General features: G+C 36.3%; 2 protein-coding genes across 3 annotated transcripts; one reads left to right on the top strand and one right to left on the bottom strand.

Annotated features, from left to right (window-relative positions):
• Positions 1 to 54,782: 54,782 nt before the first annotated feature.
• LOC150104576 (F-box only protein 7-like) lies at positions 54,783 to 483,892 on the bottom strand. Of its 2 annotated transcripts, none has more exons than XM_090395788.1 (11): positions 483,795 to 483,892; positions 465,171 to 465,228; positions 450,545 to 450,740; positions 423,892 to 424,042; positions 397,106 to 397,192; positions 360,117 to 360,206; positions 278,726 to 278,778; positions 214,222 to 214,345; positions 165,127 to 165,170; positions 103,518 to 103,683; positions 54,783 to 55,159 (listed from the first exon to the last, which is right to left on the bottom strand). In XM_090395788.1, the coding sequence occupies exons 2-11, from the start codon at positions 465,212 to 465,214 to the stop codon at positions 55,050 to 55,052; spliced, it is 1,065 nt and encodes a 354-aa protein (XP_090251914.1). In that variant the 5' UTR covers positions 465,215 to 465,228; positions 483,795 to 483,892; the 3' UTR covers positions 54,783 to 55,049. The 2 variants fall into 2 exon arrangements, with proteins under 2 accessions (XP_090251914.1, XP_090251913.1); XM_090395787.1 differs by lacking the exon at positions 483,795 to 483,892 and adding an exon at positions 483,324 to 483,477.
• Positions 474,399 to 490,347, top strand: LOC150104575 (uncharacterized). Its single transcript, XM_090395583.1, has 2 exons — positions 474,399 to 474,467; positions 489,958 to 490,347. The coding sequence occupies exons 1-2, from the start codon at positions 474,399 to 474,401 to the stop codon at positions 490,345 to 490,347; spliced, it is 459 nt and encodes a 152-aa protein (XP_090251709.1).
• The last annotated feature ends 19,715 nt before the right edge of the window (positions 490,348 to 510,062 follow it).

Below are 510,062 nucleotides of genomic sequence, written 5' to 3'. Positions count from 1 at the left end.
TTGTAGAGCGGATAAGGGTAGCAAGTTTGGGGTGGGACTTCAATGCTGTGTGTGTAGGTTGTACTTTTTTAAGATCTTGGCTATTTTTTCAGATGTGCCACGGATGTAAGGTATGGTGATGGCATTTCTAAACTCTTTCTGAATAGAAGGCCGAGGAAAGGGGGAGGACTTGATTATTTTTTTAATACTGTGATTTCTGTAGCCATTGGAGAGGAAAGTGTTGTGTATGTGGTCAAGCTCAGTTGTAAGGGCGGTTCCACTGGAACAAAGATTGTGGGCTCTCTTGGTAAGAGTTTTAATAATGCCATATTGTTGAGCAGGGGTGGTGGTGGGAGAGTTTGTGAATGTATCAGCCTGTGTGCGTGGGTTTTCTATATACAGGGAAGGAAAGTGTACCGTTGGGAATGCGTGTAACTAAGGTGTCTAGGAAGGGTAAACAATTGTTCTTTTCCTTTTCCATTGTAAACTGGATTCTTGGATGCAGGCTGTTGAGGTGACTGAGGAAAGCATCTAGTGTGTCTGGGCCATGAGTCCAAATAGAGAACACATCATCTACATATCTTAGCCAGATAGAAGGTTTGAGAGGGGCTGAGTCTGTGGCTCGTTTTTCAAAATCTTCCATATAAAAATTGGCAAGAGGAGCGGGAAACCCCATGGCGGTTCCCTCTATCTGCTTGTGGATTTTGTTCTTCCAAGAAAAATAACCAGAATTGATAGCAAAAGAAAAGAGATCTAAGATGTCAGAAGGAAAAATGTTTTTTAAGAGTGTTAAGGTATCAATTAAGGGAATATTGGTAAACAATGAGGAGATATCAAAGCTTACCAATATGTCTTTGTTATTTAAGGTTAAATTTTCTATGAGGGTTTTAAAGAGTTTTTTATATAGGATGTGGAAAATCCAGTGGGGGGAGGGTCAGAGAGCTGGCCAGCTGTTTTGACAGTTTGTAGCAAGTGTGTTAGTTGCATCTACTATAGGTCTTAGTGGGGAATTGGGTTTGTGGATTTTTGGTAAACCGTATATTCAGGGGGGGGGGCAGAAAGGTTTCAGTTTTTTTGTTATTTCCAGGGGCCAGGGGGCCAAGTTGTCTTGGATACACCCACAGGATCTCATGGGAAAAAACCACCATGCTCCACCTCAGCAAATTCAAAAAAGAGAGACTATTCTTAGAATCAGCAGCAGCTCTCAGAAATCAACCGAATCTCAACAAATATGGTTGCATTAAGCTTCCTAAGATTTGGGAAACGCTTACCAGAGGTCCCACCCTTAGAGGGCGCTCCACGTAGATAGGACTTCAGTGTCACCCACGTGGTTGAGTTTAGTATTGTGTGCTATTTGTTTTTATGTTACATTAGTTTTTTTTGTAATCCCTGAAGATGTCTCATTTACTGAGACGAAATATATAGGAAGTATTAAATTCTGTTTTAATCTTTTCTGAGTGCTGTATACAATCCATTAAGCTTCCAATATGATGTCCTTACAGCACTTAAGCCTCTACACACGTATCTTCACCCCACTAAGAATGGTGAGGAGATTAGGATTTGCAATCACATATCTTGATGAGGAAGGGGAATGGAGATTACTGTCATCAGCAGAATTCTGGATGAAATTTGTGGTTATATTAGAATAGCATTAAGTGCTGTCATTGCTGCAAGTGAGTGGGATGGGGGGGGTGTGAAAGAACACAGATCTAGAGTACTTCAGCATTCATACAGAGATCTGATTAGAGGAAAATTCTGAAAGACCTGAGAGGAAACTGGAAAGTCATTGGCAGAGAACGAGGGAGACCATAAGATGATAACTTAACATGAAAACTTCTATACTACACTTAATCCTATGTCTTGGAAATGTCAAGAGTTACCTCATGAGTTCCTCCAAACCTTTCCACATCTTGTGATCAAAGGTGGGGTTGGTTAACTAGATCTGCTGTGGAACAAGATTGGTGGTATTAGAATGTGATCACTGATTAATTGCTTGGTATCCAAATAGTGAAGAAGATTACTGTTAATGACCTTTTACATTATTTTCAGAAGAATTGAGGTGAGGGAAGTGGGATAATACTTTGATGACTGACTTTAGAGATAGGCTGGATGAAGATGTTGGATAGATACTAGATCAGTAGGTAATACATAGTGGATACTAAGAAATACTTCATTTATTCAACAACAGTGGGGAGGCAGTTTGCCAGTTCTATAGCTAATGTAGAGTGCTTACAACATCAAACAAATACTCTATGTACATACAAAGGAAACTATTGTTTGCTCATATTTGGTTAAGAAATGTATTTGTTCTTTCATAAACTTTTCTCAGCTACACAGTTTAAATTGTATTTAATTGGTGAAATTAAATTGAAATGAAATAAGCAAATTTCCAGTGACACATTCATTGTGCAGAAAACTGCCCATTTCATGGTGCAAACTTTAGTTTGCTGTTTCCTGCACCAAATGCAAGAAGATGGAAGTCACATGCTTTTGGTGCCTGCGTTTCCGTTTCCTTTGTATGTTTGCTTGATGTTGTAAGTATTCTGTGTTAATTTTAAGAAACTATTATTTCATATTACAAGCAAATGTACAATTGAAGCATCTTCATTTTCTGTCAGTAATTTTGTTTTTCATATGCATTATCATTTAAACGTTTTATGAAATTCATGATTCACGAGTACTAATATTATGATAACAAAATTCACACACCCAACACATGATGGTGCCTTTTTAGCATATGCTTGTGTATGGCCAGAAAGCATTATTCTAGTGGCCTGTAAAACTTCACTATCAGAGGTACCATTTCCCAGTCTACTCTGATAACTCTGAGTTCATATGCTTAGCAAAGGTTGGTCGATTGGTAGAGCGTTTGCTACTAATGGCTCACAAAAAGTTAAGCAAGTTTGAGCGCGATTAGCAGTTGGAAGGGGTTCAATCGTTCGATGCTGTTGGCACACTCTCCCTCGATGAGTCTTTGGACTCCCTGGAGGTATCGCATAATAATAATTTCTCACATTCCTTAAGTGGTCTCTGGATAGACCACTTATGCAGTAAGTTTAATATATTTGATTTTATTTGCTCATAGTAGTTTTGAGTGAAATACTACAGCTGGCTTTCCATTACTCTGCTATAGAGTCCATTAAAGGATAGGGAGAGACGGCAGATATTGACTACAAGAAATAAGAATTATAAAGGAAAAATGGAAAGATCATTCCTAGCCCATGGCACTGGAGATGAAAAAGGGTAGGGATTGGTGTATAAGCAATATATGAGAAATATGTTATTTGAAGTAACACCACATCCAGCATTGCACATCTTGGGCTTACTGCTCTCATAATGATTGGAGTGAACACTTCAGGTGTCACTATATGAAACAGCAGTAGTTTCATTGTTAGAGCTAAGGTTTACAAAAATTCACAATAAATAAAATTTTAAAAACTGCTAGTAATGCAAATTACTAGCACATCATCTGTTTGTTGCAGATGACACACACACACATATTAGATGTTTGTGCAGTTTCTACAATATCAGGAAATTGTGCATTTCAGAACTTTAATGTTACTAAAATCCTGCTTTTAGGTTCATAGTAAACAGTTGCACACCATAACAGTATACTAATCACTAGTGTTTCATAGATTTTGGATATTTGGTCAGGTTTTATTGGTAGTGGCTATTGGAGAGTATTTATTCTACAACCAGCACAGAGAAAACAAAAATGCATGGACTTTATAACATTTGGACAGCAAACTACTGTTGTGACTTTATACACACACACACACCACAATAACTATCATACCTTGCCCTCGATACATTCAGTGTTGGAGCATTTGCCATCCACTCTGGCAATGTGCATTTCAGTCATTCACTACCTGTCAAGCACAAAATCTTAACTTCTTTATTCATGTGACTTTTGTACAGTTTCCACAGATGACCAATCGTTATCCTATCAGTAATTCCTCTGTATCTCTTTTTGTTGGGTTCCTCTCATCAACTTATGTGTCTCAGTCATATCACCTTCCCCTATATTTGTTGATGTGACATACGCATAGATGACTGAGAAGGGCATATATTTCTAGAAGGGTGATACAAATCATTATTACCTCCCACAGGTGGTAATGACTATAACCTTTCTGGAAATAAACAGATATTGTAAGATGACTTTTGTGTAACGTAATTTGCCACAACTTGAGTCACAAAGAGATATTTGAAGATGTTTGGCTTCACCGAGAGATTTCATGCTGCACACTGGTGCATCTACTTCTTTTATCTTTCTTTTAATTTCTAGATTTCAATGTTTTGAATTGTCATTCATTTATGAATAATACTGATTCTACATAACTGGTTGTGATATAATGAGCAAGTTTCTTGTTAACTGTTGGATTTTTACTGTGCAGAAGTGTATAAATACTTCAAGTTTCAGTGATATTATAAGACACATACACTAGCTAGACCTTTGAAAGTATAAATTACATTTTATTTCCAATCAGTGACTCAGATTACCTTCCTTAGTTTTCTTTTTCATAAAACAACAATTAAACTGTTTTATTCATTCTTTCGAAAATGTTGCACCGACATCAGAACTTAGCAGACTGAAAATCATACTGATGTATCTCATGTACATTTAGTTTTATCAACATGTCAAGTTATAAAGAATTATGTAGATAATTCATACAAAATATCAATAAACCATGGCAAGTTGAAGTAGTTAAAGATATATAAACATCTTTACATACTGTCTTGATGGAAACTTTTATTACTATATAAAAATTATAACTTGTTAAATTATTGTTAAAGTATTATTAAATTATTAATTAATGGGGGTGCTTAAGGATCAAAACTGTATAGAGAGGAGACCTCCACATAGCCTTTATAGGAATGCAGACAACTGACCAGGGCTTCTTACCTAAAGTCCAGTCCTTACCTTCTCATGCCCTGTTAGGTATCTACCTGGATACTGAACAAACGTGGATGGGCTAGCAATTTGGGATTTAGCTGACCAAATTGTATTTTAATTGGCTTAAACCACAATAGAAAATAATGTACAACATAACAGAATTTCATGCTGGCTCAGTCGTTGCACGGTTAAACAAGGCCCCTGTTGTTTTCACAAGGGAACCAGGGCAAACAGCAAAAAGTCAGCTACTGGGACAAATCCAAAAACATACCCCAACTGAATATCACCAGAATTCAAGATCGGTATTATCAACATAAGAAGTCTGAATGGCAAAGAAATGGAACTAGCTGAAGAATTGGATAAGTACCAGATTGACATAATAGGGTTGACTGCAACAAAAACTTGTGAGATCTTTCTCAGCAATAAATATAAAATGTTATATTCAGGCAATGACAATCAAGGAAAAGAAAGAGTAGCCATTGTATTCAACACTAAATACAAGGCTAATCTTCTTGAATGGTAGGCATTTTCAAGTAGAGTGATGTGGACAAATATCAGAATGGGGAACTGGACAATGAGACTTATTTGTGCTCATAGAAGGTTCTACTAAGATAGAAGTGGAGGGATTTTTTTGAGGCTTTAGAGAAAGCAGCTGACATGATGAAATATGAAAAGTTGGTCCTTGTTGGGGATCTAAATAGCAGAGTAGCAAATGATTGTCAGACATACAAAAATGTTTACGGAAAATTTGGAGAAAAGAGCAAAGTTAATAATAATGGCAAATAGATGTTGGATTTCTGCTCAGGACATGGACTGGATATTACTAACACAATGTTCCAACATAAAAATGTGCACAATTTTACATGGAGAGAAGAGGAAAAAAATAAGAAAAGCCTCAATGACTATGTTATTGTTGATAGTGATGTTTTCTCCCTGGTGCAGGACATCAGAGTGTACAAAGGATTTGAAATTGGAAGTGGTCACCATTTATTATTATTATTATTACCACCCATTTAGTCATGAGCAGGATAATATTAAATTTCATATTGAAAAGAAGAACGTAATAAAATTTAAAGCGAATAAAAGTTGAGCAGCTCTCCGATGTGAACTGTAGACTAAAATGCACAAACATTATTCAAGAAAAAATGAAAGAATTTGAGAACAGGAACCAAACCTTAGAGATTCAGTGGCAAACCCTGAAGGAAAAAAACATTGATTCAGCCAGAGAAGCATGTGGTGAGGTTGTCTGCAATGATAGAAAAATCAGAACTCCATGGTGGACACAGGAAGTTAAAGAGGTAGTGAAGGAAAACAAGAAAGCATATCAAAAGTTCGTGGCAAATAAGCCAGCTTGTGCTCTCTTAGAGAATACAGAGATAAATGTAAGAAAGCTAAACACTGTGTAAAACAAGTTAAACAAAAGTCATGGGATGACTTTGAACACAGAAAATAAATATCAAGAAGGTGGCAAGATATGCTGTAGGTTGTTGAAGAAGCTCAGAAATGGAGGAAAGAGTGCTGTAAAAGGAATTAGAGATTAAAGGTGACATCAAAACTGAAGAAAAAGATATCCTTGATGTATGGAGTAATTACTTCAAAAAATTGCTAAATGAAACCATCAGTGACAGCATAGTGATAAAAAAAACACTGGCCAGGCATGTAATCAGGAATGCATATCCATACTTGAAGTAGAAAAAGCCATCAAATCCTGAAATGTTGAAAGCCAGCTGGAATAGATGATATTTGACCAGAAATGCTCAAGTATAGAGGTATAAAAGTCACAGTGGCTGCATTGCATAGTTCAGAAGGCCTGAACAGAGGGAAGAATTCCAGATGATTCGAGCAGGGCTCTTATAGTACCCATAAATAAAGAGGGAAATAAAACAATGTGAGAATTACATTGGTATTTCTTTACTGAGGGTTCCTGCTAAGATTTATGCCAGTATACTTGAGAAACAGTTGAGAAGGATTGTAGAAGAGAAGCTTGGTGAAGAACAAGCTGGATTCAGACCAAAAGAGGCTATCAGGATCAGATTTTCACTTTACGACAAATAGTTGAGAATTCATGGGATTATAACAAAATTAATAAATTTAGTTTAATCCTTTATCCAAGTGTAAGCACAAAGTTTGCGCCTGAAGTATCTTCAGGACAGGCAACTCGTAAAGGTGGACCAAGCTCTCATCACTCCTAATCTTATTATCACCCATAATGCAAAGCACATCTCCTTGTGGACATGTATAATGCTATGCATTAAGGAAAGGGACACTACCCAGACTGGGGTCGACCTTTATTGCGGTCTCGTCAGTGGGAGCCAGCCCCAGAGGTGGTGATACCAAAGTGGAAGCAATAGAGAAGTCATATTTACCTATACAAGTTGCCAAAAGGTGTCTCACCTTATTAAATTGCTCTGGATTTACAGAAAGATGTTCGAAGTTTTTTCCCACTTGGTTAGACTATAATAAATTGAGTTTGAAAAAACCCAGGTTTTTTTATATGAGATATATAATGACTTTAAGGATGGGTGGAAAGCTTTTTTTTGTAGTAGAGTGGGAAAGAGATGAAAACGGGACTGAAAATATAAATTTCTTTTGAGGAAGGGGAGGGGTTTATGGGAAAAGAGGGCAGGGGAAAGGGTTAATGGGGTGCAAGCCATTTCGACCGTGTGTTGTCTGAACTCGGGGGAAGTGGATGCTATGTCATGTTGGCTTGGTATTTCTGCCTTTGAAGTGCTTGTGTTATCGCCTATTGTTCAGAGTTGTGACCTAATTTTTATTAGGTCCAAACCAAAAATTGGCAACACCTCTAAAACCCACTAAATCTCCCACACAAAGAAATATTAGAACACCACAACATGGTCTACAAATTTACTTGCCAAAAAGACTGATGTCATCTACACAGGTTCTACTATTGGGTCTTTATGGGCAAGACTACAAGACCACTTCCGTGACTGTAACATCTCTATTCCAGAACATTTAAACACTAAAAAAAAACACAACATCACAAAGAAAAAATAGAGTACAAAGTACAGGGAAAACTGAAATAGCAGTTCACGCCCTTGAACAGAAACATACTCTGCAAATCGACAAGGTCATAATAATAGACAAGACAACGAAACAATGCTTAAATTATCAGAAACGATAGCCAAAATATGATGAAAACTCGATCAACGTCCACTGACCCTACATAATCTCCGAGTGTTGGAAGCTCCATCGCATAAAAATTAGGTCACAACTCCAAATAGGCAATAACACAAGCACTTCAAAAGCAGAAATACCAAGGTGACATGACATAGCATCCACTTCCCCATGAGTTCAGACGACGACATACGATCGAAATGGTTCGCACCCCCGTTAACTCTCTCCCTGGTCCCCTTTTTTCCATAAACCCTTCCCCTTCCTCAAAAAAATGATTTATATTTTCAGCCCCCTTTTTCATCTCTTTCCACCCAACAAAAAAAGTGCTCGGCCCACTCTTAAAAATAATATATGTATATGTCATATAAAAAAAAACCAGGTTATTTCAAATTAATTCTCCCACATTGCCTCAACCCCCTCCCCAACTTTTTCCAAAATCCCCTTCCCTTTTAACACCGTAACAGAAGTATGCACATCCCAGAAAGAAGACAACCAACAACATCCAAGAAAAGGTATGTGCAAATTTTCTTCTATTAATGCATATATTTTTCTTCTATTATTATGCATATATATATATATATATTTCTCTAAAATACATCTGTAATGCCCTAAGAATTCTCGAGTGAAAAGCCAATGACATTAAAAAAGGGGCACTCCTAAACGAAAGCAGGCAAAATAACCATAAAAATGATAATTAGAAAGACTGTCTGCTAAAGTATAGTGACCAGATTATCCAAGGACCGATGCTGGACACGTTCCACTGGTTGTATAACTTTTCTTTCCTGCTTTGCGGGTTTGCCTTCCCTTCAGGCATATATTCTAAAATTGCTGTATTTCTTCTTATCCCAACAGAAACATAATCATACCTTTTCAATAAAATATTCTGCTTTTATTCTTGTTATTATTACTAATTAATAATATTGTTACTGCTAAACTATCAAGAAATTTTTATTTAAATTCTCAATAATGGATGCAAAAATAAATAGCCCAAAAAAATTATTTATTTTATTTATACAATGAATAGATATTTATTAAAAGCAACTTTTATTTAAATTCGTAATAATATATGCAAAAGTAAATATCACAAAACTTACTTAAGTATAAAGAGTTAATAAGCTTCATTTCGGCAATGAAAACATTGCTTAAATTAAGAGGATATTAAATCCCACATAGTTTTGAAACCGAATAAGAAACTCAAAGATTGGAATCAGGGAGTTTCTTGCCGAATATAGTAAACTATAAAGTATCGGCGAACACTTAGCGTGAGCTAATGCAAGTGACCCTAGGAAATGTGTTTTTACATTATGGAAAATACCTAAGAATAGCGATCTGAACTTCCCCCACCTTTGCAACGAGTCGTTCGGTATTGTACTACGTGCTAGGGTCACTTGCATTAGCTCACGCTAAGTGTTCGCCGATACTTTATAGATCACAAAACTTATTTATCTTATATACTGAATATATTAAAACTCTCCAAATGAACAATTTAAACATATTTTTCGGAAGAATGAATTATTTTCAATAATTCATCCTCCTCCTCTATCCGCGCGGTTAGCCTAGTGGCTGTACCAAACACAAATAAAACCAGACAGATTCAGCACAGGGTACATCACACTTATCCCGAAAACTTCAGAAACAGATGCAAAATTAAAAGACAAAGCAATGGAGAGGGATAACTCTTTTAAACACCGATTACAAGATCATCTCAAAAATCCTATCCAATAGAATACAGAAGTACCTACAGAAATTAATATCTCCTGCACAGACTTGTGCAATTAAGGGCAGAAATATAGCAGACACAATTACTCATTTAAGATCAGTATATGAGTATTACCATCTGACTGACAAACCCTGTGTCCTACTAGGTTTGGATATAGAAAAGACGTTTGACACTAAGCCACGTATATATATTCAAAGTTGTAGAGGAAATGGGATTTGGCTCAAAATTTAGGAACTGGCTGCAAACTTTCTACGAGAATGCAGAAAGTCAAGTAATCGTGAACAGGAAGCTATCTGCATCTTTGAAATGCTCAGTGAGACAAGGAGACCCCCCTCTCTATGGCCCTCTTCGTCCTTGCACTAGAACCAGTCATCAGAGCGATCAACTCCAACAAAGAAATCAAGGGAACAAACATTCATGGGGAGAGCCGAGCAAAAAGATTGGCATATGTTGATGACATCACATTAACCCTAGAGACGGAAACATCCATTGAAGAGTCAATGAAATTACTAGATGCCTTTGCAAGAGCTTCTGCCCTGAAAGTAAACCTAAATAAATCTCATTGCATGCTAATAGGAAAATGGGAAAAGAACCCTGAGATTAATCATCAAGGCATAAGAGTTCAGGAATACTTACCTGTTCTGGGAGTTAAAATAGGCGGCCCATCTGGTATGAAGAACAGTGGAAAGAACTCCACGCAGCTGTTGCGTGGAAAATAAATACCATGTGCCCAAGACAACTATCTGTAAGAGGAAAAGCGCGAATATGCAAACATATATTTATCCTCTCGCATATGGTACAAAGTGAACAACATCCCGTGCAATGGGTAGACAAGATCCACAGGTTCTGCGCCACCTACATGTGGGGCTCCCGGTACAAACCGATGAGGAGAACAACGCTCTTTCATGAATTAGAAGCCAGAGGTCTAGGTCTACTTAATATCCACTTAAAAACAGTTATCAACAGAGCGAAGACTGCAGACACAGCAAACACTAAGTCATACCACGGATATGCAATAGCATTCCTACAGAAATGCCTTCCACACAGAATAATCAGCACAATGACAGAGATTCACGGAAGAGTTCCCAGAATGTTTACAGAGATGGCGGAGGGATACGTATTTGTAACAGAGCGCATCAACACTGAAACCTTAATAAGTCAAAAAAACAAAAGCAACATACTACAAAGCAGAACAACCATTCCCATACCACAACAGAGAGAAGAAGAGGACAAATCACACTCAGTCCGGTATTAAACAATATCTTCAAGCTCCCAATACATCCAAGGTATAAAACCTTCTTTAAAGTACACCATGCCTACCTACCAACCAAGATGTGGATAGTGGCTAAAGGTATACCCCTTGAAGGGCATACAACATGTCAGTTTAAGATGGCTTCCCGAAATCAAAGTAATCAATGAAGAAATGTTATTTTGGCTAAAAGGAAAACATATAAACAGGGTGCAAACCATTGTTCTAATCCTAACGATGTACGCAATTTGGGCTCACAGGTGCGACCAAGCGTATGGAAGGGAAGACAGTCCCGGAAAACAATATCGAAATTACATCACTACATCCAGGAGGAGATCACCAATTCAGCCCAGAAGAATGGACACAGTTAACCTCCAACCTTACATCAGATGAACCCTCCAACCAACAACAGAACGACACCTTCATCACTCCTAGTGGAAATGGGGCAAATCGGACGTAAATTCGGAAGGATACTAACTCTCCACCTCCATCAGAGGAAACAGCGCCTGAGTCACTTGGAACAGATCTCCTACCGCAGGAAAAAAGAGCGCTCTCCTACTTCATTGCATCTGAATGTTATTTCGGTGTACAGATGTATATATGATTTATCTTGTAGAATATATATTGTTAAATATATAATAAGTGTGATATATAATTATATATATGGTATGTAAATATAATTAACTGTATATTCTTTAAAAAAAAAATCTAACAAAGCTGAATTATATCTTAATTAATGTAATAGAAAGTGATGTGTATGTAACTACCAGTTATGAGATTCCCTGTTTATAAGTAAAGGAAGTCAAGGCATTTTAAGAGAACAGTAATGTAACAACTACATTATAACATGATGATATAATATAAAATGAAACTTCGATTGAAATAATGGTATAACAATTGTATATATTGTATATATAATTCATTATGATGTAAATAATTGCAAAAGTTTATAATAAAGTTGTTAAAAAAAAAAGTTAGCCTAGTGGCTGGTGCTTCGCAACCATATCACTGGGGAAGGAGTGTCCCAAGTTCGATTCCCGTCGAAGACGTGAGGAATTTGAGGATCTTCCTCAGCTATAGCAAAGTTAGTCGGTCTTAGCCACTGGCGGTAGGGTTTTTCCGCCAGTTTATCTGGCGTTTTTCATCCCGCAAGCAGGCAAACTGGCCCCGTGAACACACACGGATCTATAGCCATAAATACTAAACCCCTCATGAGGGGACTCAACTCGCCCCAATAGGGATGGGAGAGAAAACTCCATACGAATAAATAAATAAATCATCCTATTATATTTCACTCAAAATCTTCACAGGAATCAACCATATTATATTTCACAATAAGAATGGCCTTTATTGTCTCAGGTTTTAATTGTGTTTTCTCTGCAGTCCCTAATTTATTTACAACTGAAAATACTCTTTCTGTAACAGCATTTGTCCCAGGTAAGCAAAGGGAAAATTCCAGTGTTTTTTTATATTACCACAAGGCAGTTTTTGTTTCTCAAAAAACGCAAATATCTCAACCCATCTATTTTTTTTTTTTTAGGAGTTTTTTTTTCTCCTTCTATTCTTCAATTTTTGAATCAATTATATACTTCTTTAAACAAGATACCTCATCAAAAAGGCTATTTTCAAATATTCCATGATTTTTTTCCAAAATTAGAATCTATATACTTAAACGATGCCTCAAAATCATGCCATGATATCCTAATTTTAAGGTTCACCCATTTAAGTGTCTTAATTTCCAGGAATTGGGATGACCACATGTCCAAATATTCCAAACAGTTACTGTAAAAAGTTTTAACATGAGAAATAAACAATTTTTTTATGCTTCCCTCATTTTCTAAAATTCTTAAATCTCTTCTTATGCCAATAGGAACGTAGTTTGATTCGAGACATTCTCTGTATTTTGCTTTTAGCATATCAAGTTCCTCTGAGATTTCCGTTATTGTACAATAATTTCCTTCAATGTTTCTGACTACTGCCTCAAATACTGATGCCTGACTATGAAGAAATGTTAACCACAACTGAGAGGTATTATCATTGAAAAAGAGTTCAATTATTCTTGGACACTTATCAAGGGATAAGAAATATGACTTCAATGGACTATATAATTTCAGAATCCTCTCAATAACAGGCATTAAAGCTAGCCATCTAGTTTTACTGTAGCCTCGTATTTTGTGATATTCGACTTCTGCTTCTTCACAGTTCTTTCAAAGATTCTACTCTGACAGTGTAAATGTAAAAATGGCTATACATTTTTGTTACAATAGACTATGTCTAGTGGTAAAATATCAGCAGCAGTTTGAATGGCATTGTGAACTATATGAGATGCACAACCTACTCCAATAATATTTTGCTCTAAACTTCTGTTCAGTATAGCGAAGACATTGTTAATACCCTTTCTAGCTACACCACCAAAATTGGTATTTGCATTATCAGCACAATATGCAACAACCTTCTTAGATATTTTTTTTTTTTTCAATAACAGTTAAGATAGAATTGCTGATAAGCTCTGCAGTTTCCCCATAAAGATTAAAAAAAGTTTTACATCTTTATGATTTGATGCATCAGAAAACACGGATATAAAGTTTATATTTTGTAATTCCTTACCAAGTTCTTTCAATATATGTGGTGCTAATATATTCTTGATGATAGCTTCTGCTTTTGTCCTTGCACGTGTGAATTTGTTGTCGAATAATTTGCGGATCGGTTTGGTTGTACAGTCCATGGATCTAAAAGTTTGATTGCGATATATGGTATGGAAAGAAAACACAGCTTCTGCAATCGCTAATTCTCTTTCTTTCATCCCAAATTCAGTTTGATGGAGAAAATTGGTCATCTTTACAGATGAAGAAGCTGCCTGTAGAGTTTTCTTATGCTTATCAGAAGCTAAATGCCTTGTGATATCGCACTTTCCTCCTGAGGTCACAGAAAAATTTCCCAAACAGATTGTACATGAAACATATCCCTCCTGTTCATACTCCTTAATAAATGGATACTCTTTTTTCAAATTATCTGTCAGTTTGCAATCCCTTCGTTTTCTTTTTACTGACATTGTTTAAACCTGATTATAAAAAAATAATTAAATATTTTAAAATAATTATAAACTTTCCCATTTTTAAACATATAAAAAAAGATATAGCAAAATATCACTTATGCGAATACCTGGGATTTTTGATATCAAAAACAACAATTGTAATACTATGTCTACTGGTAAAACTTTGATTTTGAAACATACAACAAAATATCATTCTTTAAATTACCATTACTATAACCATGGTCAATGAGTGGATTGGTGTATGCTTGGAGTGGCTTTTGCTTAGTGTGCGCTTGTTGATTATGATCTCGAAACAATGATATTATAGATATGTTAATGTGAAAATATATATTATATGCGAGTTTTAATCTCTCCTGTAGCGTTAGCAGCGTGCTCGTTCAGCCGAGCAGGTAAGACTTTTTTCAGTAACGCAATTTTTCCGGTAGCGGTCAGAAGGGACAAGGCAGGTTTCCCCCCCCCACACACACACACACATTAAAGCTTTCGCCTTGACATGGGTTTGCCTTTTGACGATCTCAGTTTTAAAGAACTAGCTCTTTTCAGGCATTTAGGCAACATACTAAACACAAAATGGCCCGATACAATCGGAAAACACCAGGTTCTTGAAGTGGAGACAGAGGACCTCCAGCCCTCTGAACTTCCTCCCCCTTCACATGACAACGCCAGCGAGCCAGCAACAACAACTGAAGACATCCCCAATTCAAACTCTAGTGGCTTTCATGTGTAGCCACACCCACATTAGGCCACACATGGACTACTATGCACAGATTTGAACATCTGGTTTTCGAAAGGATGAAGACATGTTGGAGAAGGTTCAGGGGCGAACGAGCAAAATAGTATCTAAGAAAGGTTGAGACGATATAGTTTGAAGAGTTAGTACCTATTACTTTTTCCATGGTATTGTTTAGCCATACAAGCAGTGTACCTCCTTACCTTATTCACTTCTGTAGTTCCCATCCAAAATTATTGCTAGAGATTTTTAGTAAATCGACACTCAAATTAAAAAAAAAAAAAACTTAATATTAAAATTAATCTAGAGAAATCATGATAAATTGGAGAATTACAAACATTTCTTCTTTCAAGTGTGAGATTATTCTTAAAATAGGCTGACCATATTTCCTTGAGACAAAAACAGGACATTGGGATGGCAAAAACGAGACGGGGTTATGTAATATTATTATTATTATTATTTGACACCTCCAGGGAGTCCAAAGACTCATCGAACGAGAGTGTGCCAACAGCATCGAACGATTTCCCCCTTCCAACTACTAACTGCGCTCAAACTTACTTAATTGAGCCATTAGTAGCAGAGGCTCTACCAATGCATGACGGCAAAAAAGTAAGACGGCAAAAAAGTTTTATTACATAAACATATTGAGCTTACCATTATTCTTCGGTGACAGAACCCATACAAAAATTTAGGTATATACATAGAGAGGGGGGGGGACTATTTCGCCACGATCGTACCATGAATATTTCTCCGATGAAGTGATCTTACGCAGCAAATTTCGATCTTTCAACACCTTATCACAAAACTTTCCACACTCTATCACACAATTTTGTCTTACAACTAACATAGCCCTCGTTGTCTCAACACTTATTCCTTTGACCTTAGAAATCCTTATTTTTCTCCTTTGATCACATATTCATAACAGAAAATATTCTCTCAACAGGTTCTGTACTTCTAATATTACAAAAGTCTTGAAAGTCTAGGCGTTTTTCGCTCATTTCAGAAAAAAATCTGTACCCATCTATCTCATACAGGAATGTTTTCTTTATTCCATGTATCCAAATGCCTCACAATTATAGATTTTATGAGGGTCCACTGATCCGCAAACGATTATAGGTTATGAATGATTTATGATCGACCAATATTAAAGTATATTCATGGTTATTAAAAACGGGGAAGGCCTGTTTTGCTCAGTGGACCAAACGTCCTCTGCGTTTGGTGGCTCGAAGTTTGACTTAAGTTCAAGTCTAGTCGCCGACTGGAGGAACTTTTTCTAAGCTTTACTTCGACGGATTCCCGAGTTAGTCAACTCTAGCACGGGCAAACGGGTTTTTCCTCCCGGAAACTCGGGTTTTTCATCTCGTAAACTCTAGAAAATCGATCGTAGTACCCACATTATTTCACACAGTGACATATCTTGTTAGGATCAGGTACCAACAGATGGCAGCACTTGCCGGCCAGCTTCTTCATCAGTGGCTGCTATAATTAGTGATAGACATGGGAAAGCTATCTCTGATTGGCTACCGGTGGAGATTGAACTGCCCACTCAGTCTTTAAAAGCTTGATAAGGTATAAAGGCCTCGCCTACTCCCTATAAGGGAATAAAAGGCATTAGCTGATTTTTTTTATTAAAACGACGGGACGGCGGGATATATGAAAAAAAAAAAACGGTACTGTCTGGTTCAAAACGGTACGTATGATCAGCCTATTCTTGCAAGTATCTTATTTCAGTAATATAAATACAGTTTCTAAATAAAAAATTCTGATATTGCAATAAAAATTGTCAGATATTTTGCACACACTCCCACATTTTTGATGAATGGCGATTTTTCTGTTATTGTTTTGTTTTCATTCGATTCATGGATAGTGTAAAAAAAGCATCATAATTATGAATCGTTTTTTACAATTATTTATATTACATAAATATTATATAATTATTATATGATTTATACAATATCATTATATAAATATTGTATATATTATTATAAACTATATATTAGTTTCGGCTTCATAACGCATGTATTAACACTTGCGATGTGCCCCATATTGTTATTATTATTATAATAAAAAACCGCCACGGAGTCCAAAGGCTCATTGTCGGAGGTCCACTGTTATACACAGTTTATGATACCGTGCCTTAAATATATTCACTATATCGGCGCTCACCACACTCTCGTGCAATGCATTCTAATCACTCTCCATGCAAAAAATCTACTCCACACTCCCTTGCTCACACTCTCCTTATACAGCTTTCAAGGATGACCTCTTGTTCTCTTCCTATCTTCACCCGTTCTGTGCAAAACCTCCCCAACATTAATCTGGTAAGATATCTTAAGAACTTATATGTCTTGATCATATCCCCCCCTCTCCTCCTTCTATCCACTAATTTCTGAATATTGCATTTTATCAATCTGTGTTCCTACTCAACATTCCAGAGACTAGAAACCACATTAGTCATTTGTCTCTGAACCTTTTCCAGTACATCTTCATCTTCTTGAAAATCAGGTGACCAAATCTGTGCACAGTAATCCATATGTAGCCTGATCAGCCTTATGCAAAGGAACCATAACATCCTTACTTCTATAAGTCAGTGTGTACTGCATTATTCTGGTTATATGCTGTGCTGTCCTCACAATTTTAGTAACAACTCCACGAAATTTTAGGTTCTTGTTTACAATCACTTCCAGATCTCTCATCTGCTCTACCACTTCCAAGATATTTCAACCGATCGTGTATTCTGCTTCCCAAATTTCAAACCCTTACACTTTGCAACATTGCATACATCCCCACTCATGCACCCATAAAACCAGTGTATTCAAATCCTCTTGCAAAGCTACATGTATAGCATCTGCAAACAACTGCATATCACCATTCGGACCTCTAAAATATCATTTAGATACAAATTAATCAGCAATGGACCCAAAACCTTGGGGCACACCACTAGGAACTTTCCTCTTCTAGGATATTGCTACTCCATAGATAACTCGCTGATACCTATCAGACAGCTAATCTCCAATCCAGCGAACTAATCTATTGTTCATCCCTATCTGTTCCAATTTAATTACCAGCTTGTTCTGTGACAATTTATCAAACTCCTTCGCAAATTCTAAATATGCCACTGTATATACAACACCATTATCCAACGCATTTGTCACTTTATTATAAAAATAAACAGATTGCTAAAGCACGATCTTCCTTTAGTGAATCCATGCTGGTAGCCAAAGGATATTTTTCTATTGTCAACTCAATTCTGAATCTTGATCCTAACTTCTCTATACCACAATTCCAGACACAGACTAGTCTATAAATCAAAACCCAACTCTTATCACCTCCCTGAAGAATTGGAACAATTTTACCCTCTTTCCTCCTTTGGAACTTGACCCAGTGTAAGACTCATGTTGAAAAGATATGTAAAAGCTATTGTGAATTCTGAAACATTCTCTCAAAACACATGTTGGAATAGCATCAAGTCCTACAGCCATATTTGCATCAAGTCTATTCAACTCCTCATACACCTCGTGTTCACATACTAACAGTTCCTCCTCCTTTTCCCCTGCTTTCAAGTTCTGCATGATGCCACGTTCATAAGATTGCTCATTAAATTTCTCAACTATATCCTCCACAGTTATAATTACTTCGTGTTAACCAATCAATCCAATCCTACCATAATCATTTTTTCTTCTACTGGCCACATATCGAAAAAAAATCCTTAGGATTTTTTTGACCGCTTTAGCTAACTGCTGCTCATACTGCACTTTTGCTACCTTTATCAAACGAGCTACTTTGATAAAGTTAGCAAATACCTCTCCCTCACCTGCTCTTTGTACTTCTCATGCATCTGGTTGTTATAACTACTCATCTTGTGTTTCTTTCATAATACCTTCTTCCAGAATGCATACCTTATCTCTTGATTCATCCATTTCACGCCTGCTTTTTTTATGCTCTTAACCTTTAGAATGCATTCTGATATTGCCTCCACGAGATAGTTTTTGAGTAGGGCCCAAGCAGCATTGATATTCTTTCCATTCAGTTCCTCATTTCAATTTATTACTGCAAGCTGTTTCTTTAGTTTTTTATAAACCAGTCTTATAATTCCACATATATCCCTTTCTAACAGACGTCCTCGAATGAATGGTCACCCTGCTAGTAATCACCTCGTGGCCACTGGCACCAACTGGTAGAAGATTTGACCCTTCATTTATAATATCATCTGATGAGATGATCAAATCCAATACTCTTGATCCTCGCGTGCCATCCGTTACTTATTACCTAAGTAAATTAAATTGGACGATTACCTTACTACCTAAGGTAATTGTCTTTCAAAAACTCCAAAAATTCATTATTTCCACTCCCAGATGCACTCGATTCCAGTCTATATTACCATAATTAAAGTCGCCCATAATGATCACTTGTTTGCTAGCTAGGCCAATTTGCCTATACATTTCCTTCTCGTGCAGGTCTATAGCAACATCCAACTAAATATTTCATCCTGTTTACCTATACCTCACACCATACTGCCTCAAAATCGGGGGCCACTATTTGCGCCTTGCGAGTCCACTTTATAATGGGCACAACTCATCTGCTATCATCAGCAGTATTCTCCTCCCTTTCTTCCCTGTCTATCTTCACGAAAAATATATCACTTCATCTCTATTCCTGTTAGGATGTCATCGTCATCTAACCATGTCTCGATTATACCAACAATTTCGGGGTGAATAAACTCAAGCAAAGCAACAATTTAATTCCCCTTATTTCGAATACTTCTACCATTAGCAAATAAACATAAGAAATCATTACTGGTTCTACAAGCACTACGAACATCATTTCTCCGATCTGACTCTTCAATTTCCCAATAACTTCCTCTATATTACCACCAATTCTACAACTTTCCTCACTCCCAACTCTTCCCCCTTGCATCACGGTCCATCTCGATCTTTCTTTGCCAGCTCACACATTCACTTCTGAATCCAGCATCTGCATGTTTCATAAAGTGTCTCCCTGTCCACCCTGACTCCCCCATTTTGCTGTTTGTGCCATACTTCCACTCTTTGATTTACTTCATAATATTTACCTCTCCATTTGCAAGTGAGCAAATACCTCTCCCTACCCTGTTTTTTTTTCCCTTTCATATCACCTTGCACCACCTCAGATCTATTCATTAGTCATTACTTCTCCTGCCAGCAACAACCTCTCCAGCCAAACTCCCACCAAAACTTTTAAATGCAGCCCATCTCCTTAATACAATTCTATCCGTCCCTCAAATTCCTCCCACACCTTCACAAAATGCACTCCATTCTCTTCACATAACAGCGCTAACATATCATTCATCATCTTTGCTTGCCTCCTTAATTCACCACTATCATATGTTGGTAACACACTACCTTTCCTACCACACTGTTTTCTTTTACTCTCCTTATATTCAATCTGGCATTTTCCTCGTTCCCATCCAAATCATTTGTCCCTACTACAACAACCACCAACTCTTGTGTGCTCTTATTCCTCATGTCCAATACTTCCATCACACTCTCCATTCTACCACCAAGAAAACAAACCTTATGCACCTTCTCATTCACCACACCTCTAAAAATTGCATCTCCATAGAGCCACTCTCGAATCATTTGTTACATTTTCACATGGCCCATCTTTCCTTCTACTAATTTTCACTCTTCCATGTATGTCCGTAATTCTTTTCATTTCATTTCATTTTGCAGTTCATCTCTTGCCTCATCGTCCTCAACTCTGTTTTCATGTTGGGTTCCAGTATATGATAACACGAAGATTCAAGTTTGACATTTTCATGTAGTTTCACATTATGCCTTTGATTATTTTTGGTTGTGCAGTATCTGCAGGAGACCTCACACTGATGTTCTGACAAGGATATCCAAGGATAACTGACCCATGTATCCTGAGCGATATTCTGATCTTGTAGTGGAATCTGCTGATCATCTATTTTATGAATGTTTGGCGTAACAGCAATGGCCTGGACCCCAAGACATTATTCTCAGATGAAATGTAAACCATTTGAAATTGATGTACTTACTAGATTCTGATAATTGTGTTACTTTCAATCTTTTTTTTTTTTTTCACACTATCATACCTTGGCAACACACTACCTTTCCTGCCACAATGTTATCTTTTACTCTCCTTATATTCAATCTGGCATTTTCCTTGTTCCCATCCAAATCATTGCAATTTAAAATTGTTAAGATATTTGTTGTTTTGTTTTCTAGCTTCTATTTACATGAAGTGCGCATGCCCGCTGAGGAGATTGATGGGTGATTGACAGCTCACAAAGCGTTCGGTATCGAGGTACGGAGGAAAATGAGAGAGAGAGAGAGAGAATCAGGGTGACCACATCTAGTATTTTCTTACTAGATCTAGTATACTTTTTTATAAATTTTTAATGTTCTAGTACGTTCACCAACAGATCTAGTACTTTCTTCCTTCCGAATAATAACAACAATATGAGAGTTAGACATATGAGTTTAATATTTTTCTCTTCTCCCACCTCCCCGTATGTCGCATTCAGCGACACAAGCATTTTTCTTTTTTTCCTCCCCCTAACTGTTCACTAATATTCTCTTCCCCCCCCCCCCCCCGATCCCATACTCACGCAATCTGACTGGCAATTACCGATGAAAATATATTCTTCGCTATTCAAACACTACTCGCGCGTTATAAGATCATTACAACAATGAAAACATGTGGGAAAATTCAATATTTTAATATGAGTAACCACCTTTTTACTGATGCACAGCGTAATTTGGATCCTATTATGTAAAAATTTTGCTCCACGTTTAAAACCTAGCACACAATACTGTTAACTGTTATGACAAGATGGATAACAGTCTCGTGGATTTTTATCCCTTCATCGCTTATAAGCTATTACAGGGCAGGCTCCACCAACGGTGCAACACGTGCATTTGCACGGGGCGACAATTTTTTTGGGGGGACGGCCAAAATGAAAGTGAATAAAATGAAGATGTGGAATAAATCATAATAATAATAATGCAGTTTTTATAATAAGTTGACCAGTGACTTATTATGCCCATGATGCTGTTTCTATTTCCGACAATCCGTCGACCAATGATACTCGCGTAATGCTCTTCGGTAATCGAAGCTATGTGAGTCATTCTTCGCTTACTCTCTTTCCCTCTCGCCTCCCTCTCTATTCCTTGCATATGCAACAATGGAGTCTGCAATAAAACTGCATTTAAAAGTTTATTATGCGATATTATATTTCCATATTGTGCTTATTAACTTACTATGAATTGAATTTCCCACTTTTAGCTGTTGTTAAATTCTGAATGAGAAGAATTATGATATAATAGTATCTCATTCAGAGTTTAACATAATCTGCCATTCCCAAGGCCAATTTTGTTCATCAGAATAAATGTTAAAATATTACCTACTGTTGTGTGTCACTATTTTGTATAATATATTGTAATATATTTGTAAAAACTTGTAGTTGTTAGTATTAATCATGCTAATTCTTAGTACTGGGTATGCATACATTGTGAACTAAACATGGGAACTTGGAACTTAATCCGATTATATGAATTATTGCCTAAGGCAAGACACGTGTATTAGAAAACGAGTCATACGAAGTAATTGAAATTTTCACTGGAGTCCTCTCAGAGCAGTGGTTCTCAAACTTTTTGAAGTCGGCGCGCATTTAAAATCCTACAAATAATTGTAGGCGCACTATATACACATTTCTGAGAAATATGTTATAATAATTAAGTCAAATATTACAGAAAAAAAATAATGCGATAAAAAATAAAATGAAACATATCTTAAGTTTATTCATTCTCGTGTTTATGAGAAACATGAGCCTGATGTGCCCTAGCGATTGCTTCAATGTTTGGGCATATATTTGAAAGGCAAACTCTCATTTCCTCGTCAATACATTGAAGAGTTCCTCTCTTTTTACACTTAATTGTGGTGAGGGTAGAAGATCCTAATTCACATATATATGATGTTGAAAATTGTAGTAAAATGTTCAAAGCTTTTTAGAAATTGACACATGTTCTTCTTTTATAGAAATCCAAAAGGCTTCAAGAGACAATTCCTTATGTTTAATCATCAATCCGCGATCAGTGGATAATCCGCGATCAGTGGATATAGCTGCCAGTTCTTCTTCTGTTAATGTTAAACCAAAATCACTTGAAGTTTCCATAAATGGGTTTCTAATCCAATCGCATTGTTCAGTGTTAAGTGATGGAAAATAAGAACTCAATTTTTCTTCTAAACTTGTTAAATGTTCAACTATTATTGGAAGTGTTTCATTTATGCAAGTGTTACTTACCAATGGAAACATTTCCCAATTACCTTCAACAGCTTTTCTTTTCCAAATCTGTAGTTTTCTCTGAAACGCTTTCATTTTGTCAGTGGATGTGAGAAAACTTTCTTCTTTCTCTTGCATGCTAGTATTCAAAATATTGAGCTGCTGAAATATATCGGCCAAATACTGTAACCTGGCAATCCAAAATTCGCACCGAAGGAGGATACAAAAATGTAATTGTTTCATCTCTTCAAAAAAACGCAAGAAGTTCTTGTCGTAGCTCGTGTATATGGGTAAGTACTTTACCCCTTGACAGCCACCTCACCTCAGTGTGTAAAAGCAGTTGTCTGTGTTGTGAATCCATATCGATACAAAGCTTTTCGAATAAACGCGATTTGACGGGTCTTGTTTTAATAAAGTTTACTATCTGAACAACTTGATCTAAAACCTTCTCTTAATTTTTCTCCCAATGTTTTTGCCATCAAGGCCTCCCTATGAAGAAAGCAGTGAGTTACGATCACATTCTCATTTTGTATGTTGAATTTTTTCTTGACAATTATTCATAAGACTATTACGCTTTTTTTATCTAATCTTTGTCAAGTAGCTTTATTTTATCCTCCTACATGTTTCGCCATTCTTTTTCTATTGGCATCCTCAGGGAATACAAACTAGTAAGCTAAAATGAAGGTTACAGACTAGGTTATAACTGATGGTTCTAATTCATACAAAAAATTGGTATTGTGCGTGTCTCGTTAACGTGATTTATTCGTTATGGCTCATGACGTAATTGTTATGAAAGTTCATTTCTTTGATGTTTAATGATCTGATAAAAGTTTTCCAAATTTCTGGTAAAATTAGACCTTGATTCTTGTTTAGGTTTTCAGTTTTACGGGCGACTGTAGCTGCTTCTTTAAAGGTTCTTGGATGGTAGTTATTACTAGTTATCTTCTATGTATGGCATATAAGGCTCTTATCCCACTCAATGTGATGGTTAGTAGAGGCAAAGTGGCATGAAAGGCCTGAAATGTCTTGTCTGTTATTTCTGACATATCATATGTGTTCTTTCTTTCTCGTTTCAAAGCTTCTAGAGGTATGACCTACGTAACTAATACCACATGAGCAAGGTATATTATATACTCCAGAGTACTTGTAGAATGGGTGAGGATCTTTCGGTGATTTTAAAAATTTCCGAATAGTGTTGATTGGTTTGAATGCCACTCTGATCTTATGTGGTTTTAAAAGGTTAGCTAATTTTTTGGAAAGGTTGCTGACAAAAGGAATCGTAATTGTACTGATGTATTGGACGTCATCACGTTGTCGATGTGGTATATCAGTAAAGAGAATCTTGTTGTAGAGTCTTTTTGGGTAACCATTTAAAGAAAGTTCTTTGGATATTGTGGTTAATTCCGTTAGTAGGTCATCCTTGTCTGTCGTATACTGTATAGCTCTTTTCTTGAGACTATGGATAATGCTAAGTTTCTGAGCTGAGTTGAAATGGAGGTAACGTCCAGTATTTGTAGGTTTTCTGTATACAGATAGGTTGATACTATTATTGGATTGTTTCTTTATTAAAATGTCAAGGAAAGGCAGTTTTTTTATCTCTTTCCATTTCTAATGTGAATTTGATGGTATTGTGGAAACTATTGATTTGGTTGAGGTAATTCATTAGTTCTTCTTTCGTATGATTCCAAATGATAAACAGGTCATCTACATATCTGTACCAAATTTTCGGTTTTGGAATGATCTGGGTTAAGATGGATAGGTGTTTAACAAACAAAATCATGGACTGGCTATGGGTAATCCTTTATCTCCGGTTCTTGCAAATATTTACTTGGAAGATTTTGAAACCAAGGTTATCTCTTCCTTTATTTTAACACCTAAAGTTTGGAAACGTTATGTGGATGATGTCTTCATTGTTTGGAGCCGTGGACATGAATCCCTTATGGTTTTCCTCTAACATCTCAATAGCCGACATCAAAGTATTAAGTTTACTGCTAAGCTTGAAACGGATAATTCCTTGCCTTTTCTTGATGTCAAACTGACTCGCTCTTCTGGTAAACTAAAAATATCGATATAGAGAAAACCCACACATACCAACAGATATCTGCACAGTCAGTCCCATCATTTCCCTCCTCATAAACGTGGAATAATTTCCACCTTGGGACATAGAGCCCGTTCTCTTCTTGATGATCCAAATGAACTGCTTACAGAAATAAACCATCTGAAAACTTCTTTTGAAGTTAATGGATATTCCAAGAAAATCATTAACAAATTCCTTCTTAATCCTCCTAGACATCACTCAGAAGAAACAAATAGATTCAAAAGCAATATATCTATTCCTTACATAAGTACTGTTTCACATAAACTAGCAAAAGTTCTAAAAAAATACAATATCAGAACCTTGTTCATTCCACTTCCAAAGATCCGTTCCTTAATTAGCCACTCAAAACCTTGTCATCATCAACTCAAATACCCTGGCGTATATAAAATATTATGTGACTGCGGTATTCCTTATTTCGGGCAGACAGACAAATCTGTCGAAATATGTATGGAAGAACACATGAGAGACATTACTTACAAGAGACAGCGAGCGAGTGCATTATCAAGTCATATCCTTTTCTCGGCTAATCCTAATGATGATAACCAAAGTCACAAAGTCTGCTGGGAAAAATCTACAAACATCTTCCGTTGCAGTGACGAAATAGAGAGAAAAACTGTGGAATCGAGAGAAATCATCTTCAATCCTATTCATCTAAACAACAACTTAAGCTACAACCTCCCAGATAGTCATTCAGCTGTGATCATGTACTGGCGTTCACGTGATGCAGCAAGCACGCACTCTCCCAACAATGCAACAAATGAAAGAACAGCTTCAAATACAACTACAACGTTTTCATGCTAAGTATGTATAAAGACTGTCTATGTTGTTCATAGTCTTTTAACCCTCAATGTTTAGTGTTTTTTCTTTTATAATGTCACCTGAAGAAGGCTGTTACAGGCCGAAACTAGTAGTGTGTTTATATTAAAACCTTTTTAATTAAATCTCGGTTCTAGTCATTCAATTTTTTTCATAAAACTATGTATGTTAACCGAGTCAATGATCATTCTTCCATTATATATATATATATATATAATGAATGTTATGGCAGTTTCACATATGGAATTCGGTTGAAGAGAGTTAGCATTTCAACTCAATTGTCAGCTATGCTTTTATCTTTCTGTCGGGCGATTTTTTGTTAATACCGCACCAATCATATGCACGTTTTAATAACCTGCCTTTGCTGTCTGTTTCTCGTTAGGCTTAATTACCGTAAAGAGAGAAAAGTCACAAAAGAGAAAAATGTTCCTGGTCCGGGGATTCCCTTATTCAGGTAATATTCACTAATTTCATGTTATCAGTCTGTGGTGTGCCAGTATCGATAAGTGGTGATATTATTTGATCTATTCTACGTTAAAAAATTTAACCCTGAAATGGATAAGTGGCTGATAAAAAATATAAAAAAATATGAAAGCAAGAAAAATGTATTTTCCATCAGTAGCTACTAAAAACAATATAAATTCTAATTAAAATAATGTGAAAATAGTGCTAAAACTATAACGTGTACATTCTATAGTTAAGTGTAACTCAACCGTTCACTATTGTACAAGTAAAGATCATTCCATATATGTAAGTAACAAATTATTACTGCATTTCATTTAATTGTCAATTGATGAAGTCGATGGTTTATTTTATGAATATGCAGTATTTTAGTCACTTTATCAGTGCATTATTATTAATGGTACTATATTTAAAATTAATGGTCATGAAGCTAATGTTGAACATAATGGTTTTCGAAATTCCAAAAGTTAATTTGAGGTTGGTGCTGGGTCGACAAAAATTCTAGAGCCAGCATGGTTAATTATGTACAACGTTGCACACTTCACCGCTCTAGGTGCTGTGAAAATGTCATACTTCCCCTAAGGAAGTATATTCTGTCATCAGGAAACTTAATAATAAAAAGGCCCAGCACTTGAAAAGATTCCAAACAAAGTACTAAAAGCGCCCCCCCCCCATAAAGCTGTCATGCATGCAGTAGCCATTGTTAATGCAATGCTAAGGTTCAGTTACTTCCCCACTCGTTGGAAACTGGCAGACATAATGCTCGTTCACAAACCTGGGAAATCACCTCAGCTCCCTCAGAACTAGACCCATCTGCCTCTTATGATGTCTGGGGAAAAAAGGGGGGGAAAATAATCCTTAACCGTGTGCAAGAGGCGATAAACAAAACCAACCTTTTCCCTAAGAAGCAATTCGGATTTTGTACAGGTCAAAGCACAAGTCAATAGGTCCACAGATTAATAGAATGCATTATAACTGGGTTTAACTGGAAGTAACATACAGGAGCAATTGGAAACTGGAAACTCGTTGGAAACTGGCAGACATAATGCTCGTTCACAAACCTGGGAAATCACCTCAGCTCCCTCAGAACTAGACCCATCTGCCTCTTATGATGTCTGGGAAAAAAAGGGGGGAAAAATAATCCTTAACCGTGTGCAAGAGGCGATAAACAAAACCAACCTTTTCCCTAAGAAGCAATTCGGCTTTTGTACAGGTCAAAGCACAAGTCAATAGGTCCGCAGATTAATAGAATGCATTATAACTGGGTTTAACTGGAAGTAACATACAGGAGCAATCTTTCTTGATGTGGAAAAAGCCTTTGATAAGGTTTGGCATAAAAGCCTCATTTACAAATAACTGCTAATTTTCCATTATATCTCACTAAGCTCATTGATTCCTAACTGAAACCGGAAATTCCAAATTAAATTGCAATTCTGCTCCGATCCTATAAGAGAAGAATCACAGCAGGTATCCAACAAGGCTCCCTGCTACTTTTTCAACATATATATTGTGGATGTCCCGAGCACAGTATCAACCACAATGGCTTTCTATGCAGACGACATGATAATTATGACCAGATCACCCAGGCTGCACATAGCAATGCAGCGATTGCAAAACGCAGCAACAAACCTTGAAAAATGGTCCAGGAAATGGAGAATAGATGTCATTGCTGACAAAAGCTCTGCTATACTTTTTTACAAGAGAAACATCGCATCTCGGGGTAATTTAAATGTTCAATGTTGCTATCCCATGGCAAACCTAGGGATACAATCAGACAGTAGCCTCAGCTTTAATTCCCCATTTTATGCTTGCAATAAAACCAATTTAGCAATTGCCCAGCTCTATCCTCTCATCAACTGGAGAAGCAAAGTCAGCACCGAGAACAAGCTGCACATCTATAAAACAATCATCAGACCCACTTTAACCTACGGATCACCTGCTTGGTATCACACTTCCCCCAGTAACATAAAAAAAAAACTGCAAGTTCTACAAAACAAACGCCTCCAAATGATTTTTGATACTCAGTGGTTTGTCAGAGATGTTCTCCTCTATCGAGATACAGCCATATCAAATATCTCTACATGATATTGCCTCCAAATACTTTGTACAGGCAGCTTTTCATCCAAACCAACTCGTTCAAGAGTCATCCATTTACATCAAAAACGACAGATGGAAACACAAGCTCCCAAAGGCAATTCTGCTCGTCGGTACACGCGCTCTCACACAGCCCTCGATTAACTTTCCTCTACATAATCAGCGATGAAGAGATAAAAATCCACGGGACTGTTATCCATCTTGTCATAACAGTTAACAGTGTTGTCTAGGTTTTAAATGTAGAGCAAACTTTTTACAAATGGGATCCAAATTCTGCTGTGCATCAATAAAAGGTAGTTACTCATATTAAAATTTCATGCTTGGTTTTCATTGTTGTAATGATCTTATAACGCGCGAGAAGTGTTTGTTAGCGAAGAATATATTTTCATTGGCTACTGCCAGTCAGATTGCGTGAGTATGGGATCGTGGGGAGGGAAGAGAAGGTTAACGAACAGAGGGGGAGGAAAAAAAGAGAAATCATGCCTGTGTCGCTGAATGTGACATATGGGGAGGAGGGAGAAGAGATAAACTCATATGTCTGTCATATTGTAGTTATTATCATTCTGAAGGCAGAAAGTATTAGATCTGTTGCTGAATGTACTAGAACAGAGCTTCCCAAACTGTGAGCCGCGGCCCCCTTGGGGGCCGTAGGTTTTGTTGAGGGGGACCGTGAAATAATGAAAAGAAATTTAAAATGTTTTAAGACTAAGTAGATTTTTTTTATTTTAAAAGAAACGTATTTAACTTTTATTATTTATTTCTTTTTTATTTTTTTATATTTAAATGGAAAAATTCGCACATTGGTGTTGGTTCACAAACTTTGCTTCCTGCGTATTTCGGCGCTTAATGAATATTAGTAAATATTGCTTATTCGTATGTTTCATTTCAAAGCAGTGGTTAATTGTATTTACTTCGAATGCTCTCCAGGGAAGCTCCAAATCTTCCTGTCCCTTTCATCACGCGTTCGTAATCAGGGACTGTTGATATTGACTTTATATACATATCAAAACTCGTTTTGTATTATCACTGTCATCCGAGCTCGTTTTCTGTTACCAATAAAAGTTTCGCATATACTTCACACATGAAAAAAAAAAAAAAGCTTAAACAAGTTCATGTGGGAAGATAGTAACTTGCTTGCAGCGGTAAACAACAACCTCCCTAACAGCCTGCAGAGGCAATAAAAACAAGTACTTTTATTATGCCAGTGAATAAGGTATGAAAGTCTGTGTAATATATTTCTCAACAAATAGTGCAATTAGAGACAACTGGGATAAAAACACACTAATTAATGAATCACATGTCCCCTCATACAGAAACTATGCTGTATAAACTGAAACAAAACCATATGTTGCATGGCCAAACAGTATCTAACTAAAAACTATTGTTATTAATTAGATGTGTGTGAGTTCAATTTCCCAAGGCAGCAATAAAATTCACCCGCACGTGTTAAAACTAAGTAATATATATATATATATATATATAAAACGAATGTTATGGCAGTTTCACATATGGAATTCGGTTGAAGAGAGTTAGCATTTCAACTCAATTGTCAGCTATGCTTTTATCTTTCTGTTGGGCGATTTTTTGTTAATACCGCACCAATCATATGCACGTTTTAATAACCTCCCTTTGCTGTCTGTTTAGCGTTAGGCTTAATTACTTACCGTAAAGGGAGAAAAGTCACAAAAGAGAAAAATGTTCCTGGTCAGGGGATCCCTTATTCAGGTAATATTCACTAATTTCATGTTATCAGTCTGTGGTGTGCCAGTATCGGTAAGTGGGGATATTATTTGATCTATTCTACGTTAAAAAAAATTAATCCTGAGATGGATAAGCGGCTGATAAAAAATATAAAAAAAAAATCCCCACGAACAATCAGAAGAAGCAGAAACAGACTCAAAAAAAGGACAATATTTCATATTTTACCAGAACAGCCCGCATCGTCTTCAGAACCAAACGGTAAGAGGCAAAAAATGTAATATATGCATTTGATTTTTGCAATATTCGCTGTGTATGTTTTGTACTGAATATCAATACAATAAATATTATTATAATATATCTCTGTATTACGATTTTTTTTCGAGGGGGGGGCGTGAAATATTTTAATTTTTGCAAAGGGGGCCCTGACATCCAGAAGTTTTGGAAGCACTGTACTAGAACACTAAAAATTTATATAAAGTACTAGATCTAGTAAGAAAGTACTAGATGTGGTCACCCTGATCGTAACTCCAGGGTGTCATTGAAAGCTTCTACTTTTTCGTTATATAGCACACAACAATGGAATTCACGGGATACCGACGAGCAGAGTTGCCTTCGGGAGCTTGTGTTTCCATCTGTCGTTTTCGATGTATTTAAACTGTCAGATGTTTAAAAAAAATTCGAACTTCACTAATGAGATACAATCGATGTTGTACGAATTTCAATTCAATGCTCGCAGTCGCAGTTTGATTTGAAGTACTGGTAGGTGTCTGTTCAATACAGTGGGTTTTGAAGTCCAGCGTTTTTATTAATTTTATTAAAAAACCTTGGTCAGTCCTTCATCAAAAATATTATTATTTAGATTTTTCCTTTAACCATGGATAAGTGGTAAGAAAAACTTTCTAAATTTAAATGATTCTAAATCTCAGGGGAAAATAGTGCAGTTGGCTCTCAGTTAGGAAAGTACATAAACGAGCCATTGAAAGTGAAGATCTCAATGCGGGCCCTTCCCACTCACAAGGAACCACTTCTGACATAGTTAATTCAGATAAAAGAGAAAGTGATGCTGGTTATAATTCAGATTCAGGTTTACAAGGTTCTTCTAAAAAGATCAAAAAATCATATAAGCAAAAATTTAAAGAAGACTGGTGGGACATTCTTAAATCATGAATCAGTTCAGGTAAAAGTAAAGGACAAACTGCTTATTGTAAATTTTGTGATAAAAGCCTTAATGGTAGCAAAAGTCTAATGATTCATCATGCAAAACACTCCAAAACACAAGCAGAATGTAGAATCTAAAAGCAGCACAATAGGTATAATGCCATTGTTTAAATCCAGTTCCAAATACCAGTGGAAAAACAAAATAAAGAGGCAGAATTAAGATTATGTGTATATGTTTCAGAACACAATCCGACTTTTAGGCCTATGGATACTCTTCCAACTCTATTGAAAACAATTGCCCCTGATAGTGAAATTGCTAAGAAAATACAGTGCGGAAGCACTAAATGTAACTCATAAAAAAAATGTTTTGGCTGTAAATTAACTCAATGAAATCTCAAAAAAACTTCAAAATACTTATTTTTCTTTAATTATTGATGAGTCAACTGACATTGCTGCAAATAAATCTCTAGCAGTTGTGGTTCGTTACTATAATGATCCCACAAAATCAGCAGAGGATTCGTTTTTAAATATCATTGATGTTAGTGACAAAACAAGTTCAGCTTTGTTTGAAGCTCTAATAGAATTATTAAACAAGCTGAAGGTGTCACTTGCAAACTTATTAAGCTTTGCTGCTGATAATGCTTCAGTTATGATGGGACAACATTCTGGCATTCAGGCTTGCCTTATATCATTAAATGAACATTTATATGTCGCCACATGCATATGTCACAGCTTTAATTTATGTGCAACTGAAGCATGTAAGATACTACCAAATTCATTAGAAGAACTATGTGCAGATATTTACAATTTCATACAAAACTGTAATTTTGTAATTTAAACAAATTCAGGAACTATCAAACTTAAAACCACATAATTTGCTGAGGTTGGCTCTCAATCAGTGGCGGCCGGTGGGGTGGGTGCTGCATATACAAAAAAAAAAAAAAAAAAAAAAAAAAAAATTCTCTTTCCTAATCAGTAACGAATTTATTAATAAATAAATTTACATATTAAAAATTTCTTTATTAAAGATATTTCACCCTCACCACGAACTAATACCAATAACAAAAGTTTCGTATCTATAGCAATGACAAGTGCAAACGAATTGCGACAAGTGCGTTAGATCGCAGTGCATTTGTTTCGTGTAACGATAATTGAAAAAATATAATTCTTTGCAGGCGTAGATCTCTGTGGCTATTTGGTTCAAAAGATATATTTCGGTAATTACACCACATTTTTTATTATTCGGTTATGCAAAATACTGAAATAATAGTTCCCGACAGGTTTCGTAGATCGTAGGATTTACATCTTCAGGGGGTAAATATGTATAACTTAAAGTTTAAAGAAGAGAGTTAATAAATACAAATCATAACAGTCTAGCTATTCATAAACTCAAATAACAGAATGCAGATATAAAACGTTATTGACGTTGAACAATACTGGAGGATGTCACGTGCTCTTGTTCTCGTTCATAGAGTCTGAGCTCAGATTGAGGGAGATTTTTTATTAGAGCAGACCACACTTGATGGAGAATTAAACCTTGGTTTATATTGCATATTTACCCCCTGAAGATGTAAATCCTAGATTTACGAAACTTGTCGGGAACTATTATTTCAGTATTTTGTATAACTGAATAATAAAAAAATGTGGTGTAATCACCGAAATATATCTTTTGAATACAATTCTTTTCATATTTTCAACAGTGACACTCGTGATAATTCAGCCTTGTATCTATAATAAATAAATAATTATATGTTATTTTAACCTATTAGAGCCTGTGTAGCTCAGCAGAAGTGGCATAATGCCTGTGTTGGGCTCTGTTTTTTGTGTGCTCCTTAGTGTTCGCGATAGTTCGAGCATAAGAGGATTAGTGCGGCTTAAGCCTTTACCAGTGCGAGCACGTTGCCCTTAACGTACTGTCTGCTCTCATAACATGTCGTCGATCGCGGGAAAACCTTCAAATGCTACTACAAGCTCACCTATTAAGGCTACTAGCTTTCAACAACTACCGGAAGGAAATGTTTCATCTGGCAATATCTCTTCACGTACCAAGGCTACTGGATCTCTGAAGGATAAATCCCCAGTCTCTACAGTAACAAGTCTACTTAACACAATGGAACAGGCATCAGCGACTGTCTGTCAGTCACCTGCAGCCAGTACAATGAAGGATTTCAATTCAGATGTTCTCTCATCGTTGAATCTCCCAGATGAACTAGATTGGAGCAAGGCCTGCATCCTAAAGTGTGATCCTTCTGGCGCCCCATATACAGAACTGGATATCATTGAAAGTTTGAAAGGCAAGGTAAGAGGTTCCGATGTATGGCACCTTGGCTCCTTAAAGTTCAGTTATATTTTTCATAATTTCATTTAAACATGTTCATTGAAAAAAAAAATTGCTAAATTAAAATCACTTAATGTTAATAACCATACATTTGAAATTATCCCCACTGTGAGATCTAGAAAATTAGATATTTTAATTCATTGGTTGCCCTTCCAAATATCTAATAGATTAGTTGGCATGCACTTTGAATCATTTGGTAAAATAGAATGTATTGAAAATGTATCCAATATAAAAGATAAAGAATGGGCGCATGTATTATCTAAGAAAAAAAGATCGACTATTACATTGAATGACCATGCCAGACTAGAAAATATCCCATACATTATAAAAGTTTCTAAAATGCTAGGCTTAGTGATCAATTTCAGGAAGCCCCCCTGTGTGCTTCAGATGCAGGCAGGTAGGTCATTTCAGAAGAGAATGCACAACATCAAAATGTGAGCGATTCAAGAGAATCAGACACGATATTAAACAATGTCCAGGGCAGATATATGCCTCCATGTTGGCCATGTGCCTTTCGGGTAGTCAACCGAACACATGCGATGTGCTTGAAAAAGCAGAAGACTTCCAGGAAATATCTTCAACTATTGAATAAGAGGCAGAGAATCGGGTTAATGAGAGCAGCACCCCAGGGCTTAACACCTAGGGGCATGAGGAATGAAAATAACTCTCCGCTAAAGGCAAAGGAAGGAATTATCTGGGCAGGCGAGGAGACTAACAGCCAAAGGTCAGTTTCAGATTCAGAAAAAGTAACAAAATCTAAAACTACAGAGAAAAAAATTTCACTCCGAATAACACAAATGAAGAATTAAATAATAATTGCCCGGTTGAAGATGAAGAATCGCCAAACACTGAAATAATTCAAACCATCTCGGTAACATAAATTACAGAAAACAGTAAAACGGATTTAGAAAAACGAAGTAGAGAAATCAGAATGGGATACTAAACAGACCCCAGTAAAGAGAACAAAAATGAAGTTTACCCTAACATCACCAAAAGCCGGAAGTCAAAACCCAAAGAAAAAAAATTAACTAAGAGTCCAGAAAGAAAAGGCTCTAGAAAACTTTCTAACAATGACTCACAATCTAAAAATCATTACACCAAATGTAAATGGGCTAAATAATAAAACATTGATTCAACTAACAGTTAATTTAATCTTTCAACACAGACCCGATATACATATGATACAAGACACTAGACTACACAACAACACTGACCCATCAAACAGCTTCAAATACAAGTTACAAACAATGTACCATATACTTGCCGAAGAAGCTCAGACCAATGGAATAGGTGGAGTTACTACACTAATAAAAAAATCGGGTAACTTCCAAATATTATCCCATAATGTCGTAATCAGGCATAGAGTTCTGGAGGTTGAGCTCCTTTGGCAGAAAAAAAAAATTACACAATATAATTAACATATATGGACCAGCCACACATAATCATAAGACCACCTTCTGGGAGGAAGTGCGACACTATATTCAACAAAAAAATAACCCAATAATGGCAGGTAATATGAACTTTACAGAACAACCACAAAAGTATCAAGAACACCCAAACTTACTTCTGCAGAAAAATTTCACAAGTTTTCACCCGCTATGGCCTATCAGATGCCTTCAGAATCTTGCATCCCCAAAAGAAGGAATTCACATATTTTGCACCCGGAAACACCTCTAGAATAGACCGCATATACATCCAAACATTCAGAAATATAAAGGTCAAAACTGTACAACATACACCTGTCATGTTCAGCGTTTACCAAATAGTGATGGCTGAACTACAATACCAACAAACAGAAACAACTGATAAGTTAACAAACAGAAATTTCCCCCTATGGAAATTTAATAAACACTTTAAAGATGACGATGAATTCAACAATAACATAGAGAAAATAGTTGAGAAATAGAATCCATAGAAAATGCTGTAACAGCCTGGGAGAAATTTAAACACATGACAAAACAAACAGCAACCAACATTAGTAGAATAAAAAAGCAGCAACAAAGGAACAAACAGAACGTGGACACGAAGAAATTATCAAAATTGTATCCCCACCATGACAGAAATAATGAAAACATCAGAACAGAAATAGAAGAAATTAAAAACCGCATCACAGAAACAGTTTCAGGAAAGGAGCGTGGCTATGTGAATAATTGAAAATGATGAAGGGGAGACCTCGACAGCATGGCTGTTTGAGAAACAACGGAACGCAAACAGAGGACAAAAACCATAACATACGAAGGCCAAACTCTAAACAAAGACTCCGAAATAATTCGTGGTGTTCAAAAATACTTTTCTTCACTATTTTAAGAAAAACCCAGCAGTCAGGAAGAAAGATTCCTTTCACTCCTCCCCAAAATCACCCAGAAGGAGGCTGAGGAGATCGACGCACCAATCACCTTAGCAGAGTGCCGTCTTATAGTGAAACAGCTTCCGGATAACAAATCACCAGGTGAAGACGGACTAACAGGCGAATTCTTTAAAGTATACTTCCCAGAATTTGAACATATTTTTATCAAAATGATCAACAGGATGATTACCACACAGACAACGCCAGCAAAATTCAAAACAGGACACATTGTACTACTACCAAAGGTTGGGGATCAACAGAAGTTACAAGACAAAAAACTGGAGAGGCATAACCCTACTGAATACCGATTACAAAATAATATCTAAAATACTTACAAACAGAATACAAAAGCCCCTCCATAAACTTATCTCACCAGCACAATCACGTGCAGTGAAAGGAAGAAATATTCTTGACACAATAATAAATCTCCAATGCATTTGCGATTACAGCCTCACAGAAAATACATGTATTGTAATGGGGTTAGATATTCAAAAGGCATTTGACACAGTTATCCACCAATACCTCTTTGAAACACTAGACCGAATAGGAGTTGGAGTAAACTGGAAAGAAACGATTAAGCTTTTGTACAGAAACGGAAAGTAGGCTGATCGTTAATAAAAATCTGTCAGCCTCTTCCCCAATAAAATGTTCTATCTGGCAAGGAGACCCACTATCCATGGCTCTATTTGTTCTAGTCCTAGAACCACTTGTTATAGCCATTAACACAAACAACAATGTCAAAGGAACACATATACACGGAGAAAGTGACGCCAAAATTTTGGCATAACTTTCCTAATAAAATGTTCTATCTGGCAAGGAGACCCACTATCCATGGCTCTATTTGTTCTAGTCCTAAAACCACTTGTTATAGCCATTAACACAAACAACAATATCAAAGGAACACATATTATTATTATTATTCCTGATACCTCCAAGGAGTCTGAAGACTCATCACGGGAGGACATCTACAACTGTCTCTACACCTAACCGCTACTACGAATCATCTCCATCAACGCCATCTACCGCCCACCTCCAACACCACCACAACTAGTAATTTTTGTCTGTAAATTGCGTGTGTTCTGAAGGGCCGATTTGTATGTATGCGGGATGAAAAACCCGAGTTTCCGGGAGAAAAAACCCTGCTACCTCCGTATGGTGATGGCATTTTTAAATGCCATCACCATACCCTACATCCGTGGCACATCTGAAAAAATAGCCAAGATACTAAAACAATACAATCTACACACAGCATACAAGCCCCACCGCAAACTGGCTACCCTTATCCGTTCTACAAAAGATCAGCTCCCTCCTCTCTCTCTGCCTGGAGTTTACAAAGTACCCTGTTCCTGTAAGCTGGCGTACTTTGGACAGACAGGCAGATCAGCATCCATCCGTCTAGAGGAACACAAGTCTTACATCTTCAAACACAACTATGGCCATTCAGGCTTGGCTGACCATGTTTTGGACACCACCCACAGAGTATCATGGAAGAAAACCACCATGCTCCACCACAGCAAATTCAAGAAAGAGAGACTTTTCTTAGAAGCAGCAGCAGCTCTCAAAAACCAACCAAATCTCAATAAATATGGGTGCATTAAGCTTCCGAAGATTTGGGAAACACTCATCACCAGAGTTCCCACCTTACATTCCAGGCCACCTACTACTGCCCTTAGAGGGCGCTCTACCTAGATAGGACTTTAGTGTCACCCACGTGGTTGGGCTTAGTATTGTTTGTTATTTGTGCATATGTTACATTAATTTTTTTGTAATCCCCGTGGATGTCCTAGTGACTAGGACGAAATATAGGAAGCATTAAAGTCTATTTTAATTCTTTTTAAGTGTTGTAAAAATATCCATTAAGCCTCCAACATGATGTCCTCACAGCACTTAAGCCTCTACACATGTATCCATCTGAAAACTCTCATCAGTAGGCCAATAACAGCAGCCCGAGCACACAAAAACTTATCATTCCTATGCGGCAACATTCTTACAAAAGTGTTTGCCGTATAGGTTTATAAGCTCACTTCCAGATATAAAAAAACCAAGCCCGAGAATGTTCAAAGAAATAGCCGAAGGGCACACATACATAATGAAACACTCAGATACCGAAACCTTACTGACAATCAAACCAAGAAAACTATATATAACATTAAGTCAAGTGACATTCCTGCCTCCCCCAACACAGGGATATAAGAAAAGGAGAAATTAGGCTAAGTCTAGTGCTTAGCAAAGTTTTCCGACTTCCAATATCACCAAAATACAAAACATTATTTTATAAAGTACATCATGACTGTCTCCCCATAAAAATGTGTTGTGTAGCAAAAAAAAAAAAAAAATGGAAATGGAAATAGCAAATTACTCCTTAAGATAAGTCAATACTATTCTAGTAATAAATATGTAGATTAAGATATATTACCAGAAATATGTATATGTTCTTGTATATACAGACACAAGGATGGCAGAAATGTCAATTGTAAGAAATGCAGACAACATAAGTTCATAACATGATAATAACCCAAAATGTTAATAGGATAAGTTATCCATTTATAGACCTGTAACTAATTCTGCAATTCAGAAAACCTTTGTATATAAGAAATTACAGATTTACCTCTTAAGTTAAGCAAACAATATAATGTTAAAGCAATATGGAATTCATTTTTGTAAAAATAAAAGTGCCTACAAAAAAAAAAAAAAAAAAAAAAAAATCTGCAAGAGATATAGAGATACTACCAAAATATATGCATATATAAATGTAAATAAAAACATAAGAAATGTATGTATTTTTAGAATAAGATGTGCATTTAAATTAAGTTAATAAAATAATCATCCAAAATATATGAACAAAGATATAGAATGAAGATATATGTATAACGAATTGTATATATGGAAAATGTCAATGCTAATATATATGTATGTATATATGTATATATATATAAATGTGAATAGACTGATCTGATAATGGAACATATAAATAGACTGAAATCACTATGTAACATATACCAACAAAAATAACAGCTCAAACAATTCAATAGGACAATAAGGAAAGTAGAAATTAAGCATGTGACATGTTGTATCTTATTTAAACAGTGATTGTAAAACAGGTGTCATAAGTATATTGTAACGAGTAAATGAAAATGGCTAAGAGAATTAGTAGGCTATGTACAAATTGTAAATAGCTGTATATATATTTATTTTTAAATGTACACAGCTGCTGTTGTTGATACAAATAAACTCAGTAGAAGTGGCGTTTGCACTGTACAGCGCTTGACCGCACGAGGAAAGGCTTTCGAATCTAGTCGCTGACTAGAGGAACTTTTTCTAAGACTTTTCTTGACCAGTTCCAGAGTTAGTGGATCTCTGGCACAGACTAGTGGGTTTTTTCTCCTGGAAACTCGGGGTTTTCGTCCCATAAACTCAAAAAAATCGGTCAAACCCACACTATTTTCAGACATTAAAAATATTGTATTAGGATTAGGAACCACCAGATGGTGGCACTTACTAGCTGCCTTCTTCACTGTGTGCCAAATTAGGGATAGCCTTTGGCCAGCTATCTCTGATTGGCCACCAGTGGAGACTGAACTGCCCACTCAGTCTCCAAAAGTTAGATAGGGCTAAGGAACAAAAAGGCGTTAGCTGATTTTTTTATGTTATTTTAACAAAATAAAATTTACAAAAAATAGTTCACCACACATCAATAATAAACGTTTCATATCTCACAGAAATAAGGTGCATAAGTATACTAAAAATACACTGCTGTTTGAGCAGTTACAGTTGGGAATGACGTAACGTGCAATGACAAGCGCAAACAAATATCTGCATTAGATCGTAGTGCATTTATTTCGTAATCTAAAGCGTTAATTGAACAATTCCAATTATTAACTATTCAATCAATGTCAAAACATAAGCTGTAACCTTTAACATGTACTGCATTTATATAATGTTGCAAGCATTGTTATTATTTATAAACACAAACAAAATTAAATTTTTTCCTTTGGGGTGCTGCAGTGTCTATGTACGGGCCGCCACTGCTCTCAATGCATGATGATGTGCAAAGAATAGTAAAACAATGGAATGCTTTGGTTTCATACTTCATCTTGAGCAGAGTAGAATAGAATTGAATAAGCAAAATCAGTTTTAACTGCACAACAAAATTCCTTAATTAAGGCATATTTTCTCTTCTTATAGCATTCATCGTACCAACATTGCAAAATCTAAATTTAGATTACCAAGGCACTGAATATCGTCTTCATCTTCTAATTTCATCAGTAGGAGATAAAATGAAAATGATCATGAAATATTTCACGAAATCTCAATATGTTACAAATACATCAAATGAAAAAAAGATAAATTCAGCTGACAATGGTCAGATTTTAGACAGAAAATGTATACCTAGGGGTGAGAGTGGAAGCCCTTCTAATGAGTTTAGATAAGAATGAAGTTCCAGAAAGAGACATGTGACACTTCAAGGTGAAATGTTTGCCCTTCTATGTTGAGTTCTGTAGCCAAGTTTTTAAACGAATAAATTTCAAAGATCTTGTATTAAAACGTTTAGTGATGCTGAATCCTGAAATGTGCAAATCAGACTGTTTTTACAGTACATTGTCACTTGCTGTAAATTTTCCTAATGTTATTGAAGAAAATAGTTATGAAGACCTCGATAGAGAATGGCAACTATTGAAGACTGTAGAAGCATTGAAAAAAAGGTCAAGAATTCATGGTTTTTTGGAATCAAGTTTTTGAAATGAAAAATGTGGTAGGAGAAAAAATGTTTCCTAATTTAACATTAGTTAAACTGTACTGTGCCTCCTTCATTCATCAGCAGCAACTGAAAGAATATTTTCAGCAGTGACAATAAATAAAAATATAAAAACTCAACTACAACTCCCATGATGGACTCCTTTTGACAAAAGAAAAATTAAAACATCATCAGCCACAGACTTTATTTTTCTGAAGAGTAAATTAATTTAGAGAAATCTGTTAAAAATAATGAATAAATACTTCCAGTGTTTTTATTGTGAGTTATAACCCCTGTATATAGCATATGAAATAACTGAAAATATAATGTTACATTATTTACATAATGTTACATAAATATCTAGTACTTATTTTTTTCAGATTTAGTACCGTTTTCCTGCACAAGTTGTTATAAAATTTTTTGCTGGGTGGTCACCCTGGGGAGAATGTAAATCGAAGATTCCGAAAAGGATTCATAGCACTGTGAATCTTTCAACTGGAAAAGTTGAAACTTTCATCAAGTGTTTAGAAAATAAAAGATATTATTTTAATGGTTATTATTATTATGGGCGACTCCAGGGAATCCTTAGATAGACTCATTGAGGGAGGCCCTAAACATCATGTCCACACAAGTATACGACATTATTCTCACAGTATCTATCATACCTTGCCTTGAACTCACTCACCGTCATAGCATCCACAACAGACTCTGGCAGCTTACTCCACTCATTTACCACTCTAAAAGTAAAGAACCCAGCTCTAACACCCTTGCTAACCACACTCTTGCCTAGCTTCCATAGGTGTCGCCTAGTTCTCCCACCACGTCCTGATCTCAAAAATATCCTCTGAATTAATCCTATAGAAACCTTTTAGCAATATGAATGTCTCAATCATATCTCCCCTTTTCTGCCTATCAATTAATTTCTGCAACCCACAAATCTTCAACCTGTTCTCATAAAGTTCATTCCATAGACATGCTATCATCTTGGTCACTCGCTTCTGAATCCTCTCCACCTCCTCAACATCAAGAAGAAACCTAGGTCACCAAATCTGGGCACAGTAGTCGAGATGAGGTCTTATCAAGGCTTTGTACAGAGGTACAATAACTTGCTTGTCTCTGCTCGTCAAGGTATTTTTCAACAACCAAGTGAGTTGATGAGCTGATTTAGCCACTTTTGCAATGTGCCCCCTAAACTTCATCTCCCTATCCACCAACACTCCCAAGTCCCTGGCCTCATCAATCTCCTGGAGTACAGTTCCACCAATGTGGTATACTGCTGCTAATCTTTTCATCTCAAAATGCATAACCTTACATTTTGTCACATTAAATTGACATCAATTCTCCTTAGCCCAGAACTCCAATCTATCCAAGTCTTCCTGCAAGATTTTGACATCTTCTGCATTCACTATTGCCCTACCTAACTTTGCATCATCAGCAAACAAATGAACTGTTCCTCTCAGATCCTTCCCTATATCGTTAATGAACAGATTAAACAGCAGTGGTCCAAGAACAGAACCCTGCAGCACACCACTAGTCACAGGCCGTCTTTTTGACTGTACTAATGAATAAACTACTCTCTGATATCTCTCCATCGACCACCCATCTATCCATCTCACCAACATTATATCCATTCCCATATGTTGTAGTTTACAGATTAGAATTCCATGTGGTAACCTGTCAAATGCCTTAGCCAGGTCCAGCAGTATCACTGTAAACCCATTACCCTTATCCAGTTCAGCCGTCACTGTTATAAAACTTCAGCATGTTACTGAGACATGATCTACCCTTCATAAAGCCATGCTGTCCCCCCATACAGTATCTCATTTTCATCAATCCATTCCTGTATTTTTCCCTTGACTACTTTCTCCAAGACCATGACAACGACTCCTGATATGCCGATCGGTCAGTAATTTGCAACAATAGTCTTGGATCCTCCTTTATGCAGTGGAACTATTTTTCCCTCTTTCCACATCTTCGGGACTAAACTAGACCCAAGACTCAGATTAAACAACATGGTCAAGGGCACTAACGGGTCCTTAGCCGCTTCACGCAACACCCGTGCCGGTATACCCAATCTCACAGATGTATTCACATTAAGGTTCTGTAATAAACTATTCACCTCCACTTCATTCATCACTATTCCCATATGAACTAATGGATACTTCATTTTTTCAATGTCACCACCTGGATGATATACTTTTGCAAAGTGCGCGCTCATTAACTCCACTATATCGACTGGTTCAGTGACCTCCTTGCCATCGTCATTCCTTAAAATCATTTTGCCATGTTCAGTTTTTTTCTTGCTTGCAGCATATTGAAAAAACTGTTTGGGATTCTCTTTTGCTTGCATTGCTAGTTTCCTTTCATAATCGGCTTTTGCTGTTTTTACCACACTCGTTACCCTTCTGGCCTGCACTTTGTACCGTTCGTGTGCCTGCAGGTCACCCCTTTCTTTAAATTCCCTCCACAGTTGTTTCTTTTTTTGCAGCTCAGGCTTAATGGCGTTATTCATCCATTTAATCCCTGCTTGTTTTACTATTCGGACCCTAGGTATACAATCAGCCATAACCTCCTGTAAATGCTCCTTGACCACTTCCCATGCTCTATCGACGTCCAGCCCTTGCAGTTGTACATGCCATGGCACTGATCCAAGCAATCTCCTAAGCTTGTCATACTTGCCAGCACGGTAATTCCACATATACCCTGTCTTAATCGAAAATTCCACACCTTTAGCCACCTCCCAGGTCAAGACCTTATGATCACTCTCACCAATAGGTGACAAAATGGTCATATTCATTACAGTCAAATTGTGAGATGCTATTACCAGGTCAAGCACTCTCAAACCCCTAATATTTTCAATTACATGCTGTATCAGATAGTTATCCCTTAATAATTGAATAAAATCCATTTCCTTCATGTGTCCTCTCCTCCTTCCAATCAATGTTACCATAGTTGAAATCCCCCATAATAATTACCCTCCTTCCACTCATTTCATCAATCTGTTTATGCATACTATCTCTCTCTCGACCATCTACTCCATCAAATGGTCTATAGCAGCACTCTACTGTATATTTTATTCTGCCAGTCTCAATCTCACACCAAATAGCCTCAAATGAGCTCTTTTCATTAACCTGCTGCAATACAACTTCAATTCTCCTTGATTGCAGTTCATCAGCTATTATGAATAACACTCCTCCCACCATTTTATTCTCTCTGTCCCTCCTAAACACACTATAACCTACACATGCTATCCCACTAACTATATCATATTCCGTCAGCCATGTTTCACTAATGCCAATCAAGGCCAAAAATTCTTCCTTCTTGTTCCTAATGCTCCTAGCATTAGTATACATGAAATGCAGAGGTCCCTTTGTCCCATCCCTATTTTGATGCGTTATTCTAACTATCCCATTCCGATTTCTTGTCCTTAGTACTGGCTTGGGTACATTATATACATTCTTACACTCAACTGTCTCACTGATGTCCACATATCCACCCCCCCCCCACCTTCTTGGTAGTTCTAATTTCCCTGGTGCTGCACATCCATTTTCACTTCATTTAGCAACACTTTTTCCAGTCTCTGCAAACCAAATCCATTGAAATCATTTCCGAGGCACTCTGGAAAGAGTTTTGCAGGCCATCCATCTTGTATAAATCCTTTCGCCCATCAAACTCATTCCACACCACACCATCTGCATAACCTGCACATAAAGTTTGATTGGTTCAGTACCATGGCAAGTACAACTGCATGGACTAGAAGTTGATAGTGCACGAGAGGCAGTTAAGAAGTGTTTGCATGAAGCAATGGCTGACTGTATACTTAGAGTAGAGGTTAAATGGATGAATAACACCATTAAGCTTGAGCTGCAAAAAAAGAAACAACTATGGAGGGAATTTAAGGAGAAAGTTGACAGCAGGCACATGAACGGTATAAAGCATAGGCCAGAGGGGTAACGAGTGTGGTAAGAAAAGCAAAAAAGGATTACGAAAGAACATTGGCCATGTAGGCTAAAGAGAATCCTAAACAGTTGCAAGTAAAAGGAAAAATGTATATAGCAGAATGATTTTAAAGAATGCCGATGGTAGGGAGGTAACTGTATCAGTGGATATAGTTGAGTTACTGAGTGAGCACTTTGCAAGAATATATCATCCAGGTGGTGACATTGCAGAAACGAATGAACCAGTAGATTATACAGGAATTGTGGTGAATGACGTGGAGGTGAGTAGCCTACTGCATAACCTCAATGTCAATGTATCTGTGGGATAGGATGATATACCAGCTCGTGTCGTACGAGAAGCGGCTAAAGAATTGTCAGTACCCTTGACCATTTTGTTTAATTTGAGTCTCGGGTCTGGGTTAGTCCCGAGGGGGAGGTGGAAAGAGGGGAAAATAGTTCCACAGCATAAAGGTGGTTCCAAGACTGCTGTTGTAAATTACCGACCGATTAGCATATCAGGAATCATTGTCAAGGTCTTAGAGAAATTAGTCAAGAAAAGAATACAGGATTCGATAGATGGAAATGGGATATCGTATGGGGAAATATTTTGGTTAATTTTGGTCATGGTTTTGTGAATGGTGGATCATGCCTCAGTAACTTGCTCACGTTTTTATAACACTGTGACGGCTGAACTGGATAAGGGTAATGGGTTTACAGTGATTCTACTGGACCTTGCCAAGTCCTTTGACAGGATACCACATGGAACCCTAATCAGTAAACTGGAGCAGATGGAGATGGATATAGGGTTGGTGAGATGGATAGGAGGGTGGTTGATGGAGAGATATCAAAGAGTGGTTTATTCAGGAGTGGAGTCTAAAAGCCGGCTTGTGACTAGTGGTGTGCTGCAGGGCTCTGTTCTTGGACCACTGCTTTTCAATTTGTTCATCAATGATATAGGAAAGGATCTGAGAGGAAGTGTTCACTTGTTTGCTGACGATGCAAAGTTGGGTAGAGCAATTGTGAGTCCACAGGATGTCAAAATTTTGCAGGATGATTTGGATAGTTTGGAGGACTGGGCTAGGAAAAATGGATGTCAATTTAATGTGGCAAAGTGTAAGGTTATGCACTTTGGGGAGAAAAGAATAGCAGAAGTATATCACATTGGTGGAACCATACTCGAGATTGATGAGGCCAGAGATTTGGGAGTGTTGGTGGATAGGGAATTAAAGTTTAGGGGCACATTGCAAAAGTGGCTAAATCAGCTATTAAATCACTTGGCTTCTGAAAAATACTTTAACATGCAGTGACAAACAAGTTGTTGTTCCTCTGTATCGAGCCTTGATAAGACCACAACTGGACTACTACTGTGCCCAGTTATGGGTACCAGGGTTTCTTCTTGATGGGAAGGAAGTGGAGAGGATCCAGAAACGAGTGACCAAGATGATAGCACGACTGAGGAATGAACCTTATGAGAATAGGTTGAAGATTTGTGTGTTGCAGAAATTGGTCGATAGGAACAGAAGGGGTGATATGATTGAGACATTCAAATTACTGAAGGGTTTCTATAAGATTACTCCAGAAGATATTTTTGAAAATAGGACTGGTGGTGGGAGGACTAGGGGCCATGCATGGAAGCTGGGCAAGAGCGTGGTTGACAAGGGTGGTAGAGCTAGGTTTTTTACTTGGTGAGTGGTGAATGAGTGGAATAAGCTGCCAGAGTCTGTTGTGGGTGCTACGACCGTGAATGAGTTCAAGGCAAGGTATGATAGATACTGTGTGAATGTCGAATAGTTGTTCTTGACATGATGTTAGGGCCTCCCTCGATGAGTCTGTGGACTCCTTGGAGTTGCCCGGAATAATAATAATAATAATAAAGTCATTTGCGATTATGGTCCTCCTGTAAAACTCCTCTGTGTTGTACAGCAGTAACAGAATCACCATCCTAACTCTGTCACTTTTTCTTTCGTTACTTTTAACAATACTTTCAAGTCCTCTCTCATAAAAATTTATCCCTATCAATTCATTTGTACCCGCCACAACTATCAATTCTTTCACCCTCTGCTTTTGCACTCTAATACTCTCACTTACATCCTTAAATTTCGCACCCGGTAAGTACGATTTAGTTAAACTCCCATCTAACACTCCTCTTAATAACGAATCACCATACAACACTCTTTCCTTCATTTCAGAAACTCTCTCACTCTTACGCTTATTTTTTCTTTCAAACACTTGTTTATTTCCATTAGCCAAGGTACTCTGGAAAGTTTTGCAGGTGCTCTAACTGCCGCTGCTCACTGTGTATCACTGCGCGCAACCTAGCGATCTCACTCTCTACAAATAATTCCTCATTTTTTTCATCATTTAAACCATTTTCTCTCTCTGTATAGTTGCTTTCACTCTCTCTTTGATCACGCTCTCATTGCCATCTTGTACAACATCAATTCTGTATCAAGCCATTATTTTCACTCATATTCTGGCTTTCTTCAACTATAACTATCTCACGACCTGACACATACTTCAATTACTCACTTTGCTTACACTTTCTGCATATTCTCCCACCACTATCACTTTCCAGCCTCCTTCAGGAATGCATACATCCCACACACATCACATTGGACAAACACCCTCACATTACAGTTTTTGAATAAAGGTGTCGTATTTTTGGACGCCATTATATTAAGTTGCATTGGCACTATCTATTCTATGAAACGTATAGTGAAATTACTAAGTTAAATAAAACGGAATTCACATGAAAATCACACAGACACAACAAGCTACCAAAAATAAACAATACTACATTAAGATTTAAACCAATATTCCAATTTTCACTCAAAATTATACTTAGCTTTCGGGAGCGCTCTGAAAACAATGATTTACTATTCGGACCCTGGGTATACAATCAGCCATAACCTCCTGTAAATCTCCTTGACCACTTCCCATGCTTTATCGACATCCAGCCCTTGCAGTTGTACATGCCATTGCACTGATCCAAGCAATCTCCTAAGCTTGTCATACTTGCCAGCACGGTAATTCCACATATACCCCGTCTTAATCGAAAATTCCACACCTTTAGCCACCTCCCAGATCAAGACCTTACGTTCACTCTCACCAATGGGTGGCAACATGGTTATTCATTACAGTCAAATTCTGAGAAGCTATTACCAGGTCAAGCACTCTCAAACCCCTAGTATTTTCAATTACATGCTGTCTCAGATAATTATCCCTTAATAATTGAATAAAATCCATTTCCTTCCTCACACGTGTCCTCTCCTCCTTCCAATCAATGTTACCATAGTTGAAATCCCCCCATAATAATTACCCTCCTTCAACTCATTTCATCAATTTGTTTATGCATACTATCTCCACCATCTATTCCATCAGTGAATATACTTTCGTTTAGGAGTGCCCCTTTTTTTTGCAATGTCATTGGCTCTTTACTCAAATCTTAGGGCATTACTTTATAAAACTAATATATGAAGGAAAATATAGGAGGAAAATTCAGATATACCTTTTTTGGATGTTATATGTCTAAATTTTCCTCCTATATTACTCTTCACATATTAGTTTTACACTCATGAGCAGCTGAATTAAAGATACCTGCTGTGTTGGCGAAATGGTGCTGTGGTCACCCTGGCAAATGGAATAGTGCCATGTGATGGGGATATCGTCAGATCTTGTTGTTGGAGCCAAACATATGGGACACTCCACCTCCGAAGTCATGCAAGCACTGGACTTTTCAAGGACCAGTCACTGTGTCAAGAGTGTACCATGAGTACATGGAATCGGGTGAAACCACAACCACCATGGAAAACTGCTGTGGTGTACAATGTGTCAATTACAGCGTCAGCTAGCTCGGATGTCACAAGTCACAACGATTAGCATAGGTGCAGGAACACTGCCATTGGACCCTCGATGCATGGAAAAAGGTCTCCTGGACTGAGGAGTAGAGGTGCACATTGATGGCAGGGTACGAGTGTGTCGCCAAGCACATGAAGCAATGGAACCCTCATGCAAGCAGGGTACAATTCAGGCTGGTGGTGATGGTATCCTCATATGAAATAGGTCCCCTGGTACATTTACCATTGTCCCTCACCAGTGAACGATACAGGGACCTGCTATCAGATCATGTACACCCATTTGTGCACCTACAGCATCCTGCAAGAGACCTGTACGTACTCTGTAGGAGACCTGTAAAATTTCTATGTTACTCCTCTAAAATAAACTATTATTTTAATGACTAATATAGCCTACTTTCGTTTAGGAGTTCCCATTTTTTTGCAATGTCATCTTAGGGCATTACTGAAGTGTTATGCACTCATGAGAAGTTGAATTAGAGATACCTGCCTAGTAGCAGGGTAGCACCCCTTTCACCTTAATGATGGTGGCGTGGCATGGACTCCACAAGGCACCAGAAGCCTTGGGGAGCCAAACTGATCCATGACAGCTGCAGAGCCTTCCACAATGCACAGAGATTGGCTGGAGCAGGGTCCATGGCATGTATATTTCTCTCAACAGCATCCCAGATGTGTTCAATAGGATTGAGGTCAGGGGCCAGCCAAGCATCCTCATGTCTGTGGAGTGTTCATCCACCCACGCATCCACAATTCAGGAGTGGTAGGCATGCATGAACACTCCACAGACATGAGGATACTTGGCTGGCCCCTGACCTCAATCCTATTGAACACATCTGGGATGCTGTTGAGAGAGATATACACACCATGGACCCTGCTCCAACCAATCTCTGTGCATTGTGGGAGGCTTTGCAGCTGTTACGGATCAGTTTGGCTGCCCCAAGGCTTCCGGCGCCTTGTGGAGTCCATGCCATGCCACCGTCATCAAGGTGAAAGGGGGGGGGGTTTGCTACCTGCTACTAGGCAGGTATCTCTAATTCAACTGCTCATGAGTGCATAACACTTCAGTAATGCCCTAAGATGACACTGCAAAAAAAAGGGGGCACTCCTAAACGAAAGTAGGCTATATTACTCATTAAAATAATAGTTTATTTTAGAGGAGTAACATGGAAATTTTCCCAGAAATAGTACCTATAAAAGGTTCTTATAAACATTCTCTGACCTAAGAACGGATTCATGCTTGGTCTTTCCTACTGAAACCCAGCTAGTGGGGGTTGTCCTTGTGACCGCATTACAGAGAGTTTTATATCTGTTACTATTTTTTCCCTTTTTTTTAATATATATATTAAAAAGGTAGCAAAAGAAAAGAGTGAGAGAGTTAGAATGATTAGTCTTTTGCCACGGTATGACAGTGAAATGTTTAAAAGGAGGGCCATAATTGCGAATGACTTTATGCGTGGGTTATGTATGACGAGTGGTGTGGAATTTGTGGACGTGTGGAGTGAGTTTGATGGGCGAAAGGATCTATATAAGATGGAAGGCTTGCATTTGAATGGTTATGGTGTAAGAAGACTTGAGAAAGTGTTGCTGAATGTAGTGGATGTGCAAATTCAGGGAAACTAGATTCGTTAAGGGGGGGGGGAGTAGATATACAGTCCTTAGGGAGGCAGTTGAATATAAGAATGAATATAATATGCTAGAGCAAATAAGGACAACAAACCAGAGTGGGATAGTTAATATAAGGCATCAAGGTAGGGTTGGGGCTAATGGGGGTCTTAAATTCATGTACACTAATACTAGGAGTATTAGGAACAAGAAGGAAGAGTTTTTGGCCATGGTTGGCACTTCCAGACCACAGGTTATTGGTATTAGTGAAACATGGCTGATTGTAGATGATATAGCTAGTGGGATTGAATGTGATGGGTATAGTGTGTTCAGGAATGACAGAGAGAATAAAATGGGGGGAGGAGTATTGTTGATGATAGCTGATGAGCTACAGCCAAGGAGAATAGAAGTTGAATTGCAGGATAGAGAAAAGAGCACATTTGAGGCCATTTGGTGTGAGATTGTGGCTAGCAGAACTAAATATACAATTGGGTGCTGCTATAGACCAGGTGATGGAAAAGATGGTGGTGACAGTATGCACAAGCAAATAGAAGAAATGAGTGGAAGGAGGGTGATTATTATGGGAGATTTCAACTATGGTCGCATTGATTGGAGTGAGGAGAGGACACACGGGAGGAAAGAATTGGATTTTATGCGGTTATTAAGGGATAACTATCTGCGACAGCATGTAATGGAAAATACTAGGGGTCAGAGAGTGCTTGACCTAGTAATTGCATCTGAGGATTTGGCTGTAACAAATATGACAACATTGCCACCAATCGGTGAGAGTGATCATAGGGTCTTGACTTGGGAGGTGGCTAAAGGTGTAGAATTTTCAATTAAGACAGGGTACATATGGAATTATTGGGCTGGAAAGTATGACAAGCTTAGGAGTTTGATTGGCTCAGTGCCATGGCATGTACAACTGCAAGGACTAGAAGTTGATAGTGCATGGGAGGTGGTTAAGAAGTGCTTGCATGAAGCAATGGCTGACTGTATACCTGGAGTCCGAATAATAAATCAAGTAGGGGTTAAATGGATGAATAACACCATTAAGCTTGAGCTGCAAAAAAAGAAACAACTATGGAGGGAATTTAAGGAGAAAGGTGACCGGTAGGCACATGAACGGTATAAAGCGCAGGCCAGAAGGGTGACGAGTGTGGTAAGAAAAGCAAAAAAGGATTACGAAAGAACATTGGCCATGCGGGCTATTAAGAATCTTAAACAGTTTTTTAGATATGTAGCAAGTAAAAGGAAAAATGTACATGGCAGAATGATTTTAAAGAATGCCGATGGTAGGGAGGTAACTGAATCAGTTGAGATAGCTGAGTTACTGAGTGAGCACTTTGCAAGAATATATCATCCAGGTGGTGACATTGCAGAAACGAATAAACCAGTAGATTATACGGGAATTGTGGTGAATGAAGTGGAGGTGAGTAGTCTATTGCATAACCTCAATGTCAATACATCTGTGGGGTTGGATGGTATACCAGCTCGTGTAGTACGAGAAGCAGCTAATGAATTGTCAGTACCCTTGACCATTTTGTTTAATTTGAGTCTCGGGTCTAGGTTAGTCCCGAGCAGGTGGAAGGAGGGGAAAATAGTTCCACTGCATAAAGGTGGTTCCAAGACCGCTGTTTTAAATTACCGACCGATTAGCATATCAGGAATCATTGTCAAGGTCTTAGAGAAATTACTCAAGAAAAGAATACAGGATCGGATAGATGAAAATGGGATATTGTATGGGGGACAACATGGTTTTGTGAAGGGTAGATCATGCCTCAGTAACTTGCTCACATTTTATAACACAGTGACAGCTGAACTGGATAGGGGTAATGGGTTTACAGTGATACTACTGGACCTTGCCAAGGCCTCTGACAGGATACCACATGGAACCCTAATCAGTAAACTGGAGCAGATGGGGATAGATTAGATATAGGGTTGGTAAGATGGATAGGAGGGTGGTTGAAGGAGAGATACCAGAGAGTGGTTTATTCAGGAGTGGAGTCAAAAAGACGTCTTGTGACTAGTGGAGTGCCGCAGGGCTCTGTTCTTGGACCACTGCTTTTCAATTTGTTCATCAATGATATTGGAAAGGATTTGAGAGGAAGTGTTCACTTGTTTGCTGATGATGCAAAGTTGGGTAGAGCAATTGTGAGTGCACAGGATGTCAAAATTTCACAGGATGATTTGGATAGTTTGGAGGACTGGGCTAGGAAAAATGGATGTCAGTTTAATGTGGCACAGTGTAAGGTTATGCACTTTGGGGTGAAAAGAATAGCAGCAGTATATCGCATAGGTGGAACCGTACTCCAGGAGATTGATGAGGCCAGGGATTTGGGAGTGCTGGTGGATAGGGAGTTGAAGTTTAGGGGGCACATTGCAAAAGTAACTAAAACAGCTCACCAAATCACTTGGCTTATGAAAAATACTTTAACATGCAGAGAGAAGCAAGTTGTTGTTCCTCTGTATCGAGCCTTGATAAGTCCCCATCTGGACTTCTGTGCCCAGTTATGGGCACCAGGGTTTCTTCGTGATGGGGAGGAAGTGGAGAGGGTCCAGAGACGAGTGACCAAGATGATAGCAGGTCTGTGGAATGAACCTTATGGAAATAGATTGAGGATTTGTGGGTTGCAGAAATTGGACGATAGGTGAAGGAGGGGTGATATGATTGAGACATTCAAATTACTGAAGGGTTTCTATAAGATTACTCCAGAAGATATTTTTGAAAATAGGACTGGTGGTGGGAGGACTAGGGGCCATGCATGGAAGCTGGGCAAGAGCATGGTTGATAAGGGTGGTAGAGCTAGGTTTTTTACTTGGAGAGTGGTGAATGAGTGGAATAAGCTGCCAGAGTCTGTTGTGGGTGCTACGACCGTGAATGAGTTCAAGGCAAGATATGATAGATACTGTGTGAATGTTGAATAGTTGTTCCAGACATGATGTTAGGGCCTCCCTCAATGAGTCTGTCGACTCCTTGGAGTTTCCCGGAACAATAATAATAATAATAATAATAATACATATGCCAGACTGGTTGGCCCAGTGGTTAGCGTATCTGCTTTACAGCTAAAAGGCTGTGGGTTTGAATTCTGTCATGGGCATGGATGTTTGTGATTGGCTATGAAAATACTAGTAGTGGTGGTGGTGGGCGATAGATGGCATTGGTGTAGTTGTGGTTCGTTTTAATTGGTGGATTGAATGTTGGAGACAGAGAGCTCTAGAGCTCTGTCCTCCCTTGATGAGTCTTTGGACTCCCTGGAGGTGTCATAATAATAATAAATAATATATATATATATATATATATGTGTGTGTGCGTGTCCAGCTAGATTACATAACTTATGTGCTCTATCTGATGTCGGAGATATGAAAATCATTACTACCTTAGGTGGTATACAATTTTCCTTGCGTAACGTGAGGTCATCACTATTTATTAATTGTGAGTGTCTATGAAAATACTAGTGGTGGGCGATAGATGGCGTTGGTGGAGACAGAGAGCTATAGAATAATTGTCCTCCCATGATGAGTCTTTGGACCCCCTGGTGGTGTCATAATAATAATAAATAATATATATATATATATGTGTATATGTGTGTGTGTGTGTGTCCAGCTAGATTACATAATGAATGTGCTCTATATGATGTCAGAGATATGAAAATCATTACTACCTTAGGTGGTAGTCAATTTTCCTTGCATAACATGAGGTCATCACTATTTATTAAAGGCCTGTAATTGCTTGAAGAGGATCTCAGGTCTAGCAACACAGGGCTCCTGACTATCTAATCCTTAGTACTAAGAGTACTAAAATGTTAAGGCTTTCTAAACCTTACCTGGGAGTTACATTAATAAATAGTGTAACTTGAAAAAAAAAGTTCTTTCACTTGTAGAAAATCCTATGCAAGATGTATTCAAGAAGAAAAAGATCAGATGCATTATGACAAGACAGAACTAAGCAAAACTATGATAACTTAAATATTTTTTTCTTTCATGGTAATTTTTTAAAATGTCTTGAATCTGTAGTTGTAAATATGTTATTATACATTACATAGAAGTTCAGTGATTCAGTCAATTTAAAAGTGGGAAGACCTTTTTATCAAAGTAAACCTTACTACAACCATCAACATTGAGAAATGACAGAAATGTGGCAGCCTCACAGTTTAGTATAAAATCATACAGCATGTGGAACTTCTATAGGCTTATGCAAAATTTTAACTGAAGATCTGAAAGCAAGTCTGAGCATTGTTTTGTGTTGCATCGAACATTTTTAGGATAAAAATTAATTACCACAAGTATAGTAGCACCACATTTGGCTCTATATGATTATCCTGCTCAGTAAAATATTTTGGGCAGGAACAAGTTGGATAACAATGAGGCAATTTTTTGGTGGGATGATTTCTGTTAGCTGGTCTGAGGCTAGTACTGTTTACTGGAGGCCCGAAAATTTTTATTGGCTTAAAAAGTATTATTTGTGCTCTGTAGCAAGGTAACTGGATGATCTAATCTTAGCCCATCTGTACTGAAATGTACAGTAGGATTTGTAACTTGTCATGTGTAACAAAACAACTTGCCAGAGCTTCTTTGAACTAGACTGAATTACAAATCATCCAAGACTTTTATTCTCTGTGCAACATTCTGATATAATTTTAACACATGTCACTGCATTTGACAGTGATGTTTTAACAAAATCTACTATCAATGTTTCAGTTAATGATAAAACTTTCAATGAAAAAAAAAAAAAAAATATATATATATATATATATCAACTATATAAAATTTTATTATTTTGATTTGACAAAGTATTATATATAGTTTTTAAATATTTCCATAAGTAACCTCATCCGTGACATTTATAGTTTCTCCTTAAAAGAAACGTGGCATAGGTAAACGAGGTGCATAAGGTGGAAACATGGCCAAATTAGCTGATCTGCGAATGAGATCTGGAAAAGCTTCTCCTACTTCTGGGGAAATTCCTACTCAAAAGAAGTCAAAATTTCAATAATTATTAAATATTAGCATTATTGGCTGCATATTTTAAAAAAATATATGATGAAAGAAACAAAAGCAAACATTAATCCCTCGACTTACGTTGGGGTTCCATTCCATCTGGCAGGACGTAAGTCGATACATTAAATCAATGGAGTTATAGGGGTTAGAGACTTAACAGTAATAAGTATACTGTCATTTAATTTTTAAACCTTACAAAACTCTGCTGTGCGTTACTGCCACTATAAAACAGGAGAATAATCACCCAAATCTCCCTCCACAATCACATCTTCATTACCTTCCCTATATGAAGGATCAGGTTGCAGCTCTTCTGGCGTAACTTTTTTTTTTTTAAAGAAAAGGTCCATTGTGCTTTGCTTATTCCTCTTCTTTTCATCATAAATTTGTTAGCAAAGAAACGTATCATGTACTTTCTTTTCTACTAATAAGTAGCATTCAACATTGGGGTCCATGTCTTCAACCATTTTGAGAACATTGCTAACTGCAGAGAACATTTGTGAAAGATTTTTCACTGGGAAATGATAAACTACCTCTTCTTGTTTCTCTTTTTCCTCTTCTGCAACACATTACACATTGTTCCTTCAGTTCGACCAATTCCTTGTTGATCAACTCTTCACAGGCATTTTCTAAGAGTTGAACTATGTCATCATCATTCACTTCGAGATTCAGATTGTTTGCTAGGTCCACTATTTCTTCACTCAACTTACAAAGGTCTTCAATTTTTTCAAAACTTCCACAATCGTGCACAAATCTTTTTTATGTCTTTTCCTATGTGCCACTCATGCATTGAGAGGTCACTTCGTCCCAAGTCACAGCAATATTTTTAATAGCTTGATAAATATTAAATGCTTTCCAGAACTGCATGTGAGTCTGGTCGTTTCCTTCAGTAGCAGAAATGGCTTGTGAAAAAGTTCTCTGTAGATAATAAGCCTTCAACACTGCAAGAACTCCCTGATCCATCGGTTGGATCAATGAAGTAATGTTTGGAGGGAGAAAAATCCGTCTTATATCGTTATATACAACAGATGACCTGGATGACGTCTTATATTTTAAATTCAACATTTTCTTCCATACAATAGCCTTCAATTTCACTCGCATAACAGTTGATAAAGGCAACATCAAACAATTTTTGAGTCATCCACGACTCTTATTACTCTGATAATGAACTGGAAGAGTAAGTATGCTTCCTAATGTTTTTGAAGGCTCGTGGATTCTCACTGTGCCATATCACAAAGGGTTTCAATTTATATCCAGTCACATTATTCCTTAACAGAATCATAAACAGTCTTTAAGAGACTGAAATCAGACGTAGATTTTAGTTTTTTGTGGATGAATTTCCGCTTGAGCATTTTTTTCCGAAACAAGGACGTCTCATCCATATTAAATATTTTCCTCCGTAATAATTTTATCCAATTTCTCCACAAACTCCTTGGCAGCCTTCTCATCGGAACTTGCAGATTCCCATACATTTTCACATTATGCAGCGCAAAACGCTGCTTGAATCTCATGAACCAACCGGAAGAAGCATTGAATTCGTAGTCATAATCGGGTCCTGCTTCTCCTTCAACATGTTGAAGACTTAGTACCTCAGCAGTTATGCTAAAATGCTAAGTATGCTAAAAGGTATGCATTTTTGGTTCAGGTTCTCTATGCATGATGGAGGTAGCTTTTCCAATCACCGATAGGACCTTGTCGTTGCTTCGTCACTATTGTTGAGCCTGCAACTTCGTTTCAAGATCAATTGCTTGCCTCTTTTTCTGTGATTCTTCAAGGTTTTTTGATTGGGCATGTAGGGACCATGTTGCACAAAATATCGCAAAATCTTTAACGATAAATATGCAAATAACCTAATTTTCAAATACAAAATCAACAGAGAAACTGTTGAAGCCATGTGTCGACTGCTGAGGGAGATTACCGCTGAATGCACTGTTGCCACTGCTCATGATGCATTGTTGCTAAATAGAAACCTTTTTACTTTACACCGGCTTGAGTCATGTTCGAAAGTATAGCCAAAAATGTTATTTATTCCCTTATGGGATCACGGACATATCTACGAACAGACGTAAGTCAAGGGATGGCTGTATTGATAACTTTGATTAATTTTCTATTAAGTGTGAAACCTTTAATTTTAAATCATTGTCGACAGGATATAATATGTGGTCTATGCTTTCTTTGCAGTGAATTTCCTCTTGAAGAACTCTATAATTTCCCAAATTTTAAACTCACTTCTGAAAATAATACAGTATCTAAGTAAGAAACTCTTATATACTTAGACGCATATTCTGCGCATATGAATATCATTTATAGAGTTTGAATAAAAACTTTAGTTTAATATATACACATCACAAAAGGTTTAAACTTGAAGATATGAAGCATCCACCTTTTCTAATGAAAATCAGTTATAACCAAGTGGGGAAACAATGACCTAAGTAACTAGAACATTTTAGGAAATGTCAAAGTTCAACAAAAATCACTTCAGCTTTAGAAACCATTAGAGCATCTGGACAAATAAAGATCAGTTTGTTTGGATTAGAATTACAGCAAGGAACTAAAGCTAGGAGGCCAGGATTTAATGCCTGTTAAGTGTATACACCACTTGAAAAGAAATTAATGGACATCCCTATGGGTAAGGTGCATCGTTCCATGTAACAAGTCATGTTTTTATAGCAGGTATAAATTGGAGGAATATGATGCTCCCAAGTCAGCGCAACTGTCTCTGGGTGACATACTGACATACATTTTTGAAAATTATGGAGACAACTACCATGTTTGAATAAAAACTTTAGTTTAATATAACTAAAATCTACATTCGACGTTTTGACATTTATGTCAAGGTCATCTTCTGGAGCATACAACTATACACAGAAAACAAGCCATACTACAATCAAACTGGTTTGTTAAAGTTACTGACCAACCGATACAACAATTGTTGACCTGACCTCTGGCGGAAAAAAAAAAAAAAAAAAAAAAAAACATCAACGCTAGAGTCCTATTATTAGTGTTATCTGTTGGTTGTAGAAATACATTGGGCGCAACAGCAAGTCTATGTATCTATATGTATCTATCTATATACATATATTAACATCATGATAAAAATGTACATTCCAGCTAGTTGGTATGGAATGGTTTCTAATACTAGCTGAAGATTGGCTAGAGTCCTGACTTATGCTGGATCTTATATATTAGGTAGGCTGAACGTGTGCCATCCAGATCCTTGAAATTTTTATGCCATCTTTGTTGTTGATATTTGGGTGGTTTATCAGGATTTCGCAGGCTTCCTTAAATTTCTCTTCATACCAGATTTTTGTATGGTGTAAAGGTGTTTTTCCAGTTGATTTGGTGTAAGGTGTTGAGCGCGTGATCTGAGAGGCCTGCTTCACCATAATGGTTATATTTAATGTGTCTAATGTGTTCTTTCTTACGTATAGGGATTGTCCGTCATGTTTCACCAATGTGCGGTAAGTTACAGGTGCAGCAGGTGCAATAGACTCCAGGATGTGCCAATGGGAGAAGAGGATCCTTAGAGGAGCTGAATATGGTTTTAAGTTTAGTGGGTGGCATTGAGGTTATAATGTTGTAGGATTCTGTTCATTTTTTCTGATAACCCTTTAATGTATGGGATGGCTATGGTTTTACTGTAATCTAGATTTGTTTTTGTTGTTGTTTTATGGAGTATTTTATTAATAGTATTTTTGTTATAGCCATTATTTATGAATGTGTCACTGATGATTTTTAGTTCTTGCTTCAGGGCATGCTGGTTAGAGCAAATTGTTGTAGCTCTGCTTTTAAGGGTGTTAATGACTCCATATTTTGTGATAGGTGGTGGTATGAATTAACATGTATGTATTGGCCTGTGTGTGCATCGGTTTTTGGTAGACTGTGAAGGATAGACTGCCTGATGGAAGACGTGTGACTAGTGTGTCTAGGAACGGGAGCTAGTTTTGATTTTCGATTTCGATGGTAAATTGTATGCATTCGTGTTGTTTGTTCAGGTGGCTAAGGAATGTGTCTCGTATTTGTCGCCCGTGCGGCCAGAACACGAACACAGCATCAATATATCTAAGCCAGACTGTCGGTCTTAGCATGGCAGAATCAAGAGCCCTTTGCTCAAAGGTTTCCATGTAGAAGTTAGCAATTCGGGGGGAATAGTGGTGAGCCCATGGCTGTACCTTCTTTTTGTAGGTAAAATTTGTTTTGCCACACGAAGTAACCAGACTGTAATACGTGGGCAAAGAGGGCCGTAATGGCAGACGGAAATTTGTTCTCTAGTAGGAGAATTGTGTCATTGATGGGGACATATGTGAAAAGGGCAGAAATGTCGAAACGGACTAATAAGTTGTCTTTGTTGAGTGTGTTATGTTTTTAATTTTCTTTATAAAGTGTTGTGTGTTCTTTATGTAGGAGGGGGAATGACCTACCAACTCCTTGAGTTTGTAGGTTTTTTTTTTAATTCTTGGCTAAGTGGTAATTGGGGCTGTCTATTCCTTCCACAATTGGTCGAAGGGACACATTCTGTTTGTGTATTTTCGGATCCCATATATTCTGTGGGGGGGGCATGGTGGGGTTTGAGTTTTTAACCGTGTCCGGTGGCCAAGAAGTGACAGACTTGAGTAGTTTCTCTGTTTTATCCTTTATCCTGTTTGTTGGGTTATAATTTACCAGCTTATATGTGTATCCGGTTACGTCGTGTGGCAAAACAAATTTTATCTACAAAACGCAGGTACAGCCATGGGCTCACCAATATCCCCCCCCCTCCCCCCCCCCAATTGCTAACTTCTACACGGAAACCTTTGAGTAAAGGGCTTTTGATTCCTCCACGCTAAGACCGGTAGCCTGGCTTAGATACCTTGACAATGTGTTTGCGATCTTGCCGCACAGGCGACAAACGGCAAACACATTCCTTTGTCACCAGAACATCGAAATCGAAAATCAAAACTTGCTCTGTTCCTATACACACTAATCACGCGTCTTCCTTCAAGCAGTCTATCCTTCACGGTCTACTGAAAACTGACACACATACACTCAGGCCAATACATATATGCTAATTCATATCACCATCCATCACAAAATATGGTGTCATTACACCCTTAAAAACAGAGCTACAACAATTTGCTCTAACCAGCATGCCCTGAAACAAGAACTAAAAATCATCAGCGACACATTCATAAATAATGACTATAACAAAAATACTATTAATAAAATACTCCATAAAACAACAACAACAAAAACAAATCTAGATTACAGTAAAACCACAGCCATCCCATACATTAAAGGGTTATCAGAAAAAATCAACAGAATCCTACAACATCATAACCTCAATGCCACCCACTAAACTTAAAACCATATTCAGCTCCTCTAAGGATCATCTCCTCCCATTGGCACATCCTGGAGTCTATTGCATCTGCTGCACCTGTAACTTACCGTACATTGGTGAAACAGGACGGACAATCCCTATACGTAAGAAAGAGCACATTAGACACGTTAAATATAACCATTATGGTGAAACAGGCCTCTCAGATCACGCACTCAACACCTTACACCAAATCAACTGGAAAAGCACCCGCTCTTTACACCATACAAAAACCTGGTATGAAAGGAAATTTAAGGAAGCCTGCGAAATCCTGATAAACCACCCAAATATCAACAACAAAGATGGCATGAAAATTTCAAGGATCTGGATGGCACACATTCAGTCTACCTAATATATAAGATCCAGCATAAGTCAGGACTCTAGCCAATCTTCAGCTAGTATTAGAAACCATTCCATACCAACTGGCCGGAATGTACATTTATAAACATGATGTTAATATATATATATATATATATATATAAATAGATACATAGACTTGCTGTTGCACCCAATGTATTGCTACAACCAACAGATAACACTAATAATAGGACTCTAGCATTGATGTATAATTTTTTTTTTTTTTTCACGAAGGTCAGGCCAACAATTGTTGTATCGGTTGGTTAGTAACTTTAACAAACCAGTTTGATTGTAGCATAGCTTGTTTTCTGTGTATAGTTGTATGCTCCAGAAGATGACCTTGACATAAAGGTCTAAACGTCAAATGTAGATTTTAGTTATATTAAACTATAGTTTTTATTCAAACACGGTAGTTGTCTCCATAATTTTTAAAAATGTATTGGGATCATCGTGTAAGCTTAAAAGAAAGGTTACTGACATACTTTGAAAGAGGCATTGTGGTAGGATGCTATGTTGCAGGCATATCTCTTTGAAATTTAGGCCATCCCAGTCAACAATCAGTGATACCATACTGAGGTGAAGTGCAGGGAGTCAACTGCAAGTGCTGCCTGCAGTGGACACACTCACAGAACATGACCGTATGGTGTAACAAAGGATAACATGTAAAAACTGCCATTCATTAGCTGACATGTTGAATGAAGTTTGGGGCATCGACTGGAACACAAATCTGCACAATAACATTCAGAACTGAGGCTCACAACATGGGTTTCCATGGTGGTCATCTTCAGTTGTGCAAAGAGCATGTACAGTAGAACGTAGAAGATTTGTAAAGCTGTGTTATGGAGCAACGAATCATGCCACACCCCTCTATCAAGCAGATGGATGAGTGTAGTAGATGCCTGGTGAACATCTCTTACCAGAGCGTAACCTCAGCTATGAAATTCAGATGTGACAGTGCGATAATATTATGGTCTTGTTTTCACGAACACCAGACTCTGAGGGGTATTTGAACATTTTAGACAATGCAATGCCTCCTACTTGGTGGTGTTTCTAAGGAATTGACTATTGTCTCTCTCAGCAAGACAATGCACCATATCATAAGGCTAATGCTGTAACTGCATGGTTTGTGGACATGAACATCAGCAAACTTTATTGGCTTCAACAGAGCCCTGATCTCAACCCTATTGAACACCTGTGGGTTTAACTGGAGCATTAGGTGAGGTCAAAGTACATCTGCCCCACAATTGTCCAGGACCTCATTATATGCGTCAGAAAGAATGGTCCAAAATTTTCATTGATCACTATCGTACACTTGTGGAAAATATGCCCTGTAGGATTGCTCCAGTCATTGCGGCGAAAGGAGGTCCTACATCTTATTAAGGTGGGTGCCATGGCTGTTTGTTCCTCCCATTATAGTATCTGTTGACTTCTTTCCAAGCCTGTTTAACTGCATAAAAAAAACTTGGTTTTTGTGAGGTAAAACAGTGTATCAGGCTAAATCACTTTTAATCAGAGAGTTAGAAGAAACTCACAAGAATCTTAAAGCCTTGGAAATGTCTCCTTTCCAAATGAAACAAAGAAAAAATACATCAGACTCCTGTACATTAAAGAATTTTATCAATAATCTGCTATTTTTATACGTTAATAGTATTCGGGACCATCATGAAGACACAAGACTCATCATGGTACTACTATCTTAGACATTTGAGATAACTTCCAGCCAAAGGGCTGTGGGTTCGAATCCCGCCGTGGACATGGATGTTTGTGATTGTCTGTGGAAGTACCAGTGGTGATAGGCGGTAGATGGCGTTGGTGTAGTTGTGGTCAGTTGTGATTGAATGGTGGAAACAGAGTTGTAGACCTGGTGCCCTCCGTCGATGAGCCCTTGGACTCCCTGCAGGTGTCAAATTAATAATAATAATAATAATAATAATAATAATAATAATAATAGCAACTTTGCTACATTTACAGTATATCCCCTAAACTTAAAAGTTTTACTGACTGTTACCCCAAGAACCCTTGCTGCCTCTACTTCCTCTAGTTATAGTCCCAAAAACAAATGACATTAAAATGATGTCATTTTAATGCCACTGGTGTTGCATTAAAATGACATCACCATTTGCTAGCCTGTCCAGTTTATTCACATCCTCCTTGAAGGTCCATCACACCAGCACTTAATAATAGCCCTTCCCTGCAAATAACTGAATTATCTCTCTGCAGTGTAATGACAAAGGTTAAACAGCAAAAGTCCCAAAACTGATTCCTATGAAATGCAACTTGTGACCTTCCTGTTTTCTTGGGACTACTCCCATCTGATATTTATCAAACAGTCAACTTTCATCTGATTCGCTAACCTGATATTTAAACCCATGTGTTGCCACTTAAATATCAAATTATCATGTAATATTCTGTCAAGTGCCTCTGGGAGGAAATAGCATTATGTGCCTTTCCCTTGTCAATAACTAATTTACTAAGAAAGGCAAGTGGATTAGTGAAACCAGAGATCTCCCCCCCCACACACCACTTAACAAACCATGCTGACTTTCACAGGCAATATTATCCTCATCTACCAAATTTTTGTATATAATCTCTCACTAATTTCACCCAAATCTTAACAACTACAGAAGATATACAAACTAGTGTACTGTTTGATGCTCTCATTCTACTACCATCCTTATGCAATAGTACTACTTCATACTCCCTGGGCACTTTCCCAGTATGCAGGACAGAGTTTCTCAACCAGGATTCTGCAAGAAATCATGACTGAAAAAACTTTGTGTATATCATAAAGATATAACAGTTTTTATGCAGAGGTTTCCTGAAATCTGAAAATTATTTCAAGGATTCCTCCACGATAAAATAATTGAGAAAGGCTGATGTAGACATTCATTGAATAGGCAGGTCACTGGAGATATCAGTTCCTTAATACATTCACTTAAAATGTGGTGAAATCCTTCCAAGTCCAAATGCCTTTGTGACTTTCACAGTACAAATACATGCTTCTTGCACACTTCTAAACCATCAATCCCCCCCCCCTTTTTTTTTTCTTTGAATAAAACATCCCAATAAAGTGATAATGAAACTCAAGTATGTTGTCATCTGTACTGATCATTCACTCTCCATTTCCATCTAAAAGGATCATTCCTCCATCTACTGGCAACATACAAAAATTCCTGAGGATTTTCCTTGAACTGTAGTGCCAGTCTCTTCCTGTATTTCATTTTTGTCTTCCTTTCAATTCTAGGTTATTTTCCTGGCTTGAGTGATCTATTCCTCATGCAACTGCTCTTCTCTCTCTCTCTCTCTCTTTATACTTTTTCCTCTGCAGTTCCTGTTCGATTTCATTAGTCATCACTATACACCAAATTGAGGAATACAATTTGCCATTGCCACTGATAAATATTTCTTAACTATCTCCCATGTATTGCTGATATCTCTCTCTCTCTTAAAATTCATCTATCCATGGATCTTCCCCTTATTGATTTCTAAGATTATCATAATCACCTATCTTATAATTAAACATAAATTAATTTCTCCTTGACACTTCTGCATTCTGTATGTCTACTCCAAATCCAAAACTCTGAGTGAAGTCTATGTAATCACTCTCACCAACAGAAACAAGAATGACATTTCGTTTGCAATGTGATCCTGTGATACTAGAATCAAATCCAAAACCCTAGATCTCTATGTTCCCTACTACATGTTACGTAAGAATTCCATTCCTTTACTACTATACACTCATGAGCAAAAAGAGGACCACCTACCTAGTGGCATGCTGGGCATCCTTTGGCCAAGATAACCACTTGCATTCATCTAGACCAGTGCTTCCCAAACTTCTGGATGTCAGGGCACCCTTTGCAAAAATTAAAATATTTCACGCCCCCCCTCGAAAAAAAAATCACAATAGAGAGATATATTATTATAATATTTATTGTATTTATATTCAATATAAAACATACACAGCGAATATTGCAAAAATCAAATCTTATATTACATTTTTTGCCTCTTACCATTTGGTTCTGAAGACGATGCGGGCTGTTCTTGTAAAATATGAAATACTGTCCTTTTTTTTTGAGTCTGTTTCTGCTTCTTCTGATTGTTTGCAGGATTTTTTTTAATTTTTTATCAGCCACTTATCCAGCTCAGGGTTAAATTTTTTAACGTAGAATAGATCAAATAATATCACCACTTACCGATACTGGCACACCACAGACTGATAACATGATATTAGTGAATATTACCTGAATAAGGGAATCCCCGGACCAGGAACATTTTTCTCTTTTGTGACTTTTCTCTCTTTAAGGTAATTAAGCCTAATGCGAAACAGACAGCAAAGGCAGGTTATTAAAATGTGCATATGATTGGGGCAGTATTAACAAAAGATTGCGCAACCGAAAGATAAAAGCATAGCTGACAATTGAGTTGAAATGCTAACTCTCTTCAACCGAATTCCATATGTGAAACTGCCATAACATTCATTATATATATATATATTACTTAGTTTTAACACTTTTATGAATTTTAGCATGTTCAGTTGAATTTTATTGCTGCCTTGGGAAATCTAACTCACACACACATCTAATTAATAACAATAGTTTTTAGTTAGATACTGTGCTTGCCTATGCAACATATGGTTTTGTTTCAGTCTGTACAGCATAGTTTCTGTATGAGGGGACATGTGATTCATTAATTAGTGTGTTTTTATCCCAGTTGTCTCTAACTGCACTATTTGTTGAAAAATATATTACACAGACTCCTCATACCTTATTCACTGGCATAATAAAAGTAGTTGATTTTATTGCCTCTGCAGTATAGCGGCTGTTAGGGAGAGCTTGTTGTTTACCACTGCAAGACAGTTACTATCTCCCCACATGAACCTGTTTAAGCTTTTTTTCATGTGAAGTATATGTGAAACTTTTATTGGTAACAGAAAACTAGCTCGGATGACAGTGATAATATAAAACAAGTTTTGATATGTATATAAAGTCAATATCAACAGGTCTTGATATTAAAATATAAAAAATAACAAAAAAGAAATAATAAATAATAAAAGTTAAATACATTTCTTTTAAAATAAAAAAATTTACTTCGTCTTAAAACATTTTAAATGTGTTTTCATTATTTCACGGCCCCCGCTCAACAAAGCCTACGGCCCCAATGTGGCCGCAGCCCACAATTTGGGAAGCGCTATCTAGAATACTTGACTTTCTTTCATATCTTGTTTTGTTTGTCTTTAGTTAGCCTTTCAAGTCTTCCAATCTCTTACTCAAACAAATCAACTCATTTTTCATACCTTCCACTTCCTTTATCTGTAACTTTTTAACCATTCTGCTGTCACCACCTAGGTCATATTATCTAATTTCAAGTCCATCGCCACCTCATGCTACTGAAACCAAGTTCTATAACACCCTCTGTCCATAATAAATTTAGTTTAATCCTTTATCCAAGTGTAAGCAAACAAAGTTTGCGCCTGAAGTATCTTCAGGATTGAGGCAACTCGTGGTAATGTGGTGGACCACATAATTAAACATAAATTCATTTCTCCTTGACCCTTCTGCATTCTGTATGTCTACTCCAAATCCAAAACTCTGAGTGAAGTCTATGTAATCACTCTCACCAACAGAAACAAGACCGGTTTCGACCTTTATTGAGGTCTTGTTAGTGGGAGTGTGATATATTATATTATATAGTGTGATATATATGATAATTTAATAATAAGGTGAGATATCTTTTGGTATCTCACCTTATTATTAAATTACTATCTGCAGGGTTAGCCTAGTGGCTATGTGCTTCGCAATCATATCCTTGGGGAAGGAGTGTCCTAGGTTTGATTCCTGTCGAAGATATGAGGAGCTTAAGGATATTCCTTGGTCACAGCCAAGTTAGCCAGTCTTGGTCGTGGACACAGGTATAATGCTGTCCACGTCCAAATCTGGGGTTTTTCATTCCACAAGCACACAAACCAGCCCCATGAACAAACCCAGATAAGCAGTCAGGAATACTTAAGGCAATCCCTCCAGCCATTAGTATGAATTGTCAGCTATGCTGGTCTCGAGCCTGGATAAAAATAGGGGGGACTGAGGTGGTGCTGTAACTCCCCGTAAAAGGAGCGAACGGCCGTTGGATCACCATACAAAGTAAGAGGAAAATTAAATTACTCTAGATTCAGGGGAAAAAACTTCCAATATATTTCTCTAAATTCAGAGTAATTCAATAATAAGGTGAGACACCTTTTGGCAACTTGTATAGGTAAATATGACTTCTCCATTGCTTCCACCTTAGTATCAACACATCTGGGTCTGGCTCCACTAAAGAGACCTCAATAAAAGTCGAAACCAGTTTTAAGGTTTTACCTTAAAACCTTAATGCACAGCATTATACATGTCTGCAAAAAGATGTGCTTTGCATTACGGGAGATACTAAGACAAGTAGTGATGAGAGCTTGATCCACCTTTACCACGAGTTGCATCAGTCCTGAAGATACTTCCGGTGCAAACTTTGCTTGCTTACACTTGAATAAAGGATTAAACCACATTTATTATAGTCTAACTAAGTGGAAAAAACTTCAAACTCTCTGTCCAAAAAGAAACCAAGCTTTTTGAAAATAGAAGAGACTAGTGGCGCCACCTGTTGTATCTTTTTGTTGTCGAAAGCAGCACATTCATTAGTGTTGTGTCAAATCTTTATAACATTTGTTTCATTAGAAGCCGAGTTATAGTGCCAAGAGTGACAGTGTGTTTTGATGAACGGTCGGAAAATAAGTTTCAAACAGAGAGCTGTGATTGACTTTTGTGTTAAACTTGGTAAACGTTTTACTGAAACGCATCAAATGCTTCAAAAAGCATATGGTCATGAATGCTTATCCCATACTTTTACGAGTGGTTTAAGCGATTTCAAAGTGGTTGTGAGACACTTGAAGATGGTGAAAAGCCAAGCCGTCCAAAAACTGGACTGAGCGAAGTTAACATCCCAAAAGTGCGTGATTTCATCAAAGAAAACCCGAAATCGTCCATGAGATTGATTGAAGATGAATTGGGGATTCCAAAATCAACTGTGTACAACATTTTGATCAAAAGTTTGGGCTTTCGTAAATTGAATTCGCAATTTGTTCCCCCGCAAGTTGACCGACGACCAAAAAAATGTATCGAATTGAACACTGCAAGGACCTCATTAAAACTGGTCACAAAGACTAAACTTCCTTGAAACAATCGTTACTGGCGACAAAACTTCGTGTTTTGAGTATGAGCTCGAAACAGAGTGCTGAGTGGAGACCACCAGATGAGGGACAGAAAAAAAGTCGCTTAGAGAAGTCAAAAGTAATTATAATGCTGATTTGTTTCTATGATTCCAAGGGCATTATCCACAAAGAATTTGTTCCGCCTGGCCAAATGGTCAATGGTGAGTTTTATCTCGAAGTTATGAAGCGATTGATAGCAAAAATTCATCGCGTACTGCATGAATGAACATTGTGAGACAGTTTTTGAGCAAAAAACCAAGTTTGTGTGTTGGATCACTCACTGCATTCACCTGATTTAGCACCCTGTGACTTCTTTCTCTTCCACCGACTTGATTTGTCAATGAAAGGAAGGCGATATGATACCACTGAAAATGTTCAAGCGGCAGTAAATACGACCCTCAGCAGTATCCCAAGAACCGATAAAAAAAACTAATTTAAAGAATTAATTGACCGTGCAAAATGATGTCTCAAAGCTGAGGGAGAGTATATTGATTGAAATAAATGACAAGAATAATTATAACTGGCTGTTTTATTTTCTATCAAAAGTTCGGTTTCATTTTGGACAGACGATATATATATCATCATCAAATTCCTGACAAGTACAATCAAGGGGCGTACAGGATAGTAAGATACTATTACATGAAAAACTTACATTATTACTAACTTAATATCAACAATTTTCCTCCAAATAAATCTGTTATCTATCACGACTTAAACATTATCAGCCATTTCATTATTTCATTTCATTTCATTATTTCACTGCCCCCCCCCCCCTCAACAAAACCTACGGTTTTCTTGAGGGGGGGGGGCAGTGAAATGATGAAAACAAATTTAAAATGTTTTAACACTAAGTAGATTTTTTTTATTTTAAAAGAAACGTATTCAACTTTAATTATTTCTTTATTGTTATTTTTTATATTTTAATGGAAAAATTCACACATTGGTGTTGGTTCACAAACTTTGCTTCCTGCGTATTTCGGCGCTTAATGAATATTAGTAAATATTGCTTATTCATATGTTTCATTTTAAAGCAGTGGTTAATTGTATTTACTTCGAATGCTCTCCAGGGAAGCTCCAAATCTTCCTATCCCTTTCATCATGCGTTCGTAATCAGGGACTGCTGATATTGACTTTATATACATATCAAAACTTGCTTTATATTATCACTGTCATCCGAGATAGTTTTCTGTTACCAATAAAAGTTTCACATATACTTCACACATGAAAAAAAGCTTAAACAAGTTAATGTGGAGAGATAGTAACTCATTTCCATTGGTAAACAACACCCCTCCCTAATAGCCACTATACTGCATACTGCAGAGGCAATAAAAACAAGTACTTTTATTATGCCAGTGAATAAGGTATGAGGAGTCTGTGTAATATATTTCTCAACAAATAGTGCAGTTAGAGACAACTGGGATAAAAACACACTAATTAATAAATCACATGTCCCCTCATACAGAAACTATGCTGTACAGACTGAAACAAAACCATATGTTGCATAGGCAAGCACAGTATCTAACTAAAAACTATTGTTATTAATTAGATGTGTGTGTGAGTTAGATTTCCCAAGGCAGCAATAAAATTTAACCAAACATGTTAAAATTTGTTAAAGTGTTAAAACTAAGTAATGTATATATATATAATGAATGTTATGGCAGTTTCACATATGGAATTCGGTTGAAGAGAGTTAGCATTTCAGCTCAATTGTCAGCTATGCTTTTATCTTTCGGTTGCGCCATCTTTTGTTAATACTGCACCAATCATATGCACGTTTTAATAACCTGCCTTTGCTGTCTGTTTCGCGTTAGGCTTAATTACCTTAAAGGGAGAAAAGTCACAAAACAGAAAAATGTTCCTGGTCTGGGGATTCCCTTATTCAGGTAATATTCACTAATATCAAGTTATCAGTCTGTGGTGTGCCGGTATCGGTAAGTGGTGATATTATTTGATCTATTCTATGTTAAAAAATTTAACCCTGAGATGGATAAGTGGCTGATAAAAAATAAAAAAAAAAAAATCCCGCGAACAATCAGAAGAAGCAAAGCAAGTTTAAACTTGGTTTTATTCCATTTTCCCAAGTGAGCAAACACACAAATTGTCAAGTTTGCTTCTTGGTTTGCTCACTTGGGAAAAATGGAGTAAAACCAAGTTTAAACTTGCTTGGTATCTTTAACATAATTATACCCAAGTTAAAAATAATTCTACAATCAGAAGAAGCAGAAACAGACTCAAAAAAAAAGGACAGTATTTCATATTTTCCAGAACAGCTCGCATCGTCTTCAGAACCAAACGGTAAGAGGCAAAAAACGTAATATATGCATTTGATTTTTGCAATATTCGCTGTGTATATTTTGTATTGAATATAAATACAATAAATATTATAATAATATATCTCTTTATTACGATTTTTTTCCGAGGGGAGCCGTGAAATATTTTAATTTTTGCAAAGGGGGCCCTGACATCCAGAAGTTTGGGAAGCACTGTTCTAAGGCACTTTTTACTGTATCATACTTTATCAATCCACCTATATGTTGGTCTTCCTCTGGGTTTTTTCCCTGCCAATCTGGCAGAGCACTTATTTTGCTAATGTTTCCTCCCCCATTCTGTTTAAGTGACCATACCATCTGAGATTAGCTCAGATGGTATACCATCTGACAATACCATATGAAAAGTCAGCTACTGGTACAAATCTGAAAACACACCCCAACTCAACATCACCAGAGTTAAAAAGATCGTTACTATCAACATAAGAAGCCTGAATGGCAAAGAAATGGAGCCAGCTGAGGAATTAGATAAGTACGAGATCGACATAATAGGGGTGACTGAAACAAAAAAGACAAAAACTGGGGATATCTTTCTGAGCGATAAATACAAAATGTTATATTCAGGCAATGACAATCAAGGAAAAGAAGGGGTAACCATAGTATTCAACATTAAATACAAGGCTAATCTTCTTGAATGGCAGGCAGTCTCAAGTAGAGTGATGTGGGCAAATATCAGAATGGGGAACTGGACAATGAGACTTATTTGTGCCCATAGAAGGTTCTACTAAGGTAGAGGTGGAGGAAGTTTTTGAGGCTTCAGAGAAAGGCAACTGACACAATGAATAAGGAAAAGTTGCTCCTTGTTGAGGATCTAAATAGCAGAGTAGGAAACGATTGTCAGACATATAAAAATATTGTGGGAAAATTTGGAGAAAAGAGCAAAGCTAATAATGATGGCAAATACCTGTTGGATTTCTGCTCAGGACATGGAATGGATATTACTAACATCATGTTCCAACATAAAAATGTGCACAAATTCACATGGAGAGAGGAGGTGGCAAGGAATAAGAAAAGTCTCATTGACTATGTTATTGTTGATTGTGATGTTTTCTCCCTGGTGCAGGACACCAGAGTGTACAGAGGATTTGAAATTGGAAGTGATCACTATTTAGTCTTCAGCAGGATAAAATTGAATTTCATATGGAAAAAAAGTTGTAAGAAATATGTAAGAAAGTTTTAAAGCAAATAAAAGTTGAGCAGCTCTCAGATCTGAGCCATAGACTAAAATACACAAAGATTATTGAAGAAAAAATGAAAGAGTTTGAGAACAGGAACCAAACCTTGGAGATTCAGTGGCAGGTCTTGAAGAAAACTCTGACTGATTCAGCCAGAGAGGCATGTGGTGCAGTGGTGCACCCAGGGAAAGGGGCCCTGGACCCCTCCAAAAGAAAAAGGAAAAAAACACTAGAAAATTTTCCAAAAATCTTTTCCTAATTAAAATTCATTTTTTTTTATATATGTTGCATCGTGTCTTCTATTTCTACATTACTTATGAATTAGCAATCATTGCAGATGCTCAGTCATAGGTCGTATGCGATGCGTAGTGTGTATTCTCAAATCATCTACTCAAATTGCCCCCCCCACCCCCAAAGATTAAATCTTGAGTGCTTGGCCCCCCCTTCCTCCAAGATTAAATCCTGAGTGCATCACTGATGTGGTGAGGTTGTCTGCAAGGAGAGAAAAATCAGAACTTCATGGTGGACACAGGAAGTTAAAGAGACCTGGCAAATAAGTCAGCTTGAGCTCTTAGAGAATACAGAGACAAATGTAAGAAAGCTAAACACTGTGTGAAATTAGCCAAACAAAAGTCATAGGAGGTCTTTGGCAAGAACACAGAAGATAAATATCGAGAAGGTGGTAAAATATTCTGGAGGTTGTTGAAGAAGCTTAGGAATGGAGGAAAGAATGCTGTAAAAGGAGTTGGAGATGATAAAGGTGACAAGAAAACGGGAGAAAAAGATATCTTTGAAGTATGGAGTAATTACTTTGAAAAATTGCTAAATCAAAGAAGCAGTGATAGCACAATGCTAAAAAACACTCGCAGGCATATGGTCAGGAATATCCATACTTTAAGTAGAAAAACACTTCAAAGGCTTGAAATGTGTAAAGGCAGCAAGAATAGATGATATTTAACCAGAAATGCTGAAGTATGGTGGTATAAAAGTCTTACAGTGGCTGCACTTCATAGTTCAGAAGGCCTGGATAGAGGGTCGAATTTCCAATGACTGAAGTAGAGCTCTCATAGTACTCATGTATAAAAAGGGAAATAAAGCTGACTGTGAGAATTACAGGGATATTTCCCCACTGAGTGTTCCTGGTAAGATCTATACAAGTATACTTGAGAAACAGGTGACAAGAATTGTGGAAGAAAAGCTTGGTGAAGAACAAGCTGGATTCAGGCCAAATAGAGGCTGTCATCAGATTTTCATTTTACAACAAATAGTCGAGAAATCATGGGAATATAACAAAAATCTGTATTTAAGGTTTTATCGATCTGGAAAAGGCATATGACGAGTTGCCAAGAGAGAAGCTATTCAATACGCTACAGTTATATGGTGTCAATGTGGCATTATATCAAGTAATACTTCAGAATACATGCAATTTACAGACAAAAATACTAGTTGTGGTGGTGGTGGAGGTGGGCAGTAAATGGCGTTGATGGAGATGATTCATAGTAGCGGTTCGGTATAGTGATTGAGCCAGTTGTAGGTGTCCTCTCGTGATGAGTCTTCGAACTCCTTGGAGGTATGAGGAATAATAATAATACTTAGTCTTTATTTGAGCCGTAAGTCAGCATGTAGAATTGAAAGAAGTACAAGAAGATGGTGTAGTGTTAAATCTGGTGTGAGACAAGGATGTGTATTATCCCCTCAGTTATTCATTATCTCATGATATCAAAATTGGAGATGTTAATGTCAGCTCTTTGCTTTATGTGAATGATGTTATACTTTTAAATAAATCTAGTACAAGTCTGTAGGATTCCCTGACTAAATTGAATAATTGTAATAAATTTGGCATGAAAATGCAATAACAAGACGAATACAATAAAACCAGGCAGAAAAACACTGAAAATATCACCCTGCATTGTACAAGTAAAACATTTCAGGTACTTAGGCACAATTTTTAGTGAAGATAGTAAATTAAATATGGAAATGGACAACAGAATCAACAAAGTTGGTATGGTAGGAAGTCAACTGAATAATTTCATATGGAATAGAGAGAAATTAGTCGGAACACTAAATTAGCTGTATACAAGAGAGTGTTCAAACCAGTTTTAACTTATGGATCTGAGAGCTGGGTCAGAAGTAAAATACTTGACGAAAGACTAGAGACCGCAGATATGGGTCTTGAGAAAGATTAGAGGCATGAACAGATGGCATCAATGGCAGTATCATATTAAAAACGAGGATATTAGGAAAGAACTTGACATTGTCAGCATCCAGGAATGCATTAGCAGAGCTAATCTCAGGTGGTTTGGTCACTTAAAAAGAATGGGAGAGGAAAGATTAGTACTATCATATCCTGTACATCCCTTGAGGGTACATGGCAGGTATTTGATGAAGATGATGATGATCTTCAGGAGATGCCCCAGTCCTGAAGATACTTCAGGTGCAAACTTTGTTTGCTTACACTTGGATAAAGGATTAAACTAAATATATAATTTATAGTCTAAGCAAGTGAAAAAACTTCCAACATCTTTCTCTAATCTAATGTAATTTAATAATAAGGTGCGACACCTTTTGGCAACTCGTATAGGGAAATATGACTTCTGCATTGCTTTAATCTTGGTATCACCTGTGGGTCTGGCTCCCACTGAAGAGACCTCAACAAAGGTCGAAATTGGTCTGGGTAGTGACCCTTCCCATAATGCATAGCATTATACATGTCTGCAAGGAGATGTGTTTTGCATTATGAGATACTAAGGCAAGTGATGTGAAGTCAGTCCACCTTTGCCATGAGTTGCCCCAGTCCTGAAGATACTTCAGATGCAAACTTTGTTTGCTTACACTTGAATAAAGGATTAAACTAAATATATAATTTATATAAACTGTTTAAATCTCTTTGTGACTTATCAAATTATGGGCTACCCTGTATATGTGGAATTATATAAAAGTGATGATTATCACCATCTGTTTTGAAGCACTATGTGCCAGGGAGTTGACATTGGCTTTGGCATACTTTTCTAAGATGAGCCTTACATTGAGCCAAGTGCCAAATGAGTGGAGAAAAGTCAAGATTGTAACAAGAATTCAAGCATCAAATTATAGACCAATCTGTGTATCACGTGCTGTGGTTGGGGAGTTTGGTGAGAACCAGGATCCAGAGTTGGGTTGACAACATATTAGCTTTGATGGACAGCATGGATTTACTAAAGGGAGATCATGCTTTAGTAATCTACTTACTTATTACAATCAAGTGAGAGCCATATTGGACGAGGGAGGTGAATACACAGTAGTATACTTATATTTTGTCTGGTATAGATTACAGCTAAACTAGAGAGGATGGGGTTGGTTTGGATTAGTGCACTGGATTACAGACAGGCTATTTGATAGGTATCAGCAAAATGAAGTTGTGTATGGGAGAGCAATATCCCAAAAGAGGAAAGTCACTAGAGGTGTGCATTGGGGGGGGGGGGAGATCTGTTTTAGGGCCACTGCTGCTTAATCTACATGCTAATGATATCAGGGAAAGATTTAAATGGGGGATATATAGGTGTGTGCAGATGATGCAAAGTGGTGAAGAACTATGAGGAGTAGGGCATATGTTGTGGCTTTACAAGAGGACATGAATAGACTAAGTGAAAGAGCATAGGAGTGGGTATGCAGTTCAATGTTGCAAAATGTATGGTAAGGTTTACACTTGGAGGGAATATATTATTGGAGGCAAAGAAAATAAGAGATCTTGGAGTCATGATGGATAGGAATGTAAAATTTAGAGGACAAAGTGCCAAAATTGTGAGGATGACATGACAAATTCTGGCAATGATACAGAGGATGCTGACTTGTCAAAATGAGGAGATTCTATATATGGCCTGATAAAGGACATTGTATAAGGCTCAATTAGGCCACATATGGAGTAATGTGCACAGATTTGGTCACCTGGTTTCCAAAAGGATGAAGAAATACTGGAAAAGGTCCAAAGACAATTGACTAAGGTTTATAGTGTCTTGAATGATGAGTGTGCAGAAAGGATGAGAAGATGCAATTTACAGAATGATATGATAGAGACATAAAAGTTGTTAAGGGTATGTTATAGGATTAACATGGACGAGGTCTTCCATAAAATGAAGGCAGATGGGGGAAGAACAAGAGGTCGTCTCCAGAACTGTATAAGGAGGGTGTGAGCAAAGGGTTGAGAAGCAGGCTTTTTCCAGAGCATGGTGAATGATTGGAGTGCACTGAACGAAAGCATGGTGTCTGCAGAGAATTTGCATGTATTTAAAGTATGGTATGATGAGTTATGTGTATGGCATAGGGACTTCACACAGTGAGTCTTTGACTTGTAATCTTCTGTCTCAAGGACACCAGTGGTATCAATTATTTTCTCAGAACAAGTTTTGGAATTAGAGAAATCTAAAACTGTTAAGCAGCATTAATGAAGAGCTCTTATATTGATACATTTAGTTTAAAAATTTAGTAAAAAAATCTTCCTCTGATAAATAATTTGTGATTCTTATAACTAAATTATCTGAGGCAAAAATAGTTATACTCAGTGAAACATTAGGATGAACGGAGCAATATAAGAAGCACTGCATAGTTCTGTGGAAGTTAAGAAGTTTTATATTTTAAGAAAACACCTGATAAAGAACTGACTGTAATGAACATTTTATTGTTTTATAGGAATTATTTACGAAAAGCAATGCTCAGTCTGGTAGACTGATTAAGTATATGTAAAACAAACTCACAACAGAATGAGTCAGTGAGAGAATAAATTTATCCTTTAAAGATAAAGGAGATCTCAAGGTGTCATTTCTATTTAGAAGGCCTTTGAGCCAAATGATTTTATAATCATTAATTTAATTATATCTATTTATATAAAAAATATATATTTTTTATTTGGTATAAAGTCAGTCTTGGATTCTGAAAGGAATGAAGTTAAAAGTCGTGGATTTTCTAAAAAAAGAATGAAGTTAAAAGTCATAGCACCAACTGGATATTGAACTCTTGTAGATTTACTTAACAGTTGGTGTGAAAACAGTAAGGTGAATCTGTAAGGAAATATTAAGTGCATATTCATACTTCATTCTTTCATTAAAGAGTTCTTCATCAGGCTTTTTTCTTAATTTATAAAACTTCTTAATTTCAGTGGGACTATGCAGTATTTGCTTATGTAGCACATATTGTTCAGCTCATCCTCACTGATTTGCTAAGTATAAATATTCTTACCTCAGGTAATTTAATTACAAAAAGCACAAATCAAAAATGATTTACCAGAGAAAAACAATTTCTTTTACTACTTTATAAATAAAACTGTTTCAAAGCAGAGCTCTTCATTAATTATAAAAATTATAAAAAGAGAGTAAAAATCACATAAAAAACTATATTAACCTAAAATTTTAATTTTCACTTACGTATCATAGGCACTGGTACAAGATATATAATATAAGATAACTATAAAAAGTTAATAATTTCTAACTTATTAAAAAATAAATAAATTATATATATATATATATATATATATATATATATAGACAAAATGAGGTTAGGATGATTAGCAGATTTATAAAGGGGATAGACAAACCATCAGATCTGTTTAAGTTTAGAATACTGAAATAAGGTTTCAAATGTTTCTTTATAAAGATGTTCTATGAGGACGTCTTGTTCATTGGAACAAGACATTCTTGTCTTGTTCCAATGAACTCTATGTTTACTGTCAATCACATGTTCCTCAAATAAAGACTGTTCAGGCTCATGGTATTTAATATGACTTGTGTTCTTCTAGATGAATAAAAGCAGATCTTACTGTTTGTCCAAAATATGATACCCCACAAGAGAAAGGAATTTGAAAGATGACTGGATAACTGAGATATGCAGGCATGTCAGAAGAAGCGAGAAAGATGGAGATTTTTTCTGATGGGGAAACAGGCAACAAAAAGGCAGGTGATTTGAAATCATTAGCTTCTATATGAGTTGCCCCAGTTCTGAAAGTACTTCAAGCACAAACTTTGTTTGCTTACACTTGGATAAAGGATTAAACCAAGTATATATGAAGGGTGGTCTGAAACGTTCTTGGCCTACACCACAGATGGCAACACTATCGGCAAGATTTTTTTTTCTAAGTTTGTACATCTATCATAAGCATCCATGTGAAATTGCAAGTCATTCAATCAAGTATTTTGTTTTATACAGCTGTCTGAAGCAAAAGTGTTGTCTGCATTATAAATTTGTTTTTTCATTGTTAGGCATAGAACTTTCAGGCCATCCTCGTAATTTGTTGGTATTTTTAATTAAAAAAATATTCAGTAGTTTTAAAACTTTTGCTAAGCATTCGATAATGACATGCACATAAGGGATAGGAATGTGAGTTATTTCTTCTGTATTGGAAGAGGTAGAGATGCCATAACTGTTAAAAGCTTTTATGATGAAAAAAATCCTAAATGGCATTAAACAAAATGTGGAATTAATATGAGGGTTGTAAATAGAGTAGTTGCAACACTGTCAGGAGAAGTAGTTGGTAATTCAAATGTCACTCTTGAGTTACTCATGCTAGTTGTACAGCACAAAGCAACACCCCATTCTAACAATGTGGAGAAGTGGTTAAAGTCACTGTCACAGCATACAACATTCTAAGGTATGTTCACAGGATCAGAACAACGATCCTGGATCCAGGTCCAGGTTGCAAAAGGTAAAACTGTAAGTAACTTATTGTGGCCTTGGGAAGCCTGTGGCGACAGTGCACTGTCATACAGAACTGTCACAAGATGGGTTGGTGCATTTTGTGTAGGTCGAAATCACCTGGATGATAATCACTGTGCAGGATGACTTTCCATTTCAGATGAACATGTAAAGCTTGTTTGGGCCTCATAATGGTTAATTGGCAATGTACTGTACACCAGTTATCCCAGGAAACTTGGATAAATCACCAAAGTGTTTAGCACAACCTAAAGAAGAGGCCTGGTATGCACAAAAGTTAAGCTCATTGGGTTCCACATCACTTGACTGAGATACAAAAATGGCACAGGTACATGGTTGCTGGCCTCCATCTGGATCAATACAAAAATGAAGGGGGAGATGCATTTCTGAATTGTATCATAGCCATTGATGAAACTTGCGGTCCATGCGGTTAGCTGAGTGGATATCTTGCCTTGCAACCATATGCCTGGGAAAGGAGTGTCCTGGGTTCAATTCCTGTCGCCTAAGTGAGGAGATCAGGATCTTTCCCAGACATAGCCAAGTTAGCTCTTGGGCAAGGGACTGCAGGGTTTTTCTCCCCAGTTTATCTGAGATTTTTCATCAGGCAAACTTGAGAAACCAACACTTCTACAGACATAGAGCTAACTACCTTATCCTCGTATATGGCTGCAGTTAAATGAATAGAAAACCCTCGACACCGCAAGGTAAAAGAGGGAAAAAGGAAGAAGAAGAAGAAGCATTTCTGAATTGTATCATAGCCACTGATGAAACTTGGGCAAGAGTTTATGAGCCTGAATTGAAGAGTTCCAATCCAATGAATGGCACCATTCAGGATTACACCATCCAAAAAAACCTTGTCAGTAACCTTGCAAAGTTAAAGTCATGCTGATAGTCACTAACAACATTCAAGGTGTCATTCTTAATCATGCTGTGCCCAAAGGGCAAACTTAATGTACAGTACCATCAACGATTTCTGGAGTACCATTTGAGTCTGGCTTTAAGGAAAAAGTAACCACGGGTTCCTCACCATGTTTGTTGCACAACAGTGCATGGTCATGTGTCATAACTGGTGATAGAGATGTTGGACACGTGGCAATGGGAAGTATCGGAACAGCCTCTGTATTTACCATATATGAGCTCTAGCAACTTCTATCGGTGTCCCAAAATGAAAGAACTCCTCAGAGGTCTGCAGTTTTGTGATGTGCAAGAGGTTCTTCAAGCAGTAGGTCGCACTATCACTGATGTCAACAGGCAACATCTGGTGTTATATCCAGTGGCAACCACAAATTTGGAAAGAGGTGCAGAACATGGTAGAAGATTACATTGAAGGGATGTACTTATATAGACTTGATAAATAAACAATTTAATATTTTGTCCATGTTGCCACTACTTTATTTACAACCCACATATTTCTTTATTCTTTCTGTAAAAGTTTGTCCAAAGAATATAACAGATGAGCACGATGTACTAAAGTCTTACTAGTTCTAGACTTTTGACTAGGATGGTGATAAGATTCGACATAGGCATATGTATGAGTCTTCTTTCAAAAAAAAAGCTGAAAATTATAAGCTTCTATCTGGTGGATGAAGAATTAGAAGATCTAAAACCATTATTTGGTTATTTACTTCTTTTTCTAAAGTGAACTGTATCCTGGGATGAAGTGCATTTAATTTAAAAAAAAAAAAACTGCAGCAACTCAGAGGAAGAGCCATTCCAAATTGCAAAAATATAATTACACATCTGTACTGATGTGTAGGTCTAGGTGAAATATTATCAAAAATACGTTGTTCAAAGTGTTCCATGAAGAAGTTAGCAACAGTAGGAGAAATAATGAGAATATATTACAAAATCAAATGGTGTAACAACATCTGAAGGAAATTCTTCCTGTAGTAATTCAGTGGTGTCAGATAAAGGAACATTAGTAAACAACTGTGAAGATACAAGAATACAACATCTAAACTAATCATAATATTCATAAAATTCATGAAGATCAGAAATTTTATTTTTAAAATCCAAAGAGTTTTTTTTATTTTTTATAAGTAGCCGTTCTTCTAGTTGAAGTAGCAAGTAAATTAGATAAATATTTATTAATCTTATAAGTTGGGCAGCCTATACAGTCTACTACTGGTCTTAATAGAGTACCTGGTTTATGAACTTTGGGATGACCATACAACCTACGTGGAAGACCAAAGAAGATTTTAAGTTTTTTCTTTTGATCTTCATTCCAAATAGGAACATTTCAATAAGAGGATATATATAAGATACACTAAGATATACAAAAAAGATACACTCTTAAGATCATCTGAGTCTATGCACCAACAATAAGTCATACTGATGAAGAAATTGCCTTCTATCATGATGTATCCCAACTCTACAATAAAGGAAAACATCATTTCAGAATTATAATGGGAGACATTAATGCAAGAATTGGTATAACAATCAAATGAAAGCTCAATGGGAAATTCTGGATATGGCATGAGAGAGACGACAGAGGAGCAAGGTTAATAGAATTTGCAGAAAAAACCTGTACATCATGAATTCCTTTTTCAAGAAAAAACACATAGGAAGTGGACATGGAAAAGTCCAAATGGAAAAACTAGTGAAATTGACTTTATCATCAGCAATAAGAAAAACATCTTTCAAGACTGCTCTGTTATAAACATCTTCAACATTGGAAGTGACCATCATACGGTATGCAATAAAATCTAAATAAATCTAAAAAAAACAGCTGCCAAAAAGAAAGAAGAAAAATGTTTCAAAGATCAAAGCAAAACATAGATGTACACAAACTCAACATGAAACAAAGATATATTCCAACATGAACTAAACAACATTTAAACATCTTATTATAGATGACAATGCTGATCCATCAGAAAGTATTTGACATTATTACCCAAAACCTTTCATAATGCTCACCTGAAATAGCTGGTACCATAGAACAGAAACAAGACAAAATTTCTGAAGAAACAAAGAGAAATGAAACAATCAAATAACCTACAGAATAAAACTGAGTACACAGAAATGTGCAAAATGATCAGAACATGTATTATCACAGAAGAAATAAGAAAATTCAATTGTAAATTAATACAACAAACAATTGAAAACAACCGTAGTCACAAAAAAGACGAACAGTAATTGATGAACAGCAATAAACAGATGGTTGCAGTCAAACTACAAGATGGGACCATCACCAGAGATAGATATGCTATAGCAAAAAGAATTGAAGAATTTTACTCAGTATTATATCAGGATGATGAATTAAATGAAGAAGAAGAAGACAACTACGAAACAGTTGAAGTACCACAGATTCTACCAGAAGTTATGTGGAACATCCAAAGCTTGCAAAATGGAAAAGTTGCAGGTGAGGATGGAGCTATAGCTGGACTCCTAAAAGCAGGTGGAGAAATGATCTACAAACTCTTAGCAAAACTATTTACTTTATGCCTGAAGAAAAATGATGTACTAGGTACATGGAAGAAGGCTACCCTAATTCTGCTATAAAAAAGGTGAGCTAGAGGACTTGGCAAACTACCAACCCATCAGTCTACTATTAGTGGTTTACAAAGTGTTTACAAAAGTCTTAGCTCATAGGCTTTGGACGACTCTGGACCTAGCACAACCAAAAGAACAAGAAGGGCTTTCAAAGTGGCTTTAGTACAATGGACAATATTCAAGTTGTACAACAGATTATTGAACTGTGTGAGAATATCAGTTACCATTATGTCTTGGTTTCATTGATTATGAGAAAGCTTTTCGATTCAATTAAAACTTGTGCAATACTTAAAGCATTACGAAACAAAGAAGTGGAGGAACCATACATAAGGACCATCAAATCAGCATACACCAATGCCACAGCAGCAATTCATTTCAATGGAAACATCTCTACTGTGGAAATACAGAGAGGTATAAAACAGGGTGACACAATATCTCCAAAATTATTCACAGCTTGCCTAGAAGAAATATTCAGACTTCTTGATTGGGAAGGGAAAAGTCTGAAGATAAATGGAAGATATTTAAGCCATTTACCCTTTGCAGATGACATAGTCATCTTTACTTCAACTCTGCATGAATTACATGTATTGCTAGCAAAACAGCTAGCCTAAAGAAGATCCAAGTTATGTTCAATACCAAAAATAATAAAAATCAATAATGAGGAAATTAAACAAGTAGATCATTACATAAACATAGGACAACAGATATTAATGAGCAAAATATCATGGACGAAATCGAAAGACTTACGATGCTTGAGTGGAAAGCATTTGGAAAATCACATTCAATATTCAAAAGCCAAATATCATTATGCTCGAAGAGAAAAGTTTTTAACCAATGTATTCTTCTAATACTGACATATGACTGTGAAACATGGACACTAAATGCAAAGGAAATTTAGAAATTAAGAACAACACAATTTAGAATGGAAAGAAGCATGCTTAGCATCACAAGACTGGATCACAAAAGGAATATGTGGATAAGAAACCATACCAAAGTCTCTGACATCATAGGAGGAGTGAAACATATAAAGTGGCAATGGGCTGGGAATATTGCTTGAAGACAAAATCAACGATGGATAAAAGAAGTATTGGATTGGATTCCATGAGAGGAAAAATGACCACGATGCCGACCTAAATCACGATGGACTGATGATATCATCAGATGGAATAACATGGGGAAAGGAGAGCCATCGACAGACAGTTTTGGAGTAATCTTGGAAAGGTCTTCATCCAGCAGTGGATCAACAATGGCTGATAATGATGATATATATATATATATATATATATATATATATATATATATATATATGAGGGTGATCTGAAAAGTTCTTGGCCTTGACCATAGATGGCAACACTATCACACGATTTTTTTTCCTAAGTTGGTACATCTGTCATAAGCATCCATGTGAAATTGCAAGTCATTCTATAAGGTAGTTTGTTTTACATAGCTGTAACAAAAGTGTTGTCTGTATCCCTTGAAACGGATAAAATTGATTATCATGCCATTATAAAATTCTTTGTAAAAGAAGGTTTAATGCCAAAAGAAATTCATTCGAAGTTCATAAAAGTTTATTAGCACTCTTCTCCTTCGTTTTCAACGATTAAGAAATGGGCTGCCGAGTTTAAATGTGGTCGTACCAGCCATGAAGATGATCCATCTGAAGGATGTCCAAAAACTGTAACAACACCAGAAATTATTGATCAAGTGCATGATATTGGTATTGGATGACCGGTGAGTCAAAGTGCATGAAATTGCTGAGACTATATGCATTGTAAAAGAACGTGTAGGATATATTTTGCATGAAGAATTGAAAACGAAAAAGCTTTGCAGAAGATGGGTGCCGCACTTGCTCACAGCAGATCAAAAATGCACTCGCATGAAAATCTCTGAACAGTGCTTGGAGCGTTTTATCATCATCATCATCATCATCATCATCTTCCTTATACCCTCTTTTACCTTGCGGTGTCGAGGGTCCGTTGATCATCGGACCTCACTCCGTTTACAGGATAAGGTGGTCAGCCTTATGCCCCGGTGTATCCTATGGCCTGTAGTGTTGAGTTCTCAAGGCCAGTTTACCTACTTTGTGGGATGAAAAACCGCAGAATAAACTGGGGAAAAAACCCTGCTGTCCACGCCCAAGACTGGCTAAGGCTGAGGAAGATCCTTCAGCTCCTCACGTCACCGACGGGAATCGAACCTAGGACACTCCTTCCCCAGGCATATGGTTGCGAAGCGCATAACCACTAGGCTAACCGCACGGTGGAGCGTTTTAACAAGAATAAAACTGATTTTGTGCATCGATTTATAACTATGGATGAGACTTGGATTCACCATTACACACCAGAATCCAAATAACAGTCAAAACAGTGGACAGAAGCTGGTTGTCCAGCACCAAAAATGGCAAACGGTTCCATCAGCAGGAAAGGTCGTGGCATCAGTGTTTTGGGATGCTAAAGACATTTTGTTTATTAATTATCTTGAAAAGGATAAAACAATAACCGGGGAATATTATTCCGATCTTTTAACCAGGCAAGATGAAAACATTCTTGAGAAAAGATCCAGTTTGCAGAAGAAAAAAACACATCTTTCATCAGGACAATGCATCTGCCCACAAAGGTGTTTTGTAAATTGGGAAAATTAAGGGATCTGCACTATGAATTGTTAGAACATCCACCCTATTCCCCAGGTTTGGCTCCCTCTGACTTCCATCTTTTCCCAAAACTAAAACTCTTCCTTGCTGGTCAGCATTTTTCTTCGAATCAAGAGGTGACTGCAGCTGTAGAGGGGTATTTTGGAGATCTTACTAACCACTACAGGGACTGGATAATGGTGTTAGAGCATCGCTGGAATGAATGTATTAGTCTTAAGGAAGATTGAAAAATAAAAATAATTTGGAAATTATAAATTTGTTTTTTTCATTGTTAGACCAAGTACTTCTCAGACCACCCTCATATATATATATACATATGAGGGTGGTCTGAATACTTTTTAGAATTGTCTGTTATATTTTAATTATTTTTCTGCAATCTTGTACTGATTATACCAATTATACTTAGGTAAAAATTCGATGTTAATAAAATTTTTTATATGAATTTTCCACAATTTTTATAATTTTTTTTTAATTATAACAACGCACAGTACTTTATTTATGAAAAACAGCTCATCATTAAAGCCACTTTACAGTTTCAGATTTCTTTAATTCCATCAGTTGTTCTGAAAAACATAATTCATATCACTAGTGTCCTTAAGACAGAAGACAAAACTTTACAGCTAACATTTCTTGAAATGTTGAAATAGAATGACTATTTAATATCTCTTTTTATTACTATGCACTTGTTGACAGTATCAACTTTTCCAGTGAAAGGATTAATCTTTCAAGGATTCCTTTTTGGAATCCTCTACATTCTAACTCTCAAGTTTTACAAAAAAACTTCCTAACAAAATTATCTGGTCTGCATTCTCAAACTTCCATTCTCTCTCTTCTTGTTTGTCCTCATTATCCCAGTACCAAATGCTCTCCTTGTCGGCTGTCAATCATCGATCAACCTCAATGATGAGCATGTGCCCTTGTTTAAGTAGTAAGCAAGAAGTTTGTAATGGGTGACACATTGTCACTGTTAATGAAAGGAGAATGATTTTACGATGAATGACAGAAATTGTTACATATATCATAATGATTCATTATTTAGAACTTCTGAAGAATCATTTGATGTCAGAGACAAATGGGAATTTACATCATTTCCCAATCCATTATATCTACAAATTTCATTTCTCTACATTTCATAAATTTCACTTAAATTACTAGATTATGTTCTAAATTTACAGATTTTCAATTAAGATGAATGCAGTGCCATCATTTTTTTTTTTAATTTTATTTTGGTTTAACCAATAAGAATATTTTATTTTGGTTTAACCAATAAGAATACAACTTGGTGTACATGGCAGGAATCTGATGATGATGAACGGAGTGATGAATTGTTATTATTATTATCTGAGACCTCCAGGGAGTCAAAGACTCATCAAGAGATGCTATAAATCATCGAAACCAGCTGTCATGTCTTCCCTTAAATTCATTCACACTAGATGCACTCACTACTCCTAAGGCAAACTATTCCACTCACTCATTGCTCTCTGAGAGTAAAACCTAGCTCTTACCGCTTTCTTGACCGTGAACAAACTTAACTTCATGGATGCCCCCGTGTTCTTTCCCCACCTTCCACATAAGGAAAATTTTCATCGCAATCAATCCGCAATCATGATTCGGATGTAATCTTTGTAACTCTTCTTTGCACCCTTTCCACAGCTTCTTTATCCCCTTGGAACCCGGGAGACCAAATATGCGCACAGTAATCCAGGTATGGTCTTATCAAAGCCTTATAAAGAGGCAAAATGACTTTCTCATCTTTACATGTCACGGTTCGCTTCAACATTGCAATTATCCTCTGAATTGGATTTGCAACTTTTGCTATGTGACCTTTGAACTTCAAATTCCTATCCACCAATACACCAAGATCCCTTGCCTCCTCAGTTTCTTGAAGCATAACTCCACTAATATGTATAATATGCCGGTGGAACTTTAATTCTGCCAAAGTGCATAACTTTACACTTACTAACATTAAACTGACAGCCATTTTCGTTTGCCCAATTTTCCAGCCTATTCAAATCATTTTGTAAGTGCTGAATATCAGTAGCATCTGATTGCCCTGCCTATCTTTACATCATCGGCAAACAATTGCACATCTGATGTTAGACTCTGCCCGATGTCATTAACGTACAGATTAAACAATAATGGCCCAAGGTCTAGATAAACATATAGATTAAACAATAATGGCCCAAGGTCTGAACCCTGAGGTACACCACTGGTCACTTTTTTATTATTATTATTAATCTTTGTACTGATTATGAGCAGTACTACCCTTACATCATGTCCAGACATCTCGTCCAGATTTGATATAGGCCTAAGCCTTTACAAGTATTTTACCCTATGCCTGGTCTAGTTATTATTGTAGTTATTCTCTGGTGGCAACGCCACGCCACCAGTGTGCCCTGTAGGGCCCTAAAGAAAAGAACTTTTATATCCTTCTGCATAAGCCCAAGCTGTTTTAAGTCCTTACAGCTATCTGCGCTCCATGCACCATGTAAAGATATGGTGGTGCTGGTAAACCTCGGAGTTGCCCCATGCTCCTCCCGTATCTTACTAACTAGATCTTGGTTATTCTTATAATCGTTTGCCTTATTATTATGGCTATAAGCTAGTGAGTGCCCTGTTCCCACCACCTGAGCATCAACTACCCAAATGTCACCGTCTCTTTTAATCAGTAAGTCTGGCTTACGCAAACCTGCGAAGGTCCTATAATGTGGTTCCACTACTGTCTCCCAACCTCTGTTCTTAAAGCGGTTGTTCAGAATAGAGACCACGGCATCATGCCTCTGCACACAGACCCCCCCATGGGTGAGTAAGCAACACTGGACTATATGAGACAATGTTTCACTGTAGTGGCAGCCAGCCCTACAGTTTGAGTCATCACTACCCCATTGAGCTGGGCAGGGCATTGATCCTCATCCTGATAAGGTCAATATACTCGAACCCAGGGAGGAGTTTGGTGCCATTCCTTACCCAATCATGCTGGGGAGGCACCAGATATGACTTTTAAAGGATCACATTCTACATCACAGTGCAGCAGAGATGCCCATCCCTTGTGTTCTGCAAGTGCTGACTCAATTAAGGTACCTTAATTGAGTCAGCACCAGCTTTTAGCCTGCGTAAAGTTTTCTTGTATTAATTGGCTATAGAAAGCCTCTTGCAGATAGGGGAAGAGGATAGTTCTAACTTCGCGATTTTGGACAGCCACAGGTGTGGGATCAGCCATCTAAGTGATGGAATCCCGAGCCAGCTGTCCTTCACCCTCGAGTGGAAATATGCAGTAGCGGTGTCAGGCGGCAGTCGGAGCCATGATCTCATGGCTGAACAGATAGCCCTGTCCGTTTGGGACAGTACCAAGATATATGTCCTACCAAGCACCAACTTGTGGTAAAAGCAAGGTAGGAGATAGTCGGAAAGGAGAAACAGTCTTTGCTGGGGCTTAAGAGGAGCTTTCCTCAAAGAAGCAATCCCAGCTTAAATCTGGCAGATTCACACCCATTGTATACCACTTTTTTGATATCTGTCTGTCAACCATCCCCTGATCCATGTCAAGAGTTTATATTCTGATCCCATATTCTCCAGTTTATTCAACAGCCTTTCGTGTGGTATCCAACAAATGCCTTAGCAAAATCCAACATTATTATAGTGTATCCATTTCCTTTATCTGACCCGGTGGTAACATTGTTATAAAATATGAACAAACTGTTAAAACATGACCTTCCTTTAGTAAACCCATGCTGTTCCTTGCAAAGTTTAGCATGTTTGTCGACCCATTTCTGTATGCGAGTTCTTACCAACTTCTCAAAAATCTACACCAGATACTGATAGTTCGGTAATTAGACACATCAGTTTTTGCACCACCCTTGTACAATGGAACTATCATACATTCCTTCCATTACTGTGGTATCATTCCTAAGCTGAGACTCAAGTTATTCAAAGATGTGAAAGGCCTAGCCAATTCGACTGAACATTCTTACTTTAACAAGTAGGCTGATATTCCATCCGTCCCTATAGACAAATTCTTATCAAGGTTATGCAACAGCTCTTCAACCTAATTTTCATGAACCTCTAACTCTTCATCCAATAAACCTGGTTGATATATCTTAGCAAAGTCAGCATTCATTAACTGAACAATCTCATTAGATTCCAACACTCAAGTACCATCTGTATTCAATAAAGTTATTCTTTCACATTCATTCTTTCTTTTGCTTGCGGAATAACGATAAAATTCTTTTGGATTGTCTTTAGCTAGCATGGCCAGCCAATTTCTTTTCAAACTCCGATTTAGCTTTCCACACAATACTCGTTATTTTTCTGGCCTGAGTTTTATATATTTCATAACACCTCTCATTCTCACAATATTCTTTCTACATCGTCTTCTTCTTGTGGATCTCTTGCTTAATAAGGTTGCACATCCATTTCACTCCTAACCTATTTATTCTTCGAAAACTGCCTGATTTAAGCATTTTTTCAAAGATTCCCATGCACTGCTGACATTTTTCCCATTCAGTAATTGATATCATAGGATTAAAGATAATATTCTCCTAAGTTGATCATAATTTCCAGGTTTGTAGATCAGCATGCAACCTGTTTTAATCAGAGCATCAATACGATCAGATACTTCCCAAGAAAGCACAGCATGATGACTGTTACCAATTGATGGTAAAACAGCATTCTTAACAGAGACCTCTTCTGACGCTATGAACAAATCCAACACTCTTTGACATCAAGTTCCTTCTTTCATATGCTGCTTGAAAAAGTTGTCTCACAACAATTCATTACATTCCTCTTCTTTCTTATCATGAGATTTCTCTTCTATCCAGTCAATGTTTGGAAAATTAAAGTCACCCATAATGATCATTCATTTGGTACCCATAAGGTTAAACTGGTGATGCATTTATTCATCTCCTGCAACCGAGCCACCAGGTCTGTAGCAACACCCCACCATATATTTCATTCTATTAACTTCCACTTCACACCAGATAGACTCAAACTCACTGCTACATGGGAGATTGTTACCATAATTTTTTTCTTGTGTTTCTACCCTAACTGGACTTAAGTCCAAAAGATATATTTTGGTGATTACATCATATTTTTTTATTATTCAGTTACATAAAACACTGAAATAATAGTTCCCGACAAGTTTCGTAAATTGTAGGATTTACATCTTCAGGGGGTAAATAGTATAACTTAAGATGTAAATCCTACGATTTACGAAACTTGTCGGGAACTATTATTTCAGTGTTTTATATAACTGAATAATAAAAAAAAATGTGGTGTAATCACTGAAATATATCTTTTGAACCAATTAGCCACAGAAATCTACGCCTGGACTTAAGTCATTTGATATCATTAGTAGTACTCCTCCTCCTCTTCTATCTCTTCCTAAAAATAGTATACTCATTACACTCGATTCCATTTACCATATCCGATTCTGATAGCCAGGTTTCACTAATGCCAAAAATCTTAGACCATATCACATTCAATAAAGCAACAAATTCAGTCCCTTTGTTTCTAATGATCCAGGCATTTGTTTATAGATATAGACATAATAAATTACCACCTAGCCTATTCTTATAATTAGATATGCAATCTATTTGGTCTTGTTCTAGAATTTTCTCTTTTCTCTCCCCAGACATACATAAAAGGTCTGAATCCAAAGCATATTTTTCCACCTCTTTGCCACATACATAACCATGCTTGAAGACATTCATATCTTTATCACGTTTGCATTCCATAGCTGCATACTTTATCACACACATTTTCCCCATTCCTCCTTTGATGATCTAGTTTCCCTATAATAATAATAATAATAATAATAGTGAATTAGTTGATTTCATGAGAAGCAGGATCCTAAAAAAAACAATGGTTTTGTCCTACCATAAATCGATAGTTGTGTTCTCTACATGCAGTTTTATGTAGAGGATACAATTATGCTAAGAACATACAATTTATAGCTACAGAAGCCTATGTAGATACAATTAACTATCTAATTATAGTCCGTAGATTTTCATCTTATAAGCAAAGAAGCATATATTTGTAGATATATCTTTTCTCAATTTAACTAGACTCCGCACACACACACACACAGTATGTTAGCATATTTCACATATTTATAAGTCAGCATTTTTATTTATTTATTTTTAGTTTAGTTTTTCTAGTGTTGTGAAGTATGATTGGCTTATTTTATCTCAGAAGACCACATTGCCATGCAAGATAACCAGCATTACCAAAGGAATAACATCCTTAAGCCATTTTTTCATGACATAGTTAAATGGTTAAAAAATAACCTGAAACGTTACAAAACAAGAAGAAGACACTTACCACATCCAAAGCATATCTTTAATTCATGTCATTATAAAAGTCATTCATGTCCTAGATGAGTTTGTGACTCCATGGGGGGGGGGTCTTAGAATAATAACAAGAAGAAGATATTTATGAACTACTACAGCTTTCACTATTGGTAAATAAGTTAACTGGTTTCATAAGAAGTGCCAGCATTTTATTATTATGGTCGCCTCTATGGAATGAGAATACTCATCACAATATTTATACTTCTTGAACTTATTCAATGTTAGAGCATTCACAACCAACTCTATCAATCAATTCCAGTCACTCCTCACACTCTTACTAACCATACTCTTACAGAACCTCCATGGGTGACCCCAAGTTCTCCTTAATTATGCTGTAGCTCTTTCTCTTGTCTAACTCAGCTGTCAGTCTATTATAGAATGCGAGTAAATCACTAAGGCAGGTCATTAAGCACCTCCATAGCGCAATTGAAGAATGATGGTATATTGTGCCCCTCGATTGGAATAGGCCTAAGTTCGATTCTGGGAGGAATCTTTATCTGGACGATTTCAATCAAAGGTGAGTTAGCTGATCTCATACAGAGGTAGCAGGGTTTTTTCATCCCACATACAAACAAATCGGCCCTTCAGAACACATGCAATTTACAGATAAAAAAAAAAAACTAGTTGTGGTGGTGGGCGGTAGATGGCATTGATGGAGATGATTCGTAGTAGAGGTTCGGTGTAGTGGTTGAGACAGTTGTAAGAGTCCTCCCATGATGAGTCTTCGGACTCCTTGGAGGTATCAGGAATAAAAATAATAATATCTTTCACAAAGCTGTGCTATCCACCATAACATATATTCCATCCTCCCCATTTCCAAATTCTACCTTTAACCAACTTTCCCAATATCTTACCACTATGGCCAAGATACTAAATGGTAATTTGGCATTTCTATTTTGGGGCTGCCATTATGTAATGGAACTATTTTACCCTCTTTCCACTTCCTCAGAACCTTTGAAGAGCAGAGTTTCTGAGTAAACAGCTTGGTCAAAGGTGCTATCAGTTCTCCTGTGTCCTTGTAATGCACAAGTTGATATGCAATCCCAGCCAATGCTATTGTACACAGCTAGAAACAGCACATTGATATTTCTCAATATGCTGTGTACTAGTTGGTCAATCTCGGTTCAATATCAGCTTCTGTCACCTTGCCAAATGCAATATCTCTGAATGCTGAATTATTTCTTCTACTTCCGTCACTTTCCTACCATCAGCACTGATTAATGTTATCCTTCATAATCAATCAACCTCTTACTTGCTACATAGCAAAAGTCTTGAGAATTGCCTTCTGCATGCTTAGCTAATTTCTTCTCATGATCTGATTTAACCCTTCTAATCATGATAGTCACCCTTTTTTCGCCTGCATCTGCATTGTTCATTGGCATGCTCATTATTTTTTTTTTTATGCTACTCATCCTTTACATCCCACTGGGCTTATCCTCCTGACCCTGGATATGCATGCAGGCTGATACTGCATTCCTCAAACAATCACTGACCATTTCTCATACATTATTCACATTCTTCTCTTGAAGTTTCTTATGCCATGACATAGCTAAGGGTTCTTTCTAAGTTCATCATAATTGATAGCACATCATAATTCCACACAGACTTCTTCTTAACCGAGTATGCAATATTATTATTATTAAACACTCAGGGAGTAAAGGATTCATCAAGAGAAGTCATACATCACCAACATCCAGCTGTCATACCTTCTCTTTATGTCATCCATGCTATATGTACCACTATTTTAACAGGAAAACTGTTCCACTAACTCGCAGCTCTGCGAGAGAAAAATCGAGCTCTCACTTCTTTCTTAATTTTCTACAAACTTCCATGATGCCCCCTTGTCCTAGCTAGTCCTATCCCCGCCTTCCATATAATGAAAACTTTTATGAAATGATATCCTATAACACCCTCTCAAAAGTTTATAGACCTTTATATATCATCCCTCTTTCCTCCCTGCCTAGTAGTGACTACTGTCAACATGCTGTCAATCTATCCTTGTAATCTACATTCCATAATCCCGATATGATCTTCATACCTCCTTTTTTGCAGCCTTTCCCTGGCTTCTTTATCCCGTAAGAACTCAGGAGGCTGAATCTGTGCACAGCAATCTAAGTGAGGTCGTATATCAATGCTTTGTAGAGAGGCAAAATAACTTATATATCCTTATATGTCAATGTTTGTTTCAATGTCACAATTATCCTCTGAGTTGTATTTGCAATTCCTACTATGTGACTTTTGAAGTTCACCTTTCTACCCACTATAATGACTTAACTAGTGCTAAGTTCAGTATGAGAGAGGATATAAAAGGGTTGCTGGAAGAAGCAAGAGTGAAGAGTGAGAAAGTGAAAATCATAAGTATATTATCTTGATATGACAAAAACTAATTGAGAAGGGCTATGATGGCAAAAGATTCAATGAGTAGGCTGTATAGAAGGAATGGATGCGAGTTTTTGGATGTGTGGAGTGAGTTTGAGGGAAGATTGGATTTGTATAAGAATTCAGCACAATGGCATATACTTGAATGCATTTTGTCAGGGGTCTTGAAAAACTAATAACTGGCATGAAACCTAATACAGAGAATCAGAGAAACCAAATTATAATAGGAGGAATGGAGAGAATATGTATGTAAAAGTTAAAAGAGTTTGAAGCCATTTGGTGCAACATGGAATCTAACAAGATAAAATATATAGTGGGTTTACAGGCCTGGTGGATCAGCTGCTAGTGATGAAGAAATGCATCACTAAATAAAGACGATGGGTGCAACAAGACTAATTATAATGGGGAAACTTTAATTATCAAAACAATGATTGGGTAACATTGAAATCTCAGGAGAAGAATGAAACTGACTTTATTGAGCTGTTGCGAGACACTTTCTCAAGCAGTATATGACAGAAGGAACTCAATATCTAAGAGTGTTAGATTTCATTATAGTATCAGAGAATGCTTCATTTAAAGTGATCATGTGGTACTCACTTGGGAAGTGGCTAAGTTTATGAATGTTCCATTCAGGAAAGGTTACATGCTGAACTACGAAGCAGGATGTGACCAACTGAGGAGTATATTGAATTCAGCACAATGGTATTGGTTGACTGATGGGAAGAATATCGACAGTGCATGGCAAGCATTTAAAAAATACTTAAATGATGCAATATCAGAAAGTTCTGAGAGTCTGAAGAATAAATAAGGTAGGAGAAAAATATATGTGTAATCTTATCAAGAAAGAGATTTGTAAGAAAAGGATTATGTGGAAGTGCATAAGGATGTCTGTTATGAAAATTATTAGCCACAGGCCAGAAGAGTCCTAACTGTTGTATGGAGAACTAAATCTGAGTATGAAAAAACAGGCTCTGCAAGCTATAGGTAACCCCCAAAGAATTCTATCGATATGCTGAACTGGCATATCGATAGAATTGATGGAAAAACTGTTCAGCTGAACTGGCTATTCCTTTAACCAGGCTATATATTTTGAGTCTCAGAACAGGGAAGATTCTGCAGGAGTGGAAAGCAGCATGATAATCACATTACACAAGCAAAGACCAATGTACCCAACTATCGACCAATCAATATCTTGGGAGTGGTGGTAAAGATTTTGGAAAAGTTGGTCAGGGTACGCATTCAGAAATGGATTGACAGAGAATCTCTACTTGGCCATGAGCAGCATGGGTTTACTACGGGAAGGTCATGTTTTAGCAACTTGCTCACATTTTATAATAATGTTACCACTGAGCTAGACAAGGGAAATAGACACACCATGATACTTTTGGATTTTGCTAAGGCTTTTGACAAAATACAGCATGGAAGACTGTTGCATAAATTGGAGAATATGGGTCTGGATTATAAAATATTAGCATTGTGAGTGCAAAATTTAAGGTGACCAGTGGTGAACCACAAGGATCAGTTCTTGGTCCACTGTTATTCAATCTGTACATTAAATATTGGGAATTTCGACACGACTATAACTTCAGTCACGGAAAGATTTATACTCTTAAAACAACATAGCAAGGACTTTAAAGTTATAAGAGACATTTGCAAATTAAAAGATTGGTGCGACGAAGATTTAATGAAACATTGTAAACATTTGCACTTAAAACTGAGCGACAATCAAGGTTCCGACAATCGCGATATTGATGGTATGACTTTATTTGAGGAATTAAAAATTTTGCAGTGTTTCATTAAAAAAGAGTCGGCTCCTCAGGATGTTTTAAATTATATAGATGAAAATAAATTAACTGACACATTTCCGAATACTGCGATTGTGATGTGTATTTATTTAATATTATCAATATCCGTAGCATCCGGGAAAAGAAGTTTTTCAAACCTGAAACTAATAAAAAATTATTTGCGGTCAACAATGTCTGGAGAGCATCTAAAGGATTTTTCAATTATATCAATTGAAAATAATATTATGGATTTGTTAGACATTAAAGATATTATTAAAAATTTTGTGGCGGCTAAAGCAAGACGGATTAATATGTAAAATAAATCTACATTAATACTAATTGTTATATACTTAAAAGCATATATCCGAATTATCTTTGCTATGTAATATTTCTTTTTACATTAAAACTAGGGGGCTCCCCCCCCCCCCCCCCAGAGTTCCGGATGGGTAGACCGGTTCTCCTTGAATTCTGATGACTCAAACTTTGAAAACTTGAAGGGGGGGGGTGCAGTGCACCCGGGCCCCACAATCGAGTGGGCACAGTCAGTACACATTTGCGGAAATGTATTTTTTATTTTTTTTCTTCTTCTAATTTTGCTTATAACTAAAGGGATTTCATTGACAGGATTTTAGGGCCCCCTGTAATAATAATATCTCTGTGTTTCTCTATTATATTAGGGTTTTTGCTTAACCCTTTTGATGCGTTTATGCAGTGTATAAAAATTAACAAACACAATTTCATTTTTTACTCTAAAATGCCTGATTCATCATTAGTTTTTTCTAATCTGTTACACATTTATATCATTTGGCTCGTTATCGAAACTGTTGAAAAAATATTTATTATATTCTTTATATATGGTTAGTCTAGAGCAGGGGTGGACAGTCCTTAACATGTCTGCCAAATGTGGCATGCCAATGACTTTTTTTTTCTTGGCACTGCAAAATTTTTAATTCCTCAAATAAAGTCATACCATCAATATCGCGATTGTCGGAACCTTGATTGTCGCTCAGTTTTAAGTGCAAATGTTTACAATGTTTCATTAAATCTTCGTCGCACCAATCTTTTAATTTGCAAATGTCTCTTATAACTTTAAAGTCCTTGCTATGTTGTTTTAAGAGTATAAATCTTTCCGTGACTGAAGTTATAGTCGTGTCGAAAATCGCAAAGAAAAAATTTATTTAAAAATTTTGTTTAGGATCATGTGTTGCCTCATCTAATGCTTCGTAACCAAACATTTTTGTTTTTGTTCTTTTGTGAATGTCTCGAAATAGGATCAGCATTAAGATCATTTGCTACTTCTTTTGCAGATTTAATAATATTTTCAAAATATTGGTCTGTTCGGCGAGTATTTAATTCTTCTATAACATAATCAAGATTTTCTGTAATTTTTCCTATATCAAATGTCGGATTCTGCATTATTTTGCTTGCAACATTTACGAGACTTAAGATTTCGTACCAAACATGAACAGAGCAAATAAATTTAAACGAATAAATCTTTGAAATTAAGTTGTCTGCCTGAACTCTAGAATCGATATCTTTAGTTTCATCTTTCGTAATATCAAAAAGAGCCTAGTAAATTTCCTTGATATTATTTTTAAGTGGGTTTATTGCTTCTACTCTACTTTCCTACCTAGTAGCGGAAAGTGGTTTCAAATTTAAAACATGAATGTTTTTTTAATATAGCCCAACGCGTCACAGATATTCAAAAATAATTATATAATTCCTGTATTACCCCCAAAAAATTTACAGTTTCATGGATATCTAAGTTGCATCATTGACTACCAAATTTAATGAATGAGCAACACACGGAATAAAAAAAGCTCTTGAATTTATTTCAAGGATTTTTTTCTACAGTCCGTTATGTTTTCCTTGCTTATTTGAACCGTTATCATAAGCTTGGCTGCGTAAATCCGAAATGTTAATATTCAATAATTTTAAATACTTTTTTGTAAATTGAAATAGTCCTTGCCCAGTGGTATCTTCTACAGATTGAAAATTAAAAAAATGTTCATGAATTTCTGCTATATTCGTATCTTTATTTTGATTAATAAATCTAATAACAATTGATAATTGCTCTGTGTGGCTCATATCAAGAGTAGTATCAAGAATTAATGAATAATATTTCACCTCTTTAACCATTTCTAAAATTTTTTGTTTTATAGCTTCAGAAATTATACAGATGATTTCATTTTGTATTTTATCACCTAAATAATGAGCAATGTTCCTTTTTTGTGATGTTTGGATGCGATGCAAGTGTTCTGCCATTATCGAATCAAATTTAGTGACAGTTTCTACTAACTTTAAAAAATGCCGTTATAATTTTCAAAAAGTTTTTGTGAAAAAGCTCTAAAAGCTATACACTGTCTTGATGCATATTGTATTATGTAGATTAACCGTTCTATAACAGATTGCCAATATTTTTTCTCAGTTTCGTATAATCTTTGTTGTGTGCAATCAATAATGCATTTCTTAATCCATGACATTTTAAGTTCACTGTATTTTGAACAGTTTTTAATGTGCGCGGAACTTGTCTCATGTATTTTTAGTATATGACTCAAATGTTGCCAATCGTTACAACCGTATTCGTTAGTAAGTTGGAAATTTTGACTACCAAATATTTTGCAATAATAACAGAAAACCGAATTTCGAGATTCTGAATAAACTAAATAACTTCGTAAAAGTTTTTCTCCATTTGCTAAAGTTCGATAATAGTATGAATCGGAAACCCTGCGGCCAGATTTATCTTTGGGAAATTCTTTATTAACTACTTGACGTGGGCACTGGTCAACTAAACAATCTCTAGCTTTGGTAGTTATATGATTCAGCCAAGTACCTGGATCATTAACATTAAAATTTAAAGTAAAATTTGAAGTTTCGTGTTTCGCTGAATCGGAATCCAATATTTCTTCTGTTGCAACTTCTGTAGACAGTTCAGTTTCATTTTCGCATGTAACATTTGTTTCTTCATAGTTATCTTGTGTCCTCTCTTTTTCTGTAGTAGAGCTACACGGAGTACTTGCTTTGTCCGAACTTTCTGTTTGTCGTTTTTTATGTGGTCCTGATGTTAAAAATTTATTCAGCGATCCAGCCAATTTATGTTCCAATTGTACTCACTGCAATTGTCTTTTCCTATTTTGTGCACCAGATAACTTCTTTGGCTTTTTTCCGACATCTAAGGGTTAACACACTTGGTTAGACTTTAAAATAAGGAGAGCGTTAAAGTTGTCCACCAAAATAAATAATAATTTCTGAAATTTTTCCTTAAATTTATTTATTAACCCCTTAACCGACTATTATTTTTAAGGTGAATGGCCCCAAGGCTGACTATTTTTTTTATTATTACAGAATTTGATTTTTCAGATGTTTTGAATAATAAATATGCTTACATTTTTAGGTATTTTTTGAAAATTAACATGTAGAGATATTAGCCACTGATTGATTTCTCAGTGATATTTATTTAATATTTTTTACATTCTGGTAATTGTTTAATAATTAAGACATTTCTAGAATATTAAAATTATTTATTAAAGAAATTAGTAAAGGGACCCCAACTCTAATGTCTTCCAACCAGAACAAGAAGAAATATATAAATAAATCTCGTATTGAAAATTATTTATTTTCTTGACATCTACCCAACATAACATAAAAATCTTTTGTTTTCAAAATAAAATAATTAACTAAAATGAAACAATTTAACTGATTTTCAAACTTAGTAAAAATATAATAGATGTACTTACTTTACGTGAATAATAATCCAAATTCACAAAAAATTTACTAAACAACAATAAATACATTTTATAAAACAAAAGGCAACCGCACAATAACACCGTTACTGCAACGCACAAAATGAAATGATGCAAAAATACACTAAAAAAGTATCAAGAAAGGGCCAATTGCAGTATGTGTAAACAAAGATCATCTAAAGGGTTTTATAGCTCATAAATAACCTATGTTTATTAATTTAATTCGAGCTGCGTCAGCCTGACGTGCCGATAGTCTATCCTGCATACATACGGGATTTTTAGCTATGGTCCCTCAGGTGATTAATATGTTTATAATTTATAACCTATTATCTTTAAAATTTTATTTGTCTATCAAAAATCTAAAAATAAGTACACAATTAAAATCAAAGTCAAATTGTCCAAAGTCACTTAAACACAGAATACACAATACACTTATGTTTCACGTTCAAAAGTGAAATAGCTCAAAAAAAATGTAAGTAGCATGTATTTGGATAGATGCTATTTCTAAATTCGAAGCGGAATTTAAGAAAACGAACATCGTAATGTACACCTATGTTTCGCACTAAATATTTTTGGATCGGTTTCTGAAACTTCAGATATCCTTAAAGGAGCTTGGTAATAATTTTCATTATTACCAAGCTCCTTTTCAAAATAATAATAATAATAATAATAATAAATAAAAATATATTTCATTGTAAATGTCTGTTTTATATATAATAATAATATAATAATAAATAAAAATATATTTCATTGTAAATGTCTGTTTTATTTGAATTTAGATGTACATTTAAACAAAAAAATATGATTTATTTTTAATAGAATAAAATTTATAAAGATACTATACATTTTTACTTAATATAAATAATTTATCTGATAGGAGTGAAATTGGTTATTTCTATATCTACTATATTGCTCTCTTTTGTGTGTTTTATAAATCCGGTCTTTAACCAATGATCCATACTTAACAATTTGAAAGCTAAAAAAATTACCATATTTACTCGACTATAACTCGCGCTTTTTTCCCAAAATGAAAGCTAAAAAATCGTGCTGCGAGATATATGTGGGGATTTTCGGAAACTAAAGTTTTTCAGAAAAAAAAACTGAAAATGGGTATGACTTGCCAAGAAGCTTCTATTATCCATCACTTCTGCCCTCAAGAGCAGTTTCCTTGTGTGCAATCAAAGTTATCTACCCAAATAGAGTCATCTTCTTTCCCATTATATCAAGCAAAAATTACCAGTAATTTAAGACTTGAGATATGTAATGGGCAATCCTTGACAAATTACTAAAGAGAAGTGAAAGATGTGCGCGATTGTAGGCCAGTATAACAGAGAAAAAGCCATTATTAAGAAGTGCATATGATCGGTGCGGTATTAACAAAAGATCGCGCTACCCAAACAAAACAAGCTGACAATTGAATTGAAATGCTAATTCTCTTAAACCAATTTCCATAATATCTGAAATGCATTCACTATATATTTCTTAGTTTTAATGTGTTCATGATGGGGGAGGGGGGGTAGTGTCAAGCAAAACCATATGTTGCACCTGCTGTATATAGCAGTTTCTGTTGGAGGGAAGATATAATTCATTAGTTAGTGTTTATATTCCCAGTTGTCTGTAATTGCACTATTTGTTGAGAAATATATTACACAGTCTGCAACTGTGAACCTTCCAGTGACATGATACAACTAATTAGTTTCATGTTTCTGCAGTATAATGGCTGTTGGGGGGGGGATAGCATATTGTTTACTACAGGGAGCGAATTATTGCTCAAATGCGAAATTCGGGGCGATAGAGACTCGCAATTTGAGTAGGAGAATTCATGCATAATATAATTTAATATATATATTTATATATAGACTATAAAAGTTTATGAAATTCACATCGTATCTAATAAGTGGGTTCTAAAATGTTTAGTTTTAGTATGTATGGCTATAATTTTTTTATTAATAAAATATAATAAGCACATATTTAACTGTCAATAGGAAATGGCACTTCATTTATTTGGTAAACTAAACGCTGTATTTTTGTAAAATATCTTGTTGCTGTAATACAGCTGAACGAGCGCTCTTATTTGATTTACAATGTAAATGTTGTATATTACAACAATAAATTACAGAAAAATGAGCTAGATATCAGGCTGAAAGACAAAATAAGGATAGAAAATATAAGAAAAGAAACAAACTGATGGATATAGAGAAAATAATTTTTAAACAAAAATGGAGATGTGCAGGATATGCTGCACAGATGAACAGACAATCACTCAGTGGCATCCATATCAACAGAGAAAAATAGAGACAAATAGGATATGCTTAGAACCCAAGATGTTTATAAAAAAAGAGCTTAAAAAATAGAAAAGCGAAATAATGGACATAGAAAAAGAAACAAAAAGGTTACCTTAAGTGTACTTTTGTGTGAAATCTTAGCATCTTAAAATTAATATGGAATGCTTACATCACAGGAATAATAGCTGGTATGTGAAAATGCACATAGAAAGAAAACTCAGGTCCAAAAAATACAGCTTCCATTATCTTGCAATTAGGTGATTTCCCATTTCATAATTTGCATTATGAAATGGAAAATCATATTTGTTATAATTATTATTCAACCTCCACTGAATCAACAGCTCACTGCAGGAAATTCTCCATCACACACATCATATCATAACTCGAATGTATTTACTGTCACCACACTTCCAGGCAATGCATTCCAACCACCTATAACTCTCCACTTAAAAAACTTAATCTTCATCCCTTTGCTCACAAATCTCTTTATAAAATTGCCAGAGATGGCCTCTTGTTCTCACCAACCTCCCTCCCTCCATCTTTACCCATTCTATGAAAAATCTGATCCCATTAATCTGGTAATAACCTACCAATTTATATATCTTGATCATGTCCCCCTTCCGTCCACTAGACTCTGCAATTTGCATTCCCTCAATCTGCCTTCATACTCTATATTCCAGAGACCAGAAACCACATTAGTTAATCATCAATGAACCCTCTCCAACACCTTTGGAACACAGTGACCAAATGTGTATACATTAATCCATATGCAGTCTGATCAAAGTCTTACACAACAGAATCATAATATCCTTACTCCTACATGTCAGTGTTCTCTGTATGATTGCTATAATGTGCTGTGCTGTCTTCACAATTTTAGCAAAATGTCCCCAAAATATCAGGTTATTATCCACCAAGATCCCCAGATCCCTCATCACCTCCATCTTTTGTAAGATATCCCCACCTATAGTATATTCTGCATCTCTGCTCCCCAAACTTACAATTTGCTATGTTGAACTGGTAGCCACATTTATTCTCCCATTCAGAAAGTCTATTCCAGTTGCAAGGGTCTTCCCAAATTTGCAGCATCATCTGAAAACAATTTAGATCGCCAACAAAGCCTTCTAATTATCATTTACATACAAATTAAACAGTAATGGCCCCAAAACAGACCCTTGTGTCATACCACCGCTAGTGACTTTCCTCTTCTGGGATATTGCTCCCCCATACACAACTTGCTGATACCTATTAGACAGCAAATCTCCAATCAAGTGCACTAATCTACTATCCAACCACCATCTGTTCCAGTTTAATTATCAGCTTGTCATGTAGCAATCTATCAAAAGCTTTAGCAAAATCGTATGCATCCCCTTAGTCCAATGTGCCTGTCACCTTGTTATAGTAAGCAGACTGCTAAAACATGATCTTCCTTTAACAAACCTATGCTGTCTGCCAAAGAGAATGCTGTCATCAACCTAATTCTGAATGCTGCTCCTCACTAGCCTCTCTAACATCTTTATCACAACTCCAGACAAACAGATTGACCTGTAATTTGAAACATTAGTCATATACTCCGTTATAAAATGGAACGATGTTGCCCTCTTTCCACTCTTTTGGAACTTCTGCAAATCTAAGACATACGATAAGAGCTAAGTTAAAGCTGTTGTTAATTCCCTGGAACATTCTCTCAAGACATACAGCAATATATCAAGTCCTAGGGCTTTGCTGTCATCAAGTTTTACTCAAATTCCTACTTTACCTCCTGCTCACTTATCATCAGTGGCTCCTCCTCCTCCTCTTCCCTTCCCACTGCTCTCAAGTTCTGCATGATGTTATTTTTATGAGGATGTAATACCTTTATAAATTACTCATATCTCTACTATACCCTCCTCAGCAGTTATAATTTTACCATTCTGTTCAACCATTATCATCCTTCCATAACCATTCTTTCTTCTACTGACTACATATCAAAAAAACTTCCTAAAATTTCTTCTGGCTTCATTAGCTAACTGCTATTCATTAGTTAACTGCTATTCAAGAGTAAGCAAGAGAGATAAGTTGCTTGGGTAAGGGCAGCAAAAAATCTCTCTTGCTTACTCTTTATACCCCTTGTACAAATGACTATTACCACCCCCATCTTATGTTGCCTCCAAAATTACTTCTTCTTCGAAACTGCATGTTTTTTTATCATATTTTTATCATAGCATTATACTTGTTAGTAAGGATATATGCTTTGCATTATGGGGTACCAAGGCAAATAATGTGAAATCATTAGTCTCTATATACAAGTAGCCCAGTCGTGAAGTTACTTCACATGCAAAATCGTATGCATATATTATACTTGGATAAAGAATAAAACCAATAATATAATTTCTTGACATTTTTAATTTATAGTATAACCAAATGAAAAAACTTTCAATATAATTATAAATAATACATACAAGAAACGGAATAATTAAAGAGGGAGGAAGTAGTAATAGCAAATTAACAGATAAATAAGTTGAGAAACATCTCTGTACATACCTACACGTAAATCAGGATATCTATCAAAGTCACCCCCTAATAATCTTGGAGGCCACCAGGATGGAGGATGAGAGGGAAACTGTTGATGAAATCTGGGAATCAAAAACGTTGACTGTGCACACATTTTCTTGAGTTGCATTTTCTGTACATATTTTTCTTTGTACAACTAATCATATAAGAGTATAAGAAACATTAGTCTTTCATAAATATTTCATCATCATTATTATTATTACTTCCACAGAACAAAAATCATCATGGAAGATCATATTGTACCTTAAACTCATTCACACTTTTCATAATCTCAAAACATCCTTCAGCATTTTATTCGATCTCTCTCTCTCTCTCTCTCATTTCTTTCTTTATCAAATTTATCATTTAGTAGCAGTACTAGGTCAACAGAAGTTCAGCTTTTGTATTTTCTGAATTTGTTAACATCTCTAATTTTCATGAAAGCAGATATAATGCGCTCCTTAACTAAGTCAAGAGTTCGATAAATCTGTCAATAGCGGACTTTAAATATTGGGGGAAAAAAAACAAAAAAAACATGAAAGATACAACTAAGTCCCCCTTAAATAAAATCCATGCACTAAACAGAATATCCTAGTCATCAAGATGTTCACAAAGACACAATTTTCCTGAAGAGGGAATTGTGTCTTTGTGAATTACTACTAATGTGAACTAATACTAATGTCTGTCTTGTTCTGATCTCATTAGAGAGAAAAAAAAGTCTGTGAGTGTGGAAAACACAGTTATTATTATTTGAGACCTCCAGGGAGTCATACACTATGAAAAAAGGACAGACATCACACAAAAAAGCTGTCACACCTTCTCTTCAAATCATTCCCACTACAGGCAAACTGTTACACTGTTTCTTACTGTTCTAACAAGAGAAAATGTAGCTATTATTCCTTTCCTAAGTGCACACAAACCTAAAATCCATAGATACTCCTGTGTTATCTTCTGGCCTAACATACATTGGTGTCCAAAAGCTAAGGATGAATTACATTTTTCCCTGTATCAGAAAAAATTTTCACGACCACGGACAAATGTGGACATGAATTTATTGCCTGCATACTAATAAATTATATTACACAAAAAATGTGTTATAAATTTCATACAATTAAATTGTAATATGTTTTTGGCAAAAGTTACACATTTCATAAGGATGCAGCTAAGGAATTAATGTAAAGGGCTTAAAGAAAACTATGCAGACAGACATTTTAGTATGGAATATATCCACCACGAACTGCGATGAAGCACTAACAATGTCGTACCATGCTTAGCACCAAGTGATTCGGGAGTTCTTGAGGCAAACTGGTCCACTCATACTTCAGGGTAAGGATAAAGCTTTGTTTGTATTCTGGAGGAAAATTTTGAGCAATAGGGAGCAATTTGGGATGCAATAGGGAGGCACATTACTGTGCTTCCCTATTGCATCCCAAAAGTGTGTATGGGGTAGAGATCTTGGCAGCATGATGGCCACTCGAATCGATTAATATCTTCAGTCTCCATAAGTATTTCCACTGTTCATGTATAATGGGGTGTGACATTGTCACCCATAAAAGCGAATTCTTTGCCTACAGCACCATGGTACAATGAAGAACTTCGTTGCAATACTTTTCAGAAGTCATAGTTGTTTTTCCCAGCACTTGTAGCTCGGTGCATCTATTAAGCATAATGCTTCTCCACACCATGACCCTTCACACCAACACATCTATACCTTTAAGAACAGTCTCTCAATGGTAAGCAGTACCACTCTCACACAAGTTCAAGTTTTGTCAAGAATCGAAGGAAAGACTAAAATGACTGTCATCTGTAAAGAGTATATTAGCCTACCAGTGTCTTGTCCAATTTTTAAGGATACAATACCACTGAAAACATGCTCTACAATAACATGTTGATAAAGGGATGCAGACTCCAGCCCTTAAGGCATATATTCCTAGTTGTCACAGGTGTCTTGCCACAGTTTGTTGAGATATTCACATGCCTAAGCTTGAATGGAGTCAACTTGCAAGCTGACCTGCCATAGTGTATCGATTATATTTGGCTGTAATAACCAAGCATCTCTCTCTTCATGTCCATGGTAAAGCAATGGAGACCTCTTGGCAAATGTCTGGAATACATTCCATTGACTTGAAACACTGCCCAGAGCCTGGATACTCTATGTAAGATTCCATCTGTGGCAATATCAATAATTCTGCAGCCTTCTTCAAGCTTTCCAATAATTCTCCCCCATGTGAAATCATCTAGATGATGTCTTTGAGACATTATAAGACATCCAAGTTTGCAACTTTATTCCTTCATGAAAAGAGCTTCTTTCAAACATAATTTGCTTAGCACAGCCTTATATCCTGTTGAGTGCTACAAGTAAATCCCTTTTGCATATGATTCGAAATTTTGGACGTGTACCTGCTTTCTACTCGAAATCAAGAGAAATAGCATTCGTTATTAAGTTTTGGACACCAGTATATAGCAAAAAATTTCATCAGATGATATTCTATAACAACCATTTAGAAGTTAATAGACCTCCTTCATGTCATCCCTCCCTCTCTCTCTCTCTCTCTCTCCGTTTTTCACATACTCTCAATCTGCCCTCCCAATAAAATAATACTTATATCTTTTCTTTGCATCCTTTCAACAGTTCTCTGTCTATCTCTGAACTCAGGAGACCAAATCTGCACATACACCAGTCCAAATAACTGCTGCAGTTGTATCTAGGCCTTGTAAAGAGGCAAAGTGACTTCAAATATCCTTACAAGTCAAGGTTCATTTCAACATTGCAATTATCTTCTAGGTTATATTTGCAATTTCTGCTATGTGACCTTCAAACTTCAAATGCCTATTCACAATAATTCAAACATCCCTAGCTTCATCAGTTTCTTGTAGCATAATCCCACCAATATAATATGCTACTGGGGTTCACGGACAATTCATCACGCAAAAATTGATCTCAGGAAAACTCATCGAAAGGAAAAATCATTGTGGGAGAAAATTCATCAAGAGGAAAATTTATCACAGGAAAAAATTCATCGCATGGAAAATTCATTGCAGGAAAAATCATCACAGAAAAAATTCACTGAAAGCATTATTTGCTAGAAAATTGAAGTCAGTTTGGTTTAACACGTGTTATGTAAAGGTGAGTGATATTTGTTAATAAATTGCATCTGAGAGATACCACGAACTCCAATGTCAGTATAGTATTGATTTATTTGTTTCTTTTTTTCAATAATTTCTAGATTGTATCTGAAAATAAATAAACCATCATGTATTATATTTGTAGTGCTATTTTTTTTTTTTAAGTTTTATCGCATTTCAGCACATACTAGTAATGAATGTATCTCTTGGATACATGTGACCTAAGCTGCAATTTTTTTGATCACAACTTCCGCAGGGTTAAAGAAGGTACTTATTTCAATTATGGATAAGTACAATGTACTTATCCGTAATTGAAATACCATACTTGCATATAACTCCACTATGCCTGATTTTACTTTTTGAAAAAAGAAATGAAAAAGTTTTGCATATACCTCATGCATGAAAAAAAGATTAAACATGTCGGGGCAATAGTAACTGCTCCTGTGGTAATCAACATGCCTTCCCCAATAGCCACTATATTGCAGAGGCAAGAAAAACAATTACTTTTATTATGTCAGCGAATAAGGTATGAGCAGGCTATGTAATATATTTCTCAACAAATAGTGTAATTAGAGACAACTTGGATAAAAATGACACTAATGAATGAATCACATGTCCCCTCACAGAAACTATGCTGTATAGACTCAAGCAAAACCGCATGGCAAACACAATATCTAACTTAAAACTACTGTTATTAATTAGATGTGTGTGTGTGTGTGTGTGTGTGTGTGTGTGTGTGTGTGTGTGTGTGTGTGTGTGTGTGTGTGTGTGTGTGTGTGAGTGAGTGAGTGAGTGAGTTTGCAAAGCAGCAATGAAATTCAACTAAACGTGTTAAAACTAAGAAATATATATATATATATAGTGAATGTTGTACTGCCAGTTTAACATATGGAATTCAGCTGAAGAGAGTTAGCATTTCAACTCAACTGGCGGCTTGCTTTTATCTTTCGATCACGCGATCTTTAGTTAATAACGCACCGATCCTACGATTGGTGCGGTAATAACCTGTCATTGCTGTCTGTTTCATGTTAGGCTTAATTACTGTAATGGAAGAAAAGTCACAAAACAGAAAAATGTTCCGGGTCTGATGCATAAAAAAGTTTCGGGGCTGGGACCCAGAGAGCCCAGGCTGAATTTAACCACTGATTCCCAGAGTATAAAAGCTGCTGTTTTACTACTATGTTGAAGCTGCTACTGTAAATATATTCCTACTTAGATATTTGAAAGTGAAGTTGTGCACTGGAAATTTCAAATTAAACAGTTTTACGTCACGTCTTCTCAGAGGTCCGATCCTCGACATTTTTTTTCTTTTGGTAAGTGTTTAAAAGTTCGAAGTTTAAGAACCAATTTATAAATTAATTACGATTATCGCACGATGCTTCTGGAATTTATTTTAAGCGAGAAGATGAAGAGTAAATCGAGTGATAATGGTCATTTATTTATAAAAGACAAAGAAAATGAAGAAAGATATTTTGGAAATGTGATCAGCTTCAAAAAATGCACTGCCATGTGCGCCTTCATGCAGCTGGCAACAACATTATCAAACGAATTAAACAACATAATTATGCTGGTAGCATGGCATGTGTTGAAGCAGTGAAGCTACTTAATGAGATTAAAGATCGAGCCCGTACAACTAACGATGGGACTCATCGAATTATCACAGAAGCATACACAAAAATATCTCCTGCCGTCATCGGCCAAATGCCGAGCAATGCCTCTGTAAAGAAGTCTATTCGAAGAACCCAAAATCAAGCAGGGCAGGTACCACCAAATCCAAATTCATTAAGTAATTTAATTATTATTTAATCTATATAAAATAAGACCCAATGTATATAAGATTTTGAAACATTTAAGTGCAGATACTAAAGAAAGTGTAAAATTAAACACTGAATTGAAATTAGAAGAATTTCTAAATTTCTATACAGAATTGTGGGCAGATAAATATTAAAAAAAAAAAAAATAACTGGCAAACATTTAATGAAAATGAAATAACTAAAAAGGAATTAGAAATCAAGCCTGAAAGAAACAAGAAATGGAAAATCACCTGCAGAAGATAAGTTAGGTATAGAATTATATAAATATGCAGGAATAAGGTTCAAAGAAAGACTCGTATTATTTTTAAATAAAATCTATTCAACAAGCAACCCACCAATAGAATGGAAAAAAGCAATAGTGATCCCTATCTTTAAAAAAGGTAGTAGAGATGACCCTAAAAATTATAGAGGTATGAGTATTCTAAATTACTGTTACAAAACAGTGGTGGTGGGATACTGCTTATGATAAGTGATGATCTATGTCCTATAAGAGTGGAGGCTTTGGAAGGAAGCGAGACAAATGATTTTGAGAGCGTATGGTGTGAGGTAGAGGTAGGCAAGAAAGGATATTTAGTGGGATGTTGCTACACACCCAGGAGCACAGAGGATGGAGACCAGGAGATGTTTAAACAGCTAAGTTTGGCAAGTGCAAGAAGAATGATTGTTATGGGAGATTTTAACTACAGTAGTATAAATTGGAGAGAGGAAGATGCATGTAGCAATAGGGGAATGGAATTTCTAGAATTCTTGAGGGACAAATGTCTTAGGCAACATGTAACAGAGGGAACAAGAAGTTCAAGAGTTTTGGATTTGATTATAGCATCAGAAGAGTTGATAATAACTGAGTTGACATCTCTCCCACCATTTGGAGAGAGTGACCATATCGTTTTGACTTGGAAAATGAATAGACATGCAGGAGTATCAAAGAGATGGGAACTTATGTGGAATTATAATGCAGGTGATTATAATAGTCTTAGACGTCAACTTCGGGAAGTTTCATGGAGGGAGGAATTGGAAGGCCAGGATATCATTAGTGCGTGGGAAATTGTGAAAGAATATTTGTTAGCAGCAATGGTAAGTTGTATACCACGAGTGAAGAAGAGGACACAATTTGGAGTAAAGTGGATGACAAACAATATTAAAAAGGAATTTCATGCGAAAAAGAGGCTATGGAAGAGATATAAGGAGACAGGTGAAGAGAAGATGCATGAAGAATATAAGACACAGGCCAGAAGAGTGACTAGTGTGGTAAGGAAAGTGAAACTGGAATATGAGAGGAGATTGGCCCTAAGATCCAAAGAAAATCCAAGGGAATTTTTTAGCTATGTGGCCAGTAGGAGGAGAAATGACTGTGGAAGAATGATATTGTGGGAAATGGAAATAGAGTGACTGATGCAGAGGATATAGTGGAATTGTTCAATGAACACTTTATTGGAGTATTTCATCCTAGAGGAGTCAGTTTTAATGCTAGAGGGATAGGGCTGGTTCGAGGTTTAGAGGTAGTACAGGAGGAGAGTGTGTTTCAGATACTGAGTACTCTGGATGTCAGTAAAGCTGTGGGACTGGATGGTATTTCACCATGAGTTTTGAGAGAATGTGCTAGAGAACTGACAGTACCTTTAACCTGGCTTTTCAATGAAAGTCTGGCTTCAGCAAAGGTGCCCAAGGAATGGAAGGAAGGTAAGATAGTGTCATTGCATAAGGGTGGTAACAGACTGGAAGTGTAATTATAGGCCAGTCTGTGTGTCATCAGTAGTTGTTAAGATCTTGGAGAAAGTAGTGAGGGACCATATACAGCACTGGGCAGATGAGGGTAATATTATCTGTGAGAGTCAACATGGATTTGTGAAAGGGCGCTCTTGTTTTAGCAATATGCTAGCCTTTTATAATAAAGTTACAAGAACATTAGATGAGGGAAAGGCATATACTGCAATTTTCTTAGACTTAGCGAAGGCATTTGACATGGTGCCACATGATAAGCTGATATTTAAGTTGCAGCACATAGGTCTGGATGTCAGATTGGTCAACTGGATTCAGGATTGGCTGTCCGATAGGTATCAGAGAATTGTGTATGGTGGAGCAGTTTCAAGGAGGCAGAGGGTTACAAGTGGGGTCCCACAGGGCTCAGTACTAGGACATATATTGTTTAACCTTTATATCAATGATATTGCCAGTGGATTGCAAGGGGATATTTAGTTCTTTGTGGATGATGCGAAGCTGGGAAGGATTATTAGTAATAGTGCAGATGTGGTAGCCCTGCAAGAGGATTTAAATAAGCTAGATAGATGGGCAAATGAATGGGCTGTCAGTTTAATGCAGCAAAATGTAAGGTTTTGAGGTTTGGGAAACATTGATGGGATGCTGCATACTCTATGGGAGGAGTTATACTGGAGGAAGTAGGGGAGACAAGAGATCTGGGGTTGATGATTGATAGAAACCTGAAGTTTAGGGGATATATTGGAAAGGTGGTGAAAGTAACACAGGGGATTGCTGCAATTATGAGAAGGACACTGACCTGCAGAGATAAGAGGGTTATCATTCCATTGTATAAGTCTCTGATCAGACCACACTTGGCCTATTGTTCTCAGATTTGGTCCCTAGGATTTGAAGGGGATAAATTAACTGTGGAAAGGATACAAAGACAGATGATAAAGATGGTTTCAGGACTGTACAAGCATAGTTATGAGGATTGGCTGAGGGAATGTGGACTGCAGAGTTTGGTGGATAGAAGGAGAGGTGATATGATTGAGACTTTTAAACTGTTGAGAAGTGGTTACAGGGTTGACACTGGGGAGTTCTTTCGCTTGGTTGAACAGCGGGAAGGAGTGATCACAAGAGGCCATCCCTGGAAGTTATGAAAGGAAACTGTGAGCAAGAGGGTAAGGAGTTGTTTCTCTGTGTGGGAGGGTGGTTGAACTGTGGAATGCATTGCCTGATGGAGTGGTGGGAGCGAGAACGGTCAATGAGTTTAAGGAGTGGTATGATAGACTTTGTGTTTCTTAGGGGGGGAGGGCCTCCCCTCGATGAGTCTTGACAGACTTTATGTTCTTACGAAGGACCTCCCACGATGAGTCTTTTGACTCCATGGAGGCCTCAATAATAATAATAATAATAATAAAATATTTAGCAAAATTTTAAATAAAAAACAAATAAAATATTCTGAAGCAGTTATTTTAGAAGTACAAAATGGATTTAGAAAATGACAATCATGTATAGACCTGGCCTTTTGCCTAAAATTAATAATAGAGAAAAGAAGAGAATACAATTTAGAAACACATATTACATTTATTGACTTCAAAAAGCATTTGATAAAGTTAAAAGAAGTACTGTATTTTTCGTACGATAAGACTCCCCCCAAATTTATAAGACGATTTTTAGAAAAAAATATTTTATTATATAAAAATATTTACAAATTCTTACTTAATTTTTATTTATTGTTACAATCATTTGTATTAGCAATATTCAGTTCATCTTCACTCTCGGTATTATTACTCGTCTTGTTAATGTCACCGTTCGTATTACTTTTGTCTGAACTATTGTTGTCACTCCCTTCAAAAACTGCGTCATCGTCGGTACCATCCATCGCATTACTTATCCCGCATTTCTTAAATGACTTTATAATCGTCTCTTCTTTCACAGCGTCCCATGAATTTTTCAACCAGGCACATACTTCTGAAATTGTTGGCCGTTTCATATGTCCTGTTGCTGTAACATTGTGATTTGGCTTTGGCATCCATTTGTTCCACTCTTCCTGCATAAAATTTTTGAATGTTTTATTAATAGATCCATCCAAGAGTTGTAATTGACTTGTAAGGCTAATTCTGTATTCATTTCTTTTAGAAGCTTCTTTGTTGATTCTTTATATAATAAAAAATATTTTATTATATAAAGATATTTACAAATTCTTACTTAATTTTTATTTATTGTTGCAATCATTTGTAATATTCAGTTCATCTTCACTTTCAGTACTATCACTCGTCTTGTTAATGTCACCGGTTGTATTACTGTCGTCTGAACTATTGTTGTCACTGTTGATTCTGTTTTATGGGCTCAGCGCATAAAACAGAATCAACCTGGGATGTTAGTGTGGGATCAATTCAGAGCATTGCAGGCTTTTTAAACAACGCACCTGGACGTTTTGCCCATATCTTTTGTATCCATAATTTCATTCCTGTTACGCCCATCCAGCCTTTATCTTGAACGTGGATAATAATGCCACGAGGAATTTCATCTCTCGGAAACATTTTTCTCTTGAAGATTAACATGAGGATAGTTTTGTTCCATCTGCACAACAAGCTAAAACTACAGTGTAGTGAGTTTTTTCGTGACCTGTTGTTTTGATCACTATTGATTTGGTGCCTTTTGAATCTACTGTCTAATTTGAAGGAACATCAAAAGTTAGAGGCACTTCATCCATGTTTGCAATTTGATTAAGCTCAAAGTTAAATTTCCTTCTCACTGATATGACAAATCTATGGAATTCTATAATTTTAGCTTCATAGTCAGCCAGCATTTTTTGGGCTAGAGTGGTTTTTGTATGCATGCATAACCCATGTCTATTCATAAATCTAAAGCACTAAGACGGTTATCTGGTAAAATCTAAAATTCCATTAGTAGTTGCCCATCGTTTCGCTTCAAAAATGATCATTTTTGTAGAAACAGATATTCCCATGTTTCGATGATTTGTTATCCAATTTTTCATTTGTACTTCTGATTCTGGCCATTTTCTAGGTGCAAACGGAATGTTTTCTTGTGTTTACATAGCAGTTTTAATTGTTCATCTTGTTTTCTCCACTCACAAACCATTTTTTCTGTTGGTGGTGGTGGACTAAAACGTCTTTCTGCTGCTGTTTCCATATTGTTTTGCATAATTTATCACATTTAATTTATAACTCACGTTATATGAAAGTCTTTTTATGTTTTACACTCATTTTTTCTAATTTTAACTCATAATATGATCATACTACCAATTCTAACCTATGAATTACAATCATTCACTAACAACTAAACAAGCCACCAAGCAAAGCCTTGCCAAAGAGCAACGGAAAGAAGTATGTTAAACATCAAAAGCATAGAAAAAATAAGAGCCCTAGAAATAAGACAGAAAACAAATGTCAGTGACGTCATAAGAACAGCAAAATCCCTAAAATGGAAATGGGCAGGACACTTGATGAGAAAACAAGAAGATACATGGGATAAACTCACAACTTGCTGGATACCTAGAGAGGGAAAGAGAAGTAGAGATAGACAGAAGACCAGATGGAGAGATGAACTTATTCTAACAGCAGGACCAACCTGGTTGAGAACAGTCCAAAATAGACCCGAATGGAATAACATGGGATGGGGGGAGCAGAGCTTTGCCCAGCAGTGGGATTCTACAGGCTGACAACAACAACAACATTATAACCTGGATGAGCATATGTTTTTGGGTTATACACATTTGTCATAGTTAAATTGTATTTATATTAAGTATTGTATTGTATTAAATAAATTTTGTTTTTTTCCTTCCTTCTTTCAAAAAAAAAAAAAAGAAAGAAAGAAAATATACATAAGATATAATAAGTTAATAAGAGAAATATAATCTTTCTCAAAGATTTTAATATTAATACCAAAGGTAACAGTGCCATGAAGAGAAATTAGATGGGATTGTATACCTACATTTTGACTAGAAGAAAACATCTTAAGGTTGTGACAAATGTAAAGTAATTCCAACAGATCAAGTAGCACAGCAACATCGACTGCTGTGCACAGACTTTAAAATAAGATCGAAGATAAGAACCTCTGGAAGCCATGGAATGAAGACAATTAAGTGGTTTCACTTAAAAGAAGAGAGTGTGAGGAATCGTTTTAGGGAGAGGGTGTTAGAGAGGATTTCTGATGGACTGGAAAGTGTACAAGATTGGTGGAAACATAATTCAAAAGTAATCCTGAGCTGTGCAATCGAGGTGCTTGGTGAGACATCTGGAAAGATTAGAGAACAGAAGGAGGGTTGGTGGTGGAATAATTATGTACAAGTGGCAGCAACAGCTAAGAGGAAGCCAAAGCAGAAGTGGGATGAGTCAAGAGTGGAAGAGGACAGAGAGGTGTACAGAGAGAGAAAGCAAGAAGCCAAGAGAGTTGTGGCACAGGTGAAGGCCATGGCATATCAAGATCTGTATGATCAATTAGAAACAAAGGAAGGACAGAGAAAAATTTACCAACTAGCGAAATGTAGAAATAAAGCAGCAAAGGACATCTTACATGTGAGGCAGATCAAAGACTCTAAAGGAAGAGTATTATGGAGGGATGTGGACATAAGAAACAGATGGAAAATACAGTTTGAGGGAATTTTGAATGAGGAAAATGCAAGGACTCACAGAGGAGATGGGCAGCCTTCTGAGGGGATGGTGCAGAACATCAGTAGAGTGGAAGTGACGGAGGCCATGAAGAGGATGAGGAATGGAAAATCGGTGGGCCCGACATAATTCCAGTGGAGGCATGGAAGGCACTGGGAGAAGAGGGAATTGACCTGCTGTGGGACCTGTCCGTGAAAGTTTGCCAATAGGAAAATATACCCGAGGAATGGAGGGAGCGTACTCTTGTCCCCATCTACAAGGGTAAAGGGGATGCACAAGACTGTAAAAATTACAGATGTCCCACACAATGAAAATCCTAGAAAGGGTTCTTGATGGTAGATTAAGGAAGGAGGTGGAGATTGCAAAGGAACAATTTGGCATCATGCCTGGTAGATCAACAACAGATGCTATCTTTGGGTTACGGCAGATGATGGAAAAGTATCGAGAAAACAAAGGGAGCTACATCTGGCATTTATTGATTTGGAGAAAGCATACGATCGGGTGCCAAGGCAAGAAGTCTGGAGGTGTCTGAGGGAGAAGAAGGTGCGGGAGAAATATGTCAGGTTGGTGCGGGAAATGTACAGAAATGTGAAGACAAGTGTTCGGACCTGTTTGGGACAGACAGAAAGTTTTCAAGTAACAGTTGGCTTGCATTAAGGGTCAGCATTAAGTCCGTTTCCGTTTAATATTGTGATGGAGGTGGTAACAGAGGAGGTGAGAGAAGATGCACCTTGGACAATGTTGTATGCAGATGACATCTTGTTGTGTGTAGATTCAAGAGAAGAAGCGGGAACTAAACTGGAAAGATGGAGAAAAGTACTGGAAGAGAGAGAGGTATGAGACTAAGCAGAAGTAAGGAGTATATGTGTTGCACAGTGGGCGGCTGCCAGGAGACAGATCTGGAGCTGGAAGGAAATGTCATCAGGAAGGTGAGAGACTTTAGATACTTAGGTTCAACAGTGGAAGAAGATTGAGGGGCTGAGAAGGAAGTGGGTTGGAGGAAGTGGAGGGATATGCTGGAGTGTTATGAGATAAGAGAGTGCCGATCAATCTGAAAGGCAAAATCTAGAAGACAGTAGTGAGGCCAGCTATGACATATGCTATAGAAATTGTGGCCCTGAGTAAAAATAACATCAGCAGGATGGAAGTAGCAGAGATGAGAATGCTTAGGTGGATGTGCGGTGTGACCAGAAAGGATCGTCTGAGAAATGACTATGTCAGGGGAACAGTGAAAGTTACGAACTTAGGAGCGAAAATACAGGAAGCAAGGTTGAGATGGTTTGGTCATGTGATGAGGAGGGAGGACGAATATGTGGGAAGAAGGATCATGCAGATGGATGTGCAAGGAAGGCAGAAGCATGGGTGGCCAAAGAAGAGATGGAGGGAGCTGGTAGAAGAGGACTTGAGGATGAAGAACTTGGATGTGGTGACAGCCCAAGACAGGAAAGTGTGGAGGAGACTCATTATTAAACAGTGACCCCACTTAAGTGGGAGAAGCTGCAGAAGAAGAAGAAGTTTACTACTGTGTGACCACAGATGCAGGACCTTCAACACTTCTACTCATGGCAGAAGAAGGCGAATCCATTTCAATATTAGGCTAATCAATGCATTTCGTGAGATGAGTGTTTATTATTATATGTCAGAAAATTAGCTTTTCTTTTATGAAAATTCTAGTTTTTAAAGTGGTAACTATTTTGCTTGCACAACAGTTGGAAAATTTTACATATAAAGCACATGATTTTGCGTGTTGGTAACGAATTAGTACATATTCCCCCCCCCCCCGCCTTCAACACGAAGTGAGTTTTCTTGGCACACTGCCAGCCGAGGATCTCGCATCTGTGGTCAGACAGTAGTTGCATTAAAGTCAACCATTTTTACTTTATCAAGAGAATGGTGAGGAGAATGATGTGATCTTGAAACTTGGTAAAATTCCAGAAAATTAGAAAGCATGTCAATGATTACTTATATAAAGTGGTTTTCTTTAGTAACAACCAGAAGGAGACCTATTTTATCTAAGAATTCAAGGTCTCATTTTCTATGGAGCAATTATCTTATTTGTTATCTTACTACTAATTGTAAATTGTTCAAATTAATAAGCCATTTTTTCTATGAACAGATGGTCTGAATTGAATGTTTTTACTTAAAATAATAATGATTTAAATCTGAGAACCTTTTATAATGTTTAAGATGAGAGATTTTTAATGAAGAAGTAAATGATCAGTACCATTTAACCTTCAGATGATCCAGATCAATAGTCTGCATATAATAATATCAGCAATAATAAAAGTTAAAAGTAAGTAAATCAAAAGCATATGATCTGACTTCATTTAAATTACTGGTCCATACAAAAGGTATCTAAGTTTGTGTAAAGGAATATGGATTTCCAAGGCATTCTTTTACAGAATTAAACAGCTGATTTTTAAAGCAGTTTTCTGCTGGCATGTGCCACAAGCTTAAAAGCACTTTCCTCCATTGGCTATTGATCTACAAAACGAACTTGCAGATAGACAGAACAGTTTGTCAGAGAAGGTCTAAAAGAGGAGAAGTGCTTGACCAACAGTTTCCTTTAAAGAACCAAAAGATTACATTTAAATCTTTTAACAGTCCAATTCGGAATTCATTTCAAAATTTGAGAAGAATGTGCTAAAAATTAATCAGAGAAAATATACTCATCATCATCATCAAATTCCTGACATGTACCCTCAAGGGGATGGATGTACAGGATATTATGATAGTACTACACGAAATACTAACTTCATTATTAATTTCCTATCAACAATTTTCCTCCAAATCACTCTGTTATCTGTCAAGACACCAATATTATCAGATCTTATATTTCTGTCTCTAAGACACTTTTTACTGCATCAATATACCTATATCTTGGTTTTCCTCTGAGTCTTTTTCCTGTCAAAACAAGTGTGCAGAGAACACTTGTTTTGCTAATCTTTCCTCTCCTATTCTGATGACATACCACCTGAGCTCTGCTAACAATGTCAAGTTCTTTCTTAATATCCTCGTTTTTAATATGATATTGCCATTGATGCCATCTGTTCACGCTCCTAATCTTTCCCAGGACTCTCAGTAGTTTCTAGTCTTTAGTTAAATGTTTTATTTCTAACCCAGCTCTCAGATACATAAATTAAAATTGGTTTGAACACTGTCTTGTATACAGCTAATTTAGTGTTTTGACTAATTTCTCCCTTATTTCATATAAATTTATTCAGTTGACTTTTTACCATAGCAGCTTTATTGGTTCTGTTGTCTATTTCCATATTTAATTTATCATCTTCACTAAAAATTGTGCCTAAGTAGCTGAAGTGTTTTACTTGTTCTATAGGTTCTCCATTCATGATGCAGTTGATGTTTTGAATGTTTCTACCTAGTTTTATTGTCTTTGTCTTGTTATTGCTGATTTTCATACCAAATTCATTACAACAGTTATTCAATTTAGTCAGGGAATCTTATAGACTGTTGTCCAACACCAGATTTAACATCAGACCATCTTCCTGTACTTCATTCAATTCTAACTGCTGACTTACAACTCAAATAAAGACTAAGTGTTGCTTAATAAAATTCCCCATTAACACCATATAAGATTTATTTTCCTTTTTATATATGGGTACTATGACAGCTCTAGTCCAATCATCTGGAATTTGTCCCTCTGTCCAGGTCTTCTAAACCAGTGTTTCCCAAACTTCTGGATGTCAGGGCCCCCTTTGCAAAAATTAAAATATTTCACGGCCCCCTTCGAAAGAAAATCATAATAGAGAGATATATTATTGTAATATTTTTTGTATTTATATTCAATACAAAACATACACAGCGAATATTGCAAAAATCAAATGCATATATTACATTTTTTGCCTCTTACTGTTTGGTTCTGAAGACGATGCAGGCTGTTCTGGTAAAATATGAAATACTATCCTTTTTTTTTTTTTTTTGAGTCTGTTTCTGCTTCTTCTGATTGTTCGTGGGAATTTTTTTATATTTTTTATCAGCCACTTATCCATCTCAGGGTTAAATTTTTTAACGTAGAATAGATCAAATAATATCACCACTTATTGATACTGGCACACCACAGACTGATAACATGAAATTAGTGAATATTACCTGAATAAGGGAATCCCGGACCAGGAACATTTTTCTCTTTTTGACTTTTCTCCCTTTAAGGTAATTAAGCCTAACACGAAACAGACAGCAAAGGCAGGTTATTAAAACGTGTATATGATTGGTGCAGTATTAACAAAAGATCACGCAACCGAAAGATAAAAGCATAGCTGACAATTGAGTTGAAATGCTAACTCTCTTCAACCGAATTCCATATGTGAAACTGCCATAACATTCATTATATATATATATATATATATATATATATATATTACTTAGTTTTAACACTTTTATGAATTTTAACACGTTCGGTTGAATTTTATTGCTGCCTTGGGAAATCGAACTCTCACACACACACACACATCTAATTAATAACAACAGTTTTTAGTTAGATACTGTGTTTGTCCATGCAACATATGGTTTTGTTTCAGTCTATACAGCATAGTTTCTGTATGAGGGACATGGACATGTGATTCATTAATTAGTGTGTTTTTATTCCATTTGTCTCTAATTGCACTATTTGTTGAGAAATATATTACACAGACTCCTCATACCTTATTCAATGGAATAATAAAAGTACTTGTTTTTATTGTCTCTGCAGTATAGTGGCTGTTAGGGAGGGTGCATGTTGTTTACCACTGCAAGCGAGTTACTATCTCCCCTAAACGAACTTGTTTAAGCTTTTTTCATGTGTGAAGTATATGCGAAACTTTTATTGGTAACAGAAAACTAGCTCGGATGAGAGTGATAATGTAAAACGAGTTTTGATATGTATATAAAGTCAATATCAACAGTCCCTGATTACGAACGCGTGATGAAAGGGAGAGGAAGATTTGGAGCTTCCCTGGAGAGCATTCGAAGTAAATACAATTAACCACTGCTTTGAAATGAAACATATGAATAAGCAATATTTACTAATATTTATTAAGTACCGAAATACGCAGGAAGCAAAGTTTGTGAACCAACACCAATGTGTGAATTTTTCCATTAAAATATAAAAAATAACAAAAAAGAAATAATAAAAGTTAAATATGTTTCTTTTAAAAATAAAAAAATCTACTTAGTCTTAAAACATTTTAAATTTGTTTTCATTATTTCACGGCCCCCCCTCAACAAAACCTACGGCCTCCAAGGGGCAGTGGCCCACAGTTTGGGAAGCACTGTTCTAAACTATATAGTGCAGCCCCTGCAAGACGTTTATACCTCCACACACGAGCGCTGGTCAAATATCATCTACTTCTGCTGCCTCATTGTTTTCATCCTTATTTTCCCAAGCAAAAAAAAAAAAAAAAAAAAAAAAAAATCTGCAAGGGAAGATATTTTATTGCAGAACATGCAGAATGATGCTAACTCAGGTTTTGATGTACTTTTCTCGCATGCATAATGTGGTGCATTATGAGAATCATTATGAAGACTGGATTGGGGCTATTATTGAGAATTTTGTGAGCCCAAGTCTCTCATTACTGGCATTTTGAATAATAAGAGAGATGAGAATCAGCAGAGGATCTTTTAGGGAGAAACCCTGAGAAAATGATGGCAGAAAAGTTTAAAAAGCCTCACATGATGATTTCACATTGCATCCAAACACTACTGTTGAAACTGTTTTCCAACTATTAACTCCTGACAAAAGCAAAACTTAAGACATCAAATATCACAATAAAAGGACATAAAAAATAATAAAAAAAAAACCACAGAGAAAAAGAACAAAGGGAGAGGAGTTGGGCTTTTCTGATATATGGTCAAAGCAACTAAGTGTATGAGGTGGGTGCCTGTCTGACTGGAGCCACAATTTTAAAATCAGCAGAGCTGATCGGTTTTTCAAAAGGTGAGATATCATGGAGATAATCAGTGGTAAGATCATCCAACTGCTTTTCCAAAAGGCAAAACTGTGGTCCTAAGACAGTCCAGTCAGGAATAAGATTGCTTTTGCCTGATAAGGCTTGTATGGATAAACAGAACTTCCTGTGTGAAGCAGTTGATCAAAGCATTTAATGAAGGCTGTTCCTGACCCATATCTCACTGAATTATGTGCAGGGAATTGAAGAGGATCGGTATTAACAGTCCAACAGGATTGGTTCAGCATGGTATTAAATAAAAGTTTCTAAATCTGGGGCCAAGGCTCATCAAACTATGCTTTAAACTCATTTAACATATCTGCATTCACATGTCATGCAATGCATTCCACTTGCCAGTTACTCACCATGCAAAGAATCTACTCTTCACCCCCTTCCCTCACACCTTCCCCATACAGTTTCAGAGGATGGCTTTTTGTTTTACCCTTTTCTCATTCTATGAAAAATTTCTCTAACATTAACCAGGTAATAGCCCTTCACCAACTTAAACATCTCGATCATATCTTTCCTCCTTCTGTTCACAAGTCTTTGCAAATTGCATTTCCTTATTCTGTCTTCACACCCTCACATTCTAAAGACTAGTTATCACTATAAATTAAAGATACCATGAAATTATATACTTGGTTCAATCCTTTATCCAAGTGTAAGCAAAAAGGTTTTAGCAAAAAAAAAGTGTAAGCAAAAAATACTTCAGGTGCAAACTTAAGGTTTGCACCTGAAGTATTTTCAGGTGCAAATTCTGTATTTATTTTCTGAAGTATTTTCTGCAGCAACTCGTGGTAAAGGTGGTATGACTTCACATCACTTGCCTTAGTATCCCATAATGCGAAGCGGAGATTTTTTCCCTTGCAGAAATGTATAATGCTATGCATTATGGGAAGGGTCACTACCCAGACTAGTCTGACCTTAATTGAGGTCTCATCAGTGGGAATCAGAGCCAGTGGTGATACCAAGGTGGAAGTAATGCAGAAGTCATATTTTCATATATGAGTTGCCAAAAGGTGCCACACCTTATAATACTCTGGATTAGAGAATTAGAGTAGCTAGTTGTTGAAAGTTTTTCCTCTTGGTTATACTATAAATTAAAGATACCAAAAAATTATATATTTGGTTTAATCCTTTATCCAAGTGTAAACAAGCATAGTTTGTGCCTGAAGTTTGCTTACACTTGAAAAAAGGATAAACAAAGTATATAATTTCTTGGTATCTTTAAGTTATAGTATAACGAAGTGGAAAAACTTTCAACAACCAGTTATCACTATAGTCAATCTTCTCTCGACCCTTTCTAATGTAACCTCATCACCATGAAAACAAGGTGAGGCTTTATACAATGAAACCATAATCTATTTCTGCATGTTAAGGTACTCTGCATCATTGGCATAATCCAATTTTATGACTTCACAGTTTGTGTGATGTAATGTGATTTAACCTCAGTTAACTGTCCTCCTCAACCATTCTCATGTCTCTTTTCTCCTCAACCTTCCTCAAAATTTCTCCACTCCCTCAAACGCTGTGGGTTCGAATCATACCATGGGCATTAATGCTCGTTAAAGTCTTGACATGGGAGATCCTTACCTGCGTGAGAACACTGTCCCACTTACTGGAAACCTGAAGTGACATAAAAGTTGGTCTCTAGAATAAGGTCTCCAGATTATATGGAAATAAATTAAAAAAATTAGAAAGATATATCAAATATAACAAAATAAAGAAAATCCTTTGCCAACCAATGGTAGTAATGTGCATGTACTATAGGTTACAACATTACATTCTTTCCATACTTATATGTTTCTGATAAAAATAAAGGCGACTTAGTCAGTTTCGACGTTTCTGCCCTTTTCACTAATGAATGGAAGTAGTCTTGCCCAGCTTCAATTCATGGAAAGCCTCCCTTGATGAGTCTGTCAACTTCTTGGAGTTGCCCGGAACAACAACAATAATAATAATAATAATGTCCCCATCAATGACACAATTCTCCTACTACAGAACAAATTTCTGCCCAATATTACGGCTCTCTTTGTCCACGTACTACAGTCCAGTTACTTCGTGTGGCAAAACAAATTTTACCTACAAAAAGAAGGTACAGCCATGGACTCACCACTATCCCCCCCCCCCCCCAATCGCTAACTTCTACATGGAAACCTTTGAGCAAAGAGCTCTTGACTCCGCTGCGCTAAGACTGACAGTCTGGATTAGATACGTTGACGATGTGTTCGCAATCTGGCCGCACAGGCGACAAACGCTAAACACATTCCTTAGCCACCTGAACAAACAACACGAACGCATACAATTTACCATCGAAATCGAAAACCAAAATTCGCTCCCGTTCCTAGACACACTAGTCACACGTCTTCCTTCAGGCAGTCTATCCTTCACGGTCTACCGAAAACCAAGACACACACGCACTGGCCAATACATACATGTTAATTCATAACACCACCAATCACAAAAATATGGAGTCAACACCCTTAAAAACAGAGCTACAACAATTTGCTCAAACCCTGAAACAAGAACTAAAATTCATCAGCAACACATTCATAAATAATGGCTATAACAAAAATACTATTAATAAAATACCCCATAAAACGACAACAAAAACGAATCTAGATTACAGTAAAACCATAGCCATCCCATACATTAAAGGGTTATCAGAAAAAATCAACAGAATCCAACAACATTATAACCTCAATGCCACCTTTAAACCACCCACTAAACTTAAAACCATATTCAACTGCTCTAAGGATCCTCTCCTCCCATTTGCACATCCTGGAGTCTATTGCATCCGGTGCACCTGTAACTTACTGTACATTGGTGAAACAGGATGGACAATCCCTATACGCAAGAAAGAACACATTAGACACATTAAATATAACCTTTATGGTGAAGCAGGCCTCTCAGACCATGCACTCAACACCTTACACCAAATCAACTGGAAAAGCACCCGCTCTTTACATTGCACAAAAACCTGGTATGAAAGGAAATTGAAGGAAGCCTGCGAAATCCTGATAAACCACCCAAATATCAACAACAAAAATGGCATGAAAATTCCAAGGATCTGGATGGTACACATTCAGCCTACCTAATATATAAGATCCAGCATAAATCAGGACGCTAGTCAATCTTCAGCTAGTATTAGAAAACATTCCATACCAACTGGCTGGAATGTACATGATGTAGATACTTGTTGTGCCCAATGTATTTTGCAACCCACAGATAACACTAATAATAGGACTCTAGCGTTGATGGATTAATTTTTTTTGTTTTTTTTTCCGCCAGAGGTCAGGCCAACAATTTTAGCAGTTGGTCAGTGTCTGTAACAAACCAGTTTGATTGTAGTGTAGCTTGTTTTCTGCCAATATAATATGACATTGGAAATCTCATCACACCAAAGTGCATAACCTTACACTTACTAACACTGAATTGACAGCCATTATCAAGTGGCCACACGGCCTATTTAAATCATTCTTCAAGCACTGGATACCAGTAGCATCATCATCCTTTCAGGTCCTGCTCAATATCATTAATATATAGACTGATACAAAGGTTCAAGGACTGATCCTGGCACAAACTACTGGTCACCATAAATTGGAAAGATTTATGGTGACCAGTACGTATTTTCGATACCGCTTTGTGATAATTATTCATGAACCATCTACTTTTCAAAGTTATGACATTATATTTCGATTCCGTATTCTCTGGTTTATGAAAAAGCCATCCATGTGGTATCTTATCAAATACCTTAGAAATATCTAACAGTATCAGTGTATTCCTTTCTTTTAGGCTTGCACGGTGATCCGAATGCATTTTTGGAAATTATGGAGACAACTACCGTGTCTGAATAAAAACTTTAGTTTAATATTACTAAAATTTTACAATTCGACATTTCGACCTTTATGTCAAGGTCAACTTCTGGAGTGTACAAATATACACAAGAAACAAGCTAAACTACAATCATACTGGTTCGTTAAAGACACTGACTAACCGCTACCACAATTGTTGGCCTGACCTCTGGAGAAAAAAAAAAAAAAAAAAAAAATTATACATCAGCGCTAGAGTCCTATTATTTGTGTTGTCTACTATATACATATATTAACATCATTCCAGCCAGTTGGAGTGGAATGGTTTCTAATAGTAGCGGATTGGCTAGAGTCCTGACTTATGTTGAATCTTTCATATTAGGTTGGCTGAATGTGTGCCATCCAGATCCTTGGAATTTTCATACCATCTTTATTGTTGATATTTGGGTGGTTTATCAGGATTTTGCAGGATTCTTTAAATTTTCTTTCATACCATGTTTTTGTGCGGTGTAAGGAGCAGTGCTTTTCCAGTTGATTTGGTGTAAGGTGTTAAGTGCATGGTCTGAGAGGCCTGCTTCACCATAATGGTTATATTTAATGTGTTCTTTCTTGCGTATAGGGATTGTCCGTCCTGTTTCACCAATGTACGGTAAGTTACAGGTGCAGCGGATGCAATAGACTCCAGGATGTGCTAATGGGAGGAGAGGATCCTTAGAGGAGCTGAATATGGTTTTAAGTTTAGTGGGTGGTTTAAAGGTGGCATTGAGGTTATAATGTTGTAGGATTCTGTTGATTTTTTCTGATAGCATTTTAATGTATGGGATGGCTATGGTTTTACTGTAATCTAGATTCGTTTTTGTTGTGGTTTTATAGAGTATTTTATTGACAGTATTTTTGTTACAGCCATTGTTTATGAATGTGTCACTAATGATTTTTAGTTCTTGTTTCAGGGCTTGCTGGTTAGAGCAAATAGTTGTGGCTCTGTTTTTAAGGGTGTTTATGACCCCATATTTTTGTGCTGGGTGGTGGTATGAATTTGTATGTATGTATTGGCCCGCGTGTGTCGGTTTTCGGTAGACTGTGAGGGATAGACTGCCTGAAGGAAGACATGTAACTAGTGTGTCTAGGAACGGGAGCGAATTTTGGTTTTCGATTTCGATGGTAAATTGTATGCATTTGAGTTGTTTGTTTAGGTGGCTGAGGAATGTGTTTAGCGTTTGTCGCCCATGCAGCCAGATCGCGAACACGTCGTCAATGTATCTGAGCCAGATTGTCGGTTGAAGCGTGGCGGAATCAGAATATATGGGGTTCCAAAAATACACAAACAAAATGTGCCCCTTCGACCTACTGTGGAAGGAATTGACAGACCCAATTACCACCTAGCCAAGAAATTAGCGGCAACACTCAAGGAGTTGGTAGGTCATTCCCCCTCCTACATAAAAAACACACAACACTTTATAAACAAAATCAAAAACATAACACTCGACAAAGACGACTTATTAGTCAGTTTTGACGTTACTGCCCTTTTCACTAATGTCCCCATCAATGACACAATTCTCCTACTACAGAACAAATTTCCGCACGACATTATGGCCCTCTTTGCCCATGTACTAAAGTCCGGTTACTTCGTGTGGCAAAACAAATTCTACCTACAAAAGGAAGGTACAGCCATGGGCTCACCATTATCTCTCCCAATCGCGAACTTCTACATGGAAACCTTTGAGCAAAGGGCTCTTGACTCCGCCACGCTTCAACAAACAATCTGGCTCAGATACGTTGACGAAGTGTTCACGATCTGGCCGCACGGGCGACAAACGCTAAACACATTCCTCAGCCACCTAAACAAACAACACAAACGCATACAATTTACCATCGAAATCGAAAACCAAAATTCGCCCCGTTCCTAGACACACTAGTTACACGTCTTCCTTCAGGCAGTCTATCCTTCACAGTCTACCGAAAACCGACACACACGGGCCAATACATACATGCGAATTCATACCACCACCCAGCACAAAAATATGGAGTCATAAATATCCTTAAAAACAGAGCCACAACTATTTGCTCTAACCAGCAAGCCCTGAAACAAGAACTAAAAATCATTAGTGACACATTCATAAACAATGGCTATAACAAAAATACTGTCAATAAAATACTCTATAAAATCACAACAAAAACGAATCTAGATTACAGTAAAACCATAGCCATCCCATACATTAAAGGGCTATCAGAAAAAATCAACAGAATCCTACAACATTATAACCTCAATGCCACCTTTAAACCACCCACTAAACTTAAAACCATATTCAGCTCCTCTAAGGATCCTCTCCTCCCATTAGCACATCCTGGAGTCTATTGCATCCGCTGCACCTGTAACTTACTGTACATTGGTGAAACAGGACAGACAATCCCTATACGCAAGAAAGAACACATTAGACACATTAAATATAACCATTATGGTGAATCAGGCCTCTCAGACCATGCACTTAACACCTTACACCAAATCAACTGGAAAAGCACCTGCTCCTTACACAGCACAAAAACATGGTATGAAAGAAAATTTAAAGAATCCTGCGAAATCCTGATAAACCACCCAAATATCAACAATAAAGATGGTATGAAAATTCCAAGGATCTGGATGGCACACATTTAGCCAACCTAATATGAAAGATTCAACATAAGTCAGGACTCTAGCCAATCTGCTAGTATTAGAAACCATTCCACTCCAACTGGCTGGAATGATGTTAATATATGTATATAGTAGACAACACAAATAATAGGACTCTAGCGCTGATGTATAATTTTTTTTTTTTTTTTTTTTTTTCACCAGAGGTCAGGCCAACAATTGTGGTAGCGGTTAGTCAGTGTCTTTAACGAACCAGTATGATTGTAGTATAGCTTGTTTCTTGTGTATATTTGTACGCTCCAGAAGATGACCTTGAGATAAAGGTTGAAACGTCGAATTGTAAAATTTTAGTAATATTAAACTCAAGTTTTTATTCAAACACGGTAGTTGTCTCCACAATTTCCAAAAAAAAGTATCAGTGTATTCATCCCCTTTATCCATCTCAGCTGTAACAATGTCAAAAAATATAAGCAAATTGTTAAAACATGACCTCCCTTTAGTAAACACATGCTGTTTCTTGCAGAACATTACACAGTTGCCAACCCATTTCTATGTGAATTCTTACAAATTTCTCTAATATATTCACCACCAGCACCACACCAGATATACTGATACATCGGTAGTTAGACATATCAGTTTTTGCACCACCATTATAGGATGGAACTATCACACAATCTTTCCATTTCTGTGTTAAGTTTTGAGCTGAGAGAATCAAATTATACAAATGTGTCAACGATCTAGCCAATTCCACTGAATGTTAATTTGGCATGGACATTCGGCACATACGTGCAGATATTCCTGTCCATGCCAAATTCTTATCCTGGTTATACAACAGCTCTTCAACCCAATTATTATCTTCTTGTATCATTTCTAAAAATACTATACCCTTGATACTTGATTCCAGTTACAACTGGAATCAAGTATCAAGGTTTCACTAATGCCAACAAATCTGAAGCCAGAATATATTTAATAACACAACAAACTCAATCGCTTTATTCCTGATGAACCTAGCATTTGCATATAGATATAAATAACTACCACCTGGTTTTTTCTTGCTTAAATCTACAGTATGCTTGGTCCTGTTTGACAACTGTCTCTTTTCCCTCACCAGATACACTTAAAACGTCCAAACTCAAAGTGTACATTTACCCCCATTCAGGGGCGTACCAGTACTATCCGGCGCCTGTGTACAAAACTGTAGTTGGCGCCCCTATCCCCCCACCCCTCCAATAAAAAAATCACTTTAAAAAACGTTTTTTTTAAAATATTTCCTCCTCTTTAGCACCTTTACTATCCTGGTACCTGTGTGCATCGCACACATTGTACATATGGCTGGCGCGCCCCTGCACCCATTTGCCAGATACATAACCATACTCAATGACATTCGTATCATAATCTCATTTGCATACCATAACTAAGATTACACATATTCTCACTATTCCTCCCAAGAGAGATAAAAAAAACTCAAACTGTTTTTTTTCTTCTGCAGCCTGCACACTGAATCATTTGCTATGATAATCCTCCTCCTTGACTTGGTATTGTAGCATCTCAGTAGCAAACCAACAGTTTTTATTGTCTCACTTTTCTTTCTTGCAATAGACCTTTCATACTCTCTTTCATACTACATTTGTCACTGCTTAAATCAATAGTTTCAACAAGAACTATCACATCTTTTACTTATTGCTTCTGTTTTTCTAATGCATTTGTTACATCTTTAATTTTTTACCACTGAGAAGCTCGAAGGTGTGACTTCATTTGGCTAGTGAAAATTTCATGACTGAATCACCATAAACTTTATATCAATGACATTGTCAATGGATTGCAGGGGGATATTCAGTTGTTTGCAGAGGATGTGAAGCTGGAAAGGATTATCAGTATTAGTGCAGATGTGGTAGCAGTGCAAGAGGATTTGAATAAACTAGACAAATGAGCAAATGAATGGGGATACTGGTTTAATGCAGCAAAATGTAAAGTCTTGAAGTTTGGGATTCATTGATGGGAGGATGCATACTCGGAAGATTGCTACAATACTGAGAATGATGCTGACCTGCAGAGATAAAAGAGTTATCATTCCATTGTAAAAGACCCTGATCAGATCATACTTAAACTATTGTTCTCATTTTTGTTCCCAAAAATTGAAAGGGATAAATCAACTGTGGAAAGGGTACAGGGGAAAATAACAAAGATGGTTTCAGGACTACAATGTTAGTTATGAGGACTGGCTAAGGGAATGTGGATTGCAGAGTTTGGAAGATAGAAGAAGGAGAGGTGATATGATTGAGATTTTTTAAACTGTTGACAGGGAGTTACAAGGTTGATCCTGGGGAGTTCATTCGCCTGTGGAACAGTGGGAAGGAATGAGTTCTTTGCATGGAGGGTGGGTGAACGGTGGAATGCATTGCCTGATAGAGTGGTGAGAGCAAGAATGATCAATGAATTCAAGGAGTGGTATGATAGACTGTGTGTTTCCTAGGAGGGAACGCCCATGATGAGTCTTGATAGACTCTGTGTTTCCTAGGAAGGATCTCCCACAATGAGTATTTTGACTCCAAGGAGGCTGAATAATAATAATAATAATACTTCTCTTTTCCTTATATTTTAATTAACTTATCTTGTTTCCTGCCTCTTTTTGTTCTGATTATTTTTCTTATCCAAAGTTACTTTCAATGTTTCTCCACTTTTTTTAAATTCTCTAGTCAACTTTCTAATAATTTCTTTTAATTGGGATATTTCCAATGTCAAGTTATCCTGGATTACATTATCAGCATTGCTGCTGCAACATTCCTGCTCAGTTAGTCAAAGGCTCTCCTCACTGGCACCTACATTAACTTTTATACCAATTTCCAAACTGAATCTTATCTAAATGTTAGTTTATGGAAATAAGGCACTTTTTTTTTTTATTAGCAAACACATTTCCTTCATCTTGATCTATTCAGCTCTGACAGTAGAGTTGTCACAGGATGTGATGTCACTGTTAATCTTGACACCAGGCCATACCCATGATGGGACTTTGTGTGGTTGTGGTGTTGTGATCAAGGTAATACTTTTATTATTATTCAGGCCTCCATGGAGTCAAAAGACTTATCATGGGAGATCCTTCTTAGGAAACACAGTCTATCATACCACTCATTGAACTAATTCACCATTCAATGAGTGGTATTCAGTACCTTCACCACCCTCCACGCAAAGAAACCACTCCTCACCCTCTTGCTTACAGCTTCCTTTCGTAACTTCCGTTGATGGCCCCTTGTCATTGCTCCTTCTCACCGTTCCACCAAGCGAAAGAACTTCCCAATGTCTACCCTGTTTAAAACAGGGTAGACATTGGGAAGTTCCTCAACAGTTTAAAAGTGTTGATCATATCACCTCTCCTTCTTCTATTTGCCAAACTCTGCAGTGCACATTCCCTCAGTTGATCCTCCTAACTGTACAGTCCTGAAACCATCTTTGTTATCTGCCTCTATACCCTTTCCACGGTTAATTTATACCGTTCAAATCCTGGGGACCAAATTTGAGAACAATAGTTTAAGTGTGGTCTGATCAGGGTCTTATACAATGGAATGATAACTCTTTTATCTCTGCAGGTCAGCATCATTATCAGTATTGCAGCAATCCTCTGGGTTACCTTCATTACCTGTGCAATATGCTTCCTGAATTTCAGCATCCTTCCATTAATGGATCCCAAACTTCAAGACTTTACATTTTGCTGAATTAAACAGACCCCCCCCCCCATTCATTTGCTCATTTGTCTAGTTTATTGAAATCCTCTTGCAGAGCTGCCACATCTGCACTATCACTGATAACCCTTCCTAGCTTCACATCATCTGCAAACAACTGAATATCCCTTTGCAATCCATTGACAATGTCATTGATATAAAGGACGAACAATACAGATCCCAGCATGAGCTCAGTGGAACACCACTTGTAACCTTCTGCTTCATTGATAGTGCCCCACCATATACAACTCTCTGATACCTATCAGAGAGCCAATCCTGAATTCATTTGACTAACACGACATTTAAACCCATGTGCTGCAACTTAAATATCAGCATATCATGTGGAACCCTGTCAAATGTCTTTGCAAAATTCAAATCCATCTGGTTGGCAAAGGATTAAAAGATCTAAAAAGGCTAACAGGAATGGCTCTTCTGATGAACATCAACAGTTTCACTTTAAGTTAAATGCACTTCATCCAAGGATCCAGTTCACCCTAGAAGCAGAATCAAATAAGCAGTTAGCTGTTTTAGATCTTTTAATCCTTTGCCAAACAGATAGTAACCTACATTTCTCAGTCTATAGAAAGAAAACTCATACAGACCATTATATCCATGCTGAATCTCATCACCATCCCAGTCAAAAGGCAGGATATATTAAAACACTAGTTCATCGGGCCCACTCCTTTTGTTCTTCAGACGATCTGTTACAAAAAGAACTGCAATATATTATTTCCTCCTTTTTTATCTAATGGATATAAGAATTCTGTCATCAAAAGAGCTTTGAGTAGTTTTAATATGTCTTCCTTTTCAGAAGAATTAACGCACATTTCTATACCTTATGTGCATAGCATTAGTGAACATATAGCAAAAGTTTTAAAACCACTGAATATTTTTGTTGCCTTTTGACCTTTCAGAAATATCTCCACCTTTCTCACTTCTCCAAAGGACAAGCTTCCACATCTTAGTTATCCAGGTGCCTACCAGATTCCTTGCTCTAGTGGATTATCTTATTTCAGACAAACAGGAAGAAGTGCTTCTATTCGGCTAAAAGATCACCAGTCTTATATTCAATACCTTGAACATGAAAAGTCTGGACTTTCAAAACATGCCACCATCACTAGACATAGAGTTCAATAGAACAAGACAAGAGTCCTACACAAAAGTTGGTTCCTCATGAAATGGCTTTGGCTTTATAAGGAAACATGTGCAACTCTACTTCAATCTCCTAACTTAAACAGATCCGATGGTTTACGCAAATCCTCTTTATGGGAGATAGTACTTTATAAATCAGCTAACCTAACTTTTTATTGAATATATATATATATATTTATTTAAATTTCAAATAAAAACAAATAAAAATTTATTTTTATTTTTAGAGGGACCTGTGGCATAGTATTATTATTAAAAACAACACGTAAGTTCACAGTAATAACTTTAATTAATAATTTGCCAAACAGATAGTAACCTACATTTCTCAGTCTATAGAAAGAAAACTCATACAGACCATTATATCCATGCTGAATCTCATCACCATCCCAGTCAAAACGCAGGAAATATTAAAACACTAGTTCATCAGGCCCACTCCTTTTGTTCTTCAGACGATTATATTTCATACTAAAACTAATAGTACATCTTCAATGTTACAAACAGATAGGAATAGAATACAAGTAACGAACATTTGGTGGATCATCTATTAAAATACAATATTGTCACGAGCTAGGAAATGAAAGAAACTAATAAATAATTAATATTTAAGATAATTAGTTTTTTAATGATTACATAAAATAAAAGACTCCCAGATCTTCGAGAGAGAGAGAGAGAGAGGCAATCATTTCGATTTAAATTTGGTCGGTGTAAAAAAGCTTCACAACTTTCTTTAAAGAGGCGTTCATATTTGAACCTGCATCTATGAAGTAGAATAGCTTTATCCCACTGGATATTATGGGTAGTGGTAATACTGTGTTGTGCTAGACCAGACTTCTGAAGTTTGTTGTAATCAATATAATATTGATGTTCTTTAATTATTTTATCCACAGAACGCCCAGTTTGTCCAAAATAAGAAACATCACATTCACAAGGAATTTGAGAAATGCCAGCCAAAGACAGAGATGACAGTTTATCTTTTGTAGAAGGCAATAAGGAAGAAATTTTGTTGATAGGAATATAAGTGGGAATCAATTGGTACTTTTTTAAAATTCTACCTATAGTTTCTGAGATTCCTAAAATTTAGGGGATTGGAACTGCGCACTGTTGAAGAAAGCTTAGGTATTGGAACATAAAATTCCGTTATCTGTTGGATTTGATTAGGGTGGTAATTATTAGATTCTGTTAACTTTTTAATAAGGAAAGTTCTTGGTGTAAGATTTCTGGAGAAGAGCAAACATTATGTGCCCTATTAATTAGAGATTTAAGAATGCCAAATTTTTGAAGACGTTCGAGTAAGCAGGATGTCCAAAAATAATAAAGTACTAGAATTTTCATTTTCCATGGTGAATTGGATACGAGGATGAAGGCTATGTTGTTTATTATTTTGACGGTATAATAGAACACAGAAACTAAATAAATCATTAATTTATTAACTTAATGCTGATATTTCGCTGGTGTTATAACTAGCATCTTCAGAGCACAAAAACACTGTTTGTCACAATACGCGAGACTAAAACAACATGGTGTACTTAAACAAAATTGTAGCAGCAACACAAAGACTAGAGTCCTGATTTTGGGGCCCTCTTTCTGGGAAAAAAAAAAAAAAAAAGCTATCATATATTACTAGAGTCCTAGAGTCTGAGAATTATAACACCAGCGAAATATCAGCATTAAGTTAATAAATTAATTATTTACTTAGTTTCTGTGTTCTATTATACCATCAAAATAATAAACAACATGTTCGACGAACACATAAGTCTGTCCACACGTTTGAGGATGAAGGCTATTTATCTGTTGCAGAAAGGTGAAAAGCTCATCTTCAGTATGTGACCAAACGGCAAAAACATCATCGATATAACGATACCAAAGAGATGGGTGAGGGTAAATGGATGAAAACATAGTCTCTTCGAATTGTTTCAAAAAATAGTTAGCCAAAGGTAGAGACAAAGGACTACCCCAAGGCAGTACCTTTAACTTGTTTGTAGAACTTGTTTTTCCAACTAAAATAACCTGAATGGATAACCAATTCAAAAATTTTTGCGATATCTGGAGGTAATGTTCATATAATAAATTGACTGTGTCGGCTAATGGGATATTGGTAAATAGAGATACAATGTCAAAACTGACTAACAACTCAGACTCTTTGATTTTTAAATCCTTCATTTTTTCCAGGAAATCTGTTGAATTTTTTATGTAGGATCTGTCCAATGTCTAGGGCACTTCAAGAACGAGACAAGACTTGATTCTATTCCTATTGGTTTATAACACTGAAGATGTACTATTAGCTTAAGTACGAAAAATCTACCTAATTTATTAATTAAAGTTATTACTGTGGACTTTAATCCCCTACATTCCAGGAATCTCAGAAACTATAGGTAGAATTTTAAACAAGTACCAATTGATTCCCACTTATATTCCTATCAACAAAATTTCTTTCTTATTGCCTTCTACAAAAGGCTGGCATTTCCCAAATTCCTTGTAAATGTGACGTTTCTTATTTTGGACAAACTGGGCATTCTGTAGATAAAATAATTAAAGAACATCAATATTATATTGATTACAACAAACTTCAGAAGTCTGGTCTAGCACAACACAGTGTTACCACTACCCGTAATATTCAGTGGGATAAAGCTATTTTCCTTCATAGATGCAGGGTTCAAATATGAACGCCTCTTTAAAGAAAGTTGTGAAGCTTTTTTACACAGACCAAATTTAAATTGATATGAATGCCTCTCTCTCTAGAAGATTATTATTCCAGACAACTCCAAGGAGTCGGCAGACTCATCGAGGGAGGCCCTAACATCGTGTTAAGAACAACTATTCGACATTCACACAGTATCTATCATGCCTCGCCTTGAACTCATTCACGGTCGTAGTACCCACAACAGACTCTGGCAGCTTATTCCACTCATTCCCCACTATACAAGTAAAAAAACCTAGCTCGAACACCCCTGCTAACCACACTCTTGCCCAGCTTCCATGTATGGCCCCTAGTCCTCCCACCACCAGTCCTATTCTCAAATATATATCTTCTGGATTAATCTTATAGAAACCCTTCAGTAATTTGAATGTCTCAATCACATCACCCCTTTTCTGCCTATCGACCAATTTTTGCAACCCACAAATCTTCAACCGATTCTCATAAGGTTCATTCCACAGACCTGCTATCATCATGGTCACTTCTCTGGATCCTCTCCACCTCCTCCCCAACAAGAAGAAACCCTGCTGCCCATATCTGGGCACAGTAGTCTAGATGGGGTCTTATCAAGGCTCATTACAGCGGAACAATAACTTGTTTGTCTCTGCTTGTTAAAGTATTTTTCAGAAGCCAAGTGATTTGAAGCTGATTTAGCCACTTTTGCAATGTGCCCCCTAAACTTCAATTCCCTATCCACCAACACTCCCAAATCCCAGGCCTAATCAATCTCCTGGAGTACAGTTCCACCAATGTGATATACTGCTGCTAATCTTTTCACCCCAAAATGCATAACCTTACACTTTGCCACATTAAATTGACATCCATTTTCCCTAGCCCAGTTCTCCAAACTATCCAAATCATCCTGCAAAATTTTGACATCCTGTGCACTCACAATTGCTCTACCCAACTTTGCATCGTCAGCAAACAAGTGAACACTTCCTCTCAGATCCTTTCCTATATCACTGATAAAAAAAATTGAAAAGTAGTGGTCCAAGACCAGAACCCGGTGGCACACCACTAGTCACAAGCCATCTTTTGGACTCAACTCTTGAATAAACCACTCTCTGGTATCTCTCCATCAACCACCCTCCTATCCATCTCACCAACCCTATATCCATCCCCATCTGCTCCAGTTTACTGATTAGAGTTCCATATGGTATCCTGTCAAAGGCCTTGGCAAGGTCCAGTAGAATCACTGTAAACCCATTACCCTTATCCAGTTACACGTCACCGTGTTATAAAAGTTGAGCAAGTTACTGAGGCATGATCTACCTTTCACAAAACGATGTTGTCCCCATACAATATCCCCAATATCCCATTTTCATCTATCCATGTTGCCAAGAACTTGACAACAATTCCTGATATGCTGATCGGTCAGTAATTTACAACACCAGTCTTGAAACCTCCTTTAGGCAGTGGAACTATTTTCCCTCTTTCCACCCCCACAGGACTAACCCAGACCCCAGACTCAAATTAAACAAAATGGTCAAGAGTACTGACAATTCTTTAGCCTCTTCACATACGACACGAACTGATATACCATCCAATCCCACAGATGTATTGACATTGAGGTTTTGCAATAGACTACTCACCTCCACTTCATTCACCACAATTCCCATATAATCTATTGGTTCATTCATTTCAGCAATGTCACCACCTGGATGATATATTCCTGCAAAGTGCTCACTCAGTAACTCACCTATATCAACTGATTCAGTTACCTCCTTACCATCAGCATTCTTTAAAATCATTCTGCCATGTATATTTTTCCTTTTACTTGCTACTTATCTAAAAAACTGTTTAGGATTCTCTTTAGCTTGCATGGCCAATGTTCTTTTGTAATCCTTTTTTGCTTTTCTTACCACACTCGTTACCCTTCTGGCCTGCGCTTTATATCGTTCATGTGCCTGCTGGTCACCTTTCTCCTTAAATTCCCTCCATAGTTGTTTCTTTTTTTGCAGCTCAAGCTTAATGGTGTTATTCATCCATTTAACCCCTACTTGATTTATTATTTGGACTCTAGGTATACAGTCAGCCATTGCTTCATGCAAACACTTCTTAACTGCCTCCCATGCACTATCAACTTCTAGCCCTTGCGGTTGTACATGCCATAGCACTGAACCAATCAAACTCCTAAGCTTGTCATACCTACCAGCCCGATAATTCCACATGTACCCTGTCTTAATTGAAAATTCTACACCTTTAGCCACATCCCAAGTCAAGACCCTATGATCACCCTCACCAATTGGTGGCAAAGTGGTCATATTAGTTACAGCCAAATCCTCAGATGCAATTACTAGGTCAAGCACTCCCTGATCCCTCGTATTTTCCATTACATGCTGTCGCAGATAGTTATCCCTTAATAACGCATAAAATCCAATTCCTTCCTCCTGTGTGTCCTCTCCTCACTCCAATCAATGCTACCATAGTTGAAATCTCCCATAATAATTACCCTCCTTCCACTCATTTCTTCTATTTGCTTGTGCATACTATTTTAACCATCTTTTCCATAACCTGGTCTATAGCAGCACCCAATTGTATATTTTGTTCTGCTAGCCATAATCTCACACCAAATGGCCTCAAATGTGCTCATTTCTCTATCCTGCAATTCAACTTCTATTCTCCTTGGCTGCAGCTCATCAGCTATCATCAACAATACTCCTCCCCCCCATTTTATTCTCTCTGTCATTCCTGAACACACTATACCCATCACATTCAATCCCACTAGCTATATCTTCTACAGTCAGCCATGTTTCACTAATGCCAATAACCTGTGGTCTGGAAGTACCAACCAAGGCCAAAAATTCTCCCTTTTTGTTCCTAATACTCCTAGCATTAGCGTACATGAATTGCAGACCCCCGTTAGCCCCCATCTCTACCTTGATGCCTTATACTAACTATTCCATTCTGATTTATTGTCCTTATTTGCTCGGGCATATTATACTCATTCATACAGTCAACTGCCTCCCTAAGGTCTGCATATCTACTCCCCCCTTAATAAATCTAGTTTCCCTGATTCTGCACATCCACTTTATTCAGCAACACTTTTTCATGCCTCCCTAAGGTTTGCATATCTACTCCCCCCCCTTAATAAATCTAGTTTCCCTGATTCTGCACATCCACTTTATTCAGCAAAACTTTTTCAAGTCTCCTTACACCGAATCCATTCAAATGCAAACCATCCATCTTATATAGATCCTTTCGCCCATCGAGCTCATTCCACACGTCCACAAATTCCACACCACTCATCATGCATAACCCACGCATAAAGTCATTTGCAATTATCGCCCTCCTTCTGATCACTTCACTGTCATACCGGAGCAAAAGACTAATCATCCTAACTCTCTCTCTCTCTTTTCTTTTGCTACCTCAAACAATTCATTCAGGTCCTCTATCATTTCCATTTTATCTCCTTTCAAATCATTCGTACCTGCCACAACTATCATTTCTTTCACCCTTTCCTTTTGCTCTCTAATAGACTCACTTATGTCCTTGATGGTCGCACCAGATTAGTATGATTTTGTCAAGTCCTCTACTAACACACCTCGTACTAATGAATCTCCATACAGCACTCACTCCTTCATTTTGTTTACGTTCACAATCATACTCTTATTTTTCCTATCATACTTTTTTATTATTGGCTGGTACACTCAGCAGGCATTTGTGCATACGCTCTAGCTGACGCTTTGCTCTATGTATCGCTCCGCTCAACAACGCGATCTCACTCCTAGGATCTGGGAGACTTTTATTTTATGTAATCATTAAAAAACTAATTATCTTAAATATTAATTATTTATTAGTTTCTTTCATTTCCTAGCTCGCAACAACATTGTATTTTAATAGGTGATCCACCATATGTTTGTTACTTGTATTCTATTCCTATCTGTTTGTAACACTGAAGATGTACTATTAGTTTTAGTACAAAATATCTACCTTATTTATTAATTAAAGATATTACTGTGGACTTAAGTGTTGTTTTTAATAATAATATATATTTATTTATTTTATTTTATTTTTTAGTTAGGAATTTTTTGATCTTTTTAGTTATCTTACATTAGCCACTTAAGTGGCACCCTTTTGAATTGTCAGTTATTGTTCAATTAACTTTATAAATGTACTGAAGATGCCCGAGATACACAGGTGAAAATTATACTATTAAATAATATTTTATGTGAGTTATTCCGTTATTATATTTTTGAATTCATATGTCTGCACATGGTATTTCCTTATTAAAACATTATATCATCCTCTGTCAACCAAGTCTCTGAGATCCCAATAAGATTTGGCCAGACTGATGCTATCTCTTCTAAACATGCTTCTATACCATTTCGATATTGCAGACGGTCAGTCGTATTTTCAGGGAGCTCCCGAAAGTTAAGTATAATTTTGAATGAAAATTAGAATATAGGTTAAAATCATAACGTAATATTGTCTAATTTTGGTAGCTTGTTGTTTCTGAGTTATTTTGGTGTGAAGTCCGTTATTTAATTCAGTATTTAACGATACATTTCATGGATTTGAATATGGCGGCAATGCGATGTAAGATAATGGCGTCCAAAAAATACGACATCATTGTTCAAAAACTATAATGTGAGAGAATTTGTCCAATGTGATGTGTGTGGAATGTATGCATTCCCGAATGAGGCTGGAGTTTGGATTGAAAGAGGTAGTGGTGGGAGAACGTGCAGAAAGTGTAAGCAAAGTGAGGAGTTGAAGTATGCATCAGGTTGTGAGACAGTTATGGTTGAAGAAAGCCAGAATGAGAATGAAAATAGTGGCTTGATAGGGAATTGCGATGTACAAGATGGCAACGAGAGCGGTGATCTAAGAAAGAGTGAGAGCAACTATACAGAAAGAGAAAATGGTTTGAATGATAAAAAAGAAGGAATTATTTGTAGGAAGTGAGATCGCTAGGCTGCGCGCAGTGATACAAGATGCGCAGCGGCAATTAGAGCACCTGCAAAACTCTTTCCAGAGTGATTCGGCTAACGTAAATAAACAGCGTGGGCGAGTTTCCGAAATGAAGGAGAGAGTGTTGTATGGTGACTCATTATTAAGAGGAGTAATAGATGGGAGTGTAACTAAATCGTACTTACCGGGTGCGAAATTTAAGGATGTAAGTGAGAGCATTAGAGTGCAAAAACAGATGGTGAAAGAAATAACAATTGTGGCTGGTACGAATGAATTGAAAGGTGATAAATTTTTTATGAGAGAGGACTTGAAAGCATTGTTAAAGGTAGCGAAAGAAAAGAGTGGCAGAGTTAAAATAGTGAGTCTGTTGCCGCGGTATGACAGAGAGAAGTTTAGAAGGAGGGCCATAATCACAAATGACATTACGCACAGGTTATGTAGATGGTATGGTGTGGTGTGGAATTCGTGGACGTGTGGAATGAGTTTGATGGGCAAAAGGACTTATACAAGATGGATGGCCTACATTTGAATGGACTTGGTGTGTGGAGTTGCTGAATGAAGTGAAAATGGATGTGCAGAACCAGGGAAACTAGAATTACCAAGGAGGGGGGGGGAGAAGAGTGGATATGCAAACATCAGTGAGACAGTTGAGTGTATAAATGTACCCGAGCCATGGGGATGGGAATGGGACATTTAGAATAACGCATCAAGATAGGGGTTGGACAAAGGGATCACTGCATTTCATGTATACTAATGCCAGGAGTATTAGGAACAAGAAGGAAGAATTTTTGGCCTTGATTGGCTCTTTCTGGCCACAGGTTATTGGCATTAGTGAAACATGGCTGACGGAAGATGATATAGTTAGTGGGATAGAATGTGTAGGTTATAGTGTGTTTAGGAGGGACAGAGAGAATAAAATGGGGGGAGGGGTGTTATTGATGATAGCTGATGAACTGCAGCCAAGGTGAATTGAGGTTGTAATGCAAGATAGTGAAAGGAGCTCATTTGAGGCTATTTGGTGTGAGATTGAGACTGGCAGAATAAAATATACAGTTGGATGCTGCTATAGACCAGGTGATGGAATAAATGGTGGAGATAGTATGCATAAACAAATTGATTAAATGAGTGGAAGGAGGGTAATTATTATGGGAAATTTCAACTATGGTAACATTGATTGGAAGGAGGAGGAGAGGACACATGTGAGGAAGGAAATGGATTTTATTCAATTATTAAGGGAAAACTATCTGAGACAGCATGTAATTGAAAATACTAGGGGTATGAGAGTGCTTGACCTGGTAATAGCATCTCACAATTTGACTGTAATGAATATGACCATGTTGCCACCTATTGGTGAGATTGATCATAGGGTCTTGACTTGGCAGGTGGCTAAAGGTGTGGAATTTTTAATTAAGACAGGGTATATGTGGAATTACCGTGCTGGCAAGTTTGACAAGCTTAGGAGATTGCTTGGATCAGTGCCATGGCATGTACAACTGCAAGGGCTGGACGTCGATAGAGAATGGGAAGTGGTCAAGGAGCATTTATAGGAGGTTATAGCTGATTGTATACCTAGCGTCCGAATAGTAAAACAAGTAGGGGTTAAATGGATGAATAACACCATTAAGCTTGAGCTGCAAAAAAAGAAATAACTGTGGAGGGAATTTAAGGAAAGGGGTGACCTGCAGGCACACGAACGGTATAAAGTGCAGCCAGAAGGGTAACAAGTGTGGTAAAAACAGCAAAAGCCGATTATGAAAGGAAACTAGGTAAGCAAAAGAGAATCCCACACAATTTTTTCAATATGCTGCAAGTAAGAAAAAACTGTACATGGCAAAATGATTTTAAGGAATGACGATGGAAAGGAGGTCACTGAACCAGTCGATACAGTGGAGTTACTGAGCGTGCACTTTGCAAAAGTATATCATCCAGGTGGTGACATTGAAAAAATAAAGGAACCATTAGTTTATATGGGAATCGTGATGAATGAAGTGGAGGTGAATAGTTTATTACTGAACCTTAATGTGAATACATCTGTGGGATTGGATGGTATACCGGCACGGGTCTTGCGTGAAGCAGCTAAGGAATTATCAGTGCCCTTGACCATGTTGTTTAATCTGAGTCTCGTGTCTGGTTTAGTCTCGAAGGCGTGGAAAGAGGGGAAAATAGTTTCACTGCATAAAGGAGGATCCAAGACTATGGTGGTAAATTACCGACCGATCAGCATATCAGGAGTCATTGTCAAGGTCTTGGATAAAGGAGTCAAGGGAAAAATACAGGAATGGATTAATGAAAATGAGATACTGTAGAGGGGACAGCATGGCTTTGTGAAGGGTAGATCATGCCTCAGTAACTTGCTCAAGTTTTATAACAAGGTGATGGCTGAACTGGATAAGGGAAATGGGTTTACAGTGATACTGCTGGACCTGGCAAAGGCGTTTGACAGGATACCACATGGAATTCTAATCTGTAAACCACAATATATGGGAATGGATATAGGGTTGGTGAGATGGATAGGTGGGTGGTTGATAGAGAGATATCAGAGAGTAGTTTATTCAGGAATTGAGTCCAAAAGATGGTCTGTGACTAGTGGTGTGCCGCAGGGTTCTGTTCTTGGACCACTGCTGTTTAATCTGTTCATTAACGATATAGGGAAGGATCTAAGTGGAACAGTTCATTTGTTCGCTGATGATGCAAAGTTGGGTAGGGCAATAGTGAATGCAGAAGATGTCAAAATTTTGCAGGATGACTTAGATAGATTGGAGTTCTGGGCTAAGGAGAATGGATGTCATTTTAATGTGGCAAAATGTAAGGTTATGCATTTTGGGGTGAAAAGATTAGCAGCAGTATACCACATTGGTGGAACTGTACTCCAAGAGATTGATGAGGCCAGGGACTTGGGAGTGTTGGTGGATAGGGAGATGAAGATTAGGGGGCACATTGCAAAAGTAGCTAAATCAGCTCATCAACTCACTTGGGTGTTAAAAAATACCTTGATGAGCAGAGACAAGCAAGTTATTGTACCTCTGTACCAAGCCCTGATAAGACCTCATCTCGACTACTGTGCCCAGATTTGGTCACCTCGGTTCCTTCTTGATGGGGAGGAGGTGGAGAGGATCCAGAGGCGAATGACTAAGATGATAGCAGGTCTATGGAATGAACCATATGAGAACAGGTTGAAGATTTGTGGGTTGCAGAAACTAGTTGATAGGCGGAAAAGGGGAGATATGATTGAGACATTCAAATTGCTAAAAGGATTCTATAGGATTAATTCAGAGGATATTTTTGAGATCAGGACTGGTGGTGGGAGAACTAGCAGACACCTATGGAAGCTGGGCAAGAGCGTGGTTAGCATGGGTGTTAGTGCTGGGTTCTTTACTTTTAGTGTGGTAAATGAGTGGAATAAGCTGCAATTAGTATAAAGCATAAAAATGTCACTGCTTCTATAGCTATCATTCCCCTCTGGACCCCACTGGACTCAGTGTTACCTGATCTCATCCCCTTTTCTCCAAGCACCCATTCCCACAAGAGGCCACCCCTGTTACCATCCACCCTAGGAATTCTAGTTTTCTTGCATTGACACACTGACTTGTTCAGAAAATAGCAATCTCTCTAGATGCCTTCATCCTTCCTCATTCAAATGCAAGCGGTCTCTCGCATACAGTTCCCCTCTGTCCTCAAATTCTTTTGAAGCATCCACATATTCCGATGCTCTCTTCTGACACATTCTAGCTATTATGCCATTCATTATTACTGCTCTTCTGCTTAGCTGGTTACTATCATACCTGGGCAACACACACAATCTTTCCTCTCTGTGTTTTCTTTTGCACAACCTCAAGCAAGAATCTCAGATTTCTCGCCCCCTGATTTACACTGCCTCTCAAGTCATTTGTATCCACCATCACAATCATTTCATTCATCCTTTCACCCCTCTTAATTGCCATAGCCACATTTTCTGTTTTCTATCAATCATCACCCACAGATCTCTTGTCTCCTCCCACTTCCTCCAGTATAGCTCCTCCAATCGAGTATGCATCCTCCCATCAATGGATCCCAAACTTCAAGATTTTACATTTTGCTGCATTAAACCAAAACCCAATTCATTTGTTCATTTGTCTAGTTTATTCAAATCCTCTTGCAGGGCTGCCACATATGCACTATTACTGATAACCCTTCCCAGCTTCACATCATCAAAAAACTGAATATCCCCTTGCAATCCATTGACAATGTCATTGATATAATGGTTGAACAATCAAGGAACAGAGTGTGATGTATGGAGAGTCAATGATCCGTGGTGTGCTCACCTGTATTCCTCTCTCTCTCTCTCTCTCTCTCTCTGTGCTCCCATACTTACCTGCAGTCCTAGCATCACTCTATCCTTGGTTCCAGCACTCCCTTGCATTCTTTTCATTTCCTCTCTCTGACTGTTTCCATTCTCCCCTCTTTTATCATTCCCATAATTCTCTCTCACTCCCTCTCTTCTACTGTTTCTATTTTCTCCTCTTCTAGCATTCCCTCTCTCCTACTGTTTCTATTCTCTCCTCTTGTATCATTCCCAAACCTCTCTCTCACTTCTACTCTGATTCACCTTGCATTCATTTCTTCCATTCTCCTAATCTCGTCTTTCATACGTCTTATCTCATTCACAAGACATTTCACCTCCTCTTTCAGCTCATCTATCCTCTCTCTGCAAGTTAGGCACTCTTACTCACCATTCATTCTTCCAATCAAGACCATTTCCAAAAACTTCATAGTCATTCAAGCCTTCCACACTCATGTCTCATATTTTCTCATTCATATTTTGCTCATCATTCTCTCCTATCACACCACTCATCTCCCAAATTCATTTTCCATCCCTGACGCAACTAGGTCAGTTATCGAAATATCTAATTCATTGAATTCCTCCCATTGCCTACATTTTGCACATATACGCACTCCCCTTTTCTCACCCACCACATATCTAACTCCTGGGACGAAAACATGCTGCAAGCACTGCATGCCACAAAGTCCTTCATTATGTTATGTGTAATAGAGTTCTTAAATGGGAGAGGATTTGGTGACATGCCATTTGTGATTGCAGCTGCAGCCACCATCATTTCTTACTGACGAGGAACTACTAAACTAAATGCTAAATATATATAAACACTGTATTATATACATATATAAACGCTATATTCATCTACACTAAATAGCGAAAACTTATCTTCTCTTCCATTGCAGATGCTGCCGACTGTAACCTTGCCTTCTCGATAACCCAAAAATAACATAATATATAACAATGAAACTCTAAAAGCAGAATCACTAAAGAACACTTGTGTTACCGAGAAAAAAAAGTAGCACAATTCACAAAAGAATTCATACTATACGCCGTTTAAAAAACACTTTTTTCTACCAGAGTTCAAATCCACCGCCACATGCTTCAGCGACCATAGGGCCACCACTTAGGGCTTTAATTCATGTGTGCAAGCTTATGCATCATACTATATTATTTTATGGATTCTGTGGTTTAGTTACTGCCATATTTTGTTCCAGGGCACTGTCACCTTATCCAACTTGTCCTAAATAACTGCATAAGTAAATATGCATTTGTATGTATGTGTGATTAAAATGTGAATGAGACAATTTTGTGTGTGTTTGTGTAACATGGCATATCAGTGGACACATCATGAGCTCCCTGAGATAGGTGTGGTAGAAGATAACATGCAAAATCCACAGAATAGTATGGCATGGTTATAGCTATTTATATCTATCATCACACACGACAGTCCATGTGATTAGCATCATTATGATGTCACAAATTACTACTCCCATTCATGAGCATGACTTGGAGATAAGATTAGCAAATATATTGCATCTGGTGACATTACTTCACTGCCTAAGCTGGCAAAAGTGGATGCAGGATTTGTGTTAGTATGCTAGCATTGCTAAGCCTCATCTACAAAATCTATCATTTAATGACTATGACAACTAATGAAAGCTGATCTTAAAATCTCACAGGTAAATTCTGGATTAAATCTACAGTTGTGAACAAAAATCCAAGTATTGTGGAGGAAGAATTTTTGTCATGTCAATAAGCAGGAAATTTTGACCCCCCCCCATTTTTTTTAAAATTCCAGAATGACAGTGAAGTATCTATTTGAACTTACTAACTTACTAATCATTATGCAGGTTCCTCCAGGATTTCATTACCGGAATCATTCTCCAAAGATGCATGACAGTGAGGAGTACATTGAACTTACTAACTTACTAATCATTATGCAGGTTCCTCCAGGATTTCATTACCGGAATCATTCTCCAAAGATGCATGACAGTGAGGAGTACATTGAACTTACTAATCACTATTATTATTATTATGCAGGAGAATTAAGAAGTCATCAAGTGGACTCATAGATTATATAATGACTAACTACTTATTATATACACCATTGAAATCATAGCAATGATATAACTAAACAGAGGAGACATCATGCAGCGAGGGAACTGAATTTTTGGATTTCTTGGAAGAGAACTGTCTTAGAGAGCATGTAATGGAGGGAACAAGAGGATTTGGAGTTCTGAATTTGGTCACACCATCAGAGAACCTGACTGTGATTGAGATGGCATACTTGTCCCATGTTGGTGAGAATGACCATGTAGTTCTGACTTGGAGTATGAACAGGAATGAGGAGGTATCAAAACAGAAGGAAGTTATATGAAATGTCAAAGCACTATCCGGATAAGGCAGGTGACTATCACAGACTTAGAAATCAGCTTGCAGCAGAGAAGTGGATGAAAGAATTTAAAGGAAGAGGGGTCATTAATACATGAGAGATGGGAAATGGGTACAATAAGATAATGTAAATTGATATTCAATTAAGGTTACTCAAGTTATGCTTTACTGTCAGTTTGTGTATATATGACTAGCAGGATATTCTAGATTGTGATTTAGCTTTAAAAAAAGAAAATTAGAACTACATTTGAATTAGGAAGAATTGAAAATAACAAAAGAATTATAATGCAATTGTGTATATATTATTTTTTTTTTAATTAAATGATTTGTGAACAACAGTGGTGAATTCTCCATGTTTGCTGCGCAAGCTCATTAATTGAGAAAGAAGTAATATTTATTTGTTAATAAATGCATGCATTTATAAGAATTCCATTTAGGCTTTTATTTTTGTAGACAGAAGACGTCTTAAGCTTGCGCAGCAATAATTGAGCTTTGCTTTGTGTATTGAAGGCCAATGCTTGATCGTCTAGTCAAAGCTACCTTGGCTTGCTCCGTTGTAGGAGCTTACAGGTCCTCGCAGCAGCACTGTGATTTCATGCATGTGCATAGCCATTTCACATTGTCTCACTCTGTTGCTTAAACCACAGGTTATGCACAGTCAACATAGCTCTAGCTAGTGAGCTTCAGTCAGCCTTTACAAGTGTGCATGTTGCTTGGGAAAATTAAGTTAAAATCAACTTTTTATGACAATGTTATTGACCAATTCATAAAGAAGAACCGTAGGGTAGAACTTGTATTCAAGTAGTCAAATTGAAAAAGATAGAATATCATTTGTAAAATAAATGTTATATTTGTACGATTCAATGTACATAAATTTCTAAATACAGGGGATCCTTGAGTTACATCGGAGATCTGTTCCTACAGACCGACATAAGGCAATTTTCTATGCAAGTCGGAATTACCATAGCCTAAATTACTTACCTATCCTAAAACACCCTAAAGTCACACGTATATATCAAGAAACAGAACTAGGCCATAGGAAAATGAAAGGGAGAACATAATTACTATATAGTACAGAAAAATTACAAAAATGAAACTGTAATAAAAAAAAAAAACATTAAAATGAGAACAATTCCAAAATGACAAATGAAACTAACTGCATAAACCAACCTTTACTAGCATTAAACTCTTCACCTGCACTCGTTTTCCCCTTTTACTTTTCAATGCCTCAAACAATCTTTTTCGCCTTTTCTTGAATAAACATGTGGCTAATTGGAATATGGCATTGATGCTGGTCTTCAAGCCAAAGAACAAGAAGCCTTTCCATCTCAATCATGAGCCTACTATGTTTTTTTGTAATCACAGTCGATTTCATGGGCTCCAATCCTTTCACGTGCTCAAGGATGTGAACTTTATCCTTGATAATAGTCCCAACTGTGGTACGACTTAAGTTCAACGCACAGCAGATGTTCTTTAACGTTTCCCCTTTTTTTGCCCTTTTAATAATGTCTAATTTCACTTCTAATGTAATGGCTTTCCTTTTCTTCGACACACTGCCATTGGAAGAGTCTGCCTTATATTTGGGAGCCATATTGAAGGGTAAAAAAGTCACAAAAAAACACAAACACAAAAGTGAGAGAGCAGATGTAAACAAAGCACGGAGTACCCAAAGCGTGTATGCTGGGACCCAAGCGACACCACCTCTCCCAACCAAACACATCGTAACGATGTATTCTTCCGCCGCGCTCACAAACAAGTTCGTCCGCGATGTTTGAATTTTACGTCGAACTGCTTCAAGTCGAAATTTATTTTTTAAATTATTTATGGGATTACCGCCGTAACATCGAAATAACAGATGGATGTCGAGGATCCCCCCCCCCCATATATAGTTTTAAATGTCAGTACAGGTAACCTTCGAATAACGCGGTCCTTATACAATGCAGTCTACAAATTGTAGTAACCCTTGTTCAATGCAGTACTTATACAACTCGGTTTTGACAAAAACACAGTCTAGAAATTGTAGTAACCCTTTATCTTTTCATATATTTTTTATCACGCGACTTAAAAATCAAATTTTATCTTCGTTAAATTTGTGTCTGCTGGTATTGCGCAGATAGTTATAAGTAGCGAATTTATATTAGGGGGAAACACCCTTTAGCACACATGTACATCAATTGTATACCATATAAAGTGTTTATTGTTGAAAACTGTCTTCGTTTTCAGCTAGGAAAGTGCATTAAAAATCATAAATGTTTTATCTCAAGCTGAGTACTTTCTTTTCTGGTGAGTTACATACATAATTAATATGTAATGCTTTTTTATGTAAAAAAAAAAATTATTTTTAGGGTAATGGTCACAAATTGCATTGAAAGGAAAAAATGAATATTGAAAAGAAAATTAGTCTCGAAGAAAAAAAAATTAACATCATGGATCGGTTGAAAAATGGAGAAAAACCAGTTGTTGTAAAGACTTTGAATTTAAATAAATAAACAATTCAAACAATCAAACACAATGAACATAAAATCCGAGAAAGTGTTTATTGCTGGGTTAACAGTAAGTGCAAAGCTTGTTGCTCGTGTACGCAATTTTCTAAGAGAAAAATTAAGACAATGATTTGGAAAGAAGATGCACTCAAAAGAAAATTCCCTTGGATGGAAATCTTATTAAACAAAAAACTCTCAAAGTTTATAAAAATGTATAATGCAGTTCAATGCTGATGAATCCGGGTTATATTGGAAAAAAATGCCAAAATGCACATATATTTAGAAAAATTAAAGATCAGCTTCTGGATTCAAAGTTTCCAAAGACAGAATTACTCCACTGTTTTGTAGTAATGCATCAGGTGATTACATGATAAAACTAATGTTTATTAACTGATCCTCAAATCCCTGTGCTATGAAAGATTAAAATATGCATTTATTTTTATTTTGCCTAAAACATTTATGGATTATGTGCAATGAAGCTTACCATATATTATCGTGTATAATGCAAACAATTTATGGTAAAAAATACTACTTAAAGTTAGGGGTTCACATTATATGTGGATCCTAAAAAATATAACATCTTATTAGATTTGCACACACAATATATACTACCTAATGCCTATGTAACCAAATCTACTTGACCCACTCGCATTCGGTGACCGAGCACGCATCATATCTTCGTATTTGCGCATAAAGTTACTTACATTAGTAAGTAACTTTATTTTTTTACATTGCACAGATATGATGCGCACTCCATTACTGAATGATAGAGCACAGTTAGGTTAATCGGTTTATCCACAGTTCATTTTAAATATTATTCATTAAACAAACCTAGCCTGAAAATTCATTCATTCTGCAGTTTGCAGAAGAACATAATAACAGTGTTGCTATGAGAGAATTTGGTGTAGCAGAGAGTAATATTAGACTGTGGTGTAAGCAAAAAGACAGTCTTGAAAAAATCCCCAAAACGAAACGTGCCCGTCATGGAGATGTAGCATCCTTTCCAGAACTCGAAGAAGAGCTAAATGAATGGATTTTGAAGCAACGACAACATGGCATTATAGTAACAAGAAATGCAATTCGTTTTCGAGCTCTACAACTCAAGAATGGTAAATTCAAGAACACACCAGGTATTTCATCTTTTCTTGCATTGCCTGGGTGGTGCAACAGATTTATGGAACGGAAAGCATTAACATTACGACACCGAACAAAAATTGCGCAGAAGTTACCAAAGCAGCTTAAAGAAAAAGTGCAGTCCTTCCATAAATTTATCATAAAATTACGGAAGTGTCATCGATATGAACTGTCCCAAATTGGCAATATGGATGAGACATCCATGTACTTTGATATGCCTGGGAATCGAACAGTAAACTCAATTGGTGAAAAGGGTGTCTTCATAAAAACAACGGGACATGAAAAAAAGCATTTTAGTTGTTATTCCATCTGCCATGCATGCTAGTTGTTCTAGTATGCATGGCAGACAGAACCAAATTAAAGCCAACAGTGATATTTAAAAGGAAGAAAATTCCGAAGCATATGAAATTTCCACCAGGTGTAATTGTTCGCACCAATCAGAAAGGTTGGATGGATGAAGAAGGTGTACAATTGTGGCTGGATCAAGTATGGAACATACGTCCAGGTAGCTTGTTACGTCAACAAAGCATGCTAGTCTGGGATATGTTCCAGGTGCATTTAACAGAGGCAAGCAAAGAGAAAGCACATGAGCTACGTACAGACCTAGCAGTCATACCAGGTGGTCTAACTTCCGTTTTGCAGCTGCTTGATGTCAGCTTGAATAAACCATTTAAAGATCACTTACGTGAAAAATGGAGAGAATGGATGTCATCTGGTTTGGTGAAGATGACAAAGGATGGGAATTTTCAGAAGCCTGAGATCACTCTAGTCACCAGCTGGGTTAAAGAAGCATGGGATTCAATACCATCTGAAATGATTCAATGCTCATTTCTTAAATGTGGAATAAGTAATTCAATGGATGGATCCGAAGATCACGTCATATACGAAAGCAAGGATGATGCACAACAAAATGGAGAGCATGAAGATGATGACGACAACTGCTACACTGATGATGCAATCCCTAAAGATGAATTTATAAATGAAATGTTTGATGACTCAAAAGATGAAGAATCATTTTGTTTTAAAATAAATATTTCTTTCATTAATTCGTATTGTATTTTGACATTTTGTTTTAAAATAAATATTTCTTTCGTTAATTCATATTGTATTTTGACATTTTGTTTTAAAATAAATATTTCTTTCGTTAATTCGTATTATATTATTTAAAATGTTATGGAACAAGATTAACAGATCGCATTATACGTGGACATGGCATTTTAGGGCTAGTTTTCAAACAAAATTTCTAGTTTGCATTATACGTGGATCGCATTATACGCAATAATATACGGTAATTACAATTTGTAATTTTGATAATTTTATACTATGTATTTGTGTCATAGTTTATGTTTTCTTAACTTACATGAATACCCTACTTTTTGTATGTGATCTGAATCTAGCATAACGAGATTTATATAACGCTGCATTTCTATGGAACCTAACATCCGCATTATACGAGGGTTACCTGTAATTCATTATTCCAATAATCAGATTTCAATCACACCTCTCACTACCTGAATGATAACAAGAGCAAGCATGAATTTCAAGACCAGCATTCGACCCTGGTGAACAACACATTGGACTGATTCTGTCAAAGCACTATCCTGAAAATTTCAAACCTGCATAAGATAAAGTTTAAGCAAGAAATAATTAAGCCACAACAAAGTTAAGATAAGGATTAATATGAGCAGGGAATACAAACAATATCTGCTTTGTCTTCAGCTAAAGATTTTATAATCTCGCATAAATGATATATAATTTCAAAATTATTTTTATTTTTCAAGATAATCTCCCTTAAGACTAATACATTTATTCCAGCAATGCTCCAGCACCATTGTCCTGTCCCTGTAGTGGTTCTCAGTAAGATCTGCAAAATACCCCTCTACAGCTGTAATCACCTCTTGATTCGAAGAAAAATGCTGACCAGCAAGGAAGAGTTTTAGTTTTGAGAAGAGAGAGAAGTCAGAGGGAGCCAAATCTGGGGAATAGGGTGGATGTTCCAACAATTCATAGTGCAGATCCCTTAATTTTCTCAATACTAAAGCACCTTTGTGGGCAGGTGCATTGTCCTGATGAAAGATGATTTTTTTTCCCTTCTGCAAACCAGGTCTTTTCTCACAAATTTTTTCGTCTAGGCAGGTTAAAAGATTGGAATAATATTCCCCAATTATTGTTTTACCCTTTTCAAGATAATTAACAACCAAAATGTTCTTAGCATCCCAAAACACCAATGCCATGACCTCTTCTGCTGATGGAATCGACTTTGTCTTCTTTGGCGCTGAACAACTGGCTTCTGTCCACTGTTTTGACTGGTGTTTGGATTCTGGTGTGTAATTGTGAATCTAAGTCTCATCCATAGTAATAAATCGACACACAAAATGAGTTTTATTCTTGTTAAATCACTTCAAGCACTGTTTAGATATTTTCATGCATGATTTTAGCATGACTAGTTTAAACATGGCTCTCCACTTCTTAAGTGTTGAAAATGAAGAGAAGAGTGCCCATAATCTTTTATGAACTTCGAATGAAATTCTTTTGGCATTAAACCTTCTTTTACAAAGAATTTTATAACCACACGATACTCAATTTTATCCATTTTAATGGATACAGACAACACTTTTGCTTCTGACAGCTGTATAAAACAAACTACTTGATAGAATGACTTGCAATTTCACATGGTGGATGTTTATGACAACTTGGAAAAAAAAAATTCCAATAGTGTTGCCATCTATGGTTGAGAATTTTCAGACCACCCTTGTAGTCTAACTGGCACAGTCATAAAACAAATAAATTTGTTAGACTATAGAGAGTGAGAAAATAAGATTATAGTAGAAAGAAAGAAATGGCAGCATTCAATGGTTAAAGCAGTTGACTATTTACAATTCGTGACGTTTTAAGTAAAGAGAAAACAATGACAAAGCAAGGTTGAGAAATACATAACAGAAATTATCAACTATATGAAAAGAAAATAACTAGCTTCCAAATCAAAAATGATAGGCATGAAATTGAAATAATATAAAGCAACTGAAAAAACAGGAAAATAGTTTACAAGAAGCAGGCTACACAGTTGGTCCTTCACAGATTGAAGACCACATCAGGTTCATCCAAAATCTAGAAGTTAGACTTACCAGTGACACTTCATTAATCATCGCATCTCCTTTCTGCATTACCTTATTAAATGTACGAGGATTTCACTGGTAAATTAAACAAGAAGCTACATGTTACACCATAATATCAGGTTTTTGTTTCTCCAAGAAACATATTTCTGCAGATATGAAAACTTTAATAGATATATATCCTCTTATTTTTTATTGGGGCTTTGGAAGATTTAACAGGGCTGGAGTAACAGTTCTTATTCTTGCTCCTCTCTCTTTGGATCATTCTGTAATATCCAAAGGGATGCAGAAGGGAGATCCTTTACAATACACTAGAAAAATTGAGGATGTGTAATAAAGTTTATAAATGTTAATGGAACAGTTAGAAATTCTTCTAGAAACTGCAGCCATATTTATGCAGTGCCCACTACATCTTAGGAGCTGGAGACTGGAATGGTATTGTAAACCCCATATTATGCATAATAGGAGGCCACCTCAGGAGTGGAAAAGTGGGATATGCACAGTTAATACTCAGCTAATAGACATATGGAGGATTCACAATTCTAATCTCCAAGCACATTAGTCAAGGTATTGATACCCATCTTGATCAAATTTATCTCTCTTCCCTTATAAATAGGATAATTCAGATAAAACATCTTGACATCAGCATGTCAGATAATAATCCAGTTCTATTTAAACTGCACTGCATGGAACAAATAGAGATCAGTTCTAGACTGTAAAGAGTTCCACCAAATTTTTCGTTGATCTTTTCAATCAAATTCCACTCTCTCTGTTCAAACTGGATAATGTTACCTGGAACTGGTATGTTTGGTTACAATTTAAACAAGCAATAAAACATAATATGATGGAATGGGGAAACATTCCATCATATTAAGCTTTCCTCAAAAGAAAAAAAAATTTAAAGTCTTCTGGTTTGCAGCAAACCAATGAATGATATAGAATGCAGTAACATTATTAGAAACATTAATATACAGATCGGCAGACACAAGTAGAAGAAAGACATTTTAAAATAAGAATACAGCAGCAGTTAGCAGACAGCCCTTCGGTCACAATTTAGTAAATGCAGAGAAGAAAGAAAGGACTATCACTCAAATCTGCACTGATGGTGAAGACATATCCAGTACTCAAGAAATCTTTGACGCTTTTCAAAAACAATACAAAAATCTGTTTGAAGAGAATAATAATACTATGGGAAATTATAACTCTTGGAACATTAATGGCTTTTCTGTTCACATCCAAGATTGGTTTGACAGGCCAATCAGAGCATGTGAAATTACCACAGCTTATACAGAATGCCACACAAGAAAATCTCCAAGTCCAGATATTCTAGGGTTAAAACTGTACTGCAAGGCCTGGGATTTTATTCTTCCCATTCTAGTTATACTGTTTGATTCCTTACTATCTTCAGGACATACATACCAAGTGAATTTGTAGAAAGCCATACCATCTTCATTCCAAAACTAACAGAGATCACACCTTAATCAGCAGCTGGAGTATATATCTCTACCTAATATGGACTATAAGATATTTTTCAACATTATCAATAAAAGGCTCAAAGTGGGAATGAGATACATAATTAAAAGCACACAGGTATATGGAGTTCTGGGCTGAGTAGTAGAATTTAATCTGTTTCTGCTATTTCTGCTATGTGATCTACTCCGTTTAGTTAATACGAAAAAGCAACCAATGGCAGTGCTATCAGTAGACCTTACTCAAGCATTTAATAATTTCCAGCATCCCTTTCTGTTCTACATTCTAAAGCAAATTGGTTTAGGTAAAAATCTGTTATCCATTATCAAAGGAGCCTATGCCAGTTCGACTAACTGCATCCTAGTTTATAGGTTCCTGTCAGACCTAATAAAAATTCAAAAAGGAGTCAAGCAAGGTTGCCCTCTCAGTCCACTGCTTTTTGCATTGGTTCTTGAACCTTTCATACAGGAAGTCAACAATACACATACTATACAAGGAATAACAATTCCATCAACTTGAAAGAAAATAAGGTATTAGCATATGCTGATGATGTAGTGAGCACTTTGAGATACTGATTCCATTTACATATTTTTTGGTATTTTGGAATTCAGCAAGATCAGTGGATGCTGATCGAAAAGTGCGGCTAATGCAGACAATACAGTTTTTGGAAAGTGGGATCTTCAGGAAATCCTTTTGAACTAAATGAGAGGTTGTCTCTTTTGAACCTCTCATTATACTTAGAATTCCCTTCTCCACTTACCAAATATTACCAGTTCAAGAACTTATATAAGAATGGACTAATGCGCCACTTTCCTTTTCTTCTAAAACCATAATCTTTCCTGCTCAGTTGTACATAATAAATATTAGAGACATCACAGAAGCTGAAGAAAAGCAATTATAATAGTAAGTCTGTGGAATTTTTTTGGTCCAGCAAATAATGCCAAAAAATTAAAAAAAAAAAACAAATTTCTTCAACTATCCAAGAAGCATGGAGGATTTGGGCTACAAGTCTTAAAATTCTGTTACTGAAGCAATACAACTTCAAAAATCCATAAAATATTGCAGACCAATCACACATGAGCAGACCTTCTCTACAGGGGTATCTGGATTTTCATCATCCTCTGTTTTGGGTAAATGATTATAAAGAACGAAAAGCTGAGATCGTTCCTGAATATTCTATGCTAAACTCTAAGAATGCTTCAACATTCTGGCATTGAAATTCTTTCCATTAAGAAAAAAGTAAAATTTCGTATAAATGAAATCTTTAATCCCTTTTGCCACAAACTTCAATAGATGAGTATGCATGGAGTAATTACTTCAGAAAATTGCTAATGAAATAAGCAGTGATAGCACAGTGGTAAAAAAACACTCAACAGGCAAACAGTCAGGAATACATATCCATACTTGAAGTAGAAAAAGCCATCAAAGGCTTGAAATGTGGAAAGGCAGCAGGAGTAGATGATATTCGACCAGAAATGCTGAAGTATGGTGGTATAAGAGTCTTACAGTGGCTGCACTGCACAGTTCAGAAGGCCTGGACAGAGGGTCGAATTCCCAATGATTGACATAGAGCTCTTATAGTACTCATATATAAAAAGGGAAATAAAGCTGAATGCAAGAATTACAGAGATATTTCCCCACTGAGTGTTCCTGGTAGATCTATGCAAGTATACTTGAGAAACGGTTGAGAAGAATTGTGGAAGAAAAGCTTGGTGAAGAACAAGCTGGATTCAGGCCAAACAGAGGCTGTCAGGATCAGATCCTCACTTTACGACAAATAGTTGAGAAAGCATGGGAATATAACAAAGATCTATATTTAAGTTTTGTCGATCTGGAAAAGGCATATGACAAGGCACCAAGAGAGAAGCAATTCAATACGCAACAGTTATACGATGTCAATAGGGAATTATATCAAGCAATACGTAGTCTTTATTTGAGTTACAAGTCAGCAGTTAGAATTGAAGGAAGTACAGGAAGGTGGTTTAATGTTAAATCTGGTGTGAATCAAGGATGTACATTATCCCCTCTGTTATTCATTATTTATATGGATCACATTATGAAGAAAAGTGGTATTAAACATGATATCAAAATTGGCAGTGTTAATGTCAGCTCTTTGCTTTATGCGGACGATGTTATACTTCTAAATAAATCTGCTACAAGCCTGCAAGATTCCCTGACTAAATTGAATAACTGTTGTAATAGATATGGTATAAAAATCAGCAATAAAAAGGCAAAGACAATGAAAATAGGTGGAATCAATGAAAATGTCAACTGCATTGTGAACAGAGAACCTGTGGAACAAGTAAAACATTTCAGCTACTTAGGCACGATTTTTACTGAAGATGGCAAATTAAATATGGGAATAGACAACAGAGTCAGCAAAGCTGGTATGGTAGGAAGTCAATTGAATAACTTCATATGGAATAAGAGAGAAATTAGTCAGAACACTAAATTAGCCATATACAAGACAGTGTTCAAACCAGTGTTAACTTATGGATCTGAGAGCTGGGTCAGAAGTAAAACACTTAACCAAAGACTAGAGACTGCAGATATGAGAGTCCTGAGAAAGATTAGAGGCATGAACAGATGGCATCAATGGCAAAATCATATTAAAAACGATGATATTAGGAAAGAACTTAACATTGTCAGCATCCAGGAATGCATTAGCAGAGCTAATCTCAGATGGAATGGGCAAGGAAAGATTAGCAAAACAAGTGTTGTCTGCCAGGCTGGCAGGAAAACAACCCAGAGGAAGACCAAGATATAGGTGAATTGATACTGTACAAAGTGCCTTAGATGATAGAAATATAAGATTTGATAATGTTGGAGTCTTGAAAAGTAACACACTGATTTGGAGGAAAATTGTAGATAGGAAGTTAGTAATGATGTAAATTTTTCATGTAGTACTATCATATCCTGTACACCCCTTCAGGATACACGGCAGGAATTTGATGATGATGACATATTTATATTATACTTTTTCAGAACTTGCTGACTGTTATGCTAGGGAGTGGGGGCCTCAAAATATTTGAGGTGTTGAGGTGGGGCATGGTCGAAAATACGTTGGAAAATACTGGCTTAATGGATGCACTGAGCTATTAAGTGCCGGAAAAAGGGACCATAATAAAAAAAAAAAGTTCTTCAACTTCACTGCAATTGTTCCCTCATGTTGTAGGCAAAAAATTTATCTTTATGGATTACAATGCCACACCACAATACATTAGCAGTTGAGATACTTCTGGAGACCAAGGATATCAATTGAATCGAGTGGCCAGCATGCTCCCCAGATCTCAACCTCATATAACACATTTAGGATGCAATAGGGAGAAACATTGCCACTCGAAATTCTCGTTAGGAAAACAAACAAAGCCTTATCCTTACTCTAAAGGAGGAGTGGGCCAATTTGTCTCAAGAACTTCTGAATCACTAGGCATGACATTTGAGAGCTGCATCACAGTTCTGGGTCGGCATATTCCATACTGAAATGTCTCTCCACATAGTTTTCTGTAAGAACTGTACATTAATTGGTTGGGTTGGTTCTCAATGTTTTTTAGATCATGTCCCACCTCAATACCTCAAAGATTTTGATGCTCCCCCCACTCCCGGTCGGCTTGGTTGGCCGAGTGGTTAGCGTATCCGTTCTCCAGCCAAAATGCTACGGGTTCGAGTCCCGCTGTGGGTATGGATGTTTTTGAAAATACTGTCTGTGAAAATACTAGTGGTGGTGGTGGTGGACAGTAGATGGCGTTGGTGTAGATGATGAGATTGAGTGGTGGAGACAGAGTTGTAGAGTAGGCATTCTCCCTCGATGAATCTTGAACTCCCTGGAGGTGTCTAATAATAATAATAATTCCTTAACTATATCCTTAGCAAATTTGTAACTTTTGCAAAAAAACATACTGCAATTTAATTTGTACGAAATTCATAACACAGTTTTTTCCTTATAATTTATTAGTATGTTGGCAATAAATTTATGTCCACATTTGACTGTAGTAATGAAAGTTTTATCATATACAGGTAAAAATTTAGTTCATCCTAAGCTTTTGGACAGCAGTGTATTAACAAGGCGGAGAAGATAACATAACAGAAACAGATTAAACTCTACTACTCATCATGGAACTCCATACACCTGCGTGCTTTTAATTATGTATTTCATTCCTACTTTGAGTCTGTCACTGATAATGAAAAATATCTTCTAGACATCATTTAGATAGAGAAATAGACCTACAGCTACTGATTAAGGTATGACTCTATTAGGTTTTGGAATGAGGGTATGGCTACTACAAATTCACTTAGTATGTGTCCTGTGGAGAGAAAAGAATTAAACAGTATAACCAGAACACTTTGTCAGCGTATATCATAGTGATGTGAGTGATGCTCTGTAACATGTAGAAGGGAGGCAGGAATTAGAAGAAATAAAGGTGAAAGAATCAGAGGTGTGTCAAATGTTGCTCATGTTAGATGTTAATAAGACTGTAGGAATGAATGAAATATCGTCATATATTTTTAAACAATGTGCAAAAGAGTTAGCCATGCACTCATCCTGGTTATTTAATTTTTATTTATTCATATGGAGTTTCCTCCCTTTTCTCTCCCATCCCTATTAGGGCAAGTTGAGCCCCCCCCCCCCTCAAGGGGAGAGGGGGTTAAGTATTTATGGCTGTAGATCCGTGTGTGTTCATGGGGCCAGTTTGCCTGCTTGCAGGATGAAAAAACCCCAGATAAACTGGATGGGGTGGGGGAACCCTGCTGTCCACGTCCAAGACTGGCTAACTTGGCTATGGCCGAGGAAGATCCTTGAGCTCCTCACTCGATGGCGGGAATTGAACCCAGGACACTCCTTCCCCAGGCACATGGTTGCGAAGTGCAAAAGCCACTAGGCTAACCATGCAGACGTTATTTAATGAAAGTCTTGCAGTGGGGGAAGGTTCCCAAGCAGTGGAAAGAAGACAAAATAATGCCTCTCCATGAGCATGGTTTGAGAACAGAAGTTTTTCATTATAGACCGATCTGTATTTGATCACAACTGCAGTTGTGATCAAAGTGTTGGAAAAATTGATTACAAATAGAATACAGGATTGGGTTGACAAACATAAGATTCTCTATGATGGTCGGTTTGTTAATGAATTGCTAAACCAGTACCTGCCATTCACAAAGCATGGATTTGTGAATGGCAGGTACTGGTTTAGCAATCTGCTTATGTTTTATGATAAGGTAACAAATGTGTTGGATAAGGGAGAATCATATACAGTGATATTCTTGGGTTTTGCAAAAGCCTTTGATAGATTAACACACGTACCACAAGCTGGTGCACAAGCTGCAGAGGATAGGCCAGAGATAGTATATTGGTTTGATGGATTGGAGATTAGCTCTCTGAATGATAGCAGCAAATGGTGTATGATGGAGCGTTGTCTCAGAAAAGGAAGGTGACCAGTGGTGTGCCCCAGGGTTCTGTTCTTGGACCCTTGCTGTTTTATTTGTTTGTTAATGATATTTCAACCTGTGGCTAAAAGAAGCTATAGATGAAGGACTACAGATGTGTGAAGGCATAACTGTAAATGGAAGAAATATAACACATTTAAAGTATGCTGATGACATAATTATCACTACAGACTGCTAAGAAAAATTAGAAAATATCCTGACCAAGCTGCATCAAACAAGTAATGAATATGATATGAAAATCAATTTTAGTAAAACAAAATAATGGTAATAGGAAGAAAAAAGAGAACAATCCAAATGAAACCTACGATGATCACTGAAGATCTAGACTATTTTGAAACCATCAAACACAGAAGCAATAATGGATGGATGACAATGGGCAGACTACAAAAAATATGGAACAATAAAAGATTAAGCAAAGAACTCAAATTAAAGATATATAAAACAATGATAATTCCAACAGTACTCTATGGCTCAGAATGTTGGATCTTAAGAAAAAATAAGAAACAGATAAACTCAATGCTTTTGAAATGAAATGTCTAAGAAAAATCAATAGAACAAACTGAACAGAAAGAAAAACAAATGAAAAAGTCAGAGAAGAACTTAACTTTAAAGAACCAATAATTACAGCACTAAAAAAGAGCCAACTAAGCTGGTTTGGACATGTTTCAAGAATGAACTCAGAAAGACTACCAAACATGTTATTAAATGGTAGAATTGAAGGACAGCCCAGTAGAGGAAGACTAAGAAAGAAATGGACTGACAACATTAAAGAAAGCGCCCACTTAAACTCTATAACATAATTCTCCACAACAAACAGAAAGAAATGGCAAAAATTCGTCTTTGAGGAACTCAACCTGCCATGAGCGGAAGAGAAGAAGAAGAATGATATTTCATGTGGATTGACTGGGGATCTTCTTCAAATATTTGCTGATGATGCAAAGTTAGGTAAAATTGTCAGGAGTAGTGCTGATGTTAACTCTCTATTAACATCAGAAAATTTGATTATTTGAATAGGCTTTTAGCTTGGTCAAATGAGTGGGGGTTAGTCTTAATGTTAATAAATGCAAGGTATCACTTTGGGATGCAAAGATATAAGGCTACATACTGTACTAGAAGAGATGTACTTCAGGACGTAGATGAGATTCGGGATCTTGGAGTGATGGTGGACAATGGACTGAAGTTGCGAGGACACATCACAGGTGCTGCAAAGGCTGCTATGATAAAAAGTACGACATGTAGGGATAATGGAGGTGGTGCCTATATAAGGCACTGGTCAGAATACATACGGAATATTTTCTCAGATTTGTTGTTGAAAGTTTTTCACTTGGTTATACTATAAATTAAAGATACCAAGAAATTATATACTTGGTTTAATTCTTTATCCAAGTGTAAGCAAACAAAGTTTGTGCCTGAAGTATTTTCAGGACTGGGGCAACTCATGGTAAAGGTGGTATGACTTCATATCACTTGCCTTAGTCTGGCTCCCACTGAAGAGACCTCAATAAAGATCGAAACTTGCCTTGGTAGTGACCCTTCCCATAATGCATAGCATTATAAATGTCTGCAAGGAGATGTGCTTTGCATTATGGGATACTAAGGCAAGTGATGTGAAGTCATACCATCTTTACCGCGAGTTGTCCCAGTCCTGAAAATACTTCAGCGCAAACTTTTTTGCTTACACCTGGATAAAGGAATAAACCAAGTATATAATTTCTTGGTACCTTTAATTTATTGCTCAGATTTGATAACCTAGTTTTCAACGTGATGCAGAAACACTAAAAAGGCTCCAAAGATGAATAAGCAAAGTGATATCAGGACTTTGGAGTGTTGGTTATGAAGAACTATTGATAAAACATGGATTACAGAGGTTGGTGAATAACAGGAAAAGAGGAGATATGATAGAGACCTTCATGTTAGTTAAGGGATTCTATCAGATTAATACAGAAGAAACTAAAATAGTAGATGTTAAAATGGGAAGAACAAGAGGCCATCACTGCAAGTTGTATAATGATGTGGTGAAGAAGAGTATGAGGAGTAGATTTTTTAAGTGGAGAATTGTTACTGAGTGAAATGCATTGCCTGAGTGTGTGTGTGTTGTGAGTGCAGGTAGTGTAATAACTATAAAGCTCATTATGATAAAGTTATGGGTGAGTGGGCTTCCCACAATGAGTCTGTTGACTCCATTATTATTATTATCAAATAATAATAATAATCTTTATCTTTTAATTTGAACGTCCAGTTATGCATGAAATGCCTATGATACACCTATAGATGTATTACCTATAATATAAATCATCTATAATACACCTATAGATGTTGTTATGTCGTTACACCTACTATTTTCTTTCTTTATTATCTCAATATCCACTATTATCTATTCTATTGTCTAGCCTATCTTATTTCTATCTAGGGTTATTTCCTCTTCAGATACTGGCAAAATTTGTATTACGCTGTGCCAGCCAGTATCCTATAACAGAAAAGATTCTTGTTCATGGAAATAATCCTAGATCTTAAGGCATACACACATTATTTTACTCTTCATTACGATTATATAGATTTCTGGTACTTTGCAGTCATGACCTGTAATCTATTGTTATATAACTTCTAAATTCTCCCTGCTAAGGTTCTAATTTTATAAGTGGTAATTTGTCCTTACAATCAGGCATAATTCAGGCATATGTAATAAAACATGTTTATTGGGAAATCAAATATTTTACAGTTAAAAGGCAACATTTATTCAATGCTAAAGAAATCAGTACATGCTAAATAAAATCAGTTCACACTAAGTTAGTTCAAAATGCTATATCACATTGCATAACCTGTAATCTCTTTCCTCAAGTTATTTTTAAGCTACACATATACACATTCTTAAGGTTTTCAATTAAAAGCTCTCAGTAATACCTGTTTCAATCTCATTCAATAATATAACTGCCTCCAGACAATCTCTACTAAAGGTTACTAGTTATTTTCAAAAAAGGAATTCCTACTAAAATCCTCTATTAATTGTCTATACTTTATGCTTACACACATTTTTTCTTCCTCTAACAATGCTGAAGCATACAATGAAACAGTCTACATTGCCGATTCTGTTCCAGACAATATGTCGCGTCCATGTGGTCTGGTTACCTTCTGCTTATTCCGTCTGCATCTGGTGATGAGCTAACGCTGTCCTTGAATTCTGCTACTGGATATGAACGTATTTGCTGCCACGTCTTAGGGGACTTTCTCTGCTCTTTTCGATGGGACATCCAGCGATTGGCATGATTCTACAAGGTCGATAATTCACGAATAGCTCCACGTGGAATTTCTTAGGCATCTTCAGGAAAAGGCCCACTGTTCTATATCTCAACACCTACACATGTCTCTCACGAGCCACCAGTGAAAATCACCAAGTAGGAACCAGGAACAAGAGAGCAAGATATGGCGCATCTCCTTATTTTCTCTGTATCTTTTCTGCATGATACTCGTTATTTTATGCCTCCAAGTTGACCCTTTGCTCTCCCTTTGCTGTTAGGGTGCTGTCCTTGGAAAGTGTGCCTGCGTCACCTTCCATGTATGTTATTGCCCCTGGCATTATGCCGATCTGGGTGGCTAGCACGCGACCTTTGGACTGTTACTTAAAATTGTCTGGAGACTTACAATACACTGGATATCTTAATGAACTAAATATTTTCCTTACACAAATACTATATTATTATACAAATTCTCACTTTGATCTCTGGTTAAATAACAATAAGATCTTAGTAATTTACATACAAAGGAATATATACTTTCAAAAGTTTTCCCTATTTCAAGCTGAAGCAGGCATCTCCTTTAGTTGTCAGTTTTTGCATGTTAAATCCTGAATGAATAATTTCTTCTCAAAATTTTTCATTTTGAGAAGAAATTTCAGGTGATTATTGAACACAACTATAGGTGCAATCAAGAATACACCACTTACATTTATTTCAAGAATACAAATGCCTGGGATGGCATTTGTTTCAAGATGCTGTTTTATAATTAGTATCAGATGAATCACCTTTAAAATGATAGTAAGAGATAATCAGAACATAACACATTCTGATATCTCCATTATTTAACCTGTGTCATAGGCCTTTTGATACATCTGATAGTGGATCATCAGATGTCTCAAAGATATCAGATTATGAAAATTTTTCCACAGTTTTGGGGAGCTTTATTCACCCATGATGCAAAGACGTCATGGGAGCATAACGTATGAAAGTATGTAACATATGCAAATACGTTAATTTGGACATTCCTTTACAGTGATAGCCTCTGTTCAATTGTATGACAAACTCTCTCTCTCTCTCTCCTCCTATTAAGAGTACTTTAAGAATATTACTGCTTATTTATTGTGATATCTCCATTAGTGCTAAAGAACATCTATTTAGGATGGAAAGATATCACTTACCAAAAGAGGTGGATAAATATAAACTAAAGGGAAAAAGAGAGAGAGAGAGAGGGGGGGGGACCAGCTAGAAGATGGAAAGATCAGTGTAGCTAGAACAGGCAGATGCCTAATCCTTGAAGAGATGATCTCCATTAGCCATCCTCTTACATTACATTGTCTTAACCTGCTAGTCCTAATTTTTTTGTGTACTCTCCTTTCTGAAACTTTCCATATTTATTAAATTGCTCTATTTTACTATGTGTATTCTCTCTATCCTTGTTATCCTCGTCATCTTGTATAATTCTCTCTCTCTTTCTTTGTTATCTTCTATATTATAAATACTCATTAAATGGAAGCAATATATCTCTATACAGTTTTAGTTTAATCCCTCCCTCAGATATAGTTACCTCCTTTTCTTTTCTTGCTTTTTTTGCTTAGGATTATTTTCTTTACTGCTCTTTAATTTGCTGATTAACCTTTTAAATTTAATTTTAAATGAAATGCAGACAAAACATTATATTTGGTTGGTTGCTAAGGAGCATTTCTGTAGAGAACAATGAAGCGTACAACTTTTACTATATTTAAAAGGGTCACCAAAATAAATAATAATTAAACATAAAATAACTTTTCAAGGTTTTATACAGTAAATTTATCATACAGAAATCAATGAAGAAATATTACTGAATACAATTTATTTCTTATAATTTAATTTAAAGCAAAAAAATATTCTATTTACCAGTTTCCAATTGGGTTCTTCATCGGAATTTGGGATATCACCTACTGTATAATAAATATTTTCAACACACAAATATTTCTGAATTTCTGGCATATTAAATTAATATAATTGGATACTTTGTATTTTTAAAATTAAAATTTGCTTATACCTTATTAAAGTAGTAGATTAAAGATTTTGTTTCTTGATAAATCATTTTATTCTTGGTAAAGCAGAGGACCTGATAAGATTTTGTCACCTGCTTTAAGGGCATGTGCTAAGACCAACAATGTGATTGATCTGGTTATTTAAAAAAAATGCAACTGGATATGTCCCTAGAGATGGTGTCATTGCAATAAAGGTGATATCAACTGGAGGTATCAAACAATATGTCTGTTATATTTCTTCTTTTATAGTAGCATATATAGTAGAATAAAAAGAATAGAATAACAAGAAGGCTGTTCCATAGGACAGAGGTGAACAGAATAAAAGAAGATGAATAGAAGCGGGTTTGGTGTGTTTGCTGTTGCACAGTAAAGGGGTGCTGGGAAGCAGCTCTAGTATTATCTGGTGCAACAGAAAGTGGCAGAATGATGATTGCCAATTCACCGGAGCACTGACCATGGAAGTACCTGTAAAACAGACACGGTGCTGAAACACCGTGCCTGTGAGACAGAGGTTGAAGCGAGTCTGTAAGAGAGGGATCATCTATGAGCCTCTGTTCGTCTCTGAGTGGTGTCAAGGATTTTAAGGGAAGTTTTAGATGCACCATCCCAAACATGAGTAGTATTCTAAACATTGGTGGATTTTGCATTTGTATATAGTAAGAGTTGGTTGCGTGTAAAATAAGCTGTTAAATGAAAAAGAATGGCAAGTTTATTGGATGCTGAGGAAGCTCTGAAGTAATGTGTTTATGCCAGGCAAGACTGAGGTAAAAGTTAGTCCAAGCAAAGATCTTACCTTGTTTGGTGATTTTTGTATTACTAAGGGTAAGGATAGGTGAGCTCAGATATCTTTTGCATGAGAAAATGGAAGACTGTTTTGATGGCATTGAACATAACAAGACTGTCCTCATCCCATTGAAGAATAATATGTAGATCAATGTTAAGGTACTAGTTGTTGTTGATCTTGTAGACTGGGATGTCAGAGTACTGCATGGTTTGTCAAATGACTAGGATAAATAATTATTAGACAGAGTTAAGAAACAGGTTAAGAGAGCTAAGAGTAAGAGACAAATGTTTTCATCTAAATGATAGCACCAGTTCATTTGCTTCAACATAAAGACTTTCAAACAAGTGAGTTCCAAAAAGCACTAAGAGCTTTCTGTATACTCTGATGATGGATAGGATCCAATATTGCATGTTACACTACCTTGCAGCATAGACTTCATATCTATAATCCAACCCAGAATGTATAAGTTCATGGTAAAGATGAAGAAATAAAGATCGATCGCACCCTATTCAGTAGAGGATAGCATGTGAAGGAGATTCAGTGCTCTCTTGCACTTTTCCCTTAGTTGATGAATGAGCATGCAAGGAATATAAGCTTCCTGTCAAAGCTGAGTCCTAACAACTTGGCTCCTGTTGATACTGGAATAATTCTTTGTCCGATACTTAACTCAGGATATGGACAAAGAGTACATTTCGAGCAGAAATGTACAAAGACATTTTTTTTTGCTGATGCAAACCTGAACCCATTGCTAACAGCACACAAAGAGACAATCGATTGCTTGTTGAAGTTGTCTTTCAATTACCAAAGTCACAGTAAATTGCAAAGTCACCATCATACAACACTTCCTACAGTGATGGCAATCTATTGTATTCCTCTTTTTCATTTGATAAATCTTGAACTACACAAATCACCAAAACTTCCACCCCTTGATAATTCCAATCAATCATTTTTCAATAGCATTCTGATAACCTTGTTAATGTTAATACTAGTAAAAGCATGGTGTCCTATTTCCTGTATAAAAGAACCCTTTTCTTCCATTCTTACTTTTAACATCCAAATCTTTCAACATAAGATTTTGCTTCTTGGGATCACTCTACCCTTCAATTTTTTTGGCATAAACATATTACAATAATTGTCACGTCAGCATCAAAAAAAAAAAAAAAAAAAAAAAAAAAAAAAAAAAAAAAAAAAAATTTCCTCATTCAATTCAGTATTACTTCAGCTCTAAAGAGATATTAACTTATGAAATCACAAATCTGTCCAACCGTTGAATACTATTCTCAAAATTTCAAATTTCAGAGAATGTAAGAGTACAACTCCAAAATTTGTGCTGTCCCAAAAAGCTTTCTAGATATACTGATAGCATGAAGGAGAGCAATCAGATTCATTAATGTTGCATATCTCTCATCAAATGACTCCACTGTCTTTTGCATACACTGAATGTGTATGTGAAAGATATTGGAGAAATGCTTCTTTATTTTTTTAACAAATATTCCATTGTTACTATTCATCAGAGGTGACATCGATAATTCCCTCACTCTCTTCTAAACCTTTTAAACCACATAAAGTAGCTACATAATACTCTTATTTCATTCAACTTCAAATTCACATTAAATGTTTTTCTTCCTTTTCATCCATTCCTTTTGTTGCTGTCTTTTGGAACAGTGTTCAATCATGTATTTCCTAGACAGTACATTCTACAGGTCTTCAAATTCAATGTTAATATATATCTTTTTTTTTTTTTTTTTTTCATCTTTCTGCAAATTAGCAGTAAGGATGTACTACAGGATGAACAACATCTCATATATGAGATTACCATTCAAAACTTACTGAATATCATTGTTATTATTATTATTTTGGCAACCTCCATGGAGTCAACAGATTCATTGTGGAAGGCCCACTCAACCGGCAACATGTCTACCATAATGAACTATGAAGTTATTTACACTCCCTACATTCACATGCACTCTGGCAATGCATTCGGCTCACTAAAAATTTTCCATGTAAAAAAATCTACTTCTCACACCCTTCTTCACCACATGTTTATACAACTTCCAGGGATGGCCTCTCATTCTTCCCATCTTAACATCCACTCTTTTTATAATTCCTCCTAAATTAATTTGATAGAATCCGTTAAGTTATTTAACGGATTCTATCATATCTCATCTTTCCCTCCTATCCACCAACTTCTGTAATCCACATTCCCTCAAACATTCTTCCTAACCAACACTCCAGAGTCCCTGATATTACTTTGGTCATTATCACTTCTGTCCTGGATTGCTCGGGATCCAAACTGCAGTATAGGATGGGTACCAGTTATCATTCATCCTGAGTTACATGGCTAGTCAAGTTTCCCTTTAGTTAAAGGAGAACTAGATATAGCAACAATAATTTTTGTAACCTGCCTTATGTCTAGATTTTTACATTATGTTTTTTTTTTTTTATTTTTGAAAATATTTCTTTTCATACATATTATTTCTGGAAATTTTCCATGTTACTTAAATATAAAGAGCCAATAGGCTTCATTTCGGCAATATAAACATTATTTAAATTAAGGGGATATTAAATCCCACATTGTTTTAAAACTGAATAAGAAACTCAAAGATTGGAATCCGAGAGTTTCATGCCGAATATAGTAAACTATAAAAATATTTCGGCGATTACTAGCGTGAGCTAATGCAAGTAGTCCTAGTACGTAGTACAATACCGGGCAACTCGCAGCAAAGGTGGTAAAGTTCTGATTGCTATTCTTGGTATTTTCAATAATGTAAAAACACATTTCCTAGGAAATGCGTTTTTACACTACCCAGACCGGTTTCGTTTTACAAATGAAACCGGTCTGGGTAGTGACCTCCCGCCATAATGTAATAACAGCATACATTTCCTAGGAAATATGTTTTTACATTATGGAAAATACCAAGAATAGCGATCAGAACTTTACCACCTTTGCTGCGAGCTTCCCGGTATTGTACTACGTACTAGGACTACTTGCATTAGCTTATGCTAGTAATCGCTGATATTTTTATAGTTTACTATAGTTTACTATATTCGGCATGAAACTCTCGGATTCCAATCTTTAAGTTTCTTATTCAGTTTTAAAACAATGTGGGATTTAATATTCCCTTAATTTAAATAATGTTTATATCGCTGAAATGAAGCCTATTGGCTCTTTGCATTAACTCATGCTAGTAATCGCCTATATTTTTATAGTTTACTATATTTGGCATGAAACTCTCGGATTCCAATCTTTGAGTTTCTTATTCAGTTTCAAAACAATGTGGGATTTAATATCCCCTTAATTTAAATAATAATTTCCATGTTACTCATCTAAAATTGATATTAATATTTATGGCTATTTCACCTATTTTCTTAAGCAATATCCCTTGTTTACTGGCTTTTTTTACTTCAATTTATTTAAAACATTAATGATATTTTCCTGGACAGGAAAGAGCAGTGCACAACTGCTCAGATTAGCACAAGAGTGCAGTTTGTTCGCCAAGATGGTCGCTGACTTTCGATAGAAGATAGCACAATAATAAGAAGAAGAATGATATTTTAAAAACATAGACATGTTTGAGATCTTGGGCAAAGTCCACGATCTCCAAAGATGACACTCAGTCAAAACAGCTCACACCCCATAACTCCCACCTCTAATCTTCATTCATTATTAAATTAATAAATATTTTCATAGTCCATCCTTGATAATTCAGTTTTTAATTCACATATCTCTGTTTTTCTGCATTTTTAGTTCCCACATATTTCAATCTCCACATTTTCAGCCCCCCCACCATTCTTTCAGTTATATTTCAGTTCAGTTATATAATTTTTATCCTTATACTCCTGCTGCTTCTCCAAAAGAAGACATCCTTGAGCATTCTACAAAGGTATGTCAAAATTATTCCTTCTATATTCTTCATTTATCAATGTCTTTAAAATATCATTCATGTCTTAAATAAATGGGAGTAAAAAAAGCCCATGACGTAATATAAGGGGTACTCCTTAAGAAAGTAGGCGAAATAGCCATAAATATTAATATTAGATTCTTTTCATTGTCAACTGCATACTCTAAGCCCCCCCCCTTCCCACTTTATTTTTCATGTTTGGTTAGGAACCAATTTTGAGCACTGCAATGCAAACAATATAATAAAATTCAATAGCTTACTTTTATGAAAGATGAGCAAATTACCCACCATCCAGTAGTCCCCAATCTCAATTTTTATTTCGTGCCTTGGTTACTCTATTCCAGGGGCTTTTGACCTGGTTGTGGTCATAGGCGCATTCAAGATTGGGAAGAGAGTGGCAGGCACCAATATTTTTTTTCTATGAAAATTTATACTTGCTTATCATATCAAATGATAGCAATTAACAAATCAATTAACTATGAGAGTAGAATAAATACACATGTAACATTTATTATACAACCAAATTGCTAATGCTTCTGGCTGGTATCTCCACTTGGGCCTGGCTCCCACTGAAGAGACCTCAATAAAGGTCGAAACTAGTCTGGGTAGTGGCCCTTCCCTTAATGCATAACATTACACATATCCGCAAAGAGATGTGTTTTGCATTATGGGAGATACTGAGATAGGATTGATGTTAGCTTGCTCCACCTTTGCAAGGCGTTTCCCTGGTGTTGTACCACCTTACCCCAGTCCTGAAGATACTTTCAAGGCACAAACTCTGTTTGCTCACACTTGGATAAAGGATTAAACTAAATTTATTACAAATTAAACTATCATGCAATAAGCAAAAACATACATCTCCTTGAGGAGATGCTATGCATCTCCTCAAGGAGATGTATGTTCTTGCCTTTATTGCATAGCATCATACATCTCCTTGAGGAGATGTATGATGCTATGCAATAAAGGCAAGGGGCCACTACCCAGACCGGTTTCGCCCTTTATTGAGGTCTCATCAGTGGGAGCCAGGCTTAGAAATACCAAGGATAGCTTGGTATCTTTAATATATATTATACCCAAGGTAAAAAAAATTCTACAACACACACACACACACACACACACACACACACACACACACACACACACACACACACACACACACACACACATTATTATTATTATTAAGAGACACCTCCAGGAAGTCAAAGTCTAATTGAGGGAGGCCACATATACACGAACCAGCTATCATACTTATTCTTGAATTCATTCACACTGCTTGCACTCACAACATCCAATGACAGTTTATTCCAGTCATGCACCCACCCTATGAGAGAAAAGTCTAGAACTCACCCCCTTCTTAGCAGCACTCGTTCTCAGCTTCCAATGATGCCCTCTTGTCCTTCCCCCACCCTCCATAAATTGAAATCCTGTATGATATTTTCAGAAGTTTTGTAAGTCTCGATCATATCACCCTCTTTCTCCTGTTTGCTAGTGTCTGCAGTCCACAACTTCTCAATCTGTCTTCATAATCAGTATTCCACAATCCTGATATCATTTTTAACACTCTCCTTTGCACTCTCTACAATATATCAGAATCACAACAGAAACCAGGAGACCAGACCTGTGCACAATAGTCCAAGCGAGATCTTATCAAGGCCTTGTAAAGGGGCAAAATGACATACTTATATTCTATATATATATATATATATCATCATCATCATGCATATCAAGGATTTAGGCCTAGCGTGGCCTGTTCTGGACTTAGAAGTCATCGTGGAATCTTTTAAGAGGACATCCTGGTTTTCTTTTTCCTAATGGCTTGTACTTTAAGGCTTGTTTTGGTAATCTTTCTATTTTCATTCTTTGAATGTATTTATTCCATTTATGTTTATATTTTTTAATTTTTTTGTATTACTGAATCTTGGTTTAATTCTTTCATAAATTCTTCATTTCTTTTGGGATCTATATATATATAAAGATTGATTTACTCAGTTGTTGTACATTTTTATAAAAAGATTGAATGAATAAAACTGAGAGAAAAGAAAACAAAGTTTATTAGTACTACACAACTAATTTCAGCTTATATCAGCATTCGTCAGGTAAACATTTAAAAAAAATAACCATTAATAAACATGGAGGAAATAACTGTAAACAACACTGAAAATTAGCGTATATATATTTCAACGTTGAAACATTGAAGTCTGTGCATTCAAAATTGTTCCCTCGTTGCCTTCATTGTTGGGTGTATGCATGCGTATAGCATCTCGTGAACACCTGTATTTGACCACAGCACGTCTAAAAAGTTGTCTTTTGGAATCACCAAAATGACACCAGGATATTTAAGATTGATTCTATTATCTTCCTTTCTACTTCATCATGGCAATGGAAAATGTTATTAGACTTGTCCCATAGGACTGTATGGCTTGGGTTTTCTTCATTAGAATTGGCCAAGAAGAGAACATGACCAGACAAAGCTCTGGCTCATGTTATCTTGTAAGCAACGTCTCTCTTGTGCTCTTGAATGTGTAACTCGATTGACTTCTCTGTTTGATCAAAGTAAGGTATATCACAGTTGCACCAGATCCGGAAAACAGGATAATTAAAAGGATATTTAAGATTATGATGTCTAGGTTTCGGATGGCTCACTAAGGAGCGGATTTTAGGAAGAGGAGTAAATAAAGTTCTTATGTTGTATTTTCTAAGAACCTTGGCTAAATTGGGTGAAACATAGAGCTTATGTATGGAATAGAAATATTACCATCTATAAACAGAATAACACTTTTACACTATTGGTCTCTTCATTATGGCGACCGGAAGGAATCAATAGGAATTTATCAGTAGTTTTTGAGAATAACCATTTAGTTGAAAAGTAGACTTGAGAAAATTGATTTCTTTATTAAGCTCTATCTCATCATCAAGAAGAGAGCGAGCACAATGTCCTAGAGTAGAAATGATTCCAAACTTCTGAGGAGGATAATGATGGGAATGACCATGAAGATATCTGTTAGTGTGTGTAAATTTTTGTAAATCGAGATTGATTTTCTGAGGAACGAGTCAGTTTGACGACCAAAAAAAGGAAGAGAACCATTAGCTTCAAACTCAGCCGTGAATTTTATGTTTTGGTGTTGACTATTTAGATGTTCAAGGAAGTTTTGGAGAGATTCATGGCTCCATGGTTCCAGATCAGGAAAATGTTATCAATATATCTTTTCCAAATTCTTGGTTTTAAAGGATAGGAAGAGATGGCTTTAACTTCCAGATCGTCTATATAGATGTTGGCAAGTACAGGAGACAACGGATTACCCTGCAAGACTATGATTCTGTTTATAGATGGTATCCTGAAATTTGAAGTATCCTGAGTTGATGCAATGAGTAAGTAAGGCCATGACCTTTTTAGATAATTTATTGTTGAGTAGAACAAGGCCTTTGTCTGTAGGAACATTGGCAAATAAGGAAACTATATCAAATCTTGGCATGATTTCATCTTCATTAATAATGATATCTTTTATGCATGATACGAAATCCAGGGAGTTTTTAATAAAGGACGATGACTTATAGGAAAAACATTTGAGAGATTTTGTCAGATATTTGGAAAGGTTGTATGTTGGAAAGTCAATTCCTTCTACAATAGGTCAAAGAGGGGTATTTACCTTGTGAATTTTAGGAAGTCCATATAATCATGGTATAAGTGGATGGAGAGAACGAAGAGAAAGGTGAATGTTTCTAGGTAGTTCAGAGGTAGTTCTCGGTAAATTATTGGTCCAGTTGTTGAATTTGCGAAGTGAAACGGAATTGAGTAAGTGTCACTCCGTAAAATTCCATCATTTTATTTTGATATTCATCGATGTTAAGAAAAAATTTGGCATTGCCTATATCTGGGGGAAGAATAATTATATTTTTGTTGTTTTGTAACTTCTTAGGAGCACGTCGTTCAGATGAAGAGATATTGTCTGTGTGGGGGGGTGGCATTTTTGATGATGAAAATGGATTCAATGCAGAGTAGGTTTGCCTCTTGGGTAGGAAGAAAGGCAGTAGCTTTTTCTATCTTAGTAAGTAATAATTCTTTTGGAATAGATCTAGGAGATAAAACAAAATTTAGGCCTTTACTGAGGATACTTTTCTCTGCATCGGAATAATTATAAGTTGATTTGTTAATCACAACTTTGTCAGGATGGAGTTGTGGTTTCAAAGAAGTCACATTACTTTGTGCTTTTTTAAGGGCTTTGAATTTTTTAATAAGTTTCAATTAATTGTCATTTTGAATTTTTGCGGCTTGAGATTCACTTCTCACTTTAATAAGATTCCAACTGTCACTGCCTAGAGAATGTTCAATTTCCTGAGATAAGAGGGTATTTTTACTAAATAAAAAAGCAAGAGTGCATTTAGTATCAAATATCCTCTCAAAAAGAGAAGGTCTAACTTTGCTGTATGATAAATCCTTTTAGCTTGTTCTGTTTTAATGTTTTCTTTAAAGGAGTTAAACTTAGGAAACATGGCATGGAATTTACAGCGCTTGAGAAACACTAACTTGTTGATGTTCAGGCCTATCCTCTTCAATGTTTTCTGGAAATCCATTATATCATTATGAGAAGCTTCGTCATAAGGACGAGAGATGTATGAAGTTTGAAAGACTAGAACCGAGAGAAAGGAAAACAAAGTTTATTAGTACTACACAGCTAGTTTCAGCTTATATCAGCCTTCATCAGGCACACATTAAAAGAGAAATAGCCAGCAAAAACATGGAGGAAATAACTGTAAACAACACAGAAAATTATTATATATATACATTCATTTATATATTTCAATGTTGAAACTTTGAAGTCTGCGCATTCAAAATTGTTCCCTCACTGGCTTCATTGTTGGGCGTATGCATGCATATAGCATCTCATGAACACCAGTATTTGACCACAGCACAATGACAGTCTGAAAGGTTGTAACTCAGGTTGTTGTTGAGATGTAGGGGGTTGAGAATGATTTCCTTTGATTCTATTATCTTCCTTTCTACTTCATCATGGCAACGGAAAATGTTATTAGACTTGTCCCATAGGACTGTATGGCTAGGGTTTTCTTCATTAGAATTGGCTGAGAATAGAACATGACTAGAGAAAGCACTGGCTCACGTTCTCTTGTAAGTGATATCTCTTGTGCTCCTGAATGTGTAACTCGATTGACTTCTCTGTATGGCAAAAGTAAGGTATGTTACAGTTGCACCAGATCTGCTAAAAAAAAAAAAAAAACAGGATATTTAAGATTATGATGTCTAGGTTTTGGATGGCTCACTAGGGAGGAGATTTTACTTCTCTTCCTAAAATCTGCTCACTAGCGAGCAATCCGAAACCTAGACATCATAATCTTAAATATCCTGGTTTTTAGCAGATCTGTTGCAACTGTGACATACCTTACTTTTGCCAAACAGAGAACTCAATCAAGTTACACATTCAGGAGCACAAGAGAGAGACGTCACTTACAAGGGAATGCAAGCCAGTGCTTTGTCTAGTCATGTTCTATTCTTAGGCAATTCTAATGAAGAAAAGCCTAACTATACAGTCCTATGGGACAAGTCTAATAACATTTTCCATTGCCATGATGAAGTAGAAAGGAAGATAATAGAATCAAAGGAAATCATTCTCAACCCCTACATCTCAACAACCTGAGTTACAACCTTTCAGACAGTCATTGTGCTGTGATCAAATACTGGTGTTCAAGAGATGCTATATGCATGGATATGCCCAACAATGAAACAATTTTTGAATGCGCAGACTTGAATGTTTCAACGTGGAAATATATATATATATATATACACACTAATTTTCCGTGTTGTTTACAGTTATTCCCTCGATGTTTTTTACTGGTTATTTCTTTTTTAATGTGCACCTGATGAAGGCTGATACAAGCTGAAACTAGTTGTGTTGTGCTAATAAACTTTGTATTCTTTTCTATCGGTTCTAGTCATTCAATCTTTTTATAAAAATGTACAACAACCGAGTAAATCACCTTCATACATCTCTAGTCCTTATGAAGAGGCTTCTCATAATAATATAAGGAATTTCCAGAAAACAACGAAGAGGATAGGCCTGAACATCAACAAGTTAGTGTTTCTCAAGTACTGTAAATTTCATGCCGTGTTTCCTAAGTTTATCTGCTTTAAAGAAAACATTAAACGGAATGAACTAAAAGGACTAATGATAGAGCAAAGTTAGAACTTCTCGACAAGAGGATATTTGATACAAAACACACTCTTGCTTTTTTATTTAGTAAAAATACCATGTTATCTCAGGAAATTGAACAATCTCTAGGCAGTGACAATTGGAATCTTATTAAAGTGAGAAGTGAATCTCAAGCCGCCAAAATTCAAAATGACAATAAATTGAAACTTATTAAAAAATTCGAAGCCCTTAAAAAAACACAAAGTAATTTGACTTCTTTGAAACCACAACTCCATCCTGACAAAGTTATGATTAACAAATCAACTTATAATCTTTCCGATGCAGAGAAAAGTATCCTCAGTAAAGGCCTAAATTTTGTTTTATCTCCCAGATCTATTCCGAAAGAATTATTACTTACTAAGATAGAAAAAGCTACTGCCTTTCTTCCTATCCAAGAGGTAAACCTACTCCGCATTGGATCCATTTTCATCAACAATAACACCAAACTCGCTACAGACAATATCTCTTCATCAGAATGATGGCTCTTAAGAAGTTACAAAACAACAAAAATATAATTATTCTTCCCGCGGATAAAAGCAACGGCAAAATTGTTCTTAACATTGATGAATATCAAAATAAATTGATGGAAATGTTATGGAGCGACACTTACTCGATCCTCAAGAGAGATCACACTCGTGAACTCTACAACTGAACTAACAATTTACTCTGAACTACTAGAAAAATTTGCCTTTTCATTCTGTCCATCCGCTTATACCATGATTATATGGACTTCCTAAAATTTACAAGGTAAATATCCCACTTCGACCTATTGTAGAAGGAAATGATTCTCCAACATACAACTTTTCCAAATATCTGGCAAAATCTCTCAAATGTTTTTCCTGTAAGTCATTGTCCTTTATTAAAAACTCCCTGTATTTCGTACCATGTATAAAAGATATCATTATTAAGGAAGATGAAATCATGCCAAGATTTGATATAGTTTCCTTATTCACCAATGTTCCTACAGACAAAGGCCTTGTTCTACTCAACAATAAATTATCTAAAAAGGTCATGGCTTTACTTACTCATTGCATCAACTCAGGATACTTCAAATTTCAGGATACCATCTATAAACATAATCATGGTCTTGTAATGGGTAATCCATTGTCTCCTGTACTTGCTAACATCTATCAGAAGATCTGGAAGTTAAAGCCATATCTTCCTATCCTTTAAAACCAAGGATTTGGAAAAGATATATTGACAACATTTTCCTGATTTGGAGTCATGGCTGTGAATCTCTCCTAAACTTCCTTGAACATCTAAATAGTCAACACCAAAACATAAAATTCATGGCTGAGTTTGAAGCTAATGGTTCTCTTCCTTTTTTGGATGTCAAACTGATCCATTCCTCAGAAAAACTTAAAATCTCGATTTATAAAAATTTACACGCACTAACAGATATCTTCATGGTCATTCCCATCATTATCCTCCTCAGAAGTTTGAAATCATTTCTACTCTAGGACATTGTGCTCTCTCTCTCTCTCTCCTTGATGATGAGACAGAACTAAATAAAGAACTCAATTTTCTCAAGTATACTTTCCAACTAAATGGTTATTCTCAAAAGACTACTGATAAATTCCTATTGAATCCTCCCGGTCGCCATAATGAAGAGACCAATAGTGTAAAAGGTAATATTTCTATTTCATACATAAGCTCCATCTCACTCAAATTAGCCAAAGTTCTCAGAAAATACAACTTTATTTACTCCTCTTCCTAAAATCCTACCCGTAAGTGAGTCATCATAATCTTAAATATCCTGATGTTTACCAGATCTGGTGCAACTGTTACATACCTTACTTTGGCCAAACGGAGAAGTCAATCAAGTAATGTATTGAGGAGCAAAGAGAGACATCACTTACAAGAGAACATGAGCGAGTGCTCTGTCTAGTCATGTCATGTTCTATTCTCGGGCAATTCTAATGAAGAAAAGCCTAACTATATAGTCCTATGGGACAAGTCTAATAACATTTTCCATTGCCATGATGAAGTAGAAAGGAAGATAATAGAATCAAAGGAAATCATTCTCAACCCCCTATATCTCAACAACAACCTGATTTACAATCTTTCAGACTGTCATTGTGCTGTGGTTAAATACTGGCTTTCACGAGATGCTATACGCATGCATACGCTCAACAATGAAGCCAACGAGGGAACAATTCTGAATGCGCAGGCTTCAGCGTTTCAATGTTGAAATATATACACACTAGTTTTCCGTGTTGTTTACAGTTATTTCCTCCATGTTTTTTACTGGTTATTTCTTTTTTAATGTGCACCTGAGGAAGCCTGATACAAGCTGAAACTAGTTGTGTATTACTAATAAACTTTGTTTTCTTTTATCTCGGTTGTAGTCATTCAATCTTTTTATAAAAATATATACACATATATTTTTATATAAGTAATGATCAAAAGAATAGTAGTAGTATGACAGTTGTGAAGATTGAATAGTTGGCCATAATGAGGGAAACAGCATTATTACATGGAGTGATACACAAGATGAAGCATGAACTAGAGCTACTGCAGAAATATCTGTCATATGGGTACAGTGAGAACAGAAAGAAAGAAGGCAAGAAAAGAGAAATGAATGCTTGTTTGAGAGAGTAGAAAAAATTATGGAGAGAATTTTGTATGGTGAGTCTATCAGAATAGGTGTGCTTGGTGAGAGAGTGACAAAATAGTGTTTCCTGGGTGGAAAATTTAATGATTTGAAAAGAGACAAATTTAATGATTTGAAAGGAGACAAGTACGGTATGAGAGAGGAGCAGACAGATTTATTGAAAATAGCAAACGAAAAGAGTGAGATAGTTAAGATGGTGAGTCCACTGACATGGTGAGACAGAGTTGAGTAGAGAAGGAAGGCCATAATAGCAAATGAATTATTCAGGAGGAATGATGTGGAGTTTGTGGATATGTGGAGTGAGTTTAACAGAGGACTAATACAAGATAGATGGTTTACATCTGAATGGATCTAGTGTCTGTTGTTGATTGAAGTTAAATTGGACGGATGTGCAAAATCAGTGAAAGTAGAGTTTTTTTTTGGGGGGGGGGGAGGAGCTGAGCACGTACATAAATACTAGTGGGGCAGATGAATGTAAGAATGTGCAGAAACTGCTTAAATTAGTATCACTGGTAGCAAACCAGAAGGAGACAGTGTAAAGTATAAGGTGGTGGGCCTAAGAGGCTACTGCAGTTGATGCAAATTAATGCCACGAGTATTCGGAACAAGGAAGAGGAGTTTCTTCTGGCATTGGTTAGCTAATCTTGGCCAAAGGTTATTGGCTATTAGTGAGATATGGCTGAAAGAAGATAATCTAGTGAGTAGGATTGAATGTGAAAAGTATAGTATTTTCAAGGAGGATAGAGAGAAAAGAATAGAGGAGAATTTATTGATGTTAGCTGATGAACTGCAACTAAAGACAGGAGTTCAACTGCAGGTAACCAGTGAAAACAGCACATCTGAGGCCATTGTCACCAACTAGTGAGAGTGATCATATGGTCTTGACCTGGGACGTGGCTAGATGTGTGGAATTTTCAGTTAAGAGGGAAGGGTTGGGGAATTACAGGGCTGGTAAGTACAACAAACTTAGGAGACCAATTGGAGTGGTGCCATGGCATGAGAAACTGCAATGGCTGGATGTTGATAGTGCACAGGAAACAGTAAAGGAGTGTTTGAGGGAAGTAATAGCAGACTACATACCAGAGCCAGGAGTATAAATCAATGGGGGGGGGAGTAAATGGATGAATACCATTGTTAAGTAGGAGCTGCAAAAAAAAAAAGAAAAATTTGTGGAGGGAATTCAATGAGAAAGGTGACCAGCAAGCATAAGAGTAGTACAAAGAACAGGTCAGAAGTGTAACCAGTATGGTAAGAAAGGCAAAATCAGAGTATGACAGAAAATAATCCCAGTTCATTTGGTATGTTGCAAGTAAAAGGAAAAATGATTATAGAAGAATAATTTTAATGAATGTCAATAGTAGGGAGGTAACAGAATCAGATGAAATAGTTGAATTACTTAGTGAACACTTTGCAAGAGTATATCATCGAGGTGCAGAACTTTAGTAAGAAGAGAGCCAATGGCTTATATGGAAATAGATGTAAATGAACTAGAGGTGCAGGATATTACAGAACCTTGATGTGAATACAGCTATGGAATTAGATGGTATACCATCTAATTTGTAATGCAGTGACAGCTGCATTGGGTGGAGGTAATGAGTTTGCAGTGATACTGTTGGACTTTGTAAAGGCATTTCACTGGATACCACATGAAATTCTAATCAGTAAACTGCAGCGCACTAGGATGGATAAAGCTGGTGAAGTGGATAAGTGTTTGGTTGATGGAAAGATACCAGAGAGTAGTTTATTCAGGAATAGAGTCCAGCAGAAGGCCTATGACTAGTAGCATGCCAGCAGGCTCTGCTCTTGGGCCATTACTATTTAATTTGAAAATTAAAAATATAGGAAAGGATCTGAGAGGAACTGAATTGTTATCTGATGAAGCAAAATTAGATAGAGCAATAGTCAATAAAGGTTATGTTAAAATTTTACTGGATGATTTAGAGAGACTGGCAGTGTGGGCAAAGAAGAATGGATATCAGTTTAATGTGACAAAAGTGTAAGGAAGCTGTATTACTTATTTTATACTTATTTATTTTATCTTTATTTTATATTATTTAATGTAATCCAATATAACAGATTTAAGACAACTAAAAGTCACATAAAGGAAAGTTTTACAAAGCAATTTTTAATTTTTCAACCCAGTTCATAGCTTCTGTCGTAACATTAGTGTATCTCGTATAGTCCCCTCAAAAGCACGTATCGGGCAGTCCAGTAAAATATGGTCAATAGTTTGAGAGTGATAACCACAGTCACAAGTAGGAGAGTTGGTCAATTTCCATTTATGTAGATGACTAATTCTAATGTGGTTTAAGGTTGTCCAAAGATGACATGGTAGTCCAAATCCAGGTAGTTTAGATGTAGGGTTCGATATAGCTAATCTGGGATTGTTATCATGTTGGAGTCATTCATCGTTCCATATATCAGTCAAGTTGATAGATTCATCTATTAATTCCTTTGCTGTTCTCCAAACTATTCAAGTTCAATAATGGATCTCTGAAGAAGACAATAGGCTTCAAATTAGCCTGATGGTTATTAAGATGGAAGGTAGACACTTAAGTTTTTGATAGGTTTTGGGTTTAGATACAACTATTTGAAACATGAGTCCAGAATTTTCAAATCATTTGTAATTATTTTTTTCAGTACCATTAAACTTAGTGCTTTGTGTGATTATTGCAAGGTCATATACATAAGCAAATTTTATTTAACTGGTCTGAGGGAGATCCAGTAGCAGCTCTTCCATAAGGACTGCAGGGCAGCATTGAATGCAGTCCTTACGGACGAGCCGCCACTGGGAAGATTATATGAATTGAACAACAACGGTGATAGTACAGAGACTTGAGGGAGTCCATTATTAAGCTTGTGTGGTCGACTTTTTGAATTACTTGCAAATACTTGTATCTATCTGTTATTAAGCATATTGTTGGCAAATCTACATGGACAATAATCTTCAGAAATTTAAATAGCAGGCCATTTCTCCATACTTTGTCATATGATAATGTTAAGTCTATGAACACAGCAATATATTTCAGATGTTTCTCAAAACCATTCTCAATCATTGATGTAAGAACCAGTACTTGTTCACACCATCCTCTTCCTGTTCTGAAGCCTGCTTGCTCAGGGGATATTAGGTTGTTTATGATGGGAGATATTCTGTTGTATATAATCCTTTCCATAAGTTCAAAAGTAACACTCATAAAGGTCGGTAGCTAGCTCCTAATGATGGATCTTTACCTGGTTTTAGAATGGTTATTATTTTTGTTCTTCTAAAGAGAGAGAGAGATTCTTCTAAAGATTTCCTGAAACTAAGATGTTATTATATAGGTTAGTTGATCATTTTATGACATTCTTGATGCAATTTATAAGAAATTCTGGAAAAATTCAACATCTTCAATTTCAACAGTTGTGTGTTGAAAAGACATCAACACATAACTGCTGAAATTGAAGACATCCTTAACACCAAACCCTACCCTATCTAGACCATTTACCATTGAAGATGTAAATGAGGCTATCAAAATACTTACAAATGGCAAAAATAAGTTGCTGGACAAGATGGAATTTTTCAAGAATTTCTTAAAAATTGTGGTAAGAATATCTTAAAATAGTTAACTAACCTATTATTGATGTTGAAGAGAAAACAAAATATAGTTGCAATCTCTTCGACATCAATAAATTGCTGTCTCTTGGATGCTGTTGCTAGGATCCAACCTCCGTAACAAGGACTGTGCTTGTCTACTTGAATGTGTAAAATTGATATTTTCAACTGTCTCAATCCATTTCTTTCTCCTTGCATTATCCAAGGAGTGCAGGAGATGCTTAGCTACTGTCTGATCTTCTTTTTCTATATATTTGTGATAGAGGTTGTTGCTATCACTATTCCAACCTAGAATATATTCTTTCCTGTAACCCTCTAGTGATAGAGGTTAAAGGAAAGAATTTCTCTTTGCAGTTCTTTTAATCACTCCTATAAATGTGCCGTAATTGCTAGGTATAGGTTTTATCCACCTAATATTGGCATCTACTTATTCAGCAAAGTTTTTCCAGTCTGCCTTATTGAAGTTCCGTCAGGATTTGGGGCAGATAATGTAAGTGGCATATGAATTCCTAAGGAATATAAGATTGGCCTGTTCTGACTACTTGTGAAAGGCCCAAGAACTTTTCTATTTATGCTGATACTTGGATGATGATGATCCTTGATTACAAAGCAAAGATCTGCAGTGTATCCTCTATGCCATCCAGCTGAAAAAAAGGTAGAGGTATCTTTAATATCATATATTAAGTTAAGGACCTGGTCTTCCATCCATTCAATCTGCTTTTCACTGTTACTATCATTTTCATTCTAACCCCAAAAATTGTGATAGCTAATGAAATCTCTCAGTATCACACATGGATGTTGTAGTGGTATAACTACACTGATGGAAATGTACTCAATTAATGCAGTGCTAGTATTCCACATATCTTTTCTGATCTCTCTCTCTCTCTTTCTTTCTACAAGTTTGTTCAGTTCAGTTTTTTATTCACAGATTCTTGTTTTCTTAATAGTGTTTTTAGTGAGAACCTTGTCTTTTTCCTTAAGTATTTGCTAATGATCAGTTTTCTTGAGGCTTCATTTCCAGTTGGCTTTTCCAGTTGGTGCAGAGTTCACAAGCAGGTGCCTGTTTTTACAGAAATTGTCTAGACACTAGCAATTTACATTTGATACAAGCAGGCAAACCCTAATATTGGGTATGTCAACATTGGCTCTGATCATTTCCTGCAATGGAGAAAAATTCCACCTGTTGTCTGTTGCACATTGGTGGAAATCCTCCCTCAAAGTGCAGCAGACAACAGGTGGAATTTTTCTCCATTCCTCCATCAAAGCAGCACTGAGCTCAGCAACAGATCAAGAATGTGCTGCTCTGGACCTCAATCGTCCCTCCAATTCGTCCCACAAGTGTTCGATGGGGTTGAGATCAGGACTCTGCGCAGGCCAGGGCAGTTGTTTAACACCAATCTCTTCAACACCATTCCATAACAGCTGCAGCTTTGTGGCATAGGACACAGTCATTTTGATAGTAACATGGAGTCTGTTTCATAAAAACTCCACAGTGTAGGCAGCATCTGATTATCCAGAATATTAAGGTACTGAGCTGCCTTAATGGAACCATGGACAATGACCAGTGGTCCCACTCCAAAACAGCTGAATGCATCCCGCACCATTACTTCACCACCACCAAACTTTACTGTGGTTACAAGCATTCATCAGGCTGCTTCCACACCCTGCATTAGACTGAAAACAGGTGTTACTGGTGCTCTGGAACACATCACAGATGGTCTGTGCCGACTGAAGCTGGTTTTTTGCATGCCACCCGTTTCAACACCCTTGTTGGATTCTGATTATGTAGAGATTAGAGTAATTATTATTTGGTTCAGAATCCAACATGATCTTCCATCACAAAGGCTAGACTTGTAAATATTATTTAATGTAAACAACTTATTTTACAATTTAATATTCATATAACTACCTTTAATTTTATCTAATATTTAATTATTTAATCAAGAATATATGTATTAATAGTAGAAAAACTCTGTGTTAAAATATTATCAAGCTATTTAGCTTATTTCTATGTTAATATTATAAGAATTTGTATCTGATAATTTAACTGCGCATTAATTGATCTTTCCTATCTTGCTAAGTCGTTTCATCTTATGCAGCCGCCGAAGGAGGCAAGCTAGCCTCAATAGGTGCCAGTCCCAAGCCCGGATAAATGCGAGGGTTGATGCCAGGAAGGGCATCCGGTCGGAAAACTTCAATGCCAGCTCAAACTATGATTATGAGTCGAAGAGAAAATGATATAAGGGCTAGGGCGTACCCCTTAAGCGACGCACAGCCACATCACCCTACAGCTGCGAGAAATGGACAAGGGCTACCGCATCAAGGGCGGGTGCGGTTAAAGAAGCGAGCCCAGCAGGTGGACAGGATGTTGCGAGTGGGAACACTGAATGTTGGAAGCATGACTGGAAGGGGAAGAGAGGTGGCAGACATGATGAGGAAGAGGAAGTTGGACATTTTACGTGTGCAGGAGACAAGGTGGAAGGGGGAAAAGGCAAAGGAACTGGGAGATGGATATAAATTGTTCTACTCTGGAGCGAATAACGAGGGAAGAAATGGTGTAGGAATAGTGGTGTGTGTCAGAATGAAGGGTGAAGTACTGGACATAGGTAGAAGGAATGACAGGATCATGCGAATGAAATTGGATCTTGGAGAAGAGCGGGTGGTCGTATTATGTGTATATGCCCCGCAAGTTGGTTGTACAGCAGAGGAAAAAGATGAGTTCTGGAACGTGTTCGATGAAGAAATGAGGGAATTGGAAGAAAATGAGATGGTGATTGTCGGAGGAGACTTGAACGGACACATAGGAAGACAGAATAGAGACTGTGAAAGGGTGCATGGTGGCCACGGAGTGGGAATGATGAACCAGGAAGGAGAGAGGGTTGTGGACTTTGCAGTAGCGTTTGATCTGGCAATTGTGAACTTGTTTTTCTACAAGAGGGAAGAACATTTGACAACATTTAGGAGTGGTAACAACAGCTCACAAATTGACTACATCATCTTAAAGTTGTGAAAAATTGTAAAGTAATTCCAAGAGATCAAGTAGCACAACAACACCGACTGCTGTGCGCAGACTTTAAAATAAGATTAAAGATAAGAACTTCTGGATGCCGTGGGATGAAGACAATTAAGTGGTTTTGCTTAAAAGAGGAGAGTGTGAGGAATCGTTTTAGGGAAAGGGTGTTGGAGAGGATTTCGGATGGACGACTGGAAAGTGTACAGGATTGGTGGAAACATAATTCAAAAGTAATCCTGAGCTGTGCAATCGAGGTGCTTGGTGAGACATCTGGAAAGTTTAGAGAGCAGAAGGAGGGTTGGTGGTGGAATAATTATGTACAAGTGGCAGTGACAGCTAAGAGGAAGCCAAAGCAGAAGTGGGATGAGTCAAGAGTGGAAGAGGACAGAGAGGTGTACAAAAAGAGAAAGCAAGAAGCCAAGAGAGTTGTGGCACAGGCGAAGGCCATGGCATATCAAGACCTGTATGATCAATTAGAAACAAAGGAAGGACAGAGAAAAATTTACCAACTAGCAAAATGTAGAAATAAAGCAGCAAAGGACATCTTACATGTGAGGCAGATCAAAGATGCTGAAGGAAGAGTATTATGGAAGGATGTGGACATAAGAAACAGATGGAAAATATACTTTGAGGGACTTATGAATGAGGAAAATACAAGGACTCTCAGAGGAGAAGGGCAGCCTTCTGAGGAGATGGTGCAGAACATCAGTAGTGTGGAAGTGACGGAGGCCATGAAGAGGATGAGGAATGGAAAATCGGTGGGCCCCGAAAGAATTCCAGTGGAGGCATGGAAGGCACTGGGGGAAGAGGGAATTGACCTGCTGTGGGACCTGTTCATGAAAGTTTGCCAACAGGAAAATATACCCGAGGAATGGAGGGAGAGTACTCTTGTCCCCATCTACAAGGGTAAAAGGGATGCACAAGACTGTAAAAATTACAGAGGAATAAAGTTGATGTCCCACACAATGAAGATCCTAGAAAGGGTTCTTGATGGTAGATTGAGGAAGGAGGTGGAGATTGCAAAGGAACAATTTGGCTTCATGCCTGGTAGATCAACAACAGATGCTATCTTTGGGTTACGGCAGATGATGGAAAAATATCGAGAGAAACAAAGGGAGCTACATCTGGTATTTATTGATCTGGAGAAAGCATATGATAGAGTGCCAAGGCAAGAAGTCTGAAGGTGTCTGAGGGAGAAGAAGGTGCCAGAGAAATATGTCAGGTTGGTGCAGGAAATATACAGAAATGTGAAGACAAATGTTCGGACCTGTTTGGGACAGACAGAAAGTTTTCAAGTAACAGTTGGCTTGCATCAAGGGTCAGCATTAAGTCCGTTTCTGTTTAATATTGTGATGGAGGTGGTAACAGAGGAGGTGAGAGAAGATGCACCTTGGACAATGTTGTATGCAGATGACATCTTGTTGTGTGTAGATCCAAGAGAAGAAGCGGGAACTAAACTGGAAAGATGGAGAAAAGTACTGGAAGAGAGAGGTATGAGACTGAGCAGAAGTAAGACAGAGTATATGTGTTGCGCAGTGGGTGGCATCCAGGAGACAGATCTGGAGCTGGAAGGAAATGTCATCAGGAAGGTGAGAGACTTTAGATACTTAGGTTCAACAGTGGAAGAAGATGGAGGAGCTGAGAAGGAAGTGGGATGCAGGATACAAGCAGGTTGGAGGGAGATGGCTGGAGTGTTATGCGATAAGAGGGCGCCGATCAATCTGAAAGGCAAAATTTATAGGACAGTAGTGAGGCCAGCTATGACATATGCTATAGAAACTGTGACCCTGAGGAAAAATAATATCAGCAGGATGGAAGTAGCAGAAATGAGAATGCGTAGGTGGATGTGCGGGGTGACCAAAAAGGTTTGTCTGAGAAATGACTATGTCAGGGGAACAGTGAAAGTTATGAACTTAAGAGCAAAAATACAGGAGTCAAGGTTGAGATGGTTTGGTCATGTGATAAGGAGGGAGGAGACGAATATGTGGGAAGAATGGTCATGCAGATGGATGTGCAAGGAAGCGTGGTTGGCCAAAGAAGAGATAAAGGGAGCTGGTAGAAGAGGACTTGAGGATGAAGAACTTGGATGTGGTGACAGCCCAAGACAGGAAGGTGTGGAGGAGACTCATTACAAACAGTGACCCCATTTAAGTGGGAGAAGCTGCAGAAGAAGAAGAACTGCGCATTAATTGAAATGTTAATATTCTCTATTCATTATCTATTTACAAATAGGAATATGTTAATATCCGTATTTGTAGAAATTTAATGTTATGTAATAGCTCAATTTTATTATGTTTTGTTGTCATGGAGACGCACGTAAGTAAGCGAGCGCGACTTGGAACACCACGTGAAGAGAAGGTTTATTGAAAAGAGTTTTAGATCACGAGAACAATTTAGGCGGGAAGGATGGATATAAAAAGGGAAGAATGCTGAAAATATTAGGAGAGATAGATTAGAGAGAGAAAGGAGAGGATTGGCATTAGGTTGGAATCGGAGCATTCGGCATTCGGGAATCACAGTGCGATAATAGCGAGTCGGCAAGTCACTCGAGCAGCTAATAAAGTCTACTAGTCGAGAAGCAGTTAGCTAATAAGTTGTAGAATAACAATTATAACTACGGAAAACAGCTGAGAGACTATTAATTAGACTAGCGATACTTGAATTGACATATAATTTCAGGGCCGACCTGTCAAGGACACACAGAATCTTGAAATAAAGCATCGAGTAACTAGGGAATAATAGAGGCTGTAAAACTGCAGTTTACCATTAGCTGTGTTTAGAATTGTAGTGTCTAAAGAATTAATTGAATGCCGGAAGAGTGAACAACTGTGTATATAAAACCTCAAGTTGAGGAATTATTGTGTGTTGTCTTATTTCATGAATGATCAGTAATACTTTATGCAACAACGTTTGTTTATGTGTATAGTGACCGACGATTAATTCAGTTATTGCTTAGAGGAATTATTTTAATGAGTGCCGTATACTGTTTAAGTGTTTACAGTTATAAAAAGTGTTTACGTATAAGTAGGTGAAGATAGAAGATTATCAGTAAGATTATTCCAACCATTAATATTCCTATACAGAGAAGTGTGCGAGTTTCATCCTAGAATTTCCCTATACTAACAGTAACTATTGGTGAAAATTAACTGAAGTGTAAATTTAAAAGTGTTTGTTTGTGAGGAAGTGTTACTGCAATTTTTGTCATATTTGGAACTTAAAGAACTGAGAGAAGACCGTATCAGAGATAACAGATTTACCATTGTATGAGTTGAATGATTGAATTTACCCAAGGAGTTAAAATGTTTGTGATATCTTAATTACTGATTTGAATTTAAGTGTAAAATTTGTGATTCTAAATTAAATGTTTGTTTTTGTTTATCTAAAGTTGTATTTTGCCTGAATCTCTTTTACTGCACCATTCATAAAATATTCGAACCAAAGCGGGTAAATTAATTAGGTCAAATATACTCGGCCAGTATATATTTTAAGGAGAAATAGTTGAAGGTTGATTTTTCTTCAATTCTTGAACTAATTCAGATATAAAGTGGCGCAGTCTTTAAATATAAATTTTCTTTATATTTGAATTAGAAATCAACTTACAACTTATCAACTGTTTAAGAACATCATAGTGATTAACATGTTGGATCCAAGGTAAAGATTTAGAAGAAGTAGGATCCAACACCCTCCTCTCCCTGTCAGTCATTTTCAGTAGCTGCACTGGGTGTTTTCCAGTGCTATTGATACCAGAATGTCTCCATTTGTTGATCACATTGGCAACAATTGATTTTGGATGCTCCAGTTGAGTGGTAATGGCACGAATGGATGTGTGACCAATATGACAGCCCACGATGACACCTCTCTAGAAGTCATCGAGTTCACGTCATGTTATCATACCCCCTGTATTCAACTGCCATGATGAAATACTTTCAGGATTTTTCAGGACTTCAAATAACAGGGATGTCTGGAAAATTATTTGCAGATAGTGCATATATATAGGATTAGATTATGGGATATAGGATTGCATGCATTAACATTATTCTGAATTATTTTTGGATCACATTTTTTTCTAAATCATTTATTTCTGTTTTTATTCAAGTATATTTGAATGGTGCATATAACTAAACTGTGATCTGCATTAAAGTTAAATTTATTATCTCTGTGATCTGGACAATTATTTATTTATTTATTTATTTTGAACTAGTATGTAATCTATTTCATTGAGTTATTTGCAGAAGACCATATCCACGCACTTTCAGGTTTTCCTCTTGAAGAAGCAATTTTTTACTATCAGGATTTACTTAATGAAAACTGAACTAACTTTTCTGCTCTGAAGTCTTGAGATACCAAGCCATACTGTCAATGAAGCATTTAACTCTTCCATATCCAGTAGTTGAGTGTGACTGCCCCCTCCATGTATCGCATCACCTATTATGTTGCAGAAGTCAACAATTTCAGTAGCACTATGAGAGTTTGTTGGTGCAATGACCTGGATTATGGTCATTACTGTAATCTTGGATATGTTTAATATAATTCAGGGTGTCCCTAAAGATCTTTTATGATTATATAAATGACTACACATATAAATTACATAAGAAAACAATAAGGAATTTAATATAAACGACTACTACTTCCTGGAGAATATCTCTTCACATTATCAGAGTGAATACAACCATAACCAGAGCCTTAAACTTTGATCTACATACTGTCATTTAATGGGACAAGGAGAAACTGCCATTTATAAAACCACCAAAACACAGTCTTGCCTCTTCTCTCGCAAAAGAGATCTTGACTCACCTACCATTATCTCAAGTAACGCACAAATCACCAGACATCATCAGATCTTTCTGCTTGGATTTACACTTATATTTACCTTCATTCTCTCCACATCATATCAATAGCTTCCTCAACATCCGAGAAACTAGGCATTTCAATCAAGATGCTATTTTACACCCAACCAGTGCTTAACTTTAACAAATCCCAAGTCCATCCAATCTTAGAAGATTGCTAACATGTTTGGGGTGGTGCACCTAAAACTTCTTGATTGTCCCAGAGAAGTGTGATAAGGCTCATAGATGATCCCTCCCCCCCTCCAAAAACACTCCTAATTCATTTCAACCTCTATCTCACAGATGCTGTATTTTGGAATTGTATTTACAGGTACTTCAATGGTTATTGTTCAGTGAAGTGGCAATCAACATTCCTCCGAATACTGTATCTGTTAATGAGCATCATTCCTCCAAATACTGTACATGCATCTGATAATACATGAGTAGCTGTCCAGTACTCTTTCACTGTGCATTGCAAACATATTAAAGCTGCTTTTCATATTCTTCTTTTATTCCATCTACTTCTGTCCTATAGAACAACCTTCCTCAAGAAGTATTCACAAACAACTACATCCTGAAACTCTTGAAAAAAAAAAGTAAATAAACTTATATCTCAAGTCCAGAACTACTACACAAAGTCAGAAAGGAATAAAAAAAGATTACAGAGTGCCTCTATTCTACCACAATCCACTAGTCACGTGTTCTATTAGAATTGAGAACATTGTCAATAACATAGTTATAAACAAATACAGCTGAAGGGCAAAGGAGTGCAAAGCTTCTTATGAGGTGCAAAAGAGTACAGTACAGAGCTCAGAATAATAATAATAATAATTATTATTATTATTATTAACATCTGACCTCCATGGAGTCAGAGATTCATCATGGGAGGTACACTATTGCACACAATGCTCATCCAACTATGCCTTAAACTGATTCAATGTGTCTACAACTACAACACACTCACCAACCACTCTCCATGCAAAGAACCTACTCCTCTGTTCACACCCTCCTTATACAGTTTCCAGCAATTGCCTCCCCTTTCCCATTCTATGATATCCCTCCCCCCTTCCTCCTATTCATGAGGCTCTGCAACTTACATTCTCTCAATCTGTCCTCGAACTCCATATTTCAAAGACCACTATCTTTGTGAATCTTCTCTGGACCCTTTCCAACATATCCTAGTCACCACGAAAACCCGGGTGACCAAATCTGTGCACAATAATCCATATGAGGCCTGATTGAGGCCTTATACAATGGAATAATTACTAACTTAAAACTAAAATTAAATTAAGACATTTACAAATAGAATTGCATATAAAGACGTACAAAATGATTGTGTACAGTGAATAAAAAGTTTGTATAAGACACACCAAGTACATCAACATGGAAAATGTGTATGTATGGAAAAAAAGTGCCAATATACAGTATATGTAATTAAATACAAAGAAATATAAATATATATATAAAACTATACACATACAAATTAAAAAATGATTATAAATAAATATATAATGCCTATACAAAAATTAAAATATATACGTATATACCAAAAAAGAAAAAAAAATTGTATAAGCACTAAAGATACATATTTCAAAACAAATTACAACAGAAGATTATTAATGACAGTTCAAAATCACTACTTCTAATAATTCAGAAATTTCTAGACAATCATTTATCAATTAAGATTGAGTAGATTGCGAAGAGTTTCATAACACTCTTTGAATACGCTTTCAAATTTGCAAGGACTTGATCATCATCACCATCAAATTCCTGACATGTACCCTCAAGGGGTGTAGAGGATATTATGACAGTATGACATGAAGAATGTACATTATTACTAATTTCCTATCAATAATTTTCCTCCAAGTTTTTCCACTTGGTAATGCTATAAATTAAAGATACAAAGAAATTATATACTTGGTTTAATCCTTTATTCAAATGTAAGCAAACAAAGTTTGCACCTGAAGTATTTTCAGGATTGGGGCAATTTGTATATAGAAGCTAATGACTTCATATCACTTGCCTTAGTTTCCCATAATGCAAAGCACATATCCTTGCAGACATGGAGTGGCTCATTACCCAGATGGGTTTCAAACCAGGGTCTAATCAGTGGAAGCTAGACCTACAGGAGAAGCTAAGGTTGAAGTAATGCAGAAGTCACATTTTCATATAACAATAGCCAAAAGGTGTCACACACCTTATTATTAAAATACTCTGGATTAGAGACAGTTCTTGAAAGTTTTTCCACTTGCTTATACTATAAATTAAAGATACCAAGAAATTATATACATGGTTTAATTCCATAACGAAGTGTAAGCAAACAACGTTTGCACCTTAAGTATTTTCAGGACTGGGGCAACTCGTATACAGAAGCTAACGACTTCAGATCTCTTGCCTTAGTATCCCATAATGCAAAGCACATATCGTTGCTTTGCATTATGGGAAGGGCGACCAAGACCAGTTTTGACCATTATTAAGGTCTCATCAATGGGAGCCAGACCCAGAGGTAATATTAAGGTTGAAGTAATGCAGAAGTCATATTTTTGTATACGAGTAGCCAAAAAGTGCCACACCTTATTATTAAAATACTCTGGATTAGAGATAGTTGTGGGAAGTTTTTCCACTTGGTTATACTATAAATTGGAAACTCGTATATGAAAACATGACCTCTATAAACGAGTTTCCCCAGTCCTGAAAATACTTCAGGCACAAATTTTGTTTGATTACATTTGGATAAAAAATTAAACCACGTATATAATTTCTTGGTATTTTTAATTTATCATTTCCATCCAAATCTATCTGTCAAGACATCAACATTACCAGATTTTATATTTCTGTCTTCTAAGACACTTTTTACTGTATCGATCCACTTATATCTTGGTCTTCCTCTAGGTCTTTTTCCTGCCAACCAGGCAGAGAACACTTATTTTGCTAATCTTTCCTCTCCTATTCTGTTTAAGTGACTATACCATCTGAGATTAGTTCTGTTAACACATTCCTGCATCCAGGAATGTGTTAACAGAACAATGTCAAGTTCTTTCCTAATATTCTTGTTTTTAATATGATACTGCCATTGATGCCATCTATTCACACCCCTAATCTTTCTCAGGCCTCTCATATCTGTGGTCTCTAGTCTTTGGTCACGTGTTTTATTTCTAATACAGTTCTCAGATCCATAAGTTAAAATTGGCTAGAACACTGTTCTTGTATACAGCTAATTTAGTATTTTGACTAATTTCTTTCTCATTTCATGTAAATTTATTCAGCTGACTTCCTACCATACCAGCATCACTAATTCTGTTGCCTGTTTCCATATTTAATTTACCATCTTCACTAAGAAATGTGCCTTAAATAGATGAAATGTTTCCCATTTATGATGCAGGTGATATTTTCAATTTTAGTTTTATTCTTTGTCTTGTTACTGCTGATCTTTATACCAAATTTATTATAACAGTTATTCAATTTAGTAAAGGAATCTTGCATACTTGTACTGGATTTATTTAAAAGTATAATATCATCCTCATAAAATAAAGAGCTGAGATTAACACCTCCAATTTTGATATCAGGTTTAATACTGCTTTCCTTCATAATCCATATAAATAATGAATAACAGAAGGGATAATGTACATCCTTGATTCACACCAGATTTAACATTAAACCGCCTTCCTGTACTTCCTTCAATTCTAACAACTCAAATAAAGACAAAGTATTGTTTGATATAATGCTCCATTGACACCATATAACTGTAGCATTTTGAATAGCTTTTCTCTTGGCGCCTTGTCATATGCATTTTGCAAGTCTACAAAACTAAACTAAAGTACAGATCTTTGTGACATTCCCATAATTTCTCACATATTTGTCGTAAAATGAAAATTGATACTGATAGCCCCTATTTGGCCTGAATCTAGCTTGTTCTTCACGAAGCTTCCCTTGCACAATCATAACTGTTTCTCAAGTATACTTGCATACATCTAACTAGGAACGATCAGTAGGGAAATACCTCTGTAATCCTTGCTTTCAATTTTATTTCCTTTTTTGTATATGGGTACTATGAGAGCTCTACTCCAATCATCTGGAATTCATCCCCTCTGTCCAGGCCTTCTGTAGTATGCAGTGCAGCCACTGTAAGACTTTTATACTTCCAAACTTGAACATTTCTGATGGAATATCATCTATTCTGGCTGCCTTTCCACATTTCAGGCTTTTGATGGCTTTTTCTACTTCAAGTATGGATATGTATTTTCCTGATTGCATGCCGGTTGAGTTGTTTTTACCACTGTGCTGCAACTGCATGTTTTATTTAGCAATTTTTCAAAGTAATTACTCCACACATCAAGGATATCTTTTTCTCCAGTCTTCATTTCATCTTTATTATCTCTAATTACTTTTACCGCAACCTTTATTCCATTTCTGAGCTTTTTCAACAGCCTGCAGAATATTTTGCCACCGTCCTGATATTTATTTACCAAGCACTTGCCAAAGTCTACCCATGACTTTTATTTAGCTAGTTTTTCACAGTATTTAGCTTTCTTACATTTGTCTCTAAGAGCACAAGCTGACTTATTTACTAAGAATATTCGATATGCTTTCTTCTTTTCCTTCACTGCCTGTTTATCTTCCTGTGTCCACCATGGAGTTCTGATTTTTCTATCCTTGCAGACAACCTCACCACTTGCCTCTCTCTGGCTGAATCAATTAATGTTTTTTTCAGGATTTGCCACTGAATCTCCAAGGTTTGGTTCTGTTCTCAAACTGTTTCATTTTTATTTGAATAATGTTTGTGTATTTTAGTCTATAGTTCACATCTGTGAGCTGCTCACTTTTTTTTCTTTTTGCTTTAAAACTTTCTTGAATGTTCTACTTTTCAATATACAATTCAATTTTATCTTGATCAAGACTAAAGGCAATCACTTGCAATTTCAAAACCTCTGAACACTCTAGTGTCATGCACCAATGAGAAAACGTCACTATCAACAATAACATAGTCAATGAGACTTTTCTTGTTCCTTGTCTCTTCTCTCTCTTTGTGATATGCACATTTTTATGTTGGAACATTGTGTTAGTAATAACCAGTCCATGGTCTGAGCAGAAATCCAACATTTATTTGCCATTATTATTAGATTTCCTTTTTTTTGCCATATTTTCCCAAAATATTTTTGTATGTCTGACAATCACTTTCTATTCTGCTATTATTTTTTCTTTTTTCAGTTGCTTTCTCTAACAGCCTCAAAATTTCTTACATTTCTATCTCAGTAGAACCTTCTGCTGAACCACAAGCACAAATAAATCTTATTGTCTAGTTCCCTATTCTGATATTTGTCCACATCACTCTACTTGACATTGCTTGTCATTCGAGAAGATTAGCCTCATATTTAGTGTTGATTACTATACCTACTACTTCTTTTCCCTTATTGTCATTGCCTGAATATAACCTTTTGTATTTATTGCTTATAAAGATTTCACCAGTTTTTGTCTTTTTTGTTTCAGTAACCCCTATTATGTCAATCTGGTATTCATCAAATCCCTCAGCCAGCTCCATTTCTTTGCCATTCAGGCTTCTTATGTTGATAGTACCGATCTTTTTAACTCTGGTGATGTTGAGTTGAGGTGTGTTTTAGGATTTGTTCCAGTAGCCAACTTTTCATTGTTCACCCTGGTTCCCTGGCGAAAACAACAAGGCCTTGTTTAACCAGGCAACACCCAAGCTGGAATGAAATTATGTCATGTTGTACCATCATTTTATATGTGGTTTAAACTAATAAGAATACAATTTTGTCAGCTAAATCCCAAATTGCCAGCCCATCCTCCTTTATTCAGTATCCAGATAGATAGCTAATGGGGTGCAGACAAGAAGGTGAGAAATGGACATTAGGTCAGAAACTCTAGTCAGTTCCCCACATTCCTTTAAAGGCTATGTAGAGGTCTCCTCTCAGTTATACAAAGAACCTATATGAAGAATTTTTTTGATGTCCCACAGAATACCGCAGTTAGTAGAAACTGCATGTTCTGCAAGACCAAGATTTCTCAGCTTGGAAAAAAAATCAATCTATCTATCTATCTATCTATCTATCTAACACACTGAACTGGACGCAGCTGCACAATCGTTTTAAACAGGTGCTAGGTAAATGGAACAGCGTTCGTTCCATGTCTTCACTTAGAGGAAGAGTACTAATAGTTAACCAGATGGCTGCTAGTGTCTTATGGCATACCCTCAAAGTACTCACACCTCCTGAAGAATTTCTCCACCACATTCAAAAGGAAATCAAACGTTTCCTCTGGAACAAAACTAACTGGACAACACACCCTCAACTCTGCAAGCCACTCAGCAAGGGAGGTCAAGGCCTGATTTCCCTTGAAAACAAGATTCGATCCTTCAGGATAATCCTCCTCCTAAAGACACTTCAATGCAATCACACTTATGTAACCACCTTCGATTACATCACGAAAGCATCCACCAGAGGACTTACACTTTCCACAATCCTCCGAATGGCCAGTCCTGCACCATCTCCTCCTAAACTACCTACCTTTTACAAAGATGCTCTACAGCGATGGAAAAACACAGGACTCCATCACACACTCACAGGATCAACAGAGTCAGCTGTTACAGAACCACTATTTTCAAACAAAAACATCACAAGTCTCACAACTGGCCAGCCTTTTCTTTTCCCTACATGGAACTGGGCAGGAATAAGAGTCATAGGAGACCTCCTAACCCACACCCTAAAGTGGAAAGCATTCACAAGCCTACCAATGAATAACCCAAAAACTGAAAAACAATATCAACAGTTGCAAGCCTCCATTATAAAAGCCTATCCAGATATCGCTACACCTCAGGAAATCCGTATTCCTTCTAGAAACTGCTCGGGGCCAATATTTCATCTTGTACAATCTGAAGCCTCACTTCCAATTCATCCCTCCAACTACAAGAAAATATACCACTTCCTCATGTCAGTGTCCCCATCCTCACCATTCTTATATTCAGCCTTAACACTCTCATCTACAAGGCTGCATATACCACACAGTTTTCAGTGGGATCTGCCATATAAATCAAAATGTGCCAAACCAGATTCCGAAATACAGTGGAGATTATGGCATAACATCTTACCAACTCCTTCAAAGCTCTACAAATTTAAGCTAAGAGAAACGGATCTGTGTCCATTCTGTGACGTTTCAGGCACCCTGGAACACACATATCTGACCTGCCCTGCAAACAAAGTGATAATCACCTATGCCCTGAATACCGCCTCTAGCACCTGTAACTACACACACAGCCAAGAAGACTACTGGAATTTAGTCCACACAGAAGAAAACAGACACAGAACATGCAATTTCATCTTCATCTGCGCTAAGGCCGTCATCTACAGCTTTTACCTAAAACAGACAAGAAGTAACCAGCACCCATCGATCACTGAAGCTGCACAAACCCTCATGCACATCCTCCGTCGGAAACTAAAAAGCAGGCTTCTATTGGAACTTGAGCACTTCAAAGAAACAAGAACTGTCGCGAAATTCCTAGAGGAGTGGAATCCAACTGGTACCCTCTTCTGGATTGACGACGACAATGTGCTCCATCTGAATGATAACTCAGAATGAAACTGAACTGTTAATTTTGAATATTCATTTATATCTCTATTGTACACCCGAAAGGAAAATGTTTTTTTTCTTTCTCTGTAAATATATACTTATAATATGTAAATAGTCATTGTTGCCAAAAAAAAAAAAAAAAAAAAAAAAAAAATATCTATGTTTACTTTAAGCCGAAAGAGTTATAGCAAAGCAAAAATAAAGAATAATCATTGCTAAGTATTGTACATGATTAAAATTTGTAGATCGCTAAAAATTGCAGATGATCATTTGTACATAATTGATATCTGTACTAATTTTAATAATATGTGTGGTTGACTGAACAGAGCATTATTGAATTTTTTTCATTTAAATGTAAAAAAAATATTGCTAAAAAGAAATAAAAAATTACATTTAAAAAAAAAAAAAAAAAAAAAAAAAATCTATCTATATATATCTATATCTATATATATATATATATGTTAAAGATACCAAGCAATTTTAAACCTGGTTTTAATCCATTTCCCAAGTAAGCAAACAGACAAGTAAGTCACGTTTGCGCCTGCAAGTAGTGCAAGTCTGGGTGACCCCACACGTAGTGCAAGTCTAGGCAACTCGTGGTAGAGGTGGAATAGGCTCTGATCACTATTCTTAATATTTACTCTTAATGCAAAGCACATCTCCTGGAGGAGATGTATGATGCTATGTATTAAAGGCAAGGGGCCACTACCCAGACTGGTTTCGACCTTTATTGAGGTCTCATCAGTAGGAGCCAGGCTTAGAAATACTAAGATTTAAGTAGTATAGAGCTTATAAGTATTTTACCAAAACAAGTTACCATAAGGTGTTTTGACCTTATTAAATAAAAATCTCAGGATGAGAGATAAATATAGATACAGGTAGTCCTTAACTTACGACAATTGGCACATACGACGGCCAAAATTAATATTAAAAATTCTCTAATTTAACTTTGCTGCCGGCATATACATACAATTATCACATTGCTTTTGTATACGCATCGCCATTAGTCAAGAAGCAAAGCCTATCACCAATTTATTAATTTTGTATTGATATGTATATGTGCTAATAAATAATTTACAAATGTTTATGTAACTTTATACATTTTTAACCATTTTAAGTTAAATAGAAACCTAATTTATGAAAATATTATAACAGAAATCAAACAAATCAAGAACTAAATAAGTCCTCGACTCAGAATTGACTTGCGACAGAGAAGTTGGAACGGAACCCCATCGAAGTCGAGGACTACATGTATGTGTGTGTGTGTGTGTGTGTGTATATATATATATATATATATATATATACATACATACATACATGTTCCATGTAATAATCAATGTATTCTGATTGTGAAATGCCTATAGTACAGCTAGTAACCTTCTAAGCACAGTTATATTTCCTAATTAATCCTGGATAGGGTGGTTAATCCTATGCCTATAGTATATTTTATATGTAAATTGCATGTGTTTGGGCTGGTTTGTCTTTTTATCATGATTAAAAAAAAATCCTGCTACCACCATATAAGACTAGCTAACTGACCTTAAGTTGAAAAGTCCTGATAAAGTTACTTCACATGCTAGATGTGAAGGTGTCCTAGATTTGTCAGTCTGGTTGGCTGGGTAGTTAGCATACCTGTTCTCCAAACCAACAGGCTGCAGGCAAACATCCGTGCATCATGAGCACTGATGTTTGCGATTGTCTTTAGGTTGGAGATTAATGTCAATGCCTGATGGAAGACGACCTGGTGGTGATCTCACAGCTGGCAATGCACCAGATTATGCAAAAAAAAAAATGAAAAATACCAAAAAAAAAAAAAAAAATATATATATATATATATATAATTTATGAAAATAGAAAAAAAACATCCCTAGCCTGACTATGGTACAAACGTATTAGAGGTTTACAAATAACCTTTCAGGGTTGGGAACAACATAAAAAAAAAAAGAAAAAAAAGACCGAACTCTAGGCTGTGAAAAAGACTGGTCTCTCCATACGTGTGTTGAGGCTTAAGTGTTGTGAAGAATTCATGTCAGAGGTTTAATGGAATATTAACAGCACTGAGAAAGGATTAAAACTAATTTTAATACTTCCAATATCAATATTTCGTCTCCGTCACAGAGACATCTTCGCGGATTACAAAAACTTTTTGTAACAACACACACACAAATACAATACAGAGTGAAACTAAAGACCTATCTAGGTGGTGCGTCCTCTATGGACATTTGCAGGTGGCCTGGGATGTAAAGAAGGATTTTTGATAATTAAAGTTTCCCATATTTTGGGAATTGTAATGCAACTGTATTTGTTTAAATTAGGTTGATTCCTGAGAGCAGATGCAGATTCACAGAATAGTCTTTCTTTTTCAATTTACTATGGTGGAGCATGGTAGTTTTTTTCCAGGAGATTCTGTGGGAAGTATCCAAAACATGGTCTGCAAAGCCTGACTGACCATAATCGTGTTTGCAGATGAAAGAACTGTGTTCTTCTAACCGGATGGATGCTGACCTGCCTGTTTGTCCGAAGAAGGCAAGTTTACAGGAACAAGGTACTCTATATACATCAGGCACAGAAAGAGGAGGGAGCTGGTCTTTAGTGGAGCAGATAAGGGTAGCAAGTTTACGGTTGGGCTTAAAAGCTGTATGGAGGCTGTACTTTTTTAATGATCTGGCTATTTTTTCTGAAGTACTACGGATGTAAGGAATGGACTTCAGAAATCCCATCGCCATTCCTTACATCCGTAGTACTTGAGAAAAAATATCCAGATCATTAAAAAAGTACAACCTCCATACAGCTTTTAAGCCCCACCGTAAACTTGCTACCCTTATCTGCTCAACTAAAGACCAGCTCCCTCCTCTTTCAGTGCCTGATGTATATAGAGTACCTTGTTCCTGTAAACTTGCCTACTTCAGACAAACAGGCAGGTCAGCATCCATCCAGTTAGAAGAACACAGTTCTTTCATCTGCAAACACGATTATGGTCAATCTGGCCTTGCAGACCATGTTTTAGATACTTCCCACAGGATCTCCTGGAAAAAAACTACAATGCTCCACCTTAGTAAATTCAAAAAAGAAAGACTATTCTTTGAATCTGCATCTGCACTCAGGAATCAACCTAATTTAAACAAATACATAATAAATTTAGTTTAATGCTTTATCCCAGTGAGAGCAAACAAAGTTTGTGCCTGAAAATATCTTCAGGACTGAACATAGTGTTGTATTATCTTACTTGGGTAAGTAGTACAACACTATATTCAGTCCTGAAGATATTTTCTGGCGCAAACTTTGTTTGCTCTCACTGGAATAAAGGATTAAACTATATTTATTATAGTCTAACCTAGTGAAAAATAAACTTTCAACATCTTTCTCTAAATCCAGAGTAATTTAATAAAAAAAAAAAGGTGGCAAACCTTTTGGCAACTCCTATAGGTAAAGATGACCTTGCTACTGCTTCTGCCTGGTATCTCCAACTCTGGGCCTGGCTCCCACTGAAGAGACCTCAATAAAGGTCGAAACTAGTCTGGGTAGTGACCAATCCCTTAATGCATAACAGTATACATATCCACAAGGAGATGTGTTTTGCATAATGGGAGATGAGTGTTGGTAGCTTGCTCCACCTTTGCTACGAGTTACCTGGTGTTGTGCTACTTACCCAGGTAAGATAGTACAACACTATATTCAGTCCTGAAGATATTTTCAGGCACAAACTTTGTTTGCTCTCACTGGGATAAAGGATTAAACTAAATTTATTATAATCTAACCTAGTGAAAAATAAACTTGAATCAAATACAGTTGCATTAAAGTTGTCTGGTGTTGTACTACTTACCCAGGTAAGATAGTACAACACTATATTCAGTCCTGAAGATATTTTCAGGTGCAAATTTTGTTTGCTCTCACTGGGATAAAGGATTAAACTAAATTTATTATAGTCTAATCTAGTGAAAAATAAACTTGAAACAAATACAGTTGCATTAAACTTCCCAAAATTTGGAAAACTTTAATTATCAGAGATCCCTCTTTATATCTCAGGCCACCTGCAAATGCCCATAGAGGATGCAACACCTAGATTGGTCTTTAGTTTCACTCTGTATTGTATTTGTGTGTGTGTTGTTACAAAAAGTTTTTGTAATCCCCAAAGATGTCTCTGTGATGGAGATGAAATATTGGAAGTATTAAAATTAGTTTCAATCCTTTCTCAGTGCTGTTAATATTCCATTAAACCTCTAACATGAACTGATCTCTCCAACCAAAGTGCATGATCAAAACATACTGAAATAGTTGCATTTTGCCCTGGCTAATGACAAACAAAACTTATAATTCTATTTGATGAAGAAAGGTCATTCTAGCTGTGATATCATCTTGTTAAACAAGGTTACCACTGAGTTTTTGAGGAAACCAGTGCCAGGTTTTGACTCCATGGAGGTCTGCATTATTAATGATAATAATGTTTGCATAAAAGTCTTGCATGAACATTCAGCAGAGAACTTACTCTGTAATTCTCACATTTAACTTTATTGCCCTTTTTATAAATTGATACTGTAAGAACTCTATTCCAGTCATCTGGAATTTAACCTCTACACTGTGCTTTCTAAATTGTGTAGTGCAGCCATGACACATATATCTCCATATTTGCACATTTCTAGACAACTATGATCTGTTTATGCTTTCCCTTATGATTCTTGATTGTTTTTTCGACCTCGGGTACTGATGTGTCTTCTGGCTATATTTTGTCTGAATATTTTCAAGTACTGTTCTGTCACTTTTTATTTCATTTAACAATTTTTAAAAGTAACTACACCACATGTCTAGCACATATAAGGCGTGTTCAAATAAAAAAAAACAAATGTTTGCTATAAAGACTTTATTGCTCATTTTACAACATTTTGAACACTGTCCCCCTTCAAGGTAGTCCCTCTCTACTAGTAATACACCATTCCCAATGTTTCTTCCATTGTTGGAATACTTCCTGGAATGCACTTTCTGTGATGGCACACAGTTCTCATATCACATTTTCCTGAATCTCCTCTATGGTTAGGAAACGACGTCCTTTCAAAGTAGTTTTAAGTTTGGAAAAACAAGAAAAAGTCTGCTAGGGATAGGATGGATGGGGCACAATGGATGTCTGATGTTTTGCCATTTAACTGCAGATAAGGAGTGATGCATGAACCGGCACTTTGTCATTTTGCAACATCCAAGTCTGGTTTTTTTTTTCCTACAATTCAGGCCTCTTCTTGTGCACAGCATCCCTTAAATGCGCAAAAACTTTCTGGTACAACTCTTTGTACCAGAAAGTTTTTCTGGTACAAAGAGTTCATTGACACTTTGTACCACAAAGTGACAATGACAGAGATTTATCTTCAAGCTCTTTCATTGTCACTTTGTCACTAATCCGATGAAAAGCTTGTGCACGTGCTCACTTCAGTAGATGTAACTTGACGACTAATGCTCGCAGCAGAATGGGGAAAATGGCAGTTTGTTGTCAAAACATGCTGCTAGGTGCGCTCAGTATCCACAGCATGCTCCCTGTGCCAGTTGGCACATTATTTAAAAAGTTCGGTCTTTTTTTTGAACACCACTCATATTTATATTGTTTTTTTTTTCCCTTCCATTTTTAAACTTTTACAATCATCTTTCACCTCTAAAATTTTTCAATTGCCTTCCATTTCTAAACTTTTTCAAGTCTCCAGAACATTTTGCAAAATTATGATTTTTTCACCATATGATAAATCTTTTCGTGAAGGAATAAAGTTGCAAACTTGAATGTCAAGTAATGTCTCAATGACTCATAAAAGAATATTTGCTGGAGATTAAGCATCACGTAGGATCACTATACCTATATTAGAATCATAGACTATACTGTTCAAAGAATAGGAGACCCAATGTTAAGTGTATTCTATACATGCAAACTTACTTCCAAGATGAACTGTCACAATGGAAGACTAGACCTTGTTTCAATAATGGAATAGGAACTTATTTAATATAAAATTTTTGCCTAATCATCATAGGCATCATTCATCAGTGCAGGATTATAAAACAGCAAATAAACAATAACAGACAATTCTAAAAACACCAACTTAATAGTTAGCTACTTACATTAGTGTAAGATAACTAAAATCAATAAATAATCGCCAATTTAAACGCACGCACGCACGCACACACACGCACACACACACACATGCACACACACACACACACACACACACACACACACACACACACACACACACACACACACACACACACAAACTGCTGTTCAAAACTTAAGAAAGAGCACTATTTCTGAAGAATACAACAACAAATTCAGACAAATCAGCACATGGTAATTTGTACAACTGATGATTTTGAGTAGAAAATAGGGCAAAATACAGGAGATGAAAATGATATACTGTACGGGGGGGACAGCATGGCTTTGTGAAGGGTAGATCATGCCTCAGTAACTTGCTCAAGTTTTATAACACAGTGACTGCAGAACTCGATAAGGGTAATGGGTTTACAGTGATACTACTGGTGGACCTGGCTAAGGCATTTGACAGAATACCACATGGATTTCTAATCTGTAAACTACAACATATGGGAATAGATATAGGGTTGGTGAGATGGATAGATGGATGGTTGATGGAGAGATATCAGAGAGTAGTTTATTCAGGAGTAGAGTCCAAAAGACTGCTGGTGACTATTGGTGTGCCGCAGGGTTCTGTTCTTGAACCACTGCTGTTTAATTTGTTCATTGACGATATAGGGAAGGATCAAAGAGGAATAGTTCATTTGTTTGCTGATGATGCAAAGTTAGGTAGGGCAATAGTGAATGCAGAAGATGTCAAAATTTTGCAGGAAGTCTTGGATAGATTGGAGTTCTGGGCTAAGGAGAATGGATGTCAATTTAATTTGACAAAATGTAAGGTTATGCATTTTGGGGTGAAAAGATTAGCAGCAGTATACCACATTGGTGGAACTGTACTCCAGGAGATTGATGAAGCCAGGACTTGGGAGTCTTGATGGACAGGAAGATGAAGTTTAGGGGACACACTGCAAAAGTGGCTAAATCAGCTCATCAACTCACTTAGTTGTTGAAAAATACTTTGACGAGCAGAGACAAGCAAGTTATTGTACCTCTGTACTGAGCCTTGATAAGACCTCATCACAACTACTGTGTCCAGATTTAGTCACCTAGGTTTCTTCTTGATGGGGAGGAGGCAGAGAGTATCCAGAGGTAAGTGACCAAGATGATAGCAGGTCTATGGAATGAACCTTATGAGAAAAAGTTGAAGATTTCTGGGTCGCAGAAATTAGTTGATAGGTAGAAAAGAGGAGATATGATTGAGACATTCAAATTGCTAAAGAGTTTCTATAGGATTAATTCAGAGGATATTTTTGAGATCAGGAATGGTGGTGGGAGAACTAGGGGACACCTATGGAAGCTGGGCAAGAGTGTGGTTAGTAAGGGTGTTAGAGCTGGGTTCTTAACTTTTAGACTGGTGAATGAGTGGAATAAGCTGCCAGAATCTGCTGTGGGTGCTATGATGGTGAGTGAGTTCAAGGCAAGGTATGATAGATACTGTGAGAATGTTGTATAGTTGTGTGGAGATGATGTTTAGGGCCTCCCTCGATGAGTCTAAGGATTGCCTGGAGTCGTCCATAATAATCATAATAATAAATAATAATAATACCATGAGCTTGCATATTATTTGGATTTCATAATCCAAATAATAGAGAAACAGAAGAAGCCTCACATAAAAACTTATTTAATGTAAAATTTTTGCCTAATCATCATAGGCATCATTCATCAGTACAGGATTATAAAACAGTAAATAAACAACAACAGACAATTCTAAAAAACACCAACTTAATAGTTAGCTACTTACATTAGTGTAAGATAACTAAAATCAATAAATAATTGCCAATTTAAAAAAAATACACACTACTTTTCAAAACCTAAGAAAGAAAACTATTTCTGAAGATTACAACCACAAATTCAGACAAATCAGCACATGGTAATTTGCACAACTGATGATTTTGAGTAGAAAATAGGTACAGATTCAAATTTTCAAATCATGCGCAAAGGAGTCATGTAGTAGTACTCAACAGGATAAAAGGGAAACGACTACACTAAGTGAACTGTGTTTAAAGGAAGCTCTTTTCATGAAGGAATAGAGTTGCAAACTTGATCATCTGGTAATGTCTCCAAGATATCATCTAGATGATTTCACATGGGGAAGAATGATTAGAAAGCTTAAAGAAGGCAACAGAATTACTGATATTGCCAGAGAGTTTAGAATCTCACATAGCACTGTATCCATCATCTGGGTAGCATTTCAAACCAATGGAATGTGTTCCAGACATTTGATAAGAGGTCGACCTCGCTCTACCATGGAGCATGAAGACAAAATTTTGGTTATAATAGCAAAATGTAATCAATGCACCAAGGCAGGTCAGCTCAAGTATAGGTATGCAGATATCTCAACAAACTATGGAACAACATTTGTGAAAGATGAGCTTATACACCTGAAGGCCAATAGTTTGCATCCCTTTATCCAAACACTGATATCCAGTAATTTGTCCAAAGCAACTGAAATCCTTCTTTCAAGATCTAAAATAGATGGAATATTAGATGCTAAATCTTTTTTAGCATCTCAAAGTTGGTTTGCTGTATCAAGGAAAAACTTGAAGAAATATAAACTGAGTGAGCTCCAGACAATCAAATAGTCTGTCTAAATCAAGCAAACATAGGAATAACTTTCATATCGTGACATATTTTCAGAACGGGAATCCAAGCACAAAGCTTACCTTGTAAAACCAATAATTTTCGTAAATTGTCTGTTAGTTTAGCGAATTCTTCTCCATGAAGGATAATAAGTCTAATCTTTAAAAGTACCTGTGGCATAACTATAAACAATACTCACAGTAATTAATTTTATATTGTTAAGCCCATATAATATTAAGCCCTTATATTGTTTTTCAAATACTAAACAAGATTCAAATTCAAGTCATTCCAACCAAACGCAAGTATTGCAATATACTCACATATACGAGGTGGTATCAAAAAGTTTCGAGACTAGGTTTGTAACATGCCAACAGATGGCAGCACAAGGCTGCATGCACACAGAAGGTGCTTGGCATGACGTCGTCCTGTGCAAGACACAGGTGGTCAGATGCTATTCTGACCACCTGTGTTACTACATCTGCGATTTCATCATGGATAACAAGTTAGAACAAAGAGCAAATATGAAATTCTGCATGAAACTGGGCAAATCTTCCACAAAGAGATATTTGACATGATTCGGCAAGTTTACAGCGATGCTGCGCTGAGTTGTTGAGGTGTTTTGAGTGGCACAAGTGCTTCAAAAGTGGAAGAGAGATCAGGAAGACCTTCAACGAGCTCAACCCCCAAAACTATCGAAACCATTCAGCAACTTGTGCATGACGATCATTGGAGAACACTCCACAACACTGCTGCCATTGTTGGTGTGTCATACAGAACAGTCCAGGCAACCCTCACATGTGATTTGCACATGCGCCAAGTTCGTCCCCAGGCTGCTGACCCAGGAGCAGAAGGAACACCGCGTCAAAGTCTGCCAAGAACTCCGTCAGCGTGCCGTGTATGACCCATCCTTCATGTAGAGGATCATTACCAGTGACAAAACTTGGGTATATGGGTAAGACCCTGAGACGAAGCAACAATCTTCACAGTGGAAGAGCCCATCATCTCCATGACCAAAAAAGGTGAGGCAGGTCTGCAGCTCGACCAAGTGCATGCTCATCATCTTTTTTGACATTTGCGCCATTGTACATCGAGAATTCGTCCTCAGGGACTAGACAGTCAATAGCGAGTTTTACTGCCAGGTTTTAAGTCATCTGAGGGAGGACATTCGGCGAAAGCAATCAGATCTGTGGCACACGAAAAACTGGATGCTCCAGAGCGACAATGCACCCTGTCACCGAGCTTTCCTCACATGTGAGTTTCTTGCCAGAATCAAGATGATCCCATGTTAAAAATACCAAGCTATTTTAAACCTGGTTTTACTCCATTTCCCAAGTAAGCAAACAGACAAACAAGTCAAGTTTGTGCCTGCTCGTATTGGAAGTCTAGCTGACCCCTCAAAGTAGTGCAAGACCAAGGCAACTCTTGGTAAAAGTAGAATAAGCTCTGATCACTAATCTTAATATTTACCCTTAATGCAAAGCACATCTCCTGGAGGAGATGTATGATGTTTTGTATTAAAGGCAAGGGGCCACTACCCAGACCGGTTTCGACTTTTATTGAGGTCTCATCAGTGGGAGCCAGGCTACTTTCAACATGATCCCACTTCCGCACCCACCCTACTCACCAGATTTGGCTCCTGCAGACTTTGCCCTCTTCCCGAAGATGAACATCCAGCTCAAAGGTCACCGTTTTGACACCAATGCAGAGATCCAGCATGAATCACAGAAGGTGCTTGACATGCTTAAAAAAGAAGACTTCCAGGACACATTCCAGAAGTGCCAAGAATGCTGGGAGTGCTGTAATGATATGCAAAGGGACTATTTTGAAGCTGATAGTATATAAATGTAGATAAATAAAGTAAGTTATCGTAAACAGAGCTAGTCTCGAAACTTTCTGATACCACCTCGTATACCAGAGAAGCAATTGTCTATCAAGGAGGTAAAGTATTAAAAATTTTATACTGTAAAAGACAATAAACTTGCTCATCTTGAGGAAAGTAGAAATAAAGAGAAACTTATAATTAAGCTGACTCACAACTTTATTATTATTATTATTATTATTCAGGCCTCCATGGGGTCAAAAGACTCATTGCAGGAGATCTTTCCTAGGAAACACAAAGTCTATCAAGACTTATCGTGGGAGGTCCCTCCTGGGAAACACAAAGTCTATCATACTACTCCTTAAAATCATTGACCATTCTTGCTCTCACCACTCTTTCAGGCAATGCATTCCATTGTTCAACCACTCTCCAGGCAAAGAAACCACTCCTCAACCCTCTTGCTCACAGTTTCCTTTCGTAACTTCCAGGGATGGCCCCTTGTCATCACTCCTTCCTGCTGTTCAACCAAGGGAAAGAACTCCCCAGTGTCAACCCTGTAACCACCTTTCAACAGTTTAAAAGTCTCAAGCATATCACCTCTCCTTCTATCCACCAAACTCTGGAGTCCACATTCCCTCATTCGATCCTCATAACTAACATTGTACAGTCCTGAAACCATCTTTGTTATCCGCCTTTGTACCCTTTCTAGAGTTAATTTATCCCCTTCAAATCTTGGGGACCAAATCTGAGAACAATAGTCTAAGTGTAGTCTGATCAGGGTCTTATACAAAGGAATGATAATTCTTTTATCTCTGCAGGTCAGCGTCCTTCTCATTATTGCAGCAATCCTCTGTGTTACCTTCACCACCTGCCATATTATTATTATTATGTGACACCTCCAGGGAGTTCAAAGACTCATCGTGGGAGAGTGTGCCAACAGCATCGAACAATTGTTCCCCTTCCAACTACTAACTGCGTTCAAACTTGCTTAATTTTTTGCTGAGCCAGAAGCTCTACCAATCGACCAACCTTTGCTGGCTATATGTCCCCTAAATTTCAGATTTCTATCAGCCATCAACCCCCAGATCTCTTGTCTCCCCCTACTTCCTCCAGTATAGTTTCCTACAATAGAGTATGCAGCGTCCCATTGATATATCCCAAACATCAAGACCTTATATTTTGCTGCATTGAATTGACACCCCCATTCATTTTCCCACCTGTCTAGCTTATTCAAATTCTCTTGTAGGGCTAATACATCTGCACTATTACTAATAACCCTTCTCAGCTTCACATCATCCACAAACAACTGAATATCCCCTTGCAGTCCACGGACAATGTCATTGATATAAAGGTTAAACAGTATAGGTCCCAGTACTGAGCCCTGTGGAACCCCCACTTGTAACCTTCTGCCTCTTTGATATTGCTCCGCCATACACAACTCTCTGATACCTATCAAACAGCCAATCCAGAATCCAGTTGACCAACCTGACATTCAAGCCCATGTGCCGCAACTTAAATATCAGCTTATCATGTGGCACCCTGTCAAAATATTCCATAACAATCATTCTTCTTGCACTTGCCAAGCTCAACTGTCTAAACATCTCCTGGTTCCCAACCTCTGTGCTCCTTGGTTTGTAGCAACCCCACTAAATAGCCATAATAATAGAAAAATACTTTCATATGCACTTTTTTTTTCCTACTGCTCTTGTAACTTTATTATAAAAGGCTAGCATATTACTAAAACAAGAGCACTCCCTTACAAATCCATGTTGACTCTCACAGATAACATTACTCTCATCTGCCCAATGCTGTATATGGTCCCTAACTAATTTCTCCGAGATCTTAACAACAACTGATGACACAAACTGGCCTATAATTAGACACTTCCATTCTACTAATGCCCTTATGAAATGCCACTATCTTAACTTCCTTCCATTCCCTGGGCACCTTTCCCACAGCCAGGGCCAAAAGAGCTGTCAGTTCGTTAGCACATTTTCTCAAATCTCGTGGTAAAATACCATCCAGCCCCACAGCTTTATTGGTATCCAGAGTACTTAGTATTTGGAACACACTCTCCTCCTGCATCCCTAAACCTCGAACCAACCCTATCCCTCTAGTATTAAAATTTACTCCTCCAGGAAGAAATAATCCAATAAAGTGTTCATTAAACAATTCCACTATGTCCTCTGCATCAGTCACTCTATTCCCATTTTTATCCCACAATGTCATTCTTCCACAATCATTTATCCTCCTACTGGCCACATAGCTAAAAAATTCCCTAGCATTTTCTTTATATCTTAGGGCCAATCTCTTCTCCTATTCCAGTTTCACTTTCCTTACCATACTAGTCACCCCCCCCCCCTGGCTTGCATCTTATATTCTTCATGTATCTGCCCTCTACCTCTCCCCTTATATCTCTTCCATAATCTCTTTTTCAACTGCAGTTCTTGTTTAGTATTGTTTGTCATCCACTTTACTCCAAATTGTGTCCTCTTCTTCACTTGTGGAATACAGCTTACTAATGCTGCTAACAAATATTCCTTCACAATTTCCCAAGCACTAATGATATCCAAGCCTTCAATTCCTTCCTCCATGAAACTTCCCAAAGTTGACATCTAAGACTATTATAATCACCTGCCTTATAATTCCATATATGTTCCCATCTCTTTGATACTCCTGCATGTCTATTCATCTTCCAGTCAATACCGCATGGTCACTCTCTCCAACTGGTGGGGGAGATGTCATGACAGTTATTATCAACACTTCTGATGCTATGACCAAATCCAAAACTCTTGAACCTCTTGTTGCCTCTATTACATGTTGCCTAAGACATTTGTCCTTCAAGTGGAATTTCTAGAATGGAATTCTAGAAATTCCATTCCCTTATTGCTACATGCATCTTCCTCTTCCCAATTTATACCGCCGTAGTTAAAATATTCCATAATAACAATCATTCTTCTCACTTGTCAAGCTCAATTGTCGAAACATCTTCTGGTCTCCAACCTCTGTGCTCCTTGGTTTGTAGCAACATCTCACTAAATAGCCATAATAATACAAAAATACTTTCATAGGCACTTTTTTTTTTCTGGACTTAATAAGAGGAAAGTCAGTAAGTAACTTAAAAGCACAAGCAGAACAAATGAATTGGAAGCAAATGGTTTTCAACATATAGTATTAAATGAATTAGACACACACATATACAGGAAAATCTTGCTTAATGCGAATTCAATATGCACGATAATCAGTTAGCGTGATTGAATGAAATGATACTATTTCCTGCTTGTCATGAGTGATTAATCAATTAACATAATTTTTTTTTATTTTATGTGAAATTTTAAGTTATGCGAAATTTTTTTTGTCTCCAATCTACAGCAAGCAGAAAAGCTGGACTATATTAAATAACAGTAAAGAATACAAAGTACAAAGAAATGTTGCTACTGCTTCTTAAGCATGCAGATCACCCAAAATAGAAGCCATTTAATGATCGAGATGGAGCGTCTTCTATCACTCTGAATTGAGGATTATAACCAAAAAAAAAAAAAAAAAGAATACCTCTTAGTACAGGTAATATTCAGACAAAAGCTCTCAATATTTTTACCTCACTGAAAGAGATCAAATTTCAAGAGGAATCTGAAAGCTTTACTGCAAGTTTAAGATGGTTTGACCATTTTAAAAATTGAACTGGACTGCATAACGTAAGAATAACTGGCGAATCTGATAGTGGTGATAAAATTTCTGCAGCCAAGTTTCCTGAAGAATTGCAAAGGATAATTCTGGAGGGTGATTATGATGATCAGCAAATATTCAACGTCAACAAAATTGGTCTCTTTTGGAAGCGTATGCCGACAAAAACTTTCTCTGAAGCTGAAGCATCTCAACTAGGATATAAAATATCTAGAGATCATCTTACACTTTTATTAGGAGACAATGCAGAAGGCGACTTAAAAATCAAGCCTATGTTAGGTTATCATGCACAAAATACAAGATCTAAACATTATTGAAGAAATCAGCACAATTGGAAAAGAACTTGGATTTAATGAAGTGGATAATGAAGAAGTGAGAAACTTGCTCGATTCCCATTCAAAACATTTAAGCGAGAATGCTCTCCTTCAACCAGAAGAACAGCATGCATATGAAGAAGATAAGGAGTGCGAACAAGAAAAGAATGTTAAGACTAAGAAGCTAGCTTCAAAAGAACTTGAGCTAGTTTTCAATTACACGAGCATGCTAAGGAAATGTTGTCTGATGATGATCCTGATATGGAATGAAGCTTCAAAGTCCGCCAAAATCTTGATAAAGCGATTGGCAGCTATCGCAAATTGCATGAGAAGATGAAAAATTCGAGCATGATTCAAACATCTTTACTTAAGTTTTTTTGTAAAAAAAGCAGCTCAATCAAATGTATAAATAAATAAAATATTAAAACAATAAATAAAAATTTAAACGCTTCATTTTTATTAACTTTGACAATTTTATCCTCTAAATATAGCTTATACTGTAATTTTTTTCCCAAATTTATGCTAACTGATAGATTATTATTATTATTATTATTATTATTTGTGACACCTCCAAGGAGTCCAAAGACTCGTCGCGGGAGGACACCTACAACTGTCTCAACCACTACACCAAACCTCTACTACAAATCATCTCCATCAACACCATCTACCGCCCACCTCCACCACTACCACAACTAGTATTTTTTGTCTGTAAATTGCGTGTGTTCTGAAGGGCCGATTAGTCTGAATGCAGGATGATAAACCCGAGTTTTCCGGGATAAAAAACCCTGCTACCTCCATATGAGATTGGCTAACTCACCTTCACTTGAAATTGTCCAGATAAAGATTCCTCCCGTCGCGACGAGAATCGAGCCTAGGCCTATTCTAATCGAAGGGTGCAATGTACCATTGTTCTTCCAATTGCACTATGGAGGCGCTTTTCATTGGCTACAGTATTGCCATCCATTACCCTCCAAGGGTATTAATCAGTGCCTACCAAGCAACTTGAATTCATTTTTCCATTATTAATTAATTATAATTAATAATGGAAAAAGCAAAAAGGAAACAGATGAATTATAATTATTCCTGTTGTTTATTGTATTCGCTTAACACAATTTTGCTTAGCGTGCATTAATTAATGGATTAATTAATCGCAGTAAGCTAGGTTTTCCTGTACATGTTTTGTAACTGTTTTCAGCAGTCTAAAGTAATAACTATATTCGACGAGTGTACAAATAACCAGCATGCTGTTAATGATCGAGATGGAGTATCCTCCATCTCGATCATTAACAGCATGCTGGTTATCATACTCCTAAAAGAAGTATCCCTCTACATAATGGAAATATCCACTTTACTGGCATGCCAGCAGTTCAAGGTTATATATCAGTAGAAAAGTTTATGCTTACCATCTTTTGGGATTCCTAGGGAGTAAAGCAAGCTTATTTTCTGAACTGTGGAAAAAATATGAATTTCCACATCAAACTGAAAAGTTATTGAAGCTTAAGGATGCAATTTGCCAAGACCATCCAAAAACATCAAGCTTTTGGTAAATTGTATCCTTACTACACCCCAAGGACTTTCACCTGTATGGACTGCTGAAATAAGAACCTTCCTAGCAAACATTCTGATGATATTTGAAAATTGAAATTGATGTGCAGAGTTAGTTGAAACACAGCCAAAAGAATTCTATGCTACTGTTTTGAAGGACACGTAAAGCAATAAATATTGAAGGGGATTAAGTAGAAAACAAACGTTTTTTCAAGGTTTGTATTTCATATTTTTTATAATCATTTGTATATTATTTATTGTCTTTCCCTCATATATTACTGCACTACAACATAAGAACTATCCCATAAGTAATTTTAAATTAATTTAGAAAACTAAAATTCTAACAGCTTAAAAAATAAAGAGACAATCAATACCAGGAAAATCCTTGTAAAATAGTTGCTTCCACAGTGAAGGAAGATTTGCTAATTCATGGAACTGTTTATTGATGGCAGTCATGGCAATCAAGTCTTTTGCATCCAGGAGTCTTAAAATCTGCAACTAAAATTAATGTGAATAAGAATATCTGTCACAGATTCATGTTTAGGGAGCATACTGATACATAAATTATAGCCATCTTAGAATAAACATAAAACTTAAGAACACTAGTGATATATATTTTAAAAACATTTTAGAGATGGAAAGGAAATTAGAATTGAATACAAATGATTTTATGTTTTGCACAACAAAACGTAAGAATCATTAGAGAAGAGTATAAAATACTAATAACCAGTCTTCTATAATGGAATTCAGGAGAGAAACAGAGGTCCACAATACATACAAACTGCACTTTATTATGTTTATCTGAAATGATGAACAAAAGCAGAAATCTTTATTACTGCTTTTATAGACTTTAAGCATGCATTTGACAAGAAAAAAAAAAAAAAAAAAAAAAATGAATAGTTCATGATCATCATCAAATTCCTGCCATGTACCCTCAAGGGGTGTACAGGATATGATAGTACTACATGAAAAATATTATATCATTAGTAACTTCCTATCAACAATTTTCCTCCAAATCAGTCTGTTACTTGTCAAGACTCCAACATTATCAGATCTTATATTTCTATCGTCTAAGGCACATTGTACTGTATCAACCCACCTATATCTTGGTCTTCCTCTGGGTCATTTTGCTGCCAACCTGGCAGAGAACACTTGTTTTGCTAATCTTTCTTTGGCCATTCTGTTTAAGTGACCATACCACCTGAGATTAACTCTGCTAACTCATTCCGGGATGCTGACAAAGTCAAGTTCTTTCCTAATATCCTTTTTTTTAATATGATATTGCCATTGATACCATCTGTTCATGCCTATAATCTTTCTCAGGACTCTCATATCTGCGGTCTCTAGTCTTTGGTCAAGTGTTTTACTTCTGATCCAGCTCTCAGTTCTATTAGTTAAAACTGGTTTGAACACTGCCTTCTATATCCAGATAATTTATTGTTTTGACTAATTTCTCTCTTATTCCATATGAATTTATTCAATTCATTTCCTACCATACCAGCTTTGCTGATTCTGTTGTCTATTTCCATATTTAACTTACCATCTTCACTAAAAATTGTGCCTAAATAGCTGAAATGTTTTACCTGTTCCACAGGTTCTCCATTCACAACACAGTTGACATTTTCAATAATTCTGCCTATTTTCATTGTCTTTATCTTTTTATTGCTGATCTTCATACCATATCTATTACAACAGTTATTCAATTTAGTCAGAGAATCTTGCGAACTTGTAGAGGATTTATTTAGAAGTATAACATAGTCCACATAAAGCAAAGAGCTGACATTAACATCTCCAATTTTTATATTAGGTTTAATACCACTTTCTTTCATTATGTGATCCATATAGACAATGAATAATAGAGGGAGGGGGGATAATGTACATCCTTGTCTGACACCAGATTTAACATTAAACCATCTTCCTGTACTTCCTTCAATTCTAGCTGCTGCCTTACAACTCAAATAAAGAATAAGTATTGCTTGATATAATGCCCCATTGATACTATATAACTGTAGAGTATTGAATAGCTTCTCTCTTGGCACCTCGTCATATGCCTTTTCCAGATCGACAAATCTTAAATACAGATCTTTGTTATATTCTCATGCTTTCTCGACTATTTGTCGTAAAGTGGAGATCTGATCCTGACAGCCTCTATTTGGCCTGAATTCAGCTTGTTCTTCACCAAGCTTTTCTTCCAAAATTCTTCTCAACCATTTCTCAGGATACTTGCATAGATCTTGCCAAGAACACTCAGTAGGGAAATACCTCTGTAAATCTCACATTCAGTTTTATTTCCCTTTTCATATATTGGTACTATTAGAGCTCTACTCAATCATTGGGAATTCGACCCTCTGTCTAGGCTTTCTGAACTATGCAGTGCAGCCACTGTAAGACTTTTATACCACCATACTTTAGCATTTCTGGTCGAATATCATCTACTCCTGCTACCTTTCCACATTTCAAGCATTTGATGGCTTTTTCTACTTCAAGTATGGATATGTATTCCTGACTGCATGCCTGGTCAGTGGTTTTTACCACTGTGCTATCACTGCTTGTTTCATTTAGCAATTTTTCAAAGTAATTACTTTATACTTCAAGGATATCTTCTTCACCTGTTTTCATGTCACCTTTATCATCTCCAACTCCTTTTACAGCATTCTTTCCTCCATTTCTAAGCTTCTTCATCAACCTCCAGAATATCTTACCACCTTCTTGATATTTATTTTCTATGTTCTTGCCAAAGTCCTCCTCCCATGACTTTTGTTTAGCTAGTTTTACACAGTGTTTCACTTTCTTATATTTGTCTCTGTATTCTCTAAGAGCAAAAGTTGAGTTATTTGTCAAGAACTTTTGATATGCTTTCTTCTTTTCCTTCACTGCCTCTTTAACTTCCTGTGTCCACCATGGAGTTCTGATTTTTCTATCGTTGCAGACAACCTCACCACATGCCTCTCTCTGGCTGAATCAATCAGGGTTTTCTTCAAGGCTTGCCACTGAATCTCCAAGATTTGATTCCTGTTCTCAAACTCCTTCATTTTTAATTCAATAATCTTTGTGTATTTTAGTCTGCAGTTCACATCTGAGAGCTGCTCAACTTTTATTCGCTTTAAAACTTTCTTACATGTTATTCTTTTCAATATGAAATTCAATTTTATCCTGCTCAAGACTAAATAGTGATCACTTCCAATTTCAAATCCTCTGTACACTCTGGTGTTCTGCACCAGGGAGAAAACATCACTATCAACAATAACATAGTCAATGAGACTTTTCTTATTCCTCGTCTCTTCTCTCCATGTGAATTTGTGCACATTTTTATGTTGGAATATGGTTAGTAATAACCAGTCCATGTCCTGAGCAGAAATCCAACAGGTATTTGCCATTATTATTAGCTTATGAATAGTTTAAAACTTTAATAAAAATAAAAGAGGAAAGAATCCTTAGAATCACTCTCCAGTAATGTGAAAATACCATAGCAACAATAAAATTTGCAGCATGTAAAACTTCTGAAATACAAGTGTGCAGCGGTCCCATGCAAGGATGTCTGCTGAAATCATATTTAACTTACGCCTAAAGGAACTGGTAAAAGAGACTATCTCAGAAAACATCAGAATGTAAATGGATAAAATTAACATTATATAAAATAAGCACATGACAGAGTATTATTTACAAATAATATGGAAATGTTAAAGTATATGATTGAAAATCTACTAAAGAGAGATTTTTCAGTAGATTTTATCTAGCGTTTTTCATCCCGCAAGCAGGCAAACCTGCCCTGTGAACATATGCCTCTACAGCCAAAAATATATCCTCTGCCCCCCAGCAGCAGACTAGGCAATAGGTCGGCTGAGAGTGGTACTAACAAGTAGTCGCATCTAAGTAACACACGGACCCTGCATAGGAAGCGGGAGTGACGCATAGTGAAAGATTGAAAATCTACATATACAACAACAAGGAGCATGCAATGCAGATAAGTTTTGGCTAAACTAAAACAATGGCAATAAGTAGAAACATAAAACAATCCAAACTGGAACATGTTATAATATATAATTACTTAGGCACATTAATCACAGAGAGGTTACATTATGATGATATTATTAAACACAGAAGAAATCTAGGATGGTCTACTATTACATGAAAAAAAAAAGCAGAGTATTTCTTTATGGAGTAAAGTTATCAAACAGAAGGAAAAAGAAAAATTAAGAACAATGTTATAAGAAAATAAAATATGCATTGAAATGAAAACCAATCAAATCAGAGAACTAGCACTATCAAAAATAAAATAAAAACAGTTACAGTGGTATGTATAATTGTATACAGAATGCCTACTGAAATATTTCTTTAAATTCTCCAAGATGCTACCAGGATGACCAAGCAGGAAACACAGAGAGAAAACATCCAAAATAAGTGGTCCAAAAGCTTGCAAAAATTAAAAAGTAACTTGGCTACACGTATATTGGGTTGGAAAGCTGTTGTTAAAATAACTTCAACCTGACTTAGGCAGATAAGGATGATGATTATTACAGCAACCATGGAGTTGAGGCAGACTTACCATAGGAGGCCTACTTAGTCAGCAATCATACTGAACCTTGAAGTCATTTATGTTCCCTGCATTCACAATGCATTCTGGCAATGTATTCTGCTTACCTATCACTCTCCATGTAAAAAATCTACTTTTCACACTTTTCTTCATCAAATCTTTGCACAACTTCAGGGATGACCTGTCATTCTTACCTTCTCACTCTCCACTCCCTTAACTTCTCTGTACAACCAACAAAGTCCTGATATCATCATTCATCTCTGAACTTTCTTCAGTAGGTCTATATCACAATGAAATATAGGTGACAAAGTTTGAGCCTATTAGTCCATGTGTAGTTTGATCACATCACAAACTCCCTTATCCCCCATTTGTTGATGTGCTGCTTATAACAACAGTAATATAATCTGCAGTTTCATAACACTTGCAATGTGCCCTCTGAACTTAATGAATTCATCAGATAACTATATTATAAAAAATATACATCTTACTAGGTGTTTCACAAATCTCTTTTTTTCCCCCAAACCTCAATATACAATGTTTTAAATTAAGGGGATATAAAATCCACATTGATAAGTTGATAAGTTCTTTTCGCTATACACTTTGGTATTATGGTCTAGCTACTCACTGACGAAGCCTCAAAAAAGCCTGAAACCGGTCTGGGTAGTGACCTCCCTCCATAATGTAATAACAGCATACATTTCCTAGGAAATGTGTTTTTACATTATGGAAAATACCTAAAAATAGCGATGTGAACTTTCCCCACCTTTGCAACGAGTTGTCCGGTATTGTATTATGTACTAGGGTCACTTGCATTAGCTCACGCTAGTGTTCGCCGATACTTTATAGTTTACTATATTCGGCATGAAACTCTCTGATTCCAATCTTTGAGTTTCTTATTCGGTTTTGAAACAATGTGGATTTTATATCCCCTTAATTTAAAATATTGTTTATATCGCCGAAATGAAGCTTATTAGCTCTTTATATTTAAGTAACTCAATACAATGATTTCTTTGGCTGTCATTTTCAGATGGCTATCTGTAGACACATGGGCTTAAGCAACCTGGTCCATAATTCCATCAAATCAACAGTCAGCTATTGTAGTGAAAGGAGATATATGTAAGTGGAATACATTGCCAGTCTTCCTCTCAATTGACATTGTAATGCTCTATAGCATTCAATTTTTGCATGATAATTGAATATCTTGAATATGAGAAGAAATAATCAAGAGAGTAATTGGTGGTTGTGAGAACAAATAATTTGACTGAATATAAGCAAAACGTATGGACAGATATCAGGTTATTTAGGAGAGTAAAAGATAATACTGTGGTAGGATAGGTGGGTAGTACGTTGCCAAGGGATGATAAGTGGTGAGTTGAGATATAGAACAAGTATGAATAGCATATTGGCAGAGCTGTGTGAAAAGAAGAGAGTGGAGTTTCTAAATGTTTGGAATGCATTTGAGGAAAGAGGTGAAATGAAAAATCAGGTGAGAGGAACTAGTGAAACTGAAGTGGTTGTAAATGTAAACAGTATGGTGAGAGGAGGGGGGGGTGATGAGAGAACAGGAGTGCAGGAGGGACAGGAAAATGAAAGGTAGGAAAATGGACCCAGCATGAGAATGAGTGCTGGAAGCAGCAGTGAACGTATGTAAAGGGATGGTCAACATAGCAATGATATGACCTGATACGTGAGGAAAGTATTTGAGTCTGAGGAGATATATTGGACGTGTGATAAAAGAAACTGGCTGTTGGTAGGTGTGGGGGAAATCACGACCAACAAGCGTCATGGGTAGGAATGGTTACAGACCTAAAAATGAATTGTTATGTTTATTTGCAAATGCAAGGAGAGCATCAGAAATAAGGGAGATGAAATGGTTTTGCTAATTAAGTTTATTCCTCCAAAATGGGGCAAAGTCTGTCACCTCCTAGTGGGGCACTCTGGATAATCTAATGACAGCAGCATTTCTTTTTTCCCATCAAGGAGACAAATTTCCATGATTATAACTAGGCTACCACCTATGGGGCAGCCAATGCGACTCTTGATTTGGAAATGATGCAAGAGCTGAGAAATGAGCAAATCATTCCACCCATTACAAGAAATATTAATATCATCCAATGTAATTTAAATGGTATTGTTACATCCAGCAAGCAAAGAAAAACTAAATGAATTATAACTACTAGCTGACAAATATGATGCTGATATTATCTGCATCCAGGAAACCAAACTTCGACAAACCAGCAGACTAAACATTAAAAACTATGATATCATACAACAAAATAGGCCTACTGACCAAAATGGAGGAGGGCTTCTGACACTAATCCGAAACTTGTCATATAAAGTTATTGAACATAGTAGACACAGTAGCAGAAGGAATTGAAATACAAGGAATCCAAATACTGGAACCAAGTAAAAGGCCATTAAACATATTCAATTGATATCATCCTCCTAACAAACCTGGACCAAATCTTTCTAGCCATTAAAGAAAAACCCATTATCTTAGGAGATATAGCAAACACCTGTTATGGAGTTCTGAGGAAATAAACTCAAGAGGAGAAAACCTGAGTAATTTCTTAGATGAAACAGGCCTAATAACTCTCAGCAGTGGAGAACCACTTATCTGTCTTATTCTTATGGTACAAAAGATGCCCTAGATATTATTGCGGTGTCTCCAAATCTTCATGAGAAAGTTATTTGGTCTGTTTTGGAATCAGTAGGAAGCAATAATACCCTAATATTAACTAAAATGAATCCAAAATTGACCAAGCCTACCCAAAAAAGAAAATATCATTGGAACTTACAAAAGGCAAATTGGGAGAAATACAAGTATGAAGTAAACAAAATGCTGAAAGATCACACATGCCATGATGACCTAAACAAAGACTACATAACTTGGAAGAATACTATTCTAAATGCAGCAAAGAAAAGTATCCCAAAGGACTACAGGAGAAAAGTTATTTCAAACTACAGAAAGGTTCACCAGGAGCTTGCCAGTAAAATAATTAAAAGAAATGAATTATTTAACATCTTAAAAACTGGAAGTTCTCCAGAAATCAGGAACGAGTACAACAAAACAAATGCTGAAATTAAACAAAAATATAATATATTACAAAGAACTAGGTGGCAAGAATTTTGTCACAACTTAAATCCAAACACTTCAGATACCAAGCTTTGGAAACTGACTGCTAATTTACAAAGAGACCTACCAAAGGTAAGTGAGACTAACACGCTAAAAGACCCGGATGGAAATATCAAAACTGGAGATAGGGAGATTGCAAATACTTTGGCATTTCATTTTCAAAACATAAGCAAACTAGAGATGAATACTAGCAAAGACCATGAAATATTAAAACACTGCAAATTCCCCAGAATGCCTTGGAGAAACAAGATATAAACAAATCATATAGACCAGATAACATACAAGGAATTATGATCATGCATCTTCCTCTCTTAGCTCTAGATTGGCTATTTCACCTATACAATAATAGCCTAAAACAAGGAAAAATCCAAAACATCACAGCCACAATCATACCAATTTTGAAGCTTAACAAACCTCAAGACCAACCAGGAAGTTAATGACCAATTTCACTGACTTCAATTCCAGGCAAACTGATGGAAAAAATTATACTCCAATGTCTAAATTACTATCTAAACAAAAATAACATACTACCACATTTTCAGGCTGCCTTTAGAAGAGATCACTCAACAACTGATCAACTTTTCTACTTAACTCAGTCAATTCAAGATAACTTCTAGATCAAACCTACCAAATCCACCATTGCAGCCTTTATAGATTTCAGCAATGCTTTTGACAAGGTGTGGAGGCAGAAACTCTTTTCCAAACTTTGTCATATTGGAATAGAAAGGAAAGTTCTAAACTGGATTTATGATTTTCTAAGAACCACAACAATTTAAGTTAGAATAAATAATACCATTTCAAGAAAGTGAAAATAAGACAGGGACTCCCTCAAGGCAGCATTTTGAGTGCACTCCTTTTTTCCATCTACTTAAACGACTTAGACAAAAACATAAATAAAGAAACAAAGATAGCTATGTTTGCTGATGGTCTAATCCTATTCTCAGCTCACAACAACTTAGAACAGCAGAAGGTCACTTAAACAAAGTCATTGAAAGTTTATCTACATACTGTGAAAACCAAATAAATCAAAATTAATCCTACTAAATCAGAAGTGTATTTACCATTAATAACCACCTCAGAAAGTGGAGAGCAAAGATTAAGTTAAACAATCAACTAATTACATTTAATGAAAACCCCAAATACCATGGAGTTACTCTGAATCCATCACTAAGATTCAATAAACATATCAACACTATTGCAGTCAGAGCAAAAAGAAGACTAAATATCATAAAAAGTATCTCTGGTAGAGAGTGGGGAGCTGATGTTAAAACCTTAAAAGTCACATATACCTGACCCTTATTATCTCTATTAACTGACCCATAATGGAATATGCTTCACCCATCTGGATGAAAACATCACAAACTAGTTTAGACAAGCTTATAAAAATTCAGAAAAATGCAGCTAGAATCATATGTGGACTAAGGAAAACAACTTCTGGAAAAGTAGAAGAATTGAAATCCAACCTTGTTCCTTTAAAAATTAAGTGTGAAGAAAATCTTACTAAATTTGTAGAATAAAGAGCCAGCCTTGCACATCTTAGAACAAGTGAACTTTTTAAAAAGTGGCAACCAACATACAGAATAAAGAAAAGATCGACAATACATTCAATCATGAAAAATAAAATTCCCTTGGATTGTTCAAATAAAATAGCTATCCAGCATTTCTTCCAAATCAAAACAGGAAAAATATAGTTATCAATTTTCTGAAATAGGGAAACACAAGAAAAAAGCCTAGAAAACTCTGAAATCTTGAGATCGTTAGATCTTTCATAATAAAATATGGACATGACTCAGTGGTGTAGGTAGAGCTTTTGCCACCCGGGGCAGTCCCTGAGTTTGCCCACCCTCTCAATACACACCAGAAATATTACAAAAAGTGAAAACGACGTATAGGGAAATAAATTAAAACACTATGTTTATTTTTGAAGTAAAACTTTAATTTCAACATCTAAAATGTTATGTTTCTTGCTTTTCTGTTAGCAAAATCGTCGATGACATTGGCAAAGTATTACCTACATTAATATTTCATAGTAATGTAGGTAATTCTTAATTAGTTTTATTAAGAAAAACTCCTCTGAAAAACAACTAGCAACACTTACAGCAATTGTGAGGAAAATTCGCAGTAGTATTACAATATTTGGAAATGAGTTTTCGAGACTGTATTTTAGAATTAACTGTAAAAGTTCAAAAAGGTTCAAAGTGCCACCTGGGGAGGATTGCGTCCCCCCCCCCCTAGCTACACCACTGACATGACTCGATAAAGATCTACACAGATGGCTCCAAATATCCAAATGACAATTCTGCGAGTAGCATACTCATCTATGGCTCTCAAAATATAGAACTAAAAACAACCAACAGTATTGGATGCAACTTGATAGAATGACTTGCATATAAAACAAACTACTTGATAGAATGACTTGCAATTTCACATGTATGCTAATGACAGATGTACCAACTTAGAAAAAAAATTCTTCCCAATAGTGTTACCATTTATGGTTGAGGTCGAGAACTTTTCAGACCACCCTCATAAATGAATTTGACCCCAAGGATCTGATGTAATACCATGGGATAATTAAAAAAAAAATTCCTCCAAAATTATTGGAATAAGTGAAACATGATTAGATAAGGATAACATCTTGATGTGATGAAAATGAAGAGGAAGGGATTTTGGAAGTTTTTTCCCACTTGGTCAGACTATAATAAATTTAGTTTAATCCTTTATCCAAGTGTAAGCAAACAAAGTTTGTCCTGAAGTATCTTCAGGATTGAGGTAACTCGTGGTAAAAGTGGACCAGGCTCTCATCGCTCCTTGTATTAGTATCTCCCATAATGCAAAGCAGAAGCCAGACCCAGAAGTGGGTCTGGCTCCCATTTATCTATACGAGTTGCCAAAAGGTGTACCACCTTATTATTAAATTACTCAGGATTTAAAGGAAGTTTTTTCCCACTTGGTTAGACTATAATAAATTTAGTTTAATCCTTTATCCAAGTGTAAGCAAATAAAGTTTGCAAAGTATCTCATCACTCCTTGTATCTCATCTCCTCCGCAAGGAGATGTGCTTTGCATTATGGGAGATACTCATATAAGGAGTGATGAGAGCTTGGCCCACCGTTACCATGAGTTGCCTTAGTCCTGAAGATACTTCAAGCACAAACTTTGTTTGCTTACACTTGGAGAAAGGATTAAAATAAATTTATTATAGTCTAACCAAGTGGGAAAAAACTTTCAACATCTTTCTTTAAATCCAGAGTAATTTAATAATAAGGTGGTACACCTTTTGGCAACTCATATAGATAAATATGACTTCTCCATTCCATCTGCCTTAGTATCACCACTTCTGGGTCTGGCTCCCACTGACGAAACCTCAATAAAGGTCGAAACCGGTTGGGGTAGTGGCCCTTCACTTAATGCACAGCATTAGGGGACAGCATGGCTTTGTGAAGGGTAGATCACACCTCAGTACCTTGTTCAAGTTTTATAACACAGTGATGGCTGAACTGAATAAGGATAATAGGTTTACAGTGATACTGGTGGACCTGGCTAAGGCATTTGACAGGATACTACATGGAATTCTAATCCGTAAACTGCAACATATGGGAATGGATAAAGGGTTGGTGAGATGGATAGGAGGGTGGTTGATTAGTTGATGGAGAGATATCAGAGAGTAGTTTATTCAAAAGTAGAGTCCAAAAGATGGCCTGTGACCAGTGGTGTGCTGCAGGGTTCTGTTCTTGGACCACTGCTGTTTAATTTGTTCATCAACGATATAGGGAAGGATCTAAGAGGAATGGTTCATTTGTTCACTGATGATGCAAAGTTGGGCACGGCAATAGTGAATGCAGAAGATGTCAAAATCTTGCAGGATGATTTGGATAGATTGGAGGTCTGGGCTAAGGAGAATGGATGTCAGTTTAATGTGACAAAATGTAAGGTTATGCATTTTGGGGTGAAAAGATTAGCAGCAGTATACCACATTGGTGGAACTGTACTCCAGGAGATTGATGAGCACCAGGGACTTGGGAGTGTTGGTGGATGGGGAGATGAAGTTTAGGGGGACACATTGCAAAAGTGGCTAAATTAGCTCATCAAATCACTTGGTTGCAGAAGAATACTTTGAGGAGCAGAGATAAGCAAGTTATTGTTCCTCTGTACCGAGCCTTGATAAGACCTTATCTCAACTACTGTGCCCAGATTTGGTCACCTAGGTTTCTTCTTGATGGGGAGGAGGTTGAGAGGATCCAGAGGCGAGTGACCAAGATGATAGTGGGTCTATGGAATGAACCTTATGAGAAAAGGTTGAAGATTTGTGGGTTGCAGAAATTGGTTGATAGGTGGAAAAGAGGAGATATGATTGAGACATTCAAATTGCTGAAGGGTTTCCATTGGATTAATTCAGAGGATATTTTTGAGATCAGGATTGGTGGTGGGAGGACTAGGGGACATCTTTGGAAGCTGGGAAAAAGTGTGGTTAGTAAGGGTGTTAGAGCTGGGTTCTTTACTTTTAGCATGGTAAATGAGTGGAATAAGCTGCCAGAGTCTGTTGTGGGTGCTATGACAGTGAATGTGTTCAATGCAAGGTATGATAGATACTGTGAGAATGTTGAATAGTTGTGTGGACATGATGTTTAGGGGCCTCCCTTGATGAGTCTAAGGACTCCTTGGAGTCACCTGTAGTAGTAATAATAATAATTATACATGTCTGCAAGGAGATGTACTTTGCATTATGGGAGATACTAATAGAAGGAGTGATGAGAGCTTGGTCCACGAGGTTCCTCAGTCCTGAAGATGCTTCAGGCGCAAACTTTGTTTGCTTACACTTGGATAAAGGATTAAACTAAATTTATTAAATGGGAAGGGATGTTTATTGTGAAGAAAGAAAGGTTGAGAGGAAAGGGGAAATGCTGCTGATGACACCAGGGGGGGGGGAGGAATTAGCTTTGTACAAAGTGCTGATGCAAGACAGAAAGAGTGGCAATTGTTTGAGGCAGCATGGGATAAGGCGGAAATTGAAAAGAAGAGATATTTAGTCAGATGTGGTATATGCTAGGAATGTTGAGGATGGTGATGAAGAAATGTATAAGCATCTTGGGTTAGTGAACAAGGGATAGGTGATCATTATGATGATTTTAATGTTGGAAATGTATAATGGAATGAAGAGATAGCTTTTGATTGTAAGAAAAACTGATTTCTTGAGTTCATGAGAGAGAAAAGAGAGAGAGAGAGAGAGAGAGAGAGAGAGAGAGAGAGAGAGAACTATTTCAGGGAGTTCCCTTGCATGCTCTCCTTTTATAAGGGAGGCCACACAAGGATCAAGGATTCTACATCAATCATTTTACTGTGAGTGGGTGTCACATTTCTCCTAGCTGGCAAGAATGCCTGTGATGTGATCACCTGATTGGTGACTAGCTATACAAAGACTTCTGGAAGGAGATAAATACTGCTTGAGAACCAACTGAAATACATTTAATAATATAAATAGAGCCTTCATAGTTCGGTTGGTATAGATAAAGTCCTTTGGTCGGAAAGACCTGGGTTCTATTCTCATTTGTGATGTGAGGAACCTTTATCTGGTCTCTTTCAACAAAAGTGAATTAGCTGGTCTGAAATGGAAGGGAGTCATCCAGATTCTCGGTTTTTCATCTCCCAGAACAGGCGAACTAGCCTCATGAACACAAACGGATTACAGTCAAGAATATTTAAGACCCAGAAACAGGCCTGATTCATTAGCGACGCCAGTCCTGAGCCCAGATAAAATTAAGCAGAGAGGGGGGGGGGGGGTTGAGATGGTGCCATACCTCGCCATAAAAGGGGCTCAAGGGCATTGTATCATCATACAGAATAAAAAATAACATAAATGTGTGGATCTATTCCAAAGGTCAAAATGCTGAAAAAGGAGATGTCAAGCGAAAGAAGGGAGTAAGCATAAAATCTAGAAGTAGCAGAAGGAGGAGGAGGCAGCATGAGATGAATAATAGTAACAATCAGTCATGAGGAGTATAAAGAGCAGGCCAGAAAGGTGACTCAGTTGGTAAGGATAGCAAAAGTGCAATATGAGAAGAAATTAGCAATTCACACCCCACAGCATAATTGGAGGAACAACAGTATGTTGCACTCTTTGATTGGAAAAGGCCTTACTTCAATTCTCTTCATGATGGGAGGAATCTTTATATGAGTTTTCTTCAACTGAAGGTGACTGAGCTGATCTTATATGGAGATAGCACGGTTTTTTCTCCTGGAAACTCTTAGTTTTTCATCCATCCCCCATACAGACAACTCAGTCTTCAGGACACACAATTTACAGACAAAAAATACCAGTGGTAGTGGTAGGCACTAGATGGCATTTGTGTAGATGAAGAAGATGGATGGCAATGGAGGAGAAGGAGAGTTGTGGAGCAAGTTATAGAATGTACTATAGAAAGTTTGGGGAATGCAGACAAGTTGAATCAGTTTCAGGCATGGTTTAATGATCTATTTGTGTGTGTGCCTCCTGCAATGAGTCTTTGACTCTACGGAGGTCTTGCATTAATAATAATAATAAAATAATATTTTAAGTTTATGTATTTTTATTTTATGTTAATGAACTAAATAAAGAATATGAAAAATAAGTGCTTTTGTAACCTTTCCTTTGTTAAGAAAATATGCATCTTACAATAAACACCATCAATTACACTCTGTGGGGTGCTTAAGGGTCAAGGATGTATAACTAAGCGCAGACCAACACATAGTCTTTAAAGGAATGCAGAGAACTGACTAGGGCTTTTGACCTAATGTCCAATCCTCACCTTCTCGTGGTGCACCCTGTTGGGTATCTACTTGGATATGGAACAAACGAGAATGGGCTGGCAATTTGAGATTTAGCCGACCAAATTGTATTCTTATTGGTTAAACCAAAATAAAAAATGATGGTATAACATGACAAAATTTCTTGCCGGCTGGGGTGTTGCCCGGTTAAACAAGGCCCCCCCCCCCCCCCGTTGTTTTCGCCAGGGAACCAGGGTGAACAACGAAAAGTCAGCTACTGGAACAAATCTGAAAACACACCCCAACTCAACATCACCAGAGTTAAAGATCGGTACTATCAACATAAGAAGCCTGAATGGCAAAGAAATGGAGCTAGCTGAGGAATTAGATAAGTACCAGATTGACATAATAGAGGTGACTGAAACAAAAAAGACAAAAACTGGTGAGATCTTCCTGAGCAATAAATATAAAATGTTATATTCAGGCAATGACAATCAAGGAAAAGAAGAAGTAGCCATAGTATACAACACAAAATACAAGGCTAATCTTCTTGAATGGCAGTCAGTCTCAAGTAGAGTAATGTGGGCAAATATGAGAATGGGGAACTGGACAATGAGACTTATTTGTGATTATGGTCCCACAGAAGGTTCTACTAAGGTAGAAGTGCAGGAATATTTTGACGCTTTAGAAAAAGCAACTGACACAATGAAAAAAGAAAAGTTAGTCCATGTTGGGATCTAAATAGCAGAGTATGAAATGATTGTGTGACATACAAAAATATTTTGGGAAAATTTGGAGAAAAGAGCAAAGCTAATAACAATGGCAATGTTGGATTTCTGATCATGACATGGACTGGTTATTACTAACACCATGTTCCAACATAAAAATGTGCACAAATTCATATGGAGAGAAGACGCAAGGAATAAGAAAAGTCTCATTGACTACGTTATTGTTGATAGTGATATTTTCTCCCTGGGGAGAAAACATCACTGGTGGACACAGGAAGTTAAACAGGCAGTGAAGGAAAAGAAGAAAGCATATCAAATGTTCCTGGCAAATAAGTTAGCTTGTGCTCTTAGAGAATACAGAGACAAATGCAAGAATGCTAAACACTGTGTAAAACTAGCTAAACAAAAGTCATGGGAGGATTTTGGCAAGAATATAGAAAATAAATATCAAGAAGGTGTCAAAATATTCTGGAGGTTGTTGAAGAAGCTCTTAGGAATGGAAAAAAGAGTGCTGTGTAAGGAGTTAGAGATGATAAAGGTGACATGAAAATGGGAGAAAAAGATATCCTTGAAGTATGGAGTAATTACTTTGAAAAACTGCTAAATGAAACAAGCAGTGATGACAGCACAGTGATAAAAAACACTGATCAGGCATGCAGTCAGGAATACATATCCATACTTGAAGTAGAAAAAGCCATCAAAGGCTTGAAATGTGGAAAGGCAGCAGGAGTAGATGATATTCGGCCAGAAATGCTGAAGTATGGTGGTATAAAAGTCTTACAGTGGCTGCACTGCATAGTTCAGAAAGCCTGGACAGAGGAACGAATTCCCGATGATTGGAGTAGAGCTCTCATAGTACCCATATATAAAAAGGGAAATAAAACTGAATGTGAGAATTACAGAGGTATTTCCCTACTGAGCGTTCCTGGTAAGATCTAGGCAAGTATACTTGTGAAATGGTTGAGAAGAATTTTGGAAGAAAAGCTTGGTGAAGAACAAGCAGGATTCAGGCCAAATAGAGGCTGTCAGGATCAGATCTTCACTTTACAATAAATAGTCGAGAAAGCATAGGAATATAACAAAGATCTGTATTTAAGTTTTGTCGATTTGGAAAAGACATATGACAAGGTGTCAAGAGAAAAGCTATTCAATACGCTACAGTTATATGGTGTCAATGGGGCATTATATCAAACAATGCTTAGTCTTCATTTGAATGATAAGTCGGCAGTTAGAATTGAAGGAAGTACAGGAAGGTGGTTTAATGTTAAATCTGGTGTGAGACAAGGACGTACATTATCCCCTCTGTTATTCATTATCTATATGGATCACATCATGAAGGAAAGTGGTATTAAACATGATATCAAAATTGGAGATGTTAATGTCAGCTCTTTGCTTTATGCAGATGATGTTATTCTTCTAATTAATCCGATAGAAGTCCGCAAGATTCTCTGACTAAATTGAATAACCGTTGTAATAGATATGGTATGAAGGTCAGCAATAAAAAGACAAAGGCAATGAAATTAGGCAGAATCATTGAAAATGTCAACTGTGTTGTGAATGGAGAACCAGTGGAACAAGTAAAACATTTCAGCTACTTAGGCACGATTTTTAGTGAAGATGGTAAATTAAAAAAAATTAAATATAGAAATAGACAGCAGAATCAGCAAAGCTGGTATGGTGGGAGGTCAAATGAATAAATTCATATGGAATAAGAGAGAAATTAGTCGGAACACTAAATTAGCTGTATACAAGACAATGTTCAAACCAGTTTTAACTTATGGAACTGAGAGCTGGGTCAGAAGTAAATCACTTGACCAAAGACTAGAGACAGCAGATATGAGAGTCCTGAGAAAGATTATAGGCATGAACAGATGGCATCAATGGCAATATCATATTAAAAAAAAGGATATTAGGAAAGAACTTGACTTTGTCAGCATCCCAGAATGAGTTAGCAGAGTTAATCTCAGGTGGTATGGTCACTTAAACAGAATGGGCAAAGAAAGGTTAGAAAAACAAGTGTTCTCTGCCAGGTTGGCAACAAAATGACCCAGAGGAAGACCAAGATATATAAGTGGATTGATACAGTACAAAGTGCCTTAGACGATAGAAATATAAGATCTGATAATGTTGGAGTCTAGACAAGTAACAGACTGATTTCGAGGAAAATTGTAGATAGGAAGTTAGTAATGATATAATTTTTTTCATGTAGTACTATCACATCCTGTACACCCCTTGAGGGTATATGGCAGGAATTTGATGATGATGATGATTATTACACTTTGCTTTATTATTACTATTATTTTCTCAGATATCTCTATAGAGTGAAAGCCTTATCACAGAGGCCCATATTGGCCATCCTCCCTGAATGAATCTTTGGACTCCTTGGAGGTGTCACAAAATAATAATAATAACAAAATAATAATAAAATCCTGCACAGTTTTTCAGATATGTAGCAAATAGAAGAAAGAAGAATTATGTTAAGATCATGTTAAAGGATGAAGATGGTAGATTGGTAACTGCTACAGATGACACAGTTGCAATACTTAGTGAACAATTCATCAGGATGTTTCATCTTTATCAGTGAGAAATCATGAGAATCTCAAGTGAGGGAGAAAATGGAAGAGGATAGCTTAACTCTAAGTGAGCAGGAGGTATATGAGAAATTAATTGATGCCAATAAAGCAATAGGATTTGATAATACAAAAAAGAGGAAAGTTACTAGTGGTATGACACACGGGACTATTTTGAGACCATTGTTGTTCAACTTGTATACTGATAGTAATAGGACAGTTTTACTGGAGATATACAACAGTTTGCAGATGATGCAAATTTGGGGGAAAAAATGAGGAATCAAGCAGATGTTGTGGCATTACAGCAGGACTAGAACAGATTGCATGAATGAGGTAGTGGGTGGTCATGAAGTGTAAGGTTCTGAAATTTGGTAGCAATGATGGGATGCAAAACATACACTTAGTGGGGATATTATGAAAGACACAGAGGAGATAAGAGATCCGGGAGTGGTTGACAAGGACTTGAATTTTAGGTCACATTGAACATGTTGTGAATTCATCACTGCATTATGGCAATAATTCAGAGGACCTTGAAGTGCTGAAACAAAGAGGTCATGAATAAACTGAATAAGGCCTTGATTAGGCCTCATATGGATTACTGCACACAGTTTAGGTCATCTGGTTTTCATGATGATGATGATGAAGATGATACATTAGAAAGGATTCAGAGAAGATTCATGAAGGTGGTAAATAGTCTCTAAAATGTGAGGTATGAAGACAAGATTGAGAGAATGCGATTTACAATGCCTCGTGTATATGAGGAGAGGGGATATGATTGAGACATATAAGTTAGTTAGGGATTGTTACTAGGTTAATGTGGAAAAGATTTTACATAGAATTGGTGAGCAGAGGCAGAACATACAGTTTCCAGGGGTCACCCTCTGGAAACTCTATAAGGAGTGTATGAGCAAGGGAGTGAGAAGCAGGTTATTTGTATGGAGAGTTGCTAGTGAGTGGAATGTGCTGTCTGAGAGTTTGGGGAATGCAGACAAGTTGAATGAGTTTCAGCATGGTTTGATGATCTATTTGTATGTGATAGTGTGTGTACCTCTTGCAATGAGTCTTTGACTCTATAGAGGTCTGGCATTAATAATAATAATAATATAATATTTTAAGTTTATGTATTTTGATTTTAGGTTAATGAACTAAATAAAGAATATGTAAAATAACCATTTTTGCAACTTTTCCTTTGTCAAGAAAATATGCATCTTACAATAAATACCATCAATTACACTTGGCTTTATTATTACTACTATTTTCTCAGATATCTCTATAGAGTGAAAGCCTTATCACAGATGCCCATATTGGCCACCATTCACGCACTGCTCACAATACTTCTTCATCAACTCATTTAATGATGAAACACTCCCTTTGGCGAAACCTTTTCTGCCAATTCACCAACCTGCAAATTAAAAAAAAAAAAAAAAAAAACTAACTACTACTACTTCTTATTGTGCTATTTTCTATCGAAGGTCAGCGACCATCTTGGCGAACAAACTGTGCTCTTGTGCTAATCTGAGCAGTTGTGCACTGCTCTTTCCTGTCCATGTCTTGATGTTGTCAAACCATGATAATCTTTTTCTTCCTCTAGTTCCTTTGCCACCAATTCTTCCTATCAAAATAGTTTGTAGAAGTTGGTATTTGCTGTTTCTCATGATGTGGCCAAGATATGATGTTTTGCGTTTCTTGATTATTTGTACAAGATGTTTAGCTTTGCCAATGGATTTTACGACATCTTCATTGGTAATTTTTTCTGTCCATGATATCTTTAGCATTCTTCTGTATAGCCACATCTCAAAGGCTTCGATTTTCTTGATGATTGTCGCCGTCAATGTCCATGTTTCAACTCCATAGAGCAGAATAGACCACACGTAGCATTTCAGCATTTGGCATCTAACTTCCATGTTTAGGTCTTTATTGCAGAATAGTGTTCTCATTTTCATGAAGGACTGACGTGCAACTTCAATCCTTGTCTTTTCTGGATCCCACCGTTCATTGAGCCAGCAACCAAGATATTTATATCTTGACACTTGATCAATATTTTTCCCATTGCGTGTCAGTTTTTTCATTGATGAGGCTGGATGTTTGCTGATGATCATGTATTTTGTCTTGTTGATGTTTATATTTATTCCCGTTCTTTGGCTTTCTATGTATACTCTGTCAATGAGTTTTTGGAGATCCATAAGGAAAGCGAAACTGGAATATGAGAGGAGATTGGCCCTAAGATCCAAAGAAAATCCTAGGGAATTTTTTAGCTATGTGGCTAGTAGGAGGAGAAATGACTGTGGAAGAATGATATTGTGGGATAAAAATGGGAATAGAGTGACTGATGCAGAGGACATAGTGGAATTGTTCAATGAACACTTTATTGGAGTATTTCATCCTAGAGGAGTCAGTTTTAATGCTAGAGGGATAGGACTGGTACGAGGTCTGGAGGTACAGGAGGAGAGTGTGTTTCAGATACTGAGTACTCTGGATGTCAGTAAAGCTGTGGGACTGGATGGTATTTCGCCACGAGTTTTGAGAGAATGTGCTAGGGAATTGACAATACCTTTAACGTGGCTTTTCAATGAAAGTCTGGCTTTGGCAAAGGTGCCCAGGGAATGGAAGGAAGGTAAGATAGTGCCATTGCATAAGGGTGGTAACAGACTGGAAGTGTCTAATTATAGGCCAGTCTGTGTGTCATCAGTAGTTGTTAAGATCTTGGAGAAAGTAGTGAGGGACCGTGTACAGCATTGGGCAGATGAGGGTAATGTTATCTGTGAGAATCAACATGGATTTGTGAAAGGACGCTCTTGTTTTAGCAATATGCTAGCCTTTTATAATAAAGTTACAAGAGCATTAGATGAGGGAAAGGCATATACTGCCATTTTCCTAGACTTAGCAAAGGCATTTGACAGGGTGCCACATGATAAGCTGATATTCAAGTTGCAGCACATGGGTTTGGATGTCAGATTGGTCAACTGGATTCAGGATTGGCTGTCCGATAGGTATCAGAGAGTTGTGTATGGTGGAGCAATATCAAAGAGGCAGAAGGTTACAAGTGGGGTTCCACAGGGCTCAGTACTGGGACCTATACTGTTTAACTTTTATATCAATGACATTGTCCGTGGAATGCAAGGGAATATTCAGTTGTTTGTGGATGATGCGAAGCTGGGAAGGGTTATTAGTAATAGTGTAGATGTGGTAGCCCTGCAAGAGGATTTGAATAAGCTAGACAGATGGGAAAATGAATGGGGGGTGTCAATTTAATGCAGCAAAATGTAAGGTCTTGAGGTTTGGGACACATGAATGGGATGCTGCATACTCTATGGGGGGGGGTTAAAGTGGAGGAAGTAGGGGAGACAAGAGATCTGGGGTTGACGATTGATAGAAACCTGAAATTTAGGGGACATATTGCAAAGGTGGTGAAGGTAACACAGAGGATTGCTGCTATTATGAGAAGGACACTGACCTGCAGAGATAAGAGGGTTATCATTCCGTTGTATAAGTCTCTGATCAGACCACACTTGGACTATTGTTCTCAGATTTGGTCCCCAGGATTTGAAGGGGATAAATTAACTGTGGAAAGGATACAAAGACGGATGACAAAGATGGTTTCAGGACTGTACAATGATAGTTATGAGGATCGGCTGAGAGAATGTGGACTGCAGAGTTTGGCGGATAGAAGAAGGAGAGGTGATATGATTGAGACTTTTAAACTGTTGAGAGGTGGTTACAGGGTTGACACTGGGGAGTTCTTTCGCTTGGTTGATCAGCGGGAAGGAGTGATGACAAGAGGCCATCCCTGGAAGTTACGAAAGGAAACTGTGAGCAAGAGGGTAAGGAGTGGTTTCTTTGTGTGGAGGGTGGTTGAGCCGTGGAATGCATTGCCTGATGGAGTGGTGGGAGCGAGAACGGTCAGTGACTTTAAAGAGTGGTATGATAAACTTTGTGTTTCTCAGGGGGGGACCTCCCCTCGATGAGTCTTGACAAACTTTATGTCTTAGGAAGGACCTCCCTCGATGAGTCTTTTGACTCCTTGGAGGCCTGAATAGTAATAATAATAATAATAATATTATCTGCAATTAGCACTGTGTCATCTGCATATCGAAGGTTGTTAACAATCTTTCCATTTATTGTGATTCCCTCTGAACATTCTTCCAATGCTTTTTTAAAGATTACCTCTGCATATATGTTAAACAGGAGTGGTGATAGCACACATCCTTGTCTCACTCCTCTTTTGATGTTAATATCACTGGTGGTAATGTTGTCTAATTGAATGGTAGCTGACTGATTCCAATACAGATTTGTTATTAGTCTTACGTCTTGATCGTCTAGCCTTATTTGTTGAAGGACTTCTATTAAGTTAGTGTGTCTGACTTTGTCGAATGCTTTTTCAAAATCTATGAAACACATAAAGACAGATTTCTGTTTTTCTATGCATTTTTGTATCAATATTTGGGTACAGAAAAGGGCCTCTCTAGTACCAAAACCATTCCAAAAGCCGAATTGTGTTTCACTTAGAGTTTCTTCACTTTTTCTATAAATACGATTCTGAATTACTTTCAAAAATATTTTTAATGTTTGGCTCATTAGACTAATAAGTCGGAAGTCACCACAGGAATTCGCTTTGGGTTTCTTTGGGACAGTGATAAATGTAGATTTGAGCCAATCTGATGGAAATTCATCACTTTCATATATTTTATTAAATAGTTTTTCAAGAAGTTTGATGTTATCTGGTTCTATTAATTTTAAAAATTCTGTTTGCACACCATCTGGTCCACTGGCTCTTCCTGTTTTACTTGTTCGTATAGCATTCTCTATTTCGCATTTCATGATTGCTGGTCCTTGAATGTTATCTTTTATATTTATAGGCTTCTGTCTAGTATCATTGAAAAGTTCTGTAACATATTTTATCCAAGTCTGTGCTTTATTCTCTTCTTTTAGAACTTTTTTCCATTTTCGTCTCTTAGAGACACTATTTGCTTTTTCCTCAGTTTTCCAGAAATTTCGTTGATTTTCTTATACAGATTGAAATTATCATGTTTCTTCTGAAGCAGTTCAATTTCAGTACATAAATTTTTCATCCAATTTTCCTTGGCTTCTTTTATTTTTTTCTTGATGATGTTATGTGTTTCTGTATACCTGGCAAGGTCTTTGTTTTTGTACATTCTTCTTGTATCAATAAGAGAAAGAATCTCATCTGTCATCCATTCCTGTTGTTTTATATTATTCACATAACCTACTTCTTCAGTACTTGTTGTTACGATGGCATTCTTTAAGCTATTCCAAAGAGATTCCACACCTTTATTTTCTTCTATGTTAATCTGTTGTAATCGCAGGTTAAGCTGTGTCTTGGCACTTTTATTTATGTTCGGGTCTTTCAGTTTTTCTACATCAATTTTCTTTTTCTTCTTTTGTGATTTTTTAGCTGATTTTAATCTAAGACGTACTTCTGCAACTATGGGATTGTGGTTTGATGAGATATCTCTTCCAGGATAAATCTTTGCACTCTTTATACTACTGTGGAATCTTTTATTTATCAGTATATAATCAATTTGATTTCTGGCAATGTTATGTTGGTTATCTTGAGGCGATTTCCAAGTGTACAGTCTTCTAGGTGGAAGTTTAAACCAGGTATTTGCTAATGTTAGATTTTTTCCTGACAGAACTGGACTAGGCGATCTCCTCTGTCGTTTCTGGTGCCTAAGCCATGTTCGCCAACAATTTCTCCATCACCCTCTCTTCCCACTTTTGCATTGAAGTCACCCATCACTATGTTTATGTCATGTTTCTTTGTTAGGTTTTTAATCTCTTTTAGGTGTTCATAAAACTCTTCAACATCTTCTTCACTTTTGTCAGCTGTGGGTGCATAAGCTTGGATGATATTTATATTAATGGGGTTTCCCTTAAGTTGTAACAGCATTATCCTTTCAGAAAATGGAATCCAATTTATTACTGATTTATTGATTTCTTCATCTATTATTACAGCTACAGCATGGTGATGTTTGTTCTCATCATTCCCAGAGTAATACATTGTCGTATTACCTTGTTGACACTTTCCAGATCCTGGCCATCTTGTCTCGCAAATTCTCAAAATCTGGATGCCCAGCCTCTTCATTTCTCTTGTGGCATTTCTTAATTTGCCAGCTTCGTACAGAGTTCTGACATTCCAAGTTGCAATTTTAAAAGTGGACACCACTTTGAGCCCGGAGATTCTTCGCACTCCTGTCCCATTTAAGGGACGGCGGGAACTTGGGACCAATTGTAAGGGTTTGCTCACCATGGTGGTTGTTCTGGAGATAAGGTAGAGCAGTAGTTTCTCCGTTTGCTTTCTGCTCTGCAGTAATACAGACGTACACAATATAATCACATTGCCATCTGTAAATCTCTGATCACAAGCTTTTCCGTCATCATTTGGCTTCAACCTTGTGTCAGTACTGACAATGCTGCTTCCCAATGTCAGGGACAGTGACCCCAGAAGGTGCTTATTTAATGGCGGCACTACTCGCCATGTCACCGAGTTGTCATTGGGCTTTGTAAGGTTTTTAGTGAAACAGAGTTGCCACTTCTGCTCCCCCATGCCCTGATAGCTCAGTCGCTGTTGGTCCACGGCTGCTTATTCGCCAGATAGCTCTGCTTATATCGCAGCTACACTTTTTACAATTTCCAGAGTAATCCATTGTTCTCTTATATCCTACAATGTACTGGAAAAAGACTTCTGTGTCATTCCTATAAAACCCCTTTAAAAACATATGTAGTATGTATCTATTATATCCCCTTTCTTCTGCCTAGCAATTAATTTCTACAGCCAATGGACCTTCACTCACAGGGGACATTCTGTAGACTTGCCACAATCTTGGTCACTTGATCCCCTTCAACACTTCATCCCAAAGGAATCCAAGCAAACAGATCCATCCGGCAGTATAGATGTGGCCCTATTAAAGCTTTATAAAGAATAATATACCCCACTCCATCCTTGCTTATCAGTGTACAATATGCATTCAAAAGTTCAACTCTCTGACTGCATTCATCTTAATCTCTGACCTCAATTTTCTGTAGTATCAATTCCTTATCAATTTCAATGTAGTAAACAGCTTGTGATCTCTTCAACTTAAAAGCTATTTACTACACTGAAATATTATCCTTTTCCCACACATCTAGTCCTGCAGGATTTCTATATCGTCTTCATTGCCACTCTTTCTAACTTTCAATCATCAGCAAACTTCTGTTTCCTCTTAAATCATCTTATATCACTGATGTCCAAATTAAAAAAATGCAGCACAAGAACAGATCCCTATGGTACACCTGCCTTCACCTGGATTTTACTCCCACATATACTATTCTTAGATGTTAGTCTATAACCATCCAATTATCACAATCACCAGATTTATATTCACCCACATTCAACTATATTTGTGTAACAGAGTTCCATGTGGTATCCTGTGAATGCCTTTTTAATGTCTAGTAGAATCACTGAATAACTTATTTCAAACCCAAGCATCTGTTTATTATCAAAAGTGAACAAATTACAAAGCTAATCCAAAGCCTACAACCTCCCCCCCCCACCCACATTAGACCGAGTACAAAATATTGTACTCTGCCTGCCTATTACTAAATTTTGCTTTTCCATAACTTTTACAATCCCTTAACTATCACTTCTGATATAATAATGACTGCCCTTGATTGCTTTTTGTGTGGGAGTTCCTTTAAGCAACAAGACACAGAGTAGCATTTTACAGACCAATGAGTATTTACTAAATTTGTTAATGTTTTGTTTTATTTTTATTTTTTTTAAGAGTTTTGGTATTGTATTCATTAAGTAAAAAGACATGGAGGGATATGTTCCAAAGAACTGATGTACAGGGAATGAAAGAAGTGGATGAGAAGCTGATTCAGTAAGTTTGGAGTTGTACTGTGTATGGGCATTGACTAGTAGATGCACATGACTGTACATGATTACAGTGAAGTGGAGGAATGATGGTGACCAGTTTAAAGCAGCATTAATGAAAATATCTACAGAAAATACATAACGAAGAAACAGAGTATCCATGAGAAAGTGACCAGAAGGAGTCAGAGAGAGAGAGAGAGAGAGAAGGATCACCTATTAAGCAAACAGATCTCTTCTGGATACAATCCAGCATCATGTTGAGGAGATTATATCACCCCCAAATGTGAAAACAATATTCTAAAAGTAGGTGGATCTGAGATTTATAAATTGTTTTGGGTAGAGCATAAGTCCAAGTATTTAATGAAAAAGAGAAGAGCAGAAGAGAAATATTGTTCAGAATGAAAATATAATACTATGTGTTTTTTTGGAGGTTAAAGAAAATTGTTATAAAGGATGTTATTCCTCTTTATAAGACCTTGATACATCCACACTTGGATTACTGTGCTCAGGTTTGGTCTCCTGGGTTTCTTGGGGGATGAGGAAGCAGTGGAGAAGATTCAGAGGTGAGTGACCAAGATGGCGAGTGGTCTGTGAAATGTTCCCTATGAGGATAGATCAAGGCTGCGTAGATTGTAGACGTTGGTTGATAGGAGAAAAAGAGGAGATATGATAGAAACATTTAAGTTGCTTAAAGAGTTTTATAGGATTGACGCAGGAGAAATGCTTCAACACTTGGCTAGAGGAGCCAGAACAAGGGATCATCCCTGGAAGTTGAATAAAGGCATTGTCAGTAGGGGGTGTGATGACCTTATTTTTTGCTTGGAGAGCTGTGAATGAGTGGAAAGGTTGCCAGAATCAGTTGTGAGTGCCTTTGTTAATGGGTTCAAGGAGAGGTATGACAGATTGTGTGGATAGTTTGGGCTTCCCACAATGAGACTTTGGACGCTACAGAGTTGTCCCATACAATAATAATAATAATCACAACAATAATGTAAATTAAAGGTGAAAGTCAACCAAAGAAGAGAGTTTCTCAAAGAAATATTGATTTCTTTATCACCCTACCTTCCTGTAGTGTGGCCTGTTTCCACAAAAAGGTCTCTGGAAAAAACCAGCCAGCATTCCTACTGGAAAGGGATACCGTCTTAGTTGGAGAAATAATAACTGGACACCAGGTGGTAGATGTTCTTCATTACCTGGTGAAATACCACGGTTTGGCTTATTGGAGGTCTAACTATCTTCCCAGGTCATGCCTGGGAAGATAGTTAGCAGTGGTATGTGGGGGGGGGGGCACCATTGAGGCCACATCATGGCAAAGAGATTATTTTTATCTCTGTCTAGATGTTATGTCCAAGACTCTATCTTTTTTTCATTGCATGTCCTCACTTTATCTATCCTATTACATACTCCCTTTCCTCTTTCTCCTCCACATAAATGACCTACTCGTACAAAAAAAATCTACTCTCCATTCCCCATTCACACCATCCTTATACAGCTTCTAGGGATGGCCACTTCTCCTCCGTTCTTTCCCCATTGTATGAAAAACTGACTATACAGGTAAGTTTAATGCTTTATTGTTAGATTGGGCTACCTACCTCCCTAATGAATATGATCCCACAAGCTCCCAAATTAGAACACTCCAAAGACTCCTTAAGAAGGTCACGTCTTGGCCTGTGGAAGTTACTAACAAACTAAATTCTTTTAACTCTAGATCCCCCCCCCCCCACGAATATATGGACTTCCAAAAATATATAAACAAAACGTGCCATTACGTCCCATAGTGGATGGCACTGATTCCCCAACATACAAATTAGCCAAACATTTAGCCAAAGCACTCACACACTATACTGACAACACACCATCACACATAAAAAAACTCAGCCCACTTCAAAGCCAGTACAGAAAACCTCTCAACTCCAACACACTGACATAATGATCAGTTTTGATGTCTCCTTCCTATTCACAAATGCCCTACTCAAGGAAACCTTAGAGCTCATCCAAGCCAAATTTCCTCCTGATATCTCAGTCATATTTCAGTTCACAATGAACTTGGGCTATTCTGTTTGGCAAGGAAAATTCTACAAACAGATAGAGGGGAAAGCCCATGGGTTCACCACTCTCTCTCTCCACCCCTAGCCAACTTCTTTATGGAGACTTTTGAAGAGAAAGCCTAAAACTCAGCCTCATAAAAACCCACTGTTTGGCTATGCTACGTTGATGATGTGTTTGCTATTTGGCCACATGGCTCAGATACACCCCACTCTTTCTTAACACACTTAGAGAACCAACACCCCAGAATCCAGTTCGTCTTGGAAAAAGAAGAAAACAACAGTCTCCCTTTCTTAGACACTCTAATCACTCACCACCATGATGGATCCTTGGCTTTTTCTGTTTACAGAAAACCTACCCATACAGGCAGATACATTCAGCAGCAATTCCCCCCCCCCACACACACAACAATATGGGGTTATAAGAACCCTATATAACAGGGCAAAATTAATCTGTTCAGATGACAATGCTCTAACCACTGAACTAAACCACATTCTTAACACTTTCTTAGTCAATGGCTACAACCTCCAAAAAATATTAAAACCAGTTAATTCTCCCCCCCCCCCTTCATAACAAAGATTACACTAAATCCATCACCATTTCCTATATCTGGGGCACCTCTGAAAAGTTAACCAAAATCTTAAAAAAATATAACCTAACTTCTTGTTACAAACCATATAAGAAATCGGCATCCCTTATCCACTCCACCAAAGACCAGCCACTTCACCTAGACCTACCTGGAGTATACCAGATCCCTTGCAGCTGTAAACTGTCCTACTTTGGCCAAACAGGCAGGACTGCAAATGTCAGGATATCAGAACACAAAGACTACATTTTCACCAATACAGCCACTCTGGGCTTGTGCACCACACTCTGGATACCTGCCATAGAATACGCTGCAAGAAAGCCACATTATAACACTGCAGCAAATTTAAATGGAATCTGCCTCAGTATATTTAGGTGCATGAGACTGCTCCAAATTTGAGAAGCTTGCATCTTGAGAACTTCAGTTCAAAAGCCAAAACAACCCAATATACAGCCTGCTAGGGGGGGGGGGGGGTGGCTTTAGGACTCTAGGAACAATGCTAGTTTTCTCTCTTCTGCCTCATTTGCTCTTTGTGCACATGTAATAGTTTTATGTTCCCATGAAGATGCCGATTTGACATTGCCGAAATATAGGCAGTATTTATTAAAGTTTCTTTTAATTAATATTCCAGTATACGTTGTAAATTCCTGAAATAATTTAATGGTTAAATATAAATATAAATATAAATTAACTAGATAAAATTTTCAATCTAATATAATTAATTCAATAAGTTAATTCCTTCATAGACTGTTTGCCCCTGCCAAAAGTTAGTTTGCATTGAGATACTCACAAAGATACCTTGCTGCTGTTTCTGAAATGTGAAGTAATTCCTACCTATGAGAAGAGGTGACACTAATGATTTCTCACCCTCTGTGTGAGCTAAATTTATCATGTGTCTACAGATTAATTTTGAAATAAACAGACAATTAATCTCAAACAGCATTTTATTTTGCACAACTATCAAAGTCATCACCAGTCTTATAAAAATAAGAGATGTCATTAAAAAAACAAAGTTTAACCAGATAACTGTAATTCCTCCAATAACTTCTGTAACCCTTTAAGTTGGTATGCAGTTGTAATGTAGCATCAAAGTAAGCTTATTTTCACAATTCAAAACATAAATTAGTTTGGTGTAATTATATACAGGGTGCCCAGGCTAGAAGTATCCAAAAATACACATATATCTCAGCATCTATAAGGTTTATTAAAATAATTTTTTGTTATTACACATAGTAACTCACCAAGTTTTTATGAAGGTTAGTAAAGTTCAATGTGGGCACCTTTTGTAGCTCGAAAGATGTAAAATGATACTTGAGCTTTTGCCAAAAGTTTTCCAGCATCTGAAGCATTATTAAAGCAACTACTGTAATGATATGTTGGTTCAAATCATCCACATCTAGAACTTTTCTCTGGTATGCACAGTCTTTAATAAAATGCTATGCAACCAAGTCCAATGGAGTCATATCCGGAGATCTATGGGACCAGGTAGTTGCGCCCCCCTCTCTCTCTCTCTCTCTCTCCTGATCCAATGTCCATGTCTTTCTTCTGCCATTTCTGTGCAAGCATGACTACACATGTGCATTAGTGACCATGAAAGTGTGAAAACATAAATCTTGGAGAGATTTCCTACTGCATGAGCTTTAGTGAGAAAATATGAGGGGCTCTCGCATTATAAGTGTAAATTCTGCCCAAGCTACTTTCCACCACTCTCACATCCCAATGGTACTGTACTGTAGTTCCCCACCTAAAGACAAAGCTAACTTACTCGCATCACTCTTCTCTTCCAATTCCTGCACTGATGACCTGGGCAAAGTTCCCTTCACTCCACCAAGAACAGTTGTCTTCATGTCTCACCTAGTCTTCTGACAAAAAAGAAATCCAAAGAATCCTTAATAACCTGAACACCAATGAATCTGGTCCTGATGGTATCCCACCTACTGTGTTAAAAAATTGTTCATCAGAACCTATGCTGATTCAAAGGTGATAAAAGTCAACCAATGAACCACCATCCAATGACTCATTCTGTTCTCTATTTAAAATTATGGAGAGGGTAATCAACAACAACTCTTGAACCACCTAGAGACATACCAACTAATCAGTGACCAGCAGTATAAATTCCGCCACCTGCGATCTATAGCTGATCTTGCTTTCACTACCACCTCTGGACTCAGGCCATGGAGAAATTTGGAGAAACTCACATGGTTTCGCTTCACATTTCAAAGGCATTTGATCAGGTGGCGAATGAGGAATGCAGACCATAGGTGCCATCCTATGGTCTGCATTCTTCACTCTGTAACTAGATTGCCAACTTTCTCACTTGTTGCTCACTACATGTCATGGTGGATGGTTTAGTCTCCTCATATTTCCCCACCAATGCAGGAGTACCCAGGGTTCTGTTCTTTCACCCACTCTCTTCCTCTTGTATATAAACGACCTGGTCTCACAGACCTCCAATCCTACCCATAGCTTTGCTGAGGACAGTACACTCCATTTCTCTTTTCTTTCGACAAACCTTGTCATGCTCAAGTATTAGAAACTTCAAAATCTACCATGACCAAGGAACTGAAGTCAGATCTCCTATCTATATTCCACTGGGGCAAGAACAACTTTGTAAACTTCAATGCCAGCAAAACTCAGTTGTATTTGATCTCTCACAAGAAAGAGCTCTTCCCCCTTACCTTCAGTAATACCAATATATTCAAAACATGATGAGATTTCTCTTCTTGGACTGACCTGCACCTCCAATCTTTCCAGCCACATTTCAACTATAGCTTCTGCAGCTGCAAAAAAAACTTGGTGTACTTTTTCACACAAGACACTACTTACACTCTTCATAGCTGCTAACTCTATACAAAGCCTAAATCCACCCAGCCATGGAATATTGATTTCTCTTTGGACTGATCTGCACCTCTAATATTTCCTGGCACAGCCACAGTTCAACTATAGCTTCTGCAGCTGCCAAAAAACTTGATGTACTTTTTTCACATAAGACACTACTTACACTCTTCATAGCTGCTAACTCTATACAAAGCCTAAATCCACCCAGCCATGGAATATTGCTCCAATATTTGGGGTGGTGCACCTAAATCCTCTCCAAGATTGCTCGATCCTATCCAGAAGAAGGTAATCTCACTAAGATACCCACTTCAATCTCTCTCTCTCACATGCACACACACACACACAGATGTTCAGTTTCTGCCCTGTGCCTCTTCTACAGATTCTTTCATAGATAGTGCTTTGCAGAATTGGCCGCTGTTATTCCTCCACTCTCCTTCAAAATCATTAAAACAAGAGCCATTGTATATATTTATTTATATATTTATATTACTCTATATAAATCCTTCTCCAGAGATTATAATCCTCAGCTGTTCAAGCATAATGTGAATATATTCCTCCTTTCTTCTATTCCTTGCCCACACTTAACACTAATGTGCTATATGTATTGTGGCCTTTCATATGTGGATCAAATATAAAAAATAAATGATGATAATAATAATAAATATGTATATATATATATACATATATGTGTGTGTGTGTGTGTGTGTGTGTGTGTGTGTGTGTGTGTGTGTGTGTGTGTGTGTGTGTGTGTGTGTGTGTGTGTGTGTGTGTGTGTGTGTGTGTGTATACACATACATAAATTCACCTTTTATTATGGACAATAAATGAAAGGAATGATGCAAACTACACATGTTAATTTTGTGAAGTGCAAAACTGAAGGAGAAGGGAAGGGATCAGAAAATATTAATAACACTGGAGAAAAGAGTTCTATTATTGCCATCAAATCAAGGAATGGCTCAAATGGCTCAAAGAATTGTGCTATAAAGATGAAGTTGCATTCTGTAACATATAAAAAATATCCTGGGACTGATGACAGAAACTATAGATTATTACAAGGTTTTCGAGGCTTTTTTAAAGTGCAGACATTTAGGTTTTATGAGACATTTCATAAAAAGTGTTGTGACATAGAAAGAAATTACCTGTAGAAAAACCATATTTCTGACTGCATAACAAAGATAGATTTTTCCTAAAATGGTTGAACACCTGAGGTGCCTTTTTAAACAGCCTATTATAAAGCTAAATTCAATAAATTATTCACTGTTTTTAAGAACTTACAGGTCTAGCAGTAAGTAAGAGATCAGTATGAAAATGACATCTAATCTAAAACACTTGTGCAGGTTACTGCTGATGTTGTTAAACAAAAATGATAACAAAATCAAAAATCAAAAAAGCAGAGATGCATAGATTAAAAACAGAAGAAGCTTTTGTTTACATAATTCCTCTCAAAAACTCAGCTGCAGTGTATTTTATCAGAAAAACGAGTGAAACAAAGAAATTCTTCTTGTGAGTGAAGACTAGTGATTATGTTTATTAAAAAATAACTGTGCATTATTCATTCTGCATAAGTAATATGTAAACAAAGTTGAAAATATGTAATTACGATGGATCATCATCGGTGTAAAACAGTTTGAAATCAAAAAATTGGAGAACAATGAAGGTATGTAAAAATTGTAATCTCTCCTGATATATGTGAAACACCAGGTAAAAAATGATACTATTAGGATCAGCTAAAGTGTGTGTGTGTGTGTATGTACGTGATTATAAAACTAAAAATAAACAAATAAAAATCATATATAATTAAATAGTATAGTTCTTAAGAATAATTTCCCAAAATTTTTTGCACAGAGACTCCATCGTGTTAAGGTTGAGATTTGGGCATACTGAAATACTTCGGAACTTTCTTTAAAGAGATGCTCATATTCATGGGAATGTCTATGTAGTAATTTGACCTCATTATAAAGCATCCTGTGGCTAGTATTAGAAATCCTATGTTCTACAAGATTTGAAATGCTCACCATTCCGTGCAAAAATATGGCATCATCAAATGCCTTCTTTCCAGAACTCATATTATCTGTTCTATTTCAGAAAGAAATTTTTACTACACCCTGAATGAAAAAAATTAGAATAAGCAAAGAAAATGTATTGAATGATTTGCAATTCTAATTTATTGAATAGCACATATTTCAGTAGCTACAGGACTGACGTGTGTGAGCAATCGTTTGCACATGGATTTCAGTTAATCATTTGCTAAACATGGGTCGAACAAGTGACATATCAGAAGCTAAGTTTTGTATGGTGTCACTACACAAAGGCCAAACTCAACAGTTTATAGCTAAGGAATTGAAATGTTCTCAAACAAGCATGAGTAGATTATTAAGACAGTATTCTAATAACCAGAGTTTTCAAAATAATCGCTGCAATAGCGGTTGAAAAGTAATAACTATATCAAGAGATGATAGGAGATTGAAGAATACTGTGAAGAAAAACCGCTTCTGAAGTGTAAAGTATTTTCACAGATGGAAAGAACTAGGTGTGAATGTGTCTAAATCTATGACATTGAGACGACTTCACAAATTGGGTTTTAAATCATATGTGCCAAAGACGAAGCCGCTTATGACTTTCAAGTGTAGGCATAGACTGTTTGTGGGGTCAAGGGGGATGGATAAAGGTATTTTTTTAGAAATGATGTTTTGTATGTCCATGTCCCATGGTCATCAAAGGATATGTGTTTGGTGTCTTAAGCAAGAAGCATTTGATGAAGAATATGCATGCCATGTTCGGTGAAATTTGCAACCTCTGTCATGGTATGGGCTTGTATGATCACAGAGGATTCAGCAAGCAGTGGTTTGGATACAAAAGAGTCAATTTCAAAGTGTACCCAGAAATTCTTGGGCACTTTATGTTACTGGCATCAGAAGATTTATGTGAGGGTGATTTCCTTTTTCAGCAGATTCAGCTTCTTGTCACACTTCCAAGACTAGATGTCTCAAAGAAAAGTAAATCAATGTAATTCCTTGGCCAGCAAACTTACCAGATTTAAACCCCACTGAGAATTTGTGGGAAATTATGAAGAAACATCTTCAAGAAGTTGGCCCAAAAAACAAAAATGAACTTGTTTCTAGTCTACAGACCATATGGGCATGTTTTGACAAAAACGACTCCGAACTGCTAGTAAATAATATGCCCAACCATTTATGAATGGTCATAAAAGTTAAGGGGGATGAAACGAGTACTAATTATCATGTTGTTTCCCTGTGACAGTAATTATTGTGCATTTATTTTTGCATTATTCTGATATTTCGAACAACATTAAAAATTATCCTAATTTTGTGAATGTTTTCAAATAACCATTTTCTTATAATTTATATCACATTTTTATGTGATTACATGGTTATATAATCTATAAAGTATGTAGATTTAGATGATGCTAATTCATATTTGGTAATAATTATTTTCAATTTAAATTACAAATGCAAATCATTCAACACGTTTTTTTTTTTTTTTATTATTATTCTAAATTTTTTAATACAGAGATGCATTAAAGAAACTGCTAATTTCAACAGTTACAACCTGTAAATAGTAGAGAAGGTTATTAACCATTTTTCTACATCCCATATTAGAAGAGAAGGCTCACACATCATCCCATATATTAAAGACATTTCGGAATGCAATTCTCACGTGTTAAAGAGGTTTAATATTTACACAACTTCCAAGCCAATAAATTCAATTACCTCCTTCCTTGCCTACAACATTGCATCTCATGCTTCCAGTGGCCTTCCATCAGAAAGATATCAGATGAATTTTGAATAATTTTGGATACCACAAAGGTAGCCTGTCTTGATGGAATTCTACCCATTGTGTTTAAGAGATGTGCTCCTGAACTAACACCTGTTTTCTATCATCTATTCACTAAAACTGTACTCAGCTGGCATCCACCCTTCAGCATGGAAGAAAGCTATTATACGCCAGTTCCCAAAAAAAGAAGATAAATGATTACCATCTAGCTATTGACCTATTGCAATTATATTTGATCTGATCCTGTGGCTTCCTCTCTTTGAGAGGGTTGTTGCAGCTGATTACTAGGGAGATAGTGATGATGCAAGGCGGTTTCCCGTTCCCTTCCTTATGTAATCATATTTATTTTTGTCTAAAATAACAGAGAAGGTTATCAACAATCAACTTCTTCAACACCTTCAGGATTGCTATCTAATTAGTGATCACCAGTATGAATTCCACCAATCTAGATCCACTGGAGATGACCTGGCCTATAGCAACCTTTGGATCCATTCCCTGGAAAAATTTCGATAAACCTGTGCTGCTGGTCTTAACATCAGCAAGGCTCTGGATAGGGTCTGGCATCGAGGGCATCTCAAGAAGTTACCATCCTTTACACCACCTTATGTCAATAGATTGTTGATTTTTATAAAGAACCTGCTCTCATTGACTGCAAACCCTATTCATAGTTTTGCTAATGATAGCACACTCCACTCATCCTACTCATATGACAAGCTGTGCAGTGCTCAAACATCACAAGCTTCATGATCATCTGTAATAAGTGCTCTGAACACTGAACTCCATGGTATCCTTGACTGGGGTGAAAGCAACTTGACTGGGGTGAAATCAACTTCAATGCTTCCAAAACACAGTTTTATTGTTTTTCCAAATTAAAAAAAAAAAAAGACCTCAGATCTTCCCCACTTACTTTTGATAAGACTCAGCTCAACAGGCAAGACTGAATCTCTTCTCTCAGACTGACTCTTACTCCAATGCTTTCTTTGGAGTAAGAGTCAGTCTTACTCCAAAGATTCACAAAATATCATTTCAGCTTCCAAAAAGTTGGCATTCTTCTCCACTCAAGATGGTACTACTTCTCTGCTGAACAGCTACTATTTATTCTATATAAATCCTAAATCCAACCAAATTGGTATACTCCTCTCATATTTGGGGTAGTGAGCTTAAGATCTCCCTAAAACTGCTTGATGCCGATCAGAAAAAAGTAGTCCAGTTGATTAATAAAACATTTCTTAAAAAATGTTCAGCCACTTTTCCATAGAAGATTGGTCTGCCTTGTATCTCTTCTACAGATATTTCCATGGACATCATTCAGGAGAACATGCGGCAATTATGCCTACCATTTCTGTCAGATCTACAGGAACTTGTACTACAGTTGCTTACTCAACATCCTTTTACAGCTGAACTGCATACTCAAAAAATCTGTACTTTCAGTCATGAAAATTCTTAATGTCGAACACTCTCCCTCATGAAGAATTTCCAAAGGACTTAAATCTTCAACAGTTCAAGAAGAACATCAACAGATTACTCTAATAATGACCCTTCCCTTACATGGACATTGTTTGCTATAGGCTCTTCTGCTTTTCATGTGCAGGAGAGAAAAAAAGAAAAAAGAAAAAAAAAAATATATATATATATATGGGGTGAATAAAGGTCAAAGGTGTATAACTGAGAGGAGACCTCAACATAGCCTTTAACACTTTCATTGCTAAGCTGAAAATTGGAATTTCGTGTGGTGGCCAAATTTTTTTTATTTTTTTATTTAGTTAGCGACGTCCATGCAATAACGCGTGATCGGTCGACAGGTGAGAACTCGCATCACGTGATATCGCTTGATGGACAATGAACAGGTTAAAGGAATGTGGAGAACCAAACAGGGCTTCTGACCTAATTTCCAATCCTCACCTTCTTGTGGTGCACCCTGTCAGGTAACTACCCAAATACTGAATGGATGAGCTGGCAATTTGGGATTTAGCCAACCAAACTGTATTCTTATTCCTTAAACCACAACATAAAATGATGGTACCACATGACAGAATTTCATTCTAATTGGGCATTGCCCGGTTAAGCAAGGCCTCCACTGTTTTCGCCAGGAAACCAGGGTGAACAGCAAAAAAGTCAGCAACCGGAACAAATGTTAAAAAACACACACCAAGTCAACATCAGAGTTCAAGATTGGCACTATCAACATAAGAAGACTGAATGGCAAAGAAATAGAGCTAGCTGAGGAACTGGATAAGTATCACATCAACATAATAGGGGTGACTGAAACAAAAAAGCCAAAATCTGGTGAGTTATTTCTAAGCAATAAATACAAAATGTTATATTCAGACAATGACAATCGAGGAAAAGAAGGAGTAGCATAGTATTCAACACTAAATATGAGGCTAATCTTCTTGAATGGCAGGCAATTTCAAGTAGAGTGATGTGGGCAAAAATCAGAATGGGGAACTGGACAATGAGACTTATTTGTGCCTGTTGCACCACAGGAGGTTCTATTAAGACAGAAATGGAGGAATTTTTTGAGGCTTTAGAGAAAGCAACTGACACAATGAAAAATGAAAAGTTGGTCCTTGTTGGGGATCTAAATAGCAGAGAAGGAAATGACTGTCAGACATACAAAAATATTTTATGAAAATTTGGAGAAAAATGCAAAGCTAATAATAATGACAAATACCTTTTTGATTTCTGCTCAGGACATGGACATTAGTAATGGACTAGTTATTACTAACACAATGTTCCAACATAAAAATGTGCACAAATTCACAAAATTTCAGTCACCGCCAAAAAATAAGAAAAGTCTCACTAACCATGTTCCTGTTGATGGTGATGTTTTCTAACTGGTGAAGGACATTACAGGTTTTCTAACTGGTGAAGGGCATTACATGTACAAAGGATTGGAAATGATCACCATTTAATCCTGAGCAGCATAAACTTGAATGTCATATTGGAAAGAAGAACATGTAAGAAAGTTTTAAAGCGAATAAAATTTCAACATAAGAAAACTGAATGGCAAAGAAACAGAGCTAGCTGATGTGAAATGTAGAAAAATATTATTGAAGAAAAAATGAAAGAGTTGGAGAATAGGAACCAACCCTTGGAGATATTAGTGGCGAGCCTTAAAGAAAACACTGATTGATTCAGCCAGAAAGACATGTGGTAAGTTTGTCTGCAAGGATAGAAAAATCAGAACTCCATGGTGGACACAGAAAATTAAACAGGCAGTGAAGGAAAAGAAGACAGGATATCGAATATTCTTAGTAAATAAGTCAGCATGTGCTCTTAGAGAATGCACAGACAAATGTAAGAAAGCTAAACACCATGTAAAACTAGCTAAACAAAACATGGAAAAACTTTCGTAAGAACACAGAAAATAAATATCAAGAAGGTGGCAAGATATTCTGGAAGTTGCTCAGAAATGGAGGAAAGAGTGCTGTAAAAGGAGAGATAATAAAGGTGACATACGGAGAAAAAGATAACTTGAAGTATAGAGTAATTACTTCGAAAAATTGCTAAATGAAACAGTTGGTGACTGAATAGTGGTAAAAAACACTGACCAGCCATGCAATCAGGAGTACGTATCTATACTTGAAGTAGACAAATCCATCAAAAGCCTGAAATGTGGAAAGGCAATGGGAGAAGATGATATTCAACCAGAAATGCTCAAGTATGGAGGTATAAAAGTCTTGCAGTGGCTGCACTACCTAGCTCAGAAGGCCTGGACAGAGGGATGAATTCCAGTTGATTGGAGTAAAGCTCTCACAGTATCCATATATAAAAAGGGAAATAAAACTGAATGTGAGAATTACAGTAGTATTTCTCTACTGAGAGTGTTCCTGGTAAGATGTATGCAAGTATACTTGAGAAATAGTTGAGAAGGATTGTGGAAGGGAAACTTTGTGAAGAACAAGCTGGATTCAGGTCAAATAGAGACTGTCAGGATCAGATCTTCACTTTACGACAATTAGTTGAAAAATCATGAGAATATAACAAAGATCTGTATTTAAGTTTCATAGATCTGGAAAAAGCGTATGACAAGGTGACAAGAGAGAGAAGCTATTCAAAAGGCCATAATTATATGGTGTCAATGGGCCATTATAATCAATCAATTCTTAGTCTTTATTTAAGTTAACAGTTAGAATTGAAGGAAGTACAGGAAGATAAATAAGTGATCCATATAGATAATGAATAAGAAAATAAGATCTTATTCATTATCTATATGGATCACATTATGAAGGAAAGTGGTATTAAACCAGATATCAAAATTGGAGATGTTAATGTCAGCTGTTTGCTTCATGCAGATGATGATATATACTTTTAAATAAATCTGCTGGAAGTCTGCAAGATTCCCTGACTAAATTGAATAACTATTGTAATAAATATGATATGAAGATCAGTATTAAAATGACAAAGACAATGAAAATAGGCAGAAACACTGAAAATATCAACTGCATTGTGAATGGAGAACATATAGAAGAAGTAAAACATTTTAGTTACTTAGGCACAGTTTTAGTGAAGATGGTAAATTAAATATGGAAATTGACAACAGAATCAACAAAGCTGGTAAGAAGTCAAATGAATAAATTTATATGGAAAGAGGGAAATTAGTCAAAACGCTAAATTAGATATATACAAGACAGTGTTCAAACCAATTTTATCTTATGGGCTGGGTTAGAAGTAAAACACTTGACCAAAGACTAAGAAACCACAAATATGAGAGTCTTGAGAAAGATTAGGAATGAACAGATGGCATCAATGTTAAAAATGAGGATATTAGGAAAGAAGTTGATATTTTTTGCATCCAAGAATGTGTTAGCAGAGCTAATCTTGGGTGGTATGGTCACTTAAACAGAATGGGAGAGGAAAGATTACCAAAACAAGTATTCTCTGCTAGGCTGGCAGGAAAAAGACCCAGAGGAAAAACCAAGATATAGGTGGACTGCCACAGTAAAAAGTGCCTTAGAAGATAGAAAATAAGATCTGATAATGTCGGAATCTTGATAGATAGCAGATTGATTTGGAGGGAAAAATTGTAGATAGGAAGTTAGTAATGATGTAAATTTTTCATGTAGTACTATCATACCCTGTACACCCCTTGAAGGTATATGTCATGAATTTGATGATGGTGATGATATATATATATATACCAGTCATCCCTCGACTTACGTCTTTGATCCCATAAGGGAATAAATAACATTTTCGGCTATATATAGAGGAACTGAACCAAAAGCTCATATACCTTAGCACTGTGACTATAACTGCTAAGGCACTAAGTCTCTTCCGCATGTTGTAGGAGAAAGCAGAATCCGATTATGACTATGAATTCAACGCTTCTTCCAATTGGTTCATGAGATTCAAGCAGCATTTTGCACTGCATAATGTGAAAATGCATGGGAATCTGCAAGTGCTAGAAGGCTGCCAGGAGTTTGTGGAAAAATTGGATAAAATTATTATGAAGGAAAATTATTTGCTACAGCAAATATTTAATATGGATGAGATGTCCTTGTTTCAGAAAAAAATGCCCGAGCAGACAGTCATCCACAAAAAAGATAAAATCTATATCTAGTTTCAAAGCTTTAATGCCCATATTACGATTCTGTTATGGGTAATGTGGCTGGATATAAACTGAAACCATTTGTGATATGGCACAGTGAGAATCCAGGAATATTCAAAAAACATTAGGAAGCATACTCCCAGTTCATTATCAGAACAATAAGAAGTCGTGGATGACTCAAAAATTGTTTGAAGATGCCTTAATCAACTGTTATGCCAGTAAAATAAAATGCTATTGTGTGAAATAAAATGTAGAATTAAAAATTTTATTAATTCTAGATAATGCTTCAGGTCATCCGTCTTGTACGGATCTTCACAAAGTTCAAGGTCATGTTTCTCCCTGCAAACACTACCTCATTGATCCAACCAATGGATCAGGGAGCTTATTATCTACTGACAACTTTTTCACAAGCCATTTCTGCCACTGAAGGAAATGACCACACTCTCATACAATTCTGGAAAACATTGAATATTTATCATGCTATTAAAAATATTGCTGCGGCCTGGGACAAAGTGACCTGTGAATGTATGAGCGGCATATAGAAAAAAAGACATGAAAAAGGTTTGTGCATGATTTTGGAAGTTTGTAATAGTGGGCCAAGCGAACAATCTGAATCTCGAATTGAATGATGATGACATAATTCAACTGAAAGAAAGTTTCCCTGAAGAGTTGATCAACGAAGAATTGGTCGAACTGGAGGAAAAACGAGAAAAGGAAGAGGGGAAAAGAGAAACAGGAAGAGGTAATTAAACAATTTACAGTGAAGGGTCTTGCAGAAATGTTCTTTGCAGTTAGCGATGTTCTCAAAATTGCCGAAGACATGGACCCCCAATGCTGAATGCTACTTATTAGCAGAAACGAAAGTACATGATGAGTTTGATTGCTATGAACAAATCTATGAAGAGAAGAAGAAGAGGAATAAGCAAAACACATTGGAATAGTGGGTAACACACAGTACAGTTTTATAATAAGGTTTAAAAATTAAAATGACAGTATACTTATTATGGTTAAGTTCCCTAACCCCAATAACTCTGTTGATTTAATGTATCAACTTACGTCCGATTCAACTTACATCCTGCCAGATGGAATGGAACCCGGACGTAATTTATATATATATATATAAATATATATATGTAGAAAGTATTTTACCTTGGGTATAATAAATGTTAAGAATCCCAAGCAATTTTTAAACCTGGTTTTACTCCATTTCCCAAGTAAGCAAACAGACAAATAAGTCAAGTTTGCACCTGCAAGTGATGCAAGTCTAGCTGATCCTACAGGTAGTGCAAGACCAAGGCAACTCGTGGTAAAGGTGGCATGAGCTCTGATCACTAATCTTTATATTTACCCTTAATGCCAAAACACATCTCCAAGAAGGAGATGCATGATGTTTTGCAATATGCAAGATGCATATTAAAGGCAAGAGGCCACTACCCAGACCGGTTTCGACCTTTATTGAGGTCTCATCAGTGGGATCTAGGCTAGAAATACCAAGAAAAACCAGGTTTAAAAATTGCTTGGTATTCTTAACATTTATTATACCCAAGGTAAAATACTTTCTACATTTATATCTCCTCCAGAGATTTTTATTTAATAAGGTTAAAACACCTTATGGCAACTTGTTCTGGTAAAATACTTATGAGCTCTGTATTACTAAATCTTGGTATTTCTAGCCTAGCTCCCACTGATGAGACCTCAATAAAGGTCGAAACCCGGTCTGGGTAGTGGCCTCTTGCCTTTAATACAAAACATCATGCATCTCCTTCTTGGAGATGTGTTTTGGCATTAAGGGTAAATATAAAGATTAGTGATCAGAGCTCATGCCACGTTTACCACGAGTTGCCTTGGTCTTGCACTACCTGTAGGATCAGCTAGACTTGCATCACTTGCAGGCGCAAACTTGACTTATTTGTCTGTTTGCTTACTTGGGAAATGGAGTAAAACCAGGTTTAAAAATTGCTTGGTATTCCTAACAAATATATATATATATTTATATATATATATATATAAATTAGTTCATTTCTAGTATCTCCTCTCTATGTTCACTGGGAATCTACAGATACCGTATGGTCACTCCGATGCTCGATGGTGTTCCACACCAGGCCTCGCCATGTAGTCCTGTTGTTTGCTTTTCTGGCAGCCTCAACTCTCTGAAGATCAGTCGCTCCACACGTGCCATCCATCCATCTCATTGATGGTCTACCCCTGCCTCTTTTTCCAGGAAATTTACCTTCTATTACTGTTCTGAGAAGTACGTCCTCCTTCCATCCTTTCTGTGTGTGCAAAATATTTTAACTTTCTTCTGTCAATATCCTTAAGGAGCCTTAAAGTTCTACTAATCTTTTCTAACACCCATTCATTTGTATGCCTTTCAAGTATACGATATCCTCAACAGCCTTCTGTAACACCACATCTCAAAAGCAGATATCCGTTTCTTATCTGACTTCTTTAGGTTCCAAGTCTCGCATCCATAAGTCGCTGTTGGAAAAACACTTGCATCTAAAATCCTCAACTTTGTTCCCATGGAGATAGATCCATCCTTCCAGATTTTAGACAGGTCTCTGACTGTTGTTTTAGCCATTCCTAACCTTTTTTCTGATATCTTCTGAACAGCAATTCTTCACATTAATAATGGATCCCAGGTACTCAAACTTGCTGACTTCCTCAATTCTTTCTCCATTAAGATACACTTGTTTCTCAATTGCTTCTCTGTTTGTTTTTCCTTTGAGAACCATGATCTTTGTCTTGCTAGAATTGAGTTGAAGTCCTCTGTTATTACTGATCTTGTTAACTTTGTCAAGAATTAATCCTAGTTCTTCCATGTCATTACAAAGGAGTACTGTATCATCAACGTACCTCAGATTACTGATCAATCTACCTCCAATCGTAATTCCTGTCCTGAGCTCATCTAATGCTTCACGCATGATGTTCTCTGCATATATACTAAACAAGTGAGGAGAAAGTAAACATCCTTGTCTAACTCCTTTTCCAACTTGAAGCCAGTCAGTCAATCCAACACCTGTTCTTACTGTGGCTTCTTACTCCTTATACAAGTTGGCTATCAACCTGATAGTGTGTTGAGGAAAACCCATTCTTTTCATTACTTCCCACAGTTTCACATGCTCAATACAGTCAAAAGCTTTAGAGTAGTCTAAGAAACACATTACCAGAGGGAGTCTGAATTCTTTATATTTTTCTATGATCTGTCTAAGGCAAAGGATCTGATCTCTGGTGCCTCTACTTTTCCTAAAACCTGCTTGTTCCTCGGGCATCTCTGCCTCAACTTTGGCCTCAATCCTATTTAGCATGATCTTTAATAAAATTTTGCTTGCATGAGATATCAAACTAATAGTTCTATAATTCTTGCATACCTTCTTATCACCTTTCTTGTGTAGTGGTATGAAAACTGACTTCTTCCAGTCTCTAGGCCATAATCCTGTCTCCCATATTGTTGTAATCGATCTATGAAACACTCTTATCCCTCCATCCCCTGTGGGCTTAATTAACTCTGCTGGGATTTCATCTGCACCTGGGGCCTTATTGCTGTTGAGCTGCTTAACTGTTCTTTCAACTTCATGCCTAAGTGGAGGAGGTTCCAAATCAAAATTTTCTTGGTGGGAGGACTCCACATTTTCTTTATCCACTCTGCTGTACAGTTCCTCACAGTATTCTTTCCCATCTGTTTTTGATTTCCAACTCTTCTGTTAGTAAGGATCCATTCCTGTCTTTGATGACATTCAATTTTAGGCATAAACTTGTGCTTTAAGTCACAAACTAAATAAAACATCCTTTTATAATTATGCCTTCTCATCTGGAACTCTATTTCTTCACATTTATTAGTATAGAACTTTTCCTTGTCCTCCTTGATAGCTCTTCTGATTTCTCTATATAATCTCTTGTATTCTTCGGTCCCTGTGTCTCTTTGTTTTTCCAACCACCTTCTTTTGATTAGTTCCCATGTTAAATCTGATATCCATGGGGCTCTTGGTTTTCTTATTGGGCCGAGATACGTCTTCGCTGTATCCTGTATTATCATCTTGATATCATCTGGTGAGATTTCCTCATTGGTCTCCAAAAAATTATCCAGCCAAGTTGATGTTGCTTCTGTGAATCTACTAGGAATTACTCTAACATCCAATCTAGTGGAATGTGCCTGACCTGGAAGTTTTCAGAGTCTTAGTCTTCCTTTGGCTCTTACCAGCTGATGGTCTGTACCACAATCTGCTCCAGGACAAGTATGCACATCAGAGATGCTCATCTTCCACCGCTGGAGAGCCAGGATATAATCAGTGTTAGATGTCCAAGTATAGGTCCGTCATGGATGTTTCTGGAAGCAGGTATTGGTAATAACTAATCCGTTAGCACGGGCAAATGCCAACAGTCTTTCACCATGGGTGTTATGTTCACCCAGACCAAACATGCCATGCTCCGACCTGACTCTCATACTCTTTCCCACTTTTGCATTTAAGTCTCCTAAGATGTACAATATGTCTCTCCTTGGTAGGCAGTCCAAAACAGTTTGTAAGTTTTCATAGAATTCTTCGCTCTCTCTTCTTCAGGCCTATCTGTGTGGGGTGCATAAACTACCACAATTGATACGTTGGTAGGCTGAGCCTTAAGTCTAATGGAGAGTATCCTATCATTAATGGGGTTATAACCAAGAAGGCTTCTTGCCTGAGCTGTCTTCAGTATCACAGCTACCCCCCATGATGTTTTGAGTCACCACCTGAGTATCTCCAAAAGATAAAATTCCATCTCTACTGCTACCTGCAGTCTATTTAGTCTCATGCATCTGCTATTTATTCTACTCTGGACAAACAGGTCAATTTGTTTCCATATGCCATTCTGAACACCAATCTTACATTTATTCAAAGAAGCAGAGCAAAACAAATCCCAGAACATGTCTTTACTAATATTAGCCACACAGGATCCTTTGGAATGACACCAAATCACCACATAAATGTTCCTATAAATATGAGCATTTCTTTGAAGTATTTAGGCATCGTCCAAATCTGAACCCAATCACCCAAGTCTGCATACATTGCAGATGAGTAAGCAGAATTTAGGAAATATAGAAGTACAATTCAACAGATTTTGACAATGCAGTTAATAGAAGAGAAAGTTAAGAGAAAAAACAAAAACATATATACTTGCTTTGTTGATTTCAGAAGGCATTTGACAGTATAGACCAGAAAGTGACATTAGCAGTGCTAGAATCCTAAGGAATTAACAGAAAACTAATAGCCATATTAAAATGTTTATAAATATGCAATGGTAGCAGTTAAAATAGGTGAGGATTTGGGAAAATAGTTTAGAAAGAGCAGAGGTACTATACAGGGGACACAATATCACCAAGCATTTTCATTGCACATTTAGAAAGAGCAATGAACAAAATGAAGGAAGATGCAAAAGGAATATCAGTATGGTATGAAAATTAACAATCTGAGATTTGCAGATGATTTGGTAAGAAGAAGAAGAATATGAACGAAGATACAAGTGGATGGAACTGATATAGAAAATGTAGAACAATTCACATATTTGGGAAGTAAAATGATGTATGACTTGGGCTGTAAAAAAGAAATAAAGATTCAGGACTGCAAAGGGAAGAACAAATCTGAAGGCCATGGATAACATCTGGAAAAGTAAAGCAATTAGCCTGCAAACGAAATTAAGAGTACTAGAAACATGCATCTTTAGCAGTGTACTATATGGATCTGAAATGTGATAAATAAGGAAGGAAAAATCAAGAAAAAGAATTTTCAAATGTGAAAGAACTTGTTACAGGATGATTCTAAGAATAGGATGAATACAGAAAATCACAAATGAAGAGCTCTATCAGATGATATAACCCAAGGAGAATATAATGCAGAAAATTATACAATGGAAGCTGTAATTATTTGGACATATTTGCAGAATGAGCGAGGATCAGAAGATAAAAACATTCATGTTTGATATTATGGATGTGTGAACAGAAGAGGTAGACCATACAGAGAATGGATATATGACATAAAGGACTGGTGTAAAATGGGGTTACAGAAACTGCGACACTGTGCATTGGACGAAGAAAGGTGAAAGAAAATAGTGAAAGAGGCATCAGACACTAACAGGCATGATTTGTGATGATGAAATTTGAACCTTAACTTTGGACTCTGTATGCCAAAAATCTGGAAAATTATTATTAAGAACTACACTGTTTATTATTATTATTATTATTATTATCCAGGCCTCCATGGAGTCAAAAGACTTATCGTGGGAGGTCATTTTTAGGAAATGCAAAGTCTATCATACCACTCCTTGAACCCATTAACCATCCCCACTTCAACCACTCTCTCAGGCAATGCATTCCAAGGTTCAACCACCTTCCACGCAAAGAAACCACGTTTCACCCTCCTGCGCACAGCCTCCTTTCATAACTTCCAGGGATAGCCCCTTGTCATCGCTCCTTCCTGCCATTCCACCGAGTGAAAGAACTCTCCAATGTCTACCCTGTAACTGCCTCTCAACAGTTTAAAAGTCTTGATCATATCACCTCTCCTTCTTCTATCCACCAAACTCTGCAGTCCGCATTCCCTCAGTTGATCCTCATAACTCATATTGTACAATCCTGAAACCATCTTTGTTATCCGCCTCTGTACCCTTTCCACAGTCAATTTATCCCCTTCAAATCCTGGGGACCAAATCCGAGAACAATTGTCTAAGTGTGGTCTGATCAGGGCCTTATACAACGGAATGATAACTCTTTTATCTCTGCAAGTCAGCATCCTTCTCAGTATTGCAGCAATCCTCTGAGTTGCCCTCACCACCTTTGCAATATGCACCCTGAATTTCAGTTTTCTATCAATCATCACCCCAAAAACATTTATTTATATAAATTTTTTTATATTTTATAATCTCTCTCTTTCTTTCTCTCTCTCTCTCTCTCTCTCTCTCTCTCTCTCTCTCACACACACACACACACACACACACACACACACACACACACACCAACTGATCCTAATAGTATCATTCTTTACCTGGCTGTCTTGTGACTGCATGTAAGGAGCAATTACATTCTCCATAATATACAGTTGATCCTCGAAGAATGTGGGTTTGATCTGCACAGTTCCACTTACATGAGTTTTCTTTTTTTTAATAAATATATTGAAAATTTTTCCGGAGATTTGTGACAATTTAAAAAAAACAAACTCACAGACGAACCATGCAGCCCAGAAATATCGAAAAAATTAAGAAAAAGTTAGGTATGTCATAAAATATATATAGATATTAGTCTATTTTATCATTTACTACCATAAATCTATTATAAAAAGTTAAAATTCATCAAAAAAACCTATGCACATAAACATTTACAGACCGTACATGGCCATTTGCAGTTGAGAGAAATGTAAATAAACATAAGGATGCAGTATTAAATCATAACTGCACAAAATCAACTGTTATTAATTAGTGTATATGCTACGCTAGCATGAAGCAACTGTGTCGATTGCACTATATTACCATAAAGCAATCATATCGCTGCTTCTTCTTTATCAATGCATGAATTTTTATACCTGTAAATAAATATGCATTTCTTTTTCACATTATCTTTTCATTTTTGATATCTAGTATTAGTAATACGTATAACATCTACAGTGTTTTGTATCATATAAGACAATATTGATGTAGGTACTGATTGAAATAAGACTCATCTTGTAAACAGATGACATAAACTTTGAGTTTCGATAAATACAGTATAGTACTTAAAGTGTTTTTTCTTTTCTTTTCTTTTCTCTAGCTTACTTTATTATAAGAATATAGTATACATACACTACATACCATACACAATATGTGTTAATCAACTATATATGTTATCAGTAAGCCTTTCTGTCAACAGTATGTTATATGTGGATTTTCTAACAAAGGAGAGTTAGCATGCTAACCCCTGAGTTGTTCAAGGGTTAAATGTACTTTCACTATTGTTAATTTTTTTTTATTTCAAACTGTTTTATGCAGTGATGATGATCCATGATATGTGAATCAAAATATAACTGTGGCTATGTGTTTCTTATTCAGTAGTAATTGATTAGCAGGCAGTGGAAATGAAGTTGTATATATCATAATGGAGGAAAAACAATGGACTAGTAGCTAAAATTAAAGCCATGCCAGATCTTACAAATTATTGCACATAAGTTCAATTTAGCTATTTTAAATTTTATTAGAGATCTTCTCCTTGTTGTCTGAAATTGAAACAGTGGTTACACACACACACAATTCTTTTATGACCAGTAATGGAATCCTGCTCTAATATATCCCCATCAATTATATACTGTACTCTGTATCTCGTCTTTGCTTCTCTAATTTTAAAACTTACACAGTGCATCATGAAACTAGTCGCCCCATTCACTTTCTACCAATAAATTCCATTCAGAACCTCCTGTCTTATCCAATCAGTGGTCGTAACAGACACTTAAGTGCCCACAACATTTCCAAGTACTCTTTGGACTTTGCAACAGTAACTCAAGGATAAGGTGGTTAACCCTATGCCTCCTAGTGTGTCCTATGTCCGCAGATGTGTGTGTTCACAGAGCCGATTTGCCTGTTCTGGGAGGAAGAAAAAAAAAACCCAAGTTTCTGGGTGAAAAAATCCCCTTACCTCTGAATGAAACTGGCTAGCTCACTTTTGTCAAAAGAGACCAGATAAATGTTCCTCACATCACTGAGAGGAATAGAATCCAGGCCTTTCTGGCCAAAGGGCTTCGGTCTATACCAGTGGTTCTTAACCTGGACGGTAGCACCTCCGTTCTGAACTCTGAGTGGGGGGGGGGGGCAGTAAGTGCTACTATATTTACTGAAACATAACTAGTACCCCTGATTTTACTTTACGAAAAAATAAATGAAAAAGTTTCGCACACGAAAAAAAGTTTAAGCACGTTAACGTGAGGGTGATAATAACTCGCTTACCAAAGTAAACAGCACACACTCCCAACAGTCACTATACCTGCAGATGCAAGAAAAGCAAGTTGTTTTATTGTATCACTGAATAAGGTACAGAGACATTTGCAGTCTGTGTAATATATTTCTCAAATAGTGCAATTAGAGACAACTGGGATAAAAATGGAAACTAACTAATGAAATCACTGGTCGTCCCTCCCACATTAACCATGTTGTATAGCAGAGTTTCCCAAGCTGTGTTCCACGGAAGGTGAATAAGTGTTCAACGAAAAGTTCTCCTGGAATTTGTCATTTTAGGTATCAAAGCATTTTTCATGAATAAATATTTTATAGTGGAAATAGGAGAATAATATTCGTGAATATGTCGAAAAGCTCAGACTCAGAACGCCTAATAACATCTGTGTAGCAAATGTCAGTGGCCAAGCGGCATATTTTTAAACATGGAAATATTCATGAATTATCGTTAATTTTCACATATCGAAATCTTTTAACAATCAGGAAAGATCAAAAAAATGCCTGCAAGCTGATTACAACAATGGGGAGTGTATCCTCTTTGCTCAAAACTGAAAGAAATAACATCTGTGTTGCAAATTTTAGTGACCAATCAGCAAGGAAGTATAAAGAAAATTTTTCCACTAAAATTGAAGATCAACGTAGTCTATATCTGGTTCTCAAATATAGTAATATTGAATACTTTCTTTGCAAGTTTGTATTGTAGGGTGAAAGTTTTGAAACCGTAGTGCCGTGATTTATTAAAAGTAATAGACCTGCAGATTTAAATTTTAATATGAATAAGAGACAAGGGATTTTGTTTAATTTTGGTATTAAGAAATCTCTTATTGAAGGTTTTGTGATGCAACAAATAGTGAGTCATCCATCACCAGTCTACAAAGCGATCTCCAGGATGTACAAAAGGAGGGGAAAACTATCAGCACACAGGAGAAAAAGTCTGCATTCACTTGTAAGTACTTATAATATTATAAATTTTTGGTGATCAGAATGGAATATGTCAATGAAAATCAGCACAAATTAATTTAATGATGTTTATGTTTAATTAGTGGTTAATTATTTAATAATTAATGATCACTTATTAATTAATAAAAATCGGCTAAATTAACAATTAATTATTAATTAATACATTACAAAATAACCAGGGTGTTCCGTGAAAATTTCAGGATTTGTGAAGTGTTCCGTTGTAGGAAACGTTTGGGAAACGCTGCTGTATAACTCAAGTAAAACCATATGTTGCACTAGCAAACACAGTATCTAACTAAAAACCATTATCCAATTTTTGAAATTTCGATGTCATTAAGATATGACAAATGCAGAAACAGCAGGCAAAGAACCAGCAATAAAATTTAACAGGAGGGGAGGGGGATTGAAACTTTGTGTGAGTAGCCTAGTAATGAGAAGTTCTGTCAGAACGATAATTGGGCAAAACACCAACCCATCGTAAATGTCTTAAAACTAAGAAATATATAGTAAATGTTATGGCAGCTTCAGATAATATGGAATTCGGTTGCGAGAATTAACATTTCAACTCAACAACTGTCGGCTTGCCTTTGTTGTTTAGTAGCACAATGTTTTGTTAATACCACACCAATCACATGCATGTCTTCGTAGCTACTCTATGTCTACTGGCTCACCATTACTGTCCGTTTTGCACCCTGCATTCACTTCTCAGTCATTCATGAAGGATTGTTCATTATGTATCTGAAGTCTTGCAAATTACTGTTAATTTTTGCTTGAAATAATGGAAAAGAAGATGACACTATTTGGGTAGATAACTTTGATAATGCACATAAGGAAACCATCCTCGAGGCCGGAAGTAGCGATAGTGAATAGGAGACCACTATTACTAATAATAAAAGTTGTATCTAGCATCACTATTTATACTATATGATTGGCAACACTGTTCAAATTTATTTGCTGCTTATTTTTTAGAATTTTGACATTGAAAAGTAAATAATTGGGTTACTTCATCATCATCAAATTCCTGACGTGTACCTTCAAAGGGTGTACAGGATATGATAGTACTACATGAAAAATTTACATCATTACTAACTTCCTATCTACAATTTTCCTCCAAATCAGTCTGTTACTTGTGAAGACTCCAACATTATTAGATCTTATATTTCTATTGTCTAAGGCACTTTGTACCATATCAATCCACCTATATCTTGGTCTTCCTCGGGGTCATTTTCCTGCCAACCTGGTAGAGAACACTTGCTTTGCTAATCTTTCCTCGCCCATTCTGTTTAAGTGACATACCACCTGAGATTAGCTCTGCTAACGCATTCCTGGATACAGACAATGTCTAGTTCTTTCCTAATATCCTCGTTTTTAATATGATACTGCCATCTGTTCATGCCTCTAATCTTTCTCAGGACTCTCATATCTGTGGTCTCTAGTCTTTGGTCAAGTGTTTTACTTGTGATCCAGCTCTCCGATCCATAAGTTAAAACTGGTTTGAACACTGTCTGGTATACAGCTAATTTAGTGTTCTGACTAATTTCTCTCTTATTCCATATGAATTTATTCAATTGACTTCCTACCATACCAGCTTTGTCGATTCTGTTCTCTATTTCCATATTTAATTTACCATCTTCAGTAAAAATCATGCCTAAGTAGCTGAAATATTTTACTTGTTCCACAGGTTCTCCATTCACAAAGCAGTTGAATTTTCAATGATTCTGCCTATTTTCATTGTCTTTGTCTTTTTATTGTTGACCTTCATACCATATCTATTACAACAGTCATTCAATTTAGTCAGAGAATCTTGCAGACTTGTAGCAGATTTATTTAGAAGTATAACATCATCCGCATAAAGCAAAGAGCTGACATTAACATCTCTAATTTTGATATCATGTTTAATACCACTTTCCTTCATAATGTGATCCATATAGATAATGAATAACAGAGGGGATAATGTACATCCTTGTCTCACACCAGATTTAACATCAAACCATCTTCCTGTACTTCCTTCAATTCTAACTGCTGACTTGCAACTCAAATAAGACTAAGTATTGCTTGATATAATGCCCCACTGACACCATATAACTGTAGCGTATTGAATAGCTTCTCTCTTGGCACCTTGTCATATGCCTTTTCCAGATCAACAAAACTTAAATACAGATCTTTGTTATATTCCCATGCTTTCCGAAATATTTGTCGTAAAGTGAAGATCTGATCCTGACAGCCTCTATTTGGTCTGAATCCAGCTTGTTCTTCACCAAGCTTTTCTTCCACAATTCTTTTCAACAGTTTCTCAAGCATAGATCTTGCCAGGAACACTCAGTAGGGAAATACCTCTGTAATTCTCACATTCAGTTTTATTTCCCTTTTTATATATGGGTACTATTAGAGCTCTACTCCAATCATCAGGAATTCTTCCTTCTGTCTAGGCCTTCTGAACTATGCAGTGCAGCCACTGTAAGACTTTTATACCACCATACTTCAGCATTTCTAGTCGAATATCATCTACTCCTGCTGCCTTTTTGGGTTACTTTTTAGTCTGAATTTTCTACATTTAAAATAATTAATTTGTGCTATTTTTTTCTAATACCTATCTAACAACTCTGGTTTACAGATTAAATCTAGACTGTGGTGTCATGTGACACACTTCATTGATATTGTGTAGCACTGCAGCCATTAAAATGAGTGGAAAAAGAAGGTGTCATCAATATTCAAGCAAGTATTTAAAATATGAAGTTATTCTGTCTATAAACAATGAGCGGTTACCAATGTGCTTAATATGTAAAAAAAACTTTCTCAAACAAAGGAATGAAGCCTTCAAGAATGATTGAGCATTTAAGAACAGAGCAACCAAATAAAGCAAAAATATATGTTGAGTACTTTCGCGAATTAAAGACTAAATTTAAAAATCGTCCTGGATGTAAAGGGTTGGTTGCAGAACAATGTAACCAACAAGAGAAGGTACTTCTTGTATCTTACAAACTTTCAAAATTAATTGTCAAATGTAGAAAGTCACATACTATTGGGGAAACTCTCATCTTACCGACTATAAATGAAGTTTTAGATAAGATGATTAGCCGAGGTAAAAGTAATATGATGTCGTCAATTCCTCTCGGAAATAGTTCAGTATCAACAAGAATTGACGAAATGGCAAAGGATATTGAAAAAAAAAAACTTTGTGATGATTTAAAAACCATAGAATTTTCTTTGCAACTTGATGAGATAACTTTAATTGACAACGAAGCTTTGTTAATGGCCTACGTACGTTATATAAATACTAATGAAGAAATTATTGAAGAGTTTCTGTTTGCTGAACAACTGAAAATTGACACAAAAGGGTCTACAAATTTTAAGGTTGTTAAAGACTTTTTTAATGCTAAAAACATTTCTCTCACAAATATTAGTGCATGTGCAACTGATGAAGCACCATCTATGCTTGGTTATCACCGTGGATTTATAGCACATTTAAACGAAGCAGTTCCAAATATCTGTACAATTCACCGCATTCTTCATAGACAGCACTTAGCTGCAAAACATCTTAGAGGTAGATTAAATAAGACTTTGGATGATGTTATTAAAGCAGTGAATAAAATAAAAGCCATAATTTTCAGGAACTTTACCATGAAAATCAATTAGAATTTGAGTGTCTTTTGCTTCACACTGAAGTTAGAATGGCTCTCAAATGGAAACTGTCTGCGACATTTTAATGATCTCTATGATACTGTTTTGGAATTTCTTAAATCATGTGATGAGAACTTGTGCAATGTTCTAAAAAACGAAAAGGTTGATATCACATATCTTTCCAATATTTTCACCAAATTAAATGAGCTTGACGTCAAATTGCAGGGAAGTAACATGAATCTTATTAAAGCAAAGGAAATTATAAATGCTTTTATCACCAAATTAACATTCTACAAGCAGAGCATTGCAAGATGAGATTTTCTGCAGTTCCCCAGTCTAGAAATAACAGATGATGATGATGATTTAATATTGCAATGATTCAAATAAGTGAAAGAGACTTCAGACTTCATTTGTTGAACATTGAACCTGATATTGAAAAATTAGTAGGATCTCATCAGGCTCAGGATAGCCATTAATGATTGGCTTATTAAATACAGTAAGTTTATATCTTTCTTTAAATAAAAATTAATTTATATCAAAGTAATTAATTTTTAATTAACTATCAGTTTAAATATGTTGATGGTAATTTAGGTTTTCCTAATAATATATTATAATTATCTTATTGAGTCATTAGGCTAGTGAAAAATTGAGCAGGGGCACCAGCAAAAAAAGGTTAAGAACAACTGGTATATATGGCTCTCATAACTCAGTATGTACCATAACTGATACACACTGAGTTATGGAGGCTCTTAGATCCTCCTGGAGACACACAATATCTGCTTGACTCCTTATCATTCTCCAGAACTCTGCATCATACCAATATTATTAATATACATGATAAACAATAACTCTCCAAACATATCCTTGCACACCATTGGTGGGTTTCATCTTCTGGCATACTGTTCTTCAATTTACATATCTTGATGATACTCAGATAACCAATCTCTAATACAATGCAATATTATATTACCCAACCCCATCTATTCCAGTTTAATTACCAACTAGTCATATCACATCCTATCCAATGCCTTTGCAAATCTAAATATTCCACTATTTAGGTATTTCCCTTGCCCAGCATGTCACTTTATTGTAAGAAGGTAATTTGCTATCACATGATCTTCCTTAAGCAAACACCCATGCTGTCCTTCAGAGAGAATGTTGTTGTTGTTACAACCGTATTCTGAATATTTGTATTCACTACTCTCCAACACTTTAATCACAACTCCAGACATACTGATTGGTCTGTAGTTCAAAGCCTTATCACTTTCTTTGTGAAGGAGAACACTTTTGTTCTCGTTCCATTCCTTTGGAATTTGGTCTAGTCTAATTCATGTTAAAAAGGCATGTCAATGTTGTTGTTAAGTCTGAGGAACATTCTCTCAAAACACACAGTGCTATATCATCAATTCCTCATATACCTCCTGTTCACTCATCATTAGTGCCTCCTCTTCACTTCGCAGTGTATTCAAGTTTTCTGATGTCACATTCCCATGGATGAAATATCTTACTGAATTGCTTATTAATATATCAACTATATTCTCTATAGTGGTTATCATTCTACCATTTTCACCAATCTATATCATCCTTTCATATCATTCTTTCTTCAACTGGAGAAGTTTTGAAAGAACACTTTTTGATTTGGTCCCATTAGCTTAACTAATGTTTATGCTGCACTTTTTGTTACACATACAAAACGAGTCGCCTTTCTCCTCTCCTCTTTGTATTTCTCATTCAACTAATTACTGATCCAACTCCACATTATATAATACAGCTAAAAGCAGTCTCCTGAGTTTGTCATAACTACCAGCCCTATACGTCTACATATATTCTTCTCCAACAGGAGTCCTCATATGGTTGGCCATATGAAGACTTTATGGTTACTTTCATTTATAATAACTTCTGATGAAATAATCAAATCCAAATAGTACATTAGTACTATGGACAGTCTAATGTTCCTTTTTCTGTTTTTTATTAATTTTTTGTAATTTTTATTCATTGTATAGAAACTTTACTCTAGAAACCAAACCAAACACGAAACTTTTCAAGCCACTTCAGGCTTCCAATAAGCAGAATAGTTGTCTATACTAAGTGAGTGAAATTCATCTTCCACCTAAAGACAATCAATAATGCCTATTCCCAAGGCAGGATTTGAACTGGCAGCCAGCTGTTTGGAGAGCAGATACACTACTAGTCAGCCAATCAGGTCAACTTTATAATATGCAACGCAGGTTGTGTACAATAAGAAGATTGCTGATACCAAAGTGACAAAAATGCCCATTTGCTTCGACACAAAGACTAAGAATAGGTGATGTTTGAAATGCTCCATTTGAAATCCTGAGAGTCTGATGTGGACTATCTATTTCAGAAGCAACTTGAGACTGCTAATATGAGTCTTAATCTGATAAATGCTGGATATAAGCAGTGTTGAACATCTGTCTGCGACAAAGAGATCCATGCCATGGTACAAAGGATGATTACCGTTTTTGGACACTTATCTCGCAAATGAAAAATATGAGGTAGAAATGTCGATTTTTTTTCAATTATGAATCCCAAGAACTCTGAATGAGTCAAACGTTTGCTGAAAAGATCTTTCTATGACTCTCATATTGCAAGAATGACAAAAGATATTAAAATAATCAAAAAGAGGGAATTACTTATAGATAATGTTTGCTGTTTTTGTTATGAAGTTAATTTCTGACAGCATTAAGTGTGACTTAATGTAGAAACATGTAGGACTTCGACTCCCTCTTCTTGGAGAAAGGTCGAGAGAGGCTTCATCCCACTTGGGCTTTGGATGATGACTTAGTTATAGAAAAAGTTTTTAAAAGACAGAGAGAGGTTTCCTTTAAGATCGAAGTTGTGTATATCTTTCAATATGTCAAACCCCCAATCTCTGGAATATATATATATATATATATATATTTTTTTTTTTTTTTTTTTCAGGTTCCAAAAAATACTGATACCAGTATTTTTTGGAACATCCATTAGAGGTACTTTTATAAAACAAGTGTACTTGTTTTATAAAAGTACCTCTAATGGATGCTTTCATTTGGATTAAATGACTTAGTGTAGAATGATGTTTACAGAAGACTTTGCTATGAGAAAAAGGTTATTGATATCCAGAAATTATAAGACATGGTAACAATTTTTTCCGACAGAGCAATTGAACTATAATTTGTTTGTATTTTCTGGATTATTGTCTAGCTTTGCAGAGACAATAATAATTGCTTTTTTTTTTTTGTCAGGATTCCAAAAATTCATTCTCACAGAAAATTCTGTTGAATAAACAGATCAACTGATCAATGGATGATGGCGAGAGATGTTTAATGGATGTCATCATATAGTAGATGTCTGGTTTCATGGCAGCTGGTTGGCAATTAAGAAAATCAGTTTTCAGTTCTTCATTCTCCTCAAGAATGAAGTGTTTGAAAATGACAGAATTTGATGTTTTACTGCTTTTCTTTTCAAAGGACAGAAATTAGAGGCCATAGGAGCATATTATTATTGTTATTATTATTATTATTATTCAGGAATTCCATGGATTCATTAGACTCATCGTGAGAAGTAGATTCTTAAACAACGAAAAAGTCTACCATACCATTCCTTGAACTTGGACACTGTTTGTGCGCTCACTACCCTATCAAGTAATGCATTCCAAGGTGTAACCATCCTCTATGCAAAAATGCCACTCCTCACCCTCTTACTCACCATTTCCATGTGTAACTTCTGAAGATGGCCACTTATCCTTACTTCTTCCTCGTGATCTACCATAAGAAAGAACTCTCCAGTTAATCACCTTTGCACCTAATCCAAGGTTAATGTATTTCCTTTAAATTACAGCAAACAAATTTGAGCACAATAATCCATTGTGTGGTCTGATCTTTATGCAATGGAACCACAACTCTTCTATCTCTGCTCATCAGTATCCTTCTCAGTATTTCAGCAATCCTCTGGTTTACCTTCATCATTTTTGGAATATGTCCACCAAGTTGTGTGTGCGTGCATACTTTACAATTATATTATTATTGTAAATATTATTTACAATAATAATATAATATCCACTTTGTCTGTTCAAGTTTGAGAAGAACTTGAACCAAGTTCAAGTTCTTCTCAAACTTGAACAGACAAAGCACTCACAACTGACTCTGCCAACCCGCTCATAACTTTAAGAGTAAAAAAATCTAGTCCTCACATCCCTACTAACCCCACCTTTCTTCACCTTCTAGGGATGATCCCTTGTTCTGGTCACTCTAAACAAGTGCTGAAACATTTCCCCTTTATCAATCCTATAAAACACTTTAAGCAACTTAAATGTTTCTATCATATTCCCTCTTTTTCTCCTATCAACCAACTTCTGCAATCCACACACCCTGAATCTATCCTCATAGGGAACATTCCATAGATCACTCACCATATGGCATTCCATAGATTACTCACCATAGTGATCATTCCATAGATCACTCACCATATGCCAGTCTGGTTGGCCGAGCGGTTAGCATATCTGCTCTCCAGCCAAAAGGCTGCGGGTTCGAATCCCGCCATGGGCATGGATGTTTGTCTGTGGGTCGTAGTGGTGGTCAGCGGTAGATGGCGTTGGTGTAGATGATGAAGGTAGTCGCAGTTGGTGGAGTGGTGGAGACAGAGAGTTGTAGAGTAGGTACCCTCCCTCGATGAGTCTTTGGACTCCCTGGAGGTGCTATGTAATAATAATAATAATAATAATATTGGTTACTCACCTCTGAATCCTCTCCATCACTTCCTCAGTCCCAAGAAACACAGGGGACAAGACTTGAGAATAGTAATCCAGATGTGGGCATATCAAGGCCTTATAGAGAGGAATAACAATTTCCTTATCTCTATTCGTTAATGTGTTCTTCAATAGCCAAGTAATCTTATGGGATACCTTAGCAATATGTCCTCCACCACCCCCCTAAATCTCTAGCTTCATCTATTATCTGGAGCACAGTGCCATCAATGTACTCTATTATCTGGAGTACAGTGCCATCAATGTGATACACAGCTTGTAATCTATTTATCCCAAAATGCATAACTTTACATTTCTCCAAATTAAACAGATACCAATTATCTTTTGTCCATTCCTACTCCTACCACCACCCAACACAAAAACTAGGTGTCGTTAACATACTAAAAAACAGGGCTTTGAAGATTTGCTCCAACAAACAAGCACATAAAGATGAATTAAAAGTTATCAGTAACACCTTCCAAAAAAATGGCTACAGCCAAAATACTATCAACAAAATTCTTCACAAGCCCACACCAAAAAAAAAAAGAAAATAACTCGATTACAATAAAACTGTAACCATTCCATACACTAAAGGGATATCAGATAAAATAAACATAATACTATTATGTTTATTAGATATTAAATACAACCTTAATGCCACCTTTAAACTTCCTGCAAATTAAAGAACTTACTCAACTCATCCAAGGATCCAGTTCCCCTGCTGGCCCACCCTAGAGTATACTGGATTCATTGCACCTATAATTTGCTATGGTAAATATGATAAATCCGGCCTTTCCGAACATGCCATGAATACTCTACATAGAAATGCTGGAAAGCCACCTGTTGTTTACATCCCAAAACGTGGTATGAATGTTAATTTAAGTAGGCCAGTGGAATTCTTATCAACCACCCTAATCTTAACAATAATAATCTAAAAATCCCAAGAATATGGAAGGCACATATTCTGCTCAAATAACCTTTCCATGTAAGAGTTAATTATAAATAGGACTGTGCATAATCTGGGATCTTAACTCTAATATTACAACTCTCATGTTAAATTAGGATGCCACTTTTGCTTTAATAAAATTATCTGTATGGAATTGTTCTCTGATGATGTCATAAATAGAATATAGCTTTGATATAGTTATTTTATTTTTTTTACTAGTGGTCAGGCCAGTAGAATAACCGTTGATCAAATCACTGTCTCTATGGCATACTGTTTGAAATGTCGTACAGCTCGTTTCTGTATGTGTGTGTGTGTGTGTGTGTGTGTGTGTGTGTGTGTGTGTGTGTAGTCCAATGATAACCTCAATATGAAGGTCAAATCGTTGGGAAATTAAAGTAATTATCTCTAACATTGTTGTAGTCTTCATTATTTGTCTCTGAATGAATGCTGTAACACTAAAGGAAAGGATTCAATAACTGAACTATTTTATCTGCCTCTGTGTCCTCGTGACCATCATCACTCATTAAGGTTAATATTCCATGTTCATTCTTCCTCTTACTTGTCACATCACAAAAGAACTCTTTGGAATTTCCTTTGACCTGCTCAGCTGGATTCTTCTCATAATCTGATTTTGCCTTCCTTGCATGCTGATCACATTTGTTGCCTGAGCCTTGTACTGTTCAAGGGTTTGCTGGTCACCATTCTCTTTATACATCCTCCACAGCATTCTCTTCTTCTGTAGCTCATGCTTAATGATATTACTCATCCATATAACTCTTATCCGATTAACCCTCCTTACCCTAGGTATACAATTTAATACTGCTTCCTGTAGGTGACCCTTAACTATCCCATGCATAGAGCTAACATCCTTACCCTGCAGTGTTTTATGCCATAGTACAAATTTAAGTTTCTTCCTAAGCATGTCATAATCACTTCCCATGTAGTTCCACAAATACCCCTTCTTGATAGAATATTCCTCATGTTTTACAATCTCCCAAGACAAGACTGCATGGTCACTTTCACCAATTGGAGGCAATGTTGTTACCTTGGTTATGGATAGCTCTTATGATCCTATTACCAGGTCTAATACTCTACCACCCCTAGTCCTCTACATCACCTTATGTAATTATCTCTCAGCAGGTGTATAAATTCTATTTCCTTCCTGCCATGTGATCTTTCTTCCTCCCAGTTGGAGAGAAGATCATTGCTTTCTAAATACCATAGAAGTCTGTCATTAACCAATTTCTTCAATGTCTTACAGAGACAGCTGGTCTAAGTGACAGGTCATTAATTGTTTGCTTGTGTGGGATCCCTTCCTGGTTTTGAGATGGCATTGATAACTGACTTCTGCTACTAACATGGAACTCTTCCTCTGAAAGTATTCTGCTGAATAGTAAGACAAAGAGATCCATAGAATGTGATGGAAGATGTTTTATCATTTCATAATGGATGTCTTCAGGACCTGCTGCACTGGCATGTGAGAGAGAGAGAGTAGAAGAGATCTTTTTATTAGATATATGAAGAGCCAAAGGCTTCAATTTGGCGACCATATGACTTGATTAAGTTAAGGGATATTACATCCCATATCATTTCTTAGCCGAATAAGAAACTCAAAGAGTTTCATAAGTTTTCAATGAAACTCTTTGAGTTTCTTATTCGGCTAAGAAATATTCTTATTCGGCGACCATATGACTTAAACAGGTCATATGGTCGCCGAATTGAAGCCTTTGGTTCTTCATATATCTAATAATTTATTAGGACACCTCTCGGCAATACTCATAGAAGGGGTGTAAGTTCTGTTCGCTACAAACTTGATATTAACTAGGTCTACCTACTCACTGATGAGACCTCAATAAAGGTTGAAACCGGTCTGGGTAGTGACCTTCTCTCATAATGTAGAACAGAAATACAGCTCCTAGGAGCTAAGTTTACATTATGGGTAAATATCAAGAATAGTGATCGGAGCTTGCTCCACCTTAGACATGAGTTGCCTCAATAAGTTTTAAAAGAGGTAAACCGTGAGTAGACATATTGGTACATATGTCTACCCAGACATATTCTCATGGAATGCCTTTATAAAGAAACATGTGAAACTCTACTTTATTCTCCTAACTTAAACAGATCCGACGGCTTACGTCTATCCCCATTATGGGAAATAGTACTTTATAAATCAGCTAATCTTTCCTAACTTTTTATTGTATTCATTTTTTTTTTTTTTTTTTTTTTTTAGGAAAGTTATTGACCTTTTTAGTTATCTTACACCAGCTACTTAGGTGGCGCTTTTTTGAATTGTAAGTTAGTGTTTAATTTTGAGCTTAATGTACTGAAGATGCCTGTGACACACAGGCAAAAATTATACTAATAAATAATCTTTCTAAGTGAGTTTTTTCCGTTATTTATTGTGTACCGATGAGTTGCCTCAGCTTGCACTAGCTTTAGGGTCAGTTGCTGCAGTATCCAGGTATTTGCTTACACTTGGAATCGCCGAACTTTATATAGTTTCTACTATATTCGGCATGAAACTCTTTGAGTTGTTTCTTATTAAGCTAAGAAACGATATGGGATGTAATATCCCTTAACGTAAACGAGATCTTTTTAGTTCCTCCTTAATGAATGGCTGACTGTATAGTTCTAGTCCATTGCTAGAACAGTTTAGCTGCTGCTGTTTCTCTTATTGTTCTTTCAATATTAAAAACTCAGGAGGATATGAAGTTGTTGCTGAGATTCTAGCAAAATCAGATCAGATAAAATAATTTCTTGAATACTCAATTACTTTCATGAAAATCCTTGTTTCACATCATCAGTCAATAAAATTATTCTGTCCAGTCTGTTTCTTTCGTGTTGAAGAATACTGGCAAAATATTTCTGATATGTCCTCACTCCACAGAAGCCCATGCAATGATTTCTCCCAATGAGACTGAAATAGCTTTGGGATGTGCAACGACACGTTGATTATGTTACAAGGTAAACAAACAGTGTATTCGATAGCTATTTTTCAAGTTCCAGATTTTAATCCCATACAATTTTTGTACTGGTTGTTAAACTAATCGGTGATGTTCAATCTTATTTAACTCACAACCTGGTGGTAAATAAATTGAACAAAAAAAAAAATCCCAAATATAGGCGAATTTGTACTGCTTCCAGAACAAATTTAAGCTGAACATGTTGGAAAGGAGTATGATTGCTCAGTAGGATAGCTACTCCACCATGAGCAGGATCATCTCCAGTTCTGTGTGTCCTTACAAAGAATAGTAAAATGCCTTAAGATTGGGTCCTCAGTGAGTTTTAAATATGTTTCCTGTAGACAGAAACAGAAGTGTTTGTAATGAGCGTGAATTTTCTCGATCACAGAACTAATGTAAATAACTATTTGGGAACATTGATCAAGTGTAAACGGATAAGTATTTTAATACCGACTAGTTTCGCCAAACTTAAGCTGTTGGCATTGTCAGGGTACAAGCACTGAGGTTAAAACATATCACAAAATAGATCTTAACTGTAAATTCTAAAAATTATAGTTACAAACTAAAATAGCATTGAACGTGAATAATACATGTATCGCGTGTACATGATTTACCAGTTGGTGCTAAGGAACGTTCTATAGTTAGCATTAAAGTTCATTTCTTGTATGTTCAGAGATCTAATTAGGGTTTTCCATATCTCTGGACGTATTAAACCTTGGTTCCTGTTAAGGTTATCTGTGGTGCGTGTGACTGTGGCTGCTTCTTTAAGCATTCGAGAGCAGTAGTCTTCCTCTATGTAAGGGGTACAACTTTTGTCCCACTCAATGATATGGTTTGTTATGGAGAAATGTGATGAGAGACCTGATATGGCTTGTCTGTTATTTTTAACATAACCAATTATGTGTTCCTTCTGCCTAATCTCGAGGCTTCTACCCTGATGATGCCAACAGCTTAAGTTTGGTGAAACTAGTCGGTATTAAAATACTTATCTGTTTACGTTTGATCAATGTTCCCAAATAGTTATTTACATTAGAAGTGTTTGTGTTTCTGCAGCAGAAACTCGATATCATCAATAATTTAAAGCATCTCAGTGGATTAGGGATGTATAGTCTAATAGGACTGAGATATCCTGCTTTTACAGCTGTCAGAGGTTTAGGTTTTTCAGAGGTAAGGATGATGTTCCTTGTTGGAAGAAGATGACCACTCCTATGCATTAGGATGCATCTTTCACCTATCAATCTGTGATCTTTAATTTCTGAACATATCTCTTCATCTGGAACATCAAGGAGATCCCATTCAGATATCACTTCTCAAGAAGAGCTGAGTGTTGTAGAGTTGAGTGTCACTGTAACTGATATTGCACAAATTGATGTAGCCCTTAGTAACTCTTCTAAGTTTTGTACATGATGTTTCCACAAGAATGTAGTTTCTTAACTGTTTTGGGAGATCCTATCAGTCTTTCTAAATGCTTTTGAATAAAGAAGGGTGACATTTTCCCTAAACATTTTCACTTGTTTCATGGATAATGAGAAGCACTGGCACATTTATACTGGTGTCACATGTCTGTTGTTTCTTTCCGTTATCAAGTGATATATCTACAGTATAAGTGTTTGGTTGGGACCATGTGAAGGCCTCCCTAAAAAATTTAAGGATGAAGAATTCATGCTCAAAGGATTTTTTGTTTGTGGCCAGAGCTCTCCACCCTGCATGGAACCACATATGGATTCCCCCCTCACTGGTAAGCAATGACTGCACTTAGGAGTCGAATGCCAGAGCTATTCCAGATGCTATAATCCACACCACAGCAAGCCTTGGTCCCATCCCTCAATCATGGGGTAGGAGACTTAATGCAACACTATTGACTGTTGCAGGCAAATTCACTAGTTGAATGATCCTAGCTGAGCCATCCAGGAGCACCATCTTTCAGAAGCCAAGGCTAAAGTATAGCAAGATCACCAGGATCCCTCCCCCCCCCCCTTTCCAGATGTCAATGGTCCATTATATACAGCAGACTTGAAAGTAGGGAGTTGGATTCTGGTGATGGTGGTTTGGAGGACAAGACAGTAATAAATCCTCATGAGAAGCTGAGTGAAAAATATACAGGAAGAAAGGTAAAGAAAAAGAGGAAGAATTAAAAGGCCGAGTCCTGTCTACAGAAAGTCTTCTCCACAATGAACAGGTGCCCCATAACGAGGGACTTCTAGATGTTTTGTGAATACAGACACATTTATATATTAATACAATCTTGTAGTCAGTTTAAAAACAATATATTTCAGTGAATGTAACAACAAAATTGCCATTACCTTTACTTCTGTCATTAAGTTGGACAGGCCAAAGGTGAGAGAAACTCCACATGCTGCAAAGAGAGATAAAGAAACAATGTACCGCAACTACAAGGACAACAGGTTCATTAGAAAGATAAACATACTAGAGAATATACAAAAAAAAAAGGGGGATGAATACTTTAAGCAGTTGTTTTACAATGGAAAACATTAATAACATTATAGATTTATGATGTATCTTATGATGTAAAGTGTGAAATTTATTGTTGTGCAATGGCTTTTATATGCTTACTAGCATAATAAATATCTGATAGGATACTTAGATGTATAAGAGACTCACAGATGCCATGAAGAATAAGGCTCTGGTTCCTGTTTAAGGAACCATATGATCATATCACCTCCAGGAAGTCCTTAAATGTTATTTATTTATTCGTACAGGTTCCCCTCTTTCCTCAAATGTCCCTTAGGACTGATAGAGCCCTCCTAATGAGGGAGCAAGTATGTATTCTAAGACTGCAGATCCGTGTATGTGTGTGTGTGTGTGTTCAAGGGTTGGTTTTCCAGTTCTGAGGGATGAATCTGAGACCAGCTAAATGAGAAAAATCTGAGCCCAGTTAACTGAGAAAAATCTGAGACCAGCTAACTCACCATTAGTTGAAAGATACCAAATAAAGGTCTCTCACATCATGGATGGGAACTGAACCCAGGTCTTTCTGACAAAAGGCTTCCCCTCTACACCGACTGAGGCTCTCTTAAATGTTACTGAAAAGAAATTGTATTCATATAAGACATCGAAGCAATGGACCAATCCATTTCATGATGTGCTGAGAAATTATGTACAGTGAGGGCACTTTTATTCTTTCATACTCAACATGCAGTGGTGTTCGTTTTTATGGATGTCAAGACTTCTTCCATTTTGTCTGAGACAACTTTACAACAGGTATGTAGAATCTTGTATGTCCCTGGATGTTTTTCAAAGTAACACTGTGTTTTAATAAAGTCAAAAAATTCTGTAAGGAGGAGGGGAAGGTATAAATAGATTTGAAAGCCCTTCTTATGAACTTATTTCAGAGATGGCTATATATCTTGAAACTCTGCCAAGGTACAGCAAGGAAAGGGTGCCTTCATAATCTATTTTTGCAAATGCATGAGTTGGTTTTTCAGAGAAGAGGAATTATTCAGTAACTTTTTGATCAGCCATTTTGAAGAAATTGGTGGAATAGAAGATTTAGTTCATTTTTCTTATTTTTATTTTCTTTTTCGTTTTACAATCTTTAATTAATCTTATAGCAAAGTTCTTTAAGGTTCTCATATATATTCTAATTTTGGATAAGGAAAATGAAAGGAGATGGTATGTTGGAAGCCAACATACAAGTAGGCTTCCTGTAGACTTCTAACAATATTCCTCCACATTAGAACATCTAAAAATGGAAGTTTGTTATTATTCTGTTCAACATCAGAGTAAACTTAATTTTAGGATATTTTTTTTTCAGCTGTTGAGGAAACCAACAAATCCCTGTATGTTTTTTTTACAAGCAATATAAATATCATTGACATGTCACCACAATAAAAATATAGTTTTAAAGTAGCTTATTACAAAACTTCTTAGAATTAAACAATATCAAATTCGGCCAATGTAAAATAGCTTCAAAACTTTCTTTAAAAAGGCGTTCATATTTGAACCTGCATCTATGGAGGAGAAGAACTTTATCCCACTGGATATTATGAGTAGTGTCAATGCTGTGTTGTGCTAGACCAGACTTATAAAGTTTTATGTATTCAATATAATATTGATGTTCCTTAATTCTTTTTTTCCACAGAATGGCCTGTTTGTCCAAAATACGATACATTGCATTCACACGGTATTTGGTAAATGCCAGCCAAAGATCAGATTTGATATTGTTTCTCTTTTAACCAATATCCCACTAGCTGACACGGTCGAATTACTATATGAGGATTACCCTCCAGATATTGCAAAGATTTTCGAATTCGTTATCCACTCAGGTTATTTCAGTTGGAAAAACAAGATCTACAAACAAGTTGAAGATACTGCCATGGGTAGCTCTCTATCTCCACCATTGGCAAACTATTTTTTGAAACATTTCAAAGATACTATGTTTTCATCCATTCATCCTCAACCCTCTCTTTGGTTTTGTTATGTCGATGATGTTTTTGCTATTTGGCCACATTCTGAAGAAGAACTTTCCACGTTTCTACAACAGATAAATAGCCTTCACCCACGTATTCAATTCACCAGGGAAAAAGAAAATTCTGGTAGTTTATCATTCTTGGACATCCTCCTTACACGTACATCTTCTGGTACTTTATCTACAAGTGTTTATCGAAAACCTACATTTACTGGCAGATACATTCATCAAAAGTCTGCTCATCGCACATCTCAAAAAGTTGGCATAATCAAAACCGATAGGCAGAATTTTGAAGAAGTATCATCTGATTCCCAAGATGAATTTCCAAAAAATTGGATGGATTCCCAAAAAATCCCAAGATTCCTATCAACAAAATATTTTCTTTATTGCCATCTACAAAAGCTGGTGTTTACCAAACACCTTGTGAATGCAATGTATCTTATTTTGGACAAACAGGCCATTCTGTGGAAAAAAGAATTAAGGAACATCAATATTATATTGAACACATGAAACCTCATAAGTCTGGTCTAGCACAACACAGCATTGACACTTCATAATATCCAGTGGGATAAAGCTCTTCTCCTCCATAGATGCAGGTTCAAATATGAACACCTTTTTAAAGAAAGTTGTGAAGCAATTTTACATCGGCCGGATTTAAATCGAAACAATTCTCTCTCTCTCTCTCTCTCAAAAATCTGGGAGACTTTTATTTTATGCAACAACAATAAAAATTAATTATCTTTAAAGGATTATTAATATTTAGTAATTATTCTCCTAGCACGTGGCAACAATTATATGTGGTGATCCATCGACCTGTTCTGTACTTTGTATTCCATCCTTTTAACTGTTTCTATGACACTGAAGATGTACTGTAAATTTCAGTATACGAAATATTTGTACCTTTATTAATTAAAAGTTATTACTGTGGTCTTTATGCGTTCTATTAATAAATCTGATAGAGATCACACCTTAATCAGCAGCTGGAGATCTATTTCTCTATCTAATACTGACTACAAGGTATTTTTCCACACTATCAATAACAGGCTCAAAGTGGGAATGAGATACATAATTAAAAGCATACATGCGTATGGAGCACCAGGTCGAGCAGTAGAATTTAATCTATTTCTGCAATGTGATCAAATCCGCTTAGTTAACATGAAAAAGCAGTCGGCGGCGGTGCTATCAGTAGACCTTACTCAAGCATTTGGTAACGTCCAGCATCCCTTTCTATTCCACATCCTCCAGCAAACTGGTGTAGGTGAAAAACTGCTATCTGTTATTAAAGGAGCCTATGACAATTCAAAAACCACCTCCTAGTTAATGGGTTCCTGTCAGACGAGGTAAAAATTCAAAAAGGAGTCAAACAAGGTTGCCCTCTCAGTCCACTACTCTTTGCATTGGTTCTTGAACCTTTCTTACAGGAAGTCAACAATACACATGCTGTGCGAGAAATAACAGTTCCTTCAACTATAAAGGAAAATAAGGTATTAGCATATGCCAATGTTGTAATGGGAACTGGGAACTTTGAAAGCTAATGATTCCATATATATATTTTTTGGTATTTTGGAAAAATTCAACAAAAGCAGTGGATTAATTATTAATGCAGACAAGAGAAAATTAAAAGTTTATGGAAAGTGGGATTTTGGAGGCATTCCTTTTGGACAAACCCCTAAGAGAGAGAACCCTCCTCATTATATTGGAATTCCCTTCTCCACTTACCCAATATCACCAGTTCAAGAACTTGGACATTTCAAAGTTATCGTATATAACTTTGAAATGTCAGAAGACCGGAAAATAGGGTCACTCTCCTTTTTTTTTCCTAAAGCCATAGTACTCAAAAGCATAATCTTTTCCTGCTCAATTGTACATAATAAATATCACAGACATCACAGATGAAGATGAAGATGAAGAAAAGCAATTATATAGTAAGCCTCTGCAATTTTTTTGGTCCAGCCAATACCAAGATGTTAAAAAGGATTTTCTTCAACTATCAAAGATGCATGGAGGATTTGGACTTCTAGTCTTAAAATTCTGCTATTTAAGCAATATAGCTTCTAAAATACATAAAATATTGCAGACTGATCACACATGTGCAAACCTTCTCCATTACTAATTGGGTTTTCATCTTCCCCTGTATGGAGTTAGTGATTATACAGGTCCCAAAACTGAGATTGTTCCCGAATACTACAACACTCTAAGACTGCTAAAACACTCTGGAATTGACATTCTTTCCATTAAAAAAAGTAAAATTTGGTATAAAGAAATCTTTAATCTTTTTTTGCCACTAAGTTGGGTACAGACAACAATATTTTGTTTCATAAATTGATGATGAAGTTCCAAGGATACCCTAATAAGAGGGATTCTTTGCTTGGAGAATTGCATATGACCACCTTCCAGTCAAAACCATCAAATGGAGGTACTTTAACATCAGAGATCCTGTTTCCATTCAGTGACAGATGTCACTGAATGGAAACAGTAGAACATTCTACAGTTGCCCTCTTCTCCTGCATATTTGGAACAGATACACAGAAAAAATACAATATTACAATATTGTATTTTTTTTACAATACTCACCACCTGTCAGCAATGGGAAGAGAATTTTGATTTTTATAATTAATGAATTAAAATACCATTAATGGAAGGTTAGAAAGAAACATAGATTTGAAAAACAGCAATATGACATCCAAATGCTTTATAACATTGTATTGTGGAAATTTTATTGTTCAGTCAGACGATTTTTATATTTAGAAAGAAACATTTTAGGAGATATCAAATTTATCGCTGGATAGTGTAGACCACCCACATTATGAAATATTCATTAGGGGAGAGATAAATTCTGTCTTTTCTTGCTATAAGAGTTTTTTTTTTTTTTTTAAATAGTTCCATCCTCTTAATCAATGTGGTCTTATATTAGTCAATTGCAGGAATGACAACAGCAATCCCAGGCAGAGAAGGTCAACTCAAGGCTGTTAATCCAGATGGGGCTAACCACTGGGTATCAGTCATCTTTGTGCTTTATTTTCAATTGGTCTTTTGGGTTGTTCATCTATATGAGATTGGTGAAAAAGGAAAACTGATAGCCTTCGGTTATATGACGATACAAAAGAGCTGAGGCCTTTTCTCTATCTCTCATGCTATTACTCTTTCTTTTTCCTAATACTATCTCTTGCAACCCTATACTAACAACTCTAGGCCTATGATGACAACCCTTTACTCTTTCACCTCAATAAAGGTTGAAACTGGTATGGGTATTGACCCTTCCCACAATGCATAGCATTATACATGTCCATAAGGATATGTGTGCTTTGCATTATAGGATACTAAGGAAAGTGATGATTATTAAATACTTAAGGCAGTGTTTCTCAAGCTTTTTTTCGACTATGGAACACTTCACAAATCATGAACTTTTCACGGAACACCTTGGTCATTTTGTAATTACAAATTAATATTTAATCAGTAATTTAGCTGATTTTTTATTATTAATCAATAACTGATAATTAATTATTAATTAATGATTAATTTAACAACAATTAAACCATCATTAAATTAATTTGTGCTGACCAATTAATTTAAAAATGACAAATTCCAGAATTTCTCACGGAACACCTATTCACCTTTTGCAGAACACCGGTTAAGAACCACCGACTTAAGGAATTCACAACATATACTAGAATATAAATTAAATAAAACTTCAATATATATTTCCAATATTTCGGCAATGTCACGTTGCCATCTTCATGGGAACTTAAGATAAAGACACGTGCACGCAGGCACTACACACAGCAAATGAGGAACGAAGCAAGGAAGATACCGTTTTTTCTGAAGTCCTGATGGTGCCCCCTACTGGGCTATATTAGGTATTCTTGGCCGTTGGGGCTGAACTTCTGATGTATGTTTCCCAAATTTGGGGCAGTCTCATGCATCCAATATTGGTAAGGCTTTGCATATTCCTAAGGGCTGAGGCTGATTCCATGAATAGTCTTTCATATTTGAACTTGCTGCGGTGTATTACTGTGGGTTTCTTCCACCTTATTCTGTGGAGTGTATTATCCGGAGCATGGTATGCAAGCCCAGAGTGGCTGTACTGGTAAAACCGGATGTAGTCCTTGTGTTCTGAAATTCTGATATTTGCTGTCTTGCCTGTTTGGCCAAAGCAGGAGAGTTTACAGGTGCAAGGGACCTGGTATACACCAGGTAGGTCTAGAGGAAGTGGTCGGATAAGTGGAGTGGAGTGGATAAGGGATGCCAATTTTCTATATGGTCTGTAACAATAGTTCGTCATGTTTTTTAGGATTTTGGTAATTTTTTCCGAGGTGCCCCAGATATATGGTGATGGATTTAGAGTAATCTTTGTTGTGAAGAGGGGGGGGGGGGTTGTGGATTACTGGTTTTAGTATTTTGGGGATTTTTTTTTGGGGGGGGGGGAGGCAATTGGCTGAAAAAGTGTTAAAGATGTGATTTAGTTCGGTGGTTAAGGCACGTGGTTAGCATTAGGGTTTAGGGGCCAGTGCACGCATCTTTATCTTAAGTTCCCATGAAGATGGCAACTTTATCTTAAGTTGCCGTGACATTGCCATTGCCGAAATATTGGAAATATATACTAAAGTTTTATTTAATTTATATTCTAGTATACATTGTGAATTCCTTAAGTATTTAATAATCATGTTGTGTTTAACCAGCGTATAAGCCTTTCTACAAGAATTAAGGAAAGTGATGTGAAGTCATTAGCTTCTATATACGAGTTGCCTAGTCCTGAAAGTATTTCAGGTGCAAACTTTGTTTGCTTACACTTGGATAAAGGATTAAACCAAGAATATAATTACTTGGCATCTTCAATTCATTTTAAATACAGGATCCTTTGAAACAATGCCAAATTACAACAAATGTTCCCATAAATATGAGTGTCTCTGTAAAGAAAGTTCTGAATACTTTGGCATCACCCAAATCTCAATCTTAAGGATGAACTCTCTATGCCAAAAATCCAGGAAATTATTACTAAGAAACTATAATGTTTAATTATATAAGGTTTTTTTTTTTTATTGTTATTATTGTTACGTGTAACATATTCTTCAATTTTATTTCATTTATTATTTTTTTAATCGCACACACATCCACTTCAGTTGATCCCATTAGTATTGTTTTTTTTTTTTTCCTGGTTGTCTCATTACTGCATATAAGGAAAGATTCCATTCTCCATATACTTTCCTTGTTTAATTTTTTTGCATTCTATCTGTTTTACACTGACGATGATCCACAATATGTAAATCAAAATATTTGTAATTAATCCATCTTAATTAAATATTTTCAACTGTGTCTACTTGTTACTTAATCACAATAATAAGCTCTATTGAATTCAATCTGTAATTAAATTGTGGTAGCGTAAGTCTGTGCACGATCTGTAAAGGGAAAGTTGTTCTTGCTTGGCTCTGCACATGTTCAAAATTGTCTCAAACACTCCTTTCTATTAAGCAGTGATGACATGCTGATGACATTTCTGTACTAACGATCAGTCATATTTTAAATGACTGACCTCATTTCGTTAACTGTAGCTATATTCATAATCTGCCTGAGTCCTACACTCAGGCAAATTTTTTATCAGGCTCACCAAATGTTTCTTTGGTCTTTAAATTTTTACAGGAAATAAATATTTTCCATGATAATTTAATGTTTCTTTGTGTGTAGGCTTTTAATATTTAGTTGTTTTGATCTGTTTTATACATTTTTTTACACTTGCTTTGCTTTTTATATCATTTTTTTACTTGGTTCTTATACACCTAGTTACACTTGTGTTTTTGTACCCTTTTAGAATTGCTTTTATACATTTTATCTACACCTTTTTACACTTATTTATCAATTTACTTTCACCTTAAATACTGCTCATATCAATACTGGCACAGAATGACCTGAGTAGTCTTTGCACCATTTCACTCTAAATCAGTCAAATCAATCAAACACAAGCTATGTATTGAATTATATGTAATCATGGCCCTGCTTCTCAACGCATTTCTATGATACTCTGGCAACAGATATATATATATATCTTGACACAGTCTCTCTTTTCATCTCTTTGTAGTTAATTAGAGCCTTCTTATTTTTCTCATTCCACAGTTATCACCTTTTCAAATCATTTATACTACCCAAACACCCAGTAAACACTTTCACCTTTGCATCCTGATAGCTTTACTAACATCATTCATCTTTACACCTCTGATGCACAATTTCATCATACACATGCACACATTCTCATATCAAGTAGCCCTTTTATCGCAAATGCTATACAAAATTCTCAACTTTCTTGCATACTTTGGATTTTTTGAGCATTCCTTTGTCTTCCCTCACACCTTTTATTTTTTGCTCTTCTTATCAGGCTGTTTCTTCAATCTCTTAAGCTCACACTTTGTCCTATAAAAGACTCCACTTAAGCACACTGTCTCTTTCTCCCTCATTTCAACTATTTCATCATTCTCTAGATAATTTTTGCTGTCTCCTTTTTTTTTTATTCTGGCCACTTTTCACTCTCTCATTATCTCATTCCTGTCTTCCAGTCTGATATTTTTTGCAGTTATTTCTCTTATACATACTCTGTTCCCACTCTTTTGACATGACCTGTACTTCTGCACTCATTTTTAAAACAAACTTTTCAGATGATATATTATTACTGATGTTTTTCAAAAAGTTCTTCTGATTTCAAATCAATGTAACATATCATGCTTATTTTGTCTAGAAGCACCCCTAAGTTTTGAACACACTGGCTCAGATCTATGATTTAGTATGTAAAACTATTAAGAAATAGATAATGTATTTTTATTTTTTAATAATATTATAATTATTATTAGGTATCTCCATGGAGTCAATAGACTCACTGCGGGAGACCCAAACTATCAAAACAATATCTATCATATCTGTTCTTGAATTCATTTACAGACGAAGTACTCACAATTCATTTTGAAAAACATACCTTGAAATTACATTTAGGATGACACTGCAGTACTTTATGCTGCTATTGCTTTCATAAACTGATAATTTAAATGAGACAGTACTATATGAATAATTTATTTTAAAGACTTAAGAAGGAAACTGAACAATGAAGGAATAAGTCAGAAATGAATTAAACAAGATAAACTGTAAAATATTAAAAATACATGAAAAGACAATATAAAAGAAGACAAAAATACATGAAAAGACAAACCACCCGAAATGGATAAATGATGCGCAGAAATAATTTAAAATCCAAGAAGGTTAAATAAATAAAAATGTCTCATAATTATGCTTATTAAATAACTTAAGGTTACAACATACAAAGGATATAAATTAAATTAAACTTTAATCTATATTTCCAATATTTCTGCAACGTCACACAGGAACTTAAAATAAAGACACGTGCATGCAGGCATTACACACAGTAAATGAGGGCGAAGCAGGAAGCTATTGTTTCTCCTAAAAGTCCTGATGGTGATCCCCCCCCCCCCCCAGCAGGTTATGTAAGTATTCTTGGCCATTGGGCTGAAGGTCTTCTGATGTAAGTATCCCAAATTTGGGGCAGTCTCGTGCAACCAAATATGTTGAGGTTTGGCATGTTTCTAAGTGCCGAGGCTGATTCCATGAATAGCCTTTCAAATTTGAATTTACTACGGTGTATTACCGTGGCTTTCTTCCACCATATTCTGTGGCGTGTATCCAGAGCATGGTCTGCAAGACCAGAGTGGCGGTACTGGTGAAACTGTCTCATAATTATGTTATATAAGTGGTTTTGATGTGGCATCAAATCAACTTCAGAATTATGAAGCACAATTTCCTGAGGGAAAGAAATGAGAGCAAAAAGCAAAAAAGGTGGTGGTGCTTAGTTAAATTGCTACATCTACTCACTAATAATGTTTTATTGCATGAACTTGGACTATTTTTGGCTCATCTAGAATCTAGCATACTAAATCCTTTCCTTTTACTGGCCTTACTTTTTATAACTTGACACTACAAATGTCACTCAGCAATTTCAGTAACAAACTTAAATTTACCATTGAACCAGAATGTGACAAATCTATAAATTTCCATAATATAGCATTAATCAGATCCAACAATCACATGGAAACAAAAATAACCCATAAAACATATACACATCTAGAACTACTAGCATTTCAAATCTGCACTCCATTAAAAATTCAGTCATTTTCACTGTTCATCAATTCATATAAATACTCAACTAACAACAGATATCATAATAATGAAACTAAAAACATAAAACAGATTTTCAAAAATGAAGAATTTCCTAAACAATTGATAAATTATGTGAACTCAGCAGCCCAGATTTAGTAAACCATTCCACTGTCCCCCATTATGGGAGATACTAAGACAAAGAGTGATGAGAGCTTGGTCCACCTTTACCACAAGTTGCTTTAGGTGCAGACTTTGTTTGCTTACACTTGGATAAAGGATTAAACTAAATTTATTATATTCTAATAAAAAAAAACACTTCCAAAATTTATTAAAGAATATTTTACTTTGCATAAACTATTAAGACGACCTTATATTCATAATACCATCTGAAATCTGAAAACTAAATCTAAAATCTAAATCTGAAAACATGCCCCAACTCAACATCACCATAGTTAAATATCGGTACTATCAACATGAGAAGACTGAATAGCAAAGAAATGGAGCTAGCTGAGGAATTAGATAAGTACCAGATCGATATAATAGGGGTGACTGAAACAAAAAAGATAAAACCTGGTGACATCTTTCTGAGCAATAAATACAAAATGTTATATTCAGGTATGGACAATCAAGGAAAAGAAGGAGTAGTATAGTATTCAATACAAAATAAGACTAATCTTCTTGAATGGCAGGCAGTCTCAAGTAGAGTGATGTGGGCAAATATGAGCATGGGGAACTGGATATTGAGACTTATTTGTGCCTATGGTCCCACAGAAGGTTCTACTAAGGTAGAAGTGGAGGAATTTTTTGAGGCTTTAGAAAAAGCAACTGACACAATGAAAAAGGAAAAGTTGGTCCTTGTTGGGGATCTAAATAGCAGAGTAGGAAATGATTGTGAGACATACAAAAATATTTTGGGAAAATTTGGAGAAGAGAGCAAGGCTAATAATAATGGCAAATATCTGTTGGATTTCTGCTCAGGACATAGACTAGTTATTACTAACACCATGTTCCAACATAAAAATGTGCATAAATTCACATGGAGAGATGAGGCAAGGAATAAGAAAAGTCTCATTGACTATGTTATTGTTGATAGTGATGTTTTTTCCCTGGTGCAGGACACCAGAGTGTACAGAGGATTTGAAATTGGAAGTGATCACTATTTAGTCTTGAGCAGGATAAAATTGAATTTCATATCGAAAAGAATAACATGTAAGAAAGTTTTAAAGCGAATAAAAGTTGAGCAGCTCTCAGATGTGAACTGCAGACTAAAATACACAAAGATTATTGAAGAAAAAATGAAGGAGTTTGAGAACAGGAATCAAATCTTGGAGATTCAGTGGCAAGCCTTGAAGAAAACCCTGATTGATTCAACTAGGGAGGCATGTGGTGAATTTGTCCGCAAGGATAGAAAAATTAGAACTCCATTATGGACACAGGAAGTTAAACAGGCAGTGAAGGAAAAGAAGAAAGCATATCAAAAGTTCCTGGCAAATAAGTCAGCATGTCCTCTTAGGGAATACAGAGACAAATGCAATAATACTAAACACTGTGTAAAACTAGCTAAACAAAAGTCATGGGAGGACTTTGGCAAGAATATAGAAAATAAATATCAAGAAGGTGGCAAAATATTCTGGAGGTTGGTTGTTGAAGAAGGTTAGGAATGGAGGAAAGAGTGCTGTAAAAGGAGTTAGAGATGATAAAGTTGACATGAAAACGGGAGAAAAAGATATCCTTGAAGTATGGAGTAATTACTTTGAAAAACTGCTAAATGAAACAAGCAGTGATGACAGCACAGTGGTAAAAACCACTGACCAGGCATGCAGTCAGGAATACATATCCATACTTGAAGTAGAAAAAAGCCATCAAAGGCTTGAAATGTGGAAAGGCAGGAGGAGTAGATGATATTCGACCAGAAATGCTGAAGTATGGTGGTATAAGAGTCTTACAGTGGCTGCACTGCATAATTCAGAAAGCCTGGACAGAAGGATGAATTCCCATGATTGGAGTAGAGCTCTCATAGTACCCATATATAAAAGGGGAAATAAAACTGAATGTGAGAATTACAGCGGTATTTCCCTACTGAGTGTTCCTGGCAAGATCTATGCAAGTATACTTGAGAAACGGTTGAGAAGAATTGTAGAAGAAAAGCCTGGTGAAGAACAAGCTGGATTCAGGCCAAATAGAGGCTGTCAGGATCAGATCTTCACTTTACAACAAATAGTCGAGAAAGCATGGGAATATAACAAAGATCTGTATTTAAGTTTTGTCGATTTGGAAAAGGCATATGACAAGGTGCCAAGAGAGAAGCTATTCAATACTCTATAGTTATATGGTGTCGATGGGGCATTATATCAAGCAATACTTAGTCTCTATTTAAGTAGTTGTAAGCCAGCAGTTAATGAAGGAAGTACAGGAAGATGGTTTAATGTTAAATGTGGTGTCAGACAAGGATGTACATTATCCCCTCTGTTATTCATTATCTATATGGATCACGTTATGAAGGAAAGTGGTATTAAATATGATATCCAAATTGGTGATGTTAATGTCAGCTCTTTGCTTTATGCGGATGATGTTATACTTCTAAATAAATCTGCTACAAGTCTGCAAGATTCTCTGACTAAATTGAATGACTGTTGTAATAGATATGGTATGAAGGTCAACAATAAAAAGACAAAGACAATGAAAATAGGCAGAATCATTGAAAATTCAACTGCTTTGTGAATGGAGAACCTGTGGAACAAGTAAAATATTTCAGCTACTTAGGCATGATTTTTAGTGAAGATGGTAAGTTAAATATGGAAATAGACAACAGAATCAGGAAAGCTGGTATGGTAGGAAATGAATTGAATAAATTCATATGGAATAAGAGAGAAATTAGTCAAAACAATAAATTAGCTGTATATAGAAGACAGTGTTCAAACCAATTTTATACGAGAGTCCTGAGAATGATTAGAGGTGTGAATAGATGGCATCAATGGCAATATCATATTAAAAATTAGGATATTAGAACTTGACATTGTCAGCATCCAGGAATGCATTAGCAGAGTTAATCTCAGGTGGTATGATCACTTAAATAGAATGGGCGAAGAAAGATTAGTAAAACAAGTGTTCTCTGCCAGGTTGGCAGGAAAATGACCTAGAGGAAGACCAAGATATAGGTGGATTGATACTGTACAAAGTGCCTTAGACGACAGAAATATAAGATCTGATAATGTTGGAGTCTTGACAAGTAACAGACTGATTTGGAGGAAAATTGTAGATAGGAAGTTAGTAATGATGTAATTTTTTCATGTTAGTACTATCATATCCTGTACACCCCTTGAGGGTACATGTGCAGGAATTTGATGAGGATATTCATAATAACATACAGATAACAAAAATTTTGACTATTTCTAATACTCGTCACAAACTGGCTACTCTTCTGGAATGGACCATACACTGCAATAATGAGATATCATTTTTATTTATCCATCCTTTAGCATGCACAAGGTTCGAAGAGAAAAACTTGTCCTTGCTAAGCTCCACATAGGTCATAGTTATCATATTCACTCCTTCCTGTCGAGGAGTGATGACATGCCTGTGTGTGTGAGTTTTGTAACACCAGACTATCCACCACTCATATTCCAACTGACTTCCCTCATTTTGGCAATGAGTGCAGTCATTATTTTAGCCACTTTTATAATCTGTCTGAGCTATATGCACTCGGGTAGATTTTATTGAACTCGTTGACTGCTTGGATATAGTTAACCAAAGAAGTATACAATTATATACTTCTTTGGTTAACTTATTGTAGATATGTTTTTAAAAATCTGACTTTTATGAATGCTTTATGAATTTTAATAATTTTTTATACTTCTCATACACATCTTTTACATGTTTTTCTACACTGATTTTATGCAGTTTTACACATTTATTACCTTGTTTATTTTTATAAAATGTTTGATTTATGATTATTTTGATTTTAATTTTAATATACAGATTTTAGACCTATACATACCACTTATTTATTACATGTTCAGATCAGCATGACTATAGATATCCTTGTGCCATTAAACCCAAAAACAAACAATCAATAAACAAAAACAAAAATGACCTGGTCTGACAAGAACCCATTAACTAGGAGGTGGTTTCTGAATTGTCATAGGCTCCTTTAATAACAGATAGCAGTTTTTCACCTACACCAATTTGCTGGAGGATGTGGAATAAAAAGGGATCCTGGACTTTACAAATGCTTGAGTAAGGTCTACTGATAGCACCACCATCGACTGCTTTTTCATGTTAACTAAGCGGATTAGATCATGTAGTAGATATAGATTAAATTCTACTGCTCTACCTGGTACTCCATACACATGTATGCTTTTAATTATGTATCTCATTCCCACTTTTAGGTTTTGGAATGAGGACGGTGTGGCTTGTTACAAATTCACTTGTATGTGTCTTGATGAGAGAAAGGAATTAAATAGTATAACTAGAATGGGAAGAATAGTCTCAGGACCTTTATTGAGTCCTCATCAGTGGGAGCCAAATCTAGAAAAGATGCTAAGCTATAAACTATAACGTTACTGGCTGGATGGGTGAAGCAAAAATGCTTTTCTTGTTCCCCTTTATCTGTGTAAGTGATACAATGGATGAGGTATTATTGAGCTTTCTGCTTGCCCTCTTGGGGCCTGAAGTTAGCTATGTTCAGTTTGTAGTAGAATTGATTTTTGTCTTTTATATTTGCAGTGTACTGCTTCACTGTAGTTGTTAGCTTGCTTGATTAGTGGATTTGAGTGCAGGGTTGCCTTGGAAAAGAATTTTTCAGCTAAATCACGGAGATGAGAAGGAATGTTTACTTCTCGATGGATCTGGGAGTTTCTTATGTACCATGGAGCATCCAGGATCATTCTTAGGCACTTATTCAGGATTCTTTGTAGTTTCTGTATGTTAGTTTTTGAGGTATGACTCCATGCTGGAGAAGCGTAGGTGATAACTAGGCAAATTACAGTTTTGTACAGAGTTAGCTTGTTTTGCAGATCTAATTTTCTTTTGCAGTTGATAGGGGGTAGAGTTGTGCAATTACTTTGGATGTCTTCACTCCTGTTAGTTTGATGTGGTTGCTAAATAAGAGTTTGTTGTCTAATTATACTCCGAGATATGTAACTTCTGTCTCCTATGGGATCTTGACTCTGTGGAGTTGAATGACATCCTTGCTGGTGACTTTTCTTCTGAAGTGATGAAGTTGAAGTGATGCAGAAGTCATATTTCCATATATAAGTAGCCAAAAGGTATCACACCTTATTGCTAAAATATTCTGGATTATAGACAGATGTTTATAGTTTTTTTCACTTGGTTATATTCTAAATTAAAGATGTCAAGAAGTTATATTCATGGTTTCATCTTTATCGAACTGTAAGCAAACAAAGCTTGCAAATGAAGTCAATTCATGACTAGGCTGCTTGTATATAGAGGCTTGATGTGAAGTCATTAACCTCTATATACAAGTAACCCAGTCATGAAGTGACTTCACATGGAAACTTCGCAATTTCGGTTGGATAAAAGACAAAACCAAGAATATAATTTCTTGGCATCTTTAACTTAATTTTATATGTGACAATCTCCTGGCACCTTGTCATAAATGACTTTTCCATTTTTTGATTGGTCCACCTTTGTTCTGAGTTGCCCGGTGTTGTACTACTTTACCTCAGTCCTGAAGATAATTTCAGGCGCAAACTTTGTTTGCTCACACTTGGATAAAGGATTAAACTAAATTTTTTTTTTTTTGTATTGAAAATAACAGTACATCATCAGTGTGCAGAAACAAGCAAATGTAACAAGATACACACAACAATCAGTTTACCAATTAAATGTTTGCCACAAGCTAGAAATTAATATATTAATAAATAATATTAAAATTGTTTTTGATGTTTACATAAAATGAGAATCTCCCAAACGTTTGGGAGAGAGAGAGAGAGTGAGACAGTCATTCCAATTCAGGTTAGGCCAGTGTAAAAGGGCTTCGCAACTTTCTCTGAAAAGGCATTCAGATTTAAATCTGGTTCTATGGATAATATCTGGCAGGATGAAGCTCATCTTCTCCATAAAAGCAGTTTTTGAGTCTTCTTCTTCTGCAGCTTTTCCCACTTAAGTAGGGTTGCTATTTTAGAAGCAGTTTTTGAGTATGAATGCCTTTTCAAAGAAAGTTGCAATGCCGTCTTAGATTGGTCTAACCTGAACTCTCTCTCTCTCTCTCTCTCTCTCTGTAACTGTCTTAGCTCTAATGGTAAGAGTACTCATGCAGTATTGTCTTGGAGGCTGAATAGACAGAAGTATCAAGGAGATGAGAATTCATAAATTCTCACCAAGGAGCAACTAACTATAATCAGCATAGAAATCAGCTTGGATGTAAGAATTGGAAGGGAGGAATATCAGCATTGCATGGGGATAGTGAAGAAATATTTATCAACAGTAGTGGCAAACTACATTTCTTCAAGCAAAAAATATAACATGGTGTAATGTAGATAACTAATGAAATTAAAGAGGAGTGGCAGGTGAAAAAGACATTACGGGAAATGTATGAGGAGAGACGTGGAGAGCAGTTGCATGAGGAATAAGACTGAAGCCAAGAAAGTAACTAGTATAGTGAGAAGACAAAAATAGAATATGGAAATAGAGTAGCACTACAGTCCAAGAAAAACTGAAATTATTAAAGTTAATTAATAAGGCAGTGGGACTAGATGAGATTTCACTGCATATTTCAAGAGAATGAGCTAAAGAATTGACAGCTCCACTGCCCTGGTTCAGTGAAAGTCTAGCAACTGGGAAAGTGCCCAATGGACTGAAGAAGGATAGTTCAGAGAATAAATAAATTAGAAGTAAAATGGATGAATCATGAAATTATGGAGTAGCTTCTCAGAAAGAGGATGTTATGGAGATATAAAGAGTAAGCTGCCCCTCAATAGTACGAGATGTATACAAGTCAGGAAAGATGAGTATACAGTAAGGAAAGAGAAATTGGCATATGAAAAGAGGGTGGTTGAAAAAGTAAATTAAAACTCTAGAGAATTCTAGTTATGTTGCTAGTAGAAGAAGGGTGAATACTGAATTTAGTTGTTGGAGATGCAACATAAGACATCTGCTGAAGATATAGTGAAAATGTTCAATGAGTATTTTATTAGTGTATTTCATGTGGTGATGGGGGGGGGATTTAAGAGTGGCATTGAACAGCTATAGGAAGGAGGAGGATAAAAGAATGACAGCTCAAGAATCGAAAGTATTTAGAATATTAAGTAACCTTTATGTTAAAAAGGCTGTGTGACTGGGTAGGATATCACCACATATGCTACAAAGCTGGCTGTGCTCCTGACATCCTTGGCAGTGAGAACGATCTCAGAGGAGTGGCAGAGGACAAAACTGTGTCACCATATAAGGGAGAATCCAAGTCAGTTGGCCAAAGTATAGGCCATTAGGTATATCAAATAGCCTATAACACTTACACCACTACAAGGGTAATGGTGAAAGTGTTGACAGAACACAAGCCTGGATTAATGAGAATGGGAATTTTTCGAGAACAGCATGGGTTTGTTAAAGGAAGGTTATACTTCATTAACTTTGTTATATTTTATAATAGGGCGACTAGTGTATTGGATGGAGGAGATGCTGATGACATGATTCACCTGGATTTTGCTAAAACATTTGATCGAGTACTGAATGATAATAAACTACTGTTGAAATTGAGCAGGATGGGGATGGATAGTTATTTGATAGCTTGGTTACAGGGCCAGTTGACTAATAGGAGCCAGGAGTTGTGTATGGAGGTGGAGTAGCCATAAAGGAAAGTGAGAATTTGATACCAAAGGGTTCTATTCTGGGAATGCTGTTGTTTAAGTTATATATCAATGATATATGCTGAGTTAGTTTTTGCTTTAGGAACACCCCCACCCCCTTGCGATTTATATATTCAGTGTGATAATTAACATGTGATATCAATGTCACGTACAGCTACTTTTGCCACACTGTGGGCAAACAGTTGGGGCCCCAGAGGGCAAATAACAGTATTTCGGAAACAGCCACACTTGTTGGTTGCTCCAGTACTACTGTATCAAGGGTGTACCAGGACTGGATTAACTATGAACACACATCCAGCAGAAGGGTTCACATTGGTTAGCCATGTGTGGTTGATCCTAGTGATGAGCACTGGATATGATGATTGGTATCTCAGAAAAGACGTGCAACAGTCACACAGCTCACCCACCAGTACAACAGCAGGGCAGTTCAACCCATTTCCACATACATCCTGTGCCTTCAGGCTGCGGAGGAGGCAACGGATCTGGAGATCTGGATAGAAAACTGAAGTTCGGGGGGGGGGGGGGACACACACATTGCAAAGTCGTAAGGGTTACCCAGAAAATTGTTGCTATAATGTGAAGAATACTGATAAGTTCCTCTGTATAAGGTACTAATTAAGCCTCATTTGGATTTTCATGGGCAGATCTAGTTACCTGGCTATACATTGGCGAGAGTGCAGAAGCAAATAAGTAAGACTGTCTCTGGACTTGAAGTATGAGGACAGATTGAGGAAACTGTACAAAGGTTAAACGTGTGGACAGACTTATGTGTTCGTCGAACATGTTGTTTATTATTTTAATGGTATAATAGAACACAGAAACTAAGCTTCTTTGCTTAAGGTGAGTGACGATAGATTCACGACAACGAGGTCTTGTTGTAATTGCGATCGTTGTATGGTGTTCTGTTGTTGTAGATTTTCGAACTTCTTTTGGTGCCGGTTTTTGACTCTGTCGAAAATGCAACCATGGTGATGGACACAACTGAATATGAAAACAAAATGCACACACTATTACAAGATCAGTCAACATACAAAAGTATAGATCACAATCCCACCAACACACAAAAGAATAAGGCACGAAAATTATTAAAAAAAGTCACTTCCTGGCCCAAAGACACAGTTAACAAACTCAAACCCTTCCATGTTAAAACACCGAGGATCTATGGATCACCAAAAATTCACAAACCAGGCACACCCCTACGCCCAATTGTGGACAGTATAAATAGTCCCACATACAAACTGGCTAGACATTTAGCGAAGCTACTAGCCACTCTCACTAACAATTCTCCCTCCTTTGTCAAAAATTCAGCACACCTAAAAAGCATCTTACAGCACCTCACCCTAAAAAGCTCAGACTTAATAGTAAGCTTTGACATCACTTCACTATTCACAAATGTACCACTAATAGAAACCCTCAATCTACTGAAGTCACACTTCCCCCCTGATATATTTGAACTATTCAAATTCACAATACATGCAGGATATTTCACATGGAAAGGGAAAATATACAAACAAATTGATGGGACAGCCATGGGCTCCCCCCCCCCCAGCCAACTTTTACATAGAACACCTGGAAAAACAAGCAATCAATACAGCCACTCTCAAACCAACACTTTGGCTACGCTATGTTGATGATGTGCTTGCTATTTGGCCACATGGCCCTGAGACATTGAAAACATTCTTAGCACATTTAAATAGCCAACATCCAAAAATCCACTTTACTATGGAACTGGAAGCCAACAACTGTCTGCCCTTCCTGGATACACTCATCACACGTCTCCCAGATGGTTCCTTATCATTTTCAGTTTTCAGAAAACCCACACATACAGGCAGATACTTACACAAACAATCACACCATCATCCTTCTCAACAATATGGCATATTAAAAACGCTAACCCATAGAGCGAGAGCAATCTGTTCAAATGACAAGGCTCTTACTGCTGAACTGACTCACTTACACCACACCTTCTTGGCCAACGGCTACAATCCACAAAAAATAAACAAAATACTAAACACTCCTAAGAAACCCCTCCCACCATCCACCACAGAGAACTACAACAAAACAGTCACCATCCCTTACATTAAAGGCACATCCGAAAAGATCTCAAGAATTCTCAATAAACATAAACTACGCACTACATTCAGACCATGTAGCAAATTAGCCACCCTCATCCACTCACCCAAGGACAGCATTCCTCCTTTATCACATCCAGGAGTCTACCAAGTACCCTGCTCATGCAATCAAGCCTACTACGGTCAAACAGGAAGAACTGTGAATATCCGCATCAGCGAACATAAACGATACGTCTGGAATTATCATTATGGGAAGTCGGGCCTACTAGACCATGCTCTGGATACCTGCACACAGGATCAACTGGAAAAACACAAAAGTACTACACAGAAACCCATATAAATCAGAGAGATTGTTCTTTGTTCTTAGAGGCGACAGAAGCCCTAAAACACACTCCAAATCTCAACAAATATGGCTGTATTAACTTGCCGAAGATCTGGGAGACAGTCATATTAAGAAAAAACTAGCACTTTGTTAGAACTCTAGTAATATATGATAGCGTGTTTTTTTTTTTTTTTTTTTTTTTTTTTTTTTTTTTGTCAGATAGAGGGTGCCAAAATCAGGACTCTAGTCTTTGTGTTGCTGCTACAATTTTGTTTAAGTACACCATGTTGTTTTAGTCTCACGTATTGTGACAAACAGTGTTTTTGTGCTCTGAAGATGCTGGTTATAATACCAGCATCAAGTTAATAAATTAATTATTTACTTAGTTTCTATGTTCTATTATACCGTTAAAATAATAAACAACATGTACAAAGGTTAAGTGAGGTTTCAGCTGTGGGTTCGAATCCTGACATGCGCATGGATGTTTGTGATTGTCTGTGAAAATACTAGTGGTGGTGGCGGGCGGTAGATGGAGTTGGTGTAGATGATGGTAGTTGCAGTTCATTGTAGTTGGTGGATTGAGTAGTGGTGGTGGTGGTGGAGAGCCTCAACGAGTCTTTGGACTCCCTGGAGGTGTCACACAATAATAATCTAATACTAGTAATACTATTTGCTTGCCTTTTATAATAGTAACAAGAGTAGCTGATATGGGAAAGGCATATACTACCATTTTTTTTAGATTTTGCAAAGGCATATGATAAGTTGCCACATGATAAGTTGATATTTAAATTGCATCACATGGAGCTAGATATCTGATTAGTGAATTGAATCAGAAATTGACTGTCTAGTAGATATCAGTTCTAGATGGGAGAGCAGTATCAAGGAAAAGGAAGATCACATCCACAGGTATCAGTACTGGTATCTTTTCTTTTTAACCTTTATGCCAATGATATGGTCACTTGCTTTCATGGATATGTTTATTTACTTGAATATCATGTGAATTTTGGAAGGGTTATTAGTATTATATGGTAGCCCTTGAGGAGGATTTAAATGCACAATTAGATGGGTAAATGAGTGGGGAGTTAGTTTAATGCAACTAAATATACATAATCTTGAAATTTCTGTTCCACCAGTGGGAGGCTGCATACCCACTTGGTGAACTTCTACTAGATAAAGCCAAGGAGCACAGATAGATCTTAGGTTAGTCAATAAAAATTTGAAATTTAGGGGCCATATTGCAAGATTGTGAAAGTGTTCCAAAGGATTTCTGTGCTGCAATACTAAGGACCTTGCCTAGTACGAATAAAAAGAGGGGTAAAAGGTAGTAATGTAGGTCTGATCAGGACTTTATACAATTCCAATGTATAAAGTCCTGATCAGACCACATCTGTATTACTGTTATGGTCAACAGATTTATAAAGAATAAATCATTCTTGGAAGTACAGAGGCAGATAATAAAAATGGCATCAGGACTGAGGGCTTACAAAGTACAGAGTTTGGTGGTGAGATAATGAAGGTGTAGCATGATTATGAACATCTAAACTGCTGAGATGTAGTTTCAGTTACAGCAGACACAGGAGAGAGTTTTCATATAGTAGAACATGGGGGAGAAACAAGGACAAGGGTGCATCCTTGAAAACTGCAAAATAAGCTGGTGACTAGAAGAATGAGAAGTGGCTTTTTTGCATGGAGAGTAGTGACATGGAATTTACGGCCTGAGGGATAGTGAATGTGCAGGCATGAATGAGTTGAAAGGAGTGGTATGATAGACTTTGTGTTATCTAAGATTTACCTACCATGTACCCTCAAGTGGTGTACACGATATGATAGTACTACATGAAAAATTTACATCATTACTAACTTCCTATCTACAATTTTCCTCTAAATCAGATCTCCATGACTTATATTTCATGGTATTAACAACACCATACACTTTTTTCACAAAGATGTTTTATTAACGCTTATATTTCGCTGATTTTCAACTCAGCGTCATCAGAGCACAACACACTTGTACATGCGACAGTGTAAAGTAACCTGCATTCATGGTAAATTTAAATAATTCAAAAATATCAGGGGGAAATTTAGACTTGATTAAATCAAGAATGTCTATAAGTGGTACATTGGTAAAAATAAGGAGGTGACATCGAAACTAACCATTATGTCTGAATCTTTTAGGATAAGATTTTTATTTTTTACAAAAGTAGAGGAGTTGCCAGTAAGGGGGGGGGGGAAGCGACTTGGCTAAATGCCGGGCCAGTTTATATGTGGGACTATCTATGCTATCGACTACGGGGCATAGGAGGATATTAGTTTTGTGGATTTTTGGTAATCCATAAATACGAGGTGGTTTAACATGAATTGGTTTTATTTTCCTAATGATTTCTTTGGGCCATGATGTCACTTTTTTTCAGTAATTTTCGGTCTTTTTTCTTTTGAGACATCGTAGAGTCTTCATGTATAATTTGATACGTGGAACTGTCACATTAGAGATCTTGCATTTTTCTGTTATACTCTTCTTGATTCATGATAACTGCTACATTTCCTTTATCGGCTTTTGTAATAATAATATTTTTATTATTAAATAACTTTTTTAGGGCAGTTATTTGCTTACGTGGCATATTGCTTTTTGGAGGCTTAGTCTTGTTTAGAATACTTGCTATATCTAGTCACACATTATTGACCATTGCTGGTGGAAGATCATGGATAACACATTCCACTTTCATCATGATTTCTAGTTTAGGAATTTGTTTGGGCATAACTGCAAAGTTATGTTGTAGACTGAGACTGTTCTTGGCTTCTTCACTGAGTGTTTCCGATGATAGATTTACGACCACATGGTCTCGTAGAAGTTGCTGTCGGGACTTCGTATGTTGGCGCTGTTGTAGGAGTTCATATTTCTTTAGGTGTTTGCTCTTTACTTTTGTGAATTCTTTTTTGCTGCAACTTCGGAGATGTGCTGTAGGACAGTCCACATTTCAGGATTTAACACGTTGATTAGTTCTTGTTGTAGAGCTGTTCAGCTTACTAAGCTCTAAGCAAGTAGTGGCGATTTGTTCTAGGAGAAGCGCTACTCACAAGTTGATAAATAAGATGTGCCTTTGCTGAATGTAACTTTTCTTTGAATTTCAGAAAAGATGGAATGATATCGTTGTCGCAGCATCATTTAAGGAAGGTGAACCTGTAAACCTATCATCAAAAGCATTTACTGAAGAAGCCAAGAACGCTCTCAGTCAAGGACATAACTTTGCCATCACGCCCAAACAAATTCCTAAACTAGAAATCATGATGAACGTAGAATGGGGTATCCACGATTTTCTGCCAGCAATGGCCGATAAAGTGCAACTAGATATGGCAAGTATTCTAAAAAAGGCTAAGCCTCCAAAAAGCAATATGCCACGGAAGCAAATAACTGCCCTAAAAAAATTATATAATAATAAAAATATTATTATTACAAAAGCCGATAAAGGAAATGTAACAGTTATCATGAATCAAAAAGAGTATAACAGAAAAATGCAAGATCTCCTATGTGACAGTTCCACATATCAAATTATACATCGAGACCCTACGATGTCTCAAAAGAAAAAAGTCCGAAAATTACTGAAAAAAGTGACATCGTGGCCCAAAGAAATCATTAGGAAAATAAAACCAATGCATGTTAAACCACCCCGTATTTATGGATTACCAAAAATCCACAAAAAACTAATATCCTCCTACGCCCCGTAGTCGATAGCATAGATAGTCCTACATATAAACTGGCCCGGCATTTAGCCAAGTCGCTTCTCCCATCCAGTACATTTTGAAATGTAATGAATTTTTTACCAGCAACTCCTCTACTTTTGTAAAAAATTCAGTATATTTCAAAACGCTGGTTAAAAATCTAATCCTAAAAGATTCAGACATAATGGTTAGTTTCGATGTCACCTCCTTATTAACAATGTACCACTTATAGACACTCTTGATTTAATCAATTCTAAATTTCCCACTGATATTTTTGAATTATTTAAATTGACCATGAATGCAGGTTACTTTACATGGGGAGGAAAATTCTACAAACAGATTAATGGTACTGCTATGGGTTCCCCCCCCCTCTCTTCCCCGTTAGCAAATTTTTACATGGAACACTTTGAAAACAAAGTACTTACCACAGCTACATACAAGCCACAAGTGTGGTTACGCTACGTAGACGATGTGTTTGGCATCTGGCCCCCATGGACAAGACACTTTGGATTCGTTTGTCACCTACCTAAACAGCCAACACCCCAAAATACACTTCACAGTAGAAAAAGAATCAAATAACTGTTTACCATTTCTTTACACATTAGTCACCTGCCTTTCAGATGGATCACTATCTTTTTCTATTTACAGAAAACCTAGACACACAGGAAAATACCTACATAAACAATCACATCATCATCCAGTCCAACAGTATGCATTTTAAAAACACCTAGAGCCAGAGCCATTTGTTCTAACGATACAGCTCTAACCACAGAACTCCAATATCTGTGCCATACGTATTTAGCCAATGGCTACAATCACTACAAAATAGATAAAATACTACATAGTCCCATTACTCTGCCCTCCCCTAATACACATGAATACAACATAACCATTTCTATTCCCTATATCGGAAAAGATGTCCAATGTTTTGTTGAAACATGGCCTTCGCACCACTTTCAAATCTCATGTCAAGCTGGCAACTCTGATTCGCTTGCCTAGGGATAAAACTTCATCCTTTAGCACACCCATCAGGGTATGAAATTCCTTGTGACTGTGATTTGGCCTATTATGGGCAAACAGGAAGATCAGTGAACATCAGTCTGGAAGAACATGAAAGATACATTCGCTACTATTACTATGGCAAGTCAGGACTGGCAGGCCATGCTTTGGACACTCCTTCAAACAGGATTAGATGGAGGAAAATGAATGTGCTATTTAGAAGTCGTTATAGATCTGAAACGTTATTTTTTGCGTCAGCAATCACTCTGAAGAATTCTCCCAATCTTAACAAATATGGTTGCATTAATTTGCGAAAAATTTGTGAGACGGTTATCCTAACAAAAACTCCTGTACAGCTTTTTTTATTATTTTTTTCATTAGAGGGCACCAAAAATAGGACTTTAGATCTTTTGTCTTTAGCAATTACATTGTTTCACTCACTCACTGTAGCATGTAAAAGTGTGTTGTGCTCTGATGATGTTGAGTTGAAAATCAGCAAAATATAAGCATTCATAAAACATCTTTGTGAAAAAAGTGTGTGGTGTTGTTAATACCGTGAAAAATAAGTCATCAATAACCATGAACACCTAAGTTTATCTGTTAGATTATCAGATCTTATATTTCTATCGTTTAAGGCACTTTGTACTGTATCAATCCACCTATATCTTGGTCTAACTCTGGGTCATTTTCCTGCCAACCTGGCAGAGAACACTTGTTTTGCTAATCTTTCCTCGCCTATTCTGTTTAAATGACCATACCACCTGAGATTAGCTCTGGTAACGAATTCATGGATGCTGACAACATCAAGTTCTTTCCTAATATCGACATTTTTAATATGATGTTGCCATCGTTACCATCTATTCACACCTCTAATCATTTTCAGGACTCTCATATCTGCAGTCTCTATTCTTTGGTCATGTGTTTTACTTCTGACCTAGCTCTCAGATCCATAAGTTAAAACTGGTTTGAACACTGTCATTGTATACAGCTAATTTATTATTTTGACTAATTTCTCTCTTATTCCATATGAATTTATTCAATTGATTTCCTACCAAACCAGCATTGTTGATTCTGTTGTCTATTTCCATATTTAACTTACTATCTTCACTAAAAATCGTGCCTAAGTAGCTGAAATGTTTTACTTGTCCCACAGGTTCTCCATTCACAAAGCAGTTGACATTTTCAATGAATCTGCTTATTTTCAATGTCTTTGTTATTTTATTGCTGACCTTCATACCATATCTATTACAACAGTCACTCAATTTAGTCAGGGAATCTTGCAGATTTGTAGCGGATTTATTTAGAAGTATAACATAGTCCGCATAAAGCAAAGAGCTGACATTAACATCTCCAATTTTTATACTAGGTTTAAAATAATACGATCCATATAGACAATGAATGACAGAGGGGGATAATGTACATCTTGTCTGACACTAGATTTAACATTAAACCATCTTCTTGTACTTCCTTCAATTCTAACTGCTGAATTACAACTCAAATAAAGACTAAGTAGTGCTTGATATAATGTCCCATTGACACCATATAACTGTAGCGTAGTGTCATATGCCTTTTCCAGATCAACAAAACTTAAATACAGATTTTTGTTATATTCCCATGCTTCCTCAACTAATTGTCGTAAAGTGAAGATCTGATCCTGACAGCCTCTATTTGGCCTGAATCCAGCTTGTTCTTCACCAAGCTTTTCTTCCACAATTCTTCTCAACCGTTTCTCAAGTATACTTGCATAGATCTTTCCAGGAACACTCAGTAGGGAAATACCTCTGTAATTCTCACATTCAGTTTTGTTTCCCTTTTTATATATGAGTACTATAAGAGCTCTACTCCAATCATCGGGAATTCGTCCCTCTTTCCAGGATTTCTGAACTATGCAGTGCAGCCACTAGAAGACTTTTATACCACCATATTTCAGCATTTCTGGTCGAATATCATCTACTCCTGCTGCCTTTCCATATTTCAAGCCTTTGATAGCTTTTTCTACTTCAAGTATGAATATGTATTCCTGACTGTTTTTTACCACTGTGCTATCACTATCTATGTATCTCAATGGTTTTAAGAGACCTTTAAAGGCCCACAACCCTCCAAGCCCGCTTGGATTTCGTAACTGAAATACGAGGATAGAATGGTCACCCCTATGCCTCGAAGTATTCCTGGCTGTATCTCTGTGCGTTCATGAGGCTGGTTTGCCTGCTTGCAGGATGAAAAACACCAGATAAACTGGCAGAAAAACTCTGCTCTCCACGCCCAAGATCGGTTAACTTGGCTATGGCTGAAGAAGATCCTTCATCTCCTCACGTTGTTGATGGGAATCTCACCTAAAACACTTCTTCTGTAGTCATATGGTTGTGAAGTGCAAAGCCACTAGGCTAACCGTGTGGTCACTGTGCTATCACTGCTTGTTTCGTTTAGCAATTTTTTGAAGTAATTACTCCATACCTCAAGGATATCTTTTTCTCCCGTTTTCATGTCACCTTTATCATCTCTAAGTCTAATATTCTTCCACATCTCTAATATTTTTCCACCTTCTTGATATTTTTATTTTCTATGTTCTTGCCAAAGTCTTTCCCATGACTTTTGTTTAGCTAGTTTTACACAGTGTTCAGCTTTCTTACATTTGTCTCTGTATTCTTTAAGAGCAAAAGCAGACTTATTTGCCAGGAACTTTTGATATGCTTTCTTCTTTTCCTTCACTGCCTCTTTATCTTCCCGTGTCCACCATGGTGTTCTGATTTTTCTATCCTTGCAGACAACCTCACTACATGCCTCTCTGGCTGAATCAATCAGGGTTTTCTTCAAGGCTTGCCACTGAATCTCCAAGGTTTGGTTCCTATTCTCAAGCTCTTTCATTTTTTCTTCAATAATCATTGTGGATTTTAGCCATAGTTCATATCTGAGAGCTGCTCAACCTTTATTCGCTTTAAAACTTTCTTACATGCTATTCTTTTCAATATGAAATTCAATTTTATCCTGCTCAAGACTAAATAGTGATCATTTCCAATTTCAAAATCCTCTGTATACACTCTCGTGTCCTACACCAGGGAGAAAACATCACTATCAACAATAACATAGTCAATGAGACTTATCTTATTCCTTCCCTCTTCTCTCCATGTGAATTTGTGCACATTTTTATGTGCACAAATGTGCATTTTTATGAGCTGAAATCCCACAAGTATTTGCCATTATTATTAGCTTTGCTCTTTTCTCCACATTTTCCCAAAATATTTTTGTATGTCTGACAATCATTTCCTACTCTGCTATTTAGATCCCCAACAAGGACCAACTTTTCCTTTTCCATTGTGTCAGTTACTTTCTCTAAAGCCTCAAAAAATTCCTCCACTTCTACCTTAGTAGAACCTTCTATGGGACAACAGGCACAAATAAGTCTCATTGTTCAATTTCCCCATTCTGATATTTGCCCACATCACAGACTGCCTGCCATTCAAGAAGATTAGACCTGTATTTAGTGTTGAATACTATGGCTATTCCTTCTTTTTCTTGATTGTCAGAATAATAATAATGATAATATAATAGGTACATCACTATCAACAATAACATGGTCAATATGATTTTTCTTGTTACTTGTGTCTCTCCTCCATGCGAATTTTTGCACATCTTTATGTTAGAACGTATGTTATTAATCACTAATAATCCATGTCCATATCAGAAAAGCAGCAGGTGCTTATCGTTATTGTTTGCTTTTCTCCAAATTTCCCCCAAAATTCTATATATATCTAAGATTATTTCATACTCTGTTGTTTAAATCTCCTACAAGAACCAACTTTTTATGTCAGCCACTTTCTCAAATAACTTATATTTACAAACATCTTTGTTATTACCTTCTGCATAGCCATAGGAATAAATCAGAGCCATTGTTTAATTACCCATTTGAAAATTTGCCTATATCATTCTTCTTGAAACTGCTTACCAAGTAATAAGTTTATGTTTGGTGTTGAATACAATAGTTCTGATATCATTTTCCTGATTATGTTTTTCAAAATATAACATTTTTATATTTATTATTTAGCAACCATTTCACCTGCTTTAGTTGCCTTTGTTTATTTATGTGAACATGGTGCTTCTCAAATTTTTCTGCAAGTTCCACTGCTTCTCCATTACTACCTTTTACACTGATATTGACTCTACTAATATGAAAGTGGATTTTGTTCTAATATCTTACTTTTCACTGCTCATCCTGATGTACACAATGGGAGCATCATTTAACTGGGCAACAGTACACAACCAGCATTAAATTTCATCATTTAGTGCCTTTCATTTATTTTGAAAGTGAGAATTAAACAATTATTTCTCACCATCATTTGGTTCTGCACTTTCTTTAAAAGCTGCATGGAGGTGGTCCCCCAGTAAACTAGCCATAAAGTGACCTCTTTAGAAAGAACCTTTATAACAGCTATAAATTCAAGTTGAGTTAGCCAGTTTGATACAGACATAGCATGTCCTTTTCCTGCTGGAAACTTGCATTCTTCATCTTGCAAATCTGACAAGGAAGTGCATATAATAAGCTAGCCTCATAGCCTTAGTTGCTTAAATTGTAATTTAACAAACAGCAATGCCATTTTATTCAGCTTTTTGTAATATATCAAGTGTCCCGCTTGCATTCTGGATTTTTTTTTTTTTTTTAATTTAGTTGTGTGGAGATGAACCCAAATCTCATTACCAGCGCCTGTAGATTCTAAGAATGCATTTCTTGACAAATGAACTGTGAATACTGATTAGCTATTTTAAGGTATCGAACATCCTCTACATAACTTACTTTTAACTCATATTATGAAATAAAATGATTAAGGCATTAATTTGTTAGGCAAAAAAAAAAAAAATAATAAAAAAAATAAATAAACCTTTAAGTAGAAATCATAAATCTTATTTGGTGAAAGAACTTCCCCTGTGTCCCACACTGGGACAGTCCTTTCACAAATAAGTTTTGATACTACTTTTTAGTGGTGGTAAAAAAAATACATTAAAAATGAGAATGAAAGTAGGCTATCATCATCAAATTCCTGTCATGTACCCTCAAGGGGGTGTACAGGATATGACAGTACTACATGAAAAAATTACATCATTACTAACTTCCTATCTACAATTTTTCTCCAAATCAGTCTGTTGGTTGTCAAGACTCCAACATTATCAGATCTTATATTTCTATCGTCTAAGGCACTTTGTACCGTATCAATCCACCTATATTTTGGTCTTCCTCTGGGTCGTTTTACTGCCAACCTGGCAGAGAACACCTGTTTTGCTAATCTTTCCTCTCTCATTCTGTTTAAGTGACCATACCACCTGAGATTAGCTCTGCTAACGCATTCCTGGATGCTGACAATATCAAGTTCCTTCCTAATATCCTCATTTTTAATATGATATTGCCATTGATTCCATCTGTTCACGCCTCGAATCTTTCTCAGGACTCTCATATCTGCGGTCTCTAGTCATCGGTCAAGTGTTTTACTTCTGACCCAACTCTCAGATCCATAAGTTAAAACTGGTTTGAACACTGTCTTGTATGCTAATTTGGTGTTCCGACTAATTTCTCTCTTATTCCATATGAATTTATTCAATTGACTTCCCACAGCTTTACTGATTCTGTTGTCTATTTCTATATTTAATTTACCATCTTCAGTAAAAATCGTGCCTAAGTAGCTGAAATGTTTTACCTGTTCCACAGGCTCTCCATTCATAACACAGTTGACATTTTCAATGATTCTGCCTATTTTCATTGTCTTTGTCTTTTTATTGCTGACCTTCATACCATATCTATTACAACAGCTATTCAATTTAGTCAGAGAATCTTGCAGACTTGTAGCGGATTTATTTAGAAGTATAACATCATCTGCATAAAGCAAAGAGCTGACATTAACATCTCTAATTTTGATATCATGTTTACTACCACTTTCCTTCATAATGTGATCCATATAGATAATGAATAACAGAGGAGATAATGTACATCCTTGTCTCACACCAGATTTAACATTAAACCATCTTCCTGTACTTCCTTCAATTCTAACTGCTGACTTACAACTCAAATAAAGACTAAGTATTGCTTGATATAATGCCCCACTGACACCATATAACTGCAGCATATTGAATAGCTTCTCTCTTGGCACCTTGTCATATGCCTTTTCCAAATTGACAAAACTTAAATACAGATCTTTGTTATATTCCCATGCTTTCTCGACTATTTGTCGTAAAGTGAAGATCTGATCCTGACAGCCTCTATTTGGCCTGAATCCAGCTTGTTCTTCCACAATTCTTCTCGACCGTTTCTCAAGTATACTTACATAGATCTTGCCAGGAATACTCAGTAGGGAAATACCTCCGTAATTCTCACATTCAGTTTTATTTCCCTTTTTATATATGGGTACTATGAGAGCTCTACTCCAATCATCGGGAATTCGTCCCTCTGTCCAGGGTTTCTGAACTATGCAGTGCAGCCACTGTAAGACTTTTATACCACCATACTTCAGCATTTTTGGCCGAATATCATCTACTCCTGCTGCCTTTCCACATTTCAAGCCTTTGATGGCTTTTTCTACTTCAAGTATGGATATGTATTCCTGACTGCATGCCTGGTCAGTGTTTTTTATCACTGTGCTGTCATCACTGCTTGTTTCATTTAGCAGTTTTTCAAAGTAATTACTCCATACTTCAAGGATATCTTTTTCTCCTGTTTTCATGTCACCTTTATCATCTCTAACTCCTTTTACAGCACTCTTTCCTCCATTCCTAAGCTTCTTCAACAACCTCCAGAATATTTTGCCACCTTTTTGAAAGTTATTTTCTATATTCTTGCAAAAGTCCTCCCATGACTTTTGTTTAGCTAGTTTTACACACTGTTTAGCTTTCTTGCATTTGTCTCTGTATTCTGTAAGAGTAAAAGCTGACTTACTTGCCAGGAACTTTTGATATGCTTTCTTCTTTTCCTTCACTGCCTCTTTAACTTCCTGTGTCCACCAGGGAGTTCTGATTTTTTTATCCTTACAGACAACCTCACCACATGCCTCTCTGGCAGAATCAATCAATGTTTTCTTCAGAGTTTGCCACGGAATCTCCAAGGTTTGATTCCTGTTCTCAAACTCTTTCATTTTCTTTTCAATAATATTTCTGTATTTCAGTCTACAGTTCAGATCTAAGAGCTGCTCAACTTTTATTCGCTTTAAAACTTTCTTACCTGTTATTCTTTTCAATATGAAATTCAATTTTATCCTGCTCAAGACTAAATAGTGATCACTTCCAATTTCAAATCCTCTGTACACTCTGGTGTCCTGCACCAGGGAGAAAACATCACTATCAACAATAACATAGTCAATGAGACTTTTCTTATTCCTAGCCTCTTCTCTCCATGTGAATTTGTGCACATTTTTATGTTGGAACATGGTATTAGTAATAACCAGTCCATGTCCAGAGCAGAAATCCAACAGATATCTGCCATTATTATTAGCTTTGCTCTTTTCACCAAATTTTCCCAAAATATTTTTGTATGTCTCACAATCATTTCCTACTCTGCTATTTAGATCCCCAACAAGGACCAACTTTTCCTTTTTCATTGTGTCAGTTGCTTTTTCTAAAGCATCAAAAAATTCCTCCACTTCTACCTTAGTAGAACCTTCTGTGGGACCATTGGCACAAATAAGTCTCATTGTCCAGTTCCCCATTCTCATATTTGCCCACATTACTCTACTTGAGACTGACTGCCATTCAAGAAGATTAGCCTCGTATTTTGTGTTGAATACTATGGCTACTCCTTCTTTTCCTTGATTGTCATTGCCTGAATATAACATTTTGTATTTATTGCTCAGAAAGATCTCACCAGTTTTGGTCTTTTTTGTTTCAGTCACCCCTATTATGTCGATCTGGTACTTATCTAATTCCTCAGCTAGCTCCATTTCTTTGCCATTCAGGCTTCTTCATTGATAGTACCGATCTTTAACTCTGGTGATGTTGAGTTGGGGTTTATTTTCAGATTTGTTCCAGTAGCTGACTTTTCGTTGTTCGCCCTGGTTCCCTGACGAAAACAACGGGGGGCCTTGTTTAACCGGGCGACGCCCCAGCCGGTATGAAATTTTGTCATGTTGTACCATCATTCTAATTTTGGTTTAACCAATAAGAATACAATTTGGTCGGCTAAATCAGAAATTCCAGCCCATCCTAGTCCGTTCAGTATCCAAGTAGATACCCAACAGGGTGCACCACGAGAATGTGAGGACTGACCATTAGGTCCGAAGCCCTGGTCGGTTCTCCACATTCCTTTTAAGGCTATGTGGAGGTCTCTTTTCAGTTATACAGCTTTGACCCTTAAGCACCCCGAAAGTAGGCCATATAACCAGTAACTGGAAAGTAGGCCATATAACCATAAAAAAATCATCATCATCATCATGCACATCAAGGATTTAGGCCTAGCGTGGCCTGTTCCAGCCTTAGAAGTCATCGTTGAATCTTTAAAGAGGACATTCTGGTTTTCTTTTTCCTAATGACTTGTACTTAACCATAAAATAATAACAATAAAAATAATATTAAAAAAACTTTTTAAAGATACCCACATGGGTGTGCATAAATAAGAAGTAAGAAATGATGTGATATTTCGTGGCAAACTTGATTGAAAGAAAAAACATTTGATAATAAAAAGTTGAGGATTTGGGTGAAATACCAGATTCATTGAATACACTATCCATTCCTTAAAGTCACATTTAATTGAATATTACCAGGATTGTAATACCTCAATGCCAGACTTACATTATACTTATATTCCACCACGAAAAAAAAATGCAAACAGAAATACGCTAACTAATATTATCAACAAAAATCCCACTACGGAAAATATAACTGCATGCAATACACACACATATCCCTGAAATTGACAAGGATACCATTACCGATTTCCAGGAAAACAAAACTAAATTAAGTTGCTTCGAATCTCTCTCAGTTAGAACCAAAATAAATTACTATCTGTTACTCTTGAGCTAACCAAACACCTCTTAATAGATATTTCTGAACCATATGGTAAGCTTATAGTTAGTTTTGTTTAAAGTGTAGAAGCCAATTCTTATGAAACATTCAGTGCTATCATATGGCTAGCTATGCCTATATTTTATAAGTTTTATTCCTTTTTATTCTTTTAATTTTTAGTTTCTAAATTTTTAAATTCTTAGTCTCTGAAAATTGAATGTCTGTTGTATTCATTATCTTCTCAATTAGTTCTATTCATGTGTTTTTTTCACTACTGAAAATATATCTCTACATTCACATATTATTCCTCATCCTCAATTTTTTCTTGCCATACAGTTTTTGGATTCAAGTTCAACAGCAAATATATTATCTATACTTTCATAAAAATATAAATTTAGGTGTGTTATTTTAATTCTTTTTAAAAGATGCTTATAGGAATTTTAAACAACTATGAAAAAAAAAGGGGAGGGGGAGAGGGAAAGAAACAGTGAAATGCCAACTTCTGTGTGTATCAGTCCAACTTTCTCTGACCCTACTGAGCTAACACACACTTTGCAGTTTCCAGTGATTTGTGAATGGTGTGAATTCTTGAATTAAATAGTTCAATTCTGAGGCAGTTATTCTTCCATTTTATCATTAATAACCCAAAATTATTTCTATAGTTTGCTGTATTCACATGTTTACTAGAAGTGTTTGGCATTCCACTGTGGCTTTCATTGTTATTATCATTTAGGCCTCCATTGAGTCAAAAGACTCATCGTGGGAAGTCCCTTCTAGAAAACACAAAGTCTATCATACTACTCCTTGAATTCATTGACCATTCTTGCTCTCACCAATCTATCAGGCAATGCATTCCACGGTTCAACCACCCACCATGCAAAGCAACCACTCTTCACCCTCTTGCTCACAGTTTCCTTTCGTAACATCCACAGATGGCCCCTTATCATCACTCCTTCCCACTGTTCAACCAAGTGAAAGAACTTGCAAGTGTCAACCCTGTAACCACCTCTGAACAAATCATATCACCTCTCCTTCTTCTATCCACCAAACTCTGCAGGTCCACATTCCCTCAGTGAATCCTCATAACTAACATTGTACAGTCCTGAAACCATCTTTGTTATCTGCCTTTGTACCCTTTCCACAGTTAATTTATCCCCTTCAAATCCTGGGGACCAAATCTGAGAACAATAGTTTAAGTGTGGTCTGATCAGAGTCTTATACAATGGAATGATAACTCTTTTATCTCTGCAGGTCAGTGTCCTTCTCATTATTTCAGCAATCTTCTGTGTTACCTTCACAACCTTTGCGATATGTCTCCTGAATTTCAGGTTTCTATCAATCATTAACCCCAGATCTCTTGTCTCCCCCTACTTCCTCCAGTATAGCTGCTCCAATAGAGTATGCAGCTTCCCATTGATATGTCCCAAACCTCAAGACCTTACATTTTGCTGCATTAAACCGACACTCCCATTCATTTGCCCATCTGTCCATCTTATACAAGTGCAGGGCTACCACATCTGCACCAATACTAATAACCCTTCCCGGCTTCACATCATCTGCAAACAACTGAATATCCCCCTGCAATTCACTGACATAAAGGATAAACAATATAGGTCCCAGTACTGAGCCCTGTAGGACCCGACTTGTAATCCTCTACCTCCTGGAAACTGCCCCACCATACACAACTCTCTGATACCTATCAGACAGCCAATCCTGAATCCAGTTGACCAACCTGACATCTAAACCCATGTGCTGCAACTTAAATATCAGCTTATGATGTGGCACCCTGTCAAATGCCTTCACTAAATCCAAGAAAATGGCAGTATATGCCTTTCCCCTCATCCAATGCTCTTGTAACTTTATTATAAAACACTAGCATATCACTAAAACAAAAGCACACCTTCACAAATCCATTTTGACTCTCACAGATAACATTACTCACATCTGCCCAATGCTGTATACGGTCCCTAACTAATTTCTCCAAGAACTTAACAACTAATGATGACACACAAAGGCCTATAATTAGACGCTTGCATTCTGCTAATGCCCTTATGCAATGCCACTATCTTAATTTCCTTCCATTCCCTGGGCACCTTTCCCATAGCCAGACTTTCATTGAAAAGCCAGGTCAAAAGAGCTGTCAGTTCTTTAGCACATTCTCTCAAAACACGTGGTGAAATATCATTCCAGTCCCACAGCTTTACTGACATCCAGAGTACTTAGTATTCGGAACACACTCTCCTCTAGCACCTCTAAACCTCGAACCTGCCCTACTCCTCTAGTATTAAAACCTGCTTTTCCAGGATGAAATACTCCAATAAAGTGCTCATTGAACAACTCCACTATGTTCTCTGCATCAGTCACACTATTCCCATTTTTATCCCACAATCATTTCTCCTCCTACTGGCCACATAGCTAAAAAAATCCCAAGGATTTTCTTTGGATCTTAGGGACAATCTCTTCTCATATTCCAGTTTCGCCTTCCTTACCATACTAGTCTCTCTCCTCGCATGTGTTTTATAATCTTCATACATCTTCTCTTAACCTGTTTCCTTATATCTCTTCCATAGCCTCCTTTTCACATGCAGTTCCTGTTTAATATTGTTTGTCATCCACTTTACTCCAAATTGTGTCCTCTTCTTCACTTGTGGAATACAGCTTACTAATGCTGCTAACAAATATTCCTTCACAATTTCCCAAGCACTAATGATATCCAGGCCTTTCAATTCCTTCCTCCATGAAATTTTCCCCAAGTTGATGTCTAAGTCTATTATTATCACCTGCCATATAATTCCACATATGTTCCCCATCGCTTTGATACCCCTACATGTCTATTCATCTTCCAAGTCAAAACCACATGGTCACTCTCTCCAAATAGTGGGAGAGATGTCATCTCCGTTATTATCAACTCTTCTGATGCTATGACCAAATCCAAAACTTGAACCCCCTTGTTCCCTCTATTACATGTTGCTTAAGACATTTGTCCCTCAAGAGTTCTAAAAATTTCATTCCCTTATTGCTACATGCATCTTCCTCTCTCCAATTTATACTGCTGTAGTTAAAATTTCCATTAACAATCGTTCTTCTTGCACTTGCCAAGCTCAACTGGCTAAACATCCCCTGGTTCTCACCCTTTGTGCTCCTTGGTTTGTAGCAACACCCCATTAAATATCCTGTCTTGTCCACCTCTACTTCACACTGTATACTTTCAAAATCATTAGTGTCACTGCCTTCCAAAGCCTCCACTCTTAGAGGACATAAGTTATCACTTATAATAAGCAGTACTCCACCACCATACTTTCCCTTCCTTGCCTGCCAAAAAATGCTGTACCCTGCTACTTCTATTCCTGTTATTATATCCTCTTCTGTCAACCACATTCTCAGTGATCCCGATAATCTCTGGCCAGGCTGATTCTATCAGCACCACTAATTCGTCTCCTTTATTCCAGCTACTCCTGGCATTAGTATAAAGCATAAAAATGCCACTATTTCTATACCCAGCATTATCCCCTCTAGACTGCACTGGGCTCAGTGTTACCTGATGTCATTCCCCTTCTCCCAAGTACCCATTCCCACAATAGGCCCCCCTTACTACATCCACCTTGGGGCATTCTAGTTTCCCTGCATTGACACACCGACTCTATTTCTGAACTGGTTTCGTTCAGAACAGCAATCTCTCTAGAAGCCTACCCTTCCTCATTCAAATGCAAGTGGTCTCTCGCATACAATTCCTCTCTGTCCTCAAACACTTCAAGCATCCACATATTCTAATCCTCTCTTCTGACACATTCTATCTATTATTATTCAATATTACTGCTCTTCTGCTCAGTTCGTCACTATCATACCTAGGCAACACTCACACCATCTTTCCTCTCTGCATCTTCTTTCATATAACCTCAAGCAAGAATCTCATATCTCTCGCTGCCCAATTTACAATACCTTTCAAGTCATTTGTTCCTACAATCACAATCATCTCATCCACCATTTCACCCCTCTTAATTGCCATAGCTACATTTTCTATCATTCCTCCAAGCAAACACTCCTCACGCAGCCTATCTTGCACACCACGGATCATTGAGTCCCCGTACATTACACCTCTTACCACCCTGTTCCTCGATTGCACACATGCATCACTCACTTTCTCCCACTCTAACACTTTCTCTTTGTGTTCCCCTACTTACCTGCCTTCCTGACATCACTCTATCCCTGGTTTCAGTGCTCCCTTGTATTCTTCTCATTCCCTCTCTCCTACTGTTTCCATTCTCTCCTCTTCTATTATTCTCATAACTCTCTCTCTCATTCCCTCTCTTCTACTGTTCCTATTCTCTCCTCTTCTATCATTCCCATAACTCTCTCATTCCCTCTCTTCTACTGTTCCTATTCTCTCCTCTTCTATCATTCCCATAACTCTCTCACTCCTACTCTGATTCGCCTTGCATTTGTCTCTTCCATTTGCCTAATCTCATCTTTTGCACTTCTCATCTCATTCCCTAGACATTCCACCTGCTCTTTCAGCTCATCTATCTCTCTCTCTCTCTCTGCAAGTCAGTCACTCTCATTTGCCATTCATCCTCCCAATTGAGACCATCTCCGAAAACTTCATAATCATTCAACCTTTCCAAAATTGTGAAAAAATAATCTTGAACAATTATTGCATGTCTGCCATACACCTCAATTAGCTGTCACGAGGAAATCATTTGCTCAGAAACACTAAACAGATTGAAAATCAAGCTTCACTTGGCAGCACTGAATATTAGACATGACTGTTGCCTCAGAAGGAAATTTTATATCTCTTAAGTATTTAATATATAATACTTTATAGCAATGATGCTGAGGACTTTAACTTGTAGAAATAAAGGGGCTCTAGTTCCACTGTACATGGCCTTCATCAGGCCTCATATGGATTATTATGCACAGCTTTGGTCCCCTGGTTTTCATGGTGATGAGAATATGTTGGAAAGGGTCTAGAGAAGACTGAATAAGATCGTAACTGGCCTTTGGGATGTGAGATATGAGGACAGACTAAGGGAATGCAGTTTGCAAAGCCTTGTGAATAGGAGGAAGAGAGAGGGAGACATTTATTTAAGTTGATAAGGGGTTATTACCAGGCTAATGTGGAAAAACAATTTTCATAGAATGTGGGGGAAGGGTAGAACCACAGGATATACCTGGAAGTTGTATAACGAAGTTGTGGGCAGGGGTATAAGGAGTAGGTACTTAGCATGAGGGAGTAGGTGGTCAGTGGAATGTTTTGCCTGATACTGTGGTGAATGCAAATACAGTGAATGAGTTTAATGCATGGTTTGATGGATTTTGTGTGTAACACTGTTTGGTTCCCTCAACGAGTTTTTTGACTTCATAGAGTTAATAATGTTAATAATAACAACATTAAAAAGTTTTATGATTCTGCCTCGATTTTTGATTGGTTCTGTTATAAAGTTTTTTGTAAACTCAGTAGGAAACACTGCTTTATTTTTTATATATTTTTTGTTCATAAACAATTTTTTGTTACTGTTAATAATTTTCAGGAGGTACATAAATATGTGTTATTTTCATTATGAGATTGCTTGATTAGTTTTATGCAAAACTATTTTATTTATTTTTAGTGCAAGAACCAGTTTATATCTGAAATTTCCAGAATTTACTTGTATATTCAATATATAATAGGGAAGACCAGGTATGGTTGTCACATTTTTGTATTTTGATTTTTTTACACGTTATATCTGCAGGGAAGTTGATTCAGACATACTTTAATATAAACAACCTACATCTGACTTTATAAAAAAATTAGTCCCATGGATAATATCTATAAAACTGGGAGATAATTCACTTTATTTGTAGCAATTGTTTTGTGACAATTTACCCCATGCTTGGGTTGGTTGTCACAAATTGCATTTAATAATAAAATGCTTATTCAATTAAGAAAGTAACATCTCTATTGTTAATATTATCACACAACTGCCAAGAATTTCTTATATTTAAAGTTTTATTCTGAAATTTGAACACAAAATAATAACAAAATTATGAACCTTGACTTTTGGTTGTGCTATACTAATTATAATTATGTATAGCACTATAATTATAAGTGCTATAATTATATAGCACTCTAATTATAAGTGCTATACAGTATGGAAGACAAAATTAAACTTAGAAAGATTAATAACAAAATTAGGAACCTCACTTCTTTGTTGTGATTATGAGTCCTAAACAATCTTAAACAAAATTAAATTTAGAAATATTTATAACAAAATTAGAAACTCTAGGAATTCTTTGGTGTAGTTATTCTAAACCATCATTAAAATCAAAAAAAAATATTTTTAACAAAAACATATCAATTACTGAGAATCATTAATAAATCAGAATCATCTGAATCACAGTGATGACAAACATATGTTGGCAATCCTAGCCTATAATCTTCATGTGACCACAGTTTACAGATTTGGCAGCAATGAACCAAAATTTCTCTGGATTTGCTTTCTTGAATAGAGAGACATGCACATAAGGCAAAAATCTTCTTCATTTTCTTCTTCTTCTTCATCAATTATTGATACTTTCTTTTTTTTTTTTCTTTTTCAAAAGAAACAACTCATTTAGATTTGCACTTCTTTGCTTCTTGTTCTAACTTTCTTTGTTCTACATAATTCTTTTATATTCTATTTCATCTAGAAGATGAAATAGAATATAAAAGAATAAGAGCCATAGCTAAAAGAGAAGTCAGAAAAAGACATAGAGAATCATGGAATAAATTTGTTTCTAATTTAGAACATGATTTATATAAAATAAGACCCAATGTATATAAGATTTTGAAACACTTAAATGCAGATACCAAAGAAAACATAAAATTAAACACTGAATTGAAATTAGAAGAATTTCTAAATTACTATACAGAACTGTGAACAGACAAATATTTAAAAAAAAAAAGACAACTGGCAAACAAAAAACAAACCAGGCTAAAAGTATACAATACATTAGCCCTACCGGTCTTAATGTATGGAAGTGAAATCTGGACAATAAAACAAAAAGACAAACAACGATTAACAACAGCAGAAATGAAGTTTATGAGAAAAACTGCAAAGTATACCCTATTTGATCACAAAAGAAATGAAGATATTATGAAAGAATTAAACCAAGAACCAGTAATAGAAAAAATTAAAAAATATAAACATAAATGGATGGAACACATTCAAAGAATGAAAACAGAAAGATTACTAAAACAAGCCTTAAAGTACAAGCCATTAGGAAAAAGAAAATCAGGTCCTCTTAAACGATTCAACGATGACTTCTAAGGCCGGAACAGGTCATGCTAGGCCTAAATCCTTGATACGCATGATGATGATGATGACATAATTCTTTTCAGGTGTATCAGTTAATACTTCCAATATGCATTCCCTTTTATCAGCTTGATTTATTTTCTTTCGTGGGAGAGCTTTTGACAGAGGTCTCACAATATGAGGTGATTTTATTAAACCGCTTGGACCGGGTTGAAGATTCTGAGTTGGTTGCTGAATCTCAACTAATGCAATATTTGGATCATCTTGTGAATTTTGTTCAGATTCTGTAGGTTCAGAAAGGGTTCAAGCAGCATCTACTGTTTCAGGATAAGAGTTTACAACTTGGTTAACATTACTTTCTTCACCTTCAACATTTTCTGGTCTGTCAGCAAATCCAAAAAAATCTTGATCTTGAAAAATATTCCTGTCAAAGGACTAATGCCACAAGATTTGAATCCCGCCATAATATTAGAGGGGCTGACTACTAAGGGAAAAGCTTAAGCAATTATACCAGGTATATTATATATTGTCATTGGTGAACCTGGATGATTTATCATCCATTAATCAATTTCTGTATTGACATATTTCTTTAATGGTCCAAAAACAGACCGATCTAGCAGCTGTAAACAATGGTTGCAATGTGGCGAGAATGAAAGCATAACTATGACATTTTCTTTTCTGAATTTTAGTCCTTTCAGAGACAGATGTGCTCCATGGTTATCTAAAACAGCAAACATGGTTTTATTTTGGTAGAGTTAAAGCGATTGTGAAAATGCTTCAAGAACTTGAAAAACAACTCTTCAGTCATTCATTCTGCAGGATTACTTCCACATTGACAACCAGGAGGTCCATCTCTAATGAAGTGGTTGGTCTTTGAGGTGAACATGAGGGAACATAAAAAAAATGGTGGAAGTAATCAAGCAGAACGAATGACTGAAGACAAGTGAACCTCTCTCTCTCTCTCTCTCTCTCTCTCTCTCCCCACTGATTTGACTGCTCTAACTTGCTTGAATCCACATTGCACAATTACTTTGCCTGGTTTCTGTACAATGGTTACACCAGTTTCATCCATAGTCCAAGTGTTATGTGGCTCAATGTTATACTTTAGTAAAACATTTTGTAAATTGTTAAAAAAAATTATTTACATTATGTCTGTTGAAGCTAGCTTCTTCAGGTGATCTTATTGATAACTTACTATTCCGCTTCACAAATGCTGAAAACCAATTAGCACCAGCTTGTTTATTACTCTCCAAGCTCTGAGGTATTGTTAAATTATTTGCCACATCTACTTCATATGCAATCTTTCGAACTTCCTTTGGACTGAGACCAAAATATATGCCAGCGACTTGAAGGAGATAGGCCTCCAATTCATTTTCTAATTCATTGGAAAAAATTTACTGATTGCGTTTGTATCCTATGATATTTATGGGCTATGTAATACTGTTGTTAATTTGCCATAAATTTCTGGCAATATCGCACAAGAGTGTGGTAATTTATATTATAATCCTTTGCAATCCTTCCTATTTTATTATTGCCTTTTTATACCTTTCTTGCCACAAGTAGCATTAATTCCGGAGACACTTCACCTCTAGACGTCTTCTTTTTCATAATTTTACGGCATTATTATTAAGGCCTATTGTAAAAAAAAAAATAAGATCACAATGATACAGCAAGTTAAAGTGGGGTTGGTTGTCACATGTGACAAATGATCCCAAATGTACCCATAGATTACAATTTCTATGTTATAGTGTTTGTGACAACCTACCTGTGTGACAACCATACCCTGTCTCCACTAATGGCTGGTAAACATATTCTAACCTATCTGCTCACCTATTAAGGAATTTAAAAAATGCCAAAAATCATTAAAGTAAGTTAGAAGGAACTCTAAACTACAAGATTAAGCAGAAATTACTACCAGATGTTAAAAACAAGTACTAACTTAAGAAAATAAGCTGCAACAATTTACTTCGAACGCATGAAAACAAACGACGACATGTCCTGTCTTTACGCCACAATGCAGAGAAATGAGCGATCACGGGGGTAGCAGGGATCTCTTGATATATTAGTATGTACCCATAGATTACAATTTCTATGTTATAGTGTTTGTGACAACCATACCCGGTCTCCACTAATAGAAAAAACTTCTGCACATTTCACTATTTGTTAATATGTTCATCAAAATGATGAACATACCAGAGAATGTATGGAAAAATCTGAACACTTCTTAGATCCAGTCAATTTCTAAGCTTCTGCAGTAGTTGTTTTGAAATGTATAACATAAATAATTATTTAAATTAGTCACTCATGTCATTTGTCATATGAAGTGTGAAACATTCATTGTTATACAAAGTAGTTTTATATCATTGCTGACATAATGGAGATCTGATAGATTAAACAAACATATAAGAAAATTTCAAATGTCATGAAGAATGAGTCTTGGTTACTGTTTAAGGTCCATGATATCACATGAATATCATAATCTTTAAAGCTCATCTTCTCCATAAGAAGCAGTTTTAAATATGAATTACTTTTCAAAGAAGTTGAAGCTCTTTTACAGTAGCCTAATCTTAATTGGAAGGGTGATCTCTCTCTCTCTCTCTCCTCCCCCCCCCCCCCCAAAAAAGTTTGTTTTCGTTTTATGTAAACAGCAAAAATAGTTGTAATATTATTTATTTTTAATATTAACTTCAACTATCTATAATTGATGAGCCAATTGTTGTATGTACTTTGCATTTCTGTTCTTTCATTTATTTGTTGTTTCCGCACACTGTACGAAATATTTGTGCATTCATTAAAGTTTATTATGGTGGTTATCGAGTAATTATTGTTCTTTTATAACTACACCCATAAAGATTAAACTTATTATCCTTCATGTGGAAGAATTTACTAATCTAACCAGCAAGTTAAAAAAATTATCTGTTTCACGAAGTAAACTTCATGTTTGGACTACCTTTCTCAAAAAATTTTGCAAAACAACATTTACTAGTTTACCATTTGGTTGCCTGGACTTCATACAGTTTATACTTGAGCAGACAAACTTTGAGTGACTAAAAATGGTTGAGCATCTAATATTCAGTCCATTTCAGATCTTGAAATATCAGTCTCACTCTTATCAAAGACATTTATACAAACTGATGCAGAAATATGAATTATTATATCATAAAAAAAAAATTTACTGCTGGCAACACTCCAACTAATAAATGGGCTATTAGCATTTATGCATGTCTGTCTGAAGTTGAGAGTAGTATGTTAGCTAAAGGTCATAATTTTGTGATTATACAGAATCCATTCCATATCTTGATTATTTTGCATAACAGTAAATGCAGTCCAGTCTTTCAAGTGAAGATGCTAACAAAATAAACTTTGAAATCATTGCTTCACTCTTTGGAAACAAATTACCTCAACGTAATTTATCTACTACTAAATTCTTTATACACTGCTTTCATTCAAAAAAAAAAAATAAGATAAAGGAAGAGCTATAAATTAAAGATGCCAAGAAACTATATCCTTGGTTTCATCCTTTATCCAAGTGTAAGCAAACAAAGTTTATGTGTGAAGTCATTTCACGGCTGGGCTACTTATATAGTGGCTAATGACACGTCAATTGAGTATAATAAATTTAGTTTAATCCTTTATCCAAGTGTGGGCAAACAAAGTTTGCACCTGAAAGTATCTTCAGGACTGGGGTAAGGTAGTACAACACCAGGGAAACTCGTTGCAAACGTGGAGCAAGCTACCGACACTCCTGTCTCAGTATCTCCTATAATGCAAAACACATCTCCTTGCGGATATGTCTAATGTTATGCATTAAGGGAAGGGCCACTACCCAGACTAGTTTCAACCTTTATTGAAGTCTCTTCTGTGGGAGCCAGGCCCAAGCTGAGATACCAGGCAGAAGCATTCGCAGGTCATCTCCACCTATAGGAGTTGCCAAATGGTGTGCCACCCTTTTTTAATAAATTACTCTGGATTTAGAGAAAGATGTTGAAAGTTTATTTTTCACTTGGTTAGAGTATAATAAATTTAGTTTAATCCTTTATCCAAGTGTGGGCAAACAAAGTTTGCGCCTGAAAGTATCTTCAGGACTGGGGTAAGGTGGTAAAACTGCTTATATGCATACCACACAAAAGAAAGTTCTGTAGAAAGTTCAGATTTTTGTTTCTTTTTCTTAAAATAATCTAAATATTTTTACTTCTATTTCTGATGCTGGTTGCTATTTCTGAAGTAATCTACGTCTTAGAAATACTAGGTCTTAGAAATATTTGATAGTAATCCTCTTAGCTGGAGGAAAAGGGTAAAGGCTTAGATTACTCTGGGTGCTATTGAGAAAGAAAAGAGAGGACACTAAAGTGCCTCAAGCTGTAGTGCAAATTAGATCAAGAATGTCGTGTTTTGTTTTCAATTGTTGATTAGTAGACATCCTAACATAGAAATAAATATAGACATTTCTTTCACAGGCTGATACAGTATTTATGCTAAAATAAGTTCTTAATTTGTAATGATCAGTTTCATTTTTATTATCGAAAAATTATAAATTATTGCTTTCAATTATCTTGAAAAAGAAGATTTGAATTGTTTTTGAAAGAAAAGGAACATATGCATAATCTTATTTTTTGATAGGGGGGGGGTTATAGACTTATTCAATCTGCAGATATTTCAGAGAATTTATTTTATAAATCGTTCGCAAGACAACTGTTACAAATGTAAATCACTTGGGGAAACATGTCCATTCATTTTAGTGTAAATAGTAGCAAATGTTTAGCTACTTCAACAATGCCATGTATCTAAACTGAAAGAAAAAAATATTTATACAAGAGTAATAACATCTGCTGATGTTCTAACATCAGCAGATATAAGTCTGCTGATGCTAGAACTCTTACATAAATAATTTTTTTCTGACATATCTCTATTAGTTATAATGTAATCAATCTACAGATTTTTGCCCTCTTGTATTCTACCATCTTATGGGCAGCGATTTCTTCTTTGTACTACAAGAAAAAAAATCAGATAACACAAGAAAAATATGTAGTATTTTCTTTTTCATTGGGTGAATTTACAATGTCCTTTCTTTGTGTTTTGGAAGGAAAGTGTAAATGATTATTTTCTTACTATTTTTGCCATTATAACATCTGATACAATTAGTATATCTGAACTAGCAGAAAATATACACATATCAATTTAAATCATAACCGTTAATTTCATTTTGTAATGACCAATTATACAGGGAAACCAAGAAGATTACAATATAAAGAAAAAAAATTAGTGTTATGATTAAAGAATTTCATTTTATTCTCTATAAAACAGAGTCGCTCAAGCAGGTCCTTCAGGAAATCTGTGAAGTATTCTTCGAAACATGATTTTGAACATAATCTTGAACCTCCGCAGCCTTATATTTTCAAAAATAATTCAAATATTTCAAATAATTATCGTGAATTGATTTTTTTCGAGAACAAAGAAAATGTTTTGTGGAGTAAGCGATTAGAAAAAATTAGCAAAAAAATAAAAATAAATAAAAATTAAATTAGTGTTCCAAGGTAAGGCAATATTTAAATGAAGAAACTATGCAAGAACCTTTATTTTGTCCAGGCATTAAAATTGCTTTGTATAATAAAAAGAGAAAATAAAAATAATTTCTATATTTTTAGTTTATCCAATATAACTAGGATTAAATTATTATCCAGCATAGAATGAGGAACTGCATTCCTTGTTATAGATAACTGAGATGCAGCTATGAGCATGAGATAATCCGATTAACTGTTCTCTTCAGCAGGAGGGTTTATCACGCCTTCTAATGGACATGCTGGCCGAATTGCACTTCTTATAACTTCAACAGATAGCATTCATCGTATCCAGATTTATCTGGATGTCTATAGACGTCCTGCCCGGTTGAGGTGGGAGGGGGTTAAACGAGGAGGAACAGGTACAATTAATAGATGACGTCAAACCAAATGGCAGGGAAAGTTCTGCCAAAGATTATGATTGTGATGAGTCTGTTAAAGAATTCAGTTTAAAGAAATTAGCAATAGGATTAGACTTGGCAAGAAAGTTATTTTATGGATAATGATCTCTCAATGGAGCTTTCCAGAAAATTTACAAGACAATTGGATATTTGTTTAGTTCCGTATTATGAGCTTAATAAAAAATTGTAGCATAGCGGTAAGCAGGGTCTTATTACTGACTTCTTGAATTCATAACTAAACCAACCGAAGTATGCAATAAGAACTATTGCATATATAAATAAAGAACATCTATGAAGTATACATACAATTTATAATTTTTATAATTTTTTACTATGTATTTGTTGCATAGTTTATGTTTTCTTAACTTACATGAATTACCTGAACATGTCATTGTTTATATAATCTTAAAAAAAGAAAAAAACAATTTGGCAACCTAAACCTACTTTTTCTATATGATTTGAATCTCGCATAACGCGATTTATATAACGCAGTATTTTTGTGGAACCTAACATCTGCATTATACGAGAGTTACCTGTACTTCAATTTATATCTTACCTTCCAAGTCAGCAGACTTCATTCCTGCCCAATGTGAAAGTGTTTAAACTATTTTAGAATATGCAAAAAATAAAAATTGACCTCTACTGTAAGCCGAAATTGTTCTATTTTTTTTTTTTTTTCATTTTTATGCAATTTACATAACTGTTTACTATTAATTTACAAGTATACATACACATATCATTTGTAGAGAATTAGCCAAGAACTAAAATTAGACAAGATTTTTGCATGTGCATCTTAAATATTTTTTATGTTATTTAAATATTTTAGTTATCATCTTTATGCTAAAACCAATATTGAAGATAAAAATTCCTATTACCAACAAATTTATCATTTTTGTTAACAAATTTATTTACCAAGTATTGAAACTAATTGATTTTCAGTAATAATAATAATCATATGATGATGCACGGCCGTGAGCCCCCTTTATGGGGAGGTACGGTGCCATCTCATTCCCCCCAACATTTTTTCCGGGCTCCGGAACAGCTGACGAATCAGACCTATGGCTGGGTCAGTATTCCTGACTGTAATCCGTGTATGTTCACTGGACCGGTTTGCCTGCTTGCGGGATGAAAAACTCCAGATAAATTGGTGGAAAAAACACTGCTGTTCACGCCCAAGACCGGCTAACTTGGCTATGGCAGATTCTTAAGCTCCTCACGTCATTGACGGGAATCGAACCTAGGACACTCCTTCCCCAGGAGTACGGTTGCAAAGCACATAGCCACTAGGCTAACCGCGTGGACTGATTTTCATTGATATGATATTACACTGTAAATGGATCATATAGTTTATATGTAATTTATCTGATTTTGCTGAACTTTTTTTTTTCCAAATAACTTTTCCATTTTCATTCAGTTTACGTGACTTATTTACACTTAGGCTGGTAGTGATGCATTTTCTCTTGCTTTTATAATATGTATAATGTAATAAACTTGCCCTACTTTTATATTCCCGTTATTTTCCATATGTAATTGCAATTACCAGCAACTTTCGTATACTGATAATAAATAAATCATATGAGAATTAGTAAGGAAATACAATTATTCAGTGACATATATTATATATATTATTATACGTATTATATTATACATTATGTTACATTTCAATTTTTGCAATAATGTGCATTTATTTTAGAATACTATTCAAAACATAACACTGCAAGTTTCTTAAGCATTATTACTCTACATTGTAAACTGAAGACAGTCGTTTTTGCTGTTTTCTATACTTCTTTTTATTACCTATTTTTCTGAAATTTAGTCTTCTAGTTTCCGATAATCTTTGTTAGTGCATCCTTATTTATTTATTCATTTTAATTTACTCATTTTAAACACTGCATTTGTATACCAATTCTCTTTCCTGTTTTGGATTATTGCATGTGGTCATTAGAGGATTATTATTATTAGGGGAGATACTAAGGGAAAGTGATCACAGCTCACTTCACCTTTACGACGAGCTGCCTCATATCTGAAAATACCTCAGGGCAAACTTCACTTATCTGTCTGTATGCTTACTTGCAAAAAAGGATTAAAACCCAGTTTAGAAAATTGCTTGGTATCTTTAACATAGTATATACCCAAGTTAAAAAACTTTTCACATATATATTATTATATTATATTACATATAATTATACTATATTATATATAATATAGTATAAGCTGTTGATTATCTGCCATGACAACTGGAAAGTGTAGTTCACGTTGAAAGTGTAGTTTTAATAATTTTACAAATTATTAAAAATCAAATCAAGTACAAACGGGTGTAAAATCCGTTGCATTAAATTAAACATTCAAGATTTCTGTTTGTGTTAATTATTTTGAGTTTTTGTCTGCAGCTTCGTGATGTGACTTTTTTTGGTTTCTTGTTTTGTTTGTGGTTGATCGCTCTCAAACTACTATCTTAGGGTATATTCCTAAACAACTAAATGTTTTTGAGGATGCCATATGTGTAGTTTCTTCATTTGAATTTTATGGGTTTCACACTAATGTCTTTCCATATGCAAACATCTGTGGCATAAATATGCTTCGGCCGAATGGACTAAGCCTTCGATGACTGTGTAATGTCTAAGTGAATATTAAATATGTTCTTCTGGCCTGCTTGCTTTTGATAGAATAAATAAATAAATAAATAAATATATGGGCCACACTATGGAATCTGTGATGCTTGTAGCTTTCTAGTGAAAGCACTAAGTGTATTCTACAAAAATTCTGAATTCTGAAGGAACTTCGACAATGGAAATAACTTCAACCCTAATACCCCATTAGGAGATGGAAATGAAATTAAATGTTAAATATATTAAATATTAAATATCTTTGTGATAACTTCAGCGTTCTCCTTACGATTTCTTTTAACTGCAGAGAATAGGATATGTAGTTGTATCTCATTAAAATCTCAATCTGAGCTAATTTCATAATTTTTGATTACATTTCTTTCTTAATTGTGGAAAGGCGGCATGCTCTAGGTTTTCCATTACTTTTGACACTATGGAAAACTGTGATGCTTGTAGCTATCTAGTAAAAGTTCTAAGTGCATTCTACAAAAATTCTTTAAATTCTTCGTTTACGATGCAACTTTATATTCAATGATGAAACTGTTGATTTCAGCCATTGATTTCAAAAATGTGATAATATAAGAACTTTTAAAAGATAAACCAGAAAGAAACACAAATAACAGTTTATGAATAATATATTATCTACTATCTACCTTTTCCACAACATGAATAATTATTCACTTTTAAGTGAATAATTATTCATATATAAACAATTATTCATAAATAAACAATTAAGCTGACCATCAATTATAATTGGCGGTCAGCTTAACAGCATAATGCAACTTATATCTGAGACTTCTCAACAAAACTAACAGCTCCGGGGGGGGCCGCGCCCACAGTTTGGGAAGCACTGGACTAAAATTCTCCACATCTGTCTCAAATAATCAAAACAACCCATAACGGTCTTTCCAAAGGTCGAAGTTCTCGAGGTAGCCAGTCAGTTAAAATACCTAGGAGTAACAAGAGATGGAAAATGGAGATTGAGGGATTAGGCCGATGAGCCCTGAAAACAATATATACAGGAGCTATACTACCATTGATAATTGACGGTCAGCTTAACAGCACCATGCGACTTATATCTGGAACCATTAAAACAACTCTTATTTATTGGCTTACAATGCTAAGCAAAATAATACCATCAAATCTAAGAAGTGATGCTCTGTCACAAGAATATGACGAAGTACTCAGAAATACTGTATTGCCTATACATAATGACATATCAGAACTATAGCTTAACAGATTGAAATCAAGAAAGCCCCCTCTTCGTGAAGATAAACATCTGAGAATGATTAATTAAAATACCAAAAATTAATGGAAACGAGTGTGGAGCATAAATACTAATGCCCAACTCAAAATTTAGTTTGATAGTTGCTGCCTCAACATCCCGGCAGGGGTGCGCCAGTAGTTCTGGCGCCTGTGTGCAAAACTTTAGTTGGCGCCCCTATCCTCCCCTCCAATAAAAAAATCACTTTAAAAAAACGTTTTTTTTAAAGTATTTCCTCCTCTTTGGCGCCTTTACTATCCTGGTGCCTGTGTGCATTGCACACATTGCACATATGGTCGGCGTGCCCCTGTATCCTGGGTGTGGAATTGGAAAGACATGGATAACACTGAACAGGATTCATACACAATAGAAGATGTGCAAGCTTTCTGTACAAGTGGAGGAAAATTCCCTCACCGGAGTGTGACTGTGGACACCCGAACCAATCGATCCATCATATTTGCATTGAGTGCAGTATTCGCGCATATACGGGTCAAAGGAGTGACTTCCTAGAGGCGACACCGCCTTCTATAGACTGGGTCAGAGAACATGATCTTAACTTATAAGTGCTTTGTCCGTCAAATGTGTAACTGCCTGTTTTACTGTAATTATTTATCATTTATACTTTTTTTTATTTTACTTTTTACATATCTGTACCCATTTTTGTAAATGTAATTTTATAACTTTATGTAGATTGCCATACGATAAACAATAAATAACCTCCTGGTAGGGTTACTGTTGGGAAGAAAACGAAAACACCACACACACACACACACACACACACTTAGTAATCTACAGTTTATTCGACATCTGAAACAACTATCGTTCAAAGATTTGAACCGTAGGTCAGATGTCCACAGAAACTGCACTTTCTCGTGATAGTTTAGGGCTCCTGTGCAGTCAGTCGAAATACTCAATTTATTGTTTTTTCCCTTAACACTAGATATCACTCTTTCTAGACATGTAGAATGATGCTAAGCTGCAAACATAACTTTAACTAGGCAAAATAGCTGAAAATATCACAACATTTTCTGCAAAAATGGTATGGCGCCGTAAATGAATTCATTTTTTATATTTAGAAGGACATCCCAACTAATGTAATTCTGATTTATATATGTGGTCTCTTTGAGTTTACTTAGGTAGGGCGATATTGATGTTTATTCTTCTTTCCGTCAATTTACTATTTCATAGCAAACACTCTCTCTCGTTTCGTTTTGGTTGCCTAAGAAATATCGATGTTTATTTTAATTTTTTAAAAAAAAGTGGTAAAAAAAAAAGATTACAAGCATTTATTATATGTCCAGTCTATTTTTGACATCCGTGCATCATGGTACATGAAGAAATTTCATAGTGAATGCTTTGCTTTCTCTATGTAAAAAAAAAATATAGCTAATATTCCTTTCTTAATTAAGTTCATGTATTTCAGTAATGTAAACTTGCGTACTACAGAACTATATATATATATATAACGTTTTTTAACTTGGGTATATTATGTATTCAAGATACCAAATAATTTTATATAAACTTGGTAATTTTATATAAAGCTATTTCCCAAGTAAGCAAACGGACAAGAAAGTCAAGTTTGCGCCTGCAAGTAGTGCAAGTCCAAGACAACTCTTGGTAGTGCCAGTCGAGGCAACTCTTGGTAAAGGTGGATAAAGTTCTGATCACTTTTCTTAGTGTGTATAATACTAATATACTAATAACTAACTGACTAATATATAATATATATATAACTATATATATATACAGGGTGTTCGGGATAAATTTGACATATTTATAATTAATTATATTTTTCCGTAAGTTACATGTATTAACACACACTTCTCTTCATTTAAAAGTTTGGACCCTTCTTCATTCATATACAAGATGTCAGAAAGGATGGATAGCTGGAACCCACCTGAATCATGGAAGAGAATAACTTGTATCATGATGATTCGTGCCCGCCATCAAAATAAGGATATTACGACTGCTGCCCAATGCTCCCTGAATACAGTAAAAATAATCAGGCATGAACTAGAGACTTGCAATGGTGACTACGAGGATGTAGCAAGAAGAAAGATCCCTAGCAGACGATCTGATTGCGTTCGTACAGCAGAATTTCTCGCAAATCTGCAGGAACAGGTGTTGAAGAACCCTGGCATTGGAATTCGGGCTTTGTTCGTGGAGTTGCTAACTGTAGTCAAGCCCTGGATAACAAGGGTAGCCAATGGTAGGCCGTATGTATGGCAGCAGGATTCGGCCCCTTGCCACACCTCTGGGAAAAGTCAAAAATGGTTGTCTGAAAATTTCTACGACTTCACCAGTCCAAATGTTTGGCCTCCAAACTCCCCAGACCTTAACCCCATGGATTATTTTGTATGGGGCGCAGTTGAAAAAGACACCAATCGCACTTCCAGTAATACAAAAGCCCAGTTAATGGATAAAATTAAAACAGTTTTTGCGGCCCTTCCCAGGGAGACTGTAGCATCAGCTTGTTCGAGGTTCCGAAGCAGAATTGAAGCTGTGATCGATGCTAATGGTGGTTATTTTGAGTAAATCTTGTTGATAGTATTGTAATTAACTCTGCCTGTAATGTTTTTTTGTCAATTCATTAAATTTAATAGATACAAAGAAGATTTTCTTTTTCCTTACGAAACTGTCAAATTTATCCCGAACACCCTGTAGATCAAATCTTGTGGTTTAAGGTGCTGGAAAGCTTATCTTCGAGTGCCTGGATAGATGAGTTAGCATCACACAGGTAACGGCAAGTAGTGGAGATTTGTTCTTTGAGCAAAGCTTGGCTGGCACGGTTATAAATATGGAGAGCCTTTTGGGAAGCGAAACGGTGCTTGAATTTGACACAGTTTGGGATTATCTGGTTATCCCAGCAGCGTTTTAGGAAAGCGAGACGATTCAGTTGTCTTCATAGCTTCAACTTCATTTTACCTGTGTTTACAACTCCATTACCTGTGTGGCGCTAACTCAGCTATCCAGGCACTCGAAGATGAGCTTTCCAGCACCTTAAACCACGAGATTTGGTCTATTTTATATGACATCTCCTGCACTGCTGCGGACAAAGAATTTAAAAAAGTACAGGAATGACACATCAAAAAATTTGGAATTTAAAAAAGAACTCTAACTCCAAACCACAACTTCCTACTGACATGGTAGTCAACCTTCCATCAATTAGTTTGAAACTTGAAGCGACCGATGCTTTCTCACGTGGCCACAACTTCGTTATTGTGCCCAGAAGAATATCTGCTGAAGACATTATGATACAAATTGAACACAGGATTCGACACCTTCCAAACCACGTCGCCAACTATATTAGACTGGATGTTGCTTTTGTTCTGACCAAAGCAAAACCACCAAAAACCAACATGCCCAATAAGGAAATTAAATCTCTGCAAGAATTAAAGAAAAACAAGGAAATAATAATCACCAAAGCAGATAAAGGGAATGTTACAGTATTGCTTAACCAAAAGGATTACACAGGTAAGTGTAAATTACACATTACTTACCTCCCTATCGAGTACAATCCCACCAACTCACAAATTAGAAAACTCCACAGGCTCCTTAAGAAGGTCACTTCTTGGCCTGTACAAGTCACTAACAAATTAAAACCGTTTAACTCCATACCCCCCCCCGTATATATATGGACTCCCAAAAATACATAAAGAAAATGTGCCATTACGTCCCATAGTGGATGGCATTGATTCCCCCACATACAAACTAGCTAAACATTTGGCCAAAGCCCTTACAACTATACTGGCAACACACTTTCACACATAAAAAAAACTCAGCCCACTTCAAAGCCAGCATAGAAAACCTTACACTCAAACACACTGACATAATGGTCAGTTTTGATGTCTCTTCCCTATTCACAAATGTTCCACTCAAAGAATCCTTAGAGCTAATCCAAGCTAAATTTCCTCCTGATATCACAGCCCTATTTCAGTTCACAATGAACTAAGGCTATTTCGTTTGGCAAGGAAAATTCTACAAACAAATAGAGGGGACAGCCATGGATTCTCCACTCTCCCCACCCTTAGCCAACTTTTATATGGAGACGTTTGAAGAGAAAGCCTTAAACTCTGCCCCACAAAAACCAACCATATGGCTCCGATGCACTCCTCTCCTTCCTAACACACTTAAACAACCAACACCCCAGAATCAAGTTCACCCTGGAAGAAGAAAAAATCGACTACCTTCCTTTCTTAGACACACTAGTCACCTGCCAGCCTGATGGAACTTTGGTTTTCTCAGTTTATAGAAAACCCACCCATGCAAGCAGATACATTCACCAACAATCCCACCACCCCTCCTCACAACAGTATGGAGTCATTAAGACACTACACAGCAGGGCTAAACTTATCTGTTCAAATGACAATGCCCTAACCACATTCTCAACACTTTCAATAATGCCTTTAATTTTGAACCATCTGTGTAAAAAAATCAGAGTATTCAATTCTGGGATTGAAAGATTTGCTGGTAAACAACAGGAAGTGTAGAAATTTTGGGTAGTCTGCAAAAGGAAAAACTACATGGTGGTGCATATGTCTACCACAGTGGAAGTCTAATCATTGGTGTCTGAGCTATGTTGTTTGCCCCTAATATCTAAAACTTGTAAAAGAGTTTATATTCATAAACCAAAGGGTCATAAGCCACTGGCTATTGTAATGATTTTCCCACCATGTACAAAAAATAGTTGGGCAAATGGGATGGGTCTGGCAGTGATTTTATTTTTGTAGCATATAATAGAGACAGCTGTTAATGATAAAGTGACAAAGGTAGTTCATTTGCCTTGACATACAAACTTGCGATGGGTGAAGTTCAAACTTCTCCGGTTGCAATTCTTATGGCTTGAGGGTAAAGAGGATCTAGTCATCATAGAGGACTCTCTGGCAGGAGCAGACTTGGAACCCATAACCAAGTTTTGATCATGTATGTGTGCAATACACATAGAGCAAAGAAACACCTGTGTGCATCCCAAGAGGTGGAAGATAAGGTCGGAAGGATATTCATCGTATTATGGCACTTGTTTCATAACTGGCATATCTTATTATTACTTAGGCCTCCATGGAGTCAAACGACTCATCATGGGAGATCCTTCCTAGGAAACACAAAGTCTATCATACCACTCCTTGAACTCATTGACCGTTCTTGTTCTCACCACTCTATCAGGCAATGCATTGCACAGTTCAGCCACCTTCATGCACAGATACCACTCATCACCCTCTTGCTCACAGTTTCCTTTTGCAACTTCCAGGGATAGCCCCTAGTCATCGCTCCAACCAGTTGTTCAAAAGAACTTCCCAGTGTCAATCCTGTAACTACCTCTTGACAGTTCAAAAAGTCTCAATCATATCACCTCTGCTTCTTCTATCTACCAAACTCTGCAGTCTACATTCCCTCAGCAGATCTTCATAACTAACATTGTACAGTCCTCAAACCATCTTTGTTATCTACCTCTGAACCCTTTCCACAGTTAATTGATACCCCTCAAATCCTGGGGACTAAATTTCAGAACAACAGTCTTAAGTGTGATTTGATCAGGGTCTTATAGAATGGAATGATAGCTCTTTTATCTCTGTAGGAAAGTATCCTTCTCAGTATTACAGAAATCCTCTGGGTTACCTTCACCACCTTTGCAATATGTTCCCTGAATTTCAGTTTTCTACCAATCATCAACCCCAGATCTCGTCTCCCATACTTCCTCCAGTACAGTATGCAGCCTCCCATCAATATATCCCGAACTTTGACTTTACATTTTGCTGCATTAAAACAACACTCCCATTCATTTGCCCATTTGTCTTATTCAAATCCTATTGCAAGGCTACCACATCTGCACTATTACTAATAACTCTTCCCAGTTTCACATCATCTGCAAACAACTGAATATCCCCCCCCCCTGCAATCTATTGACAATGTCATTGACATAAAGGTTAAACAATACAGGTCCAAGTGCTGAACCGCTGCAGGACTCCACTTGTAACCTTCTGCGTCCTTGATACTGCCCCACCATATACCTCTGAGACAGCCAATCCCGAATCCAGCTAACTAACCCAACATCTAAATCCATGTGCTACAACTTAAATATCAGCTTATCATGTGGGACCCAGTCAAATGCCTTCACTACATCCAAGAAAATGGCAGCATATGCCTTTTCCTCATCAACTGCTCATCAGTTTATTATAAAAGGCAATCACGTTACTAAAGCAAGAGCACTCCTTAACAAATACATGTTGACTCTCACAGATAACCTTACCTTCATCTGCCCAACGCTGTATGTTGTCCCTCACTAATATCTCCAAGATCTTTACAACTACTGATGACACACAAACAGGCCTATAATTAAACACTTCCAGTCTGCTACCTCCATTATGCAATGGCACTATCTTACCTCCCTTCCATTCCTTTTCCATAGCCAGACCTTTATTGAAAAGTCAGATCAATGGAGCTGTCAGTTCTTTAGCACATTCTCTCAAAACCCTTGGTGAAATACCATCCAGCCCCACAGATTTACTGACATCCAGGGTACTCAGTATTTGGAACACACTCTCCTTTTGCAGAACTAAACCTCGTACCCACCCTATCCCTCTAGAATTAAAACCTACTTCTCCAGAATGAAATACTCCAATGAAGTGTTTACTGAACAACTCCACTATGTCTTCTGAATCAGTCACTCTATTAACATTTTTATACCACAATATTATTCTTCCACAATCATTTCTCATCCTAATGGCCATATAGCTAAAAATTTCACCAGGATTATGTTTGGATTTTAGTACCAGTCTCTTCTCACATTCCAGTTTCACCTTCCTTACCATATTAGTCACTCTCTTGCCCTGAGTCTTATATTCTTCATGCATCTGCTCTTCCCTGTATCCTTATATCTCTTCCTTTTATAACCTTTTTCACCTGCAGTTCCTGTTTGATATTGTTGTCATCCACTTTACACCAAATTGTCCTCCTCTTCACTCGTGGAACGCAGCTTACTATTGCCAACAAATATTCCTTCACAATTTCCCATGTGCTAATGATATCCCGGCCTTCCAAGTCTGCCTTCCATGGAACTGCCCCAAGTTGATATCTAAGACTATTATAATCACCTGCCTTATAATTCCACATATGTTCCCGTCTCTTTGATACTCCTACATGTCTATTCATCTTCCAAGTCAAAACCACATGGTCACTCTTAAACGGGGGGGGGGGGGGGGGTGCCATCTCAGTTATTATCAGCTCTTCTGATGCTATGACCAAATCCAAAACTCTCAAACCTCTTGTTCCCTAAGACAGCTGTCCCTCAAGAATTCCAGAAATTCCATTCCCTTATTATTATATGCATTTTCCTCTTCCCAACTTATATACTGCTGTAGTTAAAATCTCCTATAACAATCATTCTTCTTGCACTTGCCAAGCTCAAATGCCTAAACATCTCCTATTCCCCACACTCTGTGCTCCTTGGCTTGTAGTAACATCCCACAAAATATCCTGTCTTGCCCACCTGTACCTCACACCATATGTTTTCAAAACCATTAGTGTCAGTGTCTTGCAATGTCTCCATTCTTAGAGGACATAAGTCATCACTTATCATAGGCAATAGTCCACCACTACCACATTTTCCCTTGCTATCCTGCTGAAAAATGCTGCACCCTGCTACTTCTATTTCTGTCATTATATCATCTTCCATTAACCATGTTTCAAAGATCCCAATAATCTTTGGCCAGGCTGATGCAATCAACGCCACCAATTAGTCTCCTTTATTCCGGATACTCCTAGCATTAGTATAAAGCATAAAAATGTCACTACTTCTATACCTATCATTATCTCCTCCACACTCCATTGGACTCATTGTTACCTGATATCGTCCACCTTCCCACAAGAGGCCACCCACCCTGGGAATTCTAGTTTCCCTGCATTGAGGCACTGTCTCATTCAGAAAACAGCAATCTCTCCAGATGTCTACATCCTTCCTCATTCAAATGCAAGTGGTCTCTTGCATTCAGCTCCTTTCTGTCCTCAAATGACCTTCAAGCATCCATTTATTCCAATCCTCTCTTCTGACATATTCTGGCTATTATACTATTCATTACGAGGATGGTCTGAAAAGTTCTCAGCCTTGACCATAGAAAGCAACACTACTGGCAAGATATTTTTTCCTAAGTTGGTACATCTGTCATAAGCATCAACCATGTGAAATTGCAAGTCATTCTATCAAGTAGTTTGTTTCATAGAGCTGTCTGAAGCAAAAGGGTTGTCTGTATCCCTTGAAATGAATAAAATTGACTATCGTGTGGTTATAAAATTCTTTATAAAAGAAGATTTAACGCCAAAAGAAATTCATTTGAAGTTCATAACAAATACGAAAACTACACATCTATGTAGTTTTCGTATTTAGTTATTTAGTATAGTTAAATATAGTTAATACTTTAAATTACGTTATATATATACGTTAAAAATAGTTTAGTTGTTGTAAACAACAACTAAACTACAAAAGCACCACCACTTGCATTATTGAAAAAAATGTAGCTCAATTTGCAACAGAAGTCATGCTATACACCGTTTAAAAGACACATTTTTTTAGCAAAGCTTAAATCTACCACCACGTTCTTCAGCAACTCTAGCACTCCCATATGTGAGAGAGGAAACTGAACTTTTTGACAAATATGACAAATAAAAGAACATGACTTCTGGTGCAAGTAGCATTACTGTTTGTCCTAGTTCTAATTCTGTGTCAAAACAAAGACCATGTCTGTGGGAAAAGTGCACACAAACAGTCCTGCTAAAAATCTGAACTAATTTCTGAGAACCCATTTTGAAAGACAGTCAATAGTTGGCTGCAGCTGTCTTTCTTTGACCGCATATTACATGAATGACAGAAGAGATGATAAAGCCATTCACATAGAGGCCATTATTTATAGTCAAAAGAAGTTATTTGGTTATTAAGTTAACCTTGATTGCACAGAGTGTGACACTTAAAACTGAACCTTATGAGACTTCCTCCACCTCAATATCTGGTAGAGAGAGAGAGAGCAGTTTCCACTCAGACTTGGAAGATTCAGTTAGAAAATTCTACATAAAAAGAGGACATTACTCCTGATACCAAAATTGTGTAGGTATTTTGGTATTTCAAATGTCTAAGCAATGCTATATGCCTTTTCTATATCATGGAAAACTTATACTGAGGGTTCGTGTTTTAGGAAGGCATCTCTAATGCATGATTCCAGCCAGACTAGATAATCAGTTGTTGAATGATATTTACAGAAGCCAGACTGTGTTCTGGAAAAAAAAGTTGTTTTTCTCCAGAAACGTTAGAAGATAAGAGTTAACCAATTTTTCCAGAATCATATACAAGCAGCTGGTCATCACAGCAATTCATCAATAGTTTATGGATGAGCTTGGATCCATTCCTGGTTTGGGAAAGGCAATAATAATTGCTTTTGCCTGGTTTCCATAAATATGCTCTCACGGAAAATTCTATTGTAAAGGTGCAACAGTTCATCCATAGATGATGCTGAAAAATGTTTAACCATTTCATAGTGGATGTTGTCTGGTCCAACAGCAGTTGGGAGACTACACAAGGCAGATTTATTATTATTACATAACACCTCCAGGTCAAGGACTCATCGAGGGAGGGCACCTGCTCTCCAGCTCTCCGTCTCCACCACTCCACTAACTGCAACTATCTTCATCATCTACATAAACACCATCTACAGCCGACCATCACCACTATTTTCACAGACAATCACAAACATCCTTACCCATGGCAAGATTTGAACCCACAGCCTTTTGCCTGGAGAGCAAATATGCTAACCACTCAGCCAACCAGACTGGCAGCCTGGTTGGCCGAGATTTTATTGATTTCATCTCTTGTTTTGTGAATGGCCTGTTATATTCTTCAGTACCATATGAAAAAACAGAATTTGTTTTTCAGCCTTGCATTTTTCAATAATGAACCTGGTGTGTGTGTGTGGGGGGGGGAAGAATAGAGGATGCTGCTGATATTATTATTATTAACATCTGATCTCCACTGAGTCAGAGATGTATCAAGGGAGGTACATGCAATCACACACAAAACTCATCCAGCCATGCCTTAAACTGATTCAATGTGTATACATTCACAATCTCCTCAAGCAATGCATTCCACTCTCCACATCAGAGAGCTAGTAAGTAGTGTATCTGCCTTTCATTTAACAGATTTTGTCCCAGACTACTTTACTGTTGGCTGCTCTTGTTATGAAAGGTGCATATTAGAATGCATCTTTCATAATAAGATGCATTCTAATGCATCTTGTTATAAATTTCAGGATCCAAAAAGAATCCCGATTCTAAAATCAGGATTCTTTTTGGCTCTGATCAGGAATGTGGCTCGAGCACATTTGAAAGCAATCAGGTTTGTTGTTGTGCTATGTGCAGAAAATACCCCAAGTTTTCTTTTGAGCTTCTTTGGCTGCTGTGTGCATTCATCATTCCACAATGGCTTTGCAAAATGTGGAAATCAACTAGATGTTTTAAGAAATGCAATTGTGGCAGCTAGTATAATACACTCTGTTACATGATTCACTGTACTGCTGACAGGAGAGAAGCTGACCATTGTAGAATCAAATTCTTCTAATAAGAAAAAGGTGGACAAGTCGGTGTTCTCAATTTTCCTGTGATATAGCACATGGCTGCCCATGCAAAAAAAGTGGATATCACAGGAAAGTGATTGTTCTCAAATATGTTGTCATCAGTTTCCACTTAAACAGTGGGAAAAGGGAGGATGACCTGACAGTTAAGTCAGTGGCAGTGAATATCCAGGTAAGCATATGGAACAAGGTGTTGCTTCCTGTGATCAAGAGGAAAATACTATTGCTGTCAAGCATATGCTCAACAACTCTTACTCTGATGTGTGAGTAGGCACTACCTCACAGTGTTGTGTTCATATAAACCCCACAATAAAAGTTCAGGGGATGGTAATTGCAATATGATGTCATCAAGGTATCTTGAGAAAAATCTGCTGCAGATGGTAGATGCAGCCTATTGTTAATAGAGTTCCAACCGAGCATTAGATAGCAACTACATTAGTATTAAGAAGTCATCATTGTTGCCCACAAGGATGATGACTCTTCTGTGGGCAAACTTGTCTCCAATACTACCCTTATAAATGATGATAACATTTTATAGTACTGGGTTGTTACTCAGCTTCAGATATATTTCCTTGATGTCATCGATATTTTGACAGAATTCACAACAATTTCATTGTGGAAATGTTTTCATTATTTCTTTTTGATGGTATCATCTGGATTCTGATTTTGTGAGGTTTTATTTTCATTGGCTCTGGATTTTTGTCTTTTTAGAGAATTGTGGATGGCAGGTTTTCATCATTACTTGTTCAACAGAAAAAATATTCAAGACATAGACAAACTGGAATGCATCCAGAGTACTAGGTATATTAACCATTTTCTTCTTCTGGAAGAATAGAGGCATCCTTGTCTTCTATTACAAGGTCTAGAGGCACTTCTTTGATGCATTGTTGACCACTATTTTTTTTTTTTATGATTGGGTTCTCACGTAGTGGAATCATTTCTGCAGTGAGCCCATATTAATTTTTCCTTTTACCTACTCTCTAGAGTAGGTAAAAGAAATTTTTACAAACAAACGCAAGCAAATCATTCTGATTAGGGAGTTATAATTATGAGAAGATGGGACTGACCTATGTGTCAAAGTCCCTACTGATACTTTGTTTACAGTTGCCTTCTCAGTGTAGGTAGGTTTACCACTAGATGTTGCTATATTTGTTGTATACTACTTCCATGCCTCCTTCTACAGGATGCACTGCTCAGTTTTCATTTTCTGGATCTCTTTTTCATCCTTCCACTATTGGCATGCTTGGAAATAAGCAGGGTGATCTCCCTCAATTACTATTTATTTCGTATGGTGATTCAACAGCCATGAGCCCCTTTTATGGGGGAGGTACGGCACCACCTCAATCCCCCTATTTTTATTTGGGCTCGGGACCAAATAAAAATAGGGGGATTGAGTTTTCTAAAATGGAGTTTTCTAATAGATTCTGGATATCCTACCAACCCATCCATATCCTTCTGGATGAAGATGGGTCACATTTCCCTAGTGCATGTTCACCAGTTGAGTATAATACTGAATGTTGATACTGTTGTTGTTATTGTTGCAATTCTTGTTTTGGTTTTCTGTTGATGCTGCAATGGTTTCTGAATCAAGTTGGGGTTTGTTGAGGACCAATGATATGCAAGAGGATGAAAAATTATTCATACTCAAAGGGAATTTCTCTCGGCTACAGAGCCCCCCACCTGCCATGGAGCAACATATGGATATCCACTCTCTGGCAAGCAATGAATATGGTTAGGAGAACACCATGGCTACCCTGAACGCTATATTGGTACTGCAGCAAGCCTTGGACCCTGTCTCTGGAGCACGGGTCCAAGACAGGGTCTTGGACAGGCCTTGTTTGCAAGGGTCACCGTTGACCCTTGCAAACAAGTCTATGAGCTGATGGATCTTGGCAAGGTCATCGGATCACTCACCTTGTCAAAGCAGAGGCCAAAATAGTGCAAGACCACTGGATTCCACCTCTTTCCACAGGTTGCACCAGAAAATAAACACAACAGCAGCAATGTGTTAGATCCCAGTGATGATGGTGGTCTGGATGGAAAGAAAAGCTTCGAAAATAGATAACAAAAAGGGTCAGTACCATAACTCAGATGTGCCCTCTACCATGAATAGGTAGCTCACATGAAGGAGAAGGGCTTGTGCATGAGGAATTGCGTTGCGTATAGTTAATGCATAGAGTGAGTTAAGGCAGTTAGTGTGTGTGTGTGGAGTGAATTTGATGGACAAAAGGGCTTACATAAAGCTGATGGCTGGCCATCAGCTTTATGCAAGTTGTCAAAGCAGAGGTCAAAATAGTGCAAGACCCCTGGACCTCTGCTTTATATTAGATGTTTGGAAAAATGTGATGATCAAACAAATGCAGACTATAATAGCCCAGGTAATGAATCTCACCAAATATATACTGAAGCTAGACGCATCCAAAATAGAGAACTGTCGTTGCACTGATGAGTTCTTCTTGGCTCAAAGTTATGGGCATTAGTGAGATGTGGCTGAGAGAATAGAGTTACTGGGCCAGAACATAAGGGTATACTATTTTCAGAGAGGATAGAGAGACAGGATAGGATAAGAGGGCATTACTGATGACAGCATCTGCACCCAAAAAAAAAAAAAAGGAGTTTAGAATGAAGTCAGTGATGCAGAAGGCACTACACTTGAATCTATCTGTTACAAGATAGAGAACAAAATATATAATAATAAATTCTGGATTAACTGGTTCACATGCTAATCAGGTTCGCTGTATTTTTTTTTTTTTTGACAATTCTAGACCAAGAACAAAAACAAAAACAAAATGAGAATATAAAAGAATTTACATTGTTTATTTGGAACAAAACGCTGTTTAATTGGGCTGACCAGTAACCTCAACCACATGGAGTGTTAGAAAAAGCACGTAATCTTGTTTCAAAAATTTAATGCTGATGACATCTACAATGCTGGCCTGGTTGGCCAAGTGGTTAGCATGTCCGCTCTCCAGCCAAGAGGCTGCAGATTTGAATCCTGAAGTGGGCATGGATGTTTGTGATTGTCCTACAAACTTTGTATGGAAAGGGAATCTATGACCCCTACCACTTATTCTAGCAGAAGACATCATTGCCAAAACCATGTGAGGTACGGCAGTGACCATACGGCATCTACGGACATCAAATGTGTGGGGAAAAAAAAAACCATTTACAATGCTGATAAAACAGGGCTATGTTATCATGCCACAACAAATGGTTCCTTGTGTTAAAAACAAGGTACACTGTTTGGATCAAAGAAGCAATGGATTGTGAAACAGTGTTATGCTGTTCAAATATGTCAGGAACTGGTAAACTAAAGCTGCTTAGTTATTGGAAAAAGGGACAGGCCCTTAGTGATTTAAAAGGATTAGAATGGAGAGTTTACTAGTTCAGTACTATGCCAGCAAAAATGCATGCATGACATCTGAAATTTTTAAGAATTGGCTTATGAGGTGGGACACAGAATTACAACAGAAATCTAGAAAATGTCTACTGGTTCTTGAAAACTGTGCAGCACACCCACATTTAGATTCTCTGAAACATTCATTTGGAATTTCTATTTCCCAAATGCCACATCCTTGCTACAACCAATCGACATGAGAATCATAAACATCTGAAGACTTTGTATATAAACATTTGAAGACTGTGAAAAGTTGGTAAATGACATATCAGGTCATCCCAAAAGTAATGTTTTTATACCATACTTGTTCAAATGTGTCTTAGCTTGTCTAAACAAGAATTTTAAGTACTGCTAAGCTGAAGCTGCCTCATTTTAAGGAATTCCACCTTGAAAGAACATCATACATAAGTTATTATTTGAATAACCCTTTATTACTATGGAGGTCACTGAAGAACACATTAGGCACATCATGCTTTATGAGTTCAAAAAAAAGGCAACAATGCTACTAATACTTTAAAAAATGTGCAAGAAGTGTATACCGATAACATTTTGAATATGCAAAAGTGCCAGTGATGGTTCCAAAATTTTGACAAGGGAACTATGACTCTCCTCATTCTGGGTGCCCTGTTTCTCTTGATAATGATATGCTGGAAGCTGCTATTGCAAGAAATGCCAATGCAACTGTTGAAGATTTAGCACAAAACTGCTGAAGATGGAGCAAAAGATCTTAATTCAAGAACTTGGAAAAGTGTCTAAGCTTGGCAAGTGGATGCTTCACAAACTGATGAACAACAATTGAAGAGAGCTCGTCAACATCTGCACTGCTGTTCATTCTTGAGATGTTCAATCTCCGTTTTTGAGTCGTGCAGTCTCAGGTGATGAAAAGCAGATACTTTACAAGAATGTTAAGTGTTTTAAAGTGAGTTCAAGAAAACAGGCTAAACAAGACCTTCATCCTCAGAAGGTTTTGTTAAGCATTATGGCTGGTATTACACAATTTGAACTCTTGCCACAAAACCAAACAACCACAGCTGAAGTATACTGTGAACTCAATTGATTGAATGAAAAACTGAAAGAAAAAGAAAAAAAAACAGAAGTATTCTCTGGTCAATTCAAAAGGGTGTTGTTTATCACCATGATAACACATGCTCTCACAGTGTAAGAATCACATGTACTAAGATTGAGGAACTCGGCTGGGAAAAGCTTCCATATCCTCTGTATTCTCCTGATTTTGCATCTTCAGATTACCACTTATTAAAGTTTACAGCATTTCATTAAAGAAAAAATTATGATACATTAGAGGAACTGAGCCTATGCAACTTCTTTGCCTCCAAATCTCCTGAATTCTATAGAAATGGCATATGAAGCTTTTGCAGCATTGGAAGAGCATTATTGATTCAAATGAAGAATACATATACTTGATTAAATTAGCAAGTGATTTATCTTTTATATTCTTTCAAAACTTAATCATTTTGCTATAATGATTACAGCATTTCGTTAAAGAAAAAATTATGATACATTAGAGGAACTGAGCCTATGCAACTTCTTTGCCTCCAAATCTCCTGAATTCTATAGAAATGGCATTATGAAGCTTTTGCAGCATTGGAAGAGCATTATTGATTCAAATGAAGAATACATATACTTGATTAAATTAGCAAGTGATTTATCTTTTATATTCTTTCAAAACTTAATCATTTTGCTATAATGATTAATGCTAAAAACGACTTTTGGGATGACCTGATACTTGAAACAACTGAAAGGCTCACTTCAGTGAGTATGAGAGTGGCAAACCCGAGGTACCTGATTCTGGACCATGCCTTACTTCATGAAACATACATCTGTTATATTGTATATAGACTAGTCCCTACATTTCTTTCTTTCTTTCTTTCTTTTCTTCTTGCTTTTCCCCAAATGCTATTAGAGTATTCAAGGGCTAGTGGTGAATCTTTCTCATTTTGCTATTTCTTTTTGTTCTATGCAGAGAAAGTCAGCCTTCTCTCTCTCTCTCTCTCCTCTAGGTATTTGTCTCATCTAGTAGGCTGAAGTCCTAACCCATATGGACAATGTGGGATGAACTGGTACCAAAACCTCCCAGGTATGCGGAAAGGTCCTCTGCATTCCTACCACTTTCTTCTTGCAGTGACTTTGCATCAAAATGCTAATACGGTGGTGACTTATAACACATCTCATGCAGAATAATCAGAACTGCATTCAGGGCTTAGACAGAGAGCCCTCATTGTGAAGTGTTACATTCTCAAACAAAAGTCAGCCATATTGTGAAGGAGGAATACAGAAGTCATGAGATTAACCTTAGAGGTGAATTTTACATAGGCACACATGGAATGTGCACAGTCTACAAATGGGTACTCTTGATGTCTGTAAAGAGATGGAGAGGTATAAAATTGACATCCTGGGAATCATATAGACCAGATAGAATGGAGAAGGTCATTACAAAAGACAGGATGGTAAGCTACTTATTTATTCAGGAGGTGAATCAAAGCATCATGGGGTAACTGTGGTACTGAAGACAGTTCAGGCAAAAGCCTTGGTTATAATCCCATTAATGATAGGATACTTCGTAATTAGACTTAAAACTCAAGTTCGTGACAAAAAGAACAGGTCCAAATTGAATGTCATCAAAGACAGGAATGAAACAGTACTAACAGAAGAACTGGAAATAACAACAAATGGAAACAGTACTGTAAGGACCCATACAGCAGAGATGATAAGAAAAATTTTGTGGAGCCTTCTCACTAGGAAAATTTTAATTTGGAACAGGGTAACAGGAACAGTGGATGAGGATAAGGCATACACCATCATTTTTTTTTTTTTTCCCCAAGGCATTTGACAGGGTGTCACATAATAAGTTGCATCATATGGGTTTGGATATCAGGTTAGTGGATTGGATTGATGACTGGCTTGAGAGTTGTAAAGAGTTGTATGTGGGGGGGGGAGCAGTATCAAGGAGTAAGAAGATGACAAGTGGAATTACACAGGGTTCAGTCCTGGGACCATTACTGTTCACTGTTTATCAATGATATTGTCACAGGACCAGAGGGAGATGCCCAGTTTTTTGCAGATGTTGTGAAATTTGGGAGGGTTATTAGAAATAGTGCTAATGTTTTGGCTCTTCGAGAGGATTTGAATAAGCTGGAAAGGTAGCAAATGAATGGGGATATCAGTTTAATGCAAATAAATGTAAGGTTTTAAAATTCAGGATCCACAAATAGATGCTTCATACTAGCTTGGTGGAGTTATACTGGAAGAAGTGAAGAAAGCAAGAGATCTTGGAAGTGATTGTGGATAGAGATTTAAAGTTACAAGGATATATTGCAAAGGATATGAAGATATCTCAGAGAATTGCTGCAATGTTAAGGAGGACACTGACCATGAGAGATAAAAGTGTGGTGGTCCCATTGTATAAAGCTTTGATCAGATCTGGACACTAGGATTTATAGAGGATGAAGTAACCTTGGAGAGGGTGCAAAGATGGATACAAAATGATATCATGAATATACCACATCGATTATGAGGATAGACTGAGGGCATGCAGACTGCAGAGTTTGGTAGATAGAAGACAAAGGGATATGTGACTGAGATATTTAAGTTGTTGAAAGGTTATTATCACATTAACACTGAAGAGATTTTTTATGTGGTAGTACAAGGGAAAGGAACAAAAATGAGAGGCCATCCCTGGAATTTGCAAAAAGGAGGTGGTGAGTAAAAGGATAAAAAGTAAGTTTTTTGCATGGAAAGTGGTAGGAGCATGGAATGCATTGCATAAGAGGATAGTGAATGTACAGATGTGGATGAGTTTAAGGAGTGATATGATAGAATTTGTTGACCTCCCACAACCACTTAGCTCCAGATGCAGATGGAATTCTAGCAGAGTTAATTAAGGCCACAGAGGATGGAGGGAATAAGAGTGTTTCATAGATTGATTACAAGGAATATGGGAGACAACATCATGGCCTAGAGACTGGAAGAAGTCTATTTTCAAACCACTACACAAGTTTAGTCAGGTATATACTGAGTTTCTCAGTTCCACCTGTATATAGAGTTCTTTGTTCCTGCAAGTTGGCCTACTGCAGAAAGATAGAAATATCAGCTACCATTCACATGGAAGAACATAAAAAATACATCTGCAGTCATGACAATGGTCAATCTAGCCTTGCAGGCTATGCTTTGCATACAGTTCAGAGAACCAATTCAAAAAAGACAATCATGCTTCATCATTGTAAATTTAGAAGAGGGCTGTTTTTAGAATCTGTTTCTGCTCTTAAAATCTGCTTCATTTGAATAAATATGGTTGCATAAAACTGTCAAAAATATGGAAAACACTAATACTTTGAGATCCCAGTTTACATCCTAGGCAACCAACAAGTGTACATTACAGGGTGTCCCCACCTAGTTAGGAGTCTAGTCTTTTGTTCACATGTTTCACTTAGTTTTGTGTGCCTTTGTGTGTGTGTATGTGTATATGTTATGTCTTATATTGTAGTCTATGACAATGTCTCTGTAAATGAGATGAAATACTGGAAGAATTAAATACTATTTTTAATTCTTTCCCAGTGCTGTTTCACTCATAAAACTTTAACATGAATTTCTCCCAGCACTTAAGTCTTAAAACATGTTTCATAGACTACTCAAAAGCTTTTGACTGTGTTCGGCATGGGAAGTAATGCAACTAATGAGTTTTCCTCAACACATTATCAGGTTGATAGCAAAATTGTACAGTGAGCAAAAAGCCATGGCAAAAACAGGTGAATCCAGAATCAATTAATCCCAGTGTTGGATTAACTGATTGGCTTGTGATTAGAAAGAGAGTTAGGCGATGTCTAATTTCTCCTCACTTTTTTAGTATCTATGCTGAGGACATCATGCATGCAGCATTGGGTGACCTTAAGAAAGGCATTAGGATAGATGGTATATTGATCAGTAATCTGTAATATGCAGATGATGAAGTATACTCCTTTGTAATGACAAGGAAGAACTAGGACAAATCCTTGACAAAGTTAATGAGATCAGTAAGAACAGAGGACCTCAGCTTAACCCTAGCAAGACAAAGATTATGATTCTCAAAGGAAACACAGGCAGGGAAGCCCTTGAGAAAGAAGTGTACCTTGACAGAGAAAGAACTGAGGAAGTCATACAGTCCAAGTACCTGTGATCCATTATTAAATATGTGAAGAATTGCTGTTCAGATGTCAAAGAAGATTAAAACAACAGTCAGAGATTTGTCTAAAATCTCAAAGGATGGAATCTACCCACACAGGAAAAAAGTTGAAAATTCTTGATTGTAGCTGTTTTTCCAACAGCAACTTATGGATGTCAGACTTGGAACCTAAAGAAGTCTGACATGAAAAAAGTCCTCAACAGCCTTCTGGGATGATTCTATGGTCCCAGAAGACTGTTGAGGATGTCATATACTGAAAGGAGGACAAACGGTTGAGTGACAGGAAGAATCAGTAATATGCAAGGCTCCTTAAGGATACTGACAGAAGAAAGTTGAAAAACTTTGGATATGTTGAAAGAATGGAAGGAGGAGTTCTCAAAACAGTAACAGAAGATAAAGTTCCTGGAAAAAGAAGAAGTAGAACCCTTCAATGAGATGGATGGATGGCTATTTAGCATCATGGAACTACCCATGACGGTAAAAAATTTGTTGTTAGATTGCAACTGTTTCATGCAAGAAGGCACTGTATATGCACTAGATCCTGAGCTGATTTCATTAAACTGAAGTCAACCAAAAAACAGGCTATACTCAATTCCTGTACCATCATTAAATGCTAAGAAATGTATACAAGTTTAAGACATATATAGTATAAATTAAATTATTTTATTATAAATATTTTACTTTAATTAAAGCTAACTATTTAAGTTTATCTGTAAGTCAGTAATTTTGCTACTCAATAAATGAAAAACTTGTCTAAACTTGTATTTTGTCTTGTGTTCACACACTTTTTTAAACTCTTCATATGCAACTTTGTGTAATTAGAACAGCCACTTAACTGGGCTAAATTATGTTATTCCCAATGTGGTTCAATTAACCAGAATGCATTTTAGTATGTTGTTGCTATAGCCCAGGGATGTCAAGGTGGGAATATGGATGGTTATGCACTGGCAAATAAGATCTATTTGCAGAGTGCAAAGTGTGAAATCTTTACAGGGGGAATTCAACTATGGTGACATAATTTGGCAGGAAAAGAAAGAAATCAAAAGCTGAAAGAAATTGAATTTTATGCACTACTAAGAAATAATTACCACAGGCAACATGTGATGAAAGGTAGCAGGAGTTTGTAAGTGGTTATATCAGAAGATTTTATAACCAAGGTAGGCACTTTCTGCCAAATGAAAAGAGTGATCCTGCAGTCCTGACTTGGGCAGCTTAAACAGAGGATAAATGTGAAATTATAGAACTGGTAATTATGACAAACTTAGGAGACTGTTTGGAGTAGTGCCATGATATAACGATCTGCAGGAGAAGAGCATTGATAGTGCATGGGGAAATGATTGAGCAGTGTTTGAAGGAAAACTATCAGACAGCGTATCTAGAGTCAGGAGGATAAATCAGATGGAATTAAACAGAAAAGTAACTTCATTAAGTAGGAACCACAAATAAACAAAGAAGGAAAAGACTGTAAAAGAAATTTAAAGAAAAAAATGTATTCAGAAAGCACATGAGCAGCACAGTGTACATGCAAGGAGGAGGACACCACCGTAGTAATGAAGGCAAAATCAGAGTAAGAAAAGAAATTAGCAACGTATGCCAAAGGAAATCCCAGACAGTTCTTTTGCTATGCAACAAGTAAAAGGAGTAATGACAGCATCATCATAACACTAAATATGGATACAGAACTTATGTTCTGGTTTCATTTTTAATCTAATAGCCTCTTTTGAGGTCTACCCACCTCCTATTCTCAACTGGTTTATATTTTATTAATTGTTTAGGATACTGGGTGTTGGCCATTCTGTTTACGTTCTATCCAATTTTGTTTATATTTGTTTAGCTCTTCTTCTATTGATTTTATTTGTAATTCTTTTAAAATATCTTCCTTTCCTTTCCTTTTTTGTCTAATAATGTGTATTCCTCTCATGAATGTCATTTCACTTGTTTTTATTCTTTGTTTATGTTATTCATTTATTGACCAAATTTCACTACCATATAATAATGTAGGTACTGCTAAAGTATTGTATATTTTCAAGCATGAGTGTGCCTATAACAGGTCATGCCTATAACCTGTAAAAATTCTGAAGCTTTTATTTGATAATTAAAAGTATTCATTTCTTCTATTATTTTATTATTAATAACTATTTTACTTCTGAGTTTGTCCACAAAATGCCACTGTTTTAGTTTTTTTCTATGGATATTTTCATCCCAAAATGCTCTACTATACTCTTTAAAATATATTACTGTTTGTAAAATGGCTTCCTTATCTGATATTATTGCCTGATCATCTGCAAATAATAAGATATTTATTTTATTATTTTCAGAAATGTCTCTACCTGGGTTATTTAAAGTTTCCACTGTATCAGTATTTCATTAATATAAATATTAAAAAGTGATGGAGAGAGAAGACATCCCTACCTTACTCCTTGGTTTATTAGATTTTTTTTCAGACATTTTTTTCACATTTTTATTTCATTATTTTTGTATATATTCAATATTGCATATATCTATTCTTTGTAATATAACAAACAGACAGTGTACATCTTTATTACTTGATGAAATGCTTTTCATAATCCATAAACAAAAGATGAGTCTCTCAATTAAATTCGCTTCTTTCATGTATAAGTAGTTTTATACAAAGCTGGATGCCATTGCAGAGCATCCTTTTTCTAGATCCATTTTGGCATTCTAATAATATTTTTTTACTATATACTTTCAATTTTTCATTAAGTATTCTACTATATATTTTGTAGCATGCATTATGCTACAAAATATATAGTAGAATACTATATATTTTGTAGCATAATATATATGCTACAAAATACTATATATGCTACAGAATACTATATATACCCCCCCCCCTTTAAAAAAATATAGGATTACTATACTTGTATTCTATTCTATTGGTATTTGGCCATTTGTATATATTTTATTTAAAAAATGTAATAATCTCTGATTACATTTTTTTCTAGCAACTTTATACAGTTTAAAGTTAATCCCATCTTCTGCTACTTTACCACTATTTCTTTAACCAAGGTTGTCCTTTAATTATTTCACTGTTTATTTTATATAATTTAAATGAGTTTGTAAGTTTTTTCGTGCAATTTTTTTATTATATTAGTATTATCCAAATATCTGTAAAGTAATCTAAGAATACTTTTAAATGTACCTCATAATTTATAGGTGCAGTTTCTTTTCTTTTTTTCATATAAAATTTTTCCAGCTTTCTCTGTTCCTCTTTGGCTACTGCTTGTTTTTTTTTTTTTTTTTAATTATAAAACTCATCAGTGATAAAATATATTATGACGTCACCACAGAGTCCAAAGCTTCATCATGGAAAGTCCACACCATATACTTCATACCTCTCTTTAAACTCAGTCACAGGAAAAAACTCATGGCCACTTCCAGCAACATCTGCTCATTCACTAATCTCTAAGCATTAAAAAAACTAGTCCTCACACCGTTACTAACCACATTCTTACAAAGCCTCCACTGTTATTCTTTCTGGTTTCTCTTTTGGCTACTGCTCATTTTTTTTTTTTTAATTATAGGACTTATCAGTAATAAAATATATTGGTATTATTATAATAATGGAATCTCCACAAAGTCCAAAGACTCATCATGGAATGCTCACCCTATATGGAAAGTTTAAACTCAGTCACGGGAAAAACACTCACTCATGGGCCACTCCTAGCAACATGTTCTGCTCATTCACTAATCTTCAAGCAAAAAAAAAAAACTAGTCCTCGCACTCTGACTAACCACATTGTTAGAAAGCTTGGAAGAGTTTTAGAAGAAACTCTTCTATCATTACATGATAGAAGAGTTTCTATCATGTAATCTCTTTTCTGCCTATCAATCTTTGCAGTAACTTCTATCTATCCTCATTGGTAGCATTCCACAGACCTGTCACCATCTTGGCACACTCGGCTCAGGATACGCTACAATATCTACTCTTGGGACAGTGATGTCCCAAGAACTCTAGGAAATTAAGCTTGTGTGCACAGTAATTAAGATGGAGCCATATCAAAGCCTGATAGGAAGGGATTGCCTACCTATTTCTATTTGTAAATGTATTCTTCAATACCCAAGAAATTTTTTTGGGTTTTTAACAACTTTTACATTATAACCCTCAAGCTTCTAATCTCTGTTCTATTACTTTATCGTCAAATCCCTGATCTCATTAGTTTCATACAGCCAGTTCTGTCAACTAATACACAAGTAATAATCTTTGCATCCCATAGTACATACTTTACACTGTTACATTAAACTAACAACGATTATCATTTGCCCACACTTTCAATCTATTTAAATCATCCCAGAGGATGGATCTCTACATCACCTTTATGAACCACCCCAGGTTTTGCATCATCAGCAAACAACTGAATAGTTCCATTCTGATCATTTCTTATATTGCATACAAACACAGCCTCCAATAAAACAAATACAGTGTAGCACTTTGTTCTACTCTACCTTCTCCTGGATTCTACCCAACCATATACACAGAACTTGAAAAAGTTTTGCTGGCTGACCAGTCAGACAAATATCTCATTTGTCAGATGTTAACCTGGGTGTACTCTTTCACTGTCACCTAACATATAGTCACATGTGTATTCCTGCTATGGCTAATTTTAATCCAGTATTTATTTCAACACTGATAGTTATACAGGATTAAAATTAGCCGCAGCATTAACCAGATCCATGAATACATATGACTATATGTTAGATGACAGTTAAAGAGTACACCCAGGTTATCATCTGACAAATGAGATATTTGCCTGAATGGTGAATAAGTAAAAGTTTTTCAAGTTTTATGTATATGGTTGGGTAGAATCTTCTTGGGGAGAAAATTCATGCATTTTATACATGATATAAGATAATTTATTATTTCTTACTAATGATAACATTTTTCACTATGCTTTCCCTTCTAATACCCATGTCTTAAATCACTATTATGGAAAAAAAAAAGCAAACGATTTTTTGTCTGCCATTATAAAGCAAATATCAAAAACATGCATTCAGTATCATAAAATATTTCATTAAAATGAAACCCTTAGGTCTGCACATAAAACTACATTAGTGCTTTTCTGAATTCTGATTGGCTGTAAATTATTGTCAGATGGACAGGGACAGTGATGTCACATAACAGCAGCAACTCAAAAAAAAAAAAAACACATTTAGGTTTCTAGTCATTCACATTCCTTCCTTTAACCAACTTTTCCAACAACTGCTCCTGAAATTAGTCTGTAAGTTGCTCCTTTTGTCTTGGTAACCCCCTATTTGCAACAGATTATTATTATTATTATTATTATTAATACGGGCAATTCCAAGGAGTCCTTAGACTCATCGAGGGAGGCCCTAAACATCATGCCCAGAACAACTATTCAGCATCCACAGTAACTATCATACTTTGCTTTGAACTCACTCACAGTAATGGCACCCAGAACAGACACTGGCAGCTTATTCCACTCATTCACCACTCTCCAAGCAAAACACCTGGTTCTAACACCCTTGCTAACCACACTCTTGCCCAGTTTCCATGGATGGCCCCTAGTTCTCTCACCACCAGACCTGTTCTGAAAAATTTCCTCTGAATTAATCTTGTAAAAATCCCCTCAGTAATTTGAATGTCTCAATCATATCACCCCTTTTCTGCCTATCAACCAATTTCTGTAACCCACAGATCTTCAACCTTCTCATAAGGTTCATTCCACAGACCAACTATCATCTTGCTCACTCGTTTCTGGATCCTCTCTGCCTCCTCCCTATGAAGAAGAAGAAACCCTGGTGCCCTGATCTGGGCACAGTAGTCAAGATGGGGTCTTATCAAGGCTCGATAAAGAGCAGAGACGAGCAATAACTTGCTCGTCTCTGCTTGTCAAAGTATTCTTCAGTAACCAAGGGATCTGATGAGCTGTCAAGCACTCTCGAACCCCTAGTGTATTCCATTACATGCTGTCTCAGGTAGTAATCCCTTAGTAACTGCATAAAATCCATTTTCTTCCTCCCATGTGTCCTCTCCTCCTTCCAATCAATGTTACCATAGTTGAAATCCCCCATAATAATTACCCATCTTCTACTCATTGAGTCTATTTGCCTATGCATACTATCTCCATTATTTATTCCATCGCCTGGTCTATACCAGCAACCAACTGTATATTTTGTTCTGCTAGCCTCGATCTCACACCAAATAGCCTCAAATGTGCTCTTTTCACAAACCTGCAGTTCAACTTCTATTCTCCTTGGCTGCAGTTCATCAGCTATCATCAATAACATTCCCCCACCCTTCCATTCTTTTCTCTCTTCCCTTCTGAACACACTATACCCGTCACATTTTATCCCACTAGCTATATCATCTTCTGTCAGTCATGTCTCACTAATGCCAATAACCTGTGCCAAGAAGAGCCAACCAAGGCCAAAAATTTCTCCTTCTTGATTCTAATACTCCTGGCATTAGTATACATAAAGTGCAGAAGCCTGTTAGTCCCACCCCTATCTTGATGTCTTCTACTAACTATCCCATTCTGGTTTGTTGTCCTGCTCAGGCATATTATACACATTCTTACACTCAACTGCCTCACTGATGCCTGCATATCCATTCTCCCACCCCCCCACCTAATAGCACTAGGTTTCCCTGATTCTGCACATCCATTTTCACTTCATTCAGCAACACTTTTTCCAGTCTCCACACACCAAATCCATTCAGATGCAAACCATCTTCTTGTATAAGCCTTTTCGCCCATCAAACTCACTCCACACATCCACAAACTCCACACTACTCCTCCTGCATAACCTGCACATAGAGTCATTCGCAATTATGGCCCCTCCTTCTCAAATCTACTCTGTCATAGCGCAGCAACAGAACTATCTTAACTCTCTCTCTTTTTTCTTTTGCCACCTCTAGTAATTCCTTCAAGTCCTCTCTCATAGCAAATTTTTCACCTTTTAAATCATTCGTTCCTGCCACCACTATCATTTCTTTCACTCTATGCTTTTGTACTCCAAAAGCCTCACTTACATCATTAATTTTCGCACCCAGAAAGCATGATTTTGTCAAACCCTCATCTATTACACCTTTTACTATGGAATCATAGTAAAAGTACAACACTCGCTCCTCAATTTTTCTTTCACTCCCAATCATGCTCTCATGTTTTCTTTTCTGTGTGATGATCTTGTTGGAGCTGAGATTTAAACAGCTCAGTTAGAACTGCTGCTCTTCTTGCACATGCATGTAACAATGTCAAAGCTGTATATGAATTAAAATTTCATAATATGCTAAACACCTGATTATCTATCTCTATTCTCATATCCAACTATGCAACAATGGCTACTGCAATACCTCCACCTTTAGAATCTTGCAAAATAATCACTCAATAACTCTACTATTTCTACTTGAATATTTCTCTCACCTTACTGCCATCAGTCTTCAATCAAATTGCCAAAGTGGATAGTGTACCTGCTTTCCAACCAACAGATGGTGGTTCGAATCCTGCTGTGGGAATGGATGTATGCGTGATCAATCTTTAGGTGCAAGATCAATTTCAATGTCTGGTGTGAGATTACTGTCCTGCTTACATGATCTGAAGTGGCTTGAAAATAATTCCATATTTGGTTTCTAGAGCAGAGTAGATTGTGTTAAAAGATAAATAAAAAAAATACCAAAACAGACAAATAAAAAACTAGTACATGCATTGAAGGTATTTGTCAGGAAACTGCTAATAAAATATAAAAATAATAAAATAAATCAGCTAACACCCCTTTTTATTCCCATATAGGGAGTAGGCAAGGCTGCTTTAGCCCTATCTAACTTTTGGAGACTGAGCAGGCAGTTCAATCTCAACTGGTAGCCAACCAGAGAGCGCTGACCCAAGGCTATGATTAAGCAGCCTGCAGTGAAGACATGGCTCAACAAGTGCCACCATCTTGTGGTCCCTAACACAATTTTTTTAATGACTGAAATAGTGTGTTTCTATGAAAAACCTGAGTTTACGGGAGAAAAAACCTGCTTGCCCATGCCAGAGATCGACTAACTCGGGAACCGGTTGAAAAAAGGCTTAGTAAAAGTTCCTCTAGTTGTAGACTAGACTTGAACTTGAAGTGTATCTTCAGACGGTTTAGCACTGAGGAGTGCAAACACCACTTAAATGAGAATTATTTCTTCTACTGAGCTACACAGGCTCTATATAAGAATAAATAAATAATAAAAATACTAAGCATCCTACAGAACTAAGGTACTATGGGTTTACAACCTTTCATGGGTAGGAGTCACACACATGCAAATCAGAGGCAATGATGTTGGATGAATCTTTTGATGCCATTTTACCAAAATCCAGCACTCTCAAATCTGCGTTTCCGACATCACATGTGGTTTCATGTGATCATTTCTTATCAGCTGTATAAATTCCATTTCCATCATGCCTGTTTGGCCAAAGTACGACAGCTTACAGCTGCAAGGGACCTGGTATACACCAGGTAGGTCTAGGAGGGGAGGTTGGTCTTTAATGGAGCGGATAAGGGATACCAATTTCTTATATGGTCTGTAACAACAAGTTAAGCCGTGTTTTTTTTTAGGATTTTTGTAATTTTTTCCGAGGTGCCTCTGATATAGGGCATGGTAATGGATTTAGAGTAATCCTTGTTGTGAGGGGGGGGGGGGGGTTGTAGTTTATTGGTTTCAATATTTTTTGGATTGTTTTTGGAGGGTAGCCATTGGCTGAGAAAGTGTTGAGATGTGGTCTAGTTCTGTGGTTAGGGCATTGTCATTTGAATAGATAAGTTTAGCTCTGTTGTATGGTGTCTTAATGACACCATATTGTTGTGAGGAAGGGTGGTGAGATTGTTGGTGAATGTATCTGCCTGTATGGGTGGGTTTTCTACAGACTGAGAAAACCATGGTTCCATCAGGCTGGCAGGTGACTAGTGTGTCTAAGAAAGGAAGGCAGTTGTTTTTTTCTTCTTCCAAGGTGAATTTGATTCTGGGGTGTTGGTTGTTTAAGTGTGTTAGGAAGAAGAGGAGTGCATTGGAGCCAAATGGTTGGTTTTTGTGGGGCAGAGTTTAAGGCTTTCTCTTCAAAAGTCTCCATATAAAAGTTGGCCAAGGGTGGGGAGAGTGGAGAATCCCATGGCTGTCCCTTCTATTTGTTTGTAGAATTTTCCTTGCCAAACAAAATAGCCTGAGTTCATTGTGAACTGAAATAGGGCTGTGATATCGGGAGGAAATTTAGCTTGGATTAGCTCTAAGGATTCTTTGAGTGGGACATTTGTGAACAAGGAGGAGACATCAAAGCTGACCATTATGTCAGTGTGTTTGAGTGTAAGGTTTTCTATGCTGGCTTTGAAGTGGGCTGAGTTTTATATGGAGACTTTTGAAGAGAAAGCCTTAGACACACTAGTCACCCACCAGCCTGATGGAACCTTGGTTTTCTCAGTTTATAGAAAACCCACCCATACAGGCAGATACATTCACCAACAATCCCACCACCCTTCCTCACAACAATATGGGAGGTATCCATCCTGGTGGGATACTGATGATAAGATAGATAATCTGGAGAAACCTTGTTCTAGAGAAACTCAAGCAAATTTTTCAAAAACACTTTATGTTTCCAATAAACATTGTGATACAAAATGTGGGGAGAGTTGTAAGAGTGATTCTGCTCTATGTCTCTTCAAGAGGATTTAAACAGGAAGGATAACTGTACTAATTATACTTCCATTTAGTAACACCTGAATGACAATAAATGAAAACTTCTGTGAGCAGAAATAGAAATATTATGTAGTGTATTGATGAATTGTTCTATAAAAAGGAAGAGAATACAGTGGGTTATACCAGATAGATGTTGATAGTCAGTGATGTCCTGATATTCGGGGGGGGGGAGAATCATAAGAGTTCATAAACACACAGAGTGAAGTACTGTAATGATGGCTTACATGTGGCCACGTTATCTCACAGTTTGGATCCCCTTAATCAGAATTCACTTGCATTACTATCTAGAAATATGGTCCTTGGTATCTGTGGTAAAGTGGAACCTCTCTTGGTTATGAGCACAGATGTAGAGATTTTAGCAGGTAGATAATATAATAGAAAAAAATCAGACTTGTGAGGGAAGATTACCAATTAACACAAGGGATTATTTAGAAAGTTATTTTCACTTGTTATAACATAAATTAAGCTTGATAAGAAATTGTATTCTTGTTTAATCTCCTTTATCCATGTGTAAGCAAACAAAGTTTGAAGTATCTTGAAGACTAACCAAGTGAAAAAACTTTCTACATCTATCACTGATCCAGAGTATTTTAATAATAAGGTGATTCACTTTTGAATACTTGAAAATATGTCATGTGCAAACAAAGTTTGCACATGACATATCGTCACAACAGAGCTACTTGTATATGAGAAATGTATAATTTCTGCATTTATTCAACCTTGGTATCTTCTGGGTTTGGCTCCTGATTATGAGACTTCAATAAAGGATGAAACTGATCTGGGTAGTGGCCCTTCACACAATACATAGCATTATACATGCCCAAAAGGTGTGTGTATGTTGCATTTTGTGATGCTAAGGTAACTGATGTGAAGTCCTCTATATACAAGCAGCTCTGTTGTGACGATATGTCATGTGCAAACTTTGTTTGCTTACACTTGGATAAAGGATTAAACAAAATTATAATTTTTTTGTCAAGTTTAATAAGGGATTATTCGTGGACATCCACAAATAAGGATCTAGTGACAGAAAAAGTGAGGGTTATTTAGAGAATTGTGAAATGTGCAATTATGAAGGATGTTCTAAGTGTTGAGACCAGACCAAATTCAAGGCCCAAAATGACAGGTCTTCTTCTTTCTCTAAAGAAGTCTATTGATGATGGTGATAATAATAATCATTATATATATATATATATATATATATATATTATTGAAATATATTGCTTACCATCCTGCGCAGCTGCTAGAAGTTTATATGCAATGCCATCTTTAAATATTTGTGACAAGTGGGGCAAGAGCTTGAAAGATTTTTCTGGAACTATTTGCATTAAGAAAAAAAAAAATAAAATAAAATAAAAACACATGCGTAAGAGTAATGCAACATGTATCTTTGATTTTTAAATATTTTAGCAAATATTTAAAAATAGCAGGTACATAATTAAATTTTAAGATCAATCTTATCTTATCTAATGGAAAAGTTTCAGCTTACTTTCCAAAGGGGAATCTAATCAGTCTGTCATAATAAACATATTTTATTATCATTACAAGCAGTGGTAATGGAAACAGTAGAGTAGTACTAGTAGTTTAAATTTACTTTTATCGGTGGCTCTGTAGTACAGCTGGTAGTAAAACATGGAGAACATTCACAAAAATTTTACTATTATTATTTATATGGGCACTCCATGGAGTCAAAAGACTCATCGAAGGAGACCCACTCTATCCATTAGCACAATACCATCATACATCTCCTTAAACCTGTTTACTGTTGGGGTGCTCATAACCACCTCTGACAATCCATTCCATTCATTCACTGTTCTCTAAGAAAAGAACTCACTAACCACACTCTTAAATAGATTCCAAGTGTGACCTTTGTTTCCCCTTACTCCCTGTGTATTGAAAAATTTCTTCTGTGTGTATCTTATATTATCCTTTTAGTAAGTTATAAGTTTCTATCATTATTCCCTCTCCTCTGCCTTTCAGCTAAACTCTGCAACCCACACATCCTCAATTTATACTCATAGAGAACATTCTGCAGACCTGTGACCAGCTTGGTCATTCATCTCTGGATCTTCTCCACCACCTCCTGATCCCCAAGAAATGCAGGTGACCAAATCTGTGCACAGCAGAAGAAAGAGAGACAATAATCTCCCCGTCTTTACTTGTTAAGGTTCTATTCAGCATCCAAGTAATCCTCTGAGCTACACTGCCAACTCTGGCAATATGACCTCTGAATTTCAAAACTCTATCCACCACCACCACTCCCCACCAGATTCTTAGCCTCATCAATTTCCTGTAAACTAATACCATCAATATGATACTATTATCATCAATATGATGATCTTTTCATCCCAAAGTGCCTTACATTTTACCTGACCTTTTAGACTACCTTACATTTTAGAACATTGAATTGATGACCATTGTCTTTTCCCACACTGCCAATTTATTTAAATCATCTTGTAAGATACATCAACATCACCTTTATCAACTGTTACCCTCCTTGGTTTTGCATCATCGGCAAACAACTGGCTGAGTCTGCTAGCACTGCCTAAGTATATATGGCTTGGCTAGATAGGTAAAAATTTCATTCCTCTCTCGTGTAAAGTGCTGGCACTCCACCAGAATATGACAAATTGTGAGACGTGTATTTTGCATTTTTCGCACATGGGGGTCATCAGCCCTCAGTAAATAAGAGTGTGTAAAATGACTGTGTCCTATGTGGAGCCTAGCAAGAACAACTTCCTCTCTTCTCTTTATATGTTGACTAGAATGCCAATGCTTAATTTCAAGCTTAATGTTATATAATTTGTTTGTAAATGCTTCCTGCCATTCAGCAATTAGCTTTGATCTTATAAACTGTCTGTAGTTTGTATATGGTATACTGTCAAACAGTACATGGGGAAAGTATGAGCTAATTTAGCAGCTGCGCCCACAGCCTCATTTCCCTTAATTCCAATGTAGTTGGGAATCCAGCACAACTGAACATCAAAATTAAGGATTTTCATTTTGTGCAACAGGCCCTACAATTCACATGTTCAGGCTATCAGTTTCAGCAAGCTTTGCGGTGGTTAATGGGCACAAGCCATTAGCTTTCCTATGTAGAGTTCACTTGAATTAAGCCTTCGTAACAACAGTCTTGTTGGAAATGTTTTCACCTCTATGCACAGCAATCTCAAGAGATAGTGAAAATGTTGCAGTGATTCCAACTTGGCGTTAGAGCCAAACAGCAATCTGTTCTGGCTAGCACAGCTCTAGGGCAATCATGGCCAACTCTTCTCATAATGATTCATATCTCTGGAAACTGCATCCATAATGCTGATATATCACTGTGACACACTGAAGCAATGCCAACTTCGTCTGTGCTGCCTGACTTCCAGTTGTCCAACAGTCTGCCAGCTCAAAGAATGATCCTAAATGATGATAATCTGCCATTCAGAAGATACTGGGCATGTGGTTAATCCACCAAAAAAAAAGGACAAAAAATGGAAGTGAAGTTATGTGGTCCCAACCCATGTTTTTACAGGAAAAGCAATTTGCACTGTGTGAACATGTTATATACCTGTGTTATATATTTTATTGTTATAGTTTTTATCTTTATTCCTTTTATCTAATCTTATCTCAACGCTTAACTTATTTTATCTGTCTTACAAACTCATTTTATGTGTGCCTTACTCAACCCTACCCAGGAATGCTTCCTTTTCGGACACTGGCAAATTTATTTTTTATTGCTGCGCCAGCCAGAGTCCTATAATATGAGCTTATTCAAAATTCAGGGAATATTCCTAGGTTAATTGGCATTCATTCTAATATACACTAAATAGATACTGGTACTAATTTCAATCGTGGCCAATAATCCATTATTCAAAATACTTTCGTTAAGTTCCCTCCCGCAATTGTTCTAAATTTTTTGCAATTGGTAATTTGAATTCTTGAAATCAGGCATGAGTCAGGCTCAATAATTCAGTTTCATTCTTCTCATGAGATCTTACTGATACCCAATCAATGTTCGGATGATTAAAGTCCCCCATTATGATTACTCTCTTCACCCCCATCATATTTATTTGTTGATGCATTTCTTTGTTACTAGCAACCAATCCACCAGATCAGTAATAACATCCCACTATGTATTAAATCTTGTTAGAATCCACCTCACACCAGATGGCACTTCAAACTCACTGCCACATGAAAAACTGTTACTAGTGTTGCAGTGATAGGTGTCAACTATAACTGGATTCAAGGCATTTCATATTATTAGCAGCATGTCCCTCCCTTCTATCTTGTCTATCCTTCTTAAAAATGCTGTATTCTTTGCACTCGATACCAGTTACTATGTCTGCTTCTGATAGTCATAGCTCATAGATTCCTGCCATCAGAATTCAGTTTCTCTGAATTCTTTTAGGCAGGAGATGAATGTCATTGGCTCATTGTCATTGATGAATGTTTGAGATCACTGCCCTACTTATTCAAGGCCTGAAGTGACTTGAAAAAGTTCCAAAAATAGAAAAAAAATCCTTATCCTGACCATGGTACAAAATATACTACAGGTTTACAAATAACCTTTCATGAGCGGGAGCAACACTAAAAAAAAATAACTTCATTGGTGAGAGCAACATAAAAAAAAATAATAAATAAAAAAAGATAGGACTGATGCAGCCAAATTATTATAGACCAGTCAGTATCTCTGGTGTGATCATCAAAGTTCAGGGGAGAATGATTGAATATAATTCACACAAAGGTAGGTAGACAGCACCAGGACAGTATGGTCTGAATCAGAAATAGTTGTAAAAAGTTTTACCACTGGTTCCAAAGTACATTATACACGACAAGAAATTATATTATTGTTTTAATCCTTACACAAGTGTGACAAAGTCTGCAAATGAAATATTTTTGCAACACTAGTCTATGTTTATATAGAGGCTATTAACTTCACAACAGTTGCCTCAGTATCCCATAATGTAAAACAATGTAGTGGATGTTAATACCGAGACTAGTTTTGACCTTTATTGAGGTCTCACATCAGTGTGGGCTACTCTTGGGTATATTCCTTGGTATATTCAGAACTATTCAAAACAGAATTAAAGCAGCTTAGAAGAAGAGCAAATGGTGTTTAGGAAAGGGAGATCAACAATTAATACAATCTATGTTCTTTTACAAGTAGCTGAATTGATGTGGATAAAAAACAGAAATCTTCACTGTTGCTTTACAGAATTTAAAGCAAGCATTTGACTCAATAAGCAATAATAAATTGTTTGAAATTTTAGAACAAAAAGAAATAATAATAATAATAAAAGAAAGAAAAAATACTCAATATCATTCTCCTGTACTATAAAAATACTGACAAACAGCAATAAAATTTGGAGCAGTGGAAACTTCTGGAATACCAGCTGAGAGAGAGGTGTCATGCAGAAATGATTGTTTTCATCATATTTGTTTAACAATGTTTAACTTTTTTACTGGAAGAACTAGTAAAAGAGTCTTTTCCAGAAAACTTGGGAATAAGTATGAATGAACAAAATTTACATCATAATATTATTATTACACCCTACATGGAGCAGGCAGACAAAAACCAAGTGCGATCTGATCAATGTTTTATACAGAGGCACAACTACTTCCTTATCCCTAAATGTTAGAGCATTTCTTATCATAGCTTCCCTACGATGTGCAGTCTTCGTAACACCTGCAATATGCCCTCTAAACTTCAGTCTACTGTCAACCATCACTCCCAAATCTCGAATCTCATCCACTTCCTGCAATGCAGCACCTTCATCACAATGCCCATTTAGGTGCGTTGTTGTTGAGTGGTTTATACAACCCGTTCTACAAAATTCAACTCAATTTGAACGTATGATTGCATTTTTATTGATGTAGGAAAGTTTTAAGAGTACATAGCATATCAGTGCTCATCTTAAGTGGTTCAATGCAATTAATTGTAGGATAACTTTGAATACTTTCATTTATCAATTAATATAATTTTAAATATGGAAAGTATAAAGGTCAAATGAACAATAGCTATGCTTCACAGTGCACTGTTTATGTGAGAAGCACAAAGGGTTTAAGCTTCGTGGTAAGATTGGATTATCATTGACAAATACTAGAGTGATACACGGATAATTTGAATTTTGATACGATTTTTAAATACAGCCATATAATATGCATAAAAAATCAGAAAAAGTAATCACTTGGGAAATTATTATATTTTTGGACTGAACCAAAGAAAGGCTGAAATAATTCATTTTACTTACATATGCACAAGTTCCAACTTCCTTTCAACTATAATCATACAAGCCGCGAAAGCTCTGGCAGAAAATGAGACATTGTCAACACTGTTTCTCATCATAAATAAGGGCAAAAAAGTTATAAATTGTTTATAGAAAAGTATAAATATATATTAAAAACTTGTCTACATTGGTATCATAAACATGTCAGCTCAGATTTCATGCATGCAAAACTGATGAAACTCAGAAAACAAAAACAACAACCCATGACAAATGATAACATTCAATTGGATTGCTTCACAAATACCCAATCACAGCCACTAATGACTTCTGGGTGTTATCGTCTCAGTGTGCACACTGCCTCATCTTCTGGGACATTTAAAACTACTACAAGAATGCTAAGAATATGACATGCTGCACCATCTGCAGATCTGTTTAAAGGGCTCAAAGGAGTCCATATTTGTGACCGCACACCTGAAGCTATTAATGCGAATGCGATACAATGTTTATGCATCTAAACGACTCCTGTTCATGAGCATTAGTATAATGTGTTTAATTTTAGTAATCACAAGAAGCTAGCCAACAATTAGGGGAGTTTTAACAGGAATAAATACAAAAATATAATACCAATGAAATTGCTATTCTGTGAGTGTGCATTGCCCCCCCCCCTCCCAGCACATCCTGAATCAATGCCCCTGGCCAATATAGTACATAGCCTTATGTTTCTGGCGCTCCAAAATGCAACACCTTGTACTTATTAATATTCACGGCTAATAAATAATATTAGTAGTGAATATTAATAAGGTGTCCATATTTGTGACCGCACACCAGAAGCTATTAATGCGAACGTGATACAATGTTTATGCATCTAAACGACTCCTCTTCATGAGCATTAGTATAATGTGTTTAATTTTAGTAATCACAAGAAGCTAGCCAACAATTAGGGGAGTTTTAACAGGAATAAATACAAAAATATAATATCAGTGAAATTGCTATTCTGTGAGTGTGCATCACCCCCCCCCCCTCCCAGCACATCCTGAATCAATGCCCCTGGCCAATATAGTACATAGCCTTATGTTTCTGGCGCTCCAAAATGCAACACCGTGTACTTATTAATATTCACGACTAATAAATAATATTAGTCGTGCAGCATCTTCATGACTGATACTTGTACATAGAGACTAATGGGTTCTCATCAATTGCATTAGTATCCCATAATGCAAACCACGATTTCTTTTTGCACGTGTATAATGCTGTGCATGAAACCAAGTGTTTGATGAAAATAAAACATCATGAACTGAAATGAAAACCAATCAGGGGAATTACATAATCATATTTCAATAATAGCAAGAATCAGAGATCAATAATAGTAGCAACTGTTTCCTTTGAGGAAACAGTCACAGTGTCAAAATTTGAGGAAAAGGATTCCTCAAATTCTCCAGGAGAATAGAAGGAAAGATGCTGCCAGGAAGATCAAGAAGAAAATGGATAGAAAAACATCAAGAATATAAGTGTTCTGAACTCTTACAGAAAAATATATAACTTGGCAGCTGATAGATTGCACTGGAAAGCTAATGTTTACAGTAGCTTAAGCCTGTCTTAGATAGATAATGAAGCCATGCTATTCAGAGAAGATAGGGAGATGGTAAGAGGATGAGAGACCAACATGATCACTAACTTGGGGAATTATGTATATGAGGACACTGCAGAAATGTAGTGATCAGTTTGTAGAACAGACAGATGAGAGGGATTCACACACAATTCATCTCGGGGAAAAATTCCTTGAAAATGTTATTTGCTAGAAAATTGAAATGATATTGCTTTGATACCAATATATAAAAAGTAAATACAGTGCAAGATAAATTTCACAAATATAGTTTTTTTTTTAATTATTTATCTATTTGTATATTATTTGTATAGATATTAATTAGATTTTCATAATACTTTTATTCTTATACAATGAAAGTAATATATTTATTGATTGGCAAGTTTCCTAATTTTAGTTTCATTGTAATTTTTATTCATTTTAACCTGGTTCAGAAATGTTGAAAGTTTATTTTTCACTTGGTTAGACTATAATAAATTTAGTTTAATCCTTTATCCAAGTGTGAGCAAACAAAGTTTGCACCTGAAAATATCTTTGGGACTGAATATGGTGTTGTACTACCTTACTGGGGTAAGGTAAGTGTTGTACCACCTTACCCTAGTAAGGTGGTACAACACCGGGCAACTCGTAGCAAAGGTGGACAAAGCTAACAACACTCCTATCCCAGTATCTCCCATAATGCAAAACACATCTCCTTGCAGATATGTATAACGTTATGCATTAAGGGATTGGCCACTACCCAGACTAGTTTTGACCTTTATTGAGGTCTCTTAAGTGGGAGCCAGGCCCAGAGGTGGAGATACCAGGCAGAAGCAATAGCAAAGTCATCTTTACCCTATAGGAGTTGCCAAAAGGTGTGCCACCTTTTTTATTAAATTACTCTGGATTTAGAGAAAGATGTTGAAAGTTTATTTTTCACTTGGTTAGACTATAATTTGGTCCACCTTTGCTATGAGCTGCCCAGTGTTGTCCCACCTTACCCCAGTAAGGTGGTACAACAGCATATTCAGTCCTGAAGATATTTTTAGGCACAAACTTTGTTTGCTCATGCTTGGATAAAGGATTAAACTTAATTTATTATAGCCTAAGCAAGTGAAAAATAAACTTTCAACATCTTTCTCTAAATCCAGAGTAATTTAATAAAAAAGGTGCCACACCTTTTGTCAACTCCTATAGGTAAAGATGACCTTGCTATTGCTTCTGCCTGGTATCTCCACCTCTGGGCCTGGCTCCCACTGAAGAGACATCAATAAAGATCGAAACTAGTCTGGGTAGTGGCCAATCCCTTAATGCATAACATTACACATATCCGCAAGGAGATATGGTTTGCATTATGGGAGATACTGGGATAGGAGTGCTGTTAGCCTGGTCCACCTTTGCTACAAGTTTCCCAGTGTTGTACCACCTTACCCCAGTAAGGTGGTACAACACTTACCTTACCCCAGTAAGGTAGTACAACACCATATTCAGTCCTGAAGATATTTTCAGGCACAAACTTTGTTTGCTCACACTTGGATAAAGGATTAAACTAAATTTATTACTGGTTCAGAAATCCTGCTCAAATTCCATTATCGAACATGGAAATCACTAAGCCACTTCAGGCCTCCAGTAAGCAATGCTGTGGTCTCACATCAGATGATGAAATTCATCTCTTACCTAAAAATAATTACACACATCTGTGCCCACTGCGTGTTTCGAATCGACAGCTCATCGATGGGAGAGGGTATGCTATCTAGTTGGTTGTTAACGGCATGATATTTTTGATTACAGTTTATTTTTGATTGTTTCGCAAGAGAAGTAATTAATTACGTATTTCACTTTCGGAGCATGCATCTATCTATCTATATGTTTTTTTTCAGTAAAGGAGACATTATAAAATTTCTTAGTGTTATAAAATACTGGTATTGGAGGAAAAGATGGACTATTGCACCTGTATTTAAGTAATTTAGGTAATTTTATTATCATTTTCTTTAATATAATTACTCAAAAGTGAACCTATGATCTTAAACTAGCTCTGCAAATGATAGCATCATACAACATGACTTTTGTATGCAGAAAAAGTGGAGTCATTTTCAAAATACATGTGTATTCAATAACTGAAACACTCACCTTCTGAATTAGTTCAGGTAAAAAAATATATCCCACCTGGGTGGATGTCTAAATGCACAGAGCAGAAAAATAGTGAACAGTTAGAAGAATAAATATTCTTAAATATTGTGCTCTTTCTCCTTAACTGTTCATCTTTTATTCTCTCTAATAACTATTCTAACTATTAATAGTTAGAATAGTAAATAGGAATATGTAAATAATTAACCATAAATATTAGTTGGATATAACTATTATCCCTAAATATTCTTAAATATGGTTCTCTTTCTCCCTAACCATCCTATCCCAGTTCTGTAACAATTAATATTCTATCTACAGAGCCTGCAATAATAAAGAATATTAATAACTTTATACGAAATAAAAATTTTCAGAAAGCTAAATATAACCTAAGTATTAAATAATATATAAAATATTTCTTAAATTTTTTAAAAATATTTTTTAAAAGAAATATGTTTGCAGAAGTATTTCTTATATATGAATTTTTTTTTTCACATATATCCACAAAGAATTTTCATGCGATTAATTTTCCTCGCGATGAATTGTCGTTGATGAACTGTCCAGACATGGATGAGAGGAGATATGATAAAAACAGATCTTAATGCATAGATAAAAGCAGGAGTTTGTTGCTTTCAGCTGGTACAGGCAAATTAGCCAGAAAACACCACATTCTCTTTATGGTAGGTAATTAGTGTATGAAATGGATTGCCATTAGATAGTGTGAGTGTATCTTTAGTGAATAACCATGACCAACTTATTATTGCAGTTATTCAATATAGCAAAAATGTCCTGAAGACTTGTACTGGTATGATTTAGAAGTAAAGTAGGAATCCTCTAATTGTGATTAGAGAGAGAAGAAAAGAATCTGTTAAAGTGTTTCTTGATAAGTAGGAGAGTGGGAGAGTGAGAGAGAGGTCATCTATTAAGCAAATAGCTCTCTTCATAATATCTGGCATTCTGAGAAAAGTTTTTGCATCACGCTGTGAGGATAATTTGACATTTCAAATATCCCAGTTAAAATAAAATAATTAGAAAATTGACCAGAGAATTAGAAAACGTGGAAAAGCATTTAAAGAAACTTAAACAGGATAGGAAAAATAATCAGAGCAAGAAGAGGCAGGAAAGCCCTGAAGTTGTTAATAATATTAAAACAACAATAACAAGGTAAGTAAATTAGAACATGAGAAAAAAAGAAGGAGCATGATACAATGATTCAATCTTGAAACGTGCTTGGCAATGAAGTTATTACACTTTGAGCTTCCTGGGGGGGGGGGGATTATAGATGTGACAAATGTAATGGAAAAATTGAAAAGAAAAGTAAAAGAGAAGACAGTTCTTGTTGGAACTAATGATTTAAGCAGCAAACAAGCAAGAAAGAAAGAAAAGTGAGAGAGTAAAAACTGTTGGTTTGTTACTGAGATACGACATTATCAAGTTATAAAAGGAGGGCTATGATAGCAAATGATTCAATGAGCAGACTGAAATAAGTGCGAGTTTAGTTGCAGAAAAGACGTACATAAGAGGGAGGGACCTGAACCTGATTGAATCTGCCATAGTAGAAGTTACTTATTGGGATGAGACCGCATACAGAGAGTAACGAAAATGAGATCATCATGGAATGAATGATGTGAATGTATGTGTAAGATCAGCTATGGCATGCAAACATGATATGAAAGTCAACGAGCATAGTTATGTATCTGGTATAGGGGTAGAAATGTAAGTTTTTGGTTTTGGACTTTTTTTAGTGAATCTGGGAGAAAAAAGAGAAGGATGTCCAACTCAGCTAAACAGTCTATAGATTTAAGAATAAGAAAGATGCAGGTAGTAATTCATTATATCTACACACAAATGCCTGGAAATTGAGAACAAAGGGGTTGATTTCCTTGCTTTGGTGGATATGTTTGCAGCCTAAGATTAATGGCATTAGTGAAACCTGGCTATCAAAGGCAGATATTGTAGCTGGAATTGAACGTAAACTATATAGCATTTTCAGGAACGACAGAATAGACAGGAAAGGAGAAGAAGTATAACTAATGATATCTGATGATTAAAATCAGTTAGGAGGTTAGAAACACAAAAACAATAAGAGTAATTATTAATTATATGAAAAGCCAAAGGCTTCAATTCGGCGACATGAACTTATTTAAGTTAAGGGATATTACATCCCATATTGTTTCATAGCTGAATAAGAAACTCAAAGAGTTTCATGCCAAATATAGAAACTATATAAAGTTCGGCGAGTCCAAGCATAAGCAAATACCTGGATAGTGCAACAAGGATTGGAGCTTGCCCTGGTAGGGCAAGCTCCAATCACTATTCTTGGTATTTACCAATAATGTGAAACCCAGCTCCTAGGAGCTGTATTACTGTTCTACATTATGAGAGAAGGTCACTACCCAGACCAGTTTCAACCTTTATTGAGGTCTCATCAGTGAGTAGGTAGACCTAGTAATACCAAGTTTGTAGCAAACAGAACTTACATACCCTACTATGAGAATTGCCAAGAAGGTGTCCTAATACATTTAAATAAGTTCATGTCGCCGAATTGAAGCCTTTGGCTCTTCATATAATTAATAATTTATTAGGACACCTTCTTGGCAATTCTCATAATAGGGTATGTAAGTTCTGTTTGCCAAAAACTTGGTATTATTAGGTCTACCTTCTCATTGATGAGACCTCAATAAAAGTTGAAACCGGTCTGGGTAGTGACCTTCTCTCATAATGTAGAACAGTAATACAGCTCCTAGGAGCTGGGTTTCACATTATGGGTAAATACCAAGAATAGTGATCAGAGCTTGCTCCACTCTTACTATGAGTTGCCTCAGTGTTGCACTACCAAATGGGTCAGGTGTTGCACTATCCAGGTATTTGCTTACGCTTGGACTCGCCAAACTTTATATAGTTTCTATATTCGGCATAAAACTCTTCGAGTTTCTTATTTGGCTATGAAACAATATGGGATGTAATATCCCTTAACTTAAATAACAGTAATAATAATAATGTCCTGTGTAGCAGTGAGTTTGAGGCTAACAGGATGAAATACAAGGCAGAGTGTTGCCACAGACCTGGAGATGCATAATGGGGATGATGAAATGTATTGCCAAATTTCCCTGATGGATACAAAACAATTAATCATTATGGGTGATTTAAATTATTCAAACTTTGATTGGGTAGAAGAGATATCTCATAATAATAATAATGAAGGAGAATTTATTGAGCTGTTGTGGGACAACAGCTTTTTCAAGCAATATGTGAAAGCAAAAACTTGAGTCAAAGAGTATTAGATTTGATCAAAGTGTCAGAAGAGATTACAGTTAACAATGTGATTACATTACCAGTGCAGTAATGAGGGCGTGGTGAAAGAGGTACTCGCCACGGGCGCAACTAAGTTTGGAGTGCAAAACGTATAACATTTTTGTCATTTTTGGGTTGGGGGGGGCAAGTTATACACTTGCCACAGGCACTTCATACTCGTTACGTCACTGTACATTACCACCAGTTTGTGACAGTGATCATGCTGTACTGTCCTGGGAAGTAGATAACTATAAGGAAATTTCAATTAGGACAGGTAATATGATGAATTACAAAGTTGAAAATTATGATAAACTTAGGAGAATACTATTTTTAGTCCTATGGTATCAGTTACTGAATGAGATAGATATCAATGGGAAACTTTGAAAAGGTGCTTAAATGAGGCAATATCTGAATGTGTCCCTAGAGTTCAAAGAACAAGTATGATGGAATTGAAATTGATTCGCAATCATATTAAGCAAGAGATCAAGAAGAAAAATATGATGTGGAAGCAATATCCTGAGCATAACAGTGAGAGTAGTTATGAAATATATAAAGCACAGGACACAAAAGTTACAAGTATTGTGCAGAAAGCTAAATTGAAGTAAGAAAAAAACAATCACCGTATAGGCTAAAGGCAATTTAAAGTAATTTTAATGTTATGTAGCAAGTAAAAGAAAGAATAAATATGGATCTAATACTCTTTGACTTTGTGACATCAGCTGATGAGACTGTTCAAATAATGAGTGCTCATTTTGCTAAGATCTATCAACCAAAGTTGGATGATGAAGTGCTACTACTACTACCTCAGATGAAAAGATACAGGTGCATAAGCATGAGTCAGGTCTCCCTCAGAATGCGCCTGGGGGAGACCGGACTCCTACCAGGCGCATCCCTCGGGTGGCGGATGAAGGAAATCCCAACAGGTTGCTCCGAATAAAGAATAAGGAGTCATGGACCGAAGGATGCAGCAGAGGAGCGGCAAGCCGGCTGCATTATTCTGCCATTCAACCCTATGAATCAGGAGTCTCCACTGTGTCAAGAGAATGCTACTGCGTCTGAGGAAACCGACGCAACTGATCCTAGATCACAGGGAGCAGTGAAGAAGTTTAGTATGTGGTCAGCCAATAGAATTTCGCATCTCTTAACCTTAAATACGAATATAAGGACACTGTTAAAACCTGGGAAAATAAATTTGATGGAAAAAGAACTTGCTATGATGAAATGGGACATTTTAAGTTTGGCTGAAACCCATTGGACAGGAGAAGGAGTTATAAATCTAAATTCAGGAAAACTATTCTACTCAGGGAAAGAGGACAATATACATAGAGAAGGAGTCGCCATTTTAGTGAATAATAGTCTACAAAATGCAGTCATGGCCATAGAACCACATGGCCCAAGAATGATCGCTATCAGATTAAAAGGTAAAAAAAAAAATGTTCACTTTACAAATAAATTAAATTTACCTGACCAGTCACATGAAGATGAAGAAATCGATACCTTTTATGATAAGTTGCAAGATCTAATATACAAGACCAATAAGAAAGATATATTAATAGTGATGGGAGATTTTGCCAAAACTGGGAAGTTCACCCCAGGCATGGAGGATGTTATGGGCAGGTTTGGAGTTGATGACAGAAATGAAAGAGGTGACAGAAGTTTAGAATTTTGTAAAGCAAATAATCTATTTATCTGTAACACCCTTTTTTTTCCATAGACCTTCCCACAAATACACACTGACCTCACCAGATGGTACAACAAAGAACTGTATTGATTACATTCTAATCAAATGCAATTGGAAATCATCAGTGCAAAATGTTAGAACTTTAAAAACTCAAGACTTCGAAACTGACCATGAACTGCTAGCAGCAAAAATTAAACTAAAATTCAAGTATCGTAAATCACGAGCTCCTATCAACAAAGTGGACCTGTCAAAAACTGAAAGAGAAATCTATGCAAGATAATTATCAGACACTAATAGGAAATGAATTTAGAAGATTATCCTATGACAATATAGAAAATACATGGAAGTAAAAAAATTGTTACAAGCACTGCAAGAAACATACTTTGGTACAACACCAAGACCAAATCATGAATGGATAACCCCTGAAATTCTAAATATTTTAGAAGAAAAAAGAACAGCAAAGCATATATTAAATATACAAAATACAGAAGAAAATAAACAACATTATAAGAATCTTAAAAAAAAAAATGACAAAATGTGCATATCTGCTAAAAATAAATGGTTGGAGGAAAACGCAAAACTCTGTGAAGAAGCTAATAAAACAAATGATGATAAAACGGTATACAAAATTATCAAAGAATTAACTAACATCTATAAAGATAAACCATTAACAATGAAAGATAAAAAACAATCTAGAAACTGGGTCAATACAAAATATTAAAATAATTTGGAAGGACTACTATCAAACATTATTTCAAAAAGAACAGGAGGAGGAAAGTATAACAGAAAAGATGATATATGAAAAGGCACCACCCATAACCTCAGTAGAAATTATAAATGCAATAAACCAAATGAAACTTTCAAAAGCTACAGGTAAAGATGAAATATCTATAGAACTATGAAAATATGGTGGCAAGGAAGCCATTAATTTCTTAATGAATTTATTTAATCAAATTCTTTATACTGGAGTAATTCCAACTAACTGGAAAACAGGAATTATTATACCAATTCACAAAAAATAAGACAAAAGAATATGTGAAAATTACAAACCCATAACACTCTTAAGTCATAGTTATAAACTATTCATTCGAATTATACAAAAGACAACACAGGTGACTATTACACTTTTTTTATATAATGTTCATCAAGTAGCTTTATTTTATTGTCCTACATGTTTTGCCAATTTTTTTCTATCGGCATCTTCAGGGAATACCAACTAGTAAACTATATGAAGGTAACAGACTAAGTTATAACTGATGGTTCTAATTCATACAAAAAATTAGTATTGAACGAGACAATGCGCATGTCTCAGGAACGTGATTTAGAAGATTATCCTATGACAATATAGAAAATACATGGAATCGAGGTAAAAAAAATTGTTACAATTTTTTTACCTTGATTCCAATTTTTTTACCTAGGATAATCTTCTAAACTCATGATGTAATTGTCATGAAAAATGTAATTGTCAAATAAAGCTACTTGACAAACATTATATAAAAAAAGTGTAATAGTCTTATAAATAATAGTCAAGAAAAAATTCAACTCAACGACAACACAGGTGCTTACAGAAAAAATCATAGAGGAAAACCAAGCAGGATTCAGGCCACATAGATCCACTATAGACCATATCTTCACCATTAATAATATAGCAGAAAAATATTGGGAATACGTCCTGCCCATATACTGGTGTTTTATAGATTTTAAGCAAGCATTTGATTCAGTTAATAGAAACAAATTGATTACTATCCTAAAAAACATAAAAATGGATTCTGATATTTTAACATTTATTACAAATTATTATGGAGATGCAAAGCTTTTGTTAAAACAAACAACATTAAAACCTTAAACAAAATTTTAAGCAAGCATTTGATTCAGTTAATAGAAACAAATTGATTACTATCCTAAAAAACATAAAAATGGATTCTGATATTTTAACATTTATTACAAATTATTATGGAGATGCCAAAGCTTTTGTTAAAACAAACAACATTAAAACCAAGAATTTAAGAGTCGAGAAAGGTGTAATGCAGGGATGCCCTCTCTCATCTCAACACTTTATCCTCTTCCTAGAAGAAGTCTGTAAAACCATAGCTGATGAACCAGGTGTAAAAATCAATGGTATCAACATTAATCACATAAAATATGCGGATGATATCATTATTTTAGCAGATTCTAAACCACAGCTAGAAAAAACTATTAATGTTTTAAATGACTCCTGTAAAACTTATGGTGTGAAAATAAATCTTCATAAAACAAAAATAATGAAGATAGGTAGAGAAGAAGAAAATATTTCTATAAATCTTGAAAATCACCTGCTGGAACAAGTTAATAAATATGTTTATCTTGACAGTCTTATAATCTAGTAACCTCAACAATATGGAAACAGTAAAACACAGGCTAAACCTAGGTTGGACCAACATGAATAAACTAAACAAAATATGGAAAAATAAAAAAATCCCAATGAATCTAAAATTAAAATTATATAAACAATTATTATCCTAACGGCTACTTATGCTTCAGAAGCCTGGAGATTAACTCAACAACCAATCAAAAAACTTCAAAAAATTGAAGTTTCTTGATTGCAACACAAGACTAATGATCAAGTCAGAACAGATTTAGACTTCCCAGATAATATAATAGACACAATCATTAAGCATCAACTGAGATGGTTTGGTCATATTCAGAGAATGGCCCTCATAGACTCCCATATTTAGCTCTGAATGGATATATCGGAAGAAAAAGACCTAGAGGCAGACCAAGAAGTACTTGGATAAAATTGCTGAAAGAACATTCACATCTATCCAGCTATAGAGTCATGATTGAGATGGCTAAAGATCACGATAAGTGGAGAACCTTTCTTCTTAGTGGACTCAACCTGTTACCATTCAGATGAGATGAGATGAGATGAGATGAGATGAAGCATGAGGTTGAAGAGCTGTTGCATAACCTAAATAAGAATCTGGCAATATGGACACATGAAATATCAACACATATGGTAAAGGAACGCTCAAGCCAAACTGGCTAGGCCCTTGACAACTTTAACTTGCATTTCGGCTCAGGAAAGATCCTAAAGGAAGGAAAAAAATGCATGATCCACTTTACGAGCATAGTGCAAAAAGTAATGTGTCTAACTACCAACCTATCAGTATCTCTGAAGTGGTCGTGAAGATTTTAGAGAAGTTGGTAAAAACATGCATAGAGAAATGGATTGACAGACAAGCTATACTCTGCAAGGAACAGCTTGGATTTACTAAAGATCATGTTTTAACAAGTTGTTCATATTTTATAACAATGTTATGGACGAGTTAGATAAAGGCAATGAATATACTAAGATACTGTTCAATTTTTCAAAGGCATTTGATAGAATATAACATGAAAGACTGTTGCATAAACTGGGAATGGAATATAAATTCTTGATGTGGATAAGTAGATGGCTGATGGACAGTTATCAGAAAATGGCATATGGTGAGTAGGTGTGAATCTGCTAAATTTAAGGTGACTAATTGTGTATCTCAGGGATCAGTCCTTAGACCACTGTTGTTCAATCTATACATTAATGATACTGGGAATCTGAGGAGATGTTCAATTCTTTACTGATGCAAAAATAGGCAGCGCAATCAAGGATGCTACTAATATCTAGCACTTACTGAATGACTTGAACATGCTGGAAATGCAAACAAATGATAATGATTATCAACTTGATGTTAGTAAGCGTAATGTCATTATGCACTTTGGCATGATGACATTTCCAACAAAATATTATGTTGGCAAAATTATTCTACAAGAAATTGATGAGGAAAGTATCTTGGAGTTATGGTGGATAGGAATTTGAAGTTCAAAGTTCACATAACAAAAACTGCAAATACAACACACAGGATAATTCCAATGCTGAAATGAGCACTGACATGTAAGCATAAGTAAGTCATCTTACCTCCTTACAAAAGTCTTGATAAAACTGCACTACTGTGAATGAATAACTGTGCTCCATTTGGTCCCTTGGGATTGGAGGGGATAATTATGCTGTGAAAATGGTTGAAAAAAGAGTACAAAGATTATATCAGGATTATGTGTACCTTATGAGGTGAGAATATGCAGAACCTAGTAAACCAGAGAAAGAGGGGTGATATGAGAGAAGTCCATAAACTTCTGAATGATATTATAGAATATCGTCTGATGAAATTATTTGGGATAATTTCATCAGAGAATAGAAGGGCATTCACAGAAGTTAAGCCTGAATGTGGTTAAGAAAGGGTAAGAGCTAGATTTCTCTTTCACAGAGCAATGAATGGAACAGTTTGCCTGTTGAAGAATGATGAGTGTATCTAGTGTCAATTAGTTTATGAGAAGGAATGTATGCTGGTGTGAATGATGTATGGCCTCCCTTAAGTTATCCTTGCCTCCCTAGAGATCTCAGATAATAATAATAATCTAAGGATGAGTGGATTTTCAAATTATTAAATATTTGGAATTGAGCAGAAGAGATAATATCCCAAGATGTTTGGAGGCTGAAGAAGCTTATGGAAGCATGATGTGTTTTTGCCAAAAACAAAGTCAGCTGGCAAAGGGGAGGGGAATATATATATATATATATAGAGAGAGAGAGAGAGAGAGAGAGAGAGAGAGAGAGAGAGTTTCTAAAATATACAAATATTATTCAAGAAAAACTTTAAAACTTTGGCAACAAGAACAAAGCCTTTGAGACTCAGTAGCAGACTGAAAAAACATCAACTGTTAAGTCAAAGAGGCATGTGGTGAATGGTCACAATGGATAGAAAAATCAGAATCCATGGAACTGAGAAAGTTCAAGGAAAGGAAGAAAGCATACTGAAAGTTTCCAGCAAGTAAGACAGCAATTACTCTGACCAAATACGGAGAAACATATAAGAGAGAGTGAAGGATTTAAAAGTCATGAAAAGAACTCAGTAACAATATAGAAGATAAATATGACAAAATATTCTGGAGGCTATTGAAAAACCATATAAATAGAGGTAAAAGCCCTTTGAAAGGAATCACAAATGATAAAAGTTACATGATAACTTACAATAAAGATATTCTGGGTATCTGGAATAATTAAAAATTGCTAAATGAAATAAGAAGTTATGGCATACAGAAATAAAAAATAAAGAAGACGGATGCAAGCAGGAGCACATATCAATATCAGGGCGCTCATGAGTCAAGCATGCGCACGTGTGTAAGAAAAGCTCTATATTGAGATAAGTATTCTTGGAATAATTAAGTATATATGAGTGTTTGTTTGAGTAAGAGTGGCTGTAAAAGTTGTGTGCTACCATTATTATTAGTGTGGGGGATTTTGTTTTGCTTAAACTTAATTACGAAATCGTTGTTATTATTAGACTTTAGAGTGGTAACCAGCAGATTAAATATGGCAGCAGCCTTTGTCATTCCATGACTTTAATTTAGACTTCAGTCATTTGGTTAAGTGTGAGGTGTGTTATATGTATTCTTTCGATTACATAAATGATTTGTGGATGTTTAGGAAGAATGGAAGGAGGGGTGTATGTGAAGTGTGACCTGAACGAGGAATTGATGAATGCAAATATGAAATTGATGACAGAAAGAGTTAGTAATGTCTCGGGGAAAATGAGTGCACGTTCGAAAGAGAAGGATGGTGTGAAAGAAAGGCAAAAGAATGTTAAAAAATCAGTAAAAAAGAAAATGAGTGATTTTAAAACCATAACGGATGTTAATAACGACGAAAGTGAGGCGAGAGTGGCGGAAGGAAACGAAACTGAGAGAACGAATGAAACTAGAAATGGCATGATGCAGGAATTGAAAGTGGTAAAAATCGAAAGAATGAATGATGAAAATAATAATAGCAAAAGTTGGACGCATATTGGACCGAAAGTACGGATGCACAGAAGGCTGAATGAGAGTGAAAGTGAGAAGAGGGGTGTCAAGAGTTAGAAAATTAGAAAGAGTGAATGACAGAGAGAATGTGACACGAGATTCGAAGTTGAATTGGATGAGGAATAAAATTAAGAAAATTTGGGTAAAAACTCTTAAAACTAATCATGATGGCACGAAAGAGTTAACGAAAGATGAGCGAGTGGCGTTATATGGCAACTCCATTATTAAAGGTGTGCTGGATGATAGGATCACAAGGTATGTTTTCCAGGCAGTAAAATGAGTAGAGTGATTGAGGCATTGGATATGAGGAGGGAGCGAGCAAAGGAGTTTCTAGTTTTAATCAGCACGAATGATTTGACAGAGGACAAAGAGCAAGTCAGAATGGATGTCAGGAGGCTGCTTAGAAGGATAAAAGAGAATAGCTTGACAGGAAGGGTAGTCAGCATTTTGCCTAGGTATAACTGTGGTGAGATGAGGCGGAGAGCAAGGATTATGAATGATATGCTGGCTGAAATGTGTGAGGATATGGGAGTACAGTTTGTTAATGTGTGGAATGAGTTTGAAGGAAGAAGTGAACTGTATGGGAGCGATGGACTGCATTTCAGTGGTTATGGTGTGAATCGCTTGGAGAGACTGCTGCTGGAGGGTAGAGAAGTGAGTAGAGTAAGAGAGAATGAATCAGATCAAGTGGGAAGTGATGTGGAAGAGCAGTAGAGTAAGACAGGAAAAATTGATGAGATGATTATGAATGAGGATGTGAGTGGTATGAGTATAGAAAATGAGAGAATGGGTGTGCAAGAGGAGCAGGGAAATGGGGAGGCTCAGGGTGGACAGGGATGCACAGCGTGAGAAAGGTGGATGCTCCAAGAGGAGGTGAGAGCATGTGTAGACAGTAAAGAAATGGGATGATCTGGGATCGAGAGGAAACAGTCAGAATTGAAAAGGGTTTTAAAATGAATAAGCAGAATGGGAAATGGCCCCAGCAAGCATGGAGAGATCATGTCGAGTGAGTGGTATCAGTGGAACTAGCTGTAGATCCAGAAATGAGCTGTTGTGTTTGTATACAAATGCTACAAGTATATGAAACAAGGCAGATGAAATGGTTGCATTAATTGCATCTGTTCACCCAAAGATTGTCGGAATAAGTGAGACATGGTTGGAAGAGGACGACATCCTGACAGGAATAGAGATGGAAGGGTATGATGTGTTTCATGAGGATTGAAGGGGCAAAAAGGGAGGGGGGCGCTAATGATAGAAAAAGAGTTATGTACATACAAAGTAGAGATGCAAGAGGAAAATAATGCCAGTGGTTTTGAGGCAGTATGGTGTGAGATACAGGTGAATGGAATCAAATACTTGGTTGGATGTTGTTATAGACCAGGTAATGCAGATAGTGGTGATAATGAAATGTATAATCAAATTAGTCAAGCAAATAAGAAAAGGGTGATCATTATGGACGATTTTAATTATGGCAATATAGACTGGAAATAAATAAAATGAGTTTCTTAAGTTTTTGAGGGATAACTACCTCAGACTGTATGTAACAGAGGGCACGTGAGGATTGAGGGTCTTGGATTTGGTCATCTCATCAGAAGATGTAATTATAAATGAGGTTTCCAATCACCCACCAATTGGTGAGAGTGATCATGAGGCGATTACCTGGGTGGTTGCCAGCAGTGTGAGGACCTCTGTGAGAAAAGGGTATATGTGGAACTACAAGGGGGGGGGGGTGTGATTATGAAAAGCGACACAGAGAAAAAAAGGTCGGTAAGGTGCTATTGTTCTAATTTTGCGTGAATGTTCATTAGAAGAAAGAAGATTGCTTACAATTATGAAATTAAGGACTTTATAATAAGGAACTCTGTGGACAGTCACTATTTAGAAAGTTAACCTCGTTTGTGAGTAAGAAGAATTGTTTAGGAGAGATTTTTTGTAACTTGTATGTAACAGAATTAACTTGATGCAATATGAAAGACAGAATTTAGAGTGTCAGTAACATTAGAATGGTTGATAGTTTGTTCTTACGAGTAATACTGTTAGAAGGAATTTAGCTTAACTTATTATCACTGATTTGTATCCCAATGCGTAATTACAGTGCCTTATAAGTTTTAATTAGTTTGAATGTGTTAATCTTTTAGTTCGAGTTTTAGTATTGAACATAATTAAGTGTATGAATTTTGTATTGTGCTTTAGATATTCCAATAAACATGTCATATTTTCCTGAACCTGAGTTGTGCCTGATTACGATTTCAAATTACCACTTATAAAAATAGAATCTGATTTTGGCGGGAAGGATTTAGTGAGTGAATATAAATATAGATTTAGGTCACGACTGCAATAATCCAGATCTATAGGGCAGTTAAGTAAGATATTGGGTAAGAAAGCTAAGAATCTAGTATTGTCTCCCTGAGTAAGGATCTTTTCTACTATAGGATACTGGCTGGCATAGCAAAATATAAATTCGCCAGTATCCAAAGAGGAAACAATCCTAGATATAAAAATAAGATAAAATTAAGTATAAAGATATAAATAAATATAGAACATAGATATAATAATAAGAAACAACTTTTTAACAATGGTGCAGCCGGTAGGATTTTGAATGAAGAAGCTTTAAGTAAGCATAAGGATAGAATTAAGTATAAGTGAAATATAAAAGATAACAGATATAAATTACGAGAAAACAACTTTTTAACACTTCTGATGGATTACCACATATTAAGTTGATAGTCAAACCAGAGTGGATGGGATTGGATATTAGATTAGTGCAATGGATTGGAGACTGGTTATCTGATAGGTATCAGCAACTTGTGTATGGGGGAGAAATATCCCGGAAAAGGAAAGTCACTAGTGGAGTGCCTCAGGGGTTTGTTTTAGAGCCATTACTGTTTAACTTGTATATTAATGATATTAGCGAAGATTTTGATGGAGAGATATTCAGTTGTTTGCAGATGATGCAAAATTGGGACAAACTATGAAGAGTAGAGACGATGTTATGGCCTTACAAAAAGACTTGAATAAATTGAGTAATTGGGCATGGGAAGAAAGGGGGTGCGAGTTCAATGTTGCAAAATGTAAGGTTTTAAAATTTGGGAAACAAAGATGGGATGCGTCAGAGGTGGAGGAAATAAGAGATCTTGGGGTGATAGTGAATAAGGAAATGTATAAAGCTAAGCTTTGATTAGGCCACACATGGACTACTGTGCCCAGATTTGGTCACCTGGTTTTCAAAAGGACAAAGAGATGTTGGAAAGAGTCTAGAGGTGACTGACTGACTAAGGTAGTTTCTGACCTCTGGAATGTTGAATATGAGGAAAGATTGAGAAGATGCAATTTACAGAGTCTAGTGGATAGGAGGAAGAGGGGAGATATGATAGAGACCTACAAATTAGTAAGGGGTTGTAATAGCATCAATGTTGGAGAGGTTCTACAGAAAACAGTGGGAGATCAGGGGAGAACTACAGGTCATTCCTGGAAACTGTATAAAGAGGGTGTGAGCAGGGGCATAAGAAGCAGGTTTTTTTGCACACAGAGTTGTGAATGATTGAAATGCATTCCCTGAGAGTGTGGTCCACAGAGAATTTGAGTGGGTATATAGTGCAGAATGATGAGCTATGTGTATGATAAAAGGACCTCCTAGATGAGTCTTTGACTCCATGGATATTGGGGTAGTAATAATAATAATAATGCTAACTACCAACTATACATGTTTAAAGCGTTTTCAATTGGTTATACTATAAATTAACAATGCCAAGAAAGTATATTCTTGGTTTTTTCATCCTTTATCCAAGTGCAACCAAACCAAATTTGCATGTGAAGTAACTTCATGACTGGGCTACTTGTATATAGAGGCTAATGACTTCACATTAATTGCCTTAGTATCCCATAATGCAAGGCACATATCCTTATGGACAAGTATAATGCTATGCATTATGGGAAGGAACACTACTCAGACCAATTTCAACCTTTCTAGTCACAAAGTTACTTCACGTGCAAACTTTGTTTACTTATACATGGATAAAGGATAAAACCAAGATTTTAATTTTGTGGCATCTTTAATTTATACCAACTATACACTGGAAAACAATCATCAATTAACCTTTTTAGATGTAATAGTTAAAAAACAAGATAATGGAAACATCAAACTTACAATATATCGTAAATCTACAGTTACTAGACGTTATCTTCATTATACATCCAATCATCACTATGCACAGAAACTGAGCGTTATACATATGCTAAAAAACAGAGCCAAAAATATCATCACAAAGGAAACACACATACTTGCTGAGCTTTCCCTTATATCAAAAACTCTATCACAAAATGGCTATCCTCAAAATATAATCAACAAAATTCTCTATAAAAACAACCGCCAGCAACAACCTCGGACGACCCAGTATGTATCTTCCATCATCATACCCTATGATGGATCAGTCTCCACCAAAATAGCAAGAATCATGAGACCCTTTAACCTCAGAGTTGTTTTTAAACCTACCACAACTACAAGACAGTTATTAAGATCCACTAAGGATAGCGTTGCTTTCTACAAATACGCAGGTGTTTATAGCATACCATGTATGTATGGCCTTACCTACATAGGCCAAACTTCAAGAAGCCTAGAAATTCGAAAGACGGAACATGTCGGAGATGTCAATCATAACAAAACAGACACCTCAAGGGTTAGCACATAATTTCTCAACTTCAAACCATTCAATAGATTAGGATAACAGTTCCATGCCATATATCGAAGAATATTTTAGATGTAGAACCTTTAAAGAAACTGCAGTAGTCCAACGAACAGGAAATAATATTAAAAGACGTGGAAAAATCTGTTAAATTCATTTAGTTTAACGAAACTAAATTACGTGAAAAATTATAAAACGCGACTTAACAACAATAACTAAGTCTTCATGCGTGATGTGTGTGATGTCATGCGTGCACTCCAATTTGTCTAACTGTTTTTAAACCGTTACTTCATTCTTTTGTTTTTTTGCATTTAATACTAGCATTACATTCATAGTCTTGACAACGCTAGACAGTTACAGCTAGCGAAACTAGTAGACAATTTGTATAAATGTTTATTAAATCCATGGTCTTAAAAATCAAACAGTTTGTTTCAATTTTAATGAAAAGGACCAAATAACAACTTTCAGTATATATATGAATATTAACTTCAAAACTAAATCATACGTAAAAGATAAACTTTGTGAAGAATAAAATGGCTTACGAAAAAGAGTTTCATGCAATGACACAGCTTTTGCATTAAAAATCTTAATGAGAAAACATTACGAATTCAACAGAGAAGCACACAGAGCATTTGCAGATTACCAGAAAGCCTTTGGCAGAGTCTTAAGGAACAAACTATGGACCATACTCAAGAATCTAAACATTCTAAATCAGCTACTTGGTGCAATAACTAACATATATCAAAACAACCAAACAGCCATAAGAATCGATGAAAAAGTTACAGAACAGAGGGGTCCGTGAAGGATGCCCAATGTTACCACTCTTATTTGATATCTATATAGATGAAACAATAAAGAAATGGAAGAAAAATATAAAACCAGCATTTAAATTGGATTGTGGAAAAATATTTAATACCCTTTTGTTTGCAGATGACCAGATAATGATAGCAAGAAATGAAGATGAACTCCAAAGATCAATATGCTCTTTAAACATAACTGCTAAAAAATTTGGAATGAAATATCCACACAAAAAACAAAAATCATGGCTTTTAAAGGACTATCTCCGGTCAGAAGTAAAATCATGATGGAAAATAAAATGTTAGAACAAATTAACTGCTTCAAATACCTTGGATGTTCTGTATCATATACAAAAGAAGTTGACTGATATAAAAATTTCAAACTTTCTGAAGATAACAGGAATGATCCATAATATTTTCAAACCTAATCAAGCTCAAAAAAAAACATACCAAAATAAGAGTTCATAAAGTTTTGGCAAGACCTTCTACTCTACAGAAAGTGAAGACCATACAAACTGCAGAAGAAAAAAAAACAATAGAAACTGGAGAAATAAAATTACTGTAAAGGACAGCAGGCTAAACTCTCTGGGGCAAAAATAAAATAAAAATAAAAAATAATAAAAAATAGACTCAGTATTGGAGAAAGTATATGAATACCAAAAGAAGTAGATTGAACATATCAAAAGAATGGACAGTTCAAAACTATCCCCAAAAAATACTCTGATACATCCAATTGCAGGATATAGAAGTCAGGGACGACCAAGGAAAAGATGGAATGAGACCAGAACAGGCTAATGGGCCTAAATCCCTGAAAGGATAATGATGATGATCTTATATTCCTATAAATCCTAAATAAGTCTTAGGATACTTTGACTACATTGAATAATGCTGCTGTAACAAATCTGGTATGGAAATCAGCAACAACAACAAAAAAAATTATTATTATTATTACACATTCTGTGGAGTTGGCAGACTCGTCATGGGAGGTTCCTTCAACTGACAGCATATTTATCATACTGAATCTTAAAATCCTTAACACTACCTACATTAGCAACATATTCCAGTAATGCATTCCATTCACTCAGAATTCTGTATGTAAAATATCTACTCTGAACACCCTTCTTCATGGCACTCTTAGATAACCTTCAGCAATGGCTCTTGGTTCTTACCCTCTCACCCTTTACATTTTTTTATTTTCCCCCTCTGGATTAATTTAATAAAATCCCCTCATTAACTTAAATGTCTCTATCACCTCTTTTCCTCTTATCCACAGGACTCTGCAATCCCACAGTCCTTCTACCTCTCTTCATAGCCTGATATTGTCTTAGTCCCTCATCTCTAGGTCCTCTCCAATGTTTCCACATCACAATGAAAAACCAGGTGACCAAATCTGAGCACAATAGTCCAAGTGTGTTAACAACACTAAACAAACTATTTTATATAAAAGTTGTTTATTAACTGGCTTATAGTTTGCTGAATTTCAAATCAGTATCTTCCAAGCATGAAGCAGCATGTTATAGTTTATAGGTAACAATATGTGAAACAATTCGAATGGACAAAAGATTTAGTCTAATTTGGCACCCTCTAATGTTGTAAAAGAAGTATTACAGTTGTGTAGGAATTGATCTTATGATAACAGTCTCCCAAATTTTTGGCAAATTAATGCAACCATACTTGTTTAGGTTAGGAGAATTCTTCACGGTCATGGCCGACTCTAAAAATAACTTTTCTGATCTGTAACAACTTCTAAATAGCACACTGGTTTTCTTCCATGTAATCCTGTGTGAAGGAGTGTCCAAAGCGTGGTCTGCCAATGTCCTGACTTGCCATAATAATGGTAGCAAATGTATATTTTATGTTCTACAAGGCAGATGTTTATTAGATCATCCTGTCAGATGTTTATTAGATCATCCTGTTAGATGTTAATAGATCTTTCTGTCTGTCAACAGTAGGCCAAGTCAAAGTCACAAGGAACTTCATGCACTCCAGGATATGCTAGAAGATGAAGTTTATCCTTAGTAAAGTGGATCAAAGTTGATTCATCCTCTAGCACATCCTGGAGTATATGACGTTCCTTGTGACTTGGCAGACAGGAAGCTCTGTTAACATCTGCCTTGTGCCTTGGAGAACATGAAAAATACATTTGCTACCATTATTATGGCAAGACTGTAAGACCATGCTTTGGACAGCCCTTCACACAGAATAAGAAAAAAAAAAAAGCAATGTGCTATTATAAGTCATTATAGATCAGAAAGATTATTTATAGAGTCAGCCATGCTTATGAAGAATTAATTTAAACTAACTTTAAGTTAGGTTAAATTAATTTAAACAAGTATGCTTACCTGTAATAAACCAAAAATTTGAGAGACTGTTATCTTATGATTGACTTCTACATAGCTGAAATACTTTTTTTACAACATTAGAGGATACCAAAATTAGGACATTAGACTTTTTGTTGGTTACAATTTGAACTGTTTCACTTACTCATTGTCACATATAAACTATAACATGCTGCTTTGTGCTCTGAAGATGTTGATTTGAAATTCAGCAAAATATAAACCAGTTGATAACCATCTTTTTTTATAAAATAGTTCATTTGGTGTTGTTAATACTATTAAAATAAGTTAGGAATAACATTCAACACCTAAGCTTGTCTATTAGAAAGTCCAAGTGTGGTCTGATCAGTGTTTTATAAACTGGCACTACTACCTCCTTATCCTTACATGTATGTTAGTGCACTTCTTATCATAGTGGCACTACGACATGCAGTCTTTGTAATATGCCTTTGAAATATACACTTGAAATATGCCCTCTAAACTTCAGTCTACTGTCAACATCACTTCCAAATCTCATCCACTTAGAGTGCCACTGATATAGTACACAGCCTTATATTTCTGCACTGAAAAATGCAACATCCCACTCCTTTATCAAAGTCAAAAGTCTATTCAAATCTTCCTGAAAGGAATTAACATCAGCAGTGCTATTTATAATTCTCCCCAGTCAGTCAACATGATATATCATTTACAAACAAGTTAAACAGCAGGAGCTCACCACAGATTACCCACCTTTTTTGATACACTGCTCCATCATTCACAAAGTGCTGGTATCACTGGCATTCAGAGAATCAATCACAATTCATCTAAGCAATATATTATTTATTCTTATCCTCTGCTTGTACACCAACTTATCATGTAATAATCTATCAAATGCTTTTGCTGAGTCCAAGAATATCACTGTGTATGATTCTCCTTTATCTAACACACTCATTATCTTATCATAAAATATAAATAAAATAAAATGTAAAAGTAAATTGCTAAAACATGACCTACTCTTTACAAAGTTTCCAAAATTAGGACTTTAGACTTTTTTGTTGGTTACAATTTGAATGTTTCACTTACTCATTGTCATGTATAAATCATAGTATGCTGCTTTGTGCTCTGAAGATGCTGATTTGAAATTCAGCAAAATATAAACCAGCTAATAACCATCATTTTATCCATGCTAGCCATCAAAAAGAATACTATGTTCATCAATCAAATCTTTCATTCTATTCTCAACCCTCCCTAACACCTTGAATACAACTGAGGTTATACAGATTGGTCTATAATTGGAAACTTCTATCCTGAAACTATACTTGTGGAGTGGTGCTATTTTGCCTTCTGTACACTCCTTGGGAACCTTACAAACTACAAGACTTTCACTAAATAACCACTTATACTCTCTCTCTCTCTCTCTAGGACAAAAAAACAAAAAGGATCACAGAAATACATAAATTAAAAATAGCCTCAGTATTGGACAAAATATATGAATAAATACCAAAAGAAGTACATTGAACATATCAAAAGAATGGACAGTTCCAGACTACCAATGACTGGCACACTCCTTAAAAATATGTGGTGTTATGTCGCCCATTCCCACAGCCTTATTAACATTTAACCCAATCAACGCCATATGCAGGTATCCCTTGCTCAACACGGATTTGATTATCATGGCGAAATTAATTGCAGCAATCCCTTGATATATGCGGCGAGAGTTTTGATTAACGTGCCTTTAAATTTACCATGCAAAATCATGCTCATGCCACAAGGCTGCTAGCCTCGTGGTCATCCAAATTCTCTTAATGATCTGTGTGAAAGTTTTATTTTTCCCACCAAATACAATATCATTGTTACAACCTATGGACATGGGAGTCACTGCAACTTTCAAAGCCTTTCTTAAAAAGACATTCTCAAAGGCAGTTGAAACAACAACGAGTGAAAATCATGAAAATCATGCCACGAGGCTGGGAAAATCCCTAGAAAATCACACCACGAGGCTCAGTGCCAGCCAGTTACTTCGCTGCTAGCATTAAGAGTGGGTGCATTACAAGCTCCAGTTGTTCTGTTGTAGGTATTTACAAATTACATTCTTCGTAAATTTTACAGCAACTTGATCATGTCGAAGAATAAGAGCAATCCCACAACCGGGTCATTATGTGAAAAAAAGAAGAGGAAGGTAATTACCTTATATACAAAACTTGATATAATTAAAAGATTTAAACGTAGTAAAAGTAAGATCAGATGCAAATTTGGTTTTAATGAGTCTACAATACAGACTATTTTATCCAAAGCTGATGAGCACTGCGAGCAAGGTAAAGTGGCATCTACATCTGCAAGTATGCAATGCACACGTAACCGGAGTGCTATAATGGTTGAAATGGAAGATCTGTTGATTATTTGGAAGACTACAATCAAAAGAAAATTCCAATTTTTGCCTATAATATCACAGCCAAAGCTCTAAGCCTGTTTTCAAGACTTAAAGACACTAAATATAAAGAAGACAATCAAAATTCACAGCTAGCAAAGGCTGGCTTGAAAATTTTAAATCTAGAGCTGGACTAAAGAATGTGAAAATAACAGGTGAAGCTGCAAGTGCCAATGAAGATGCTGCATTCCACATTTCCTGCTGAACTGCAAAAAATTATTACGATTAATACTTTGGAAGGCATGGGGTGAAAATAGAAATTTTTGAGGAAACCAAAGGATATGATGGGATAAGATCAGGGGTGGGAACCTTTTGACAGTGTGTCGTCTTAGGACTAGTGGGGAAGTGGAGGGTATGTCATGCCGGCTTGGTGTTTCTGTCTTCGGTGTATCTGTATTGTTTCCTGTTGGTGACCTAATTTTTATGTTATGGAGCTTCCAACTCTCAGAGCCGGTGGATCTCCAAGAGTTGGAAGCTCCATAACATAAAAAGTAAGTCATGACTCCTACCACTAGGAAACCACACAAAGATATCAAAGACAGAAACACCATGCCGACATGACATAGCCTCCACTTTCCCCATGAACTCGGAAGACGACGCAATGTAGAAACAGCTTACACCCCGTTACTCCCACCCCGATCTTATCCCATTACCTTTAATAATATAAAAACCCGGGTTTTTCAAAAAGTTCACATATTCCCTTGCCTCACCAATAATTCTCCCACGTCTCTCTACCCCCACATTTTCTAACCTCCCTTTTTTCAGTCATACTTCTTTCCTTTAACTGCAGATAAATGTATATCACCACACTTCAGGATGCCGCTAAATAAGAAGACAGCCAGCAACATCCTACAAAGCAGAGGCATAGTGAGGCTATGGCCAATGTGAGCCGACCATAGGCACTACTTTTACATAGGCACAAAAATTGAGATTTTTAACTGCAAAATATATTATTAAAAAACATTTTTAAAAAAATTGAAAATGATAGAGACAAAAAAAATATTTTTGACATATTTTTATATTTTTGATAATTTACAAAAATACGGCAGTAATTAATTATGTAATATTCGCGCGTAAAATATCTTTGTAAAACACCTCCCACCTTTCCACGTATCTTGTGATGAATTTTATTTCAAGTAATGAAGTAACGATACTCTGCTTCTCCACACTACGCTGATAGTTACACTGCATTTCTAGTCACGTGATAAATTCAAAATAATGCTTCATTAGTTTTTTTTACAGTAATTTTTATGTTAAGTTGAAAAATATACATTTTTTAATCGATTAAAATTGTTTCCATTAAAAATTATAATAAAATAAATAAATAAAAATACTGCACGTAGAAAATAATCCAATAAAATTGAATTGCTTAGGAGCCTTTGAAATACAAAATGCAATTCAAGGAAATTTCCGTCAAAAACAGTCCTCAACAAACAATTAGATCTCTTTCATGCACCTTTCTTAAAATTGCTGGTAACTCAGTTACCAGAAATTTTATGTCAGTCAGTAATCTTATAGCCTTATTGTATAAAGTCTTTAGATATTCTGCCATAATTCCATCCATTCCTTGGGCTTTTCCTGGAATTACCAGTTATTACCGTAACTGGTAATTCCTAATCCGCTAGTTACCCAAAATCTGTGTTTACCTAAGAATTAGTTTAAATAGATGTGAATTGCGAATACACAATTCTTGTACAGTCTTTGATAATGGCCTAACAGCCAAAATATACCAGACAATAAATAAATTTAGTGGAACAAACACCGAGTGTTTTCTTTTGAAAAATCCTCATTTAATTATTTAAATATAAAATAAAAATTTTTGGAAATGACCATATTGTTTATTGTCGATAACTATCAATAGTTTTTTAATTGGCTGCTGTTATATAATGTCGCGATTAACCCTTCCCAACCCTCCCTTAAATTCAGTTGTTACTGCTTGTTACTCAATCACAAAATAGTGAAGAGTATGTTTTAAAAATAATATTACTATTTTGTTTGTGACTTTTTTTTGTTGGTGAATTTTTAAATTCAGGTAAGCTATTTTTTTAATATAATAATATATGTCATTATAGTTTTATTAGTTATATTATATAATTGTTAATTATATCAAATAATAAATTATTAATAAATCATAAAACTATAATTTATACCAACTTGGTATTAAAATACAGTAACAACATGATATCAACAGACACAAAATTCATCACATGCATTAATATTTTTGTATTTTAAATTAGCGCGTAGTACTACGCGGTAATTTAAAATACAAAAATATCAATGCATGTGATAAAATTGGTATTTACACGGTAATTTAAAATAAAAGGTGTTAATGCACAGCAAAAATTTGTTTTAAAAAATTCAACTTTTGTAAATTCAAAATAATTTTTAGAGTTTAAATTCTAATAACCATTATAAGCGCTTAATAATTTCAATAACTATGTATATCATTTTAAAATTACAATAAATTAAATTTTTATTTTTTTGATAAATTTTATGGCATTACGTACGTTCTAATTTTAACTATCTTTCAGCTGAAATGTTCCATAGGGAAAAAAAAAAAGTCTGGTTGGGATTTCAAGAAAGAACGAGACAGGAAACAATTAGAGCTAAGGAGATAACCAAATGCACTTAATCAATGGTTTTAAAAAAAATCAAATGAAGAAGCAGAAACTTCGCAAGCCAGTCCAGGCGATGAATGCGCTGAAGTTAAGACAAAGGAAGATGCATCTGTTAGCATTTTGTTCAAAGAAGAAACAGAAAAATTGCAAGATATTCCAGAAGAAGATGATATTAGTGTTAGTACAGTCAAAAGTACATCTGCTTGTCTTTCAAGCAAAAAAAAAAAGATTCAAATTATGGTAACACAAAACCAATGTTCTAACATGTATGAATTTGTCGAAGACAATTTGGATTTCAATGATCCTATGCATCGGAATGTAAATTCTGCTAATTTTAGAAAGCTACTTGTACTTCATATAAAAATTGTAACATTTATCCACCTTCAGAAGATGGTCGTTCATTTCATAATAAATGGATGTACAGAAAATTACCAAATGGTGAGAAACAATATAGAGAGTGGCTATTTTACTGCAAAGCTAAAAATAGTTTATATTGTTTTCCATGTTTACTATTTTCTAAAAATTCATCATCTTTATTTAGTAAACCAGAATTAGGATTTTCAAAATGGAAACAATTAAATCCATGAATTCCAAATCATAAATCATCAACAGATCACATTAAGTTATATGACCTGGAAAATTTTCGAAAAAAATTTTGAAAAGTAAATCCAGCAGCCTTGACAACAATTTAGAAAAAACAATTATCTGAAGAAATAGAAAAATGGCGATATATTCTTAGAATTATTTTAAAATGTTTGATGTTTTGCGCAACTAACAATTTGCCTTTAAGAGGAAGTAGTGAGAATGATGATAACAGCATTGAAAATTCGAAAAAAAGGAATTTTTCTTAATCTAATACAACTTATCAGTAATTACGATTCTACTTTAAAACTTTCTCTAAGTGAAAGAACCAAAAAACAAGTATCATATTTAAGTCCTAAAATTCAAAATGAAATTTTAATTTTACTAGCCACCGAATTAAGAAATATCATAAGGGATGTTAAAACTGTGAAGTGTTACAGTATAATAGTAGACAGTACACCAGATGTTGCACATAAAGAACAAATTTGCCAGATAATACGTTATGTGAATATTACCAACAAAACTGTTATTATTGAAGAAAAATTTTTAGATTTTATTTCTTTGATAGAAAAGACAGGAGGTGTTGTACCACCTTACTCCAGTCCTGAAGATACTTTCAGGCACAAACTTTGTTTGTTCATACTTGGATAAAGGATTAAACTAAATTTATTATACTCTAACCAAGTGAAAAATAAACTTTCAAAATCTTTCTCTAAATCCAGAGTAATTTAATAAAAAGGTGGCATACCGTTTGGCAACTCCTACAGGTAGAGATGACCTTGCTAATGCTACTGCCTGGTATCTCCACTTGGGCCTGGCTCCCACTGAAGAGACCTCAATAAAGGTCGAAACTAGTCTAGGTAGTGCCCTTCCCTTAATGCATAACATTATACATATCCGCAAGGAGATGTGTTTTGCATTATGGGCGACACTGCGATAGGATTGATGTTAGCTTGCTCCACCTTTGCAACAAGTTGCCAGGTGTTGTACCACCCTACCCCAGTCCTGAAGATACTTTCAGGCGCAAGCTTTGTTTGCTCACACTTGGATAAAGGATTAAACTAAATTAATTATAGTCTAACCAAGTGAAAAATAAACTTTCAAAGGTTATCTATTAAGCGGAATGTCCTTTTCTGAATATCATTAAGAATTCTTAGAGAGGTCTTTGGTATATCATCCCAAATTCGGGAACAATATTCCAAAATTGACTGGATCAGAAACATATAAAGTGTTAGGAGTCAAGAGAAAAAAAAGTAATGTTTTGAATGGAAAAAAACACCAAGCTCTTTAGAAGCTGAGGAGGGTATATATATATACAGTGACCATATTATTTTGGAGAAAATAAATTACAAATCAGAAATTGTTTCATAAAAAAAAAAAAAAAAAAAAAAAACAGGTTGCTTTTATTTGTTTTGCTAAAACTAAAAAGCTTGATAGCATTTATTATAAAATATAAGCATATACATATCATTTTAAACAATCATATTATTACTTAAAAATTTAATTTTGATACTTTTCACAAGAATGAACTTTTTTTAATAAATTAGGTTTTATAAAAATTCAAAAAACTGCATACAGTTCATGTCAAAGTTGCATTTCTTATAAATGTGTGCTTTCAAAGTTTTGAGTTTTAATTGGTTTTTGTCCACTCGTTCAGTATGGACATTAGATCTAATTTACTATTTCAATTCACAAAATAATGGACAAAATGGCCATTTCAGAAAAAAAAAAAAAAAAAAAAAAAAAGGACAGAGCAGCGAATAAAGGATTGTCCTCTTAAATAAAGGACATATGGTCACCATAGGTGTATATATATATATATAATATGTTTGTGCATGATAAACTGGATGTGACAGCCAACCCAAGAAGAGAACAGAAATTGGAACATTATCAAAAGCAAGAGGGAGTAAGGTAGGAGCTTTCTTGTGGTTATTAAGACAGTCCTGAGATTTTATGGCATTGAACTTTACCTAGTTATCTTCACCCTATTTGAAGATGTTGAAGAGATTACTATTTAAGTCACTGATTGATTACTACAGGGTTTCTTGGCAAAGCTGTGAATTGGATTTGTGAGAGAGAGAGAGAGAGAGAGAGAGAGGTCACCGATATAAAGGAGAAAGAGCATGCATGAGAGTAAAGATCCCTGGGACTCGAGCAGTGATGGAAAAATTAGAGGAAGCATTCCACCATGACACGAAATGAACAACCAGTGAGTATATTAACAATCCAATCACAGAGAGCAGGCGGAAGGCATAAAATAGTAGGATGTTTAGGAGGCCTTGATGACAGATAGGACTGAATGCCTTTGAAATATTGAAAGCAATAACAAGGGATTCTTCAAATCATTCCATGGCTTTTGTCCAAAGGCGGGTGAGATTAGCTAGGAGATCTTCTGTAGAATGAGAATGGCAGAATCTGTACAGGTGATCGCGAATTAACTGATGAGCTGTCAGGTAGTGAAGAAGCTTCTTGTTGATAATTACCACCATCACATTTGAAAGTACTGAAGTGAGAGCAATTGGACGATAGTTAGATGGCTGACTTTAGTCTCCCTTGTTGAGTACAGGCTGGATATAGGCTTGCTTCCATGCTGTTGGGCAGATAAGCAATAAATGAGTGTTAATTATAGAGCACAAATTTTGAGCACAACTGGAGGAATGCCATCTGAGCTAGAAGCCTATTAGTATTATTAGTATTGAGATTAATCAGGGATTTCCTGATATCTGTCTGGCAAAAGTTCAGTTGAGGCATGCAGTGGGCTGTTTGTGGCAGTGTGAGAGGTGATTTGCATTGGTCATTCAAGCAAGGCAAGACTTGGAGAAAAAACTGGATACCAAGAGGTCTGTCTTTCCTTGGGTGAGGTTACCATGGTACCATCAGGATACAAGAGAGGTGGGAACAGGGAAGAACAATGGTTACAACAGTCTCGGTGAAGAACTAGCGAACTTGACTGCGAGTTGAGCGGGATGCAAGTTTATTGCATTAGATTCTTATGAAGTCTGTTTTGGATTCATTGATAACTTTTCTATATTTGTTTCAGACTGTTGTGTAAGCCAAAGATTGTCAAAGTGCCTCAAATAAGAAATGCTGCCACCCTTCACAGCAATACAGCACTCACAATGATATTTCATACTGTTTACAATGCTACCCAGAGGCTCAGTTGATAATAGCCACTGTTCCTTCAAAGCTCTCCTAAGACTTTCACAGTTTTGGGAAGGGGGAGGTGATATCAGCAACACATCTACCTAGAGTATCCCAGACATAATAGGATTAAGGTCAGGAGACTTGGATGGCCAGTCCATACACATGATAGTCTCTTCTTGAGGATATTGATCCATGAGCTTCACTCAATGAGGATGAGCATTACTGATTTGTAGGATAAATGTCTCCCCTATTGCACCCACACACACAGATGAACATAGGAGGGTATAAGACCTCGTCTCTATAAGTTTTCATGGTTCCACTGAGAAGCATATACAGGTCAGTGCATTTATCCAATGAGATGCCTCCTCAAAACCATTACAACACCTGCACCATAAATGCCCCTTTCACAAATATTAGAATGAAGGTAATGTGTCCCTGGTTCTCTCCAGATCAGAGCTTGACTAGTATAACTTTGTAGAGCAAATCAGGATTTCTCTGTAAACAATACCAATCCCCTTTGTTCTTGAATCCATTTGAAATGGGCATGGAACCTTGCCCATTTCAAATGTTCCCTCTTGTGAGGACAGGGCACACAGACTACTGGTCACACAGCATACAAACCACCTTTATGAAGCCTTCTGCATAGAGTGGAAGCATATATCAATGTTCCGGTAGCCGAAGCGAGGTCAGATCTTAAATTATGTATTATTTCTTTGCAAACAATCTTAACTCGAGCTGGATCTTTGTCTAAGTTAGCCATTCTCATAATATATTCACTATAAATATTAAAAAGATAGGGCAGCATAATATTATATATATTATATTATATATATATATATTATTTTTGTTTTAAAGAATGAGAACAACTATAAAAAAAATAAACTCACATGAAAAATTGTAATCCTGATCTATGTAGGAAGCAACTTTCAAGTGAAGCTGAAAAGTAATATTATCTTCCCCCAGTTCAATAGTTCCTATATTAGAATAATATAAATCGTAATAGGTTAAAATAATTTTAAATGAAAATAAAAAATAGAAGAAAAGTTAAAAATAATAGAAAAACATTGCCATTATACATAATACATATTCTGCAAAATAAGAAACATCATCATTTTAGAATGTCAAAAAGAAATCTGTAAGCCTGGTTGGCAGAGTAGTTAGTGAATCTGCCCTCAAACCAACAAGCTGCTGGTCTGAATCCCACTTTGGGCATGGACGTTTGTGATTGTCTTTAGGTGAGAGATGTATTTCATTGTTTGGTGTGAGACTACTGCCTTGATTATTGAAAGCCTGAAGTGGCTTGAAAAAGTTCCATGTTTGGTCTCTAGATCAGTATTTGCAGACAATTCCAATAATAATAATAATAATAATATATAAAATTAATAAATAGAAAATGAATTCTTTGCTCACCTACAGCACTTAATGTACTGTAGGTTTATAAATCAAAAGGCTTAGGTGCTGTTGATTATATATATTAGTGTTTCACAGTATAAACAACATCAATAGATAAAAAAATAAATTAATTAATGAGAGGGGTGATGGGTAGAAAGCCAGCAAAATATTAGTTAGTTCAATAAAAAAATTTAAAAATTTTTGGTGTCGTTTATACTGTGTTGTTTAAAATAATAAATTTTTTTTGGTGTTGTTTATATCAGTACTAGGGATTTAAAAAAATCTTTCCTGGGTGGGAACCACATTAAAAAAATGGTATGCATTGAATTGCAAATATCTAAATAATTATTGTTATACGTTTAACAGAAAGAAAAAACTATATGCCTGATTAAGAGCTCAAAACAGTTAAGAAATCCCACATGGCTTCTAAGGAATGTGGAAAACTTCCAAGTGCTTCTGCCCTTTTGTCTAGTCTTCATCTTCCCACAGTTCATCCATCACTCATCAAATTCCTGATATGTACCCTGGTAAGAGGGGGTGAGTACTACATGAAATGTTTATATCATTACCAGCTTCAGTTGACAATTTTCCTCCAAATTAATCTGTTATATGTCAGGACTTCAATACCAAAAGATCTATATTACAGTCTTCTAAGACAATTTGTACTGCATTAATCAACCTAAATCTTAGTCTTTTTCCTACAAGTCTGGCAAAAAAATAAATATAAATAAATAAATAAAAAGTTATTTACTAACTTCCCTCTCCCATTTTGTTCAAGTAAACATACTACTAGGATTAGCTCTCTCAGTTTGTAATTTTAAGATAATAAGAAAATCCTTTCTTATAAGCTTAAAATCGAATATTGGTCCCCAATATTAAAATGATTTTTGGAAGAGAGCAAAGGGTTTGGAGCTTGACATACCTTTGCCTCAAGTTGTCTGGTATTGCACTACCACTTAAGTCCATTCATTCCCCTCGGGGAGGGGGGTAACATATACAGTTGACCCCTGAAGAATGCAGGTTTGAACTGCATGGATCCACTTAAACATGGTTTTTTATGAATAAATATACTGGAAAAATTTTTTGAGATTTGCAATAATTTGAAAAAACTCAGATGAACCACATAGCTAATAAATGTCGAAAAAATTAAGAAAACATTAGGTATGTCATGAGTACATAAAATACATGTAAATACTACTTACTCTATTTTATCATTTACTACCATAAAATATACACAAATCTATTTTAAAAAGTTAATAAATTTATCAAAACTTATGCACACAAACACTTAAGGACCATACAAGGCCATATTTGCAGTTAAGAGAAATGTAAACAAACATAAAGATTCAGTATTAAGTCACAACTGCATAAAATTAACTGTTATTAATTAGTTAAATTAATTAATTAGTATAAAGAAAAAAATTTAAATGCTTCATTCATTAGTGTACGTGCTAGGCAAAGTAATCGTATCAATTACACTAAGCTATCATAAAGCAATCGTATTGCTGCTGCTGCTTCGTTAACAATGCATGAATCATTATACCTGTAAATAAATATAAATTTCTTTTTCACATTTTCTTTTCATTTTTGATGTCTAGTGTTAGTAACATGTATAACATCTACAGTGTTTTGCATCATATAAGACAGTGGTATTCGACCTTTTTTACAACGCGAACTACTTTTCTATAAAAAGTTATTCGGCGATCTACTCTCTTATATAGATCATGTTCCCCCCCACCTGATATCTGATTACGTACAAATAAACAACTAAAAAAAATACACAACTAAAAACTTTATTTGTGTATTTAAAAATTTATTTATCACTTTATTATTTTAATACAACAAAAAAAAAATATATATTATTATTATTATTATTATTACGGGCAACTCCAGGGAGTCATTAGACTCATCGAGGGAGGCCCCAAATCATTTTCATCACAACTATTCGACATTCATACAGTATCTATCATACCTCGCCTTAAACTCATTCACTGTCACAGCATCCACCACAGACTCAGGGAGCGCATTCCACTCATTCACTACTCTAAAAGTAAAGAACCCAGCTCTAACACCTTTACTAACCACACTTTTGCCCAGTTTCCATGGATGTCCCCTAGTCCTCCCACAACCAGCCCTGTTCTCAAAAATATCTTCTGAATTAATTTTATAGAAACCCTTCAGTAATTTGAATGTCTCAATCATATCTCCCCTCCTCCGCCTATCAACCAATTTTTGCAACCCACAAATCCTCAACCTGTTCTCATACGGTTCATTCCACAGACCTGCTATCATCTTGGTCACTCGCCTCTGGATCCTCTCCACCTCCTCCCCATCAAGAAGAAACCTAGGTGACCAAATCTGAGCACAGTAGTCGAGATGAGGTCTTATCAAGACTCGATACAGAGGAACAATAACCTGCTTGTCTCTGCTTGTCAACGTATTCTTCAGCAACCAAGTGATTTGATGAGCTGATTTGGCCACTTTTGCAATGTGTCCCCTAAATTTCAATTCCTTATCCACCAACACTCCTAAATCTCGTGCCTCATCAATTTCCTGGAGCACGGTTCCACCAATGCAGTAAACTGCCTCCCATCTTTTCACCCCAAAATGCATAACCTTACATTTTGCCACATTAAATTGACATCCATTCTCCCTAGCCCAGACCTCCAATCTATCCAAATCATCCTGCAAAATTTTGACGTCGTCTGCATTCACTATTGCCCTACCCAACTTCGCATCATCCGCAAACAAATGAACTGTTCCTCTCAGATCCTTTCCTATATCATTTATGAACAAATTAAACAGCAGTGGTCCAAGAACAGATCCTTGTGGTACACCACTAGTCACAGGCCGTCTTGTGGACTCTACTCCTGAGTAAACCACTCTCTGATATCTCTCCGTCAACCACCCTCCTATCCATCTCACCAACCCTATGTCCATTCCCATATGCTGCAATTTACTGATTAGAATTCCATGTGGTATCCTGTCAAAGGCCTTAGCAAGGTCCAGCAGAATCACTGTAAACCCATTACCCTTATCCAGTTCAGCCGTCACTGTGTTATAATACGTGAGCAAGTTACTGAGGCATGACCTACCCTTCACAAAACCATGCTGTCCCCGATACAGTATCCCATTTTCTTCTATCCAATCTTGTATTTTCCTCTTGACTATTTTCTCTAAGACCTTGATAATGATTCCTGTTATGCTGATTGGCCAGTAATTTTCAACAGCAGCCTTGGAACCACCTTTGTGCAGTGGAACTATTTTCCCCTCTTTCCACCCCCTTGGGACTGACCCAGTCCTGAGGCTCAAATTAAACATAATGGTCAAGGGCACTGACAATTCTTTGGCTGCTTCACGTACGACACGAGCTGGTATACCATCCAATCCCACAGATGTATTGACATTGAGGTTCTGTAATAGACTAGTTACCTCTACCTCATTCATCACAATTCCAGTATAAGCTGTTGGTTCCTCCATTTCCGCAAAGCCACCACCTGGATGATATACTCTTGCAAAGTGTTCGCTCAGTAATTCCACAACATCGACTGATTCAGTTACCTCCCTACCCTCAGCATTTTTTAAGATCATTCTACCATGAGCATTTTTCCTTTTACTTGCAACATATTGAAAAAACTGTTTGGGATTCTCTTTAGCCTGCATGGCCAATTTCCTTTCGTAATCTGCTTTTGCTTTTCTTACCACCCTTGTTACCATCCTGGCCTGAGCTTTATACTGTTCATGCACCTGATGGTCACCCTTCTCCTTAAATTCCCTCCACAATTGTTTCTTTTTTTGCAGCTCAAGCTTAATAGTGTTATTCATCCATTTAACCCCTACCTGATTTATTATTCGGACTCTTGGTATACAGTCAACCATTGCCTCCTGCAAACAGTTCTTGACCACCTCCCATGCACCATCAACATCCAGCCCTTGCAGTTTTACATGCCATGGCATTGAGCCAAGCACACACCTAAGCTTGTCATACTTACCAGCCCGGTAATTCCACATATACCCTGTCTTAATTGTAAATTCGACTCCTTTAGCCACCTCCCAAGTCATGACCTTATGGTCACTCTCACCAATTGGTGGCAACAAGGTCATGTTCGTTACAGCCACATTCTCAGTTGCAATTACTAGGTCCAGCACTCTCTGCCCCCTGGTATTTTCCAATACATGTTGCCGTAGATAGTTGTCCCTTAATAACTGCATAAAATCCAATTCCTTCCTCCCATGTGCCCTCTCCTCTTTCCAGTCAATATTACCATAATTGAAATCACCCATAATAATTACCCTCCTTCCATTCATTTCTTCTATTTGCTTATGCATACTATTCCCACCATCCACTCCATCACCCGGTCTATAGCAGCACCCAATTGTATATTTTGTTCTGCTAGATTGTATCTCACACCAAACAGCCTCAAATGTGCTTTTTTCCCCATCCTGCAGTTCAACTTCTATACTCCTTGGCTGAAGCTCATCAGCTATCATCAATAACACTCCTCCCCCCTTTTTATTCACCCTGTCACTCCTGAACACGCTATACCCATCGCATTCAATCCCACTAGCTTTATCATCTTCTGTCAGCCATGTTTCACTAATACCGACAACCTGTGGCCTGGAAGTGCCAACCATGGCCAAAAACTCTTCCTTCTTGTTCCTAATACTCCTGGCATTAGTGTACATGAATCGCAGAAGCCCATTTGTCCCATCCCTACTTTGATTCCTTATACTAATTATCCCATTCTGATTTGTTGTCCGTCGTACTCGCCCGGGCATAATATACTCATTCATACACTTAACTTCCCCCCCTAAAGTCTGCATATCTACTCCCCCCCTCTTAATAAATCTAGTTTCCCTGAGTCTGTACATCCACTTCCACATCATTCATCAACACTCTTTCAAGTCTCCGTACACCAACTCCATTCAAATGTAACCCATCCATCTTATATAAGTCCTTTCGCCCATCGAACTCATTCCACACATCCACAAATTCCACACCACTCTCCATGCATAACCCACGCATAAAGTCATTGGCAATTATGGCCCTCCTTCTAAACACTTCGCTGTCATACCGCGGTAAGATACTCACCATCCTAACTCTCTCACTCTTCTCTTTTGCTACCTCAAACAACTCCCTCACATCCTCTATCATTTCCATTTTGTCCTCTTTCAAATCATTCGTTCCTGCCACTATTATCATCTCTTTCACCCTCTGTTTTTGCAGTCGATATATATATATATATATATATATATTGGAATAAAATATTTATTTCTCTATTTTGGAAAACCAAAGTTAAAAAAATCAGCAGATTGATTACAAACTCACAAGTTACAGGAAATGCTGGTTGATTAAAAAAAAAAAAAAAAAAAAGTTAATGTGAAATTTGGCATTGTTTGGACCTCGCAATATTTTCATAGTCAAGTTGATATGAAGAAGTGGCCAATCGCAGACAATCATCCAAAATGATCATTTGTAATTTGGTTTCTTAACTGATTTTTATGACGGTCATATTTGAAAAAGTGGATTCTGACAAGTATGTCGATCCGAAACACGACAGAATTTTTCGTGCAACATCAATTAATATTGGGAATTTTTCATGTGCATACTTCCAAATGACTTCATTGTTTATTGATTTTAAATGTAAACTATTCTGAATGTTTATTACCTCAAGTTCTACTTCAGCTTGGTTTATATCAAACAACCTACTAATTTTATTTGAAATTTCTGTGATGTTCAAGTTTTCTTAAAATGGATTATTGATAAAAGATACAATCATTTCAGTTTTATTAAAATCGTTAAATCTTGAATTTATTTCTACCTCAACTAATTCTATTTCACGAATAAATTCTTTTAAATCACAGCGAAGCATTTCTTGATTTTGTTCTAAAAATTTTAATAAATATGCTAAATTCACGGTCGTTTATATTTTTCTAAATAAAAGTAAGTATTGTTGGAATGTTTTTATTGAACTTAACATGTCAATTAAATTTTTATCTCTACCTTGTAACTCTAAATTTAAATTGCTTAATTTCGTACAGAAATCTACTAAAAATGATAAATGTAACAACCATCTTTTATCACTCAATTGTCGATAAATACTTCCTTTTGCATCAAGAAAATTTTTTATATCGTTAATTAATACAAGAAATCTTTCTAAAAATTGACTTCTGCTGAGCCAGCGAACATTATTGTACAACACAAGTTCCCTATCATCATCTGCCTGAAATTTAAATAACCGCCGTTGCAGGGCTTTTCCCTGAACATAATTTACAATTTTAAATGTAATATCCAAAACATCTTTTGTGTTTAATCTTTTACTACACAATACTTGTTGGTGAATAATACAGTGGTATGTTAAAAAATCTGGATATTTGTCATCGTTTTTACATAATGAAATGAAGCCTGATTTATTACCTATTATTCCAGGAGCACCATCAGTAGTAATGGACACAAGTTTAAAAAACAGAAGTTTGGGTTGTTTTGCAAATTCATCAAATGCCGTAAAAATGTCTTCTCCCCTAGTCCTTCCCAATAATGGTATAATTTTCAAAAGTTTTTCTTTACTTGAATAATCTTGAAATACCATGCGAATAAATACCATTAACTGAGCAATATCAGTGAAGTTGTTTGATTCATCAAATTGTAATGAAAATGCAATACACTGGTGAATGTCTGACATTAACTTGGCCTGGAAACTTTTCTCCGGCAATTGGAACTCTTCCTTTCGGCAATTTGAAACCTCGTCTGTAGCCTAGAAGTAGTCTCTCTCTCTCTCTCTCTCTCTCTCTCTCTCTCTAGCGATGTCTCGAACCGAGAAGCTCCTTTCTGGAAGCAGGGAACTCCTCTCTCAAGCAACGTAAATCCGGGCAGTCTCTCTGACACCGACTCTGGACTGGGCAGAGTTCTCTCTGAGAGCAATTCTGGAACCGGGACCCCTTCTGCTTGCTTCAGTCCCTTTTTATCAGGCCTCCTCTGAGATCTCACATGAAGTTTGGCAACCCCCAAAGAATCAGTATGAATCTTTCATCTTAAGTTTCAAGTTCGGCACGCCTTTTGTTCTCCTCCACTTTCTTTTGATTGAAAGTTGCCGGCAATCGGAAAGTTGTTTGAACTCTTTCTGACTGACTTCAGGGATATTTACACTTAAAACCTGCATGCCTTTCTCATACATACAAGTTTCATTAACAATCTTTCTAATGCTACCATGTACAGCTTCGGCAACAAAAACATTGCCTTTGTTTTTAACACTCTAACATATTCTTATTAAAGCAGTATATACAGTTAGCTTCCAAAGAGTTATTTACAAAAACATCTAATACAAACTAAACCAAGACAAACAAAGTTTATTTTTTTACAATATTCACATGGAACTTAACCAAAGTAAAAAATCAATGTAATGTGCTTTGGAATATTTAATATTTAAGCTACAATTGAGTTTTTACACTTTGCATATAATCGTATTCATTTGGCTTGTTGTTTGACTTCCACTGATCCAAATTAATTCATTTACCCAGACTTCTAAGAAAATTACTGATTTGACAATTGTAACGAAAAATAAATAAACAATTGCAATACACTTAAAGCAAATTAAAAATAATACAAAATAATGATAAATAAAATATTATGTTTTCAGTTTTAATTAAATTTGTAAGTAAGGAGGAATACACAAGAGATCGACCAAAAATCGCTCCGTAATCGACGGGTTGAACACCCCTGATATAAGACAATACTGATGTATGTACTGAGAGATATACGATTTATCTCATAAACAGGCGATGTAAACTTACAGTACTGATAAATACAATACATTTAGTACTCTGAATGCATTTTCACTTCCTTATGATTTTGATTAATAACATTTTCTTTTCTCTAGCTTACTTCACTTAAAAATATGGTGTGTATATATATATATATATATATATATATATAAATCAACTATTTATGTTATTAGTAAGGCTTCTGGTCAATATCCTATTAGTAGTTAAGTTTTTGGGAGTAAAAAATTATATGCAGATTTTCAAAGAATGTGGGGGGGGGTCGGCACCTCTAGCTCCTGCCTGGAATGTATGTAAACTCAAACAAAAGTTTCAGTTTAACACAAAACAATACATAACCTTACTACATATAATAATAAAAAAGCAAAAAGTAACAAAGGTAATATCAAACATGATTTTATTAACATTTAAGTACAACACATATATATTATTTTTAGAGGGACCTGTGGCATAGTATAATTATTAAAAAAAAACATGTAAGTCCACAGTAATAACTTTAATTAATAAATAAGGTAGATATTTTGTACTAAAAATAATATTACATCTTCAGTGTTACAAACAGATAGGAATAGAATACAAGTAACGAATATTCGGTGGATCACCTATTAAAAAACAATGTTGTTGCGAGCTAGGAAATGAAAGAAATTAATAAATAATTTAAGATAATTAGTTTTTTAATGATTACATAGAATAAAAGTCTCCCAGATCGTCGAGAGAGAGAGAGAGAGAGAGAGAGAGGCAATCATTTCGATTTAAATTCGGTCGGCGTAAAAAAGCTTCACAACTTTCTTTAAAGAGGTGTTCATATTTGAACCTGCATCTATGAAGTAGAATAGCTTTATCCCACTGGATATTATGGGTAGTAGTAATACTGTGGTAATAATCAATATAATATCGATGTTCTTTAATTCTTTTTTCCACAGAATGGCCGGTTTGTCCAAAATAAGAAACATCGCATTCACAAAGAATATGTGTAAACGATTGCCAAAGACAGAGATGACAGTTTATCTTTTGTAGAAGGCAATAAGGAAGAAATTTTGTTGATAGGAATATAAGTGGGAATCAACAGGTACTTGCTTAAAATTCTACCTATAGGTTCTGAGATTCCTGGAATGTAGGAGATTGGAATGCTGCGAACTGTTGAAGAAACCTTAGGTATTGGAACATAAGATTCAATTATCTGTTGGATTTGATTAGGGTGGTAATTATTAGATACCATTAACTTTTTAATGATGGAAATAGGGCACATAAAGTTTGCTCTTCTCCAGAAATCTTACAACAAGAACTTTCCATCATTAAAAAGTTAATGGTATCTAATAATTACTACCCTAATCAAATCCAACAGATAATTGAATCTTATGTTCCAATACCTAAGGTTTCTTTAACAGTTCGCAGAGTTCCAATCCCCTAAATTTCAGGAATCTCAGAACCTATAGGTAGAATTTTAAAAAAGTACCAATTGATTCCCATTTATATTCCTATCAACAAAATTTCTTCCTTATTGCCTTCTACAAAAGATAAACTGTCATCTCTGTCTTTGGCTGGCGTTTACAAAATTCCTTGTGAATGCGATATTTCTTATTTTGGACAAACTGGCTGTTCTGTGGAAAAAAAGAATTAAAGAACATCAATATTATATTGATTACAACAAACCTCAGAAGTCTGGTCTAGCAAAACACAGTATTACCACTACCCATAATATCCAGTAGGATAAAGCTATTCTATTTCATAGATGCAGGTTCAAATATGAACACCTCTTTAAAGAAAGTTGTGAAGCATTTTTACACCGACCGAATTTAAATTGAAATGACTGCCTCTCTCTCTCTCTTGAAGATCTGGGAGACTTTTATTTTATGTAATCATTAAAAAACTAATTATCTTAAATATTTATTAATTTCTTTCATTACCACTCGTGATAACATTGTTTTTTAATAGGTGATCCACCAAATATTCGTTACTTGTATTCTATTCCTATCTGTTTGTAACACTGAAGATGTACTATTAGTTTTAGTATGAAATATCTACCTTATTTATAAATTAAAGTTATTACTGTGGACTTACGTGTTGTTTTTTAATAACACACATATATATAAACCTACCTCAAAATAAACAACAAAAAATTAAAATTAGGAATTATTTTATCTAATGCAACGAGCATGTTTGCCATAAAACAGGAGGATTTGTTTTTATTCACAGAAATAAGCAAATTTTTCTGCTTGTTCAAGAGAATTGTAAACAAACATAAAGATTCAGTATTAAGTCATAACTTCCTAAAATTAACTCCTCGCTACACCTATTATTTCTGAACACAGGAATGAAAATGCCCCTGTATAATAATAATAAATATCCTCAACAGATAACATGCTGCAAATGCAAGAAAAACAAGTAGATGTACTGTATTGCTAAATACAATCTGGAGGCAATTAGAGTCTTGTACTATATATGTAGTGAAAATTAGTGGAAATTGGAGATAAATGGGAAAAAATTATTCTGCATAATGAGAAACAACTATCCTCAACATAGAAGGGATATAATACCAGGTTAAGGTTTTAACCACCTGAAAAGAAAAATGCATGATGTGACATTACCCATTATGAACATGTTAATGCTATGAAATATATGAGAAGGAGCGTGATATTTTAATTCTATTTTATTAATAAAAAAATGCTCATTGTGAGCTGCTAAACTTATTTTGTGACATACTAATGAATCAGGACCTGCAGTTTGAAAAAAAAAAAAAAAACAATCAATAGATCAAAAATCAAAAAAAAAAAAAGTGCAATAGATCAACAGTTGGATAGCAGACATTTATCAACTTATACAAATTAAGTGGATATTAAATCCAACATCATTTCAAAGCCAAATACAGAAACTATAAAGGTTTCATGCGAAAACTAACCAGAGAGCTTGCAGGAATACACTCGCTGTCATATTACCTAGCCAAACCTAATACAAAAGAATGGACGTTAAAAGTGCCCGTATATTGCCTTCTATTGGTCCATTTTGATAAGGTTTCACTGACAGCTGTTTCAAACTCACTGGTTTATGTCAGAGATCAGGTAGAAACCTAAGAGAGCAAAAACTCTCAGTACTAAGGACTCATTGCGTCCATGCTTTCTTACTAGGTTCAGCTAGGGCATTTCATAGTATGGTGGCAAGTGTATTCCTGCAAGCTCTCTGGTCAATTTTAGCATGAAACTTTTATAGTTTCTGTATTTGGCTTTGAAATGATATTGGATTTAATATCCACTTAATTTATAGAATTTTGCATCGGGAATTTTTTAGTTATGTGGCCAGTAGGAGGAGAAATAACTGTGTAAGAATGACATTGCGGGATAAAAATGGGAATAGAGTGACTGATGCAGAGGACATAGTGGAATTGTTCAATGAACACTTTATTGGAGTGTTCATTGAACACTCCAATAAAGGAGTGTTCATTGAACTTCATCCTGGAGGAGTCAATTTGAATACTAGAGGGATAGGGCAGGTTCGAGGTTTAGAGGTGCAGGAGGAGTGTGTGTGTATTCCACATACTGAGTACTCTGGAAATTAGTCAAGCGGTGGGACTGGATGGTATTTCACAATGAGTTTTGAGAGAATGTGCTAAGGAACTGACAGTGCCTTTGACCTTGCTTTTCAATGAAAGTCTGGCTGCAGGAAAAGTGCCCATGGAATGGAAGGAAGGTAAGATAGTGCCATTGCATAAGGGTGGTAGCAGACTGGAAGTGTCTAATTATAGGCCAGTTTGTGTGTCATTAGTAGTTAGTAAGATCTTGGAGAAAGTAGTGGGGGGACCGTATACAGCATTGGGCAGATGAGAGTAATGTTACCTGTGAGCGTCAACATGGATTTGTTAAGGGGCGCTCTTGTTTTAGCAATATGCTAGCCTTTTATGATAAAGTTACAAGAGCATTAGATGAGGGAAAGGCATATACTGCCATTTTCCTAGACTTAGCAAAGGCATCTGACAGGGTGCCACATGATAAGCTGATATTCAAGTTGCAGCACATGGGTTTGGATGTCAGATTGGTCAACTGGATTCAGGATTGGCTGTCCGATAGGTATCAGAGAGTTGTGTATGGTGGAGCAATATCAAAGAGGCAGAAGGTTACAAGTGGGGTTCCACAGGGCTCAGTACTGGGACCTATACTGTTTAACTTTTATATCAATGACATTGTCTGTGGAATGCAAGGGAATATTCAGTTGTTTGTGGATGATGCGAAGCTGGGAAGGGTTATTAGTAATAGTGTAGATGTGGTAGCCCTGCAAGAGGATTTGAATAAGCTAGACAGATGGGAAAATGAATGGTGGGTGTCAATTTAATGCAGCAAAATGTAAGGTCTTGAGGTTTGGGACACATGAATGGGATGCTGCATACTCTATGGGGGGGGGGGGGGGTTAAGTGGAGGAAGTAGGGGAGACAAGAGATCTGGGGTTGACGATTGATAGAAACCTGAAATTTAGGGGACATATTGTAAAGGTAGTGAAGGTAACAGAGAGGATTGCTGCAATAATGAGAAGGCCACTGACCTGCAGAGATAAAATGGTTATCATTCCATTATATAAGACTCTGATCAGACCACACTTAGACTATTGTTCTCAGATCTGGTCCCCAGGATTTGAAGGGGATAAATTAACTGTGGAAAGGGTACAAAGGCAGATAACAAAGATGGTGTCAGGACTGTACAATGTTAGTTATGAGGATCGGCTGAGGGAGTGTGGACTGCAGAGTTTGGTGGATAGAAGAAAGAGAGGTGATATGATTGAGACTTTTAAATTGTTGAGAGGTGGTTACAGGGTTGACACCAGGAAGTTCTTTTGTTTGGTTGAACAGCAGGAAGGAGTCATGACAAGGGGCTATCCCTGGAAGTTACGAAAGAAAACTGTGAGAAAGAGGGTGAGGAGTGGTTTCTTTGCATGGAGGGTGGTTGAACCATGGAATGCATTGCCTGATAGAGTGGTGAGAGGGAGAACGGTCAATGCATTTAAGGAATAGTATGATAAACTTTGTGTTTCCTAGGAGGGACCTCCCTCGATGAGTCTTGATAGACTTGTGTTTCTTAGAAAGGACCTCCCACGATGAGTCTTTTGACTCCATGGAGGCCTGAATAATAATAATAATAATAATAATATAATCATATTTTTGCATGGGTTTGTGTGAATGCATTTCATAAGAGTGGGTTAATGATTTTTTGAGAGACACACCACACACACACAGAATAATATCTAGTAATTCGTCATCCAGAGTAGCTGAAATCCTTCTTTCAAGATCTGGAATAAACTATATATTAGATGCCAATTCATTTTTAGCCACTCAAAGTTGGTTCTGTAACAAGGAAAAACTTGCATAGATATAAATTACATGAGCACCAGGTGACCTAACAATCTCACTAAATCGGGCAAACACATTAATAAGTTTTGTGTCAGGCTTTTTTTTTTTTTTTTTTTTTTTGAGAAAGGCAATCTTTGAGAAATTTTGAGAAAGTTTTACAAGGCACAAAGCGTACCTTGTAAAACTGATAATTATCCTAACTTACACAGTATTTTGTCTTATCTTTAAAGATTAGACTGATTATCCTTCATGGGGAAAGGATTTACTAGTTTAGTAAATCCTTTCCCCATGAAGGATAATCAGTCTAATCTTTAAAGATAAGACAAAATACTGTTTCATTGCATAAAGGAGGCTCTCTAAGACAGGAATAGCAAATAATAAACAGATCAGTGTCTCGGAAGTAGTAATTAAGATATTGGACAAGGTGGCCATAAGAAGAATTCAGAAATGGATGGATAGGAAGATGATACTCTATTGGGGACATCATGGCATTGTGAAGAGGTGATGTTGACTAGTAATTTACTCCCTTTCCCTAAAAAAGTACAGCTGAGTTGGATAAAGGAAATGGCTACACAATGATAATGATGACCTTTCAAAGGAATCATAGAGATGGATATAAAGCTATAAGACCAGAGTGTATTATGTCTGTCAGATGCATTTCTTGCCAGTTTGCCTGTTTTTATGAGAAGAAAAGCTGAAGTTTTGGTAAATGAAAAGCTCTGCCACCTCTGCATGCTGAGAAGCATCTAAAATATCTAAGAGCAGTATATAGCAGAGTTGGTTGTATAATATACAATAATGCATTCAAAGCTAAGTTAAAAAGTATTGAAGCCAAACTATCACCCTGTTTTAATCCTTGAGTTACTGGAAAGGGATCTGTTAAATCATTTCATATTTTAACCTGTGCTTCTGAACCTCTGTTAATCTTTTTGTAAATTTTGTTAACCTATTTTGTAAATCTTACTAGTATTCCAAAGTATATATCATGCAATTTTCCTCCATTATTGCTGTCATGGTGATCAAGGATGTGAGAATTAGATTTTTTGCTTGGAGTTGGGTGAATGAGTGGAACGAGTTACCAGACTCACTCACAGCTGCTCTGTCATTAAATGAGTTCAAGGAGAAATCTGATAAGTAGTTAGTGAATAATGGTTAGGTGCTGGGCCTCCAAAATAAATCTTTGGGCTCCATGGAGATGCTTGTGTAATAATAATAAAAACATAAATCTGGATCTGGTATAATTCCTTTCCTAATGGCAGGACAGATGTTCAAGAAGTAATGGTGCAGAAACCTAAACGTATCTATTATAAACAACGATCTGTAATAACAAATATATTAAACTGAATGATATTGCCCATGAGCTTAATATCTCATTCAGTAGTGCATCCCTGTATTGATCATGACTATCCTGAATGAAAAAAAGTTAGTGCACACCACGTGCCAATACATTTTACTCATAGATAATGCATCAATAATGTTATATGATAATGTTCCACACATTACACACCATATAGGCTGGTGGTAATGGACCATAATGAAAAAGGTCATATGCTAGTTGAGTATTTAGGTTTATGTGCTGGTTTAAATTCATTAGGCTTAATAGAATGAATAAGCACAGAGAGGAACAATAAAATGCAACTTTATTGAATCCTATATTTCGTCTCTGTTACACAGATATCATCAGAGATACAATCTCAAAACCATAAAATATAATCTCAAAACTGAAAAAGCACACACAAACACACTCAAAACAATAAGTGGTTTTTTAAGTTCTCCAACAGTATAGCACCCACCATCTATGGGTGCTGTACTGTTGGATAATCTTAGCTGTCAGGCAGCAGGTCTAAGAATTAGTTTCTCAAATCTTGGGAAGTTTACCACATTCATTAAGATTAGGCTGGTTCATCAAATCTGCTGCTGATTCTAAAAAAAAGTCTTACAAGTTTATATTTGCTGTGGTGAAGCACAGTTTTTTTTTTTTTCATTGCATTGTGTTCAAGGTATCCAAAGTTAATGGGCAACAAGACCAGACTGACCACAGCTGTGTCAGAAGATGTATTTTGTGTGTTTTTTGAGGTGTATGTTAGTAGAGCGCCCAATTTGATCATAATAAGACAATATGCAAGAATAAGGAACTTTCTAAACATCTGGTGGAAAAAGGAGGGGGGGGGGATCCTTAAGAGAATAGGTAATAGCAGCCAGCTTCAAATGAAGTTTGAAAGCAGTGCAGAGATTTTTTTTTTGAGTTCTGGCTAAGAACTCTTTAGAGTTTTTTTTTTTCCTGAGGTACCTAGGATGTAAGGAATAGTAATAGCCTCATAATTTCCTCACATTAAACTCAAGAAAATCGACCATAGAACCCAAATTATTTCAGACAGTAACATATCCTGTTAGGGTTAGGTACCATGAGATGGCAGCACTTGTTTGTCCATCTCTTCATTGGCTGTTGCTTATAATTAGTGGTAGTCATGGGCCAGCTATCTCCGATTGGCTACCAGTGGTGACTGAACTGCCCACTCAGTCTCCAAAAGTTATCCATCCATCCATCCATCAGTGCCTGTTAAAGCCACTTAAGCACCCATAGCCTTTCAGGTACCCTTAGATTTCTTAACCGTAATAAGAGGATAAGGTGGTTATCCCTATGCCTGCAAATATTCTTGTCTGTAAACTTGAGTGTGTTCTACTGCCAGATTTGCCTGTACCGAGGGACGAAAAACCTGAGTTTCCAGGTTTTTTGTCTTAGGTAGAGTCTGAGAAAACTCTACCTTCGTATGAGACCGGCTACCTTGAAAGAGACCAGATAGAGGTTCCTCATGTCATGGATGGGAACTGAACCCAGGTTCCGACCAAATGGCTTCATACCAACTGAGATACAGAGGCTCATCTCCAAAAGCTAGATAGGGTTAAAAGGCCTCGCCTAGTTCCTATAAGGGAATTAGGCGAGGCCTTTAACTGATTATTTATTTATTTATCTCTAATTCATAGAGAAGATTGTCAGGAAAAGGGAGAAAAACCAATTTATTAATCTTTTTAGCACTGTAACCATTGGGCAGTAAAGTCTGACAAAATAAAGGAGAGCTTAGTTGAAACTGAAAGGGAAAGCTGGATGGAACAGAGGTTGGAGGTTTTCTTGACAAGGGTTTCGATAACACCATACTGATGAGGGGGATGAGAAAGTTTATGTGTGTATCTACTTCTGTTCCCCCTCCCATAAACTGAGTAACGAAAGGTGCCATTGGGAAGATGCAGAATTAAAATATATTATTAGGATATTAGTTTTCTTTTTCTTTTTCTATGAACTGGATTCTGGAATGAAGGCAATTGAGGTGGAGAGGAAGGAGTCTAATGTGTCTGAGCCATGTGGCCAAATAGAGAACACATCATCAATATAGCCTATCCAGATAGAAGAAGGTCTGAGAATGATAGTATCAAGGGCATGTTTTTCAAAATGTTCTATAAAGAAATTGACTAGAGGTGGAGGGCCCATGTCGGTACCCTCTATCTGTTTATATATATTATCCTTCCAAGAAAAGTAGCCATCATGGATGGCAAAATTAAAAAGGTCAATGATATCAAGGAGGAAAACATCTTTCAGTAAAGATAAAGCATCAGAAAGGGAGATATTGATAAATAAACAGCTGGCATCAAATCTTGCATGATATCATTATTAATTAGAACTAAATTTTGAATTAAAGATTTGAGCTGAGTGGAAAATTTATCAGGTCATCCCCAAAAAAATGTCGTTTTTAATACTGTACTTGTTAAAATGCGTCTCCATTGTCTAATATGAATTTTTAAAGCTTTATAAGTACTACTAAGCTGAGGTGGCCTCATTCTGAGGAATTCCACCTTGCAAGAACATCATACATAAGTTATTATTTAAATAACCTTTTATTACTATGGAGGTCACTGAAGAACACATTAGACACATCATGCTTTATGAATTCAAAAAAAGGCAAACAATGCTGCTAACACTGTAAAAAATGTGCAAGAAGTAAATGCTGATAATGTTTTGAATGTGTGAAAGTGCCAGCAATGTGGTTGCAAAAATTTTGACAAGGGGACTTTAGCTTGAAAGACTCCTTGCTCTGGGTGCCCTGTCTCTATCGATCTTGCAATAACGGCTTCCAGATATGCTGGAAGCTATTCCAAGAGATGGCAATGCAATTGTTGAAGATTTAGTGCAAAACTTTTGAAGATTTAGCAAAAGATATTAATTCATTGTTATTGACCATCCATCCCCATTTGCAAGAACTTGGAAATAGTGTCTAAGCTTGGCAAGAAGGTTACTCACAAACTGATGAACAACAATCAAAGAGAGCATGTCAACATCTGCACTGCTCTTCATTCTCGAGGGGTTCAATCTCTATTTCTGAGTAGTGTGGTCACGGTGATGAAAAGTGATACTTTGTAAGAATGTTAAGTGCCCAAGGCAGTAGATTTATTCAGGGAAACTTACTAAACCTCAGCCAAACAACAAGCCTCTCAGAAGGTTTGTTAAGCATTTGATGGGATATGACTGGTATTATACACTTTGAACTCTTGCCACAAAACCAGACAACTACAGTTGAAGTATACTGTGAACAACTCAAATGAATAAAAAACTGAAAGAAAAAGAGGTGCTCTCGTTAATCGAAAGGGTGTTGTTTTTCACCATGATAACGAACGCCCTCATAGTGCAAGAATCACCTGTACCAAGATTGAGGAACTCAGCTGGGAAAAGCTTCCATGTTCTCTCACCTTCCATCTTCTTCCACTTATTTCGAAGTTTGCAACATTTCATTAATGAAAAACAATATGATATATTAGAGGTACAGAAGTTGAGCCTATGTGACATCTTTGCTTCCAAAACCCTCCTGAATTCTATAGAAATGGCATCATGAAGTTTTCACTATGATAACAAATGCCCTCATAGTGCAAGAATCGCCTTAACGTTGGAAGAACATTATTGATTCAAATGGAGAATATATACTTGATTAAATTAGCAAGTGATTTATTTTTTATATCCTTTCAAAACTAAATGCTAAAAACATTACTTTTGGGATGACCTGATAATATAAGATGAAGCAGTAAGTGGGGATTAAAGAGTTAGTAAATTGTTTGGCTAACTTAAAACAGGAGGAGTCAGTAGCATCCATTATGGGATGGAGAGGATTATTAGGTTTATAAATTTTACACAATCTGTATATCCTAGAATGAGGGGGGCAACAGTTTGAGTTTTCTTTAACTATTTTAGGAGGCCAAGAAATGACATTTTTTAGAAGACTTTTTAATGTGTTTTTTTTCTGTGAATTGGTGGGATCGTAATCCAGAAGTTTATAAGTTGTGCAGATTCTGAGCAACACATTCATTTACCAATTATAATCACTAGTAATGTTGACCACAGTAGTGGAACTTTAGGCTTTTATTCTAATTTTTATGCACTTATTGTTTTGAGTGTTTTTGTATGTGTCTTCACAATTTTGAGATTGTAAGCCAGATATAAAATACAGGATTCAATAAACTTGTATTTTATTGTTTCGGTGTGCTGTATTCATTCCACTGAACTTAATAATAAGGTGATAAACTACAAACTGCACATTTCTATCTCCCACTGAAAACAAGCAATTTTTCAATATGATGTCACTAAAGGCACTTAACATTGATTTCTTCTATGGCAGAGATAGATATTGTGGTTCGGTGGTGGGATAACATATTGCATGGAGACTATGTGGAAAAGTGATACCCACCAAAGGTAACTTATACATTTTTGCCAGAATAAATAACAATAGATTAATTACACTGGCCAACAAAAAAAATTTTTTTTTCTGCTGATTATGATCTGACACTTGTTTTTTACTAATTTGGGTGTGCAGATTTCAAATATCAAACCCATTTTTCTCTATCACGTCAGGTTTTTCCTCTATGGCATTTTCTTTTTGCTAATTCGTAAGTTTTTGATAGTTTTAAGGAGGCAGTACTATTTAGAGGATCAAAAAAATCGATTTTTTAATATTATTTTCTAAAAGTATGTACTTTTAAAAATCTGTTCCTAACTTTTAATCAAGACATTCGAAAAATTCCCAAAGATATAGCCTATTATTCAAAGCAGCGCAGATCAGAATCGGAGCGCTCACTGCTCTCGCTTGTTAGTAAACGAATAAATGCGTAAGAACCTGCAACGGCACGTACTGGAGCTTTGAATGCGAGAGAGGCCGATAACCGACCTAATACATTTAGGTGATGAAAAGTAGGCTATGACAACTGCCTAAAACAAATGAATGCTATATGCGTCATAGCAGACAAAGAACGATCGAAATCAGTCAATCGTTAATCGATCATGAAAGTATGATGAGCACTTATAACGTTTCAATAAAGTCTCTGGTTTTTTTTGTCTTGTTAATTGCATGTTAGTCGGCAGTGAAGAAAATACATCATGTCTACTACTCAAAAATGTGTCAATAGTGTAGATTCCTTCTGCTACATTTGCAGCAGCTTTACTGTTCCCAGTCAAAGGACAAATATCACTGATTTCATTAAGAAAGTGTACTTTGCATACTTTGACGTAAAACTTGCAGATCAGGACAATTCATGGGTTCCAAATAAAGTGTGTAAGTCATGCGTAGAAAATTTACAACAGTGCAGCAAGGGAAAACACCAAAAATTAGCTTTTGGCATTCCAATGATTTGGCGTGAACCGAAAAATCACGTACATGATTGCAATTTTTGTTTAGTTCAGACTTCTGGTTATAATAAGAAGAATAAGAAAAAAAAATTGTGTATCCATATCTCGACTCAGCAATTCGGCCAGTTACTCATTCCAATGAAATAGCCATGCCAATTTATAAAGGACTTCCTTTACTTGAGAACGAGCATGATCAGGATATGCCAGATGTTCTTGAGGAGCAAGACCCGGATGTTGATTTAGACAATGAAAATTTAATTTCTAATTCTGGACCGCAACGTTTTACTCAAGCGGAATTGAATGACTTAGTAAGAGATTTGGGCCTATCAAAGGGATCATCGGAATTGTTAGCTTCAAGATTAAATGAAAAAAACTTACTGGAGCAAGATACAAAAATAACTTTGTATCGTAGCAGGGAAAGTAATTTTGTACAATATTTTAAACATGAGTGTGGGTTTGTTTACTGTAACAATGTGTCAGGTTTACTAACTGAAATGAGTGTTGTACAATATCATCCAAATGAGTGGCATTTATTTATCGACAGTTCAAGCAGAAGTCTCAAGTGTGTCTTACTACACAATGGGAATGTATATGGCTCAATTCCTATTGGCTATTCAGTTAAAGGAAACATATGAGGACATTAAAAAGGTTCTGAAGTTATTAAAATATAGAGACCATAACCGGATCATCCATGTGTGGATCTTAAAATGATGAACTTTTTACTTGGCTTTCAAAGAGGATATACAAAGTTTCCGTGTTTTCTATGCTTATGGGATAGTCGAGCTAGAAACCAACACTGGAGTCAGAAACACTGGCCTCTTAGAATATCCTTAAATGTTGGAGAACAGAATGTTATAAATCAACCTTTAATCGACAGAGAAAAAATCATTTTTCCACCTCTACACATCAAACTAGGTCTTATGAAGCAGTATGTTAAAGCTTTAGATTTACAAGGTGACTTTTTCCAATACATATGTGAAAAATTTCCATGACTTAGTTATGAAAAAATTAAAGCTGGTGTATTTGATGGACCGCAAATTAGAACTTTAATGAGAGACCCAAATTTCATCAACTCTATGAACGAAATTGAGAAAGAGGCCTGGACTTCATTTACGATGGTTGCGAATAATTTTCTTGGAAACAAAAAAGCGTGCAATTACAAAGATCTAGTGGAAACAATGCTTGAAAATTTCCAGCGCCTAGGTTGCAACATGAGCATAAAGCTTCATTTCCTATACAGTCCTCTTGATAGATTTCCCGAGAATTTAGGTGCTGTAAGCGATGAACAAGGCAAAAGATTTCATCAAGACTTAAAATCTATAGAAGATCAGTACCAAGGAAGATGGGATTCTCACATGATGGCCGACTACTGTTGGAGTATTCAAAGGGATTGCCAAAACAGAACACACAGCAGAAATTGCTACAAACAAAAATTTATTCCCTGAAACTCATGTGTAAGTAAAATTGTTATTTTTTTATAAATATTCTTGTAATTTTTAATGAATATTGTTAAGTAGTTATGTATCTAATTATCGGCCTCTCTCGCATTCAAAGCGCCCAGTACGTGCCGTTGCAGATTCTTACGCATTTATTCGTTTACTAACAAGCGAGATCGGTGAGCACTCCGATTCTGATCTGCGCACCACTTTGAATAATAGGCTATATCTTCAGGAATTTTTGGAATGTCTTGATAAAAAATTAGGAACAGATTTTTAAAAGTACATACTTTCAGAAAATAATATTAAAAAATCGATTTTTTTGATCCTCTAAATAGTACTGCCTCCTTAAAACTATCAAAAACTTACAAATTAGCAAAAAGAAAATGCCATAGAGGAAAAACCTGACATGATAGAGAAAAATGGGTTTGATATTTGAAATCAGCACACTCATATTAGTAAAAAACAAGTCTCATATAAAAGTCAGCAAAAATTGTGTTGGACTGTGTTATCACTGGGAGTGATAACACAGTCCAAATATTTGAGTGTGGAACACAGCGTATGGATAAATTTCTTAGGCAATATTAATAAATTCATTGTTTTTGTTAGCACACTGATATAACATGGTAGTGAAAGGCAAATCATTGCATAGGTCTGTGTAGAAGACAAAGTAAATGCCATGGATTTCTCAAAAATGGTACGGTACCATGAATGTAGTGTGTACGTATGCGTGGGATACACATACCTACACATGTGTAAATCTCACAAATATTTATGTAGAGAGGATGAATAAGAGAAAAGAACGAATGTGGGTATGTAGGAAATGTGATATCCTGATGGATCATGAGGATTGATTAAATATGAGTTGAAATAGTTTAAATATGGTGTTGTAACTGACACTTGAAGATTGTGCAAATTTTCAGATGGTGTGTGGAAGTGATAGCGAAGAAAAAATTTTGATTGATGATAAAGCAGGTGATAATGACGTTAAAAAAACAGAGTGCAATTAACGGTAAAATGGTGAGTGAGTTTAATAGCGAATAAGTGTGTGCCTGGCAATAAAACAGCGACATTGAATGATAGTGAAAAAAAGGATGTAAGATTTTGAAAGCTGAGTTGGTGGTGAAGATGAGGCAAATATGGAATAAAATGAAGAGAATCAGAAATCTGTATGGAAGAGTGAATAAGATGAATACAAATGATACTGTATGAAAAAGGTAACAAAAGATCTTCAAAGTGGCTATTTGTTGATTTGATTATTAGAGGCGTGGTAATCGAGACGATGCATAAGGTTTGTTTTCTGGAGGTAAAACAAATAGAGTGATTGAGGTACTGGATTTGAGGAGTAAGCAAGAAAGACAGTTGGTAATGGTAGTAGGAACAAATGACTTGACTGGGAAAAGGAGAATGTAAGATTGGATATCAAAAGGTTGTTGAGAAGGAAAAAAAGATAATAGTGTGATATGAAAGTTAAGTCAGTGCATTACCTAGGTATGACAGTGATGAGATGAGGTGAAGAGAAAGAATTATGAATGATGTGTTAGCAGAAATGTGTGAAGAGAAAAGAGTACAAATGTGTGGAATGAATTTGAAGGAAGAATTGAATTGGATGGACTGCATTAGAATAGTTTTGGAGTAAGTCATTTGGAGAGACTTCTTCTGAAAGGAGAGTAATGAGTGCAGAGATTGAAGTGGTGCTTATGAATGAAGAAGTGGGTAGCATGAGTGTATAGAATGAAAGAAGTGTGAAAAACGAACAGGGAAATGTGGAGACTCATGGTGGATATGGGAATACAGCATGAGAAAGGTTGATGCTCCAAGAGGATGTGAATGCATATGTAGACAAAACGGAAGGGAAGGGAAGGGAAGGAAAGAATGGAGAAGTCACATCTAATAAGTGGTATCAGTGAAACTTGGTATAGATCCAGGATGAGCCATTATGTTTGCATATGGATGCTAGCAGTATCAGTAACAAGGGCAATGAAATGGTTGCATGATTGAGTTTGTTCACCCAAAATTGTTGGAATAAGTAAGACATGGTTGATGAGGATGACATCCTGACAGGAATCGAGATGGAAGGTATGATGTATTTCATGTAGACAGAAAGGTTAAAAATGAAGATGGAGTGCTACTGATGTTAAAAAAGACAATTACGTCCATACAAGATAGAGATGGAAGAAGGAAATAGTGGTAGCAGTTTTGAGGCAGTATAGTGTGAGATAGAGATGAATAGAATGAAATACTTCACTGGATGTTGCTATAGACCTGGTAGTGTAGAGGATAGTGACCAGGAAATGTATAAGCAAATTAGCCAAGCAAATGGAAAAAAATGCTCATTACGGGTGATTTTAATTGTGGTAATATAGAGTGAGATGATGAGATAGCAACCGGAAGTAAATCAAATGAGTTTCTTGAATTTTTGAGAGATACCTACCTCAGGTAGTATGTAAGAGAGGGCACATGAGAATTGAAGGCTTCAGATTTGATCATCTCATCAGAGGATGTTATTATAAATGGGTGTCAAATCTCCCTCCACTTGGTGAGAGCGACCATGAAATGATTATCTGGGTGGTTGCAAACCATGTGATGACTTCCGTGAGGAAAGGTATACGAGGCATGTTCAAAAAAAGACCACTGAAGTGAGCACGTGCACAAGCCATTTGTCAGATTAATGATAAAGTGACAATGAAAGAGCTTGAAGAATAACATGTGTGTGTGTGTGAAATTTTGCTGCAAACTTGGTAAAAATTTTACAGAGACATTTCAATTGCTTAACCAAGCATATGGGAAGGACTGTATGAGCCGAACACAGTGCTATCAGTGGTTTAAGCATTTTTAAAAAGGGAAGAACATCAGTCGATGAAGATCCCAGGGCTGGACAATCTTCAACATCAACAGACGATGACCATGTTGAGAGAGTTTGTGCTATGATTCGTGGAAATTGTCGTTTAACTGTCCGAGAAGTTATTAATGAAGTGGGCATTAGCATAGAATCTTGCAATCAAATTTTGACTGAAAAACTTCAGATGTGTCGCGTCAGTGCAAAATTTGTGCCGCATTTGCTGACTATTGATCAGAAAGAGAACTGTGTTGAAATCAGTCAGGTTTCTGCTTGCCAATGTAAATCATAATGAAAACTTTCTTAAGAGCATCATAACAGGAGTGGATTTGTGGCTATGATGTTGAAACCAAGACGCAATCATTGCAGTGGGTGGGGAAAGGGTCTCCTTGACGAAAAATAAATAAAACAGATGAATTGGATAAAGATCAAGGTGATGTTAGTTGTGTTTTTTGATTGGAAAGGCATTGAATTAATTTGTACCACGTGGTCAGATGGTAAACAGAGAGTTGTGCCAGGAAGTTTTAGCATGTTTGAGGAATGCTGTGTGCAGGAAAAGGCCTGCATTGTGGGAAAACCAGACTTGGATGATGCACTACGACAATGAGTCAGCTCCTCATCTACAGTTACATGGCAAAACATCAGACATTCATTGTGCCCCATTCATTCTATTCTCCAGACTTAGCCCCAGCAGATTTTTTCCTGTTACCCAAAATTAAAACCACTTTGGAAGGACATTGTTTACAAACTATAAAGGAGATTCAGGAAAATGCAATAAGAGAACTGTGCACCATCACAGAAAGTGAGTTCCGGGAAGCATTCCAACAATGAAAGAAATGTTGGGAACGGTGTATTGCAAGTAGACAGGGACTATTTGAAGGGGGGAGTACTCAAAATGTTGGGAATGGCGTATTGCAAGTAGACGTGGACTACTTGAAGGGGGGGGAGAGTACTCAAAATGTTGTAAAATAAGCAAATAAACTCTTTACAGCAAAAGTTCGCCTTTTTTTGAACACGCCTTGTTGTGGAACTACAAGACTAGTGATTATGAAAAGCTCAGAAGACAGCTTGCAGCTATAGCATGGAATGAGCAGCTAGGTGGAAAGGAGATCAATGCTGCTTTGGTGATATTCAAGAACTATCAAGTAGAAGCTTGATTAATGGTGTCTATCCATCTTGTCGTAGGTTTTCATTTGGTCTTTTACCAAGAATTTTGCTATTTATTCTCTTCTTAAGAATATGTCATTTTCCATACGAAAAACATGTCAAACCCACTGTGACTTTTTTTTTAAACTTGATTATACTAGATATTGTGGGTTTTTATAAATCTGATGTAACTCATTGTTGCATCTGATCCTCCAGAGACCATTATCATTCAACAATGCCTAATAGTATTTTCTTTTCAAAACCTGAAATTAAATTCTCCTCTCATGTCATAAATTACACAGGTTTCACATTCATAACTAACAACTGGATGAATTATCAATTTACATATTTTTACTTGAATCTTCCAATGAATATCTTTTGAATTGAGTATACACGAGAGAGAAAGATTAGAAAGCCTGATTATCTCTCTTTATTTGATTCTCCATTTCCACTATCCTATTTGGTTGACTAGTGAACATTACTCCTAAATATTTAAATTGTTCCACTTTTTCTATTTCAAGATTACCAATTTTCACTCTTGTATCAGCTAATTGATTTTGCCTGGTATTAATCGTCATTTTGGATTTTAGTAGATTAAATTTAGCCCTACCTCTTGTGATGATTTTTCTAGTTCCATATACATATCTTCTGCTTTTGGCTTGATTCTTGATATGACGTTAATGTCATCTGCATATGCTACAATCTGCACTGATTTGTTTATTAGTGTCTTCAGTATCTATTGACAATGATCAGATAATGTATTCCAAAGCTAAGTTAAAAAGTTTGGAGCTAGACTTTCACCTTATTTTAATCCTCAAGTTACTGGAAAGGGATCATCTGCTAAATCATTCTGTATTTTAACCTGTGCTTTTGAACCATTGTTAACCTTGTAAGTCTTACTATCTGTACATCTTACTGGTATTCCAAAATGTATCTCTGCCATTTTCCTTTTTTATTGCTGCCATATGCTTATCAAAAATCAACAAAAGTAAGAATATACTTTAATTAAAAAATAATTTTCTCCCTAAATAACCTGATTTAAATAAACAAAAAAATCAAATTAAAATTAAAAATTAGCAATTTACCATAAACAGCGAGAAATGCAGCCATTGGGAATGATGTCATTCTACAAATTACTTCTGAACATGTTGGATGAGTATACACTATATTATAGCTGTTCTGTCCTCTCCACTTAGATGGCATGTGTGTATATGAATGGCCTCCTTCTGGTACACCCTAAGATATACAGAGTCGAGTATCAAGAGATACAATTATAATAAGAGATTGTTACAAATATATTACACAGCATATATAATGTGATCAGTACCTTCTGAAGAGATTGCTTCATTTGAAAAAGAAGGCCAATGTCAAAATACCTAACTGACATAATTTAAGTGCACTATTTCATCAAAAATATCTGGACACCCATTCACTGCAGTGGATATTGGTTATGTATATCACAACTATGGTTCACAGAATATAAAAGGAAGCTCATGGTCTTGCAATTTTCATATATATACACGAACAATAAAACGGACCATGCTGAAGAGCTCAGTGACTTTTGACATGGCACTATCATAGGATGACACCTTTGCAACAACTTGGTTCGGGAAATTTCTGCTCTGCCACAGCCACTCTAATCAATTGTAAGAAGTGATGTTATTGTGAAGTGGAAATGCCTAGAAGCAACAACACTACAATCATAACAATGTAGGCTACATAAAATTACAAAGTAGGACTGATTTGAACCACAACTGATCATCAGGAGCTGAAGAACCTGGGTCTCAATGGATGTGCTGCCATACACAAGCCTAATATCAGTAATGGAAATGCCAAGCATGAGGTGGAATGGCATAAAGATTGTTGCCATTGGACTCTAGTAGTGGAAATGTGTTCTCTGGAGTAATGAATCACATTTCAAGATCTGGCAGTCTGATGAACAAGTCTGAGTTTGGTGGAAGAGAAATTAGGTCTGGGGCTGTTTTTCATAGTTCAGGCTGGGCACCCTAGTTGTAGTGATGAGAAATCTCAACACTGTGGCCTATAATGATGTTCTAAACAATTCCGTGCTAATAAATAAAACAAAATGTTTTATTTATTAGCACGGAATACGAAAGCCTCCAGTTTTCATATCTCTGTCTTCTTGAGTGTCCAAGTTTCTGAAGCATATAGCACAGTGGGTATTATAATTGCATTATATAATTCTATTTTTAGCAGTTTGGAGATTTTATTATTTTTCCCTAGTTTATTAAATGATGACCATGCAGTCGATATTCTATGTTTAACAGTAGTTATGGTATCTAAGTTTCTGTTATTACTGTTCCTAAATAGTTGAATTGTTTTACCTGTTCAATTGTTGGTCCATTCAATGAGAAGTTCACTTTTTCTTCGTTTTTTCCAATTATCAAGATTTTTGTTTTGTCAGTATTTATGGTCATGCTATATTCTTTAGTTGTATTGTTTAGTTTGGTTATTAGGTTCACCATTTTTTCTTTTGTGTCTGCTGTCATTACAATGTCATCTGACATTGTAATGACAGCGGCATACCTGGTATTTTTTATGTTATTAAGGTTATAACCATTTAGGTTGATCCCTTTTTCTCCTTCCAAGGCTTAGTTAACCATATCCTCTAGGCAGATGTTCAAAAGGCATGGGAGATGGGACATCCTTGAGCTATTCCTTTACTGACATTTATTTTATCTGTTGTTATACTGTTGAATTTAATTATTGCTTCTGTGAGGCTATAATATTTTTCTAAGAAGTCTAGGGTATCTTCATCGATTTGTTTCTGTTTCACTCTGTTTTTATTGAGTCGAATGCCTGTTTAAAATCTATAAAACAGTAATAGATATTTTTGTTATGTTCCCAGTATAATTCTGCTAGTCTTTGTATTACAAAGATCTGATCCAATGTGGAGCAATTCTTTCTGAAGCCTGCCTGTTCTTCACTAAAATGATCTCAAACGTGCTCTTTATTTTGTAATTTACAAAAAAATATTTTGTAAGCATGACTGAGTAATGTGATTAGTCGTAATTTTTACAATTTTTCTTATCACCTTTCTTGTAAATTGGTATGATAATTCCTTTTCTCCAATCTTCTGGTATTTCTTCTGATTTAATGATTTTGTTGAAAAGTATGGTAAGGAATTTTAAAGTTGTTTGCTTTCCTTCTTTCCAGAGTTCTGCTGGAATTTGGTCTATCCCTGGTGCTTTGTCAGATTTGCTTTAGAGCAGTCTCCACTTCCGATGGAAGGATCATTAAGGCGTCATGTCTTGAGTTAGGGTGGGGGCTTTGTTATTAGGTAGTTATTGCTTTCATTCTTAAAAGTTTCTTGGTAGTGTTCCATCCTTATTGCTTTTATTGAATACATTTGGATTTCCTGTTTTCTCACCCTGCTAGTTGATCATTGTTAAAGGTAGTGGTGAAATGTTTTTTGTTACTTCTTTAATTGTGTTATGTAATGTTTTTGAGTTATGGTGTTTATATGCCTCATTGCATTTTTCTGCTTTTTTGTTTAGCTAGTTTTCTTTAGTCTGTCTGCAGAGTTTATCAGTTTCGTTTCTGAATTGTTTGAATTTCTTCTTGTTTATTTCTGAGGCATGTCTGTTTATTTTTGTTTTTAGTTTTCTTTTTTTTCACATTTTTCTAAAATTTCAGATGTTATCCATCTATTATCAGATCTCTTATAAATTCCTAAAGTTTCCCTTGCCGAGTTAATTAATATTTCTTTTCCTGTATTCCAAAGGTTTTCGGTTTCCTCTGTTTCAGTCCTATTTATTTCTTCAATTTTCCTAAGGTAGTCTAAATCTTATCTGGTTGTTTTTTTAACTTTTCCATGTGGAGTTCATCATCATCATCATCATCAAATTCCTGCCATGTACCCTCAAGGGGTGTACAGGATATGACAGTACTACATGAAAAAATTACATCATTACTAACTTCCTATCTACAATTTTCCTCCAAATCAGTCTGTTACTTGTCAAGACTCCAACATTATCAGATCTTATATTTCTATCGTCTAAGGCACTTTGTACCGTATCAATCCACCTATATCTTGGTCTTCCTCTGGGTCGTTTTCCTGCCAACCTGGCAGAGAACACTTGTTTTGCTAATCTTTCCTCTCCCATTCTATTTAAGTGACCATACCATCTGAGATTAGCTCTGCTAACGCATTCCTGGATGCTGACAATGTCAAGTTCTTTCCTAATATCCTCATTTTTAATATGATATTGCCATTGATGCCATCTGTTCACGCCTCTAATCTTTCTCAGGACTCTCATATCTGCGGTCTCTAGTCTTTGGTCAAGTGTTTTACTTCTGACCCAGCTCTCAGATCCATAAGTTAAAATTGGTTTGAACACAGTCTTGTATACAGCTAATTTAGTGTTCTGACTAATTTCTTTTTTATTCCATATGAATTTATTCAATTGACTTCCCACGATACCAGCTTTGCTGATTCTGTTGTCTATTTCTATATTTAGTTTACCATCTTCAGTAAAGATTGTGCCTAAGTAGCTGAAATGTTTTACTTGTTCCACAGGTTCTCCATTCACAACACAGTTGACATTTTCTATGATTCTGCCTATTTTCATTGTCTTTGTCTTTTTATTGCTGACCTTCATACCATATCTATTACAACAGGAATTCAATTTAGTCAGAGAATCTTGCAGACTTGTAGCGGATTTATTTAGAAGTATAACATCATCCGCATAAAGCAAAGAGCTGACATTAACATCTCCAATTTTGATATCAGGTTTAATACCACATTCCTTCATAATGTGATCCATATAGATAATGAATAACAGAGGGGATAATGTACATCCTTGTCTCATGCCAGATTTAACATTAAACCATCTTCCTGTACTTCCTTCAATTCTAACTGCTGACTCACAACTCAAATAAAGACTAAGTATTGCTTGATATAATGCCCCATTGACACCATATAACTGTAGCGTATTGAATAGCTTCTCTCTTGGCACCTTGTCATATGCCTTTTCCAAATCGACAAAACTTAAATACAGATCTTTGTTATATTCCCATGCTTTCTCGACTATTTGTCGTAAAGTGAAGATCTGATCCTGACAGCCTCTATTTGGCCTGAATCCAGCTTGTTCTTCACCAAGCTTTTCTTCCACAATTCTTCTCAACCGTTTCTCAAGTATACTTGCATAGATCTTGCCAGGAACACTCAATAGGGAAATACCTCTGTAATTCTCATTCAGTTTTATTTCCCTTTTTATATATGGGTACTATGAGAGCTCTACTCCAATCATCGGGAATTCGTCCCTCTGTCCAGGCTTTCTGAACTATGCAGTGCAGCCACTGTAAGACTCTTATACCACCATACTTCAGCATTTCTGGTCGAATATCATCTACTCCTGCTGCCTTTCCACATTTCAAGCCTTTGATGGCTTTTTCTACTTCAAGTATGGATATGTATTCCTGACTGCATGTCTGATCAGTGTTTTTTATCACTGTGCTGTCATCACTGCTTGTTTCATTTAGCAGTTTTTCAAAGTAATTACTCCATACTTCAAGGATATCTTTTTCTCCTGTTTTCATTTCACCTTTATCATCTCTAATTCCTTTTACAGCACTCGTTCCTCCATTCCTAAGCTTCTTCAACAACCTCCAGAATATTTTGCCACCTTCTTGATATTTATTTTCTATATTCTTGCCAAAGTCCTCCCATGACTTTTGTTTAGCTAGTTTTACACACTGTTTAGCTTTCTTACATTTGTCTCTGTATTCTGTAAGAGTAAAAGCTGACTTATTTGCCAGGAACTTTTGATATGCTTTCTTCTTTTCCTTCACTGCCTCTTTAACTTCCTGTGTCCACCAGGGAGTTCTGATTTTTTTATCTTTGCACACAACCTCACCACATGCCTCTCTGGCAGAATCAATCAATGTTTCCTTCAGAGTTTGCCACTGAATCTCCAAGGTTTGATTCCTGTTCTCAAACTCTTTCATTTTCTTTTCAATAATATTTCTGTATTTTAGTCTACAGTTTACATCTGAGAGATGCTCAACTTTTATTCGCTTTAAAACTTTCTTACATGTTATTCTTTTCAATATGAAATTCAATTTTATCCTGCTCAAGACTAAATAGTGATCGCTTCCAATTTCAAATCCTCTGTACACTCTGGTGTCCTGCACCAGGGAGAAAACATCACATTCAACAATAACATAGTCAATGAGACTTTTCTTATTCCTAGCCTCTTCTCTCCATGTGAATTTGTGCACATTTTTATGTTGGAACATGGTGTTAGTAATAACCAGTCCATGTCCTGAGCAGAAATCTAACAGATATTTGCCATTATTATTAGCTTTGCTCTTTTCTCCAAATTTTCCCAAAATATTTTTGTATGTCTCACCATGTGGAGTTTATCAATTCTATTTCTTTTATAATTGACTATGAATTTTATCTGTATTGTTGCAGAGAGAAGTTCATGGTCTGTATCCAGCTCTAGGCTTTTGAGTGTTCTTATGTTTTTGATTGAGGTTTTCCATTTATTTCTAATTAGGACATAATCTATAAAATTTTGTATTTTTCTTCTATCTGGTGAGGTCCAGGTGTATTTAAAACTAGGTCTATGGTAAAACATTGTGTCTGAGATGACAAGGTTGTTATTTTTTTGCAGAAATTGTGTCTATATATATATATACTGGGGGGCTACATCTCCCCCATTGCCCAACCCCTGTGTTCTGGACTAGTAAGTTGGTTCTCCTTGAATTCTGATGACTAGACACTCAAGGTAGCCCAAGTGTCAAGTCTTCAAAAGGGGGGAGCTCCACCCCCCCCTGGTGCCTACGGTGCCCAAACCCTCGAGTTCAGGACTGATAGGCCGGTTCTCCTTTAATTCTGATGACTCGAATTTTGAAGATTCGAAAGGGGGGGTTCCATCTCTCGGCACCTACAGCGCTCCCCTTCCCCCCAAGTTCCAGACTGGTAGGCCAGTTCTCCTTGAATTTCGATGACTCAAATTTTGAAGACACGAAAGGGGGTTCCCACCCCTTTCGTGTCTACCTGTTCTACTACCTTTTTTACTACCTTTTCATGACGAAAGTACAGTGCATGATGCATGCAAGAGATCAGGAGCAAGAGATGAAGTGAAAAATCAGGAGAGTGGTACTGAAGAGACAGAAGTGCTTGGCAGTGGAAACAGTAGTAGTGTGAGAGATGAAAGTTAAAGAAGAAGAGAGAATGGAAATGCAAGCGGAATAGGGAAATGGGGGGGGGGGGGCGATGGACAGGGAGACATGGCATAGGGAGAGTGGATGTTGAAAGTAGCAGTGAATGTGTGTATGAAAATGAAGTATATTGCAACATGGATGGGGAAAGTGAGACTGAGCAGACATATATGGCAAGTGGTGATAAATGTGACTGGGCAGGTGTGGTAGGAAAATCACAACCAGCAGCAAGTGACTTAGATAGGATTGGTTAAAGACCTAAAAATGAATTACTGTGTTTGTTTACAAATACCAGAAGTATCAGAAATAAGGGAGATGAAATGGTTTCACTGGTTGAGTTTATTCACCACAAAATCATTGGAATAAGTGAAACATGGTTGAATGGAGATGATATTCTGATGGGAATAGAAATGAAAGGATATAGTATTTTTCATGAGGATAGAAAGAACAAGAAGGGAGTGCTGCTCATGATAGCAGGGGAATTATGTCCAGGCAGACATGAAAGAGAGAAATAGTGAAATGGTTATAAGGCAGTGTGGTGTAACATGGAGGTTGACAGGAAGACATATTTAGTTGGATGTTGCTATGAGCCAGGAAATATGGAGGTTGGTGATGAAGAAATGTGTAATCAACTTGGATTAGTAAATTAAGGAAGGGTAATTATTATGGGTGATTTTAATAATGGCAGTACAGATTGAAATGAGGAGATGCCATTTTGGAATAAGGAAAATGAATTTCTAGAGTTCTTGAGGGATAGCCATCTAAGGCAGCACGTAAAAGAGGGCTTATGAGGATCGAGAATTTTATATCTAGTCAGCTCATCAGTGGATTGAATTGTGAGTGGGGTTTCACACTTTCCTCCAGTTGGTGAGAGTGATCATGAAGTGATCACATCAGTTGTGGCTAACCATATATACAGACTTTTGTGAGGAAAGAATATATGTGGAATTACATGGCTAGTAATTATGACAAGTTTAGGAGAGAGAGCTTGGAGCTATAGCATGGAATGAGTAGTTGAGCAGTAAGAAAATAAATGCTGCTTGAGAACTGACAAAGAAATGCATAATAACATTATCAATGTGTGCTTGTATTCCGAAGGCCAAAAGGCTGAATAAAGTAGGTATAAAATGGATGAATGAGGAGCTTAAGCATGAAATCTGGAAGAAGAAGGTACTTTGGAGGCAGTACAAGATGAATAATGTTAATAATAGTTACATGAAGAGTATAAAGAACAAGCCAGGAGAGAGAGAGACTCTAAGAAAAACAAAAGTGTAGTATGAGCAGAAAATGGCAAATCAGGTGAAGAAAAACCCTAGAGAGCTTTTTAGATATGTAGCAAGTAGAAGGAAGAATGATCATGGTAAGATAATGTTAATGGATGAAAATGGTAGAATGGTAACTGCCGCAGAAGACGTTATTGGGGTAGTCAGTGATCAATTTATAAAGGTGTTTCCTCCTGATCAGTGTGGAATCATGAGGAACTTAAGTGTAGAGGACAGGAGAGGATGGCTTAATTGCGAGTGAGAAGAAGATATTTGAGAAAATAAATAACCTTGATGCCAATAAGGTACTGAATGGAATATTTCAGGGAATTGGCAGTAGCACTGGCATACCTATTTAATAATAGTCTTACAACAGCATAGGTTCCAAAGGAGTGGAAGAAGGGTAAAATTGTTCCACTGCATAAAGGTGGTAATAAGGCTGTAGCTTCAAATTATAGGCCAATTTGTATACCTGGAGTTAAGATGAAGATACTAGAGAGATTGGTGAGAAGTAGGATACAGAAATTCGTTAAAAGAAGATAATGTTTTACAAACTTACGTACTATAGCAAGGTGACAAACATCTTGGACAGGGCAAATTCATATACAGTAGTATACTTTGATTTTGTACTTTTGATAGGCTGCCAGACAACAACGTAATAAATAAATTGAAATGGATGGGATTAGATAACAGACATCTCGAGTTGGATCAGTGACTGGCTGTCAGATAGCTTTAAGAAAGTTGTATATGGGGATCCAGTATCCCAAAAGAGGAAGGTCACTAGTGGTGTACCACAGGGATCAGTTTTGGGACAATTTTTCTTCAATATTTATGTTAATGATATTGGAATGGGTTTAACTAGTGATATACAGCTCTATGCAGATGATGCAAAACTGGGGACAGCAATGCAGAGTCAAACAGACTTAATGGCCTTACAAGAGAACTTGAATAGATTGCATGAATCGGAAGGTGAGTGGAACTGTCAGTTCAATGTTGCAAATTTGGTAAGCAATTGGTGGGGAAATTTAAATAAGAGGATTCAGAATAGGTGTGGGCTAGTTTCCTCTTTGCATCTCATCATCATCATCAAATTCCTGCCATGTACCCTCAAGGGGTGTAAAGGATATGATAGTACTACATGAAAAAATTACATCATTAGTAACTTCCTATCTACAATTTTCCTCCAAATCAGTCTGTTACTTGTCAAGACTCCAACATTATCAGATCTTATATTTCTATCGTCTAAGGCACTTTGTACCGTATCAATCCACCTATATCTTGGTCTTCCTCTGGGTCGTTTTCCTCCAACAAGGCAGAGAAAACTTGTTTTGCTAATCTTTCCTCACCCATTCTGTTTAAGTGACCATACCAACGGAGATTAGCTCTGCTAACGCATTCCTGGATGCTGACAATGTCAAGTTCTTTCCTAATATCCTCGTTTTTAATACGATATTGCCATTGATGCCATCTGTTCACACCTATAATCTTTCTCAGGATTCTCATATCTACGGTCTCTAGTCATTGGTCAAGTGTTTTACTTCTGACCCAGCTATCAGATCCATAAGTTAAAACTGATTTGAACATCTTGTATATACAGCTAATTTCGTGTTCAGACTAATTTCTCTCTTATTCCATATGAATTTGTTCAACTGACTTCCCACCATAGCTTTGCTCATTCTGTTGTCTATTTCTATATTTAATTTACCATCTTCAGTAAAAATCGTGCCTAAGTAGCTGAAATGTTTTACTTGTTCCACAGATTCCCCGTTCACAACACAGTTGGCATTTTCAACAATTCTACCTATTTTCATTGTATTTGTCTTTTTAATTCTGACCTTCATACCATATCTATTACAACAGTTATTCAATTTTGTCAGAGAATCTTGCAAACCTTGTAGCGGATTTATTTAGAAGTATAACATCGTCTGCATAAAGCAAAGAGCTGACATTAACATCTCCAATTCTGATATCATGTTTAATACCACTTTCTTCATAATGTGATCCATATAGATAATGAATAACAGAGAGACATCCTTGTCTCACACCAGATTTAACATTAAACCATCTTCTTGTACTTACTTCAATTCTAACTGCTGAAATACAACTCAAATAAAGACTAAGTATTGCTTGATATAATGCCGCATTGACACTATATAACTGTAGCGTAATGAATAACTTCTCTCTTGGCACCTTGTCATATGCCTTTTCCAGATCGACAAAACAAACTTAAATACAGATCTTTGTTATATTCCTATGCTTTCTCGACTATCTGTCATAAAGTGAAGATCGGATCCTGACAGCCTCTATTTGGCCTGAATCCAGCTTGTTCTTCACCAAGCTTCTCTTCCACAATTCTTCTCAACCGTTTTTCAAGTATACTTGCATAGATCTTGCCAGGAACACTCAGTAGGGAAATACCTCTGTAATTCTCCAATTCAGTGATATTTCCCTTTTTATATATAGGTACTATTAGAGCTCTACTCCAATCATCAGGAATTCATCCCTCTGTCGAGGCTTTCTGAACTATGCAGTGTAGCCACTGTAAGACTTTTTATGCCACCATACTTCAGCATTTCTGGTCGATTATCATCTACTTCTGCTGCCTCTCCACATTTCGAGCCTTTGATGGCTTTTTCTACTTCCAGTATGGATATGTATTCCTGACTGTATGCATGTAGAGTGTTTTTTTACCGCTGTGCTATCACTGCTTGTTTCGTTTAGCAATTTTTAGAAGTAATTACTCCATACGTCAAGGATATCTTTTTCTCCCGTTTTCATGCCTTTTACAGCACTCTTTCCTTCATTTCTAAGCTTCTTCAACAACCTCCGGAATATCTTACCACCTTCTTAGTATTTATTTTCTATGTTCTTACCAAAGTCTTCCCATGACTTTTGTTTTAGCTAGTTTTACACACTGTTTAGCTTTCTTACATTTGTCTCTGTATTCTCTAACAGAAAAAGCTGACTTATTTCACAGGAACTTTTGATATGCTTCTTTTCCTTCACTGCCTCTCTAACTTCCTGTGGACATGTTGGACATGGAGTTCTAATTTTTCTATCTTTGCAGACAACTTCACCACATGCCTCTGTAGCTGAGTCAATCAGAGCTTTCTTCAAGGCTTGCCACTGAATCTCAAAGGTTTGATTCCTGTTCTCAAACTCTTTCATTTTTTCTTGAATAATCTTTGTGTATTTTAGTCTACAGTTCACATCTGAGTGCTGCTCAACTTTTATTCGCTTTAAAACTTTCTTACATGTTATTCTTTTCAATATGAAATTCAATTTTATCCTGCTCAAGACTAAATAGTGATCTTCCAATTTCAAATCCTCTGTACACTCTGGTGTCCTGCACCAGGGAGAAAACATCACTATCGACAATAACCTAGTCAATGAGACTTTTCTTATTCCTAGCCTCTTCTCTCCATGTAAATTTGTGCACATTTTTATGCTGGAACATGGTGTTAGTAATAACCAGTCCATCTCCTGAGCAGAAATCCAACAGATGTTTGCCATTATTATTAGCTTTGCTCTTTTTCTCCAAATTTTCCCAAAATATTTTTGTATGTCTCACAATACAAAAATATTTTGGGAAAATTTTTTTCCCAAAATATTTTTGTATTGTGAGACATACAAAATTTCTTACTCTGCTATTTAGATCCCCAATAAGGACCAACTTTTCCTTTTTCATTGTGTCAGTTGCTTCTTCTAAAGCCTCAAAAAATTCCTCCACTTCTACCTTAGTAGAACCTTCTGTGGGACAATAGGCACAAATAAGTCTCATTGTCCAGTTCCCCATCTCATATTTGCCCACATTACTCTACTTGAGACTGACTGCCATTCAAGAAGATTAGCCTCGTATTTTGTGTTGAATACTATGGCTACTCCTTCTTTTCCTTGATTGTCATTGCCTGAATATAACATTTTGTATTTATTGCTCAGAAAGATCTCACCAGTTTTGGTCTTTTTTGTTTCAGTCACCCCTATTATGTCGATCTGGTACTTATCTAATTCCTCAGCTAGCTCCATTTCTTTGCCATTCAGGCTTCTTACTTTGATAGTACCAGTAGCTGACTTTTCGCTGTTTGCCCTGGTTCCCTGGCAAAAACAACAGGGGCCTTGTTTAACCAGGCGACACCCTAGCCGGCATGAAATTTTGTCATGTTGTACCATCATTTTTTATTTTGGCTTAACCAATAAGAATACAATTTGGTCGGCTAAATCCCAAATTGCCAGCCCATCCTCGTTCGTTCAGTATCCAAGCAGATACCCAACAGGGTGTACCACGAGAAGGTGAGGATTGGACATTAGGTCAGAAGCCCTGGTAGGTTCTCCGCATTCCTTTAAAAGCTATGTGGAGGTCTCCTCTCAGTTATACAGCTTTGACCCTTAAGCACCCCTTATCTATTTCTATTTATGGAAAACCTCACATACATGGAGATATTTACAGTCACATCATCATCCAGCTCAACAGAATGGTATCCTAAAAGCACTAATTCATAGGTAGAACTATCTGTTCAAATGACAATGCTCTTACCACTGAACTCGCTCACTCACACTTTCTCAGCCTATGGCTATAATCCCCATAGGATAGAAAAAATACTAAACACTCCCCAGAAATCCTCTCCATTGTCAATCACACAAGACTACAGCAAAACTGCGACAATCTCATATGTTCAAGGCACATCTGAAAAGATATCTAGAGTGCTTAATAAATATCAGCTATGCACCATATTTAAACCATATGTCAAATTGGCAACTCTCATCCATTTATCTAAGGACAAACTCTCTTTGTTATCACATTCAGGAGTTTATGAAGTGTCCTGTTCTTGTGACCTTACTATGGACAGACAGGAAGAACTGATGACATCCACCTTGGTGAACATAAAAATTACATCCAGCACTATCATTATGGCAAGTTTGGTCTAACAGACCATACCTTTACACAGGAAGAAAATTCCTGTGCGAAGGTATGGTTTGACATTCCTTCGTTTTCTTCCATTGCTTCAAATGGAAGAAAACAAAGTGCTATACAGAAGTCATAAGTCAGAGAGACTGTTTTTAGAATCAATAGTAGCTTAAAAACATACTCCATACCCAACAGGGTGCACCACGAGAAGGTGAGGATTGGACATTAGGTCAGAAGCCCTGGTCTGTTCTCCGCATTCCTTTAAAAGCTATGTGGAGGTCTCCTCTCAGTTATATAGCTTTGACTCTTAAGCACCCCTCTCTTTGCATCTCGATATGATATAATTTGTACTGTTATAATCTCTTGTTATTTCTTTTTCATCCTTCTGCCTCTGGCATGCAAGGAAAGAAGTAGGCTGGATGATCACCCTCACAGTTCATACATTTATCTTTCTTCGCAGAGCACGATTTATTATCATGCTCTTTACTACCACATTAGCCACCGGTGATAAAACCATGACAGGTAGTTTGGGCATGCCCATATTTCTGACATTTAAAGCATCTTAGTGGATTACCCTTGAACAACATGGATTTGAACTGCACTGGTCCACTTATATGTAGATTTTTTTTCAATAAATATATTGGAAAAATTTTTGGAGATCTGCAACAATCTGAAAAAACTCGCAGATGAAGCGCAATATCGAAATATTAGAAATATCGACAAAATTAAGAAAAAATTAGGTATGTCTCATGAATGCATAAAATATATGAGATAGTAGTGTATTTTGTCATTTACTACCATAAAATATACACAAATCGATTATAAAAAGTTAGTACTTATTATTATTATTATTATTACTATTCTGGACAACTCCAAGGAGTTGACACTCTCATCGAGGGAAGGCCCTAACATCATGTCAAGAACAACTATTCGACATTCACACTGTATCTATCATACCTTGCCTTGAACTCATTCACGGTCATAGCACCCACCACAGACTCTGGCAGCTTATTCCGCTCATTCACCACTCTCCAAGTAAAAAACCAAGCTCTAACACCCTTGTTAACCACATTCTTGCCCAGCTTCCAAGCATGGCCCCTAGTCCTCCCACCACCAGTCATATTTTCAAAAATATCTTCTGGATCAATCTTATAAAAACCCTTCAGTAATTTGAAAGTCTCAATCATACACCACTTTTCCACCTATAGACCAATTTTTGCAACCCATAAATCTTCACCCTATTCTTATAAGGTTCATTCCACAGACCTACTATCATCTTGGTTACTCGTCTCTGGATCCTCTCCACTTCCTCCCCATCACGAAGAAACCCTGGTACCCATAACTAGGCACAGTAGTCCAGATGGGGTCTTATCAAGGCTCGATACAGAGGAAGAATAACTTGTTTGTCTCTGCATGTTAAAGTATTTTTCAGAAGCCAAGTGATTTGATGAGCTGATTTAGCCATTTTTGCAATGTGCCCCCCTAAACTTCAATTCCCTATCCACCAACACTCCCAAATCCCTGGCCTCATCAATCTCCTGGAGTATGGTTCCACCAATGTGATATACTGCTGCTATTCTTTTCACCCCAAAATGCATAACCTTACACTTTGCCACATTAAATTGACAGCCATTTTTCCTGGCCCAGTCCTCCAAACTATCCAAATCATCCTGTAAAATTTTGACATCCTGTGCTCTCACAATTGCTCTACCCAACTTTGCATCATCAGCAAACAAATGAACCATTCCTCTCAGATCCTTTCGTATATCGTTAACGAACAAATTGAACAGCAGTCCAAGAACAGAATACTGCGGCACACCACTAGTCACAGGTCATCTTTTGGACTCTACTCCTGAATAAACCACTCTCTGATATCTCTTCATCAACCACCCTCCTATCCATCTCCCTAAACCTATATCCATCCCCATATGCTGCAGTTTACTCATTAGAATTCCATGTGGTATCCTGTCAAAGGCCTTAGCAAGGTCCAGTAGAATCACTGTAAACCCATTACCCTTATTCTATTCAGTTCAGCCATCACTGTGTTATAAAACATGAGCAAGTTACTGAGTGAGGTATGATCTACCTTTCACAAAACCATGTTGTCCCCCATACAATATCCCATTTTCATCTATCCAATCCTATATTCTTTTCTTGACTAATTTCTCTAAGACCTTGACAACGATTCCTGAAATGCTAATTGGTCAGTAATTTACAACAGCAGTCTTGGAACCACCTTTATGGAGTGGAATTATTTTCCCCTCCTTCCACCCCCTCGGGACTAACCCAGAGCCGAGACTCAAATTAAACAAAATGGTCAAGGATACTGACAATTCTTTAGCTGCTTCTCGTACAACACAAGCTGGTATACCATCCAATCCCACAGATCTATTGACATTGAGGTTATGCAATAGACTACTCACCTCCACTTCATTCACAACAATTTCCGTATAAGCTACTGGTTCATTCGTTTCTGCAATGTCACCACCTGTATAACATATTCTTGCAAAGTGCTCACTCAGTAACTCAACTATATCCACTGATTCAGTTACCTCCCTACCATCGGCATTCTTTAAAATCATTCTGCCATATACATTTTTCCTATTACTTGCAACATATCGAAAAAACGGTTTAGGATTCCCTTTAGCCTGCATGGCCAATGTTCTTTCGTAATCCTTTTTTGCTTTTCTTACCACACTTGTTACCCTTCTGGCCTGCGCTTTATACCGTTCGTGTGCCTGCCGGTCACCTTTCTCCTTAAATTCCATCCATAGTTGTTTCTTTTTTTGCAGCTCAAGCTTAATGGTGTTATTCATCCATTTAACCCCTACTTGATTTATTATTCGGATATAGGTATACAGTCAGCCATTGCTTCATGCAAACATTTCTTAACTGCCTCCCATGCACTATCAACTTTTAGTTCTTGTAGTTGTACATGCCATGGCACTGAACCAATCAAACTCCTAAGCTTGTCATACTTTCCAGCCCGATAATTCCACATGTACCCTGTCTTAATTGAAAATTCTACACCCTTAGCCACCTCCCAAGTCAAGACCCTATGATCACTCTCACCAATTGGTGGCAATGTGGTCATATTTGTTACAGCCAAATCCTAAGATGTAATTACTAGGTCAAGCACTCTCTGACCCCTAGTATTTTCCATTACATGCTGTCGCAGATAGTTATCCCTTAATAACCGCATAAAATCCAATTCCTTCCTCCCGTGTGTCCTCTCCTCACTCCAATAAATGAGACCATAGTTGAAATCTCCAATAATAATTACCCTCCTTCCACTCATTTCTTCTATTTGCTTGTGCATACTGTCTCCACCATCTTTTCCATCACCTGGTCTATAGCAGCACCCAATTGTATATTTTATTCTACTAGCCACAATCTCACACCAAATGGCCTCAAATGTGCTCTTTTCTCTATCCTGTAATTCAATTTCTATTCTCCTTGGCTGCAGCTCATCAGCTATCATCAACAATACTCCTCCCCCCCCCCATTTAATTCTCCCTGTCATTCCTGACCACACTATACCCATCACATTCAATCCCATTAGCTATATCATCTACGGTTAGCCATGATTCACTAATGCCAATAATCTGTGATCTGGAAGTTCTTGTTCCTAATGAGGAACAAGAACTTCCAGTATTAGTGTACATGAATTTAAAACCCCCATAAGCCCCATCCCTACCTTGATGCCTTATATTAACTATCCCATTCTGATTTGTTGTCCTTATTCGCTCGGGCATATTATACTTATTCTTACATTCAACTACCTCCCTAAAGTCTGTATATCTTCTACCCCCCCCCACTTAATAAATCTAGTTTCCCTGATTTTGGACATCCACTACATTCAGCAACACTTTTCCAAGTCTCCTTACACCGCATCCATTCAAATGCAAGCCATCCATCTTATATAGATCCTTTCGCCCATCGAACTCACTCCACACGTCCACAAATTCCACACCACTCGTCATACATAACCCACGCATAAAGTCATTTGCAATTATGGCCCTCTTTTTAAACACTTCACTGTCATACCTCGGCAAAAGACTAATCATCCTAACTCTCTCACCCTTTTCTTTTTGCTACCTAAAACAATTCATTCAGGTCCTCTATCATTTCTATTTTATCTCCTTTCAAATCATTCATACCTGCCACAAGAATCATTTCTTTCATCCTTTCCTTTTGCTCTCTAATAGACTCAGTTACATCCTTTATGGTCGCAACAGGTTGGTACGATTTTGTCAAATCCTCTACTAACACACCTGGTACTAACGAGTCTCCATACAGCACTCTCTCCTTCATTTTGGAAATGTTCACACTCATATGCTTATTTTTTCTAACATACTTTTTATTATTGGCTGGTATACGCTCAGTCGACTTTTGTTCATACGTTCTAGCTGCCGCTTTGCAGCAGCTGGAGCGTAAAACCATTAATTTGCTCTGAATTAATACCATCATTCACACTTTCTACATTCATGCCCTCACAATTCTCTGGTACAACCTCGCCATTTCTTGTCATATCACCATTTTCTTCATTCTGAAGTTTGACAAAAATATCACACTCACTACCTGAAATACACTTTAATTCCTCAGTCTCCTTACATTTTCTACACACATTCACTCCTTTATTATTATTTAACCATACTCCAACCGCACTCCGCAAAGCATACATTTTGCAGATAGTACACTGAATCATCTCCTTTATATTACCATTATTGAATAAAGATGGAGAACCATCATTACTTGCTGCCATTTTCCTTCATACCGGAGCCATACTCACTTCTAACGTATTTTATCAAATTATAAAATGTAACACCAAAAACACACAAAGAGACACAATAAGATATGGAAGGCAAACAAAACTATGTAATATTCAAATAAATTTATCAATGATAACCTGAAATACACTTTAATTCTTCATTCTCCTTACATTTTCTACACACATTCACTCCTTTATTATCATCTACCCATACTCCGACCGCACTCCACAAAGTGTACATTTCGCAGATAGTACACTGAATCATCTCCTTTATATTACCGTTATTAAATAAAGATGGCGAACCATCATTACTGGCCGCCATTTTCCTTCGTACGGGAGCCATACTCACTTCTAACGTATTTTATCAAATTATAAAATGAAACACCAAAAACACACAAACAGACACACTAAGATACGCAAGGCAAACAAAACTATGTAATATTCAAGTAAATTTATCAATGATAACCTGAAATACACTTTAATTCCTCATTCTCGTTACATTTTTAAATTATTAATTAATTAGTTAAATTTAATTAATTAGCATCAAAATAAAAATTTTATAATGATTCATTCATTAGTGTATAGGCTAGGCTACCATAAAACAATCATACTGCTGCTTCTTTGTTATCAATGCATGAATCGTTATACCTTTAATATATATGAGTTTCTTTTTCACATTATCATTTCATTTTTGACATCTAGGGATTAGTAATATGTATTGCATGTACAGTGTTTTGTATCATATATAAGACAATACTGATATATGTTCTGACAGACAGATGATTCATCTTTCACTGATTTTCGATGAGATGGGAGTTGGCACCCCTAACCCCTGTGCTGTTCAAGAGTCAACCGTACAACCTAAAAGGACAATCAAGATAGCCTGCTTTTATATACCAAAAGTAAGGATCATGTTTCTGGTCAGAGCCATGTGACCATCTCTGTGTGTCAGGATGCACCTCATACTAATCACTCCCTGATCTTTACTCTCTGAATATCTTTCTTCATCTGGAACATCAAGAAGATCCCATTCCGATATCATTCCTTCAGGTGTTATCATAATTGTAATTTACCCATTAATGTTGCACCACATAATTTTCCTGAGTGTTGCTGACATAATGCATCTACAAGGATATCACCAGATCATAATTTTTTAAACTGTTCTGGGAGATCCTAAGTCTTTCCAAACATTTTGAATTCAAAAAGTTTGGAAATTGGTAAATTTCTACTGTTGTCAAATGTCTTCTGTTTTTTTACTTCTATAATTAAGTGATGATGTATCTACAATATCATTCATAATTCCTTCATTTTTTTGTGGTCAAATAGAGTATACTTTGTGGTTTTTCTCATAAGCTTCATTTCAGCTGTTATTAATCTTTGTCTTTTTGTTTTATTGTCCAGATTTCACTTCCATATAATACGAATGGTAGGGCTAATGTATAGTATACTTTTAGTCTAGTTTGTTTTTGAACTAGGTTAGGTTTACATATAGAGTTAATTACACCTGCTATTTTTAAATATTTTGCAATATTTAGGTTTATATCTTTTTCATTTTCATATGTAAGCTACATCCTAGGTAGTTAAATGAATTCATCTGTTCTAAAATCTTGTTATCTATTACTATATTAGTTCTTACTGGATCTTGTCCCTTAAAGGCCATCGTTTTTGATTTTTCTGTTGATTAAACCAGCCTGGTTGGCCGAGTGGTTATCGTATCTGCTCTCCATCCAAAAGGCTGTGGGTTCGAATCTCACCATGGGCATGGATGTTTATGATTGTCTGTGGAAATACTAGTGGTGGTGGTGGTGGTGGTAAGCGGTAGATGGCATTGGTGTAGTTGCAGTTAGTTGTAGTTGGTGGAGAGTTGTAGACTAAGTGCCCTCTTTCAATGAGTCTTTGGACTCTCTGGAGGTGATACATAATAATAATAATATCATTCCGTAATCTTTGGCTATCTCATTTAAATTTAAAATATCTTTCTGTAAGTTATCTTTAGAATTTGTAATTATTAATTGGTCATCAGCAAAAAGGAGAGTGTTTACGTTCACAGTAGGAGAAAGCTTAATATCTTGATGGAAATTTTTATTCCATTCTTTATTATTTCATTTAGATAAATATTAAAAAGAGTTGCTGAAAGGGGACATCTTTCAGTCAGACTCCTTGGTTTATCTCTCTTGTACATGATAGTTCATAATTTAATCTTATTTGTATTTGATTATTTTCATATATTCTTGTGATAGCTTTTAGAATATTATTTGGTATTTGTCTTTCTTTTAAAATGTTAAATAAAATGCAATAAAATGCTTCAATAAATGTAATATGTGTTTCTAAATTGTATTCTCTTCTTTTCTCTATTATTAATTTTAGGCAAAAGGCCAGGTCTCTATACATGATTATCCTTTTCTAAATCCATTCTCTACTTCTAAAATAAAGTCATCATCATCAAATTCCTGCCATGTACTCTCAAGGGGTGTACAGGATATGATAGTACTACATGAAAAATTTACATCATTACTAACTTCTGATCTACAATTTTCCTCCAAATCAGTCTGTTACATGTCAAGACTCCAACATCATCAGATCTTATATTTCTTTCATCTAAGGCACTTTGTACAGTATCAATCCACCTATATCTTGGTCTTCCTCTGGGTCGTTTTCCTGCCAATCTGGCAGAGAATACTTGTTTTGCTAATCTTTCTTTGCCCATTCTATTTAAGTGACCATACCACCTGAGATTAGCTCTGCTAACGCATTCCTGGATGCTGACAATGTCAAGTTCTTTCCTAATATCCTCATTTTTAATATGATATTGTCATTGATGTCATCTGTTCATGCCTCTAATCTTTCTCAGGACTCTCATATCTCATATTTTCTCGCAGATATGAGAAAATAGTCTTCAGAATATTTTATTAGTTTGTTATTTAAAATTCTTCTATATATTTTGTAATAGGAACTTAGAATATTTATACCTCTATAATTTTTAGGGTCATCTCTATACCTTTTTTAAAGATAGGGATCTCAATTGCTTTTTTCCATTCTATTGGTGGGTAACTTGTTGAATAGATTTTATTTAAAAAGAATAGGAGTCTTTCTTTGAACCTTATTCCGGCATATTTATAATTCTGAACCTAACTTACCTTCTCCAGGTGATTTTGCATTTCTTGTTTCTTTCAAGCTGATTTCTAATTATTCTTTCATTATTTCCTTTTAATTTTTATTAAATGTTTGCCAGTTATCTTTTCTAAAATATTTATCTGTCCACGATTCTGTATAGAAATTTAGAAATTCTTCATATTTCAATTCGGTGTTTAATTTTATGTTTTCTTTAGTATCTGTACTTAAATGTTTCAAAATCTTATATACAGGGTGTTCGGGATAAATTTGACATATTTATAATTAATTATATTTTTCCGTAAGTTACATGTATTAACACACACTTCTCTTCATTTAAAAGTTTGGACCCTTCTTCATTCATATACAAGATGTCAGAAAGGATGGATAGCTGGAACCCACCTGAATCATGGAAGAGAATAACTTGTATCATGATGATTCGTGCCCGCCATCAAAATAAGGATATTACGACTGCTGCCCAATGCTCCATGAATACAGTAAAAACAATCAGGCATGAACTAGAGACTTGCAATGGTGACTACGAGGATGTAGCAAGAAGAAAGATCCCTAGCAGACGATCTGATTGCGTTCGTACAGCAGAATTCCTCGCAAATCTGCAGGAACAGGTGTTGAAGAACCCTGGCATTGGAATTCGGGCTTTGTTCGTGGAGTTGCTAACTGTAGTCAAGCCCTGGATAACAAGGATAGCCAATGGTAGGCCGTATGTATGGCAGCAGGATTCGGCCCCTTGCCACACCTCTGGGAAAAGTCAAAAATGGTTGTCTGAAAATTTCTACGACTTCACCAGTCCAAATGTTTGGCCTCCAAACTCCCCAGACCTTAACCCCATGGATTATTTTGTATGGGGCGCAGTTGAAAAAGACACCAATCGCACTTCCAGTAATACAAAAGCCCAGTTAATGGATAAAATTAAAACAGTTTTTGCGGCCCTTCCCAGGGAGACTGTAGCATCAGCTTGTTCGAGGTTCCGAAGCAGAATTGAAGCTGTGATCGATGCTAATGGTGGTTATTTTGAGTAAATCTTGTTGATAGTATTGTAATTAACTCTGCCTGTAATGTTTTTTTGTCAATTCATTAAATTTAATAGATACAAAGAAGATTTTCTTTTTCCTTACGAAACTGTCAAATTTATCCCGAACACCCTGTACATTGGGTCTCATTTCATATGAATCATGTTCTAAATTAGAAACAAATTTATTCCATGATCCTCTTTTTCTGACTTCTCTTTTAGCTATGGCTCTTATTCTTTTATATTCTATTCGTCTTCTAATCTTTTACTGCTTACCATTTATGATATGCTTCTTTTTTTTTTCCATTTTATTTCTTTGATTTTATCATCCCATATGTTCAATTTTTTTCTTTTCAATGAATTTTTTGGCCTTTCCTAAGCTTTCATTTGCTGCTGTATTTAGTATCGTTTTTATATTAAGCCAGTCTATTTCTATTTCTTCATTTTGTTTTATTTCATCTAAATAATAAAGAATTAACAATTTAAAAAAATGGTTAATTCTTTCTTCATATAGCAACTGTATATTTGTCTCATTTAATAGTCTAGTTTTACAAATAAATGTTTTAAATTTTCTTTCCCTTCTTGTTATTTGTAGTCATTTAGGTGGTATTCTTAATTTTATTTTAACAAGGAAGTGGTCACTACTTCTTTCATATCCTCTGTGAACTCTAGCATCTAAAGAGAACTTTGATGTCTTTACATTTAAGATAAAGTAATCTAATATTGATTTCCATCCTCTTGCTACCTAAGTATATTTAAGTATGTCTTTATGATCATAGAAAGAATTCATTATTTTAAGGTTATTATAAACTAGAAAGTCAATCAATTTTTTACCTGCTAATATTGCATAATCATTTTTTTCTTTTAAGGGTCAAAGCTGTATAACTGAGAGGAGACCTCCACATAGCCTTTAAAGGAATGCGGAGAACCGACCAGGGCTTCTGACCTAATGTCCAATCCTCACCTTCTCGTGGTGCACCCTGTTGGGTATCTACTTTGATACTGAACGAACGAGGATGGGCTGGCAATTTGGGATTTAGCCGACCAAATTGTATTCTTATTGGTTAAACCAAAATAAAAAATGATGGTACAACATGACAAAATTTCATGCCGGCTGGGGCGTCGCCCGGTTAAACAAGGCCCCCGTTGTTTTCGCCAGGGAACCAGGGCGAACAGCGAAAAGTCAGCTACTGGAACAAATCTGAAAACAAACCCCAACTCAACATCACCAGAGTTAAAGATCGGTACTATCAACGTAAGAAGCCTGAATGGCAAAGAAATGGAGCTAGCTGAGGAATTAGATAAGTACCAGATCGACATAATAGGGGACTGAAACAAAAAAGACCAAAACTGGTGAGATCTTTCTGAGCAATAAATACAAAATGTTATATTCAGGCAATAACAATCAAGGAAAAGAAGGAGTAGCCATAGTATTCAACACAAAATACGAGGCTAATCTTCTTGAATGGCAGTCAGTCTCAAGTAGAGTAATGTGGGCAAATATGAGAATAGGGAACTGGACAATGAGACTTATTTGTGCCTATGGTCCCACAGAAGGTTCTACTAAGGTAGAAGTGGAGGAATTTTTTGAGGCTTTAGAAAAAGCAACTGACACAATGAAAAAGGAAAAGTTGGTCCTTGTTGGGGATCTAAATAGTAGAGTAGGAAATGATTGTGAGACATACAAAAATATTCTGGGAAAATTTGGAGAAAAGAGCAAAGCTAATAATAATGGCAAATATCTGTTGGATTTCTGCTCAGGACATGGACTGACTATGTTATTGTTGATAGTGATGTTTTCTCCCTGGTGCAGGACACCAGAGTGTACAGAGGATTTGAAATTGGAAGTGATCACTATTTAGTCTTGAGCAGGATAAAATTGAATTTCATATTGAAAAGAATAACATGTAAGAAAGTTTTAAAGCGAATAAAAGTTGAGCAGCTCTCAGATGTAAACTGTAGACTAAAATACAGAAATATTATTGAAAAGAAAATGAAAGAGTTTGAGAACAGGAATCAGACCTTGGAGATTCAGTGGCAAACTCTGAAGGAAACATTGATTGATTCTGCCAGAGAGGCATGTGGTGAGGTTGTGTGCAAAGATAAAAAAATCAGAACTCCCTGGTGGACACAGGAAGTTAAAGAGGCAGTGAAGGAAAAGAAGAAAGCATATCAAAAGTTCCTGGCAAATAAGTCAGCTTTTACTCTTACAGAATACAGAGACAAATGTAAGAAAGCTAAACAGTGTGTAAAACTAGCTAAACAAAAGTCATGGGAGGACTTTGGCAAGAATATAGAAAATAAATATCAAGAAGGTGGCAAAATATTCTGGAGGTTGTTGAAGAAGCTTAGGAATGGAGGAAAGAGTGCTGTAAAAGGAATTAGAGATGATAAAGGTGAAATGAAAACAGGAGAAAAAGATATCCTTGAAGTATGGAGTAATTACTTTGAAAAACTGCTAAATGAAACAAGCAGTGATGACAGCACAGTGATAAAAAACACTGACCAGGCATGCAGTCAGGAATACATATCCATACTTGAAGTAGAAAAAGCCATCAAAGGCTTGAAATGTGGAAAGGCAGCAGGAGTAGATGATATTCGACCAGAAATGCTGAAGTATGGTGGTATAAGAGTCTTACAGTGGCTGCACTGCATAGTTCAGAAAGCCTGGACAGAGGGACGAATTCCCGATGATTGGAGTAGAGCTCTCATAGTACCCATATATAAAAAGGGAAATAAAACTGAATGTGAGAATTACAGAGGTATTTCCCTACTGAGTGTTCCTGGCAAGATCTATGCAAGTATACTTGAGAAACGGTTGAGAAGAATTGTGGAAGAAAAGCTTGGTGAAGAACAAGCTGGATTCAGGCCAAATAGAGGCTGTCAGGATCAGATCTTCACTTTACGACAAATAGTCGAGAAAGCATGGGAATATAACAAAGATCTGTATTTAAGTTTTGTCGATTTGGAAAAGGCATATGACAAGGTGCCAAGAGAGAAGCTATTCAATAAGCTGCAGTTATATGGTGTCAATGGGGCATTATATCAAGCAATACTTAGTCTTTATTTGAGTTGTGAGTCAGCAGTTAGAATTGAAGGAAGTACAGGAAGATGGTTTAATGTTAAATCTGGTGTGAGACAAGGATGTACATTATCCCCTCTGTTATTCATTATCTATATGGATCACATTATGAAGGAATGTGGTATTAAACCTGATATCAAAATTGGAGATGTTAATGTCAGCTCTTTGCTTTATGCGGATGATGTTATACTTCTAAATAAATCCGCTACAAGTCTGCAAGATTCTTTGACTAAATTGAATAGCTGTTGTAATAGATATGGTATGAAGGTCAGCAATAAAAAGACAAAGACAATGAAAATAGGCAGAATCATTGAAAATGTCAACTGTGTTGTGAATGGAGAACCTGTGGAACAAGTAAAACATTTCAGCTACTTAGGCACAATTTTTTCTGAAGATGGTAAACTAAATATAGAAATAGACAACAGAATCAGCAAAGCTGGTATCGTGGGAAGTCAATTGAATAAATTCATATGGAATAAGAAAGAAATTAGTCGGAACACTAAATTAGCTGTATACAAGACTGTGTTCAAACCAATTTTAACTTATGGATCTGAGAGCTGGGTCAGAAGTAAAACACTTGACCAAAGACTAGAGACCGCAGATATGAGAGTCCTGAGAAAGATTAGAGGCGTGAACAGATGGCATCAATGGCAATATCATATTTAAAATGAGGATATTAGGAAAGAACTTGACATTGTCAGCATCCAGGAATGCGTTAGCAGAGCTAATCTCAGATGGTATGGTCACTTAAATAGAATGGGAGAGGAAAGATTAGCAAAACAAGTGTTCTCTGCCAGGTTGGCAGGAAAACGACCCAGAGGAAGACCAAGATATAGGTGGATTGATACGGTACAAAGTGCCTTAGACGATAGAAATATAAGATCTGATAATGTTGGAGTCTTGACAAGTAACAGACTGATATGGAGGAAAATTGTAGATAGGAAGTTAGTAATGATGTAATTTTTTCATGTAGTACTGTCATATCCTGTACACCCCTTGAGGGTACATGGCAGGAATTTGATGATGATGATGATGATGATATATATATTTTGTAACTGATTATAAAATTCAGTATTATCATCTTCTCTTCCTTCTTCTGGGGCATATAAACCAATTATTGTTAAATAACCTCTATCTATTTTTATTCTAGCTTCTATTATTCGTTCTTTCCATAATTTATATTAGTTTAACTGTTTTGAAAGTGAATTATGAATCCAAATCATAAGACCTGCTGTGCTCTTTGGTCTCTGTCAACTCCACAATATACATACTACATTAAAATTTTCAGTTCTCATAGTTCCTTTTAATTTCTTTTTTTTTTCAGTGATTACTACTATTTGAAAATTTCTTTCATTTAAAAATTGGTCTAATTCTATTTCTTTATATGCTATTCCTCTTACATTCCAGTTTGCTATATGTATTATATTTTGTCATTCCCATTTTTGTTTTACCTTTTCCATTCCAGGGTCGTTTTCCATAGATTCATTTCGATTACCTTTCTCTGATGGCTTAAACTAAGAATCAGTAATAGAAAAAAATTTAAAAAATATAAACATAAATGGATGGAACACATTGAAAGAATGAAAACAGAAAGATTGCCAAAACAAGCCTTAAATTACAAACCCATTATGAAAAAGAAAACCAGGACGTCCTCTTAAGAGATTCAATGATAAATTCTAAGACCAGAACAGGCCACTATAGGCTTAAATCCTTGACAAGCATGATGATGATCTACAATATCTGTACTTAGCTGAGATCGTGTAAGGACCGCTGAAAAATCTGAGGATAAAGAATTCATGTTCAAAGGGTTTTCTGTCAGTGCCAAAGCTCCACACAGACCACAGAACTTCATGTGAACACCCACTCACCAGCAAGCAATGACTGCACTCGGAAGACAAACAGTAGGGCTACACCAGATGCTTTACTAGCACCACAGCAAGCCTTGGGCCCAACCCCAGACCATGGGGTGGGAGACTTACATGTCACTGACCCTTGCAGGCAAACCCACTAGCCGACTGATCCTGACAGGAGCAAACATGGCAGCAAAGCATTGGATCCCTGATGACAGTGTGGAAGGCAGGATAGTATAAAAAAAGACTCAGGAGAAGTAGAACAAAGAATACAGGAAGAAAAGCAAAGAGGAAGAATGAAAAGGCTAGTACAATTATAGGGAGGTTCTCACCCTCACAGACAGGTGCCCAAGGAGGGAATGTGTAAAGCACTGTGCTATTAAAATTATCTATATAAGATTTATAAAATCATGCTTTGTATGCTTAAATACATGCATACAGCACACACATGACATAAATTATGAAATACATGCATACAGCACACACGACATAAATTATGAAATACATGCATTACAGATATTAATTCAAAACTTACATGTGGTAAAAATCCTAACTCAAGCATAAGAACATGTATAACAAGAGTCAGTGCATCAAAACAATCCTGCACACCAGCATCATAATATAACCAGTGAAGAGTGTCTGGTAGTTGTATAGTAGCATCTGTAACTTCACGGCACAGTAAAGCAATCTTTACAGTTTCATTTTTGGATAAGTGACATTCAGCAACAACACTAAAATAGTAAATTAAAATAAGTTTTACACCATTAATATGAAAATAATTTCATGCAAAAAATTTTTGTCAAGCGTTTTTAGAAAAGATTCATTACTCCCCCCCCCACCTTGCAATCTCAAACAAAAGGGGGCTGTTCATATAATGCATTTGCATCATGAACGAATGCATAAGAGAGGAACAACAAGAAACATTCTTCATTTTTCTTATTTAAATTCCATACCAGCCATGACACAGCCATCAACAAAAAAATATTAACAAAGTATACAATACAGGTGAAATAAATGGAGAAGCATAAGTCGTGAATTATCTCTATTATTATTATTATTATTATTATTATTAATAACATCTGACATCCATGGAGTCAGAGACTCAATGTGAGAGGTACACACTATCATACACAAAGCTCATCCAACTGTCCTTAAACTGATTTAATGTGTCTACATTCACAACAAACTCGGGCAATGCATTCCACTCGCCAACCACTCTCCATTGAAAGAACCTGCTTCTCACTCCTTTGCTCACACCTTCCTTTACAGTTTCCAGGGATGGCCTCTTGTTCTACCCCCCCCCCTCTCTCTCTCTCTCTCTCCATTCTATGAAAATTCTCTTCCATGCCAACCTAATAACAACCTCTGACTAACTTATATGTCTCAATCATATACCTTTCCCCCTTCCTTCTCCTATTATTAATGAGGATTTGCAATTTACATTCTCTTAGAGTCCTCATTCTCCACATTCAAAAGACCACTGACAACCATTGTGAATCTTCTCTGGAACCTTTCTAGCATCCTTGTCACCACAAAAACCTGGTGACTAAATTTATGCACAATAATCCATGAAAGGCCTGATCAAGGCCTTATACAATGGCAACATATAACCTCTCTATTTCTGCACGTTAGGGTCCTCCACATCATTGCCATTATCCAATGTGACATCTTCACAACCTGTGCAATGTGCCCCTGAATTTTGGGTCCTTGTCCACCACCACTCCCAGATCTCTAATCTCCCCTACCTCCTTTAAAGTTTCCCCACCAAGTGTATACTTTGCATCCAATCGTTGCTTACCAAATTTCAAAACCTTACATTTTGCAACACTGAATTGACAGTTGCACTTACCTTGAATAGATTCCAATTATGCAATCTATTCAAGTCCTCCTGTAAAGCCTTAACATCTGCTTGACTCTCCACTCACCCCATTTGTGCATCATCTGCAAACAGATGCAGGGTGCTTAAGGGTCAAAGCTGTATAACTGAGAGGAGACCTCCACATAGCCTTTAAAGGAATGCAGAGAACCTACCAGGGCTTCTGACCTAATGTCCAATCCTCACCCACTCGTGGTGCACCCTGTTGGGTATCTACTTTGATACTAAACGAACAAGGATGGGCTGGCAATTTGGGATTTAGCCGACCAAATTGTATTCTTATTGGTTAAACCAAAATAAAAAATGATTGTACAACATGACAAAATTTCATGCTGGCTGGGGCATCATCCAGTTAAACAAGGCCCCCATTGTTTTTGCCAGGTAACCAAGGCGAACAGCGAAAAGTCAGCTACTAGAACAAATCTGAAAACAAACTCCAACTCAACATCACCAGAGTTAAAGATCGGTACTATAACATAAGAAGCCTGAATGGCAAAGAAATGGAGCTAGCTGAGAAATTAGATAAGTACCAGATCAACATAATAGGGGTGACTGAAACAAAAAAGACAAAAACTGGTGATATCTTTCTGAGCAAGAAATACAAAATGTTATATTCAGTTATGGACAATCAAGGAAAAGAAGGAGTAGTATAGTATTCAATACAAAATAAGACTAATCTTCTTGAATGGCAGTCAGTCTCAAGTAGAGTAATGTGGGCATATGAGAATGGGAACTGGACAATGAGACTTATTTGTGCCTATGGTCCCACAGAAGGTTCTAATAAGGTAGAAGTGGAGAAATTTTTGGAGGCTTTAGAGAAAACAATTGACACAAATTAAAAAGGAAAAGTTGGTCCTTGTTGGGGATCTAAATAGCAGAGTAGGAAATGATTGTGAGACATACAAAAATATTTTGGGAAAATTTGGAGAAAAGAGCAAAACTAATAACAATGGCAAATATCTGCTGGATTTCTGCTCAGGACATGGACTGGTTATTACTAACACCACGTTCCAACATAAAAATGTGCACGAATTCACATGGAGGGAAGAGCCAAGGAATAAGAAAAGTCTCATTGACTATGTTATTGTTGATAGGGATGTTTTCTCCCTGGTGCAGGACCCCAGAGTGTACAGAGGATTTGAAATTGGAAGTGATCACTATTTAGTCTTGAGCAGGATAAAATTGAATTTCATATTGAAAAGAATAACATGTAAGAAAGTTTTAAAGCGAATAAAAGTTGAGCAGCAATCAGATGTGAACTGTAGACTAAAATACAGAAAGATTATTCAAGAAAAAATGAAAGAGTTTGAGAACAGAAATCAAACCTTGGAGATTCAGTGGCAAGCCTTGAAGAAAGCTCTGATTGACTCAGCTAGAGAGAGATGTGGTGAAGTTGTCTGGAAGGATAGAAAAATTAGAACTCCATGTCCACCATGTACACAGGAAGTTAAAGAGGCAGTGAAGGAAAAGAAGAAAGCATATCAAAAGTTCCTGGCAAATAAGTCAGCTTGTGCTCTTAGAGAACATATAGACAAATGTAAGAAAGCTAAACACTGTGTAAAACTAGCTAAACAAAAGTCATGGGAAGACTTTGGTAAGAACATAGAAAATAAATATCAAGAAGGTGGCAAGATATTCTGGAGGTTGATGAAGAAGCTCAGAAACGGAGGAAAGAGTGCAGTAAAAGTAATTAGAGATGATAAAGGTGACATGAAAACTGGAGAAAGATATCCTTGAAGTATGGAGTAAAAACTTCGAAAAATTGCTAAATAAAACAAGCAGAGATAGCACAGTGGTAAAAACACTCAACAGGGATGCAGTCAGGAATACGTATGGATACTTGAAATAGAAAAAGCTATTAAAGGGCTAAAATGTGGAAAGCCAGCAGGAGTAGATGATATTCGACCAGAAATGCTCAAGTATGAAGGAATAAAATTCTTACAGTGGCTGTACTGCATAGTTCAGAAGGCCAGGACAGAGGGCCAAATTCCGGATTATTGGAGTAGTGCTTTCATAGTACCGATATATAAAAAGGGAAATAAAACTGAATGTGAGAATTACAGAGGTATTTCTCTACTGAGTGTTCCTGGTAAGATTTACACAAATATACTTGAGAAATGGTTGTGAAGGATTGCAGAAGAAAAGCTTGGTCAAGAACAAGCTGGATTCAGGCCAAACAGAGTCTGTCGGGATCAGAACCTCACTTCGCGACATATAGTTGAGAAATCATGGAAATATAACAAATATCTGTATTTATGTTTTGTAGATCTGGAAAAAGTATATGACAAAGTGCCAAGAGAGAAGCTGTTCAATATGCTATTATGTGGTCAATGGAGCATTATATCAAGCAATACTTAGTCTTCATTTGAGTTGTAAGCCAGCAATTAGAAGTGAAGAAAGTACAGAATGATGGTTTAATGTTAAATCTCCTGTCAGACAAGGATCTACATTATCTTCTCTCTTTTTAATTATCTATATGGATCACATTATGAAAGAAAGTGGTATTAAACCTCATATCAAATTTGGAGATGTTAATGTCAGCTCTTTGCTTTATGCGGATGATGTTATAATTCTAAATAAATCCGCTACAAGTCTTCAGGATTCATCATCAAATTCCCGATTTATACCCTCGGGGTGTGTACAGGACATGATAGTATACTACATGAAAAATTACATCATTACTAAATTCCTATCTAAAATTTTCCTCCAAACCAGTCTGTTACCTGTCAAGACTCCAACATTATCAGATCTTATATTTCTATCTTCTAAGGTACTTTTTACTGTACCAATCTGCCTAGATCTTGGTCTTCCACTTCGTCTTTTTCCTGCCAACCTGGCAGAGAACACTTGTTTTGCTCATTTTTCCTCTCCCATTCTGTTTAATTGACCATATCACCTGAGATTAGCTCTGCTAACACATTCCTGGATGCTGACAATGTAAAGTTCTTTACTAATATCCTCATTTTTAATATGATATTGCCATTGATGCCATCTGTTCATGCCCCTAATCTTCTCAGGATTCTCATATCTGCGATCTCTAATCTTTGGTCAAATGTTTTATTTCTGACCCAGCTCTCAGATCCATAAGTTAAAATTGGTATGAACACTGCCATGTATAACTAATTTAGTGTTTTGACTAATTGTTCTTTTATTCCATAAAAATTTATTCAGCTGACCTTATATCAAACCAGCTTTGTTGATTATGTTATGTATTTCCATATTTAATTTACCATCTCAACTAAAAGTCGTGACTAAGTAGCTGAAATGTTTTACTTGTTCATAGGTTCTCCATTCACAATTCAGTTGATATTTTCAATGCTTCTGCCTAATTTCCTAGTCTTTGTCTTTTTAATGCTGACCTTCATAACATATTTATTACAACAGTTATTCACTTTATAAGGGAATCTTGCAGACTTCTAGCGGATTTGTTTAGATTTATAAAATCATCCTCATAAAGCAAAGAGCTGAGATTAACATCTCCAATTTTCATATCAGGTTTAATACCACTTTCCTTCATAATGTGATCCATATAGATAATGAATAATGTACATCCTTGTCTGACAGCAGATTTAACATTAAACCATCTTTCTATACTTCCTTCAATTCTAACTGATGACTTACAACTCAAATAAAGACTAAGTACTGCTTGATATAATGCCCTATTGACAGCATATAATTATAGCATTTTGAATAGCTTCTCTCTTAGCACCTAGTCATATGCTGTTTTCAGATCTACAAAACTTAAGTACAGATCTTTGTTATATTCCCATGATTTCTCAACTATTTGTTGTAAAGTGAAGATCTGATCTTGACAGCCTCCATTTGGCCTGAATCCAGCTTGTTCTTCACCAAGCTTTTCTTCCACAATCCTTCACAACCGTTTCTCAAGTATACTTGCATAAATCTTACCAGGAACACGCAGTAGAAAAATACCTCTGTAATTCTCACATTGTTTTATTTCCCTTTTTATATATGGGTACTATAAGAGCTCTACTCAAATCATCTGGTATTCATCCCTCTCTCCAGGCCTTCTGAACTATGCAGTGCAGCCACTGTAAGACTTTTATAATGCCATATTTGAGCATTTTTGGTTGAATATCATCTACACCTGCTGCCTTTCCACATTTCAGGCTTTTGATGGCTTTTTCTACTTCAAGTATGGACATATATTCCTCACTGCATGCCTGGTCAGTGTTTTTTTACAATTGTGCTGTCATCACTGCTTGTTTTATTAGGAATTTTTCTAAGTAATTACTCCATCAAGGATATCTTTTGCTCCTGAGATTTTCTCCTTAATTTCTGAGCTTCTTCAACAACCTCTAGAATATTTTGCCACCTTCTCGATATTTATTTTGTATGTTCTTACCAAACCCCTCCCATGACTTTTGTTTAGCTAATTTTACAGTGTTTCGCTTTCTTACATTTGTCACTATATTCTCTAAGCTGACTTATTTGCCAGAAGCTTTTGATATGCTTTCTTCTTTTCTTTCACTGCCTCTTTAACTTCCTGTGTCCACCATGGAGTTCCGATTTTTTTATCCTTACAGATAACGTCACCACATGGCTCTCTCTCTGGTCGAATTAATCAGTTTTTTTTTTTTTTTTTTTTTTTTTTTTTTTCCCCAGCTCTTGCCACTGAATCTCCAGTTTGGTTCCTGTTCTCAAACTCTTTCATTTTTTTCTTCAATCATGTTTGTGTATTTTAATCTACAGTTCACATCTGAAAAATGCTCAACTTTTATTTGCTTTAAAACTTTCTTACATGTTCTTCTTTTCAATATGAAATTCAATTTTATCCATCTCAAGACTAAATAGTGATCACTTCCAATTTCAAATCCTCTGTAAAATATTTCTCCCTGGTGCAGGACACCAGGGAGAAAACACTATCAACAATAACATAGTCAATGAGACTTTTCTTATTCCTTGCCTCTTCTCTCCATGTGAATTTGTGCACATTTTTATGTTGGAACATGGTGTTAGTAATAACCAGTCTAGATCCTCAGCAGAAGTCCAAGAGGCATTTGCCATTATTATTAGCTTTGCTCTTTTCTCCAAATTTTTCCAATATATTTTTTTATGCCTGACAATCATTTCCTACTCTGCTATTTAGATTCCCAACAAGGACCAACTTTTCCTTGGAAATTTTAAAGAGATTATATTGGACACAAACATCGTCAGTATGTGTTAATGGAGAGGAAACAGGAGAATTCCCAGCGGAGAGAGAGAGAGAAGTTAGACAAGGATGCAAGTTATCATCATTATTTTGATGTTGAAAGTTTATTTTTCACTTGGTTAGAGTATAATAAATTTAATTTAATCCTTTATCCAAGTGTGAGCAAACAAAGTTTGCACCTGAAAGTATCTTCAGGACTGGGGTAAGGTGATACAACACCAGGGCAACTCGTTGCAAAGGTGTAGCAAGCTACCAACACTTTAAATCCAGAGTAATTTATTAAAAAAAAGGGTGGCACACCATTTGGCAACTCCTATAGGTAGAGATGACCTGCGAATACTTCTGCCTGGTATCTCAGCTTGGGCCTGGCTCCCACTGAAGAGACCTCAATAAAGGTCGAAACTAGTCTGGGTAGTGGACCTTCCCTTAATGCATAACATTAGACATATCCGCAAGGAGATGTGTTTTGCATTAAAGGAGATACTGAGACAGGAGTGTTGGTAGCTTGCTACACCTTTGCAAACGAGTTGCCCTGGTGTTGTATCACCTTACCCCAGTCCTGAAGATACTTTCAGGTGCAAACTTTGTTTGCTCACACTTGGATAAAGGATTAAACTAAATTTATTATATCATCATTATTGTTTAACCTTTATAGTGAATAAATGCTTAGAGAGGCACCTGAGGATGTAGAAGAAGGAATAAAAATAAATGGAAGAATCATTAATAACCTAAGATATGGGGATGATGTAGTGGTGAGGGCAGAAAGTGAAAATAGATTATAACAAATTCTTCCAAGAATTGAAAACTCCGGAAAAAGTATGGAATAAGGATTAACACAAAGAAGACCAACATAATGATAATGGGCATAAAAATAGGAGATAATGTAAAGATAAGATGTGGAGGAAAGATTTTAGAAATGAAGTGGAAAGATTTCAATATTTAGGTAGCTGGATCTCAGAGAAAGGAACTTCAGAGTTGGATATTAGAAACAGAATAGGCAAAGCTAAATCAGCATGTATGGAAATGAATTGAATTTTAATAAACAAGAATATTAAAATAGGAGTTAGAGTTGGAACAGTTAAAGCAACAGTTTGGAGTATTGCAAGTTATAGAAGTGAGTTATGGACACTCAGAAAAAGAGATATGGAAAGAATTAATGCATTGGAAATGTGGTGGTGTTATAGAAAGATGGAAAAGATTAGCTATACAGGGAGAATATCAAATCAAGAAGTTTTAAGAGGAGTTGGGATGGAAAGAACACTGCTCAAGAATATTATGCAAAGAAAGACCAGATTTGCAGGACATCTTCTGAGAGGTTCTTTGGGACACCTGACAAGAACTATATTACAAGGAAAAGGAGAGGGGAAGAGCAGATGTGGAAGACCAACTAGAGAGTGCTTCGATGACATCGTGGAATGGACTGGTTTAAGAATGATGGAGGCAACAGACCGAGAAAAACAGAGAAGAGCTGCTCATCTGCTGCAACCCTCTTGATAGAGGATGCTACCAGATGAAGATGATCTTAGTAGAACCTGTGGGACCATAGGCACAAATAATTCTCATTATCCAGTTCCCCATTCTCGCATTTGCCCACGTTACTCTACTTGAGAGTGCCTGCCATTCAAGATTAGCCTCGTATTTAGTGTTGAATACTATGGCTTCTCCTTTTCCTTGATTGTCTTTGCCTGAATATAATATTTTGTATTTATTGCTCAGAAAGATCTCACCAATTTTTGCCTCTTTTGTTTCAGTCACCACAATTATGTCGATCTAGTACATATCCAATTCCTCAACTAGCTCCATTTTCTTGCCATTGAACTCTGGTGATGTTGAGTTGGGGTGGGTTTTTAGGATTTGTTCCAGTAACTGACTTTTCACTGTTTACCCTGGTTCCCTGGTGAAAACAAAGGGACATTGTTTAACCGAGCAACGCCACAGCTAGCATGAAATTCTGTCATGTTGTACCGTGATTTTTTTGTTTTGGTTATTATGGTTTAAGCCAATAAGAATACAATTTGGTTGGCTAAATCCTAAATGGCCCATCCTTGTTCATTCAGTATCCAGGTATCCAGTATCCAGGTTCTCCACATTCTTTTAAAGGCTATGTGGAGGTCTCCTCTCAGTTATATAGCTTTGACCCTGATGCACCCCATGACTAAACCGAAGGACTGTTGTAATAGATATGGAATGAAGGTCAGCAATAACAAGACAAAGACAATGAAAATAGGCAGAAGCATTGAGAATATCAACTGTATTGTGAATGGAGAACCTATAGAAAAAGTGAAACATCTCAGCTACTTGGGCATGATTTTTAGTGAAGATGGTAAATTAAGTATAAAAATAGACAACAGAATCAACAAAGCTGGTTTGATAGGAAGTCAGCTGAATAAATGTTTATGGAATAAAAGAAAAAGTAGTCAAAACACTAAATTAGCTATATACAAGGCAGTGTTCAAACAAATTTTAACTTATGGATCTGAGAGCTGGGTCAGAAATAAAACATTTGACCAAAGATTAGAGATCGCAGATATGAGAGTCCTGAGAAAGATTAGGGGCATGAACAGATGGCATCAATAACAATATCATATTTAAAACGAGGATATTAGAGAAAAAACTTGACGTTGTCAGCATCCAAGAATGTGTTAGCAGAGCTAATCTCAGGTTATTTTGGTTATGGTCAAGAAAATGGGCAAGAAAAGATTAGCAAAACAAACGTTCTCTGCCAGGGTGGTAGGAAAAACACCCAGACGAAGACCAAGATATAAGTGGATTGATATGGTAAAAAGTGCCTGCCTTAGAAGATAGAAATATAAGATCTGATAATGTTGGAGTCTTGACAGGTCACAGACCGACTTGGAGGAAAATTGTAGATAGGAAGTTAGTAATGATATTTAATATTAGTTAATAATAATATTTAATATTAGTAATGATAATTAATAATAAGAAGAATAAAATAATAAGAAAAGAATAAAATGATATAAAATTAAAAATAATAATATAATAATAACAAAATAAATAGTATTAAAATAATAAAAATATTATTATCAAATATATATTATTAAAATAATAAAAAAATAAATAAAAATATTAATATATATTTTGGCGATTACACCACATTTTTTTATTCAGTTATTCAGTTATATAAAACGCTGAAATAATAGTTCCCGACAAGTTTCGTAAATCGTAGGATTTACATCTTCAGGGATTAAATAGTATAACTTAAAGTTTAAACAAGAGAATTAATAAATACAAATCATAACATTCTGGCTATTCATAAAACTCAAATAACAGAATGCAGATAACGTTACTGATGTTGAACAATACTGGGCGATGTCACGTGTTCTTGTTCTCGTGCATACAGTCCGAGCTCAGATTGAGGTAGATTTTTTATTAGAGCTGTCCATGCTTGATGGAGAATTAACCCTTGATTTTTATTGCATTGGGTTGGGTTTTTCAGCATATTAGCAGCTTCTTTAAATTTTCTTATATAACTGTTGTTCTCTATGTATGACATCATGGTTTTTTGCCAGAGTACATCGTGTCCAGTGGAAGTGGTATGGAAAGCAAGACCTGTTTTTTGTTCTCTTTTGTATTGTACATATGAATGGTGTTCAGCCATACGTATTTCTCCAGATCTTCCTGTCTGTCCTATGTATCAAATCCCACAAGAGCAATGGATTTTGTAGACTCCTGGCTTTTTAAGAGTATGATGAGGTGGTTTTGGTGGATGTAGGAATCTTGAAATTTTTTCCATAGGAAGGAAGGCTACTTTTATGTTGTGTTTGTTTATTAATTTGGCTAGCTTATCTGTAACATTTTTGATATAAGGAAGCGAGATTGCGTTTTTGTAATCCTGTTTTATTGTGTTGTTAGGTGGAGGCATTTTGAGGATTCTCTTGATGGTTTTTGTTTCATATCCATTCTGTTGGAAGATTTGTGTTAAGTATTTTAGTTCTTCATTACATCTTTCTTGTGTGCTGGAGATATGGTATGCTCTGTCTCAAAGAGTTTTAATTAAGCTTATTTTTTGTGAAGGATGGTGGTGTGAGGTTGCATTTAGAAATCTTCCAGTGTTTGTCGGCTTCCTATATACTGAGAAGGAGAGTTTACTTTCTTCATTAACTTCTAATAGAATATCCAGAAAAGGAAGTTTTTTTTTTTTTTCACAGAATTTTTGTTCATAGGATTTTTTTTTTGTTTGAGGATTCTCTTGATGGTTTTTGTTTTATATCCATTCTGTTGGAAGATTTGTGTTAAGTATTTTAGTTCTTCATTACATCTTTCTTTGTGTTGGAGATATGGTATGCTCTGTCTCGAAGAGTTTTAATTAAGCTTATTTTATGTGCAGGATGGTGGTGTGAGGTTGCATTTAGAAATCTTCCAGTGTTTGTCGGCTTCCTATATACTGAGAAAGAGAGTTTACTTTCTTCATTAACTTCTAATAGAATATCCAGAAAAGTTTTTTTTTTTTTTGTCCTAAAGTGAATTTTATGGTATTGTGCAAATTGATGAGATAATCTTTGAAATTGATAAGTTCATCTGTTGTTCCACTGAATATGATGAAAATATCATCCACATAGTGTAGCCATATTTTTGGTTTTTTATGGTAATTTTTAAGAGCATTGTTTTCAAAATTTTCCATAAATAGGTTTGCTAATACCGGTGATAATGATCACGGCCAGCCCTTCTTTTTGTTCCCAGATTCTATCTTTATAGGCGAAAAAAGTATTGTTTATACAATGTTTAAAAAGATGTCCGGAGGGAAGAGGTCTTCTAGGAGATTCAAAATTTCTTGTCTCGGGACATTTGTAAACAAGCTGATAATGTCGAGACTTGCTAAGATGTCTGTTGGACCAATATGTATATCTTTCACTTTTTCTATGAAATGTTTACTATTTTTTATGAAGGAAGATGTTTTTCCTATATGTTGTGAGATCATGTTGGTGAGGTATTTCGCCAAATTGGAAGTCGGTGAATCTCTTCCATCTACTATTGGTCTTAAAGGTATATCTGTCTTATGGATCTTTGGAACACCATATATTCTTGGTATCAAAGGATGTTTTGATTGTAAGTATTTTTTAAGTTCTTCCATCCAGAGAGGCACTTTTTTTATTAGATCATTTGTTTTTTTGTGTGTAAGCCAAGTCGGGTCTCTGTCTATGGGTTTGTAGGTGTTGGTATCTTCCAGGAGACTTTTCATTTTGTTATCACTATTCTGTAGCATTTAAAACGACAGTTGCATTGCCTTTATCTGCTTTTATTATGACAATATTTTTGTCATCCTTTAACTTTTCAAGGCAAACGTATTCATTGTAAGGTAGGTTCCTATGAGGTAATATGCTTTTTAATAGTAAAGCTGTACTTTCTATACAGATAAGATCTGAAGTGTTATCCGGTAGATTTCTAATTCCTTTTTCTATTTGTGCTATAATATCAATTTTTGGAAGGAAACGTGGGGTTAAGGAAAAGTTAAAACCCTTAAGTAAAAGATTATTCTCCTCTTTTGTTAGGATTCTCGAAGAAAGATTAATAACTACTTTTGAATGAGCTAGTTGTTTTTTATGTATTTCCTTCTTCTGAAGGAGTATGTTGAACTTATGAATTAATGTATGTTTCTTCTGTTCTGAGATAGCTATTGCTTTGTTAAATGTAACACAATCGATCATCTTCAGGGGGTAAATAGTATAACTTAAAATTTAAACAAGAGAATTAATAAATACAAATCATAACCGTCTGGCTATTCATAAAACTCAAATAACAGAATGCAGATAACATTATTGACGTTGAACAATACTGGGCGATGTCATGTGTTCTTGTTCTCATGCATACAGTCCGAGCTCAGATTGAGGTAGATTTTTATTAGAGCTGACCACACTTGATGGAGAATTAAACCTTGATTTTTATTGCATTTTTTTTTTTATTAATTCTCTTGTTTAAACTTTAAGTTATACTATTTACTCCCTGAAGATGTAAATCCTACGATTTACAAAACTTGTCGGGAACTATTATTTCAGTGTTTTATATAACTGAATAACTGAATAAAAAAATGTGGTGTAATCGCCGAAATATCTTTTGAAACAATTAGCCACAGAAGTCTATGCCTGCAAAAATATTAATCTTATTATTAAATAAAAAAAATAAAAATCAGCTAATGCCTTTTATTCAATTATAAGGAGTAAGTGAGGCCTTTTAACCTTGTCTAGCTTTTTAGAGACTAAGTGGGCAGTTCAGTCTCCACCGGTAGCCAATCAGACGATAGCCCATGACTATCATCAATTATAAGTTGTAACCAACAAAGAGTTGGACAAAAAAGTACTGCCATCTCTTGGTACCTAATCCTAACAGGATATATCACTGTCTGAAATAACATGGGTAAACACGATCGTTCTTGAGTTTATGGGACAAATAACCTGAGTTTTTGAGAGAAAAAACCCGCTTGTGCATGCAGAGATTGACTAACTCAGGAACTGGTCAAAGATAGGCTTAAAAAAAGTTCCTCCAGTCAGTTACAGGCTTGAACTTAAGTCCATCTTCAGGCTGCCTAGCGCAAAGGATGCAAGTGCCACTTCCACTGAATTACACAGGCCTTTATTATTTTTTTTTTTCCGATGAAAGCTGTCACCAGCGCTTTCCATATGATATTACCACTTTGCAGTTTCCAGCTAATAAGAAAAGGCTATGTATTGCAATTACCCATTAATGACCAGAATAGCATGAATTTTACACATCATCAGAAAAGATCACAGTTCATGTTACCAAACATCATTTTCTCATTATTCAAATTAAGGGGATATTAAATCCCACGTTGTTTTAAAACCGAATAAGAAACTCAAAGAGTTTCATGCCAAATATAGTAAACTGTAAAAGTATCGGCGGTTACTAGCGTGAGCTAATGCAAGTAGTCCTAGTACGTAGTACATTCTCAGGCAACTCGTTGCAAAGGTGGGGAAAGTTCTGATCGCTAATCTTAGTATTTTCCATAATGTAAAAACACATTTCCTAGGAAATGTATGTTGTTATTACATTATGGTGGGAGGTCACTACCCAGAGCGGTTTCAGCCTTTTTTGAGGCTTCATCAGTGAGTAGCCAGACCAAATAGATACCAAAGGGTATAGTGAAAAGAACTTATATACTCTGCTATATGAGTTGTCAAACAGGTACTAGGACTACTTGCATTAGCTCACGCTAGTAACCGCCGATACTTTTATAGTTTACTATATTCGGCATGAAACTCTCTGATTCCAATCTTTGAATTTCTTATTTGGTTTTAAAACAATGTAGGATTTAATATCCCCTTAATTTGAATAATGTTTATATCGCTGAAATGAAGCCTATTGGCTCTTTATATTTAAGTAACTTAATGGTTGCACCTGTTTGACAACTCGTATAGCAGAGTATATAAGTTCTTTTCGCTATACCTTTCGGTATCTATTTGATCTAGCTACTCACTGATGAAGCCTCAAAAAAGGCTGAAACTGGTCTGGGTAGTGACCCCCCCCCCCCCACCATAATGCAATAACAACATACATTTCCTAGGAAATGTGTTTTTACATTATGGAAAATACCGAGATTAGCAATCAGAACTTTCCCCACCTTTGCAACGAGTTGCCTGAGATTGTACTACGTACTAGGACTACTTGCATTAGCTCATGCTAGTAACCGCCGATACTTTTATAGTTTACAGGTACTAGGACTACTTGCATTAGCTCACGCTAGTAACCGCCGATACTTTTATAGTTTACTATATTCAGCATGAAACTCTCTGATTCCAATCTTTGAGTTTCTTATTTGGTTTTAAAACAATGTGGGATTTAATATCCCCTTAATCTGAATAATGTTTATATCGCCAAAATGAAGCCTATTGGCTCTTTACATTTTACATAATAATTTTCTCATTTCAGAGGTTAACTAGTGTACATAACTGAATGAGTTTTTGTTAGCTTAACAAACTGGATGACCCTTCACATATCCAAAAATGTGTCATTCCTTTAATTCAAATGTGTTTTTCCTGAAGCAAATACATTTTTTTTCATTAACAGTAAAAATGGTCATTAGGGATCAAAACAAGAATGTATAAAAACTATGAAGAACATGCAATATTTACAACTTACCTATCACATTTACTTTTTTTACTGAAAGTCAGTTCTTTTGCCATGATGATGATAATGACTAGAGAGAAAAAAATTAAATCATGCAACCAAATTTAGAGAAAACAATTAATTCTTAAAATGGTTCAACTTGGCATTACAACATTTTTAAATCCATAATAATAAATATCAATTATTATTTGAAACTAAGTTGACAACAACATTTACCTTATAAAAATACAAATATTCAGAATAAGTTTGTCTTTTTGGTGCACTAATTAAGTGACAGTTACTGCATTAAAATACATATTTATCATCATTAGGGCATGGATTAAAGGTTTTGGTAACTTGACAACTGTTTCAAATGTTACATCTCATCAGTGAGAATAGGCAGAAACCTAGATAATTTAGCAACTCATTATTATTATTATTATTATCCTAAGACCTCATGGAGTCAAAGACTCATCTAGGAGGTACATTTTGTCTTTTGAAAATTATGAATTATTATTACTGTATATCAGGGTTGACACTGGGGAGTTCTTTCACTTGGTTGAACAGTGGGAAGGAGTGATGACAAGAGGCCATCTCTGGAAGTTACGAAAGGAAACTATGAGCAAGAGGGTGAGGAGTGGTTTCTTTGCATGGAGGGTGGTTAAACCATAGAATGCATTGCCTGATGGAGTGGTGAGAGCGAGAACGGTCAATGAGTTTAAGGAGTGGTATGATAGACTTCGTGTATCTTAGTGGGGGGGGCCCTCCCCTCGATGATTCTTGACAGACTTTATGTTCTTAGGAAGGACCTCCCACAATGACTCTTTTGACTCCATGGAGGCCTGAATAATAATAATAATAAATCATAAGAAGAATTAGAAGAGTCAAAACTCATTGTGAAAGGTCCAACTGTCACACAGACAGCTAATCATACAGTGCTTTAAATGCATTCACTATCACTATGCTCACAACACTTTCAAGCAATGCATTCCAATCACCTACCACTCTCCATGCAAAAAACTTCTCACTACTACCCACACACTTCCTTATACAGCTTTCAAGGATGGCCTCTTGTTTTTCTCCCTCCATTCTATGAATAAAAAATCTCATTCACATTAACCTGGTAATAACCCCTTACCAATTTATGTCTCAATCATATACCTTCCCTTTCTCCTTCATTCCACTAGACCAGGGATTCTCAACCTATGGTACACATACCACTGGTGATATGTGAGTCACTGCCTTACTGGTACATCTAATATCTTGAATTAAATATAGTGGTACACCATTGGAAAAGGTTGAGAACCCCTGCACTAGACTATGTGCATTATAGTCTACCAATCTATCTTCATACTCAATTAGACACCAGAAACCACTTTAGTCAATCGTTCTTTCCGATATTTCATCATTCTTTTGAAAACCAGGTGAACAAATATGTGCACTGTAATCCATATGCAGCCTGAATCAAAGTTTTATACAATGGAACTATAAAATCCTTACTTCTATATACCAGTCCTCCATATCACTGCCATAACTCACTGTGCTATCTTCACATTTTAGTAATGTATCCCCTAAATTTTACATCTTTATCCATCATTACCTGCAGATCCCTCACCTCCTCCTCTTAATATAACACATCCCCACCAACTAAATTCCACATCATCCCATCTTTGTATGAATTTTAAAACCTTACACTTTTGCAACACTGAACTGGTAAGACACTCAGTTGGTAACCCATTCAACCAATCTCTTCAATTTCTCTTGCAAAGTTACATCATCTGGTCTACTTCTCACTGTTCTTCTCAACTTTGCATCATCTGCAAACAACTGCAGCTGTCACCATTCAAAACATTCCCAATATCACTGACATACAAGTTAAACAGCAACAGCAATTGGCCTACAACAGACCACTGAATAAAACCACTAGTGACTTTCCTTCCTCACCACTATTAAGCTTAGTTGTAGTGCCTCTGCTTTCAAGACCACACTGCTACGTTTTCCTTGGTCTTCCGCTACTTTTCTTTCTCTTTGTCACCCAGTTCTCTACTTTCTTTCCCCATTTGTTATCTTGCATTTTTTGCTACATGATTTTTCCATTCTTCTCTCCATTTTTTGATCCAATCATTTACTGTCTGTATTTTACAATTTCCTCAGATTTTTGAGTTCCTAATTTTGTTTAATATTTTTACACCTTCAATTTTTCCTAATGTTTTCATCTCAATGATTTCACTGATTTGTCTAAATTTGTAGTTGTTGCACATGTTTCTGCCTTTCCAATGACTTTCCTCTTCTGGGACATTGCCCCCCTCCCCCCCAAACACAACTTGATACCTAACAGTTTAACAGTCTGCAATTCAGTGCACTAATTATTACCTAGCATCATCTGTTCTATGTTGAAGGTTTAATGGAATATTATCAGCACTGAGAAAGGATTAAAACTAATTTTAGACTCCGCTCCTGAATAAAACACTCTCTGGTATCTCTCCTTCAACCACCCTCCTTTCCATCTCACCAACCCTATATCTATCCCCATCTGCTCCAGTTTACTGATTAGGGTTCCATGTGGTATCCTATCAAAGGCCTTGGCAAGGTCCAGTAGTATCACTGTAAACCCATTACCCCTATTCAGTTCAGCCGTCACTATGTTATAAAACGTGAGCAAGTTACTGAGGCATGATCTACAGGTCACAAAACCATGTTGTCCCCCATACAATATCCCATTTTCATCAATCCAATCCTGTATTCTTTTCTTGACTAATTTCTCTAAGACCTTGACAATGATTCCTGATATGCTAATCGGTCGGTAATTTACAACAGCAGTCTTGGAACCACCTTTATGCAGTGGAACTATTTTCCCCCTGTTTCCACCCACTCGGGACTAACCCAGACCCGAGACTCAAATTAAACAAAATGGTCAAGGGTACTGACAATTCTTCAGCTGCTTCTCGTACAACACGAGCTGGTATACCATCCAATCCCACAGATCTATTGACATTGAGGTTATGCAATAGACTACTCACCTCCACTTCATTCACCACAATTCCCGTATAATCTACTGGTTTATTCGTTTCTGCAATGTCACCACCTGGATGATATATTCTTGCAAAGTGCTCACTCAGTAACTCAACTATCTCAACTGATTCAGTTACCTCCCTACCATCGGCATTCTTTAAAATCATTCTGCCATGTACATTTTTCCTTTTACTTGCTATGTATCTAAAAAACTGTTTAGGATTCTATTATATTATATTCATTATTACATTCAACTGCCTCCCTAAGGACTGTATATCTACTTTTAGCCAGCATGGCCAATGTTCTTTCGTAATCCTTTTTTGCTTTTCTTACCACACTCGTCACCCTTTTGGCCTGCACTTTATACAGTTCATGTGCCTGCCAGTCACCTTTCTCCTTAAATTCCCTCCATAGCTGTTTCTTTTTTTGCAGCTCAAGCTTAATGGTGTTATTCATCCATTTAACCCCTACTTGATTTATTATTCGGACTCTAGGTATACAGTCAGCCATTGCTTCATGCAAGCACTTCTTAACTACCTCCCATGCACTAACAACTTCTAGTCCTTGCAGTTGTACATGCCATGGCACTGAACCAATCAAACTCCTAAGCTTGTCATACTTTCCAGCCCGATAATTCCACATGTACCCTGTCTTAATTGTAAATTCTACACCTTTAGCCACCTCCCAAGTTACGACCCTATGATCACTCTCACCAATTGGTGGCAATGTGGTCATATTTGTTACAGCCAAATCCTCAGATGTAATTACTAGGTCAAGCACTTTCTGACCCCTAGTATTTTCCATTACATTATATTATATTCATTCTTACATTCAACTGCCTCCCTAAGGACTGTATATCTACTTTTAGCCAGCATGGCCAATGTTCTTTCGTAATCCTTTTTTGCTTTTCTTACCACACTCGTCACCCTTTTGGCCTGCGCTTTATACCGTTCATGTGCCTGCCAGTCACCTTTCTCCTTAAATTCCCTCCATAGCTGTTTCTTTTTTTGCAGCTCAAGCTTAATGGTGTTATTCATCCATTTAACCCCTACTTGATTTATTATTCGGACTCTAGGTATACAGTCAGCCATTGCTTCATGCAAGCACTTCTTAACTACCTCCCATGCACTAACAACTTCTAGTCCTTGCAGTTGTACATGCCATGGCACTGAACCAATCAAACTCCTAAGCTTGTCATACTTTCCAGCCCGATAATTCCACATGTACCCTGTCTTAATTGTAAATTCTACACCTTTAGCCACCTCCCAAGTTACGACCCTATGATCACTCTCACCAATTGGTGGCAATGTGGTCATATTTGTTACAGCCAAATCCTCAGATATAATTACTAGGTCAAGCACTTTCTGACCCCTAGTATTTTCCATTACATGCTGTCGCAGATAGTTATCCCTTAATAACCGCATAAAATCCAATTCCTTCCTCCCGTGTGTCCTCTCCTCACTCCAATCAATGTGACCATAGTTGAAATCTCCCATAATAATCACCCTCCTTCCACTCATTTCTTCTATTTGCTTGTGCATACTGTCACCACCATCTTTTCCATCACCTGGTCTATAGCAGCACCCAATTGTATATTTAGTTCTGCTAGCCACAATCTCACACCAAATGGCCTCAAATGTGCTCTTTTCTCTATCCTGCAATTCAACTTCTATTCTCCTTGGCTGCAGCTCATCAGCTATCATCAGCAATACTCCTCCCCCCATTTTATTCTCCCTGTCATTCCTGAACACACTATACCCATCACATTCAATCCCACTAGCTATATCATCTACAGTCAGCCATGTTTCACTAATGCCAATAACCTGTGGTCTGGAAGTGCCAACCATGGCCAAAAACTCTTCCTTCTTGTTCCTAATACTCTTAGCATTAGTGTACATGAATTTAAAACCTCTATTAGCCCCAACCTTACGTTGATGCCTTATATTAACTATCCCACTCTGATTTGTTGTCCTTATTTGCTCGGGCATATTATATTCATTCTTACATTCAACTGCCTCCCTAAGGACTGTATATCTACTCCCCCCCCCCCTCTTAATAAATGTAGTTTCCCTGAATTTGCACATCCACCACATTCAGCAACACTTTCTCAAGTCTTCTTACACCATAACCATTCAAATGCAAGCCATCCATCTTATATAGATCCTTTCGCCCATCAAACTCACTCCACACGTCCACAAATTCCACACCACTCGTCATACATAGCCCGCGCATAAAGTCATTCGCAATTATGGCCCTCCTTTTAAACATTTCACTGTCATACCGTGGCAAAAGACTAATCATTCTAACTCTCTCACTCTTTTCTTTTGCTACCTCAAACAATTCATTCAGGTCTTCTATCATTTCCATTTTATCTCCTTTCAAATCATTCGTACCTGCCACAACAATCATTTCTATATATAGAGTAAATTGTTACTGTAAACTGGCTTACTTTGGACAGACAAGTAGATCAGCAACCATCCCATTAGAAGAACACAAGTCATACATCTGCAATCACGATTATGGTCAATCTGGCCTTGCAGACAATGTTTTAGATACAACCAACAGCCTACCACATACAACCTACTTTTTTCTCCTGGAAAAAAGCCACCATGCTCCAACATAGTAAATTCAAAATGGTAAGGCTGTTCTTTGAATCTGCATCTGCACTCAGGAATCAACCTAATTTAAACAAATACGGCTGCATAAAATTTCCCAAAATCTGGGAAACATTAATTATCAGAGATCCCTCTTTACATCCTAGGCCACCTGCAAATGCCTATAGAGGGTGCACCACCTAGATAGAAATTTAGTTTCACTAACTGTTGTATTGTATTTGTGTGTGCTGTTAAATGTGATTACAAAAAAAAAAGTTTTTTTGTAATCCCTGAAGATATCTTTGTGACTGAGATGAAATATTGGAAGCATTAAAATTAGTTTTAATCCTTTCTCAGTGCTGATAATATTCCATTAAACCTCCAACATGAATTCTTCATAGTACTTAAGCCTCAACATACACATCATCTGTTCCAATTTTACATGCAAATATACCTAAATAAAAAAAACTCTAAATATACCACAATGTATGCATCTCACCCTTGCCCAATGCATTTGACACCTTGTTATAATAAACGGTATTACCATACTAGATAGAAAGTTCAATACTTGGGTTAGAGCTCAGGCTAGGGTGAGAGACATTACAGCAGCCATTAAAAGATCCAAATGGCAATGGGCAGGTCACACTGCAAGAAGCAACACTCAAAAATGGACAAAGTTGATATCAGAATGGTATCCTAGAGATGGAAAGAAAGCTATGGGAAGACAAAAGAGATGGTGAGAGAATGGTATTAAAGAGATGGCATGGAAAGGCTCAAGGAATGAATGAATTAAGGACTTTGGGGAAGGCCTTTGTCCAGCAGTAAACAGAAAATAGCTGATGATGGTGATGATGATATAATAAATGGAAAGCTAAAACAGGATCTTCTTTTAGCAAACACATGTTGTTCATTACAGAGAATGGTGCTGCTGTAAACCTAACTCAGAATCCCTATCCTCACTAACCTCTTGAACACTTTAACTGGCCTACAATTTGAAGCCTTAAATCCTCTCACTTCCCTTTTGAAGCAGAACAATTTTGCCTTCATTTCACTTCTTTGGAACATGGCCCAAACAAAGACTCATATTAAAAAGGTACATCAAAAGCTACTATTAACTACTCTCCGAAACATTCCCTCAACTCCCTCCCCCCCCCCCCAAAAGCGATATATTGATGATATATAACTGTTTTTTTTTTCCATCAAATCCTATAGCCTTATTAACATCAAGTATATTCAATTCCTCATATACTTCCTTTTACTCAATCACAAACAGTTCCTCTCCATCCTTCCCACTGCACTCAAAGTCTGTATAATGTCACATTAACGAGGATAAAATACTTTCATGAATTGCTCATCTGATTTCTCAACCATGTCCTCCACCATGGTTTCATTCTACCATTTTCAACTAACATCATCCTTCCATAAATATCATTACATTTATAAAATGTGACATCTCCAAGGAGTTCAAGGACTCATCACTGTCCTTCTGTGATGAGTCCTTGAACCATGTCAACCATGTCCTTCTATGCCCATCTCACCATCTCCCCTACTACTTAATTCTCAATTACAATACAACAACACTACTACTATTAATGCTATCCACCAAACACCGCCAATTGTATACTCTACATTCCATATTTGTTTTCTGAGTTTTAAAATCTTACACATGCCCACTAAGTCTACTCAAGTACTTTTATTAGCCACAGTCTCTGTTGTACTACTCATAATTCTTCCCAATTTTGCATTATCTGGAAATAATTGAATATTTGCATTCAAATCTTCCCCATCATCATTAACAAGCAAGTTAAATAGCAATGGCCTCACCACAGACCCTTGAGGTATACCATTAATGACTTTCCTCTAGTAGGATATTGCCCTACCCTCCCATACACAGCTTGCTAATACCTTTGATCCTTGGAACATACAGTGCTTGGAAAGAGGTCAGTGGACACCATAGTGTGAGGAACAGTCATGGCATCCACCTTAATATGATGTAAGACCTCCTTTTGCTGCGATGACTAAAGCAATCCTACAGGACATACTTTCCATCAGCATACAATAATGATCAATAGGAATTTTGGACCATTCTTCTTATAGGCATGTAATGAAGTCCTGGAATGTTATGGGACAGACATCCCTTCACCTTATCCGATGCTTCAGTTCATCCCACAGATGTTCAGTAGGGTTGAGATCAGAGACAGCATGAAGGCCAATCAAGTGTGATGATGTTCATGTCTACAAAACATGCTGTTACAGCAGCAGCCTTATGACACAGTGCATTGTCTTGCTGAAAGATATGATGGTCAGTTCCGTAGAAATGCCAGAAAGTAAGAAGCATACCTCTCAGATTAATGTTCAAGGCACCACAAACGGAGGACCACTGCCAAACTAGGAAAAAACAGGACCACACCATCACATTGCCACCTCTGAATTTCATAGTTAGATTTACACACTCTGGTTAGAAACATTCACCAGGCATCAACCACACCCATTCACACCTACTCAGCAGAGGATGTGGCATGATTCGTTGCTCCATAACACAGCTTTCCAAGCTATCTCCATCCCATTGTACATGCTCTTTTCACTACTCAGGATGATGCTACATGTTGGTTGGTAATGTGGGGCTTGATGACTGCAGTCCTACCTTGGAAACCCGTGTTGTGAGCCTCGGTAAGCTCATTTGGGCAACTAGACCAGCAATTTAATTGAAGTATTTAACAAATAATTCATCAAGGTATTTCATTCTCTGAACAATATCATTTTTATGCATAGCATAAATGAGGATGGAATGTCAGCATAATGGATACTAACAGATGATAGAGAGAAGTATCTCCCAGAGGGATATCCCCGGGAGATACTGGGATAGGAGTGTTGGTAGCTTGCTCCATCTTTGCTACAAGTTGCCTGTTGTACTACTTACCCAGGTAAGATAGTACAACACTATATTCAGTCCTGAAGATATTTTCAGGTGCAAACTTTGTTTGCTCTCACTGGGATAAAGGATTAAACTAAATTTATTATAGTCTAACCTAGTGAAAAATAAACTTTCAATAAATGAGATGTTTAAAGGAAAAAAAAAACTCATTTGAAATGCGTATGAAAATGAGGCCAAAAATTTGCTTGCCACTTGTCTATGTTTACTCATCAGTGGAAAGTGGGTGAGTGGATTTCTGGAACCCTGTATGTATATTTATATATATTTATCCCACACATGAAAGGCAGAAGAGCCTAAAGCAAATAGATGCTGTGTGAGGGCTGTTGATATTCTTCTTAAACTGTTGAAGATTATAGTCTTTTGGAAATGCTACATGAGGGGGACTGTTTCTCAGAATCGAGACAGAATGAATGAAAGATAACTAGGAGCAGCAGGTTCAGTGAGTATGCAGTTCGGCTATAAAAGGATGTTGAACAGCTGTAGCACAAGTTCCTGTAGATTTAGCAGAAATAGGAGGCATAATGGATACTAACAGATGATAGAGAGAACAAATGTTAGTTCAGGAGTGAGCACAATTAGTGGAATTTCACCAGGACCCGCTGCATTTGTAATATCTAAATTAATCAAAGATTCTTCAGATGTCTTTTCCTGGAAGAAGGTCATGGGAGGAATCGGATGCAAGGTCTAGGCAAGGAAAGAAGCAATTTGCCATGATCATCTATGCAGGAGTTGGAAGAAAATAATGAAGCCAAAACATCAGCTTTGTTTTTAGGTGATGTTACCATTAGGGTGAGATTGAGGAGGAAACACAGATGGACAAAAGTTGTGCTTGACAGCTTTGGCAAGGGAACAGAAGGCATGACTGCCAGTAGCACAAGCAGTGAGTTTTCTACAATTATCCCTGTTGAATTTAGACTTTGCCATTTTAATGATGGTTTTACAATTGTGGCCAACTGAGTAGGTTGTGAAGGAATCTGGTGTTTTGGTCTCAAGCCAGCCACTTGCAAAAGGCTGTCTGGTTTTCTTAGACAGCCCTGGCACTTTTTGGAGAACTATGGTTTAGATATGGGTTGAGGAATTTTTTTGCTCAAGTTGTTACATCTCTTCTTCCCAGCTGCTCTCTGTACAAATGTCAAATCCACCCAAACAAAATTCTTGATGCAGTTCAAAAGAGAGCAGTTCTGTTAATTGATAACCCCCCCCTCTCTGACATACTTTCTTCAGAAACAGTCTCATAAATGATCAGTATTTGAAATGCAGCTCTTCTACAGATATTTCCATGGATACTGGTCAACAGAAGTAGCATTCATTAAGCCTTGCTCCTCCCCACCTCCATTTCTACTCAACCTATAGGCACACAAGCAGCAATAATTTCTGTGACTCACTTGGAGCAGGTATTGGGATCAGAAAATCTGAAGTAGTAGTGTGATCATGGATATTGGGAGAAGGATTATCAGGTATTCAAGGTGGTAGAGGTACAATTTGTATCAGATTACTGCTTATTCAAATACTTCTGCATCTCTTACAGCTTGGTCAGTGGAATTTGAAAATGGAAGCCAGGTGGGGTTGACGAGTGAAGTAATCTTCCTAGTTTGATCAACTAGGAAGAAAACTTTACTGTCTGGGCAGTTGGATTGCAGAAAATATAGCTTTGAGGATGAGAAGTTGAAGAGATTGGAGCAGTTTTCAGATAAATATTACTGAATGGAGCAAGGATACCTTAAGCGAGAGAAAACAAAAACATAAGATTCTAGATGTGGTCTTTGACAAGAAATATCATATCTTATAATATCATATGAAATGACACAGAATTAAATAATACTGTGTCATTTCAGTATTATATAATGCTGCATCATTTCATTATCTAATTAAATTTACCGTATTTTTCGCCTTATATAAGATGTGCTTCTTTGTACCTAAAATTAATCCAAAAATTAGGATTCATCCTATAAGCCGAATGCATCTTATAAACCTAGTGCATCTTACAGTGTGTCTTATACACTAATGTATTTTTTATGTATGCACAGTTATGGTGCGTCATCGCTTGTCAGTAATGCATGATCAGTTTGAATAGTTACACGGTTCTTAATAGCTATGCGTTTAAACAATTATCAATACGTTACTACATTTAATTTTTTTATATAACAAATGGATTTTACGAAGCACAGACATATCTGTACAACTGTGTTTAAGCATAGTGTGACTGGGTAAGCAAAAAAGAATGGCAATAGGGCAACAGAGTGGCATTTTGCCTACAGAAAAAAAAATGGTATGAACTTGGTAGAAACAAGAGCAGCAATTAATAGAAGTAAATTCTAAAAAGCACAATCTCGGCAGAAAACCAGCAACATGGCCAGAAATTGAAAATGAATTAAAAACTTGCATAACGGATCAAAGAAGATCAGGTTGCTGCATTACAAAAATGATTATTCAATGAGCAAAATTATTGGCTTATCATAAATATCATCAATTTTACAGGACTCTCATCATGGTGCTTTAGATTTATGAAGAGAAATGATTTATGCATGCATGCAAAAATTAAAATATCACAAAAAAATGCCAACAAATTTGAAAATAAAATTATTGAGTTTCACGGATTCATCATAAATGCTATTAAACGAGACAATTTTGAACTTTCACAGATAGCTAATATGGATGAAGTGCCTCTGATTTTTGATGTGCCATTGAACAAGACTGTTGACTCAAAAGGTAAAAAATATATGTATTGTTAAAACTTCGGGAAACGAAAAAACTCACTATACTATTGTTTTTTCGTGCTGTGCGGATGGAACAAAACTGCCACCTTTTCTAATTTTTAAAAGAAAAACAATGCCCAAAGAAGTTTACATTCATATTCATCCAAAAGGATGGATGGATGGATGAGAAAGGGATGAAATTATGGATAAAGATGTGTTCCTGGCAGTTTACGTCAGAAACCTGCTTTTTAGTGTGGGATCAGTTTAGATGCTATAAAACCGAAGCTGTTAAGAATGAACTTAGCAAACTGAATAAAAATAGATGTTATTCCAAGACTCATCTCCTTGAATTTATGAGAGGAAAATGGGTCAATTGGATGCAATCTCCGAATTTTGAGGGAACATCTACTGGTAGGAGAAAGAAGGCCACAATTTCACAGGTGCCCAAATGGGTAAAGAGTTTATGAATGAAGTGAAACCCAAAATTATTATAAAATCTTTACAAAAGAGGATGACTTATTATTTCAAGACAGTGATGACTCAGTTTCTGATGAAGATTCAAATTCAGAAAATTTTGAGAGTGAAGATGAAGGTGAATAAAGATTTGAAAGGAAGATTATTAATGAAATTTATAAAAATTATTTTGTTTATATTGTTATATATATATACATTACATATATTGTTATATGTTAGATTTTTTAAGATTTGATGATTTTTAAGAATTTTTTTATCTAATAAATGGATAATACATATATTAAAATTTTAAATGAAAAAAAATTATATTTATAAGTAAAATTTGATGCATAATTCATGTGTCTTACACTGCAAAGTTTTTTTTTTCAAAAAATTCAACATGGTGATGTGTCCAATACAGCAATGTGCCTTATATGGCAAAAATACAGTGATTTTATTTCTAATCACTTCATTTTAAATTTGAGCCATAATTGTAATCTGGAGATAACTGGAGAGTGGCTAGTGCATGGAATGCATTGCCTGAGTGTGTTGTGAATATAGGCACACTGAATCACTTTAAGCACGGTTGGATGAGCTTATGGAGATCAGATTAATAATAATCTTATTTTATTATAACCACCTTGATGGCATCAAGCACATGGCTCAGCTCTGTAAATAGGATTAACATTCTTTAATGTAGCTTCACCTTGTGATTATGCCAATGCAGTGATGATGACCAGTTAGTTTCTGTTTGAAATATTTGCAGTAATAAAATTACTATATTCTTGTGAATACATGTGTATAATAAAAGATAAATTACAGTGTACCCTTCACTACATTCAGAGACATCTTTCCTTTTATAAAATTTTAAACATCAAAAGAAAATTTTCTTTTCATTTTTTATTTCTTTCTATTAACAGAACTCTAACATGAGTTATATATTCAGTCAACTCTCACTATATCAAACCCATATAAACTAGAGAAAATTTTTCTAAGCCTTTTTTAGACCAGTTCCCGAGTTAGTCGATCTCTAGCATGGGCAAGCGTATTTTTTCTCCTGGAAAATCAGATTTTTCGTTCCTGTAAAGTCAAGAAAATCGACCGTAGAACCCACATTATTCCAGACATTAAATATATTGTGTTAGAGACAATAAGATGGCAGCACTTCTTGAGTCATCTCTCTCTCTCTTCACTGTATGCCACTTAATTAGCGATAGCCTTGGGCCAGCTATCTCTGATTGGATACCAGTGGAGATTGAACTGCCCACTCAGTCTCCAAAAGTTAGATAGGGCTAAAATGGCCTCACCCTATACAGGAATAAAAAGGCATTAGCTGGTTTTTTTTTTTATACTCTGAATCCATCCAAATGCAAAAACCATCTGCCTTATAAAAGTGCTTCTTTCCTAAACTTGCTACATATATCCACAAACTCCACACCAATCCTCCTGCATAATCTGCTAACTGACACAGTTCCAATCATAGTTCTTTGTCTCAGCTGCCTCCATAAGACCATTGCAGCAGGCTCTCAACTTGTCCTTTCTCGATCTTCTAATTTGCTTGTAAAAACAACTTTCATATCTTCTTGCATACCACAATTTTCTCCTGCTAGATCATTAGCACCAACCAAAGATAATCACCTATTTCACCTACCCTCTCTGCATCAATCCAGCATCACTAAAATCCTTAATCTTAGCTCCAGAGGAATATGATTTCATCACACTCTCCTCCTCCTTCTATCATGGAATCACCATACAAAATTTCATCCTTATTCTCTCCTTTCACTCCTCTTCCATGCTCTGCTCGCTTTCATCCCCTCATATCTTCACCTTCTTTTGCTTCTGTTGTACCACAAAGGCAAAAGAAGCCAACTATTCAATCTCGCATTTTGCTTTCTGGAGAGCTCAATGTAAGAATTTGAATACTAGCTGCGAAATGTAGGCTTTGCAGAGTGCGGACGGAGTGTGGTTAGATGATAATAAAGGAGAGAATGTGTGTAGAAAATGTAGGGAGAATGAGAAATTGAAGAGTATTTCGGATCGTGACTGTGATATTTTTGTCAAACTTCAGAATGAAGAAAATAGGGATATGACAAGAAACGGTGAGGTTGTACCAGAGAATTGTAAGAGTGTGAATGTAGAAAGTGTGAATGATAGTATTAATGGTTTTACTGAGAATAAAAAAGATGAGATAGATGCAATGAGTAAGATCGCATTGTTGAATGGTTGCGATACAAAGGGCAAAACAGCAGCTAGAGTGTATGAGCAAAAGTCGACTGAATGAACCAGCCAATAATAAAAAGTATGACAGAAAAAATAGACGTATGAGTGTGAACACGAACAAAATGAAGGATAGAGTGCTGTATGGAGACTCCTTCGTACGAGGTGTGATAGTAGAGGATCTGATAAAATCATACCAACCTAGTGCGACCATAAAGGATGTAACTGAGTCTATTAGAGAGCAAAAGGAAAGGGTGAAAGAAATGATTGTTGTGGCAGGTACGAATGATTTGAAAGGAGACAAAATGGAAATGATAGAAGACCTGAATGAATTGTTTGAGGTAGCAAAAGAAAAGAGTGAGAGAGTTAGAATGATTAGTCTTTTGCCACGGTATGACAGTGAAATGTTTAAAAGGAGGGCCATAATTGCGAATGACTTTATGCATGGGCTATGTATGACGAGTGGTATGGAATTTGTGGACGTGTGGAGTGAGTTCGATGGGCGAAAGGATCTATATAAGATGGATGGCTTGCATTTGAATGGTTATGGTGTAAAAAGACTTGAGAAAGTGTTGCTGAATGTGGTGGATGTGCAGATTCAGGGAAACTACATTTATTAAGAGGGGGGGGAGTAGATATACAGTCCTTAGGGAGGCAGTTGAATGTAAGAATGAATATAATATGCCCGAGCAAATAAGGACAACAAATCAGAGTGGGATAGTTAATATAAGGCATCAACGTAGGGTTGGGGCTAATGGGGGTCTTAAATTCATGTACACTAATGCTAGGAGTATTAGGAACAAGAAGGAAGAGTTTTTGGCCATGGTTGGCACTTCCAAACCACAGGTTATTGGCATTAGTGAAACATGGCTGACTGTAGATGATATTGAATGTGATGGGTATAGTGTGTTCAGGAATGACAGGGAGAATAAAATGGGGGGGAGGAGTATTGCTGATGAGCTGCAGCCAAGGAGAATAGAAGTTGAATTGCAGGATAGAGAAAAGAGCACATTTGAGGCCATTTGGTGTGAGATTGTGGCTAGCAGAACTAAATATACAATTGGGTGCTGCTATAGACCAGGTGATGGGAAAGATGGTGGTGACAGTATGCACAAGCAAATAGAAGAAATGAGTGGAAGGAGGGTGATTATTATGGGAGATTTCAACTATGGTCGTATTGATTGGGGTGAGAAGAGGACACACGGGAGGAAGGAATTGGATTTTATGCGGTTATTAAGGGATAACTATCTGCAACAGCATGTAATGGAAAATACTAGGGGTCAGAGAGTGCTTGACCTAGTAATTACATCTGAGGATTTGGCTGTAACAAATATGACCAAATTGCCACCAATTGGTGAGAGTGATCATAGGGTCTTGACTTGGGAGGTGGCTAAAGGTGTAGAATTTTCAATTAAGACAGGGTACATGTGGAATTATCGGGCTGGAAAGTATGACAAGCTTAGGAGTTTGATTGGTTCAGTGCCATGGCATGTACAACTGCAAGGACTAAAAGTCGATAGAGCATGGGAGGTAGTTAAGAAGTGTTTGCATGAAGCAATGGCTGACTGTATAACTAGAGTCCGAATAATAAATCAAGTAGGGGTTAAATGGATGAATAACACCATTAAGCTTGAGCTGCAAAAAAAGAAACAGCTATGGAGGGAATTTAAGGAGAAAGGTGACCGGCAGGCACATGAACAGTATAAAGCACAGGCCAGAAGTGTAACGAGTGTGGTAAGAAAAGCAAAAAAGGATTACAAAAGAACATTGGCCATGCAGGCTAAAGAGAATCCTAAACAGTTTTTTAGATAAGTAGCAAGTAAAAGGAAAAATGTACATGGCAGAATTATTTTAAAGAATGCCGATGGTAGGGAGGTAACTGAATCAGTTGATATAGGTGAGTTACTGAGTGAGCACTTTGCAAGAATATATCATCCAGGTGGTGACATTTGCAGAAACGAATGTACCAGTAGAGCATACGGGAATTGTGGTGAATGAAGTGGAGGTGAGTAGTCTATTGCATAACCTCAATGTCAATACATCTGTGGAATTGGATGGTATACCAGCTCGTGTTGTACGAGAAGCAGCTAAAGAATTGTCAGTACCCTTGACCATTTTGTTTAATATGAGTCTCGGGTCTGGGTTAGTCCCGAAGGAGTGAAAAGAGGGGAAAATAGTTCCACTGCATAAAGGTGGTTCCAAGACTGCTGTTGCAAATTACCGACCGATTAGCATATCAGGAATCATTGTCAAGGTCTTAGAGAAATTAGTCAACAAAAGAATACAGGATTGGATAGATGAAAATGGGATATTGTTTGGGGGAGAACATGGTTTTGTGAAGGGTAGATCATGCCTCATTAACTTGCTCACATTTTATAACACAGTGACGGCTGAACTGGCTAGGGGAAATGAGTTTACAGTAATACTATTGGAACTTACCAAGGCTTTTGATAGGATACGACATAGAACCCTAATCAGTAAACTGGAGCAGATGGGGATAGATATACGGTTGGTGAGATGGACAGGAGGGTGGTTGAAGGAGAGATACCAGAGAGTGGTTTATTCAGGAGTGGAGTCTAAAAGACGGCTTGTGACTAGTGAAGTGTCACAGGGCTCTGTTCTTGTACCACTGCTTTTCAATTTGTTCATCAATGATATAGGAAAGGATTTGAGAGGAAGTGTTCACTTGTTTGCTGATGATGCAAAGTTGGGTAGAGCAATTATGAGTGCACAGGATGTCAAAATTTTACAGGATGGTTTAGATAGTTTGGAGGACTGGGCTAGGAAAAATGGATGTCAATTTAATGTGCCAAAGTGTAAGGTTATGCACTTTGGGGTGAAAAGAATAGCAGCAGTATATTGCATTGGCGGAAGAGTACTCCAGGAGATTGATGAGGCCAGGGATTTGGGAGTGTTGGTGGATAGGGAAATGAAGTTTAGGGGGCACATTGCAAAAGTGACTAAAACAGCTCACCAAATCACTTGGCTTCTGAAAAATACTTTAACATGCAGAAACAAACAAGTTGTTGTTCCTCTGTATCGAGCCTTGATAAGACCCCATCTGGACTACTGTGCCCAGTTATGGGCACCGTAGTCCAAACTTTGTGCAAACTTTGTTTACACTTGGATAAAGGATAAAACCAAGAATATAATTTCTTGGCATCTTTTACACATTACCAGAAAATGTTTTCAATAAGGCATTGAGAAGGGATGATATATCACCACATATTATTAAACAATATGAAAAATAGTTAGCAATTTCACTAAGTCAGTTTTTAACAAAACTCTGGTAGTGGGTGCAATTCCAAAGTGGAAAAAAAAAAAAAAAGAATAGTACTACTCTGCAGCAAGGTTCTATGACAAATGTTTTCAATTACAGACCAGTCTACGTATCTACAGTTGTATTCAAGGTATTGGAAAGGTTAGTTAGGAGTAAAATACAGGATTCAGTTGATGGGCATAGGATTCTTTATGATGATCAGCATGGGTTCGCAAAATTCAGGTCTTGATTTAGAAATTTACTTGCATTTTATGATAAGGGAACAATTTTATAAGGTATTCTTGGAGCCAGATTCACAGATTTACAACAGAGATCATCCCTGGAAGTTGTTTAAGAGTATGGTGACAAAGAATGTGAGTAATAAATTTTTTACATAAAAAAAACTAAAAGTGAATGGAACACATTACCAGAACATGTTGTGAATGCAGGGAGAATTAAAGTTTTTAAGGTTCAATGTGGAAAAAATGTTCTCAGTTGAATGAATTTCATGATGAGTGGGCTCCATGCAGAATGTGATAATAATGTTGCAAGTTAGCTTCATTTAAATTTGTTACTTTATACACACTACTGTTTTCTACATATGGCTAAAAATAAATAAATCTTTCTCTACTTATCTAAAGCAAGTGAGAATTTTTAGTTGACATGAAAAAATAAATTACAGTGTAATCATCAGTTTTATTTCAATACTGCCAATTCCAACATCTATCATCACGTTATTTACTTATTGCACTTACTGGGGCATGTCAGTTATTATAAATGCCTTTTCTTTTTACATTATCCGTGCATACATCACAACAAAATGTTTTCAATTACATACGATGTATTCCTTCAATATTATTATTGCTAATATTATTATGGTAATGATATTTGTTTAGTTTTTTTTTAATTTTTTTTCGTATTGAAGAAGCGATTTATTTATGCACCAATACTACTGTGTTATATTTTATGAACTACTAATGAAAGCATAATATCTATTCAACTTGTGTCCATGGACCATACCTAAAATAAAGTGTTATGGAAGAAATCAACACAGCTTTATTCAGTTCATTAGCTATAAACAACGAGGAACCCTGTCACTGCGTACCGAAAACATGTCAGCCTTCCTACCTAAACTGAAAAAAACCGCTACAATCTTCCTCTCATTTTATGCATAGTTATTTAAGAGTCAGACTATTGACAATTATCAATAAGAATGACATTTTCAAGTTTAAAATTCGCTCCCTATGAAAAATAAAAGGAATTAGCGGTTTATATTTAATTTGTAATTTAACTTGATTTCTTGTAAGTTGTTGATAAGAAGGGAAAAAAAAATTAGGATATGTACAAAAGCGTCGTCATTTGCAAAGGGAATCATTCCTATGAAGTGGAAAGACGGTACATAGTCCTATTGTAGAATAACTGATTTTCAGTACTGAATTAACTGCAGTTTCATAATTTTATCTATTCATCACAAATTATTTTTATTATTACCAATAACTCCATGGAGGCCTTAGACTCATCGAAGGGATTGGGGTATATATCGAGAGGGATATATTCACTAGTGGCCAAAATTGTAGAAACCTTTTGGAAAAAGTGTATTTCTGAGGTTTGATGGCTAATAACACCACTTTTTTTTTTGGAGTAATACCATAAAATTATATATCAATGGAAAGATAATTTAATCAAGAATGTAATGCAATAGCTTTTATGAAGGATTTCGTATTAGAACAGCAGTTATAAAGAAGAAAAGTGAAACACATAGAAAAAATGAGATATATACAAAAATTCTGACAATGTGAGTTAATACTTAGGTAACCTTAAGCGTTAATTACGGGTCTTACAACGCCTTCCCATGGAGTGAACCAAGTTTTTTAGTTCTGCAGCTGTTATAATGTGAAACCAAGATTGAATTACTGCTTCTAGTAATTGAGTTTTATTGGTGGGTTGCTCCTGACTAACAAGTTTCTTTAGTCGGCTCCATAGATTTTCGATTGGATTAAGGTCTGGGCTATTCTCGTGCCATCAGTGGAATATGATTATCTTGAAACCATATTTTGCACACAGCAGCAACATGACATGGACTTATCCTGTTGAAATATAAATGCTTCATTATCTTGGAAAAAATCATGTGCAGAAGGCTTCAGTTTGGGCTCAAGTATTTCATTTATGAATTTTGGGACATTTATATTACATCAAAAGGTGTCATACAACCCCAGATCATAAACTAAGTGGGTGTTACACGGTGGGTATAATGCAATCAGGATGCAAATCTTCTCCTTACGTATTTTATGCCATCACTACCAAACAGAAAGATTTTGGTCTCATCACTCCAAATAACACTGTCCCATTGTTCCGCTGTCCAGTTAACATGGGTTTTAGACCAGCTTGATCTTTTCAACCTTTGTTTGTGAGATAAAAATGGCTTTTTTTCGTGGATTTCTAGCATTTAGACCAAATTCCTGCTGTCTGCACCGAATAGTCCAGGGGCGTGACGGCCATATGTGCAATGTGTGCGATGCATACAGGTGCTAGGAGAGTAAAGGCACAAACAGAAGAAAATACTTTAAATAAAACGTTTTTTATGTGATTTTTATTGCAGGAGGGGATAGGGGTACGAACTAAAGTTTTGCTGTGTAGCTCAGTGGATGTGGCGTTTGCCAACCACGGCGCTTGACCGCACGAAGGAACACTTGGTTTCGAGTCTACTCGGCGACTAGAAGAAATTTTTCTAAGCCTTTTTTCGACCGGTTCCCGAGTTAGTCGATGTCTGGCACGGGCAAGCAGATTTTTCCTCCCCGAAACTCGGGTTTTTCGTCCTGTACACTCAAGAAAATCGACCGTAGAACCCACATTATTTCAGACATTAAATATATTGTGTTAGGGTTAGGGACCACGAGATGGCGGCACATTTGAGCCGTCTCTCTTCACTGAGTACCGCTTAATTAGTGATAGCCTTGGGCCATCTATCTCTGATTGATACCAGTGGAGATTGAACCACCCACTCAGTCTCCAAAAGTTAGATAGGGCTAAATGGCCTCGCCTACTCCCCGTATACGGGAATAAAAAGGCGTTAGCTGATTTTTTTTTACTAAAGTTTGCACACAGGCGTCAGACACTACTGCCATGCCCCTGGAACAGTCCTTGCACCCAACTTCACATTGTATTGTGCCATTTCATCTTGTATACACCCAGATGGTTTTTTTCTGTCACATAGGCACCGTCTCTCAATTCTTCTATCATCACTTGCTATTGTGCACCTTTTCCTGCCTTTACTAGTCAGGTTTTGACTGAGTCTCCTTATACCTCATCTTCAAAAATTTAAAAATGTCACCTTTGGTTAAGTTTCCACCAATTTTTCTTCTAATTTATTAATAACTGTAGCTTGTTCACTTAATAGTACTATTTTACATCGCTTTCTGGGTGACCAGTCAACTATTTGTGCCATTTGTTTAATTTTATTATGTTTTGCAAGCTCACTAAATGAAAGAATACAAAAAAAGCAACCAACTTGATAGCAATCGCATTACACACTGAGAAATGTCCTCCTCTCAGCTCCAATGGATAGCATCGGAGATGAATCCTCTGGTGACCTTATTGGCTCATTGCCAAAACAAGATGACACCTCATTGGCTCTCTAAACACTTATGCTCATTGCTAATTCAAATGAAGGAAAGCTACTTCATATCAATCTAAGCAAGTTGTGCTTCTTTTTTCTGGTTATTTGGCTACACCTTTTCATAGAATACAGATAATTGAACAAACTTTTTTGTACTACATTCTTGATTAAATTATCTTTCCATTGATATATAATTTTATGGTATTACACAAAAAAGTGGTTATGAGCCATCAAAAATACAGTTTTTCAAAAAGGTTTTCATAATTTTGGCCACTAGTGTATATCTTCTTCTTCTTTAGTATTCTGCAATTGGGCAGTTTCTTCTTTCAATAGCAGAAACTTTCCTTCCACTCTCTTCTGTTCTGAGCCTTCTATTTCAAGGTTGTGTACCTGCCTCCATTCAGAATGTTATCTAGCATTGTTTTCCTTACGCTTCCTCGGGACATTTTCCATTTATTCTTCCTTGGATGGCATCTCTCTGATGATTCCATTCCATCTCAGAATATGTCCGATCTAGATTCCCTTGCTTCTTTTTATCCTCCTTAACAGAGTTCTTTCTTCTTCTACTCTTTTTAAAACCTCTTCATTAGTTATTTTATCTGTCCATTTGATTTGTTCCATCCTTCTTCAAATCCACATCTCAAAGCTTTCCAAAATCTTAATTTCTTCTTTCTTCAATGTCCAAGTTTCAGATGCATAGATGGCAACACTCCACATAACATTTTATTAGTCTATTAGTATTTTCTTTAGGTTTCTTTCCATTTTACTTCTGAATAAGTTCCATTTTCTATTAAAGGCAACTCTTCCCATCGCTATTCTTACTTTTATGTCACTATTACATTTTCCATCACTGCTAATCATACTTCTTAGATATTTAAATGTCTTTACTTGATTCAATTTTTCCCCATTTATTGTGATATCCATATTTGCCTCTTTCCTTGCTATTTTCATCACCTTTGTTTTTCTGGTTTTAATTTTCATTCCATAAATAATACAGGATTCCCGTAATCTGTTCAACAGATGTTGTAGTCCTGTTTCAGTGTTTGATAGTAATGCCTTGACACCAGCATATGTTATTGCAAATATCTGTCTACCTCCAAACTTTATTCCTTTTTCTGAATTCTCCATTGATTCTTTTAACATTGCTTTGGAATACATGTTGAACAAAATTGGTGACAGAGAACACACCTGGTTCTGTTGTACCATATATGTCTCTCACCATGGCAGATTGTCCCATAACAGTGAGATAATTAGCCTTCTGGCTTTCCAATCTATACCAATGTTTTCCATTACTTCCACCATCTTATCCTATTTTACACAGTCTTTCTCAAAATCTACATAACAGATGTTCTTTATTCACTTGTAGACTTCTTTCACTTACTATTCTTAACAGTCCAATCGCATCGAAGAAATTCTTCCACTTTAGATGCAATTCTTTGTGCTAAAATTCTCATAAGTATTTTTGATGTATGGGAAAAGAGGCGGATTGTTCTAAAATCCTTGCAGTTCACTGCATTACTTTTCTTTGGTATAAGGTATAAATATTAAGGTCATAAAGTCTTTTGGTAGTTCTCCTTTGTTAAAAATTAAATTTATCATTTTGGTTATTTTTTCAGTTCCTTTCTTCTGAAGTTGTTTCAGGAATTCTGCAGGTATTTCATCTATTCCTTCTGCCTTTCCACATTTTAGTTCTTTAATGGCCATTTCTACTTCTGTCTTTAATATCTCTGGGCCTAGATAGATCATTTTCATTTTTCTTTATATCTTCTAATGGAAACTCATTTGGTCTATTTTCCTTGTCATATAGATCTTCAATGTATTCCTTCCATCTCATTAGGATTTTATTTTCTTCAGTTATGATTTCTCCATTGTTATTTTCTATGCTTCTAGCTCGAATTCCATTTGTCTTGTGATTCATGCTTCTTGCGTTTTCATATAAAAGATCATACCTTCCCACTCTCTGATAATTTTCCATATATATATATACAGTATATATATATATATATATATATATATATATATATATATATATATATATATATATATATATATATATATATATATATATATATTTTTAAAAGAATTGAATGATATAAACCGAGTGTAAAGGAAAAAGGTTTAATGGTATTATAAGATTAGTTTCGACTTTTTACAGCCATCTTCAGGTATTTTAATAAAAGAAAAGAAAAAAAACAATAAACATTGAAGATAAAAAAACTGTGAACCGCACAGGAAAGTCACTATACATATTTAACGTGAAAACGTTGTAGTTAACGTATTCAAACTGTTCCTTCGTTGGCCACATTGTTGGGTGAGTGCATGCGTATAGCATCTCGTGAGTACCTGTTATTTGATCATAGCAGAATGACAGTCTGGGAGGTTGTAGCTTAAATTATTATTTAAATGTACAGGGTGAGAATGATTTCTCTAGATTCTACAATTTTTCTCTCAAATTCCTCATGGCAACAAAAATTCTTGTTAGATCTATCCCAAAAGGATCTATGGTTATAGTTTTGATCATCAGAATCATCAGAAAAAAGGATATGGCTGGATGAAGCACTGGCACGCGTTCTCTTGTAAGTGATGTCCCTCCTGTGCTCCTCCATACTAAATTCAATAGACTTATCCGTCTGGACAAAGTAAGGAATATCGCAGTCACACCATATCTTGTGTACACCGGAATATTTTAGACTGTGATGGCGAGGCTTTGGACGGCTCACTAGAGAGTGGATCTTAGGAAGCAGAATGAATAAAGTTCTAATGTTATATTTTTTTTTTTGAGAAACTTGGCTAATTTTTGAGAGACGTAGCTTATGTATGGTATGGATATATTGCCTTTAACATTAGTAATTTCTTCAGTATGGCGACTACGAGGATTAAAAAGGTATTTTTAGTCATTTTTTGAGAATACCCAGTCTGTCTGAAAGTAGATCTAAGAACAATTGATTTCTTTATGAAGTTCATCATGGTCATCAAGAAGAGAGCGAGCTCTATGTCCAAAAGTAGAAAAAAATCCAAGTTTCTGAGGAAGGAAATGATGGGACCGACTATGGAGATATCTATTGGGGTGTGTAGGTTTTCTGTACATCGCAATTTTAAGTTTTTCAGGAGAAAGAGTCAGTTTCACGTCCAGAAAAGGCAGGGAACCATTATTTTCAAACTTAACTGTAAATTGGATATTTGTGTGTTGACTATTGAGATGATCAAGGAAATCCAGGAGAGAATCATGTCCATGGCTCCAAATGTGAAAAATGTCATTCACATAATGTTTCCAAATTCTAGGTGCTAAGGAATAGGAAGAGATAGCTTTAACTTAAAACTCTTCGAGATAAATGTTGGCAAGTACAGGAGATAAGGGATTACCCATTACTAGACCATGATAATGTTTTTTTTTGTTTTTCTTTTATTAAAACACCTGAAGAAGGCTGTAAAAAGCAGAATCTAGTCGTGTGATGCCATTAAACCTTTTTTCCTCTAATCTCGGTTTATGTCATTCAATTCTTTAAAAAAATATGTTTAACAACAGAATAAATCAACTTCAGTGCATCTATGGTCTTCATGACGAGGCGTCTCTTAATAATAATAAAAGAAACTTCAACAAAACAATGAAGTAGATAGGGCTGAACATCAACATGTTGGTCGTTCTGAAACGCTGCAAATACCATGCAGTCTTTCCTAAGTTTATATCTTTTAAAGAGAATCTTACTTAGGAACGTGCCAAAAGAATTTATCACAAAGCAAATTTAGACCTTCTTGCTGAAAGAATATTCGACACAAAACGTAATCTCGTTTTTATTGTTTGCCAAAAAAAGTACATTATCTCAAATACTTGAAAAATCTCTAAACAATGAAAGTTGGAATCATCTCTCTCTCTGTAGTATGCATAGTAAGTCTCAAGCAGCCCAGATCAATATAAGAACAAATTAAAACTTAGGAAATTTGAAGCACTAAAAAGAGTACAAAATGATCTGAACTTCTAGAAACCCCACATCAACCATTACAAATTTGTAATTAATAAATCATCTTACATTCTTTCAGATGCAGAAAAAAAGTATCCTCAACAAGGATTTAAATTTTATTCCTTCTCCAAAATCTATCACAAGAGAATCACTCCTCACCAAGATAGAAAAGGCTGCTTCCTTATTCATTTCACAAGATGCAAAACCTTTCCATATTGAATCCATCTTTATCATTAACAGTGCTAAATCACCCACAGATTTTATCTCTTCGACGGAACAACAGGCTCTTCAGAGTTTAAAAAATAACAGAAATATGCTTATCCTTCCAGCAGATAAAGGCAATGCCGCAGTCGTGCTTAACTTTGAAGATTATAAACTTAAGATGCTTAAATTACTACAGAGTGACAGTTACTCGATTCTTGAGCGAGATCCAAATCGTGAGCTTAAAATCGTACCAACAATTTATTAAAAACAACTTCTGAACTGTCTAGAAACATTCGTCTTTCTCTTAGCTCTCTCCATCCGCTCATGCTACGCATATATGGAGTTCCCAAGATCCACAAGGAAAATATCCCACTTCATCCCATTTTTGAAGGAATTCATTCACCAACATAAAACCTTTCGAAATATCTCGCAACATACTTTAAATGTTTTCTGGCAAGTCTTCGTTTTTTATTAACAAAGCTTCTGATTTTGAATCATACATTAAAGATATTGCTGTTCAAAAAATGAAATCATGGCTAGCTTTCACATAGTATCCTTGTTTACAAATGTTCCCACAGACGAAGTCCTTACACTCCTCAAAGATCTAAAAAAAATGTTCACCTTACTTACTCATTGCATCAAGTCTGGATACTTTAGATTTCAGGACACCATCTACAAGCAAAATCCTGGTCTACCAATAGGTAATCCTTTATCTCCTGTACATGCCAATATTTATCTGGAAGATTTTGAAGCTAAAGCTATCTCTTCCTATTCCTTAACACTTAGAATTTGGAAACGATATGTGGACGACATTTCCCTCATTTGGAGCGATGGATATGATTCTCTCCTGGATTTCCTTGAACATCTCAATAGTCAACACCAGAATATATCCAATTCACGGCTGAGTTTGAAACTAATGGTTCCCTGCGTTTCCTGGACGTGAAACTGACCCGTTCTTCTGAAAAACTTAAAATTTCGATGTAAAGCAAATCTACACACTCCATTAGATATTCCATAGTCAGTCCTATCATTTCGCTCTTCAGAAACTTGGAATTATTTCTACTTCGGGACATAGAGATCGCTATCTTCTTGACGATGCAAATGAACTTCATAAGAAATCAATTTTTCTTAGATCTACTTTCAGACTGAATGGTTATTCTCAAAAACTACTAAAAATACCTATTTCAGACCAACGCGCTATTGTTTATAGCGTGCGTGCTTGTGATTTCTCATAAACGCCAGTATTGAACAACTGCAGCAAGGCTATCAGGGATATTAGGACTGAATTAGTGTATGGGATGGAGATGCTACCTTTAAAATTAATAGTTTCCGTAGTACACTGCCTAGGAGGATCCAGAAGAAATTTCTTCATCGTTTTTTCGGAAAATATCCATTTTGTTTAAAGATAAGAGACAGGTGATTAATTTCTTTTTGGAGCTCATCTGGTTCATTTAAAAGAGAGCGTGCCCTGTGTCCTAAGATAGAAATAGTTCCAAACTTTTGAAGTGGAAAGTGATGAGATGATTGACAGTGTAGATATCTATTAGTTCAGTCTCCAATAAATTGGCTAAAGTCCTTAAAAAATACAATATCAGGATGTTTTTCACTACACTTCCTACAATCAGTTCTTTTATGAACCATTCGAAGCCTATTCATCACCTCCTAAAATATCCAGGTGTATACAAATTATGGCGCGATTGTAATGTTCGTTATATTGGATTGGAAAGACTAACAAATCTATTGAACTACGTATAGAAGAACATGAGAGAGAGACATTTCCTATAAAAGATCACATGCATCTTCACTATCCAGTCATGTTCTTTTCTCAAACAATCCTCATGATGATATCCAAAGTCACTGAGTTTGCTGGTATTAATCCGAAAACATTTTTCGCTGCTGTGATGAGTATGAAAGGAAAATTGTGGAATCCAGAGAAATCCTCCTTAATCCTGAACAGCAATTAATCCTGAATTAATCCTTATTAATCCTGGGTAATCCTTAATCCTGAACATTTGAACAGCAATTTAAGTTACAACATCCCTGGTAGCCATGCTGTAGTGGTTCAATACTGCCATTCACAAGAAATTACAAGCACGCACGCTATAAACAATGGCGCTTGGATAGAACAACTTAAGAAGTACAACTTTTTCGTCAATTGTGTATCGCATTTTTGCCTGTAATTCTCAGTTTTTTTGTAACTTCAATTTTTATTATTGCGTTCTACCTCTAGTGGATACTTGGTGAAGGCTGTAAAAGGCTGAAACTAGTTGTATCATTCTCATTAAAACTTAATATTTTATCTTGGTTTAAAGTCATTAAATATCTATTTTTAAAATGTACCGTAACAACCGAGTAGAAGCTTAGGAATACATAAAACCTTTTTACTTAAATCTTGGTTCTATTCATTCAATTAAAAAAAAAAAAAAAAATATATATATATATATATATATATGTTAAGAATACCAAGCAATTTTTAAGACCTGGTTTTACTCCATTTCCCAAGTAAGCAAACAGACAAATAAGTCAAGTTTGCGCGTGCAAGTGATGCAAGTCTAGCTGACCCTACAGGTAGTGCAGGACCATGGCAACTCGTGGTGGACGTGGAACAAGCTCCGATCACTAATCTTAATATTTTCCCTTAATGCCAAAACACATCTCCAATAAGGGGATGTATGATGTTTTGTATTAAAGGCAAGGGAAATGGAGTAAAACCAGGTCTTAAAAATTGCTTGGTATTCTTAACATTTATTATACCCAAGGTAAAATACTTTCTACATTTATATCTCCTCCAGAGATTTTTATTTAATAAGGTTAAAACACCTTATGGCAACTTTTTCTGGTAAAATACTTATGAGCTCTGTATTACTAAATCTTGGTATTTCTAGCCTAGCTCCCACTGATGAGACCACAATAATGGTCGAAACCGGTCTGGGTAGTGGCCCCTTGCCTTTAATACAAAACATCATACATCCCCTTATTGGAGATGTGTTTTGGCATTAAGGGAAAATATTAAGATTAGTGATCGGAGCTTGTTCCACGTCCACCACGAGTTGCCCTGGTCCTGCACTACCTGTAGGGTCAGCTAGACTTGCATCACTTGCAGGTGCAAACTTGACTTATTTGTCTGTTTGCTTACTTGGGAAATGGAGTAAAACCAGGTCTTAAAAATTGCTTGGTATTCTTAACATTTATTATACTCAAGGTAAAATACTTTCTACATATATATATATATATATATATATATATAATTTTTTAACTTGGGGATACTGTATATTAGGGTTACCAAGTAATTTTATAAGCTTGGTTATTTAACTCCTAATCCCAAGTATGCAAACAATTAAGTTTGTGCCTGAAATATAGTTCAAGTCTAAAGATGGTGCAACACCAAGGCAACTCATTGTAAAGGTGGGTAAAGCTCTGATCACTATTCTTAGTATTTTCCATAATGTAAAGCACATCTCACTGAAAGATGTATACTGCATTACATTATGGGTTGGGTCACTACCCAGACCTGTTTCAACCTTTTTTGAGGTCTCCTCAGTGAGTAGATAGACCCTAAATACCAAGGTTTCAGTAATACAGAGCCTTATCAACTTTACCTATAGAAGTAGCTACAAGGTGTCTTTATTTTTAATAAGAATCTCTGGAGGAGACATAGATGTAATTAATTTTTTAACTTGGGGATACTGTATTATTATGGTTACCAAGTAATATTATAAGTTCCAAATACAACAAAAATTGCAGTAGTACCTCTTAACAAACAAACACTTTTAAATTTACACTTTAGCGAACTTCCTCAATAGTTACTGTTGGTATAAAGAAATTCCAGGACGAAACTCTCACACTTCTGTATAGGAATATTAACGGTTGGAATAATCTTACCGATGATCTTTTTTCTTCACCTTCTTAAACATAAACACTTTTTATAACTGTAAACACTTAAACAGTATACAGCACTCATTAAAATAATTCTTCTAAGCAATAACTGAATTAATCATCGCTCACAATACACATAAATAAACGTTGTTGCATAAAGTACTACTAATCCCTCATGAAATAAGGCAACACAATAATTCCTTAACTTGAGGTTTTATATGCACAGTTGTTCACTCTTCTGGCATTCAATTAATTCTTTAGACACTACAATTCTAAACACAGCTAAACGTAAACTTCAATTTTACAGCCTCTACTGTTCTCTAGTTACTCGATGCTTTATTTCAAGGTTCTGTGTGTCATTGACAGGTCGGCCCAGAAATTATATCTCAATTCAAGTATCGCTAGTCTAATTAATAATCTCTCAGCTGTTTTCTGTCGCTATAATTGTTATTCTACAACTTATTAGCTAACTGCTTCTCTACTAGTAGACTTTATTAGACGCTTGAGTGACTTGCCGACTCGCTATTATCGCACTGTGATTCCAGAATGCGAATGCTCCGATTCCAACCTGATGCCAATTCTTGGGGGGGGTGGGGGGGGGGGGGGGTGGGGGGGGGGGGGGGTGGGGGGGGGGGGGGGTGGGGGGGGGGGGGGGTGGGGGGGGGGGGGGGTGGGGGGGGGGGGGGGTGGGGGGGGGGGGGGGTGGGGGGGGGGGGGGGTGGGGGGGGGGGGGGGTGGGGGGGGGGGGGGGTGGGGGGGGGGGGGGGTGGGGGGGGGGGGGGGTGGGGGGGGGGGGGGGTGGGGGGGGGGGGGGGTGGGGGGGGGGGGGGGTGGGGGGGGGGGGGGGTGGGGGGGGGGGGGGGTGGGGGGGGGGGGGGGTGGGGGGGGGGGGGGGTGGGGGGGGGGGGGGGTGGGGGGGGGGGGGGGTGGGGGGGGGGGGGGGTGGGGGGGGGGGGGGGTGGGGGGGGGGGGGGGTGGGGGGGGGGGGGGGTGGGGGGGGGGGGGGGTGGGGGGGGGGGGGGGTGGGGGGGGGGGGGGGTGGGGGGGGGGGGGGGTGGGGGGGGGGGGGGGTGGGGGGGGGGGTTAAAAGGGCCTTTGGGATAGATAGATATAACTTACACTGAGACATAATAAATTGTATTTTTTTCAATAGTTATCTTGAGTATTATTACTATTATACTCAAGATAACTATTGTATATATGTATGTGTAAACATCTTAGCAGTGAACAAAAATATTATTTATTTAAAAAAAAATTATTATAATTTAAAAATATTAATAACTCGCCAGTATTTGTTATTCACAATTGTAATGTATTATAAATATTATGTATATATATATACGTGTATATTAAAACTATTGTTGTACCTATGTATGTAATTTATCTGAGACAATAAAAAAATATATATTATTATTATTATTATTATTATTATTATTATGTATATTCTAAATTCAAAAATTCTGTATAATCCTTATTGTAAATATTGTAAATATTATTATTGAATGTAATTTATACTGAGACAGAAGAAAATTTAAAAAAAAAATTATTGTTATTATTACTATTACTATTATTATTATTATACAAAGAGGGCGCTTTAGCAGAAAGCGCGTTTGCTGCTAAAGCGCCCATCGGAAATAGCGGTTGCAAGCACGATATTTCCAATGCTCCCATATTTTAAGTTGCAAAGTAGATCTTTTCTTGTGAATTAAAATTAATTTACATAAGTGAATTCCCTTCTTCAAGGCTAACATATTGATGTAAAAACTGTAGGTATCTGTTAAGTAATAAGTTAAATATAAGTATTCAAAGTTAGAAGTACACGTTGGTCAACTACGAGACAAGAAAACAAAGGAAGTCACCATATTAGAAATTACAGCAAGAAATTACATAGCATATAAATACAACAATCACTACGGCAAAGCCACCCGATCTTCTACGTACCTGACATGATAAACAAACTGCCATTCGACAAGAGAAACCTAGGAACATAGAGCTGAAACATTCGCTATATAAATATTATAGTGAGAATGAAAATTAGAGCAATTCCTGTTTCTCCCCCCCCACGCGCGCGCGCACGCACGCACACACACACACACACACACACACACACACACACCTATGACAAACCCCTCTCAAAACCACCTCTACGAGAACACAAAAAAACAAACATACTATGTCTAAATCAAACCCTATTTGCACAAAAAAAAAGTTAACTGTAATAGCAGTCGAAGTCTTCCAAGCACGTACCCACAAACAGTAAAATCAACACCTGGCTTGTGACCAGTATACGAACATAACCATGAAACCTCCACCATCTATCATTAATTATATATACTGTATATATAATTATATATAATTATTACAAGCCCTGTGTAGCTCAGTGGATGTGTCGTTTGCATACCACGGCGCTTGGCCGCTTGAAGGAAGACTTGGTTTCGAGTCTACTCGGCGACTAGAGGAAATTTTTCTAAGCCTTTTTTCGACCGGTTCCCGAGTTAGTCGATCTCTGGGCAAGCGGGTTTTTCCTGGAAGAAACTCGGGTTTTTCGTCCCGTAAACTCAAGAAAATCGACAGTAGAACCCACATTATTTCAGACATTAAATATATTGTGTTAGGGTTAGGGACCACGAGATGGCTGCACGTTTGAGCCGTCTCTCTTCACTGTGTACCGCTTAATCAGGGATAGCCTTTGCTCATCTCTCTCTGATTGGTTACCAGTGGAGATTGAACATTGCACCCAGTCTCTAAAAGTTAGATAGGACTAAATTGCCTCCCCTATTCCCCGTATACGGAAATAAAAAAAAAGGCGTTAGCTGGTTTTTTTTTATTACAGCATCTATGTATGCAGTTTATCTGAGACATAAAAAAATAAAATAAATAAATAATTAGAACAAATAAATAAATTATTCTTATTATTATTATTATTATTATTATTATTATTATTATGTATATTCTATATTCAAAAATTCTGTATAATCTTTATTGTAAATATTAAAAGGACATGTGTTGTAAATACATAATACAGAGGCAAAAAAGTATTTTTAAAAATTTTATTTGAAATCCAATGTAGAAAATGAAGCACTTTGTGCTGAATTCCATAAAACTATAAGTAGCAATGTCACTCAAGATGTTTATTGTATGTGTAAATATTTTAGTAGATCAAAGAAATATTATCATATAAAAAAAAAATTATTACCACAAAAGTCGACAAAACTCGATCATACTAAACAGCATTGTCGACAACCAAGTAAAAAATACAGCCCGGAATTCCCTACTTAAAATAAATGATCCTGTAACATTATACGAGAATTTTCAACTATAGTTCACAGAAATATTCAAAAAAGCAACAAAACCTACACAATCGAGGCGACAAACAGACAACATTCCATTGATAAATGATGCCATTCTAAATACTATTACTGAAAAAGGAAATCCATGGAAAAAACTTAAAGAGTCGCCCAGTAACACACACATTTACAAACCTTATACAAAAACACAAGATATAAACTAACAACAAAAATTCGTAGAAAAAAACTAACAACTAAACAACAAAAACTAACAACAAAAATACTTTTGAAACTCATGAACATAATATTCGACACAGGCATTATTCCACAACAACTAAAAATGCAGTAATTACGCCAATATACAAACACGGCAAAAGAAACGATGCTCAGAACTACAGACCAATAGCTACACTATCAATTATCTCAAAAATTCTAGAAAAAAATAACACACACCAGACTACAGAACTATTTATAGAAGTACAACATCATCTCACAAAACCAATACGGCTTTCAGAAAATACACATTCACACAGCTCCCTGCAAAGAACAACAAGACCTAAACGAAATCATAACATACTTCTAACAAAACGCAATTCTAATCAAGGGCACCAAAACACAGATGTAGATAATACACAACCCAAGAACCATACGCCTTGCATCACTATCGATACATTGTCACACATTAACAAGAAGAATATCTGCCAGTGCTCCAAAATGAAACCTGTAATCCACGCAAAATACCTCGGTCTCTATATAGATTCCAACCTTAAATGGATAAAACATATAGAATACCTACACACTAAACTCCGGATCATCGCTGCAAAACTCTACCAAGTTAAAGACATTATTCCATCTAACATAAAAAAAAAATATCTGCTAATCCGTACTCAGATACGGAATAAGAGTCTATGCAAATACATCATACAGCCACCTAACAAAAGAAGAAACAATACACAGGAAAATCGTGTCAACAGTGATCTGGACACCAAACGTGCAACAACCAATATCTGACAAGCACATGGCGATACACAGAATTCTGAGTATTAAAAACCTTAAACACTAGATGACATTAACAAGGAATTATTTCAACATCACCTACCGAAAACACAACAGAGACACATATCCTATAACACGACCTAAAACAACTCTCTACATCCCCACACCCTTCTACAACTCATACGGTTCTTTTGTGAGATCACATCAGATACCCACGCAACACAACAACCTAATAATACAGAATATTAAAAAACGAACTCTGGAAAATATACCAACAAAATTAAGAAAACATTAAAACTAATATACACATCACAAATCACTAGAATCCAATGCCTACATCCCATACATAAAGAGTAGCAACAACACAAATCGTGAAGGCTAAATCCCACTCTCTTCATAACCCAAGCTTCGAAGTAGGCGGGATTAACTTGCCTCACTCATCTACAAGTAATCCTTATAAGCAAATGCAGAAATTTGTATGAATAATCACCCTGATTATTCATACAAATTTTACTTCACTGATTTTACTTCATGAAAAAATATCACACCTAAAATACACATCACAAATCACTAGAATCCAATGCCTACATCCCATACATAAACAGTAGCAACAACACAAATCGGGAAGGCTAAATTCCACTCTCTTCATAACCCAAGCTTCGAAGTAGGCGGGATTAACTTGCCTCACTCATCTACAAGTAATCCATATAAGCAAATGCTGAAATTTGTATAAATAATCACCCTGATTTTATTTCATGAAAAAAGAAATTAAAAAGTTTCGCGTATACCTCGCAAACACACATAGGAATGTTTAAACGCGTTTCACCTCCGGGCGATTGTAACTCGCTCCCTGCGATAAACAAGCCCTTCCAAGCCACTATAATGCAGATGCAAGAGAAACAAGTAGTATCACTCGGTAAGGTACAGAGACATTTGCAGTCTGTGTAATATATTTCTCAACAAATAGTGAAATTGGAGATAACTGGGAAAAAACAACACTAATTAATGAATCACATTACCCCTCCCACAGAATATATGCTGTAAAAAAAAACCATATGTATCACGAACAAACAGCAGTCAACTAAACAGTATTGTCCAATTTTTCAGTTATATGAAATAAGAGTTTCTTTGATTCCATTTGAAATTTTCGATATCATTCGTGAAAGAATTATCACCTATCTCAAGCCTTGTGTCTTGTAAATTACTGGTAATTTTTGCTTGAAATAATGGGAAAAAAGATTGCTTTGATGATTCACACAAGGAAATCGATTTCAAGGCGGAAGTAGATAGCAAATAGATTCTTGGAAACAGCGGCGCACCCAGAGGAGGACCAAGGGACCCGTCCCCCGAAAGATAAAAATGTGTCCCGTCTTCTATTTCTATACTATTTATGAATTAGTGATCATTCAGATGCTCAGTCAGAGGTCATATGACATGCGTAGTGTGTATTTTCAAATCGTCTACTCAACTTCCCCCCCCCCACACACACACCCAAGATTAAATCCTGAGTGTGCTACTGCTTGGAAAGTCATACCTATTTTTAGTTTTTTTTCCTGAAAACGTTAGTTTCTGGAAATCCCCGCATATATCGCACCACGATTTCTTTGTTTAAATTTTGAAGAAAAAATACCGTAGAAAAAGTAAGGAATTATTATACAGTAATTCGAGTAATGCGTTCTTTAACAGTGGCGTATTAATCGAAAACGCACTAATCATATGTAGTAGCCTTTGGGAAAAGTATAAGTAGTTCCTCAAATTTCTTTTTTGACCCTTCATTTTTTAATAAAAGAATCATGGTATGTCTTAGGCCCTAGTTAAAGGAAAATGAAGCTGAAAGACAATAAAACATATTCAGAATATAAACTTATTTTTCCACTTTCTAACAAGGAATTGAGCTCATGTAGTTTGGCAGGCATTCTATTTCTTTTTATCATACAACTGATGGTACAGCCCTATTGTCTTTTCTACTCTTCTGCAAAGTTTCCTGCTTCTCTCATCATCAGAGTCACCTTCCAAGGATTGTTGCTTGAAAACATCGATTGTACGATAAATATTTTCAAATTGTTTCTGTGAAATCTCTTTTGGCTGAATATCAGTGGTTAAATTTTCTTTATATTCTTCAGAATCTTCCCACTGTGCATCTAAATTTAGCAGGTTGGAGTCACTCATTTCCTCAGAATGAGATTGAATTAACTCTTGGATGTTATCATTATCAATCAAATTAAAACCCATTTCACGTCCAATGTTACCAATTTCCTCAACAAAATTATCCATTTCATCTGAAAAGCCTTTTTCTTCCATATTGCTAGTAATTTCATTTCAAGATTGATGAATATTTTCAAAGCAGATTTAACATTAAATTTCTTCCAGAATTGTACCAATCATCAGGGGCACACCAGTAGTGTCCAGCGCCTGTGTGCAAAACTTTAGTTGGAGCCCCTATACCCAGTAGTGCGCCATTAGTTTCTGGCGCCTGTGTGCAAAATTTGAGTTGGCGCCCTTATCACCCCTGCCCAATAAAAAAAATCACTTTAAAAAAACGTTTGTTTTAAAAGGATTTCCTCCTCTTTGGCACCTTTACTATCCTGGCGCCTGTGTGCGTCGCACACATTGCAGGCCGCCCCTAAATATACAGTTTTCTCCCGATGTTGCTTCTATTGCCTATTTGAACATTCTTCTCAGGTAGTATAGCATAATGGTGGCGATAATCCCCTGGTCCATAGGTTGTATGAGAGAAGTTGTATTTGGCAGCAAAAATATCACTTTAATAAATAATAATATTTGGTTTACCGATCAAGTGCTGATCAACTTTATTAACTGAACCAACTAGTTTCGCCACACTTATCTGTTGGCATCTTCAGGACACTTACATATAGTTTTAAACAATCTCATAATTATGCGTAACTGCAAAACTGACTAGAATAATTACAAATAAAATAGTATCGAACGTGAGTGAAACACGTATCGCATGTACAAGATCAGCTAGCTGTTGCTGAGGAACTTCCTGTAGTTTGTATTAAAGTTCATTTCTTCTGTTTCTAAGGTTCTGATTAGGGTTTTCCATATCTCTGGGAGTATTAGGCCTTGGTTTCTGTTAAAGTTTACAGTAGAACGGGCGACTGTGGCTGCTTCTTTGAAAATTCTTGAATGGTAATCTTCCTCTATGTAAGGGGAACAGCTTTTGTCCCACTCCATGACATGGTTATTTGTAGAGAAATGAGATGATAGGGCAGAATTGTCCTGTCTGTTATTTTTGACATAGCCAATGTGCTCCTTTTGCCTGATTTCGAGGCTTCTCGAAGTCTGTCCGATGTAACTAGAGCCACATGAGCATGGAATATTATAAACTCCAGAATATTTATAGAAAGGATGATTGTCTTTTGGAGATCTTAGTAGTTTAAGAATAGATTCTATTGGTTTAAATGTTACTCTTATTTTGTGTTGTTTGAGGAGATTGGCGAGCTTGTTGGAAATGCCACTTACAAACGGAATTGCAATCGTTTTTATATATTGAATATCTTCTTGTTCTCTTTGTGGTGGTTCAGAGAAAAGGACTTTATTGACTAGTCTTCTTGGATAGCCGTTCAAGTAGTACAGATTGTTGGAAATAAATTTTAACTCATCTTGAAGGGTCTTGTTATCCATTGTGATGCGAATCGCTCTTTTCTTTAACATGTGTACAATGCTGAGTTTATGTGAGATGTGGTGAGATGAGTTGAAATGTAGGTAGCGACCTATATTGGTCGGTTTTCTGTACACCGAGAGATTTATACTGCCATCAATTTGTTTTTTGATTAAGATGTCTAAAAACGGAAGTTGTTTTTCTCTTTCAAGTTCCAGAGTGAATTTAATAGACTGATGGAAGGCATTGATCTTTTTGAGAAAATCATATATGTCATCTTTGTTATTGTTCCATACGATGAAGATATCGTCCACATATCTAAACCAAATGTTAGGTTTAGGAAAAATTTGCGATAAGATTTTGTTTTCTAAATCTTCCATAAAGCGGTCAGCACATGAAAGTGAGAGTGGGCTCCCCATTGCAAAGCCTGTTAATTGTTGATAGATCTTATTTTTCCAAGAAAAATAATTGGAGTTTAGGCAGTGAGCAAACAATGAGGTTATATCTTGTGGGAACAAGGTACTTAAGATGTCAATGACCTCTACTACAGGAACGTTTGAAAAGAGAGAGGTGACATCTAAGCTAGTTAGAAGATCATTATCCGATATCTTGATGTTTTTTAGCTTTTCCACAAAATGTCCGGAGTTTTTGATGTAACTCTCTGAGTTGTGGATGTGTTGCTGTAAGAGTTTCCAGAGATGTTTTGACAATAAGTAGGTAGGAGAGTTGATTGCATCAACGTTTGGGAGTAAAAGAATACCATCTTTGTGTACTTTTGGCACGCCATAGAGTCTCAGAGTTAAAGGATGCATCGATTTTAGTTTTTTAATCAAGTCTGTTGGCCAGTTGGATAAATTGCGTAGCAATTCATTGGTATCATTGTGGTTTTTTTAATGGTGGATCTTTTGTTAAAAGACGGTATACAGACAAGTCATATAGTAGATGGTTGACTTTGTCCTCATAGTCCTTTGAGTTCAGTATTACAGTACTGTTTCCTTTTGTTGGATCCTACTTCTTGTCAATCCTTACTATGGATTCGACATGATTACTATTACGATATTCTTAACTAATTAATACGTTGTAAGTTGATTTCTAATTGAAAAATAAAGAAAATTTATATTTAAAGACTGCGCCACTTTAAATCTGTATTAGTTAAAGAATTGAAGATAAACCAACTCTCAACTTCCCTTCCTTTATATGTTGTTATTATAAATACTGGCCGAGTATATTTAACCTTTTTATCACTCCCGCTTTCGGTTCGAATATTTTATGAATGGTGCAGTAAAAGAAATTCAGGCAAAATACAACATTAGATTAACAAAACAAACATTTAATTTTATAATCACAAATTATACACTTAAGATCAAAATACTAAATAAGTTATTATAAACACTTCAGCCTTTCTGATAATAATGTCATACAAATTCAGACAATGGTAAATCTGTTATATCTAATACAGTCTTCACACAGTTCACTTAACACTTAATAAAGCTTAATGGCATAAAATTCCTTAGTGATCATTCACATTAACATCTCATAGTTTTTTGTTTTTTTTTAGTTTCAAATACAATTTATTGGTGGCAATACTTTTTCACAAGCTTACACTTTTAAATCTACGCTTCAGCTAACCTGCGCAACAGTTACTGTTAGTATAGGGATATTCTAGGAAGAAACACACTCATATCCCTGCATAGGAATATTAATGGTTGGAATATTCTTACCGACAATTTTCCTTCTTCATATATTTATGTGCGAACACTTTTTGTAACTGTATACACTTTAATCAATTAACGGCACTAATTTAAAAAAAATCTTCTTAACGGTCACAATACACAATCAAACGTTCTTGCATAGAACAAACCGCTTGTACTACATTTGACATCACTTAACTAATTTAGTGTTCGACTAACAACTCTTGTACTAAAGTAACACACAATAATTCCTTAACTTGAAGTTTAATATGCACAGTTGCCTACTCCTTCGACATCAATTTAATCCTTTAGGTACCATAATTCTTAAGACCGCTATCATTAAACTCAACTTTCTTTCCTCTAATTATTCCATAGTTACTTCGTGCTATCTTCAAGTTTCCGTGTGTCCTTGAAAGGTCGGCCCTGAAATTAAATCTCAACTCAAGTATTGCTAGTCTATTTAGTAGTCACCTCAGCTGTTTTCCGTAGCTATGATTGTTATTCTACAACTTATTAGCTAACCGACTCTCGACTAGTAGACTTTATTTAGCTGCTTGAGTGACTTACCGACTCACTATTATCGCACTGTGATTCCCAAATGCTCCGATTCCAACCTAAATGCCAATCTCTCTCTAATTATTCTCTAATGCTCTCTCTTTTTGACAATTGACATTTATGTCTTTAGGGGTGAAGCAAGATGCTTTTCATATTCCCCGTTATCTGTTGTGGTTACAGTGAAGGTAGAATTTATAAGCAGATTGCTCGCCCTGAATGGGCATGGAGATTATGCATCACTATAATATAGTGAGGCTAATATAGCTTTTGGTCTTCTATATTTGAATATGTCCGTTGGATCGTATGCTGCAGCTTGCTGAACCAAATCGTTGGGATGTGTGGACGTCTTTAGGAAAAACTTGGTTGCTAAGGATTGTAGAAAAGAGAAAATATAGGGAATATTTGTGTCTCTATGGAGTTGATTGTTTCTAACATACCACGGGGCGTTCAGAATCATTCTGCACTTATTCTGCACTCGCTGTATTTTGATAATGTTAGAATTGGAGGTGTGGATCCAGGCCGGAGAGGCATAGGTGATTATAGGACGAATCGTCATCTGGTATAGTTACAATTTGATTCTGTTGCTGACCTTGCTATTTCTATTAATTAGCGGATAGATCTGAGCTATACCTTTAGATGCCTTTGTGCATGCAGATTTGATGTGTTGGTTAAAAGATAGCTTTTTGTCGAGAATTACACCCAGGTAATTTGTTTCTGTCTGCCAGGGAATTTTAGTATTGAATAGTAACACATCTCCTGCAGGAGACATTGGGCTTTTTGAGAAAATAACGGCTGAGCTTTTCTGGGGGTTGAATTCCAATCTCCACTTGGAGAACCAACCCTCCAGCTTTAGAAGGTTTTCTTGAAGCTTTCTGGTAATGAAATGGGGTCTGAGAGATCTGGTTAGTATTGCCGTATCGTCCGTATACAGGGCCAAAATGGAAGTCATCGGATTGTGCGGGATGTCTGACATGTATATAGAGAGAACAGCAATGGAGCCAGTAGAGATCCCTGCGGCACTCCAGCAAAGATGTGGCGCTGGGAGGATGTAGAATCATTGATTTTTACTTGCAATGATCTATTCTGAAGATATGAATGGATTAAGTGACCTATTTTTAGTGAGGTACTGGCTGAGATAAGTTTGTGCAGGAGTCCAAAATGCCAGATTTTGTCAAATGCTTTGAATAAGTGTAGGAAAACAGTGCCTGGGCACTGGTGCCAGTTGTAGCTGGTGGTGATGTATTCCACAATTCTGTGGATTTGCTGGGTAGTACCATGGTGTTGCCTGAAACCAACTGTTCTTTAGGGAGGATGTTTAGTTCAATTACTGAGGTTTGGAGTCGTGAGAGGATGACCTTCTCTGCAACCTTACCCAGATTTGAGATAAGACTGATTGGACGATGATAAGTTTGCGGTAGGTGTGGGTCTTTGCCTGGCTTATGTATAGGAATTACGTCAGCCAGTTTTCAGGTGGAAGGAAAATAGTGAAATCTTAAAATTGCATTTATTATACTGGTCAGGTGGACTACTGCTTTTCGGGGCAGAAGTTTAATCACCCGATTAGTAATGCTGTCTGGCCCAGGAGCTTTTTTGTTCTTTAATTTTTCAATAATGTCATATAACTCAGCAGGTGATGTTGGTGCAATATGGTCGGTGCTGGAGATAGGAAGTTTGAGTGAGTGTCTGACCTTGCTGTGAATCTTATATATGTGGTCAAAGTCAAAGTTTCTATACGAAGGCCTGCATTGCTCCTCTAAGTTGTGTGCAATAACTTCTGCTTTGTCTACATCTGTGTGAGAAAGGCCCTGGTCAGAGATTATTGGGGGAAGGGATCTGTCTTTGTTTTTGATATTTTTCAGTAGTCTCCAGATGGAGTGATCAGTAGGAGAAATGGAGGATAACTTTTCCTCCCATATTTGGTCTCTATGGGCTCTGAGTGCATAAAATCGAAGTATTGCATAACGCTAAACTTCTACAAACAGGAACAAAATAAGAATATTTACATTTCAATTATTGCACAGTTCAATTATCAAATATAAATTCTATATTAACATAGAAATAAGCCAAATGGCTTGGTAATATTTTAACACAGAGTTTTTCTAGTATTAATACATATATTCTTCATTAAATAATTAAATATTATATAAAATTAAAGGTAGTTATATGAATATTAATTATAAACAAGTGATTTACATTAAATAATATTTACAAATGTAGCCTTTGCCATGGTGGATTATGTTGGATTCTGAGGAGAGTATTAATAATTTAAATTTCTCTTCATTCAGAACCCAACACTTTATCTGCTTTAAGAATTATGATGTCGTTGTTGTTTTTTTAAATCAAGAATAGTTCTTTTATCTAGTGATGAGAAGTTTTGTTTTGTGGAATAGGGAGAGGAAAGTATTATACAACTTTTTTGTCTTAAAGCTTTTAACAAAAGCAGACAGACCCAGATTAAAAAATTTAACTACCTTTATACCACCCACAATGAGTCTAAACCTTTTCTACCAGACAACCAAGTTATTCTTAATTTTTCAAACCACATCTTAAAGAAACCTGAAATCGATATTCTCAAAAAGGGTTTCAACTATGCAATAGCTCCTCAACAGATTCCTAAGGTAGATTTCATCTGTAGTCTAGAAAAAGGAATCTCATTATTACCGCCTCACACAGCAAATGATCTAAAACTAAAAAGTTGTATAATACTTTCCTCTCCCTATTTCACCAAACCAAAACTTATCATCACTAGATAAAAGAACTATTAGTGATTTAAAAAACAACAAAGACATCATAATACTTAAAGCAGATAAAGGAAACTACTGTAATACTGAACTCAAAGGACTATGAGGATAAAGTCAACCATGTACTATCTGACTTGTCTGTATACCGTCTTTTAACAAAAGATCCAACATTAAAAAAACCACAATGATACCAATGAATTACTACGCAATTTATCCAACTGGCCAACAGACTTGATTAAAAAACTAAAATCAATGCAACCTTTAACTCCGGGACTCTATGGCGTGCCAAAAGTGTACAAAGATGGTATTCCTTTACGCCCAATCGTTGATGCAATCAACTCTCCTACCTACTTATTGTCAAAACATCTCTGGAAACTCTTACAACAACACATCCACAACTCAGAGTGTTACATCAACAACTCCGGACATTTTGTGGAAAAGCTAAAAAACATCAAGATATCGGATAATGATCTTCTAACCAGCATAGATGTCACCTCTCTCTTTTCAAACGTTCCTGTAGTAGAGGTCGTTGACATCTTAGGTACCTTGTTCCCACAAGATATAACCTCATTGTTTGCTCACTGCCTAAACTCCAATTATTTTTCTTGGAAAAATAAGATCTATCAACAATTAACAGGCTTTGCAATGGGGAGCCCACTCTCGCTTTCATGTGCTGACCGCTTTATGGAAGATTTAGAAAACAAAATCTTATCACATATTTTTCCTAAAATTAAAATTTGGTTAAGATATGTGGACGATATCTTCATCGTATGGAACAATAACAAAGATGACATATATGATTTTCTCAAAAAGAGATCAACGACTTCCATCAGTCTATTAAATTCACTCTGGAACTTGAAAGAGGAAAACAACTTCCGTTTTTAGACATCTTAATCAAAAAACAAATTGATGGCAGTATAAATCTATCGGTGTACAGAAAACCGACTAATAGAGGTCGCTATCTACATTTCAACTCATCTCACCACATCTCACATAAACGTAGCATTGTACACATGTTAAAGAAAAGAGCGATTCGCATCAAAACGGACAACAAGACCCTTCAAGATGAGTTAAAATTTATTTCCAACAATCTGTACTACTTGAACGGCTATCCAAGAAGACTAGTCAATAAAGTCCTTTTCTCTGAACCACAAAGAGAACAAGAAGATATTCAATATATTAAAACGATTGCAATACCGTTTGTAAGTAGCATCTCCAACAAGCTCGCCAATCTCCTCAAACAACACAAAATAAGAGTAACATTTAAACCAATAGAATCTATTCTTAAACTACTAAGATCTCCAAAAGACAATCATCCTTTCTATAAATATGCTTGAGTTTATAATATTCCGTGCTCATGTGGCTCTATTTACATCGGACAGACTTCGAGAAGCCTCGAAATCAGGCAAAAGGAGCACATTGGCTATGTCAAAAACAACAGACAGGACATTTCTAGCCTATCATCTCATTTTTCTACAAATAACCATGTCATCGAGTGGGACAAAAGCTGTTCCCTTTACATAGAGGAAGATTACCATTCAAGAATTTTCAAAGAAGCAGCCACAGTCGCCCCTTCTACTGTAAACCTTAACAGAAACCAAGGCATAATACTCCCAGAGATATGGAAATCCCTAACCTTAGAAACGGAAGAAATGAACTTTAATACAATCTACAGAAAGTTCCTCAGCAACAGCTAGCTGATCTTGTACATGCGATACGTGTTTCACTCACGTTCAATACTATTTTATTTGTAATTATTCTAGTCAGTTTTTTATTCTTGTCAGTTTTGCAGTTACGCATAATTGTGAGATTGTTTAAATCTATATTTAAGTGTCCTGAAGATGCCAACAGATAAGTGTGGCGAAACTAGTTGGTTCAGTTAATAAAATTGATCAGCACTTGATCGGTAAACCAAATATTATTATTTATTAATTTATGATCAAGAAAATAACCTTCAAGATGAATATCACTTTAATGTTCTCACACAATGAATCAAGAGATGTAGGGTGTCTTGGTGCATTGTCTAAAATCAGCTTTTAAAATAATCTTTAAAATCAAGATTTCGTTAGCAAAAGTTCTCAACTGTGGGACGAAAATAAATTGTGAACCATGTTTTGAATAAAGCTTTAGTAATCCACGCTTTCTTGTTAGTCTTCCAAATAAGGTATAGGAAAGCTTGATTAATGCCCTTGAGGGCCCCAGGATTTTGTGCTCTATATCTATCATTGGTTTTAACTTTAGATCACCTTTGGCATTGTCACCTAATAGAAGAGTGATTCTATCCTTTTCGACTTTATAACCAGACTGAGCTTTCTCTGATTTGGCCAGAAAAGTCTTGGAAAGCATTTACTTCCAAAAAAGGATAGTTTCATCGACATTAAATATTTGTTGGTCTCAAGGCCCCCCCCCCCCTTCTTCCACAATTTCCTTCAAAATCTCTGGAAAATTTTTGGCCACCTCCAAAACTGGCGCACTTGCTGCTTTGCCTGTGATTCGAACATTATGTAGGCCCTTTCTCTTTTTTGAAACGCTCCAACCATCGAGCACTAGCATGGAATTCTTCTTTTCCATTATTGATAATAATTTCTTTCATGGTTACAAAGAGACAATGCTTTCGATTTAATAAGGTCAATGCCTAGATGGTTCCATTTTTGGTTACAATCTTTGATCCATATAGAAAGAAGTCTCTCTAATTCAATCATTATAATACTTTGATTTCGAGTGGTCTACATGCATGATGAACTTAAATCAGCCTTACCTTTCTGACTATATTCAGCAGCTTTGCTTAAAATTGCTTTTATATTTGATTCGCCCATTTTGTGTTGTCGTCCTATCTTTGATCTGGACTAGCCTTGTTCATTTTTCTCTATTATTTCAAATTTTCCTTCCAATGAGATTTCTTTTCGAATCTTTTTTTCACACTCCCACTTTTTTGTTCTAATTCTTATACTCATGATTAAAGGTCAGTAAAATACTTTACAAATAAAAAAAAAGTAAGGAAACAATTGGAAAGGAGACCCGAGATCTGATGAGCAAAATGCTATGTAAGAACGACATAAATTTTGGTGGTAAATTTGGAACATACTGTACATGAAAATAGTATAGTAGTACTGTATGCCATAAAAAATAACTTCGTAAAATGTTTTAAATTGGTAACTAAATTATTTTATCCTGGTGAGATTTTTTAAAATACGAGTAGCTATAAAAATGTA

The sequence above is a fragment of the Typopeltis vanoorti genome, chromosome 7 (assembly GCF_054136105.1).
Source record: "Typopeltis vanoorti isolate ZY-2024b chromosome 7, IOZ_Tvanoo_1.0, whole genome shotgun sequence".
NCBI lineage: Eukaryota > Metazoa > Arthropoda > Arachnida > Uropygi > Thelyphonidae > Typopeltis > Typopeltis vanoorti.
Note: the sequence above shows the minus strand (reverse complement) of the source record. Positions and strands in the feature narration are given on the sequence as shown.

Bases quoted from the DNA above. Each gene is read 5' to 3' on its own strand.
- LOC150104576 (XM_090395788.1), bottom strand. From the start codon at position 465,214: ATGGCAAAAGAACTGACTTTCAGTAAAAAAAGTAAATGTGATAG. The intron at 360,207-397,105 runs GTGAGTTTATTT...TAATGCAAATAG, and splicing joins TCAGGATTACAATTTTTCAT to TTCCAGAAAAATCTTTCAAG. The intron at 165,171-214,221 runs GTATTGATTGTC...TTTATTATACAG, and splicing joins ATTTTACAAGGATTTTCCTG to TAGGTGATATCCCAAATTCC.
- LOC150104575 (XM_090395583.1), top strand. From the start codon at position 474,399: ATGCAGGAGTTGGAAGAAAATAATGAAGCCAAAACATCAGCTTTGTTT. The intron at 474,468-489,957 runs GTGAGATTGAGG...ACATTCTTTCAG, and splicing joins TAGGTGATGTTACCATTAGG to ATGCAGAAAAAAAGTATCCT.